Source organism: Calliphora vicina, chromosome 1 (assembly GCF_958450345.1).
Source record: "Calliphora vicina chromosome 1, idCalVici1.1, whole genome shotgun sequence".
In the NCBI taxonomy this organism is placed as follows: Eukaryota; Metazoa; Arthropoda; class Insecta; order Diptera; family Calliphoridae; genus Calliphora; species Calliphora vicina.
The window spans coordinates 144,607,488-145,184,203 of record NC_088780.1 but is presented as its reverse complement, the minus strand read 5'-3'; positions in this window follow the sequence as shown (position 1 = coordinate 145,184,203).

Genomic DNA, 576,716 nt, shown 5'->3' with positions numbered 1-576,716 from the left:
AATAGCGGAGTTGTTTTGATACAGTAATTCCAAAAAAGGAAAATGTATTATCTTTTCGAACGGCTATAAGTAAAATAAATCAATTCCAAAGACACAAGAAAAATTTAAGTTTAGCTAATGAAATGCAAAAAAAAAATATTGATTGAAGTACACAGTAAAAAAAATTGAGAGGTAAATAAAAATATGTAAATTGTTCTGTTTGTTGTTTTTTTCTTGGAATACATTGTGTAGAAAAATATAAATTAAATTTAATAATTCATTGTTGTGTAATTCTTAGATATGTCCAGAACTCAGTATTCTGCTTTGGATAGCTCATCTTATAAAGCAATATTTCCATTCTCAGCAATAAGATAAAAAAAACTAATTTATATAATGCTAACTGTGGACAGATTTAGATTATTCTTCCAAAAACTGTATTCCAAACAGATTGCATGACAGAAAAAAAAACTGTGAAGAAAATTGAGTATTGAGGATTTATCGGTTGAATATGAAAATTTTCAATTGAATCATAAACAAATTCCAAACAAAATCTCAAAACTCATAAAAGATTACAAAATGTAATAATAGGAGCCGAACACGTTCAATCACTATTTAAATGATTGTGAGAAGATGTTATTACCAAAAATTGCCTACATGTTCGGGCCCCACGTTGGGCGCCATAATTTGTAACGTGCATAACCCAAAAACTTGAAATGAATGGCAGATGTTGAGGTGGAATCATTCTTGAAACGGGCACGCTTTTACACCGGCCTTATAACTCGTCGATAATGGGGGGGTTCACGGTTTCACTAGTCCAATTGCCACACGGTTACACTTTAAACAAATTTTATTATTATGCGTGCTCACAGAGTCTAAAGACATATCCAAACAACAACTATAAATCGATTTAATTTAATTATTTCATTACTAGATAGACTGTAATGTATTTGCCCACCCTACCATGATCATAAACATAATTATTCCGCAAATCTTCATCAATTTATGATCCCTTTAAAAAAAACTCTACAACAACTGTATTTCCTTGATTAAACAAACAAACAGATTGAATTTAAGTTTAGGCATACATATTTAATAAATAAAATTAAATCGATAATGAAAATATAAAATGAAATTCAAATATATAAATAATACTCATTAAGAACTAATAATTTAAAAAAAATGAAATGCAAAAAAAATATGTTTCACAGTTAAAACCAAAACATAAAATAAAAATTATAAAATAAAGTAGGGTTCCAGCTAAAATAAGTGAATTGAAATTTAATAGAATAACATGCGTTTAATTAAAAAGATCCAATTTGACCGATAAAACAAATAAATAAAAAAAAAGATCAAAATTTTAGCTGGTCACCCCAAACAAAAAAAATGAATTTAGTAACATCATTAAGTAAACACAATAAAATAAAATGTAAGTGAAAGAATAATAAAACAAAACAAAACTCACTTATTCCAGCGCTCACATATCCAAAGATCTTTGTTGATGTTGAAGCTGAAGATTATCCTTCTCTTACATTCATATGTTAAGAGTGATGTTGCTGAATGAAATGTTTATAAACAAATTAACAGTGTAATATGTTGATACAAATAGTTAACATTGGAGAACTTTCAAAGCACTTTTAAAACTTAAGAATATTTAACATGAGCAAAAGTCAATAAAATAAGAACTTTTCTTTGTATTTCGAATGTTAATAACATTAAAATTTATAAAAATATGCATGCAAAACGTAATACACAAAATTTAAAGACTTTTGCTTTTGCTAATTATAACACTAAAACAACAAAAAAAAATAGAATAAAAAAACATAAGAACAAAAGTTGATAAATAACAACAGTTAAATGATTTTTTCCAATTTAACAAAAAAACACGTTCTTTTTAAGTTTTATGATTGAATTAATTAATTGTTAACAGAAACATAAATTGACACATTTTAAACTAACTATTTTTAACACTTTTCTTTTAAAATATTATCATGTGGAGATTACTGATATATACAAATTTTTAATTTCTCTCTTTCTTTAAATTTTCCTTTAGTATAACATATTAATATAATTTTTTTTCTTTTAAAACTTTTTAATATTTTTCTTTTTAGCACTTTTGATTTTTAAAACAATTCTAATTGGCGTTCAACTTTAAATTTTAATATTATATATCACTTAAATATATTTGAACTATATTTACATATGTTCCTATTTTTTTATTGCTGCACTTCACTTAATCAATTGTTTTGCCATCACTTGCTCTAATTAGACTGAAGAATATTAAATAAATTGTGACCAGTAGAGATTACCATATTGTTGGTGTCATAAAAATAAATGTTGAAGAGAGGATTAAATTAAAGCTTCTTCTTCACCACAGAATCACCAAGAGGAATTTATCAATTTGTTATTGTGTATTAGGTGCCAAATCTAGATTTACAAGAATAAAAGATACCCAATAAGAATTTATATAAAAGAGCAATTAAATAATTAAAATATTACCCTATTGAGATGGCACCAGGGAGTAAAAAGCTTTGAAATTAGGTTCAATTGCATTAAAGTCTATTGGAAATGGGCTTTCTGCAATTATAATGCTCAGATCTATGCTTTATTTATGATGCTTAATTTTGTATCTGGGAAATCCAATCTTAAAGCACTTTTACCAATGTAAATGAAAGCTAATTAAATACATTAATACAAAATAATGCATTTTGGACCAAGTTTCATACTTACAATTTGGGCAAATAATAGAAAATATCGTGGTTATAATTGTTAAGATAAACACTTTATGTTGCTTCAATTTTAATTTTAATAGACGCTTATCCTGAAGTATAATGGCGGACAAATAGCATTTTTCCTACCAAGAAAGCTCGGTTTAGACTCTAAATCTTGGCGCGGAAAATGGTTAGCATTTTCGCTTCAAAAAGGGAATACCAAAATTGGTAATAAAAAAAAAGGTAAACGTCAAACAACAGATATCTCAATAAGTGTGGTAAAAATATCTTTACCTATAGATGGCGTCTACTCATCAACGAAAAGAGCGTTAGCATTGTAGACAATTCAAAAAGAAAAAAAATTAAGCAAAACAAAAAAAAAAAAATACAAATACAAGCTCATTACAGTGAGAATAACTTATTTCAATTACTTTAAGATGGAGATTAAGGACCTGAATAAGCCGTGGGTTCCAAATATTGGATGTAAATTGATGATTTGATCCACCTTCATGTCTGCTATTTATACCCTACGCCATATATTTGTTTACTGTAACCATATATATGGTTGATACAATCATGTGAATCATAAATTAACCATATTATGGTTACCACAATCATGTAAATAGTTACTGTGACTATAATATTGTTAAAAATCTTGTAACACTATTTAAATGGTTACAGTAACCATGCCCAATTATATTTTTTCTCTGCGTGTATGTTCAATCCATTAGACAAGTTTCCTGAAAATCCCGGATTGTAAATCTAAGAACAAGGAGAAAGTTTCATCAAGATTTAAAAGTGATGAAGATACCAAGGTCGCTGGGATGAACTTACGAGTATGATGGCAGATAACTGTTGGAGTTTCACAGGGGAGTGTCATAAAGAAAATTTAAAAAATAATGATTCAAGTCTGAAAAATAATTTATTAAAATCTTGAAAAAACATTGTAAATATGTATCATTGATAAATTAAAATCAGGGTATCGATCTGCAGTATTTTCCATACCTCCCATATAAGCAAAACTCTCAAAAATATCATTAATGATCATAAATCTCTGAAATATATTAGTATCCAAATAAAATTCAACATAAATATGTTTCATATATACAGAAAACATGCCACATATTTTATGGCGATCGGTCCATAATTGGTCATAGCTCCCATATAAATTTTAAGAGATAACTGTTTATAATCATGTACTTGGTGAAGGGTATCATATGGTAGGACTTGGACGGCTATTTTTTCTTACTTGTTTTATTATGTAATACTCAAAAATGGTAGATCGTTAATAAATTAGTAAATCATAGTTTTTCGAGAAAATTACCTTAATCTGTGATCATTCATATTTTGTAAAAAAAAAATGATTTTTGATATAAAAAAGCAATGAATGGCTAGTATAGGATGCCATTGAGAAATTTTCCAACTGAGTATTTATATAAAATTTTTTTTTTGTTACATTTGATAAATTTAAAAAAATAAATACATAGTAGATAAATCAACTGTAAAATATTTTTTATATTGTTTATTGCAATTTCAATCTTAATTACATTTGGCTGTAATGATACAGAAATCACTATTGTACATGGTTTTATTTAGTTTGAGAAATGAAGTTCGTATTGTTTCTTTTTAATTGAACAGTTTTTAGAAAGTAGAATATGGGAAATTTTTCGTAAATTGTCGTATTAGAGAAAGTTTTTTCCACTAAATTATAGCTGACATGCAGATGACATTTGGTTTGTTCACTGTCAGGACTATATTTTAGTGACAGAACCAATAATTATATATTCTGGTTATGCAGGACACCAATTAGATCCTGTTAAATTATATAAATATAAGTGAACTAGCTTTGGTGTTTGTACAACAAAATTCTTAGATTTATTTCGAGGTCATTGTTTGACTTATGTATGTGTTACAGTTACACTGAAATATTTGTGAGACGCATATTATTTATTGGTTATATGACTTAAAAATGCGGGATTTTTTCAAATATTTAGCTTTTATTTTAAAACATGATCTTTTCCCATTTTTCTGGCAACATATGGATTCCGAGTTGAAAGAATTGCACATCTTTTTAGGCCAAGAACGAGTCAAGCCAATTTCGGATACTCTGTTCCAAAGTGAAACTTATCCCAGAAAGCGTTCTGCATCGATCAACACCAATAGTAGTAGGACGGGGCAAAGTCTGGACTATAAGTCGGATGAGGCATATTACGGTTTCATGTCTGGCAGCATATTCTGAGCGTTGTCGGCCAATGCTCACTTCAAACTAATCAGTTGTGTTCGGTACAGGTTACCTGTGATAGTCTGGCCAGATTATAATAGATAGGACGCTTTTGGCCTCACCAGAGAGCATTACCTTAGCGCCATGGATTATTGGCTTTGACGTCGATTCGGCTGTTTGACCGGGCTTCACATACGATCTCTTACTCTTCGGGTTATCGTAATTAATCCATATTTTTGGATGAATTCGGATACTCGCAGAAGTTTTGAAATTGCTGCTTGAGTAGCTCCCAATGATTTTGCAAGCTCTTGTTGAGTTTGACAACAATCTTCGTGGAGTAATGTCTCCAATTCTTGGTCTTCAAACTGTTTTGTTCTTCCATATCAAAATCACCACTTTTGAACCGCACAAACCATAATTTTAAATATATTTGCCATAAACTTCGGTGTGCTTCAGAGTCTAACACCCATCTTAAAGCATACCGTTCGGCTCAGAAACACTGAGTTGATTTAACGATGTCCGTCCGTCAGTCTGGCTGCCTGGCTTTCCATGTAAACCTTGCGCGCAAAGTATAGGTCGTAGTTTTAAAGATATTTTGATAAAATTTAGTATATATAGGAAGAAGCTTACTTAAACTGGCTGAATTCACTTTAAACAGCAGAAATCTCTTAAAACTGTTGGTATACACATACAATTCAACACAAATATGTTTCATATAGACGTAAATCACACGACCTAATTTCATGGCGATCGGTCCATAATTATTTAAAACGAAAATGGTCGGGCTGGACTGACCATACTTTTTACTTGATTCAAATTAAAGAAGTAAAGCAAAACTTCACGCTTATGACGCTTTGTTGGCACAAAATTGGACAAAGTTCAATAAGTAAGTGAGAATAAATGACAGATGTGTACCCTAGGGTGGCCCTTAATAAACGAAAGTAAGATTTTGGCCAGTTTGGTGAACATTAGTAAAATATCAACCCTCTGAAGTTTTGAGATGCATTTACAAGGAGAAAAAATGCATTTTTTTCAGTTTTTGTAAAAATTTTGCCATTAAAAAAATACTTTTGTAATTTAATTTAAAAGAATGGAAATGTGTACGTAATTATCGTTCTACTGAGACATAAAAAACAGAAATTTGTCGAAAAATGTTAAAGTTATTAAAAATTCGCTAGGCCATTAACGTGTCTCAGGCAACTAGAACAAGAAATGTAGGAACAAAATTAACATATGTTGAAAAATATTAAAATAAAAGCTCATTTTTACTTAAAATATATCCGTATTTACTTGTATATGAGTTTTTGTCTTCGTAGGATACCGTTAACCTATTCGAAGGTATGACCAAAAAAAAAAAAAATTTAACGGCAGTTTCAAAACCCCATGTTCAAATTTTGTTAAACAAATTTCAGAATTTTTTAATCATCTCATTGGGATTTATTGAGAATATAATAGGGAATAAAAACATGAAAAAATTATGAAAGTTTTTCCTGCGATTTAAATTTTAAAATTTTGAGAAAACCAATTATTTGGCCATTTTTTGGCGAATGAGCTCTATTTCCTTACTGTTATGAATTTTAAGTAAAGCCTATTCAGAATATTATAGTCCAGGTAATTTTAAATATACTCTGAAAGTTTGTTAAGGCCTGATGTACCCATCATTTAATTTTTAAAGAAACAAAAACTGCGTTCAAATGATATGCAATCTATCACCCAATACATAACAATTTACAATCGTTTCAACATTATAAAATTACTAAATTTTTTACCAAAATAGTTGGAACAAAAATCATATTAATCATATTATTGCTCATTAAACACGAATAAAATAAAGCAAGAAATACTAAAGATTTCTTTTACATTTTAATGAAATTTAAAAACGCAAAACACCAAAATTTTCTTTAATCATAATACGAGTTCGTACATACATACATACATATGTAAAAACGTGTATAATTTACATTGGCTGACAGTTCAACATAACCTGCCGCAACTATTTAATGTTTGTGTATGTATGAAAATGAGTAAATCAGTAGAGTGTGTTTGTGTGAATTTTTGGAGACGACATATTTTTATACAAGGGTATTTATTTATTTTGTTGGTCTCCGGCTTTTAGACATGTACCTATTGGCCTACATATATCCGTTACATGCAATGGTTTGTTGTTGTTGTTTTAGTTTAGTTATGTATGAATATTTCTATGTTTTTCACTTTTTTCTATTGTAAATCCTTATAGAAACTTTACTGTTATAGTGATTGTCGTAATAGGAAAAACATAAGAAAAATGGACGACGAGTTTAAAGTGTCAAAAAACTATTCTTACTCGTATATGCTCTTGCTGTATGGAGAAAAAACACAACTCGTAGTTTTTCACTCTTTTTTAAAACAGAATGAAATTTTGGTGACCTTTTTATGCAAATGAGAGGAAAATCACATGCGCATTTTGGGGCTGCATATTTTTAAGAGAAAGAAAATGTTTAAGAAATTAAGAGTATAGAAATGCAGTTACATTAAGAGAACGAAACTTGGTTTCGAACATGTTAATGTTTAAAACTAAACTGTTAGGGTAATATGTTAATTTACGTTACTGTTAAATTCATAACATTGGTGCTGTAATATAATTTAACAGTTTCGAATTTATTACAAACTAATGTTTGTTAACAGTTCTGTAGATTATGTAGTGAGAAATTTTATTTACATGTAAAATTAACATTGCTGAGTAAACAATGTGCACATTGCATACACCTGAAATTTTAATAATACTGTGTGCAACAGCATGACACTGTGGGACCGATATTATGAGGAATGGAAATAAATATGAATTCATTGTTCTCTAAATTATTTCTAAGTTAAAATACTTCTGCTAAAATTCAAGTTTAAGTAATTCAAAATCATTAATAAATTTTATTAATCGGGTTTTACTAATAAGAAAAAGTTACAAAATTAAAAAAAAATCGCCAGTGTCCCACTTCAAAACTTTGTTGAACTTTTGTTTGAAATGTGGCAAATTGAAAACAACAAATTTCCAGTTAGCTGAAGTAGGTTTGTATGTGTATGCATTTTTTATGGCGAGTTCCCATTTCAAGAACTATTTTCAAAGCATATTTTCGCTGGATAGTTTTATCAATACCAATCCCTAGTCAAGTTGGACAAAAAAACTTGCTTTCATACAATGTAAAACAGTTTTTTAATTGGTCATTTGGTTTTTATGAGAGATGCGCTACAAGTTTAACAAATATTCTCATTCATATCATGTTTAAACATTTCTAACAAATGTATGTTTTACTAAATTACTTACTATGCATAAGCATTTAAATTTAGTAGTCAGCACCTTGCTTTTATTTTAATATACAAATTGTGATACTTGAAGATAAATTTGCGGTGAGAGAAGCTAAAATATTAGAATTAAAATATGATTAGAGATAATGCTGTTGGGAGTTTGTTGCATTTAAAAAGTAACATTTGCGTTCTTTAGTTCCAAGTATATTTCCAATAGGCACACAAAGGTTGGCCAGAGTTAGGAGGTGAGAATCCAATATAAATACAAAGGTCATACCACTCTTTTGCCCAGTATACATTTTGTGATAAGCGGTAAGCGGTTTTGATGTTGCCTCAATACCTTACTACCTTATTGATGTGATTAAAGTGCATTTTCAGAGTGGTTTGATATAGAGAATCGTGGTTAGTTTCTAAGTACAACATGTAATTGGGTGGGCAAGTAAAGCATACTACTCCACACGTGTTAATTTAACGGCATCTATTATCAGCACTCTTAAAAGCATTATTGCGACAGATACCGCATCTGAGATATTTAAAGTAAATTTCTCATTATCCAGTTCATTCGACTACTCATTACTATATAAGTATCTTTTTACAGAGTTAAGGTTAACTTTTGAGCCAAATAAAATACAACCGTTATTAACTGAACTGATTTCAAGAATGAAAATATTTTATTGACAAATTTGTAATAGAAAATTTTTAGAATAACATAAATAACAAAACATATTAAATTAAAGTAATACATGTAAATACAAAGTTAATATAAACAAGTAACTAATTTAAACAAATTATTTCAACACTCCCACTATTTGTTTAAAATAAAGCCCATATTTTTCTTTAATATTAACATTGGCTGACCAAGGTAGAAAGAGCAGTCAGTACCAGTAGCACAGAGCTTTATATTGCCAAATATTTCAGCCTGATAAACACTAGATTTATCTGGACTTAATTAGGTCTTTATAAAAGACACATGACTCTACGTCACTGTTCATTTTAGAAGCGTAAATGTAGTCTCCACAACTATCCGGATGGAATTAACGTTTTGAACATCGTATAAACGCTTTTTAAAGAGCGGAAGAAGCACGCTAAAGATCCTTGCATGCCAATAATAAGAGAAGTAACACTAGCAATTAATGCTTATATATTAATTATATTACATTCTTTGTAAGGGGATCGATTTGAAAGTAGATGTGGTGAAAGGATAAAGGCTCCATCTGCAGATCCATATGTATATAGCTGTATTACTGCCGATATAGCCACATATATGTAATATTCATAACCTCTGAAGGACTATTAAATTCAGTGCAGTTAATTTACAACATATAGGGCTCTAGCTCCATTTCTCAACAGTCATAGTAAGCAACAGACCCCCTCCTAAACCTGTATTATATCTTTAATTGCCATGAGTATTCATAAGTCAACTTTGGTCCCCTTATTCTCAAGTCAATACTTTTTCTGACAATTCTCAAGCCGTTAAGCAAATAGTCAATGAAGGGATACATTGACAGACAGTATTTGGCACTAAAGTCCTTTCACTTAGCTGACTCCAATTTATATATTTTGGGTCAATTGGCACATATGTGCTCTTTGTAGTGTAGAGAGAAGAAAATTGGTTGCTTTATACATTCCAGGTAATCTATCGTGAAGACAATTGTCACTTAAGTGTATCTAAGTAAACTAGAGTGAACATTTTTTGAGTAATTCGTACAAAATTCGTATACAAATTTTGTTGATATAATTCTCATACAGTTTATTTTTATTTTTGCTTAAGTATACTGATATCCCATGTAACATAGCGTGAAGTCAATAGTCACTTTAGTGTCTCTTGGTAATCTATAGTGAATTCACATTAAACGTTAATTTTGCACTGCACTTTAAAAAGTAGTTAGTTTAGCCACCAGGAGCAATATATTGGGGAGTTGTCGAAATAAGGTTTGTTTACAAGAAATCGTTTATTAGCACCCGTACATGTTAAAATAACTAGTTATGTAGCTGATAGGGTATTCAATCGATTAACCGTTAATCGGTTAACCGATTAATTTTAGACGGTTAACTGTTCGAATAATTTGAAATTGCCGATTTTCAAATAACAAATAAACCGATTAATTTGTGTCGATTAACCAATTAACCGAAAATCCTTTTTTTTGCATTTAAAAAAATGCTTTTGTATTTATTTATCCGTTTCAATTCAAATACAAATTTCAAATTAAAATTAGATATTTTTTGAACATCCTATAAACATAATTAGTGAGTTGTATAACAACTGACATATTTAATTTACATGTATTTGAAACTTTGTTTATATTTACATGTATAGACGAAACTTTTTTTGAAATGAGTCTTTTATCATAAATAAACGAAGCTGTTAAATTAATCAAAATCTAAAACAATCCAAAAAGGAATATTCTTTATCATGCTTTTGAGACTTTTTTTTCAAGAAAAGTTTTATTAAATCTAACAAAAAAAATCGTTTAAATTATATTCTTTTTATAAAAGATTATTTCAGAAGATCTCACTAAAACCCTAAAAAACTCACACATCGCTAATTTGCTGCAACAACGTCATAATTCAAAAAAAGTCGTTTCGAGAAAAACGTCTTTGAATATTTTATGACATTTTACTATTTCTTAAATAAAAGAATATAATTTAAACGATTTTTTCTTTAGATTTAATAAAACTTTTCTTGGCAAAAACTCTCTCGCTGATTGTATATTGTGGAGAAATCAAGAATATTCCATTTCAAAAAAAAAGTTTCGTCTATACATGTAAATACAAAGAAAGTTTCAAATACATACTCACTAAACATGTTTATTGGAGGTTCAAAAAATATCTAATTTAAATTTGAAATTTGTATTTGAATTGAAATGGAAAAATAAATACCAAAAAAAATTTAAAGTGCAAAAAAAAGGAATTTCGGTTAATCGACACAAATTAATCGGTTTATTTGTTATTTGAAATTATTCGTCCAAAATTAATCGGTTAACCGATTAACGTCCAAAATTAATCGGTTAACCGATTAACGGTTAATCGATTGAATACCCTAGTACCTATATAATCAGAATTGTTGAAGAAACTATTGTATTTACTTTTCAAAACATATGTTTTAATGGAAATTTAAATAAAACAACATTACTATTTGAACATCAAAACTATTTTAATTAGTTTAGTTATTTGTAAATATGTGGTTGTTGCATATTTTAACTTCCAATCCAAATAAGCCTTTTATTATACAGATCAAACATAAAATCTCGAAAAGTTGTTCCCTTTTTGTTTGGAGGTTAAGTACGTACATAATATTTTTACTATACATACGTTCGTATGTAAGATTGTTTTATCAAGTATTTATTAAAGTATGTAAAAGAGACTGCAATACATTTGGATGCCTAAATACAACTTCATTTTATTTCATTTTTTATTCAAATACTATTAAAATTCTTGTACTTTTTATGTGGCAAGTACTCGTCATAAGTACTACACAGATGTGAGACACATTGTGAGTGTGTATGCAGAAAGTTTTTCCATTCATATTTTATTTGTGTACTTTTAATCAACTTTTTGTTTCCAGAATGTATATTGAAATTGTCTATGCATTTGACAGATTTTATGTGGACCTCTAAAATTGGTGGTAGGTATTTGAAAGCTGTTGCATTCATTGCAACCTTTTGCATCTGATATGTGTTTATACAACTACATAGCTCCTGGTAATATTTAAATTGCAGAAATGCAAGTAATTATATCCTGTTTCCCGAATGCTTAAATGTGAGTTTATAGGCGAGAAATCTCTAACAAATCTATTTAATATTGAAGATTAGTTGAAATAAGTTATCAACTTTTGAGATGCAAAAATGCAGGAAGCGCTTCATATTGTTTACTTACTTACTTTACAACTAAAGTTTTTAGAAAGAAAATTATTTCTCAAAAGATGAAAAAGATCTTTAATTAAATGAAGGATGTAGAAAATTCGTTCTTGATTGCATTACATAAAAAATCTACTATTACTCATAATAAGTTCATATTAATGTATGTGACTTTCTAGTTTATATTTACCATTTACAAAAATACGTACATAGATAGGCATACATTGACATTAGGATGGTTCTTATTTTCCACTTTTTGTATTTTCGATACTCCGAGGGCTTAAATTGTTAGGCTGAAAATTTCAACAAAATCGAATAACGTTTAAAGGTTTTGGGACAAAGTTTTCCAAAAAATGAAATACTGAAATTTCAAAAAGTTTAACATTTTCACTCTAGACTAATAAAGTCCATGTTTGCATGGTTGTACAGATTGTGGATACAAATTGAATTTTTTTGAAAAAAATATAAATATTTTAAAAATCAGATTTTTTCAGATTTCGGGAAATTTTATTTTTTCCACAAATTTCTTAAATTTTTTGAGATTATGACAAAAAAATGCAGGAGGAGGCATATCTTTTGAACGCGATTTTTGGTTTTAATGTGATTTTGAAGGGTATCTATATGATATTTAATTCACTCAGTAATTGAACATTATAGAAAATGTAGAATTTTGTTTTGTGCGGTTCAGAAGTGTTGATTTTGATATGGAAGACAATGATCGCCCATGCCAACCAAAAAAGTTTGAAAACCAGGAATTGGACGCATTAGCCAATGAAGATTGTTGTAAAACTCAACAAGAACTGGCAAAGTCATTGGAAGCTAATCAAGCAGCAATTTCAAAACGTTTGCGAGCAGCAGAATTCATCCAAAATTAGGGAAATTTGAGTACAATAAGAATTGCAGCCTATAGTTCTTGAAAGACGATTTTTCATGTTCGAAATGATGCTTTAATTCTATGAAAGAAAATAATTTTTGCACCGAATCATTACTTGCGATGGAAAATGGATGCATTACAATAACCCGAAGCGTTAGAGATCGTATTGGTATCGAATCGGCACCAAAGCGAAATATCCATGGTGCTAAGGTAATTATTTGCATTTGGTGGGAGCAAAAGGGTCCTATCTATTATGAGCTGGTGAAGCGAGCATTATGCGGCCAGAGATGAAGCCGTAATATACCTATTTAAAACATTTTTTGGAAAGAAGAGGTTGGTATATTTTGTCTCACACGCCTTATAGTTCAGACCTTACCCCGTCCGACTACTATTTGTTTCGATCGATGCAGAACCTTTTCGATACGCTTCACTTTGAATATTGTCTTGATTCGCTCAACAGATGAACAGTTCTTTTGGCGTTGTACCCCCAATATTTCATTTATTTCCAATTTTCTAGTATTTAGTTTTAGACTGTTACTTTGTCTTACGATTTTATAATTTTAAATTTCTAGGACATATTAAATCGTTTCAATCTGCGGTCAAAGTTAAAACTGTACATTAAAAATTATTAAAAATATAAAGTGCAAAATAGTTGTTACCATAACTATTGGAAAAATAATATGTGTTTTTACTTGGTCTTTATTAAACCATGATAGCCTGAAGTCAACTTCAAATAAAATGTGCAACCTCTAAACGTTATCCGATTTCGCTCAAATTTTCAGCATTTGTCTTTTAGTCACAGTGAATCATTTTAGGCCCTAGTTACATTGAAAATCCAGTAAGAGCAAAATAGCAACCACCCTAATATACCTTTGTATGTATTTGTGTTTGTTTCATTATATTAATTAAAAAGTTCTGAATTCGTATTTGTTCAAAGACGATGAATAAATTTGCGAAACTTTAAATAAGAGTGAGTACTCAACTTCAAATAAAATGTGCAACCTCTAAACGTTATCCGATTTCGCTCAAATTTTCAGCATTTGTCTTTTAGTCACAGTGAATCATTTTAGGCCCTAGTTACATTGAAAATCCAGTAAGAGCAAAATAGCAACCACCCTAATATACCTTTGTATGTATTTGTGTTTGTTTCATTATATTAATTAAAAAGTTCTGAATTCGTATTTGTTCAAAGACGATGAATAAATTTGCGAAACTTTAAATAAGAGTGAGTACTGGTACAGTGATTTTTCTATGTATTTCAACCACTACAACGAAGCTCTTTACCACTTTAACATCAAACTGTGTTAATTATTGAGATAGTGATATGCGTTTGATATACTACTTCTTTATTTGCGTGTGAATATGTGTTTATATAACCACTAGTACTTCTTCTGTAATAAGAAAGTAAGTCACATAAATATGCGTTTGAGGTATTTATGTATTCATTAATTTATGTTTGTCATACACACTTTTTCTATAATTAAAGTTGTCAATATTTTATATTGAATCATAAAACACACAGGATAGAGTATGTGTATGGAATAGTACATCAGGCAAATGGTCTATGCCGGGATATTCTTAAAACCACAAAGGAACCAAATTAGTTCACCCAAATAGCTTTTAAACAAATTTCGAAATTTAAACTGGTTGAAATCGTCCATTATTGCATCTATTCTCCATACAAATGTTCGATATTTTAATGATAACGATTTCCAAAAATTAGTAAGTCAGAGTAATGGGTATGGATCGATTCTTACCATTTCCAACAATGTTTGTCCTTTATTATAGGAATAACCTATTCTAAATTTTATGTTATTATCTGCATTATATTAAAAGAAAATAGTAAACAAATTAAAAATTTAATTTTTTGGAGGTTATCTCAATTTTTTGCCCATGACTCTGGTTCATTTGGACCCATTTTCAATAACAAAAATTTCCAATCAACAAAGAATATTTAGAAAAAATTGCATCCACCTACGTCCTTTTCTCTAGGGCAGACGGACGGACATAGCAAGATCGTCTTGGAATTTTATAAGAACTCAGAATATACACATACTTTTTGCTTACACGACCAATATTTTGATATGGGATTGATATCGTACGTGACATTTGTACGCCTATAGAGTGCAATCGATTTTGCAAAAATAAGAGTACATATCTGAAAAATAATTTGGTCTTTATGTTCCGTTCAGAGGGTAATATATTTTAAAAAAATAATAATTTCATTCGAAATATTGTTGTCCAAAATATCGAACGAAATGAGGATATCGTACGTGACATAAAACGGAAGTAATTTTGAGGCACGTGTAAAAATATGCGAAAAATTGAGAATCGTGATATATTTCCTTTACAATCCGTCATATTTAAATAAAAACAATCTTTGCGTTAATGCCAAAAAGCCTTATCTGGCTCTGGAATTAATACTTGTGATGGTCAACATTTTCCCTGTCATTACTTTATATACAGAAGCTGAATGTTGTTAATAATAGGCTATCTCTTTCTCACCCAATGCCTTGTCAAAATGTCCCAAATGTTGTTTCCGTTGTTTTCCTAATGAATTCTGATCTCTTCTTGTCTTTTCTGCATCCAAACCAAAAGTCTCTGAGATTGATTTGTTTGATTCATCCAGAGTTCCATCATCCATTTCTCACCCCAACACTTTGGATGATTTTATCATAAATAAAATTTAATATCGTACGTTACATACCGTTCGTAACAGATTTTTCTCTTATAGTAAAACAATATGTATCCTGTAAATGTATATACACTATCCCTCGATTTACACGATACTTTTTTTTACACGATTTCACTTTTACTCGATTTTTTGGGGTTTCGTGTATAACGAGGGGTGTGGAAATTACCTCAATTTACACGATTTTTTTCTAAAATATAATTAATTTTTTTCAGTAAATTATAAAAAATGTTTATATAATTAACATTTATAATTATCAAAAATATTTATCTATAATATATGGATTTGTCACAAATGCCAAAAAATTACAATATTAGATTGTGTAAAGTATGCTGCATTGACTTATAACTCAGACAATCAACGGTCAAAGGCTGTTGGAAAAATTTGTGGCCAGATGTTGTGGCACAAACATTGGGAGGAGAAGGTTTTCATGACTTTTGTATTGAAGAATTGATAATAAATAAAAAATTAGACGTTGAAGATTTAATAAATATGATGACCGAGAAAACGACAACGACTCCGATGAAGGAGTTACGGAATCATTTTTTTTTAAATTTCCAAAGTATTGAAAGAGACCTCGCATTCCAGAGATACATTTCACAGGGCTATTTATAGGGACTTTAAGGAGGTTTATAAGGACTCAAACAATAAAGTTTTAATTACAAATTATATTCCAAATCTCTACGAACTGATGTTATCTTCAATTTAACAACTATCGAACCAGAAATCCACGAAAAATTATCTATTCAGGAAAGCGATGTGTCGCCTTCCAAAAGTTATGATCAGTAGTTGAAGACAGTGATAAAGAATTGATTGGAAGTTATGACTGATACATACTATAAATAATAGAAATATAATTATAATTGTTTTTTAAATGAACTGGCATGTTTTTTATATGTTCCATTTATTGTGTTTTATTAAATGCTTTAACTACAGTGTATACTTTACTTTAAAATAAATGAATTTTCTAAACAAAAATGTTTAATTTATTCATTTTATTTAATTTTTTTCGATTTACAGGATTTCTCATACAAAAATTTTGAATTTCGATTTACACGATTTTTTCAGGAACGCATCTATCGTGTAAATAGGTGTATACAAAAACTAAAAAAATAAATAGAAAATATATATCCGGTTTCAATAAACAATTTGGTGATAGCAAAAAAACAATCAGGATCAAATGCATTTTAAACTACATGCTAATTGGGAGCTGAGTTTTCGCCGCAATTTTAGCCTAAAACATTCCAATTAAATTAAAAACCTAAATATAGTCAGTTTAAAACATTATTTGTGCCCTTAAAATGTTGTAAGTAATTTTAGTGTTTTCTCCTATTCAAATCATCTTGAAAATAAGTTTGAAGGGTTTTTTTTCAGTCGTAGTTGTCATTCTTGTGGAATTGCCCATATATTACAAAAGTAATGACAAAAAAAAATGTGAGTTAATCGTAAATCAGGTTTTCTAAAAAGGGCAAATTTTGGATTAACCGAAAAACAGTTTTTTAAAAAGTCGTTTCGTTCGAAATTTAAATTTTTCTAAAAGGTTTACATGGATAGACAGATGGCCGGTCGGTAATCATTGAAGGATAATAAAAAGTGATTCTGATTCTACTCATCTTAAGTATAATCACTTACAGAATATTTATAAGTAAAGCCTAAGTTAGGTAAGGGATCCTCCCTTCAAAATATCAAAACGGACATGAAACTTCCATTTTCGGATTTGACATCTTCGATTTTAATGAAATTTACCACACATATTACGGTTCCATAGGGTTCCTGAAAGCAATGATTTTTTCATTTCAAAAATATCGCGATTTGAAAACTGAAAAATTCTTAAAAATTGTATACACAAATTGCCCACAACATTAAAACTACTCAAAGTCCAATATAATTTTTGATTCTATTTTAAAGGCAAAGATATTGTCCTTGAATTGGTGTGAATTAAATTGTTTACTTCTAAAAGGATAAAGGTCAATTTTTGGAGTATATATTTCAATGTGAAAATACCAAAACTCGCGGTGTTAAAAATTCAAAAAGAACATGGCATGAGCACACCTAAACTCTCTACTATATTCGTGCAAAATAATTTCGATAGAGACACGATTAGTTCAGAAGTTATAAAGAAAAACGTTATTAAAAGTACATTTTTTCATACAAATTCATTCAAAAATTTAAGCAAATAGAAAATAGAACATAATTAAATCAATTTAAATTTTTATACTAAAACACAGCTGCATAAAAATCGCGATATTTTTACATCGGAATGAGTTTTCATTGAAATAGTAATATATATGTGTGTGGTAAATTTCATTAAAATCGGAAATGGTAATTCCGACTGCTGTCCGCTTTCACATGAATCTTCCCGTAAGTCGAAATAATTATAATGATTTTAGGTGTAGCCTTAAAAAATCGACGATTACTATTTGCCAAGATCATTAAACTGTGAGTAACTGTATAAGAATATTTAGTTAACATTAACAATCTTAAATTAAATATCCTAGTATTGTTCATACACACAAATATAATACATGTGTATGTTAATACATTACTCACATGTAGAATTAAAGAATGTATACTTACTGATTATTTATACAGTTATTCAAATATGACCTGGAGTGTCAAAATAACTTTTTAACCACATTTCCTCTACTAATATGGATCTATTTAATAGTTTTTCATTTAACTGTCAAAATAAACAAATTTTGTTTGTTAGTTTGTGTTTGGTTTTGGATTATTTTGTTTTTATTATTTAAATAACATTTTATCACACTTTTTGTGGTTAGCAATACATAAAGCATCAACACATAATCGAATATTCCCAAACTAACAAATTAATCTACAAAACACAAACACATGAATACATATTCGCAGGGATCACCCATCACTCCAAAAGCACATACACTCATGCATACATACATACAATACATATATAAATAAATATAAATATAAATGGATGTGTGTCCGTGTCAGTAAAGGAGCAAGTAGTTATGTGTCTGTGTTGTTAGTTTGTGTATTTATAATTTCAATAGGCAATTTATTGTGGTAAAAAGCACAGTTTGTTTCATGTCAAAATCATGCAATACAAATTTGTTGTGGTATGTTTGTGTACAAGTGTATGCAACAAAATGCAGCAACAACACAATACTATGGCTGTCAGTACAATACAACATACATATACATATGTAGTTGAAAATCCTCTCATTTACTTTGCCGAGTTTAAGTACTGCATATATTGCACAGTGGTTTCGCCCATATGACAAAAATACAACATTGAATGTTTCCACTGTGGACTTGTTTAGATTATTTCTAGCGGTACAACTTTCTATTCTTACGCAGAAAGTTGGCTGAAAGAAGCAAGAACACAAAGTGAAATTCGAATTGTTTAAAAATATATATTTTATAAAAGTGTATAAACGAAAAAGAATTGAAGGCGGATGTTATTAGTAGATATTGTTTTGTAATTTTTCAGAAGTGTGTCAATTGTGTTGTGATTTTTAAAATAAAGCATATTTTCCCACCTGTAGAGCCTATATATATTAGAGTGTCCCTTAGCATTAAATTTTTTGAAATGTTGAAATTGTACCCGCTGATAACTTTCGTAATGACCTAAACTACCTTGTTCTTGTTCTAAGAAGGGCAACCCGTGCCGACTTTCGATTTAGTTTTGAGGTACATTTACAAGGGAAAAAATGCATTTTTTCCGTTTTTTTTTTTTAAATTTTACTATTAAGTAATTACTTTTGCAATTTAATTTAAAATTATCGAAATGAGTACGTAATTGTCGTTCTAATAAGATACAAAAGACAAAAATTGGTTAAGAAATGTTAAAGTTATTAAAAAATCGCCAGGCCATTAACGTGTCTCAAGCCACTAGAACAAGAAATGTAGGAACAAAATGAACATATTTTGAGAAATATTAAAACAAAAGTTTATTATTACTTAAATTATATCCATATTTACTTGTATATGAGTTTTTATCTTCATAGGATACAGTTAACCTATTCGCAGGTATAACTAAAAATAAATATTTTTTTAACTGCAGTTTCAAAACTCCAATTTCAAATTTTTAAAAATTTTGTTAAACAAATTTCAGAATTTTTTGATCATCACATGGGGATTTATTTACAACATAATATGGAAATGCGAAAAAGGTGTGTCAATACCTCCTATAGTTTTTCCGTACCTGCGATAAAAATTTTACGATTTTCGAGAAAAACTATTTTTTTTGGCCATATTTTGGAGATTGAGCCCAATTTCCTTACTGTTATTCATTTTAAGTAAACTCTGTTCAGAATATTATAGTACAGTAATTCTAAATACAGTCTGAAAGTTTTCCTAAAGTCGGAAAACGTTAACCTTTAAATCGTGAGGATCAAATGCCAAATTTTCCAATATTTGGAATTTGTAATGGAAATATAGCGAAATGTTATATATTTTTCGGCCGATTTTGATGAAACTTAAGAAAAATATAACATGAAGTCTAGTATTTACAATAACAGCACATAAATGGAAATTAATCCTTAAGAGCACTTGTGGTCAAAATCACTGTGTTTTTCGTGATTTTAAAAGTTCAGGGTAATTTGGAACCCAAGTGCTATTAAGGGTTTATTTCCATTTTTGTGCTGTTATTGTAAAACTAAATCGAAAATTTTTTTGGTGGTATTTTAGGTCATTACGAAAGTTTTCAGCGGGTACCGTTTCAACATTTCAAAAAATTTAATTCTATGGGACACTCTAATATACATATATTGGGGATTAGTAGCTTCAATTTTATTTCCATTTATCCCTGACCACTTTTCATAATAACACATGCAAAATCTACCACAATCGCAAGTCATGCGATATTGTGCAACATTTCCAATTTCCGAATGCAATGACCGGATTAGTGTATAGGTTTCGAAAGTATCCAATAATTAAAAAACCAATTTAAGTTTTCCATGGGAACTATGTAGTGTTTTTGTCCCGCACTTTTTCATTTCCCGGGAAATCGGAATTAATTCTGAAATTTACCGGGAATTATTCAATAAAACAAGTAAAAAAATCCATTTAAAATTTAATATAAAGAGATATAATACAAATATAATTTTTTTCCTTTTTTTTATAGCGAAAATTAATTTAAAATCTATCCGTATTTGTATAAGTTACGAGCTCAACAATGCTTTGCAAACTAAGGTTGGTCAACTTTTATACTATGTCGCCAAACTAGTGTTCTAACAGGGTTACGACTTTTCTTCCGATTAACCCCACTTTACAGGATTTGAGAGTAATTATCAAGGTTTTTAGGAACAGAATATTCTAGGAGACTATAGTTCGATAGGGATACAAATGAAAAGAATTATGAAGACTGAATTAACACTTTTAATTTATAATTTTTTGTTCCAATTTTAATGTTATTTTTAACATTTCAAAAGTTTTCCCGAAATTAAAAAGATGTTTCACATCATGAACACAAACCTTTTAAACTAGTGCTATTTTTGTCACTGACTTCAATATAAGTGCAACCACTGTGCATTATTGAGTGTGTTGGCTATATGTACTCGTATGTATTAGTTAAGTCAAATACATAAAGGTAGAATTTGTATTTGTATATGTTTATATATATCTATACATATGTATGTACAAATGTATACAAATACAAGAAGAGACTCAGGCATAGGAAAGTATCAAAGCCTAATAAATCAATAGATGGCTTTGTTTTGTTATATGTTTAATTAAACTCTCTTAGCACCTCGATATTATTGATATACTCACGGGTATATATTTGCTTATCCACACGGTTTTTCTCTTTCACACAGACGTTTATACATTAGGATGATTCCATTTCTGATATTACCAACTATTATTTATTTATGAAATAAGTAAGACTATTATATTCATCTGTGAGGAATCGTAAATAGTCAACACAAATTTAGTACGGGTATCGATTTTTGTACATTTTAAATAAAAACATTTATCTGGTACACTCGATTTGGTTAATTTCATATTTTCTATTACATTTAGAAAGTATCAGTAGTAATTTTGAACATAGTTTCACATATTTTGATCCAAAATATTTTACCACATAAATTGCAATAATTATATTTGCCAAATTTCGTTTTGCCTCTATCATGTTTTAATTGTTTTAAACATTTTGCTATAATTTTGTTCTTGGTTGGCCCGGTTTTGCTCATTTATGGATTTTTAGACCTTGGGACATTCAAAACTCAAAAATTTCAAAACAAGGGCCACTCTAATGTGCACTAAATGTGGCTACTGGCGCTAACTACTCAAAAGTTGGTTTTTTGGAATCTTACTTTGTTGATTTCTCTGTATTGAATGATGATTGTATGTACACTAGGGTGGTCCTTAATAAACGAAAGTTGGATTTTTACAAGCCCCACCCCCCAGTTTGGTGTTCATTGGTAAAAACATCATTCTGGAATAAAAATGTAAAAAAATTATGAAAATATCTCCTATAGTTTTTCCGTACCTGCGATTTAAATTTTGCGATTTTCGAGAAAACTAATTTTTTCCCATACTTTCAGACTACATTTAGAATTCTGAACAGGTTTTAATTAAACTATAATATTCTGAATAGGTTTTAATTAAAATTCATAACGGTAAGGAAATTGGGCTCATTTGCCAAAATATGGGAAAAAATTAGTTTTCTCGAAAATCGCAAAATTTAATTTGTTAGAAGTGGTTTGAAAAGGGTAAAAATTAAAAAAGAAAAATTATAATTTTTATTCATATAGGACATAGAATAAAATATACATAGAAGCGCTACTGAGAGACAAAGAACCTAAGTATGTTGTCAAAAACATGAGTGATCACAGATCAATCTCCTTTTCTTGATTAAACGCTTATTGGCCAAGTTATTAGCGAATTTAGATATTTTGAGTTTTTATATAAAAAAATCGAATTTTAGTCAGAAATATGAGTGATCACAGATCGAGCTCCTTTTCTTGATTCAACGCTTATTGGCCAAGTTATTAGCGAATGTAGATATCTTGAGTTTTTATATAAAAAATCTATTTTTGGTCAGAAATATTAGTGATCACAGATCGAGCTCCTTTCTTGATTCAACGCTTATTGGCCAAGTCATTAGCGAATTTAGATATTTTGAGTGATCACAGATCGATCTCCTTTTCTTGATTAAACACTTATTGCCAAGTTATTAGCGAATTTAGATATTTTGAGTATTTTTATTTATGTAAAAACTTTTGCGGACTATGTATTGCGAACATTAAAACAAATTAGTTAAATCGGTCCAGGCGTCCTGCGATTTTAGATATATCGAAAAAAAATTGGCGTGGTCTATTTTTCCTTCAGTAGAAACTTAAATTGGATAACTACGAACATTTAAACAGAAAATTATTCGAATCGGTGTAGCCTTTTTCCGATTTTAGATAAATCGAAAAAAGTGGGCGTAAAAGATGGAGTGGTCAATTCATTCCGTAAAAACCTAAGTTTAACTATGACCAACATTTTAAAAAAAAAATTGACTAAATCAGTCTAGCCATTCTCAACTGATGCAATTACCAACGAACGAAAATTGATTTTTATTTGTATAGATTATAGTCCCAATAAATCTAAATGAGTTGATCAAAAAATGTTGAAATTTGTTTGACAAAATTTTTAAAAAATTGAAAATGGGGTTTTGAAACTGCAGTTAAAAAATCTTTATTTGTTTTGGTCATAACTGTGAATAGGTTAACGGTATCCTACGACGACAGAAACTAATATACAAATAAATATGGATATATTTTAATTAAAAAATGCTTTTATTTTAATATTTCTTAAAATATGTTAATTTTGTTAATACATTTCTTGTTCTGAGGTTAATGGCCTGGGGAATTCTTAATAATTTTTTTAACCAATTTCTATTTTTTATATCTCATTAGAACGACAATTACGTACACATTTCTATTCTTTTAAATTAGATTGCAAAAGTAATTTTTTAATGGCAAAATTTTTACAAAAACTGAAAAAATTGCATTTTTTCCCCTTGTAAATGCATCTCAGAACTTTAGAGGTCTTGCGGCACGTCTAATCCCCAACCGATTTACCAACCGATTTTCAGGATGATTTTTTTTACCAAACTGGCGGGTCAGACTTGCAAAAATCCAACTTTCGTTTATTAAGGGCCACCCTAATGTACACTGACAGCAATGTAGACGTCATCACGTGTAATATCATACATATGTGTGTAATCAATGCTGATTTTATAGATGACCTAATTAATCAATACCGAAACATATTTAAACTCTTGGTAAAGTACAATACTATGACTAATTATGGACCGATCGCCATGAAATTAGGTCGTGTGATTTATGTCTATATGTAAGTTATTTGTGTTGAATTTTGTGTTTATACCAACATTTTTAAGAGATTTATGCTCGTTAAAAATATTTTCGGAAGAGGGCATTATATGGGAGCTATGACTAATTATGGACTGATCATAATTAAATTAGGTGATATTAATTCAGTTTATATAAAACTTGTTTGGAGCAAAATTTGTGTAGATACCTATATAAATTAACCATATACGACCGATAAAGTATAATTTCGGGAGAACATTTGTATGGGTGCTAGGTGATATAATGGACCGATTTCAGTCATTTTCGATACTTCGTCCTCGGATCGAAAAAAATTTATGTACAGAATTTTATCGCAATATCTTCAATATTGCGACTTGTACTTTGCGCCAGTCATATGAACAGGTAAAATAAAAATAGAAAAAAAATTTGGGAGTAATTTCATTCAAATGAAAAAAGTATTCAACAAACAGGTCAACGAGTACATATAGACTTACAGAGAACACTTTGGCCTTTCTCCTAGTAAAAAAATTTGTTTAACCCCTTTTGACCCTAAGCACTTTTATACCACTGAAATTAAAATTTGACTAAAATATAGTACCTGTGAAAAAAATTAATAACACATCAGGTATGAACGGTACAGTGACAAGTCACACCAGTTCTTAAAGACTATTATCCTACCAACACAACAAAAAAAAATTATCCAATTATCGATAACAGTTTGCGAGTACTGATAATTTACTTCTGATCAAATTTACAAAAATCACATTTTTTATAAAATGATATAAAATATTTGACTTTAACAGCATGCCACGCACACAATTGACAATATTTTTATCTAATTTTTTTGCTACCTTAGTTTCAATGTCTTTACTATTGAATGGCATTAAAATTTTTTTAAATCGGAGTTAACAAAAAGTTGGACTTTTGTTCGATGAAATTGAGATATGAGCCACCGTGCACCCTTAACTTTTTAAAAACTAAATCTTGCCGTTATTGTTTTTAATGTTTTTTTTATCAAATACCAACAACAAAAAATGCATTCTTGAAAGTGCAAAAATGACTTTTTGTCTCAGAATTGGATTTTTAAATTATTACAAATAAATGAACTTGAGTCAAAATAATAAATTTACTTTGTATTAAATAATGTTCCTAATATGTCTTTAAAACTTCTTTTTTAACTTAATAGTTAAACTGAAATAAATAATGATATTTTTAGTATAAAAAATGTTGCCTCTAAAAGCCTGATAAAACTCGAACTGATTTTAATAGGTAATAAAATATATAACTACGAGTACTTTATATGTTTTTCTATAAAGCTAAATATATTTATAAAAGAATTTTTGTGATCTTGTATGTATTAGCAGACCAGTGCTAATATAACGTATTGGAAAAATCTGTATGCCTCTGTATTAATATAATTAATCTTATATTCATACATACTGTACGATCATATGTAAGTAAATTTAAACAAAACCACTACTGTGCAACAAATGTTGCAGCTGAACAACATCGTTGTCATCATCATAAGCAGCAACAACATAATCATCGCTATCGATGCACAGCATCAACCTACATTTATATGCATTTAATATAAATGCGTGTGCATGTGTGAGCTGGATGATCCACTTTTTTATTACAGAAAAACCAACAAAAAATAAAACAAAAATTCATATACTCATATCAAAAAAAGTAAAACACGCACAGCGGTATCTTATGCTAATTAATTAATTTTTATGATAAGTGTTACTGTTGCATTTTAATTGCTATTGACTTAAAATTTTACCCCGGCTAGTCAATAAATTCCATTTAAACATTCATGCATACATGTAAATATTTGGTTTACAATTTTGGGAAAATCAATACGACTTTCTGTACGTCCGTCCATCTGTTTATAAGGGTGGCCCTTAGTTTGAAATTTTTGAATTTTCGATGCTTCCAAGGTCTAAAATTGTTCTACCTCATGCAAAAACCAAATACTGAAAATTATAGCAAAATAGTATAATATTTAGAGGTTGCACATTTTATTTCAAGTTTCGAGTTTTGGGGTCAAAGTTGCTACACAATATATATAAATAAAAATCAATCGTCGTTCGTTGGTAATTGCATTAGTTGTGAACGGCCAGACCGATTTAGACATTTTTTTTAAATGTTGGTCATAGTCCAACTTAGGTTTTTACGGAATGAAAAATTGACCACGCCCACTTTTTTCGATTTATCTAAAATCGGAAAACGGCTACACCGTTTTGTTTAAATGTTCGTAGTTATCCAATTTAAGTTTCTACTGAAGGAAAAATTAACCAAGCCAATTTTTTTTCGATATATCTAAAATCGCAGGACGCCTGGACCGATTTAACTAATTTTTTTTTAATGTTCGCAATACATAGTCCGCAAAAGTTTTTACATAAATAAAAATACTCAAAATATTTAAATTACTAATAACTTGGTCAATAAGCGTTGAATCAAGAAAAAGAGCTCGATCTGTGATCACTCATATTTATGACCAAAATTCGATTTTTTTATATAAAAACTCAAAATATCTAAATACTCTAATAACTTGGCCAATAAGCGTTGAATCAAGAAAAGCACCCCAATCTATGATCACTCATATTTCTGACCAAAAATCGAATTTTTATATAAAAACTCAAAATATCCAAATTCGCTAATAACTCGATTTTTTTATATAAAAACTCAAAATATCTAAATTCGCTAATAACTTGGCCAATAATCGTTTAATAAAGAAAAGCAGTTCGATCTGTGATCACTCATATTTCTGACCAAAATTCGATTTTTTTTATATAAAACTCAAAATATCTAAATTCGTTAATAACTTGGCCAATAAGCGTTGAATCAAGAAAAGGAGCTCGATCTGTGATCACTCATATTTCTGACCAAAAATCGATTTTTTATATAAAAACTCAAGATATCTAAATTCGCTAATAACTTGGCCAATAAGCGTTGAATCAAGAAAAGGAGCTCGATCTGTGATCACTCATATTTCTGACCAAAAATCGATTTTTTATATAAAAACTCAAAATATTTAAATTCGCTAATTACTTGGCCAATAAGCGTTTAATCAAGAAAAGCACCTCAATCTATGATCACTCATATTTCTGACCAAAAATCTAAATTCGCTAATAACTTGGGCAATAAGCGTTGAATCAAGAAAAGGAGCTCGATCTGTGATCACTCATATTTCTGACCAAAAATCTATTTTTTATATAAAAACTCAAAATATTTAAATTCGCTAATTACTTGGCCAATAAGCGTTTAATCAAGAAAAGCACCTCAATCTATGATCACTCATATTTCTGACCAAAAATCGATTTTTTTATATAAAAACTCAAAATATCTAAATTCGCTAATAACTTGGCCAATATGCGTTGAATCAAGAAAAGGAGCTCGATCTCTGATCACTCATATTTCTGACCAAAAATCGATTTTTTTATATAAAAACTCAAAATATCTAAATTCGCTAAAAACTTGGCCAATAAGCGTTGAATCAAGAAAAGCAGCTCGATCTGTGATCATTCATATTTCTGACCAAAAATCGATTTTTTTATATAAAAACTCAAAATATCTAAATTCGCTAATAACTTGGCCAATAAGCGTTTAATCAAGAAAAAGACATCGATCTGTGATCACTCTTATTTCTGACCAAAAATCGATTTTTTATATAAAAACTCAAAATATCTAAATTCGTTAATAATTTGGCCAATAAGCGTTGAATCAAGAAAAGGAGCTCGATCTGTGATCACTCATATTTCTGGCCAAAAATCGATTTTTTATATAAAAACTCAAAATATCTAAATTCGCTAATAACTTGGCCAATATGCGTTGAATCAAGAATAGCAGCTCAATCTGTGATCATTCATATTTCTGACCAAAAATCGATTTTTTATTCAAAATATTTAAATTCGCTAATTACTTGGCCAATAAGCGTTTAATCAAGAAAAGCACCTCAATCTATGATCGCTCATATTTCTGACCAAAAATCGATTTTTTTATATAAAAACTCAAAATATCTAAATTCGCTAATAACTTGGCCAATAAGCGTTTAATCAAGAAAAAGACATCGATCTGTGATCACTCTTATTTCTGACCAAAAATCGATTTTTTATATAAAAACTCAAAATATCTAAATTCGTTAATAATTTGGCCAATAAGCGTTGAATCAAGAAAAGGAGCTCGATCTGTGATCACTCATATTTCTGGCCAAAAATCGATTTTTTATATAAAAACTCAAAATATCTAAATTCGCTAATAACTTGGCCAATATGCGTTGAATCAAGAATAGCAGCTCAATCTGTGATCATTCATATTTCTGACCAAAAATCGATTTTTTATTCAAAATATTTAAATTCGCTAATTACTTGGCCAATAAGCGTTTAATCAAGAAAAGCACCTCAATCTATGATCGCTCATATTTCTGACCAAAAATCGATTTTTTATATAAAAACTCAAAATATCTAAATTCGCTAATAAATTGGCCAATAAGCGTTGAATCAAGAAAAGGAGCTCGATCTGTGATCACTCATATTTCTGACCAGAAATCGATTTTTTTATATAAAAACTCAAAATATCTAAATTCGCTAATAACTTGGCCAATAAGCGTTGAATCAAGAAAAGGAGCTCGATCTGTGATCACTCATATTTCTGACCAAAATTCGATTTTTTTATATAAAAAAGATCAAAATATCTAAATTCGCTAATAACTTGGCCAATAAGCATTTAATCAAGAAAAAGACCTCGATCTGTGATCACTCTTATTTCTGACCAAAAATCGATTTTTTATATAAAAACTCAAAATATCTAAATTCGTTAATAACTTGGCCAATAAGCGTTGAATCAAGAAAAGGAGCTCGATCAATGATCACTCATATTTCTGAACAAAAATCGATTTTTTATATAAAAACTCAAAATATTTAAATTCGCTAATAACTTGGCCAATAAGAGTTTAATCAAGAAAAGGAGCTCGATCTGTGATAACTCATATTTCTGACCAAAATTCGATTTTTTTATATAAAAAAGCTCAAAATATCTAAATTCGCTAATAACTTGGCCAATAAGCGTTGAATCAAGAAAAAGACCTCGATCTGTGATCACTCATATTTCTGACCAAAAATCGATTTTTAATATAAAAACTCAAAATATTTAAATTCGCTAATAACTTGGCCAATAAGAGTTTAATCAAGAAAAGCAGCCCGATCTGTGATCATTCATATTTCTGACCAAAAAAAGATTTTTTTATATAAAAACTCAAAATATCTAAATTCGCTAATAACTTGGCCAATAAGCGTTGAATCAAGAATAGCAGCTCAATCGGTGATCATTCATATTTCTGACCAAAAATCGATTTATATATAAAAACTCGAAATATCTAAATTCTATAATAACTTGGCCAATAAGCGTTTAATCAAGAAAAGGAGCTCGATCTGTGATCACTCTTATTTCTGACCAAAAATCGATTTTTTATATAAAAACTAAAAATATTTAAATTCTATAATAACTTGGCCAATAAGCGTTGAATCAAGAAAGGAGCTCGATCTGTGATCACTCATATTTCTGACTAAAATTCGATTTTTTTATATAAAAACTCAAAATATCAAAATTCGCTAATAACTTGTCGTGATCGCTCGTTCAGTGATCGCGCATATTTCTGACCAAAATTCGGGATCGCTCTTATTTCTGACCAAAAATAGATTTTTTATATAAAAACTCAAAATATCTAAATTTGCTAATAACTTGGCCAATAAGCGTTGAATCTGTGATCACTCATATTTCTGACCAAAATTCGATTTTTTTATATAAAAACTCAAGATATCTAAATTCGCTAATAACTTGGCCAATAAGCGTTTAATCAAGAAAAAGACCTCGATCTGTGATCACTCTTATTTCTGACCAAAAATCGATTTTTTATATAAAAACTCAAAATATCCAAATTCAATAATAACTTGGCCAATATGCGTTGAATCAAGAAAAGCAGCTCGATCTGTGATCACTCTTATTTCTGACAAAAAATAGATTTTTTATATAAAAACTCAAAATATTTAAATTCGGTAATAACTTGGCCAATAAGCGTTGAATCAAGAAAAGCAGCTCGATCTGTGATCATTCATATTTCTGACCAAAAATCGATTTTTTATATAAAAACTCAAAATATCTAAATTCAATAATAACTTGGCCAATAAGCGTTTAATCAAGAAAAGGAGATTGATCTGTGATCACTCATATTTCTGACCAAAAATCGATTACTTATATAAGAACTCAAAATATGTACATTGATTTACATGTATTCTGTTGTTGCAAGACTTAGGTTTTTGACAACAAACTTTGGTTATTTGTTTCTCAGTAGCGCTTTTATGTATATTTTATTCTATGTCCTATATGAATAAAAATTATTAATGAATGTAATACGTTTTTTTTTCTTTTTAATTTTTATCCTTTTCAAACCGCTTTTCACAAATTCACAAATCGAAAACAAGCTTTTTTTTAACTTGGACAGGACAACGTCTGTCGGTTCAGCTAGTTATAAAATAGAAACATTTTCAGACATCGCTTACAAATTTTAAATTTTCAACATTTTTTCAAAAAATTATTTTGTAATACTTAATTTCAAATTGTTTCTTTGGCTCAAAATTGTCCAATACATCAAATTTAGACTTTGTTTATTATGAAAAATTTCTATATTCTATTGGACTATAACTTTTAAAAAGTAATATATTGGACTTCATTTACCCATGATAAGCTAAAGTCAAAAATACAGTGCACATCAATTAGAGCATTTATAATGAATGGTCAACGAAATTAACAACCAAAATAAATATTATTGGGGTCCATGACTTAAAAATGCAGAATTTAAAATATATCTTTTGAAAGCGGTTTTTGTTTTTAATAACTTATATGTTTTTTTGAAGGGTAAATTTCAGTCATTTATTCTCACTTAGTTATTGAACATTATATTTTAAACAACAAAGTTTTATTTTTCGAATTTTGTGCCAACAAAGCGTCATATGTGGGAAGTTTTGCTTTACTTTTTTAATTTGAAAAAAAGTGCCGCTGAATCACACCGCAGCTTATGGTGAATGTGTTTCATCGTTTTCAACGAGCGAAAGATGGTTTGTGTGGTTCGGAAGTGGTGATTTTGATACGGAAGACAATGAATGCCCAGACCAGCCATAAATGTTTTAAGACAAATAATTACTCCATGAAGATTGTTTTCAAACTCAACAAAAGCTTGTAAAATCATTGGGAGCTACTCAAGCAGCAATTGCAAATCGTTTGTAAGCAACAGGATTCATCCAAAAACAGGGAAATTCGTCCAGACCTTGTCCCCTCCGTCAAGTATTTGTTTCGATCGATGCAGAACGCTCTGTCTGGGATTTGAAGTCGCCACAGAGGTGATTTGGCACCGTTAGGATTTTTTTTAAGTCTATGTGAATAAGCCACAAACCAAAACGGTCCTCATAACCAAATCCTAAATAAGGGCCGCCCTAGTGTGCATTTGTGTACAAAAACACACAGTTTGTTTTACATTTAGAAGCGAATGTTGTTTTAATGGTGATGATGATGATGCATTAAACTTTTAAAGAATAAACCGCTTAAACAATTTTCCATAAAATGCAACATTATTACAATGAACTGTGGGTTATATTGATAGATACATATATACACTTTTCATTTGTAAGTCAGACCATTTTTAATAGACTTGGGTAGTTCATGAACGAACTAGTACAATTGAACGATTCCATTATTTGAACTAAATGAACTAGTTCAAAAATAGTTCACATATACGCTCTAAACTTAATTCGAGTTTTCGTTGTTTTTCCTGCTTCTATTTATACGAATTTTGACAGAATTATACGGCAACTGACAGCAAATTAAAAACCCAAGCAGCATTTTAGCTCTAGTATCATATCTGTTGTTTTAGTTCAGAGACAATTTTAATATTTTATTATAAGACATGTATCACTAGTTTCTTGTTCTTTTATAAATAGGTAGTTCAAAAGTCAAAAAGAGCGATTGAACTAGAAGAGTTACCTAGTTCATTTTTGAACTATGAACTAAAATGAGCGGTCATTAAAATGAACTATTAAGCACAAGTCTAGTTTTTAATTCAGTGTGAAGTTATTATATCCAGTTACATTGCAGTTATATAGAAATTATAACTGCTGTCCTAAACTTATTCTGTTCTATTCCATTTTTACAGCAATCTGACCAGTACTTTATAAGCTCATAAAACTTTACCATTTAATTTCGAATCCAGCCCACTGTGCACCTTTTATGCAATGCCAGTTATGGAAATGCTGTCCATTGAAATATACATATTAATATAATTGTTTATTTTTCACTCTATCTCTGCTTTAGTCTCATCTTTCATTTACAAACATTTGACATTAAAATATCGAATGATATCGAGTAATAATTAAATGGTAATATGAGCATATCAAAATTTTTAATGTGGGTGATTAACGAGACTATTTTTTAATGCATCATTTTATTAAACGAATGAATGCATGAGAAAACAAATTGATTAATTTTTTGTTTTATCATTTTGTTTCAGTGGCTAAAGCTTTTACTGGAGAAAGTCATACATACTATACATGCATATCTATACGTACGCGATATGTGCACTGATAAATAATATATAGATTTTCAATAATTAATTGATTAATTATTGCTGATGAAAGGCAGCTAATGAAAGTAGTGGTGATAATAGATCGTTTAAATATTGTGTCAATTTATTTCTTAAAACTAAATAAATCATACCGAAATTAACATTAAGTAAATTAATTTTATGGTTAAATGTATTTCTTGAGAACGAAGTAAAAGTTGTATGTCAATATGAAGTGAAATGGAGTAGGTGTTGTCTATTGTCAAAGCTTCATGACATTTTATGAAATAAGCAGCAAGTTCGCCTTAAACATAGGAAAATTAAAATTAGATTGTATATAAACGGATACTTTACCGCACACACAATATTCAGTAATTTTGACAGCTGAAACCGAGATATTTTTTTAAAACAAACACAAACTGCGAAGCGTTTTGCTTGTATCCAGATCAGTGGTGTTCAAAAATAAAAATTAAGATGTATTGGTGAGAGAGCTACCCAGCAAACATAATGTCAAACACTTAAAATAATAACAAAATAAAGAAAGTTTAGATTTAGAATTTTTGTCAAATAAAACCAATTTATTAATTGAATATAATTTCAATTTTAAGGAAATGAAAGAATATACATTACACGGCCGAAATACTCTCAAATTTTTTATTTATTTTTAACTTTGTTTTTTTGTGTTCAATTATAACTGAAACGCGTGTGTTTGCTATGCTTCATCCAAAAACCAACCAACAACAATGCTTATTGAATTTCTGAAAAAATGAGACATTTTTTATGTTCTTTAAAAGATCGTAACAAATGTGTTTAAATTTTTTAAACAATTGTTGTATGGGATGAACATCACTGCTCCAGATACACCCAGAGTCTCCGACGGGAATCGAACCCGCAACCCTCAGATTAATAGTCCAGCATACTATCGACTGGTCTATCGGGCACCCTTATAATCCTACCTTACGGAAGCTTTATAAATCATATCTCTTTATAAATCATATAAGGACAGTTTCAAAGATTGGACTTACTGATATTCTAAATGTCTATATGTTTAAAGCTGACATGAATAATCTAAAATAACTTTATTTAAGCGCATTCTTCTTTAAAATTAAATAAAACTAATAAGAAAGTATAGTCGGCCATGCCCTACCATATGATACCCTACACCAGTTTTATTATGGACAAATCGCCATGAAATTAGGTGGCATGACTTCTGTATGTATGAAACTTATTTGTGTTAAATTTTATTTTAATACCAAGAAATCTATACTCATTAAAATGATTTTCGGATAAGGCATTATATGGGAGCTGTGACTAATTATGGACCGATCGTTATAAAATTTAGTGACATGAATTTGGTATATTTATAAAATATTTATATTGAATTTTGTATTGATTTATGCTAGTTAAAGTGTATTTAAGTTGGGTATTGTGACAATATTTTTGCACGTTACAAACGTGAGCACTAACTCAATATACCCTCCCCACTATGGTGGTGTAGGGTATAATAAAGTGATATCTCAACATCGAAATGGAATGTAACATCGTGCAAATGTCCATCGCGGCTTCGCTGGGTGGCGCGCATCCGAAATGTCAAATACTCCATATCTCTGGCGCATAAATTACATTGAATTTGACCGATGGTATGGGTTATATTGGCTTTGAGGGTCTTTGAGGTGTCTTGATATTTTCTTTTGAATTTGATTATTTTGACAATTGAATATACAATTTTCGATAATGGTTGAATTTCAAATACAAAAATTATTGAATAGATAATTTTCGTAATTGAAACACAAAAAATAACAAAAATGTGTTTTCAATTACGAAAATTATCTATTCAATAATTTTTGTATTTGAAATTCAACCATTATCGAAAATTGTATATTCAATTGTCAAAATAATCAAATTCAAAAGAAAATATCAAGAAATTTTGTTTTTGAGCAAATGAATACTTGATTTAATTATGAAATAATTGAAACCAGTTCAATATGTGACAAATATTTGAATTGAAACGGTTTAAGAAATAGTTTTTTCTGTGTATGTTGCAATACCTGTTTAAATAATTTAAAACGAAGTGGTTGTTTCGACCGATGCAGAACGCTCTCTCTAGGATACGCTTTGTAGTAGAGTATCCGATATTGGATTGATTCGTTTTTGGCCTGAAAAGATTAGCAGTTCTTTTGGCTAGGAATCCATATGTTGCCGAAAAAAATGGAAAAGGTCATAGCTTTGAATAAATACTTCAATACTTTGAATAAATTTATATTGTACAATGGACTCAAAATAAAAGCTACAAATTTAAAAAAAATCTCACATTTTTAAGCCAATAACATAGTAAATAATAAGTAATTGTTCTCATCCTGCTCTCAGGAATGGTTGTTAGCAAATAAACATGTAAAAAATTGTCACTGGTAAAACATTTTACTAAACTAAAATTAAAACATTTAATTAACACATTAAAATTTATTTTCTAGGCTTTCATACACATATGTTAACTTAATTAATTATTACTTAGTTAACAAATTATTAAAGGCATTATTCTGTATTCCTACCAACAACCATTAAAATATGACAGTGTTACTATTCGCCAACAATTTGTCAATACAATCAACACCCACACCATTGATATTTATACCCTACACCACCATAGTGGGGAGGGTATTATGCGTTTGTGCAGATGTTTGTAACGCCCAAAAATATTAGTCTAACACCCACCTTAAAGTATACCGATCGACTTAGAATCACTTTCTGAGTCGATTAAACGATGTCCGTCCGTCCGTCCGTCCGTCTGGTTGGCTGGCTGGCTGGCTGGCTGTCCATGTAAACCTTGTGCGCAGAGTACAGGTCGCAATTTTGAAGATATTTCGATCAAATTTGGTACATATTACTTTTTCGACCCAAGGACCAAGCCTATTGAAACTGGCTGAAATCGGTCCATTATTTCACCTAGCCCCCATACAAATGTCCCCTCGAAATTGGACTTTATCGGTAATAAATGTTTAATTTATCTATGTATCTACACAAATTTCGCTCCAAATAAGTTTTATATATACAAAATTCATGTCACCAAATTTTGTTACGATCGGTCCATAATTAGTCATAGCTCCCATATAGACCCGCTTCCGAAAATCACTTTAACGTGCATAAATCACTTAAAAATGTTGGTATACACACAAAATTCAACATAAATAACTTTCATATAGACATAAATCACACGACCTAATTTTATGGTGATCGGTCCATAATTGGCCGTAGCTCCCATATAAGGCCCCTTCGAAAAATTACTCAAAAATATAAATTATTGATATTTTAAAAGAAAAATATTTTTACTCATTTACTTGGTGTAGGGTATTATATGGTCGGGCTTGACCGACCATACTTTCTTACTTGTTTTATTAAAAATCCGTTTTTTTTGTGTCGTTGTTGATGATGAAAGTAAAAAAAAAAATAAATCCATACATTTCGGAAAGACTAATTAAATTATTCACATACTGTGTCACCACAAATGGGTATAAAATAAAATATTGGAAAAGCAACTACAAAAAAGAATCATATTTTTACATTGCAACAGATTTTCCACCATTAACGCACAATTCTTTTTTTTTTTTGTACAGTCGATTTTATTTGTAACGTGCATAAATAAATGAATATTCAGCCTGATGTCGTAGAGTTGTTTTTTATGCTTTTTAATGTTTTTTTGTTCACAATGATAATGATGTTGGCGATGGTGATATGATGGCTCACAACGATGATGACTTTGCCACAATGAGAAAACCCTTGAGGAAATGCCACTTTTAATATCAGGCGAATTCAATGGATACTCTTGAATGGGAATGATGAAAGTAGTTAAAGGCATAAGACTTTAATGGTAAAGAAAATGTTTATTATTCCCGTAATCATTATTAGCATAATGGTGTTATGAATTAAATGCATAAATAATTTCGTAATTAATATGAAATAACTTCTGGAGACAATGGCAAGAGTGTGTATTGTGTATTGTTTCGTGTATTGTTTCGTTGTATTATACCCTTAGATTTTAACAGCAAAATCGTTCATTACCAACTGATGAGTTTTATGATGATTATCATGGCACTTCACTATTTAATAGCATTTAATACGGTGATGTCATTGGGTAGTAAGTACTTACCACAATAATACTTACCAACTAACTAACTAACTAACTAACTAACTAACTAACTAACTAACTAACTAACTAACTAACTAACTAACTAACTAACTAACTAACTAACTATCTAACTAACTAACTAACTAACTAACTAACTAACTAACTAACTAACTAACTAACCAACTAACTAACTTTTTTGCAATAAGAAAGATTTATTTATAACTTTAAAATGTTTTCAAAACTTTATTTCAGTATCACACTTACTGTAACCATAACATGATAATAGCAATCATATATATAATTGTAGTTAATAACCATATGTTTATGGCAATCATGTTCGTGATGAATCATATGTTGTTCTCAGATTATGATAAGAATTATCAGAGAACAGTAGGGTATTCAATTAATCGAGTTTCTGGTCTAAAATTATTCGATTAACCGAATAATTTCTATTTTAATTTTAAATTGAAAATACAACAACGAATTTTGTGTATAAAAACATAAAAAACAGCAAATAAGGTATTTGAGATAATTTTTGTAAACATATCGCTTATTTGCTGCAACAATGTCATAACTCAAAATCCATGTCTTTTGAACTGAGTAATATTACATTTCATATAGTTTTGTCAGTTTTCAAAAAAGTCAATCATTTTTTGTGTGAGGGTGTTTTTTTGTTGTAAACATCAAAATTAAAATTCATGTTTTCTCTTATATTTAATAAGTAAAAATTTGGGTTAAATGCAGATTAGAAAGATATTAACATCTACTATTTATATTTCTGAAATTGCATGATTTTTTGATTATTTATTTAAGAAATATTAAAATGTCATAAAACATTCAAAGACGTTTTTCTCGAAACGATTTTTTTTAATTATGACGTTGTTGCAGCAAACGAGTTGTCTAGGGTTTTAGTGAGATCTTCTGAAAAAAAATTTTTATAAAAAGAATATAATTTAAACGATGTTTTTCTTTAGATTTAATAAAACTTTTCTTGGAAAAAACTCTTTCGCTGATTGTACATATGTATATGTTGTAGAAATCAAAAGCATGATAAAGAATATTCCTTTTTGGATTGTTTTAGATTTAGATTAATTTAATAGTTTCACAGAAAAAACTATTTCTTAAACCGTTTCAGTTCAAATATTTGTCACATATTGAACTGATTTCAATTATTTCATAATTAAATCAAGTATTCATTTGCTCAAAAACAAAATTTCTTGATATTTTCTATTGAATTTGATTATTTTGACAATTAAATATACAATTTTCGTAATTGAAAACACATATTTGTTATTTTTTGTGTTTCAATTACGAAAATTATCTATTCAATAATTTTTGTATTTGAAATTCAACCAATAACGAAAATTGTATATTCAGTTGTCAAAATAATCAAATTCAAAACTCAAAATTCAATTCCATATCATGAAATTTTGTTTTTGAGCAAATGAATACTTGATTTAATTATGAAATAATTGAAACCAGTTCAATATGGGATAAATGTTTGAATTGAAATATAATTTTTTCTGTGTTCCTTTAGTTATGATAAAAGACTCATTTCTATACATTTAAATACAAACAAAGTTTCAAAGACATGTACATTAAATATGTCAGTTGTTATACGTACTCTCTAATCATGTTTATTGGATGTTCAAAAAATATCTAATTTTAATCTAAAATTTGTACTTGAATTTAAAGGGAAAAATATATACAAAACAATTTTTTAAAGTCCAAAAAAAGGAATTTCAATTAATCGGTTAATCGACACAAATTAATCGGTTTATTTGTTATTTGAAAATCGGCAATTTTAAATTATTCGATTGAATACCCTAGAGAACAGCACAATATGGTATAATAATTCATCATACAAATGGTTGCCAGAAACATATACTTAATTACTACAGTCATATATATGTTTGCTACAATCATATTAATTGCCGAAATCATATAAATAATTACATTACCATAATGTTGTTAAAAAACTTTTAAAAAATGTGGGAATGGTTATGGTAAACATGTACAACTATATTTTTGCTCTGCATGTACCTATTCTGTGATTCTAGTGCAATTGTGCTAAATATGTATACTATTTCCAAAAAAAAAAAAACAAGCACGAAAGGATGGTGATAATACCCTACACTAAGTAAATGAGCAACAACATATTTCTTTTAAAATTTCAATATTTATATTCGTGAGTGATCCTCGAAATGGGCCTTATATGGGAGCTATGACCAATTATGCACCGATCATCATAAAACTAGGTCGTGTTATCTTTGTCTATATGAAAGTTATTTTTATTGTATTTTATGTGTATACCAACATTTTTAAGCGATTTCTGCTCGGAAGCGGGCTGCTATGGGAGCTATTACTAATTATGGAGCGATCATCATAAAATTATTTGAGATGATTTCCGTATGTATAAAACTTATTTGAAGCGAAATTTGTGTATAGAATTATATGAATTATATATTTATAACGGATATAGTCCAATTTCGGGAGGACATTTGTATGGGGGCTAGGTGAAATAATGGAACGATTTCAGCCAATTTCAATAGGCTCCTTCCTTCGGACGAAATGTACCAAATTTTATCGAAATATCGTAAAAATTGCGACCTGTGCTTTGCGCACAAGGTTTACATGGACAGCCAGCCAAGCAGCCAGACGTATGGACTTCGTTTAATCGGCTCAGAAAGTGATTCTAAGTCGATCGGTATACTTTAAGGTGGGTGTTAGACTAATATTTTTGGGCGTTACAAATATATGCACAAACACATTATACCTTCCCCACTATGTTGATGTAGGGTATAAAAATCACTACATAATTGTTTATAGCTTCGATATAATCACCACTTCTAAAAATCACATTATCGCATGTAAATATTTTACACATGTTGTTATAGGGATACAATTTTATTCAAATAAAGTTCATTACACAAGGAGCCATGCTGCTTTAGTTAATAACGTTACTTTATTTATTCTAAAACTTTTAGTATTGGGATAAAAATCTATACAAATGAGGTGTATGTAATGCATCGTACTGTTAACTATCTAATTTCCCAAATAGTTTAAAACACAAAACCTAATTTTCCCGCATCGTACAAACGTGTGTAGCTTGTCATTTTCGATTGCTTGGTAATGGTGTAATACTTGTTTACCTCGAATTATATGTATTTCCTATGGGGTTTCAGTTGCATATGCATCATATGCCTATGCATATGTAAAGCATATACTACTATATAAATATTACTGAGGCTTTTTACAATGTTTTTGTTTTACTCATGATTACCTTTTAATGCCAAAAAAAGAAAACAACTACAAAAAAAAAACAAAAAACGACAACAACCGAGTCATCAACAGTAATATTCAATGAAAATAACAAAACTACCATGCAATATGCAGATACAAATACATTTGTTGAATTGACAACATATGTAGCTGACGGTTTATTATTCTTTTTCCCTGTTTCGTTTTTTGTTTATTCTCTCTCACTCTTCACATTTTATTCCAGCCAACAAATTATTACATGACAACGACCACAGATTGCAATACTTCCGTAATGATCCATTGCTGAAGGGACTTGTGGATGATGAGATACAATTCGAGGCCAATGTATGTAAAAAATGTAGAAAGTGTGTGCTTATGTATAAATACTTATGTATGTGAGTATGTGATTGTATAGCTACATATATTATTCAGCGACACATGTCATTAAATTAATTTGTCAAAATACAGGAGCAACAAAAAAAAATATCATAAATTTGTATATTTTTTTGTTGTGTTTTACTATTTAAAGCTAAGTTGTTTGTACTCGGCTCAATTTGTTTTTATTATACCCTTCACCTTCGTGAGAAGGGTATATATAAGTTTGTCATTCCGTTTGTAATTTCTACATTTTTCATTTCCGACCCTATAAAGTATATATATTCTGGATCCTTATAGATAGCGGAGTCGATTAAGCCATCTCCGTCTGTCTGTCTGTCTGTCTGTCTGTCTGTCTGTCTGTCTGTCTGTCTGTCTGTCTGTCTGTCTGTCTGTCTGTCTGTCTGTCTGTCTGTCTGTCTGTCTGTCTGTCTGTCTGTCTGTCTGTCTGTCTGTCTGTCTGTCTGTCTGTCTGTCTGTCTGTCTGTCTGTCTGTCTGTCTGTCTGTCTGTCTGTCTGTCTGTCTGTCTGTCTGTCTGTCTGTCTGTCTGTCTGTCTGTCTGTCTGTCTGTCTGTCTGTCTGTCTGTCTGTCTGTCTGTCTGTCTGTCTGTCTGTCTGTCTGTCTGTCTGTCTGTCTGTCTGTCTGTCTGTCTGTCTGTCTGTCTGTCTGTCTGTCTGTCTGTCTGTCTGTCTGTCTGTCTGTCTGTCTGTCTGTCTGTCTGTCTGTCTGTCTGTCTGTCTGTCTGTCTGTCTGTCTGTCTGTCTGTCTGTCTGTCTGTCTGTCTGTCTGTCTGTCTGTCTGTCTGTCTGTCTGTCTGTCTGTCTGTCTGTCTGTCTGTCTGTCTGTCTGTCTGTCTGTCTGTCTGTCTGTCTGTCTGTCTGTCTGTCTGTCTGTCTGTCTGTCTGTCTGTCTGTCTGTCTGTCTGTCTGTCTGTCTGTCTGTCTGTCTGTCTGTCTGTCTGTCTGTCTGTCTGTCTGTCTGTCTGTCTGTCTGTCTGTCTGTCTGTCTGTCTGTCTGTCTGTCTGTCTGTCTGTCTGTCTGTCTGTCTGTCTGTCTGTCTGTCTGTCTGTCTGTCTGTCTGTCTGTCTGTCTGTCTGTCTGTCTGTCTGTCTGTCTGTCTGTCTGTCTGTCTGTCTGTCTGTCTGTCTGTCTGTCTGTCTGTCTGTCTGTCTGTCTGTCTGTCTGTCTGTCTGTCTGTCTGTCTGTCTGTCTGTCTGTCTGTCTGTCTGTCTGTCTGTCTGTCTGTCTGTCTGTCTGTCTGTCTGTCTGTCTGTCTGTCTGTCTGTCTGTCTGTCTGTCTGTCTGTCTGTCTGTCTGTCTGTCTGTCTGTCTGTCTGTCTGTCTGTCTGTCTGTCTGTCTGTCTGTCTGTCTGTCTGTCTGTCTGTCTGTCTGTCTGTCTGTCTGTCTGTCTGTCTGTCTGTCTGTCTGTCTGTCTGTCTGTCTGTCTGTCTGTCTGTCTGTCTGTCTGTCTGTCTGTCTGTCTGTCTGTCTGTCTGTCTGTCTGTCTGTCTGTCTGTCTGTCTGTCTGTCTGTCTGTCTGTCTGTCTGTCTGTCTGTCTGTCTGTCTGTCTGTCTGTCTGTCTGTCTGTCTGTCTGTCTGTCTGTCTGTCTGTCTGTCTGTCTGTCTGTCTGTCTGTCTGTCTGTCTGTCTGTCTGTCTGTCTGTCTGTCTGTCTGTCTGTCTGTCTGTCTGTCTGTCTGTCTGTCTGTCTGTCTGTCTGTCTGTCTGTCTGTCTGTCTGTCTGTCTGTCTGTCTGTCTGTCTGTCTGTCTGTCTGTCTGTCTGTCTGTCTGTCTGTCTGTCTGTCTGTCTGTCTGTCTGTCTGTCTGTCTGTCTGTCTGTCTGTCTGTCTGTCTGTCTGTCTGTCTGTCTGTCTGTCTGTCTGTCTGTCTGTCTGTCTGTCTGTCTGTCTGTCTGTCTGTCTGTCTGTCTGTCTGTCTGTCTGTCTGTCTGTCTGTCTGTCTGTCTGTCTGTCTGTCTGTCTGTCTGTCTGTCTGTCTGTCTGTCTGTCTGTCTGTCTGTCTGTCTGTCTGTCTGTCTGTCTGTCTGTCTGTCTGTCTGTCTGTCTGTCTGTCTGTCTGTCTGTCTGTCTGTCTGTCTGTCTGTCTGTCTGTCTGTCTGTCTGTCTGTCTGTCTGTCTGTCTGTCTGTCTGTCTGTCTGTCTGTCTGTCTGTCTGTCTGTCTGTCTGTCTGTCTGTCTGTCTGTCTGTCTGTCTGTCTGTCTGTCTGTCTGTCTGTCTGTCTGTCTGTCTGTCTGTCTGTCTGTCTGTCTGTCTGTCTGTCTGTCTGTCTGTCTGTCTGTCTGTCTGTCTGTCTGTCTGTCTGTCTGTCTGTCTGTCTGTCTGTCTGTCTGTCTGTCTGTCTGTCTGTCTGTCTGTCTGTCTGTCTGTCTGTCTGTCTGTCTGTCTGTCTGTCTGTCTGTCTGTCTGTCTGTCTGTCTGTCTGTCTGTCTGTCTGTCTGTCTGTCTGTCTGTCTGTCTGTCTGTCTGTCTGTCTGTCTGTCTGTCTGTCTGTCTGTCTGTCTGTCTGTCTGTCTGTCTGTCTGTCTGTCTGTCTGTCTGTCTGTCTGTCTGTCTGTCTGTCTGTCTGTCTGTCTGTCTGTCTGTCTGTCTGTCTGTCTGTCTGTCTGTCTGTCTGTCTGTCTGTCTGTCTGTCTGTCTGTCTGTCTGTCTGTCTGTCTGTCTGTCTGTCTGTCTGTCTGTCTGTCTGTCTGTCTGTCTGTCTGTCTGTCTGTCTGTCTGTCTGTCTGTCTGTCTGTCTGTCTGTCTGTCTGTCTGTCTGTCTGTCTGTCTGTCTGTCTGTCTGTCTGTCTGTCTGTCTGTCTGTCTGTCTGTCTGTCTGTCTGTCTGTCTGTCTGTCTGTCTGTCTGTCTGTCTGTCTGTCTGTCTGTCTGTCTGTCTGTCTGTCTGTCTGTCTGTCTGTCTGTCTGTCTGTCTGTCTGTCTGTCTGTCTGTCTGTCTGTCTGTCTGTCTGTCTGTCTGTCTGTCTGTCTGTCTGTCTGTCTGTCTGTCTGTCTGTCTGTCTGTCTGTCTGTCTGTCTGTCTGTCTGTCTGTCTGTCTGTCTGTCTGTCTGTCTGTCTGTCTGTCTGTCTGTCTGTCTGTCTGTCTGTCTGTCTGTCTGTCTGTCTGTCTGTCTGTCTGTCTGTCTGTCTGTCTGTCTGTCTGTCTGTCTGTCTGTCTGTCTGTCTGTCTGTCTGTCTGTCTGTCTGTCTGTCTGTCTGTCTGTCTGTCTGTCTGTCTGTCTGTCTGTCTGTCTGTCTGTCTGTCTGTCTGTCTGTCTGTCTGTCTGTCTGTCTGTCTGTCTGTCTGTCTGTCTGTCTGTCTGTCTGTCTGTCTGTCTGTCTGTCTGTCTGTCTGTCTGTCTGTCTGTCTGTCTGTCTGTCTGTCTGTCTGTCTGTCTGTCTGTATGTCTGTCTGTCTGTCTGTCTGTCTGTCCGTCTGTCTGTCTGTTGAAATCAGTTTTCTGAAGACCCCAGATATCTTCGGGATCCAAATCTTCAATAATTCTGTCAGACATGCTTTCGAGAATTTTGCTATTTAAAATTAGCAAAATCGGTTCACAAATTAAAAAAAAAATTTTTAAAATTTAAAAAAAAAAATTTTTTAAATTTAAAAAAAAAAATTTTTAAATTTAAAAAAAAATTAAAATTTAAAAAAAAAATTTAAAATAACAATCGAAAAATTTTTTTTTCCAAAAAATTCAAAAAAAAACTGGAAAAAAAATTAAATTTTGTTTACCTAAAAATATTTAAAATTTTGAAGTATAATTTGGTGAAGGGTATATAAGATTCGGCACAGCCGAATATAGCACTCTTACTTGTTTTTTTTTACATACTGATCTATTGAGTGCTTTTTTGTTCCATAATGAAAAATTAACCCGGACACACTTGACCATCTGGTGTGTCAGATGTGTATGTAGCAGCATCTGTATCCTTCATTCTCTGCGTTTTTTACCATTAACGTGTCCGTCAATATGATAAGGTCACATACTTGTTGTTATATTTATACTATGATACAAATAGTATAGAATGGTACTAGGGTTGTCATTCGAATAAAAATTACTCGAATAATCGAGGAAAAAATATATTTTAGAAGCCAATAAATAACATTTTTCACTTTAGTATAACAAATTATTGCGTCAAAATGTATTTAGAATGAAATGGTTGGGAAGTTTTGCCTCACCCGCTTTATAGTCCAAACTTTGCCCCGTCCGACTACTATTTGTTGCGATCGATGCAGAACGCTCTTTCTGGAATACGAATTCACTTTGGAACATAGTATTTGAAAGGTAGTCATAGCAACAATGGCCAATAATTTGAATTTGTACATTGTACAAATATTTCAAAATAAAATCAAACAATTTAAAAAGTCCCGCATTTTTCATTCAAACACCCAATAATATAATGTATTTTTATATTAACAAACAAATTTGTCTGCTTTTAAATATATTTAATTAAATTATTCGATTAATATTTTGGAGTAGATTATAAAAATTATGAACTTTAATTCGATTAAAATTAAACTCGATTAATTAACAACCCTAGTTTGTATCATTGTCTAAAATACTTGTTTTAAGACGTTGTTCATTTGAAACCAAAATATCAAAAATATGTATTTTAAAGTGCTAGTAGATCTGAAAACAATTCTAGATCATTGTTGCCATTGGAGGGGCTTTTATATTAAATGGAAAATAATTATTTTTATGCAAGACTGTGCCATTTTCGAAGATGAACTAAGAAGTGATTTTTCCAACACGTTTATTATGGAATCGCTGTTACATTCAATACATCTTAATGTAATGGAAAACATTTGGAGACTACTGGTGTGGCCAGTTTATTCTGAAGACCATCAGTATAATTTGGATGATGTAGTCAAAATGGTAATGTACAATATTTGACGGGATATAAGGTAAGAAAAGTAGAAAATTTTATAAATTCTTTGTTTAATAGTATTTATAAAACAATAAGTAAACATTTTCTGTGAATCAGTTAAAATGCACATTTTTGATATTTTAGTTTATAAATACAACTAACATTCATCAAACGAGAGCAAATGATTCTTCTTTGAACAACATTTAAGCATCACCTTAGACTGTTATGTATTTTACCTTTTAAAAACAGTGGTTTATTTCCTTTAAATAAACCGGATACTTTTGATTGCAAATAAAAGCAGTTTAGTAGTTTAAAATATTTAACAACTCTTTATTTATTTAAATTTATACAACAACTGTTTAAATAGTCACTCAGTGTTTTTATACATGTTTATAAGTCGCAGAAATGCACACACTTAAATTACACACTTTAGAATGTACAAGTATACAATGTGTTCTAGATTATAGTGAGTACCTGCCTCGAGGGCCTTATCTCACTTGTGGTCTAAACACCGGATAGAGACAATGCGTCTATCACCGCCATCCAGTGACTTGCAAAGAACACTGGATTGGCAGATTATCGTACATTGACTGCACAGATCAATGTACAAACCCCTTGCTCGAGAGCTCGGGCTATCTAAACCTTTGCCACCATAGCTAGCTAGCAATTTAACAAGCCCAGGAGAATTATTAAAGCAACAACATCTGGCCTGGTAATCCAGTCCAATGAATGGTTCCAGATCTGGAACACAAGTCAATAAAAGTCAACGTGTGTGTTACGACTCACACACAATCGACCTCGACCGAGAACCACGCCCAATAACCAGTACATCACAGATGCCACTACAATAATACATTTCCTGAGCACAAAGTCAAATTTCTATCTGCTACTTCAGTGGCTTTGTTGTTTCGGCAACAACACCTAAGTAAGATACAATTGGTGTTCCGATGTCTAACTAGCATAAACATCAGTACTTTAACCAACGATCTTCTTCCCGTTTTGGGTTTCAACCACAACCATCAGCGTGCTCACCTAAGTGACCTCACCAATGATCATACAAGACTAAAAGTCCTGGAGCATAGTATCCCCGCAGTACTTTATAAGACTCAAGTCAGCTTCGAACTTAAAAATATTAAATTCTTTCCTGAAATGAGGCCCGTGCACCTCGGAGCTCCGGTTTCGCCCCTTGAAGCCTTGTCAGTTAGCTACTCCAGTTGTATAATATTCAACATCATCTTCTAATCAAAGAAGGTGTTGCCAGCAGGCACCAATCGGGGAGGTCTGACATAGGCACATGAAAAAAATATGGTTGCTCATATCAATTTCTTTGCCTGCCTGTACAAGTATACACTGGTAATGTAGTTGATGTTTACTCTAATAGTGTCTATGATAAACTGATTAACGACTGCAACCTCTGCCACTATTTATAGACAGCGCCATCTTTCGTGTAGCTTCTACAATGATCTTAACGCACAAAACTAGTATCTTCGAAATCTAGAGATTTCGATGTTAATGTTAACAGTTTAAAAATTTAGTGTTGCCATACTTACAAACAATGCTAATAACTGCATTCTATCAACAATGTTGATAAGTAGAAGCTTCTACTGAAGGATACGTTTATAAACATGATGAATGTTGTCGTTATAGGCCGTTAAATTCAAATCGCTATTGCAAATTCGTAGCAATACTATTTTTGGATAAGCAGCACAAAAAGTTTTTAACCTTATCATTTTGATGGGCACCGTATGTACATTAAAGTGTACATTTTTTAGTAGCCCCCTAAAAATTAACTTTTGACATTTTTTATGAGGATTCTCAAAATATTTAATTTTTTGCAGCTACCGTCGGTGAAAATGGTATACTTTTAAGGTCTTTCATGGATCTTGACTTTTATTATGAAAAAACTATATAGAAATGTCAAATATCATACAAATGTTATATGAAAGATCTTTTGAAGATGCATCTAAAAATATAAATCATGAAAACTCATGTCAGAGTTCCAGCGAAATTGTGCAATATTATAAAAAATATTCTGTTTTTTAATATTTATACTAGTGTATTAGTTTCTTATATCAATTTAGCAATATTTAAATTTTATTTGATTAAAACGAGGTCTCTTATTTTATTTTTTTTAATATTCGCGTTCATTAACATAATTTTTACATAAAGTAAGGGAATTACAAATTGGAAAGGTTTACAATACACTTGGAACGTAAATAAAAAAACAACTAAAACAACTTTTTTAAAAATGGTACAGCTCACTAACACGAAATATTTCATGAATATTCTTAGAAAATGCCAAAGTTTATTTTCAGGGGGCATCTTAAATTTGTATACCAACAATCAAAAAATATGGGGGGTATATTGATGTTGTAATTTCGTTTGTAACACATCGCACATTAGTATATATGAAGGATTGCACGTCAAGTGAACCAACTTTTAAAATCGATGTCTTCCGATCGAGATGAAATTTGCTCCAAGGTTAGACCTATTGGATAGTAATTTAGACACAATTTTTCGGAGTTAGAGGGGGCCAAAATTTGATATTTTGGCATGTAACTTATTACCTATTGGTCGCTTAGTGGGATGCGAGTTCGATATGTATCAAAAAAAAATGTTTTGTAACTCAAAACATGCAATTTTTGACTTTTTTTGCAAAATCAAAAACTTTGTTGACTTTTTTTTCGAAATGGGCCCCCTTTTTAATTTTTTTTTGCTCATCAGAAAGCTCAGATATTTTCCTTGAAGACCTATGTAGTCGCTTAGTGGGACTAAAAAAAGTCAAAAAAGTTTTTGATTTCGGAAAAAAAATAGAAAAATTTTTTAATTTTTTTTAAACATTTTTTTTTCGAAAGATTGAAGAAATAACTATCTAAACTATTTGGGACGCATTTTGCTAAGAACAATAGGTAATAAGTTACATGGATGAGAAAAATCACATGTTTGGCCAAAATGTCAAATTTTGACCCCTTCTAACTCCGTTCTTGACCGATCTTGTTGAAAAATTGTGTCTCAATTACTATCTAATAGGTCTAACCTTGGTGCAAATTTCATCCCGATCGGAAGACATCGATTTTAAAAGTTGGTTCACTTGACGTGAAATCCCCCATATGTATATTCTGGATTCTCATAAGGTTATAAGACGATCTAGCTATGTCCATCAGTCTGTCTACAAATACTCTCTGTTGATAAGTTTTGTTTGGTATTGAAAATGATCAATATCAGTCCATGATTTCACCTAGCCCAAATACAAATTTCACCCCGGAATATTTGAGCAGTTAAAAATATGTTGATTATGCGGACATCCTGATAAAATCTTGCACAAATTCGATCTAAGTACTCTGAAAGTAAGGCGAAAATTATTGCGACCATTGGGAAACATTTGTTCGGGGTCCCCATCAGAAAATTAATTGAGCCTTATAATAATTAATATCGTGATGAAATTGGACATAAATAAGTTTTATATGAACCTAAAACTTTCTGCTAGATTTTGTGAGGATCCGTCCTCTATATATTACCTCTATATCGGAAATATATGTCACATATGAATGTTGGGTATACAAGATTCGCCACAGCCGAATCTAACACTCTTACATGTTTTTTGTAGAATGACCCACCTTAATGCATATACATATGTAGTATAATTATTTACCATAACCAATTCATTTATTAAGTAAATGCGATAAATCATATTCATTTTGATAGGTTTTACTTGTTGTTGATGTTGTTCTTTTGCATTATTTTTTATGTTGTTAAAAGTCTATTTTAATAATAGTTAAATAAACACTAGTGCAAATAAAATAATTAAGTTAATGGGTCATCTGCGTCAAAATCAATTTCGCATCCTGTATATTGTATAAAAATTATAGAAATATTTAAGGGAAATAATAAAAAAAACAGAACAAACGATTGTCATTATGAGCTTCTGATTTTTAAATATATACTGTGAATTTTTTTCTGCTCAAATTTACCACAACTTTAATGTCACTCACTTTTCTCAAAAAATTGGGTTGAAATCTTCTAGAAAAATTCCATTTCCCAAAATTTTTAAATTTTCAAAAAAGTACCTCTTGTTCTGCGGCTTCTCATTTACACTCCACATACCAAAATTAAAATTTCCATAACTAAAATTGCAAATTTTTACAGATCGAAAAAAGTTGGCAAACATCTACCTATAGCGCTCGCCGTTTATGGTGATGTCGTTCTCAAAGAAATATGATTCAATGACACCGCCAACCAAAAATCCACACTAAACAGTTACTTGATCAGAACGACAAAAGGATTCCGAATAAATATAAAAACATACCAATACAAGCCTTTACAGGATCAGTACAACAACAAGTGAAATTTTTCGTTTGAGCTTAAATTTTCAAGGGCCCCAGTACCCTTGGTATTAGACTTAATATTGTTACGAATGCAACACATCAAATGTCTTGCATGTGCATACATACATATGTAATTTATAAAGTTCTTAAAATGTTTTTCTTTAATCTCAATCTGAATCTCCAGTGTTTCATATTTAAACAGAAGAACATTCGTTCGTTCGTTCTCAGTCAGCCACACAACTGCAGTTAACTGGTTTGAATACAAGACATTAATGAAAATTAAATTTAAATTAAAAGTTAATTGAATTCGTGTTTGTTTTTTTTAAGTATATACAAAAAAGAATTACCCAACTTTTACATGAACATATTTTTTCTACAAACACTTACGCATGTTGATATAAATGTTGGAGGGTAGTATGAAATGTCCACTTATTAAAAAACCAACTCTTAATTTATAACATAGTGAAAGGTAGTGTATTGAAGATTGCAATAAAATCACCGTATCGTTATTAATATATTGAATTTTTATCCCGAGAATTCCCGCAATTACATAATAGCTTACTTCTGAATAAGTACTACATACCATCTGCATTACATAGAAGTTTTCTTGTAATAACTTATTTATTATCTGTTATATAACTGCTTCGTTTCTAGTCGTTCTTATGTATATTCTGTTTTTACTGATACGGCTTCTGTGAGACCTAACTAACAATGAGACCAAATAATACTTCAAAATAAAATTTTTTAATATTTTTAGGTAAACAAAATTAATTTTTTTTTCAAAAGTTGTTTTTCATTTTTTGGAAAAAAAATTTTTTCGAATTGTTTTTTTAATATTTACCAAAAAAAATTGGGTTAAAAAATATTTTGACCCATTGTAGGTCCAACTTACTATGGTCTTATATACGCCATTGCAAAGGTCTTTGAAATATCCGTCATTAGATATCCATATTATATATATTAATGACAGATATAGGTAAAAAAATAGGTAAACAATTTCAACCATTTGTGAACCGATTTTCTCGATTTAAAATAGCAACCGAGACGGAAGAATTGCGGATATATTCATGTATGAATCGTGTATGTAAGTTATTTGGGGGCTTCGGAAAATTCGGAATTTCAAGAGACAGACTGACATGGCTTAATCGACTGCCACATGAAAGGTATTTAGATGTTATTGAAAACTACAAAAATTGGTTCAAAATATACACAGGTTTTGTTTTTATAAAAAAAATTTTAAAACAAATGCCTTCAAATTTTGCGTCAAATGAATAGGACCCTACTATAAAACCACAGTTTATGGATAGTTTGCTATAAAAATTTGTAATTTTATTTGCATTTTATGAAAATTTGTACATTTTAAAGCCTTTTCAATAATGCGTAGAGCATCCATTTTTACAGATTGTTTCGTAAATTCGATTGGGAATATAATCATACAATGATTTTATGTAATCGAGCGAAATGGTCGACCAAGCCACTTTTATGCCTTCAATAAGTTCCTGTTTGGTAGTATACTGTTTTCCAGTAGCATACACTTTACGAGCTAGCCATCGCCAAACATTTTCAATGATGTTAAGGTCTGGCGAGTAAGGGGGTTAAACGAGCACATTAATATTTTGATCGCGTAGCCATGACTTTACCACCCGGTTAATATGAATTGGGGCATTGTCATGCTGGAATGTCCACTGTAAGCTTCAAAAAATGTTCTGAAATTAATCAAACGCTTCTTGTAGCTCTCTAATATAGCAATTAGCGTTTATGGTGCTGGAAAAAAAATTCAGTTCTCAGGTACCATAATAGGATATGGCTCCCTACACCATAACCCCTTCCCACTCTGCTATGCAAACGATCCAACTGATGCTCCTATTTTCGGGGATAGTGAAAATAATAATTGAAGCCATCAGGGCCTTCAAAATTAAATTTGTTTTCATCTGAAAAAGGACACGGTGCCATTCGTTATTCCATATCATGTGAGTTCAACAAAAACCCATAAAACTACTAGTTTTTCTATTGCACTTATTCACTTGCTTATGAAAACTAAAGTTAATGCTAATAGATAATTAATTTAAAAATTAATTCAATTTAAATGGGAATGTATTTATGGAATGAAAGTCTGAATTTTTTTAATTACGAATTAAGATTTCAGTTAAAAAAAATAAAATAAGTAAGATATTAATTTACGGCGTGTCATTGCGAGCCAAGGCCTTGCATTCTCGCTGTTGTTAGAGGGCTGAGAGAAGGCCTACTTAAGAAGGCATATTAGAAGGTCTTCCGTTATAGACATGTAAGGAGACTTGCCGCGTAATGCCTCACAGAATGTCTACATCATTGGTAGGCAAAAAGAGGCATTTAATTTGTGTGATCTTTTGGGTAAAAAATAAAATGTCCACAACAACATCAAGAAACTGAATGAATTGTGTGTATTTTTACGCTCTTTTGCTCACATTCGGGTTGTTTGACGAAAATCATCGTAACCTGAACAATATGATCGCCTACCATGGGTCTACATCAGGGAAAGGCAACTTATACTATTGCATTTTACGATTGTATTAGTTATACACTCTCTCCGCTCTCACCACGAAACGGTGTTGTCAGTAAACTTTCGTCGCTTTTCCCCAATTAAAATCTCATATTGTTCATCATACATCTTTAAATGTTGGGACATATTTTTTTTCACTGGCAACGCTGATTCTTAAATTGTGCGATAAAAAACGATACACAACCTGCTTGTTTGAATTCTCAAGCTAGACTGATTAAAAGTTGTTTATTTCTCTACAATGCGTGTGCACACGTACGTAAGAGAAGAGTAAATGAAAAACGCGGCGCCCATGTTTTGCCTTTCCCTGGTCTACATATTAACATCTATTACACTGAAAATTAAAGCATAATTGAAAGTCTGCTGAAGCAAGAATATATTCTAAATGAATTCAGCATAAAACCTAAAGAATGGACTTTAAAATATCACGTGTGTAGTTTTATATATAAAACTACTTTACGCGAACTTCACAACATCACATGTTTTAAAAGATTAATTTTTTAGAAAATTTTGTTCATTCTTCAGGGAGAGCAGAATACATTTTATTATAGACAGACATCATATAGGAATAATTGCAAAAGCAAGCATTTTTGATTTTGAATTGCAGTTTTGAATGTGTGTGAAGGTTTTTAGAAGGAGAAGCAAAGCCCTTCTTGAACGTCTACTGAGAGCAGGCAGATTGGAATGTGTATCGTATCTTTTAGAATGTGTAATCAGGTCTTTTGGAAGTCCTACAAAGTGAAGACCTAGAATTTTTTCCCGCTCGGATGTTTAACAAAATTAAAAGATATTAGGAGTTTTGAAAATGCTACACACAAGTTCTATGGCTATTTTCATTTCACCATGTTTAATCTTTAAGTTATAGATAGTTCAATTAAATTTGTGAATGTGGTTTACTATATCCTTAAAAAGGCTTTTAAGCCCAACCTCCTATAAAAAATCGACACATATACAAATGCATTATTTTAAACAGAATATATGTGTGTAAGTGTAAGTAAAAGTACATGAATGTGTAGATTGGAGTTCAACATGATTTCGTTTTTTTTTGTAATTTTTTCTCTTACTTTGTGAGTTTTTATTTTTCCTAAAGATTAATTTGTATGTTGTGCTGCAGGAAAGTTTAAATGCAACATCTGCAGTTACCGCAAATGTTGTTAACGACGAATGACACGTAAAAAAGTAAAAGTTTTTTTTTGTGAAAATGCGGTTAGACAAGTTGGTTGTTGGGCTAGAGTGTGTGTATGTCAGTTTTTTTTTTGTACTTATTATTTTATTTTTACACAAACACACATGCATATGCATGCAAGTGTGTACGTGTATGTATTTATGTCTGTAGTACACCTACGCGTTAATTATTGTAATTAAAAGTGATACTGAATGCATTGTCGGCAAAATAAGGAAAATATAGTAAAAAAGGTGTGCAAGGGTGAAAGGAATGCCCAGTGATAGACTGAATGACTGCCAGAGTCTATAAACAAAAGTGATACGCAATGACATTATATTGTCAACTGCGTACAAAGTGGTTTCAAAAAAAAAAAAATGGTTTACAAATATAATATGACATTATGTTATAGAAGACAGGTTGAAATTAAAATTGAAAAAGAAATGAGGTAAAATGTTTATATTGATGATAATAGCGTCGCAGATTACAATGGAGTTATGTTATGCCTTTAATCTGAAGTGTTATTTGATGTGAGTGATTACAAGGCGTTGACATTTATTTATTGAATTGGCAAAGTATGTCAATTTATTTACATACATATCGCTAGCTTAGTGTGCAAACGTGATAACTCAAAAACAAACTTTATAAAATCCTTAGTTTTAAATATTTTTAAATTCTGTTAATGCAGTCTTATTATTTATTTGGTATGATTTGTAATTACCAGGGAAACCAAAATATGCAAATGCATGTTTTTTCTGGTGAGTCTAATGGGCACATGGATAAGATATTTACACGTTTCAGAACTATTTAAGAATTTTGGCATCGATTTGTTAGTGCATATTTTTGCATATTTTGCCCTTAAATGCATATTTTTGCATATATTTGTTTTAGGAGCATATTTTTGTCATATTTTTGCGTTTTAGAGCATATTTTACTGTTTAATAGCATATTTTGACTTTATCAAAAACAAGTTTTGTCTTACTTATTTTCGCTGTTGTGTTACAGGTTTTTACTTCCTTTGTTTAAAATTCAAAATTGAAAAATATATTTTTTTTAATATAAAATTAGCACTATTTTAATAATAGCGCCATCTAAATATCAAATTTTAGTTCTAATTCAAACTCAACCGTTCTAAGAAATATTATCTTTTAAATACGCTCCATAACATCAATTGATGTCGAAAGAATATTTTCTAAGATAAAAATGTTTTCAGATCCAATAGACAACGATTTTTATTTGAAAATTTAAGTCAACATTTTGTAATTACAATAATAATCTTAATTGAAGAAGTGACTTTATATTTATTTTTCATAACTTAAGTTCCTATTGTTTTTATGTTGGATTTGTTTTTTGTTATACTTTTTAGTTCCTGTTATTTTTGTTTATTTTATGTTACTTTACCTTTTTAGAAATGAATTGTATTGATTTTTTTAAATAAAAGTATACTTTTTGGTTAACAATTATGTAAAAGTTTGTTTTTTAAGAGCATATTTTAAAGTTTTTACTGCATATTTAAAGCACTTAAAACGCTTTTTAGAGCATTTTTCCGGTTTCCCTGGTAATTACAAATAACACTGTCTGTACAACAGCATTTTTGGTATGTTGAGTAGTTAATTTTTGCAGAGTAAACTTATTGGCCTTCTGGTCTGAATTTTTTTACATCAATGAAGCCATACTTTTACCCTACACCACCATAGTGGGGAGGGTATAATGCGTTTGTGCAGATGTTTGTAACGCCCAAAAATATTAGTCTAACACCCACCTTAAAGTATACCGATCGACTTAGAATCACTTTCTGAGTCGATTAAACGACTCCAGTTCGCCTGGTCGGCTGGCTGGCTGTCCATATAAACCTTGTGCGCAGAGTACAGGTCGCAATTTTGAAGATATTTCGATCAAATTTGGTACATATTATTTTTTCGGTCCAAGGACCAAGCCTATTGAAACTGGCTCGGTCCATTAATTCACCTAGCCCCCATACAAATGTCCTTCCGAAATTGGACGTTATCGGTCATAAATGTTTAATTTATAAATTTATCTCCACAAATTACGCTCCAAATAAGTTTTATATATACAAAATTCATGTCACCAAATTTTGTTACGATCGGTCCATAATTAGTCATAGCTCCCATATAGACCCGTTTCCGAAAATCACTTTAACCTGCATAAATCGCTTAAAAATGTTGGTATACTTACAAAATCCAACATAGTATTCTTTCATATAGACATAAATCACACGACCTAATTTCATGGTGATCCATAATTGGTCATAGCTCCCGTATAAGGCCCACTTCAGAAAATCACTCAAAAATATAAATTATTGAAATTTTAAAAGAAAAATGTTTTTGCCCTTTTACTTAGTGTAGGGTATTATATGGTCGGGCTTGACCGACCATACTTTCTTACTTGTTTTAATTTCAGCTCATTCGGATCATACTTGGATTTTTGACGATTTTTTTTAAAAAATGTGAGATCCGAGCCGGCTTTTCATTTTGCTAATTAAGCGTAAAGAGTTTTATTAACAATTTTTGTATATTTAGTTTTCGTAGTATGTTTTAATCCTTAAATGTACTTTTTGAAAGCACTTTTTTTGATTTTCTCGAAAAAAGGGTCAAATTGACCCCTAAAGAGAGGAGATAGAGGGTTAAGATCTTCCACAAAAATTTTCCCCAAAACTTCCACAATATAAATCTGACAATAAGAATTCTCTGACATTAACTAACACTGTAAGAGAAATTGAGACCAGCTGGACTATAAGTTTATTCTACAAAAATTATGTACTCGACGTGTATTTTCAGAATTATAGGGTCCCTATTTCTTTCCAATCAAAAAGTCTCAATTTGTTGGACAGTGTACTCGTTGTTTACAAAATTTAGTACATGTGTTTTGCTTGATCTAAGGATGAAGTCCATTGTCCACTTAGCCATTACACAATATAAGATTTTATAGGTCATAGATATTTAATTTATATAGTTATCTACACAAATTTCGATCTAAATAAGTCTTATATATACGGATGTCGTGTCACCTAATTTTATAACGATCCGAAAATCAAATTAAAAAATATAGGTAGACAAATAAAATTCAACGAAAATATGTTGCAGATACACACAATTCACGTCGCCTAATTTGAATTTATTTTGTTTCAATATTCTGTTTTCCAAAGAAAAATATTGGTAGGACAATACAAAGCATTGTTCACATAAAATCTGGTCGCACTGTAAAAGCTATTTACAAAAAACTAGTTGCAACATTTTAGTTTTCTTTTGGCATGACTTTCCAAACAAACCAACCGTTATTCTTTCAAGATTTCAAATTAGTATATTAATTTTCGAACACGTGGCGAGCAATGATAGCAAAAAAACTGATGTTTCCAAAAAGTACTGTGAATGATGTTATAAAACGTTACAGACGAACCTTTAGCACAGTTCGTAAGAAAAGTGAAACCAAACAAAATAGCAGACGAGACCAAGACATTAAAACGAAAATATTGCGTTGTATTAAACAAAATCCTGGTTTATCTGATAATGATCGCGCCAAAAAACATAAACCAGTCGTAGTACAGTACGAAGAATACGCCTGGATACTGGCTTACGATCATATCGTAACATTAAATATCCAAATCGTACAGAAATGCAAAATATTACTTCTGTAAAACGGTGTCGTTTATTTTACGACCAAGTTTTGACACAATTTAATAACTGCCTTATCATGGATGATGAACGATCTTCAACAGCTACCAGAACGTAAATTTTATGTTGCAGAGAGCCGCGGGAATGTCAATCAAAAATATAAATATACAAAATGGATACATTTGGTAAGAAATAGGGTATTTATTCGACTAATGATCGTTCGATTAATCGAATAATTTCTTACGAATATTTATTCGAATAATTTCAAAATGGTAATTTTCGAATAACGAATAATTCGTACAATTTTATGTAGAATAATCGAATAAAGCGAATAAAAAATGTTCATATATTTTTAAATTTATTAAATTCCGTAAAAATTTATTTTTCATAATTCCAAATTTAAATAAGTAATAATGATATAAATAACTAAAGACAAAGGGACTTTCGGTCACTGTAGATGAGTTTTCCAATAGCTTATTCTATAAATATATAAATATTACTGCAAGAAGTTACAATTCTAAAAACAAATCTTTCAAAATGTTTAACTTAACACTTGAATACGGAATAAAATATTTGTTATTTAGCTGGCGAAATATTTGAAGAATCGCAATTAATAATCAAAATATTAACTTAACTTGCTAGTCAATTGTTTCGTAGATTGTTCGGGAGTTAATCGGATCAGAATATTTCTGATGAAAATTTAATGATGGACTTTGTTTTCGAATGTTTTTTACCATTATCAATACTTGAATTGTTAACTTTAACGTTATTTTTTGTTATTCTTTAACAATAAAATATTAAAAAACTGACATCAAAACGTCAGTTTAATTCGAATAATTCGATTAATTTTAAACTTGTGATCGAATAATTCGAACAAGTTAAAATCTCTTATTCGAATTATTCGTTTTATTCGACCAACAGAAAAATCGAATAATTCGAATACCGTAGTAAGAAGGTAATGTTGAGGCAAGCTATTTGCAGTTGCGGTCTTAAGAGTACCCCGTTTGCAACCTCTACAGCTATGACTTCGGATATTTACATCAAAGAATGTGTTATTAGACAACACCATTCTTCAGTAAAGTTTTGACCCGATTTGGCCTGCTGCCACTATTCCAAAGCTGCCATGGATTGGTATCCAAGCAACAAAGTCGTTGCAATACCAAAACATATAAACCCACCCAATTGTCACCAACTTCGACCAATTGAAAAGTATTGAGCTATTGTCAAAGCTAAATTAAAGAAAAATGGAAGCGCTATTATCGACAATAAAAAAATGTTATCTGCTTGGAATAAATATGCAGCACAGATGAACCAAAAAGTTGTGCAAAAGTTAATGGGTACCATCATGTCAAAAACTAGAATTTTTATTAAATATAATGATATTTAACTAGTTGTTTTGAATATTCATAACTGTTAATAAATAAGATTAAATTTGAGGAGCCGCAGAACAAAAGGTACTTTTTTGAAATTTTAAAAATTTTGGGAAATTGATTTTTTCTAGAAGATTTCAGTTCAAATATTATAAAAATACCAAAAAATCAATTTGTAAACAAATTCGAAAAAGTACTTTTTGTTCTGCGGCTCCTCATTTATGGTTGAACATTATGAAATCGCATTTTCCTTTATGTAGATATTAAAGCTAAAGTGCGAACGGATTTTAAGCGATCAATGCTTTATTGAAACTAGGGTACATGTAAAAAGTTGATAAGCGATTAAAAAGTTATATAAGATTGAGCCATTCTTATATAAAGTTTGAATTTTGAACCCGGATACAAGATAGACGAATTAAACATGTTTGAGCAACTTTAAATTTTGTATAACCGTAAAGAACATGTGTACCAGATTTTAACATATTTGGAGCGGATCCGATGCCTGTTCAAAAATGTTTGTTCGATACAAATATCGTAAAATTTTAAAATTCCCCAACATTGATAATCATATTGTCTATTTGTCTCTGTCACACTGTATACTTCATACTGTTTCAAAATAAATTCAAAATTCATATAGCTCCCAATGAGTGCAAATTGTTCTAACCCAAAAATGTCTATACAATTTGGACACAGTCACTCAATTAAAAAAATTCTGGGATATTGCCAAAAATATTTAAACGTAGATGAATTAAAAAGATAAAATTCCTATGTTATTTATTTGCAAGTTCGAATATATGTACATATGTATGTATCTATTTCAAACTAAAAACTAATAATGAAATTAAAAAAGGAAACAAGTTTTTACACTTATTTTAAAAATTTTTTACTTCCATTTTTTGAGTAAACTAAACAAATACTTTAATATACAAGACAATTTTTTACACGAGTTTTGTATTTTTACAAGGAAATGTAATTGTTTGTTTTTTTTTGCTTAGCTTTCTATGTTATAACAGAGACTAGTTATTTATTCACGAAGACAATACAAGTTAAAGTTAAAATAAATACAATTTTTACTTTAGTTTTGTTTTGTTTTCTTATTTTTGAAAAGTCCGCAAATGGTTTGTTTGGTTTATCGGTTCGTTTGGCTGTAATTGCTGTTAAGGAACGGAACTATATAGAATCTACTCGTATATTTATTTTACTTAAATTGAAGGTATGTTTTGTTAAAAAAAAACTTCACTTTTTTTTCATTGTTTTGCTTTTGATGGCTGTTAAAGCCAGGAATATGAATCACTTGCTATGGTTTTCATATAAATATGTACAGACATAGCTACAACCTGAAACATTCAGTTAAAATTCTATGTTTTAATGTATGATATTCTAGTATATGTGTGAGAATTGTAGTTGTGTAAAAGATTTTTTCCAACATTTTACTTCCGCTCGATTTATCTTTGAGTCAAGTATTTTTTAATGCCAGCATGTTAAAATAAACTTCAATAAAGTTAGTGTAATTTTTATTTAATTTTTCCTTTATTTATTATTCAGTGCTCAACGTAAACTGACTAAAGGAATTTCGTTTTTCTTTATTGTGTGATAAATAATAAGTTTTTAAAACCACATAATACATTTTGCTTTTAAGGGTGATAATGATTTTTAAAGTAATAAAATGTGCCAATCAAAGACAGTGGAACCAAAGTAATATTATAATATATCCCACACCCAGTTCAAAAGTGACACAACTCAAAATTTAAATTTTTCAGAAATCGAAAATTAATACATATACCAATTGAAACATAATGAAAGACATTAGTGTTTTTTAGCAACAGTTAACAACAACAGAATGCACTGATATTTTTTGTATAGATAAACAAGTGTATTGTGCATAGTTTAAGCTCAAAATTAATTTTTCGGGTTTATATAACCCGAAAAATTAATTTTGAATTGAGTCACTTTTGAACTGGGTGTGCGATATATGTACATTAGGGCGGGTCGATTTGTAAGGACGCAAAAAAGTCGACCAAGTGACAAGGAAAATCGTATTCTTTGGATCAAAATAAGAAACTTTCTCTAAAATGAGTTCTGATGTTCCTTATTTTGACCCAAAGGTCATATTTAAAAAAAAATTTGCAGAATTTGACTAAGCATATTTTTCCAAACGCAATTTAGTGCTTGCTGAAACTGCGCTACTTAAGCAGGCTAAAACTATTCGTGATAATCCTTTCGCTGATTGCGAGCAGAAGTTATGATGGTTTAAAGTTTAAACTAAATCTGAAAAATAAAGCTATGCTGATTCTCATAGACGCATGATTTATATTATTTATTACCTCCATCACATTTATATTTATCATACGATCTATAAACAAAATTTATACACAATACATGCATCATGTAAAGTGCCAGAAATGGTTATTTTTTTGACATTTTTGTATGGGGGGTGTGCCACTAGCATGGGTGTGTCGACCATCCATAGTTAGTGGGGGACGGTCATACATTTAGACTCGATTGGGGCACTTTAAATGGGTCAAAGTGGGATTTTTCAAAATTTGACTTTTGGTTCAAAATAAGGAACATCAGAACTCATTTTAGGTTGCTTGGGTAAAGTTTCTTACATTGATCCCTAGAGTACGATTTTCTTTGTCACTTGGGCGATTTCTAAATCGACTCGCCCTAATGTACATATGTATAATAATACATAAATAAAGCTAAGATTCACATGATTGTCGCAATGGCAATCAAATTACAGGGAAGTTATTCTAAAAAAAATTAAAAAAATGTTGTTCGTATATATTTCTTTCAAAAAAAGGACACGAAAAAGCTATTTTTTTTGGCAAACAAATGTAACAAAATGTGTTTGCTGGACGCTTAGCTATATTATTGCCATATGGAGTTAAGCGGTATTACCAAGTATGAATTAGCTGTTGTTGAAAAACCGATGACACCTTTTGACACCAAATTTGGTCACCAAAATCGCCAAACTGAGTATAGGGTGTTACTACCAGTTGGTAATACAATCGAATTTATACTGTTCATTTCGAGTGTTTTTCCAAAAGTCTTCATTTGTTGCACAGTCTAATTGATGAGTGAATGTGGATTATTAGAGACAATTCCTTGTAAGCGATGCAACACATTTCCTCATCTGGGGTTCTGAGAATCCACATGTTTTTGCTGAAATAAAATAGATCCATACCCAGCGTAAGGTCAATACTAACGTTTGTGTATCTTAGTAACCTATAGTGATGTCATTTTGAACGTTTATTTTGTTCTGCACTTTAGAAAGTATTAATTTTACCCACCAGAAGCAATATATTGGAGAGTTGTCGAAGGAAGGTTTGTTTACAAGCAATAGTTTATTGGACTGTCTATAATATGCGTTTTTAGCTGACTAGTTGAGGTTAATTAGCATCCGTACATGTTAAAATAACTAGTTGTGAAGCTGATGAAGTTACCAGTTAGGTAACTGTATGTGAATCCAATGCGTTGACTACTCTGGACCAGCTATTAAGCAGTCTCATTGTAATCAAAAAGGGTAACATGTAAGTAGAGTGTCCCAAAATTTTTTTTTTCGAATTTTGGAACGCATACCCTCTATTTTTTTTATATATATAAAACTATAGTTAAATATTAAATTTTGTCTTTCTATCATGATTGCAACCCGTGCCGACTTGCGATTTAGTTTTTAGGTGCATTTACAAGGGGAATAAAATGCAATTTTTTCAGTTTTTGTAAAAATGTTGCCATTAAATAATTAATTTTGCAATTTAATTTAAAAGAATCGAAATGTGTACGTAATTGTCGTTCTACTAAGATATAAAACACAAAAATTGGTTAAAAAATTTTAAAGTTATTAAAAAATTGCCAGGCCATTAACGTGTCTCAGGCCACTAGAACAAGAAATGTAGGAACAAAATTAACATATTTTGAGAAATATTAAAATAAAAGCTTATTTTTACTTAAAATGTATCCATATTTACTTATATATGAGTTTTTGTCCTCGTTGAATACCGTTAACCTATTCGCAGGTATGACCAAACAAAATTATTTTTTTTAACGGCAGTTTCAAAATTCCATTTTCAAATTTTTAAAAATTTTGTTAAACAAATTTCAGAATTTTTTAAGCGTCACATTGGTATTTATTGAGAACATAATAAGGAATAAAAATATGAAAAAAGTATGACAATACCTCCTATAGTTTTTCCGTACCTGCGATTTAAATTTTGCGATTTTCGAGAAAAACTAATTTTTTGGCCATATTTTGGCGAATGCGCTGAATATCCTTACTGTTATAAACTTTAAGTAAAATTTTAATTTCATGCAATTTTAAATATAGTCTGAAAGTTTTACTAAAATCGGAAAACGCCAACCCTTAAATCGAGAAGGTTAAAGGTAAAATTTTTCAATATTTCGAATTTCTCATGGAAAAATAGCGAAATGTTATATATTTTTGGGCCGATTTTGATGAAAGTTAAGAAAAATATAACATGATATCTAGTACATCTGCATGTCACTATTTGTTGAGAAAATAATTCTTCGAAAATATGGCTAGTCAAGCAGTCAAGTATAAGATATCAAGACATTTACGGGTAGTGTAATCTCTTGTTTCGGTGATTAGAATTGGAGCTCTAGATTGTATGATTTAACACCATTGAATTTATTGTTACGGGGTTACTTGAAATTAAAGGTCTATGCTAACAATCTCACAATCAAACGCGGACACGCACAGAAAAAATATAGTTGTGCATGTTTACTGTAACCATTTCAAAATATTTACAAGTTTTTTAACAATATTATAGTCCCAGTTACTATTTATATGATTGTGGTAACCATAAAATGGTTAATTTAAGATTCACATTATTGTATCAATAATATATATAGTTACAGTAAACAAGTATATGTTTGTGACAGCCATTTTTATGATGGATTATAATATCATAATCTGAGAACAACATATTATGATATAATATATAATATAATTCATCATAAATATGGTTCTCACATTCATATACTTGTTTACTGTAACCATATATATTATTGATACAATCATGTGAATCGTATATTATTATGGTTACCACAATCAATTAAATAGTTACTGTGACTATAATATTGTTAAAAAACTTGTAAAAATGTTGAAATGGTTACAGTAAACATGCACAACTATATATTTTCTCTGCGTGTATTTAATACGGAAATTCAGCGCTTCATTTCCGAATGTCAGCCACATTTATGTTAATGGACATGGAAAATTTTTGCAGGATATATAAATTTTACTGTGTACTTTCTGATTCAATGGAAATAACAATATATATTTGATAAATTTGAGATACTATTATAGACAAGCCTGTAACTTTTTTTTTTGAGCTTAAAATTCACAAATTAAAGATAATTTTAATAATAATTTCTTATAATTTAATTTAACTTATTTGAAACATATTTCATTTTCTAATTTGCGGTTTATGTTTAAAATCTTGTTAATTACTAATTATTTACCTAGAATACAAATACGTTTGTATGTAAATGTAATATAAATATTATTATTGAAATTAAAGCAATTATGTATATTTCTTATGAAAACATAAATCAAAGGCAATCATGATTATAATTAATTAAAGCTAGAATTAAGTAAAAACGAATACAAATTAAATACACTTTGCTTAAATATTTATAACTAAAGACAAAAAATGTAAGTAAAGTAACGAAGAGTAAAAAAATATATAAAGAATAATGGTAACATGCATAATCATACTTCAAGGAAACAATTTTCTTAAGCTTAGTTTAAATATTTTTCACTCAAAATTCACCATTACCATACACTCGAACCCGTATATAAATACTTGTATTTTCCTTTTAATACTTTTTTACATTTCTTTCATTTTCGTTCGTTTATTTTTTTAATTTTCCTTTTTTCAAGTGAACTTTTTGTCTTTTGTATATTTTAGTGCTGTTGTGTACGTCTAAAATGGGGGATCCTTTTGCATAAAATGAACATGGATATTAATTCATTTACATAATCCTTTGTAACATCCGTGTTCTACATGCAACATCAAAATTGTGCTAGTACCATCTTCTATTCTAAGTGATTCAATTCTTGGTACTCTATATATATATAAATGCATACATACATACATTTACATATATATGTATGTATGTAGGTATATATGTATGTATACGTAAGTATATTTTAATACTTAAATATATTGAATATTTTCTATGAAAATTCGACGTGAAAAACTATTTTTATTGAAGTATGGAGAAAGAACACCTGGTGGCACTTGGTACTTAGAAAAATAGAGTCAGTGAAAATGAATACACACACACATACTTACATGTTGCAAGTATATATACGTGAGTTTGTATAGATGTGTGCATGTGTAAAAGCATTAAAATGGCATGCGAAAGACTTTCAAAAATGTTAAATTCATTTTCAGTTTGCTGCTAAGTACCCTATATTAGGTTATTTTTATGAAAGTTTGGCAGAAACTAAACTGAATACCTCTCTTATATTTTACAGTATGTGGTGAATTTTTGAAATTTATATGAGAAATTGAAACTGACTTGTTTTAATTTTGTTTTTTTTTTTTATTCGAAGTGAAATTTATGAAATATTTAAATTTAAAACTTGATACTCACATTTTTGTTTTATCTTAAAAAATATCTTTTATGAAATGTTGAATAACTATTTTCTTCATATGTATTATTTTTCAAAAGATAAAATTTCCTATAAGGACAAAACAAACAATTTCGATATACAAAATTAATTTTTGAACCTTTACACTCCAGAATTTGGAAATTAGATTTTCTTTGTATTTGATATGCACAGAAAAATTAAATTCATAATTGGAATGAATTTTTTAATAAATATTAGTAATCGAACATGACTTTTTTTTTCTAAAGATTTTTCATTCAGAATAAGAACATGTTTATACATATTATAAAATTTAACAGGATGGACATTTTTGCTTTTTTTATATAAATTTTTTTATATTTTGTAATCAATACCATTACAATTGCTTTACGTATTGATTTAATTAAAATATGTTTGTATAGTATCCCTATATTTCCCTATAATCATTTAAGATTATTCAACAAAATCTGAATAATTTCGTGCATATTTTTGTAGCTTAAAATCATAAAAAAATAATATAATAAATAAACATTTTTAAACAACAGAAAAATATAAATGAAAATTTAAATATTTTTTTTAAGCCTGACTTTTTAAAAAAAACGGTAACCGAAAATTGGCCTTTTTTAAAAAACCGGTTTTTCGGTTAACCGACATCGAAAAAACCGTCTAAACTGGTTAACCGTCATATATGTGTAGAAAACATAAAATGTCCAATAAAGCATACAGCTTTAACCCTTAAATGCATGATTTTTACTTTTATTTTTCTATAAAGTTTCAACTATTTTGTTGATTTTTATTTATTATATTTCTTTTAGCTTCATTTTGATTAAGAATTTCTTTAGCTGAAACTTTTCGTAATCCATTTGATTTTGCTTAAGTAGAATCTGAATTAGTATCAAGCTTATATTCTTCTAAAAGTAAGTGGAACTGGAATGTAGACAATTGGCAACAATATGCATTAAGGGGTTAAAATTTGTAGTTTTTAGTAGTCAGGAATGGTTAATATTAAATAACTATAAATATGTAAAATTGCTAAGTCAATTTTATTTTGTAAAAATTTTAAAATTATTATCTCAGTCAATTTTCTCATACAAACATTTTTCATCTATATATATAAAAATGGATGTATGATCCGAATGAACTCAAAAACGACTCGACCGATTTTGATGAAATTTTCAGGGAATCTTCAGGGTAACGCTGTATAGTTAGATTTTTAATATTAGGTGTGTGGGCGGAGGGGCGTGTCAAAATGCAATAAAATACAAATCGATTGACACAGTAATGAACGAAGAACAAGTCGTCAATTCTCCTACTGAATTTTTGAATTCATTGGAACCAGCCGAAATGCCACCACATGTATTAACATTGAAGGTTGGATTACCGATTTTTTCCGACACTGAATATTAAAATCGAGATCTAATATAAAACACATGTTTTCTAAAGGCCAGTAACGCGGAGCAGGTTCAGCTTGTAATTAATAAAACTCCATTATCAGATTTCAAAAATATTTCAAATCATGGATTTTAGATCGTTTATTTCTGAAAATAAACTTTGTACACAAAGCTAACGAAATGATTAATAAAATAGAATTTTAAGAACAAACCACACTAATGAAGTCAAATTTATTAAAACTCAATTTAACGTTTGGTTAGATTCTAGAATTATGCTAGAATTTCGGAATTCTGTGTAATTTATTCTGAAAAAGTTTTTAAGTAAACCCATCATCTTCTACTATTCAGAATCATTGTAATTCTTAAAAAGTTTTATCTAAAGAGGTTTATAATGTAAATCAGCAGTTTAGATTTCAAATCAGACCAAATGTTTGATATAATGTGTATACAATGACTATAAAAAATGCACCAAAACATGAGATTTATTAATTTTAGTCCCAAATTTTAAAAACCGCTTAACGGAAAATCAACATTTTAAATTAACCGGTTAGCAAAAACAGGGACTGTGAGTTATTTTCAAATTGTTTATTTCCAATATCTAAAGAACTGTTATTGCAAAAGTATTTAAACTTTGAACACATTAATTTCTTATGACTATACGGATTTTGGATGAAAATGGGCTGGATTGTATTAGTGGGAGTGACACCTATCATACAAAGTAAATAGTTATTATCGAATATCTGGATTACTATTATTGTGAAAGTCGCAAAACTTCAATTTCTTATCACTGCATGAAGTTAAACGAAAAGTGGGAGGGATCAGAACTGGGATTGAGTAACCATACAAAGTAAATAGTTATGTATTTCTAAATATTTTGAGAACTATAATTACGATATTATTCAAACTGTGTCCGAATATGTCTCTTATCATTTTACATACATTTTACAGAGCTATAATTGTGAGTCTTTAAACTTTATACGAATCAATTTCTTATCAATGTGTGGGATCGGAACAGGGTGTGAGTCATCTACCAAGCAAAGTAAATAGTTATTTCTAAACAACTCGAGAACCATAATTGCAAGATTCATCAACCTTTGTCCGAATCATCATATCATTTTACATAAACTTGATTAGTGGGCCATGCCCACTTATCTAATAGCAATGAAATTAAACCATAAAAGTATTTAAACTTTGTATGAATAAATTTCTAAGGGAGCTTAGCTAAAAATGGCCGGGATAGAAATAGTGTGTGTCCTTCCGTAACTAAAATTACATTATTCTTCAAAATTTGTCCGAAACATCTTTTTGTAATTTTCGTACAAAGAGACGGGTTATTAATAGTGGACATGGAACTTCACATACAAAATAATTAGATATTATCGAATATCTGGTGAACTGTATTAGAAAAAGTCATAAAGCTTTGAAGTATTAGGCCCTAATTTGTATTTTTGTAAATTATGTGGATAACAAAAACAAAATATCAAACATTTTAAAAATTTGTGATTTACAAAATTAGTTCCGTAATTTCGTTACCATGGTACGTATGTACGTACACGCAGAGAAAAAACATGGTTGTGGTAACCATAAACTAAGAACAACATATTATGATCAGATTTATGCTTGTAGTCCAAAACATATTATGATCATTATTGGTTTCATGAAATATCATAATATGTTCTGAAATAATCATATTATATGGTATAAATCAATCATAACATGTTTTGGAATAATCATATTATAATTTAATCAATCATAATATGACCCAAAGTAATCATATTTATGTCCCAATTAAATCATATTATGACCCAAAGTAATCATATTTATGACCCAATTAAATCATATTATGATCCAATGAAATCATATTATGATCCAAGGTAATCATATTATTATTATAATTTATTTTTATAAATACAAAATTTTATTTTAATAGGTTTTAGTTTTGAGGTACTAAATTCCCAATTAAAATATTATTGATAAATTCACTGAAATTTATTGTTATTCGCTCTAGGAAATTTAAAGATAATATACAAATAAAACTATAGAGCGAATGGGTATTACAGACACTCAAAATTTACTTGTAAAAATAACACAGCTTAGACAAACATCAGCACTCACAAATGGTGGGAAAAAAGACTACTAAAAGTAAACATATTTTGTTTGTATCTTAAACATATTATGACTACGCGTATATAAACTTAACATTTAATGGTTATGTTTACCTATTTATCATTATTTAGTTGTCCGAACCATTCGGTGAACCATATTCATATTTATAACATTAAATGGTTATGGCGTGTAGTGAAAATGTGCTGTATTGTATTAAGCTACGTACACACGGTTGTCAGATTGTCAGGAACATGCTCAGGAAATGGTTAACACAACTATGAGAACTTACGTTGAAACATATGTGTGTTAACCATTTATTGAACATTTTCTGGCAATATTGTAAGAATATGACAACCGTGTATACGTAGCTTTAGTTATTTTCGAATATTTGGAGTACAATATTTATTAAAGTCTCCAAGATTAGTACCACTGTACGGTGTAGGACTATATTACAAAGAAAATTGTCTTAAGATTTGTATGAATCACTTTCTTATATTTTTTGGATGTGTGGCTTAAATTGGTCGGAATCGGCTTCGTGGGAATGACCTTTTCAATATGGTTCAGTTACCTATTTCTGATTGCAAAAAACATAATATTTTAGAATCTTTAGCCCTTCTCAAAAATATAACCAGCAAAAACTTGGTAATAACTTTCAATTACTCAATAACTTACTTTTAAATGAGTTCTACATACCGTCTGCATTACTTATAAGTAAGGTAGAAGGGGGATCATTCGCCATGGGGGTACATCTGCCAATACCGAATAACTTAAAAACCGAGTAATCGATTTTGTTACATTATCAAGTCATGTATTCTTTTATCGATTATTTATCATCCCTGAAAGTTTGAAAGTTTAATTTTACATATGAGCCAGACGCGATTAATGGTTTTTCAAGACGCTGTGAAAATATGTCAGGGTGCGATTTTTTTGTGCTAACTTCTTTAGTTTTTGTGATACAAAAAAGATATTGGTTGGTGATAGAATGTCAATAATAGTGAACAATAAGTGACAATAATTTTTTCGGTCATTTAATTTGAAGTATGAACAAATTTTATATTAAACCTCAAAACTCCCCCTGGGGCACATAAGCCAGATACAAGGAATACCTGTGATTTAGAGCAAAATGTTGATAAAATATAGAAAAAATCAACACAATTTGTTAAACTTTTTTTTTGCTTAGTTTTGAGAAATAAACAATAAATATCTAGTTTTTTATACTTTATTTTGTGAATTAAGGTATAAAACAGTAATATACGATTATATTTTTTGAGTTTTTTGTCTTATTTTACAAATGACAAATCTGCCCCATACCTATGGCGTATTTTTGATCAGATGAGATAGGCAACATTGAATTGATCATAATTAAAGCCAACATATCTAAGTATCCAAAACAAGAACAAAATTAAGAATATGTATTGTGGTTTTCATTTGAGAACGCCTCAAAAAAAAAGTGGCGTATGGTCCCCCTTCTACCCTACTCGTATAACGGCTTACTTATTATCTGTTTAATCACTGCTTACATTCTAGGTATTTGCATAAGCACATTCCATTCTTACTGATAACGACTTCTGAGAGATCTTATTAACATTGTGCTATTTAAGTTATTACTTGTAACTAGTTTTAGTGATGTTAAAGTAATGACTTATTTATACGCTGTATTAAAATAATGAATTAAATTTAACCATTAGTTGGCAATGTTTTTGCTGGATATATTTCATTAAATGTTCGAAAGTTTTTCATATTGAAAATGTATTTTCTTTTATCAGGTCGTACATGACTGACCCTATTTCTCCTACTTTCCACAAAACATCTCTTCTTTTGGTCATATGCTAAACAAAAACTTATACATACATACTTATATGCACCAACACAAAACGAAGGTACTTCAAAAGTCTTGTACCTTAAGAAGTAAATGTGTGTATTTATGTTTTTGCGTGAATGTATGTGTAAAACTTTCCTTTCACCAAACACAACCCAGTCATAACTAAACAAATTTTCCATGGTTCTTATTCAAAAATCATCTTTACTGGGCGGAAGGAATAATTTCTTTTACATTCTTTTTTTTTGGCGTTTCTTAGCAAAATTTTACGAGTTCACCTTTTGTGGCAGGCGCAGAAGGCAGACACATAATTATTATATGGCATGGCTACAGAATGTTTTAACTTGTTTATACTGCAGTGAGTTTACTTCTTTTGATGTTATTGTAATATGTAGTTGGTGTTGTTGTTGTTAAATCTTGGCTGGTTGGTTTGTACTCATGATGCAAGTAGTTCCCAGCACCACTCTGTAAAAGAATTTAGAATTTTTTGGTATTTGCATAAATTTTCTTAAGTGCATCAACTAGTAAATTAAAGGAAACTGCGGTTTCATGAAATTATGTAAAATTATGTGCTTAAGAAAATTACGTTCTTATTCAAGCGCAGACCAAACAAAATATGCAAGACTGTGATGAGGGCACACAGCTGAGTATTCACTGTGTCTTTAAGAAAAAATACCTGGTGCAATTGGCATTAAAATAGGAAGATGAATGGGGCAGCGAGCTTCACTGAAAATATTGAGATTTTTGTAGAAAAGGATTTTCTGCAGAAAACATTTATTAATATAAGGAGTTCTATTTTATGGAATTAAATTGATTAATAGAGCTATTTGAAAGAAACTTCAAAAGTTAAATACTATTTATAACTGCAAAATAATCAATCATTATTTTCGTGAAAAATCATTTAAATAGTCAATAAATATTTATATTTTTCAAATGTTTTATTTAGAGTTTTCTATTCGTAAACCAAATGATAGATATTTACAAAAAGCTGCTAATGCTGTGTTATGGTGGATCCACTTGGATGTTAATTCCTTCAGTTTTCTTTAACATTTACAAATTTTAAAATCTTTTTAGACTTTTCAAATTAACCTACAATTAAAGAAAAATATGTATTCAGATTTATTTTTAATCATAAATAACACTATGCACACTATGATGCATATTCTGCTTTTTGCAATTTTTTATGCAATTTCTCGTTTAGTACTTTTTTATTAGGACATGTAGTGATTGATATTAAAATTGTTGTTTTTATTTAAAAACTATCAGCCTAACTACAAAAGCCTTAAAGTCGATTTTAAGTCCATAATGTTGACTATTAAATTTTGTATCATAAAACAAATTTCAAATGTAATTTATAATGTTGTTTTATTATTTTAAGAAAAAGCTTTTTATTTTGAACTTTTATGTACATACATTTTGATTTTTTAATTTATTGGAATTTCTTTTTTTATTTACATTACATTTATTGAAAATTATTTTCAATTATTTGAATGTATATGTTGGATAAAAAAATAATGTTATTCGCGTTCTAAGGCTTATCAAAATTTTAAACATAGTTAAAATTTTGATAAGTTACCCGGCCTAAGTAAACAATTTTGTTCATATTTGATTAAAAAGCACACTAGAGTTGCTTTCCGAAACTAGTAGGTAAATAAAAAATAAATAATTTTTCATTTAAATGTTGCATGTTCTTTTTATACCCTACACCACCATAGTGGGGAGGGTATTATGCGTTTGTGCAGATGTTTGTAACGCCCAAAAATATTAGTCTAACACCCACCTTAAAGTATACCGATCGACTTAGAATCACTTTCTGAGTCGATTAAACGATGTCCGTCCGTCCGTCCGTCCATCTGGTTGGCTGGCTGGCTGTCAATGTAAACCTTGTGCGCAGAGTACAGGTCGCAATTTTGAAGATATTTCGATCAAATTTGGTACATATTACTTTTTCAGCCCAAGGACCAAGCCTATTGAAACTGGCTGAAATCGGTCCATTATTTCACCTAGCCCCCATACAAAGTCCCTTTGAAATTGGACTTTATCGGTCATAAATGTCTAATTATACCCTACACCACCATAGTGGGGAGGGTATTATGCGTTTGTGCAGATGTTTGTAACGCCCAAAAATATTAGTCTAACACCCACCTTAAAGTATACCGATCGACTTAGTATCACTTTCTGAGTCGATTAAGCGATGTCCGTCCGTCCGTCTGGTTGGCTGGCTGGCTGGCTGGCTGGCTGGCTGTCCATGTAAACCTTGTGCGCAGAGTACAGGTCGCAATTTTGAAGATATTTCGATCAAATTTGGTACATATTATTTTTTCTGCTCAAGGACCAAGCCTATTGAAACTGGCTGAAATCGGTCCATTATTTCACCTAGCCCCCATACAAATGTCCTCCCGAAATTGGACTTTATCGGTCATAAATGTTTAATTTATATATGTATCTCCACAAATTCCGCTCCAAATAAGTTTTATATACACAAAATTCATGTCACCAAATTTTGTTACGATCGGTCCATAATTAGTCATAGCTCCCATATAGACCCGCTTCCGAAAATCACTTTAACGTGCATAAATCGCTTAAAAATGTTGGTAAACACACAAAATTCAACATAGTTAACTTTAATATAGACATAAATCACACGACCTAATTTCATGGTGATCGGTCCATAATTGGTCATATCCCCCATATAACCCCACTTCCGAAAATCACTCAAAAATATAAATTATTGAAATTTTAAAAGAAAAATTTGTTTTGCTCTTTTACTTAGTGTAGGGTATTATATGGTCGGGCTTGACCGACCATACTTTCTTACTTGTTTATTTATGTATCTACACAAATTTCGCTCCAAATAAGTTTTATATATACAAAATTCATGTCACTAAATTTTGTTACGATCGGTCCATAATTAGTCATAGCTCCCATATAGACCTGCTTCCGAAAATCACTTCAACGTGCTTAAATCGCTTAAAAATGTTGGTATACACACAAAATTCAACATAGTTAAATTTAATATAGACATAAATCACACGACCTAATTTCAAGGCGATCGGTCCATAATTGGTTATAGCTCCCATATAAGGCCCACTTCCGAAAATCACTCATGAATATAAATTATTGATTAAAGAAAAATATTTTTACTCATTTTCTTGGTGTAGGGTATTATATGGTCGGGCTTGACCGACCATACTTTCTTACTTGTTTTAAAATATAGCTGACATTATTATGCTTTAGTGGTGGGGAGCATTCTGATTTAAACAAGGTTTACATGACTGACTTATTTAGGCCATAAATGGGAAAAATTATATGAAATTGTGACTTTTCTACAAAGATGATAAAACTGTGTTGAGCTGATTTTATGTGAAAATGATTTGTTTATGTAAATGCAAAACATTTATTATATCCTACACCACACAGTGGTTTAAACACTTTTTTCCGTTTGTTCAGCTTCCTATCGCTAATAGGGGCCAGTACGTAGCCCCTCAAAGTTGGTCACCTCGGGTCTCAATTTTTTTAAAAAAATCGCCAAAAATCCATTTATGATCCGAATGAGCTGAAATTTTGAATATCAATAGTCCTTGAGAAGTTGAAGAGATATTCAGGTTTATTGATTTATTTTTTTTTAATTTTGCTCGAACTTTTTATGGTTTTTTAGATATAACGGGCCTACGGAGGGTCGAAATTTATTTTTAAAATATCAGCTATATTGGCGATAAAATTCTAAATTGCTACAGTTATCTCTTCCCTAAAAAAAGTTATACGCATCCAAAGTTGGAACTTGTAAAAAGGGCCGTATTTTTACGTTTTTTCCCAAAAAAGCTCATATATTTTTTCTTTTGTAGAAAAAAAATTTCTTTGGGACTATACAGAATTTTTATATGATCTGGAAAGATAACTGCAAAAGCGTGTAATGGAAAATTTGGCTCACTTAAGAGGACATACCACCCCCCAGTCTTATCCAAACTTGGCCAATTTTAAAAAAAATAATCGGTTTGAGTAAAAAATTCTAAAAAGACAAAGCAATGATCCACGAAAAGGCTCCATATTTGTATAACCCCATATGTTTCTTAAATACCTGCAAAGTATTTTTACTATCACTCGGTAAATAACGTCATAGTGGGTACTTTTCTAAAAAAAACTCAGTTTTTGGAACACATTGGAACACATAGCAATTTCGGTATTTGCAATTAATAAATTTCTAAAATTCTAATGCCATTGATTTAAGGCCATGGTAGGCGTTCATATTGTTGAGGTTACGATGATTTTCGTCAAACAACCCGAATGTGAACAAAAGAGCGTAATAGAGCGTAAAAAAACACACAATTCATTCAGTTTCTTAATGTTGTTGTGGATATTTTATTTTTTACCCTAAAGAGCACACAAATTAAATGCCTCTTTTTGCGTACCACTGATTTAAGGACATTTGAGTCTATATTGGTTCCAAATTTTGTTATGATATCTTTAATTGTTAAAATGTTACATTAATTCAAATTTTATATTTGTATTCGTGGAAAATCACCATATGAAATTTGTTTAGTTTTTAAGGTAAATGAAGTCCCAAAATTTTATAAACTTATTTAATTTTAGCAAGTTATTTTTATTTTGTTTATTATTATTAATATAGATGATATTTTAAAAATAAATTTCGACCATCCGTAGGCCCGCCATATCTGAAAAACCATAAAAAGATCGAGCAAAATTAAAAAAAATTAATCAATAAACCTGAATATCTCTTCAAGTAATACAGATAACTTACACTTGTAAGCGTATTCAAAATTACAGCTCATTCGGATCATTAATGGATTTTTGGCGATTTTTTTAAAAAAATTAAGAACTGAGGTGACCAACTTTGAGGGGCTACGTACTGGCCCCCATTAGCGCTAGGAAGCTAAACAAACGTAAATCAACTCGAAAACACCTCAGCTCAAACCGCGTGAAATTTCGTAACAATATCTCCAATAGTTCCCAAGATACCGAATTATTTAAAAAAAAAAGTTTCTAAACCACTGTGCACCACCATAATGGAGAGGGTATAATGCGTTTGTGAAGATGTTTGTAACGCCCAAAAATATTGGTCTCATACCCACCTTAAAGTATACCGATCGACTTGGAATCACTTTTTTTTCTTAAAATAAAGCTTAGATATTTTCCTTGAAGACCTATTTGGTCGCTTAGTGGGATGCGAGTTCGGTATCTATCAAAATAATTGTAACTCGAAACATACAATTTTAGACTTTTTTTGCAAAATCAAAAACTTTGTTGACTTTTTTTTCAAAAAAATTTATACAAATTTTTTTTTTTAGCTCAAACACAAGCTTAGACATTTATCTTGAATACCCTTTTGGTCGCTTAGTGGGATGCGAGTGGGATATCTATCAAAATAAATATTTTGTAACTCAAGACATATAATTTTTGACTCTTTTTTGCAAAATCTAAAATTTTTTTCAAAATGGTCCCTTTTTTATAAAATTTTTTTTGCTGAAGCAAAAAAAGAATGCTAAGATCAATTCCTTTAAGATATTTTAGGTTGCTTAGTGGAATGCGAGTGGGATATCTATCAAAATAAATATTTTGTAACTCAAGACATACAATCTTTGACTTTTTTTTTGCAAAATCTAACTTTTTTTCCAATATGGGCCCTTTTTTTAATTTTTTTTTTGCTCAAAAGAAAGCTCCAATATGGCATGAGCTGTGTGGCACGTTGCATTGCATATCATCCCATTCAGTACAAAAGATGTTGGTAATCATCGACCTATAGTGATATCCGTTGTCACTGATGGCCTGTCCAACATCATTCTCAAAGACCGATGACGTCACCAGCCCAAAATCAACACCAAATAGCGTATTTATGGGGATGCATTGAACGGTCTTGGATCTCATGCATCTGAAAATTTTGTTTGTTTTTGTAGGCACAACGTTGCCCAAACAAAACACCCATTTAGATAAAACAATTTTATCATTTGCACATGTCGTGTGATTTGGCAAAACAAACTGAACAAATTACAGATATAGCTTCAACAATATATCCGATATCACAGTTCGGAACCCCTTTGATATCGGAAGAACTTTTCTTACATTTATGTAAGCACAATTTAGTACATATGTATATACCCTGTGATTTACTAGTGACATTGTCAGTAGCACTACTACCATATGTACCCCAGCCAATGAAATCTTCTATTGACATTTAACATTAGCTTGTCAATGAAAATCCACCAGTATGTATCACTGTATCACTATTGACTAGGTAGTTACTTTCTATACCTATTGACTACACAGCATAATAAAAAAAAAAATATTGACGCGATCTTCCACAGTGTCACCAAAAATGCACTAGAACTGATGTCTCTAATGTATGTATATCTACTGACGCTTAAAGGAAAGTTTGTCGACATTTTAACTAGTGCAATTGTCTGTAGAGAAATAGTATTGACATAGAGACATATGGTCCTAGGCTGACTACAGGGTAGTTTTAGCACTACAAGTAATACGAATAAAATAAAGACACCAAAACAAACAACACATTTCTACCTTAATACATAAAGATACAAATAAAACAAGTAGAAATGAAATGTTAAGTATCAATGTGGCCTCAAATGAGTCATTTTATAAAACGTGACTTTTTTGTGTTATAACTTTATATAGATATCCACACACATATAAATAGCTTACAACCATGTACTAAACACGCTTAGGATTCCATTTTTTTTTTCGTTCAGTGAGATAATTCAACTCATTAGTATAACTACCATACTAATATAAATGTTGTTATAAAAAATACATACATACATATAAACGTAGAAATAAGAATAACATAAGAAGGCATCTCTCTGTAAAAAACAACATAGCAGCTTGAAGGAGTAGAGGAAGGACACTACTAGTGAAATAGAAAAAGGATATGTGCATATAAATGTATGTTAGTTAGTGTGTGTTTGTATATATTTTCATATGCATATGTATTTGTTTAACACTTGAGGCACGTTTTAGACAACAGAAAAAGACATTCTTAAGTATGTTCATTTTGCTATTTCCGTAACACAATTACGTTAGATATTATTATTACTATAATGCATATACATACATACAAATTTAACTATACATACATAAAAGCTCACATGCACATTCTTATGTAAATATAAATGTATTTATAATAATCTAAATATGCATAAAATAGAAAAAAATCCAATATTAGTAAATTCATATAATTTACATTTATTATCATGACTCTCTACATATTCATGCTCGTATAAACATGCAATACGAGTACTTTTGTATCTACAAATAATATCTTATGGCTGTACTATATTATAAAAGTTATATAACATTTCAAATGTAGAGATGAACTATTTATTTTTACAAGACTAGTTTTTTTTCTAAAATATGTTCGATTTCCCATAAACCTGCATAATTAAATACTGAATAAAAAGAGAGATGCATAAAGTCATTGTTGTATTGCGTTCTATGTAGCAACAGATGCTTCTACAGTGGATCACAGAAACTATGTTCTAAACATTTTTATACCCTTCCCCATGAGTGGCAAGGGTATATATATGTTTGTCATTCCGTTTGTAATTTCCACATTTTTCATTTGCGACCCCATAAAGTATATATATTCTGGATCGTTATAGATAGCGGAATCGATATAGCCATGTCCGTCTGTGTGTTGAAATCAACTTTCCGAAGCCCCAAATTAACTTACATACACGATTCATACATCAATATCTCCGAAATTCATCCGGCTCGGTCGCTATTTAGAATCGAGAAAATCGGTCCACAAATGGCTGAGATATAAGGAAAAAACTAGGACAACCTCGATTTTTGACCTATATCTGGATTAATAAGTCATTAATATAGACAATATGGATATCTAATGATAGATATTTCAAAGACATCTGCAACGACGTATACAAGACCATAGTAAGTTGGACATACAATGGGTCAAAATCGGAAAAAAATATTTTTTAACCCGAATTTTTTTTTCATCAAAAAATTTTTTTTTGTCATAAATTCGTTTTGTTAAAATTAAAAAAAAATAAAGAACAATTTCGAAAAAAAATTTAATTTTGTTTACCTAAAAATATTTATTTTAAAGTATAACTTGGTGATGGATATGTAAGATTCGGCACAGCCGAATATAGCTCTCTTACTTGTTTTTCATTAAAGTTAATTTTGAAAATACTGTTTCAGTGCAGAGTTTGTGATAAAAATGTAATATATTGGTTTTTATATCAATACTACAAGAATGCTTTATGGAACATATCTTCGTTTCTGCATGTAATTGTGGAGAAACCGAAAAGGGGCAAAAAGGGTCAAAAATCTGAAAAAGTGGCAGATTTAACGTGGGTTTTTTCGCTGTTTTTTGGAAGTGGTACAGTTTTTACGTTTTTGTTTTTATTTTGTAAAACAATAAAATCTTATTCCTAGAATTTAGAAATTTCTATACATCACATACCATTAACTCGTTGTATATTTACTCTTATTGTCATGTACTGTCTCTCATTCTATACTCTGTTGTTTTGTTCTGTCGTTGGTTGTTATTGTTCCTCATTCACACTCATTCGTTTTGTAAATAAATACCCAACGATCTGAAGTATCTGTTGTGCTGGTGAATGTCTTGAGTAGCATATGAATGTGCTTGTGCAGCCCTTTAGTAGATACATTAAACATTTATGGCCGATAAAGTACAATTTCTGTAGGACATTTGTATGGGGGCTAAGTGAAATAATGGACCGATTTCAGTCAGTTTCAATAGACTTTGTCCTTGGGACGAAAAATTTATATGTACCAAATTTGATCGAAATATCTTCAAAATTGCGACCTGTACTTTGCGCACAAGTTACAGGTCGCATGGACAGCCAGCCAGCCGGACGGAAGAATCGACTCAGAAAGTGATTCTAAGTCGAACGGTATAATTTAAAGTGTGTGTTAGACAAATATTTTTGGGCGTTACAAACATCTACACAAACGAATTATACCCTCCCCACTTTATTTGATTAAAAAATAACGTTTGTACACTATTTTTAAAATATTTAATCGTCCTATTCCGTCTTATTCCTATTTAATTTAATTTTTCTAGGTCAATTTTTATAGAAAATTCAAAAAGTACCATTAAAATAAAGAAGAAGTACCATAAATCCCCACTTGTGTATTTCCACTCGCGCAGGTCCATATAAGCTGTATTTCATATTGTTATGTTTATTGGTGAAGAGAATACTAAAAGTACTATTCGAATAATGAAATTGAATTCAAATTTTTAATCACTCAGGACCATATATGCTTAACTTTATTTTTATAGATCCAATTTTATAGAAAAGTACCATAAAGTATCCCCTCTTCAATGTTCACCCACTTAGAATCATGTGAGCCTAATTTCATATTTCTATGTGAATTATTAGAGCAAAAAAGTATCATTATAATAGAGAAAAAGTACTATAAAGCCCCCACTTGTAGATACCCAATCGGTCGGGATCATATAAGCTTTATTTCACGTTTCAAGGTAAAGAAGATACAAAGAGTAGTATTTAAATTAAGAAAAAGTACCATAAAGTCTCCCCCTTCAATTCTCACTCAGTTATGACCATATATGCTTAAGTTCATGTTTCTAGGTCCATTGTTATATAACATTGAGAAATGTACCACTAGAATAAAGAAAAAGTACCTTGAAGTATCCCCTTGAATTTTCACTCACTTAGGACGATATACGCATAATTTTATATTTCTATGTCCATTATTCCCGCTCAATTGGGTTCATTGGTGAAGAAATTACAAAAAGTACCATTTGAATAAAGAAAAAGTACAATAAAATCCCCGCCTTGAATTCTCGCTTACTGTAGATCCTGCAAAAGTACCGACATCACTTTGCTTTCCTATTCCTCCCACTTCTTATAAATATGAATACGATTTTCGCCTAATAACATTAAACAAACCTGGCATTTTAACATTTAACTGCTCAAAAATGATGCTTAGTAATAATCCACTTGCCGCTCATCGCTCTGACGCTCGCCGCTTAGCCGCTCATTGTGTGGCCTGGGCCCTAGGACGATATAATGATAATTTTATATTTCTATGTCCATTATTACAATAAATTCAAAAAGTACCATTAGTTCAGTTCTCACATTTTGGTACCTAAATATTATCCGTTATTAGTAACTCTAACTTCACTCAGCTGACTTTAGTGTCAATAAGTTAAATAATATAAAATATTAAAAAAATACCATTAGGAGAAAAGTACTAATTTCGCTTTTCCTCCTTGAACACCCCTCAAGTTTGAAATTTAAAAATAGTACTCCATTTTGGCAAAATTGTTTATGCTACAGACATGTCTCAAACGATTAAAACTTGCATTAATGTGCTCAAGAAAATTATGTTTTAAAAAAAGTACCAAACTGTTTACCCGGATTTGAACCAATACCTTGGCACTCGAGTTCCAGATAACACTCTGTCAGTTCATTTTTGTATGAATCCAGGAACCCATGTTAAAAGTACCAAAGATATATAAAATTTTTATAACTTAAGGGTTCGAATTTCCAAAAAGTACCAAAATTATATTTGTTATTTTTGTTATTTAAAAATTTGCTTCTATGTTTATTGGTTTAAAAGATACATAGATAGATACAAAAAAGTACCAAAATACAGTTTTACCCGTCTACCCCCTAAAAGTTTCGAATTTCGCTAAACTACCAATTATTTTTGAAATGGAGTAACATACAATTTTAAGTTATTTTGAAGATATAAGTTTACAGAATTTTTTAAGAAAATATTTTTGTTTCTTCTATTGAGTAATTAACTACAATATAATTATAATTCTATTCTTGAATTCGGAATAATTTAATTTGAAATTTCAAATTAAATTTGTTATAATTAAATATAGTTTTTGTGTAAACTATGTAGTAACTCTTGTTAGAATAATTTAAAATGTTCTTAAACAATCTTTTCAATATTTAAAATTCTACAATACATTTAACTTCACTCTCTAAAAACAAATTTCGATTTGTTCGTTTCCTTCACATTTATTTTGTAGTTGGTTGTCAGTCGTACAAAATGCCATTATATAACAACCACACAATGTTATTATGATTTCTTTTTTTTTATATTTTATTTATCAAACAGAAAGTCATCAGCCATTCATTGTGATTCCATTTTACAACTATTGGAAAAATATGCGGAAATGTATGGTCATCAAGTGTAATTTATGCACAATGCACAAATTTATCACCACAAAATCTTAATGGTTCATTAATTTCATTATACTTATACGTCTGCATGTCCTTATATTATTTGCATACACATTCATATTTATTGTACAATATGCTCTGGTAAAGCATGAATTTTCTGAATCGATTTAATTCACAATGCTAAAAATAACCCCAATAGCACCAAACTCCCAAAATTTCAAGAACTTGAACATTTTGTTGGAATTTGACCTGAATGCAAATGTAATTATATTTTAAACTTAAAAAATATTTGAAAAATTAAGGGCCTAATTCAGAAACACGAAAGGAAAACGATTTTAAATTTTTTGTATGAAAAACACTCAAAAATTATTTGAAAACTGAGTGATTTTCTTACAAAAATTTTAAAACCGTTTTACATTCGTGTTTCTGAATTATGCCCTAAAAATTTTTCAAACAAAAAAACATATGGCTTGAATTTATGTTTCCTTTTTATTGGAGAATGCTATTGAAATAAAGTATAATACAACTGTAATTCAATTGCTTTCTATATGAATTCCAATAGAAATGCTTATTAGGATCTGTTTATAATTATTTTTAAAAATATTCTCAAGTGAAGAAATACTAATTCATATATTTATTTGTTTCATAACATTTATGAAATCTGTAGGCCATTAAAAAGTTATGTTCTAGGGAAGACTGTATAGAACATGAAAATAGTATGTTATTTTACTCAAACAATCATTAAAAATATTAAAAAAAAATGCAGGGTTTCTAGATATCATAACATTTTATTGAGAACTCTGAACACATTTCAAAAAAAGAAAGTCAACAAAGTTTTTGATTTTGCAAAAAAAAGTCCAAAATTGCATGTTTTGAGTTACAAAAGATTTTTTTTGATAGATATCGAACGCGCATCCCACTAAGCGACCAAAGAGGTCCTCAAGGAAAATATATATGCTTTATTGTAAGAAAAAAAGGCCCCATTTTGAAAAAAAGTCAAAAAAGTTTTTGATTTCGAAAAAAATATAAAAAATTTTATTATTTTTTTCGAAAGATTGAAGAAATAGATATCTAAAATATTTGGGACAAATTTTGCTAAGAACAATAGGTAATAAGTTACATGGATGAGAAAAATCACATGTTTGGCCAAAATGTCAAATTTTGACCCCGTCTAACTCCGAGAGTTCTTGACCGATCTTGTTGAAAAATAGTGTCTGAATTACTATCCAATACGTCTAACCTATGAACCGACATTATTTTCAGATTATAGGGAAAATACTATTTCATGCATAAATGCTACATTTCTTTCATGCTTTTTCGTCCTAAAATAGATTTATAAGTATAAGTTTACGATATGTTTATTGTTTGAGTGATTTTCCTCGATTATTCGAACTAATAACTAATACAAATATTATTCGAATAATTTACTAAAGTATATTTAGAACCAGAAAATTTATAGTTATTTGTTCGTTTAGCTCGATACTCTGCTCAAAGTAGTGAACAAATGTTTAGAAACGATAGTTATTATTTTGTGAGCAACATGTAGAAATTGAATATGTTTTTGAATAGCAAAATATTCCCATTTGACTTTAAAATAAAATTAATGAAGTTTAAAGCACGTTTTAACAAATCACAAAAAAGTCTACCATAAGATCACGCTGATTTTTTTACAACTGACTATTATCATGACCTGGAAAAATGAAGTACACTAACGCAGTGTTAATTTTCTGAGATCGTGAAAATCTTAAGCTTGGTACCGTTACTCCTATACTATTAGTTTTAGAGATAAGTAGCTATACCACATTACCACATTACCCGAACTTACTCTAACTGTAGACTAGGGCTATAACCAAATTTTGGCCCTAGCACCACGCGAAAGCCAATGTTGTGTTATTTACGATAATATTTTTTTCGGGTCATTTTGTAATATAAAACTCACCCACAAAAACGATTTTTTAAAGTCAAAATTTTCTCAAATTTTTATAACTTTTTTATTTTTATATAGTCAGATAGCGGATTTTTTCCCGTTACCTCAAATTTTGAATATAGATTCGAGCCAGGTTGATATATTTATAAAAAAAACTATTTGCGTTTTTTGGATTAAAAAAAAATTATCTCCAAACTTTACCGGGTTTTGTGGGTGAACTTGTTTGACAACCACGAAAAAGTAATACAATTTTTATACCCTACACCAACATAGTAGGGAGGGTATGATGCGTTTGTGCCACCAAATTTTGTTATGATCGGTCCATAATTAGTCATAGCTCCCATATAGACCCGCTTCCGAAAATCACTTTAATGTGTATAAATCGCATAAAAATTTTGGTATACACAAAAAATTCAACATAGTTAACATTCATATAGACATAAATCACACGACCCAATTTCATGGTGATCGGTCCATAATTGGTCATAGCTTCTATATGAGGCCCACTTCAGAAAATCACTCAAAAATACAAATTATTGAAATTTTAAAAGAAAATTGTTTTTGCTTTTACTTAGTGTAGGGTATTATATGGTCGGGCTTGACAGACCATACTTTCTTACTTGTTTTTAAATAACTTTCAATGGTCTATTAGACTATGCTAGCGACATTTTGATATTTGAAAAAATTTAATAAGTTATAGACCTACTGTAGACTATTTCAAGTATTATATAAAGGTCTCTTTACTCCATAACTTATCAAACAATTCCCTTATATTGAACAATCATAATGTCAGTCTGCAGTTGATAGTAGAGAAAAATATTAATTTTTAATAGAAACTTTATACGTATATAATTTTTAAGCGCATTTGTGTGCGGTCTGGTCTGATCATTTTTACTTTCATTCCATAAATATATGGGTAGAAAATAGTTGATGGCTTTCATTATTACTCGTATTTCTTTAGTATGTTAATGAACTCTTATTTAATAATAATGATTAAAAATAGCAAAAAAAAAAAAAAACTCTTATACAAATGAACGTACAAAGGATTGTGGCTTTACCCTGTCTAAACCATACAATTAGTGTCTGTGTTTCATGTTTGCCAATAACTTTGGTTTGTTAAAAATATTCCATAAATAAATAAATACATATGAATATTTATGTAGCTTAAAGAAAAGCATTTTAATTACTATTAAATATTTAGTTTTGGTAGAAATTTTATGTTATATCTTTACATTATTGATTTAAAATTGTGCAATTTATATTTACTCATTCAATCATGTGTTCGTTTGACCTAAAATAAATCAGAGTTGAAAATTTCAATAAGTAAATGGTCTTTGAAGTTAAAATTTCTAAAAAATGATTACAAAACTCATTCAATTGTACAAAATGATTTTATGGCCTTAACTATTGCAGCACATATGACTGCAAAACTTACAAAGATGTATGCAACCATTTATGTATTCCAACATCTTATTTAAGATTGCCCAAAGAACATACTATGGACAAATTATTTGATATAAAGATATTTCAATCAAGCAGATATTCTTAAAATTCAGGTTGTAGTTTTTTAATTGTACTTTGACTATCAAATTATAATTATTATTATTGCAACTTAAGTAGACTTGATACATATATGGAAGTTGGATAAGATCTACTTTTATTGAAATAATATACGTTCAATTATAAATGTACTAGCTTGACCCGGTGCGCTTCGCTACCCCTGTCGAAGTAAAATAAAAAAAATGTGAAAAGATTTTATAAGCAAATAAATTAATATAATTAATACCAGAATTTCTTGTTTGTGATTAATTGCGTACTGTGATTTTAAAAAATCTTGAAGCTTTTTTTAAGACATTCGCCTATTTTTAGTCAGACTCCTTATAATGATATGAAAGCTATTTATTATAATAGTTAAAGTAATGCTTCGAATTAATTATTTTGTTGCCATTGTAGATAAAATATATAAATATTCGAATATCAAGTGAATCTAATTGTAAGAGTCTTTAAACTTTGTGTAAATTACGTTGATGCCAGTGTCCTGTTATGCCAGAAATTAAGAAGGGGTGCCACATCCCTTGTTCCCATCCGTTCCATTTTTGGATAAACTTCATGTACTGATAAGAAATTGATTCGTATAAAGTTTGAAGGCTGTCGCTTTTTATCTTTATATTAACTTCTTGCACTGATAAGAAATTAACTCGTATGAAGTTTGAAGCCTTTCACATTTACAGTTCTCCAGATATTCGAAAATAACTATTTACTTTGTATGGTAGGTGCCACGCCCACTAATTTAATACCGCCCATTTTCAGCCAAACCATGTAAAATGATAAGGGTGCTATTCGGACTAAATTTCGAGACTTCCACAATTATAGTTCACCATATATTTGAAAATAACTATTTACTTTGTATGGGAGGTGTCACAACCCGATCCGTCCCATTTTTAGTTAAACTTCAAACAGAGATACGAAATTGATTCGTATAAAGTTTGAAGATAGTCATAATTTTAGTTCTGCAGATATTCGAAAATAACTATTTACTTTGTATGGTAGGTGCCACGCCCACTAATTTAATACCGCCCATTTTCAGCCAAACCATGTAAAATGATAAGGGTGCTATTCGGACTAAATTTCGAGACTTCCACAATTATAGTTCACCATATATTTGAAAATAACTATTTACTTTGTATGGGAGGTGTCACAACCCGATCCGTCCCATTTTTAGTTAAACTTCAAACAGAGATACGAAATTGATTCGTATAAAGTTTGATGATAGTCACAATTTTAGTTCTGCAGATATTCGAAAATAACTATTTACTTTGTATGGGTGGTACAAATTTTGCCCTCTTTTGTCCCTTTGTGGTCTAAGTTAAGAAAAACTATATAGCCTATTATTGCTTCCAAGTAAAGGAATATCTATGTTCCAAATTTAAGAACAAAGGGTACCAATTTTACCGGTTTTCTCCCTTTAAATCTCTTTCTGGTCCAATTAGTAAAAAAACATATAGCCTATTGACGCTTCCAAGTAAGGATCTATCCATGTTCCAAATTTCAATCAAAGCGGTTTGGCCGTTTAGGCGTGATGCTCAAGCAAACCAACAAACCAAACAAACTTACAAAGACATTTATATATTTATATGGATTACATGTTTACCCCTATTTTTTATATCGCTAATTATTTATCAAAAAAAATCAAACAAATTTACTATATACATATTGGCACTTACATTGAAATTCCTTAAACAATATCTGCTGGGTTATATATCTAATTTACGATTATGTAAAGTATTGAACAATCAGAAGATTCTTATATTTGAAACATCATCTTATCATGCATGTGCAACTTAACTAGGATAAAATATCCTTTGTTTGTTTTTGCTTTGAAGAGAAAAAAAATGTAAAAAAAACAAATTACATGACCTTTTTATATTTTCTTGACTGCATTCTGAGCTTATAATCTGTTAGATTTTACATAAAACTTAGTATCCGATATAAAACTATATTCACACACACACTCCCCTTGATGCAAGTAAATTGAAATGTTGGCTTTAGACAAACAGAAAAGCATGATAGAAATAGTAAAAATTGTATGTTTGTAGCAAGTAGTTAAGTTAGTAACGTAGTAAAATGTCTTTTGCATACAATGAGATAAAGAGATTTTACTTTATGCGATGACAAATAATGGAAAACACTCATATGGATATAGAAAAGAGGTCAAAATCAAGAAATCCTTAAATTAGTTATAAAACGTAAAATACATTTACCAACAATAGATTGCATATTGGCAAAGGCCAACCATATACTAAATATAGATATGTATATAGAAAATAAATTTATAAAAAAAATATTTTGTATAACAAAAATTTATTTGAAAAGTAACAGAATTGCAATCAAATATTATAGTAAATTATTTGTGAAATTGTAAATGTATGCTAAGAAGCCATAATAGTAAGTTAGTTATTTTTAAAATAAATTAAATTTCTTTATTCCACTTCAATTTAATCAAAAATAAACTAATATGGATTTTTGGTTTTATTAAATATTAGCTGAGAAAATGTTTGGTTTCCACAGTGAACAGTACTTGCTTGAGGTGACGTATACTTAATATTGAAATAAAATAAATTAAAATAAATCATACGTGTGCTGCAGGACTGGGGTTTACAATCGATTTTTTGGTAATAACTCAGTATCTCAGGTTGGAGCTGAGGTGCTTTCGAGTTGAGGAACTATAAATCAAACCATTTATAATCCGCATAAGCTAAAATTTTAAATATAATTAGTAGTGTAGTTCAACAGATTTTTAGTTCAACAGATATTTAGGATTATTGATTTATTTTTTGAATTTTGCTAGATCTTACATTTGTTTTGTATATATTATAACGGGAATATGAAAGGTCGATTTATGTTTGTTTTGTTTATTATTTGCTATATTTGCGAAAAAATTCTGAATAACATAAAAAAAACTGTTATCTCGTCCTTATATAAAGTATATTTATACCCTACACCACCATTCTGGGGAGGGTATTATGCGTTTGTGCAGATGTTTGTAACGCCCAAAAATATTAGTCTAACACCCACTTTAAAGTATACCGATCGACTTAGAATCACTTTCTGAGTCGATTAAACGATGTCCGTCCGTCCGTCTGGCTGGTTGTCTGTCCATGTAAACCTTGTGCGCAAAGTACAGGTAGCAATTTTGAAGATATGTCGATTAAATTTGGTACATATTATTTCTTTGACCCATGGACCAAGCCTATTGAATCTGGCTGAAATCGGTCGATTATTTCTCCTAGCCCCATACAAATGTCCTCCCGAAATTGAACTTTATCGGTCATAAATGATTAATTTATATATGTATCTAAACAAATTTCGCCCCAAATAAGTTTTATATATACAAAATTCATGTCACCAAATTTTGTTATGATCCGTCCATAATTAGTCATACCTCCCATATAGACCCGCTTCCGAAAATCACTTTAACGTGCATAAATCCCTCAAAAATTTTGGTATATACACAAAATTCAACATAAATGACTTTCAGATAGACATAAATCACACGACACGGTGATCGGTCCATAATTGGTCATAGCATCCATATAAGGCCCACTTCCGAAATTCACCCACGAATATCAATTTTTGATTTTTCTGAAAAGAATTGTTTTTTTGCTCATTTACTTAGTGTAGGGTATTTTATGGTCTTGTTTTTATACATAATTGTTATATGATTCGGAAAGAGAACACATTTGAATTCAATATATGAAAAAACGTTAAAATATTGTCTGTATGACTTAAAAATGCGGTACTTTTTAAAAGTTTAGCTTTTATCTTGAAACATTTGTGCAATATAAATTTATTCAAAGTATTGCCCATGATTAACTATTGCGCTTTCCCACAACTTTTGAAATCCAAGCCAGAAGAACTACTCATTGAGGCCATGAACGAATCAAGCCAATATGGGATACTCTATTCCAAAGTGAACAGTATCACAGAGAGAGCCTTCTACATCGATTCACGGTCTAGAATATGAAGCGGGTGAGGAAGAACTTCACAACCAATTATTTTTAAATAGCTTTTAACAGATATTACAACATGTGGCCGAGCGTTGTCATGATGGAATATTACGGTTTCATATCTGTCCGCATACTCTAGACGTTCGCATCAAACGAATCAATTGCATTCGGTATAGCTTACTTGTGATGGTCTGGTCAGATTTCAGCAGCTCATAATATATAGTACCCTTGTGCTCCCACCAAATACAGAGAATTACCTTAGTGCCATGGATGTTTGGCTTTGGTGTCGATTCGGCTTATTGGCCAGGCTTCATGTGCTATCTCTTACACTTCGGGTTATCGTAATGGAACCATTTTTCAACGCAAGTAATGATGGGGTACAAAACTGATTTTCATTTATAGCGCTCAAGCATCATTTCAGACATGGAAAGATCTTCAAGGTCTTTCAAGAGAACTTGGTTTCAATTCGTATGGTACCCAATTTCCCTGCTTTTGGATGATTCCTGACAATTGAAAATTTTGCAAGTTCTTGTTGAGTTGGACAACAATCTTCGTGAAGTCTCCAATTCATAGTCTTCAAACTTTTTGGACTGGCCTGTGTCATCTTTGTCTTAGTTGTCAAAATACTCAATTTTCCACAACCATCTCTCTCATTCATTCACCTTAAGCTTGTGTGAGCAATCTGCATGCTTCAGCGGTATTTTTTTTTCAAATTAAAGACGTAAAGCAAAACTTTCCGCATATGACGATTCTTTGATGCACATTTACGTTGTTGTTTACATTCGCGTTGTTGTTTACTATAATCTTCAATAACTAAGTGGGAACAAATGACAGATATGTATGTGCCCTTCAAAATGACTAATAAGTTATTCAAAACAAAACCGCGTTCAAAAGATACGAAATCTATTGTAAATTCCGGATGTTTAAGTCATATATTCAGTATTTGAAAGAGGGTATGGTTTGCGGAGCTTCTGAAGAGTAACTATAAGCATTTGACGTTGGGGATTTGGACTTGTAGATTAATATTTCAGCTCATCGCTCATCGGATCATAAATGGATTTTTGGCGATTTTTTTTTGAAAAATGTGAAACCCGAAGCAACCAACTTTAAGGAGCCACCCGCATATTAACTGGCTTCCATTCTGCTACTATATTCCAATAGTTTCCGAAATACCGAATTACAATATTTTAAACAGTGTTGCCAATTTATTAATTTGTTGTTAAATTTTTTCTTTATTATATCCAGCATAATCAACTTTTTTACATGGCAGCTAGTCGAAATCATGGACTGATATTGCCTATTTCCCATACTAAACAATCCTTATCAGCAGAGAGTATTTGTGAAAAATGTCAGCAATATAGCTCCTTTTGTTTGGCCTATTTCGTGTTTTTATCAGGCAGACGGACTGACGGACATAGCTAGATGGTCTTAGAATCTAATGAGGACCCAGAGTATATATACTTTTGTAGATCTACGTTGAATACTTCTATGTAAAAAAATCGGTAGACCCCCATCTTTTTTGATGGTGAGTATACAAAGAAAAATCAAAGCCAACATTTTTTTGTTTTTTTCCGGATACTACGAATTGCCTAAACGAGATTCTATGTGAGCCGGGATTGTATCATTCAAAATGATGATTTTTGCTGAATCTATTGTATATAGCTTTACTGTTCTAAACTTGCTAATTATGATTCTGTATCACACAAACAGTAACAGTGTTACCTATGGCGTACTCAAAACAATACTTCCCTATGACTCAAACATCATAATAAAGCTGCCAGTTATCAGAAGATACATTTTGAAGTACTTGCGTGAGAATAAGGTTGGCACTCATTAGTTCTTTTTATTTAAAATGAAGTCATTAGTCTAAACTATAATTCTGAACATATATGTATGACACAATTCCAATGCTAAACTTCCGCCAAAAGTATTAAACCCGCTTGGCTTTAAAGACTTTTCACACTGTATCTGTTTATACTGTTTTGGTTTTTTTTTTGTTTGGCAAACATAAAAAATCATGCAAAAAATTGTTAAACAGTTATTGCTGGCAAAACTTTATTTATGCCGATATTGATAGCGTGATAAGTATCAACAACGATTTACCAACAACAATTTTCCTTGCTATTTTTTTCCAACAGATTTACACAATAAGTACAATTTGTTATCTTTACTGCAGTGTCTGTAAATAGTACACGGTATAGTGCAGTGTGTATGTGGGAGGGAGGGTTTATTACATTTGGGTTTTTTTTTTTTTTGAATAATTTTTAAAAAAATTTTTGATATTCATACTGAGAATTTCTATATGTTTACGAGTATTTACATACTTAAAACCACAAATTATAGCGACTTCAATACCAAGAGTATACTACATACAATGTTAAATAGCAGAACAGCAGCAGTAATACTTTACTATCAACACCCGCTTGGCTGCATTTACATTCATGCTGGTTGTTGGTTGGTTTAATTTTTTTTTTAACTTTCTGGTGTAATCATCGTTGTTAAAGTTCTTGTTGTTGTTTTTGCAGTTACTGTTATTGCAGTTGGGTGGCATTGTTGTAGTTGTTATTACACTATAAATTTGGTTAATAATACATAAAGTTAGCAATTGCTTTTGTATCGCTATCGATAATTGTTATTGGCAAGTGTGAGCACTTTTTTATTGTTTTTAGCGCTGTATTTACTAGTTTTTTCTTTTACGAAAATGAGCAGTGAGCATTTGCTGTTTTTAATTTTATTCGCATAAAGAAACAAATATTAAATGGTTTCGAAATAAAAGCTTAATTGCGAGGGTTAAGATAGTGTGCTTAAGTTTAATGGCAGACATTGTATTTAAATATGTAAAATATTATTATACATGTTAGTAGTCAGTTTTTCTTTTAGCAGATATGACGCATATGAAAATTAAAATTTAAATAAAAAAATGCTAAAATATAGCCGAAATATTTTAGTCTCAATAACTTAACTCTTTCAGTTTAAAATCAAAACAATTGCATTTTTACTTTAATCAAAGTTAGTTTATTATAATAAGTAAGACAAAATAAATCAAAACATAAAAAAGCCTCCCCAATCCAAGGTTTTTTGTGGAGTAAAGTGGTTAGTTTACTAACCACCGTGGCGGTTGGCATTAAAAATAACTATGATAAAAATTTTTGTTTCGTATACATTTTTTTGAAATCGAATATTTTGACTAAAGAGGAAGGCTCTTTTTCCGATATTAAAATGGTTTTATATCAAACATCTTTAACATTTAATGTGGTGACTTATGGCAGTTAGATGTATATATTGATAAGTAAGAAACTTGTTAGCATATCCAGGTTCATGCAGTTTTTTAAGGGGGTGAAATAAATAAAAATCAATTTCCCATAAATTTTAAATGAGCGAAAAAGTACCTTTTGTTCCGATGGCAAAGTCTTTCTAAAAATCATAAACGATGACTTCAAAAAATATAATTGTTTAGCAATAGATGCCAATATCCTATGTTTTAAAGATTATAGAAAAGGTGGTTAGTAAAGTGACCACTCAACCGCAAAGAGTTAATGAAGTCCGTGAATTTTTGAATGAAAAACAGGTTTTCGGATAAAAAGTTTTTCCAATACTTTTATCCCTTCCAATAAATAAAGTCGAGGTCATCAAAATAGGTATTTGTTTGTGAGATGATTTCATCGTTGGAGTCAAATCTCTTTCCGCCGAGCCATATATTCACGTTAGGAAACAAGTAATAGTCACTCGAGATAATTGGATGGATAAGGGAGTGATTCGTAGTATATTTCATGGAGTTTTGCCATGGAAACTTGCCTAGTTCTGGAGAACAAGATTTTTTTGCCCAGATACGGTAATTTTTTCAAAACCTCATTAAATCGACATAATAAGTTTAATATTTGCCATTGATTGTTTTACTCTTTTGAAGGTAGTCAATGTGGGTTATATCGGATTATTTATTGCCTGAAACATATTTATTGCCTGAAACCTATCTCTTTGGCACCGATTAACTCATAGTTTTGACTGTTGTCTCTGGTGTGTTGTTGTGGATCCAGTATTCGTCCGCGGTTACAAAACGTAAAATGCCAAACACTTCTGCGAAACGCTGCAATCATCTTCCGGAAAGCTTTTTCATACCCAAGTGCTCATTCCAAATTGAAACCACAGATCAATGTGAGAAGCCTATGGCTTCCACAATCTCGCATACTTTCAATCTCCGATCGACCAACACCATATCGTCAATTGTTTCGGGTCCAGAGACCTCAAATGGGCGTTCAGAATGTTTGAGATCTTCCTTGTGCTTGTACGGCTACAACGAAATTCAGTAAAGCATTTGTTTACCATTGAAACTGATGGTGCAGAGTTTCCATGGTATTTATCAAGCTTAGCCTTGGATTGAGTAATGTATAATGCTTAGTGAGCAATTTCGTTTTCTCTCTCACTCGGTAGTCAGATATCAATGGCGGTCAAACACAAAGTAAATGACACAGCTTATCCAAATTTTGACAGGAGTCGACTGACAGGAGTAGTGTTGCCCTTTCAGTTAAGAGGAGTAAATACAAAAATTCACGGAATTATATTACTACTTTAAAAAAGTTTGACTGCGTAGAACATTGCCTAGTTGCAGTAACCAGGTCTTTTCTCTCCTTGTATAAATCCTTTTAGCTTGTTCTGGTTACATTGATGATTCACAAAACCTTATTTAACAAATTTTAAATGAACTTAAATTATAATTACAATATTACGACTTTTATGTATAAGGTTTCAAAATGTCCATTTAATTTTAGCAGTTTGAGCTCAACATAAATAAATTTCTTTAATTCTACTACCAACAATTAGTAATAACTGTGTCTTCCGTTATAATTTTGAAACAATTGTGTAACAAAATCCTTAACCAAACTGTCTTTTACACACTCGAAATCTTTACAAATTAAATCCCCCACACACAACATTGTAATTTTTAAATATTCTAAGGGTCTTTGTTCAAATGCTTTATAACTTATTTAAAATAATATATAATAGTTTTTATCCCCTATTTTTCTGTAGCAAAAAAATAAAAAATCACTGAAAAAATAACTAAAAGAAAACGAAAAATTAAAACAAAAGTTTTTCATAACTACAAGTTACACTGTGTTCATGTCAGGGTATTTATTTTTTTTTTTGCTATACTTGTGTATGTATGTATTGTCACATGTATCTGTGTGTTCTAAAGTTCTTATAATTGTTCACTTGGTAGAAAATATTACACGCACTAAACTGAGAACAAAACTTTTCTCAATGTTTTCTAAATTTTTTTTTGTAACCAACTTTTTTCTTGTACAATATTTTTTGTCTTGTGGGTTTTTTGCCACTTGACAGCACACAAAATGTTTCTTTAATGTTCACCCTAGTTGTGCGCTGGTTCTAAATGTTTTGTGGGCTGCATGCAACCAGTCACACACATTCATACGTACTTACATGTACGTAGCCACTAGACAATGTTGAGAAATTTTTGTTGTTGCAAGGACATTTTGTTATGTAGAGTTGTTAATTTCTCTAGGTCTCTATACCTCTCTTGCAATTTATACGGATAGTCTATGTATCCCTGTAAATATGTGGCAGTTTTTTTTTGGTTCGTTTTATTTATGCACAATATCAGAGATGAATTTCATTGATGGAAACTGAGGATAACCACACAACTATTTTTCAAAACTTTGATACGACATTAGTTTGCAAAGTAAATGTACATTCAGTGTTGTTAAGTTATTTGCTCTAAATATTTATGGTATTGTGTGTGTGTGTTTTTTTTGTGAGTAGACCATAAAGTTTTTAAAATTTAAAATGTTTTATTTAATTTTGTCTGACAGTGACAGCTGCATAGTTTTAGAACAACAATAGTGCAGAAATCGTGAGTTAAGTTTGATAACTAAAATATATTATCGGTGCAGCAAATAGAAAAAAAATCGATCAACGTAAACAACTTAAAACTTTATTATTAAAATCCGGAATTTTTTAAATTGATGGAAATTTTTTTTAATTTTTTCTCAGAACTAATAAAACGCATTCAATGGAAATAACTGAGATAAATAATCAGTTTTATTTAGAAAATCCAAATATTGTGAACGACAAGTAATATTAGTATTGAACTTATATAGAGTGATTAATCAAAGTTGTATACGATCATGATGTGAGAACAATTTTATATACATATATGGGAAGGTTTTGCTTTACTTCTTTAATTCGAAAAAAGTGCAGCCACAGCACATCATCCCTCGCACATCGATTTCAATGTGCTAGAGATGATTTGTGCCATTTTTCAATCAAAACAAGTAAGAAAGTATAGTCGGTCAAGCCCGAACATATGATACCCTACACCGAGAAGAACAGTTTTCTTTTAGAATTTGGTGGCATGTCTTCTATATATATGAAACTTATTTGTGTTGAATTTTATTCGAATACCAACATTTTTAAGAAATCTATACTCATTAAAATAATTTTCGGAAGTGGGTCTTATATGAGTGCTATGACTAATTATGAACCGATCGTAACAAAATTTGATGTAATGACTTTTGTATATATACATCATATTTGTGTTAAATTATATTGGAATACCAACATTTTAAAGAGATTTATGCTGTTTAAAGTGATTTTCGAAAGCGGGCTTTATATGGGAGCTATGACTAATTATGGAGCGATCATCACAAAATTTGGTGGTGCGAGTTAGGCTTATATAAAACTTATTTGTGCTAAATTTGGTTTGGATTTCAATATAAATAAGATATTTATGAGAGCTTAATTATTTTCAGATAGGGCAATCGTATGAGGGCTAGGAGAAATAATATACCGATTCTAACCAAATTCAATAGGTTTCGTCCTTGGGGCAGTAGAAAAGCTTGTACCAAATTTTGTGGAATTATCTTTGGAATTGCGACCTGTACTTTGGTTACAAGGTTTACATGGACGAACAGACGGACGGACATCGCTTAATCGACTCAGGAAGTGATTCTGAGCTGATTGGTATAATTTAAGGTGGGTGTTGTGATAATATTTTAGTACCTTACAAACATCAGCACTAACCCAATATACCCTCCCCACTATGGTGGTGTAGGGTATAAAAATTGGAGGCATTACTCCATGAAGATTGATTTAAAACTCAACAAGAGCTTGCAAAATTATTGGGAGCTGCTCAGCCAGCAATTTCAAAATGTTTGCAAGCAGCATATTTCATCCAGAAGGGTACCATACGAATTGAAGCTGGAAAGACCTTGAAAGGCGATTTTGTATATCTGAAATACTGATTCGTTTGATACGAGCATTTGCCGAAAAACGCTCGGTACATGTTACAATACCTGTTAAAAACTATTTGGAAATAAGTGGTTGGTTTTGCGTTATCCAGCTTATAGTCCAGAACTGGTCTGAATACTATTTTTTTCGATCGATGCAGAACGCTCTCTCTGGTATACGCTTCTCCTTAAAACAGAGTATCCGAAATTGGCTTGATTTGTTCTTTTTGCCCGGAATTCATATGAAATCCAGAAAGATGGGAAAAGTTCATGACTAACAATGGACAGTATTTTGAATAAATTCATATTGTACAAATGTTTCATAATAAAAGCTAAAAATTTTAAAAAAATCCAGCATTTTTAAGTCATACATCCAATGTTAGAGCAACATATTGTAATACATTTGATATATTAAGAAAAAATCTTTCTTAACTAAAAAGTTATTAGAAAATACTCATATGTAGTTTGCAAAAGTATACTTCATCTTATGATATCCTTAGAATCCCATTTCCAATTTCCCAATTTTGATGAAAACAAAATTCAAAAATTATGGACATGAATTTCGAAATATCCTTCTTCAAAGGATCCTAATTATACTAATTATCATCTTTCTGATAAAAATGTTTTCTTCGGTATTACATTAGAATAGCAAATGTGCAAAGAGTTGCTATGTAAAACTAAAATTACACAATCAATATACATTAGAGTGTCCCTTAGAATTAAATTTTTTGAAATGTTGACACGGTACCCCCTGAAAACTTTCGTAATGACCTATTTTTAGCTTGTTATAAGAAGGGCAACTCGTGCCGACTATCGATTTAGTTTTGAGGTGCATCTACAAGGGGAAAAAATATAATTTGTTCAGTTTCTGTAAAAATTTTGCCATTAAATATTTACTTTTAAATTTAATGTCAAAGAATCGAAATGTGTACGTAATTATCGTTCGAATGAGATATAAAAGTCAAAAATTGGTTATTAAATGTTAAAGTTATTAAAAAATCGCCAGGCCATTAACGTGTCTCAGGCCACTAGAACAAGAAATGTAGGAACAAAATTAACATATTTTGAGAAATATTAAAACAAAAGTTTATTCTTATTTAACCCTTTAATGCATATTGCTGCCAATTGTCTACATTCCAGTTCCAATTAATTTTAGACGAATATAACCTTGATACTAATTCAGATTCTAATTCAGAAAAATCAAATGGATTACGAAAAGTTTCAGTTAAAGAATTTCTAAATCAAACTAAAGCTAAACTAAATATAATAAATAAAAATCAACTAAATATTTGATAATTTATAGAAAAATAAAAGTCATGCATTTAAGAGTTAAAATATATCCATATTTACTTGTATATGAGTTTTTATATTCATAGGATACAGTTAACCTATTCGCAGATACAACCAAAAAAAAATATTTTTTTTAACGGCAGAATATTTTGATCATCACATGGGGATTTATTGGCAACATAATAAGGAATAAAAATGTGAAAAAAGTATGTCAAATTTTTTGTCCATATTTTGGCGAATGTTCCAGGTAATTTTAAATATATTCTGAAAGTTTTCCTAAAATCGGAAAACGATAACCCTTAAATCGTGAAGGCCAAAGGTAAAATTTTTCAATATTTGGAATTTCTAATGGAAAGATACCGAATTATTATATATTTTTGGGCCGATTTTGATGAAACTTAAGAAAAATATAAAATGAACTCCAGTGTTTACAATAATAGCAGAAAAATGGAAATTTGCCCTTAATAGCGCTTGGGGTCCTAATGACCCTGAACTTTTAAAATCACGAAAAACACAGTCATTTTGACCCCAAGTACTCTTAAGCGTTAATTTCCATTTTTGTGCTGTTATTGTAAATACTAGACTTCATGTTATATTTTTCTTAAGTTTCATCAAAATCGGCCCAAAAATATTTAATATTTCGCTATCTTTCCATTAGAAATTCCAAATATTGAAAAATTTGACCTTTGGCCTTCACGATTTAAGGGTTATCGTTTTCCGATTTTAGGAAAATTTTCAGACTATATTTAAAATTACCTGAACTATAAATATTCTGAACAGATTTTATTTAAAATTAATAACAGTAAGGAAATTGGGCTCATTGACATATTTTTTTCACATTTTTATTCCTTATGATGTTGTAAATGAATAACCATGTGATGATCATATAATTCTGAAATTTGTTTAACAAAATTTTTAAAAATTTTAAATTGAAGTTTTGAAACTGCCGTTAAAAAAAATATTTTTTTTTGTTGTACCTGCGAATAGGTTAACTGTATCCTATGAAGATAAAAACTCATATACAAGTAAATATGGATATATTTTAAGTAAGAATAAAGATTTGTTTTAATTTTTCTCAAAATATGTTAATTTTGTTCCTACATTTCTTGTTCTAGTGGCCTGAGACACGTTAATGGCCTGGCGATTTTTTAATAACTTTAACAATTACGTACAAATTTCGATTCTTTTAAATTAAATTGCAAAAGTAATTATTTCATGTCAAACATTTAAAAAAACTGCAAAAAAATTCATTTTTTCGCCTTGTAAATGCACCACAAAACTAAATCGAAAGTCGGCACGGGTTGCCTTCTTAGAACAAGCTAAACATTTGTTTGGTGGTATTTTAGCGGGTACCGTTTCAACATTTGAAAAAATTTAATTCTTAGGAACACTCTAACATACATATATGCAAATACGTTCTATTTGGAAAATATTTACACATATTAAATTTAATTAAATGTATTAAAAACAAAATCTTATTTAAATTATATAAAAAATCAACATATTCATATAGACATTTGCATATTGCACAAAACTAATGTAGTTATTATAACATTCCATTCAAATTTAAACGCCATCAAGATTTAAACAAATTTAACTTATCTTTTAGAATGTACCGCGATTTCAGTTATCTTTTTTTTAAATTTTCATATTTACATACTACGTGTACAAACAGACATTAATCGTTTTAATACTGAAACAATGGCGGCCACAAAAACCGCAAAAGTATGATTTTTACAAACACATATTTAAATATTCGTATATAAGTAGATATTCAATAGTATATTTATATGAGGAAAATCAAAAATTTTGGAAAATTTTACTAATAATATTTTTAAAGAAATTTTTTTTATGACACGAACGTTACAAAGCGACGTTGTGTACACTATACGTTTGCTTTAATCATTTTTATATTGGTTTTAAGTTGATGAATTAAAAGAATTCTTAAAAATAAAATTATGCCAATTCAAAGAACTCTAAACTATAAAAGCTAAAGATCTTATACAAATAATACTCTGTGAATGAATGAGAATTCCATATATACATTCTTTGTAAAATATCAAAGCTTAGACAAAACACCAATATATAATAAACATGATCTTATTTGTTTTAACAATGTCTACAACAAAGGAAAAAAACAAAAATAAAGTAATTTGCTTTATTGTATTTTGCAGTGCTTTTGCAGAAAAAATTATTATTTAATTGGTTAAAAAGATATAATCATACAAACGTTACAATTCATGATACTCGTGTGTTTTGTATGCAATATTAAGGAAATATTACATAGACATAGTACGCGATTCAAGTTTTTCTAAAAATAATAGAAACACCTGTAAAGCTACGTTTCCGCATACACCGTAATCGGCACCGAAAACGAAATTCCATACATTTGCACCGAAAAAAAGTTCATTTCAGAAAATTTTTTCGGTGCAAGTGTATGGAATTTCGTTTTCGGTGCCGATTACGGTGTATGCGGAAACGTAGCTTAACTCAGTCAGTTTTGCCCGTTTTCAGACAAAAAATGAAGTAAATAATAAAAAGATGTTTCGGACAAAATTTGAAGAGTCTTGCAATTTTATACATATATCCAGATATACAAAATGGAATTATGGAATTAGTACTTTGTATGGAAGGGCCCGCACCTACCGTTCCTATCCTAGCCATGCTTCTCTAAACTCCGTACAGTGATGAGAAATTAATTCATACAAAGTTTGAAGAATTTTGCAAGAATTTTGTTCTCAAGATGTTTAGAAATAACTATTTACTTTTTTGATAGGTGACTCTCCCCCTGTTCGATCACTCCCATTTTTGGTTAAACCTCATGCACTGATAATAAACTGAATCATGTAAAGTTTGAAGACTGTTATAGTTACAGTTCTCCAGATATTCGATCCAATTCCCACTAATCCAATTCTTCATATTTTCACCTAACCTCCGTACAGTATTAAGAAATTGATTTGTAAAACATTTAAATATTTTTACAATTATAGTTCTCTATACATTCGAAATTAACTATTTACTTGTTAGACCCCTTTCACAATAGGCAATTTAGTTGCGCAAGTCTCTTGTGTTTGTTGATGCCAGAGGTAATGTCGGGTTGAGGAGAAGAAAATTTTGCATGCTGTTTTATTGTTGGGCAAGAGACTTGCGCAACTAAATTGCCTACTGTGAAAGGGGTCTTATGGGATGTGTCAGTAATGTAATCCCGAACATTTTCTGTAAAACTATGTAAACTGATAAGAAAGCCATTCGGATACAGTTTGAAGAATCTCGTAATTATAGTTCTCAAAATCCCATATATTTGAAAATAACTATTTACTTTGTCCCATTTTGGATAAACTTCATGTACTGATAAGAAATTGATTCGTATAAAGTTTGAAGGCTGTCGCAATAATAGTTCTGCATATATTCGAAAATACTATATACTTTGCATGGGAAGTTCCACACCCACTTATCCACTCCCGCCCATTTTCAGCTATTGTATGTAAAATGATAAGAGAGCTATTCAGACAAAGTTGGAAGAATCTCGTAATTATAGATCTCAAGATATTTAGAAATAATTAATTACTTTGTATGGGAGGTGACTCACCCCGAGTTCCGATCCTTCCCGTTTTTTTATTAACTTCTTGCACTGATTAAGAAATTAACTCATATGAAATTTTAAGCCTTTCACATTTACAGTTCTCCAGATATTCGAAAATAACTATTTACTTTGTATGGTAGGTGCCACGCCCACTAATTTAATACCGCCCATTTTAAGCCAAACCATGTAAAATGATAAGGGTGCTATTCGGATTAAATTTCAAGACTTCCACAATTATAGTTCACCATATATTTGAAAATAACTATTTACTTTGTATGGAAGGTGTCACACCCCCTGTTCCGATCCGTCCCATTTTTAGTTAAACTTCAAACAGTGATACGAAATTAATTTGTATAAAGTTTGAAGATAGTCACAATTTTAGTTCTGCAGATATTCGAAAATAACTATTTACTTTGTATGTGGTTTTGTTCCTTTATGGTCCAAGTTAAGAAAAAATATATAGTCTATTATTGCTTCCAAATAAAGGAATATCTGAGTTCCAAATTTCAATCAAATCGGAGCAGCCGTTTACTCTTGATTTTTTAAGAACTAAAGGTACCAATTTTACCGGTGTTTCCCTTTAAATCTCTTACCAAGTATTAAGAAAAGAGATAGCCTATTGACGCTTCAATGTAAGGATCTATCTATGTTCCAAATTTCAATAAAATCGGTTCAGCCATTTGGTCGTGATGTTCAAATAAACCAACAAACAAACTTACAAAGGCATTTATACCCAGTATGCAACATTTCGAGTCAGTTCTTTTTATCGAACTTATTTCGAATTAAAATCGAAAATATGAATTTATTATGATGCTCTATCCAATCTACATTTTTTAGAATATCGTATTTTAATATTTTATAGAAATGGCGAATAATGTTCGAGTTTTTTTTTAATGCCAAATTTTATTTTTGCACAAAATGGACAAATGCATATACATACATATTATTCTTTTGTCAATTTGTGAGAAAATAAAATTTTATTTCTTATCCTATCAATAACATATTCATAAAAATATAGTTTAACACGAAAAATGGATCAAAGACGTCTTAAAAAAGCACAGCCAATTATTGATGTTGTTTTTTGACAATTCGAATCTCATAATCAGCAAACATCAGAAATATGTGCAGAGCTTATTTCATTTGAAAATCAAAACACATCTAACGCAACATTATTGGATAATAATAAAGGTATTGAATATGCATTATTTCAAGAAAAAATTGCTCGATGGTATAAAGTATTCGAAATTGTTCATATATTTAATCGAAATCGAATCAATTTAGAACATTTTTAATACCGAAAAAGGTATAGTATATCGATAAAAATTAGAATCAGAATAATAAATAATTTTCGACTCTTTATCGCTCTGCACTCTACTTAGGAAAACCCGCACATTCTCGACATTATATCGAAGTCGATATCGATAAAATTTTACGAAAAAATGATTCATTTTCGACATAACTTCGAATCATTTTGCATACTGGGATATATTTACATATATGGATTTAAAGTTTTAAGAAATTAATTACTCTATCAAATTTTGTACAGTTCGGACTATTCGATGGTGGGAGTACAAGCTTTGCTACAGCCAAATATAACACTACTGTTGTTCATAATATAAATTGTATCTATAACAACGATTTTATACAGGTATTTTACGATTTTACTCATATCACGATATCTATTAAAAAAATAAGAAACTAATTTTTAAATTTCGCAAAATTTTTTAAAACGTTCATGAAACTTTTAAATTTTTAACGCCCAGCCTACTCGGAGGTGTCATTTATAATGAAATTATGTTGATAGCTAAGTTCAAAGATATTTGTGAATGGCAGTCGCGAAAAATATATATTTTCTAAACATTCACGGTAATTCCTTAGAAACTTGGGAAAGTTATATTTCTTTTGTAAATTTGAGAAATACGCATACGACCTATTAAAAATATTAAGAAATTTAAAAATCGGTAAATTTTGATTTCAGTTGTATACAGAAGTATTGCCATAATTATTTATAGGCTAATATATGCTGGATTTAAACTGTAAGTTAGTAACTATTAATACAGATATCGAATTAATAAAAAGCTCTTGTATATTTCCATGCTTAACTTTTAAATGACCATAACTTTAAGAGGTGAAAGATTAGTAACTTAAGATGTTGCAATCAGAGTTTTTCTTCTATAGCCTACCAATAAGTATCCAGGCGCGAATCCACGGGGGGTGAAATAGGAATTTACCACCCCTCCCACCAAAACTGAAAGGTATATAAAAATGAAAAAAAAAAATAAGAGTTTAGAAAAAATTTTAATCCCCCCCAAATGGTGGACTTGGAGCCGCGTCTATATGTATCACTTCGAAACCCCTTCACTTCTAGTGCACCGATAGACTAGACGATAGTGTGCTGGACTATCAATCCAGGGGTTGCGGGTTCGATTCCTGCCAGAGACTCTGGATGTTTCTGCAGACAAGCAAAACGCTTTGCCGCTTGTGTTTGTTTTTTTTTTTTAAGAAATACAAGCCATCTGAATTTAGTTTAAACGATTCTCCAATATTTTTGATTTTCCTCATATAAGTACATGATGTACACAATTTGTATGTATGTAGGTAAATAAGTGTGGATATAAAAATGCACCCACATATGTTTGTGCAAATTTGTATTTATACATATTTAAACACACATTTATATAATTGTCTACATAGAGATATTAAAAGTACGCATTTTATTTTTATTGCAAAAAAAAAAATATATTGATGCAAAAATAAAACTGAATATTTGCGATATACTTTACATATTCAAACAAATAATTATGTACATACATGTGGTCAATACAGTATTTGTATATTTCACGGAAAGCGGTGAAAAAAGAAACAAAAACAATATGGCACTCAACATAATCATTAAGAACTTTTCACATAAACATTAATACACTCATAAAAAAAATTTTTGTGTACTAAGTATGTATTTGGTAATTACTAACACGTAAATGTATTTTTATTGGATGTATAATTAAGCCCTCTATAAAATTATTTAGCTTTTTTAACAATCCAAAAATTTCTTGAGTTGGGTATTTAATAATTCTTTTGCTCAAAAGCTAATTTGTTATTTCAGTCTGTGGTTTTTCTATGAGTGTTTTTAATGACCATGTATATTTGGGTGGCCCTTATTTCGATTTTTGCAAAATGGGATAATGTTTTGATGCTCCAAAATTTATTTAAAATTTCAAGTTTATTTAAAAAATTTTAAAAAATAAATGTCAAAAATAAAATACCAAATAAAACAAGAGTTTTCTATTCGGATGTGCCGAATCTTGTACCCATCAGCAGAAAATGTTGAACGATTTCTATATGATCACTCTAATTTCCCACCAAATATCTAAAATCGCTCATAGATCTTTATTACGTGGTCCTAGAGGAAAAAGGGCAATAATTTGTGATCACTGCTATTTCCGACCAAATATCGATTTTTATATGAAAAATCCAAAATCACTCATAGATCGTTAACGAGAGGTCCTAGAGAAAAAAGAACAATAATCTGTGATCATTCATATTTCCCAACAAATATCGATTTTTATATGAAAATTCTAAAATCACTCATAGATCGTTAACGAGATATCATATAGGAAAAATGGCAATAATCTGTGATCACTCATATTTCCCACCAAATATCGATTTTATACGAAAAATCTAAAATCACTCATAGATCGTTAACGAGAGGTCCTAGAGGAAAAAGGGCAATAATTTGTGATCACTGATATTTCCCACCAAATATCGATTTTTATATGAAAAATCTAAAATCACTCATAGATCGTTAACGAGAGGTCCTAGAGGAAAAAGGGCAATAATCTGTGATCACTGATATTTCCCACTAAGTATAGATTTTTATATGAAAAATCTAAAATGACTCATAGATCGTTAACGAGAGGTCCTAGAGGAAAAAGAAAAATAATCTGTGATCACTCATATTTCCCACCAAATATCGATTTTTATATGAAAAATCTAATCTGTGATCACTCATATTTCCCACCAAATATCGATTTTTATATGAAAAATCTAATCTGTGATCACTCATATTTCCCAACAAATATCAATTTTTATATGAAAAATCTAAAATCACTCATAGATCGTTAACGAGAGGTCCTAGAGGAAAAATGGCAATAATCTGTGATCACTCATATTTCCCACCAAATATCGATTTTTATATGAAAAATCTAAAATCATTCATAGATTGCTAACGAGAGTTCCTAGAGGAAAAAGAACAATAATCTGTGATCACTCATATTTCCCAACAAATATCGATTTTTATATGAAAAATCTAAAATCACTCATGGATTGTTAACGAGTGGTCCTAGAGGAAAAAGAGCAATAATCTGTGATCACTGATATTTCCCACCAAATATCGATTTTTATATGAAAAATTTAAAATCACTCATAGATCGTTAACGAGAGTTCCTAGAGGAAAAAGGGCAATAATCTGTGATCACTCATATTTCCCAACAAATATCGATTTTTATATGAAAAACCTAAAATCACTCATAGATCGTTAACGTTAGGGCCTAGAGGAAAAAGGGCAATAATCTGTGATCACTCATATTTCCCACCAAATATCGATTTTTATATGAAAAATCTAAAATCACTCATAGATAGTTAACGAGAGGTCCTAAAGGAAAAAGGGACATAATCTGTGATCACTGATATTTCCCACCAAATATCGATTTTTATATGAAAAATCTAAAATCACTCATAGATCTTTAACGAGAGGTCCTAGAGGAAAAATGGCAATAATCTGTGATCACTCATATTTCCCACCAAATATCGATTTTTATATGAAAAATCTAAAATCACTCATAGATCGTATACGAGAGGTCCTAGAGGAAAAATGGCAATAATTTGTGATCACTGCTATTTTCCACCAAATATCGATTTTTATATGAAAAATCTAAAATCACTCATAGATCGTTAACGAGAGTTCCTAGAGGAAAAAGGGACATAATCTGTGATCACTGCTATTTCCCACCAAATATCGATTTTTATATGAAAAATCCAAAATCACTCATAGATCGTTAGCGAGAGGTCCTAGAGGAAAAATGGCAATAATCTGAGAAAATCTAAAATCACTCATAGATCGTTAACGAGAGGTCCTAAAGGAAAAAGGGACATAATCTGTGATCACTGATATTTCCCACCAAATATCGATTTATATGAAAAATCTGAAATCACTCATAGATTGCTAACGAGAAAACCTAGAGGAAAAATGGCAAGAATCTGTGATCACTCATATTTCCCACCAAATATCGATTTTTATATGAAAAATCTAAAATCACTCATAGATCGTTAACGAGAGGTCCTAGAGGATAAAGGGCAATAATTTGTGATCACTGCTAATTTCCACCAAATATCGATTTTTATATGAAAAATCTAAAATCACTCATATATTGCTAACGAGAGTTCCTAGAGGAATAATGGCAATAATCTGTGATCACTCATATTTCCCAACAAATATCGATTTTTATATGAAAAATCTAAAATCACTCATAGATCCTTAACGAGAGGTCCTAGATGAAAAAGAGCAATAATTTGTGATCACTGATATTTCCTAACAAATATCGATTTTTATATGAAAAATCTAAAATCACTCATAGATCGTTAAGAGAGTTCCTAGAGGAAAAAAGGCAATAATCTGTGATCACTCATATTTCCCAACAAATATCGATTTTTATATAAAAAATCCGAAATCTCTCATATATCGTTAACGTGAGATCCAAGAGGAAAAAGGGCAATAATCTGTGATCACTGATATTTCCCACCAAATAATGATTATTATATGAAAAATCTTAAATCACTCACACTTTTTTCCTAGAGGAAAAAAGGCAATAATCTGTGATCACTCATATTTCCCAACAAATATCGATTTTTATATAAAAAATCCGAAATCTCTCATATATCGTTAACGAGAGATCCAAGAGGAAAAAGGGCAATAATCTGTGATCACTGATATTTCCCACCAAATAATGATTATTATATGAAAAATCTTAAATCACTTTTTATATAAAAAATACGAAATCACCCATTGATCGTTAACGAGAGTTCCTAGAGGAAAAAGGGCAATAATCGGTGATCACTCATTTTTCCTACCAAATATGGATTTTTATATGAAAAATCTAAAATCACTCATAGATCGTTAACGAGAGGTCCTAGAGGAAAAATGGCAATAATCTGTGATCACTGATATTTCCCACCAAATATCGATTTTTATATGAAAAATCTAAAATCACTCATAAATCGTTAACGAGAGGTCCTAGAGGAAAAATGGCAATAATATGTGATCACTGATATTTCCCAACAAATATCGATTTTTATATGAAAAATCTGAAATCACTCACAGATCGTTAACGAGAGGTCCTAGAGGAAAAAGGGAAATAATCTGTGATCACTGCTATTTCCCACCAAATATCGATTTTTGTATTTAAAATTGAAAATCACTGATAACAAGAGGTCCTAGAGGAAAAAGTGCAATAATCTGTGATCACTCATATTTCCCAACAAATATCGATTTTTATATAAAAAATCCGAAATCTCTCATAGATCGTTAACGAGGAGGAAAAAGGCCAATAATCTGTGATCACTGATATTTTCCACCAAATAATAATTTTTATATGAAAAATCTTAAATCACTCATATATCGTTAACAAGAGGTCCTAGAGAAAAAAGGACAATAATCTGTGATTTCTCATATTTTTATATGAAAAATCTAAAATAACTCATAGATCGTTAACAAGAGGTCCTAGAGTCAAAAAGGCAATAATCTGTGATCACTCATATTTCCCACTAAATAATGATTTTTTTATGAAAAATATAAAATCACTCATAGATCGTTAACTATGATCACTGATATCTCCCACCAAATATCGATGTTTGTATGAAAAATCTAAAATCACTCATATATCGTTAACAAGAGGTCCTAGAGGAAAAAGGTTAATAATCTGTTATTACTCATGTTTGCCACCAAATATCGATCTTTATATGAAAAATCTAAAATCACTCATATATCGTTAACGAGAGTTCCTAGAGGAAAAAGGGCAATAATCTGTGATCACTCATTTTTCCTACCAAATATGGATTTTTATATGAAAAATCTAAAATCACTCATAAATCGTTAACAAGAAGTCCTAGAGGAAAAAGGATAGTAATCTGTGATCACTCATATTTCCCACCAAATATCGATTTTTATATGAAAAATCTAAAATCACTCATACGTTAACAAGAAGTCCTAGAGGAAAAAGGATAGTAATCTGTGATCACTCATATTTCCCAACAAATATCGATTTTTATTTGAAAAATCTAAAATCACTCATACGTTAACTCATACGTTAACGTTAGAACAAGAGGTCCTAGAGGAAAATGGGTAATAATCTGTGATCACTTACATTTTCCACCAAATATCGATTTTTATATGAAAAATCACTCATATATCGTTAACAAGAGGTCCTAGAGGAAAAAGGAAAATAATATGTGATCTCTCTTAATTCCAACAAAATATCGATATTTATATTAAAAATCTAAAATCACTCATAGATCGTTAACAAGAAGACATATAGGAAAAAGACAATAATCTGTGATCACTCATATTTCCCACCAAATATCGATTGTTATATGAAAAATATAAAATCACTAGGACGAGAGGTCCTAGAGGAAAAAGGGCAATATCTGTGATCACTCATATTTGCCACCAAATATCGATTTTTATATGAAAAATCTAAAATCACTCATAAATCGTTAACGAGAGATCCTAGAGGAAAAAGGGCAATAATCTGTTATCACTCATGTTTCCCACCAAATATCGATTTTTATATGAAAAATCTAAAATCACTCATATATCGTTAACAAGAGGTCCTAGCGAAAAATGGGCAATAATCTGTGATCACTCATATTTCCCACCAAATAACGATTTTTATATGAAAAATCTAAAATTACTCATAGATCGTTAACAAGAAGACATAGGAAATGTGATCGCTCATATTTCCGGAAGTATGATCACTCATATATCAGTAATCTGTGATCACTGATATTTCCCACCAAATATCGATTTTTGTATGAAAAATCTTAAATCACTCATAGATCGTTAACGAGAGGACCTAGAGGAAAAAGGGCGATAAACTGTGATCACTGATATTTCCCACCAAATATCAATTTTTATATGAAAAATCTAAAATCACTCATACATTGTTAATGAGAGGTCCTAGAGGAAAAAGGACAATAATCTGTTATCACTCATGTTTCCCACCAAATATCGATTTTTATATGAAAGATCTAAAATCACTCATAGATCCTTATTAAGAGGTCCTATAGGAAAAAGGACAATTATCTGTTATAGTCGTATTTACCACCAAATATCTATTTTTATATGAACAAATGCAGAACGCTTAATTTTGGAGCAGATTATTTCATATTGCCTTGATTCGTTCTTGGCCTGAAAAGATGATCAGTTATTTTGGATCGGAATCCTTATGTTGCCGGAAAGTTGGGAAAAAGTCATAAATTGTTATCTATGACTTCTGAATAGATTTATATTGTACAAATATTTCATAATAAAAGCTAACAATTTAAAAAAAAAATGTAATACAGAGGTCTAGCTTTGCTGTATTGGACAGTTTGACTCCAAATATAAAAAAGTTATTAATCTCCTAGAAATAATACATAAATTTACAAAATCTAAATTTCCTTGAAATCCGCCAATATCAAATCATTGCCCACGCAATATAGGAACAACTTTTAAATTTTATGCCCTATATGGAGTTTATTAGAATCGAAAACTTTTTTTTTAATTTTATTTAATTTATTTTAATAAGATTAATGAAATAATTCTCATTTGTTTATAATGGTTTATCGAGATTTGGAACATTTTATAGTTTATATTTAAACTTAGAGGTAAGTGAAATTTAAAAACTAAGTAATTTAAATTGTATTTTTTTCAAGAATTAGTTTGATCCACATTTTGAAACTTCAAATAAAATGTGCAACTTCTTAGCGTTATCAGATTTTGCTTAATTTTTCAGAATCTGTTTTTTATCAAAAATCTAAAATGTGCAGAATATGGGCCGCCTCAATGACCATATACATATTTATATTAACATATGCACATAAATGAGTACCAGTGGTTGTATGATTAAAAAACTAAATACAACATCAGGAAACAGATTTTCTATACCCTTTCAACTCAACTGTAACATCATGATGGTACATCCTGTCTGTAAATATCAGTTTAACACCAACACACACACAAATATATATTTACGCACTTTGCATATGTGTATGTGTGTAAAATTATATGTATTGTTGATTTTTAACTTATCCACACAACAGTTTTAAACACACATACATACTTACTTATACATATATTCCAGCATTTATTTTTTAATCATTTTCGATTGTTAGTGCTTTTAATGTGTATTTAATCTGAAGCAATATTAAAACAATTAATGATGATTTTAAGCTTTTTTTTTTCTTCTTAAAAATATATAAAATGCACTTTTGTACACAATGTTTTGTTGTTTGTACTTTGCACGTACTTTATACTTATTTATGTACAGATGTAGGCAGTTGTAAGTATTTGCAGTATATATATTTATAGTATAAATACCGCAGCATAGTCAGTCGATTATTATGTGTATATTTTAAATAAAATGGATTTTTTGTAATGAAAAATATTGTTACACAGTGACCAACTTTACGGTCAGTGACAGTATTAATGCAAAGTTCGCGAAAAATGTATAATTTCAATGTCCACAAATAATGTGATTAATGCAGATGCGAGAAAACAACACCTGCGATAACCGATGCATGTTGGACATAAAACGAAAACTGTGCAGCATTAAAATTGGTCATAATCCACTGCTGTGTTAACTGCTTTATTTGTTTATTGTTGCTGTTATATTTTTAATTGTTTAACTGGAATTTGGTAAAAAAAAATGTAATATTAAACAATTTTGTAGAATCGTTGAAACTGAATTCTGATAGCTTGTATTTATTTTGTATTTCTAATTGCTTAATTGTTTAAGTTATTAAAATGTCAGAACCATTGACTTGTTGTTGAATAAAATATTCAGAGAATTTGTACACATTTTTATTATTAAAAAGTGCAATAGTATTGAAGGACGGAGTTTTAAAGTGGCATATGTTTTAATCTAATTGAGATATTGACTCGAATTTTTACTTACATATATAGCCTCTCCAAAAATATAAAAATCTTTGAAATCGGATGTGAAACAAAAAATGCCACGTGTTGAAAAATTTTACATGTGGAAGGTACCCTACTTTCAGCCCCCATATCGCCGCCCTGGAGCATTTGGCTACGCCCGCATCAAATTTTATACCGATCGGAGCCGCTGTTTAGAAATGCCAGATTTATTTCCAAAAATGTTTGATTCTGACCCATTGTATATCGGCAGATCAACTTGTGAGTGCTACATTTGGGTTACTAATATTTCACTTTTTAAAGTTATGATCATTTAAAAGTTAAACATTTAAGACTATGCATTAAAACTTACAAGAGTTTATTGATTCAATTGATGTCTGTTATTAACCTACCGATTCAACACAACATTATTTAGAGCCACACGCAGAGAAAAAATATAATTGGGCATGGTTACTGTAACCATTTAAATAGTGTTACAAGATTTTTAACAATATTATAGTCACAGTAACTATTTAGATGATTGTGGTAACCATGATATGGTTAATTTATGATTCACATGATTGTATCTACCATATATATGGTTACAGTAAACAAATATATGTTTGTGGCAACCATATTTATGATGAATAATTTTATCATAATATGTTGTTCTCAGATTATGATAAGCTTTAAGCCGAGAGCAACATAATATGATAAGTCCTTCAGCATATGAATGGTTGTCACAAACATATATTTGTTTACTGTAACCATATATATGGTTGATACAATCATGTGAATCGTAAATTAACCATATTATGGTTACCACAATCATGTACATGGTTACTGTGACTATAATATAGTTAAAAAACTTGTAACAATATTGAAATGGTTACAGTAACCATGCCCAACTATATTTTTTCTCTGCGTGCAATAGAGCTAATTGTGTTAATATTTTCTGGAGAAAATTTATGAAAATTAAACAAAAATTTATCGATATTTTGTAGTTTTTGTTTAATATATCGTGTACGCGCTTTAATTTAATTGAATTTGGCAAATGCTGCAGGACCGGCGCTTTGGGAGCAGAAAGCAGGGTACCTTTGGTTTCCTATCCGATTTGAAAGATTTTTATATTTTTGGTAAGCCCTCGGCTAGGTCTTGAGTGTGATATTTATCTCTTGTAATATCCGAGTTATTTTTTTTCTTCATTACCCCACTTGGGGGCATTTGGCTTCCACAAAGCATCTCCATCTTATACGAATTGTTGCAATTGTTTTTTCGCGTATTTCCCATGTAGATTGCACTGTCCTAGTTATTGGAGTATCGTGCGTCTCCGTGTAGGATGTTGCCATTAGATCCATTGTTATTTTTTCAGTTTAAACAGTTGTTGTTCCAGGTAAGTAGATGATTTGCCTGCTATAAGGATCCAATCTATTGTTATTATTGCCGTGTGTCAGTTTCGTTAAACGGTTGTTGTTCAAGCTAAGTAAATAATTGGTCTGCTGTAGATAGTCTAGGATAATGGGGCTGCCATCTGTCGTTCCCTAGAAACAACGCCCTCTGTGTATTTGATGTAGTGGTGGGGAACCTTGATGATATTTGATTCATACCTTATTTTTCTCCCAGGGTTATAGGCATTTAAAAATTGAAATTTAAAAATTTTGCCATACCTTGGTCCACTTTTTTAAAAATAAAGGGCGTACTTTTGCTCTGAATGGACTCTAATGGACAACTAAATTTCCATTAACATGTAATTTTTAATATAAATATTCAAAAAATAGTAGATTTTTGCGGTGTTTTAGGCGAAAAGGTGACCTAACTTGTTTTTATTAAAAAAACCTTTCTTTAAGAACATATAAAAATTTTTTGTTTTTCTATGAGTTATCTTTACGGGAAAGATTTTGGTATAAAAAACCTGTCATATTTTTCGAATATGTCGCCTAGGGTGGCCCTTAATAAACGAAAGTTGGATTTTGGCCATTCTCACCCCCCAGTTTGGTCCTGAAAAAATTTTAGGTAAATCGGTTAATATATTTTTGTTAAATTTCATCAAAATCGGCCCAAAAACATACAACATTTCGAACATTTCGAAATCTTTCCAAGAGAAATTCTAAATATTGAAAAATTTGACCTTTGACCTTCACGATTTAAGGGTTAACGTCTTCCGATTTTAGTAGAAGTTTCAGAGTATATTTAGAATTATCTGGACTATAATATTCTCTCTTAAGGTTTTACTTAAAATTCATAAGAGTAAGGAAATAGAGCTCATTGGCCTAAAAATTGTCAAATAATTGGATTTTCTCGAAAATTTCAAAATTTAAATCGCAGGTACGGAAAAACTATAAGAGATATTTTCATAATTTTTTCACATTTTTATTCCCTATTATATTCTTAATAAATCCCAATGAGATGATCAAAAAATTCTGAAATTTGTTTAAAAAAATTTTTAAAAATTTGAAAATGGAGTTTTGAAACTGCCGTTAAAAAATGTTATTTTTTTGTTCATACCTAAGAATAGGTTAACGGTATCCTACGAAGACAAAAACACATATACAAGTAAATATGGACATATTTTAAGTAAAAATGAGCTTTTATTTTAATATTTCTCAAAATATGTTAATTTTGTTCCTAAATTTCTTGTTCTAGTGGCCTGAGACACGTTAATGGCCCGGCGAATTTTTAAGAACTTTAACATTTTTGACCGATTTCTGTTTTTTATGTCTCATTAGAACGACAATTGCGTACACATTTCTACTATTTTAAATTAAATTGGAAAAGTAATTTTTTAATGGCAACATTTTTACAATACCTGAAAAAAATGAATTTTTTCCCCTTGTAAATGCATCTCAAAACTTCAGAGGGCTTGCGGCACGTCTTATCCCCAACCGATTTACCTAAAATTTTTTCAGGATGATTTTTTTACTAATGTTCACCAAACTGGGGGGTGAGAATGGCCAAAATCCAACTTTCGTTTATTAAGGGCCACCCTAATGTCGCCACTACGCCCTTCAGAATTTGACCTATTTTTTTATAAAAATTTCAACTTTGAACCATATGCTCTAAAATCCCAAAGCCGGAATCAAAAAACAGAAAGCAGATTTGAAAACCTTGGTGTGTTCCCCTTTTATCCCCAAAGTATTTTCCCAGCCCCAAAAGAAATGTGAACCCTATGGGTAAAATTGTAAACAATACTATTTTTGAGATTTTCGCTCAAATTTTTAGGAATTGCGGGATTGCCTTTGACCTTTTGACAAGTTTTGTTTACACCATGTTATTTAGAATGACAAATTTAAAAAACTTTGAAAATTTCATTGCGTTCAGTTAATAAATAAAGATTTTATTACATTATTGTTGAGTTTTTTAACCTAAAATTTGTAGCGAAATTGTAATAGGATTGCAAATATTAGGATAAATTTGATCCACATTTGTTCCGAACAAATTTTTTTTTTAGATAACCTAATTTTTGGAATTTTTCTAAGTCGATTTTTGACTCTAAAATTTGAACGCCTCACAAATGATTTTTTGATATGTCGTAGTGGATATTTTTTTCCTCATGCCAAAAGCTATCGAAAAATCGATGGCACAATATCGACAAATTTTTGTCCATGAAATGGGCAATATTTCGAAAGCGGTTTGGCCAATTTAAAATATTTGTTCAGAAACCACATTTTTTAAGAGATGGCCAACGTTGGCCATTTAAATTCTATTTAAGTTTCATAAACTACCATATGTTTTTGACAGCTGACTTTTGTTGTTTGGTTTTTTTTTTCACTCTATTGTAGTGAAAAAAACTTTTATTTCTTATTGGGCAAAATTTATAAATTTTTGTTTTGGTTGAACAGCTGTTTTAAGCAAAACTATCGATAAATTTTTGATATTTAGTAGTGATACCATTAGTGTTTATAAAAAACCGACTTTTTAAAAAACCGGTTTGTCGATTAACCGAAAAATGGCCTTTTCTAAAAAACTGGTTTTTCGGTTAACCGACATCGAAAAAACCGGTTAAACCGGTTAACCGTCATATATGTGTAGAAAACATAAAATGTCCAATAAAGTCTATACAGCTTTAAAATTTGTAGTTTTTAGTAGTCAGGAATAGTTAATATTAAATAACTATAAATAGACAAAAGTGCTGAGTTCATTTTATTTTGTAAAAATTGCAAAATTATTATCTCAGTCAAATGGAATTGTGTATAAATATGCTACTAAATATATAATACGTACTTGTTTTAATTATTGGTTTATTCATTAAATTCCAACCAAAAAATGTAAATCAATTTTTTAATTAAATTTTTGATAATTTTGAAATTTATTATCACCTTAACTTTCTGATATAAAAAAGAAAATGTTACAAGTCCTAAAAAGGACCTATAAGATGAAAACGTACTTCTTCTTAGCTGTGATTATTTGTCATTATAAATCATACCAAATAATTAATAAAACTCCATTATCAGATTTCAAAAATGTTTCAAATCATGGATATTAGAACGTTTTTTGTCTCTCCTGCAATATTTCTGAAAAGCTAACAAAATGATTAATAAATTAAAATTTTAAGAACAAAACACACTAATGAAGTCATCTTATTATAGGTACATCGAATTCAATTTAACTTTTGGTAAAATCATCAATAAGTTTTTAATGAATCATTATAATGCATTAGTAAGATTTATCCTAAACTTAAACTTATAGAATTATGCGGAATTTAATTTTAATTTTTAATATTTTCATTATGTGTAATTGATTCTGAAAAATTATCTAAGTAAACTCATCGTCCTCTACTATATAGGATCATTGTAATTCTTAAAAATATTAATCTAAAGAGGTTTGTATTATAAATCAGCAGTTTAGGTTTCAAATCAGACCAATAATGTGTATCGAATGAATACTAAAAATGCACAAAACATGAAATTTATTAATTTTATTCCCAAATTTTAAAAACCGGTTAACCGAGTGATAAAAACCGGATAAACCGGTTAACCGAAAATCAACATTTCAAATTAACCGGTTCGCAAAAAAACGAGATTTCGATGAAAAACCGGTTTTTCGGTTAACCGGTTTATAAACACTAGCTACCATACTTTTATCTTATTTAAATAAGACAAATCGTGTAGAACTGTAAAACTCAAACTGTATTTAAATACAACTTAATTTTAAATAAAAATTAACTAAATACGTATTTAAATAACAAGTCAAAAACTGGACCGAATAAAATAAAAAGTTTTGAAAAACAAAAACGAAGGCGTATGATGAATATTAAATTTGCGTAATTAAATATTCAAAATGATTTGAAAAAAATGTGCTATACATTTTTTATTATTAAAAATAAAGTGTTTAAGCCAGTTGAAAAAAAAAGTTCTGGAACTAACAGTTGATATATAGAAATAGTATTGAGCCAATGTATAAGTAGTAAGAAATGGTTCGTTAAAAACCCTATAGAAGTGCTTTAGAATCACAATAGAATTACACAGAAATGGTTCAAGAAAAAATTGCGACATCACCAGTACCAAGGCAGCAGTTGAATAATCTGAAGTAATTCTAATTACACTCATGCTAGAACTAGTTACTTTAGAACCAGTTCTGAAAACTTTCCAGGATATTTACTTATAAACTTATATTTGAGCAAACACATTTAAAAAACGAACATAAACATTATGGCTAAATATATTGTATGTCCCTATGTATTTATCTTTGTTTTCATTAACCTTGTTATATAATTTAATTTAAGAACCATAACATTTTCATGTTGCTTTATTGTCCAACAAGGATAACTATCTATTAACAAAATTTATTTATAGCCAAAAAATAAGTTAACAGACAAACATTTTGTAAATAGTCATCGACTTTTAACAGAGGTTGGCATCATTTATGTGGACTATAATAAAAAGTCAAATGATGGAATAGAAAATAAAAACAAAACTTAATGAAGAAAAATTGTTTTAATACAAAAATTAAAGCATTCAAAGATTGCATGATTTCTGGTATGCATTATTTCCATTATGAATTAGGTCAACGATGAATGAATTCTATTTAAATAAATGCCATTGAATCAAGCTAATGGATGGGAATGGATTTGTGCAATGAATGTTTGACATTTTTTTTTAATTTCGAGTGAACTAAGCTCAAATTCAATTAATTATTTCGAAGTTCTACTGATAATCTTTATATATAAGCTAACTGAATATGCCTAAAGTTGAAAAAGATTTTGTTGGCTTCTCCCTGTTGTATTTAATTTGATAAATGCCAGTGACAGCCATTTATCATCAAAAGAGTGTGTTTATGCATATAAAGATGCTCTATTACGAAATGAATTACAAACAAATACAAATTTGTATCAAAGAAAACAACGACAAAATAACAACCGAATGAAAGGATATAAAAAGGTTTTCGAACACATAAAAACCAAATTGAGTGACAATAAAACGGAAATAAACTAAAGTAAAAAGTACTCGTATACAAATTCAAACACACAAACATTTTTGTATAAATGAATGTGAAGGAGGTGTTTGGGAGTGTCGGAATACTGTAGTGACACAAACTGAAGTAAAGGCAAAGTAAAGCAGGAAACAGGAAAACGGAAAACCAACAACAACTGTGTTTTTCAAAACGGATAAAGGTGGCTAAACAAATACAACAACAGCAACAACAACGACACAAACAACAATGATATTAAAATCAACAATAGCAACAGTAAGAAATTCCTTGTAAAACGAATGATGGTGATTGTAATGGCAGCAGTTAAAATGAGGATAAGACGATATTTTTAACACCGTCTTGCAAAGCAATAATGATACTTTTATTGTTAAATTTAAAAGCGAATTATAGCGGCAGCAACAACTATGGCGACAGCAGCAGCAACATTAAGTAGAATAACAAAGGTAACAAATAATAAAAAGCCAAGTCCTTCATTTCTTATCCCACCAAAATTAAAACGTATGTTTTATAGCCACAAAATGCTGAAATTTGTTTACAATACATCCACACTTACATACATATATACATAGAAATGTGTACATAAAAAAACTGGTCGCCTTTTTTGATAATAAACATTATTTACAAATACACGCATAAGTATATGCGTGTTTACATGTATCTCTTCAAAAGGCTGTAAAATGATAAATTGTCCTACTTATATTTTCACCAACAATATACCATTTACCATTATTACAAGGAAGCCAAAGAAGCGAAAAAAAAACAGAAAAAACACTGAATGATATCCACTAAATATTTTAAATAAGAAAATACAATGGAATGGAAAATACATTCAACTACGAACAAAAACACACAGTTACAAAAAGTAAAAAAAAATATATATGTATAAGAAGACCAAAAAATACATATTTAAATAAACAGTAAAACCATAATTTACGCAGTCATAATTTGTCATTAAAATCTCCCATAAAGTCTTGTGTGATACGGCAAAAAGACAATTTCTTTTATTTCGGGCAATACTTAAAAAGCCATTTCATTCTTCTTGTTTTTTTAGAAGACATATTTTTTGAGTTATTTTTACATTTGTGCTCAGAACTTGTGTTCAAGAAGTACACAGAGAGAATGGAAAATGTATGTTTTCCAAAAAAAATTTGCTAAGAATCGCTAACCCAATAGCAGCAATAAAAAATTAAATGAATGTAATTAATACAAGAAATTATTGTCCCTTCCATTTTTAGCCCAACTACAAAGATAGGGAAGTAATTCATTCAATTCACAATAGTTCTCCAGATATTCGAACATTACATTGACTTTGTATTGGTGGTTCGAAGCACACGGCTCACCCAAATATCAAACTATTAAAGTTCTATATACATATATTATTTAATATATATTTCCTTCGTATGGGAGGGGTCAAAATCTCCTATAGTTTAGCTCAACAACGATCACAGGAAACAACATAAACGAACTTTGACAACTCTGACTAAAATAGTTCAATATTGAATATTGGAGGGGCAATAACCCTTGTTCCAATACCGCCCATCTTGATCATTGTTTATAAATCACCGTACGACACTCAATATTAGACACGAACCGGAAAACAATAAATTAAATGGAGAAAAACTGCGTTTTTAATTTTTCATTTCGTGTTTCCTTTTAAAAGGACTTCAAATTTTCAGAGGAGTACATTTTTAAAAAAAATGTTTTAAAATACTTCTGAACATCCTACTATGTCAAATTTGGTGTCAAATTATTTTTATTTTATCCTGTAAGGGTCAAAAGATGTCAAAAATGTCCTTAAAATTTTTATCCTTGAATATCCTTTTAGATTTCCAATAATTTTTTTTTAAAAATATAGTGAGTTAAAGATCCAAATATTAAAAACCACATGCCAAAATTTCATCCTTCTATCTTAACTACTTAAATGTTAAAAAATATTGTAAATTTGAATTATTTGATTTTTTATATTTTATTTTAATATTTAGTTCGAAAAAAATATAACAAAATCCGTTGTGAAAAGCAACGAAGAAGACTTTTTAATAAACAAGTAAAATGGTATAGTCCGACCTTATGATACCCTACACCGGGTATATGATTATAAAGAGTTTTCTTTTGATATGAAACTTATTTGTGTTGAATCTTATTTGAATACACACATTTTCGGTAGTGGGCCTTATATGGGAGCTATGACTAATTATGAACGAATCGTCACAAAATTTGGTGGGATGAATTGCGAATATATAAAACACCTTTTCGAACTTTTTTCGAAAAAGTTTAATAACTTTTGCAAATTTAAACCAATTTTAACAAGTAATATTTCGCTTTTTTCTACATAAGTTACTATTCAGAACAAGATAGGTTTTCATAGTAAAAAATTTAACTAACTGTTGTTGAATTTGAAAAATTATAAAAAAGGTGAAACTTTTTATAAAAACTTACAATTTATTGTAAGTTTTTTTATGAAATCTTAATCTTTGCGTCTCCATAGTTGTTTAAAAATTTGAAATCGGTCTCAAACTGTGTGAATTAGAGGTAGTAAAGTACTACGACCTACCCTAAAACAGTTTTTTCAAATTATCTAAAAATTTTGGTATTTGTGCAAGTAAACTCTTTATTATTTCAGTGTACTTTTGCCAAAACTTTTATAGACAAAATACAATTTTGTAATGTGCAATACGTCCTAAGTGTAGCAAAGTAAAGAAGTGTTACCTCCTTTTACCACATTACTGCAGGGAGCCTGCAAGACAATGAAATATATGAAAAATATTATGGTACGTAAACGTATGTTGCAATAGCCGTTTTTTATGGTAAATCATACAGTGGCCAAAAAAACGAAAACATACCTATGTATTTGTTATTACACATACATGTAATAGTGTGGTATATACGTACATAGTTATTGGAATTCGAGGGTTGTACTCTAAGAAATTCTATTTGAAAACATATTGGTAATATAATAATTTTATTCATTTTGATTTATATATGGGCAATTACACGAGAATGACAATCACTACTGAAAAGATGATTTGAATAGGAGAAAATGCTAAAATGTTAATATAATAGAGCTATAATAAAGCTTATTACAATATTTTAAGGTCAGAAATTATAGATAAAATTGACTTTATTTAATTTAATTGGTATATTTTAATTATATGGCGGCGAAAACAAAGCTCCCAAATTAATTTGACTCTGATTGCTTTTTGCTATTATCAACAAGTTTATTGAATCCGAATATACATATACTTTGAATATATTTTTATACCCTCCACCATCACAAGTGGTGAATGAGGGTATATATAAGTTTGTCATTCCAAGTGTAACATTAAGAAATATTCATCTGACACCCAACAATAGATTATAGATCATTAGGAAATTCTAAGTCGATTGATCTATGTCCGTCTGTCTGTCCATGATTTCACATAGCTCCCATACAAATTTCTATGAAGCTATGGTCTATAAATGCCTACAGAATTGCAGTATGCATACCAAATTCAGCAGAAATAAGTTTCGTGCTAAAAGAAATCACAAGACTAAATTTTTCGTGGATCGGTCCATATGTAACCATAGCCCCATATAAAGTTCCCTTCCCGAAATCACTTAAACACGCATAAATATCTTATAAATAACGCCGTTGAGTTGAAATTCGACACATCTAATAACCATATATACCAAAATCTATGTACCGAATTTTATGAAGATCGGACCATAATTGGTTAAAGGTCCCATATAGGGACCATTTCCGAAAAACACATTAACCTGCATAAATATCTAAAAAATATAATTAGCAAACCAAAATTTTACGCAGATCCGTAATTTACATTAAAAAAATCATACGATAGGATTTTGTGTATAACGGTCCATATTTGACCATAGCTCCCATATAAGGTCCACTTCCGAAAATTAGTTAAGTACTCATAAATGCCATATAAATATATTTATCATGCTAAAATTCGACAAGAATAATACTCATATACATATAAACGACTGTACCGAATTTTATGAAGATTGGCCCATAATTGGTCATAGCTTCCATATACGGACCATTTCCGAAAAACACACTAACCTGCATAAGTTTGTAAAACATATGGATATCAAAATGAAATTATACACAGGCCAGTAATTTGTATCCAGTAATCATTCTACTGGATTTTCTGAATATCGGTCCATATTTGACCGCAGCTTCCATATAAGGTCCACTCCCGAAAATCACTAAAATGCACTAAATTTCTTACAAACTATAGTTATCATGTGAAATTCGAAACGAAAAATTGAAATATATATAAAAATCACTGTATTGGTCATAACTCCATATAAAAACCACTTCCGAAAATCACATTTACCCACACAAACATCCAAATGAAAATTTATACTGAACCACTTGTGATAATAACTACAATACCATTAAACTATCGTATACCCTTTTTATACCCTCCACCACCACAAGTGGTGAATTAGGGTATATATAAGTTTGTCATTCCGTGTGTAACATTGAGAAATATTCATCTGAGACCCAACAAAGTATATATATTATTGATCCTTATGAAGTTCTAAGTCGATTGAGCCATGTCCGTCTGTCTGTCCCTCTGTGTGTCTGTGTAAAACACTCTCACGTCCAAAATACGCAAAAATTGGTAGACTTGCAAAAAATATGTTTATTGTTGTCCTTAGCAGTTTGGTGTTGAAAATCAGCAAAATCGGTTCAGTAGAACCAGGCCTATGAACCAAAATGTGAGACAACCTAAAAAAAATTTACAATTTTCACATATTTTTGGTTATTTGTGTAAATATATTGCAGATAATACCGTAAAACTTTACACACGTTATTTTTATAATAAATGAACTAACTCTGGTGAAAATTATAAGAATCGGCTCATGATTTCTCCTAGCCCCCATACAAATTTCTTTCCATATATAGACCATAGAACCGAAATATGGTTCTATGGTCTATAAATATCCATACAAAATTCAGCAAAAATAAGTTTCGTGCTAATAGAAATTGCAACACTAAATATTTTATGGATCGGCCCATATTTGACCATAGCCCCATATAAAGTTCACTTCCGAAAATCACTTAAATTAGCATAAATATCTTATAAATATCGCTATTAAGTTGAAAATCGTCATAAATAATCCCCATATATTCCAAAATCGCTATACCTAATTGTATGATGATCGGTCTATAATTGGTTATAGCTCCTATATATATCAACTTAAAAAATATGTATGCAGGTGGAGGGTATTTAATATACCGTTCTAACTTGTTTATACTCTCTTTCTTCACTTGTGGTGAATAAATATAATGTTGACCAAATCGGATAATGTTAACCAATTATTAAGTATATACATAAATTGTCAAATTTCATATGTACATACCATCGTTTGTTCCAAAGATTTAACTTTCATTCAACATTTCTAGAGTTTAAATTTATACAATTTGAAAAAAAATTTTAAAGTTTTTGTGAATTTATTTTTATTTGACATTTTTATCAAATAGAGAGAAATTTAATGCATAAACTTGCACAAAATTGAAACGGTGGGTTCATAAAACACGTCACGCAAATTTGCACAATTGAACAAATGGGAAACTTAAGCGTTTAAATGAGTACCCTTAATATCTTCTGCGTAAACTAGACTTTCTCACAATATTTAGGTGGAGGGTATTTAAGATTCGGCATGGCCGAATATAGTTCTCTTACTTGATTTTAATATATTTCCAAAATATATATTGTTTTACTATAAGAGAAAAATCTGTCTCGTACGGTATGTCATGTACGATATTAAATTTTATTTATTATAAAATCATCCAAAGATTGTTTTTATTTAAATATGAAGGATATTTGGAAAGAAAAAATATTTGGTTTAGTGTAAGAAATTAAAAGAAAACATAAGGATTCGTTAATTTTCGCATATTTCTACATGTATCTCAAAATTACTTTCGTTTTATGCCACGTACGATATACTCATAATTCGCTCGGTATTTTGTACAACAATCTTTCGAAAGAACTTATAATTTTTTGAAATATAGTACCCTCTGAATGAAACATAAAGACCAAATTATTTTTCGGATACTTTAATATTTGCAAAATCTATTCCATATCATGGGCGTACAAATGTCAGGTACGATGACATGGAATTGCCCATATAAGTATTATTGTAGTTTATCATTTTATTTCATGTTCTATTTGAGGAAAGTTTGTGCAACGACCATCGTATTTAATGTTTGCACATACATATATGTATGTATGTATACTGTGCCATGTGATACCATTATGCGATTACTAAAACTAACTAGTTTATGCAGCTGTTTCTTTATTCCACTTTTGGCTTACAATTAGTTTATAGCCTTATTCGTATTATTATATGTATATGTAAGTACGAAAGTATGTGTGAGTTTTTAAATGTATGTGTGTGAATTCATTTTTCCCTAGTTTAATTCCATGTTACGTAAAGAATTGCTTTAGTATGACTAAATTTCATACAAATAACAATTTTGGAAAATTTATGGTTTTAAAGCATTTTGTTTAATTCGAAAGCGAATTGTTCTTTTCTTTCCACAAATTAAACAAATTAAGTCATATTTGATAAATTGTTGCAATTTAAAGAGTTCATCTTAGTAATTGTTATGCAAATTGTATTGCATTGTATTGAAACCATGTTGAACGATTTTGCCATACATTTATTATGCATGCGTTACGATTTCTTTTTGATTTTTTTTTGTTACGTTTTCTACTTTACATGATTTCAATTGTATTTTCAGAATTGCAAAACGACTTTAATGAATAGACATTTTTTTGTTGTCACAGAAGATATTCAAGTGATCAATGTACTGCACTTTATGTGAATGCGATTTTTTGTTACAGCTTGTGCACAGTGTATTTTATGGCATAATTATAATTATATTTTTAATGAATTATGTTTGGTCTTGAAGATTTGCTAAATTATGTGGATATTTGAAGTCAACCAATATAATTTCAAATATTTGCCTAATGAATCTGAGGATTGTTTATTATATGTTGGTAATTCCATGTCATCGTACCTGACATTTGTACGCTTATAGAGTGGAATAGATTTAAAAACATTTTCAAGATATCTTCTCAGCATATTTTATTCATAATATTAATTAGATAATTTATTGGCTCAAACGAACCATCCATTAAAACTCCCTATAGCACATTTTTTTTAACAAAAATCGATTTTTTTTATAAAAAGTCAAAATATCTAAATTCGCTAATAACTTGGCCAATAAGCGTTTAATCAAGAAGAAGAGCTCGATCTGAGATCACTCATATTTCTGACCAAAAATCGATTTTTTAATATAAAAACTCAAAATATCTAAATTCGCTAATAACATGGCCAATAAGCGTTTAATCAAGAAAAGGAGCTCGATCTGTGATCACCCACATTTCTTAACAAAAATCGATTTTTTTTTATAAAAAATCAAAATATCTAAATTTGCTAATAACTTGGCCAATAAGCGTTCAATCAATATAGAGAGCTCGATCTGTGATCGCTCATATTTCTGATCAAAATTCGATTTTTTTATATAAATACTCAAAATATCTAAATTCGCTAATAACATGGCCAATAAGCGTTGAATAAAGAAAAGGAGCTCAATCTGTGATTACCCATATTTCTTAACAAAAATCGATTTTTTATATAAAAGATCAAAATATCAAATTCGCTAATAACTTGGCCAATAAGCGTTTAATTATGAAAAGGAACTCGATCTGTGATCACTCATATTTCAGGCCAAAAATCGATTTTTTATATAAAAACTCACAATATCTAAAATCGTTAGTAACTTGGCCAATAAACGTTTAATCAAGAAAAGCAGCTCGATCTGTGATCACTCATTTTTTTGACCAAAATTCATTTACTTAAAAACTCAAAATATTTACTGTTATTTACATGTATTCTGTTGTTTCAAGACTTGGGTTTTTGACAACAAACTTAGGTTCTTTGTCTCTCAGTAGCGCTTCTATGTATATTTTATTCTATGTCTTATATGAATAAAAATTATCATTCAATAATACTTTTTTTTTTCATTTTAATTATTTTGACCCTTTCCAAATCGCTTCTCACAAATTAACAAATCGAACACAAGCATTTTTTGACTTGGACAGGACAACGTCTGTTGGGTCAGCTAGTTTTAAATAAAAATTTCAGAAAACCAACTACATGAAATGAACTCATAAATAAATTTAAATATTTCAACAAATATTTACGAATCATTAAAGTGAACAATAAAGGATTGTCAACATTTACAAACATTCCAAAACACTGTTATTTAAAACAATGACAAATAAACAAGTTTATCCATTCATAGAATTTGTTTGTTAAACTACAAAACCGAATAGAAAATAGGGACATTTTTCCCAAACTAAACGTATTCATTTATACTCCATTCGGATTCATATGTAAGTAGAATTGACTGACTGAGTCTTCACTATTATACGCAAGTTTTCCTAATCATTGTGTCATTACACTACATTTAAACACCAGACAGACAATTGTGCCTACACATGACTTTTTGAAAGAACAATTGGACAAGGATCCAAGAATGCTCATGGAAAATATTTGAATATGAATTGGCATAGAATATCAGATTGTTTGTTATACGCTACAAGGGGCTATTTAAATTTGCAGGAGAGTTTTGTAAATTTGTTTGGTTTATATGAATTTTGGTAACATGTTTAGCATAGTATAGAAATTAAGGCTATAGGAAATGGAAACAAACAACATATTCACACCTATAAAAGCAGAGAGAATCCTAATACTTTTTTAGTATTTAAAACTATTTAAAGCCAATAAATATGTTATTTGTTGTCCTGTAAAATCCTCCATTGTGCTGATAATTTATTTATTATCGATATAAAACAAAAACTATTTTGTTTTATTGCGTATTGTATTAGTTTAAAGGTACTTGAATTGCTTCATTGCCTACCAAATATTTCAAAATGTAATTTAGTTGAAAATCCAGACACGTTTGAATGGAAAAAGGCATCTCTTTTTTTCCAGTAGAAATTCAAAGGTAAACAACAATGTGCAAGAGTTTTGTAGAATTTTTAATTTAACAATAGTCGCATGTGTGAAGTTAAAACGTTTCGGTCGTTCGAAAAGAAAAAAAAAATGCCAGCATCATACTGTACATGTAGTAGAAGTATTGATTTTTATTGATATTATGCTGAATACATCATGACATTGATATTTTAGAAACGATTGCATTGTAATCGAAAGCCAAGAAAATTTCTTTGTTTTGAAGACAAGATATTTCCAATGGCTACACAGAGAAAACAGATTTGTAGTATCTGTTGAAAATCGAATGATTCGGGTGCACACATAGAATTTTTCGGTTCTATCAACAGAAAGTCAGTTGATAATGAAGAATTTTAGTTGAAGCATCCAAACGTTTGTTACCCTTTCCAAAATTTTGTAGCCATAACGGTAAAATTCGGTCACTAAGATAGAATCATTCGATTGGCAACAAATTCGGTTGCTATCACGAATCTGTTTTTTCTGTGTAGGAGATACATATTTTGAGAATATGGTGGTTTGGAGTGAAAATTCGTGAAGCAATTCATGAAAATTGGGATTTAGACCACTCACTTTTGTTCAAGAATAGGAAGCTACAGGAGAGAGTAACGCATTTTCATGAACCATATTTCAAAAATAATGAAAGTTTCGAACGAATTTATCCTAAGCGATGAAGCACAAGTCACATTCAAAAAGCGTCGTCATTTATTTTATGCTTAATATGTAACAAAATTAATTACAATTCAAAACAAAAAACATCCAGTTCTAAATAAAAAATAGACAAAACAAAAGTAAAAGAGCAAACAAATTTTTCTTTTAAAATTTCAATAATTTATATTATTGAGTGATTTTCGGAAGTGGGGTTATATGGGGGCTATGACCAATTATGGACCGATCACCATGAAATTAGGTCATGTGATTTATGTCTATATTAAAGTTAACTATGTTGAATTTTGTGTGTTTACCAACATTTTTAAGCGATTTATGCACGTTAAAGTGATTTTCGGAAGCGGGTCCATATGGGAGCTATGACTAATTATGGACCGATCATAACAAAATTTGGTGACATGGATTCTGTATATATAAAACTTATTTGGAGTGCAATCTGTGGAGATACATTTATAAATTAAACATTTATGACCGATAAAGTCCAATTTCGAAAGGACATTTGTATGAGGGCTAAGTGAAATAATGGACCGATTTCAGCCAATTTCAATAGGCATGGTCCTTGGGCCGAAAAAATAATATGTACCAAATTTTATCGAAATATCTTCAAAATTGCGACCTGTACTCTGCGCACAAGGTTTACATGGACAGCCAGCCAGCCAACCAGACGGACGGACGTCGTTTAATCGACTCAGAAAGTGATTCTAAGTCGATCGGTATACTTTAAGGTGGGTGTTAGACTAATATTTTTGGGCCTTACAAACATGTGCACAAACGCATAATACCCTCCCCACTATGGTGGTGTAGGGTATAATTAGGTTTGAGTAAAAAATTATAAGAAGGCAAAACACCCATCCTCGAAATAGCTCCATGTTTGTATAGGCATATGTCTTGTTTAAATAATTACAAAGTTATTTTAAGGTAAATAACGTCACAGTAGGCACTTTTTAAAAAAACTCACATTTGAACACATTTTCCCCCTTTTAGGAAATTTGGTATTTGAAAATAAAAACTGTCAAAAATTAAAATACCAATGATTTTAGGATATCTGGATCTATATAAACTGTTAATTTTGAAGACCTATATCAATTATCAATTCATCAGGAGCTCCACAAACCTTGCTCCCTTTTGAACAATTTATCGTTTTTTATATATTCCATGTAAAATCTGTTTTGGAAAAAACGTAAAAATACGGTAATTTTTCCAAATTTGGATGCGTGGACTTCTTGTTAGCAAATTGTTATATAGTAGTCGAAATTTTATAGAAAATATAGAAGATATTTAAAAAAAAAAAATTTCGAACCACCGCACTATAGGTAATTTTACCCATTTTTGAGGCAAAAAGTAATTTATTGAACTTTCATAAATGCATTTTTTGTTGTTGGTATTTGATAAAGAAAACATTAAAGCAAAAGATGCAAGTTTTGATTTTGTAAAAAAATATCGGCGACTGCTTAGCAAGTGGTCAAAGTCATTGTTTGTGAGCAAAGTGTTGAAATCAGTATATACAGTGCAATTTGTTCGAATTTTTAAGTTTATTTAAATAGTTAAAAAACAAACATAAATTTAAATTAAATATGGAAAACTAAAGTGATAGCTTAATATTTTAAGAAAAATATTTTGTAAAAAAAAATTGTTTTTGGAGAAAAAACTCATACTTCTGACACAACCCTTAATTTTATAATATTTTCAGAAAAATTAACTTTGGATAAACTTTTAAAAAGTTTGCCGAATTTGGCCGGGTTTAAACAATCAGAAACATGTTAAATGTGGAATTTTGAATTTCATGTTGCACTTTTTTGCACTTTTTGAGAAATATCATTTTTCGTAGGCAGCCGCTTGCAAAATAACGAACTAGCGGAAGGAGAAGAATGCTGCTGTTTACAATTTTGTTGTTGCTAAAGTTGAATGCGGCAATATTTTGAATAAAGAATAGGCTTAAGTAAAAAAAAAAATATTTTTTTTTGATGTTTTGGAAATAAAAATGTAGCTGCAATTTTGAATTTGAAAAATTTTACCTCAGATTCGAAATCAGCAATCGTGAATACCGCCGTATACCGATTTTCATGTAAATCATAAGTCATTTTAAAATTTACGCCGCCATAGTTAAGAAACTAAAAAGAGATCAAGCAAAATTAAAAAGAAATCAATTATCCTTAATAACTCTTGACCTAAAAGTGATAACGTAGACCTTCTCTAGGACTATTTTTATTTTAATTATCCGCTCATTTGGATCATAAATAGATTTTTGAAAGGACTTTTTTAATTTTCTCAAAAAAAGTGGCAACTTGACCCCTAAAGAGAGAAGATAGAGGATTAAGATCTTCCACAAAAATTATGCCCATAAAATTCCACAATATAACTCTGACAATAAGAATTCTCTTAGACATTAACTTACAACATTTTTTTCAGTTTTTGTAAAGCATCTCTTCGAATAAAAAATTAAAACTTTGACCCACTGTAAAAAAAAATTCAGACCAGCTGGACTATAAGTTTATTCTACAAAAATGATCTACTCAACATGCCCTTTCAGAATTATAAGGTCGCTATTCTGTTCCAATCAAAAAGTCGCAATTTGTAGGACAGTGTTATTTATAATTTTTTTTTCGAACCCATTACATTTTTAGATAATGAATATAAATTTTAGATAGTTCTCGTATTCTTAACAGTTTTAATTAAGAAATTATCTTAATATTAAAAACTTTTCTAACTACATCTAAAATATTTATGATTTTATCACCAATTATGCATTTTATAACAGAATGATCTAGTTGTTGTGTTCAAGCTGCAGGCCAATTTTTCTCCCAAGACAAAGTAATTTTTAACAGTGACTTATTGGGCATTGTTTTCTGTTTTGCTGTTCCAAGCACAAAACTAATATTCCTGAGTAATAAAATATAAATAGGTAATGACAGTCAATGCCTTTAAAATGAAAACATATTTCTTCTTGTTCGAGTACAGTCGAAATAAATAATCATTTCCTATTTATTTAACACCAAAAGTAAAATAAAATACTACTATATGGATTTCTCTCTGTTCTAGTTCATTGTATTATTGAAGAATGTTTGTTTTGTTTTTGTGATTTTTTTGGACTTTAATGGCCAACGACCTTTATCGATAATAGCCATCTCTACACTCTACTCTTTTGTTTGTGGCTGCTAAATCCAAAAATTCTAATGTGTCTGTGTATGTTTGAGTGTATTGAATGAATGAATGTATTTGTAGGTTATCGTTGCCAACCATAAATTTTTGTTTTATGAAAAGAGCTTAGACTTTTGTCCCAATTGTCGGTTATTGTACTGGTTGGATCCTTCATGGGTTTTGTTTTGTTTTATTTTATTTTCTGGTGTATTTGTTTGGTTTGCTCGTTCATTCGTATGTTCGTTTATTGCTTTCGTTTCGTTTCTTTTGTTTGTGTATGTGAATTGAGCCTTAAATAAAGTTTTGTTTGTCCTGCAGTACCCAGAGTTCAGCAAATATTTCTATGTGTATGTGTGTGTGTGTTAGTGTTTGGTTTCGTAAGTGCATGTATTGGTATTGTTTGTATGTTTGTGTAAGTGTGTTTGGCCATGACTTATCTTGCTCAGCATGTACTAAATGCTTTAATAGGCGTTTATTTGAAAATATTAGCTTAACTTTATTGTTAAGCTTTCAGACAATTACTTTGAATCGATAAATAATCCATTTTCATTTAATATTTTTGTTTTGATTTTTTTCTGTTTAAGAATTTTTGTTTGTTTTATTGGCAATAGTTAAAATTTACATGCCTATCCAATAACAAGCTCATACATATTTGTTTATATATGAAACAAGTTTTTAAACTTGACTATAAATTCTGTTAGAAATTTATATAAATTATGTATGCACTCGATTATTTAAAACTATATACGTATGTAGTATGAAATTTATGAATTGTTTAGGCATAATTGTTATTTATAAGTTGGTGTAAGTTTGGTCAACAAAAACCTTTCAAGTGGACACAAATTTCTATTTAAGAAATTTTATTTAATGGAACATGCCATTTTATAGTGAAATAATTTAATATTATAAATTATAAATTCTAAGTTCTAAAAGATCATTGACATTTTTGATATATTTAATATACAAATTTAAAGGAGAAATGCAGTAAGAAATAATAATAAGTATGTAAATACTTATGTATTTTCATATTATCTCTTTGTTATGTTTATGCTTAAGGACTTAAACAGAAGTACAGTAAATACTGCATACAACAAAGAATTAGAGAAAATAGGGGGTATTTGTTTTAAAAACATCTACATTTTCAATATATTTAAAACAAGTAAGAAAGTATGGTCGGCCAAGCCAGACCATACAATACCCTCTTTTAAAATTTCAATAATTTATATTCGTAAATGATTTTCGGAAGTAGGCCTTATATGGGAGCAATGACTAATTATGTACCGGTCATAATAAAATCTAGTGACATGAATTAGGTATATGGGCTATTTCATGTCAAGTGAACCAACTTTTGAAATCGATGTCTTCCGATTACCTATATTATCTATTGTTCTTAGCAAAATGTGTCCCAAAGTTTCTTCAATCTTTCGAAAAATAATAATTAAAATTAAAAAGGGTCCATTTTGAAAAAAAAGCCAACAAAGTTTTTGATTTCGCAAAAAAAGTCAAAAATTGTATGTTTTGAGTTACAAAATATTTATTTTGATGGATATCCCAATCGCATCCCACTAAAAGACCAAATAGGTGTTCAAGGAAAATTTTTTTTAAATATTTTTTTTCGAAAGATTGAAGAAACAGCTATCTAAACTATTTGAGACACATTTTGCTAAGAATAATAGGTAATAAGTTACATGGATAAGAAAAAACACCTGCTTGACCAAAATGTCAAACTTTGACCCCCTCTAACTCAGAGAGTTCTCGACCGATGTTGTGAACTGAATTACTATCCAATAGAGCTAACCTTGGTGCAAATTTCATCCTGATCGGAAGACATCGATTTCAAAAGTTGGTTCACTTGACATGAAATGTCCCATATGGGCTAGTCCTGCGTGACGAACGTTTCATTCGTACACGTTTTCATATTTAAATATGAAAATTTTTTGGTTTTTCAAATAAGATACCTCCAACGTATACTATACGCTATAGTGAGATTTAAGTGCAATTCCAAATGGCATAAGACATTTCCTTTTAATTGCCAAAAAGTGGATGTAACTTTAAAAGTTAAAGTGTTTATTCGCAATTTTAGCGAATTTGGCATAATAAAGCACACAAAATCTTATTCCTAAAAGAAAGATGAATGAAAGAAAATTCTAATATAACATATTTGCATGAACAATCATTTGCCGTTTTCATAAAAAGCCGAGAACATTTTGTTACGCACGTTACGTGACGCTCGTTACAAATTATCCAGATGCTAGAAAATTATCTCCTTTTCCGTGAGAAGTTGCGAAAAATTCCATTCAAAGTGAAATTACTCAAAATTCATTTGTATTTAAATTGAATGGTCAAAAATATAGCTGTCAATCGAACCATCTTGTTAACATTTCAGTAATTATAAAAACACATTAAAAAATTCAATTTTTTTTATAAAATTAAGATATCCGACCTAGTGTCGGATTTGATAATCATTTTTGTATGAATGACCATCAAAATCAGGCTTGGGCGATGCCAATTACATTTTCCATTAAATTACTTTAGGTGTAATTGCAATTGATAATTGAAGAATTATGATTACAATTACAATTACATGTAATTGTAATTTGAAAAATTCAATTACAATTAACAGTAATTGCAATTGAAAAATGGCAATTACAATTACCAGTAATTGTAATTGATAGAAAAAGCATATGTAATTTAATAAAAAGTAATTTAATTACTTTAAATACAATTACATTTATAAATATTAAACCGGTTTACCGTTTTTTTCATCTTTGTAAACTCGACCGGTTTCGGGTTTCTTTAACGGTTTTAATGAAATATATTTTTATAAAGCTCATTTAAACATACATATTTTTGGAAAACTTTGATACTATTTTTAAAAATATTATTTCGTCAAAGATATAAAATAATTGCATAAAGAATTAAAAAATGTAAAATTTTCGAGGATTTATTACTCAATTCTTAAGGACCATATAAGGACCACGAACACATTAAGCTGCATAAATATCTAAAAAATATTAGTATTGAACAAAAATTCCATACCGATCCGTAATTTATATTTGCAAATCATACTACACGATTTTGTGAATATAGTCCATATTTGGCCATACCTCCCATATAACGTCAACTCCCGAATAAAATCGTAATAAATTTCATACAAAGTTGAAATTCGAAACAAAAAATTTCAATATACATATATAAAAATCAATGTACTCAATTTTATGAAGATAAATTATCTTCATAGCCTACGCATGAGAAACATTTCCGGAAAACTCATTAACCTTCACAAATCTCCAAAATAAATCATTACTGAACCAAGTAGGTCATAGCCCCACATATGTCCCTCAACCCAAAAATACATTAACGCAAATTTAACTGAAATCAGTTTCAAGTAGACAGAAATCATACTATTTGATTTTGAGACAATGGGTTCATAATTATATATTGCACGTATATAAGGCTCATATCCGGAAAACTCATTAAACGCGAATATATGTATATTAAAATTTTGTGATATAACTCATTTTCGTATGCAAAATTTTGAACTATGTCTAATGCTATGTTCACACTTGGGCTTTTAAACGCGTTTAAGCTAAATTTTGATTAAGTTAATCAAAGCCGTTCACATTACATTTGAGATGATTAAGTTGACACTAAAATGATTAAGTTGACAAATAAACAAACAACAAACTAATTTATATTTCTTTAAGGCATTAAATATGGAAATAAATACTTTATTAAAGATATCAGCAAATTATTTTAAAGTTTTTAATAATGAAATTTTGAACATTGATGAATTATTTAAGGTTTTTTAAGGAAAAAAAAGAAAACTTCTGTCAAAATTTATTTATCGGTACTCCACTAAAAGGTGGCCGATGCTACATCATCATCAGTTTGAGGTATGTTCACTTGATCCTACGTGATTAATGAAGTGATTAAGATTTAATCATGTCAATTTGAAGTGATTAACAAATCATTTAAATGTATGGATAATCATCTCGATTTTGAAGTGATTGAGATGATTAACTCTGCAAATGTGAACATAGTATAAATATATTTGTATACCCTTTTTTATAATCGGATTCTTCACTTGAGTTATATATAATTATTTTAATAGGATCTTTATACCAATGTAACTTCTATAATACTCATCATATTTAGGTGGAGGGTATTTAAGACTCGGCACGGCCGAATATAGTACTCTTACTTGTTTTTAAATGTAAATCATAACTTACAAATTTACTTCGTTTTAAAAATAGTTTGTTAATTTTGTTCAATATTCGTACATCATATTTCAAAAATGGCCAATATGTTAGTTCTGTGAATCATATACGATATGGAGTTGGAGTTTCGAGTTAATACGTCTTGAAATGAGTAGAATGTATACTTTGAATTTCAGAGAATTCGAAGTTGCTAAAAATCCATATACATATGTACTTCGAAAAAATTTAAAAATTATTGTTTACAAACTATTTTTATATCAAGATTTTCAATCATTGTTGGGAAACTGAAGACTAATTTAATTAATCGAGTATGCATCAGTAGATATGTATGTGTTATTATATAATATACTGGTCTTCGGCATTCTACTGCACACTATAAAAATAAGTAATTGGTAACTTCTGTAATTTTATATTTTTTTAATAATAAATACTTTGAAAGTAATCATTACATAGTTTTAGTCATATTACTATTACTTTTTCTTAATTTTGTAATTGTAATTGACATTTTTCAATTATAATTACATGTAATTGTAATGTAAAATTTTGCAATTACAATTACTTCTAATTGTAATTGAAAAATTCAATTACAATTATATGTAATTGTAATGTACTATTGGTCAATTACACATTACAAGTAATTGTAATTCCAAAAATCCAATTACAATTACAAGGTAATGGTAATATATTACACAATGTAATCATTACCCCCCAAGCCTGATCAAAATACATTTTGTTTATATATTAAATATTATATAAATATCAAGTCTAATATTACAATTAAGAATTCCAATTTTGATTCATTTAAACATTTTTTTGTTGGTAGACTGTTTCTGGGACTTGCTTATTTGGAGCAAAACTTCGCGAGGACATTTGTATGGGGGCTAGGTGACAGCCAGCCTGAGGGATGGATGGATATCGTTTAATCGACTCAAAAAGTGATTCTGATATAGAAAATGTAGTTCCAAATAAAACAAGCTGTAAGTTTTTAAAATCTGTCCACTACTTTTTATTTTATTCACAAAAGATTAGATACATAACTCGTAGTAATAAGCTACATCGTGCAGTGCTCTTCTATGTTTAGTACTGCAATAGTAGGTAATGCAGTGCCGTTTTTACAAAATGGCAAGATTATGTAAGAATTAAAAAGTTTATAAAAGACTTTTTGCAAAAATATGGGAAATAATTTTAAAATGTTATTATTGGATATTTGCTTTATCTTTTGTTTATAAAAGCAAAAGTTTTGGACAGATTTTAATCATTTGGAGCATGTTTTGTTTGGAACTTTGTTTTCTATACGCTTAACAGCGTAGCTTCATTTTTCAATTTTTCATGCCGTTTTAAAAAACAAAAATTTTTAAATTATGCTAAAAAATTATTTTTTGTTTGCCAAACAAATTTATATTTATAAAATGAATGCGAAGATTAAAAACGTGTTAAGCCTTTCTTAAGGCTAATTTTATTGCGAAATTTCGGTTTTTTCAGTGTATTCAATAAACTAAACTGTTTAGCACAAATCATGCCATATAATTTTATGACGAGCGGTCATAGCACCCATATAAGGCCCACTTTTAGAATATCCACAAATATTTTACGAGTATGTTTTTTATGTACAGAAATCTGAAATATGTTTTTTATGTACAGAAATCATGCTACTGATTTCTTTTTGTGATTGGTCCATAATGGGTCATTGCTTCCATATAGAGCTCACTATCACTTTGCAGCCTGTGAAAATAAATATCTGCTGCTTACTTTTGTTATGTTATTATGTTTTGTTAGGTTATTAGAGAATATATTAAGTTTTTATATGGGCATTTCCACTGAAAAGTCCACACAGACCGAAAACAAAACATAGGAATTTAACGAGGATTTAACGTACATATCGTCGGAGCAAGTCTACTTGTTTTCTACATTGAGAATTGAAAAGTAGAAGGAGCCGCGAAGACATGCAAATAATAGCAGCTGAAACTGCATTGTCACTTAAAATTACTATAATATATTATATTTAAATTTATGTTAATATATTATATAATAAATATATGTTTATTAGGCTGGGTCGATTTTTTTCATAAAAAATCGTATAGCAGAAACGCATTCTACGGAAAATTCTAAGAAATTTTCCCCAAGAAACCATAGGTCTAAAACAGTGGTGCTCAAACTTTGGTTGTGTTGGTAAAACAGCAGATAATAAAAACAACAACACCACAACTGATTTGATTTTGTTCTCTTGGATGAAAACAAAGCAAAAAACACATGATCATTATAAGACAACACACAAGTAAGCTTATAGTGTATGTGTATCAAAGTAACGTCAGCAGAATTAGCTTCCCTATCACGCGTGCTAGGGAATTGTGATATTGAGCGACACTGGTCTAAAATCAAATCCTATCTTGCGCATTTCGACTTTTATCCAATAAAACAACTATTAAAAAAATATATATATACTGAAATATCATATCATTTCATTTTAGACCTATGGATTCTTAAGGAAACTTTCTTAGAATTTTCCGTAGATTGCGTTTCTGCTATACGATTTTTTACTTTTTTATCGTCCATACAATTCGACCCGGCCTAATGTTTATAAATTTCTTATATTTTTCGTATTTCTGAATCAAAAATATTTCAAATGGAAATTTAAGTAATGTAACGTTTTGTAAAGTCACGCCTGATATTAAAGCTAATACATAAATAAAAAAAACGAGGAAAGATTTTTCAATTTTAAAATTTAGAAAATTAATGTACATATATTATTCCAAATCCTATTAAAAAAGGTTTTCGCAGATTTATGCAATTTTGTAATGCCAGACAAACAATTACTTCTCAAATATAAAAAATTAATGACTTTTTCATTCTTTTTTTTTAACATTTTGTCGTACAAATGTCACGTCACGCCATAATGGAAATGCCCATATATGTAAATACATAAATATATATGTAATGTATATAAAATTTATAAATTTAATATATATACATATGTGTATAATAAAATAATAATGTATAGAATGAACGCATACAATGAAACTATACAAAAGAGTATGTTACAATCATGTGACCATAAGAATATGTAAACTTATAACAAAAAGACGAAATCTTACTGTAGTTAATAAAAATTCTGACATAAGTACCAGTATATACATATGTATCATCTACATACATATATAAATATACGAAAGATTAGTGTATTATTTATTATTCATTTAAGTAAATTCACCCTACCAACAGAATTATAAGTAATTAACTTTTTAAATGAATTATATTTATCTTATATATAAAAAGAATTGTACATTTTGATGTCACCACTAACTGCGAAAACGGGTCGACCGATTTCAACCAATTTCAGGGTACGTTGGGGATGGTCTGTAGATGGTTTATGTGAAGTTTGCACGAAATCGGCATAGTGGTTCCGGAGATATGGCTGGACCGATTTTTATCAAATTTTCAGTGAATCTTCAGATTCTTGATTTTCGGTCTGTGGGCGGAGGGGCGTGGTAAAATCAAAATTTTACACTAATGATTTCAAGGTCAGTAATTGTGGTCAAACTTTTGCAAATAAAAAAAAGTTAAAAAAAAATCCAAAAAAAAAAAATTGTCAAAAAATTATTTTTATTTTTTCATTCGAGAAATACATGAATGCTTTTTTTCATTCCCAACGATCAAACAATGCTCATTTTAATTTCGTTGCTTAACATCATTCTAAATATATTAATAGTGGTGTACTCTGAAGCGAATGATTTGGTGTAACATGTCCGGTACATACCAAATTTTCATATCGTTCGATAAAATAGGTAGGCCGCTGTTAACATTGTACTATAAAAGTGCTTTTATATTATCAACCGATGATAAACAAAATTTCCGAAAGTACAACTAATATAGTAAACAACGTCGACAAATCAGATTTCGTTCCCGCCGAACTTCTGCCAATTGCAATTGAATATTCAATCAGTTGTCGACAAGGTATTCACAAGTCTTACAACCAACTACAAAAATTCGGATTGGCTGTGGGAACGTGCAATTTTGGTACCAAAAAATGATGCTAATTCAAATGAAACTGACTGGCGAAAGAATGAAATACAAATCGATTGACACAGTAATGAACGAAGAACAAGCCTCAATTATGCTACTGAAACATTGAAGGTTGGATCACAGATAATGTTTCTCCGCAACATAAACGCGCCAAAATTATGCAACGTAACAGGATTGAACATCAAAAAATGTTCACCAAATTTAATTGAGGCAACAATCATCGGTGGCAGATTAAAATGCTAAGAAGTAATGATTTCACGCATACCAAAGATTTCCAACGACAAAGCATAATAAAAAAAAAAAGAAACTTATATCCCCTGTTCTTAAGATGAATTCATAAATATAATATTCCATTTGCCTTAAATACATCCGTTTCTTTTGTTTAAGGGCATATCATGCCACTGTACTTATAGATATCTGCTACAACTTTGTCAAATGACCACCTCAGTGTTTCGGGTGCGATGTCAGGTCGGCTGAGTCCGTGCTTTTTTTTGTCCGACATTGTATATTCAAATCGAGATGCAATATAAAACAGAATTATAAAATTAGCTAGTAATTTATAAAATTTTTTCTAAAATTCTATTAAAAAATTTTTAAATCTATGTATTTGCAGCTAATGTTATGAGAAAATTTACCTGAGACTTAAAATATATTACTTCTTGCTCTTATATACTTTTAGTGAAATTTTCTCTATAGTATTTATTGTTCATATATTTCGATCAGTAGTAGGCGAATAGAGGGATTTTAGTTTGTGTGCATGTATGGGTAAAAAATAAATTATCTGCATTTTTACGCACTATTATTTACATTCGGGTTGTGTACGTGTGAATTGACGAAAATCTTCGTAATCTGAACAATATGAACTCACATCGCTGGTATGGATACCTAAATATTTATTCAATCTTTCGAGAAAAAAAATTTATACAAAAATATAAAAAATGTTTGACATTGTTTTTTTTTTTTCTTTAAAAAAAGCTTAGGTCATTTCCAGTACGGCAGTGTACGTGTAAATTGTCAAAAATCTTCGTAATCTGAACAATATGAAAGCGCATCGCTGATTTAGACTACGATTGCTCACATCTTATCAAATATTTCTATCAGTTACAAATTCATATAAAATAATGAAAAGAGGCCAAACAAAATTCGATTAAATTTAATTTTTATACCCTACACCACCAAAGTATGGAGGGTATATTGGATTAGTGCGGATGTTTGTAACATGCAAAACTATTGTCCCAACCTTAAAGTATACCAATCTGTTCAGGATCACTTTCTGAGTCGATTACCTTGTAAGCAAACTAAAGGTCGTAATTTCAAAGATAATTCGACAAAATTTGGTTCACGCTGTTTGTCCTATCTAAAAATAGTTAAGGTCTCATAAATACCTTATGTATATAGATATCCAAACCAAATTAAGCTCAAATAAGTTCTATATAAGCCGAACACGAATTAGCAAATTTTCGCCATAGCTCCCATATCCGGAATTCATTTCATCGAATATAGATTTCTTAAAAATGTTAGTATTCAAATAAAATTCAACACAAACAAGTTTCACATATAATCACCTAATTTTAGGTGTCCATAATTAGTCATAGCTCCCATATAAATTTTAAAAGAAAACTGTTTATAATCATCTTCTCGGTGTAGGGTATCATTTTATGATTTTTTTAGATTTTTAATACTTTAATAGTTTCTTTAAGTTGTGATAAAAGACTCGCTTCTGTAATTTCTTCAGTTTCGCCTATTACCACATCATCCTCCGACTCATTAGGACAAAGATCATCATAAAACATTCTAGAAAAAAGGGTCATTTGCAAATTCCTTAGTGTCAGTTTTCGTACTATGGTTCAAAAAACTATTGCTAGAAGGGAATGTTTGCGAGTTGAGAAATAAAATTTGTGTGTTAAAAACTATATTTATATATAATTTAATCGACACAAATTAATCGGTTTATTTGTAATTTGAAAATCGTAAATTTTGAATTATTCGAACAGTTAACCGACAAAGATGAATCGTTTAATCGATTAACGGTTAATCGATTGAATACCCTAGTATATATGTATATTGCCCACTTTCAGCGTATATCATCCTAAATATATCAAGAACACTTTTAAAAATGTTACATTTAATTGCTGACGAACAGATTATACTGTAGAAGTTACAAACGAAATGACAATCTTATATAAACCCTTCTCACGGAGGATATAAAACAACAACGCCAAACGAAACAAAACACCAAAAAAAGAAAAAAAAAAAAACAAAAACCAAATACGCAAAGCAATGAAACCAACACACATCCAAACATTAGTTTTGTTGCTTTTTTGTCAAAGCATGCAATAAATTGTCTTTTTTTTGATGAAATTTTCAGACGATTTTCGATGGACGGAATTTGCTGATTTAAAATAGAAAACTTCTCGTAAGCATGTCTGACAGATTTATTGAAGATTTGGATCCTGAAGATATCTGGGGTTTTCAGAAAATTGATTTCAACAGACAGACGGACATTGCTTAATCGACTCCCCTTTCTATAAGGATCCAGAATATATATACTTTATAGGGTCGGAAAATTATATTGTAGAAATTACAAAAGGAATGACAAACTTCACTCACGAAGGTGAAGGGTATAAAAACATATAACATGGTACTAATATTTTATATGTTTATGTTACGAAAAATATGAAGAAAATCATAAAATCCCTAAAACAATAACTTTTTTTCCTTTGATCCATCTCACCAAATACTGAACCCAGAACAAACATTTTGAGAAACTGTAAATGAAACAAATTTGTATTTTATTTGGGAACTTCCTTAATATTTTTTTGGGGCCACCCAAATGAATTGGTATGTTAAAATAGTTCCTTAAAGAAAGTAGTTGATATTCCCAAATTTAGCGATTTCTTAATATCATATTTATCCCAAAGAAATCATTTAAAAAAGCACATTAAAAAAATTTTAAATATACTTAAATTTTTAAGATCTTTTAACAAAATGTTTGATATTTGAAATTTTTGTATAGATTTAATAAGAGTATTATTTCCATGAAAGAGGAATGTAAGAAAATGTGCAGCACCCTAACATCCAATTGTGCTACAACAAATATTCCTTGGTAATTCTGTCCAATTTTTATGATTTCATATAAATAGGACAACCCTAGTGTATAATATGCTTTTTCATATTTATGTGTATTCGAATTGTTGGCTTTTTATTTACAAAAGAACATATTGCATTATATAAAATCATATAAGTATTAATATGACTATAACTGTGAAAACTATGACTATTATAACTTTAGCCGACATTCTTCCAGCCATATTTTTTCTTATATTTTTTATATTTAACCTTTTTGACTTCAATATAATATGTACATATGTATGTATGAATTTATGTGAGTGTAAACTTAAATTTTTGCCTTAGCTAAGCTTAACAAATCTGACTTTTGCATTTTGTTACTTACTAACAAACCAGTAAGTTTTCTGTTTTTTTTTGTTACTTGTTTACCCCAACTCTTAAAGAAACTTCCTCGCATTCCTTGGTCTCTATTATTCATTCTATTACTTTCTTTAAAAAGTATATGACATTTACATTTGTCAAGTTGTCTTTTTTATTTTACTTTATTCATATTTTTTTTTAATAAATTTTTCCTCTGTACGTGTGTTTCTGTTTAAGTACTCATTGTGGCACAGTGGCACAATTTAAGGCAAAAGCGGTCTACAATTTATTAAAAATTAATGTAAATTAAATAATTCCTTTTAAAGTTTTTTTTTAATTACCATTTGTGCCTTGTCCCCATGCAAGGTCACAGGTTAGGACTTAGTTTGAATTCCGTTATGTTTTGTCTTAATACTTTAAAACCCCATTTGAAAATCTGGCTTTTAGTAATTTTAAAATGTTAACAAAATAAAAACTACCTTGAACAAATATTTACAAGTTTTTCCATATTTTATCTATTTTAATCGGGATCAATTTGTTGTATTTTACATCAAGTAGCGAAAGGCAGAAAAGTGGACTTTTTTGGAAGTAAACATAATCTTTTTTCAAAAAAAATATATGCAGATCTTTAAATTACAGACATTTCTACAGTGAAAATATGCCCCAATGTTTTTAAATTAAAATTAATTTATAGTTTTTGGACCTTTTTAAGAGCTCAGAAATGTGCAACCATCGGAACTTACAAAATATACTAGATAACTCAAATTAATATATTTTTCTATTGTTCGAATAAAACGAATAATTTGAATTTTAACTTGTTCGAATAATTCGATCACACGTTTATTATCAAAATTTTTTAGAAATTGCGGGATTCACGATAACAAATATAAAAATTGTTTTTTATTTTTTCATTTTCAAAGGAAAAATCTAAATATGTAACTGTAAAATTTCATTACAAAATATTCATAAATAAAAATTTAATTTCAATTTTGTATCATTGAATAAAAAAGTTTTTTGTCATATTTTTGAATAAAGTATTCCATGAATTTTTAATTGTCAAAAGTTATAAATATTTTTGAAAAACCACACCACAGCCATTGACTGGTTTATTTCCATTGGTTCAAGTCCTAAATAAAACATTTTGAAAGACTTGTTTTTAGAATTGCAATGACTTACAGTAATATTTATATATTTATAGAAGGAGCTATTGGACCACTCATCTACAGAAAACGAAATACTCCCTTTATCTTTAGTTATTTGTCGAATTTAATAAACAATACAAGTTTTGTAAGTCATTATTACTTATTTAAATTTGGAATTGTGAAAAGTTTTAAGCAATTTAATAAATTTAAATATATACAGTCAAGGAAAAAAGTCTAAATACACCCTACAATTTTGAAGTTTGAGATAATTAGTGGCAATAATTAAAAAATATGTTATAGCAATGTTTAAGGTATTTAATATTAAGACAGTTTGAAGTAAAAAAGAATATGAAAAAAATGTAACATAGAAATTATTGGGAAAAAACATAATAATTAGCGGGAAAAAAGTCTACATACAACGTAGTATCTTCTAACATCACATACAATATTTAAAACAAAGAAAAGGAAATAAAAGTTAATTTTGTTGATTTATTTAAATTTACAAGCATTACAATTGTGAAAGTGATAATTAAAGATTTTATTTTTCAATTTTTATCCTTGAAAATGACAAATTGAAAAAGGGTTCATATTCCAGTTCGGAATATGGTCGTAAATCTCCAAAAGGAAAATAAATTTTATGGAGAAATTGCTAAGACAACAAAATTAAGTCAGCTACTGTACCTATAGTCAAACATGGTGGAGGCAAAGTTATGGTTTGGGGTGCCATGGCGTCATCTGGAGTGGGTCGTTTGGTTTTTGCCGTACGTAACATGGACCGTTATCAATATAAAAACATATTGGAACAAAATATTAAGACATTTGTTGATAGTTTGGGCCTGGGAAATCAATGGATTTTCCAGCAAGATAACGACCCTAAGCATACTGCGCACATTGTTCGAGGCTGGCTTCTTTATTATGCCCCAAGACAGCTATATTCACCACCCCAGTCACCAGACTTAAACCCAATAGACCACATATGGGACGATTTGTAAAAATTTGTGCGAAAATATGACATCAGTAGCCTTGAAACATTAAAAACCGCTCTTACTCGAGCATAAGCCGAAAAACACCCTCTATTACAGAGAATTTGGTGAAATGAATGCACCGTCATCTTATTGATGCCCAAGGTGTACCAACCAAATATAAAAAGTTATTTTTTTTTTAATTTTATATAAAATTTTGAAATAATATTTATTTGTTGGTTGCTGTATGTAGACTTTTTTCCTATGAATTTTTAATGTTTTTGTTATTATGGTTTATAATATGTAAATTATTTAATTTTTTATTTTATAAATAAAGTTGTTTATTAATGCCTTAAATACTGACATAAACATTTTTTTAAATTTCTTCACGAACTCTCTAAAACCCCTAAATCATAGGGTGTATGTAGAATTTTTTCCTTGACTGTATGTACATTTATTCGTTTTATTTGATTATGCTATAAAATTGTTCGAATTATTCGTTATTCAAAAATGGTAATTTTTAAATTGTTCGAATTATTATTCGTCAGAAATTATTTGATTAATCGTACGATAATTACTCGAATAAATACCCTAGTATATACGTTTCTACATAACTGCCACAAGGCGCTACGAACAAAGTCCCCAATGAACAAAGTCCCCAAACCACAAATGAATTAAAGCCCTAAAATTGGGGACTTAATTCATTATGTATTAAAACCTAAAAGTTCTAAATGAAATAAATCCCCAACCAAAGGAACGAAACCCCCAAACAAAATGAAAAAACCGTCTTCGCATACTAAAAACTTTTTGCATTGTCGGCATTCGGCCGGGCCCAAATTTCTGCTCTGGGGTGTATCAAAAACCGTCTTCACCCAGAATGCGCAATGCAAAAAAGCTTTTCTGAGCGCAGCCGGTTTTTGATACACCTCAGACGAGAAAAAATTTTCCGCTCAGCCGAAGGCCGGCAATGCAAAAAACTTTTCTGAGCGAAGCCAGTTTTCGATATACCCCAGAAGAGAAAACCTTTTCCCCCTGCCGAAGGCCGGCAATGCAAAACAACTTCTCTGAGCGAAGCCAATTTTTGATACACCCCAGAGGAGGAAGCCTTTGCGTCTGGCCGAAGGCCGGCAATGCAAAACAACTTTTCTGAGCGAAGCCAATTTTTGAAACACCCCAGAGTAATTTCATTATGAATTAAATCCCCAATTTTAGAAGTGAAATAAATCCCCAAAAAATGAACTATGTCCCTAAATTTCGTTGTTGGTTTTTTCTATATAAAATTTTGGGGTTTGGGGACTTTGTTCATTGGGGACTTAGTTCTTTGCGGCGCTATTTATTTCACAATATTTATAATCAAAGTTTTACAAACAAATTGCAAGATGTATAAAATAATTTTATTTTATAGTAAAACAGTTCACTGTACATCGTATAACTTTCGGATAAGTTACAATATCTTTTTAGACTTTTTATTATTTGTCTATATGTGTGTTGGTCTTGTAAGTTTGTGTTAGTTGTGTTTCTTTCTTTGTGTTGCCTTTTGTTACATTTGCAATCATCAAACATACATTTCTGTATGCTTTTGGGTATACACTTGATGACAAAGTTATGATTGTCATCATCATAAGTCTCACAAACCACTCATCACCACTCATACGTACAACTACACACACTCACATATCCAAATATCCATGTAACAACATAGATACGTGCATACATACTAGGGTATTCATTCGAGCAATGATCGTTGGATTAATCGAATAATTTCTTACCAATAATTATTCGAACAATTTAAAAATTACCATTTTCGAATAACGAATAATTCGAACAATTTTATGTAGAATAATCGAATAAAACGAATTCGCTTAAAATTGTTCATAATTATATAATTCCAAATAAGTAATAATGACTTACACAAATTATATTGTTTCTGAAATTCGACATTAGTTATTTGATAAAGGGAGTCTTTCGATCTCTGTAGATGAGTGGTCCGATAGCTTCTTCTATAAATATATAAATATTACAGCAAGAAGTTACAATTGTAAAAACAAATCTTTCAAAATGTTTAATTTAGGACTTGAACCAATGAAAATAAAAGGTACGGAATAAAATATTTGTTATTTGATACAAACAGGCTGAATAATTTTAGAACTGATTTCGAAACAAAAATTTTAGGATCTTAACATGAACATATGCTGGCGAAATATTAGCACAATCGCAATTAATAAGCAAAATATTAACTTAGATTAAAGTGGTGTTGAAAATGATTGCGAATGTGATTTTGAAACGGTCGTCAAAAGTGATATTGAGGATGACATTTATAACGCTAACGTTATTTATATTTAAAACTTATTTATATTTAAAATATAAATAAGTGATGTTATTAACCGTGTACATAAGTGTTGCAAAATATTTAATAAATCTAGAGTTTCGTGTTCGATTTTAATCGAAACCGCGGTTTTTCAAGGCCTTAAACCGAAACCGAAACCGACAGTTATTATTCGGTTTTTGCTTTTAATCTATTTTCAGTAGAAAAATTAAAAATTTCGAAATGAGTAACAAACTTTTTCCTCCAAAGATTCATCAAAGTATTTTCTGACAATTAAAATTCAATTGACTGCAAAATTCAATTCCATACAAAATTTGTTTATAAACCTTTGATAAATTTATAAACTGTTTATGCATATGGGGGTTAGATAGTTTCAAATATGCAATAAAAATATGAAATACTGGCTGACCTGGTGCGCTACGCCATACCAATTAGAAGAAAGAAATAGTATTATTAAGTCTCCCTTTGTGAATTAATAATAATTCAGGATAACATTATCAAATATTCCAAAAGTACTATTACAATAAAGAAACAGTACTATTTCCAACTATTATGTACATAAGTAAAATAATTTAATATAATAAAAAGTACTATTAGAAGATAAAGTAAAAATTTTCCAGAATTGAACCCCCATCAAGTTTGAAATCAAATTAATTTATTGATTATAGGTTCAATATTATAGAAAATTAAAAAAGTACCTGTACTCCTTAGTTTGGTTTAGTTCTCCTTTTTTTGTATCATAATACCATTGAGCCCGCTATTCTTGATTATTTTTTTTTACTGAGAAGCATATTATTCAACTTTAGTGTATATAAGCTAACTAATTTAATATATTAAAAAAGTACCATTAAAAGAAAAAGTACCAATTTTCCTTATCCTCTTGAACACCCGTCAAGTTTGAATTTTTGTTGGCTTTTCCTATATTATCAACAGATTTTGTTTCCATAATACTTGATATTTAATAAATTATCACAAAACCAAACGAATCCGATCGGTTTTCAATTTTTTAAAACCGAAACCACGGCTTTGAAATTCTTCAGCTTTTTGGAAACTCCAAATAAATCTAATGATAAACACAAAATATTGGAAACTTACGTTTTGTTGCACATCTTTGTTTAATATGGTAATAAACTGTTTGCGTATTTATAAATGCGTCAATCATGCACTGTCTGACTTAAAATTAGTCACGTTCACTGACAGTGATAACAAACTTTGGTCAGATTTGTGTAATTCCCTAAGACCACTTGACTAAGCAAAGATTCGGCAACGTTTATAGAGCTTGAGGGTGTAATACAATTTGTTATAAATAATTTAGATAAAGTGAATAATTCATTTACTTAATAATTAGTTACTCATTTAAACCCCGAATTAATGAAAGAAATAAAAAAGTTCTTAATACGTTTATAGTGTACTTGAATTCAAGATCATGTCCAACTAGCTCAAATTTTTAAAAGCACAGCTACAAATTGGAAACTAAAAAGTTTGCTAGTCAATTGTTTTGTAGATTGTTTGGGGAGGGAATCTGATCAGAATATTTCTGATGAAAATTTAATGATGGACTTTGTTTTCGAATATTTTTTAATATTATCAATACCTGAATTGTTGACTGTAATGTTATTTTTTGTTTTGCTTTAACAACAAAATATTAAAAAACCTACATTGTAAAAAGATAGCGAAAAATTATATATTTTTGCCCCGATTTTGATAAAACTTAAGAAAAATATAACATGAAGTCTAGTATTTACAATAACATTACAAATATGGAAATTAAGAGCACTTGGGGTCCAAATGACCCTGAACTTTTAAAATCACGAAAAACACAGTCATTTTGACCCCATGTACTCTTAAGGGTTATCAAAAAAAAATATATAACATTTCGCTATCTTTCCATTAGAATTTCCAAATATTGAAAAATTTGTACTTTGACCTTCACGATTTAAGGGTTAATTAACGTTTTCCGATTTTAGGAAAACTTTCGTACTATATTTAGAATTATCTGGACTACAATATTCTGAACAGAGTTTACTTAAAATTAATAACAGTAAGGAAATTGGGCTCATTCGCCAAAATTTTACCAAAATATTAGAAAATCGCAAAATTTATATCACTGGTACGGAAAAACTATATGAGGTATTGACTTTTTTCATATTTTTATTCCCTATTATGTTGTAAATAAATCCCATGTGATGATCAAAAAATTGTGAAATTTGTTTAACAAAATTTTTAAAACTTTTAAATTGGAGTTTTGAAACTGCCGTTAAAAAAAATATTTTTTTTTGGTTATACCTGCGAATAGGTTAACTGTATCCTATGAAGATAAAAACTCACATACAAGTAAATATAGATATATTTTAAGTAAAAATGTGCTTTTATTTGAATATTTCTCAAAATATGTTAATTTTGTTCCTTCAGTTCTAGTTCTAGTGGCCTGAGACACGTTAATGGCCTGGCGATTGTTTATATTTTATATTTTATTAGAACGACAATTACGTACACATTTCGATTCTTTTAAATTAAATTGCAAAAGTAATTATTTAATAGCAAAATTTTTTTAAAAAAAAAACTGAAAAATGCTTTTTTCCCCTTGTAAATGCACCTCAAAACTAAATCGAAAGTCGACACGGGTTGCCCTTCTTAGAACAAGCTAAACATTTTTTTGGTGGTATTTTAGGTCATTACGAAAGTATTCAGGGGGTACCGTTTCAACATTTTAAAAAATTTAATTCTAAGGGACACTCTAACATACATACATACCAAGCAACCAACCAGCAGTATCCTTGCATGAGTGTAATCTTTTCTAATACTTTTCTTTTATTTTTGTTTTTGTTGTTGCTGTTGTCATATATAAACTCTTTACTCTTAGATGTAGTGGTGGTGGTGGTGGTGGTAGAGAAAACGAACTCATGTTAAGTACACTAAACTCTTAAGGTTTGTCCTGCAGCATGTCGTTAGTGGTTCATTTTAGTATGTCTGTTTATTTGTATGTAGTTGGTGTGCGTGTAAATACATATTTATGTGTGAGTGTATGCATATATCCTTTATTGTTATATTTCATTTATACATATGCATCTGTGTGTATGTGTGTGTGTGTTTGGTAGAGAAAATGTATTTGATGATCATCTAAAGATGATGCAAGTCCTTGGGGTGATTTATAGATATAAAAGGTTTTTACAATAAAACTGTGTTAATTACAGTCTTTATTTTATTCTTGAAATGTTGGTTTTGCTGCTGCTTTTATTGTTGTTGTTGTTGATGCTGTTTAAACCAACCAACATAAATTTAATTGCTTTTTTAAGGGATTTAAGTTTTTATGTCAATTAGAATATTTTATTACAAAACGTGTCTTGAACTTGTTGACATATTAAGATGAAATAGTTTTTGTTGTTTTGCCGATTATATGAGTTAAAGGATTTTACTTTTTAAATAGTAAACATTAGGGGTTTTTTATGTGTTTTAACAATACTTTAAACAAACAAATTCAAAATGAACGTGTTGATGGCAGACTTTTGAATTGTATTTTAAATGAAAACTTTAGAAATATTAACATATAATTTTCAAATTTATTATTTAATGAGTGGCCAGAAGTACATTCAAAAGGTATACTGATTCATATTTCTTCAACATTGGAATGTGGTATATATAGGATTTTTTACTTATGGAGCATACTCTCAGAAACTTCTATCTCATTCCATTTTATACAGTAAATGAAAAAAAATATGAAGTATTTAAAGAGAAACTTCATTAAAATCACTATATACTTATCAGCTAAACCACTTTGTATTTTAAAACTTATCGAATATCAAATTTTTGTTAATTTTTTTACTCAATAAAAGATATAACGTATGAGTACCCAGGTGTATACTTATAATCACATATCAATCATACGCAACTTGGTTAATGTGATATACATACACAGAAAAAACTATTTCTTAAACCGTTTCAATTCAAATATTCGTCACATATTGAACTGGTTTCAATTATTTCATAATTAAATCAAGTATTCATTTGCTCAACAACAAAATTTCTTGATATTTTCTATTGAATTTTGAGTTTTGAATTTGATTATTTTGACAATGGAATATACAATTTTCGTTATTGGTTGAATTTCAAATACAAAAATTATTGAATAGATAATTTTCGTAATTGAAAACACATTTTTGTTATTTTTTGTGTTTCAATTACGAAAATTATCTATTCAATAATTTTGTTTTTGAGCAAATGAATACTTGATTTAATTATGAAATAATTGAAACCAGTTCAATATGGGATAAATGTTTGAATTGAAATATAATTTTTTCGGTGTATGAGAATTTCATGAGTATGTCAACCATGACTGAATAAACAAAAACACTTGAAACTTTTTTCAAGATGATTTGAATAGGATAAAACACTATAATTTTACTATGTAAAGGCATTTATAACTTACTACAACTTTTTAAGAGTAAATATAATACACTTAAACTGTTTAAACTGACTATCTGACGATCTTAAAATTTATCACTTCCGTTTTATGTCACATATCACATTTTTCACACGATATTTTGGAGAACAATGTTTCGATTGTATTTATTCATGTACTTAAATATAGTACCCTCAGAATAGAACATAAGGATCAAATTATTTTTCAGTTAATCTTATTTTTGCAAAATCTATTCCAATCTATAGGCGTACAAATGTCGCGTACGATGACATGGAAGTACCCATATGTAGGTATAATGATACCAAGTGACATTTAGGGTTAATTTGCATTTTTGTGCTGTTATTATAAATACTGAACTTCATGTTATATTTTTCTTAAGTTTCATCAAAATCGGCCCAAAAATATATAACATTGAAAAAATTAAACTGAGCGAATAGGTTAACGGTATCCCATGAATACAAAAACTCATATACAAGTAACTATTGATATATTTTAAGTAAAAATGAGCATTTATTTTAATATTTCTCAAAATATGTTAATTTTGTTCCTTCATTTCTTGTTATAGTGGCCTGAGAGAAGTTAAGGGCCTGGAGAATTTTTAATAACTTTAAAATTTTTTTACCAATTATTGTATCTTATATCTCATTAGAAAGACAATGACGTACACATTTCTATTCTTTTAAATTAAAAAATACTTTTTTTCAATTGCAACGTTTTTACAAAAACAGAAAATATTGCAGTTTTACCCCTTGTAAATGAGTAAAGTAAGTAGCCAAGCTTAATGGAATTATAGTACCAAAAAAAGGACAATTAATGGCACTTGTTTTGATGAATTTTCTATAGTAGTTATCCTAGAATAAGGAAATTAAACATACGTGATCCAGTCTGAGTTTAAAGAAAAAAAAAACTAAATTTTAAAAATTTAATTTTGTTTTCATGAAAATTCTACTGTTTTTAAAAGGCAAAGCAACTCATAGAAATTTTGGCGTTGATTTAATTATATTGATGGTATTATGCGTTTGTGCTGAGGTTTGTAACACCCCATGATCGTCCGTCCGTTCCTCTGTCCGTAAGATTTTACACGCTTAACAACTATTTTTGGTTCATACAAAAAATCCTGAGTTATATCGGTTTTCAGCTACGTAGTTTATGATATCATTATAAGCTGTTTGCCACTTTACAACTCATTTACTGGGGTTCTTACGTTGTAGTTCTATGCCCTGCAATAAGTTCTGAAAATCAGTTTCAGAAGTTGTGTCATTGATGTAAGTGTCCCTAAATTATTAAGAATTAATTGATCTTTCAAACTAAGTTGTTAGTCTAGTCTAAAATTTTTATAGTAAAATAATTTTCTTTTAAATTCCAATTTGAAAATAAGTAAACAAACTCATTTTGTTTGGTTGAATAGATATGAACTAACATAAATACAACTTATTCACCAATACTACGTGTTGCACCCAACCATATTGATTTAAAATAGGACAATATTCTGAGTAAACTGATTATTATCGCTTCGATAAATATGAGTTTAATTACTTTTTAATATGTATTACAACGACGTATTACCAACTGTCAGAGACAGAGTACCCACGTACAACTATATATTTATACTAATTAGTCTATGACCATCATGCCTGTAATTTTCGGTTGAAATGTGATGTTTACATTAATTTAAAGAAATTCAGTGAACTCTAAATGACAACATTATTGTCATTGTTAATGCGAATCTTTAACTTCAAAAAATATTTAAATTAAGTTTCTTACGTTTCACATAAAAATTACAATGACCAATTGCATTTCAATTTAAATATTTTCACTTACAACGTTGTTTAGTAATTTGTGAAAACCTGTCATGCCGCAGCTTTATAATTTTACAAACATCCATTGTCATTTGTGATTAATCAAAATAAACGTTTCGTAGAAACTCATGAGCGTAGAGAGCTTTTCTCCATGTAGGAGTTACGTGTTAAATTCTAAACTACTAGTTTAAGAAATAACTATTTGTGTAGTTAAAAAGGTTTGGGGTGTATATTGCCCCAAACATTCTACGACGATACTAATGGTGGTAGCGGTATAATCATTACTTCCATGTTCTTTGAAATGAAAATGTTAAATATCTCTAGTAGCAATTACAATGACAGACATTTGACCACCATAAGCGGTTGTACATTAAATCACATCCGTGTACATATACTTGTTCATACATACCTAATTACAGTTGTATCTGTGAGTAAATATATCTGTGTCTGATAAGTGATCGTACATACAGACGTGTTTTCACAAATAAATCATTTCCAATACCATGACACTGGTCATAGCCGAGGACATTCATTAGCGTGGCCCATAAGAAAAAATTTTAGATTTTTCCCAGTCTCACCTCCCAGTTTGGTGAATTCTGGTAAAAAAAAATCATCCTGAAAAAATTTCAGATTAATCGGCTGGGGATAAAACGAGCCGCAAGCCCGCTGAAGTTTTGAGATGCATTTACAAGGCGAAAAAATTTAAGTTTTTAAATTATGATACAGATTTTGCTATTAAATAATTACTTTTGCAATTTAATTTAAAAGAGTCAAAGTCTGTACGTAATTATCGTTCTAATGAGATATAAAAGACAAAAATTGTCTCGGGCAAAATTGGGAACAAAATTAATATATTTTAAGAAATATTAAAATAAAAGCCTAATTTTACATAAAATATATTCATATTTACTTGTACTTCGTAGAATACCATTTACCTATTCGCACGTATGACCAAAAAAATATTTTTATACTCTCCACCACCATAAGTGGTGAATGAGGGTATATATAAGTTTGTCATTCCGTGAGTAACGTTGAGAAATAATCATCTGAGACCCAACAAAGTATATATATTATTGATCCTTATGATTCTAAGTAGATTGAGCCATGTCCGTCTGTCTGTCCGTCTCTGTAAAACACGCTGACGTCTAAAGTAGTCCTAAGCAGTTTGGTATTGAAAATCAGTAAAATTGGTTCAGTAGAACCAGAGTTATAAACCAAAATGTGAGACAACCTAAAAAAACTTTATAATTTTTAAATACTTTTTGTTATTTGTGCAAATATATTGCAGATAATACCATAAAATTTTACACACGTTATTTTTATGTTAAAAGGACTAACTCTGGCAAAAATTATAAGAATCGGACCATGATTTCTCTTAGCCCCCATACAAATTTCTTCCCGAAATATGGTTCTATGGTCTGTAAATGCCTACAAAATAGCAGTATCCACTCAAAATTCAGGAAAAATATGTTTCGTGCTTAAAAAAATAATACCACCAAATTGTTTGTGGATCGGCCCATATTTGATCATAGCCCCCATATAAAGTTCACTTCCGAAAATCACTTAAAAAAGCATAAATGTCTTATAAATGTAGCTACTAAGTTGAAATTCGTCACAAATTCTCGCTATATATACCAAAATCGCTGTACCTAATTCTATGAAGATCGGACGATAATTGGTTATAGCTCACATATAAGGACCATTTCCAAAAAACACAATAACCTACATAAATATCTAAACAATATAAATATCAAAACAAAATTTCACACAGTTCCGTAATTTATATTTAGACATCATAGTACAGGATTTTGTGAATATTGGTCCATATTTGACCATAGCTCCCATATTATGTCCACTTCCGAAAATCAGTTAAGTACTCATAAATCTCTTATAAATACCTATATCATGCTAAAATTCGACAAAAATAATACTTATATACATAGAAATCACTGTACCAAATTTTATGCAGATTGGCCGATAATTGGTCATAGCTCCCCTATAAGGCCCATTTCCGAAAAAACTATTAACCTTAAAAAATATTTAAATCATATCGATATCAAAATGAAATTACGCACAGATCCAGTTATTATACTTTTGGATTTTGTGAATATCGGTCCATATTTAACCATAGCTCCCATAGGTCCACTCACGAAAACACTAAAATCCTCATAAATTTCTTACAAATATAGCTATCAGGTTGAAATTCGAAACAAATTTGTTCAATATATACAAAAATCGATGTACCAAATGGTATGATGTTAGGCCCATAATTGGTCATAGCCTAAGAAAAACACATTCACCTGCACAAATATCCAAAAAAATCTGTACTGAACCAAAATTTACGATCAGTAATTTGTATCCAAGAATCGTACTACAAGATTTTTTAAATATTGGTCCATAATTCGGCATAGCTCCCATATAAGGTCCAATCTTGTTAACTCATTAATTACCGGAAATTTAAACGTTTGAATTTTTTTTTTTTTTGACGATTAGTTTTTCTGAAAATTGCCGTGTGTTTGACCACACGTTGGTACTGTTAAGTGTTTTGAAATCTTTTGTTGGTACAATTTTTTTTTAGTTATTTATGTTGTTTATGGTTTTTATCATAGAATAATGTATCCATAGAAGCGTTACTGAGAGGGAAATATCCTAAGTCTGTTGTCAAAAACCTAAGTCGTGAGAATGTATTAGTACAAAGTTTTGAGATTGTGTTGGTGTCTTTTTAATATTCACCAGACACACTGAGTTGTATAAAAATGTTTAAATTTTAATTTATTTAAATTTTCTTCTATGTTCAATAAATTAAATTCCACCACAAATAAAATTAAGTGTCAAAAATTAATAAAAAATATTTTTTTTCGTTTGAGCAAAATTAACGTGTTTCGGCTAAAAATTGTCCTGAAAAGTATTCAAAAAATTTGCAAAATATTGTGTAGAAGTGAAATAAAGTGGTTCGGTCTATATTTAATCGGAAAATCAAAGTTTTTAATATGCCTCCATTTGTTCAGTAAAAACAGTGTAACAGCAGACAATTTTGAGTTACTATGGAGAACTACATGAGAGAACAAAAAATATGAAATTGTGTCAAATATAGTTTTGAATTTTCGGGCAAAATCATCTTAAGCGATGAAGCATATTTGGTTTAGCTATTCGTCAAAATTTTACGTGTTTGGGGTTCACGTAACCGTTAAAAAACAAATGCATTCACAACGTATCACTGTTTGGTGCGAATTCTAGTTCATAATTGGACCATACTTGTTCGATGAAAGACTGGTCAAGCAATGACTATTGGATGAAATTGATGATTATGACATGTGGCTTTTCTTGTGATATTTTCTGAATTACTGTACAAATGTTGAAGTTAAATTTTTAGGTTTAACGTATATTTACAAAGTTTCTAGCGGTTAGATTTATCCAATTGATCTACAAAAATGGATGAAGGGTGTTTTTTGATTCAGAATAACTAGCTGTTGTTTCGTAAACATTTCAATTATGTATAATGTAGCTACAATAACATGCCCTTTGTTGCACAGGTTCTGTGGCATACCACAACATCAAATCGTTTATAAGCAGTTGTTCGCATTAATAAAAGACAACTTAGCGCAAACGTTTTTGACATTTCTGGTAAGAATTTCAATTTGTCTGTGTAGTAACACAAACAAACAATAATCTTATCGATACAAGAATAGTAAAACATAATATAGTAGGGTGGCTAAGTTTCCAACTAATGTTTTTAAGTTAGAATTGCTAATCCTTAAAAGTTTATTTTGTTAAGTATTTTTTAAATGTTTCTCATATATGTATTTTCCGAAACTAATATGAGGAAAATCTATTCCCAAGCCGATAGCTCTTTTCGAATTTCTCACTTCCGATTTTAATAAAATTTACCACAGCTATTAAATATTTTATGTTTTTTTCAAATCACAGCTTTTTTACTCGAGTCCAAAAATATGACAACTTTGCCGAATCATAAATACCCTCCACCTGCATACATATTTTTTAGGTTGATATATATAGGAGCTATAACCAATTATAGGCCGATCATCATAGAATTATATATAGCGATTTTGGTATTTATGGGGATTATTTATGGCGAATTTCAACTTAATATCGATATTTATAAGATATCTGTGGTAATTTAAGTGATTTTCGGAAGTGAACTTTATATAAGGGCTATGGTCAAATATGGGCCGATCCACAAAAAATTTAGTGTTGTGATTTCTTTTAGCACGAAACTTATTTTTCCTGAATTTTGTATGGATAATACAATTCTGAAGGCATTTATAGACCATAGAATCATATTTCGGGATGAAATTTGTATGGGGGCTAGGAGAAATCATGAACCGATTCTAATAATTTTCACCAGAGTTAGCCCTTTTATTATAAAAATAACGTGTGTAAAGCTTTATGGTATTATCTGCAATATATTTGCACAAATATCCAAACAAATATGTGAAAATTGTCAATTTTTTTTTAGGTTGTCTCACATTCATAGCTCTGGGTCTACAGAACCGATTTTGCTGATTTTGAATACCAAACTGCTTAGGACAACAATAAACATATTTATACCCTACACCACCATAGTGGGGAGGGTATTATGCGTTTGTGCAGATGTTTGTAACGCCCAAAAATATTAGTCTAACACCCACCTTAAAGTATACCGATCGACTTAGAATCACTTTCTGAGTCGATTAAACGATGTCCGTCCGTCCGTCTGGTTGGCTGGCTGGCTGCCTGGCTGGCTGTCCATGCAAACCTTGTGCGCAGAGTACAGGTCGCAATTTTGAAGATATTTCGATCAAATTTGGTACATATTACTTTTTCGGCCCAAGGATCAAGCCTATTGAAACCGGCTGAAATCGGTGCATTATTTCACCTAGCCCCCATACAAATGTCCCCTCGAAATTGGACTTTATCGGTTATAAATGTTTAATTTATCTATGTATCTACACAAATTTCGCTCCAAATAAGTTCTATATACACAAAATTCATGTCACCAAATTTTGTTACGATCGGTCCATAATTGGTCATTGCTCCCATATAAGGCCCACTTCCGAAAATCACTCAAAAATATATATTATTGATATTTTAAAAGAAAAATATTTTTACTCATTTACTTGGTGTAGGGTATTATATGGTCGGGCTTGACCGACCATACTTTCTTACTTGTTTTAATTTGTTTGCGTATTTTGGACGTGAGCGTGTTTTACACAGCCGGACAGACAGACGGACATGGCTCAATCGACTTAGAATTTCATAAGGATCAAGAAAATATATACTTTGTTGGGTCTCAGATGAATATTTCTCAATGTTACACATGGAATGACAAACTTATATATACCCGCATTCACCACTTGTGGTGGTGAAGGGTATAATAAAAGTTTCACAAAAGTGTCTCTAGAATTGATATTCATAAAAGTTTAAAGGATATCTGCAGTTATGTATGTGCACTTTTCTTAAATTTTTAAGACGTCATATTTTTGGACAATCAACGGTTTCGAGTCACTTGTAATACAAAATAACGGTGGTAAATTTCGTTAAAATCGGCGATGACAAATCCGACTGCTGTCTACTTTGGGACAACAAATTGCTTTTTTACTATTTCTATATGGAAAATTAATAAAACAAAAAATAGCATGAACTAAAAAAGCGATAAAACACATTGGGCAAATTACCACTACAATTTTTCAAACAAAATTCTAATATGAAGATCAACTGCAGTGATTATTCTTAAATATTTTAAAAGATATATAATTGTATGTATATTACTGAGTGTCTGCAAAAACAGCTTTTACCTTTCTTAAAACAGCACAGAGTGCCTACATATTTCTGGCCCGATTTTACATTATGTCACTATGGATAAAAGGCCCTTGAGTGGTATTCAAACAATAATATAAATTATGTACCACTGGAGGCAAATCCATTTAACTGTCCAGAACTTCGGCCTGTGGAAAGGTATAGGGCTCTTGTAAAAAAATAATTAAAGAACACAGGAAAGCTATCCCAGGACATGTACAATTTTAAGCGTACGAGGACAACCTCGTTCAAAAAGGTAACGGAAGCAACTAAAAAATGGGAGGATCTCCGGAAAAAGTGGATAAATTTGTAAATACCGAATAATATGCCAATATTTTAATGTGTAATGAATTTGAACAATATTTGCATAAATTTACGTATTTTTGAGAATTTTTATATTGAACGGTTTAAGTTTTATTTCACTTAATACAAGTATAAGTTTTTTCTGACTCACTCTTTATATGTTATTTTGAAGGGCACATAACTGTCATTTATTCTCACTTTATTATTGAACCTTAGAGTGTAAACAACAAAGTTTTTTTTTGCTTCGAAAATGTTGAATTTTTGTACCAACCAATCGTTATATGTTTTACTTTACTTCTTTAATTTGAAAAAAAAAAAACGTGCCGCTGAAGCATACCAATTGCTTTTGGTATGTGTTCCATCGGTTTCAACGTACGAGAGATGATTTGTGCGGTTTAGAAATGGTGATTTTGACAACTATTGCCAAGGCCAGCCAAACAAGTTTGAAGACCAAGAATTGGAGGGATTACTAAATAAAGATTGTTGTAACACTCAACAAGTGCTACTCAAGCATTAATTTCAAAACGTTTTCGAGGATTCATCCAAAAGCAGCGAAATTGGATGCCATACGAATTAAAGAAGGGAGATCATGAAACACGATTTACCTTATCCGAAATGATACTTGAACGCTATAAAAAAACCATTTTTGCACCGAATTATTACTTGCGACGAAAAATGGATCCATTAAGATAACCCGAAGCGTAAGAGATTGTATGTGAAGACCGACCAACCAGCCGAATCGACACCAAATCAAAATATCCATGGAGCTAAGGCAATACCTGTTAAAAAAGTATTTAGAATGAACTTGTTGGGAAGTTTTTATTCACCCGCTTGATAGTCCAGACCGTGCCCCGTCTGATTTATATTTGTTTCGATCGATGCAGAACGCTCTCTCTGGGATACGCTTATCTTTGGAATATAGTATCCGATATTTGCTTGATTCGTTCTTGGCCTCAAAAGATGAGCAGTTCTTTTGGCTCTAAATTCATACGATACTTTGTATTTTAAAAATAATATAATAAAAGTGTATCAAGGAGGAATTAGCCAAAAGATATTTGCAAACAATTTTGAGTGCCAAATTAAAAAAAAAAATAAAAACTGTTTAAAATCTATTATTAACCCAGGCGGTCAACAAAAAAGCAAAACAGCTAAGGAAGATGCACGGGTTGTGGGAGAGTTTGCTCAATCTGATGTTAAGTGTATGTAAAGCTTGACTTAAATTTGCTCGAAAACACTTGAACTGGACTGTTAAATAATGGAATATCGTTTTATTTTCGAATGAATCTAAATTTTTTGTGTATTCTGATGGAATGATGAGAGTTTGATGACCTGTCAATAACAGACTAATGCCCAAGTACTGTACAAGAACATTTAATCATGAAGGCGGACATATTATAGTGTGTGTTTGCTTTTCTATACAAAATTTACGGTATTATGGACAAACAAAAATACAAATGTATTGCAGGAGAAGGTGCGCCTCCACGAATGGATATTTTAATATGACAATGACCCTAAATACACTTCCAAATTCTTAAAGAAGTTTTTAGAACATTAAGGCGTTAATGGCATGCAGTGGCCAGCACAGTCACCTGACCTTTACTCTATAGATAATAGAATATTTACACAAAAATTTACGGTATTATGGCCAAACAAGTGTATACAAATATATTGCAGGAGCAGATGTTGCTTCATGCTCATGACAAAATGCCCCACCAATGGATACCTCAAGAGGTTTCTGGAATAGGAAGACGTTAATATCATGGGAAATATTTAGTAAGGTAAATCGGGAATTGTCACAGCCATATCCATATGTATTTATACCCTACACCACCATCGTGGGGAGGGTATAATGCGTTTGTGCAGATGTTTGTAACGCCCAAAAATATTAGTCTAACACCCACCATAAAGTATACCGATCGACTTAGAATCACTTTCTGAGTCGATTAAACGATGTTCGTTCGTCCGTCCGTCTGGCTGGCGGTTGTCTGTCCATGTAAACCTTGTGCGCAGAGTACAGGTCGCAATTTTGAAGATATTTCGATGAAATTTGGTACATATAATTTTTTCCGTCCATTATTTCAGCCCTCATATAAATGTCCTCCCAAAATTGGACTTTATCGGTCATAAATGTATAATTTATATATGTATCTATACAAATTTCGCTCCAAATAAGTTTTATATATACGAAATTCATGTCACCAAATTTTGCTACGATCGGTCCATAATTAGTCAGATCTCCCATCTAGACCCGCTTCCAAAAATCACTTTAACATACATAAATCTCTAAAAAATGTTGTTATACACACAAAATTTACCATGAATAACTTTCATGTAGACATAAATTACATGACCTAATTTTATGGTGATCGTTCCATAAATGGTCATAGCTCCCACATAAGGCCCACTTTCGAAAATCACTCACGATTATAAATTATTAATATTTTCAAAGATAAATGTTTTTGGTCATTTACTTGGTGTAGGGTATCATATGGTCGGGCTTGACCAACCATACTTTCTTACTTGTTTTCTCTATATTTTTAATTATTTTTTAAACTTTTCGTAAAGAAATTTTTTGAAATTTATGTTCAAAAATAAACAGACACTAAGATCCGTTTCAGAACAGCTACTATGGTAATTTTGTTTCAATACAAACGGGAACACACTAATCCTGATATTTTTACATATACATATGTATATGTAGGTACTTACACATGTACGCATAAACAAAAACAAGCAGCTTATCTTCGTTATCGCCGTAATCATTGGTGCCATAAAGTTGTTGCAATATCTTTTATCGGATGCATTCATGGAGAAAATTTTTACAGCAATGAAGTTAAGTAGACAAAAGAATCACTCCACACTTGCTGCAAAAGTTTGCAACTGCATGTTTGTATATTGATTCGCCTTAAGAAAAATCCCTGGTAAAATGCATTCGTCTTGCTTGTCATTGTTACAAATTTATTACAAACCTATATACTTATTTATTTTATTATTGCAGATTATGATAGAGTAGTTATAAATCCTTTAAAAATGTGCGCTGAGTAAAAATAAAAATGAATCGATTCTCAGCACTTTGCAACTGGTGATAAATTAAAACAAAGTAGTAATAAATATGCAAACAATAAACAATCAAACAAAAGAAAGAAACAAACAAACTTTTAATCGTTTTCATAATAATTTTTCCATTAAAAAAGTGTTAACAATCTGAAGATTACATCAATAACTAACTATTGATGTTTTATTAATGAATTATATTCATATATATGTATGTAAGAGTACTTGTTTGTTGTTTTTGTTGTTTTTAAATGCAATATAAAAAGTTTTATAGATTGTTATATAAAATATTAAAATTAAGTTTTTAATACCTGCTGTATATTTTCAATTATTATATAATGCATAAATAAATTTATAAATACTGTAAGTGTTGTATTAATTGGCAGGAAAAATAATAGTTCGACATGCTATCGTAATTTACCACTTCCAAATTTATTGAATTTAGGAAAAAAAATTCAAGTTCCTTAAATTTTTAAGTGTGTTATGTTTTGGATTCTATCGAGGTTCAATGTTCAAATTTTATATAAGAATTATGTAAAGATTTGGAGTATAACTTTTTAACAACTTGTAAATTGTTTTCAATTTTGGTCTATATAGAAATTATAAATATGAAGCTTTTGTGACCAAAAAATGTTGTCGATATCTAATTTATACTAATGGTTAAGCAATAAATTCAAATATCTCAACATGGCAGCCGTCATTTAAAAAATTTTCTTAACAAATTACGTTCCAATTCACAGATTTTTCAATTGTTGATACAACCGAAAACGTGTTCTGTTTTTGGTCGCGTTTGTGAACCCATGCTTATTGCTAGTATATTTGAAACAACAGTTTTATATTTGCGATTAACTTTCTTCTGAATAAAGCGAAACATATACATAGAATGTAAAATAGTTTTTGAATTGGTTTATGGTTAAATATGTAAATTATAGTTAATTTAACTTAGCATATCGAGGGTTTATATTCAAATAGTGCTATTAGCAAAATCAATATTTTACAGGAGAGCGAAAAAACTGTTTTTTTCTTTAACTAAAATTTATTTTACAATGTTATTTGAAAACGACGTCTAAATTCTACATATGGGCAATTCCACGAGAATCGCTACCACGACTGAAAACACAAAAACCCTTGAAACTCTTTTTCAAGATGATTTGAACTATGTGAAAGTATTTAGATCATAAAGACAAAAATAATAGTTTAAACTGATTAGATTTAATTTCTTAATTTAATTGACATGTTTTAGGCTAAAATTGCGGACAACAATATTTCGAAAGAACTTTTTATTATTATAAAGACCAAATTATTTTTTAGATACTAGGTCAAGCCCGACCGTATAATACCCTACACCAAGTAAATGAGCAAAAACATTTTTCTTTTAAAATATCAATAATTTATATTCGTGAGTGATTTTCGGAAGTGGGCCTTATACGGGAGCTATGACCAATTATGGACCGATCACCTTGAAATTAGGTCGTGTGATTTATGTCTTAATGAAAGTTATTTATATTGAATTTTGTGTATATACCAACATTTTTAGGAGATTTATGCACGTTTTAGTGATTTTCGGAAGCGGGTCTAAATGGGAGCTATGACTAATTATGGACCGATCGTGACAAAATTTGGTGATATGAATTTTGTATATATAAAACTTATTTGAAGCGGAATTTGTGGAGATACATATATAAATTAAACATTTATGACCGATAAAGTCCAAATTCGGAAGGACATTTGTATGGGGGCTAGGTGAAATAATGGACCGATTTCAGCCAGTTTCAATAGGCTTGGTCCTTGGACTGAAAAAATAATATGTACCGAATCTTATCGAAATATCTTCAAAATTGCGACCTGTACTCTGCGCACAAGGTTTACATGGACAGCCAGCCAGACGGACGGGCGGGTGGTTGTTAGACCAATATTTTTGTGCGTTACAAACATCTGCACAAACGCATTATACCCTCCCCAATATGATTTTTTAATTAAAATAACAGGTGACAAATAAGTCAGGTAAGACGTTGCTATAAAAAACTCATTTTCGAGAAAATGTTTGATAAACCCTCGATATGGACACACAAACCTAAATAGAGACCTTTAAATTATCATTTATTAAATGTATATTTTAGTTTTTGGTTAATTGTGTAACCGAAATAATGTGGCCGAGCGTTGTCATGATGGAATATTACGGTTTCACGTATGCCAGCATATCACTGTGGTTCCAAATCAAAATCTAGGTGGACAAAATTATTTGGCGCTCTTTTTGGTATCTCCGATTCCAAAAAAATCTTTAAAAGATCAATATAAACTTTTTTCAAGTTACAGTAGGGTCTAGATATACATATAAAAAACATTATTAAAAAATTTAAAAAAATACGTTTTCATGTCTTTCTGAAACTAAATTTTTAAAAAGATCTGTATTTACTATATTTCAAGTTACAGTAGGGTCTAGATATATAAAAATCAATAATAAATAAAGAAATACTTCTAAAAATTCCATTCCGTAAAAATTAAAAAAAAAGTATTTCGGCGGGTGCAGGCGGGTGCAGGCGGCTACATTCTTGTACAAAGACATTCCCCAGAATTTTCTTTAAATGATGTATATTGTCATTGGACGGGCTTCGACGGTCTTTTTTTTTGGCAAGCTATATAACATTCTTAGAAAAAAAAATATCAGTATATTTGAGAACCAAATTTAAAGGACTATAACAGGAAAATGGAGAGGCCCATAAATATAAGATATACATTTAATGAAAGCCTATATCAATGTTTATCTATGTTTTGAAGTATGAATTTCTATATGGTAAAACAATTGAGATATATCTAATTTAGTAAAGCAGTAAAATATTAAAAAAAAAAATAACGAAATTATGATTCAAAATTTGTTGAACTTCTGGCGCTTCTGTCGATAAAACGAAATATCCAATTGAAAAACCCATTTGTATTGGAGGAGAGCAGATTGTCAGCTTCCGAAAAAACTTAGTTTTTCCAAATTCTGAAGATACCCATTTTCATAATTTTGTCCACCTAGATTTTGATTTGGAACCACAGTGCATATTCTGGAAATTTGGCTTCGATCCGAGTGGTTGGCCGGGCTTTTCATAGCAAGTAATGAATCGGCGCAAAAATGGTTTTCTTCTATAGCGTTCAAACATAACTTCGGACATGCAAAATCGTACCTAATTTCCCAGCTTTTCGATATATCCTGCTGCTAGCAGACATTTTGAATCATTGCTCCCAATGATTTTTTAAGCTCTTATTCAGTTTGACAACAATCCTCATAGATTAATGCCTCCAATTCATAGTCTTCAAACTTTTTTTGACTTCCGTGTCAAAATCACCACTTCTGAATCGCACAAACCAATTCTCGTACGTTGATACCGATAGAAAACATTTACCATAAGCTTTAGTGCATATGATGATTTGTTGGCACAAAATTCAATATTTTCGAAGCAATTATAATTCCAAACCTAAGCACGTCAAATGACTATACTTAGCCATTTTTATACCCTGCACCACCATAGTGAGGAGGGTATTATGCGTTTGTGCAGATGTTTGTAACGCCCAAAAATATTAGTCTAACACCCACCTTAAAGTATACCGATCGACTTAGAATCACTTTCTGAGTCGATTAAACGATGTCCGTCCGTCCGTCTGGTCGGCTGGCTGGCTGGCTGTCCATGTAAACCTTGTGCGCAGAGTACAGGTCGCAATTCTGAAGATATTTCGATAAAATTTGGTACATATTATTTTTTGGGCCCAAGGCCCAAGCCTATTGAAAATGGCTGAAATCGAAACAAATGTCCTCTCGAAATTGGACTTTATCGGTCATAAATGTTTAATTTATAAATGTATCTCCACAAATTCCGCTCCAAATAAGTTTTATATACACAAAATTCATGTCACCAAATTTTGTTACGATCGGTCCATAATTAGTCATAGCTCCCATATAGACCCGCTTCCGAAAATCACGTTAACGTGCATAAATCGCTTAAAAATGTTGGTATACTCACAAAATTCAACATAGTTAACTTTCATATAGACACAAATCACGCGACCCAATTTCATGGTGATCGGTCCGTAATTAGTCATAGCCCCCATATAAGGCCCACTTCCGAAAATCACTCAAACATAAAAATTATTGAAATTTTAAAAGAAAAATGTTTTTACTCTTTTACTTAGTGTAGGGTATTATATGGTCGGGCTTGACCGACCATACTTTCTTACTTGTTTATATTATTTCCAATTTTAAGGAAAAATATTTCATTGTAGATAATTTAAAATTAGTTTTTTTTACCTCAATAAAATACGTTTTCATTTAGCTCTAAATGCCATCAATCACAGATCTAGGGTATATTGAGTAAGGGTTTGTACAATAAGCTTTTATTAGCTGTTCTTTTGGTGTATGATTGTCTATTGTTTATATTTCATAAAAATAATAAAATTAATAATAATTATTATTATTATTAATTTTAATTTTACCCATCACAACATTATCACCACAATTAATACCAAGTTAAATACACATATTAATTGTACATAAAAAAGACTACAAAAAATTAATGTTAATACATATGTAGTATATATGTATGTAAAATACGAGTTTAATACATTCCTATCCCCATACATTGATGTATTTACAGTTGCGTGCAAATCTATATAAGTTATGTTATTTAAGAATGAAATTGCACATATGTAAAACATAAATTCATAGCTGCTGTAGTTTCCATGCTTTTCTTGCTAACATCTAGTAATTGAAAATGAAAAATATTTAAAAATGAATTACAGTTATTAATTTTATTCCAAAGATTAATGAACATTTTTTTTGTGCTAGAGGCCTCACTAAATCTGTTTTCGAAGATATGTGGCTTATCATGCTTTTCAAAAAGAACTTAAATTTATTAATACTGGAAACATGAAACATGTGCAGTCGACCTGACTTTATATATAACACCTTTTCGGGGAAAGAGGGAAGCTAAACGGACACTTTCTTTATAAATAGTAATAAATTTTATTTCCAGAATTAAAGACAAATAAAGCATTTATTGTTTTATACAGAACTTTATCTGCGGTAAACTTTTCGTTTATTCCTTTCATTTCATTAGTTACTGTATGTACATATCTGCATTACTATTATAATGAATATATTCATAAATGTTAAGTAGTTCGTTAATACAGCAATATACCCCAAAAAAAAAGGAAAACAGCTAAGAGAATTCCCATTTATTTAATTACCTTAATTATTATTAAGCATTAAAAAAAAGTAATTGACATTAACAGTGAAAAGTATTGAAAATAAACGAGAGCTATAACTGAATTACATTTAAAAGCAGTCCATAAAAGTATAATTATAAGTGGAATATCAAAAGTAGTTTCGAATATAAACGTATTGATTTAATTACTGTACTATACATTTCGAATTAACTGCTACACAGAGAAAACAGATTCGTGATAGCAACCGAATTTGTTGCCAATCGAATGATTCTATCTTAGTGACCGAATTTTACAGTTGTGGCTACAATATTTTGGAAGGGGTAACTAAAGTTTGGTTGCCTCAACTGAAATTCTTCTTTATCAACTGACTTTCTGTTGTTAGAACTGAAAAATTCTATGTGTGCAACCGAATCATTCGATTGGCAACAAATTCGGTTGCTATCACGAATCTGTTTTCTCTGTGTACAGTTATTGCAGTCTAAAGCAAAATATAAATGAACGAAAAATGGGGAGAAATGTTTTATATTCAAACGAACTGAATGCTAGTTACTAGAACAAATAAATTATGGAAGTAAAAAATTATTTGACGCACCATATTTTTCCGTACTTGTAATCAGTCTTAATATATTAATTATTACAAGAAGTTGAGCAATTGTAGCATATTTAAGGAAATTTAGCAATTACCGTTTTTGCATATTATTACAATATAAATTTATTAAAATTATTGATCATTGTTAGATATGACCTTTTCCCATTTGTCTGGCAGCATATGGATTGCTATCCAAAAGAACAGCTCATCCTTTGAGGCCAAGAGCGAATCAAGCTAATTTCGGATACTCTGTTCTGAAGTGAAGCGTATCCCAGAGAGAGCCTTCTGCATAGATCGAAAACAAATTGTAGTCGGAAGGGGCTCGGTAAGGCGGGTGAGGTAAAACTTTATGTCTGGCCAGATATTCTGGGAGTTTTTCGCTTCGATTCATAAGAATCAATTACCGTTTGGTACAGGTTCCCTGTGATGGTCTGTCCAGATTTCCGTAGCTCACAATAGATAAGCCCTTTTGGTGCCACCAAATACAGAGCATTACCTTAACGCCATGTATATTTGGCTTTGGTGTCGATTCGGCTGGTTGGCCGGTCTTCACGTACGATCTCTTACGCTCTGGGGTTATCGTAATGGATCTAGTTTTCATCGCAAGTAATTATTTCCGACATGCAATAACGACATTTTACCACTATAATGTTCAATAACTAAGATATAATAAGTGATAGAAATATACATGTGGCATTTCATGTCAAGTGAACAAACTTTTGAAATCGATGTCTTCTGATCAACAAGATCGATCGAGAACTCTCTGAGTTAGAGGGGGTAAAAATTTGACATTTTGGCCAAGCTGGTGTTTTCTCTTATCCATGTAACTTATTACCTATTGTTCTTAGCAAAATGTGTCTCAAATAGTTTAGATAGCTCTTTCTTCAATCTTTCGAAAAAAAATATTTAAAAAAAAAATAAAATTTTTTTAATAATTTTATTCCGAAATCAAAAACTTTTTTGACTATTTTTTTCAAAATGGGTCCTTTTTTTATTAAAATAAATCTTAGATATTTTCCTTGAAGACCCATTTGGTCGCTTAGTGGGATGGGAGTTCGGTATCTATCAAAATAAATGTTTTGTAACTCAAAACATACAAATTTTTACTTTTTTGAAAAAATCAAAAACATTGTAGACTTTTTTCAAAATGGACCCTTTTTTATTTTTTTTTTTAGCTCAAACAAAAGCTTAGATATTTTCCTTGAAGACCCTTTTGGTCGCTTAGTGGGATGCGAGTGGTATAAATATCAAAATAAATGTTTTGTAACTCCCGATCGTAAGACATCGATTTCAAAAGTTGGTTCACTTGTCATGATATGCCCTATATATAAACCTTTGAAAATTACATATTAGTTATTAGAAACTAAAACCGCGTACAAAAGAAACGCCATCAATTTTAAATTCCGCATTATTAAACTTAAACATAAACGAATAATCCTAAATATATTATTTTCATTCTCTTTCGGTAAGAATTACTTTACTAATAACTTTTAATAAAACTCATTTATTTCCTCAACGTTTTCTCGTTTGTACTTTTTAAATTCTTTCTACAAAACCAAATAAATATTTAACAATTGAAAATTGTTCGAGAAGTATTTGCATTCATGAAAATAAAATGCCAACAATTAAAACAAGGAAATGTATTTGGTGTTTTTTTATATATATCTTCAACTGAGTTTTGTTTCATGTTAAAAAAATAAACATAAAGAAAAACATATAAAAACTATGTTTTTGCATTGCGGCATTTACGACTGTTGAATTAAGACCATGTAAAAATGTATATCAATAAATATTGTTAACATCCAACAGTGGAATTTCTTGTAACTTTAACCCTTTACGGGAGAACAAATAATATTAATCTTTAAACCGCAAGCAAAATATTTAGATTTTTAGCAAAATCTAGAACATTAATTAAAAATTCGCTCTATATCTTAATCGAAAATTTACGCAGTATTTTTATTATGTAGAAAACAAAGTTTTTTCTTTATATTGTAATTTTTTATTATTTAACGAACTAACTAACTGAAAATTAGGAAAATCATTTTTTATGGAAAACCTAAAATATTAAAACAAACATAGCATTCGATATCGGTGTGGAAAGTTTTAACGTTTCCCGATTTCAGTAAATTATTTAGCATATAATTTCTATAGACTGAGTTTTATAGATCCTGAGAAATAGTATGAAATAATGGAACAATGTTTAGACACTGGTACGGCAAAATTATAAAGTCTTTTTTTCTAGTACTTATTTATTGCTAATAAAAACGAAAAATGTTTAAGATAGTTTTGAAAATGTTATAATGAAACACGCATTTTTGGCGGCAGAAATATTTATATAAAAGCAACGAATAAAATTGTTTCTGCCATTTTGCGTTTACATGTAGCATGGGACATAGGTCGAGGGAATTTTAATAACTCAAATTTTTTAAACCCGAATTTTGACATTTATATAATTTTAGAATGATAATTCTAAATAAATTACGATTTTGGGTTAAGCTTAGGGTTCCTAAGCGGGAAAATTTTTCCGGGAATTCCCGCCAATATTCTTTTGCAAATTTTCGGGAAATGTTTGTCGGGAATTTTCTGGAATTTCTTTTTAACTTCTATTCTTAAAGTTACAATATACAGATTCGTTGCGGTGTTATTAATTTAATTGTAATATATTCATTTATTATTCCGGTTCTAACAATTCATTTGGCAAAGAAACAGAAATTTTTTCACTCAACTCAAACCACATCAGAAAATTATAGTCATTAAGAATGAATAAAATTTAAATTTTATGTTCTTACAGGAATTACAATTTTTAAATTTATTCATAAAAATAATAGCAATAATAGTCTAAATTTCTTTATCTACAATCCGCTATGAAAATTTCTCTTTCGAAAATATCTACACTAGAGAATCCCAAAATTTTTATTACTTACTTTAAGGGTTGGCGTTTTCCGATTTTAGTAAAACTTTCAGACTATATTTGAAATTGTATGGACTATAATATTCTGAATAGGGTTTACTTAAAGTTTATAACAGTAAGGAAATTCGGCTCATTCGCCAAAATATTAGGTTAGGTAGGTTAATTTCAAAATGGAGTTTTGAAACTGCCGTTAAAAAAATAATTTTTTTTGGCTATACCTGCGAATAGGTTAACGGTATCCTAAGAAGACAAAAACTAGTAAATATGGTTATATTTTAAGTAAAAATAAGCTTTTATTTTAATATTTCTCAAAATATGTTAATTTTGTTCCCACATTTCTTGTTCTAGTGACCTGAGACACGTTAATGGGCTGGCGATTTTTTAATAACTTTAACACTTTTTAACCAATTTTTGTGTTTTATATCTTATTAGAACGACAATTACGTACACATTTCGATTCTGTTAAACTAAATTGCAAAAGTAATTAAACATTTTTACAATAACTGAAAAAATTGCATTTTTTCCCCTTTGTAAATGTACCTTTAAACTAAATCGCAAGTCGGCACGGGTTGCAATCATGATAGAAAGACAAAATTTCATATTTGACTATAGTTTTATATATATATAAAAAAACAGAGGGTATGCGTTCCAAAATTCGAAAAAAAAAAGTTTGGGTCACTCTAATCTACACATGTTTTACAGATTTAATATAGTCGAAATTCTTAAGTTTTTTAAAGTAAACAATAGAATTTTTTGATTTAATACCTATTAAAACTTGTACAACGAAATATAGTTATTTTATACTTCATTTAAAATACTGTTAAATTTATAAGACAATTTACTCGAAAAACATGTACAGGTTTTTGATTTCATTTTGTATTAAAGTATTTCCGGGAATTAAAAGTTTATTTAATTTCCTCCCGGGATTAGAAAAAGTCCGGGAAATTTTGAACCGAGAAATTACAGCACTCCCCGAAAGTAAAAAAAATTTATATCCATCAAACATCTTATCCAAAAGTATGCCTCTGGCTGATTTCTAGGAGGTAGGGTGTGGTTATTGTCCTAACAATTTGTATGAAGAGAGCTTATCAATTTAAAATGCCGTTGTTCTTGGAAGGAATGAATTTGCACCTTTCAAACAGGCACTTTGAGACAGGCAATTAAACAATTCCAAAGAAACTTCAAATATTTGATATACTTATTTTAATACTTGGCATAAAAATAGATACATATTTTTTTTACGAATTTGTTTAAAAGGTATTGCAACGTTTTAACCTTTTCAAAACGTTGGTTTATTTCCTTTAAATAAACCGGATACTTTTGATTGAAAATAAAAGCCGTTTATTAGTTTAAAAATTGTAACAACTCTTTATTTGTTTAAAATGTACAACAACAGAATTAAATAGTCACTCAGTGTTTTTTTTATACACGTTTATAAATTCGCAGAAATACAGACACACTTTATAATGTACACGAATTCACATGAAAAATACAGCACACTCAGTTGATGTCCTCAAATTAACATGAATTTTTTTTGGGGGAGTTTCAAGGAAAATCAAATTAGTATAATTAAACCATAAATAACAACAAAATTTCAATTCATTGTTTTCCTTTAATCAGCTGCTATTTAATGTTTATGTCAACTTTTCCTTTCAACATTATAAATGTCCGTCAATTAAGCTAAATTATGAGATTTTGTTATTTATCAAAAAGGAGAAATAAACAAGAAAATAATGCTCAAATACCTTTTTAAATATTTAAAATTTATGTAAATTAGTTTTAAGTCAAAACAAGAACTTAGCAAATACAAGGTTCATTGTAAATAAGTTCTTTAACAAGAAGAAATTTTCTTTTGTTCATATTTATGTTTGCCCTACATCATAAATTTGAGGAGTTGGTTTCCAGTGGCAAGAAAAAACATTAAGGTCCTAATTTTGTAAATCACGTCACGGATGTGATATTTTTATGTGCAAAGCAAAAGCTAAATTTAAAAAATTTAAAATTTTTTTTTTGTTTTATATACAAAATTTTAAAATTATGAAAGGCAAATCAACGCTTGAATTTTGGTGCGTTTTTAAATCTTGAAACATTTAAAATTTCGTCTTAGACAATATGGCAAATTAATTCGCAGCCAACAATGCAAAAATATCTATAACGACCTATTTTAAAATATCGCACAGTGCACAGTGGTTTTAAAACTTTTTTTTGGAAATAATTTGGTATCTCGGGAAGTATTGGATATATTGTTTCGAAATTTCACATGGTTTGAGCTGAGGTATTTTCGAGTTGATTTACGTTTGTTCAGCTTCCTAGCGATAATGGGGGCCATTGCGTAGCCTCTCAAAGTTGGTAACCTCGGGTCTCAATTTTTTTTAAAAAATTTTTTGAGTCCTTGAGCAGATCTACAAAAAATACGTTTAAAAGTGTAGGTCAGGGAAGCGCAAAAAGAGAAATTGTAGTTTGTGTGCATGTATGCAACTAAATGAGTTATTTCTATTTTTTACGCTCTTGCTGTGCGTTTTGTTTACTTTCGGGTTGTGTACGTGTAAATTCACGAAAATGTTCGTAATCTCAACAATATGAACGCCTACCAATGGTGTAGGTTATCTCTAATAGTTGAAGAGATATTCAGGCTTACTGATTTATTTTTTTTAATTTTGCTCGATCTTTTTATGGTTTTTTAGATATGGCGGGCCTACCGATGGCCGAAATTTAACTTTAAAATATCAGCAGTATTGGCGATGAAATTTTAAATAAAATAAAAAACTTGCTAACAGTTATCTCTTCCCTATAAAAAGTTATACGCATCCTAAGTTGGAACTTGTAAAAAGGGCCGTTTTTTTAACGTTTTTTTCCAAAAAAGCCCACATATTTTCATCGGGACTATATAGAGTTTTTATATGATATGAAAGATAACTTAATGAAAAAGCGTGTAAGAAAAAATTTTGCTCATTTTAGCGGACATGTCACCCACCAGACCTATCCAAACTTTTTTAAAATTTTTAAAAAAAATTTGGATTTGAGTAAAAAATTCTAAAAAGGCAAAGCACGGATCCACGAAAAGGCTCCGTATTTGTATAACCCCATATGTTTCTTAAATACTTACTAAGTATTTTTACTATCACACGGTAAATACCGTCACAGTAGGCACTTTCCTGAAAAAACTCAGTTTTTGGAACACATTTTCCCCGTTTTATGAATTTCGGTATTTGAAAATAAAAAATGTAAAAATTCTAATCCCATTGATTTAAGGACATTGGAGTCTATATTGGTTCCGAATTTTGTTATATCTTTAACTATTAAAATTTTACATTAAGTAAAATTTTATATTTTTATTAGTGGAAAATCATCATATTATATTTTTTTAGTTTTTAAGGTAAATGAAGACCAAATATTTTATAAAATTATTTAATTTTATTAAATATCAATCCTCAAGTCATAATGTTCTCATAATGTATCAAATACTTATACAAAAAGCCTTTATTTACTCCTCAGAAGTTCCACAAACCTTGCCCCTTTGACAAATTTGTACGTTTTTTCATGTACTTAAAAAAAATAAAAAAGTAGTTTTTTCGAAATTTTTTTTCGAAAAAAGTACTTACATTAATTTTAAATTATACAGAAAATAAAATAAAAACATAAATAATGTATTTATATTTTTCTAAAAGATAACATATCGGAAAATATTATAAAAGCAAAATAATGTCAAAATTCGTATTATTGCGTGGTCCAGAGCCTTCCGAAGTAGACCTATTTTGTATGTAAATTTCAAATTTAGACAACATTTTCTCTAATCGCATAGCTGCTTTCAAAAAATTAAGACCTGTTTTCTATGTCCCAATATGTTCTTCAATATCTTGCAAAATGATTTTATTGCCCCAAGCTTAGTGCCTTCAATATATCCAAAAATTTATAAAATCCCAATATTGGGAATTCTTGAAAGTTTGTGGGGTTGTTGTTAATAATTCACAAATATCTTGTTCACTTTTGGATTGTAAAATTTCATTAAAAATGATTCATAAACAAAACTTTTATTGCTTTTTAAAAATTAAAATTTTCCAAAAAAAATCAGCTACCATATTTTTGAAAAAGTATTTTATCAATTTTATAGATCTTAAAAATGTTGTAAATTTTTTAAAAGAAGACATAAGTTCCTACACGTTGATATATAATACGTATATCTTTTCTATAGAGGTTAGATTTACAATAAGAGTGAAAAATGGTAATTAACCCTTAAGAGTACTTGGGGTCAAAATGAACCTCAATTTGACTGTGTTTTTCATGATTTTAAAAGTTGAGGGTAATTTGGATCCAAAGTGCTCTAAAGGGTCAATTAAAATTTTTGCACTGTTATTGTAAATCTAATACCTTAAGGTATATTTTTCGCAACTTTCATTAAAATCGGCACAAAAATATATAAGATTTCTCTATAATTCATTTAGAAATTTCGGTCCGGTTTTAGTAAAACTTCCAGAGTATATTTAGAATTATCTGGCCTATAATATTCTGTATAGCTTTTACTTAAAATTCCTAATAGTAAGGGATTTGGTATCATTCGCCAAAATATTGCCAACAAATTAGTTTTTCCCGAAAATCGAAAAATTTAAGTCGCAGGTACGGAAAAACTATAGGAGGCATGGACATATTTTTTGCATATTTTTATTCCCTATTATATTCTTAATAAATCCCTGTGTGATGATCAAAAAGTTCTGAAATTTGTTTAATAAAATTTTTAAAAATTTGAAAACTGCCGTTAAAAAAAATAAATTTGCTTGGTCATACCTGCGCATAGGTTAACGGTATCCTACGAAGCCAACAAATCATATACAAATAAATACGGATATATTTTAAGTAAAAATGTGCTATTATTTTAACGTTTCTCAAAATATGTTAATTTTGTTCATACATTTCTTGTGCCAGTGGCCTGAGACACGTTAATGACTTGGGGAATTTTTATTAACTTTAAAATTGTTTAACCAATTTTTGTCTTTTATATCTCATTACAACGATAATTACGTACACATTTCGATTCTTTTATATTAAATTGCAAAAGTAAGTATTTAATGGCAAAATTTTTACAAATACTGAAAAAACAGCATTTTTTTCCCTTGTAAATGTTCTCACGAACTTTAACCCTCGTTCGGCATCCCAATTTTTAACCGATTGAGCTCAAACTTTTGACAAAATTTGTTTGTACTAACACAAAACTGCCCTTCATTTTTGAAAAATCGAAAACAAAAAAATAAAAATAAGTTCCACCTTAGGGAGGACATTTGTATGTGAGCTAGGTGAAATAATGGACCAGTTTCAATAGCCTTGGTCCCTAGGCTGAAAAAAATAGGGTATAAATACCGCAAAGGAGGTGTAGCTGAGTTTAGTAAGGAAGCTCAAGGGAATAAATAGAGGCAATATTTTCTTTCCACAAAAATAAACCTTCTTTTCGCAAAAGTATTTTTTAAAAGCTACACCAGTCAACTAGCTATTCATTCATTAATGTATGATGCCTTTTCATCAGTTTGTACCAACAATATTCTATCACCTAAGTAAAATATTCTTTTCGTCATAATTCTTAGTAATTTTTCATATTTAATTCCTATATAATTTTAAATAAATTATTGAATTAAATTCTGGTCAAATTCATTTCATTCTCTTTATATATTCTTTGTTTTATTTCGTTTCTTCCATAAAGCTTTTAATGCCTCAAGCAATGTCTCAGATACTTGGTTTCTTATTTATTTTTTTTTGTCTGTCTGTTATTTCTTCACTTACTTTACTTTTAAGTTATTTCTTTTTCTCTGGCAAAATATAATTTATAACAAGTGTATGAAGCAAACAAGAAGAAAACGTAGAAAAAAGGTCAAATACAGTCTTAAGTTTGAACACTTAAAAACTAGCGGGTGGTTAAACGTATCGGTACATTAAAAAGGTATCCTAGAGTTATGAAAACTGACAAAGAGTTGGGTACTTACTTTACTATAAGTAAGAGAAATATTCTATACCAAATATAAATTAAAATAACTTTGTTATGGTTTTTTTGTTGAATATAAACTGGTAACAAGGTTAATATGTAATTGCTTTATTTTTAATTTTGTTTGGTGGTATAAAATTTAACAAATGGTTTAGAGTTAGTTGTTATGCCACCACCGACAACTTTTTTCTGTCAACTACATTTTTAGGCATTCGAATAAATGCTTTTCTATTTTCTCTTATAAATTGTTTAAGATATAAATTCTTAAACAAAACTTTAACAAAAACTTATTTCGAATCAGCCTAATGTATAGAAGAGTAAAATAAATATATTTAATTTATAGAAAACGGAGTTCACATTTAACTTTCTAACAGCGACAAAATTATAACAAAACATTTTCTAGGGAAAACATGGAGAAATACACTCAGATTTCTCAAGGTCACTTAAAAAGCATTCGAAAGGCATCTGTTTCTTCATTATAAATCAGCTGATAAACTTAAAAACTTTTTATATTCAATTAAGTTACTAGCTTATAAGGTATAAAAAAGCATTGTTTACCCATAACTCAGGATATTAAAGGTGCCTGGAAAATGTATTTCTTAAGTTCATAAGTTTACTTTGTGTTGTTTATTTAAAAATACATTTAATTCAAGCACTTTACTAAAAATCAATTAACGACTTTAAATGGCCTCAACTTGAATAAAACTACTATATTTTAACTAACTTTAAAAAAAAACTTTCTTAATTGTACTTACGTTGCTCTGAAAAAGCAAACAAAAAAACACACGCACAAAATTTGTTTAAATTTAATTTAACTTTTAAATTGTACACTTGCGCAACAATTTATAATTAATCACATTTCGTTGAACAACAAAAAAATAGCATCATTGAAAAGTTTTGACATTTTAAGTACCAGCTTTTAAATTAACCACTTAACCCGTTTATGTAATCAATCAGCAAATTAAACAACAACAGCAATATCTACCCCCTAAAAAATCCTAAAAATTTTCCAAAAATATATCAATTCCTAATGAAAAATGTAAAAAACAAAAATGTGAAGAATATTTTTTCAACCACACAACCACAATTATACACTTAGTATGATTGTTTAGTGGAAAGTGTGCGTTTGTAGGAAATTCTTATTGGAATGCAAAATATATTGGTAAGAATGTTTATATGTACATATACATATTTTAGAAGTTAATGAAATTCTTATGAAATGTTTATAGATGGAAAATGGGTAAAAACCCAATTGGTAAATTCCCAGTAAAATGGGGGAATTGGGTAAAAACGGGTAAATATCCAGGTGTTTACTAAAAATGTGGGTAAAAACTATCTTGAAGATTATGTGGAGCAAAAAAAATATTGGATGGTTTAAGAGAATGATTTTTTTTTATTTAATTTTATAAAGAAAATAAAAAATTGAACATAGTAGTTGTAAAAAAAGGCCTGAAGACTTGTGGCTGTTGCTTTCTGTTGATAAGCTCCGAACAAAAACAATCTCGGGCTTTGAAATTAAAAAAAATAATAACTCCTTCATTGCGTATATTGCTACAGCCATTTCACTGCAAATACCTCGATGATTTCAACTGTGTATTAATGTCAGTTTGCATTTCCATGTAAAGTTTATTCAAGTATTTATTCGAAATTACATTTCTACTCGGTAATTTGTATAAGGGTTGTAAGTCCTGGAAAAATTGTATCCAGAGTGCGTGATTCACAATTGAAAAGGGTGTTCGGGAAACAATAATGGCTAGACAATTTATTAAATGTTTGGACATTTTATTTATATTTGGTCTTCCCATGTTAAAACCTAAAAACTATTTATGTAAATTTGTTGCATTTTGCAACTACTAGCTCAATAAACTCATACCTTCTCGAGTACTTACAAATTTTATTCAACTTTTTGAATGTTTTTTAGTTTCTAATATGAATAAAAATATCTTTAGGTTTGATTGAAATTCAGTTTTTGAAAATATTTTGATATTAAAATCATTTTATAAGTACCCAAAAAAAGATTAAAAAAAATATATACCTGGTATTTACCCAGTATTTACCCATACATAGGGTAAATACCGGGTAGAATCCCATCTATAGAAATGTTTGTTATTGAAAATTTGAAGAAAATAAAAAAATTTGAAGAAGATAATAAAATTTTGCACACATTGTTCCTAGAAGGACAAACTCTATTGAATATCCATGATTTCCACCAGTCCCCATAGAAATTTCTTTCCGGAATATTGATCTATGTTACTTAGATTCAGCAATAATAAGCAAAAAGCAATCGCAAAAACTAATTTTATTTGCATCTGTCCGAGTTTAACTAAAATCTATGAAGGACCGCTTCCTAAAATCACTTAAATACGCACAAATGCCTTATAAACATCGTTATCAAGTTAAAATTCATCAATAATCCGCATGTAGTTGATCATACCTCCCATATAAGGACCATTTCCGATATCGAAATAAAATTTTACAGAGATCAGTTATATGTGTGCAAATATCAGACCAAGTTAGGTCTACTTTCGAGAATAACAACACATAGAAAACAGATTCATTGTGATGACCAACCGAATGATTCGATATATTCACAGATGTTTTTCGTTCTAGCAAAATAAAATCATTTGAGCAAAAACAACTACGGTTGTAATATCCAAATTTTTGTCACCCCAACTTAAATTTGTCAGACACAACAGAAACTTTCGATCATAAAAACTGAATGATTCGATTAGCTAAACACTCGATTATCACAACCAAAACAGTTTTCTCTTTGTATAGCAACTATAAAACTCATGTAAATATTGTTATTGAGAAGAAATTGAATCAAAATAAGCGTCAAGTACATAGATAACAACGCACCATATTTTATGGTGATCGGCCCCTTAATATGTCATTGCTCCCATATAAGGCGCACATAAGAAGAATACATACAGGCTTATAAATTTCGATATTGATAAAAAATGTTAAGCAAATTTGTTTCCAGAATGCATAAGTTTTACTAATGGAATTTATCTATCGGTCCAAGCAAAAAAAATATAAACTCTTTGTCCGTCCCACGTTAAACAAGTAAGAGAGCTATATTCGGCTGTTCCTAATCTTATGTAAATTATACTTTAAAATATTTTTAGGTAAACAAAGTTAAAAAATTAATTTTAATTTATTATTTAAAAAAATTTTAGAAAACAAAATAAATTTTTTTTTTTTTTTAATTTATTTTTTTTTAAAAAAAAGTGCTTTAAGGTAAATTTCCAGTTTTTTACTGTTATTGTAAATACTAGACTTCATGTTATATTTTTCTGAAATTTCATCAAAATCGGCCAAAAAATATATAACATTTCGCTATCTTTCCATTAGAAATTCCAAATATTGAAACATTTGACCTTTTACCTTCACGATTTAAGGGTTAACGTTTTCCGATTTTAGGAAAACTTTCAGACTATATTTAAAATTACGTGAACTATAATATTCTGAAAAGATTTTACATACAATTAATAACAGTAAGGAAATTGGGCTCATTCGCCAAAATATGGCTAAATAATTAGATTTTCTCGAAAATTTCCAAATTTAAATCGCAGGTACGGAAAAACTATAGGAGGTATTGAAATACTTTTTTAACATTTTTATTCCCTATTTTGTTGTAAATAAATTCCCATGTGATGATCAAAAAATTCGGAAATTTGTTTAACAAAATTTTTAAAAAATTTAAATTGGAGATTTGAAAATGCCGTTAAAAAAAATATTTTTAGTTTGTTATACCTGCGAATAGGTTAACTGTATCCTATTAAGATAAAAACTCATATACAAGTAAACATGGATATATTTTATATAAGAATAAACTTTTGTTTTAATATTTCTCAAAATATGTTAATATTGTTCCTACATTTCTTGTTCTAGTGGCCTGAGACACGTTAATGGCCTGGCGATTTTTTAATAACTTTAACATTTTTTAACCAATTTGTGTCTTTTATATCATATTAGAACGAAAATTACGCACACATTTTGATTCTTTTAAATTAAATTGCAAAAGTAATTATTTAATGGCAAAAATTAAAAAAAAAACTGAAAAAATTGCATTTTTTTCCCCTTGTAAATGCACCTCGAAACTAAATCGAAATCTTAGAACAAGCTAAACTATTTTTTGTGTTATTTTAGGTTATTACGAAAGTTTTCAGCGGGTACCGTATCAACATTTAAAAATTTTAATTCTAAGGGACACTCTAATATATGTATATGGGGCATTTCATGTCAAGTGAACCAACTTTTGAAATCGATGTCTTCCGTGATGAAATTTGCACCAAGGTTAGTTCTATTGGATAGTAACTCAGACACAATTTTCCAACAAGATCGGTCGAGAACTCTCTGAGTTTGACATTTTGGTCAAACAGGTGTTTTTTCTTATCCATGTAACTTCTTACCTATTGTTCTTAGCAAAATGTGTCCCAAATGGTTTAGATAGCTCTTTCTTCAATCTTTCGAAAACAAATATTTTTTAAAAAAAATAAAAAAATTTTAAAATCTTTTTTCCGAAATCAAAAACTTTTTTGACTTTTTTTTAAAAATGGCCCTTTTTTTTTCTTCTTAAAATAAAGCTTAGATATTTTCCTTGAACACCTATTTGGTCGCTTAGTGGGATGCGAGTGGGATATCTATCAAAATAAATATTTTGTAACTCAAAACATACAATTTTTGACTTTTTTTGCAAAATCAAAAACTTTGTTCTTTTGACTAAAAAAAATTTTTAAAAAAAGGGCCCATTTTGAAAAAGAAAATAGAATTTGCAAAAAAAAAGTCAATAATTGAATGTTTTGAATTACAACATTTTTATTTTGATAGATATCCCACTCACATCTTACTAAGTGACAAAATAGGTCTTAAAGGAAAATTGTGTCTGAGTTACTATCCAGTAGAACATCGATTTCAAAAGGTGGTTCACTTGACATGAAATGCCCCATATGTATATCAAAAATAGGTCAAAAATCTAGGTTGTCCTGGTTTTTTCCTTCTATGGGCCGATCTTATCGATCTTAAATAGCAACCGAACCGGATCTGTAGCAGATATATTGATGTATGAATCATGTGTGCAAGTTATTCGGGGCTACAAAAAGTTAATTTCAACATATAGATATTTATATCGATCCATAATAAAATACTTTGTGGGGTCGTAAATGAAAAATGTTGAAATTGCCACTCGGGGTGAATGTTATCAAAACAATTAAAATACGAGGAGAACTAGAAATGAAAATGGTTATTGCTAATATCTAATTTATATATACAAGTTTTGGTTTAAAATATGTGAAAAACTTTGTTCGGTTAACAGCTTCAAAAGTGAGTAAACACCACAAATTATTAAGATAATGAAAATCCTAAAATTATCCATCGATTAAAATTTAAAAGTTTCGGTTTCATGGTTATTAGTTTGAATAATAGAAAAAAAAAGATTTAAGTCGGACTAAAAATTCACTGGTGTTTACACACTTTTGAGACTGTGATCGCGATAATATTTAAATGCATGAATCTAGCAAAGTGAAATCTACACACAGAAAAGAGTTCGATTGGAAATCAGTTCCCATTTTCAATATTTAATAAGATGAACTGAAATTAAGGTATCATAATTAAAAAACTATAATTTCAATCGATTTTCTATGATAGGAATTGTAAAAACACAATTTCAATCGAATAATGGTTCTTACAATACTAAAGTTAGTTATCTTAACTATCTTAACGCTTTCTCAAATTTAAGTTATTAATTCGTCTACCATGACTAAATTAAATTCAGCAATATTCGTTCAATCCCCAAATATTAGTAGTTGTAATCGAAAAATTCGATTACGATATGAAAAATTCAAATGCGGTGTTCTCAACCGAAAGAAAAATTTATATTGGTAGAAATTTTTGACAAAACATTTAGCTTGTATAAAATAAATTGAAATTCACAAAATAAGTTATTTTGTTTAAAATATTTTTAAATTAGCAAACTTAAACAAATAAGATCTACTAATTTGTTTAACTAAACAAATGAGCATTAGGAGATTCACATGAAAGGGTGAGTCTATTGGATTTATGTTAAACTATTCATTAAAGGACGTGTTCAAATATTTTTTTAGGTTTCATAACAACAATCACATCTGTACGATAAGGAATCGTTTAGCACAATATCTCATCTTTGAAGTTAGTTGCGAGGAGTCAGCCTATGACCGTCGATATGTATATAGTTCTTTCGCAATGGAAAATATCCACGGTATCTTTAGAAAACACCGATTCATATTTCTGTGTTTTAAAATGTATGCTAATCTTTTGTTCTCATATTAACTTACTGAATGTATTATTTCAACCACTTTATTTATAGATATTCAAGTTCTAAACCAGCCTCAATCTAAACAAGAAAATATGTGAAATCGCCACTATCGTTTGAAAAAATTCAAATAAGTGAAAATATTGCAATGCTAATTACACACTTTAGCACATAAGGCGACGATATATAATAACGCATACGAATTTTAATTTAAATATTAAGATTTTGTACATATTTTAAGAATAAACACATTAAATTTTTATCAATAAATGGGAGAAAAGTTAGAAAAATCATTAATTTATATCAGTGCTAGAAAAAATCGTAATTATCACCACTAATAGATTCTGTCCTTACTACCGAATTATTTAATTTTAAACAGTTGAGTCTACCATTAATTCAGTAAGAGAATAACACAGCTACCATATATTCAGTCATCCCAATCGAATTTTGTGATAGTACATGCAACCGACAAAATTCGATTGGCGACAAATTCGGTTGTGATCACGAATCTGTTTTCTCTGTGTACCACTGATATTTTGTAGTAATTGAAAATATGAAAATTGACGAAATCAGGTGAACCAGATAAATTTTTTTATGCAAAATGCTCAATAAATAAAGAAATATGAACAGTAGCTCAATTGTAGATTACCCATCTATGTCAAAGTTTTATATGGTTTTTTTCTGGTATTCTATACAATTATCCCTGCTATCGACTACAGCTAACTTTTAGTAGTTACTGTAGATTCAATATGAATCGTGTCAAAAACATTCGATTTTATAAGTAATACTTAGCATATAATGTGTGTAGTATCATTGAGCAGATGACAATTGAGAATAAAGATTAAAATCAGCTAATTTTACAAAACTTTACTCTTGAATAGCAATTCAAATTTACACAAATAAAAAAAAAAGTTTTGCAAATCTGAGTTTGTTTTTTGTTCAGACTCTGTTAACAACTAAGGCGTCAAAACACAGAAAATTAATTAATTCAAAGCTTCGTGTTTTTTTTTCTTGCTGTTTTACTTTATTGTTTGATGATTTTTTGCTTATAAACTTTTACTGGCAAACAGCTCTCTTAAGGTAAAATAAAATGTTAGAATATAAAATAGAAATAAAACGAAAACGAGAGAAATAAACTTAAACAAAAAGTTAAATTGATTTTCATTGTTAGCATTTGAGTGTTTTAAAAATGTTTGTTGTTCTTCTTTAACTTGGATTTGATAATCAACATAGTCGTCATTAGCAACCTCTTCTCACTAGCATCCTCATTTACATCTCGACGCAAACACACACACACACACTTACAATTATCCACCGCCACATCTTTACTATTATCGTTCGTCATTTGTGTTGAAGCCACAGAGAGTCGAGTGAGTCTTTGAAGTGTAAATTTGAAGTCAACTAATCTGATAACAAGCTTTTAAAATTTTTATAAGAGGTGTGCAACAACAATGTTCTACCATGTAAGTGTGTGACTAAAGGGAATGGATGTACGTTGATTGTCCAGCGAACAGCAATAACCTCAGCAGAATCCTTCGACAAATAAACAAAATTAGTTTCTTTTTTTGTGGGAAAATAAATGCTCACAACCACAAAATGTTACCCAGCTGCTCTGGGTGACTGTCCCAAATATGTGCGTGCCCTAGCAGGGAATCAATTGGCTCTACAGACTTTGTGATAGCTGGTCAAAAGGGATTCACATAATGTTTACAAAGAGTCAGCTAATTTACTATCTCCGTAACTGGTTTCTTGTTTAGCTACATAGCTAGGTATTTTAATATGTTCGGGTGCTAATTGATCGCAAATAGTCAGTTAATAAATCATATCATAGACAGTCCAATAACCTATTAGTTGTAAACAACTACTTTCTAAAGTGTAGCACAAAATAAACCTTTAAAGTAACTACACTTTTACGTAGATTACGTAGAGACACTAAATTGACAATTACCCTAACGCTAGTTTACGTAGGTTGAAAACTTACCTAGCAGTTCTAGGACACTGTCCCGAACTAGTGATTTTACCTATAAAAGTGCATTTCCTAAGCAGGTGGTTAATTGACCCTTTCGGATCGCACTGGATTCACATTCCGGTTACATAGAGTAAGTTTCCTTACTAGCTACCTAACTGGTTACTTGACCAGCTACATAACTAGTTGTTTTAATATATACAGGTGCTAATGGACATCAAATGGACATTACATATTGCGACAATTTTCTTCATTTTATTTTACTTGGGATGTATAGAGTGATTAATTGGCTGTACTACAAAGAGAACATACATATACAAAATATATAAATTGGCAATAGCCAAGATATCAGACATTAGTGGCAATTACTGTATCTAAAGGATATATTGACTAGTGCTAAAAACTGCTGGGTACATTATGGTTGTTTTTTGTATACATCGACTTCTTTCTAATATTTTTTTGTATTTATTTTGCATATTTTTTAAAATATAAATTAGCATTTGACAGATGTTAGAATTAGAAAAATAAAATAGAAAATAAATAAACTGTAAAGAAAATTACACTACTGATATTCACACAATAAAGTTAAGTTAGTTCTCGATTTTAATTTCATTCTGCATTAAAAACCTTGGATAGTACTTGTACTTACAATACAGTACAGTTTGAACCCATTGCAATTCCAATTTGAAATTTTTTCGCAATAAATATAATTTATTTCTCTATTTGGTGTAGTAAAATTAAGAAAACATATAGTCAATTCACAAGGTCTCTTATCATGTCGTATTGTCATAATGTCCTAATATTTCACAATGGTTTAAAAATGATGTTATTGTATTTAAAGCAAAAAAATTTCCTAAAATAATACTGCTCTGTATGCTATGTTTATTGTGTTATCGCAACCAACCAGCAGAGATAACGCCTAAGAGTCAGATGAAATATTGGGACATTGTGACAATATGGCATGATAAGGGGCCTTGTGAATTGATAAATAATAATCTGTTTTAGGACATCCAAGGATGTTTTTGGAGGTCCTTTTGCTAAGAAGATTTATACTTTTTATAAAATATTTGTAAATTTAAAATAATCCTTTCAAATCAAAAGACGCGTTAGAAGGTTATTCGATGTCCGAGATGTCCAACTTAAGAGGATTATGGTTAATACGTCATTAAATGCGCATTTATAACTATAATTCTTGTTTTGAATTTTAACACAATCAAACTAGAGGACAATTTAAAACTCTATTTTTGATTCGGTATATTTAGAAATTACACTATTGAGAAAATACAAATTGAAGTTTAGGATAACAGAAAAAAACATTTAAAATTGAGAAATCGAAATTAATATTGAGAAGAGTCTAATTGAGATTAAAATATCTATTAATTAAGAAATCCGAATTAATTTTAAGAAAACGTAAAATGAAGTTGAGAAAATTAATCTTAAAAACTTAAATTAATATTGTGAAATAATAAATGTCTCTTAGGTCTCAGTAAGTTTCAAATTCATTTCTCGACTTCAAACAGGGTGGTTATTTTAAGTGCTTCAAACATCAAGGCAACTCGTTAGTAACCTTCAATTTTAAATGAAATTTAAAACGAATTTAAATAAGGGATGTATTTTAAGTGGCTAATTTGAAAAAGTAATTTTTATAAACAAAAGCCAGTAGCCATACTAATTCAAATACTCCAAACCTTTTTTTAATTTCCACATGAATTTTATTTAAATATTTTTCGGTGAGACAGCCTGTCATTACTAAATCGTCTTACTTTAATGGAGTTACTCATTAATGTTAATTGAAGTTACCAAACAAATTTTTAAGCAAACCAACCATTAGGAATATTGTCAAATATTGTACACTAAAATGCAGTGAATTAATTTTTTAAGGTTGGGTAATTAAAATCCATGGCTTTTTTGTTTGCAGTTTGGGGTTTGTCTTTTACATATTAAATACAACAAATCAATTAATTGGGTATAATAAATATTCACATGCTAACTGCTCCTTAATATATCGTTACATTAAAGGCTCTATAAATCATTAAGTTTTAGGAGCTATTAGGGATAAATGTAGAGCCACTATAAGAAAAATTACATGAAACTCAATTCGTATTAATTGATATATCATAATATAAAAAAGTTTGTTGGAAATTTTATATTAAAAAATTGGCCATTTAAAATCCGTACGGATTTAAGCGATCATAACTTTTAAGTGAAACAACGTATTTTAACATTTTATACATGAAATTAAAGGTAATTTATTAAGCTTTAAACAAAATGTAACTGCAGGTATATGTGTCTTTATGTCGAATAAATTTTCTGGCTTTTCTTTTTATGCCTCCCATTAATAGCTGCACAACTTTTCTTCCCACTTCTACCGTTATTCCAGCATATTTATTCCACTTTGTTCTCATCAAAATCTGGTTATTTGCTGTACCTTCACTCTTTTTCAATTTACGTTTAACAATTGCCCAATATATCTCGATTGGACGAAAATTTGTGCAATTTGTTTAATTGATGTGTTTTGGTATAACATCAGTGTTATTCTCATTATACCACTTCATAGTTGTATTTCAGTAATGACAACTTGTCATTGAGTAATGATAACTTACCTGATACTTTGTATCAGATGTGTAATGTCTTATAAATGACAGCAATCGCTTTTCCAAACCCTCTTTTTATATATAATTCTGAACATTCTTTAAAAACATGTCTGAAAAGCTTGACTCTTCAAACCGCAGCTGCGGATTGCCTGCCAAATTAATATTTTTGTTCAATTTTACGTATTCATATTTAAAGACCACACAACCTCGAGAATTTTGACCTGATATCTGCCGATAATCAGATTTTGGCTATCTTTTAACCCGACAAAGTCAGATTTTGTAGATATTTGTGCACAATTTTATTTCTAGCTTAATTTTCCATTGTGTCTACACTTTTTAAAACTAAACATAATGAATAATGGTAGATTTGTTGTTAAAAGCATATGTAAATCTTTTTCCATTTTGATAACAGGGGGCGTTGTTATGATTACTATAGTGCGTACGGATTTTAAGTGGCCACTTTTTTAGCCAAATTTTAGTTAATTTTAAAATACCATTTCTATAATATTGTATTCTAACTCTTGGCTAGAATAATGGCCACGACTTCCAGCTAGGCATAACGCATCTGGATATTGTAGATAGAGAACATATAGCCTCGCGGGGATTCTGTTCCTACTGCCTTCGATCGTATACAAATCTTTGGTCTATATTACTCCATATAGAGATTTTGATAGGCTGTTCAAAGTCTTAATTCCCTGCAGGAGTGAGTGGTGCACCATGGTGTAGGGGCAACGTTGTGTACGAATATGACAACAGGCTATATACAGACGGTTCTGAAATGAGCTGTGGTGTTGGTTCTGGGGTATTCTGTGACGAACTTGGGATAGACATCTCATACCGTTATCCGAATGAAACTAGAGTTTTTGAGGCTGACATTTTTGCGATTATGGTAGCTTGTAATACATTAAATGACATCTTATTGAATGCCTATACAACTACATCTTCATTAGTCAGGCAATGTAAAAATGCTAAGTCAAGGTCGTCTATATGACACTAGTTTAGTTTGGGTCCCTGTACACGGACTCTACTATGACAATAAACAGCCAGACGAATTAGCCAGAATGGGATCTACTTTGGATTTGCGGTTTCAGTAGAAATTCCAATGATGACTATTAAAAGTATTATCTTCATACACTTTCTTAGAAAGGCTGAGAACAACTTATATACATGTAGGGTGACCAAGTTAATGTGGCCCTCTTTTAACAAACAACGAACTATGCAACTGATAACCTGTAAAAGAAGGGATATATCAAGAATGCTGACAGTATTAACGGAGCACGAAAGCTAGGCAAGCATGAAAATTGCCTTGGCCTCCCTTTTGACGACCATTCTCGTAGCTGTAAGGATAGGGAAAAAGAGGAAACGATTTTCCACTTTCTCTGATAATGCCCAGTGTTAATGTTCATAAATTCCTGGGCAACTATATATTGGCTAACTTTGGTGACGTATCTGGGTCTAAACTTAATGACTGAGATATCTCACAACAACAAGTGGGGTCTAATAACTTTGAAATTTTAATATATATTACGATGTAAATGACACTACATCTGAAAAGTGGTGTGGTCTTCTCAAAACAGGGTCCTTTGGACTCTACTTGACTGTTCGCGCGCAGGAAACTTCCACGTAAACCAAACATCCAACCTCCCCAACATACATTAATGTTACTGATTGAGATTATTACACACTCTCATTTGCAAGGAAAATTATTACAACACTTAAAACTATAACTGTCCATTTTTTAATCATTCATTCAAAACATACAACAAACCATTCTTATTTAAGTCCCCCATTATTTAGGCATTTTAATTATATCCTTAAACTAAAGCAATTCAAACTTTTCCCTTTTGACGTTCAAAATTCACGTGAAAACTTTAATTCATAAAAACGTTGATCCCAGAAATTATGAAGAAATTTGTGAAAACAGGTGAATTAATTTACTATATGTATCTAAATAAAAACACTCATACTCACACAAAAACAGAGGGATAACTAAAATAATAAAACAAAAATAAAAACAACAAATGAGGGATATTAAAAGCCAACTTCATAAAACTATCTACCCAAGGATTTTAATACCGGTAATTTATATATACTTGTACATAAACATTAACCTGTTTTTACATCCTCTCTAAAAATTAATCATTCTCATGATTATGACTACTACGTATACGAAGTACTTGGGACTAGCGTTGTTTCAGGTTGGTGGTGACCATGTTGCTCCGTTTGTTTGAAATGTTGCTGCTGAAGATGGTAATGATGAGAATGTTGATCATTATGATGTCGTGTAGTGAAATAGAACATTTGTTAACAGTAATTGCTACAAACTCATAAAATGTTTACATAAATAACCTGCTATATAGACGGCATAGCACTAATAAACTATAAAAAATATAAATTTCTATATATTTTCAAATGTACACTGACTGTGGAATGTGTGTGACAGTATTTCCAATAGATACAACATCCAAATTTTTCATCTGACTTTGGATGACGTTCTCCGTTTATCTCATTCACTGTCAGAATCAAACCTAGAAGACCTTTTATCGATTTGGTGACTGTTTTTCTTCCAATGCCAATATTTTAGGTATCACTAGGGGACAATAGACGACCGGTAATTGCAAAGTTTTTACCATCTAATAGGACTAGCCTTGGTTCAGACACAATTTTTCAACAAAATCGGTCAAGAACTGTCTTTTCATCCCGATCGGAATACATCGAAATCAGTAAGATTATATATGAAATCCCCCATATATATACCAGCGGTATATTTAAGCAATTTCCATCAGTATCTAGCGGAAGCTATTTTTAAATAATTCTTCAATCTTTTGAAAAAAAAAATAAAAAATGTTGAATATTTTTTTCCAAAACCAAAACCATTTTTTTTTAAATGGACTCTTTTTTCATGATCGGAATACATTGATTTAAAAAGTTCACTTGACATGAAATTCCTCATAAATAAGTGGCGAGAAAAAAAATCAGTAAGTTTATTCTGAATATTGATGAAGTAAACATCAGACGTATCAATAGTTCAAGGGAGTTTTTTTGTCAAATCAAATTTTTGGCCGATATTCCTCGATCAATGTCCGCAGAGAAAAAATATAGTTGTGCATGTTTACTGTAACCATTTCAATATTGTTACAAGTTTTTTTACAATATTATAGTCACAGTAACTATTTACATGATTGTGGTAACTATAATATGGTTAATTTTCAATTCACATGATTGTATCAGTCATATATATGGTTACAGTAAACAGTATATGATTTTGACAACCAGTCATTTACGAATGACTTACCATATTATGTTGCTATCGGCTTATGGATATCATATTCTGAGAATAACATATTATGATAAAACTATTCAACATAAATATGTTACAATGACTGTGTTTTTCGTGATTTTAAAAGTTCAGGGTCATTTGGACCCCAAGTGCTCTTAACGGTTAATTTCCATTTTTGTACTGTTATTTACCTTTGACCTTCACGGAAAACTTTCAGACTATAAAGAAGTGGCCACTTAAAATCCGTACGCACTATAGTAATCATAACAACGCCCCCTGTTAACAAATGGAAAAAGATTTACACAGATTTTTAACAACAAATCTACCATTTTTTTACAATGAATTCCAAGTCATTATGTTTAGTTTTAAAAAGTGTAGACACAATGGAAAATGAAGCTAGAAATAAAATGGTGCACAAATATCTAGAAAATCCAACTTTGTCGGGTTTAAAGATAGCCAAAATCTGATTTTCGGCAGATATAAGGTCAAAAATTTTACATCTCAGCAGCTCGAGGTTGTGTGGCCTTTAAATATGTTTTTAAAGAATTTTCAGAATTATATATAAAAAGAGAGTTTGGAAAAGCGATTGCTGTCATTTGTAAGACATCATACATCTGATGACAAGTTGTCATTACTCAAATACAACTATGAAGTGGTATAATGAGAATAATATTGATGTTATACCAAAACACATCAACTAAACAAATTGCCCAAATCTTCGTCCTATCGAGATATATTGTTAAACGTAAATTAAAAAAGAGTGCAGGTACATTAAATAACCAGATTTTGATGAGAACAAAGTGGAATAAATATGCTGGAATAACGGTAGAAGTGGGTCAAGCCCGACCATATAATACCCTACACTAAGTAAAATAGCAAAAAAAAATTTTCTTTTAAAATTTCAATAATTTATATTTTTGAGTGATTTTCGGAAGTGGGCCTTATATGGGGGCTATGACCAATTATGGACCGATCACCATGAAATTAGGTCGTGTAAATTATGTCTATATTAAAGTTAACTATGTTGAATTTTGTGTGTTTACCAACATTTTTAAGCGATTTATGCACGTTAAAGTGATTTTCGGAAGCGGGTATATATGGGGGCTATGACTAATTATGGATCGATCGTAACAAAATTTGGTGACATGAATTTTGTGTGCATAATAATTATTTTAGCGGAATTTGTGGAGATACATATATAAATTAAACATTTATGACCGATAAAGTCCAATTTCGGGAGAACATTTGTATGGGGGCTAGGTGAAATAATAGACCGATTTCAGCCAGTTTCAATAGGATTGGTCCTTGAGCCGAAAAAATAATATGTATCGAATTTCATCGAAATATCTTCAAAATTGCGACCTGTACTCTGCGCACAAGGTTTACATGGACAGCCAGCCAGCCGACCAGACGGACGGACGGACAACGTTTAATCGACTCAGAAAGTGATTCTAAGTCGATCGGTATACTTTAAGGTGGGTGTTAGACTAATATTTTTGGGCGTTACAAACATCTGAACAAAAGCATAATACCCTCCCCACTATGGTGGTGTAGGGTATAATTACGTGGACTTTCAGAACAGATTTTACTTAAAATTAATAACAGTAAGGAAATTGGGCTCATTCGCCAAAATATGGCCAAAAAAATTTGTTTTTCTAAAAATTCGCAATATTTATATCGCCAAAATTTGTTTAACAAAATTTTTAAAAATTTGGAATTGGAGTTTTGAAACTGTCGTTAAAAAAAATATTTTTTTTTTGTTATACCTGCGAATAGGTTAACGGTATCCTAAGAAGATAAAAAGTCATATACAAGTAAATATGGATATATTTTAACTAAGAATAAACTTTTGTTTTAATATTTCTCAAAATATTGTGATTTTGTTCCTACATGTCTTGTTCTAGTGGCCTGAGACATGTTAATGGCCTGGCGATTTGTTAATAACTTTAGCATTTTTTAACCAATTTTTGTTTTTTATATCTCAATAGAATTCAAGTGGACCAACTTTTGAAATCGATGTCTTCCGATCGGGATGAAATTTTCACCAAGGTTAGTTCTATTGGATAGTAACTCAGACACAATTTTTCAACAAGATCGGTTGAGAACTCTCTGAGTTATAGGGGGTAAAATTTTGACATTTTGGTCAAACAGGGGTTTTTTCTTATCCATGTAACTTATTACCTATTGTTCTTAGCAAAATGTGTCCCAAATAGTTTAGATAGCTCTTTCTTTAATCTTTCGAAAAAAAATATTTAAAAAAAAAATAAAAAATGTTTAAAATTTTTTTTTTTTTAAATGGTCCCTTTTTTTTTTTTTTTTTTTTCTTAAAATAAAGCTTAGATATTTGCCGTGAACACCTATTTGGTCGCTTAGTGGGATGCTAGTGGGATATCTATCAAAATAAATTTTTTGTAACTCAAAACATACAATTTTTGACTTTTTTTGCAAAATCAAAAACTTTGTTGACTTTTTTTTTCAAAATGGACCCTTTTTTAATCTTTTTTTTAGCTCAAACAAAAGCTTAGATATTATCCTGGAAGACCCTTTTGGTCGCTTAGTGGGATGCGAGTGGGATATCTATCAAAATAAATATTTTATAACTCAAGAAATACAGTTTTTGGCTTTTTTTGTTGCAAAATCGATTTTTTCTCCAATATGGGCCCTTTTTCCAATTCAATAAATTTTTACTGTTATACTTTTAACAAATTTTACAAGAAACACAAAGAACATTTCAAAGGAAACAAAGCAAATTGCATTATCTGTTTTCATTTTACGGATATTAAAGACTGGTTTCAATATTCATCATGTTTATCAGCATTACTATTATTGGAGACTTCTACACGATACTGCTAACATTGTTGCGGAGTATGACAGAACATTTAATGTATAACAGTTAAAAAGTGTTTCCGCTATATACTGCTGAAATTGGTTGAGAACAAGAATCCGTCAATTGAGTAAACATAAAATAGGTAAATAGTTCCAGGATGTTCTAAAAAAAACTTATTTTGAATTTAGTTCTATTCATTTGTTCACTAAGCTTGAGACTTGTTACAAATAGTATCAAAATCACTAAAATTTCACATTTTATAATTTTGGTGTTTCTTACATCTAAGATTATTCCACGACTCGTATATTCTAAATGCTAAATATTCAAGCAAACTCGAACTTTGTGTATAAGATGCATATTTTAGTTAAAGTTTCGAGTTGAGCTAGAATTATAAAATAAAAATAGAAGTTGAAAAGATTTTTAAACTTCTGACTTAACCTTTTCTTAATAAGTTTTTACCAATTTTGCATATCAACTGTATGTACACATTTTCCATCCACTGTGCGCTAAAGTATTTATATACATATTCAGCATATTTTTGCTTACATATGAAATAGTAAATATTTGTTAGTTGTAATAATGACCAAACATTATTCATCTCAAACACGTAAAGTATTTATTATAAAGTTGTATTTCTATAGAATATGACAAAGAAACTAAAAAAGTGCTTCAAAACTTAATTATAAGTATTTGTGGCTGCCCTATATGAGTGAATCCTAGCACTATGTCTACTGTAGAAATTATTTAAGCAAAATGAAACAAATTGAAAAAGTATATTATTATAAGTGTGCTAAGTCATATAAATACTATTGTGTTATAATTCTAAATATATAATTTATATTACAGTCATACCTTGTCTTGTAATACCATAACATGAGGCATTATTTTATTTATTTTGCAATAAATACTAAATACTATTACTAGTAGAACTATGGTAAGCCAATGGTAGTCGCCACTTTATTAATGTTTATTATGATTTCATAAGATAAAATTATGTAGTGGGGTGGTATACTGGTTACACTGTGCACGAAATTTAGACTTTTGTTTCTGTCAAGAAGGGCACCCGTCGGGTTAAATTAACTCGATTACGCTTAATCGAGCGTAACTCAAAAACGGTTTAGCTTATGGAATAAACTGAAAAAACCGAAATTCCGCAATAAATTTAGATATATTTCCAATTTCTTTCCGCTTTTTCCAATTTTTTATGCGGTTTTAAAAAATAAAAATATCGAAATTTAGCTAAAAAATTATTTTTTTTCCCAAAACAACGACTGATTAAAAAAAATTAAGCCCCGCTTGACAGTTTTTTCAACTAGCACAGTGTAATTATTGAATAAATATATTTCGAGGAAATGTGTTAATAGTTTGGTAATACTTGTGGATAACGCAGCTTCAATTTAGATTTTTACCTTTATGTACTTTAAGTTTTGAATTTCTCAAAAGCTTGTCAATTATGAGATTTCAAGATTAAACAGAAAACTTAATTTGGCTGAATATCTAAAGAATTCACTAAAACTTAATTTTTGTTAAAATGAAACATTTACAGAAGTTTTACTGTAGAATAAATAAATTTCGCACTTACACTATCTTACGTACATATGAGGGTGGATATGTAAAAACACACACATTTGAAAAATGAGTTTCATTAATGACTAAAAGTACGGACCTTTTTTATTTTATTTGCTAACTTAAGTAAGAGAATTAATTATAAAGTGGTTTGTGTTAACAACAAAATATTTTTCATAACTTTTTTTTATGTTATATTTGAGATTTGATTAATTACAGACAATAAAATGTATACACTTTACTTAAAAAAAAGTAAAAAGTAGACGTGAAGAATTCTCCTTCTTCCGCTCAATTAATTATTCATTGTAGTAAATAACTTGTCAAATTTCCCTAATAATTTTCAAAAATAACTACAATTACTCATAATATTATTATGACTTTTTTAGCTTTAATAATGCCGGCAGTATCTGTTACAAATATTAAATGAATTTCTGTTTCTAAGATAATATTCCAAAGCAGTGTTTAGAGAATCAAGACATTCCTAGGCTACAAAATAGAAAGAAAACTACATTCTTAAAAAATTAAAAAGCATACTATTGCATCTATGGTTTCGTCTGCCCTTCTGGGACGAATTTTGTTTTCGACATATGTAGATTTGCAAGTTGCAAATCTACATTATGACTTGGTTTCGTTATTGTTATTTGGGTTTTTTACATTTATTAATAATATCTTTTAGCCTTTGAGCAATTGAAATATTTTCATTTTGTTCGAGCTCCTCATCTGAGATAAAATCAATTTCGTTTGAAGAGGATTTAAATTGAGTTTTGTTAGATAACTTACAAAAAAATGGAAGAATTGATTTTCCAGAGCCCCACTCTAGGAAAACCAAAAATACCGCTTTATTAACTATGTTGTAGCAGGAGTTGAGCTTAATAACTTGGCTGAACATCACTTTGCGATATTCGGGCACGTAGAATGTCAAAATGCATAAAAAAGGCACACAAAAATGACAATTTCCCGTATTTATTTATGAAAAACGGGATGTGGGAAATCCCGAAAATCCCGGGATTTAAAATTAAAAAATCCCGGGCTTCGGGGTTTAAGAAATACCGAAAACCCCGGGATTTTCGGGAACGGGATTCCCCGTTTGGCATCTCTAGTTAGAGTATGTTTTACTTAAGTATTAAATATATTTAAAGACGTGTATTTAACTTTAAAAATTTTAAATATTAAATCCATATGGTTTGTCAAGAAATCATTTTGAAAAATACAATTTTTGTTTGCACGGTAGTATTACAAATATTTTTTGGTTGATTACACCGTACGACACTCAATATTAGACACGAACCGAATGATATACGTCTGAAACAATAAATTAAATGGAGAAAAACTGCGTTTTCAGTTTTTCATTTCGTGATCCTGTTTCCTTTTAAAATGACTTCAAATTTTCAGAGGTGTACATTTTTAAAAAAATGTTTTAAAATACTTCTGATCATCCCACTATGTCATGTTTGGTGTCAAATGATCAAGAAGAGTTGTAAAATATTTCGTATTATTTTTATTTTATCCTGTAAGAATCAAAAGATGCCAAAAATGTCCTTTCAAATTGTTATCCTTGAATATCCTTTTAGATTTCCAATAATTTTTTTTTTTTTAAAATAGTGAGTTAAAGATCCAAATATTAAATACCACATGCCAAAATTTCATCCTTCTATCTTAACCACTTAAGTGTTAAAAAATATTTTAAATTTGAATTATTTGATTTTTTATATTTTATTTTAATATTTCATTCGAAAAAAATATAACAAAATCCGTTGTGAAAAGCAACGAAGAAAACTTTTTAATAAACAAGTAAAATGGTATAGTCGGGCAAGCCCGACCTTATGATACCCTACACCTGGTATATGATTATAAAGAGTTTTCTTTTGATATGAAACTTATTTGTGTTGAATCTTATTTGAATACACGCATTTTCGGTAGTGGGCCTTATATGGGAGCTATGACTAATTATGGACCAATCGTCACAAAATTTGGTGGGATGAATTGCAAATATATGAAACATATTTGTGTTGAATTTTGTTTGGATACTGACATATTTCAGAGATTTATGTATATTAATGACATTTTCGAGAATGTTGCTTATATGGGAGCTATGGAATATTGTTGACCGATAGTCACGAAATTTAGTCATGAGAGTTCAACTTACATAAAACTTAATTGTGCTGAATTTGGTTTGAATATGTTTATAATCAAATAGGCCAATTGTATGGGGGCTAGGATAAATAATGGGCTGATTCTAACAAAATTCAATAGTCTTTGTCCTTGGGGCAATATAAAAGATTGTGCCAAATTTTGTCGAATTATCTTTAAACCTGCGACCTGTAGTTTGATTACAAGTTTTACATGGATTGACGGGCAGACGGACGGAGAAAGTGATCCTGAGCAGATTGGTATACTTTAAGGTGGGTGTTGGGACAATATTTTGGTATGTTGCAAACAACAGCCCTAACCCATTATACCTCCCCCACTATGGTGGTGTAGTTTATAAACATGCACTTTTCTTAATAAAACTTTTTTGTATACTAATAAATTTTTTTTTTTTATTTTAATTTGACCTTTATATATATAAAGGATGAAATTTTGACATTTAGTATAGAATATTTGGGTCTTTAACGCGCTATTTTTTTAAAAGGAATTTATTGGCTATCTTAAAGGATATTAAAGGATAAACATTTTAAAGGACATTTTTGACATCTTTTGATACTTACAGGATAAAATAAATATAATACAAAGTATTTTACAACTATTTTTGTTCATTTGACATACAATTTGTCATTGTTGGAATAGCAGGAGTATTTTTAAATATTTTTTGAAAAATGTTCTTTATTGAAATTTTTAAGTCCTTAAAAAAGGACACAGGATCACGAAATAAAAAACTGAAAACACAGTTTTTCTCCATTAAATTTATAGTTTCAGACGTATATCATCCGGTTCGTGTCTAACGGTTTTTTTCTCTATTTGTCGGACGGTGTTATTGATGTTTTCTAAAACAATTTTTAATACCGACCGTTACAATTCTTGAGTTTTGGACAATACTCAGTATTGTCATCTGTAAATGCCATAAGTTCTTAATCATCACTTTTTGAAATAAAACCTGATGTGGTTTTAGAAATAAGGCCGCACCCAGTATTTTCTGAACTTATTATAAATTTAAAAAAAATATATTAAAAGTAACTACATAGGCTTTTTAAATAATGTATTTACAATGGCAGTTCCAAAACTTACACAAGATTTGAATTAAGTATATCTAAAATGCAATTTTGTGAATTTATATGTTATTTTTATTGAGTCAGGATAGGTTTATGTAATAAATTGAACATGGAGCACTTACTAACCCTTCCGTCGAAATGCAACATGAATTTTCTCCATCAATGCAGAAGTGCTGATGGGGTTGTTTTAATCAAACTAAAATTTGCATGAAATTTTTTATGTTATATATTAAATTAAAAAAGAAAAAGAGACCGGTTTGTGTTCATGGTTGGTTTTAAAAAGTGCGAGCGAATGTTATTGTGTGAAAAACAGCACGGTGTAGTAGTTTTGCGGATCTATGCTTTGACAACTTTACTACACAGAAAAAACTATTTCTTAAACCGTTTCAATTCAAATCTTTGTCACATATTGAACTGGTTTCAATTATTTCATAACACTATGCGACAAATAGTAGGGTCAGTGATCGGCGGAAGTTCTGCCCAATGGGAAATGTTAGATCGGTTAAAATTATACGTGTCCCGGCGTTTCGCTGGGTCAGGTCTAGGAATCGAGATATATCGATTTTAAATTAGTATTTATCGTATAGGAAAAATTATAATTATCTTGCCTTTTTCATGCATTTTGACCTTGTAAATGTCCGAATATTGCAAAGTTATGTTCAGTAAAGTTGTTAAACTCAACGCCGGCTACAACATAGTCAATAAATAAAAGTGGTATTTTTGGTTTTCATTGAGTGGAACCCTGGAAAATCAGTTTTTCATAATTATTTTCGTTAGTTGTCTTACAAAATTCAATTAAAATCATCATCGTTATTGGTTAAATTTCAAATACAAAAATTATGGAATAGATAATTTTCGCAATTGAAAATATTTGTTGTTATTTTTTGTGTTTCAATTACGAAAAGTATAATATAATCAATAATTTTTGTATTTCAAATTCAACCAATAACGAAAATTGTATATTCAAGTGTCAAAATAATCAAATTCAAAACTCAATATTCAATAGAAAATATCAAGAAATTTTGTTTTTGAGCAAATGAATACCTGATTTAATTATGAAATAATTGAAACCAGTTCAATACGGGATAAATGTTTGAATTGAAATATAATTTTTTCTGTGTAAGAGAAAATATAATAAAAATTCATTTATATGCCAAAAACTGTGATGAAAGTCGTTTGATAGTTGCTTTTGCATGATCCCTATTAAGTAAAATAATAACAACTGTTAATTTTTTGTTTTGTTTACATGGAAATTCAATCCTAATCTAATATGACTTGCTTGTTTTATGAATAAATTTAAAAAAAAAAATTAAGAGAGCCATACAACTGCCAAAGTTGTTTCCGTATTTTATGTAATTGTCGGTTGCTTTCATTACAAATCAAAATCACTACACAAAATTTTGACAGATTATCATTTGTGGGAGAATGTAAACGGTATTTGTGGACTGTTCGTATATCCAATGGTGCGTATGAGTATTATTGAATTTATTTTATATGTATTAATATACCTCATACGTACCATTGAGCTCTAAAAAATAATGTTGTATATGAGAGAATTAAATAGAATCTGCCAAAATTTCTGTTTGAGTTAGCAAATTAGATTGAAGAATTGCAGATTTACTTAAACAAACTATTCTAAATGCATAAAGTACAACATATATATGTTCTGTACTTTAAATTAAGTTTTGGGAAGAGTTCAAGTTTTTTTTAAATTTTAGCTTTTATTTTGAAACATTTGTTAATATAAATCTATTCGATGTTTTGGCCATTGTTAGCTATGACCTTTTCCTATCTTTCGGGCAACGTGTGGATTCCGAGCCAAAAGAACTGCTCATCTTTTGAGGCCAAGAAAAAATCAAGGTAATATGGGATACTCTGTTCCAAAGTGATAGCGTTCTTCTATCACTTTGGACTTTGCACGGTCTGGACTATAAATTGGGAAAGGCAAAACTTCCCAACTACATCATTCTAAAACATTTTTAACAGGTATTCTGTTGTCATGATTGAATATTATAAGTATATATAATAATTTATATATAATTGTTACAATTCTGTAAGGATCTGAATTGTGAATTTTACTTTGGGAACAAGTTTACATGCACAGTTCGCCAGCCATAGAAAGAGCAACGGACGTTCCAAAAATCGATTCTCAATCGATAGGTATACTTTAAGGTGAGCGTTAGACTAATATTTTTGGGCATAGTGCAAATTGAGAATAAGTTGAGAGAGGTGTATACATTGCTAAACAACATTTAAAAAACATTGAAAGTTTTGAGATATCGTAGATCATAAATAATCATCAAATATAGTCGTAATGTTTTTTTTCAGAAATAATCATATTATTAACCAAAGCAATCATAATATGATCCAAAGCAATCATCAAATGCTGCAGTCATATTATGATCCAAATTACTCATATTGCGACCCAATGAAATCATGTTATGATCAAATGAAATCATATTAGAAAAAATTGTTATTTTTGGGAATAGAAAATTCTGGATTTTACTTATGGCAGTTAGTTGTTCTGTGAAAAAATATATAATTTTTCTTTTCTTTTAACACATAATTCCTCTTTAAAACACATTAACTTACCTGGCATTCCAATTTCCTTTGATATTTTCGACCAGACGGCTCGTTTTTTTTCTAAATTTCTATTAAATTTCACAAAATCAATAACAAATATATTTTTTCTTTATTTGAAAAGCCGCTGTCACTTACAATTACGTAGACAATTTTTGTTTTTAACAGGTTCGTACAAAAGAGAAACAGCTGATTCGGAATGTAACAGAAAGTAAAGACTAATTCTGCATTTAGTTTTAATGTGCTAAATTCCCAATTTAAATATTATTGATAAATTTTGTTTACTTTAGGAAAGCTGAAAATATTATACGAATAAGACTATAGAGCGAATGAGAATTACAGACACTCAAAATTTACTTTAGGTTAAGATTTGAATACTTATTGTAAATTTCTAAAAAGAAAGATTCAATAAAGAAAAAAAGATATAAAAAGAAAAAAATTCTTGTAAAAACATCATAGACTAGAAAAAAACTGACAATAAAAACTAATGCAAAAGCTCACTGAAAATGGTGAGAATGGATGAAACATAAACATATTTTGTTTGCTTCTAAAACATGTTATGAGAATACATATAGGAACTTAACATTTAATGGTTATTTGCCTTAATTTTAATACCTATATAATGAATTATCTATAACATGGTCCTAAAGATAGATGTCACTTGCCTGTGTTTTGAGCTCTGGGAATGAATTAGTATTCGTAAAGTTGATTGTTTTCAGGGAAGTATCCTGGTTACCTTGTCCGCCTTATTAGCTGCTTTTGATGGAAAGATGAAAAATAAGATAGAGGTCATCCGACAGTGATTACCATATTTTGAGAATATGGGCAATTCCACGAGAATCGCTACCACGACTGAAAACACAAAAACCCTTGAAACTTTTTTTCAAGATGATTTGAATAGAAGAAAATAATAAAATGTTACAACACAGAAAAAATTATATTTCAATTCAAACATTTATCCCATATTGAACTGGTTTTAATTATTTCATAATTAAATCAAGTATTCATTTGCTCAAAAACAAAATTTCTTGATATTTTCTATTGAATTTTGAGTTTTGAATTTGATTATTTTGACAATTGAATATACAATTTTCGTTATTGGTTGAATTTCAAATACAAAAATTATTGAATATATAATTTTCGTAATTGAAAACACAAAAAATAACAAAAATGTGTTTTCAATTACAATTTTTTTAGTTTTTGTATACACATATTTTCAGAATATACATATATTGTTATATTATAAGAGAAAAATCTGTCACATACGTATACTCAAACAAAGTACAAACATAAATAAGATTAAAAGAAAGCTTTGATATAAGTCCTTGATTCTATTTCTGTAAAAACTGGTGAGTTAAATATATGATATTTACAAGCGACACTTACATCGACACAAAAAGAGTGCTGATGAGGGGGTGGTGGCTAACCCCGAAAATGCATTCCATTCTGCCGAGTGTCTAAATATATATTTTTCAGTATTCTTTAGAATTATGAAAATTGAATAGAATAAATTGTATTTCTAAGGAAATCAATTTAATGAACTCGAGCCTAAATAATAATTAATAATATTAATCACAAAAAGAAAAAAAAGTTCGACATAATAACCACTAATATTAATTTAAATTTTATTTATTATAAAATCATCCAAAGTTTGTTTTCATTTAAATATGACGGATTGTAAAGGAAAAATATTTCATTTAGTGCAAGAAATTAAAAGAAAACATAACTCCTCTCACGATTCGAATATTTTCGCATATTTCTACATGTACCTCAAAATGAGTTCCGTTTTATTTCACGTACGATATACCCTTCTTTAGCCCAATATTTTGGACAACAATATTTCGAAAGAACTTTTTATTATTTTAAAATATAGTAACCTCTGAATGGGAAATAAAGACCAAATTATTTTTCAGATACTTCTATTTTTGCAAAATCTATTCCACTCTATAGGCGTACAAATGTCACGTACGATGATATGGAATTGCCCATATGTAATGTCTAAGTGTTGATTCCAAGTCCGCCTTCTTAGCAGTTCGATATCACTGGGGTAGCTGGTATTTGTTTTCTGTAGTTTTATTTAAATTGTTAAGCTGAGGTACTTGGGCAGTCTTAAAAATATAAAGAGAGCTTCTAAAAAAATAAAAAAAAAATATAAACAGATTTAAAAGTTTTTTTATTTCTTAAAAATTGCTTCTACAGCAATTAAAATATATAATATCCTTGCTGCTTTTCAATCACTATAAACTTATAGCAACCTCATCTTATACAAATTAGTCAATCAAGCAATTCTTTCGCTAAAGTTTCCATCATTATTTAATTTTCACTTTATTGAAAAATGACGAAACATTTTTCCTCTGCTATTCAGAGAGACAGTGCAACAGCAAGGTTGTGTCTGTTGTTGTTTACACAAAATTTAACTTGTCATAAACTATGGAAATATAACTTCAACCCAATGACAATATAGTTTTAGATCAAAGCACACAGCAATGATATCAAATAAACAAACAAACAAGAATCTGCAGAAAGTTTCACGCTGAACTTTAGATAGAGATTTTGTTTTGTACCTTTTTTTTTCTAATACGTACATAGTTTCTATTTTACTCTTGTACTGCTAGTTTTTCTTTTTTGGTGACCAGACTAAAGTGCCATTTTGCCAAGGGCATGCTGTGAACAGCTCATAGCAAATTAAATAATTGTTTTCAGCTTCGTTGGAAACTAACAATGGATGTGCTGTATTAAACCACATCACATATACATACATACACACTAATATTCATAGATACAAAATTTGGATGAATGTAATCGTAGGGATACTTATTATTTGCTCATACAATAGTATTAACAAAGCGATAGATGAAATAAGTTTAGAGTGGTGTTTTTAAAGTAATGATCGACTATAAGATGCATTATTGAATTGAGTAAATAATGTACATTAATTTTAAAATAGTAAACGCTGTATTGCATACACTTTTTTTTGAATGTTTCGCAATATATTGCTGGAATGCTGAATGAATTTTTTGTTCTTCTATATGTGAAAGTTATTTGTAAATAGTTTAACAGGGCACAGTTATGTTCTTGCTGGTACTGATAGTTTGGCTAAACCACCGACTCTGGTTAATTACTTAAAACAACCACTTTCCAGATAATGAAGTATATTCATGTATTTTCCGAAATACACATTCATTTCCCTATGAACTACTATATAGTGTAGGGGGTTTGAACACGAATTTAACTTTTGTACAATATCACTTCAACAACACGGCGAGCAACAACTCTCTGGAAGAGTGTGGCTGTATTGTTAATAAGAGTGAAGGAGAAAAAAAAACTAACGATTTATGAAGATAAATGAGCTTATTTTGGGGACAGAATGAGACCGTTTTATACACAACAACTACACATAAGTCAGTCATAACTTTTGGTCGTTTCATTTCAGTCATTCATTCGTTCGTTCGGTGTTTGATGCTGGCACTAAACAAACTAAGACAGACATAAACACATATTTACAAATAAATATGTATATTAGGGAGGCTCTTAAAAAAATGTTGTGGATGTTTTTAATAATAAAAATAGTTTAATTTATTCTAAGATACTTCTCAAAATGTTTGTCCTGGGTTCAGTATTTGGTAATTTGAATCAAAATGGAAAGGTTAGTTTCGTGTATAAGATCATTGAAAAGAGCTTTTTATTCGATCGGTTAGACTAATATTTGTGGACGCTACAAAGATCAGGACAAACGCATAATACCCTCCACACTATGTTGGTGTAGGGTACAAAAATTGTTGCGTAAAATGCCGCAAGTATTAAGGTTATACTTAAATGTTTGTTGTATATAAACCAATGAAAATTTAATTAAATTATGCTTATTTTTATTAACATATTGTTATTGTCTTATAGCTAATATCAGGAGAATATAATTTTGAAAAAATTTTTAAAAAAAATAGAACTAGATTGTCATAATTTAAAAAAAATCAATGTCATAATTTAAAAAAAAACAAAGATTAAATTTTTCTTTTAAAATATCCATAAATTTTCGGAAGTGGGCTTTATGTGGCAGCTATGACCAATTATGGAACCATTGCCATGTCGTTAGCTCGGGTAATTTCTTTATATAAAGTTATTTATTGGGTGTCTGACTTAAAAATGCGGTTTGAAGCATTTGTAGAATACAAATTTATTCAAATTATTGGCCATTGTTAGCTGTGACGTTTTCCCATCTTTCTGGCAACATATGGATTCCGAGCCAAAGAAACCGCAAGGAACGAATCAAGACAAACTCGGATAATCTATTCTGAAGATAAGCGTATCCCAGAAAGGGTTGTACATCGATCGAAACAAATAGTAGTCGGACGGGCAAGGTCTGGACTATAAGGTGTGTGAGGCAAAACTTTCCAAGCACTTCTTTCTAAATAGTTCTTAACAAGTAATGCAACATGTGGCCTAGAGTTGTCACGATGGAATATTATGCTCTCGTGTCTGATCGGAGCGTTTTTCGGCCACTGATTGCTTCAAACGTATCAGTTGCGTTCAGTGCAGGTACCCAGTGATGGTCTGATTAGTAGATTGAACAAAATACAGCGCAATTTTGTCCGCAATACAGTGTCGATTCGGCGGGTTGGCCGAGTTTCCCATACCATCACATCCATTTTTCATCGCAAGTAATGAAAATGGAAACACGGTTTTCTTTTATAGCGTTCATATAAAATCGTTTTTCATGGTCTCGCAGCTTCAGTTCGTATGGTATCCAAGTTCCCTGCTTTTGGATTTAAAATTGTTGATCGAGTAGTTCTCAATGATTTTCCAGGATCTTGTTGGGTATGACAACAATCTTCATGGAGTAATGCCTACAATTCTTGCTCTACAAACATTTTTGGCTAGCATCGCGATCCTTGACTTCCGTGTCAAACTCACTACTTCTTAAGTGCACAGACTATCACTCGCACGTTGAAACAGATGAAACACATTCACCATATGCTTCGGTGAGCTTGGATGTAACAAAATTTCGACATTTTTGAAGAACTATAATGTTTTATACACTATAATGATCAATAACTAAGTGAGTATAAATAACAGATATGTACCCTTCAAAATGACATATAAGTTATTAAAAAGAAGAGCCAGGTTCAAAAGATACGCCATTTATGGTAAATTCCGCATTTTTAAGGCATACACTCAGTATATTAAATTGCTTTTGGATCCCAACGTTTTACCAAAAAAGAAAATACTGACGTCAGGACAAATATTTTCAGAAATGATCTCTTCAAACACACATCAATCGAACATCAATACTTGTTTTCCTCCATACAAACGTGGCCACCCTAATGTAAATTATTAAAGGACAATCCTGGTATCTATTATATCTGCATCTGTATCTACACTTTGGACTTGTATATGTATGTGTGTATGACAGTTTAAGCAATGGATTAAAAGCTGTTGTATACATTACTCTAGGAAAAGTGTTTATGAGTTTTTGAGGTTTGATACCCTAGTTTTCCATGAAATTTTATTATAATAAGTAAAATATATAACAGGAACTATAAAAAAAACTAACTTCTATTGAGCATACCAAAGAGTATTTCATTATGCAAACTTTTGTATATAAATTTTTTTGTCCTTTTTTTTCATTAAAATTTGTAAATATTTCATAGCGAAGGGAGAAATTGTATTAAAATGCAATGAAAAAAAAGGAAAATAAAATAATTGGTATTATTGAAGTTTAGGGTAATGTTTGAAAACAAAAATTTATTAGATGATTTATGAATTGTCAAGTAGTTGAAAAGGACACTTTGCAATATCATGAAATTTATTAAATGTTTAACAACATGATGTTGTGTTGATTGTTTAGAAAAAGAGGGAAAACAGACATATTTTACAAAATTTTACACAGCTATTTAATGCTTGAAAAAATCCTGGTAATAAATTACTTTTAACGTTGCAATAATTATGACTTAAAAATTAATAACGTTTAACATTCTATTTATATTAAGAACTATCGCTACATTAAACTTATGAATATTTAAAAATAATTGTTTTTTGTAAATAGAATAGGATAGATTAAACAATGGGATAACTTGTTCATTTCATAGCTATGGCATGTCAAGTTCTGCATATTCTATTCTATGTAAAACCTAAGGGAATTCTAAACTGAACACCTGAGTAATAGTTATGGATCGAATATATGTGCCAAATAAAATTAATAGTAGGACATAGACTCTTGTCTTCCTGATCAAGTGTTTCATGTAAGTTAGATTTATTTTAGATCTTCACGCCTATCAACCTGTGGTGGTCTGCTATAATTTCTAAATATCTTCAAATGCATTTCCTTTAGGATTTTTCCATATGGGATGATCCATTCCAAACGTCACAACAATCGGATTTGACGATATTAAAGAAATTTAATAGAGTTATTTTGTACTGCATGTATTTATGAAATCAGACCCATAGGTAATGAGTCATAGATTAAATGTTCCAAACATATGTGGTATCCATCATGTCTAGTTTTCGAGGTACATGTCAATTTTAATCTTTAGCGTTAAAAGAAACAGTTACTGTTTTCGATGTATTGAATTTTTTTATTATTTTGTTTTGTTTAGTAATCGTTCCTATTTGATTACGTCGACATATTTGTTAACATTTAATTGAAAATCCAATATGAATACTGAACTGAGTGGTCGTCGCAACTGCTTAAATGCACCAAATGCATGGCCAGAAATATTAGCGTTTGTTTGCAGAAAATCGAATGTGAAACATATACCATTGGTATATCCGATATATGTCTTTTTACCATCACTTCACATAAAACTTGGCTTGATGAACCATTTTGTTCATTCTATTTATATTTAAGTAGCATTTTCGAAGTGTTGATGAACTCAAAGAAGAAACATAAATACGCGCATTGATGCAAGACCCACATTTTGATAAAAAGCTTACTAATAAAAAAACTTGATGCCTTGTTATCGCTGAAAGCAGGGTTTTTAGAGAACAACAGAGTCGAAAATATAGAACTGCTGGTTACCGACATCTTTAAAGCTTATGAAAAGTTGGGTTTCAGAATGTCATTGAAAATTTACTTTCTTCATTCTCATTTTTTTTCCATCCAGTCTGTGGCTCCTCTCACTCTGCTCATATTTACATCCTAGTTCCATCATGTAAAGAAGCTTTAAAAATGATTTAAGGGCCATTGGAACAGAACTAAGATACCACAACTTTCCGGGATAATAGAAATAAATAGGCATTGTTTTATCAAATTTTTAATGATTTTTTCTTGTTAGGCAGCGTTCCAAAATCACTACCTTCAAATGCGTGTAAAAAATCTAGGGCTGAACTAGAAAAAGCCTTGAGGATTTTGTTATGGAAAACGTAAGCTTTCATTTGCTTTTGGTTTCATCCCATTCCGATTTTGGTTGTTGCACAGTGTTATTATCGGTGCCTCTGTTGATACTCTCTCTCTATATTAGACCCATAACTTGCCCTCGATTGTGAATGGCGCTCACACCTGCTCTGAATTTTAGGTTTCTCCCTGTTAATAAACATAACGCCTTATCGACAGAGAAGTCCTTTTGCAGAACTCATGGTAGCAGTTATCCAAACTACTACTTCATTCTGATGTAGTTTTCTACGAGCCAAGTTCTTGTGAACGATGAGAAAATACGGGTGCATGAGCCGACATTCACAAAGGCGCCATATTCTCTATATTTGGAGGTTTTGCACGGCCCATAGTAAACAAAAAAAGCAGGAGTATTTCTAATAAAACTATGATCGAGATGAAGCAACATTGCAGAGAGACAATGCTATCACCAGTGCACAACTTTACTTCCTTCAATGGATTTATACCGGTAGCAGTAGAAGTTAGAAAATTTTAAATCTGATACAACAGAAAAGACCATAAGAACATTGTAGAGAAACAAACTCACGTGTGAGAATCGAATCGGCAACCCTTTGACTTGCAGTTTAATATAATTTACCTATCGGGATACATAATTACACTGTCCAACAAATTGAGGGTTTTTGATTGGAACAGAACAGCGACCCTATAATTCTGAAAGGGTAGGGGAGAGGGGGCACCTTTGAACGCTTTTTGCTTTCAAGCCTCATAAGAATTTATGTTTTTGAATTATTGACTTTTTAACTAATTTAACTAATATGTATGGAAATTAACTTTATTTTAAGTCTAAATACAAGTAACTTATTATTAGTTCGATTTATAAATTTTTTATTTGTTTAATGGATGAAGTCATTATGTTCAAATGTGCCCCCATACGGGGCAGCTTTGAACGGCAATTTTTATCTTGTAGCGTTTATGTACAAAAATACCATAAATAGTTATATTTTCTTTACATATAATAAATTCTATTTATTTATGAAGAAAACCCATAAACATTAACATTTAAAAATAAAAAACAATAGATTTATTTCACAAAAGAAGAAACTCTTACAAAAAAATAAAAAAAATTTACTGCAAAGACATTGTCACCCAATTGTGGAAAAATTGTTAACTGAGATTTGATTAACATTGTTGAAAGGTGCCCCTGTTCAAACGTGCCCCTTCTCCCCTATGTTAAGTAGATAATTTTTGTAGAATAAACTTATAGTCCAATTGATCTGATTTTTTTTTACAGTAGGTCAAAGTTTTAATATATTGATCGAAAAAACTGAAAACAGACATTTTTACATGTTCCAAATTTGGATGCGTGTAACTTTTTATAGGGAAGAAATAACTGCTAGCAGGTTGTTTTTACAGAATTCGTAATTTTATCGCAAATATAGATATAAACAAAAAATTCAATGTACCGTTTGCCCGATCTTCTAAAAAACTAAAAAAAGATCAAGCAAAATTAAAAAAAAAATACATAAATAAACCTAAATAAATCATGACGTAAAAGCGATAACTTACAGCTTTATGAATATTTTTTGTAGAGCTTCTCTAGGACTATTTAAATTTTAAATGTCAGCTCATTCGGATCATAAATAGATTTTTGATGATTTTTTTTAAAAAATTGAGACCGTGTAATTTTGCTAATAAAGCAGAAAGAGCTTTCTTTACAACATTGTTATAAAGAATGAAATTTTCGTAAATTTCCCCACTGAAATTTTCGTAAAATATTTTAATCCTTAAATGTTTTTTTGAAAAGACATTTTTTATATTTTCTCGAAAACTGGTCAAATTGACTCCTAAAGAGAGGAGCTAGAGGGTTAAGATCTGACAATAAGAATACTTTAGACATTAACTTACAACATTTTTTCCAGTTAGTATAAGGCTCCCTTCGATTAAAAAACTAAAACTTGTCTACTGTCGTTATCAAATTGGACATAAAGAAGATGTATATGCACTTAAGTCTTTCTACCAATTTTTTTGATGATCGCACCACAATGAACCCTTTCTCCATATAACCCTTATATCAGAAAAATATATTATTGTCACATATGGTGGATATAAAAGATTCAGGACAGCCGAATATAACATTCATACTTGTTAATATTGGATTTTTTTTTTCAAAATGTATACTTATACCATTATTGGCAAGGGTATATATAAATTTGTCATTTTGTTAGTAATTTATACATTTTTAATTTGCGACCCCATAAAGGATATCGTCACCTTAAATGCAAACGGACGTAACTACACTTTTATTTTATTTTTACAGGGAAGGGAAGCAAAATACCTTATACAAACAATAATAATAAAGTCAAACTTCCATTTGAATATCTTTAATAAAGTTGTCATGTTAGATCGCGGGGGTCTAAAACATGCGTGAGCATGTAGTTTGATAAAAAGAACCATAATCAATCAATAACTCAATTTTGAATTTTTTGGACAGTTACGACCGTTTGCATTTAACCTTCGCTTTACCAAAGGTTTTTTATGTACGTGGTTTACCAATACCCACCCGGGTGATATTGCACTTCTATATATATATCCGATGAACAAAATTTTAAAAAATCGAAAAATCCTTATAAAAAGTTTAAAATGTTTTTATTAAATTATATAGAACTCTAAAATTTGTTTATTGATTCTAAATTTTATTTAAATCGAAACAAAATGAAAAAAATTATTAAGCTAACAAAAACCGAGTGGTCACCCGGGTGGGTATTGGTAAAGCGAAGGTTAAGGTGACGATATATATTTTGGATCGTTATATATATCGAATAAAATGTAGGCATGACTGATACATCAATATATCCGCTATTGTTCAACTTGGGTTGCTATTTAAAATCGGGAAAACTGACCCACAATTGACTGAGTTATACTCTTTACTTTGGTGAAGAATATATAAGATTTAGGACAGTCGAATATAGCAGACTTACTTGTTTTCTTTCTAAATGATATATAGGAAGGTTGAATGCATTTTTAAGTAACTTTATTTGTCTCAAAATTTAACAAGTTCCTAGAAATGTTATTTTACACATGTTTAATATTGTTGAACAAAAATTGTAATATTTAAAGATACATACATATTATTTTTTATTATTTGTTTTTCTATTAATGCTAATGGGAAACTGTCTGTTGTTTAAAGCATAATCTTTATTTGATACAAGTATATTGAACTTCTTTTGTTTGCCAGACATTCAAACAATAAGTGCTGCTGGCTAAAATCATTATATCGAAGAACTGCAGATAGTAAACAGCATAAAAAGGGATACAGAAATACTTTAAACAATTATTTACTGTTGAAAATGGGTTGTATAGTATGTCGTCAGTTACGTATAAGACGTTTGCTGGAATAACCACTAGATCGAAATACTATTTTTCAGTTTTGTCTAAATTTTATAGGTAACTAAATGGCGGTAATATATAAATTAAACTAATGATCCCTATTATCTAATAAAGAAGTTATGTTCAAGATCAAATATAAAATATGCTACAGTTGCACACATTTTATAAATGTCATGGGTATACTTATAAATGTTATATAAAAACCATTGTCTTTCAAACAAAGACATTTAAATTTTGTTTCGTAAATAATAAGTACTTAAATTATTTAAAACCGACTTATCATGATTGCTCCTTATTAAATTTTCATGTGAAATGAAAATATGAGTAAGAAAATTCTTCTTACACGGCAATAATGAAGGCTTTTTACTTTGGCATTTATATGTAAATGATATTTCGTATGAAACATACATATTTATATGTACGAGTACATATAGGAATCTGGTATTTCTTTTTGAATTATATACTTACTTGTGTAAGTTATTCATTATTAAAGCACAAAGCTTAAGAGTAAAAGGTAATAATGAAAGTGTATCAAATTTAATATTTTTCATGCTCTAACAAATGGAAATATCCCAGCAAAATATGATGTACAATTTAAAGAGGGTATTACATTGTAGGGGTAATCACTACACAGAGAAAATGGATTCGTGATAGCAACCGAATTTATTGGCAATCGAATGCTTCTACCTTAGTGACCGAATTTTATAGTTGTGGCTACAAAATTTTAGAGGGGGTACCAAAAGTTTGCTTGCTTCAACCGAAATTCTTTTTTATCTACTGGCTTTCTGTTGATAGAACCGAACAATTCAATGTGTGCAACCGAAACATTCGATTGGCAACAAATTCGGTTGCGACTACGAATCTGTTTTCTCTGTGTACTTCTTCATAATTCGTACAGTAATTTAGTTGTATTTCCATGGATATTTCTTCTAACATCCATTTGCTAACCGCTATTAAAATTACTCGGGTAATGTGTAGTGACCAAACCGTTAGAATATCAAAATAGCTTTGGTTTCCTCTTGTAATTTTGAACATTACTGCCAAAAGTCAAAATCGATTGTTTTTACTTTCGGACTAGTAACTAGTGCTTTTTAATATATTTCCAATAAGCTTCACATTATTTGGCGAAACGTTTTGCTGGTTTGTTAATGTGCTTGTTAAAAATTTAAGTCCTTATTTTCAATATATTTTCTTTGAGTATGTACGTAGTATTGTATGTATGAATTTAATAATAAGAATGAAAATGCTTGAAATTTATATTATTAAGACAAAGGAGGTGAGAAAGCCTTTGTAAAATTTAACCAAATACATTGTTTTTTAAAACAAAATATTTATTGAAGATTTAATAACAGAATATATTTAATATATTTTCTTTTAACCAATATGTAGAACATAACTGTAAGAGATTTGAGAATTTTTACTAAAATGTTTAAGAAATTTAAGGAAAAACTCTTTATTCCGAGAGGACATATCAACAAGAAACAATTAATTTTTTAATAATTTAAAGAAGAATGGTGCTTTAAAACATTCATAATTGATTTTTAATTGACTTAATTCCAATTTACACTATGGCGTATGAGTAACAGTTAAGCTATTAAATTACTTAATATAACTCATACGTATATACTTACTTACTTAACATATAATTAAACAGAAGGTGGGTTTAGATGAGTATGCAATGTAGATATGTACTTAAATATACTTAATATTAAATTTAATAAAATTTATAAAATAAAATAATATTTATAAGTACATATCGTCCCCTTACTAAAGCAGTAGTGTATAATTTTGTTGCTATTTCCAAATAATTGAGTTTAAAATTTTTGTGTTAGTAAACATCTAGAACAAAAGTAACACATATTTTAATTGATCTTTTGACTCACTTTGTGGAAGTAGAATTTCACCAAATTTTGATAATGGTGTATATTAGGGTATTCGAATTATTCGATTTTTCTCTTGTTCGAATAACACGAATAATTCGAATAAGAGATTTTAACTTGTTCGATCACACGTTTAAAATTAATCGAATTATTCGAATAATTTAATTTTTTTTTTAAAAAAGTAAAGAATGAAGTTTTGATGTCAGATTTTTAAAAACAAAAAATAACTTTAAAGTTAACAATTCAAGTATTGATAATGTTAAAAAACATTCGAAAACAAAGTCCATCATTATATTTTCAACAGAAATATTCTGATCACATTAACTCCCGAACAATCTACAAACCAATTGTTTAGTTTTCGTTTTGGACCTATGCTTTAAAAAATTTGAGCTAGTTGGACATGATCCTGAATTCAAATATAATATTAACGTATTAAGACATTTTTTAATGTCGTTCATTAATTCGGGTTTTAAATTGAGTAACTAATTCTTTAAATGAATTATTCACTATTTCTAAATTATTTATAACAAATTGTATTATACATCAAGCTCTATCAGCGTTGACGAATCTTTGCTTAATAAAGTGGTCTTGTGGAATTACACAATAAAGGGAATCTGTCCAAAGTTTGATATCATTGTCAGTGAACGTGGCTAATTTGAAGTCAGGCAGTGCATGATTGACGCATTTACAAATACGCAAAAAGTTTATTACCATGTTAGACAAAGATGTTCAACGATGTTCAAAATCATGTATAAGACAAACTCCAGACTTTTCTTGCAACAAAACGTTAGTTTGCAATATTTGTGTTTATCATTCGATTTATTAAATATTTTGCAATACTTACGTACGCGGTTAATAACATCACTCTATTTCAATGTAGTCATTATAAATGTCATCCTCAATATCACTTTAGACGACCGTTTGAAAATTACATTCTCATCACATTCACCTCCACTTTAATCTAAGTTAATATTTTGAAAGATTTGTTTTTAAAATTGTAAGTTCTTGCAGTAATATTTATATATTTGTAGAAGGAGCTATCGGAACACTCATCTACAGTGATCGAAAGTCCCTTTGTCTTTAGTTATTTGTCGAATTTCAGAAACAATACAATTTTTGTGGGTCATTATTTCACTCAGGGAAAAATTGCAACTTAAAAACAAGAACGCGTCATATTACTTCAATAATGTTCATTAAATAGTAAAACCATATAAAAACCATATTGAAATACGATAAATCAATACATAAAATTGTTCCAATTATTCGTTATTCGAAAATGGCCATTTTTAAATTGTTCGAATAATTATTCGTTAGAAATTATTCGATTAATCGAACGATCATTAGTCGAAAGAATACCCTATTCGATCATATGTTAAAAATTAATCGAATTAATTGAATAATTTAAATTATTTTTAAAAAATTAAAAAATGAAGTTTTAATGTGGATTTTTTAATATTTTATTGTTATAGAAAAACAAAAAATAACGTTACAGTTAACAATTCAATTATTGATAGTGTTAAAAAGCATTCAAAAACAAATTCTATCATTAAATTTTCATCAGAAATATTCTGATCAGATTCCCTCCCGAACAATTGACTAGCAAACTCTTTAGTTACTGTTTTGGAGCTATTCTTCAAAAAATTTTAGCTAGTTACATGATCCTGAATTCAAGTACAATATAGACGTATTATGAACTTTTTTATGTCGTTAGTTCTTTAGTAAATGAATTATTCACTTTTTCTTAATAATTTATAACGAATTGTATTATACCCTCATGCTCTATCAACGTTGCCTAATCTTTGCTTAATCATGTGGTCTTAGGGAATTACACAAATCTGTCAAAAGTTTGATATCATTGTCAGTGAACTTGGCTAATTTGAAGTCAGATAGTGCATGATGAACGCATTTATAAATACGCAAACAGTTTATTACCGTGTTAGACAAAGATGTCCATCGATGTTTAACATCATGTATAAGTCGAACTTGCAATATTTTGTGTTTATCATTAGATTTATTCAATATTTTGCAACACAACGCCAACATCAATACTATATAATTTAATATCATGGCCTTCGTCTATTTCAACGTAAGAATTACAAATGTCATCCTCAATATCACTTTCGACGACCGTTTAAAAATCACATTCGCCATCACTTTCATAACCAATTTATCTAAGTTAATATTTTGATTATTAATTGCGATTTTGCTAATACTTCGTTAAAATTTCTGTTTCGAAATCAATTCTAAAATCGTTCAGCATATTTTTTACTAAATAACAAATATTTTATTCCGTAAGTTTTATTTGCATTGGTTGAAGTCCTAAATTAAACTTGTTTTTAGAATTGTAACTTATTGCAGTAATATTTATATATTTATTGAAGGAACTATCGGACCACACATCTATCGAGAGATCATCTAAAGGAGATCGAAAGACTCACTTTATCTTTAGTTATTCGTCGAATTTCAGAAACAATACAATTTGTGTGGGGCATTATTACTTATTTAAATTTGGAATTATGAAAAATTTTAATTTAATTCAATTTAATACATTGAAATATGTATATTAGAGTTCGTTTGTGACCAGGTCACTTCATTTGATTTTCGGGTATCATAATTTTTCTGAAGGTTTTTGCACAAATAAAAATAATGGCGTCCTTTTTTTTGGAAAATTTTCACTCCTTGTTGTGGTTCAACGCACCTAAAGACGCGCATTTTGAGCACATTTTTCTGTAGAGCAAAAACGGTTGAATATATTGCAAATCTGATTTCACTAGTCGATTGTGCATCAAAAATTGATACAATTGATGCTTTTTGAATCCTTAAAAATAGTTCCAAAAACCCACAACAGGGGGCGCAAATCTCATAAAAAAAATATAAAAGTAATTTAGATTTTTTAAATAAACACGATGAAAGGTCACTTTAAGCTTATCAAAATGGTACCAATATTTCCTTTCTATCACAATCCGTTAAAAAGTTATGTGGCTTTCAAAATGTTTTGAAATATAATAAAAAAATGTCTAAACATTTGTTTACCAAATATTATTTTCTTGTCAAATAAATAAATTTTAAGCCACATAACTTTTTAATGGTTAGTGATAGACAAAAAAACATCAATTATATTAATTTTTAATTCAGAATCGACTGGTGAAATCGGATTTGCAATATATTCAACCATTTTTACTCTACAGAAAAATGTGCTCAAAATGCGCGTCTTTAGGTGTGTTGAACCACCACAAGGAGTGATAATTTTCCAAAAAAAGGACAAAACCTTTAGAAAAATGAAGATACCCGCGAATCAAATTTTTGAAATTAACTCTAATGTATATATATTCACATTTATTACTTTTATTCGACTATTCTATATAAAATTGTTCGAAGTATTCATTTTTCGAAAGTGGTAGTTTTTAAATTGTTCGAATAATTATTCGTAAGAAATTAATCGATTAATAGAATGATCATTACTCGAATGAATACCCTAATACATATGTATGAGCAGCATATCATTTATATAATACCAAGTTTCATATATTTAATGTATGGAAACATGCATACATAAAAATGTTTATTTATTACACAGCTATGTAATCATTTACATGCATATAAGGGAAATCAAAATATTAGGTGAAATGTTCTGTCCTGTATTTTTTATTTGTTTCAAAAGGAAAAAATCAATGACACATATCGGAACATAGAAAAAACATGTGGCTCCCAGCCCTAAGGTTATTTACTAACTATTCACCACTTAAAGTTATTATAATTTAAAAGTAGAAAATTAATTAATAAGTAGAAAATTTAAGTGTCACTAGATTTTGAACATTGTATACCCTATAAATAATAATGGTAATATTTCTTGGCAAGTGAAACCAAAATTTACCGATTTTAAAAATGTTTCAGTTTTTTTAAAGTTCGTGTGCAAACGTACAATAAAATGTTGTCAACAATAAAATGTTGTTAACATTAATATAATATAATATGCTTACGATAATGTTCTATGAATTGACATCTATTAGATTCACCTAAGTGAAAGCTTTATTTTTCACAATATTTTACAATTTTCCACTTTAAACCAACATGATTAAGAATTATTAACGCCAACAGTTTTAGCATGATTTAGTTAGTATCGACTTATACAACAACAAAATGGAGTTCGTGTCATAAGAAACATTTTTGAAAAATATTTTGAATCAAATTCTCCAAAAAAATTTTATTTTCCCCATATGTATATGTAAATCTTTACAAGAATACTTATATACATATTGCATGTGTAAATAAATAAAATTTTTAAATTTCACAGAGAACATTTATTTAATAATCTTTTAAGCTGCATTAAAATCATATATTTTTGAACTTGAACTTTTAAGGAAACTTTGTATATTTTTGTAAAGAAGATAATAAATAATTCTTTTGAAAAATTAACAACATCAAAAACGTACTGTCAAGGTATATAATTTTTCTAAAAAAAATTTAACTTCTTTGTCCGAGAAATAACTAAGCGGCCATGAGTATGGTGTTTATAGGGGAAGATCTATGGGAGAGCTATTGGCATTCTTATTAATGATAGCAGGAATGTGAGTTGTTTCTATATGAATAATCATTGTTATGTTCGTTGCAAAACCAATGTTTTTAAAGTGGAGTGATGAAATATACGAACATCTCCTCAGAACAGGGTTCAATAATTTTGTCACCTCGAATTGCTTACAATTCTTATTTCAAATATGTTTTAAATTTAATACTTTTCACTATGGCTAAAATGCCGCTGACACTTCTATAATATTTCAATAAATTGGAGCACTAAGTAAATTAGTAAAAACATTTGCCGTATATGGGAGCTATGACTAATTATGGACCGATCATATGTGTATACCAACAATTTTAAGAGATTTATACTCGTTAAAGGGATTTTCGGATCTATGACTAATTACGGAGCAATCATCATAAAATTAGGTAACATGAACTCCTTATATTCCGAATTCAAAATTTGTGTAGATACCAGAGATCAGATGTTCACCGAATTGGTTTTTTTTTTATATTACTAGAAAATATCTGTTGTAAATTTCCTGATGTGGATCTTATATTGGAGCTATATATAATTGTGAATAGTTGCGTCGGTTCTTGAGAAGATGAGGATTATTGTTGTTGAATTTTAAATTGATTATGATATTTATAAGAGATTTTTTCAGATTTATGTGATCAACTATGGACCGATGTTCACAAAATTCAGCAGTTTAATTTATGCATACAGCATCTGTGTAAAATTTGGGTTTTAAATCGATATTTTTAAGATATTTCTGTAGGTTTCTGTTTTTTTCTGAAGTAGTCATTATATGGAAGCTATGACCAATTATAGACCGATCTTTATACAATTTGGTACGGCAATTTCTATATATTTTAGAATTATTTAATATTTAACGCGTTCAGCAAGAGAACATATGGGGCTGTTGTCAAATATGGACTTAGGTTTGTGATTTAATTTTACATAGAACTTACGTTAGCTGAATTTTGTAGGGATACTGCTATTATGTTGGCATTTATGTACTATAGAGCCATACTTCGGAAATTTGGATGGGGACTGGAAGAATATCAAGCGGCTTTCGCTTTATCAAAAGAACAATGTGAGCAAAAATGCATGATATTTTCTGATATATATTTAAAGATAAAAAAGATATCGTCTTTTTTGGAGGTAATCTTACATTTTTATCAATAACTCGGTTCTACTTTGCCAATTTTCAATATCAAACACTTGTAATCTATAGACAGACAAGCGGTCGGATATAGCTAGATTGCCTTAGAATTTTATAAGGATCCAGAATATATATACATTTGGAGTCTACGGCCAATATTTATATATCTTACCTCATCAATTTGTTATATATAAATATAGCTGCCTGTAAAATGAATTTTTAGTAGAAAATTTTGTCAAATTTTAGCAAAATCTTGTCCGTTCAAATTGAAAATAAAATAATAGGGTGTGGGTGCGGCATTATAATAATATTTCCTCTGTATTATTAAAATTTGTTCAATATGTTATTATGTTTTCAGGCGATATCAAAATTAAACAGGACATGATAAATATGATATTTTTGGTACACCGTATTCCCCTCAGAGGTCATTTGAAATTATTACAAAAAAATTCATTGAATAGTGTAAATTATATTCGAATTTGACCAACTGCAATACATACAGTTGATTCCTCTTCTTGCGTATTTAATATGAAGTACATAATTTATAATTTTCTTTCATAAAAATAAAAAAATTTTTAAATTCATTATTACCAACATGCTCGCAATACTGACACTAGGGTATTCAATTAATCGGATTTCTGGATTAATCGGTTAATCGAGCAAATAATTAATCGGGGTTTAGATTTAATCGGTTAATAATCGGTTAATATTAAATTATTCGATTAACCGAATAATTTCTATTTTAATTTTAAATTGAAAAGAAAAACACGAATTTTGTATACTTATATAAGCATGTTCATACTAAAAAGAAAAAAAACATAAAAAATAAACAAAACATAATAATTCAACAAAACAATAAATAAAAATATACACATGTGAGTTCTTTTTTTAGATTTTAAGGAGATCTTCTAAAATAATCTTTTAAAAAAAGAATGTAATTTAAATGCTTAAATTTTAAACGATTTTTTTAGTTTTAATTAAACTTGACTTGTAAAAACTACCTCACTGATTGTAGATTTGGAAAAATAGAAAATAAGGCACGATAAAAAGTATCCAATTTCTCAGTTCTTTTTTTAGTTTTTTCTAAGCATATTTTTTAGATTTTGAATACTTTAATAGTATCGTTAAGTTCTGATTAAAGACTCGTTTCAGTAATGTCTTTAGTTTCGTCTATTACCATGTCGTCCTTCAACTCATTATCACAAAGTTCATCATAGAATATTCTAGAAAAAATGTCATTTCCAAATTCCTTAGTATCAGTTTCCGTACTATACTTCAAATAACTATTGCTAGAAGGGAATGTTCACGAGTTAAGAAATTAAATTTTAAAAAATAATTCTGTATAAAGTGCAAAAATGAGACATTTCGGTTAATCGGTTAATCGACACAAATTAATCGGTTTATTCGTTATTTGAAAATCGTCAATTTTAAATTATTCGAACAGTTAACTGACAAAAATTAATCGGTTAACCGATTAACGGTTAATTGATTGAATACCCTAACTGACACATATACGACAACGCAATACAAAAATATATACTTACATACATAATGTCCTCATGAATGTTTATTACGCATTGTGATCATAATTTATATTTTAGATAATATATTTTAAACGTTATCTAACAAACTAAAGTACCAATAGGCTTGTTTGCCTAATAGTATGCTACACTCATACACACTAAAACAAGAATATAAATAAATGTTTGTTCCTAAGTATGCATTTTGTATGTATGTTTGTATTTATGAAACATAACTTCCGAGCATGAAAAATTGCTAGGGCTTCACTTTGTAGGCCTTCTAAGCTACTTGTTTACACATTATATAAGACCCGAAACAATAATTCAACACTTGCTTCTAAAAAATGTCATACACATTAAAAATTGCTTTACAAAATACGGTCTAACAAACCTTTATTTAAAATTCAAAAACGATTGGTTTTGTAATTATTCCAATGTGATAATTCTCTAAAATAAAACTTATTTTGCTCTCTTTGTCATAAACCCTTGAAAGAAACCAGAATCTTCTAAAAAATTTAGTATTTTATAAAGTTTGATGTTGTGAAGTTAGCGTGAAATATTGTAGTTTTAATACCAACCAATGCACATTAGGAAAACGGCTACCAAAATTGAGCTAAAGTCCAATTTTTCAAATGCAAATATTGCACTTTTATTCTGTTCCCCCCAGAATACTGTTTGAGCAGTCATAAATATGTTGATTATGCGGCAATCCTAATAAAATTGTTCACAAATTATTTCTAAGTATTCATAAAATGAATTGAACATTCATAATTGGCTTACAACACCGTACGACACTCTATATTAGACACGAATCGGATGATATACGTCTGAAACAATAAATTAAATGGAGAAAAACTGCGTTTTCAGTTAAATACTTTTGCTCATCCTACTAAGTCAAATTTGGTGTCAAATGATCAAGAAGAGTTGTAAAATATTTCCTATTATTTTCAGTTTATCTTATAAGGATCAAAAGATGTCAAAAATGTCCTTTAAAATGTTTATCCATGAATATCCTTTTAGATTTCCAATAATTTTTTTTTAAAAAAAAAGTGAATTAAAGATCCAAATATGGAATACCACATGCCAAAATTTCATCATTATAGCTTAACTACTTATGTGTTAAAAAAAATTGTAAATTTGAATTATTTTATTTTAATATTTCATTCGAAAAAAATATAACTAAATTCGTTGTGAAAAGCAACGAAGAAGAAATTTTAATAAACAAGTAAAATGATATAGTCCTTATAATACCCCACATATATGATTATAAAGAGTTTTCATTTGATATGAAACTTATTTGTGTTGAATCTTATTTGAATACACATATTTTTGGTAGTGGGCCTTATATGGGAGCTATGAATAATTATGGACCAATCGTCACAATTTGGTGGGATGAATTGCGAATATATGAAACATATTTGTGTTTAATTTTGTTTGGATACTGACATATTTCAGAGATTTATGTATATTAATGACATTTTCGAGAATGTTGCTTATATGGTAGCTATGGAATATTGTTGACCGATCGTCACGAAATTTGGTCGTGAGAGTTCGGCTTACATAAAACTTAATTGTGCTGAATTTGGTTTGAATATGTTTATAATTAAGATATTTATGAGAGCTTAACTATTTTCAAATAGGCCAATTGTATGGGGGCTAGGATAAATAATGAGCTGATTCTAACCAAATTCAATAGCCTTTGTCCTTGGGGCAATATAAAGGGTTCTGCCAAATTTTGTCGAATTATCTTTAAACCTGCGACCTGTAGTTTGATTACAAGGTTTACATGGATGGACGGACAGACGGACGGACATCGCTTAGTCGACTCAGAAAGTGATCCTGAGCAGATTGGCATTCTTTAAGGCGGATGTTGGGATAATATTTTTGTATGTTGCCAGTATGGTGGTGTAGTTTATAAACATGAACTTTTCTTAATAAACATTTTTTGTATACTAATAAATTTTAATTTGACCTTTGTATATATAAAGGATGAAATTTTGACATTTAGTCTAGAATATTTGGGTCTTTAACGCACTATTTTTTTAAAAGGAATTTATTGGCAATCTTAAAGGATATTAAAGGATAAACATTTTAAAAAACATTTTTGACATCTTTTGATAAAATAAAGATAACACAAAATATTTTACAACTCTTCTTGTTTATTTGACATACAATTTGTCATTGTTGGAATAGCAGGAGTATTTTTAAATATTTTTTTGAAAAATGTACTTCTTTGAAGCTTTGAAGTCCTTAAAAAAGGACACAGGATCACGAAATGAAAAACTGAAAAGACAGTTTTTCTCTATTAAATTTATAGTTTCAGACATATGTCATCCGTTTCGTGTCTAACGAATTTTTTCTCTATTTGTCGTACGGTGTAATAATTAATTTTTATGAACCAAATCATTCTACTAACTTTTATGAGGATCGGTCATTAAATGACCCAATGACCGGTATTTCAGAAAAATATTTTATTGTCAGATAATGGTGGTGTGCATTCAAACTATATTCATAAGTATATAGCCGAATATAACTATATTTTTTCTCTGCGTTTTGATGAATCCTGTTGCTTGCAAACGTTTTGAAATTACTGCTTGTGCAGATCCCAATAATTTTGCAAGCTCTTGCTTAGTTGGACAACAATCTTCATGGAGTAATGCCTCCAATTCTTGGACTTCTAACAAATTTGGCTCGCCTTCTGCACATCTCTCGCACATTGAAACCGATTGAACACATTCACTATAAACTTTCGTGAGCAAGTTCGTTTTTCAAATTAAAAACGTTAAGCTAAATTTCCCTCATATGACGATTCGTTTGTATAAAATTCGACATGTTCTATAACTAAGTGAGAATAAATGTCAAATATGTACCCTACAAAATGACGGAGTTTCTTCTAATGTAACTTTTTAAGATGGTCTTCTATCACCGCCCTAACATAAGCGAGTCTGCAAGGACTTGGCTCCCTATGATACGCTGTGTAAAATTGTATCTGCAAAACAAGGCCTTTATGAAGGGCTCTTTGCTGCATCGCTCTCCGCCTGGTGTATTAAAATGTCCATGTTTTAGTACTGATATTATTTGTAACGTTCTTTGGTTAGTTCATTTGTGTATGAGTATTTTCTTTGGTCCTGTTGAAATATTTTACATACTACGTATTTGTGTGTTTGTATATGTACATTCTTGAATTTAAGTTTATGATTCTTCATAAAATTTTCTATGCATATTTACACTGCAAGTTCCTGTAAGTGAGATATGGGAAGTATGGGAGGCTGATATTTTTATTTATTTTTTTTTCTTACAGGACCACAAAATATTTTCTGCTAGACATTGTCATAATTTTTGTTTGCTAGTAAAGTTTAACTATGTAATGGCACTGCTTGTTTTATGTAAATGTATTGTCACTGGTTCAAGTGAATTTCATTTAAGAAAATCATTAAATTTTTTAAATGATCCATAAAATTACTGTTTTTATTGGGTCTACTATTCGTTTGTGAATTCTCAGAAGGTAGTATTTTTTAAGTTTCTAAATATTTTAAAACGGTTATATGTTGTTTTTCGTAGAATGAAGACTACATTTAGTATGTTGTTTACCCTTATGTAAATTTTCATGCAGTATAATGTATTAATAAACAATTTTATAATAAAAAGTGTTCATGTTTTTGAATGATTCATTATTACACTTTATTATATTCTTACTGGTCTTGATTCATCTACCGAAGGAGATACATTGGAGTAGTACCATTGAAATTCAAAATTAACCATTTGTAAAGTAAAAATATTTTTATTTTTTTGTTTTAACTTAGTCATATGGTCTTTTTCAGACCATACTCTACGTTTACATGATGAAAATGTCTCCTTTACAGTCCAGACTTAGCAATACCAAAAGACCCTGGTAGAGTTGGAATAAAAGTGACAGAAAAAAACTAACGCGGACAATTGCTCTAAGTATAAACATTTTCAATAAGTATAAAAATAAGTTTGTGTCATCTTTGACAAATAATATACAAGAGCTGTCTCAAGGATATTACACGCAGAGAAAAACAAGTAAGAAAGTATGGTCGGTCAAGCCCGACCATATAATACCCTACACTAAGTAAATGAGTAAAAACTTTTTTCTTTTAAAATATCAATAATTTATATTCGTGAGTGATTTTCGGAAGTGGGCCTTATATGGGAGCTATGAGCTATGGGAGCATGTGATTTATGTTTACATGAAAGTTATTTATGGTGGATTTTGTGTGTATACCAACATTTTAAAGAGATTTATGCACGTTAAAGTTATTTTCGGAAGCGGGTCTATATAGGAGCTATGGCTTATTAAGGGCTGATCGTAACAAAATTTGATGTCATGAATTTCGTATATATAAAACTTATTTGGAGCGGAATTTGTGGAGATACATACATATATATGATCGATAAAGTCCAATTTCGGGAGGATATTTGTATGTGGTCTAGGTGAAATAATGGATCGATTTCACAAGGTTTACATGGAAAGCAAGCCAGACGGACGGACATCGTTTAATAGTCTCAGAAAGTGATTCTAAGTCGATCAATATACTTTAAGGTGGGTATTAGACGAACATTTTTGGGCGTTAGAAACATCAGCACAAACGCATTATACCCTCCCCACTATAGTGATTTAGGGTTTAAATATAGTTTTGCATGTTTACTGTAACCAGTTCAACATTTTTACAAGCTTTTTAACACAGTAACTATATGATTGTGGTAACCATAATATGGCTAATTTACGATTCATATGATTGTATCAATCATATATATGGTTACAGTTAACAAGTATATTTTTGTGGCAACCATTATTATGAATAGATACTTACCATTATTGTTTACTGTAACCATATATATGATTGATACAATCAAGTGAATCGTAATTCAACCATACCGCATGGGAGAGAGTAAAGTAGTCGCACTCGACATTTCGAAGGCATTCGACCGGGTGTGGCATGATGGACTAGTTTCGAAATTGACCTCGTTCGGTGTAGGGGTAGAATTTTCTCGTTTTATCTCTAGTTTCCTTCGTGGTCGTACTATAAGGGTAGTAATAGATGGTATTTGCTCCGAGAAATTCATATTGAACTCTGGAGTCCCCCAGGGTTCTGTTCTTTCTCCTTCCCTTTTTTTAATTTTCATGAACGATTTACTAACAATCACTTCAAATCCCATTTATTCTTTCGCGGATGACAGTAATATCTGTCACTCATATTCATTCGACCACAGACCTACTATTTCTGAGATTAAATTGTCAAGAATGAATATGGACGACTCGATAAATCGTGACCTTACAACAATCTCCAGATGGGGTGAATTGAACCGAGTTAATTTCAACGCACTCAAAACTCAGTGCTGCCTATTGACACATAAACGTCTCGAGATTTCACCAGAATCAATTCTTCGTATGGGTAACACAACTGTTGGTGTTTCAGATAACCTTTTGATTCTAGGTACGAGAATACAGTGTGACGTCCGTTGGAATCGTCATATATTCGATGTTGCGAAGGAAACTTTTAGGTGAAGGAAACTTTTGAGACGGTGTCGGACATATTTCTCCCCTTCCGATCTTCTTCGTATATACACAAGCTTCATTCGTCCAAAAATGGAATATAATTCCCACATATGGGCCGGAGCTGCAAGGTCAAGTCTAGAGCTGCTGGACCGGGTTCAAAGAAGGGCGGTTGATCTTATAGGTGATGAGAATGTTACCCGGTTTATCGATACTTTAGAACATCGTCGTAATGTGGGCAGCTTATCCTTATTTTACAGATATTATCACGGGTGTTGTTCAGTAGACATAAGTAATCTTATACCCAATACGCGCACTTTCATTCGGAACACACGAATATCACACAGATCGCACCCATTTGCTATTAATTTGAGTACCGATCGCACGACACATTATAGGGAAAACTCTTTTTTTGGTCGTACCATACGTATGTGGAATCTACTGCCTGCCAACGTATTTCCGGCGGAATATAATATTTATCAATTCAAGTCAAACGTCAACAAACACTACTCCCTCTTTCCTCCTTCTCACAACTTTATTTCCTAACATCAACACAATGCACTGCATATATAGGGGTATCCCCTGAGTGTTGGTTATACAAAAAAAAAAAAAAAAAAAATAGTTGCTCTGTCTATAATATATTTAAAAAACTTGTAAAAATATTGAAATCTTTACAGTAAACATGCACAACTATATTTTTTCTCTGCGTGTAGTTTCCTGAGAACTAAATGGTCTTCTATATTGTTGAACCTACATCTGTCCAATTGGCTGTAATTTATTCAGTTTATTTTCCAAATCACGATGAACGGACCACACTTGCGAATGATCAAATTGTATGGCAGTTTGAAACTAACCTTAATTTCCACCAAAAAAATCATCCTCAGCGATTTCTGGATGAATGGGTACGTCAACAAAAAAATTTTCGATTTTGGGACGATATTAATCGACCTCCTAGAGCATTACATGCATCCCGAAAAGATCACTGTTTAGTGTTTATTTTTGCTTTCGGCGGCATCTTTTCAACGACATAATTATCTAGCAGTATAGGTCAATTATTACCAACTTCGTTTGGCCGGAATTAGGTGATATGAACACCAACGATATGTAGTTTCAACAGAAAGGTCTTTTCTATACACAACAGCATCGATAACCCCTTTGGTGATATCTCACAAAAATTTTATTTCATTTAAATTTAAAGAAACACACAGATAAAAAAATATAGTTGTGCATGTTTACTATAACCATTTCAGCATTATTACAAGTTTTATATGATTGCGGTAATCATAATAAAATAATGCTACGATTCACATGATTGTCTCAATCATATATATGAATGCAGTAAATAGGTATATGTTTGTGACAATAATTTTTATGTTGAAGGATTATGTACCATATTATTTTGTTCTTGGCTTATGAATATCATAATCTGAGAACAACAAATTATGATTCATTATGGACATGATTGCCATAAACATATATTTATTTACTACAATCATATATATCATTGCAACAATTATATATAAAATTGCGTCAATCATGGTTGCGTCATTATGGTTAACACAATCATATAAATAATAACAGTGACCATAATATTGTTCAAAAACTTGTAATAGTGCCGAAATTGTTACAATAAACATGCACAACTATATTTTTTCTCTGAGTGTAGACATTAGCTACTCAATTTTATATATATCACACAAAAACTAAAATTTTGTGAAAATGAGCGAATTCACTTACTATAAATTCGAAAAGAATCAATAAATTTTTATGATCTATATCTTATTTTGTTCCTACTATATGTGGCTTTGCGATAAATCAATAAATCTAAACAATTTCAGCCGTTTTCTATTTTCACGTAAAAAATATATTTTTTGCTTCAATTTGTTATTATAACTTCGAAACTATTGAGCCGATTGAAACGCAGTATATATATGAAAATTTGTAATATTAACAACTCAATTTTATGTATATCAAAGAAAAACTACAATTTTGTGAAAATGAGAGAATTCACTTAATTGTGAATGTATTCGAAAAGAATCAAAACATTTTTATGATCGATACCTCGTTTTGTTCCTATTACAAGTGGCTTTGCGAAAAAGCGATAAATCTGAACAATTTCTGCCATTTTCGATTTTTCGTGATTTTTAATTGAAAGAGGAACATTAACTACCCATTCCATATCAATCAAAAAACTAAAATTTTGTGAAAATAAGCGAATTCACTTAATTGTGAATAAACTCGAAAAGAGTCAATCAATTTTTATGATCAGTATCTAGTTTTGTTCCCATTATATGTGGCTTTGCGATAAAGCAATAAATCTGAACCACTTTTGCCGTTTTCGATTTTTCGTGATTTTTTTTTAAAACAAAAAAATTAGCTATTTTCACGTAAAAAAGATTTTTTTTTTGCTTTAATTTGTAATTATTGCTCCGAAGCTATTAAACCAATTGAAACACAATATATAAACGGATTAAAGGCTATGTAAATCTAAACTTTTCTTAGTTTGTTTTAATAATATCGGCCTAACGCTTTTTGAGTTATCATTAATTATAATTTATTTTAATTTAGATTTTAAAATTTGGACCATATTTGTACTACTGGAACCACAATACATCAAAATTTTGTAGTGGTTTAAAAAGACTTTATTTTTTTTGGATTTTGTTGCCTTGTGTAATATATTCTGCGGCTAATTTAAAAAGAAGTATGGCCAAATGATAAACACTTGTCGTTGATGTTATGTAGATCTCTCAGACATTGGAAAGTTAGATTCATATAATTTATCGACAAATGAAAATGTTAATCACCAATTTATATAATTAAGCTAACAATGATAGACGCTACGGATTTAAATTTAATAAATGAGAACAAAAGTAGTTAAACTTGTGCTTTATGTGAAACGAAGCCATTTGAAATTTCTAAAATGCCAGCTAATGTGGTGTGCTACCAGAATGGATTGTCGACATTGCATGAGCGGATAAAATGTTTGGAAAGTGTTCTACATATTGCGTATAAACGATATAACTAAAAGTGGCATGTATTGACATGTTGTTATTAGTTTCTTAAAGTAACAATTATATTTATTAATGTAAACATGATAGTGAGTAAGAATGTGAACAAGACGAGTGTAATTTACGGAATTCTAATATATCTCAATAATGTGCCACAGATTTTAAAACTACTTCAAAATGTGAAGCTATATGTGGACACTAATTCCATATGATTCAAGACACATCATTATTTCTACTACAGATATTCATTAAAAAAATACATTTCTGTATTTTAATAAATCTTTTTCAAGTAAATAGTATAACAAGAAATAATCCTCATTTTTTACATTTATGTGTTGTATATTTTTTTATTTTTGTTTCCTTGTTTGATTCAAATATATACTTAACAAATATAAAGCATCAATCTAAGTACTCTACATACATGTATCTATGATAAGGATATCTCAATAAATCTAGTATTTACATAGTTCTTGACTAAATGTTGAGCCAAACTGAATGAAACAACTATCTGTCGTATTTACGTACGTAACAATTTATTTTTCTATTTCATTTTTTTTGGTGTTGTATTTTATAAATTTCTATTTATTTAGTGAAATAAATTCTACTCTTCATTTGTCAAAGGATATCGTAAATATTTACTCTACTAAGGCTTTTCTTTCGAACATGAATTTCTGTTTAAAATGGCAATCAGATAACACTTCTCTCTATTAGAGAATAAAGAACTTGGCTAAAAGCTGTTTAACCCACATAAACAAAAATAAGAGGAATAAAAGAAAACACTGAATAGAGTTTGAACAGACTAAAACGAACAAGAAGAGAAAGGAATGAATGAATGAAAAGAAAATAAAATAAACCACAAAAAAGCAAGTGACAGTTAATAAAACTCATTTTATAATTGTAAATACATGGACATTTATACTGTGTATTACAAGCTCGCCTTCCAAACTACGATTGTAGCCAGCAAGTACTTTAAAGGGATGATGGTGATGTTGATGTTGATAAATAAAAGGACACAAAAGATGTTAATCTGCTTATTCATAAAGAGTATAATCAGAATGAAAAAAATACAACTCATCTCTTAACCATACATACTCCTATGGTTTAAGTCTAAATAGCAAGAATGTTTGTCAGCTTAAGACATGAAATATGAAAACACTTTTCCCATATATACTAAGAGGACTCTACTAACTTATTTAAACAACATTTAGTTGTCTGATATTTCACAGTTATAAGTTTTAACAGACAACGGTTTATAAGAACCAGAACGAGTGTAATCTCTGAATCAAAAGTGTTTATTTAAATTGCTAACTTTTATTCCAAATTTACATCTTAATGTGTCCTCAAAAATATCTACAACCACCAGGGGCCTATTTCACTAAGCTACAAGTTCACAATTACAAGTGCTTTTGCCTGTAAAATTGTGAACTTGTGAATAATTGTGTTTCATCAAAATACAATTACAAGTTTGTAGCTACAAGTAAATTTTACAAGTCACAAGTCTACAAGTCATACTTTTACAAGTGGTTTTGTTTCACTAAACTAAATTTGCACTTGTAAACTTGTAGAATTGTATAAAAAAAGCTTAGGGTCGACGGAGACCCTCAGAAAATTTTTTACAAGTTACAAGTGAATTATAAATTTAAATAAAATTTGATTTTTAACTATTTTATAATATTAATTAGCATTTGGTTACCTTAATATAGAAAGGCCCTAAATCGTGTTTTTTTAAATCGATTTTTTTTGCTAAATATGATTTATGAGTGGACCATTTATCGAAATAATCGAAAACATGGGCTTATAAAAACACGAGTTAGGGCCTTTCTATATTAAAGTAACGATTTATTTATTTCTAAATAGGTTTCATATATACAAAAGTTATGCCACCTAATTTTAAGGCGATTGATATAGGGTATCATATGGTCGGGCTTCAACGACTATACTTTCTTACTTGTTTTTTTTTTTTTGAATTTGGGAATAGCCACTTTGGAAATCTAAACATATATAGACAATTCTAAATTAGTACCCAAAATTGCAAAAGTATTAATTTTTGTATGAGTCTCCGCAGATAGATTGGGTATAAACAAGTAAGAGAGCTATATTTGGCTGTGCCAAATCTTATATACCCTTCACCAAATTATAATTCAAAATACAAATTTTAAATATTTTTAAGTAAACAAAATTTGTTGTTTTTTTAATTCTTTGGAAAAAGATATTTTTGGTTTTTCTTTTTAAATTTTAAAATTTTTTTTTAAACTTTTAAAATTTTTTTTGGTTTTTTATTTTTGGTGAAAAAAAAAATTCGGGTTAAAAAATATTTTTTATATAAGAAATATTATTGAAATATGTTATATTGCGTTTTTATAGGATATTATAGCATTTTCAGTAATAATAAATAAGAATTGTAAAATTAATATCACAATATATATGTACAAGAACTTGTAATTGTAGAAATTGTAGTTTACAAGTGCAAAAAGCTACAAGAGTTGTGAAAATTTTAATGAAACACAATTCATCAGCACTTGTAAGAATTAGACTTGTAATTGTAACTTGTAAACTTGTAGAATTGTAGTTTAGTGAAATAGGCCCCAGTTGTTAAATCGGGTACAATTGAGTTAACTATAGTAACAGCAATAGATGTTTTAACTCCAATGTCTTTGTAAGTAATAACGGTGCTTCCTAAAATTTCGAATATTGTACCTTATCATTATCACATTTTTTGGTACAAGAACATAAATTTCATCTATTGCCTCATGTCCATGGGGACTTACTCGAACATTTATTTTAACCCCTTCGAAGTGTTTTTCAAAGACGTTCTATACACAGAAAAAAGTTTCAACATAAATATAATGATTTGATTTCATTGATTTCAATTCATAACATTTATAAATAATTTCTTAAATATTAAGATTTTGTTAATATTTTATGTTTTCAAATTAAAACTGGAAGGCTTGAGAAATATAATTTCAATTTCATTTACATATATTTTTATGTTATTGAAAAATGTTTAAAATTTTCCTTGGAAATTTTTTTTATTTATTTTTATGATTTTCAGCAAAAAAATTAGCAAATATGCGCGAAATTGATTACATTTTTTTAAGGGGATTATATGCTTAATGTTTATTTGATATTTTTTAAGTTTCAGATATTGTTGATTCATCTTAAAATATTGTTCAATTTATGGCTATTAACCCATTTCTTACCGCCGTGTGTTTGAACACACGTTTATTATTTCTTAACTTTGAGTAAATATAAAACACAGATAAATATAAATAATAAAATGTATGAGACGTTTATATTAAGGTTTAGTCTCTTACCAACAATAAAATATTTTTGGAAAATTTCATAAGTGGTGATTGAAAAAGGGTCCAAAAATGGACTCTTTTTAAATTAATTATATAATATATATAAAAAAATCAGAATTATTATATATGTATGCCGTGTGTTACTAAATCTCCAAAACGGAACCTAAGGCCATTTACCCAGCGTACTGGTGAATATACAAGCCCCTAGGTGGCAGCAAATACCGGCGTGTGGTAATTAAATATTTTTTGTAATTACGACACAATCGATCTAATGGTAACATTGGTTTAAGTCTAACTACTTTGAAAAATTAATTGCTAATATACTTTCCAAAATACATACCATAAACAACATAAATAACTTTAAAAATTGTACCCAACAAAAGATTTCAAAACACTTAACAGTACCAACGTGTGGTCAAACACACGGTAAAAACTATGCGTCAAAAACAACATTTTTTTTTTTTAAATATTAAAAATGATAACAAAGACGTTCCTGAAATTTTCATCAAAAAATTCCAAAGTTTAAATTTCCGGTAATTAATGAGTTAAGCAAATAATTTTAAATTATTATTATTATAAAATATTATTAAATTTATGCAATAAAAGCAAAAATTTCCGTCATGAACAATTTTATAATATTTATGAACATGTTCTTATTCTGAATGAAAAAAGTTTGGGAAAAAAAGTCAAGTTCGATTAATAATATTTATTACAAAATTCATTCCAATTATGAATTTCTTTTTTCAGTGTATCGAACCCTTTACTTCTTTGGAACAACAGAAAACTAAGATAGTTTAAAATCAATGATATCGATAATTGTTTTTTTTTTTGTGCATAAATACAGGAAAATTTGTGTTCATTTATAAGTAATTTCTTTTATATTTTCATACTCTACATTGTCATAATTAGATATTGTATATTTTTTTCATAATTTTTGCAATAAAAAACAAGAAAGAAAGTATGGTCGGTCAAACTTGACCATATAATACCCTACACTAAGTAAAACAATAATTTATATTTTTGAGTGATTTTCGGAAGTGGGCCTTATATGGGAGCTATAAAGAAAGTATGGTCGGTCAAACCCGACCATATAATACCCTACACTAAGTAAAACAATAATTTATATTTTTGAGTGATTTTCGGAAGTGGGCCTTATATGGGAGCTATGACCAATTATGGACCGATCACCATGAAATTAGGTCGTGTGATTTATATCTATATTTAAGTCATTTCTGTTGAATTTTGAGTGTATACCAACATTTTTAAGAGATCTATGCACGTTAAAGTGATTTTCGGAGGCGGGTCTATGTGGGAGCTATGACTAATTATGGACCGGTCGTAACAAAATTTGGTGACATGAATTTTGTGTATATAAAACTTATTTGGAGCGGAATTTGTGGGGATACATATATAAATTAAACATTTATGACCGCTAAAGTCCAATTTCGGAAGGACATCAGGTGACATCATGGACCGATTTCAGCCAGTTTCAATAAGCTTTGTCCTTGGTCCAAAAAAATAATATGTACCAAATTTGCAAGTCGGTCATGCCCGATCATATGCACTGATTAATGAGCGAAAACCTTTTTTTTTTTGTTTCATTAACTTGTTTTTGTGATTAATTTTCGGTAGTGGGTCTTATATGGAAGCTATGACCTATTATGGATCGATTACAATGAAATTAGGTCGTATGATTTATGTCTATATGAAACTTATTTCTGTAGAATTCTTTGTGGATACACATTTTTTAAGAGATTTATGCTCGTTAAAGTGATTTTCGGAAGTGGGTGAACATATTTTATACCTAAAATAAGCCAGAGTTTGGAAAATTAAACCCCCCCTCCAAATGAAATTCAGATGTAAACTTTCAAAACGCCGATACACGTCTTTTTTTTGGTATCCTCTATCAAAATTTATTGATCGGACCTTGTAATTTAAAAAAAAATTAGATTTTGTTGTATACTGTAATAGGCCGATCAAATTAAGTGACATGACTTCTGAATAAATGAAACTTATTTTGAACGAAATTGGTGTAGATACCGATAAAGTCCGAATTCTGCATTTTGTATGGGGGCTAGGTGAATTAATGGATCGATTTCAGCCAATTTCAATAAGTTTCGTCATTGGGCCGAAGAAATATTACATACCAAATTTTATCAATCTCTCTTAAAAATTGTGACCAGCCAGGCGGACGGACATCGTTTAAATGATACTGAGTCGATCGATATTCTTTAAGTTGGGTGTTAGACTAATATTATTGGGCATTACATCTACACAAACGCAGAATACCCTCCCCACTATGTTGGTGTAGGGTATATTATGTATGAACGTATATGATTATAAACAGTTGTCATTTTTATGAATCGATCGCCATAAAATATATGGCATGTCTTCTATATATATTAGGGAATTCAATTAATCGGGTTTCTGGTTTAATCGTTTAATCGAGCAAATAATAAATCGAGGATTAAATTTAATCGGTTAAGTTTGAATTATTCGATTAGCTACATAATTTCTATTTTAATTTCAAATTGAAAATGAAACCATGAATTTTATGTACTTACTAGCTGAACCCGGTCCGTGAAAATTTCATCAAAATCGATCCATCCGTTTTTGAGTCCATACGGAACATACATACACACATCCATTTTTATGCAATATAGGGCATTAGCGGTATAATGTAAAAATTTGATTTTTACACGCCCCTCCGCCCACAGACCGAATATCAAAAATCTGACTTTACAGTGTTACCCGCTATGCTATTTTGAAGATTTGCAAATTTCATCAAAATCGGTCCAGCCGTTTTAGAGTTCATTCGGAACATACATACAAACTTCCATTTTTATTTATATAGATTTGAGTATTTTATTAATAAAAAGAAAAAAACTATAACAATTCAGCCAAAAAATAAGTAATAGCTAAACAATATATTTTTTCTTTTTAGGATTTTAGTGAGATCTTCTAAAATAATCTTTAAAAAAAAATATAATTTAAATGATTTCTTTTAAACGATTTTTTTGCTTTAGTTTTAATAAAACCTGACTTTGAAAAAACTATCTCGCTGATTTTAGATGTTTTATAAATCAAAAGTAAGGCATGATAAAGAATATCCAATATCTCAGTTATTTTTTTTATTATTTTCTATACATATAAAATCCTTTATTATACAATTATTTTTGGATTTTTTAGATATTAAATACTTTTAATAGATTCGTTAAGATCTGATAAAATACCCGTTTCGTCTATTATCATATCGTCCTCCGACAAATACATTTAAATTAAATATGTCAGCTGTTATACTCACTAAACACGTTTTTTGGATGTTCGAATAAATGTATAGTTTTACTTTGACATTTGTATTTGAATTAAAACTGAAAAATAAATACACAAAAATATGCTAAATGCAAAAAAAAAACGCTTAATCGACACAAATTAATAGGTTTATTTGTTATTTGAAAATCGTCGATTTAAAATTATTCGAACAGTTAACCGACCAATATTAATTGGAAAATCGCTTATTTGTATTGAATTTTATTTGGATGCAAACATTTTTAAGAAATCTATACTCCTTAAACTGATTTTCGGAAGAGGAATTATGGACCGATTGTCACAAAATTTGGTGGCATGATTTGTGTATATGTATATGTAATTTATTTGTATTGAATTTTGCTGGATACTAAAATATTTCAGAAATTTATGTTCATTAATGAAATGGAGAATGGTCCTTATATGGGAGCTATGGATTGAGAACCGATCGGTACTAAATTTGGTAGTGCGAGTTCAGTTTATATAAAAATTATTTGTACTGAATTTTGTTTGGATATCTATATAATTAAGATGTATGGGAGAAATAAGGGACCACATTCAATAGTCTTTGTTACGGGGGCAATATAAAAGTTTGTGCCAAATTTTGTTGTATTATCTTTGAAATTGCGACCTGTAGTTTGATTACAGGACATTACATTAACCAGCACATTACTTAACCAACTCAGAAAGTGATCTGGATTAGATTGGTATACTTTAATTTGGGTGTTGGGACAGTCTTTATGCACGTTACAAACATCAGCACTAACCCAATTTATCCTCCCCACTATGGTGGTATATGGTATAAAAATTGTCTATTCATTATTATATCTTTCAATAAGAGTAGTGTATAATACATTTGAGATTAACTCACAATATTTCCATGATTGTTCTTTTGAAGAGACTACACTTGTTGGCTTTTCATTTTGAATTTTTAAAGAAAAACAAAATCGTCTTTGAATACCAAAGTACATGAAGAAATAAAATGCTAGTATGGTGTACATTTACTCATATACAACGTCAGCAGAAATGTAAAACGCATTAAATAAAATTAATAATTTTATGTAAAAATGGAAACAAATGTTTTGGTGTAAAATTTAGCATTAATGACATCACAAGAATCACGTAAAAGTACAGGCTCTATGTTTTTATATCCCGATCATTTGTCCTCTTTCAAGTATAATATTTTTTATATTTTTCATTTTAATATTTTTATCTCACTATCTCACAATCGCAGAATCAAAATTTTTTGGGAAAAAATCTGGCATTTCTAAACGGCTGGTCCTATCGGAATAAAATTTGACATGGGCGTAGACAAGGAGTTTAAGTTATTCAAATGTTTCAGGGGCGGCGTAATGGATCAACATGTAAAATTAAAAAAATTTAGTCAATTTTTTTTGTTAGTTAGACAGCTAAATATTATACAAAAAAATTAATCCAAAAATAAACGATTTTCAATTTAAAAATTCAAAACATAGTAAATTTTTGCGATTTTTTGGTCCAAAAGGTGACTTAACTATTTTTTTTATTAAAAAAACAAGTAAGAAAGTATGATCGGTCAAGCCCGACCATATAATACCCTACACTAAGTAAAAGAGCAAAAACATTTTTCTTTTAAAATTTCAATAATTTATATTTTTGAGTGATTTTCGGAAGTGGGCCTTATATGGGAGCTATGACCAATTATGGACCGATCACCATGAAATTAGGTAGTGTGATTTACGTCTACATTAAAGTTAACTATGTTCAATTTTGTGTGTATACCGACATTTTTAAGCGATTTATGCACGTTAAAGTGATTTTCGGAAGCGGGCATATATGGGAGCTACGACTAATTATGGACCGATCGTAACAAAATTTGGTGACATAAATTTTGTATATATAAAACTTATTTGGAGCGGAATTTGTGGAGATACATATATAAATTAAACATTTACGACCTGTACTCTGCGCACAAGGTTTACATGGACAGCCAGCCAGCCGACCAGACGGAAGGACATCGTTTAATCGACTCTGAAAGTGATTCTAAGTCGATCGGTATACTTTAAGGTGGGTGTTAGACTAATATTTTTGGGCGTTACAAACATCTGCACAAACGCATTATACCCTCCCCACTATGGTGGTGTAGGGTATATAAACGTTCTTTAAGAACATATCGAACCCTAACCGCGAAAATAACGTAAACGCAAAAAATCAAATATTATAGGTTATATAGTTTTTTCTTTTTTTTAAGTTTTGCGAAGGATTTCGTTGAAAATTAAAATCTAGTCGATTAATGGTATGATACATGCGATAAATACATTTTTAAGTTAATTTTGTGAGCAACAAATTTGTTTTGGAGCTTACGTTATATTTACCGTCTCTATTACAGGCAGCTGAGACTAAATTGTGGCACATACGATTAATGCTTTACAAAGAAAAAATATTGTCTTAAGTTTCGAAAAAATATATTTTCTTAAAGTATGCAGTAAATTAAACATTTTTTATATGTAAAACATAGTAATGATATAATATAATATAGTAGGTGCTTAGAAAATTAAGGCACATCTTCTTCATATGTTTCGTTTAAGGCGTCTTTAATATTTTGGGAATGTTTTAGGCCAATATATTCGTTATGAAAACATTGAGGAATACTATTTTTATTGCAAAGAGCTTTTGATCATTGAATTTATGTGATGAACTTTTTATTTCTGTGTTGTATAGCGGACGGTAGAAGTATTTAAATCAATGTTAATAGTCTTTTTCTCGCTATTGTCTAATTAGCCGTATTTAATTGTAATCACTGTTGTATCAAAAATTGCAGACCGCATCGGGCTTAATTTTATTTTCTTTGAAAGAAGCAGATCAGAAAACATTTTCCAGTTTAGAAAATCAGAGTGCTTTAACGATATACACTCATAACCGTAAGTGTTTGTTTTTGCACTTCGAATAACTGCAGGCCACTCACTAGGAGCTATCGCAATACAAACTTAAATTGTTCACAGTTTTCCGTTCATCTAAAATAAGGAGATATTTGTACATAGCATTGAACATTGAAAATAATACTAGTATTTTCTTGAATAAAATAGTGTAATATTTATACCCTACACCACCACAATAATGGGAGGGTATTATGCGTTTGTGCAGATGTTTGTAACGCCAAAAAATATAGCACCCACCTTAAAGTGTACCGATCGACTCAGAATCACTTTCTGTGTCGATTATCGGTCATAAATGTTTAATTTATATGGATATATCCACAAATTTTGCTCCAAATTTGGGAATTTTATTGTGATTGGCCCATAATTAGTTACAGCTCCCATATAAGCCCGCTTCCAAAAATCACTTTAACGTGCATAAATCTTTTAAAAATGTTGGTATACACATAAAATTCAACATAAATTACTTTCATGTAAACATAAATTACACGACCTAATTTCATGGTGATCGGTCCATAATTGGTCATAGCTCCCATATAAGGCCCTTTTCGAAAATCACTCAAAAATATAAATTATTGAAATTTTAAAAGAAAAATGATTTTGCTCTTTTTCTTAGTGTAGGGTATTATATGGTCGGGCTTGACCAACCATACTTTTTTACTTGTTTTGCTATGAGGCATATTCAAAACTTTTTGAAGGTCGAAACTAGCACATAAAAACAAAATATTTTCCGTCCTTTGTTTTTGTTCCTTCAAACTTCTTAAACTTAGATTCTTCTGTTTGGATGTGACTGCTGTCTAAAATTTTTCTTTGATCGCATTTAGTACATCTATCATTTTGTATTTCCATTTATTTTGATTTTCTCGCTAGTTGTTCGGCTACTCTTCCTTTCATTTACTGCCCCTATTTGCTTTTATGTCGCTTACGTTATTTTTGCGGTAAAGCAAAAAGGCGAGTGTCGCTTACGATATAATTGAAATTACGCTTAATTTTCATTATTTCGGGTGTTGATGACAATTTTCTATCGATTTTCATTAAAAAGTTAATTTTGAAAAAATGTCGCTTATGTTATTTTTGCGGTTAGGGCTCGATATAACAATTTTATGTTGTTCTGTAAGGTATCTTTACGGGGAACATTTTGGTGAAGAAATTGTGTTCTATTTTTTGAATATGTCGGCCTTACGTCCTTCGGAAGTTGACCTATTTTTTATCAAAATTTCAACATTGGGCTACATGTTCTACAATTCCAAAGCTGGGATCAGAAAACAGAAAGCAGCCTTGGAAACCTTGATGTGTTCCCTATTTATCCCTAAAGTATTTTCCCAGCACCGAAGGAAATTTTGACCCTATGGGAAAAAATGTAAAAAAACATTTGTGGGATTTTCGTTCCAATTTTTAGGAATCGCGGGATTCCCTTTGACCTTTTAACAAGTTTGTTTACAATTTTCTACTCCCACGTCAAATTGTTGATTCTGCCCCAATGTGCTATGTTGTAATGGGTATCTAATATTTCAGTACTATTATTTGCTTTAATCTTTTAAAAAAAATATTCCAAGCTTAACAGTTGAGTAGTCATGATCTGGTATGGTAGCAGGAGGAGAAATCGATAGGTTCGTTTATCTGGACATTGTAAAAATTAATATAAAGCAGAGTTGTCTGATTATTTTTGTTTCCAACAAGACAATGACCCTAAACACACTGTTGAAATCGTTAAAGTTTGACTGCGGTAGAATGTGCCAAAAATGTTGCCTACTCCTCTATAATCTCCCAACATTAACCAAATTCATTACCTATGGTCATTGCTGGAGAGAAAATTCGTCATCGATCAATAACGAGTAAGACAATCCGCAATGATGTGATAATGGAAGATTTGGAGAAGATTACGTCCGAAGAAACCGCGGTGTTATATATCATAAAGACGGATGGGTCTTCAAATAAGGCAAATTCTTATTCTGTTTTAGTTCTTTACTGCTCCTGTAAAATAATTGTAATATTTTTGCATTTTAGATAACGATATGGTCTATTGTTAAAAACAAGTTTTTTGTTGTTTCTGTAGTTCTCGAAATTGAGAGGGTTTCTTCCAGCTATATCAGTATCCGTAAGTGAGTGTGAATGTGAGCGTCTTTGTATCTATGTATGTATTTATTCCTATACTAAGTACTCACTTGTAGTTGTATAGTGCACAATAAAGAAGTATGTGTATTGCTCCTTTATCTTATAAAGCTTCTTGTATGACTTGTTCTTATATTTTTATTTTCATTTTATATAGACAACAATATTTTGAATTTCAATTTAGCAAGTCTCACGATAGTATTTGAGCACAAATTGTTTTGTGTAGAAACAACAAAGTAAAGGCAAGCATATGTTTGTTGGTTGGTTGTCAGTTACTTTCTGGTATGAATTTTACAAGTACACAAAAAAAAAATAAAAAAAACATTGAATGAAAATATTATTTAACAAAATTGTTTTCTATTTATTTCGTAAAGTTCTCCCATCTGGAATATTTTGAACTTGTTTGTTGAGTGTAAAATTTCTATTGTCATTTTATTCCTAATAATTCCCAGTTTCTTGGTGTTATGTTTTTCTAATAAAATGAAAATACGTTTTGAACTTTTGTTGTGTATGGTTTTTTTTTTATATAAGGGGAATAATGAAATTAAAGAAACCCGTTTAAATATGTCCATGATGAAATATTAGCACGTAGAATATTAATTCTGTGAAAGCAATAGTTTGTTAATAAATTTCTACACAGAGAAAACAGCAACCGAATTTGTTTCCAATCGAATGATTCCTCGTTAGTAACCGAATTTTACAGTTGAGGCTAACAAATTTCAGAAGGGATACCATAAGTTTGGTTACTTCAACAGAAATTCTTCTCTATCAACTGAATTTCTGTTGATAGAACGAAAAAAATTCCATGTGTGCAACCGAATCATTCGATTGGCAACAAATTCGGTTGCTACCATGAATCTGATTTCTCTGTGTAGTAACAATTATATGCAAATTTTTGTATTAATATTTTATAAGTATGTAAAATTTTATTATAGCTCTTATTTGCAATGATTAATGAATTAAATCATCAGAATAATCCAAGTAAGAAAGAATAGTCGGCCTTTTGACATTTTAATAATTTATTTTCATGAGTAATTTTCTATGACCAATTCTGGACCGGTTATGAATTTTTTCTGTATAGCTACATTTTTAAGAGTCTTATGCAGTAATTTTCGGAAGTGGCCTTTAGATGGGAGCTATGATCAATTATGGATCAAACCGCACACAATTTTTAGGTGTGAATTATTTGTATATAAAACTTAGTTGTTAAAATATTCTGTATAAATCAAGTCTATTACATCAATGAAGTCCTATATCGAGAGAAGATTTGTGTGAGGGCTATGTGAAATAATGTACTGATTTTTACCAGTTTCAATAGGCTGCGTCCTTGAGTCGAAGACAATACATGTGCCAAATTTTATCAAAATTGCGACTATACTTTGCACTCAAAATTACATACACAACCAGCAAGCCAGCCAGTCATATGGACGGACAGTTTTCCTCACTTTTTTAATACAATTCGTAATATGAAAACATCGTAAAATACTACATTTTGTTTAATCTATGTTTTTGCTATGAGACAAGCGGCATGACTTATAAATACCATACAATGTAGCGTCAAAAGAAAGATTTCGTTTTGCTTGATACGAATATCATGTAGGCGTTAAAATATTTTAAGGACTTTTTATTAACCAAAATATGCTATTCAAAAACTATTCTTAAATATTTCAAATTACGATTTGAATTAATTTTTAATTTCCAGGTTCTTAACAGAATGCTGTCAACAAACATCTGTCAGTTTATTCCTGTCACAATTTTAACAAGCTACGACATTGACTTTTCTTTGACTGCCGACTACCAAGTGACTTTAGTATTAATTGCAAAATATTAAATTTCGTCTGCTCATTAAGTATTATTTTTGGAGGAAAAAAACCATCACTCAAATAAAGGCTAAGCTTGAAAGGCTATGGTAACTGTGCACTATCAATTTTAATGGTAAACATTCTGGATGCTCAGTTCAGATCTCTACAACCTATACAATTGAAAAAAGTCGCGATATAGTGTCGGCTGATCGGTAATTGAAAGTGAGAGTGATTGTGGAAGCCATAATCATCTCATATGGTTTAAATTTTTAATGATCACTTGGGTATGGAAAGCTTTCCTTCCGCAATATGGCTGCCGCGTTTGCTCACAATGCAGTTTCGTTGGCAAAAATCCATGAATTAGGCTATTCTTCGGATTTATCGCCCAAACCTGAAGAAATTGCTCGGGGGAAAGAGATTTGATTCCAACGATGAAATCCTCGAGAAATCTTATTTTTTGGGAGAGATAAAAAATGGAGTAACTTTGGACAAACTGTACAGACCTCAAAGGAGACAGCGTTGAAAAATAAAATGATTTTTTATCCAAAAACCTGTGTTTCATGCAAAAATTGACGGACCTATTGACTAGACCTTTATATAGAGCGTAACCTCTCCTGTCAAAGACCTAACTCAGTCGTAAAAAACATAGTCGGTGTATTAGTAAAAAAACAATGTGAAAACAAAAACACCATTCGTATACAGAAAAAAACAAGAAAGTAAAGTATGGTCGGTCAAGCCCGACCATGTAATACTCTACACTAAGTAAAAGAGCAAAAACATTTTTCTTTTAAAATTTCAATAATTTATATTTTTGAGTGATTTTCGGAAGTGGGCCATATATGGGGGCTATGACCAATTATGGACCGATCACCATGAAATTAGGTCGTGTGATTTATGTCTATATGAAAGTTTACTATGTTGAATTTTGTGAGTATTCCAAAATTATGGACCGATCGTAACAAAATTTGGTGACATGAATTTTGTATATATAGAACTTATTTGGAGCGATATTTGTGTAGATACATACATATATAAATTAAACATTTATGACCGATAAAGTCCAATTTCGAGAGGACATTCGTATGTGGGCTAGGTGAAATAATGGACCGATTTCAGCCAGATTCAACAGGCTTAGTCCCTCGGCCAAGAAAATAATATGTACCAAATTTGATCGGAATATCTTCAAAATTGCGACCTGTACTCTGCGCACAAGGTTTACATGGACAGCCAGCCAACCAGACGGACGGACAGACATCGTTTAATCGACTCAGAAAGTGATCCTAAGTCGATCGGTACACTTTAAGGTGGGTGTTAGACTAATATTTTTGGGCGTTACAAACATCTGGACAAACGCATAATACCCTCCCCACTATAGTGGTGTACAAATGTCCTTCCGAAATTGGACTTTATCGGTCATAAAAAATCACTCAAAAATATAAATATTTGAAATTTTAATAGAAAAATGTTTTTGCTCTTTTACTTAGTGTAGGATATTATATGGTCGGGCTTGTCCGACCATACTTTCTTACTTGTTTTAATTGAAAAGGCACCAACAACCAATTTTGTATATACAAAAAATATTTTTGTTACTTAAAATTGTTAACACTCAACAATATTTTTAATTTGACAATATGAGTTTGTCAAATTGAACAAAAAATTTGTTAATAGTCATTGAATAATTATATTGTTACTAGTTAATTATAGACTTTTCTTATATTAATTAAAAAAGCATTTGGTTTTAGTTGTTGTTTTTATTATTATAAACAAATTTACAATTTATTGTAATAATGACATATATAAATTTAAAATATAAAGTTAAAGGTTGTTATGTCCATGATTTCACCTTTTGAACTGGTACAAAGTACAGGCCAGTATCACCTTCCACGAACGGTTATACAGATTGTTCCTCTAGTATTGTTTTTAAATGAGTTCCTTCTACATTCGACGCATTTGATGTTGAAAAAAGTCTACTAAAATCCTGTTGAAAAAAAGTTTTGTATATAAAATCGATGTCCATTTTTTTCCTGTTGCTGTATTATATTTCAGATTCAACTTACCATCTGGAATACACCAATTTCTTTATAATTCGGAAAAGAAAACATATTTTTGATGAAACAACAAAATGCTTGTATTTTTCTTCAATTTATATTTTCTTGACACATTTATTTTTGTTACTTTCAATATAATATTCCTATTGAATTTTAACAACTGAAATTGTTAATAAATACCTAGAAGAAATTGTTGATATGAGTATTAAAATAATATATTCAATTAAAAAATTATTCAAAATTTAAATCATATTTCAAACAAATTTTTTCAATTGCTTAATAACTGTTACCATTTTTTTCTGTGTATGTGTGATTATTTTGAATTCTTTTTTTTTGCTTGTGTTATTTCTAGTTTCTGGTCTATATTTATTTCTCTATCAAATACACAATTTTAAATTCGCCAAAGCTATAAATATGAAGAAAATTATCATGAATAGTAAGTTTTGAACGATGGAAAATTTTTAACCTACATCTATATTTATCTATTTGTTTTGCAGATCATTGTCGATTTCATGTAATTTTAGCTGAAATGTTAAACATTTTTAAATATAAACAATTTCTTGCTATTAATGAATTCGTGCAAAAAAAATTAAAAATTTCTGTTTTCAGTGATTTTTAATAATTATAGTAGAGAGTTCTATGAATTGGCATAATTTTAATTTCACTTAAGCGAAAATGTATTTGTAAGAATTTTTTTTTTAAATTTTCAACAATTGAAGTTGTTTGGTGGAATTAGTTACATTCTGCACTAATGTAAATAAACACTAGTAAAACTGTGACGACTAAATGTGTATTTTGACTTATTTGAGATACTTAAACAGAAGAGCAGGAACAAGTTTTTTTTAATTTTAAAATATTTTATCCATTTCCAGTTCTCTTTACCAGGTGTAAACTTTTAATTAATTATTAAAATTTTCCATACAACAAACGTATGATTTTATGTCATTCATATTTCTACAGCACACACAAATTAAAGATGCTTTGATAAAGTTTGTCTTTACTGTACAAAAGTTATTATTTATACAATTCCAATGAACCTTATTATTATAATTTATATGTAGTTATTTAGTAACACCCACATACTTGAAACAAAGTAGAAGCTGTTTTATTTTAAATTGCAAAAACATAAATTGAATTAAATTGCAAATTCTTAGTAGTTTGTTTTTATTTGTCTTAAAATAATACAATAATTGCTACATAAGATGGATTTCTAGATAATAAAAGTGCACATGTCAACTTTGTGCAACTCAGCAAGTGAATTTAATTTTTCAATTGTTTTATTTAATAGCTTAAAAATACAAAAGAAATTGTTACTCTGAAATTGTTTTAGGCAACAAAAGATATTAAAAGGACACAAATGTTTCGTGCTCAGTTTGGGATTAAAAATAACAAATAAAGTCTTAGCTATTGTATTTTTTAAACTGAATGTAATTTTCCAATTAAAATTTGTAGTTATGTGTTATAAATTGTATTAATGTTAATGGGGGTAAGCGTTGCACTCTATTGTGGCGTATACTTAATATACATTTATTTTCATATATTAAAAATTAGTCATACGCAGTGGTTGCTAATCTACATTAAATTAATTGATTAAGTATGAAATTTAAATTAATTTAAATCTAAATAAAACTAAATTTATTGTTACTAATATTAATGGTATGAAATCCATATTTGTTTTTAAGCATACAATAATATAATCTTCTTACAATAAAAGCCATTTATATCACAATGTATGCAACATTATTTTTTTATTTTTTGGTAATACAATTGTACATAACTGTCCACTTAATGGAACTACACAAAGTTGTAAAAATGTATAAATTTATTACGAGGATCGTAAGATAAATAACAGAATAGCAGTTATTAGATAGTTACAGAAATTATATATATTCGATGTTTTTTCCACTCATATGAATTTAAAATGATCTGGTATTTGAAAATAAAAATGACATTTGACATTGCTGAATTGATAATGGTATTGCCAACAAAAATATTGTTATGTTAGAAATTGGTCGTTCTTTTATTACGATTATATGATTATATAAATGCTCCTCTTAATTTTTTGATAAATCTGCTTCATAATTTAAAATAGCAAAAATAGTCAATGTACGTTCTCAAATATAAATCAAAATATAAGGAGTCACATCGAAAAAACCTTAACACACTTTTATCCTTAAAACTTTTAAGCCTAGTATTATTTGAGTTTTTTCTGATCTCTTGTTCGAATAAAACGAATAATTCAAAATTAGGATTTTAACTTGTGCGTATAATTGGATCACACGTTTAAAATTAATCGAATCAAATTGATTCCAATTATATTAAACAGTATCTGCAGAACTTGATGTTTCTAAAGCCAGTAAATATAAAGTATTTTCAAAAGAGCTCCCAAGATACCCGGTAGGAAAGCAGTCTGGTTAGCTCAGTACTCGGACTCTTTGGTACGAAAATTTAAAGCCAATGTAGTTTCAAAACAACACAGAAGGCTCAAAAAGTTCCTGACAGGAACTCTGCTACAAATTCAGAAGCCAAAGACAGAACACGGAAATTGAAATAAAATTTTATACAATAAATATACCTGCTGCATAATTGATTACGAAACGTATGTTTCGCAGCTTCCCCGTCATTATTTTTATGTTGCTGATGCTCGATGAAATGTTGTAGAAAAGTTTAAGACCAAAAAGCAGAAAATTTTCCTAAAAAGTTATTGGAATGGCAAGCAATATGCAGTTGCGGCAAAAGAAGCCAAACATTTTTTTTACAAAGTGCTCTGTAAATACCGAAATTTACTTCAAGGAATGTTTACATAAAAGGATGCTTCATAATGTGTCCACTTATTTTTGGCTTGATTTGGTATCCTGTCACTATGGTAAGCAAGGTTTTGAGTGGTAAAAGGACAATAATGCAGTATTTTTACCACGAGAGGCAAATTCTTCAAACTGCCTGTAGCTATAGCCAGTTGAGAGATATTGGGATCTTGTTAAAAGAGAATCGAAGAGCACAAAAAAACGTGTCCAAAAGTGTGGTAAATTTTAAACGGAGATTTAAAATAAAGTGACAGAAAGCTATATAAAAACCTGAATAAAGATTCATAAAGTCATCAGAATTGATAACAACTATAAAGATAATATATTTTTTTTTCTCCATTACCCCACTTGGGAGCATTTGGCTTCCACAAAGCATCTCCATATTATACGAATTGTTGTAGTAGTTGTTTTTTCGAGTATTTCCCGTGTAGATTGCACTTGTCCTTCCTAATTATTGGAGTATCGTGCGTCTCCATGTACGATGTTGCCATTAAATTCATTGTTATTGTTTGTATCAGTTGAAACGGTTGTTGTTCCAACTAAGTAGATGATTGGTCTGCTGTAGCGGGTCTTCGGATATATGTATGATGTTGCCATAATTATTCAATCGATTGTTATTATTGCCTTGTGTCAGTTTCGTTAATCGGTTGTTGATCCAGCTAATTAGATGATTGGTCTGCTGCCATCTGTCGTTGCCTAGAAATAATTGGCATGTTTGTGAAGAGTACAGTTCTAACGACATCTATCATTTGTCCGTTATTGTTTTCTATGTAATGAAATGATCTCCAGAACGTTAAGATCTATACTGACTTAATGTCATGGTGACCAAAGTTATGGAAGCTGGAGAAAAAACATAGCGCTCAACTTCTTCCCTATAGAAGATATGATTTTGTTATGACGAGTTCCCTCTTTGAACCAAGTTTGTGTGTTCTGTTTTTCTGTTTTAAAATATTCTGTTTAAAATATTAAAATATTTGTTGATGATCAGAAATGTTTGATATTGAAAATGGGAAATTGCTCATATAGGACCAGAGCTATTATGGGCCACGCACAGAGGGATGGCTTCATATATTTTTTTGCAAAAATAATTTTGGCACCGAAAATTATATGGATTAAATTAAGGAAAAAAATGAAATGTTATCAAAATCGTCTACGCTCAACTCCCACTGCCCATACAATCCCAATTGATTTTTTCGCATAAAATTCTTTATATCCAAGCAAAAGTCTAGAAATTTGATGCATACATTTAATGAAACAAAAAAGGAACGCATGCCGAGTTTCAATAAAATCAGTGAAAACATAAGTAAATTTTTGTTTCACACCCTTGATTTGGACATTACTTAAATTTTTTAAAAATTGAATTAAATTTTTCTTAAAACTATAAGTGAACATAAACATTTAAACATTTCTCTACAAAACTGCATCATTTGATTTTTGAAATTAAGTGTTTGAAAAATTTACTTTTTGACACCAAAATTCCTATGTGCCACGAGTTGGTCAAACCATAGCTGGTTAGATGATTAGTAATCAATTAGATTACGTTTTAAAAATAATTTTATTGATCATATAATTATCTAAACCCCCATTAACTCGAAACCCGGTTATGTTTTAACAAATAGTAATACTGACAGTTTTCATACAAAAATAATTTTAACCGACAGTATAACTAATAGTTAGTACCTACACAGACTTCGTGTTAACCCTTATGTGTGTGACAAAAAAAAAACACCTTTAACAGGGTGACAGGGTACCTGGGTACCATCATACAGAACCAATGAAGTTACATATAAATATGAAATATATACTAATGCTCCATATTATCAAATGCAAAAAAAAATGCTAAACTTTAGCCTAATGTCAATTCAGTAAATGGGGATTCCAGTTTATATACACAGTTCTCAAATAAATTCAGGAAGTATAAAGACTACTCAGTATTGTGTTGTGATCGTATGAGTAATATTTTCCATATAATTTGTATGTGGTACCCGGGTGCCCTGTCACCCTGTTAAGGGTGTAAAATGTAAAATAAGTTACCACTCCCTCCCATGTCGAGACACAAAAGTGTCCATTATAAAAAATAAATATAACAAAAAGTTATGAGTTCTCAGAAAGTTTCAAGAGCCTGGGAATTCTACATACAAAGAAAATTGCAATTAAATTTCAAAAAGTTACCCGTGTACCCTGCCACACACATAAGGGTTAATGGGGGTTAGAACAATTTTTTTGATTATAAATTATCTAAAAGTAATCAAAATTACTTGCGATTACGATAGAATAATCAAAAATTATTAAAAAATAATCCGGCTTTAAATAATTAGTAAAAGTAATCATTAAAAGTAGTTAAATTAGTTTTTGATTATTTTATCTAATTGTTACTAATCTTGATTATTTTTGGATTATTTCTAATCGTAATCAATTAGCAATCGTGCGAAACTGAATATAATCGTAATTTAATCATTACTTCACCTTTCGAAAAAAGTAATCTAATTATTAATTATTATGATTACTAATCATTAATTAACAGCTATGTGACCCATACAACCTCCAAAAATGTTTATAATATTAAAACCACACCAAGTGGCAAAATCACTCTGTTTAATTTTGTCATTCCGTTTGTAACACATCGAGATATTGGTTCTTGTAAAATTCTAAGACGATCTAGCTATGTCCGTCTGTCCGTTGAAGGCATGGTAGATCCACGACAGAAGGGCTTAGGGCAAAAAAATATAACCAAATATTTTTTCAAAATTGGAAAAATCGGTCAAGTAGAACCAGATTTATGGACCAACATCCCAAAATTTTGATATAGATTTTTAAAAAATATTTTGTCTTTTTCTTTAAATATATTTCAGAACTAGCTTACTACCCTCGTAGTACAACTATATTGTTGTTACTTTTTTCATTTGCAATCAACCAAACGAACAACGACAACATGGACAACAATTGAGGCAAAGGACTAAACACATCAGCATTTATTTGTATGGCTGGCACTAATACTCGTATATGTATAGAGTATGTAATAATGTTTATACAAGTTACATATACTTAGGTAGTATATTGTACAAACAATACAATTGTTTTAAAAAATAGTTGCTGTTGCCGTTGTGTAGTTGTAAACATTAAACTGCAAATGATTGTGTTACAGTTTTACTGTTATTATTGTCGTTGATCTAACAGAAACAATACAAAGCACAGCAACAAAAAAATACTATTTAAGTATTTTGCTAACGTTTTTATTTTTCAATCAGTCTAAATATCATTTACTCACACAAACAAGCTCATCTGAACACACACATACCTACATATGTATCTATGCTTTACACATACTACGAAGTATTATATAGGGTGATTCATTTAGAGTTCTTTTTTTTAATTTTAATTGGAAATCGGAATATTTATTATGACCCGAAAGATCAATCTCTGTCATTTACTTTGAAAAGATAATTTCGTTCAAATTTTGCAAATGACTGTGCTGTAGGTGGTCCCTTCGTAGGCGGTCCCTTCGATCACTCTTTTCAGCATATCTACCAGCTAATGACGCGAGTACTAGTGGCCTTCCTTCAGATTTGGTCTATTCGGATGCGTATCATCCCAGCGAAAAAATTAACATATCCGTGTACGATGTGAGACCAATTGGTGTCAATAGTGTAATATACACAACTAGTTAATTTGATAATGAAAAAATGACACCATACCGTTGTACATTTGACACCATCTGTTGTCGATTTGACATCATCAGCTTCTTATTTGGAATCGTGTATGACTATTAATGTTAAACATAAAAAACCTAATTTTTCATTAATTTTACGCTTTTATACCCTACACCACGATAGTGGGGAGATATTAATGACTTTATGCAGATGATTGTAATGTATAAAAATATTGTCCCAACACTTTCTGAGTTTTATTTTTTCGGCCCAATGACGAATCCTATTGAATCTGGCTGAAATCCGTCCATTTGGAAAATGGTCAAATAGTGTACTTAACTGAGGAGAATGTTTTACAATGACTTGATCTAGAATGTATTACAAAGAGTTGATCGAGCGCCATCTACAACATTGACCAGATTTTTTGAAATGTGCCGAACTGATAACTTTGCCCCAACACTGCTATACTTCGAAATATTTTACTTGGAATCAATCGTCAAAAAAATGTCAACGTTGTTTTCCACCGACGCATTAGGTCACATTTACATAGTCCATCCAAGAAACGATGAGTGTTTCTATTTGCGTTTTCTATTAGTTAACATTCTTGGTCCAACATCATTCGTAGATTTGCGAACTATAAATGATGAATTGTGTGACACTTATAGAGAAGCTTGCGATTGTTAGACAATGACTCTCATTGGGAATATATCCTCGGATATGCTGTGCATTCGTTAAATGCATTTAATCGTTAAAGAGTTGCGACACGAAAAACTATATGTTTGCGATGCCTTGAGAGAACAAACGTTCCACTGTTGAATCGACAACAAAAATATGCATAAGACACTCTTATGAAAGTTGTGAAAGATGTAACTGGAGGGAATTTTTTTTTGGACGCTCCTGGCGCCACTGGAAGAACTTTTGTTCTTGGAAGGCGGTCGAACTGCTCATACAGCACTCCAGTTGCCATTAAAAGTGCAAATCAAGGAAAATCCAACACGCAACATTTCCAAAAACAGTGCGATGTCCAAAGTTTTGCAGCAAAGCAAACTGTTCGATTTGGATGAGTGTACAATAAAGTTCGTCAACTTATTGACCTGAAACTCAGTCAGTTTTTGTCCGACTTTAAATAACTATATGAATAAAAAACTATAAAAAAATATTTGTAGAATTTTAAATTTACAAAGTAAATTTTTCGAAAAAGTTTAATAACTTTTACAAATATAAACCGATTTTAACAAGTAATGTATCATTTTTGTCTATATAAAATTGTCTTTAAAAAAACTGTACAAAAAAGAATAGGGTTTTATAGAAAAAACGAAAAAAAAGAAAGCGAAACTTTTTATAAAAACTTACACAATTTTTTGCAATATTAATGAATGATACGTAATCTGTGATGAAAGAAATTAAATAAAGCATCTAACTGAATCACCCTTTTTAATAGTTGTAGAATCCATATGAGCTGAAAACAATGGATTATCACACTTTACATTTGAAATACATGGTACATAGGGGCATTATACCAAATAAATGTTGGATTGTGGAAATGCATGAATGTAACATACAGATGTATGTATATGGATACGAATACAACATGTATTTGCAGTAAACGAATATGTTTAACATGCTTTCAATAAATGAAGATTTAAGAAATTATTTTTTTTCGTTCTCATACAAACATACATATGTAAAACCATTAAACTGGCAAAAACATATTTATAGTTTTCCCTCTTAGTTTAATGTTTTGTAGTTTTCATAAATAATGAATATAATTATCGTTATTTTAAGTATCATATACACTAATTTACCAAACAAATAGTATGTATAAATATTTATAGTAATCAGAGTGATATTTATGCATTTGCTGGATATAGTGAATCATTAAGGAATTTAACATCAGAGGGTATAGGAATACAAAATTGATTTGTAACACAAGTTTTTTATGAACCTAAATCTTTCTTCCAACTTATGTGAGGATCAGTACATAACTAACCCTACCCTCCCATATATGTAGTGGGTAAACTAAATTCGGCTCAACCGAATATAATACTCTTACTTGTTCATACCAATTTAAAAATTTTAAATTTGATTATTTTTCACTACAATGGGGCTTGAGATTTTGGGAAAAAAGTCTTATACAATGTAAAATATTTGTCAAGATTCTACAAATAGTCTCTGTAAAGGTTCGTTTGGTATTGAAAACGGACAAGATTGGTCTATGATTTCCAAAAATATTAGTCGATTAAACGATGTCCGTCCGTCCGTCTTGCTGGCTGTTTCTACCAAATTTTGTGAGGATCGGTCCATAATTGAACTTATCACCCATGTAACCCCTATATAAGAAAAATATTTTATTGTCACGTATTGATGGTGGATATACAAGAGCCGGCACAGCTGAGTATAACACAATTAAGGACTGATATCGAAAAAATCTTTATATATATGTTAATAAAATTGAAACCACTAAACTTACAGAAAATATTATTTTTATAGTTCTAATCAATAGTGATGAATTTATGAATATTTTCCGGAAACCCTTCCATTAAGATTTTTATGGAGTTTTCTGTCATTTTGTTTGAACAGGTAGTCCATCTCCCTGTGCTCTTCAATTCTCTTTTAACAAGATCCCTATATCTCTCCATTGGCCTTAGCTCCTTGGTACAAACACCACTAAAGAGCTTGCTTACCATAGTGACAGGATGCCAAATAAGGCCAAAAATAAGTGTACACATTAAGAAGTCTTATGAATGGAAGCATCCTCTTTCATATACATTCCTTGATGTAAATTTCGGTATTTATAGAGCCTTTTGTAACAAATATTTGGCTTGTTTTGACGCAACTGAATATTGCTTGCCAAGAACTTTTTGGGAATATATTCTGCTTTTGGATATTAAACATTTCTACAACATTCCCTCGAGTATCAACAACATAAAAATATTGACCCGGAAGCATAAACAAATTTTCCATACGTTCGTTTCGTCATCCAGTATGCAGCAGGTATAGTTTTTTGTATAAAATTTTACTTCAATTTCCGTGATCTGTCTTTGGCCTCTAAATTTTTAGCAGAGTTCCTCTCAGGAACTTTTTGGGCCTTGTATGTCTTTAGACCTGGATTAGCTTTAACTTTTCGTACCAAATAGTTCGAGTACTGATCTAAACGGACTGCTTTCCTACCGGATGAGTTGGGAGCTCTTTTGAAAATGCTTTGTATTTATTTAGAAACATCAAGTGGACCTTTTCTTCAACCTGAACCAGGATTTCTATCAACGAACAAGTTCTCCTGATACTGTTAAATAACATTGGAATCAGTTTGACGACAGACCTTTGATTGTTTGGCCAAGTTGGGTTTTGTTGAAAATATTTAATAATTTTAGTATGCACTTTTTTCTCGTCATTCATTTTAAGCAGATTAACAACAAATGATCATAATTGATATTAAACATAATAAGTGACATACTTTACAAAGGTAACTTGAAACAAAAAAAACAAATAATACTTGGGTTAAAAGTTTTAATGAAAAACGTGTGTAAGGGTCGACCTCAGTCCATATTTATTATTTTTTGTTCGAATATTAATGTTATTTTTAGTATTTTTTTTCTTAATCGGGAAAAATATTGATTTCTTCAATATTTTTTCCTTATTGATTTTTTCAATAGTTTTTCCCGATGTAAGACTAAAATAACAAACCTATAGGTATATGTTTTATACCATGTAGAAAAACCTTGTAAACTGGTGTTGTTAAATATGGTGAAAAGTATTGAATCAACTTATAAATTTTGTAACATTTTATATTTAAATTTACAAATTTATTTACATATTTATTATTTTAGTTCCCATAAATACTTATAATTATATAACATTTCCAACGGCTTTAAAATAAATTTTGTTAATAATATATGAACGTAATTATTCACATATGTCATGAATATTTAATTCATTTTGTTGATTTTGTAGGCGCATAAATACATTTGCAAATAAACATTATTGCATTATATACATTTATAAATAATAAATTATAACGAATTTGAAGTGAAAAATTCGTTTACAAACCCCCCCACACAAGCATTAGGGACTAATTAAAAATATTGCACTGTTTTCTAAATCGCACAAATATTTGCATTTGTTTATTTTGATAATTTATAAATAAACCCTTGAATGTGGAAAAAAATATGCATGATTCTATAGTTGTTTTTATATAAAAAAATATTTATATATTTTATATGCCCCTTAAATTTATGGTTGTACTATAAATATATTCTTATATGTTGGAATGTTTGTGTAGGAAAAATTGTATTTATGTGGGTTTATTTGGAAATTTAAGCAAAAAAAAAATAAAAAATAATAAAAAGCAACACTTTTATAGTAAATCTCTACCATTAAAATAAAACTAATGTTTATACGCGTAATATTTTTAAAATAGTTATAAAATGTGCAAGAAAGTAAAAAGGGAAAAACAAAACATAAACAGGAGGAAAAAATGCAAAACATAAAACAAAAAAATATGCATTGTTGCATTTGCATATGAATTTACTTACACATATGTATGTTTATATGCATGTGTTTGTAATGCTAAAGTATGTATTTATGTATGTGCAGTTCTTATGTTTATTAGGGTGGCCTTGTTTGTATGGAGGATAAATAAGCTGTCAATGTTCCCAACTAAAATTAAAGTTTACTTTTTTTCAGGAAACTATTTTTCAAAATATTTATTCTGGTGTCAGTATTTGATGAGCTGGATCAAAGGAAAAAGTGTTCCTTTTTATGATTAAATAAATTTTTTAAATCTATTTATTGTATATACAAATTAATGTTTGTATGTCTGTTAATTCCTTATAGCGGGCTAAAGCACTCGACCGCTCCCCTTGAAGTTTTTACTGTATATCTGGACAGAACAATAGGAAATATCAAGTGTTCGAAGCACCTCCCATTCAAAGTAATTAGTTAGTTATTATGGAATATCTAAATATAATATAAATATAATTGTAAAAGCCGAAAACTTCGCTGGATTTTCTTTGAAACCATTGTGCGCAGCTTGTCTGAAATTATCTAAAATTGATCATGATTGGATAAATGGGCGTGGCACCACCCATACAAAGTAAATAGATATTTTCGAATATCTTAATAAAAAAGATTATTGAATATACAATTTTCGTAATTTAACCCTTTGACGACGAATGGGACACATATGTCCCATTTGCTTTTTTCGTAATTACAGCCACAATTTTCACTGGATTTTGATCTAAGCGGTGTTGTTCGATGAAAAACAAATGTGTTCTTTGGTGTTAATGTTAATACTAAGGTTATGTTGTTTAAGTTTGGCTTAAGGGATTCTCAAAGTCAGAAATTCGTATATTTTTTTGGACAATTTTAGTTTTCTTATATGTCGAGTTCTAATTGATACTGTTGGATAAACTTTTAGTATTAGATGTACCAATGCCTTAAGTAAATTTATTGACCAACGGTTCTATACTTTTCCCGGGGGGACTGAAAATATGATGGGACATACATATGTATCCCATTCGTCGTCAAAGGTAAAAATAAAGGAGCTTTTTCTTTAAATTTTTTTAATTTTATTAAATATTTTATAATTGATAAACAATGAAATAACAAACAATTCAGTAAAAAACATTAAAAAAACACAAAATATTAATTTAAAATTATGAGATCCTGTATATGGTTCATAAAATCTAAATCAAAATCGAACTTATTTGTGATAAAATTCAAAACAATTTCTGTTCCAGTAAAGCACTTTTGTTTTTTACATGCGAAAGACCCCTTTCACACTAGGCAATTTAGTTGCGCAAGTCTCTTGCCCAACAACAAAACAGCATTTAAAATTGTCTTCTCCTTAAACCGACATTACCTCTGGCATCTACAAACACAAGAGGATTGCGCAACTAAATTGCCTAGTGTGAAAGGGGTCCAGCAAATTGTGTTTGTTCGACTATCAATTCGGTTTTTCGTCCTGACTCCTCCATTCTATCTTGTCCAGCTACAGCCATCAAAAAACAGACGATGTTCGATTGATCATAAGTTTATATAATAATATTGGATTATTGGAAATGTTATCGAAATATAACATTTTCCAAGTCTGCTGTCATATCTTGAACCACGGATTCGCCAATGTCAACCACTCTCTGCGTTTTTGCCTGTGTATGTATATATATCAGTTTTATATAAATAACCAATTTAAACTTGTAACTACACCCAAGCTTATGGGTATGACTTTCATATACTGCGGCCCTTAAATTTTACCATATGTTCGTATAAAGACTGATTAAGTATTTGCCTTGGGTCAAAGTTTTTCCAAATGCTAAGTTGAAATGATTTATTACTGGTCGTATTTTTAAGGCTCAATGGTATAATTGATCGACGGCTTAGCTGTTCAGCATTGATAGCAAAATGTAAGGTTGAAAGAATAATTTCAAAACTACCTCGAATCATAATCTTGGACATAAACGGTACTGAATATATTCCATCATTGCTTTCAATCTGCTTCACTTATGGAAAATATTATACCTTTCTGCTGGGTATAAAACCTGCCCGTATATGCAATCAAGGTCGGTATAAGCTTTCGAAACGTAATTTTGATTGTCTTTTTTCCTCTGGAGTTTAATTAAAAATTCTTTGGCCGCTTTAGGTTTGGGAACACCTTATGCCAGTGTTCAATATTATTGGTTTTGCAATGTAAATAAAGCAATACTCTACTTTTTGAAATTAAAAAAAAGCTTTTAATTGTTCAATGCATTTGTTCCCAAATTTTTACCTTTGACGTCGAATGGCACACATATGTCCCATGATTTTTCTCGTAGAAGGAGTAATAATTTTTAAATTTTGACACCACTTTAGTCTCGTAATATCGCCTTTCCGAGTAAGAATCCACCAAAACAAAAATAAAAAATTTCCAGCGGAAAATTCTTCGTCGTCAAAGGGTTAAAACACAAAAAATAACTAAAATGTGATTTCAATAACCAGTACTGTATTTTCAATATCTTTTTTAATTAAAGTTCAAACAATAACGAAAATTGGCGCTACTAACAAAGTCCCCAATGAACAAAGTCCACAAACCACAAATAAATTAAAACACCAATTTTGGGGGCTTAATTCATTATGAATTAAAACCCAAAAGTTGTAAATGAAACTATTCCCCAACAAAAGGAACTAAACCCCCAAACCAAAATTTTTCTGAGCGAAGACAGTTTTTGATACTCTCCAGAGTAATTTCATTATGAATTAAATCCCCAAGTTTAGAAATGAAATACATAAATGCCCAAAAAATTAAATAAGTCCCTAAATTTCGTTGTTAGTTTTTTCTATATAAAATCTTGTGGCCTTAATTCATTTGCGGTTTGGGGACTTTATTCGTTGGGAACCTTGTTCGTATCGCCACGAAAATTGTGTATTCAATTATCAAAATCAAAACATAACATTCAGTAGAAAATATTAGAAAATTTTGTTTATTAGCACATGTATACTTGACTCAATTAAAAGATAATTGAAATCACAATTAGGAAATAATTGGGCACATCCACATATTTTTTTGGGTCCACCCTAGTCAATAAGTTTACTTAGCTACAGTGGTATGTAAATGTTTCAGCTTAAGAATATGTGAACACTTAAAGTTACAACCGTTTGTAAATTGTTTGACTTAAAAGAAGTAAGAGTGATATATTCGACTTTGCCGAATCTTATCTACCACTCCCCAAAAGATACTTAAGGACAAAAATTAGAAAAAAAAAATTGTTAAAACGATTTTGGTGAACAAATTTTAGCAAAAAAAATTTTTTGAGTGTTTGGACGGGGCAAGGTCTGGACTATAAGCACCAAGCCACGCAATGAGCGGCTAGCGGCGAGCGTCAAAAAATTAAAATATATGAAATACTACCGCTTAGCCGCTCAATTTCCCTGCTTTTGGAGAGCTTCTAATGATTTTACAAGCTCTTATTGAGTTTTACAACAATCTTCACGGAGTAATGCCTACAATTGTTGGTCTTTAAACCTTTTTTGGCTGGCCTGGGCAAGCATTGTCTTCCGTGTCAAAATCACCACTTCTGAACCGCACAAACTGTCTCTCGTACGTTGAAACCGATGAAACACATTCACCATAAGCTTTGGTGTGCAATCGGTGTGCTTCAGCAGCACTTTTTTTCAAATTAATGAAGTAAAGCTAAACTTCTTGCATATGACTATTTATTGATTTCAAGGCAAAAAGGAACTTTACAACACTAACATCGTTGAAATGGTCCACCACCGTAAATTGACCCTCAATTTGTTAATATTAATATTTTATGGACATTTGTTTCATTTTGTATCACTGTAACTCGACTAGGTTTTAGTTTTTCTACTTAGAAACATTTTGTGGTTTTTATGGTTGTTTTATGCATATGTAATGTTGCACATCCACCTGATGTGGCAGTTATGAGAAACATTTGCATGCCATAAAATGTTGATAAGAAGGTGGCAACTGTTTACATTGTTTAATATGCACAACAATTTCTTTTCCTCTATGGTTTTTTTTCCAGTGTATAAGAAATATTTGCAAATGCATTAAAGTTTAGTTTAAGTATGTAAATTCATTGCTCCACTTTAACTGGTTATTTACAAGGTGCATAAAATACCAATACATGGACTTAATAAAATTAAAGGAAATATAAAGATTGAAAAATAGTGGCAGATATTAAATCTAGAAGTAACAGTTTTTAATCTTAACAATGTTGTAAAATTTTAAAAAATATAAGATTTATGAAGTCAAATGTAATTTTGTTTAAAAAAAATTAAAATGATTTGTAAGTATTTACATATTGGACACATTTCTGTTTAAAGTTAAATAAATGACATTCAAAAGTTATGTATTTTATTTCATTTCCTTAAGGAAATGTTTTTTTAACATATTTGTAACTGAAAAAATTAGGACGTTAGCTAGCTATTTTTCTTATTTTCACATTCATGGCAACATATTTTTATGTCCGTCATTATATTTTATGTCTGTGCTTATTATTATTTATTGTATTTTACCTAATTTCCCTTTGAATAAAATTGTACATAAATCACAATTTATCTCATCAACTCCACTTATTTGTTTAACACTTTTATTTAAGTCAGCCAGCCTACCTTTTCAAACATACATAAGTGTGTATATACAAACGAAATACTTTTCGTTTGTTTTCTTTTCCCTATTTTAGACAATAATTTTTGGTCAACTGTCTTTCTTATCCTTAGCGCTTATTTTGTTAGTGTCTTTAACAGAAAGCCCATGACTTCTAGTCGTTGCGTTTGAACTTTACACTTAATAAACGTACGGTTGATGACCGGGGCATGTCACCCCAAAAGGCAGGAAATATTAATTTATGTTTCACTAAAGATTTTATCATCCATGAAAGTGGCCCTAAAGCAATGTGTAGAATGTTTTTAGACTTGTTATTGTTCTAACCTTCAACTTCAATGCCTAACTGCCTGCTTGGCGTTCAACGATTAGATGATACACATGTAATAAATACATATTGGTATTAACGCAAGCTGAATATTTGAATTTCTATTCATCTCTCTACGATGATTGTGTACAATTTAAATCCAACGTCTTAAATAGATTCCATTGAATGTAGATAAAACGTAAACGCTGTTAAATATAATGTTATGGAAGATGTTTATGAGGTTGTAAATGAAGTGATACTGACAATATTAAATTGGTTAAAACGGTGTTGGGGTATTGATTAAACATTGTTACTTTAAGATGCGGTATATGAAATTATTTTGTTGTATTTGAGAATTTGTTTTATTATCATCCTCGTCTCACCACCATCTGGACATACATGTAATCAGTATAAAGACGTTTGGGTATCCCTAACTATACGCAAGATTTATATTTAATAGAAAACGCAGTTTTTTCCTTTCAATGCAGCATGTTGTGGGCTTTTAGATATATTTCTTTGACTTGAAATGACCTCATAAAAAGACCTCACATCAATAGCATCCTATTTAGCCGGAATTCTTACAGAATGTTTACATGTACAGCCAGCCAGATATCTAGACGGAAGGACATTGGCAAATCGATTCAAAGTCTGAGTCGATCGGTATGCTTTAAGGTTGGTGTTAGACTAATATTGTTGAGCGTTACAGACATCATTAAAAAAGCAATATAACCAGCCTAAATGGTGATGTAGGTTATAATTAGTAGCTACTTCTTGAAACTGAAATATTTATTGAGTAAAATTAATGAAATAACTGAAACTCATTACATTAAATAAATCTTATTTTTGAGAGGAAATATTAATCAAGAAATAATATCCTTTTTCTCATTAAATGTGTGTTTTCAAAGTATAAATTTATAAGTTTTTAATTGAAAAAATGTATTAAAACTGTTATAAGCAAAATTATTTCCGTTTTAAAGTTCTCACTCAATTTTAAATTTCCACTTAAAAATCTATTTTTTATTGCAGATAATTTTAAGCACAATATAATGTCATATTAACAAAATTATTTTTAGTTTTGAAAAGAATTATAAGTTGTCGCAAAATAACATCGATTTGACATTGAAAATTTTCTTAAAAAAGTTAATGCCGTTTTAAAATTATCTCCAAAAAATTCGATTTTCGAAGTGAGTGTAAAATGAAAAAGAGGTTCTTATAATTTTTTATTAATTTGAGCAAAACTTGAGAGAATATATTTTTTTCTTCTTCGAAAAAGAATATTTGGACCAAACGAAAAAAATAATCTTCGAAGCTTTACTCTTCTGATTTCACTAACATTTGGACTGCTGTTTTTCATAGAAATACAACATTTTTATTTCTAAATTCGCTGTAGTTTAACTTAAGAATTCTTAGTTTGTTTTTTTAAAGTTTGATAAAGTTTCTTTCTAGAAATCCGTTTATCATCAAAACAGGATATATCATAGATAATTGTGCTTGAATAAAGGACATCTCAAAAAAGATAGTTCACAAAAATAAGATTATATTTGGAATTTTTCATGGAGAGATAGCGAAATATTATATATTTTTGGGCCGATTTTGATGAAACCTAAGAAAAATATAACATGAAGTCTAGTATTTACAATAACAGCACAAAAATGGAAATTAACCCTTAAGAGCAGGTTATATTTTTCATAAGTTTCATCAAAATCGGCCAAAAATTATATAACATTTCGCTATGTTTCCATTAGAAAATCCAAACATGGAAAAATTTTACCTTTGACCTTCACGAATTAAGGGTTAACGTTTTCCGATTTTAGGAAAACTTTCCGACTATATTTAAAATTACCTGGACTATTATATTCTGAACAGATTTTACTAAAAAATAATAACGGTAAGGAAATTGGACTCATTCGCCAAAATATGGCCAAAAAATTTGTTTTTATCGAAAATCTCAAAATTTATATCGCTGGTACGGAAAAACTATAGGAGGTATTGACATATTTATTCCCTATTATGTTGTAAATAAATCCCCATGTGATGATCAAAAAATTCTGAAATTTGTTTAACAGAATTTTTAAAAATTTGAAATTGAAGTTTTGAAACTGCCGTTAAAAAAATTATTTTTTTTGGTTATACCTGCGAATAGGTTAACTGTATCCTATGAAGATAAAAACTCATGTACAAGTAAATATGTTTTAATATTTCTCAAAATATGTTAATTTTGTCCCTACATTTCTTGTTCTAGTGGCCTGAGACACGTTAATGGCCTGGCGATTTTTTAATAACTTTAACATTTTTTAATCAATTTTTGTCCTTTATATCTTATTAGAACAACAATTTCGTACACATTTCGATTCTTTTAAATTAAATTGCAAAAGTAATTACCTAATAGCAAAATTTAAAAAAAAAAACTGAAAAAAATGCATTTTTCCCCTTGTAAATGCACTTCAAAACTAAATTGAAAGTCGGCTCGGGTTGCCCTTCTTAGAACAAGCTAAACATTTTTTTGGTGGTATTTTAGGTCACTCTAATATATACCCTACACCACCATAATGGGAAGGGTATAATGCGTTAGTGGAGATGTTTGTAACTTCCAAAAATACCATAAAGTATACCGATCGACTTGGAATCACTTTCTGAGTCGATTAAATTATGTCCGTCCATCCATCTGGCTGGCCATGTAAACCTTGTGCGCAAAGTACAGGTCGCAATTTTGAAGATATTTCGATCAAATAAAAATTTGTTCATCCCAAGGACGAAATCTATTGAAATTGCCTGAAATCGGTCCATTATTTCACCTAGTCCCTATACAAATGTCCTCCCGAAATTGGACTTTTTCAGTCATAGATATTTAATTTATATATGTATCTACACAAATTTCGCTACAAATAAGTTTTATATGCACAAAATTTATGTCACCAAATTTTATTGGTTTAATTAGCAATCTCTTAAAGCATATATATTCTGGATCGTTATAGATAGCGGAGACGATGTAGTCAGGTCTGTCTGTATGTTCCGTAGCCCCCAAATAACATACATACATGATTCATACAATTTATACATAAATATGTATATCCGCTATAGACCCAGCTCGGTTGGATATCTAAAGATATCCATGATATCTAATGAAATAAAAGATATCCATGATATCTAATGATATAAGGCCATAAGTAAGTCGGAACTAAAATGTGTCAAAATCGGGAAAAACAATGTTTAACCCAAATATTTTTTTCAGAAAAAAAAAATAATTTTACTAATAATAAATTTAAAAAAAAAAAAAAATTTAAAATTAGATAAGAAAGAAAAAAAAAAATTTACATAAAATATTTTGCCATAAAATTTGTTCACTAATAAATTAGAAAAAAATTAAAAATTTTTTTTTTGTTGTCTTACGATTCTAAGGCTGTATGTCCGTGCATCTGTCTGTTGAAAACTCGATAGGGCCCGATTTAAAGCTTATAATTCTCTCTGTTGATTGGCTTTAAAAATTGATCCAAACAAGGTCCCCCTCAGAAAATTACATTTATAATTGTGTTATAATAATATATGAACAAGTTTTATATGAACTTAAATCTTTCTACCAACTTTTGTGAGGATCAGACCATAGCTGATTCGAGTCCCCATAGAAGGCCAAAATTACATATTGATGGTAGATAGGTATATAATATAACACTCTTACTCGTTATATTTAACACCAAAACGAAAATTGTTGTTTATTAATTTGATATTTAATATTTATTTGTATGAACAATTAAATTCCGCTGCATGGACACAACACCCAGAAAATATTTCTATAATGATCATTGTTATTAAATACCAATCAAAGCTATAAATAAGCAATAATTTTAATTTTTAAAAATCTGTCATAATTAAATCCATATTTGAAATGTAATTTAAATAAAAATGCACTTTATACGACTATAAACTATCTAAAATATATAAGGAATGTTATCCAAAGGATATTTTATATTCTTTTAATAGCATTATTTTACATTTTTCTTTATTTTTATTATTTTATTCGTTCTTTTATTTCAAGGATGATATAAAAACACTTTAACTCACATTTTCATAATCAGCAAAAACTTGCTTTTATCACGTAAAAGTTTGTTTTTATTATGTGTGTTTTTTTAACATTACAAACAAAAAAAAACAAAAAAAAATATTACACACATACAAACGTTACAGCAGAAAGGAAAAATAAACGCATACAAGCGCATAAGAAGTCTAAACTCTACTCAAAGAAATTACAAAGTTTTCTTAAATCCCAGTTACTTGAGAAAGCAAGATGGAATACATATACACAAGCACATATAATGCTTACATCTGTATATCCAGCGGACAGAATTGATAGGTCTTCACTCTGTAGGCCTTCTAAAAGACCTGCTTACTCATGCTAAAAGATGCGTGACTCATTCTACTCTGCCTTTTCGTAAAAAATGGTCTGGAAGAGCTTTGCTTTTCATTCTAAAAACGTGATACTTTAAAGTCCATTATTCTCATTATAAATATGTACCCTACTAACACTTTTTATAGGCTTGCTAAAGCAGACCTTCAATTAGGCTATTACGATTTTAAACGATTTTGCAGTACGTTTGGTTGTGCTTGTATCTGCAAAATAAGGCCTTTATAAAGGCCTCTTTACTACATATATTTGCCGCTGTGTACACATTTACATTAATATAACTTTAATAAACGGTGTCAAACCCAGAGGTGGCAACACATAGACTGAAAAGTAAGTAGAAGTGGAATAAAAAAAGAAGGAAAAAAATTACAAACTGCAAGAAATGAACGTAAGAACGAACGCATTGTTATTACTTTTATGTAAAGCGTATTGGTATGAGTATGATTTTGAAGAAACATCATTTCAACTGAGTAAAACAAAATTACTAGACCATAAGAAATTGCTTTACTAACACAGTACAACACATGATTTTGGGACTCAATTCTGACAATTGCACGTGAAAGTAGCCCCAAAAATAAGAACTTCTGCATCATTAGTTTTGTCAAGTTGGCTGCCGTAAAAATTTAATGGCCATACGAATTTTTTTCGTCAAGGTGGATTTTTATCACTTTTTCTATATTTTAGCACGGTTATATCTCGTATACCGTACGGAGTATCTCTTTTGTGGCTGAAGGAAAGTTGTAGATATTGAATAGTAGAAAAAAAGTACGGAACATACCTACCAGAAAAAAGTGCATCCAGTGCCTTAAAATCGCAAAAATGCCCATTTTTTAATTTTTTTTAACCAATTTTTCACCTTTTTTGCTCAATAACTGGATTACAAATCCAATTATGGACCGATCACCATGAAATTAGGTCGTGTGATTTGTTTCTATATGAAAGTTATTTATCATGAATTTTGTATGTATACCATAATTTTTAACAGATTTATGCACTTTAAAGTGATTTTCGGAAGCGTGTCTTATATGAGAGCTATGACTAATTATGGACCGATCATAAAAAAATATGGTACATATAATTTGTTCGGCCCAAGGAAGAAGCCTGTTGAAATTGGCTGAAATCGGTTCATTATTTCACCTAGCCTCCATGCAAATGTCCTCCCGAAATTGGACTTTATCGGTCATAAATGTTTAATTTATATATGTATCTACACAAATTTCGCTCCAAATAAGTTTTGTATATACAAAATTCATGTCAAAAAATTTTATTATGATCGGTCCATAATTATTCATAGCTCCCATATAAGTCCCGCTTACGGAAATCACTTTAAAGTGCATAAATCTGTTAAAAATGATGGTATACATACAAAATTCATGATAAATAACTTTCATATAGACATAAATCACGCGACCTAATTTCATGGTGATCGGTCCATAATTGCATTTGTAATCCAGTTATTGATCAAAAAAGGTGAAAAATTGGTAATTTTTTTTAAAAAATGGGCATTTTTGCGATTTTAAGGCACTGGATGCATCTTTTTCGGGTAGGTATGTTCCGTACTTTTTTTCTACTATTCAATATCTACAACTTTCCTTCAGCCACAAAAGAGATATTCCGTACGGTATACAAGATATAACCGTGCTAAAATATAGAAAAAGTGATAAAAATCCACCTTGAGGAAAAAAAATTCGTATGGTCATTAAATTATTACGGCAGCCAACTTGACAAAACTAATGATGTAGAAGTTCTTATTTTTGGAGCTACTTTCACGTGCAATTGTCAGAATTGAGTCCCAAAGCAATGAACTGAAAAATGTTGTACTGTGTAAGGACATAGAAATACAAGTGAGAACAAAAACAACATGAAATTGAAGCGTGTGAGTGTCTGCCTGTTTTAAAGTTTGATCGAATTTGTGGTACTCTACTCTATGAGAGAAATTAAGGGAAATTGGTATCTTTTAAGTTTTTTTTTTATTTCTATGATGTTCATACTTAATTTAAAACCCATCAAAAGGTTACACATGTCAACAGCAAAAAAAGGGTTGACAAACCACTACATAATTAATTATAACTCAAAAAGCGTTAGTCCGACTTTATTAAAATAAACTTAAAAAAGTTGAGATTTTCATAGACTTTAAGCCCTTTGTATATTTCGTTTCAATAGACTCAGTAGTTTTGGAGTTATAACAACAAATTCAAGCAAAAAATATATTTATTACGTGAAAATAGCAATTTTTTGTTTTAAAAACCTCATGAAAAATTTAAAATGCCAGAAATCGTTCAGTTTTATTACTTTATTACAAAGTCACATGTAATGGGAACAAAACGAGATGTCGAGTATAAAAATCAATAAATTCTTATCGAATTTATTCAAAATTAAGTGAATTCGCTCATTTCTACAAAATTTTAGTTTTTTCTTAAATATACATAAAATTGAGTAGTAATGTTCTTCTTATGATTGATTGAATTTTGAAAACATTTTTCTCATACTATTTGCAAATTTTCACACATATATTGTATTTCAATAGGCTCAGTAGTTTCGGAGTTATAATAACAAATTGAAGAATAAAAATTATTTTTTACGTGAAAAAAACATTTTCTTCTTGTTTAAAAAAAAATCATGAAAAATCGAAAACAGCAGAAATTGTTCAGATTTATTGCGTTATCGCAAAGTCACATGTAATAGAAACAAAATGAGATATCGATCATAAAAATCGATGGATTCCTTTCGAATTTATTCATAATTGAGTGAATTCGCTCATTTTCACCAAATTGTATATTGCCTACATGCCAACACTTTGAGTGGAAATTTTACAAGTGTTTTGTTACAATTAACTTTTCTAAGTTTATTTTAATAACATCAGACTAAACCTTTTTGAGTTATCATTAATTATGTGGAGCAACGTCTAACAAAAATTAAACATTTTTTTTAAAAAATCTATCCATAGAACAGAGCTGTAAATGAATCACTCATTTTTGAATTAATTCGCGAATCATTCACACAAAAAAATGAATTGAATGAAATTTGAGTCAATTCAAATGAATTTGGTAAAAATGAATTGCAATTCGTTTCCAATTCAAATGAATTGAATTGATTTTGAATTAATTCAAATGAATTTGGTAAAAATGAATTGCAATTCGTTTCCAATTCAAATGAATTGAATTGATTTTGAATTAATTCAATTCATTTACAATTCATTTGAATTGAATTGATTTTGAATTAATTCAAACGAATTAAAAAAAAAATTAGCAATTCATTTCCAACTCCGACGCGAAATTCGCAGCATATTTAGCAGATTCTTCAATGTCATTAAGTATGCAGTATAATTAATCGACGGTTAAAAAGTCTTCCTTTAAATATAATGCGCCGTTACCATCGTCAGCTGGTGTTGAAAGATTATTTTCGTACGCCTCTATTCTAAACATCCCTAAACGTGGATTTCTTTCAAATGATAATTTTGAAAAGCTATTGTTGTTTAAGGTGAATGATGCATTCTAATTAAATCTAATTAGCCTTATTAATGAAACTCAATTGTGTTTTGAACTACATACATTGTTAGTTTTCCTTATTTTTGATTATTTTTGGAAGATAGTTTTATTTTTTTGAAATAAATATAATATAAATATTAGCAAAAAGTTTGTTGTTGGGTGGTCGTGGGTCACAAAATTTCAAAAATTATTAATTGCTTCTTGAATATTAAATATGTTTTGTCGTTCAGCGTATTTCAAAATAAAAATCAGTTCTTCTTGAATAAATAAACTCCAAACACCATGTTTTCATTGATCAGGCGCGTATACAGGACAAGGCTTTTCAATTTTTGTACTGGATATTTTCATTTTGGTAGGAGAAATCTTTCATTCCCCCTAGAGATCTGCTCTTGAATTTGATTGATTGCAACTCATTTTTGAATCATTCATTTGAATTGCTATTCTTTTTTCTAATTCATTTGAATTAATTCAAAATCAATTCAATTCAAATGAATTGTAAATGAATTGCAATTCATTTTTACAAATTCATTTGAATTGGAAATGAATTGAAATTCATTTCTGCCTAATTCGTTTGAATTGATTCAAATTTCATTCAATTCATTTTTTCAATTCAATGAATTAATTCAAAATTTAGCTAATTCATAATGAATTAAAATCAAAAAAGAATGATTCATTTACAGCTCTGCCATAGAATTGAAAAATTTTACCATTTTTGTACCTAGGTAGCCATAATGCATCAATTCTATATAGTGGTTAGTCAAGCATTTTTTTGCTGTTGACCTGTGTAATTAATGGGTATATGACTTTAAAATAACGGTTTTTGTTTTCAATATCTTATATGTATGTATGTCATTTTGAAGCGTACATTAGAGTGTCCCTTAGAATTAAATTTTTTGAAATGTTGACACGGTACCCGCTGAAAACTTTCGTAATGAGCTAAAATACCACAAACAACTTTTTTTAGCTTGTTCTAAGAAGGGCAACCCATGCCGACTTTCGATTTAGTTTTGATCTGCATTTACAAGGGGAAAAAATTCATTTTTTCAGTTTTTTTTTTTAAATTTTGCTATTAAGTAATTACTTTTGCAATTTAATTTAAAAGAATCGAAATGTGTACGTAATTTTCGTGCTAATAAGATATAGAAGACAAAAATTGGTTAAAAAATGTTAAAGTTATTAAAAAATAGCGGGGTCATTAACGTGGCTCAGGCCACTAGAAGAAGAAATGTAGGAACAAAATTAACATATTTTGATAAATATTAAAACAAAAGTTTATTCTTACTTAAAATATATCCATATTTACTTGATTATGAGTTTTTATCTTCGGAGGATACAGTTAACCTAATCGCAGGTATAACCAAAAAAAAATATTTTTTTTAACGGCAGTTTCAAAACTCCAATTTCAAATTTTTATAAATTTTGTTAAACAAATTTCAAAATTTGTTGATCATTACATGGGGATTTATTTACAACATAATAGGGAATAAAAATGTGAATCAAATATGTCAATACCTCCTATAGTATTACCGAATCTGCGATTTTCGAGAAAAACTTATTTTTTGGCCATATTTTGGCGAATGAGTCGAATTTCCTTACAGTTATGATTTTTAAGTAAAACCAATTCAGAATATTATAGTCCAGGTCAATTTAAATACAGTCTGAATATTTAACTAAAATCGGAAAACGCTAAGCCTTAAATCTTGAGGGTCAAATGTCAAATTTTTCAATATTTGGAATTTTTCATGGAGAAATAGCGAAATATTATATATTTTTGGGCTGATTTTGATGAAAAATATGGCCAAAAAATAAGTTTTTCTCGAAAAACGCAAAATTAAATCGCAGGTATGGAAAAACTATAGGAGGTATTGACATATTTTATTCACATTTTTATTTCCTATTATGTTGTCAATAAATACCCATATGATGATAAAAAAATGCTGAAATTTGCTTAATAAAATTTTTAAAAATTTGAAATTGGAGTTTTGAAACTGCCAGAAGACAAAGATCAACCAGTCAAAACAGTTTGAATTGGAGTCTTTACTTCATGCAGCAATTTCAAAACGTTAGCAACCATCAGGATTCATCCAAAAGCAGTGAAATTAGGTACCATACGAATTGATGCTGAGAAACCTTAAAGTACGATTTTGTATGTCTGAAATGCTGGTTGAACGCTATAAAATAAAATATTGTTTTAACTGAATCATTATTTGCGATGAAAAATTTGTCCATTGTGATAACCTGAAGCGTAAGAGATCGTATGCAATTTTTTTCTGATCCAAAATTTAATTTTTTATTACAAATTAAATAATCTCTTAAGATAAATTTGTTTCTTATATAATGTTTCTATTTAAAACAAGAAATGTCGAAGGGTATGTTTTTGGTAGACGTATGAAAAATGTCTAAACTCATCAATCATATTTTTTTCAATAAAGTGTTTAATTATAATACCAAAAATACCTCAGATGTCACCCTAGCTAAATAAAACAACCAATCTTATAACCAACCAATCACACTAGCTGCCATATTCGGATTAGTATGAAAAAGTAAAGAAAAAAAGTTTAGCTCATACTTACTTACAACATCTCGTTTATTGTTGATTCCATTCAAAGTTTTTCAAAAGTACTCAAAAACTCAGTCTTATTTTTTATTTTTCATTAGAATGTCAAGAAGAATGAAATTAAAGTAGAAAAAAAAAACAACCAAAAGGCTAAAAATATATCATCGTATAAATGTTTGAAGAATCTATGTTTAACACACAGCATGATCCATTATTTAAATAATAATGCAAGAAAAAAATATTGTTCATTCACTTCTATAGCGTATGAAATATAATTTTAATATAAATTCTAAAAGTTGGTGTTGTTCTTTAAAATGCCTAAAGTATATTTTAAGTAAAATTATTCTTTCCACTTTTCTACAAAATGCAAAAAAAAAACAAGAAAATCTAAAGTCAGTTAGTCGTTTGCAGTGTTCAAGGTTGTAATGGATTTGAGAGAAAAACATTTTAAATACATTCTGCAAAAAAAAAAACAAAGTTTGTAAACTTAAAATTAATGTGAAAATTATGTGTGTGTTGTTGTTGAGATTGTGGTTAAAATGGAGAAAATGTAAAAAGGCTGTACAATGGAAAAAAATAGTAATAAAATCTTTAAATAGCAAAGATTAGAAATAATTTATTTAATACAAGAATTATTTTACATTAGTGTGTATGTTAGCAATTATAGTGAGAAAAATTGTTTTTGAGTGCAGCTTATTCCTTGGTACTTTATACAAAAACTTAACAATTTATTATAACAAGCTTTATTTGTAATAGATTTTTAGGAATTGAATAGGCATTATAAAAGTCTGTATTAAAAATTACCTTTTGCTTAGAAAGACTTAATAATATTTAAGTAAAACATGGCCCCAATCATGAAACAAAAACATAGTTTAAATTGAAAGTGGTAATGCTAAAGAAGTTAGTGCCAAAGTTTACCCAATATATGAATTGTATAGAATGAATATAATGTACAGGTAGTTTGCACACTAAGCTAGCGATATTTTGTTTTACCTATCTAAATTATTAGCTTAGAGTAAACATTTTTATGTTCCACTACACTTTTTTCAGTGAAGCCAGAATTTACCTTCAACAGAGTTATAACATCTTGTCATGATTATAATTCTACGTCTACTACCCATTGAGTAGTTTACTTATGGCGAACCTCACTCAGACATTATGAGTCAGCTGTGCTGAGTCCATTGGTTAGGTAAGGTTCCATGGGCAGTTAGTTTGGGTCCATTCAAATCTGATCCCATTGTGATACCCAAGGGGTAGACAGCAGGGTATTAACAATACTTCCGATGACTCCAAATTAAACCAACCAGATTCCCGGATGAAGGAGTAGATTCGTCTGAGATTCATCCTTGATAGTTCGTCCAAGCATGATAGGAATGGAAGTCCGAGGATGCGTTCCCTCATGTTTGTCAGAGCCGGGCATTGGCAGAAAAGGTGATACACCGTCTCTTCATCTTCTTCATTATGGCAGCTTCTACAATAATCATTGTACCGTAGGCCCATTCTTCTAGCATATGTCCCGATTAAACAGTGTCCTGTAATAAAGGAGACAATTAGCCTTATTTTCTCACGACGGTAATCTATAAGTAGATTCGTCCTGCAGGCATAATATACGGGATGAGTCGACCTCGCTGTAGTACAGGAAGATTCATTAGTCCACCTGTTTTGTGCAGTCTCATATAGTTTCTGCTGAACAGCCAACTTGCATTTGGCAAGGGAAATACCAGAAAAGGGGTCGATAGCCTCATCACTCATCATCGCACCCCTTTTGGCCAAATCATCTGCTATATAATTACCCTGATTTCCATCGTGTCCAGGGACCCATATAAGCGTTAGCCTAGAATGTCTCGCTATCTCATTTAGGGATACCCGGCATTACTCGGTTAACCTAGGTGTCGTAAAGACACTCGCTATTCCGTTAACGGCAGCCTTGCTGTCAGTAAATATACATATATCACCAGATATTCGATAATACCTCAGCCAGTTGGATGCACGTTTAATAGCAGTACTTTCCGCCTGAAGAGCAGTACATAAGTTAGGTAGCCTAAAGTAGGGTTTTATCCCAAAGTTTTCAATATAGAAGCCTCCACCGACCCTTTTTCCCCTATTAGAGCCATCAGTGTATATCCGTATGACATCAGCAGGGGGAAAGAGTCCGCGCTGCCATAAATCCCTATTCGGGATCATGATATGGAAATGCCTATCGAAAAAAGGTTTTGCGATGCAGTAATCGACATTACCATGTATGTGCCCATAGTAATTCAGTATCCTAGATTGTCCAAGGTCCTTACCAGACCACGAACAACCAGCATTTAGTCTCACAGCAGAGTTGAGAGCCATTTGTATCACCATCAAATACACTGGTAGCCAGTTTAGAATAGTAAAAAGTGCCTTAGAGGAAGTAGACCTTATAGCGCCTGTAATCAGTATCGCAATAGTCCTTAGACTTCCGGTGAGTAGCATTATCCAAGGCCTGCCACCACACCAATACTCCATAGAACAAGATGGGTTTAACGACTGCTTTGAAAATCCAATTGATACCTTTCGGCATAATACCCCAGTTAGTACCAATAGCCTTAGACAATCTCTTATCTAGAATGATGTCAAGATACTTCGCATTATCCCTGATCTCAAGACTGATTACATTCAGTCTAGGTTGTCTAAAGTCATCGATCTTATACCTCCTAGTGAAGAGAACCAATTCCGTTTTTTGGGGGTTCACACTAACTCCACTCGATATACTCCACTCACTCAGTGTACTTAATGCCGATTCCATACAACTAGATATTGTATCCAGAAATTTACCAGATATAAATACTGCAACATCGTCAGCATACGCGACTGTTTTAATCCTTCTTCATTCTTTTTCTTCATTCTTCTGAAGATCAGCAGGAATAATACCATCCGACCCAGGGGATGTAAACGGGTCGAAGCTTTTGATTATCCACTGAATTCTTTCTATCTCATTTCTATTCACTGGAACAGAGTTTTCACACGGAGCAACGGAATCAGCAGCCTCATCCACAGTTTCAATGTCAACTGGGAAGCAGCCTGGAAAATGAGTGTCTAGTACAGCGAAATGCAATGAGCTCTCAAATGAGCTCTCTTGTTTTTATTTTCACATGTACTCAAGCACACACATTGTATAAAAACAGTCAGTCTCGCATGAGCATTGATAGAAGCAGGTTGTGTTACGCTTTTATGCTTGTTTATTTCATTATTTCAGCTAGTTGTTTTTGTTTTTGCCAGAGAATAATTCTCAACTCATACAACTACAATATCTAAAAACTGTAGTGGTGTGAGTTTGCATTTCGCTGGTCTAGTAGGACCTCAAGTGTTTCCTTACTATTCAGAGTCCATCTACCACAGGGTTTCTGAATATAGCTTGGTACAACCGGAGAGGTTGATAAAATTTTACGTAATCGGTTAGTCTCAGAGGATCCTTCCACGCCGCTACAGAAGTCCCTCCAGGCTTTCCTTTTCGCATTCCTCGTCAGGATCTTGAAGTGATTCAATTAGGACTTGTATGCCGGCCAGTTACCCAACCTCTTTGTCTCGTTGAACAGTTTACGACACGTCCATGGAAAACAGTACATATAAATATATTATACGAATTTGGTTTACAAACATAGAAAGATTCTGTAAACTAGCGTGAAGACAATTGACACATAAGTGTCTTTAAGTAATCTGGAGTGTAGTCACTTTAAACGTTTTGTGAGTAATTCGTGCATACTGGTTTTTTACAAATTGTGTTGATATAATGGTCATACAGTTTATTTATATTATTGCTTAAGTATACGATATCCCATGTAACATAGCATGATGTCAATAGACACTTTAGTGTCTCTTAGTAACCTATGGTGAATTCACTTCAAACTTTTTTTGTACTGCATTTTATTTTACCCACCAGAAGCGTTGACTACTTTCGATAAGCTATCAGATAGTCACATTATAATCAAAAGGGTCATGCACGTGTTAAAATAGGACATGCACGTGTTAAAGTAACTAGTCAAGTAGCTGATCAAGTAACCAGTTACAAAGCTAGTAAGGTAACTGACGCTATGTAACCAGTATGTGAATCCAATGCGTTGCCTACTTTGGACCAGCTGTTAGACAGTCCCATTGTAATAAAAAAGAAACAATTGACCCCCTGCTTAGGACATGCCCGTGTTAAAATGACTAGTCACGTGGCTATTGAAGTAACTAGCTCCCACCCTAAATGATGGTTAAAATCACTAGTTCGGTACTGTCTCCTAGAACTGCTGGGTATAGTCTATATAGAGGAGACTTAGACATAGTAAATGTTGTTATGTGGAAATGTATCTTGTGATTTCCTACATTAAAAGCCAAGTGAGTATCAGAAAATAATCGAATAATTTCTTACGAAGAATTTCTTAATGACCACTTTCGAATAACGAATAATTCGAACAATTTTATTTAGAATAATCGAATAAATCTACATATTTCGAATAAATCTACATTTATTAAATTGCTTAAAATTTTTCATAATTTCAAATTTAAATAAGTAATAATGACTTACAAAAATTGTGTTGTTTCTGAAATTCGACAAATAATTAAAGAGTCTTTCGATCACAGTAGATGAGTGGTCCGATAGTTCTTACTATAAATATATAAATATTACACAGTGGGGCAGAATCAAATTTTTTTGGAAATAAATCTGGCATTTCTAAACTGCAGGTCTGATCGGAATAAAATTTGACATGGGTCAAGGAGAATTTGAGTTCCAGTTATTGAAATGGGACCTACAAATAAAAAATTTTGTTTCCCATCCGATTTAAAAGATTTTTATATTTTTGGAAAGCGTTCGGTTAGGCACTGCTACTTATCTGTTATAATTTCCAAGTTATAGGCATTTCAAAATTGAAATTTTCAAATTTTGCCATAAAAAATATTGAATGTACTTTTTTTGCTAGTTACATACAACTAAATTAGCAATAACAGATAAAAGATTTCGATGCAATATTTATTATGAATCCAAAATAAACGATAAATTTGTTCGAATAATTTTTCTTTCGACATCGTTTTTTGCTGATATGTAAAATTCCAAATTTGTAACTGAATGAAACAACACAACTTTTAAAGTTTCTCAAGCAAACGATGTACTAAATTTTAATAAAAAGTGAAGTTAGTGCCTTTGTACTCTTAGCTATTATATTCGATTTATTTACATTTTTTTTCTTTTTTCATATTTTCAGAAAAACTAATTTATTTTTTAACATTATTTATAACAAATGATAAAGAAGCAAAAGAAGGGAACAAATGAAAATTCTCTTTATTATCTACAAAATTTTTCTTGGCAGTTTTCAGCTGTGATTGATTAAACAGCCATTACAGTTGACCGCATTGCCCAAAAGATACACAGTATTTTTATGTATGTATTTCAGCCACCCCAAATGATGGAGTTCTTGTCTACTAACTACGAACTACATTTAATAGGGAGATGAAAGCACACAAACAATTCACCAACAAAATAAAAAGAAAGCAAAACAGAAAAGGAAAACAAAAAGTAAGCAAGAAAACAAGTATTGTTTTAAAGAAAATCTTTTCAATGGAGAATTAAAATGACGTGAATGGATGTAATTTTATGATTGATATGAACAGGAATTTCATTTGTTACTGCTTGTGCAGTGTTTAAATGCAATACCGACAATATAACGATGCATTAACTGGACAGTAAAATAATGACACACTAGTTTGCGAAACAAGAAAATGCATGAAATGTACCAACATCAGGAGAATTTCATCATTGTATGAATGATGTTGAATGTAAGAAATGAAACAAAATTTTATATGTATGTAGAAAGACAAGTGATAAATGCTTAAAGGATTATACTGCAGTTTGTGTTTATCTAACCATGTCGATAAATGATAGGAAAGACATCAATACATGTACGTACATACATATGTAGACATTTCTCTATACAAATGTAAATAAATGAATCTATTTGATGAAATTGTTAACCAGAATTCATAAATATGAATTTTATATTATCTTACGGATGATGATTAATTATGAAGAAGAAATTATAATAAATTGAAGTTGTTTTAATAGTATAAGAAATGTTTACAAGTATAAAATCCATTTTATAAGTGTGTATGACTTACCCATCAAAAACTTTCATTACCAAGTAATGAGTTCAAATGTTAAATTCTGTCACTTTACTAAACACAATATAATTTTAACTCATTATTTTAACACGGTAATGTCACTGGAAGTAAGTACTTACCACAACCGCTTAAAAATATATCATTACTTTAATAAAACAAGTAAGAAAGTATGGTTGGTCAAGCCCGACCATATAATACCCTACACTAAGTAAAAGAGCAAAAAACATTTATCTTTTAAACTTTCAATAATTTATATTTTTGAGTGATTTTCGGAAGTGGGCCTTATATGGGGGCTATGACCAATTATGGACCGATCACCATGAAATTAGGTCGTGTGATTTATGTCTATATTAAAGTTAACTATGATTAATTTTGTGTGTTTACCAACATTTTTAAGCGATTTATGCACGTTAAAGTTATTTTCGGAAGCGGGTCTATATGGGAGCTATGAGTAATTATGGACCGATCGTAACAAAATTTGGTGACATGAATTTTGTGTATATAAAACTTATTTGGAGCGGAATTTGTGACCGATAAAGTCCAATTTCGGGATGACATTTGTATGGGGGCTAGGTGAAATAATAGACCGATTTTAGCCAGTTTCAATAGGCTTGGTCCTTGAGCCGAAAAAATAATATGTCTCAAATTTAATCGAAATATCTTCAAAATTGCGACCTGTACTCTGCGCACAAGTTTACATGGACAGCCAGCCAGCCGACCAGACGGACGGACGGACGGACATCGTTTAATCGACTCAGAAAGTGATCCTAAGTCCATCGGTATACTTTAATGTGGGTGTTAGACTAATATTTTTACAAACATCTGCACAAACGCATAATACCCTCCCCACTATGGTGGTGTAGGGTATAATGATAACTAGTTACAAGTAATGAGTTAAACTAATAGGAGACCGTGTGAATACCCCAAATAAATAATACTTTTTACAGCCACTTCTAAGTAATGCAGACGGTATGCAGTAGTCGTTGAAAAGTAAGTTATTGAGTAATTGTCAAAATTTTTTGGAAATAAGTCTGGCATTTCTAAACGATAAAATTTGACGTGATGTTATTAAAATGGACAGTACAAATGCTTCAGGAGTGGCGCTATAAGGGGCTCAAAGTAGGGTACCTTCGAAATGTAAAAATTTTAAACACGTCCCATTTTGTTGTTTCCCATCCGATTTTAATTTCCAAGTTATAGGCATTTTGAAATTTTGCCATACCTTGGTACGCATTTTTAAAAATATAGGGCGTAATTTTGGACCAAATGGACTCGATTATTTTTTGTTAGTTAGAAAACTAAATTATCAATAATATACAAAAGATTTCAGAGCAATATCGATTATGGATCCAGAGATAAACTATTTTAAAAATTTTTAAAAATTCCAAAAATAGTAGATTTTTGCTGTTTTTTGGACAAAAAGGGGACTTAACACTTTTTTTTATTAAAAAACAACTTTCTTTAAGAACATATAACAATTTTAATTTTCTCTATAAAGCTTCTTTACGGAGAACATTTTGGTATAAAGAACATGTCATATTTTTTACGCCTTTTGAAAATTGACCTATTTTTTTATCAAAATTTCAAATTGGGGCCTGATGTTTTAAAATCCCAAAGCTGGGAGCATAAAACGGAAAGCAGTTTTGGAAACCCTGATGTGTTCCCTATTTATCCCTAAAGTATTTTCCCAGCCCCGAAGAAAATGTGGACCCTATAGGCAAAATTGTGAAAAACATCATTTTTGGGATTTTCGCTCCAATTTTTAGGAATTACGGCATTCCCTTTGACCTTTTGTTATTTAGAATGAGAAACTTAAAAAACGCTGAAAATTTCATTGAGTTTAGTTAATAAATAAAGATTTTATTACATATTCATTGAGTTTCTAAAACTAAAATTTATATCAAAAATTTAATAGGATTGCATATATTAGGAACAATTTGATCCACATTTATTCCGAACTATTATTTTTTTGTTTAGATAAGTTAATTTTTGGTCTTACAAAAAAATTTCAAGTCAATATCTCAATTAGATTCAAAAATATGCCACTTTAAATATCTGCCCTTCAAAAATATTGCACCGTTTAGAAATGCCAGATTTATTTGCAAAAAAATTTGATTCTGCCCCTTCTGTACCTTCTAAAAAATTAACGCGTAAAAAAATATAGATTTTTCGTCCAAAACCTCATGAAAAACATTTTTTTTTTGGAAAAAGTGCTATCGCCAACGTTTTTAGCATACAATTTTAACTTGAAAAGGTAGTATTTAAAAAAAAAAATTAAATCAGTCGATTTTTTTTAATACCTACTAAAAAATAAAAGTTGAGAAAAAGTCAAAAAATTTAAATTTGGACACCTAGAAAATGATTTTTTTGATATGTCGTTGTGTAACTATTTTCCTCATGCCAAAAACTATCGAAAAATCGATGGCACAATAACGACGAATTCTTGTACTTACAAATCGGCCCACCATAATATACATACCTAGTAAAAATATGTTTAAAACTAACTCTGAGTAGATCAAATATTAAACACTTTTAGAAAAATCAAAGTTGGTCTCTTCTCTTAATCCTTTTTCGTACAATCCTTGCTTTATTGCATCAACAAAACAATATTAAAGTTTATCGAGTCCAGACATGGCTGGTTTGTTGGTAACATTCAATGCATCACTTCACAAACAGCAGCAACATTTCGTTAACCGCAGTTGTTTGGTTGTTTTCTAAAGCAAAACAAGAAAAAAAACACACAAAAATAAACAAGAAATATACATTCTATCAATGTTGTACGAGTACAAGGACAATGACAGCAACTACTTCAACAATTTTATTTGTATGGAGAACAAGTAAATTTTAAAACAATAGACGCATGTCGTGTTATACAAAAACCGCATGTTTCTCTAGCATCAAATCCGCATTCGTTTATGCTGTTTACGGATTATTGGTTAAAACAAACTCATAAACACATTTAGTACAATACAGACAATGCATAATATAAGGCAAGAACCAATCCACCCCAAATATTCACAGATTTAGTAAAATTCTACATACAAACTTTGTTACCACCTTAGTAAGGCAGGCATTAGACACATTTGGCAAAAATGTTTAGTTGGCTGTTTATTGGGATGTCTCCGGAAGTCATCATCGTACATTTTAGGAAACATATACTATATTGGAGTGCAAGTGTAGGTGGTATCATACGATATGATTGCATTTCCCTTTATGTGAATGTGTGCATCTGAGTTTAAGTGCGTATTTCTGTTTTGTGGAGTTTTGTGAAATTTTGGTTGATTGTGGTTTTGTCTTAAAATGTAACACACAGTCTTATGTTTAACCAACCAAAACATGTTTTTGTATTTCTTTTTATCTACAGACCACCTATGAATGTCATTGTTGCACTGAGGTGTACTCATGTTTGAGATGGTTAAGAACCAGGAAATTAAAATATATATACAGATACAGATATATATTAAATATCATAAACTACTTAAAATCCTATTGATTAGAGGTGAAAAGTTTGTGAGAAAACGTTACGACAGAAGCTTCAAATATGAGAAGATTAGTCGGAGATATAGCGACTTGTATACATAAGATTGACAGTTCTGAAGATAGAAAATAGAGGGTTCTTCGAGACAATTTCAGCTTTGGTATATTTGAACAAATACTCGCTGAATAGTAATTCATTTTATACAGTAGAATGCAAAAGTGTTCACAAAAAGTCTCGAAATTTTATTATTCACTATGTATATGAAAAATATTGATTAATTTTAAAAGAGTATTAAAGACTTATACAATACACAAAATCAAAATTTAAAAAAAATTTGAATAAAATACAATATTCTACATTTAAAACAAAAGTCGGTGTGAATAGTTCTGTCCCTTGTTTCAAAATCAGTGTAATTTTAAAATTAATATTTTGTATGACCACCACGTGATTTTTTTACAGCTTTGGTTCTTTCTGGCATACTATTTAAAAGATTTTCTGAAATGTTTGGGCTTATATTTTGCCATGCTAGAAGAGCTCGTTCCCAGAATTGAACTACGGGTCTTGGAAAGCCTTTTTCGGCAAAAATTTCCGTTTGGTGCAAAATTGTCCAAAGGTGCTCGATAGGCTTTAAATCTGTGGACTGGAAACGCCATTCGAACAGTTTGATTTCGTTATCAACAAACCATTTTTATGTTATTTTCGTGGTACTCTTAGGATCATTGTCCTGCATAAATATTTCTTGTTGACCATGTTCAATACCGAATATATCCAGACTGGGGAAATAAGAGGCCTGCAATATCGTAATACAGTCGTTGGCACTCATAATACCATTGATACGCCGAAGTATACCGGTCTCATTGTCACGAAAACATCCACAAATCATCAAAACTGAATGTATAGCTTTATGCATTGCAAAGTAACTGAAAATTTATTGAAGTGCTTTATTTTGTATTTTTTTAATAAAGAAATTAAAAGGATTATTATTTACTTAATTTTGTTCTTGTAATATCAAAAATTAATTTAATTTTTCACAAAACCTATTGGTGGACAATACTGTTCACATGTGACTTCGTTCAGATGTGATTCAAAAAACGTTAAAAAGTTCCGTTAGTTTCAGAATGAGTTATTAACAACTAACAAAAGGAAAATGATATCTGATCAGTTGTTATGTGCAAAAAATAATGTGTAAACTAAAATTTCAACTATTCGTGAAGACGCTTGTCCCTTACTGTATTCTGATATAATGATTCATCATGAACATGATTGCCATAAACATATACTTCAATCATATATTATTTGCATTATTATTTTTGGGCGAAAAGGTGACTTAAACATTTTTTTATTAAAATAAAAACCTTTCTTCAACAACATATAATAGTTTTATGTTTTTCTGTAAGGTATCTCTTCGGAAAACATTTTGGTATAAAAACATCTCATATTTGTGGAACATGTCGCCCCATAAGCTCATCGGAATTTGACCTAATTTTTGTCACAATTTCACATGTTCTAAAATCCCAAAGCTGGAATCAGAAAACGAAAAGCAGCCTTGGAAACCTTCATATGTACCCTATTAATCTCCAAAGTATTTTCCCAGCCCAGAAGAATATGTGGACCCTATGGGCAAAATTGTAAAAAATACCATTTGGAATTGCTTTTGACAAGGTATTTTACACTTTCTTATTTAGAATGACAAATTTAAAAAACTTTGAAAATTTCATTGAGTTTTGTTAATAAATAAAGATATTATTTTATATTACATATTTATTGAGTTACTAAAACTAAAAAATGTATCAACATTTTAATAGAATTGCAAATCTTAGGAATAAATTGATCCGCATTTATTCGAGCTAATTTTTTCGAGATAAGTTAATTTTTACAAAACTCCGTCTTTCAAAAAAGAATATGGGAAACAGAAAAATGGCACGTATTTAAAAATGTTACATGTCGAAGGTACCCTAATTTGAGCCCCTATAGCACCGCCCCTGGAGCATTTGTAGAGCCCATTTTAATAACTTATACCCGAATACTACTACGCACGATATATTATTATTATCCCGATCGGACGAGCCGTTTAGGAATGCCAGATTTATTTCCAAAAAATTTTGAACATTTAAAAAATTTACATACATAGACTCGAAGAAAATTAACTTCAAATAAATAGAAAACATCCGTTAATTCTTGTAGTGACTTTGAAATAAGAATTGTCCTGCTGGATAAAAAATATGGTTTTTGTAAACATAATCTAAGACTAAAATATTATGATAAGATTTATGATTCTTTTCCAAACATATTATGATCAATACCAGTATCAAAAATATCATATTATGACCGAATATAGTCGTAACATCATTGTCATACATGATCATAATAGGTTCAGAAGTTATCATACTAAGATCCAAAGCAATCATAATATGACCCAAAGTAATAATATTATGACCCAGACATATAATTTTGAAAGAATATCGAGAAAAAAAATGATCGGCAAGGCAATCGCATAATCCGTGTTTCCATTTGAACTAAGACTGATTTTTGCAACATGGATTGTCTGTTATGGACTCGATTTTAATGCTCAGTTTTTGCGGCAATTTTATTTCGAAAATATTAGTACAATTAACCGAATTGATGAGCTGAAAAATACAACTTTAAATGATTGGCTAAGAACACAAGCAAATTTAATAAATTCTTTGCGTAATAGCAATTATAAATAAAATAATATAGTTTCAATTGAAAAACTAAAGATGCATCCTTTTACTGAAAAAATATGTACTTTGACGCACTTCATAATACTCATTTTTAACATATTGGTTAATAAATAGAACTAACAGTAATCAAATTAGTGAAAATTATTCTTATCATAAGAACGTGTGTGCCCCAAGTAATTTACCCAATAGTACTAATGCTATGTGTATTTTTGGAGGGTTACTAATCCGCAGAATATATAGCTTGTCTTGATAATAGTTTTTGGATTCTTGAAATTAACGCATTAACATGAAAATTTAAAACATCTATGAATATGAAATTATTATACATCGTAAGCGTATGAAAATATTTCGTATACGCTTAGAGTGATAAAGAAATAATACAAAATAAAGAGGCATTAATAAAACATTGTACAAAAAGGCACATAATTTTAAAATTTTCTTACACACGTACAAGCATGTATTAACAAAGTATAAAAAAAAGAAAAGAAACATTGCAACATGCATCAGATAGTATTAAATTTATTCATGTACAAAATTGTATGCGTGTTTAATAAGGTAGCCCTTACTTTAGACTTTAGCTATTTTCGAAAAAAAAATTATATGTTGAAACAAATATTGTGTGCTTGTACAATATACATTTATTCGAAAGGCAAAATTTCCCAACCGCTTTATTCTTACTACTTGTTAACAGGTATTGCAACATATTTCCGATTGTTGTCATGATGAAATATTTAGAGTGTCCAAAAAACCGACAAATTTAAAAAACCGCTTTCCGGTTTAACCGAAAAGGTGTGGTTTTGAAAAATCTTTTATATTTTATCTTTTAAAAAAACGATTATCCGGTTTCGGTTTTTATCTTCAAAAAATCCGGTTAACCGGGTTATTTTAAATTCAATATGAAAAATACGCTAATTTAAAATTTTTTAATTCTTAAGGCAATTATTTTATATATTTTACTAAATATTGTCAAATGCTACAATTTTATATATAATTAATCAATATTTTTAAAAATGATATCAAAGTTTTTCAAAAATATGGTTAAATGAGCTTTTGAAAATATATTTCATTAAAACCGGTTAACCGTCTTACAACAACCGGTTTTCAAAAAACCGAAACCGGTTGAGTTTACAAAGATGAAAAAACCGGTTGACCGGTTTTCGGTTTCGGTTTTGGATACTCTAGGAATATTACAATCTCATGTCTGGCCGCATATTTTTGCAAATTTTCGGCCAATCCGCACTTCAAACGAATCATTTGTGTTCGGTACAGGTTCCCTGCGATGGTATGGCAAGATTTCAGCTGCTCATAATAGATAAAGAGCGGTTGCCATTTAACAGATTGCTCCGTTGTGACCCTCAGACTACTGATATGATCAAGCGTATCCCAGAGAGAGGGTTTTGCTTAGATCGAAAGGCAGAATTTTCCATTCTACATACTTTTTAACAGGTATCGCAACATGTTTCCGATTGTTGTCATGATGGAAAATTACAGTTTCATGTCTGGCCCTAATATTACTGTTTCATGTCTGGTCGCTTATTTTTTTGGCAATTTTCTGCCAATCGGCGCTTTAAGCGAATCATTTGTGTTTGGTATAGGTTCCCTGCGATGGTCTGGCCAGATTTCAGTAGCTCATAATAGATAGGAGGCGGTCGCCATTCTACAGATTGTTCCGTTATGACCCTCAATGACTATGATATGATCAATACAAGATTTACGGGGCCTAAATCGAGCCAGTTTATTTTTAATGTTTGGTGTTACTACCTCAGATACCTTTTGGTGATAATAGAAGCTATTATTTTATTAATCATGAGAAGTGTTATTCCTCGCCAATTGTTATAGAACCTTCAAATCACATTTTTTCGAGATTTTGATCATTCACAGATCAGGAAGGAGTTTCGTTTATATTAGAATCGAATACAATTTTCTTAAAAATTTAAAACCTTGGAATCATAGAAAGATGCCAAAGAGCAAAATAAGGACCATTCTAGTGTTGAAGTATGCAAGCTGGCATACAAATATGTGTATGAATATCTGTAAAGCTATTCATAAAATCCTTAAACAACGTATTAGAGCTTTATATTGTGCTGCCTCGTAATATTTATGCGAAAAACAATCTATGATAGTGTCATAATCATATTTGCATTATGTTTTGTATACCAACAACAAAACAACCAACCAAACAATCTATACACAACAATGATGCAGCAATAAAAGAACAATCAATGTGTGTTTTGAAAAAAAATACAAGTAAAAGTATCATATTCGGCTGTGCCGAAACTTATATACCCACCAATTTAATGCGCCTACCGATTGTTGTGCATTTTGTATAAAACAGTTATCTGGTTCTTCCGATTTGATTAGCTGTAAATGTCACATCGATATATTCATACCTTTAAATGATAATGGGATTAAAATGTATATGGGTAAGACCGAGCAAAGTTTTTCGTATATTTTAATCCAAGATTTTTTACCGATTCAATATATTTGTGTAAAATTTTGGTTTTATTGGTCTCCTCATATTTAAATTGTGTTTAACAAAAGATGGAGATTTTGTTGTAAAACTTTTGTTGGTTGGACTGATTTTGACCATTTTCAACAGCAAATACTTGTGATCAAAAAGAATATTTTCAGAAAAATTTCATTCCCTTAAGCCCATCCCTATAGAGCCTTCAACAGATTGTCTCAGAATATATCTATTTTATTCCGATGTTTGTGGGTTTTTCGACGAATAAATTGATGCTTTATAAACGGAATCAATATGGGCCTTATATGGGAGCTATGATCTATTAAGGGACGATCGTCATAAATTATTGTGCGTTGATATTTATTTTATTCTTATCTTCGTTCAATTTCGTCTCATTAACGATATTTACAAGACCTAATGTGGACTATGATCAAATATGGAGCGATATTCACAATATCCAGCAGTTTTATTTTTCTGCACTTACAACTTATATGGGAGCTATGGCCAATTATGTGCCGATCTTCATAAACAATTGATGGTATCTTAATAACGATGTTTATAAGGTATTCATTAGGAATGCCAATCCCGAAATCACGATCCCAAAAATCTCGGGATTTTTCAGGATTAATAAACCCCGAGAAATGCCGTCTATGGGGACTTGAATCAGCATTTATGAATGAATGATCCATTATTAGCAAAAAAGCAGACCAAGGTAGGTAAAAAAAAAATTACTTTTCAAATGCGAATAACTCGTTTAGAAGTTACAGATTTATTACCACTTTTTTTCATTTCCCCCACTGTGACACAGCCCAAGGGCTGTCAACGCAGCAAGCTATAGCGAGATGATCTTAGATATTTGCAAGCACCCAGAATATATACATTTTGATTCTACCACCAATATTTTGATATGTTACAAACGAAATAACAAATTCTATATACCACCTCTCATATTTTTGGTGGTGGATATAAAAATTGCGCACATACAAATAATAAAAGAGAATCTACGTGTATGAAGATTAAGTATAGTGTGAACATGAGCGATTTAAAACAACAAATAAAAATATGCAACATAAAAAGATGAATGTGCATTTACACGACTTTATTTCATAATGCGTAATCAGTATTTTATTGACTGAGTTTTGTGTGTGGCTTGTTTTCGATTTCTATGAAACTTAGTTATAAAGCAAATCATTAAAATGTGTTTGTTAAAAGCATTTGGCTTAAACTTTTAGTGAGGTTTCGCTGAAATTCAACCATGTGCTACAATTAAAAAAAAATTAGAATGTTTGTGCTAATTTTCTAGATATTTTCATTTGTTAAATTATATAAGAAGACTTATTTCTTATAAATATCATATCATCAGAATGGAATGCAATTTTAGAGATAAATAGAAGAAAGGATTTATTAACAACGTTTTTTCAATCTTATTTCAGTTTTACTTTAATTGAATTTGATCGAAGCTTAAGAGTTTTTTCCGTGTGTTATTCTTTTCCATTATTAGTTGTTACAACCACCATCAAAAAATATGGGTGGTATATTAATTTTTTTATCCCGTTTGTAACACATCGAAATATCAAAAGTATATATACTCTGGCTCCTTATGAAATCCTAAGCCGATCTAGCAATGTCCGTCCGTCTCTCTGTTTTAAAAACGATACTGTTTGATCAATCATAAATGTGTTGATTATGTGGAAATCCTGATAAAATTGTTCACAAATTAGTTCTAAGTACTGCGAAATTATACTATAAAGTAAAATTTAATCCTAGTCCGCATACAATGTCACACCACAGGAAATGAATTGAAAGTTCATAATTATCTTATAATAATTAATATCGTAATGAAATTGGACATACACAATTTCTACTAATTTTTTACCCTTTTGTTGATTCTGGTTTTCCGTCACAACTCGATAGAAGTTCACGAAAAATGTATCGCCTTGTTCTTGATCTAATATCCAGTAAACACATATTTAACTTCGCTTTGAGCTGTTCACATTTAACCTGCATTCATCAGCATTTTCCCATTTTGTGATTACAAAAGACTATATAATGTAGAGTTTCGTGTTCGGTTTTAATCGAAACCGAAACCGACAATTATTCTTCGGTTTTTACTTTTAATTTATCTTCGTAGAAAAATTAAAATTTTAGAAATGAAACCTTTTCATCCAAAGATTCATCCAAGTATTTGCTGACAATTAAAATTCAAATGTATTTTAGTTAATTTAAAAAATGAATGTAAAGTGCTTGTAACAAAGACTTGGTTATTTTAAAATTTCCAATAAAAGTATGGAGTACTGGCTAACCCGGAGTTTTTCGCCACCACAATTAGAAGAAAGAAATAGTACTGGTTCATTGTAACGTGGATTCTAGCTCATTCGAAACGTGTTATTAGAATTAAAATAGTACCATAAGGACCCACATTTTGTATTCCCACTCAGCACCATGAATGCCTAATTTCATATTTCTGGGCCCATTGTTATTGAAAATACAAAATAAATGTACCACGAAAGTCACCATTTGCGTATTCTTACTCATTCCGAATCATGTGTGTCTAATTTTTACACAGAGAAAACAGATTCGTGATAGCAACCGAATTTGTAGCCAATCGAATGATTCTTTGTAAGGCGTAACTAAAGTTTGGTTGCCTCAACTGAAATTCTTCTTTATCAACTGACTTTCTGTTATTAGAACTGAAAAATTCTATGTGTGCAACCGAATCATTCGATTGGCAACAAATTCGGTTGCTATCACGAATCTGTTTTCTCTGTGTAGGTTTATTATTATAAAATATTCCAAAAGTACTATTACAATAAAGAAATAGTACTATTGCCAACTATTATAAGTAAAATAATTTAATATAATAAAAATTACAATTAGAATATAAAGTACCAATTTTCCACAATTCAAGTTTGAAATCAAAGTAATTTCCAGATTATAGGTTCAATATTATAGAAATTCAAAAAGTACCATTATGAAGAACGAAAAAGTACTCCTTAGTTTGGTTTAGTTTTATTTTTCTTAGTTATTTCTTTAATGAGAAGCATATTAGCCAACTTTAATGTATATAAGCCAACTAATTTAATATAATATATAAAATATATCGGTTTTTTGGAAACTCTAATATAATGTTTACTTTCTTTATGTCGAGATGCCAGAAGATCAGATACCGCTTTCGAAAGATCAAGGTCTATTATCAAGTCACTTAAGGCATGATGTGAAAAAAGTGAAGGCGTCGTTAAGTCGCTGTCATGTTCATCCGAAAAAACAACCACCATCTCTGTGTACTACAGATCTGACACATGTTGATTCATAGGAGATAGTAATTAATCTGAATATAGGAAAGGCCTTTTAGTAGACTATAAATCAGGATATGTCATTATCATTTTATTCATACCATATAATTTGACATCGAGCAGTGGCCGAATGCGCCAGTCATGAAACCATAATATTCCATCATGACAACGCTCGACCACATGTTGCAATACCTGTTAAAAAGTATTTAGAATGAAGTGGTTGGGAAGTTTTACCTCAGAACGCTCTTTCTTGGATGCGATTTAGTTTGGAACAGAGTATCCTATATTGGCTAGATTCTTTCTTGGATGTGCAGTTCTTTTGGCTCTGAATCCATATGTTGTCAGAATATGTACTTTGAATAAATTTATATTGTACAAATGTTTCAAAATCAAAGCTAAAAATTGGAAAACATTCCGCATTTTGAAGTCATACACCCAATACAAAGATAAAAAACCGATTGTGTTCTTTGAAATTATGCACTAATTTAATAAATAAAATTTTCTTTCTACGAAATGTAATGAATAATTAATTTTTCATTAAAAATGTACTTATCGTAAAGTTCTATAAAAAATCACAAATATTTACTTTTTTTAATTTTTCAACAAAACATGTAATTATGCATGCTTGTCAAAGTTACAATTATGTACATATGTATATCGTCACCTTAAATGCAAACGAACGTAAATACACTTTTATTTTTTTTTACAGGAGAAACAAAAAACATTGTAAAATTAATAATAATAAAAAGAATAAAGTTTTAATTTTGATCGCAAGGGTCTAAATAATTTGTGTGATCATGTAGTTTGATAAAACAGAACTATGATAAATCAAAAACTCGATCTTAAAATCTCGTATAGTTACGTCCGTTTGCATTTAAGATGACGATATGAAATACCTAGAAATTATTGCTAAGTTTGTTAAATTTTCAATTATGTATGTGCTATTGTTCGGAATACCTGGAAATAACTACTACTGAAACTAAAATGTAGAATGTATTTTAATATTGTACATATTTACCAGGTTTATGTGTGTACAAAATTTGTTTCATGACTTAAAAAAAATAAATTCTACATACTACTTTTTTTGGTTTAAATTGTTGCAACAACTCAGTCTTAGAGATTTTCACAATAAGCTGTTTAATCCTTTTGAAGTAGTTAAATTGAAAAAAGAGCAATTAAAATACTTCAATTAAATATAAATCCAAATTTTATTTGGTTTAAACTACTTTGGCAACGTATACTACAACAAATACTAATGCATACTAACATACTGCATGCATGAACATAAGGTTGGCCCCAAAAAACAATATTTTGTATGAAGTTGAATTCATTATTAATTCATTGTCATCAGTATTTGGTGAGCTGGATTAAAGAATAAAAATATACTTTCAAGGATTTTGTGATTATTTTCACATCAAATATTATTATCATGTGAAAGGTCTTTGAATAGTGATTTCAATGCTGCATCTGAAAGGATCGTTTAAGTCTAAAAATATTATAATTTTTAAAATTAAAATTTTACATATACATTAGAGTGTCCCAAAAATTTTTTTTTTGGAATTTTGGAACGCATACTCACTATTTTTTTTTATATATATAAAACTAAATATTAAATATGAAATTTTGTCTTTCTATCATGATTGCAACCCGTGCCGACTTGCGATTTAGTTTTGAGGTGCATTTACAAGGGGAAAAAATGCAATTTTTTCAGTTTTTCTAAAATGTTTGCCATTAAATAATAACTTTTGCAATTTAATTTAAATGTGTACGTAATTCTCGTTCTGAAATGATATAAAGCACAAAAATTGGTTAAAAAATGTAAAAGTTATTAAAAAAGCGCCAGGCCATTAACGTGTCTCTGGTCACTAGAACAAGAAATGTAGGAACAAAATTAACATATTTTGAGAAATATTAAAATAAAAGCTTATTTTTACTTTAAATGTATCCATATTTACTTGTGTATGAGTTTTTGTCTTCGTAGGATACCGCTAACTTATTCGCAGGTATGACCAAAAAAAAATATTTTTTTAACGGCAGTTTCAAAACTCCATTTTCAAATTTTTAAAAATTTTGTTAAATAAATTTCATAATTTTTTGATCATCACATGGGGATTTATTTACAACATAATAGGGAATAAAAATGTGAAAAACGTATGCCAATACCTCCTACAGTTTTTCCGTACCTGCGATATAAATTTTGCGATTTTCGAGAAAAACTAATTTTTTGCCCATATTTTGGCGAATGTGCCGAATTTCCGTAGTGTTACAAGCTTTAAATAAAACCTATTTAGAATATTATAGTCCAGATAATTTTAAATAACGTCTGAAAGTTTTACTAAAATCGGAAGACGCTAACCCTTACATCGTGAAAGTCAAAAGTCAATTTTTTCAATATTTAGAATTTCTCATGATGAAACTTAAGAAAAATATAACACAAAGTCTATTATTTACAAAAACAGCAGAATGAATGAATGCTGATGAAAATTTGATTTTTATAGGAAACAAACTTTAAAATGTTGTGTTTTGTATTAGAAAATAGTATTGCGAAGCCATTTTGAAACATTTTCACATTTTTGTTCAATTTTGACCACACATTTTTCAAACGGCAAAATATTGTATTTATACCTGATTTTTGCCTAATTAATATTTTGTTGAGGATTTTTGAATAATAAAATTAATTTTAACGGTGGCATGTCACAGTGTCCATTGACATAATGTCCATGGACATTATGACACCCCATAAAGTGACATTATGTCCATGAACATTTGAAAGTGTCATAATGTCCAAATTTTGTTTAGAAAAACTAATTTTTATAAAATTGTTGATCCTAGTAACAGTTTATATTTTCATATATTAGAAAACTCCATGTAGCGAAGCCACCTGCCGCGTTCCATGGAGGAGAAAGCCTCTAAAAGCGGCCGCAGACCGCCAATAGTTGCTCGCTAGTTGCGATACCGAATAGTTGCTCGCCATGCTACTGAGTGCATAAAACTTGTCTTTGTAAATAAAGTTTTTCTGCATGGAGGCCTACGGCCGCTCTTAGGGACTTTCTCCTCCATAGAACGCGGCAGGCGGCTTCGCTAAATAAAGCCTTTCTTGTAAATAAATTATTAAAAAGTATTTTTTTGAAGTGAAAGTTTTTAAATTTTTTATTGAACTTTCTTTTTTTTGTAAAATTTATTCCTAAATTCATTTATATTTTACATTACCCATTTTAATACTTTAACACTTTTACTTTTTTAAAATTTAAATTTGTGACCACTGAACTCCACAAAATTCAAATACAGATAACTAAAAATCGCAGATATCGTCTTATTACTACTTTAAATTTACAACGGTAAATTCGATAGAAGTTAAATTAAAACAGGGACATAATGTCATCTTTTGGAGTAACATAATGTCCATGGACATTATGTCAATGGACACTGTGACATGCCACCGATTTTAACCGTTTAGTGTACTTTTGATTTATTAAATTTAAAAAATAACTCGAATGATTGAGTTTACTTAACTCTGAAAAACATTAAAGTTAGCACCATTCATATTGAATGTGTTTTTCGTGATTTTAAAAGTTGAGTTTCTTTTTAACCCCAAGTGCTATTATCGGTTAATTTCAGCTTTTCTGATGTTTTTGTAAATACTAGACTTTGTGTTATAGTTTTCTTAAGTTTCATCAAAATCGTCCCAAAAATATATAACATTTCGCTATTTTTCCATGAGAAATTCCAAATACATATTGAAATATGTACACAAATTTCGCTCCAAGTATGTTTTATATACGGAAATCATGTCGCATAATTTTATGATGATCGGTCCAAAATTAGTCGTAGTTCCCATATAAGACCCGCTTCACAAAATCACTTAAACGAGCATAAATTTCTTAAAAATTTTGGTATACACATACAATTCAACACGTATAACTTTCATATAAACATAAATAACATGACCTAATTTCATGGCGATCGGTACATAAGTTGTCATAACTCCCATGATTTTCGATCCACGAAAATAAATTATTGAAATTTTAAAAGAAAAATGATTTTGCTCATTTACTTAGAGTAGGGTATTATATGGTCGGGCTTGAACGATCATACTTTCTTACTTGTTTATAAATCGTATTGAACACATGCCAAACAGTTGATCGAGGAGAAAAGAGGTTTCGAAAAGTTCAAATGAAATTTGAACTAGATGGAATTTATAAAATTTTAAGCTATTTGCTATAACTAATTTTATGTCCTAATTTTAAATAATATTTTTGCAGAAAAAGTCAAAAGTTCAAGTGCTTTTTGTCTTGCACGATAATTACTGATACATCATTGAAAGCACCTTGCAAAGACCTTTCATATAATATTAAAATTGTATTTGTTTGCTTTGAGAGAAATATGAAGCAAAAAGGAAATTTGTGTCCTTTGATCCAGCGCAAAAAAATACCAGGACAAAAATTTTGTGAAATGGCTTTCTCAAACAAAATAAATTTTCATTTTATTTTTAAACATCAGCTTATGTTTCCTCCATTCAAACGGGACCTCCCTAATGTACATATGTATGTAAATTTGTGTATCAAAATTAGGGTAATAACCAAATATTTGCAAAAATCTTATACGAAAATGTGTGTGCCATATTGTACAGCAGAAAGACAAAAGTGTTAATTTTTTAAAAAATCGATGTAATAGTTTTATAATTTGTTTATAGTCTAATTTCAAATCATTGCCTAAAGGCGTCAAATTTCAAAATGCAGGATTTACAATTGATGGCGTAACTTTTGAACGCGATTTTAGTTTTTAATAACTTATACATCATTTTGTCTGTCATTAATTCTTACATAGTTGTTGAACATTATAGTGTTAACAACAAAGTCTTTTGTCTAGTTTCCGGTCTATGTGTATTCCTCTATGATTAAATTATGGGCTAATTAAATACAACAACTATTTTTATTTGAAATTTTTCTCAACATTTAAAATTTTTAAATTTTTTGTAAAATAGTTTTTATTACTTTGGCCCAAATCTCGAAACTTCGAATAAAATGTGGAACCTGTAAATATTCTCTGATTTTGTCCAAATTTTCAGCATTTGGTTTCTAATGATTTAGAATCTGATGGACTGTGGGATAATAAAATTGTTTAATCGAAATGCATGTTCTGTTCAGGCAAAGTTTCTCGCGCTTCACCCATTTTATAACATCTGACTCTGTTTTATTAAATTTTAAAGATAGGAAGCGTTTGGTGAATAACCCTTAATGAGTAAAAATCATTTTCATTTGAATTCACGAATCAATTTGATACACTCTTAAAAGCGTTTGCTGATCTTTGACTGAAAAATATTTATATTGCACATTTTGCAAAATTATTTTTAAAATTTCTCTAGAAATTTCTTCAAAATAGTTACAGTCTTAATATACACACAATAATATAAATACATATGCTAAAATTATAATCAAGATTCAAAGTTCATATGATACTTATCTATTTTTTTTATTTTTGGACTGTTTATGTGAAAATTTGTGTGAGTGTTTCCGAGTATTTAAGTGTATGAAGATAAGTATAAAAAATCAAGTTTTTATGATATAAATATGTGTAAATAAATTTATAGTATGCAATAATAACTGAGGATAGTAAATACACACGAAAATTAAAACTTAATAAATATTACATTAATAACAAATATAAATTTATTACACATTACACCACCATAGTGGGGAGGGTATTACGCGTTTGTGCAGATGTTTGTAACGTCCAAAAATATTGGTCTAACCTTAAATTATACCGATCGACTAAGAATCACTTTCTGAGTCGATTAAACGATGTCCGTCCGTCCATCTGGTGGGCTGGATGTCCATGTAAACCTTGTGTGCAGAGTACAGGTCGCAATTTTGAAGATATTTCGATCAAGTTTGGTACATATTATTTCTTCGGCCCAAGGACCAAGCTTATTGAAACTGGCTGAAATCGGTTCATTATTTCACCTAGCCCCCATACAAATGTCCTTCCGAAATTGGACTTTATCGGTCATAAATGTTTAATTTACATATGTATCTCCACAAATTGCGCTCCAAATAAGTTCTATATATACAAATTAATGTCACCAAATTTTTTTACAATCGGTCCATAATTAGTCATAGTTCCCATATAGACCCGCTTCCGAAAATTACTTTAACTTGCATAAATCGTTAAAAAATTTTGGTATACTCACAAAATTCAACATAGTAAACTTTCATATAGACATAAGTCACATGACCTAATTTCATGGTGATCGATTCATAATTGGTCATAGCCCCCATATAAGGCCCACTTCCGAAAATCACTCAAAAATATAAATTATTGAAATTTTAAAAGAAAAATGTTTTTGCTCTTTTACTTAGTGTAGGGTATTATATGGACGGGCTTGACCGACCATACTTTCTTACTTGTTTTTTATATAATTTTACTACCCTGAGCACAAATCTGAAGAAAATGTTTACAACGCGTTGCAACGTACGGTCAGTTTTCGAAATATTTTTTTACTTCAAGTTTTCATGAAAAAACCTATTTTTCAATTGCTTTTATTTTTTAAAATAATGACAATCATAAAGTTCATCCCTCGATTAAAACTAAAAAGTTTCGGTTTTGAAAAAGAGTTTAAGGTCGAATTCTAATATTTTTCATTATCGTAATATATATAATACTAATATACTTCTTTGGTGTTTACTTTTGTCACTCATAGTATTTATTTACTTAGACTAAAAGCTTGTGTATTTATTGTTTTTTTAACAATTCTTAGCCTAATCTTTGCTGGAGTAGTTTCAAATAAATTGCAGATCAAAAAACAAACAAAAATATTAAGTGCCAAATTGTTATGTAAAATGCAATACATTTATAAACAATTCTTATACTTTCGTATACACTATTTTTATGTACTTGCATATGGGCATTTCCATGTTACGTCTAAAAATTGGAATGTATTTTGAAAAATATGCCGAATATAGCTCTTTTACATGTTTTTTTTATAAGTATGACTTAAAAATGCGTAATTTTTTCAAATTTGAACTTTTATTTTGAAACATTTCCAAGCCAAAATAACTACTCATATTTTGAGGCCAAGAACGAATCAAAAGAATTTCGTATACTCTGTTCTGAAGTGAAGCGTGCCATGGCACTAAGGCAATTCTCTATATTTAGTGGGAGCCAAAGTGTCCTATCTATTATGAGCTGCTGACCTTCTGTCCAGACCATATCAGGGAAACTGATATTGACCCAATTTTGACCCATTGTAGGTCCACTATGGTTTTATATACATCGCGGCAAAGGTCTTTGAAATATCTATCATTAGATGTCTATATTAATGACTTAGTAATCCAGATATAGGTCAAAAATAGGTCAACAATTTGTTGATTTAAAAAAGGAGACTTCTCGAAAGCTTGTTGAAAGAATTATTGAAGATTTGGATCCCGAAGATATCTGGGGTCTTCAGAAAATTTAAATATCAACAGACAGACGGCATGGCTTAATCGACTCCGTTATATATAAGGATCTAGAATATAAATACTTTATAGGGTAGGAAAATTATATTGTGGAAATTACAAACGAAATGACAAACTTATATATATATCCTTCTCACGAAGGTGAAGGGTATAAAAATAAGTATATTGAAACATTGTTGTCCAAAATATTGAGCGAAATAAGTGTATAGGTACGTGATATAAAACGGAAGGGATTTTGAGGTACATGGAAAAATATGCAAAAATCTGCGAATACAACGCTTAGCCAACTACATACTATTTAAATTAAAAAATCAAATATAGTAAAATTTTAGTATTTTTTTCATCTTGGAAAAAGTTGCATGGAATTGCCCATATGCAATGCAAAAATTTGTCTATTTTTTATAAACTATTCAATATTCCGTACGTAAGTATATTCTTTATAATCAAACAAATTAGACTAATATTTATTTTTTTAAGAATACATAAAAATATAAAATTGATTTTCATGTCATATTTGCTGGTAAACTACTTTCATTGCTCTTTTAAAATAATCTTGAAATAAAATGAGTATGGATTTTCTTTTTTTAGATTTATGTATATTGATTTAAAAAATGTATTTATATAGAAATGCATTTTATTTGTATTTGTTATCAATAGTTGTAACTTCAATTTCAAGAATATAAAGTAGAAGTACTTAATTAAAGCATACATACATGCATAAATATTTTTGAAAAACACAGCAATTTAAATTGTAATAGTTATTTTTTCTTCTCCGTAGAAAACTAATGTTGTCTTGGTATATATTTTTATATTTTATTGCAATTAGCTAATTATTGTACAAACCATTAGATGAATGAAAAATACCATAACATACATGTAGAAGATATTTACTTACAACTATGACAAATTTCATGTTTGTGAGTTTAATAATTTGGAATAAAAAAAGTGCCTCCCGACCATCTAATACTAGGGTATTCAATTAATCGGGTTTCTGGATTAATCGGTTAATCGAGCAAATAATTAATCGGGGTTTAGATTTAATCGGTTAATATTAAATTATTCGATTAACCGAATAATTTCTATTTTAATTTTAAATTGAAAAGAAAAACACGAATTTTGTATACTTATAAAACAAACAAAGCATAATAATTCAACAAAACAATAAATAAAAATATACACATGTGAGTTCCTTTTTTAGATTTTAAGGAGATCTAAAATAATCTTTTAAAAAAATAATGTAATTTAAATGCTTAAATTTTAAACGATTTTAAACTTGACTTGTAAAAACTACCTCACTGATTGTAGATTTGGAAAAATAGAAAATGCACGATAAAAAGTATCCAATTTCTCAGTTCTTTTTTTAGTTTTTTCTAAGAATATTTTTTTAGATTTTGAATACTTTAATAGTATCGCTAAGTTCTGATTAAAGACTCGTTTCAGTAATGTCTTTAGTTTCGTCTATTACCATGTCGTCCTTCAACTCATTATCACAAAGTTCATCATAGAATATTCTAGAAAAAATGTCATTTCCAAATTCCTTAGTTTCAGTTTCCGTACTATACTTCAAATAACTATTGCTAGAAGGGAATGTTCACGAGTTAAGAAATTAAATTTTAAAAAATAATTCTGTATAAAGTGCAAAAAAGAGACATTTCGGTTAATCGGTTAATCGACACAAATTAATCGGTTTATTCGTTATTTGAAAATCGTCAATTTTAAATTATTCGAACAGTTAACCGACAAAAATTAATCGGTTAACCGATTAACGGTTAATCGATTGAATACCCTATCTAATACCCTACACTAAGTAAATAAGTAAAAGTATTTTTCTTTTAAAATATCAGTAATTTATTTTCGGAAGAGGGCCTTATATGGGAGCTATGACTAATTATGGACCGATCGCCATGAAATTAGTTCATGTTATTTATATCTATATGAACGTTTTTTTGTTGTATTTTATGTGTACACCAACATTTTTAAGAGATTTATGCTCGTTAAATATATAAAACTTATTTGGAGTTATGTTTGTGTAAATACCTTTATAAATTTAACATTTATGACCGATAAAGTCCAATTTCGGGAGGACATTTGTATGGCGGCTAGGTGAAATGTTGCACAGATTTCAGCCAGCTTCAATAGGTTTCGTACTTTGGCAGAATAAATTTTGTGTGCCAAATTTTTTAGCAATATCTTAAAAATTGCGACCTGTACTTTGCGCACAAAGTTTACTTGGACAATGTTTATTCGACTCAGATGGTGATCCTGAGTCGATCGGTATACTTTAAGGTCGGTTGGGATAATATTTTTGCACGTAACAAATATATATACAAATATAATATAAGTATTGTGGATCTATCTGTGATTATAAGTAGGTAGTTGAAAACGATTTTAACCCTTCTGCATCCCTTGGATAACTGCCCTTCCTATGATCCCTTGGGTCAATATGATCCAACATGAAAATGTGTACAAAATTTCTTATCTAATATAGGAAATTATTTGTTTTGTTGTTTTTTTATTTAGTATAAAAAAAATGATAACTAAAGTAAAAAAGCTCTTCCTAAGCAATTATTAAAACAAATATTTATAAAATAAAATTAAATTTGAAATTCAGCCTTTTTTTGAAAAATATTAAAATACTAATTACATTTTTAACACTAATGTATAAAAATATAAAAATTTGTGTGACAATTTATACACAATGTGACCATGTGCTCTTTGCAAATAACTTTTTTTACAAGAATCACATTTAGTGGAATACTTGTTTGAATTCCTTCCATGTTTGCAAAAGAAACACCGCTGTCGTTTATTTGGTAAATTACTGGACAGTGATGTATTTATACTCTTTTGTTTAGAATATTGCGAGGCACCTGTGAGATCATTTTATTCTTGAATATTTTTAACAAGATTTCTTGCTGATGGTCCATGTGGCAAAACCTTTCCAGGCATGATTTATATCAGTCCATATGACGTAGGAGTTATATGCTGATACATCTATCATATTTTAAAACAATGCAATATGTCATCGCTTAGACATGAGCTTACATGTGTAATTAGCAATTCATTGAATGAAAATATTCTAATGATGAGTTCTAGCTCATCATAGCGAAATATTTTTTTTATGTACAAAACGAGGAATCACCTTATTGCAATTTGAATGAACTCTTTTGTGGACACAGTTCAAGCCAGCGGGAAAAATATACAGTAAAGACCCCTTCCTAAATGCCTCATTTTTCAGTCACAATGACTTAGCCGCATTGAAAAATCATTTAAATTTTACTCAGTGTGTCATTGCGAGCCAAGGCCTTACATACTCGCTGCTGTTAGAGGGCTGAGAGAAGTACTACTTCTGATGGGCTGCTGGTAGGCCTACTTAGGAAGGGCAAATAAGAAGCTAACAAACAATTTATTGTGGTAAATTTGTAAAGAGAATTAATCAAAGAAATGCAGAGTATTTTGTTTTTTGATGTAGACTATTTTCATTTACTCACTTGTTATTAAAAGGGTATTCATAGGGCTTCTTCAACACCTTCCAAGATCAGACAGAGTGGAATGACTATCGGATCTTTTAGAATGTGTAAGTATGCCTTTTAGAAGGCCTACAAACTGGAATTAAACTTGCAATATCGCTTGTTGGGTCATTAAATGTGTGTAAATCGTGTTTTGAAATGCGGAGGGGAGGAAAAATTTATTTTTTTATTTTCTTTTAAAAGCATAGTTTTCGTCTCTGTAATGGATAAATTAAAGTTTCACGTTCATATCTTATAATTAAAGGGAAAAATTTTGCGTTTGAAAACCAAAATTGGGTCAAAGGAGTGCAGCAAGGTTATGTATCTCAAATTGGAACTCAACTTAAGAAAACTCAAAAATTTTCAAATGTCCTACCTATAGTAGAGTAACAATTATTTTTACATTTCTGCACCAAAATATTTTCTTGTGCCTTATCCGGGTGAGTAATAAAAATAGTAAAGATTTCACTGAAAATCACTTTAAGTTGAATAAACTTGATAATTATTGTGAAACGAAAATTAATCTAGATTTATGTACACACACGTATAGTCTTCTAATATTGTTAGGAGCAAATCACTCGAAATGGTTTCCCATATATTATTGTTCTTATATAAGAGTATAGTGTGAGTGTAATACTATTTTATTTTATATTCATTTCGTTGTGTTTTTTCTACATCTCTCGCAAAGTGTAATATATATTGTAAAAGTAATACTGATGGGCTTTACATTCACCATTTAACGAAGATTTATGGTATTTTAAAGTTAAAGTATATTTGGTATATTGGAATAGTTTAGAAATATTCCATACTAGACGTCTAGTAGAAAGAAAACCTATAGCTACAATACATGGATAGAAGATACACTATACCCGTATTTGCAACAATAGTTAAAATACAATAAAAAAAAACTATACATACTACCATAAAAAGAAAATATACTCGTGCAAATGTAATTTCGATATTTATTGAACACATTTGTTTTACTTACTGAACATGGAGGCACGAGTAGAAATAGTATTGAAATTTTGTTCATTTAAAATAAAAACACATAGATGAGATTATCTGGTTTTATTTTTATTGGTTTAAATTTGATAAACTATTTAATATGTTGCTTGTGTTTTAAAACTTTATACAATATAATCATGATTGTCTTGGTATCACAGTTGATCTATTTCTTAGGATTTAATATTATTTTTAGCTACTTAAACAATTTTTCCATTTGCTGCAAATAAAAAATATGCAATCTTTAATAAATAAAGTCCCTAAGGAATTTTTATGCAGCTGATTCCTCAAAGTGTGTATATAAAGTAATAAAAACAAATTCCCAGAACATGTTTTTCAGTGTAAAAACCTAACAAAAATTATCAAATATATTTTACGAAGAATTTTATTTATTAGCTCTTGCACAACATAAAATTCACTCAAATTTTTATAATATAAATCATAGAGAACATAGAGCGGAAACTAGAAAAAAAACTCAAACAAATAAATTACTCAAAATAGTCACACATACGAGTGTTTTTTTTTTGTTTTCACATAGTTTTTTCTACCAATACATTCTCACCACTTAGTTTTCTGACAACTGAATTAAGTCTTTGACAGGAGAGTATCCGCTCTATGTCTATTCTCTATGATATAGATATTTATTTATGTATTTATGAACGTTTGAAAGTACTTTTTTATTTCGTTCTTAAAAATTATTGTTTTCTTAGAAATTCTATTTGCTTTTTGATGTTGAGTCTTTCTGGTAAAAATCATTTAATTGTGAACTGTTATTGACATTTATTGGAATTTCTTATTTGTCTCTCTCTCTCTCTTTTTATTTTTTAATCATGCAATGGAAGTTTATATTTTTATAGATTCCTATTTCTTGCATATACCATACCAACAATATTCATAAATATTTATTTTTATGTAAAACAAAAGTTGGTTGAATATTTAAAATAAAATGTGGCAAATGTATGGTACTTGTAGTCAATTATTGAGCTTTGACTGGAACCATTAACAAATCAAATCTGATATAACCCTCGACCTTATTGCACATATAGTTTTTATTTATCAATCTTCGATTTGTACATTATAAATTTGTTCAAAGTATTGGTCATCGTTAGCTATGAATTTTCCCATCATTTTGGCAACATATGGAATCCGAGCCAAATGATCTGTTCATCTTTTGAGTCCAAGGACGAATCAAGCCTATTTCGGATACTCTGTTCTGAAGTGAAGTGTATCCAAGAGAGAGCGTTAATCGAAACAAATAGTAGTTGGACGGAGCACAGACTGGATGATAGAGCGGGTGAGGCAGAACTTCGAACGTTTTTCGGCCACTGGTCGCTTCCAACGAATCAGTTACATTCAGTACAGGGTCCAGCTAGATTTGAGCAGTATATTTTGCCGCACCAAATACAGAGCATTACCTAAACGCCATGGATATTTGCCTTTGGTGTCGATTCGCCAGGGTCATATATCTCTTACGCTTTGGGTTATCAAAATGGTTCCAGTTTTCATAGCAAGGTTGAAAAATGATTTTCTTTTAGAGAGTTTAAGCAGCATTTCGGACATACAATATCGTCTTTCAAGGTCTCTCGGCTGCAATTCCTATGATACCCAATTTCCCAATGATTTTGCAAGCTCTTATTGAGTTTGAAAACAATCTTCATGGAGTAATGTCTCCAATTCTTGGTCTGCAATCTTTTTTGTGTGGCCTGGGCGATCTTTGTCTTCCGTGTTAAAATCACCACTTCTGAACCGCACAACCCTTGCTCTCTTGCTCTTTGAAATCGATGTAACACATTCACCATAATCTTCGCTGTGCTTCAGCGGCACTTTTTTTCAAATTAAAGAAGTAAAGCAAAACATTCCACACATGACGCTTTGTTGGCACAAAATTTGATCGAATTAGTTAGCCACTGAAAACTACTACTACACCCAGCGAAAAAATGAACACATCCGTGTACAATTTGACACCATTCGGTGTCAATAGTGTATCAACCCCGTATGTGTACAAATTGTACACGAACGGTGTCAATTTGACAACGAAAAAATGACACCATTCCGTTACCGAATTGACACCATCCATTGTCGATTTGACAACGTTCGTGTACGATTTTATAACAGACCGTTGACAATTTGTCACCGTTTGTGTACGAGTTGACACCAAACCGTTGTCTATTTGACACCATAAGTTGTCGACTTGATACCGTTCGTGTACGATTTGACACCTGACAATTTTTCCTTTCTATTTTTTTGTTAATTAATATAAATAACAATTTCTTTATTTTTTACATTTTTTTATACAATACTTATACATAAATACTTAAATATAAAAACTTAAGTTTCCATTTGGAGTTGTATGTCGTCACTGGATTCGGTGGTTTTCTCTGCCTGGATCTTCACTGACTTCACTGCCTGGATCTTCATCTGCATCAACACAAATTCGCAATCAAACACAATTACACTTTCTTTTATATTTTGGTTTTTAAACCATTTATTTGCATCACTATTACCATTCACTATTTATTATTAAAATATAAATAAAATTAAAACACACTTATAAAAAGAAACTCACGTTGAAATGCGTCGCGAATAATTTAATAACATTGTGTTGTCGATTCGTACCCGTTTGTTTACAAATTGTAAACGTACGGTGTCGAAAAAAAGTGACACCGTATGATGTCAAAATGACACCAACCGTTGTCGATTTTGCAACGTCGTTTTTCCCTCAGTGTAGGCCGATTGGCACATTCTGCTATATAGTACAAATACTCCAGCATTTGATAAAAAAAATAAAAAATAAATTTTTCTGAGAGCGGGGTTGAACACATAACCTCTCGTTTTCTAGTCAAATGCTCTAACCACTAAACCACAGAGCTCTTATTTGTACTGCTCTCTAATTGTTATTAAGAATTACATGTGAGTCTACTCTCAATTTTTGCATTTTCTACATCATCATTGAGAACGAAAACACAAACGGCCACATTCAGCATTGCATGTGGCCATCGAAGTGGTATATTTTAGAAGATTTTATTTTTATTGAATTTATTTTCAAAAACTAAGGACAAATAGCTGACTATTGCTTATTACTGAATATGCTGGTGAAATGTAGTGCAAGTGATAAAATGTAATGCAAGTAGTAATATAACTAGTATAAGGTTTCCAATTGGCACTTTTCAAACTGCTGGGTAAGACAAATATCGAGTTCAATGGATACGGCACACAGAGGGATGTACATTTTTTGGCAAAAATTATAAGGAGTGGTCGTAGAGCGCTGAAATTTGACACATTTTATTATATGGACAAAACTAAGAAAAAAATTAAATTTTATCAAAATCGAACACGCCCAACGCCCACTGCCCATACAGTCTAAATGGAAATTTTTCCTATCCAAGTAAAAGTCTAGAAATTTGGTACATATATTTTTTGAAACAAAAGAAGAACGCATGCCGAGCTTCAATAAAATCGGTCACGCCCACCGCCCACAAAACCCATACATAGATAAGAATTTTTTTGATATTTCGTTTATTATTCGACAAAAATTTTTCATCCTGTTCCCAAAACTTCCGAAAACAAATTTTTCTTTTAATCGAAACAAGACACTCCCAACTTTCATTTTATTAAAGAAACAGCTTTGGGGCTACATTTTTTTCCATGGAAAATTTAAAATAAAATAATTTTTAGAGACTTATAGATTTGGGCATATCTTCTTAACGGTTTATGATATCCCCATATTTTTCAGATATGTTAAAGGTAAATGGTATTTTTAGGAAAATTAGACATATATAAACCACTGAATTACGTGAAAAATTAATGAAATTTTTGCTTAACACCCTTGCATGGACTTTACTTCAATTTTTTTAAAAATAAAATAAAATTTTTCTTAAAACTATATATATATATCTTTAAACATTTCTCTACAAAACTGCATCCTTTGATTTTTGAAATTGAGTGTTTGAAAAATTGAATTTTTGACAAAAAAATCACTCTGTGCGGCATCTGTTGTGAATCCCCCAATATAAATTAAAATATTCTAAAAAAGTGCCAAACTAAACGGACAAGTGCTAATAAGAGTGCTAGATGCCTTTTTGCCGATGAATTTGTTTAAAAGATGCTAAATCTAACACTGCAACCAACTGAAATGAAAAATTCTTAGAAACCTGAAACCATAGCGAAATATACATAGAGCGGAAACTAGAACAAACTCAAACACAAAATTGCTCAAGAAAATCACACCTACGAGCGTTGTTTATCCCAACAGTTCTAGGAGACTATCCCAAACTGGTGATTTTTCCTATCATTTAGGGTGACAAGTAGATACATGTTAAGTTATTTTAACACGAGCATGTCCTAAGTCAATTTACAATGAGACTGTCCGATTGGATTCACATACCGTTTATATAGAGTCAGTTATCTTGCTAGCACCCTAATTGGTTATTTGATCAACTACATAACTAGTTTTTAACATATACGGTGCTAATTGACCTCAAAGAGTCAGTTAAAAAGACTCTTCAATCGATTACCTCTGGTGGGTAAAAGAAAATAAACTGTATGGGAATTATATCAACACAATTTATATAAAACCAGTTTGTACGAATTGGTCATAAAGATTGCAATACACAATTAACGTTGAAAGTGACTACACTCTAGATTACTTAGAGACACTTAAGTGACAATTGTCTTCGCGCTAATTCAGCGAATCGACTACTCGCTGCACATGTATGTCAAATTTCCCAAAATATGATAAAGTGATAAGACATTTGTGACACTGTCTATAAGGAATAAATTGACTACTTGCTTAACAGCTGGTATGATTTCAAATATATATTTTCTACTAAATCATGTTCATCTCTTTGGTTTTTGACAACCGAGTTAGATCTTTGACAGGAGAGTTTCCGAACTATATGTATGTATCTGTACCTAAAACTGTAAAATTTAATATTTTTAACCTGTCATTAAGGGGACGCAACTCTGAAATCATTTTGACCATACCTGATATTACAACAAAAATAGCAACCAACAATAACAACAACAACATCAGTTATATTTCCATCTGTTTTGTATTGTGAAATATCATTAGAACATTTGTCGCATAAATGAATAAAATCTACATGTTAAATTGAATGCCAGACACTTGTAGTAAAATGATGTGAAACAAATGCCTGAAGAAATGGTAGAGATAGCAACAGCAACAATGACGACAACAATAACAAATACACTAACTACCGTGTCGACAAAAACATTTGTGGGAAATTGTAGCTATTGTTGTAACAATGTTACAACACTCGTACTCCTGCAAGGGAACACACAAGCAGCAGCAATAGGCAAACAGCAAAATGCCTAGTTTATTCTAGCGTCAAAACTACTCATAGTAATATTTGTATTTTATACAATTTTAAGGATGTGTTGTTGTCAATGTTGTCGTTGCCATTTTTATTGTCATCCGTTTTCCAAAAAAAGATATCACTCCCTCCACCAGATTATTCAGCCATACCGGTGAACATATAAATGAACCAAAAGTAGAATAAGACTGAAGAAAATATAAAAACGATAAAGAAGATTATTGTTCTTATTAGTAGCAGCAGAGTAATATTGTTTTCATAACCTTATGATGTTTGATTTGATAGTTATTTGTTATTTTGTTGTTGGTGTTTTTTTATCCTTTGTAGTGCGTGTGTTATTGTTTGTAAGTATTCACATGTTATACACAGACACCAACAAGGACAGTGAGGAGCCAAACTGTTGGCTGTACATAAGAACAATTTAAAATTTAACACGTTTTTGAAAACAACTTATATTGCAATAGTGTTCTAATATTTCGCAATGCATTGCAATGTTTTAAAAATATTATTATTGCCTTTCAAGTACAAAATGTCCTAAACGCATATGAGTCGGTTAAGCCGAGCCGCCTATTCGTGAAATATTATGATATTATGACATTATAGGAGACCTTATGAATTCACCAAATGTATTGCAAATAAAGCACTTCTTACATTCAGTAGTGTTAAATAGAGAATACACAATCAATTCTAAGCGAGAAAAGAAACGATTTGATTTTATAGTAGGTCAAATCAAATCTTCTCTGTTTCTATACAAAAATGTTATATGCTGTAAGGGCGCTCTAATAGACTAGATAATGTACTGAACTCTCAGTCTTAGAGTTGCGGTTTCATCTGCCACCAAAGATGCTGGCTGTATCTGAAGTCAAAACTAAACGATTTGGCATTATGAGTAGGGTTTTTATCCCGGGAATTCCCGGGACAAATTTCCCGGGAATTTTACCAATTTTTCACTACCCGATTCCCGGGATTTTTAGTCGGGATTCCCTGACGTACTACAAAGACAACATGACAACATTAGAACTCTATTTTTTTTTTAAAGTGAAAAGTTTTGTTTTTACAATTTTTCGTTTATATCTCGGCCATAATAGACCACTTCTTATTATTTATTTTGGCATATGGAAAACTGCACGATCTAGAAATAAAGGTGAATAATCTTCAAAGCCAAGATTGACCGGTGCGAATTATTCCAGAAAACACTAGTAGAAGAAAGGCCCCTACATTTGGTATTTTCAAGTATAAAATTGATTTTGGCCTTGATAGGAAACACAGCAATAGTCCTTGGTAACAATGTCAGCTTTATAATGAGTGTGTTTTGCAGATGTTGTATTATAAAAATTTGAAAACCTTTGAATCCAATAATTTGGAAATTTTCGAGGTCAACATAAATTTTATCTCTTAACTATTCAGTTAAATGTATTGAATTTATTCCTTTTACTAAAAGGATTAAGACATTTTTTTCAATTCATTTTGAAAATTTAAAAGTTACTCAATTTGTAATAGATTTGAATCAACAAAAATTTAATCATACAAAGTTTGAATAAATTCTGTTATTAATTAACTTCAAAATTAATTCAATTTAAATGAAGCTTTTGAAGGAAGCTAAAGAATTAGATATTGGGAAGGGATTTATGAAATGAAAGGCTGACATTTTTTAATTACGGATTAAGATTTTAGTGAATTAAGCTCAAATTGAATTAATTACTACGAAGTTCTATATATAATGATTAAAACACTAAGTTTCTATATGAAATTTTGCTACAATATTCATACTATACAGTATTATTATATATTTCGGGAATAGCAGGGTACCCGGGAATGTAGAGAAAAATTTTACCGATTCCCGTGAATCAAAAAAGGTCGGGAAATTAAAAACCCTAATCATGAGCTAATTTTGATGTGTCTACACATGAATAAATTGAAAGAATTCACGATCGGAGGTTGAAAGTGAGAGAGATTGTGGAAGCCTTAGGCAGCTTATATGGCTCATTTATTTCAATTTTGAAAGATCACTTGGGTATGAGAAAGCTTTTTGCAAGATATGTTCTGCGTTTCCTCACAATCTACCACAAATGCAATCGTGTGACAACTTTGCAGGAGTGTTTGACGTTGTCCGACCACAATATGGACGAGAAGGCCATGGTGGGTTTTGTTAACCAATAAAGGTTAGAATCAATGGCGAATATAAGAAGGATTTGAAAAAAAGCGACCGCATTTGGCATTGTTTTTCACCAGAACAATTCAAGGGTACACACATGTCCATTTTCCATGGAAAAAATCCATGAATTAGGATACGAATTGCTCCCTTATTCGCCCTATTCTCCATATTTAACACCGACTTCTTTCCAAACCCAAAGAAATTTCTAGGCGGCAAGAGATTTGACTTGAACGATGAAATTATCTCACAAACAAATACATATTTTGATAATAATTCATAATTAAAAAACTTGAGATTCGTCCAAAAACTCACACACTTGACCCGTCCTCGTATAAAGGTTATTTATACCCAACACCACCATAGCACAGTGGGGAACTAAAAAAAGTCGAAATAAATCTGTAACCTCTTTTGTAGACCTTGTCTATATATATAAAAATCAAAATCAAATCGAATAGCGAACAAAAATTTGCCATAATTTTTAATTTTTCATATATCCGAGGTGCCCCACTTTGTGGCTCGGCCCCCCTTATGGCTCGGCCCCCCTTGTTGTTTTAAGTCGAAATGCAAAACTTAAACACTTATCAACACCTACTCTATAGACGTTTTTTTTCAGATCCCACACTGTGCATGGTGGGTGGGTATAATGCGTTAGTGCTAATGTTTGTAACATCCAAATATATTAGTCTAACACACACCTTAAAGTATACCGATCGACTCAGGATCTATAATTGTGCGCAAATTTGTTTCAGTCCTACGCTGCGTCGTACAGTGGCGCCATTTGAGTTTTTTCGTTGCAAAAAACATAACTTTTGAACCAAATGAGACAATCAAAACATATGATAGATAATTGATCAGCCTATGAAATGAGCGTTTGATAAGGCTGATAAGGCTTTCAGGTGCCTACTTATGGGTTAGCAAAATTAAAATTTGTGGAAAAATCAATTTTATGGGAAGTAAAATACAATATTTTTTAAAATTTTTGATGTTTTATGTTTCTATTTAAATGCTTTTATAATTTAAAATTATTCCAGAAAAGATTAAAATTGTTTTAGTTGGTTTTTCGCGGTTATATGTCATTTTTGGAACCATGTATTTTTTAAAAATTTTACCTCTAGCAAAAAATGGGGCAAGAACGAGCAGCTAGAAATTTTTGCATTAGGTAAAGGAATAACTTATTTTGAAAATATGGCAAATATAGAAATTTTTTTTTTTTTATTTTCAAAGTTGAAAAATATTGAAAAAATGGATAGTTGGTAAATATCGATTTATTTTATACAAAGCAAACAGTACAAGTTTTGTTTATTCTTTTCTTAATGAATATATCTATCAAAAGAATCAAAAAATAATGACGATACGTTATATAGTTTTTGATATATTGTATCTCAAAAAGGACCGAATTACCTAAAAATGGTTTGCTTTACTGAAAACTGAAAATCAGTCAACTTTGAAAGGATATATCTTTTGAACCAAAAATCTGATTGTAATAAGAGTAGCACATTTAAATCGTTGGACAATTTACTGTAAAAAAGGTTAATTCAATATTTTTTGGGGGCACATGAAATTTTTGATTTTTGCAACCTCACTTGTTCTACGGGCGCCACTGTGCGACGAAACCTACTGAAAGCGGCTGAAATCAGTATATTATTTCACCTAGAGCACATACAAATGTCCTTCAGAAATCGAACATTATCGGTCATAACGCTTTAATTTATATATTTTCACGAAAATAAATTATTGAATTTAAAATTTTACTCAGTGTAGGGTCAATCCCGATCTTACTTGTTTAAATTTGACATTTTTAAATTTTTAATTTGTTTATATATTATGACCTACACAGAACTCGAAACTAAAATTATCAGCATTTGGGATTTTGGATGACAGAGAACAATTTTAGACTTTTAAAATCGAAAATGTCCAACATATGGACCATCCTAATAGTTATACACAAAAGCAAATATTTTTTTGTTATTTTCATTATTTTCAAAAGTATTGTTCATCACTGTTCACCATATTTCTTTAAGTATCTTGGTTCGTTACATGGAATATATTATACAAATGTTGTTGTTGTTGCTGTTTGGCTTCTCGACATTATATTATTAAAGGACTTTTGTCAGTATTTTATTTGCATTTTGTTATTGTACAAATATAAATGGCATTGATTTGCACATATTTATGGTTTGTTATTTGTTAGAACTAAGCACATGATTTAGTTCTATGCTGTTGTTATTATTGTAGTGGTTGGTAGTAGTTTTGTTAACAAACGAACCAAAAAAAAAGGTCAATATGATATTCATAACAAATGTTTGATAAAACAACGTTTGAATTTGACTTTCTGCTATGAAATGTCTACAGGCATATAAAATTTATATAAATTTCACAAATCATTTGTAACATAAAAAGTTTTATAGGTTGGAAAGATATGGTACAATAGAGTTTATTTTAAGTATCTTTACAAAAATAAAAAGAAACTCAATAAAATTTAGAATCAGTATTTTAATAGGTGATATTATAAATAAATATATGAATTTTGTATGGTATACAAATATCGACCTAACTCAATATTTTCGCCTTATTATATTGTTATAAGTAAATAAGTATTTTGATTGTTGCTTTTTGTGTGACCAAATAAAAAAAAATCCAAACAATAATTGACAGCTTTTCGCAAAATATTCCGCAAAAAATAATACAAAGAACCAAAAAAAAAAAAAACCATTCATAAGTGTATAAATTGTTTTAAGTGGTTTTTGTGACTTTTTCGTTTTTTGATTTTTTTGTTAATAAATTATTGATTGTCTGCAGCACAATTATTGGCATAGTTGTGGTTAAAACAAATGTTCAATTTATTGTTTATTTTATTGTACTATTTTTTGACATTAATTGACAGCTATAAAGGAAAATAAAGTAGTAAATGATGAAGTATATTATATAAGTATAAGGTATTAAATTGAGTAAAAAATATATAATATTTGCGTACCAATTAAATTGAATTTTAAAGAAAAACAAATAATTAAAATGAAGAAATGTTTATGATTTTCATGATCTTGGTTGTATAAAATATCTAGGTTTAATATTGCTCTGTTTATTTACAAAAAAAGGAGTTTTTAATATTCCCAAGTTAAATGAAAGTTTCTTTAATCTATATCTATATAAATATATAAATGTCTTTGTAAGTTTTTTTGTTGGTTTGTTTGAGCATCACGCCTAAACGGCTAAACCGATTTTATTTTAATTTGGAACATAGATAGATCCTTACTTGGAAGCGTCAATAGGCTATATCTTTTTTTAATACTTGGACCAAAAAGAGATTTAAAGGAGGAAAACCGGTAAAATTGGTACCTTTAGTTCTTAAACAATCAAGAGTAAACGGCTGCACCGATTTGATTGAAATTTGGAACATAGATATTCCATTACTTGGAAGCAATAATAGACTATATAGGTTTTCTTAGCTTGGACCACAAAGGGACAAAAGAGGGCAAAATTTGTACCACCCATACAAAGTAAATAGTTATTTTCGAAGATCTGCAGAACTAAAATTGAGACTATCTTCAAACTTTACACGAATCAATTTCGTATCACTGTTTGAAGTTTAACTGAAAATGGGACGGATCAGAACAGGGGATGTGACACCTCCCATACAAAGTAAATAGTTATTTTCAAATATATGGTGAACTATAATTGTGGAAGTCTTGAAATTTAGTGCCTTATCATTTTACATGGTTTGGCTGAAAATGGGCGTTATTAAATTAGTGGGCATGGCACCTACCATACAAAGTAAATAGTTATTTTCGAATATCTGGAGAACTGTAAATGTGAAAGGCTTCAAACTTCATATGAGTTAATATTTTATCAGTGCAAGAAGTTAATAAAAAAATGGGAAGGATCGGAACACGGGGTGAGACCTCCCATACAAAGTAATTAGTTATTTCTAAATATCTTGAGATCTAAAATTACTAGATTCTTCCAACTTTGTCCGAATAGCTCTCTTATCATTTTACATAGAATAGCTGATAATGGGCTGGAGTGGATAAGTGGGCGTGTAACTTCCCATGCAAAGTATATAGTATTTTCAAACTTTATACGAATCAATTTCTTACCAGTACATGAAGTTTATCCAAAATTGGGACGGATGGGAACAAGGGGTGTGGCACCCCTTCTTAATTTCTGGCATAACAGGACACTGGCATCAACGTAATTTACACAAAGTTTAAAGACTCTTACAATTAGATTCACTTGATATTCGAATATGTATATATTTTATCTACAATGGTAACAAAATAACTCATTTGAAGCATTAATTTAACTATTATAATAAATGACTTTCATATCATTGTAAGGAGTCTGACTAAAAATAGGCGAATGTCTTAAAAAAAGCTTGAAGAGTTTTTAAAATCACTGGATATTTTTAATACCTTCAGCCGAATATTGACATTGTTTTAATATGCCCAGTGCTTTTTCACATCAAGATTACCACCCCCTTGGACTGCCTTGGAACTCTTTAACTACTCCGTTTATTTTACAGGACGAAACTACAATTAGATTTGTCGTCGCTTTGCTGGCAATTTATCCACTGCTAGTATTTTCTTTGGGGAGGAAACAATAAATTTAGAACCCTTTCACAATTTTCTAAAACTTGTTACAAAAGTGCTATTGCTCAAATAATTTAAATTCGTATTGTTTTATCTGTTATCGAGGTGCAAAGTTAAAATTTTATATACGAATGTATATAATGTTTTAAATATATTTTCCTAGAAATCCTTTTTTTTTGAACACTCGATATTGAACCAACAAGTTGTCTTTAAACAAGGGATATACCAAAAAATTCATCCTCCATTTTCTAAAGCTTTTCCTCAATTATAAGCCATCGTAGGGTTAAAACAACACGTACACAAATAACTTAGAGTAATATATTCGGACTAATATTCATATTCCGTGTTAGTAATAGGGCTTAGCGCGGTTAATGTGGATTATGCGATTTTATACCCTAAACCACCATAGGGGGGAGGGTATAATGCGTTTGTGCACGCATTATTATCCGCCTCGCTGGCAATTTTGAACATATTTCGATAAAATTTGGTACATATAATTTGTTTGGCTCAAGAACGAAGCCTATTGAAACTGGCTGAAATCGGTCCATTATTTCACCTATCCCCCAAACAATATAAATTATTGATATTTTAAAATAAAAATGTTTTAAATGGTCGGGCTGGGTATTAAGTGGTCGGGCTGGACCGACCATACTTTCTTACTTGTTTAATTTAATTTATGACATATTATTTTATATCTTGTTGGAAAGACTAAATTCTAAAAAGGCAAAGCACCTGTCTACGAAAGAGCTTCATATTTGTATAACCATATATCGCTAATTTGCTGCAACAATGTCATAATTCAAAAAAAAGTCTTTTCGAGAAAAACGACTTTGAATGTTTTATGATATTTTACTATTTCTTAAATAAATTTTCAACAAATCATGCGATTTAAAAAATAAATAGTAGATACTAATATCTTTCTAATCTGTATTTAACCCAAATTGTTACTTGATAAATATACGAATATTTGACGTTTACAACAAAAAAACATTCTCATACTAAAAATAATTGAATTTTTTTAAAACTGATAAAACTACATGAAAGACTAAAAAAACGGCGCATGTTTTGTATTACTCAGTTCAAAACACCCGGATTTTGAGTTATGACGTTGTTGCAGCAAATGTGCGATATGTTTCTTATATAACTATAAAGTTTTATCTTTACACTTTTCTAAAAAAAACTCAGTTTTTGGAATACATTTTCCCCGTTTTAGGAACTTCGGAATTTGAAAATAAAAAATTTCCAAAATTATACTTCCATTGATTTAGGTACATTTTTAAGAAATCTGCACTTATTAAAATGATTTTCGGAAGTGGGCATTATATGGGAGCTATAACTAATTATGGACCGATCGTTATAAAATTTAGTGACATGACTTTTGTATATATACAAATTATTTGTGTTGAGTTTTATTTGAATACCAATATTTTTAAGAGATTTATGCTAGCTAAAGTGATTATCGGAAGTGGGGCTATATGGTAGCTATGACTAATTGTGGACCGATAATCACAAAGTTTGGTGAGGCGAGTTTGACTTATATATAACATTTTGTAGAATTTGGTTTGGATATCTGTATAACAGAGGTATTTATGAAAACTTAACTATTTTCAGATAGGGCAATCATATGGGGGCTAGGAGAAATAATGGACCGATTCTAACCAAATTCAATAGGCTTCGTCCTTGGGGCAATAGCAGAGCCAGTACCAAATTTTGTCAAAATTATCTTTCAAATTGCGACCTGTAGTTTGATTACAAAGTTTACATGAACGGACAGACGGACGGACATCGCTAAATCGACTCAGAAAGCAATACTGAGCTGACTGGTATACTTTAAGATTGGAACAATATTTGGGTATGTTATAAACATCAGAACTAAGCCAACATACCCTCCCCACTATGGTGGTGTAGGATATAAAAAGTCTTATTTATGAGCCTGAGTCATGGAAAATTGGATATTTCAGATTCCCGTTGAAGCTGCACAATGTTATATTCCTTCCAAAATGCATAAATTGTCCTTAAAAATGAATACACAATTTCAATGATATAGCATACATACTCTTTATTTATTTTAATTTAAATATAGGAAACGTTTAATGAATGACCCTTTATAAAAAAACTAACTGCTTCTACTTATATACTCGTATATACGTAATTTTTTAACAGAATTTCCAGATAATTCAAGAAAAATATCAGTTTCATTCAATGTTCACTACGAATTGATTTAATCTATATTAATATGTATTTAATAGAATAATATTTCTAAATAAATTTAAAAATATTTGTATAAGACCAATTCTATTAAAATGCCATAATAATTACAAGGTACAATCATTTCACGACAATTATTCCATTTAACTGTAAAACATTTAGCTGTGTTATCTTTGTTGTCTGGACAATATGCTGTTCGATGTATTATTGTAATTAAAATTATTTTCCGTTTTAGGATAATTTATAGTTTATAGCATTATTGGAAATAATTACAAAGTCCAGCAACATACGAGAAGGCTAATCGTTGTGCGTTTTATTGAAAAAACATGTGTTAAATGTAAAAGCCAAATAAAATATTTATTTATTAGACAGCATGCATAAATAAATAAATAGATAAATATATGTATGTATGTATTTATATAATAATAGATATAAACGAGTAATTATGCAACTTATTTGGGAAAGGAAACGGTTGCCAAATGTAAAAACATAGGAATAGTTTTTGTTTAGGCATCTGCTGAAATATTTGTTATGAAAAATTATATATTTAAACAGCACGTAAATTTAATTTTCAAATAATTTTGGAATGCTTATCATCAGCGTAACCGGAATCATGCAAATATATATTTGTCCCTGTGCTTCCATTGGAGCAGCGCATGTGGCGGATCTAATATCCACCTTAAAGTATACCGATCGACTAAGAATCACTTTCTGAGTCGATTATATGACGTCCGTCCGTCTGGCTATCCATGTAAACTTTGTGAGCAAGTAAAGGTAGACATTTTGAAAATATTTCGATAAAATTTGGTACGTATAATTTTTTTCGCCCAAGAATTAAGCCTGTTGAAACTGGCTGAAAATTTCGATTATTTCACCTCGCTCCCATATAAATATCCTACCTAAATTGGACTTTATCGGTCATAAATGTTTAATTTATATAGGTATCTACTAGGGTATTCGAATTATTCGATTTTTCTTTTGTTCGAATAAAACGAATAATTCGAATAAGAGATTTTGACTTGTTCGAATAATTCGATCACACGTTTAAAATTAATCGAATTATTCGAATAATTTAAATTCTTTTAAAAAAAGTAAAGAATTAAGTTTTGATGTCGGTTTTTAAATATTTTATTTTTAAAGAAAAACCAAAAATAACGTTAAAGTTAACAATTCAAGTATTGATAATGTTAAAAAGCATTCGAAAACAAAGTCCATCAGTAAATTTTCATCAGAAATATTCTGATCAGATTAACTCCTGAACAATCTACAAAACAATTGACTAGCAAACCCTTTAGTTTCCGCTTTGGAGCTATGCTTTAAAAAATTTAAGCTAGTTGGACATGATTCTGAATTCAAGTGCAATATAAACGTATTATGAACCTTTTTATTTCGTTCATTAGTTGGGGTTTTAAAATGAGTAACTAATTCTTTAGTAAATGAATTATTCACTTTATCTAAATTATTTATAACAAATTGTATTATGCCCTCAAGTTCTATCAGGGTTCCGAATCTTTGCTTAATCAAATTGTCTTAGGGAATTACACAAATCTGTAACACTTACGTGGCCTTTGTCTATTTCAACGTTATTATTATAAATGTCATCCTCAATAACACTTTCGACGACCGTTTCAAAATCACATTCTCCATCACATTCAACTCCACTTTAATGTAAGTTAATATTTTGATTATTAATTGCGATTCTTCTTATATTCCTCCAGCTAAATAACAAATATTTTATTCCGTACCTTTTATTTTCATTGGTTCAAGTCATAAGTTAAAATTTTTTAAAAATTTGTTTTTAGAAATGTAAATTCTTGCAGTAATATTTATATATCTATAGAAGAAGCTATCGGAACACTCATCTACAGTGATCGAAAGTCCCTTTGTCTTTAGTTATTTGTCGAAATTCAGAGACAATACAATTTTTGTGAGTCATTATTACTTATTTAAATTTGGAATTATGAAAAATAAATTTAAATATATATGAACATTTATTCGTTTTATTCGATTATTCTACATAAAATTGTTCGAATTATTCGTTATTCGAAAATGGCCATTTTTAAATTGTTCGTAAAAATTATTCGATTAATCAAACGATCATTAGTCGAAAGAATACCCTAGTATCTATTCAAGTTTAGCTCCAAATTAGTTTTATATATACAGAATTCATATCATCAAATTCTATTATGATCAGTGCATAATTAGTCATAGCACCCATATAAGACCGGCTTCCGAAAATCACTTTACCGTGCATAAATATCCTAAAAATGCCGGTAAACACATAGATACATAATTAGATGACATAATTGGTCATAGCTCCCATATAAGGTCCACTTTCGAAAATCACTCACGAATTTAAATATTGAAATTTGAAAAGAAAACACTTATGTGTTTATTTTTACATTTATGAGGGCATATTTAACTGTTTTAGAGCATATTTTGACTTTTGGAGAGCATATGTTTGTATTTATCTTATTTTCTATTTTCTATGCCGTAAGTCTGAGTTTATAGGAGAGAGACAAGAATAAAGAAGATGGGTAAACACTTGCTTGTACTGGCAAGTCTCTTCAATTCTCTTTTCTCTTCTGTGTGTAAAATTTTTTTTATTGTCAAAAAATAATTTTCATCAAAAATTTATTTCATAACATTTTTTCATAAAATTGTTTGCAGAAAAAAAAATGTTACCTTTATATTAAAATATACTTTGGCGATGGATATGATATATATGATTCGGTACAGCCGAATTTTAATAGTGTCTTAATATGAAAACAAGTAAGAGTGTTATATTCGGCTGTGCCGGATCTTGTAGGAGTTATATGGTAGGGTAGGGTCAATTATGAATCGATCCTCACAAGAGTTGATAGAAAAATTAGATGCATATAAAGCTTGTTTTTGTCCAATTTCTTCACGATATTGCCTACACAGTGGACAATTTTTTGAAGTCATCTTGTGCAAACTCCTTTTCGTGTGGGATTTCTCGAAGTACTTATCAAAGCTAACAAAACCCAATGAATATAGTGCTTCAAAATTGCTAAAATGACATTTTTCTCCTAGTCTATAGCAACATTTCACAGAAAAAACAAAAATTCAAATCCAATTACAAAATTCATAAAGTCAATTGAATATTTTATTGAAATGGGACCTATCACAAAAATCAAACAAAAAAATTTCTAAATATGTATTTTATTGAAAAAATTTTTGTTTTCATATTATTTGAAATTCCACATAAAATCAAACAATATTTTTAATAAAACTAAACAAACAAATCATTGGTTTTGGATAGATATTCAAACAATATTTATTATTAAGTCAATTAAAATATTAATAACATTTAAATTCAAAATCAATAAATATTTTAATTAAATATTATAATATATAATATTCTAAATAAAATACTGTTATACACAATAGTTTCTAAAGAAAAGACTGTTACACGCAATATTTTCTATATAAAATACTGCTATAGACAATAGTTTCTAAAGAAAATACTGTTATACATAATATTTTCTGTAGAAAAATACTGTTATACACAATATTTTCTTATAAAATACTGTTATACACAATAATTTCTAAAGAAAATACTGTTATACACAATATTTTCAATATAAAATACTGCTAAAGACAATATTTTCTAAAGAAAATTCTGTTATACACAATAGTTTCTATAAAAACACTGTTATACACAATAGTATCTAAAGAAAATACTGTTATACACAATATTTTCTATAGAAAATATTGTCATACAAAATAAGAATTAGTTTTGTTTTAGTACAATCTTTAATAACTTTGTCAATTTCCAATGAATTTTTAAAAGCAATATTGCGTTTTACGCATAAATAAACTTAAATCAATGCATAAATAGTACGGTTCCTTTATAAAATACTATGTAAAATCTTCTTCATGGTTGGAAAATGGTGAAAAAATAAAAACAAAAATATGTTTGCTGAAAAAATGCTCACAAATTTTGTCAAAATACTTAAATAATGTATATACCATTGGAAAGGCCACAATTTCTTCTTTTTAAATCCGTTCAAAAAAATTAAAATCGATTGAGAATCAGCTTAGTTAATGGCTTATAAGTGCTTAAAGGTACGAAAAACCGGTTTTTTACACGTAACTCAAGATTTTGGAGGTGTTTTGCAAATTTCAGATTCTTGTTGTACTCGACAGCACCTTCCAGAAAAAGGTATTATTTTTTGTCGCATAGTGTTATTTGTGTTTAGTTTTATAAGAATACCAATATTTTTGAGAGATTTATGCTAGTTAAAGTGATTTTCTGAAGTGGGCCTATATGGTAGCTAGACTAATTGTGGACCGATCATCACAACATTTTTTTAACCGAGTTTGACTTATATAAAACTTATTTTTGCAGAATTTAGTTTGGATATCTATATAACTAAGGTATTTATGAGTGTTTAGCTATTTTCAGATAGGGCAGTCGTATGGGGGCTAGGAGAAATAATCGACCGATTCTTACCAAATTCTATAGGCTTTGTCCTTGGGGTAATATTATCGAATTATCTTTCAAATTGCGACCTGTATTTTGATTACATTGTTTACAATGAGAAAGTAGTTTATATACTTTGCAGATTATTTTTTTTTTTTGGTTTCCTAAATAATTTCTCAGCAATCATCGATGACCTATTGTAAATAACACCTATTATTGTATTTATAGAATTATTATAAGTAACTTATTAATAAATACATTTTTCTAATATTTTGAACTACATATGTAGATACTAACTTCAACATTACGTATGAGTTATTTGTAATTCTGCGATATTGTACAATAATATTATTCATACGTCTGATATACTGATATTTGCTCTGGAAAAATTGTAAAATCAATAGGGCAAATTAAAGACATTTCACTTACTACATACAAATATATGCGATAAATAGGGCTTATCATGCATATGTATATTAGGGTGGCCCCAAAAAAGTTGTGGATTTTTCCAGAAATGTAAGGATTATTTTTTTTTATTTTTTCAAACATAATGAACATGATTGAGTGAGTTCTTTTTTATCTTGCTAGATCCTGTTCTCTATGCTATTGGTAGTAGTAAGTAAAAGTATTATGTAACAAATATTATCAAATTCATCTGCACGTAGAATATTTCTACAAGCTGGAAAAATGACAGGAATTGACGAAGATATTTTAAAGTATGCTATTTAATAAAGTATGGTTTAAATAAAAAGTATGGTTTTTATATTTATAAATAACTTTGTTTACTTTGTACGGGAGGTGACTCATCCCCTGCTCCGATCCGTCCTAATTTTATAATTATAAGTCTTCAGATATTCAAAAATATATATTTACTTGGTATAGGTGGTGCCACGCCCATTTTTCCAATTCCGCCAAGAAGCGCACAATGGTACCGTAGTAAATTCCGCGAAGTTTTGCGACTTTCACAATTTTTTGTTAGACGTTTGACAAAGGATGAAGACCATTTTCGGATGCTGTTGTTTTGAGTGATAGTGGCTACGGCCTACTGAAATGTAAACGTATTAAATTAAATTAAATACTTTCAATAATTTTATAAAAAAATACAACATTATTGCTTTGAAAACTAGCAAATAAAATATCTTTTTTTTCTTTATTAACATATAACACTGCAATTTTTTTGCATTTTTATTTTGTGGCTCATTTTAACATGTTCTATTTAGCAATACAAAGTGAAAAGTAATATGACAGAAATGAAAAGATGATTAGTGTAAAGAGTTTGCAAGGAGAGCAAAGTAAGTTTAGCAAAGAATATTGTGGAACATAAACACTTATCAGTTTAAGTTGATAAGTTCTTTGGTGGAATCGGGCACAGGTCTATTTTAATCTTAAGTTCATCTCTGGAGGAAAAACTTCCGATTGATACAAGACACAAATATCATTATAATTGGGAAAATTGATATCTTATTTATGCTCCACACAAACGGAGCTACCTTACTGTATATATATCCCTTATTTTAATATTTCCTTTTAACAACCCATATGGTTTTACAAACACATAATATAAGAAAATAAGAAAAAAATAAGAAAATATAAAAACAACTATGCATTTAAAATCCAATCACACACATAAAGTGCCCCATTTTATTTATTGTGCCAATTTTTCTCATTTTCTGCATGACACATGTATTTCTGTGAAAGAAATCATTCAAGCTTTTGAATTTATTTGTATTCATTGTAGTATTTTTTATTTGGTAACAATAAACCGTATTCAATAGGGTTAAATTGGGAAAAAAATAATGGAAATACCAACAACAGCACCAACACCACAATGCCGAACCCTATAAATCGATTTTTTTAAACAATGTTCTCACAGATCTTATAGAAATATACATAAATACAATGTACGTGTACAAGTATGTTTTAAATCAAAACTGAAGAGATCAACCCCTTTTTGTTAATGATTTATATGGCATTTAAGTCCACTTTCATTTTGATGACAACAATGGCAATCGTTTTTTTTTACGTTATTTTATGTATGCAAACTTTTACTTATTGTCTGGTTGGCTGTTTGGTTCATTAACAATTGATGATTTTGGTAAGAGTTTTAATGTTTTAATAAAGTGATATATCAGAAATATTAAACTTGACTTATAACACCCTTCAAAAATTTTAATATATTTTCCATACACATGGACAAATTTATATCTACACGAAAGTTGAGACCATACATACCAACAGTTTATACTCAATTTGTGTTGATTACATTTGAATGGCCTTTAAATTTCCCAAGTATAAGCACAGGAGTATTCAAATTATTCGATTCTCTCTAGTTGGAATAAAACGAATAAGAGATTTTAACATATTCGAATAATTCGATCAGACGTTTAAAATTAATCGAATTATTCGAACAATGGAAATTTATTTTTAAAAAAGCAAAGAATGAAGTTTTGATGTAGGTTTTTTAATATTTTATTGTTATAGAAAAACAAAAACAATTCATGTATTGATAATGTTAAAAAACATTCGAAAACAAAATCCATCATTAAATTTTCATCATAAATATTCTGATGAGATTCCTCCCTAACAATCTACAAAACAATTGACTAGCAAACACCTTCGTTTCCGTTTTGGAGCTATGTTTTAAAAAAAAATTTAGCTAATTGGACATAATCCTGAATTCTAATATAATATAAACATATTAAGAACTTTTTTATAAAAATGGAAATTAACCCTTAAGAGCACTTTGAGTCCAAATGACTGTGTTTTTCGTGATTTTAAAAGTTCAGGTTCATTTGGTCCCCAAGTGCTATTAAGGGTTAATTTCCGTTTTTGTACTGTTATTGTAAATACTAGACTTCATGTTATATTTTTCTTAAGTTTCATCAAAATCATTAGTTATTCCAAAAATTGAAAAAATTGACCTTTGACCTTCACGATTTAAGGGAACTTTCAGACTATATTTAAAATTACATGGACTATAATATTCTCAACAGATTTTACTTCAAATTAATAACAGTAAGGAAATTGGGCTCATTCGCCAAAACATGGCCAAAAAATTAGTTTTTCTCGAAAATCGCAAAATTTATTTCGCAGGTACGGAAAAACTATAGGAGGCTTTGTCATAATTTTTTCACACTTTTATTCCCTATTATGTTGTGATGTGATTGTCAAAAAATTCTGAAATTTGTTTAACAACATTTTTAAAAATTTGAAATTGTAGTTTTGAAACTGCCGTTAAAAAAAATAATTTTTTTGGTAATACCTGCGATAAGGTTAACTGTATCCTGTGAAGGTAAAAACTCATACACAAGTAAATATGGATATATTTTAAGTAAGAACAAACTTTTGTTTTAATATTTCTCAAAAAATGTTAATTTTGTTCCTACATTTCTTGTTATAGTGGCCTGAGACACGTTAATAGCCTGGTTATTATACCCTACACCACCATAGGGGGGAGGGTGTAATGCGTTTGTGCAGATGTTTGTAAAGCCCAAAAATATTAGTCTAACACCCACCTTAAAGTATACCGATCGACTTAGAATTCATAATTTAAAATAAATTTTTCTAATATTTTGAACTACATAGATACAAAATTCAATATTACGTATGAGTTATTTGTAATTCTGCTATATTGTACAATAATATTATTCATACGTCTGATAGACTGATATTTGCAGTGGAAAAATTATAAAATCAATAGGGCAAATTAAAGACATTTTACTTACTACATACACATATATGCGATAAATAGGGCTTATCATGCATATGTATATTAGGGTGGCCCCAAAAAACTTGTGGATTTTTCCAGAAATGTAGGGATTATTTTTTTTTTATTTTTTCAAACATAATGAACATGATTGAGTGAGTTCTTTTTTATCTTGCTAGATCCTGTTCTCTATGCTATTGGTAGTAGTAAGTAAAAGTGTTATGTAACAAATAATATAAAATTCAGCTGCACGTAGAATATTTCTACAAGCTGCAAAAATAACAAGAATGAAGATATTTTAAAGTATGCTATTTAATAAAGTATGGTTTAAATAAAAAGTATGGTTTTTATATTTATAAATAACTTTGTTTACTTTGTATGGGAGGTGACTCATCCCCTGTTCCGATCCGTCCTAATTTTATAATTATAAGTCTTCAGATATTCAAAAATATATATTTACTTGGTATAGGTGGTGCCACGCCCATTTTTCAAATTCCGCCAAGAAATTTGTTCTTACATTTCTTGTTCTAGTGGCCTGAGACACGTTAATAGCCTGGTTATTATACCCTACACCACCATAGGGGGGAGGGTGTAATGCGTTTGTGCAGATGTTTGTAACGCCCAAAAATATTAGTCTAACACCCAACTTAAAGTATACCGATCGACTTAGAATCACTTTCTGAGTCGATTAAACGATGTCAGTCCGTCCGACTGGCTCTCCATGTAAACTTTGTGCGCAGAGTACAGGTCGCACTTTTGAAGATATTTCGATAAAATTTGGTACATATAATGCTTTCGGCCCAAGGACCATGCCTGTTCAATTGTATCATTAACCCTTAGACATAGATATGGGTCTGCCAAGACTGGTAAAACTGTATATAGCTTGTAGCTTGTACAGATATGGACAAATTTCAATCAATGAAACTTTCCCATAAAGCAAGAGCGAAATATTTGGTAAAACTGTATATAGCTTGTAGCTTGTACAGATATGGACAAATTTCAATCAATGAAACTTTCCCATAAAGCAAGAGCGAAATATTATTTTGTTTTTCGCAAACATATTCGGTAATGAATTTCCAAGTATTTTTCTAAAAATATTCTCTTATTTCTAATAAATTCAAAAATTTAGTTTAATTTTTTTTTTTTATTTTAAAATTATTTTATTATTCTGTCTTTTAAGGGAGCAGATTTTCTAAAAATTTTTCGAAATTATTTTTTCTATTATGTATTCATGAAAAGCATAACAATTAAGATAGATAAGAAGCTTTCACTTTTTAAGTGTTTTCAAATTCTCTGCGACCTTCTTCAGAATAAAGAAAATTCCGAAATGAAGACAATCACAAATCGAAAGGAATCTGAATACGGCGACTGCATAATTTTAACAAATTCTATTTACTTTTTAACTTTTTCAAGTGGCACTATAAGTGCCACCCTAGTACAGAGCAATAAAAGAAAGTCATGTGTTTATAAAATGAATAAAAAATTTAATACTTACGTTTATTCCCCAGTCAATTGCTAGAGTTAAAATTATGTTTTGTTGTGAGAGTTGAATTGAACTTTTACTCCTTAAAACGAGAAATTAAAAATGAAATACAAACTATGAATGCAATACGAACAAATAGCAACCTACACTGGTACAAACCTATGGGAAATTTGTGACATTTTTTTTTATACCACAATTGGTTGTACAATAAGATAAATGAAATAAAAAATATTGAAAGAAATCACTATTTCGGTGAAGATTTCTTCTCCCTAAGAAAGTGTTATATACTGCAAACATATTTTATTCATTAAATGTAAATATTGTTTAAAGATTACAAAAGTTTGAACTCGATCGGTTACAAATTGGCGTGCCGCACGAGGGTTAAAGTTCGTGAGAACATTTACAAAGAGAAAAAAGCTATTTTTTCAGTTTATGTAAAAATGATGCCATTAAATAATTACTTTTGTAATCTATATATATAAAAGAGTAACGTTACTGACTGACTGACTGACTGACTGATTCATCATCGCACAGCCCAAACGGCTGAAGCTAGAATCACGAAATTTTAACTCTGGGTTCCTCCCTCCCCAAAACGATCCGATAAGAAGGGATTTTTGGAAATTCGAACGTTTAGGGGGTAAAAAAGGGTAAAAACGGGTAAATTCGGTAACCTTATATCTTCAAAACTAATAAAGATATAAAAAAACTTAAAATAGCATGTTACTCCATTTAAAAAATAAGCTGACAGGTGTTTCGTACTTTTTGGAAATTCGAAACTTTTAGGGGAGAAAACGGGTAAAAACTGTATTTTGGTACTTTTTTTGCACCCTATGTATCTTTTAAACCAATAAACATAGAAACAAATTTTAAATCGTATTCTTTAATTAACAAAAAATAAAAAATATAAGTTTGGTGCTTTTTGGAAATTTGAACCTTTAAGGGATAAAAATTGTGTTAATTTTTTGGTACTTTTTCATAAAATATGTTTTTCTATAATTTGACATAGACATACGAATATTTTATTATGAGCTCCCACCACGTTACAGAAATTTATTTCAATGAAATTGTACCACCTCAATGGGGATAAAAAAGGTACCAAAAAGGGGATAAAATCGGGAAAATACATTATATTTGAAATTATTAAGCCAATTTTGATAATTTTTTTTAATGTTGGTTCCTGGATTCATATAAAAATTAACTAAGAGGGTGTTATTTGGAACTCGAGTACCAAGGTGTATATTGGGCCAAATCCGGGTAAACAGTTTGGTACTTTTTTTAAAACATATTTATTCTTGGGCACATTAACACAGATTTTAATATTTTGATACATGCCTGTAGCATAAACAATTTTGGCAAAATGGAATATTTTTAAATTTCAAACTTGACGGGAGAGAAAAGGGAAATTGGTACTTTTCTCCTAATGGTACTTTTTTAAAATTTAAATTATTTCAGTTATCGACATTAAAGTTAGCTGATATGTATTTGAGTGAAGTTAGTGTTAGGAATAGGGGATAATATTTAGGTACCAAAATGTGTGAACTGTACTATAGGTACTTTTTTGTTCATCTAATGGTACTTTTTGAAATTTCTATAATAATGGACTTAGAAACATGAAATTAAACATATATGGTCCTAAGTGAGTGAGAATTCTAGGGGGAGACTTTTTGGTACTTTTTCTTTATTGGAATGGAACTTTTTGTAATTTCTTCACCAATGAACCTAGAAACATGAAATAAAGCTTATATATAAACCGAGTGAGTGGGAAACCACAATTGTGGGTTTATTGGTACTTTTTCTATATTCTAATGGTACTTTTTTGAATTTTCTATTACTATGGACTTAGAAACATGAAATTAAGCATATATGGTCCTAAGTAAGTGATAATTCTAGGGGGAGACTTTTTGGTACTTTTTCTTTATTCGATTGGTACTTTTTGTAATTTCTTCACCAATGAACCTAGAAACATGAAATAAAGCTTATATGGAACCGAGTGAGTGGGAAACCACAAGTGTGGGCTTTTTGGGCCTTTTTCTATATTCTAATGGTACTTTTTTGAATTTTCTTTAACAATGGACTTAGAGACATGAAATTAAGCATATATGGTCCTAAGTGAGTGAGAATTCTAGGGGGAGACTTTTTGGTACTTTTTCTTTATTCGAATGGTACTTTTTGTAATTTCTTCACCAATGAACCTAAAAACATGAAATTAAGACCGGAGTGAGTGGGAATCTACAAGTGACTGCTTTTTGGTACTTTTTCTATATTCGAATGGTACTTTTTGAATTTTCTGTAATAATGGACATAGAAATATGAAGTTAAGCATATATGGTCCTAAGTGAGTGAGAATTCTAGGGGGAGACTTTTTGGTACTTTTTGTTTATTCTAATAGTACTTTTTTGAATTTTCTATAACAATGAACTTAAAAACATGAAATTAAGCATATATGGTCCTAAGTAAGTGAGAATTCTATGGGGACACTTTGTGGTACTTTTTCTTTATTCGATTGGTACTTTTTGTAATTTCTTCACCAATGAACCTAGAAACATGAAATAAAGCTTATATGGAACCGAGTGAGTGGGAAACTACAAGTGGGTGCTTTTTGGTACTTTTTCTATATTCTAATGGTACTTTTTGAATTTTCTATAATATAATGGACCTAGAAATATGAAATTAAGCGTATATGGTCCTAAGTGATTGAAAATTCAAGCGGATACTTCATGGTACTTTTTGTTTATTCTAATGATACTTTTTTAATTTTCTATAGCAATGGACTTAAAAACATGAAATTAAGCATACATGGTCCTAAGTGAGTTAGAATTCTAGGGGGAGACTTTTTGGTACTTTTTCTTTATTCGAATGGTGCTTTTTGTAATTTCTTCACCAATGAACCTTGAAATATGAAATAAAGGTTATATGGACCAGAGTGAGTGGGAATCCGCAAGTGGCTGCTTTTTGGTACTTTTTCTATATTCTAATGGTACTTTTTTGAATTTTCTATAACAATGGACTTAGAAACACGAAATTAAACATATATGGTCCTAAGTTAGTGAGAAGTCTAGGGGGAAACTTTTTGGTACTTATTCTTTATTCAAATGGTACTTTTTGTAATTTCTTCACCAATGAACCTAGAAACATTAAATAAAGGTTATACGGACCCGAGTGGGTGAGCAACTACAAGTGGGTGTTTTTTGGTACTTTTTCTATATTCTAATGTTACTTTTTGAATTTTCTATAACATAATGGACCTAGAAATATGAAATTGAGCGTATATGGTCCTAAGTGATTGAAAATTCAAGCGGATACATCATGGTACCTTTTGTTTATTCTAATGGTACTTTTTTTTAATTTTCTATAGCAATGGACTTAAAACATGAAATTAAGCATACTACATGGTCCTAAGTGAGTTAGAATTCTAGGGGAGACTTTTTGGTACTTTTTCTTTATTCGAATGGTACTTTTTGTAATTTCTACACCAATGAACCTAAAGCCATGAAATTAAGCTTATATGGACCCGAGTGAGTGGGAAACCACAAGTGGGGGATTTTTGGTACTTTTTATATATTCTAATGGTACTTTTTTGAATTTCCTATAATAATGGACCTAGAGTTTCCAAAAAATCGAAGAATTTCAAAACCGCGGTTTCGGTTTTAAAAAATTAAAAACCGACCGGTTTCGGTTTTGTGATAATTTATTAAATCTTAAGTATTATAGAAACAAAATTAGTTGATAATATAGGAAATGATATACAAATCTAAAATTCAAACTTGACGGGTTATGGTTTAGTGAATGCGAATTTAAAAGTGATAATCAGTGGTACTATTTCCTTATTGCAATGGTACTTTTTGAATATTTTATAATAATAAACATAAAAATTTTAAATTAGGAACACATTTTGCATTTTCTATAATAACGGACCCAGAAATATGAAATTAGACATTTACAATTAGATTCACAAACGGAGACTTAATAGTACTATTTCTTTCTTCTAATTGGGGTGGCGAAGCGCACCGGGTCTGCTAGTTTCATATAAAAGAATCGAAATGTCTACGTAATTGTTGTTGTAATCTATATATATAAAAGAGTAACGTTACTGACTGACTGACTACTGATTCATCATCGCACAGCCCAAACGGCTGAAGCTAGAATCACGAAATTTTAACTGTGGGTTCCTCCCTCCCCAAAACGATCCGATAAGAAGGGATTTTTGGAAATTCGAACGTTTAGGGGGTAAAAAAGGGTAAAAACGGGTAAATTCGGTAACCTTATATCTTCAAAACTAATAAAGATACAAAAAAACTTAAAATAGCATGTTACTCCATTTAAAAAATAAGCTGACAGGTGTTTCGTACTTTTTAGAAATTCGAAACCTTTAGGGGAGAAAACGGGTAAAAACTGTATTTTGGTACTTTTTTTGCACCCTATGTATCTTTTAAACCAATAAACATAGAAACAAATTTTAAATCGTATTCTTTAATTAACAAATAATAAAAAATATAAGTTTGGTACTTTTTGGAAATTCGAACCTTTAAGGGATAAAAATTGTGTTAATTTTTGGTACTTTTTCATAAAATATGTTTTTCTATAATTTGACATAGACATACGAATATTTTATTATGAGCTCCCACCACGTTACAGAAATTTATTTGAATAAAATTGTACCACCTCAATGGGGATAAAAAAGGTACCAAAAAGGGGATAAAATCGGAAAAATACATTATATTTGAAATTATTAAGCCAATTTTGATAATTTTTTTTAACGTTGGTTCCTGGATTCATACAAAAATTAACTAACAGGGTGTTATTTGGAACTCGAGTACCAAGGTGTATATTGGGCCAAATCCGGGTAAACAGTTTGGTACTTTTTTAAAATATATTTATTCTTGGGCACATTAACACAGATTTTAATATTTTTATACATGCCTGTAGCATAAACAATTTTGGCAAAATGGAATATTTTTAAATTTCAAATTGTTTAAGTAAGAAAAGGGAAATTGGTACTTTTCTCCTAATGGTACTTTTTTAAAATTTTATATTATTTCAGTTATCGACATTAAAGTTAGCTGATATGTATTTGAGTGAAGTTAGTGTTAGGAATAGGGGATAATATTTAGGTACCAAAATGTGTGAACTGTACTATAGGTACTTTTTTGTTCATCTAATGGTACTTTTTTGAAATTTCTATAATAATGGACTTAGAAACATGAAATTAAACATATATGGACCTAAGTGAGTGAGAATTCTAGGGGGAGACTTTTTGGTACTTTTTCTTTATTGGAATGGTACTTTTTGTAATTTCTTCACCAATGAACCTAGAAACATGAAATAAAGCTTATATGGAACCGAGTGAGTGGGAAACCACAAGTGTGGATTTTTTGGTACTTTTTCTATATTCTAATGGTACTTTTTTGAATTTTCTATAACTATGGACTTAGAAACATGAAATTAAGCATATATGGTCATAAGTGAGTGAGAATTCTATGGGGAGACTTTTTGGTACTTTTTCTTTATTCTAATGGTACTTTTTGAATTTTCTATAACTATGGACTTAGAAACATGAAATTAAGCATATATGGTCCTAAGTAAGTGATAATTCTAGGGGGAGACTTTTTGGTACTTTTTCTTTATTCGATTGGTACTTTTTCTTTATTCGATTGGTACTTTTTGTAATTTCTTCACCAATGAACCTAGAAACATGAAATAAAGCTTATATGGAACCGAGTGAGTGGGAAACCACAAGTGTGGGCTTTTTGGTCCTTTTTCTATATTCTAATGGTACTTTTTTGAATTTTCTTTAACAATGGACTTAGAGACATGAAATTAAGCATATATGGTCCTAAGTGAGTGAGAATTCTAGGGGGAGACTTTTTGGTACTTTTTCTTTATTCGAATGGTACTTTTTGTAATTTCTTCACCAATGAACCTAAAAACATGAAATTAAGACCGGAGTGAGTGGGAATCTACAAGTGACTGCTTTTTGGTACTTTTTCTATATTCGAATGGTACTTTTTGATTTTTCTGTAATAATGGACATAGAAATATGAAGTTAAGCATATATGGTCCTAAGTGAGTGAGAATTCTAGGGGGAGACTTTTTGGTACTTTTTGTTTATTCTAATAGTACTTTTTTGAATTTTCTATAACAATGAACTTAGAAACATGAAATTAAGCATATATGGTCCTAAGTAAGTGAGAATTCTATGGGGAGACTTTGTGGTACTTTTTCTTTATTCGATTGGTACTTTTTGTAATTTCTTCACCAATGAACCTAGAAACATGAAATAAAGCTTATATGGAACCGAGTGAGTGGGAAACTACAAGTGGGTGCTTTTTGGTACTTTTTCTATATTCTAATGGTACTTTTTTGAATTTTCTATAACATGGACTTAGAAACACGAAATTAAACATATATGGTCCTAAGTGAGTGAGAAGTCTAGGGGGAGACTTTTTGGTAATTATTCTTTATTCAAATGGTACTTTTTGTAATTTCTTCACCAATGAACCTAGAAACATTAAATAAAGGTTATACGGACCCGAGTGGGTGAGCGACTACAAGTGGGTGCTTTTTGGTACTTTTTCTATATTCTAATGTTACTTTTTGAATTTTCTATAACATAATGGACCTAGAAATATGAAATTGAGCGTATATGGTCCTAAGTGATTGAAAATTCAAGCGGATACCTCATGGTACCTTTTGTTTATTCTAATGGTACTTTTTTTTAATTTTCTATAGCAATGGACTTAAAACATGAAATTAAGCATACTACATGGTCCTAAGTGAGTTAGAATTCTAGGGGAGACTTTTTGGTACTTTTTCTTTATTCGAATGGTACTTTTTGTAATTTCTTCACCAATGAACCTAAAAACATGAAATTAAGCTTATATGGACCGGAGTGCGTGGGAAACCACAAGTGGGGGATTTTTGGTACTTTTTATATATTCTAATGGTACTTTTTTGAATTTCCTATAATAATGGACCTAGAGTTTCCAAAAAATCGAAGAATTTCAAAACCGCGGTTTCGGTTTTAAAAAATTTAAAACCGATCGATTTCGGTTTTGTGATAATTTATTAAATCTTAAGTATTATAGAAACAAAATTAGTTGATAATATAGGAAATGATATACAAATCTAAAATTCAAACTTGACGGGTTATGGTTTAGTGAATGCGAATTTAAAAGTGATAATCAATGGTACTATTTCCTTATTGCAATGGTACTTTTTGAATATTTTATAATAATAAACATAAAAATTTTAAATTAGGAACACATTTTGCATTTTCTATAATAATGGACCCAGAAATATGAAATTAGACATTTACAATTAGATTCACAAACGGAGACTTAATAGTACTATTTCTTTCTTCTAATTGGGGTGGCGAAGCGCACCGGGTCTGCTAGTAAGATATAAAATACTAAAATTGGATAAAAATGTTAAAGTTATCAAAAATTTCCCATGCCATTAACGTGTCTCAGGCCACTAGAACAAGAAATGTAGGAACAAAATTAATATATTTTGAGAGATATTACATCATAGTTACTTATGTATGAGTTTTTGTCTTCGTAAGATACCGTTAACCTATTTGGAGGTATATCCAAACAAATTTAATTTTTTTAACGGCAGTTTCAAAATTTCATTTTCAAATTTTTAAAAATTTTGTTAAACAAATTTCAGTATTTTTTAATCATCACACAGGGATTTATTGAGAATATAATTGGGAATAAAAATGTGAAAAAAATATGTCAATACCTCCTATAGTTTTTTCGTACCTGCGATATAAATTTTGCGTTTTTCGGGAAAAACTAATTTGTTGGCCATATTTTGGCAAATGATACCAATTTCCTTACTCTTATGAATTTTAAGTAAAACCTATATAGAATATTATAGGCCAGATAATTATAAATATACTCTGAAAGTTTTACTAAAAGCGGACAATGTTAACCCTTAAGATTTTCCAATATTTGAAAATTCTAAATGAATGATAGCGAAATATTTTATATTTTTGTGCCGATATTAATAAAAGTTGTGAAAATTATAGCTCAAGGTCTTAGATTTACAATAACAGTGCAAAACTGGAAATTAAGCCTTAAGAGTACTAGGTGTCAATATTACCCTCAATTGACTGTGTTTTTCGTGATTTTAAAAGTTGGGGGTCATTTGCACCCAAAGTGCTCTTAAGGGTTAATTTAAGGTTCACCTTAATGTACATTTCTATAAATAAATTGATTTTAACATGTTTTCCTCATCTCTAATAAGTTTTCGCAATGACCAAAATGTGTTGTGTTACATTTGTGGTGAATACACAGTCAAAAATTTTAGAAAACCTATAACAGACTTAGTGAGCAGTGTTGCCAGGAGCTGGCGAAAAAAGAAGCTATATTGGATTCAAAAAAAGGCCAGAAAAAGCTAAACCGCTTTAGAAAAAAAGCCAAAAAAAAGCTAAAATATTATAAATTAAGAATTTTGGTTTATATTTATTTTTAAATAAAAAATTAGAAAATATGTTCATAAAATTCATCTGCTTTACTTAAAGGAAGTACTAAAAAGTTAAATACTAGATTAACCATGTCAGAAAATGGACATTGTTGGTTCTATATTTGTCCATTTGTAGTTTAATATATTCTGCCCCTGAGCCTTAAGCTTCGTAATTTTATTAGCACTTTAATTTTTCACTATCAATATGACATAATATATTTTTTTTTGGTTTTACTACTTTATTATCAACGGGAAAAAAATTGATTTTGCGTAGAGTTTTCATATGGTAATCTTTGTCGCAATTGCTCAATTAGTTTAATTTTTCGTATTATTTTTGTCATAATCTTCACTAAATAAAACGTTCTTTATTTTATCTCTCATTCATCAAACTAGTATGAAAAATGAGTCAAAAACATTAAACGATAATGGATCAAAGTCCTTGAATTTTAAATCAGAAAACAGCAAATGATTTATTTACTTTTTGTACTTTGTGCAATACTGGTTTTAAAAAAAGATGGTACGCCAAATTATAATCAGTGTATTAATTACTTAAAAGTTTGGCTTTTTAGAATTGCTGGTTTCACGAAATTAAAACAAAATGGGTTTTAACTCGAAGCATAGATCCACAAGACGTTTAACGGCTATTGATCGCCATCGAGTATCACAAGCCTTCAAGAGTTTGTGGGGCTCTTGTCCATTATATAATGATGAATATAATGTGTAATAACAATTTTGTCTTGAATGAGAATTTGCTAGACATTTAAGCTTTCAGATATAAAATACTCTATTTCATTTTGAACCACTTGATATTGGCAATTGTTATTTGTTCTTTTAATACTGCACAATTCTTGAGTATGTTGAAAAGCTAAATGAAAATCAGTAATGAATTAAAATGAAAATGGTTCACAAATATAAATTTAGCCTTTTTATTTACTCTTTAGTCTCGAAATTTTTAGCCTTTTTTAATTTCAAAAAAGGCTATTTTGAAATTAAGAAAAGGCTAGAAAAAAGCCACGAAGCTAAAACTAAAATTTCGAGGCTAAAGAGTAAATAAAAAGGCTAAATTTAGCCTCAAAAAGGCTAAACTGGCAACACTGTTAGTGAGAGACATGTATTTCAATTACTTTAGGAATAAGAATAAGCCGTGAGTTCAAAATATTCTGTGGAAAGTCTGATGTTTGGTATACCAATGATATAACTACGATGACTCCTACATTTGTGTTGTAATTTATATTACATGGTATGAATAAAATGCAAATGACATAACCTGATTTCCCATCTGCTAAAACGTCTCTACTGTCCCCACAATATGTACCATCTCATTTTAACGAAAATGAGAATCTCAATTAACAAAGCTGATGACTGGAAATAGTTTATGGACAGCACAAATCAAAGTTTTAAATATGTTTTACTAGATAAAGCAAATAAGCTTGCAGCTGTTGTAGGCCATTCTTCATAATTAAAGGAGGAGTACCAAAGCGTAGATCTTGTTTTAACACTTTCAGCCACAGTTTTATGTGTATAAGTTTATAACCAAAATAGCTGCCTTTTTACTTTAATTGGACAGTTAAAGGTTTTTATGGAATAAGGTGGTTAGTTTATTAACCACTATGGCTGTTTTCTAACTCAAGACATAACATTTTTGAGTTAAAAGAATTATTTTGATATATATCCCACTCGAATTCCACTACAAGACCAAAAAGCTTTGGAAAAAAGTCAAAAATGTTTTTGATTTTGGCAAAAAAATCAAAAATTGTATATCTTGATTTACAAAACATTTATTTTGATATATATCCCACTCGCATGTCACTAAGCATGGACTTAAGCGTTATTTTGAGCAAAAAAATTAAAAAGGGCCCATTTTGGAAAAACAGTTATATTTTGTATGTCTTGAGTTAGCCACTAAGTGACTAAAAACGTCTTCGAGGAAAAGACCTAAGCTTTCTTTTTAACAAAAAAAAAATTCAAAAAAGGTTCCATTTTGAAAAAAATGTCAACAAAGTTTTTGATTTTGCAAAAAAAGTCAAAAATAGCTTGTTTTGAGTTACAAAATATTTCTTTTGATAGATATCGAACTCGCATCCCACTAAGCGATCAAATAGGTCTTTAAGGTAAATGTCTAAGCATTATTTTAAGAAAAAAAAAAAAAAAAAACGGCCCATTTTGAAAAAAAATTCTAAAAAGTTTTTGACTTCTTTTATTTTTTTTTTAATACTTGTTTTCGAAAGATTGAAGAAAGAGCTATCTAAATTATTTAGGCCACATTTTGCTAAGGGCAATAGGTAATAAGTTACATGGATAAGAAAAAGCGCCTGCTTGGCCAAAATGTCAAATACCCCTCTAACTCAGAGAGTTCTCGAACGATCTTATTGAAAAATTGTGTCTGAATTTCTATCCAATAAAACTAAACCTTGGTGCAAATCGAAAGACATCGATTTCAAAAGTTGGTGCACTTGACATGAAATTAATCTAACCAGAGCAACCTGACGGAAAAGTTTAAACGATGACTTAAACAAATTTAATTGTTTAGCAAACTCCCCACTGATGTCACTAAAATTGTCTAAAGACTCTAGAAAAGGTAGTTAGAAAAGTGACCACTAAACCACAAGGACTTAAAAAACCATAAGTATTTGGATCAGCCATTTCCTGTTAGTTCAACAAAGTGGCTGCACAAAATTTTCATTATACAGAGCAGAGCAAAACAGGATCATTGGATCAAGAAACACTGGCATCTAAAATATGACGGTTGCAAAACAAAATTATTCCATTTTACCTCCATGTGCAGTATGTGAAGGCATTAGATAAAACTGATGCATGTATTGCCTTTCTTTCAAAAAATTTTTAATTATTGACAACAGAAAAAACTAAAAGAAGGTATTTTTGATGGCCTACAAATAAGACTCTGTTTTATAAATACAAAGAATAATTAAGAATCAGCGACTTGGAAACCTTTTGTTGCCATTGTGAACATTTTTCTAGGAAATCCGAAGACTGAAAATTATGAGGAATTAGTTATAGAAAATTTAATTAGCTTTAAATATTGTGGATGTAATATGAACAAAGAAACACATTTAGACAAGTTTCTTGAAAATCTTGGATCGTATAGCGCAGAATAAGTATAACGTTTCCATTAAGATTTAAAAGTGAAAGATGGTATAAAGAGTGAGCCAGAAGGAACTTGTAAGTTAACTAAAACTTAAACCGTTCAATATAAAAATTGACAAAAATACGTAAATTTATTCAAATATTATACAAATTCATTAAAGCTACGTTTCCGCATACACCGTAATCGGCACCGAAAACGAAATTCTATATATTTGCATCGAAAAAAATCGGCAACGAAACTTGGGAACGAAACGGCACCGATCAGTAACGAAAAACCTGTCATTTGGGGCCGTAATGAAAACGACTTCAAGTAGGTTGTTTTCGGTGCTGTAGGAACGAAATTATTTTGATTATTTTTTTATTTCAAATTTAAAGAAAATCAAAATGAATAAAAAAAATAAATTTTCTTTATTTGAAGAGGAAAAAATAATAGATTTTGTCAAAAATAGTGAAATTCTATTTAATGTGCGACATCCAAAATTAAAAAAATAATTTCGTTTCTGTTGCCGCAACGCACCCAACTGAAATGAAAACAATATAGAAACGAGACGGTGACGGTGACGAACACCAACGTTTTTCAGTTTTCGTTATCGGTGTATGCAGAAACCCAGCTTAAGCATTGAAATATTGGCATATTACTCGGTATTTTTTATTTACTTCATTTTTACGTTCGTTCTTTACCGCATTGCGATCTTGAAGTTGCTGAACTTTATACGACTTCAACCCAGCATTAGCTTTGGCGTATAAAATAATCAGTGCATTTAACTTTACGAGCTGCTTTTCTGATAGCAGAGTTCGATGCTCTTAGAAAGATTTGTTCGACTTCTTTTGTCTTACCAATATCTGTCAGAACTTTTTTTCTTCCTGATCTAGGTTTTCCTTCAATGTTCAAGTTCTCCTTATACTGTTTATTGGCTTTTCAAACAGTGTGATGATGAACCTACAAATATTTTTTTTTTTTTGAAAGTCAATATTGGTTTTTTTTGAAAAGTTTTAATTATTTTTTCAGGTTCTTTTTTTGGCGACCATTTTAAAGAAAATATCTGACATATTTTCAACAGCTAAGTTTTGGCAGGAATAGTGTGTTTAAATTTTTTTTAACTCACTCTTTATGTTGTTATATAATTTTTGTTTTCGATGCTAATTTTGCTTTTAGTCACTCAACTTTTAATGATCGTTTGTTACACCATATTTTCACTATAATAAGTCCCTTATTACACTCTACTGATGACTGTGATGTAGGGTATTATAAATAGTATAATTTTGCCGGAAAAATGAAAAATGCTTATCTTTAGTTTTTTCTTCCTTATATAACTTACTTCCCATCTCTAACAGTCATATGCCAGAGATTTTTGACCATAGGATGTAAGGAGGAGTATTAAAAAAAATACACCACAAAAACAAAAAACTAAAAAAGTATCAACCTAAAAGAAAAACAAAATAATAACTTATCTACAAGTCACTGACCCAAGTTGATTTTCCATGTTTCTATGTATTTTTTTTTTTATATTTTATGTTGAAATTTGTTATTTTCTTAACTTTTAAATCCCTAGTGTTGAGATAAATTACAACAAGTTACAATTTATACAGATTTTTATTTTAGAATATGTTTTATAGCAAACAAAAGAGTAAGAGAGAGGAAAAAAATTTGTTACAGGTGGAAATAATCCAAAAGTGAAAGAAACAAAATGTTAAAAATGCCACAAAGGAATGATATTAAGATTTTTTCTTGGCATTTTTTACATTTGGTTTTTATATAGTGTTTCTTGACGCATAAAGACATAAAATGTGAATATCTACATGTTTTAAGATAAAGTTTTCATTTCAAAATTTAAAAAAGTATTTTAGTTATTAATGGAAAAAGTTATGACCTTTAAGGATATTTAAATCATGATTTGCATATAATCGTATTTCATTTAATAAAATGAGAAATATTTTAATTAAAATACAAAGTACTAGTCTTAAAATTTATATTCTTGATATTAATATTTTCTCTTCCAATTAATTGTTCAATTATATTAAAAACTGATAGCATATTGTTTTAGTTTCACCTATGACTAGGCATACAAATTTAAAACTTAATAAACCACTAAAGCCTTAATAGATAGTATATTTTTTCTTTGATTTATAAATTTGATTTTCGTCGTATAAATACTTAAATCTCGTTTAAATGAACACCATGGGCCAAACCTAATTGTTTATTTGAACGTATAAAAACTATAATTATAGGTAGTATCTTGCTAAATTTAAAAAAGAAAATGTCAAGTCCTAAGGACACAAACATATAATAAGATGTTATTGTTGAACAGTAGGATGCAATTTAATTTGCACTTGATTTTCCATATTCTGAAAATTTGAGTATAATCGAATAACATTTAGGGGCTTAAATTGGTTTAGCTCATTGTGGAAATAACCTCAAAGAAACTAAATGATGAAAAATATGCAACTAAAAATAGTTTTTGCATATGACTTAAAAATATGGGATTTTACAATTTAATGCTGGTATTTTGAAACATTTGTACAATATTCAGAGTATTAGCCATTGTTTTCCCATCTTTCTGGCAACACATGGTTTCTGAGCCAAGAGAACTGACGAGTGTTGTCATAATGGAATATTACGGTTTCATGTCTTGCCTCGTATTCAGGACTTTTTCGGCAAATGATCGCTTTAAATGAATCAGTTGAATTTGGTACAGGTTTCCTGTGATTTTTTTGCTAATAATAAATAGTATACTTTTGCTCCCTCCTAATACAGAGAATTTCTTTAGGGCCATGAATATTCGACTGGTTGGAGTTATTGTAATGGATAATTTTTTCAATGCAAGTAATGATTCGGTGCAAAAAGGTATTTCTTTTATAGCGATCAGGCATCATTATGTAAATTCGCTAATTTTGGATGAATATTGCTGCTCGCAGACGTTTTGAAATTGCTGTAAAGATAGCTGGCCTGGGCGATCTTTGTCTTCCGTGTCATAAACTCCATTTCTGAACAACACAAACCATTTCTCACACGTTGAAAAGGATGGAACACATTCACCACAATCTTTGGTGAGCAATCGGTGTGCTTCAGCGGCACTTTTGTATACCCAACAATACCATAGTGGGGAGGGTATAATGCGTTTGTACACCCAATAATATTAGTCTAAAACTACACCCAATAATATTAGTCTAGGGGGTTTGAGGTCAAAAAGTAAACTTTTGTTTAAAGATGAAATGTACACTTAAAGTTTTAAGAAAAATTTTATTTTTAAAGTATAAGTAAAGTAAAGTCCATGCAAGGGTGTTAAGTAAAAACTTACTTATATTTTCACGCAATTCAGTGATTTATATATGTATAATTTTCCTAATAATACCATTCACCTCTAACACATTTGAAAAATATAACATTTCTACATCAATAAAAAATCAATTATGGGGATACCATAAACCGTTAAGAATATATGCCTAAATCTACAAGTCTCTAAAAATTATTTTATTTTTGATATTCCATGGAGAAAAAAAATGTAGTCCCACTTTCCCCCAAGCTGTTTTTTTTTAATAAAATGAAAGGAGGGAGTGTCTTGTTTCGATAAAAAAAAAAGTTTTCGGAAATTTTCGGAAAAGGATGATAACTTAAAATTTTTTGTCGAATAATAAACGAAATATCAAAAAATTCTTACCTATGTATGGATTTCGATGGTGGGCGCGGCCAATTTTATTGAAACTCGGAATGCGTTCTTTTTTTGTTTCAATAAATGTATGTACCAAATTTCTAGACTTTTGCTGGGATATAAACAATTTTATGCGAAAAAATCAATTTGGACGTTGTTTACTGTAACCATATATATGGTTGATACAATCATGTAAATCATAAATTAACCATATTATGGTTACCACAATCATGTAAATAGTTACTGTGACTATAATATTGTTAAAAATCTTGTAACACTATTTAAATGGTTACAGTAACCATGCTCAATTATATTTTTTCTCTGCGTGTGGTCGGCTGGCTGGCTGTCCATGTGCGCAGAGTATAGGTCCCAATTTTGAAGATATTTCGATAAATTTTGGTACTTATTATTTTTCGGCTCAAGGACCAAACCTATTGAAACTGACTGAAATCGGTCCATTATTCCACCTAGCCCCCATACAAATGTCCTTCCGAATTTGGACTTTATCGGTCATAAATGTTTAATTTACATATGTATCTCCACAAATTCCGCTTCATATAAGTTTTATAAATTCAAAATTCAGGTCACCAAAAACACAATAATGTTTAATAACTAAGTGAGAAAAAAAGTTTAAAAAACAAAAATCTCGTTCCTTTTGTAAATCCCGCATTTTTAAGTCAAACACCAAATACTTGATTTACCCTTGGCTGTGTAAATTAAAATAATAAAATTTTATATCGATCGTTAAAACTTGACACTAAAAAAACATCATAAATGTCCATGCCTATTTCAAATCCCAAACTTTACATTTTAAACACTTTTTTAATCAAATTTAAATTTTTTTTTAAATTTTATAACATATCTTGGCGTTACTAAAGTTTAATATATATCAGTCATTTCACCAACACAATTGGTAGATGGTGTGCTACAAAAGTGTTAAAGGAAGGCAACTTACAAGACATTGTCACTCACATTATCATTAGCAGTGATTACAAAAGGCATTTAAGACTTATTTCAAGACTCTGTCGCTCATTTTGTCGCCTACATATATATCATTTACACCACCTTTAAATATTACAAATGTTCTGTATTGAATTGCTAATAGTTTTAGATATTCTCTTTGTGCCGACCACTGGCTTAACTGCATACATATATACGACAAACATTGTATGTGTACAATAAATAGATGTCATCATCATTTTATGTGTAGTCATTAATTAGTACAAGTTAATCGCAGTGGCCTCAAATGTATTGAATAGATTATCACAATTTGATACCAAATAATGAGAGTTGATAATTAATATTTTTTTGTGTCAAATTGACAACAATTATTAATTAAATGATTTACAACGTCCATGACAATAAATAAAATATTGAATGCCTTTTGTTTTAATAAGTCTTTAGTAATTTTGTTTCAATTATTTTAACAATGTCTACATGTTTTCATGTGTCATTTGATGTTGGTTTATTTAATGAAATTATGCTGTCACTAAAAAACTAATTACAGCTGTATATGTAGCAATAGTTATACTATACGTATAATGGAACTCTATATTAAAATGTATGAAAATATATATTTTTAAAATCTATGAAACCTACTTTAATTGTCCATTATTTCTTAAGTCTTTTTGATTTTGATAAAATATCAAATTATATTGTATCAATGACACTACTAGCAGCAAACTATTAGTTATAGTTACCTAAAGTTGAAGAAGTAAAATGAATCAATATGTAGTTTTGTAATTTTTTGATGGAGGGTATAAAAATAAAACAAGTAAGAGTGCTATATTCGGCTGTGCCGAATCTTATATACCCTTCACCAAATTATACTTCAAAATTTTAAATATTTTTAGGTAAACAAAATTTAATTTTTTTCCAGTAGTTTTGTTCATTTTTTGAAAAAAAAATTTTTTTCGATTGTTATTTAATTTTTTTTTTTAAATTTAAAATTTGTTTTTAAATTTAAATTTTTTTTTTTAAATTTAAAATTTTTTTTTTAAATTTTAAAAAATTTTTTTTTGTGAAAAAAAAATTCGGGTTAAAATTTTTTTTTTCCGATTTTGACCCTTTGTAGGTCCAACTATATGTCTTATATACGTCGTTGCAAATGTCTTTGAAATATCTATCATTAGATATCCATATTGTCTATATTAATGTCTTAGTAATCCAGATATAGGTCAAAAATCTAGGTTGTCTTGGTTTTTTCCTCATATCTCAGCCATTTTTGGACCGATTTTGCTGATTTTAAATAGCAAACTTCTCGAAAGCATGTCTGACAGAATTATTGAAGATTTGGATCCCGAAGATATCTGGGGTCTTCAGAAAATTGATTTCAACAGACAGACAGACGGACATGGCTTAATCGACTCCGCTATCTATAAGGATCCAGAATATATATACTATATATGGTCGGAAATGAAAAATGTAGAAATTACAAACGGAATGACAAACTTATATATACCCTTCTCACGAAGGTGAAGGGTATAGAAATAATGAAACGATCGAGAAGTTCTTTCGGTTTTCTAATTTTTTTTTACCAAAAATTTAAACTTTTGGAGAGTTGTATAAAAAACTGCTCAGCAGTTTGATCACCGGGATGGTTATTCAGTAATGACCCCTAATAGATTAAAAAATATATTTTTTTTCATGCTGATGATAAAAATGTTTTACTAAAGTATTTAATTAAACATTTTTTTTTTAAATATTTTTTAAACCCTCACCAAAGTTATTCAAGTCAACGGATTTTACAAGCTGATGTGCGAAGACAAAAAATCATGAAATAAATCACTGAAATTTAAACAAATGTGTGTTTTATCCATCAATATTTCTCATTTGAATTTATTTACTTCACTGCCTCCTATTCAAACAAATAGAACATTTACTTTTTAATTTATTTAGCAATCAAATTGCTGTGTGCCTCACAATCTAAAACCCTGTAAATAATGTAAGTTTTCTTTTCAAAAAATAATAAAATTCACAAAAAAAAAACAAACAAATACATATTTAGAATATTGTTTCCACTTAAAAATCTTTTATGAAAACCCAATGTTAAATTGAGCAATAACCGCGGTTTGCCAACTTTTATCTAAAAGCTATTTCAATGGGATTTTCTACTGAATAGAATCTAATGACCACAATGAAGTTTTGTGATGAAAACTGTTTTGGTTGGTATAAACCACTACTTATGTTTATACAATATTATCATAACTCACACACATATAATTTTTACAGCCATGCACCCTGAATAAGAGGACCCCCAAAAATAATTTATGCAAAATATGAATAAGTTTTGTTAAAACGATTTTTGGGTTTTTTGTTTTTTTTTTTAAAGGGGGCATGAGTCTTGTTAAGCGTATTTAGTTAAATTAATATTTCAAATATTTTTACACTTTGGTTTTTAACATTTTATGTTGAAATCATAATAACGTTCATGATGCTGCATTTGCCACAAGAGGTTTATAGTTGCGTAAAAACAATATTACATTTGTAATGAATTGTAATGAGCGCATTATGACAAACATACTTTCATAAATTGTGCAACACTTTTTAATTGCTAAAATATACATATACATACATTATTATAAAATATGCTTACAAAATTATAATCCTTATTATTGCAACCTACACCACCATAATACACCCCATTATGCGTTTGTGCTGATGTTTGTAACGCCCAAATATATTAGTTTAACACCGACATAAATGTATACCGATCAACTCAGAATCATTTTCTGAGTCGATTTAACGACGTCCGTCTGTCAGACTGGATGTAATTTAGAAGATATTTCGATCCAGTTTGTTGCAAGGACAATTTCTATTAAAACTGGTACATTGTTTCACCTAGTTTGTACATAATTGTCTTCCGAAATAGGACTTCGTCGGTCATAAATGTTTAATTTATCTACACAAATTTCGCTCCAAATAAGTTTTATATATGCGGAAGTCTCGTCACTAAAGCTCCCACACAAGGTTGGTATAAATCACACGACCTAATTTCATGGCGATCGGTACATAAGTAATTACTCATAGCTCCCATATAAGTCCAACTTACGAAAATCATACACGAAAATAAATTATTGAAATTTAAAAAAAAAAAAATGTGTTTGCTTATTTACTCAGTGTAGGATATTATATGGTGTGGTTTGACCTACCATAATTTCTTACTTGTCTATAACTATTAAGAAAAATGAAAAACAATAAGAATCTTATCCAGCATTCATTATGGCTTGTTTTCACTTTTACTATTTATTGATCTCAAATCTTAATGATTACTTATTTTGTACTTTATTTACTATGTATAGTACTTTAAATTTAAATGTATATATTTTTGTTAATTGTAGTTTTTATATAGTTAGTAGCTTTTATTAACCATATAAGGCCCTTAAGGGCTCGGTTATGTAATTGAAGAATTAATAAAAAAAAAAAAAAAAAAATGAGAAGTAAGGAGGCTCTATCTTAAAAACATAAAATTTCCAAATTTTTGAATCGAATCGAATAAAAAAAATATCAGCAAAATCGCTCCATCCGTTCTTACGTGATGCCATTACATACATGGACCATTTAATTTTTATATATAGGGGGGATTTCACGTCAAGTGAACTTTTAAAATCGACAAGATCGGTCAAGAACTCTTGGAATTAGAGGGGGTCAAAATTTGACATTTTAACCAAGTAGTTGTTTTTTCTTATCTATGTAACTTATTACTAGGGGGCGGATTTATATGCAAATGCATGTTTTTTCTCGAACATCCAAATACAATGTAGACCAATTATCTATACGAATCTCACATTTTGCTGTAAAATGGCATCGATTTGTTAGTGCATATTTTTGCATATTTTATTGATAATGCATATTTTGTTATATTTTACTTCAAAATGCATATTTATATGCATATTATCCAAATTTTTAATAAAAATATATTTTTTTGTCGACAATGGGCAATATATTGTCTGGACAAAAAGTTTTTTGTCGACTTTATTATAGAAATAGCATTAAATGTTATAGACTTACTTCTTTCGACATCGAGTAACTGGCATTAAGTTCTTCATTTCTCTATCAGCAGTTGACAAACATTTTGCTTCAAAAAAGTTTAGATTTTTTTCTAAGTATCAAAAATTCAAATGTATCGAAAACAGTCATAATTGTTTTCATTGCAATTCCGATTAATAAGAGATTTCGTTATCGAAAGATTTTTTAACTCCATATACGTAGCGGTGACTGTGTCATTACAGTCATTTCCCAGTAGTTTTAGAAGACTGTCCTGAACTAGTGATTTTCCTATCATTTAGTGTGACAACCGGTAAGCTGGGGATTAATTGACCATTATGGATAACTTAGAGATAAATGCAGTACACAATTTAAAGTGACTACACTATAGATTACTTAGAGACACTTAAGTGACATTTGTCTTTACGCTAGATACCATGGGATGTATAATGTAATAGCACATAAAAAATTACCCATAATATATAAATTGGAGTCATCCAAGTGATAAGACATTAGTGACAATTACTGTCTATTAGGGAAACATTTACTACTTGCTTAACTGAGATCAAAATTAAGGTTGGATGCTACTTTACATCACGATCAATATACTGACATTCATTCATAAAAAGGTTAATTAATATATTTTTCGTTTTCTCACAATAACAATTATAATTTTAAAAGTTTAGCTATTTAATTCCTAGTATAATTTAAAAAGTCCTAACTGTTGGGAACACTGTTGTGTATTTTTTGGACATTGCGCGAATTATAATTAATTACTTTATGTTTATGTACTAAAATATAAACGCATATATTTTAAGTTTTTAGGTCATATTTTGATTTTTTTGAAGCATATTTTAGGCGCATATTTTACAATAATAAATGCATGAAAATCCGCCCCCTACTTATTACCTATTGTTCTTAGCAAAATGTTTTTCTTTTTTTCAAAGCTCAAAAGAAAGCTTCAGATATTTTCCTTGAAGACCTATTTGGTCGTTTATTGGGATGCGTTTTGGATATCTATCAAAATAAATGTTTTTTAACTCAAAACATAAAATATTTTATTTTTTTTGCAAAACCAAAATCACAAAACACTTTTGTAATTTGTTTTGCTCAAAAGTAAGCTATCTTTTGATATTTTCCTTGAAGACTTTTATGAAAGCTTAGTGGTATGCGAGTGGGATATCTATCAAAATAAATATTTTGTAACTTAAGATATTGTTGACGTTATTTTTGCAAAATCTAATTTTTTTTCAAAATGGGCCATTTTTCTAATTTTTTTTTTTCTCAAAAAGAAAGCTTATATCCATTCCTTTAAGGGGTTTATCAAAATAAATATTTTGTAACTCAAGACAAAAATTTTTGAAAATCGAACTTTTTTTCAAAATGGGTCTAATTTTTATTTTTTGCTTAAAAGAAGCATAGGTCTATTCCTTTAAGAGCTCTTTGGTCTCTCAGTGGGATGCGAGTGGGATATACATACATATATCAAAATAAATGTTTTAGCACAAAAATTGTATGTCTTGAGTTACAAAATATTTATTTTGATAGATTTAGCTCTTTTTTTTCCAAAAAATAAGAGAAAAATATTGCGCGAAATGTGCAAAATATACATCAACTAACACAAGAATATATTCGTTATAGGGTCGCGAATAGAGATGCTAAACGGGGAATCCCGTTCCCAAAAATAATTTTAAATCCCGGGGTTTTCGGGATTTTCCATATCCCGTTTTTCATAAATAAATAGGGGAAATTGTCATTTTTGTGTGACTTTTTCATTCATTTTGACATTGTACATGCCCGAATGTACAATGTGATGTTCAGCAAAGTTGTTAAGCTCAACTCCTGCTACAATATAGTTAAAAAAGGAAAACGGTATTTTTGGTTTTCCTTGAGTGGGGCTCTAGAAAATCAATTCTTCAACTTTTTTTGTAAGTTATCTAACAAAACTCAATTTAAATCTTCTTCAAATGAAATTGATTTTATCTCAGATGAGGAGCTCGAACATATATTATTAATAAATGTAAAAACCCCAAATAACAATAACGAAACCAAATTATAATGTAGATTTTCAACTTGCAAAAGAAATACATCATTTTATTTCTGAAGGAACAAGAGGAAAATACTTGCAGATTTGTTATAAGTATTTGCAAACGGGTTTGCCAAGGTGAAAGATGTTTTTCGGCAGCAGCATATGTCGAAAACAAAATTCGTTCCAGAATGGCAGATGAAACCATAGATGCAATAGTATTCTTAAGAAGCTATTTAAAATAAACACTTTTTATACTAAAGTACGGTTTTTCACCAGTATGTCGATTTTTTTCACGAAAAATCGTATAGCAGAAACGCATTCTACTGAAAATTCTAAGAAGAAACCATAGGTCTAAAATCAAATCCTATCGCATTTCGTCTTTTATCCAATGATATTTCAGTATATATATTTTTTTAATAGTTTTTTTATTGGATAAAAGACGAAATGCGCAAGATAGGATTTGATTTTAGACCTATGGTTTCTTGGGGATAATTTCATAGAATTTTGCGTAGATTGCGTTTCTGCTATACGATTTTTTACGTTTTGATCGTCCATACAAATCGACCCGGCCTAATGTACATACTTTATTGTTATTTCTTCTTATATAATGACTCATGCAAGTATTTTATGCTTTTTAGTGTCTAATAAAAATGAATTCCTAAATAAAAAATTTACTTTCAATTGTAAAGACATAATTATGTACGTTTCTTTCTTATAATTTTCGGGATTTTAGATTTCCTGAAAATTCCGAAACCCCGGGTCGGGATTTCGGGATTCTTTTTCAAATCCCGAACCCCGGGATTTTTAAAAATCAGTCCCGATTAGCATCTCTAGTCGCGAATGAATATTGTAGACATTAGAAAATTTGCAATGCCAAAGATCAATTGATATAAAATATGATAAAAAAAATACGTTGGTGATATGCTGAAAATTCGATGATGACCGTTTAATTACATTTTTATTTGAAGTTTAATTGTCAGTAGATGTGTTCAAATTTTTTATATAAATTAATAACAATCTTCATTATAAGGTTTTCATTTATGGATTAGAAGGTATCTTGCCTCGCTTCAACTTGATCAGAATCAATAATTGTTAAACAAATATGTACATATTATCAAGCCTGTCACACATTTTGTTTGGAATGGTTTCAATTCCGAATCGATTTCCGTTCAGCTTCCGTGTAATTTATTAATTCCAAAAATATTTAATAATTCTGTATTTCTGATTTTAATTTGACAGCGTTTTGTATATTAAATCAAAAGTGAAGTTTTTGGTACAGAAATTTATTGAAAATTTTATAAAAGCAAATAATTACAAAGCAATATCAATTTCACTTTGTGAACTGAAAGTGGTTTCATTCCGAAAGAAATTTTCGTTTCAATTTTTCTGAAGAAGCGAAATACGAAATTAATTCCACTTTCGATCGGAGTGAAATTCTGTGACAGGCCTGTATATTATGAAATAAACAATTTTGAAGAATTCTTTATTGAATTGTGAATATTTTGTCTTGTACTACTTTAATTTTGCTATCTGTGTCCCAGTGTTTCTGTGTAATAAAAAACTATTATTCCGTTTTCTTGACTTCTTTGAAAACTTCACTTTTTAAACATCTTATGGTTGGTTGAATTTTTCTCATTTGTATATTATTTTCATGGTTAAACGGACATTCTGATTGCGGATGAAATTATATTTTTCTACTTTTATAATCGTACAAGTTGTACTAAGTACTTATATAAAGGTTTATGACTTTTGATTCACATATACTGGTTATTTATTGTTATTTACAAATGCATTTTGTTATATAAATAATAACACCAATACACATGAGTTTGAGCATTATCTTTGAATAGATAACAACCTAAACTTATGGTTACTCGATTAATTTCTAAAAATTTAAACCGGTTTTTCGTATTAAGATTTTCTATTTATTTACGTGTATTTACTAAAATGATCTTAATTTTTTGCGATTGATACAGTGCACAGAGAAAACAGATTCGTAATAGCAACCAAATTTGTTACCAATCGAACGATTCGGTTGCACACTTCGAATTTTTCGGTTCTATCAACAGAAAATCAGTTTATAAAGAAGAATTTCGGTTAAAGTAACCAAACTTTTGTTACCCCTTCTATAATTTTGTAGCCACAACTGTAAAATTCGGTCACTAATGTAGAATCATTCGATTGGCAACAAATTCGGATGCTATCACGAATCTGCTTTCTCTGTGTGTGTGTTTTTTTTATTGTTTTATAAATGAGATTGTGAATCGCATTTATAAAATTGTCTATTGTTCAAAGTCTTATATTCCGCCAATCATTCAAAATTGACATTTTAAGCTCTTCAATTGAATTATAGATTGTACAAAAATACATATAAACGTCTGTTAATAAAAACATAGGGATTTTTGATAATTCGGTTTATAAATATAACTAGCAGTAATCAAATGTTTGAGCACAAGTGTTTTAGTCAATTCTTTTTGTAGTTTTTTATATACAGAACCCTGCCTACCATAGTGACAGGATGCAAAAGCAGGTCAGAAATATGTGGACAAATTAAGAAGTTTTATGAATAAAATCATCCTCTTTTGTAAACATTTCTAGATGTAAATTTCTGTATTTATAGAGATCTTTGTTGCAACTGCATATCTATTGCCATACCAAGAACTATTTGGGAACATTTTCTGCTTTGGGGTCCAAAACTTTTCTACAACATTCCCTCGAGCATTGAGAACATAAAAATATTGACCCGGAAGTTGGGAAAAATTTTGACTTCAATTTCCGTGCTCTGGCTTTGGCCTCTAAATGTTTAGCAGAGTTCATGTCAGGAACTTTTTCAGCCTTGTATTTTTTAAACCTGCATTGGCTTTAATTTTTCGTACTAAATACGAATGTCGGTCGGTCAAGCCCGACCATCTAATACCCTTTTTTTTTTTTTTCTTGGACCAGCACTGAGGGGATGACCCCTACTCATGCAAAGCATTGTGTTGGAACTAGGAAAATAGGTTATGGGAGGGAGGATAGAGGGAGTAGTGTTTGTGGACATTTGATTTGAATTTTCCTATATTGAAAGTGGGAGGAAATACTTCAGGAGAAAGCTTATTCCACATACGGACAGTACGGCTAAAGAACGAATTTTCCCTGTAATGTGTTGTGCGATCTACCGTCCAGTCGACAACTAATTGATGTTGAAAATCTAGGGGTTTCGGGAACAACTTCACTAATTTCAGCAGAGCAAATACCATTGTAGTATCGGTAGAACAGTGAAACACAACCCACATTGCGACGATGTTCCAGTGAGTCAATAGAGCTGGATACCCTACTGTCACCGATAAGCATCTTCGCCCTCTCCTGTATGCGGTCGAGTAACTCTAAAATAGACTTCGAAGCACCGGCCCACACATGAGAGTTGTATTCCATTTTAGGTCGGATATAAGTGGTGTAAATAGTAAGGAGATCAGATGGAGTGAAGTATTTCTTACATCGTTTTAGAAAACCAAGGCACTTGAATGCTTCTTTCGACACTCGAAAAATGTGTTTTGTCCAGCGGACATCGCACTGAATACTCATGCCCAGAACATCAAGAGCTTCTGATTACTTAATATTTACACCACCTATAAAAACAGATGGAGCAACATGATATGTTGTGCGTTTGTGGGTTAACAAACAACATTGGGTCTTGCGTGCATTAAAATCGACTCTATTCGCACAACCACATTCAGAGATTGTCACAAGATCTTGGTTGAGCGTACCATTCATATTTTGCCTCGTTGCCCTAATCTCCGACAGGCTTGGTCTATAATTGAATGCATATGAATGGCAAATGTTGCTGTCATCTGCAAAAGAGTAGATAGGGTTGGAAGTTTGACGCAGAAGGTCGTTTATAAAGATAAGAAATAGAGTAGGAGAAAGGACGGAGCCTTGCGGTACCCCTGAATTGATCTTGAACTCGTTTGTTGAAATGCTATCTATAACAACTCGTATAGTGCGATCTCTGAGAAAGCTCGATATAAATCGACAGAAGTTATTACCAACACCAAAAGCAATAAGTTTTGCTAAAAGCGCACCATGCCATACTCTATCAAACGCTTTAGAAATATCTAGAGCCACCACTTTACTTTCGCCAAAACGGTGTATGGAACGACACCATTTCACCAAGGCTAGCAAGTCTCCCGTAGAGCGCCCTCTACGAAAGCCATACTGCCGGTCGCTGAGTAAATTGTTGGACTCTAAATATTTCACAAGATGGTAGTTAACCATACTCTCCATAACTTTGGAAAGTGCAGAACAAATTGCTATTGGGCGATAATTTTCAGGGTTGTTAGCCTCTCCCTTTTTAGGAATTGGCGTTACATTAGCAACCTTCCAACATACTGGAAATTTGCCGGCACGGTATAAAGTGCTGAAAAGGTTAGCTAATGGACGAGCTAGCGTCGAAGAACACTACTTCAAGACCAGTGCTGGTATACCATCAGGCCCAGGAGACTTATTTATGTTGAGATCCGCTAAAACCCTGATCCTAGGGCTGAAAAAAATGCATGTTCATGCAACTTGATCGAAATATCATAAAAATTGTAACCTGTACTTTGCGCACAATGTTTACATGGACAGCCATCCAGCCAGGCAGACGGAAAAACGGACGGACAACGTTTAATCGACTAAGAAAGACTGAGTCAATCGGTATACTTTAAGGTGTCTGTTAGACTAATATTTTTGGACGATACACACATCTTCCACTCTGCCACCTCCCCACTATGGTGGTGTGGTGTATAAGTATATAAGAAGTAAATTAAATATTGAGCTCATAAATTAAACTTGGTTATTATTGGTTACTATAGATTTTAGTGACTTTGGCAGTACATGAAAATAGTTTAATTCAACTAATTTTATTATATTTAGCAATAAATTACTATGTGTTTACCTAAGTTTTCAAATTTTCAAATTAAATCTTATCAATTGATTTGTCTCATCTATTAAACAGCCAATACTTCAACAAAGAAAACAAAATAATGAAAAAAGAAAATATTTTATGAGTTAAATATGTAAAAATATGCTTAGGTATGCTGTAAAAAGCAAAATATGCATTAACAAAACTAAAATTCTTAAAATTGTCTGAAACGCGTTAATAAATAAGTCATATGTTTATACGACGCACAGCTAAAAATATGATATTGCATAGTTTTGGTTGCCCTTGTTATTAGTATAGGTCCACAAAATGATATTGATGTAAAGGGTATAATAGTGTTAAAAATGTAGGAGGGGTATATCAATTTGTAACTTTAGTGTAAATTATTTCAACTGCTTTTAAACAAATGAAAATGTATTGTAGAATCTAGAAAAGATATTGTTATGTATATCAATTTCCGGCAACACTATCTTACACCAACAGATTCAAATAACCGATTACTCTAGTTTTCTTATTTACTACTGCGTGTTTCTTTTGCATTATAGAAAATCTCTATTAGATAAGAGTATTTATTTTAAACAACAATACAAAATACAAACAGAAGACCAAAAGCACAATAAAACGACATAATAAAAATTTCATTTTTTTTTTTACTAGGATCTTATTTAATGCGGCTAAGCCTTCCTATAGTCTATTATTCAAAGTGTAATTTTGCACTGTACTTGCGAGAGTACCATGTATTGCTGCACAAAATACTTTACAATATTTATATGCACAAGAACTCTTATTGTTCAACTCATATACAATAGTTATATAAAGATATTATAGTATATAAATACATATACGACCATTTATTTATATATATTATATATACTATATAATGTTATATGAGTATTTATATTTATTTATAATAATGGCATAGTGCATTTGTGCGATAAAGAAAAGGAAAAAAGGTTACAGGACTTTAGAAATCAAACATACACATGTGTGTTAAATACAACTGACTACAATAAACTGTATGAGTAATACTTTTAAATAAATTCTAAACACTATATTTAAGGCTATATGTATAGGGAGTATTTTAATTTTAAAGAAACTTACAAAATAAAAATAATATATGTAGTTTGTTAATGCAAGGAAAATCGTTAGGATATAAATATGAAATTAAACGTAATCAAAACCGAACGGATCCCTCTAAATCTAATATATGGGCAGTTCCACAAGAATGACAACCTCTACTGAAAAAAACAAAAAACACTTGCAACTTTTTTATACCCTTCACCATGAGTGGCAAGGGTTGATTTGTTTGTCATTCCGTTTGTAATTTCTACATTTTTCATTTGCGATCACACAAAGTATATATATTCTGAATCGTTATAGATAGCGGAGTCGATATAGCCATGTTCGTCTGTGTGTTGAAATCAACTTTCTGAAGCCGCCAAATAACTTACATACACGAATGATACATCAATATCTCCGAAATTCTTCCGGCTCGGTTGCTATTTAAAATCGAGAAAATCGGGACAACCTCGATTTTTGACCTATTTTTGACCCATATCTGGATTACTAAATCATTAATATAGACAATATGGATTGCTAATGATAGATATTTCAAAGACCTGTACAACGACGTATATAAGACCATAGTAAGTTGGACCTACAATGGGTCAAAATCGGAAAAAAAAATGTTTAACCCGAATTTATTTTTTTCACCATAATTTTTTTTCACTAAATATTAACGGTCTAATTCATAATAACTTAAAACAATTTTATAAGTCGTTAATAAGAAAAAAATCGAAAAACAGTATTCATAAACGTTTAATAGTGTTATAAGTCTGTTATAAACCATTCATAAATTTGAAATATTTATTGTAGGTTCGACACTACTTTAAACCTACTTTAAGGTATTATTTTTCCATTTTATCTGGAAAAAAGCGAATTTTAAAGGTAATTGTTTATAAATTTGCAATAATAGACGATACTATTGCAATTGCTAAACATAATTTTAACTCCGCCGGGGAATAAATCACACTTTAATAATATATGATTTTGTTTCATATTCCTCCGACATTGAGCTTCATGAGGTTCGCAAGTGAGTTTTATAGACATTTTTGTAATTTTCTATTAACCTGTAACGCCATGTAATAATAAAATGTGTAAAAATTGTGGAAGAAGGTCCACACAATCTAATATACCCACTCCGGAATTAAAATTATGTGTTTCCACATAGAAATTCATTAAATTTTGTTAAAATTTAACAAAATGTCAATAAAAATAAATTAATAAAACAAATTATAAAACAGTGATGTTTATTTTATCACAGAATATTCGTCATTCGTATACTTTTAATAATAATTGTAATAAAATATATAAAAACGTTTGTATATTAATTCATTTTAGCCTAATATAAATTTACTGGAATCAAATATAGATTATTTTCTCTAAAAATTAGTTTTTATCATCAAAAATGTATTATTACTAAAAACAAACAATGAAAACAAAAGAGAATTTACGAATATTTTATCCTAATGACAAGCAACACTAACAACGAAAAAGAAGAAATAACTGAGAAGCATTGCCAGCTTAGACAAAAAACAGTACATTAGTTATTGTGCCTTTATCAAACGTTTATGAATAGAATACTTTTATTAAAGGTTTATACAGCTAAAGTGTTTGGTAACAAATTTGTGCTTTAAATCTACAATAAGATTTTATTATGAATTAGACCGTAAAAAAAATTTAAAAACTAAAAAAATTTTTTTTTAAAATTAAAAAAAAATTATTAAATTTAAAAAAAAATTTTAAAATTTAAAAAACAATTTCGAAAAAACAACTGGAAAAAAATTAAATTTTGTTTACCTAAAAATATTTAAAATTTTTTTTTTAAAGTATATTTTGGTGAAGGATATATAAAATTCGGCACAGCCGAATATAGCTCTCTTACTTGTTTTAAGATGATTTGATTAGGAAAAAACACAAAAATGTTACTATGTGAAGTTATTTAGAGCTTAATAGTTACATCATTTTAACGGCAAAAATAATAGTTTAATTTTTTTAATTTAATTGGTTTAGGCTAAGATTGCGGCGAAATCTAAGCTCCAAATTAGCATGTGATATGAAATGAATTTGACTCTGATAGTTTTTTTGCTATTATCAAATTGTTTATTGAAACCGAATGTATATTTTCTATTTATTTTTTTAGTTTTTGTATTCATACATTTACAGAATATATATTATTTTACTATAAGAGAAAAATCTGCAACGTACGGTATGTCACGTACGATATTAAATTTTATTTATTATAAAATTATCCCAAGATTGTTTTTATTTAAATATGACGGATTCTAAAGTAAAAATATTTCGTTTAGTGTAAGAAATTAAAACTTAACGCCTTTCACTTTTAAAAAGTGTTCGCATATTTCTACATGTACCTCAAAATTACTTCCGTTTTATGTCACGTACGATATACCCTTATTTCGCTCGATATTTTGGACAACATTGCTTCGAAAGTACTTTTTATTATTTTCAAATATAGTACCCTCTGAATGCAATATAAAGACCAAATTATTTTTCACATACTCTTATTTTTGCAAAATCTATTCCACTCTATAGGCGTACAAATGTCACGTGCGATGACATGGAATTTCCCATATGTATTGTTAAAAATATGGTGTCACGATGTTTGTTTTGAACTCCTCCGAAACGGCTCAACTGATTTTTATGAAATTTTGTATGTATATTTGGTAGATATGAGAATAGGTCATAAAGTATATTTTAAGAACAATTTTTCCTATTTTTTGCCGAAAATTTTTATTTGATTTTCTCTTCATTTGGCATCAAAAATAACTATAATGCAAAATTTGTATGACAGAAAAACATTTTCAGCTATTAAAACTTATAAAATTCATGAAAACCCTAACTTTAGGAATTTTCCATGTGTTAAATTGATATAAGATTAATTTCGTAATGCGAAAGATAACCTGGAACCCGGTCACTCATATATGAGGTCAATCTATTGCTTACAGTTCTCGCATGTCTAATCAATAATGTTGAAAATCCAAACAAATAAAATGCTAAAATTGCTTAAAGTTCTATCCGCATAGTAAGAGTTGTTAGTCTGTCTACCTATTATGTATTTTCAAAAACCAAAAAAATTAAATAAAGAAATTACTTTATTTTACATATTTTTAGGTATACTTAATATGAATATTGTGAATTGTGTATTAGAGTGGTCCGTATTTTAGATTTTCGGTGCTCTCAAGGTCAAAAATTGTTTCCTGTCATATAAAACCATAGACAATTTTTGTAAGATCTTTTCGAGTTTTGGTTCAAAGTAGCAATGTTTTCAAACTAAAAGTGCATATAGAGGATTTCATATCAAGTGAACCAACTTTTAAAATCGATGTCTTCCTATTGGATAGTAATTCAGAAAAAAAATTTTATATTTTGGCCAAACATTTCTCATCCATGTAACTCATTACCTATTGTGTCCCAAATAGTTTAGATAGCTATTTCTTCAATCTTTCGAAAAAAATATTAAAAAAAAATAAAAAAATTTTGACGTTTGTTTTTCGAAATAAAAACTTGTTTGACTTTTTTTTTCAAAATGGGAGCATTTTTGAAAAAAAGTTAGATTTTGTTAAAAAAAAAAAGTTTAAAATTGTATGTCTTGAGTTAAAAAATACATATTTTGATAGATATCCCACTCGCATTTTGCAAAAAAAGTCAAAAATTTTATGTTTTGAGTTACAAAAATGTCAAATTTTGACCCCATGTAACTCAGAGAGTTCTTGGCCGAAAAATAATGTCTGAATTACTATCCAATAGGACTAACATTGGCTAACTTTTCCGATCAGAATACATCGATTAAATATAAAAAAACAATTTTAAAATCAATTCCAAAACAACATACTTAAGGTAGGGTCACACATGACAAATATTTGACGAATAAGACGTAACCACTAAATAAAATACATTTGAATTCGTTTATTTATTAGAAAAACTTATTTTACTTAGGATGATTCAAAACAAACAAAAAATTGTTTTATTTTATTTGATGCTGTTTCTTTGATCTTACAAAACACTTGTAAGAGTAAACACGTCAAACAAATTTGTGCTAAAAAAGTGGTAACGCTTTTATTGAGCAAATATTTGCCATGTGTGACCCTACCTTTATAATTTTTTTAAGTTGTAACTCTAAGAATATCGTGAAATAACGATATAAGTGATTGAGAAAAACAATAAGTATTTCCGAACTATATGAACACCAGTAAACCAGAATTGCTATATGAGAAATCCTCCATAAATAAGGATCACCCTAGGTATATCTATCTATCTGTGTTCACAATTATTTAATAATGAAATGACAATAACATTATTTTACATATTTTAGGTGAACATATTGTTATATTGTAATTGTATTATCCCAGCAGTTAGTAGCAAGTAGTCAACGTCTCCCTTATAGACAGTAATTGCAACTTATTTCTGATCACTTGACCGATTCCAATTTATATATTTTAGAAGTTACTTTATACATCACAGGTAATCTAGCGTGGAGACAATTGTAACTTAAGTGTCTGTAATTAATATATAGTGTAGTCAAACTTTAAATATTAATTGTGTACTGCATTTTTTTATGCGTATTTTTTATAAACTGGTTTTATATAAATTGTATTGAAATAATTCTCATAAATTTTATTTAAGTTTAATTATACTGACATCCCAGTAACCCAGCGTAAATTCACTTTAGTGTCTCTAAGTATCGTAGAGTGTAGTCGTGTAGTATATTGAAGATTTTGCGAAGGAAGGTTAGTTTACAAGCAATTGGTTAATTGAATAGTCTATGAGATATTAAAATAGCTAGTTATGTAGTTGATCAAGTAACCAGCTAGGTAGCTAGTAGGGTATGCATTCGACTAATAATCGTTTGATTAATCGAATAATTTCTTACGAATAATTATTCGAACAATTTACAAATGGCCATTTTCGAATAACGAATAATTCGAACAATTTTATGTAGAATAATCGAATAAAACGAATAAATGTTCATATATATTTAAATTTATTAAATTGCTTAGAATTTTTCATAATTCCAAATTTAAAGAAGTAATAAGGACTCACAAAAATTGTATCGTTTTTGAAATTTGACAAATAACTAAAGTCAAAGGGACTATCACTATATATGAGTGTTCCGATAGCTCCTTCTATAAATATATAAATATTACTGCAAGAAGTTACTATTCTAAAAACAAATCTTTCAAAATTTGTAACTTAGGACTTGAACCAATGAAAATAACAGGTACTGAATAAAATGTTTGTTATTAAGCTGGCGAAATATTAGAAGAATCACAATTAATAATTAAAATATTAACTTGGATTAAAGTGGAGTTGAATGTGATTTTGAAACGGTCGTCGAAAGTGATATTGAGGATGACATTTATAATGATTACATTGAAATAGATGAAGGCCATGATCTTAAAATATATGTATATAAGTGATGTTATTAACCGGGTATGTAAGTGTTGCAAAATATTTAATAAATCGAATGATAAACACAAATATTGCAAACTAACGTTTTGTTGCAAGAAAAGCAACGAGTTCGTCTTATACATGATTTTGAACATCGTTGAAGATCTTGGTCTAACATGGTAATAAACTTTTTGCGTATTTGTAAATGCGTCAATCATGCACTGCCTGACTTCAAATTAGCTACATTCACCGACAATGTTATCAAACTTTGGACAGATTCCTTTTATTGTGTAATCACTTTATTAAGCAAAGATTCGGCAACGTTGATAGAGCTTGATGTATAATACAATTTGTTATAAATAATTTAGAAATAGTGAATAATTAATTTACTAAAGAATTAGTTACTCAATTTAAAACCCGAATTAATGAACGACATAAAAAAGTTCTTAATAGTCTCTATTGTATTTGAATTCAGGATGATGTTCAATTATCTAAAATTTTTTAAAGCATAGCTCCAAAACGGAAACTAAAGGGTTTGCTAGTTAATTGTTTTGTAGATTGTTCGGGAGTTAATCTGATCAGAATATTTCTGTTAAAAATTTAATGATGGACTTTGTTTTCGAAAGTTTTTTTTAACAATAAAATATTAAAAAACCGACATCAAAATGATGGACTTTGTTTTCGAATGTTGTTTAGCATTACCAATACTTCAATTTAACGTTATTTTTTGTTTTTCTTCATTCTTTACTTTTTAAAAAAATTTAAATTATTCGAATAATTCGATTATTTTTAAACGTGTGATCGAATTATTCGAACAAGTTAAAATCTCTTATTCGAATTATTCGTTTTATTCGAACAAGAGAAAAATCGAATAATTCGATTACCCTAGTAGCTAGTAAGGTAACTGACTCTATATAACCGGTAATTGAATCCAATGCGTTGATTACTTTGGACCAACTATTAGACAGTAATCAAAAAGGTTCAATTAGGATTAATAAAATAACTAGTCACGTATCTAACATTAGTTCGGTACAGTCTCCTAGAACTGCAGGAATATGTATCAAAGTACATACTAATAATGTATGTATTTACATATATATTTGTAAATTGTATGTCTCGTTTTCTATGACGATAAAAATAAATATTTGAAAATAAAGAAATTAAACAAAGAAAAGAATTTATTTTTACACAAAGTTTTAATTCAAAATAAATCACACATGATTGACTTCAATAATTAACTTTTGAAAGATGAAAGATTATGATTTATATTAAAATTTTATAGAAATAACAAATAAAATAATCATCGATGCTTTAAATAAAAAAAAAATACAAGAAAAGTTACAATAAATGGTTCGACAAACAAAGGTTAATTAGAGGTGATTCTGCTAGACGAGTAGAAATCGTTTAGTTAATTATATATATATAATTAAATTATAAGTGTAGTAGAGCGTCTTGATTTGTATGAAGCCAAAAAAGTTATAAATCTATCCTCCTAGATGTGACTATTGGTTTAAAACACTTCTAAACTGACATACTACATGCTGAGAAAAGATATACAAATGACTATCAGCTGGGAAATTCGAATTATTTTATATAAGAACGATCAAAGTCGCATTCGTAAGCAAAAGATCATGACGAATTCAGCTGCTGTTTACCAATTAGAAATCACTGTTGGGTATGGACATTCAATTTGAAATTTTTACCGGAAAAAAATTTTCCTAAAAGTCAAATAGCGTATTTAAGCGGTTTTATACATTTTACAGGTATGTATATTAATGCATTGTATTGTTCTTTGTAAAGGCGAAGTCGTTATCACATTTCTTTACTATAAAAATTTATGGTGGCAATTTCTAATTAGTTTTAACTGAATGAACTGACAAAAATAATATCTATTCATAAGCAAAATATGGGTATCATCATAAAGTTCGTTTCATCAAATGATGTCCATTCAATTGGAAATTATTTATCTGTTACCAGTAACACACTAAAAATACTATTTAACACTTTCGTTGTATTTTCATTATTAACCACTCAGTATTTCTAAAGTAATAATATACTTGTCTGAGTTGAAACGGATAACTGGAACTAATATGTCGGATTTCAAATTCGACAGTTTAATAAAATCCATTTTCGAATTAGCAAGGAACCATTATGTTTCAAAAAGTACCTCACTATATGTACTTGACCCGTTTTGGTACATTTTTTTGTCCTTCTGTAGAAAATAAAACATTTTTCTTTTTTTACTCTTTATTAATGCACTGTGGTTCCAAATCAAAATCTAGGTGGACAAAATTATGAAAATCGGTATCTTCAGAATTTGGAAAAACTAAGTTTTTTCGGAAGCTGACAATCTGCTCTCATCAAATACAAATGGGTTTTTCAATTGGACATTTCGTTTTCTCGACAGAAGCGCCAGAAGTTCAACAAATTTTTAATCATATTTTCGTTAATTTTTTTTAATATTTTACTGCTTTACTAAATTAGATATATCTCAATTGTTTTACCATATAGAAATTCATACTTCAAAACATAGATAAACATTGATATATGCTTTTATTAAGTGTATATCTTATATTTATGGGCCTCTCCATTTTCCTGTTATAGTCCATTAAACTTGGGTCTCAAATATACTGATATTTTTTTTTTAGAATGTTATATAGCTTGCCAAAAAAAAGACCGTCGAAGCCCGACCAATGACTATATACATCATTTAAAGAAACTTCTGGGGAATGTCTTTGTAAAAAAATTGTAGCCGCCAGCACCCGCCGAAATACTTTTTTTTAATTTTTACGGAATGAAATTTTTAGAAATATTTCTTTATTTATTATTGAATTTTATATATCTAGACCCTACTGTAACTTGAAATATAGTAAATACAGATCTTTTTCAAATTTTAGTTTCAGAAACACATGAAAACGTATGTTTTTAATTTTTTATTAATGAGTTTTATATGTATATCTAGACCCTACTGTAACTTGAAAAAAAGTTTATATTGATCTTTTAAAAGATCTATAAAATGAGCTTCAAATAATTTTGTCCATCTAGATTTTGATTTGGAACCACAGTGTAATGGAAGACTTTTAAATTAAACATTTCGTTCAAATTTAAAAACAGTGCCATATTCCATTTTAATTTCTGGGATGTGGGATACTAAAAAGTACCAAAACACGAATTTCGCCCGTTTTATCCACTTAAAAGTACAAAAAATACCACACTGTCCACTTATTTTTTGCAAAAATTCTGATTAAGTTGGATTTTTGGTGCTTCATTAGTTCCGGAGATGAAGAGATACCGATTTTACCCAGTTTTAGCCCCTTGAATTTCGAATATTCAAAAATCCTTTATTAGTGAATCTATACATCGGGAAAACTGCCTAGATAAAAAATTTTAAGACATACTAATTTTAAAGACTTCTAATCTTGTTTGTATGGGAAAATGGAGCGTATGGACCTAATGCACTGTTTTGGGTATATAAAACAATCATCATCACAAAATTGCCTTTCTAATGAAACCGGTTTGGAGCTCATCGGTTGGATGGTTTCAAAGTTTGTAATGGACATACATAGGTAGAAATATTTTAGTGTATTATATATATAGATTTAAATTCAAACTATTTAAAATACTTTAATTACACTGTCCAACAAATTGAGACTTTTTGATTGATCCAACATTTTGATATCTATTCATATTTTAAATTTCAGCTCATTCGGATCATACTTGGAGTTTTGGTGATTTTTTTTTTTTTAAATGTGAGACTCCAGGTGGCGTGTAATTTTGCTAATTAAGCGTAAAGAGCTTTATTTTCAACTTCGGTATCTTTGGTGACCTCCACTGAAATTTTCCGGCAAATATTTTCGTAGAATATTTTAATACTCAAATGTCATTATTGAAAGGATTTTTGTTGATGTCCTCGAAAAAAGGCTCAAGTTGGCCCCAAAAGAGAGTAACTAGAGGGTTATGATCTTCCACAAAAATGATCCCCATAAAATTCCACAATACAACTCTGACAATAAGAATTCTCTTAGACAGACAAAATTTTTCTCATTTAGTAAAATGCTCCCTTCGACCAAAAAATTAAAAATTTTACCCGTAATAAAAAAAAATTCAGACCAGCTGGACTATATGTTTATTCTATAAAAATTATCTAATCAAAATGCCCTTTCAGAATTATTCTGTTCCAAAAATGCTGTTGGACAGTGTTATTACTAATATTAAATTGATTTATGATTTAATGAAAATTCTAAATAAGTCGCTTATTTAACCTTTAGCATTAGGCTAAACTATTTGTAATATTCTACCGTATTGCCAAAATATTCCGATCTATGTTTTAATTTGTATACCTAAAACACACAACTATATTACACAAAATCAGATAATGGTCAAATTACTTATAACCTTAAGCCTAAAAAAACTCTAAAGCAAAAATATCGATATGTTGCAACTAAAACTAAATAGTAAAAAGATATACATATATGTATATCATGACGTGCATTGCTTGTTTGCATGAGACACGCAATTTTTAATAAATAATTATTTAAAACACTTTAGATGAAATTTGTTAAGACTTCCTAGAATTGGCAACAGGCTACAACCCACAGACAGCAAGCAGCAACAGCATCAAAGCTGGCTGAATTGTAAACATGCCATTTTAAAGAACCTCAAAGGATTGAAAAGTAAGAATGTTTGGTAAGAAAGGTAGGCTTTAATCATCATTGCCGAGACTATATGCAACATATTATTCATTTTCATATTTTAGGAGTTTAGAATTCACTGCCATAGAACCTGGTGAATAACGAACAGTAATGATGAAGTTTCCAGCAAGAAATGATGCGAAAACCAACAATGATGAATGATCTCTATCATGATGTATACACTGAACTGTATGTGGATTATACAGATAACTGGTGTATGTTGCAAGTTGCAACATCAAGTCTGTAGGTGATTGTATACAAGCGTGCGTTTATGTGTGCCAACAAAAAAGTGTGGCTTTTGTGAAACAAGTAAAATAAACGACAACTACTTGTAGTGATTAAGTGCATGACTTGAGCTGTATGTTTGTGTTTGAGTTTTTTTTTATTTTTTTGGTAATATTGCGTTCAAATCAACAGCATCGAATGCCACTTAAAATCAGAGAAACGGAGAAAAAATGCACTAAAAACAATACAAAAAGTAACAACAATTTCCAATCGATTGCCTAGAACACTCTGCATGTAGTATGTAGCTAATGACTACCAAAAGCAATTTCATTTAGATTTATTCAAACTTACTACGTTCAGGCAACAAACTCACTGCAATGTGCTCAACTACATCAAAGCTGTGGAAGAAGAAGGAGAAGAGGAAAAAAGACATAACCTGACTGACATCAACACCGCACAACATTTGTCACTAGATTGCTGGAGCACTGTGCATCAAATTGTAACTATTGGTTTCAGATGATGCAAGTACCTCTACTGCTATCACTTAACAAAGATTTCAACTTAACAAGATATTGGGTATTCAACAACTATAGCAACAGCTTGGCTCCACTTTAGCAAGATTCCAGTACAACTCATTGACACTGGCTGCAAACAGCGGCAACGGCAACAACAGCAATGACGTAGTCAAATAAATCGACCGTAGTTCAATTAATAAAAATCACTCGTTGGTCTTTTGCATAATTAAACATCCCACGGCTTTATATTGTATGGTTTCAATATTTAATGGATTTTCTTCGGCAATATTCACATTTACATATATACAAACGCACAAACTCTGGCAAATTAACAAGATTCAACATTGTTTTTTCGTTTTTTTTTTATCTTTTAATAGGTGTGAACACAACAATTAGTCTTTTCATTAATATGCAAGAAAATTTACATTGACTTTAAGCATTGCAGTGTTATTTTATATTTTTTTTAACACAACATTGATTTCTTGTTAAAGGATGCTATTATTTTGAAATATTTTATATTTACTACAGCTTGGTTAATACTTATATATGATTAATTGATCACCGCTCATAACATAATTTAGGTTAATAAATCATTAAGTATTTAATTCCATATACCTATTTTGATAATAAGAAAAGTTTTTTGAGGAAGCGTTCTTCACTGTTCAGAAGCCATGTTTTTAGACTTGATACTAGAGTGATCAAATATTCGACATATACAAAAAACCGGTTTTTGAATAATTCGAAAAAGCGTTAATTTTAAAAACCGGTTTTCGGTTTTTTCTCTCAAAAACCGGTTCGAATAACCGGTTTTTTCAATTTATGAATTCAGGTATAAATTAAGCTTAAACAACTTTATTTATTAAAACTAATTAAAAAATCGTTCATTCAGTCTTTTAAAAATTAATTTAACATTTAACTTAATTTATTTAACATAACTTTAAATTTATTTTTGATTAAAAAATAAACAGAAATAACACATTCAGTTTAAGTGGGATTAACTGTTAAAATTGTATTGTATAAAGATTTAATTTATTTTAATTTTTTGAAAATTTTAATCAAAATATTTTTTTAAGTAGCTAGTTGTTACAATATTAGATCTTTTAAGTGGATTTTAAACATCTTAATATTAAATTGAGCTGAGCTTCTAAATTTTGCGAGTCAATTTCAACATATTCCAAATCAGATGAACTTTCATTTAGTTCTGACTGTTTAAAATTTTCAAAAACTCTATTAAAAAGTTTTTCTGCATATTGTACATAGCTGTAACTTGTGAATAAAATACAAAATATAAATATTTTTTATATTATTTTAGTTTTTGTTTCCAATTATAAATATTTATTTTCCAAATTATTTATTAGTTAAATAAAGTATTTGTCTAATTTATTAATAATATTTACAGTTAAATTTATGCATATTTATATCTTTTAAAACCAAATAAATTATAAATAAAATCATTCTATATTAGTTTAATTAAGTTATATTGATATTTTTTTTAAAAATAGTAAAATTTTATATATTCAAATAAAACAAAGTTGAATAAAATTCAAATTTATTTCATTTAGATACAAACAAAATCAACTTATTTCTTTGGAATATTTATTCAAACAAAACACAAACAACTAAAATTATTCAAACAAAAAATGATTGAATAGAAATAATTCTAATAAAACTTTAGAAATATTTTTATTTCTCATAAATTTGAAACAAATAAATTTATTTTTCCAAAAATTACTGAATAGAAATAATTCTAATAAATGTTAAAGAATATTTTTATTTCACAATAATACTGATGTAAAATGTCTTCTGATTGCATTCTGAGTTGAAAAAGTTATCTTAGAAACGAATTACAAATTTTTTCCAGATTTTACTTGTTTTTTCTTAGTTTGGGAATGGAAAAATTCTGGGAAATCCTTAGTTCTCTGATATCTAATATTCTATTTTTAAAAACTACTACTTAATCATTGATTATCACTAGAATATGGACACAGATTAATGGTTTCAATTCGAGGTTTATTATTAATTTAAATTGTGTAGATCAAATTTCATGAATTATTTTTAAAAACTGTTTTTAAAATAACTAGTTGTTCAAAATGATCGTCTTACATGTCATTCCTCCTAGGGCTATTTAATAACCCTGCAAGTGAAATTAGACGTTCAAAATATCGTTGAATTATTTTTGTTTATTTATAGCAAACGAAGGATCTTTTTCATAATCATCGGAAGAAAAATCTTTATCGTCCGAGCTCATTTTCACAAAAAAAAAAATATTTTTTTATAAAATTGTTCAAAAATTTGTTGTGACTTTATTTTCACAAATAAAATTATTCAAAGAAAATTTCTTTGAATAAAAGTATAATTTAAAATTTTTTGTTGAATATATAAATATTTTTCTTTTTTTTGGAGAAATAAAATTATTCAAAGAAAAGTGCTTTGAATAAAATCTATCAACAAATTTTCGAATAAGAAAAATAATATTTTATTCATAACTAGTTGAATAAACTAAATTAATATTTAATTTCTACTATAAAAATATAATTTGAAAATAATTACATGTTTTCATATTGATTAGAATATTTTAAAATCTATTCATTATATAATAAATAAAATACAACTTATTGTTACTAAAATACAAATACTATTAGTATAATTTTATAAGTGTTTATTAAAAACTTTTAAGTATAATTTATTTAATATCGTATTCTATTTAAATCAAATAATATTTAATGCTTTATATTCTAAATAGATATATATTAATTAGTCTCCTATTTTGAATAATATAGAATGATTTCAATATAAATTTATTTTTTTAAATATAACTAAAATTAAAAAATAATTAAGTTTTTGGAAATATTTTGAATAAAAATATTCACAATTTACAGCTATGATATTGTATAACAAGGCGAATTCATGACAATTAAAAAACTAGCAGATTATTTTTAGATCGATATATTCTCTGACTTCTATCTGCCAAAGTTTGTTTACATTGGTTTTTTAATTTAAATATAACACAAACAAATTATTCGATTTTGTCGAATAATTCGAGACAAAAAACCCGGTTTGTCGAATAACTCGAAAACCGGCTATTTCTTATTTCCAAACCTGAAATCGGTGAAATCGTTTCACAAAAAACACCTATTTTGACGACCTCGACAAATCTTGTTTTTTAGAAAGGATAAAAAATTGGATAAACGTTGGAAACTTAGCAAAACTAATTCTTCTCAATATAATAATAAACAATTTCCAATTGCCATATAAAAACTTTTGAGGATGGTAAAATATACTTATACCACCACATAGGTATTATGCGTTTGTACTGATGTTTGTAAGGCCCAAAAATATTAGACTGACACCTACTTAAAATTATACCGATCGATTTAGAACCGCTTTCGGTGTAGAAAAACGATGTCAACAGTCTGGCTGGTTGGCTTTCAATACAAACCTTGTGCGCAAAGTATATGTCGCAATTTTGAATACATGTATTTCGAATTTGGCCCAAAAACGTAGCGTATTGAAACTGATTGAAATCGGTAAATTATTTCACCTAGTCCCCATACAAATGTGCTCCCGAAATAGGACTTTATCGGTCATAAACGTTTGACTGATATAAGAATCTACACAAAATTTCGCTCCAAATAAATTTTATGGTAGTCATGTCACCTAATTCTATAATGATCGGCTCAAAATTGGTAATAGTTCCAAAATAAGACCAGCTTTCGAAAATATTTTTAACGAGCATGAATTTCTTAAAAATAACGGTATATACATTTAATTTAACAGAAATAAGTTTCATGTAGACATAAACCACACGATGTAATTTCATGGCGATCGATCCATAATTAGTCATATAACGCCCAATTCAGAAAATCGTTCACGAAAATAAATTATTGACATTTTAAGAGAAAAAAGTTAGTGCTTATTTACTCAGTGTATTGTATTATATGGTCGGGCTTGACCTACTATACTTTCTTACTTGTTTTTGTATAACTTTGGCATGTTAAACTCAAATTAAACTATTAATGAAAATTATAGTAGTTTTTGTAATAATTTTGCTAAAGAATCGAAATGTGTACATAAATGTCGTTGTAATGAGATAAAAATGACAAAAATTGGTTAAAAATTTTATAGATATTAAAAATTCCCCAGACCATTAACGTGTCTCTGGCCACTTGAACAAGAAATTAAGGAAAACAAGTAAGAGAGCTTTATTCGAATGTGCCGAATCTTATATACCCTTCACCAAATTATACTTCAAAATAAAAATTTTAAATATTTTTAGGCAAACAAAATTTTTTTTTTCCAATCTTGTTTTTTAATTTTTTGTAAAAAAAAATTTTTCGGTTTTTAAAATTAAATTTTTTTTTTTAAATTTCAAAATTTTTTTTTTGTTTTTTCAATTTTGTTTTTTAATATTTAGCGAAAAAAAAATGTCAGTTCAAATGGACATAAAGTTATTAGCTGGGCTCAGCTGGGCAGAGAATTTAATATAATTTAAAAGCCTAGACAGTTAAGCGTTGTTTCAGAAAAAATTAGGTTGCGCATCGGTGCGCCTCATAAGTTATATGTAAATTAGTAACAGCTTCACCCGTTAAGTCTACCTACAAAAAGCACTTTGCGATTCTGATAAACTTTTTATCGCTGTCGTTGTTATTGTCATCGTTTTTTGTTTTATACGAGATGTGCAAATGTTTTGATTAATAATACGAGAGTCACGTGTGAGTCAGGCCTGGACGTGGCTATATTCTTGTATTATAATGAGATATACAATAATAAACTTTTACCAATTACTTTTCTTTATTTCTGTTAAGTTTAGTTTTCCATCCGTTGAGTTTCTAATCGTGAATGCTTAACACGCGGGATTTTAACAATTTAACTCTCACGCACTCACGCTTGTATATGCTTGTTTAAAAGTTTTTTTGTGGTTAATACGAAGTCATCCGATATCGGGCAATTTAGCTTAATAAAAAAATCATGTTAGTGAGCGCGATCGCGAGTATTTTAAAGTTTTATATCGGCAGCCAGTTATCACTCACGTCCACATCTGTAGTTTTTATATTGTCTCATTTTAAATGTTGTGTTATATATATTTCAATGCACTGCATTTAAACTTTGCAGGAACCGAAGTCTTTTAATGGCAGGTGTTGGGAAAGATCTCTATTATTCAACCTCCCATTACTAGTTAATATAATGATATCATCTTAAAACAATATAGTAGTTTTTTTACCAATAACATGCATCATGTGTCTCACTGATGTAGTTCTATAGATATAGGAGAATTAATTATTCATTTGTATGGGGGAACCCGATTCCACACTCGTATACCGTTCCGATTTTGGTGGAACGTGTAGTTTGTTTTTAGAGTTGCCCACAGCAAATTTAGTATGCATAACTATTGTAGTTCTATAGATATAGCACAGTTAATAATTATTTTATATGGTGGGTAATTAACTTCCCCCTCCAATATCCCTAAAATGTTGTTACAATATGCGGATTGGTCTAAGAGCTACCCACGTAAAATTTTGTGAGCGTCGCTACTATTGTTGTTGAGATATTAATAAATCCGTAAAAAAAGGGCATTTGACTCCACTGTGCGTCGTTGCAAAATATATATCATTAGATATCCAGTTGTATATATTAATGACTTAGTATGTCATCTCTAGGTTGTCCTGGTTTTTTCCTTATATCTCAGCCAATTGTGGATGAGTTTTCTTGTTTATGGGTTTTTGTAATTGTACGATACCGTTATCCTATTCGCAGGTATGGCCAATTTTTTTAACGGCAGTTTCAAATCTCCATTTTAAAATTTTTAAAAATTTTTTAAACTAATTTCTGAATTGTTTAATCATCACATTGGGATTTATTGAGATTATAATAGGTTATAAAAATATGAACGAATTATGTTAATACCTATTACAGTTTTTCCGTACCTGCGATTTAAATTTCTAGATTTTCGGGAAAATCAAAGTTTTTGCCCATATTTTGACGAATGAGATAAATTTCCTTACTATTATGAAGTTTATTAAAAATATATTTCTTCTATTAAGTTCAAAAAAAGCATTATTTGACAAAAATATCGCAAGTTTTTCAAATATCAAATTTTTAAGATTCTGCAATTTCTTTAAATAATTCTACGTCTTAATATTTATTACAAATACGTACTTGTTAAATTACAACAAAGAAATACAAAAATATTTTCTTAAGAAACCCTTTGAAGCATTTAAATGCACAAAAGTTAAAATATTTCACTATAATGAATGATTTTCAACACACTACTTATATAAAGCTCTATACAATGAAACTTTTATCTATTTTTCCCCATAAAATATAAACTATATATTTTATTGAAACCTATAAAAGTGTGTACTCGTAAGTATTTGTATTTGAGTACGAATTCATTCATATAAATATAAATACAATACAATACAGTAAAATTGCATATACAAAGTAAAATTTAAGCAGCTTAAGTATATAAAATATCATAGAATAAAAACAAAGAACTTTGTTTTCACAAGCATTTCTTTTAATTACATATTTACGATGAGATGTACCATGGATGTGTGCTATTGTATCTGGCTGTATGCGAAATATGTGGTGTAATTCATAAGTAGAGTCATATTTGAAATTTATCAATGACAATCACATTGCAAAAAATTTAATTTTTTCGTTTCGTATTTGTTTTATAAATTGTTCGCATTGTGATTTCTCAAATCAGTGACAGTTCAAAGCAAGTAGTATTTTTCAAGATCATGCCTTAGATCATAAATGATGATAGCTTAGATCAATTATTCAAATTAAAATTACTATACTTATTACAAGTCCATTTTTATTTATAACTACTTATCAATTGTACTTCGAAAAGCAGTTGATTGAATGAATCCCTAATAAAACCATGACTTTTTTCAATTCATCTAAAGAACTAATGAAACAAAAACAGTACTACCGATATTAACAATTGTTGTCACAATAAATATTAGTTTTTCAATTTAATATATAATCAGTATTTAATCAAAAATATAATAGATCAAAATTCGAGCTTCTTTTCTAAAGGTCTTTGAAAATTGTTGGGTTTTTAACACATTAATTACCTTTACCGTGCATAAATCTCTTAAAACTGTTGGTATACACACAAAATTCAACATAAATTACTTTCATATAGACGTAAATCACACGACCTAATTTCATGGTTATCAGTTTATAATTGGTCATAGCTCCCATATAAGGCCCATTTCGAAAATCACTCACGAATATAAATTATTGAAATTTTAAAAGAAAAATGTGTTTGCACTTTTACTTAGTGTAGTGTATTAAATGGTCGGTGACCGCCCATACTTTCTTACTTGTTTTAGTTTATAAATAATCCTTGACATTGAAACTGGGCAAAATCAGTCAAGTGCATGTGAGGGAACCTTCAAAAAAGTCCACAGCCGAAAATCATATAAATATCGTTATCAGATTAAAATTCATCACAAGTAATCGTCGCACCTAATTTTATGCAGATCAGCCCATAATTGGTCATAGCACCCTTATAAAATAAACTCCTGTATTATATTGATGGGTCAGAATGCCGAAAGTGATATTAGCACATCTAGCTTTGGAGCTTTTGAACCAAAGTACATTTCAAGCATTGAAGGGCCCTAAATACATCATCACCGACCTTTTTCTAAGTTTATAACCAGATAAGTAAGAAGTGTATGATTTTGCACTTCCATTTAATTCGGATTACTGTACCATCTCTGCCTCCTTATTCTGAACTCTTTAACTTCATAAGGTTTCACAGAAAGCTAAGAAACGTTCGACTTTTATCTGCGAAAAGATTCATGGGCTCTTCGATTTTTTCGGTATTTCACGAAAGTGGTCGAGAATATAATTATACTGGGAATGAAAACTATCATTACATTAAATAAAATTTATATTAAATCCAAGGAAAAATCATGTTTTAATGTTACCCAAACATTCAGCGACCCGGTGAATAAACCAAACCTTATGGCTGAATTATTACTAAGTAATTCGCACTTTCCGGAAATAATTCAACCACTGCCCGAACTCGAAAACTTATCAGTAAAGCAATACCCAAAGTAGTATGCTCTTGATGTCCAAAGAAGCACTAAGTTGTCTGAAACGTTTAATACTTCACTATATCTCATGTCGTCACTATTTGAATCGCCGATACTCAACCCAAATTGAAATACAATTCGGATGTTAGGCTGGTGCTTCGAAGTTTATTTTGAAATTTATCGACCGCGTATAGTTATTAGAGTAACAAATTCTATAGATTCACTGGAGCATCGTCGAAATTTGGGTTGTGTTTGACTGTTTTGGAATGTGTTCCGACCAAACTATACACAGAGAAAACAGATTCGTGATAGCAACCGAATTTGTTGCCAATCGAATGATTCTACCGTAGTGACCGAATTTTACAGTTGTTGATAAAAAATTTTAAAAGGGGCAGCAAAAGTTTGGTTGTTTTAACCGAAATTCTTCTTTGTCAATTGACTTCGATTGACAACAAATTCGGTTGCTATCACGAATCTGTTTTCTCTGTTTAGACTATGTTGCCAATGTCCCAGTTTTTACTCAATATTTAAACGTTCTTCAACAGGATCTCATCCTGGGAATCCCACACCATAATATAGGAAAACATCGTTCTTTAGTCGTACTGGAATAAATTTCCTTCAGAGGTTGTTCCTGCCATTTTAAATGTAGGGAAATTCAAATCGAATGCCTACATAAATTACTCATCCCATAATATATTTTTCAATTTCCCACTCAATGCAATGTATTAGTAGGTATCATATGAGTATTGTTGCAAGCTAAAAACCAGTAAGAAAGCATGGTCGGTCATGCCCGACATTAAGTAAATGTGCAAAAACATTTTTCTTTTAAAATATCAATATTTTATATTCGTGAGTAATTTTCGGAATATATGGGAGCTATGACCAATTACGGACCGATCATCTTGACATTAGGTCGTATGATTTATGTCTACATGGACATTATTTATGTTGAATTTTATATGACTACCAACATTTTAAGGAGATTTATACACGTTAAAGTTATTTTAAGAAGCGGATCTTATATGGAGGCTATGACTAATTATGGACCGATCATAATAAAATTTGGTGACATGAATTCCGTATATATAAAATTTATTTGGATCAAAAATTGTGTAGATACCTACATATATTAAACATATATGACCGATAAAGTCCAATTTCGGGAGGACATTTGTATGGGGGCTAGTTAAAATAATGGATCGAATTTGGGCCGAACAAATTATCGTAATGCCTTCAAAATTGCGACCTGTACTTTGCGCATACGGTTCACAGCCAGACGGACATACACATTAAAAATTATTGCGTTAAAAACTATTAATTCCAAAATATTAGAATTAGTGCATCGTATATCCATCGTATTCTTAGAAGAACAATTATAATTTTAAAACTTGATCCAAAGTTAATTATTTAACCTTCATAAGGTCTTCATAAGGATATGGCATCATAACTTAAATGCATCGAAACCGAGGACATAAAAGCTGGTCTAAAAATAAACATAAACAAGAGTAAGGTAATGCGCTGCAATACAGTAAACACCAACAAGTTACCTAGACAGCATCTTAACAAACATAGGTGGCTCCAGCAACCAACCAAGCATTCGGTACCCTTCAGTCAGTATGGCAATTTTCTACCATATCCAAGAACACCAATATCGGTATATTTAACTCTTGTGTCAAGTCTGTGCTCCTCTATGCATGCGAGACGTGGAATACGACGGAACACGACGTAAACTGCATACAAGTGTTTGTTAATAGATGTCTCCGAAGAATATTAAAAGTTTTCTGGCCTAACACTATATGTAACACGAAACTCTGGAGACAAACACATCAGCGGCCAGTCCATATTGATATCTTGAACCGCAAATGGCGCTGCGCAGGCCTTCAGATGACACAGCTAAAATTGCCATTGACTGGAACCCACAGGGTAGGACACGAAGAGTAGGCAGACCGTTACACACATGACGTCGGCAACTGAACATCGAAGTCAGCCGTAGTGATCTAAGCTGGAGAGAAGTAAAACAACTATCATTAAACCGAATCGAATGGAATAGATTCGTTGTGGCCCTTTGTTCCCAATAGGAACCACAGGACATTATATATAGGGTCTTCAAATTTATTGGCGTTAACGATCTGCAGAACAAATATGACCCAAATAGAAAATAGATATTTTATGTGCAATTTGTTTTTTTTTTAAAAAACCTAACGTAGTTGTTGACATTTGAAATTAAATAAAAGTCATAAAATATCAAAAATATAAACCACTCACTTTTAGAAAAAAATTAATTTTGATTTGAAAATGGGTCAAATTTGACCCGAAATCCCTATGAAGGTTAATGTTTCCGCTCAAAAATATTATATTTAATGTATTTTGTAGATAAAAATTGTTACTCCGTATAAAGTGGTAGATGTGTACAATTGGTAAGTAAGTGATGCTCGTAAAATAAACACAAAAATAGTTAAGTAAAAGTTTAAATACATATTAACATTTTGTTTCTAATGGCGAAATAAAAGGAAAATTCGTTTAATTTATTCAATGAAAAGTACGTACGTACACAAAGGAAGAACAATAAACTTGTAATCAATCTATTATAATTTTTTTTTTTATAATAATGATGAGTTTCTATGAAAAGAAATAAAAAAAATTCATTTAATTGGAATATTTCATACAAATAATAACTTTTTGGTTTTGCTATGTTTGTATACTACTTGCGAATATTCGTTTACCTTAAAATAATACTGGTATTTTGCAAAATACTTGATAGAATTTGTTTTTTGGTATTTCTACTGTGTGCATTGTTTGTTACATTATCATTATAAAAACCATTCACTCACTCACTCATTCATTCATTCGTTCATTTATTTATTTCTTTAGCTCTTTTGTTAGTTCGTATGTTGGTTTGTGCATTCGCTCGCCCCCTTTCGTATGTAAATCATGATTTATTACAATAAATTTTAATTCAAAGCTATTACCGCATTGATTTCGAGAAAAAAGAATTGAGAAAGAAATCACATTCAAACACAACTACGCACACATACCAAGTAGAGTAAAAAGGATTAAGAACCCAGCAGTTAAGCAAATATTCAATGTATCCCTTATAGACAGTAACTATCACTAATGTCTGACCACTTGGCTGACTCCAATTCATATATTTTGGTTCATTTGACACGTATGTGCTCTTTGTAATGCAAGGAGTGTCAATTGGTTATTGTATACATCCCAGGTAATCTAGCGTGAAGACAATTGTCACCTTATAGTCTCTAAGTAACCAAGAGTGTAGCTTATTTTGTACTGCACTTTAGAAAGTTGTTATTTTACCCACCAGAAGCAATCTATTGGAGAGTTGTTTGTTTACAAGCAGTCAGTTATTGAACTGTCTATGAGATGCCTTTTTAACTGACTATTTTAAATCAATTATCACCCGTAAATGTTAAAATAACTAGTTATGTAGCTGATAAAGTAATCAGTTAGGTAGCTAGTACAGTAACAGACTCTAGGTAACCAGTATGAGAATCCAATGCATTGACTACTTTGAACCAGCCATCAGACAGTATCATTGTAAACCAAAAGGGTCAATTGACCTCCTGCTTAGGACATGCACGTGTTAAAATAACTAATCACGTAGCTAGTTATGTAACTAGTTCTCCCCCTAAATGATAGGTTGAATCACTAGTTCAGAGCAGTATCCTAAAACTGCCGGGAAACTCTAGAAAGTGAGCTTGTGTTTGGTTAAGAAGTTGAAAAAGAAATTTTTATAAGAAATCCAATTTTACTTAAAGGCATATGGAATAATTTAACTTTTTCCTTTTTTGCGATTCCATTTTTGCAAATTTCTCATTGAACGTCTTCAGTGTTTGCAGAAATTTTGTGTTTTGTTTTACATTGCTGTTTTCTTTTATTCTTTCGATTTTAGAGAACAAATATAACCCAGATGTGCTTTCAATTCCAATAAAAGTTATATACATATATACGAATGGGGTTTCTCTTCGATTTTCATTTAAAATATGTAGGTTTGTAAGTGTATATTCATACACCGATGAATATACGTAAGTAAGTAAGTAAGTATATAAAACGCTGAAGATTATGTGCGTGAAATAAGTTGTTTTATTTGCAGCGTAGTGGTTAAGAACGTCTGAGTTCAATTGCAAGAAATATACAGTGTAAGACAAAAATTTACTGGATTTTTATACGACCATTTATTCAAGTTTTGTGGAAAATAGGCACGATCTTTTTTTACAATTCTGTATCAAATTGTCTTATAGATCTTTATGGTAGAGAGAAAATCATTTTTATTTGGAAATGTGATCAATTATTGTAGCACAATTTGTTTTAAAGTCTACAGTCCCGACTTCGGCTATAGAAAATAACCTACCATTTGAATTAATACATCATATCACAAGAATATGAAGATAAGATAAGACTTAAATCGGAACTTTACGAAGCGAAAATCTTGTTGTTCAATCATCTACTATTGCATAAAATATTTAACGAATCTTTATATAATTAAAATGCTGTAACTTATTATACCCTTCAAAAACAATTTCAACATTTTTTTATTTGCGACCCCATAAAGTATATTCTCGATCATTATAGATAAATGTGCGATATAGCTATGTCCGTCTGTCTGTATGTTGAAATCAATATTCCGTAGCCTCCAAATAACTTATATACATGAGTCATACATCAATATATCCGCAATAGTCCTAGATTGGTTGCTAGTTAAAATCGATAAATCGTTGAGGTATAAGCTATTTTTTACATATTTTTTTTTCTTCTGGGAGTTGTATTTGTAAACATTCGATTCTTACTTTTCTATATTGAAAGTGACAGCAAATACTTCAGCGGGAATTTTTCCCGTATTGTGTTGTGCGTTTCACAAAATGATGTGTTTTTGAGGAAAAACGTGTATTGCGTAAAAACCTGCGGTATCAGGAACAAGTTCCCTAAATTCATCAGAACACATTCGCTGTAGAACAGTGAAACGCAGCCCACATTTCGTCAGTGCTCCAGCAAATCAATAGAGTTGGATACCCTATTGTCACCTTCGCACTCTCCTGTATGCGGTCAAGAAGCTCCAAAATAAACTTTGAAGCACCTGCCCATAAATTGGAGTTTTACATTGTCGGTCGGATATAGGTGTTGGACAATCTCATCCAGAGGTTGTGCGTAGAAACGCGAAATAACTAATATCGGATAGAAAATCGTATAGAGAAGTTGGTCGATTGGTTTAATTATAAAGAAACGGCTGAAAGACGTGGAAGAAAACGAATTCTGACCCCGCTTCACGCCAAAATATTGATCCGCGAGAGCAAAAAGTATCCTTTCAAAGCTGTAACCGAACTAATAAAGGACCTTAATATAACTGTGACAGTACACACACTTCGCACATGTCTCAAAGAACATAATTTAAAAGCGTGCAGTCCAAGAATGGCCCCTCTTTTAAATGCAAGACATATCGCCAAGCGCATGAAGTTCCCAAAGGAACATTAAAATTGGACAGTCCAAAAGTGGAAGAATATTTTATGGACAGATGAGAGTAAATTTGTCATATTTGGTGGAAAAGGTTCTCGCTTATACGTCACACGTCCTCAAAACTCGAATACAATCCAAAATTTTTTGGAGTGGTGCTATTTTTTTTCGCAGCTGTATATTCATTTGCTTTAGCCCAAGGACGTAGGCTTTTGAAACTGGCTGAAATCGGTCCATTATTTAACCTAGCACCCATACAAATGTCCTCCCGACATTGGACTTTAATCGTCATATATGATTAATTCATATAGGTATCTTCACAAATTTCTCTCCAAGTAAGTTTTATATACGGAAATCATGTCGCATAATTTTATGATGATCGGACCATAATCAGTCATAGCTCCCAAATAAGGCCCTCTTCCAAAAATCACCGAACATAAAATTCAACACAAATAACTTTTTTATGAACATAAACAACATGACCTCATTTCATGGTGCTCGGTCCATAATTAATCATATTTTTTCATATTTTTCATTAGTCTGCAAATTATTCACGGAAATAAAATATTGAAATTTTAAAAGAAAAATTATGTTGCTCATTTACTTAGTGTAGGGTATTATATGGTCGGCCTTGACCGACGTTCACGAGTACCACATGGCATATAAATGTTTAGCCAAAATCAGACCAGGTTAAGAGAAATACACAGAGTAAACAGTTTCGTTGTGACAACCGAATTATTGCCCATCAAAGTCTTGATAACCGAATATTTCAGTTGTGGCTGCACATGTCAATATTTATTTCGCTGACTGTTGGACTACGATTGCACGATTATTTGAATGGTTGAGAAAACGCGTATGGTAATCCTTTTCATTCTTTTCAAACGACATTTTCAACACAACCCAGAATTTTATACTTTTCTACAAATTTTGTTTTATACATTTTCTTTACTTTTAACTAATGTGTATGAATGAATGTATGTCTGGATGTGTGCAGCTGTGTGTGCGTGTATGTTTGCAAGTATTTGTATTAAATTTAAAGCTCAGTGGAACAGTGTCCTGATGGTGAAAATCCATTATGGTAATACGTGTGTTATAAAGCAACAGCGGTAACAACAACGACAGCAATAAAGAAAATAAAACAACCAAATGCTGATCTATGTTCAGATGTTTTTGTATGAGTTCAAGTAGAGTTTACTGTGAGCAACAGCAGAAAAAAAGGGATACGATTGTAAGAATAAGTACAAGTGTAAAAAATTGGCAGTGGTATGAATAAAACGTCTTTAAAATGTACCAATGAATGCTAACCAATGGTTTAGTTGAATTGCTTAGCGTTTTCTTTCTGTTTTTTTTTAAGGTAATTCTTTTGGTTTTAGTACTTTGAACGGTTGCTATTGCGTTGGTTGGTGTTGACTTCACATTCTGTGTCTGAAGATTCATGAAAAGAAACTTAACGAAGATTTATGAGCATTGAATGTGCTGTATGGTTCTTTTCAAACTTTATTTCCTGTTCTTTTTCTTCTATTGTGTTTGAGAGAGACTTTAACACTCATCCTTTTGTTAAGCTTATTTTACTTTTCGTATGATTTTCAATTAATGTATATTTTTCACATTGGCCCTTAGAATGTTTTACGTTTCAGCATCATGCTTTATTTTGTTTGTTTTTTCTTAACCAAATTTTTTTTCCAAGTAATTAATTAAACGATGGATAAAATATTCAAGAGAATAGCCATTATAAAATATTTAAATAATATAAACTGTGGCACCTTGTTCTAAGACAGCTTTAATGTCACTAAGAAAAAGGGACACAACTACGACAATAAATAAGAATAGCAATGAATCTTTTAAAAATTGTACCTTTTATCAAACACGGAGTTTTATTCTATGTTAAAAATAGTCAACGTTTTTATATGTATGTATATAAGCAATGTTGGTTTAAAGGGGAATTTTTTTTATAAATAAGAAATTTTTTATTGTTAATTCGTGCTTCGCAAGTGTTGTGATTGCTTAATACTCATTACGGTGGTCCTTATATTCCACTTTGGGGATTTTCGATGCTCCCAAGAATTAAAATTGTTCTCCGTCATCTAAAAACTAAATCATGAACATTATTGCAAAATCGGCACATTTTATTTGGATTTACGAGTTTTGAATCAAAATTGCACGAAATACCATGTTGCTTCATCTGTATTTATGGGTGGTGTAAATATTGTGGATTCTCAGGTGTCAAAAGAAGCACTCAATTGTCTCGGATTTCTGAAACGGTGTAAGAATTACTTCACTCCATCTGATCTTCTCACTATTTACACCACCTACATCCGACCGAAAATGGAATACAATTCCCATGTATGGGTCGGTACTTCCAACTCTATTTTAGAGCTTCTCGACTGCGTACTGAAGAGGGCGAAGGTGATTTTTGGTGACAGTAGGGTATCGAACTCTAATGATTTGTGAAATTTTCCTGATAGTTATAAAACATTGAAAGATAAGCCTACAAATTGTCCCATAACTCACAAATAGGAGTAAATTTGTCACTAATTTTTTCTCGTCTTCTGTTTTAAATTATCCACTCTCATACTGGAATATTGGACGACCCAAGTGGAGCGATCGTCACAAAATTTGATAATGCGAGTTCTGCTTATACAAAACTTATTTGTAATGAATTTGGTTTGGATATCTATATAAATAAGGTATTTATGAGAGCTTAACTATATTAAGGTAGGTCAATCGTATGGGGGCTTCGTCCTTGAGGCAATGGAAAAGCTTATACCAAATTATCTTTGAAATTGCGGCCTGTAGTTGGATTATAAGGTTCACATGGATGGACGGACATCGCTTAATCGACTCAGAAAGTGACTAGGACAATATTTTTGCACGTTATAAAATTCAGCACTAACCCAATAACCCTCCCCACTATGGTGGTAAAATATTGTAAAGTTATGGATTATGACAAAATTAAATTCCAACATTATTTTTTAGTAATACGCATTAGAAGTAGGGTTTCTACGCGTGAAAAATTTCCCGGGAATTCCCGGGAATATTTTTTTAATAATTTTCGGGAAATGTTTGTCGGTAATTTTTTCATAAGTTTTCTTCTAAAATATACAATTTTCAGATTCGTTTCGATGGCCAAATTTTTTTTCACTCAACTTAAGCCACAGCAGAAAAATTTGGTTATTAAGAATGAATCTAATTCAAAGTTTATACTCTTAATATTATTATGGAGATGCCTAACTTTTAGGGATATTCAATGAATATTATTCATATTTAGAGAAAGTAATAACAATAATAGTGGTTCAAAATGGTTCATCTACAATAAGATATGAAAAATGTCTATCTACGCATGTTTTATATATTTAACATAGTCGAAATTCTTAAGTTGTTTAATTAGACAAAGAATTTATGGATTTTATACTGATTAAAACTACGACCGCGACAATACCGATTAAATGCCACTATTAAATTGGAAACCCTATGCTGGACCAACATTTATTTTATACTTTATTCGAAAAAAATTTCTGGTTTTTGGTTTAATTTAGTGTTAAAAAATTCCCGGGAATGAAACGATTTTTTAACTTCCTCCCGGGAAAAAAAAGTCCGGGAAATTAGGACCCCTAATTAGAAGGTCTAACCTAGCAGGGTGATATTGAAAATATTGAAAAATATGCTACGAATTGTTTTTTTAATAAACAATTTTAACAAATTTGTAACCAAAAACTAAATCCCTCAATTTCTAATCAGTTCTCACACTACTCCATAATAGTTAGAACCGTTAAGATTTGTATTTTAATCTCGATTTAGCATTTATTATAATCGGAAACAAAATTTTTATATTTTTTGAAATTTAACCCTGGACGGTTATAGTTCGTCGAATCGACGAAGCTCATGTACTATTTATCATATAACTTTTTTATGCGTGTTCAAATTACTCTCTTTTTGTCAACAACGTTAGTTAGTGGCGAAAACTCTAAATGAGCGGACGTACGCTGAATACAATTTTTTTGAAGTTGAATTTAACAGGTGTGTAGTCGTCGAAACGACGAAGAGTAACTTTAGTGTGACTTTTTGAGCTCTAATCCAACAGCAATTTTTCTGGGAGATAGAGTAAAAGTGGTGACGAAAACTGATCATGGAAGGAATCGCAATGTTGAAGTTGATAACTGGTTCACATCAGTTCACCTTGCCAAAACACTGCTACTGTAACCCTATAAATTAACTATTCGAGACACTTTTATGAAGAGAGAAAATCCAAAGGAAATGGTCTATGTAAAAGGCCTGTGAGCATCCATTCATGTTTTGTTACAACAATGAACTGACTTTATTAACCTATAAACCAAAACCAAATAAACTTTTATATATTGTGAAAAAGTTACCATAAATCCGAAAAAGGGAAAACCCTACATGGTAGAATTTGACAGACAAAAAGCGGTTTCGACACTTTGGATAAAATGTCCAGCATTGTCTCGTGTTCTCGAAAAACAAACAGGTGGACAATGTGTCTATTTTGGGTAATTTTAAATAATTCTTCTGTATCACAATATGTTCCATAAAGGTCAAAAACCCAACAACCGACGACAGTGCCTGAAAGATTTCCAAGAATCTCTTGAGGCTTTAAAGAAAATGTTGATAAAGCCCAAAAAATGCGTAAAATATGTCACCTCTGTCTATATCAAACGTAAAATGACGAAAACTACATGTAATATATGCAAGAAAATTATCTGTGGTGAACACAGAGTTGAGTTTGTGTCTCATGCGTAAAATAACCCAGTTGGCCAGAGAGACGAAATTTTCGTCGATGTTGTCTTCTGGACAACATCGCAAATAATTAAAAATGTGTTTACATTTGTATTATTTGACTGATTATCTTTAAACGCTTTTTATGAAATAAGTAATTTTTATTTCTATCTTTTAAGTTTTTTCTGTTTTAAAAAGTTAATTAATTTGAAAAACCCAAAAAAAGGGTTAAAATTCGTATCAAATTCGTATCGAATTTTAAGAGAGAAATATAATTTTTATTTATATATTACATAATTTTTCTTATTTTTTAATAAAATGCATAACTAAAAATATTTTTTGTTTATTTTTTACTTTAAAAATCGTTCCGTTAGAACGTTTTTTAAAAATAGTTCTTCGATTCGACGAAGAGTAACTTTAATGTACAAAAATGACGAGTAACTTTCCAGGGTTAAAAAAATTTTGAATATGCAAAATTAAGGATTTCATAATTTTTTCTGTAAATGAAATACAAAACCTATTTTTAATTAAAAATTTATTCAGCATTATTCAGTTTTTATTTTATGACAACTAACCGTGTATTAAAACTACATATAATTTAATGTTAATATTAAAACTATGAGCCTATTTTATATCACAACTTAACCCCCCTTGCCACATGCAAGTGCAAGTTCGAAAAACTCAATACACTCACAGTTTTTTACTAACACATTCATATTTTTCTTACTTGCAGCTCAGCTTGCAAAATAATTTGTTTGCAAGTAAATTTTTTCACTTGTTGCAAGTAAAATGACAAATGAGGAAACAGTGTTACCAAGCATGAGTTTTATATCAATATACTAGAAAAAATTAAAAAAATAAAATAAAACACAAATATACAAAAAACACATGTTAATGATATTTTTAAAAATAAATTTCATTAATTTAAAAAAAAATTAACGAAAATATTTTTTTCAGTAATTTTATAATAATAAAAACACTGGCTTTCCCTTAATATTTTTTTTAATTCGTTCAACATAGAAATTTTTGCCAGAACATTCGTTGTTGGCGAGATATTTAAAATGAACTTGCAACGCATAGTGTAGTGTAGACACACAAAATTTTTTGTTGTTTTTCGGTGTTTTTCGATGATAATACGTTTTCAGTACTTGCAAGTAATTACTTGCATGTGGCAACGGGGGGTAAAATCTGATTAGATCACAATTTATAACTATTTACCAGACTTAAAACTGCGATACCATCTGTCACCCAAAAGTGCTCTGGTTTTTTAAAATAAAAATGATAATCTGATCGGCCACAAATCTACTAAAAACAAAAATAAATTGCAATACAACTGTACAATGACAACCCATTACAAAAAAAAAAAATTTTGCAAACATTTATTTGCATTTATTTCATTATCCCTACAATATTTTTTACTCTAAATTTATTTAGAGATTCTGCAGCATATTTAAAATATAAAAACAATGTTCATTTCTTGTTTTAAGTTGGTATTTTTCATTAGTTATTTATCTTATTTTTTTTTTAATTTTGGTTAGTAGACAACCTTAATTCATTAGTTTACATACCATTGTACTATATCACTTGGTCTGTTGGTTTTTAAAATCTTGATACAGTTTTTTTTGGTTTTTAGTCCTTAACAATTTATCTTCTTGCCAAGGTTCTGTTTGCATCTTGAACAATAAATTCTTGTTTTGCTTTAACAAACAACAACCCTCAAGTCAATTAATAATTACTGTGATTTCTACAACAAAGACAATAACAACAGCAGCAACATGCTGCAAGAAAACAAAACTGACTCTACTTATTGTAGATTTACAAGTAGATTTCTTTCCTTTTATTTTAGTTATTTACATGTGTAAATATACTTGTATCTATGTGTTTGTTTAATATTTAAAATGTATGAGTGTGTGTATGGAATTTATGTGTAGGTGACATTATTCAAGGTCGCAATGTAACCTTAAATAAAGACATTTTAAGTGTCTTCTGATATTACAGTGGAGCTGCTGGATAAAATTAATATTTTATTCTTAGAAATTTAAACAAGTAAAATATAATAACTTTTAGTTACTTTAGAAGCAGCAAGTTTTAGTTATTTATAACATATACGGTTCATTTTCGTATTCTGAGTTTAGTGATCGATAACATAAGTTCAGCACCCTAATATTCCCAATTGTCACAATGTTTAGCCTATCAAAGCTTATATCCTTCGATCTTCCTATTAAAAGAAATGGTCTACAAAATCCCAGTAGGTTTAGTGGTTACTAAGTAAATGAGCAAACACATTTTTCATTTAAAATATCAATAATTTATATTCGTGAGTGATTTTCGGAAGCGGACCTTATATGGGAGCTACGACCAATTATGGACGGATCATCATGAAATAAGGACGTGAGATTTATGTCTATATGAAAGATATTTGTGTTGAATTTTGTGTGTATACCAATATTTTTAAGAGATTTATGCACGTTAAAGTGATTTTCGGAAGCGGGTCTATATGGGAGCTATGACTATCTATGGACCGATCGTAACAAAATTTGGTGACATGAATTTTGTATATATAAAACTTATTTGGAGCGCAATTTGTGGTATACATTTATAAATTAAACGATAAAGTCCAATTTCGGAAGGACATTTGTATGGGGGCTAGGTGAAATAATGGACCGATTTCAGCCAGTTTCAATAGGCTTGGACCTTGGGGCCAAATAATACATACCAAATTTGATCGAAATATCTTCAAAATTGCGACCTGTACTCTACGCACAAGATTTACATGGACAGCCAACCAGACGGACAGACGGACATCGTTTAATCGACTCAGAAAGCGATTCTAGTTCGATCGGTATACTTTAAGGTGGGTGTTAGACTAATATTTTTGGGCGTTACAAACATCTGCACAAACGCAAAATACCCACCCCACTATGGTGGTATAGGTTATAAAAAATATGTTTACTTGATATTGTATCTATATATATAAAAGTGAATGTGTGTTTATATGTATATATGTATGTATATTTATTGGTTTGAAGTCTATAGACGTCTAAACGGCTAACCAGATGTGCTTGAAATTTTGACTGTATGTTTCTCTATATCTGGAAGGAACAATAGGATACTTTGTTTTGAATTTTCAAGTGGGCGTGGTACCTCCCATACAAATTTAATTTTAAATATCATATATTTTGGAAACAATAAAAACTATTAAATTTTGCATGAGCAATACCACCGTTTGTATAAATATTTGAGGCCAAAATGGGAGTAGAAGCCACAGAGGGCGTGGCACCTCCCATATGCATGAGCAATATATGGGATACAATAAGAGATAGAGTCCATAAATTTTGCACGGTTATTCTATCATTAATATTAATAGTTAGGACAAGAATGGGCGGACTATCAATAGTGGGCGTGGCGCATCCCAAACAATCTAAATACTAAAAATCATATCTATGTGTATAATTTTGATATGTAAAGCAATGAAACTTTATATGAATTACATATTTAGGACAAAAACTAGCAAACTAGCAAAAGTGGGCGTGGCACCTTCCATAGATATAATGACAAATTATATATAGGGAAAGCTATAGCAGCTATCAATATTAATTTTTAGTACAGAAGTGCGCGGACTACCAACAATATTAAGTAAATGTTAAAATTTGTATAAATTTGAAACCCTTATATATATACATATATAAAAGTCAATGTGTGTTTGTTTGTATGATTGTTAGCGTATTTGTAATGGCACTCGACTTACAATAAGACAATTAATGAACAATCTAATCTGAGCGACCTCTAATCGGAGCGACCGAATTATAACTTCGGAAATGCCATTTGATTTTATTCGATTGCAGTTCCCTATTTGCTTAGTATTTGCAATGATAATTGATAAAGCTCAACGTCAGTATTTGCAAGTTGGCGGACTAAATCTAGAAAATCCATGTTTTTCACATGAAACTAATTTCAGATAGATTAACTTCCATTTTCTCAATATCTGGTTATAGTTTTTCGTAACGATAAACCTCCAATTTACATTTTTTTTGTATGAGAACTGTCAGTTTATCGTCACGATAAAAAATAACCAGCGATTGAGAAAATGGGGGTAAATATATTGTAAATCTTTACGGTACGGGTAGCGAAGCATACCGGGTTTTAGCTAGTTTATAATAATAGTTTATAATTGTTAATATCTTGGTAGAATCACTGTGCATTGCATACATATCATACATATTTTATGTGTTGTATGTTAAGTTACATAGTAATTTTTGTTTTATTTGTTGCTATTTTAATTGTCTGAATACAGAGTATGTATGTAGGCTCCTGTGGCTAATGAAACTGTGAGAACCTATAACAATTTTAAATTTGTAAGTAATTAAATTTACATGATATTTGCATATGTAAAACCCTTTAAGGTATAATCATTTAATTTTAAATAATATATTAAAATGTTCATTATTTTATATTCGGGCTATTTTATTTTCTTATTACAATGTGATTTTAATATTTCGAGAGATGAATGAACAAGCATCACACTATATTCTAATAAATAAATCACTATTTTTTAAAATATTTATTATGAAATACCAAATTTTCTGTATTCTCCACAGTTTGCAGCATTCTTCGCTTAATCCAAATTAACAGTATGATTAAATAACCAAAGGCTCTTTGTAATTATAGAGCATCCTTAAATTTCATTAAAAATATTAAACTTTGCTTTGCTTTGTACATAATATTCAATTTCAATTTGTGACATTCCCCCACTCGTTTCCATTTAACTAACTGTATGTAAACTAAGTAGATGGTGGTAGTATGTTTGAGTGTTTGCATGTAAGGTTCGTCAGTATTTAGGATAAAGTTGCCAATAATTAATCTTGTTTCTAACTTTTTGTGTTTTTTTCACTTTCAAACATACACAGAATCCCCCCCATTATACACATTGTTCTGAAATCAAAAACAAAAAAACAGCTAAACAAAATATATCATAATGCTTTAACATTTATAACGATGAGAATAAGCAACAGGCTCCGAACATACCAGCCAGCTAACAATGAAACCAACGAAAAAAAGTGAAAAAGCAAAAAAACATATAAAAAGTTTTTCATTAATGAAAAAGTTTTGTCACATCAAAATAAACCTAAATAAGCCAAATAAAAGTAACAGGCAAAAAACAACAACAAATAAGCAACAATATTGAAAAAATACAACAACACCAAGAGCAAGACAAACAAACAACAGCATAAAAAACTTTATGATATCAAACATGCCACAACATAAATTTGAACAATATTTTCTACACATAGTACATTCATGCCACACACTCTCCTACATTCATCCCAAAATTCTCACATTCATCTTGTTTATTGTACCTACATATATTAGGCCAAAAACAACAAAAAACGGAGGGAAGCAACAAAGCAAAAGCAACAACTTTAATAACTTTTTCAATAATCCATCATAAAGTGGTTTTGGTGTTACAGGGAAACTTCTGCAGACTTTATCCGTTAAACATGTTTGGGCGAAACTTCCCTATCTATGGGATTGTAGAACGAGTAAAATTGAAGATGCCAATTTAATTTCTTTATTGGAATTATCATTAAGCAATTGAAAAAATCATTGTCATTGATAAAATTTATAAGACTTGCTTAATGTTTAAAAATAACACGGTGCTACAGCGAAAAATACCCATTTGTAATTTGGTACCTTACAAATTTTGGCACAATTACAACGAAACTTATTGATATTGGTTGTGATCAGTGCTCTTTTTCATCAAGAACCTAGTCTAGTCTATCGGGTGCCCCGATAGTGTGCTGGTTCGATTCCTGCCAGAGACTCTGGGTGTTTCTGCAGACAAGCAAAAGGCTTCGCAGTTTGTGTTTGTTTAAAAAAAAAATAATGATTGTAATGGGAAAATATGCCTGAAAACTGAAAATATGTCCGCCCTAAATAATACTTTTGAAATCAAAAGGCTTTAAAAACATCAAATTTCTCTTAAGATGGAATCAAGATAACAAAATAAATAAATATTAAATATTATATCTTCCATACAATTGCCAACTTCGAAAATAACTTTAACGGGAATAAAGCTCTCAAATCATTCGATGGTCATTCATCACAAATTATCAGTCCATAATTTACAATAACTAGCCAAATTCAAATTTACACGTATAAGATCTAGAGTTTCGTGTTCGGTTTTTAACGAAACCGAGATTTTTCATGGCTTTAAAATTTATTTTTAATTTTTTTAGAACTAAAAAACAATATTTTAATTATAAATCAATTTGTATGGTAAACAGACAGAACAGTGGCTAAGAACATTTGAGATCCTGAAAATTCATCAACCAAAAATTTAGAAATAACATTTGCTGAAGAAATATTTTTAAGACCTGTATTTTTTGTTTGTATACAGTGGGAGGGATATATTCCGATTTTGCTGATGTGTGTAATCCTCATAAATATTAGTTCAAGTATATTCATCGATCGACTTAAAATCACAATTAAACGATATCCGTCAGTCTGTCTGCTTTGCGCAAAGTACAAGTAGCAGTTTTGAAAATACATATTTCAAACAAATTTTTGTCGGTCCCAGAACGAAGCCTATTGAGACTAGCTGAAATCGGACCATTATTTCACCCACACAAATTTCCTCCCTAAATAGGACTTTTGTCATAAATGTCTGATTTATATAGGAGCGGAATCAGGCCTACCTTATTGAGGGTTAATTACACAGTGCAACAGTGCAAAAAAAAATACGGTCATGACATTATAGGTTTGACTCTAATACCAAAGCGTAGTAAAACCCTATACTCAGTTTGGCGATTTTGGTGATTTTTATGGGCCTCCAAGGATTCTGAAAATTAGTGGGGACTTAAAAAAAGTGTCATAAGTTTTTATCCAACAGCGAATTCCGACTTGGCGATATCGCATAACTATATATGGCAATAATATAGCTAAGAGTCCACCAAAAAAACTTTTTTATATTTGTTTCCAAAAAAATAGTTTTTTCCTGTGCTTTTTTTAAAAAAAGTAGTAAGAAAATTGTATTCCCTTTTTTAGAATTTACAGGGACTCCTAATTTTTCACAAACAATATTTAGCAAAGTTGTAGCTACGGTAAAGCTGAACAACTCTTTTGAATATATCAATGCAATCTGAATGTGCCTAGGCACTCCAAATAGCACATAAAGATAGCTTTGTACCTTAAAAACTTTCGTTTTTTACTATTTTTTGACGCTAAAAAAAGATTTAAAAAAAATATGACAAAAGTACTCTTCTCTTCTCTTGTGCTGCAAATCTTGATCACGCAATATATGAAAAAACGTTAAAATTATTGAAAGGTGACATGGTTCGTGGAGCTTCTGATGGGTAAATATAAGCTTTTTATATAAACTTTAGGACTTGATGATCTATATTTAAGTAAAATGAAATAGGTTTATAATTTTTTCGGTTGATATTTATCTTAAAAACTAAAAAAGTTATAATATGGTGATTTTCCATCAAGAAAAATTTTAACGGTTAAAGATATCATAACAAAATTTGGAACTAATGTAGATCAAAATGTCCTTAAGTCTTGTTTTCAAATACAAAAATTACTAAAACGGGGAAAATGTGTTGCAAATACTTTAGAAAAAGTACTTTGATGTTATTTACAGTTTGATAGTTACCCAATTATGAGGCTTTATCGAGAAACGCTGCTTTGTGTTTATAAACCTAAATTTTGTTTAAAAAATGTCCGCTTATGTGAGAAAAATTCTACTTTACACGTTATTGCATTAAGTTTTCTTTCCATAAATAAAAATTGTATATTGTACCGAAGAAAATTTGTTTCAATAAAAAATTTTTTGGAAAAACCTTACAAATACACGCATCCAAACTGGAAACATGCAAAAAGATGTTGCGTGTATACTTTTATAGGTACAAGATAAATGTTATCAAGTTGATTTTATTTTCTTCAGAGTTGTATCGCAAATTTACGTGATATTCTTAAAAAACAAAAAAAAAAATCGAGCAAAATTTAAAAAAAAAAATTATACCAATTATCTCTTGAACTAAAAGAGCTAACCTACACATGTAGTCTTAGTTTTTGTATACCTTCTCAAGAACTACATATATATATTTTAAAATTTAGATCACTTGGATCATAAATGGATTACCCACTGATCCCCATTCCGCCAACGAAGCTGAACAACTATAAATCAACTCGAAAACCCCCCAACCGAGGAAATAATACAGCACACATAGAAGTGTGGACTTGATCATACTAGAGTTAGTTCGAGTAATGTGGATGTTTTTTATAAATTTTTGCCACAATATATATGGATATTCAAAAAGTTGTGAACCAATAAATTAGCACATATATTCTCTAATTGTTTATGTACTTGAAGATTTTTTGCGTCAAACGAGAAAAAATTTATGTGAAAATATTGTAAGGAACTCAAAAACCAGAATTAAAGAAATTGGAGGGTAATGTGGACTAGTATTTAATACATAAAATTCATGAACCAGCTAATCATGAATGAAAAAAATTAAATTTCAATATATTCTTACGCGTTCTTGGCTTAGGTAATTGGCTTACAAAGTACATAGTTATTATAGGGTAATTTGGACCAGTAGTACACAATCAAGTAATTTAAGTGGTCCACATTACACAAACTTGGGTTACAGTGGTTAAAAATTATTTTTACATAATAATCTAAATATGCTTAAATACTTATGCAAAACTATATAAAACAACCAAATGTTAAATTCTACCAATTAACAGTACCAAATTTTTTTCTTACTGGGGCAGAAAAAATGGTTGAAAAATGGAAATGGCGCATTAATTTTAATACAAGAATAAAAAGCCAACATATCAATTACTCATGAAAGCACATGTGCAATTGTCGTTTCAAACAATTTGTAAAATGTACGGCAAAGCAGTGTTATCATACCTTCAATAGTTTCTGAAAAAAGACACAGGTCCAATACAATACCCGAAGTTACTCTATAACATTGGTAGGCGTTCATATTGTTGAGATTACGAACATTTTCGTGAACCGAAACCCGAAAGTAAACAAAACACACAGCAAGAGCGTAAAAAATACAAATAACTCATTTAGTTGCAAACAATAGAGCGTAAAAATCAGCGTTGCCGCTTTGGTCCAATTGGACCAAAATTGGTAGTTTTAAGTTATCAAATTGACTTTTGGTAGTTTGGTGATTTTTGTCGCATTTTGGAAGGTTTTTTGAATATGTATTTTTAAGAACAAATTAACAAAAAACTTAACAAAAAAACTATGTTAATCCAAAATAATAAAATTATTTATAAAATATGAAGACAGAATTATCTTAAATTTTTAGTTTAGTCAAGTAAATGTGTAAGGCCTTGCAATACTAAAACTTTTAACGTATTATACATTTAATTTACACATTTTAAATATTTCAAAATTATAACACATATTATTTAAATTGTGTGTAGTCATGTTGAAAGAAGTAATAAGTAGTGAGCAAAAACATTTTTTTTTTTAAATTTCAATAATTTTTTTTCGTGAGTGATTTTCAGAAGTGGACAGCTATGACCAATTATGTACCGATCGCCATGAAACTTATTTGTGTTGAATTTTGTCGGGATACCAACACTTTTAGGAGTTTTATGCTCCTTAAAATAAGTTTTAGAAATAGGCCTTATGGTCAATTATAAAACGATTCACACAAAATTTTTAGATGTGACATATTTATGATTGTAGTGTAATTAAATAATATTCATCCTCAGAGTAATGCTATAGCAGCAATAATATAATTTTAATTTAACTATTAATTTTGAAAGGAATCCAAATAGCATTTCTCAAATATTTAAAATTTGGTAGGTTTTGGTAGTTTTTAATCTGAAATTTGGTAGGAAAAATATTTTATGAGTGGCAACGCAGGTAAAAATACAAATATTTCATTCTGTTGCTTGATGTAGTTGCGAATTTTTTATTTTTAACCCATACATGCACACAAACTACAATTTCTCTTTTTGCGCTTCCCTGCTCTACAATTTTGTTAAAATGAGCGAATTCACATAATTGTGAATAAATTCGAAAATGATTCATCGATTTTTATGACCGATATCTCATTTTGTTGCTAATCTATGTGGCTTTGTGATAAAGCAATAATAAAAATGATAATTTCTGCCGTTTTCAATTTTTCATGAGATTTTTAAAACAAAAAAGTTCACGTAAAAAATATATTTTTTTTGCTTTAATTTGTTATTATAACTCCGAAACTGCTGAGCCGATTGAAACGCAATATATAAATGGATTAAAGGTCAATGTAAATCTGAACTTTTCTAAGTTTACTGTAAAAACATCGGACTAAACCTTTTGGAGTTATAATTAATTATGTGCAGAAACGTCTAACAAAATTTATAATTTTACTTCAAATATTTTTTAAACAAATCTATTCATCGAATTGAAAAATTTTACCATTTTTTTTTACTTAGGTAGGCATGATTCATCAAATCTATATAGTGGTTAGTCAAGCCTTTTTGGCTGGTGACCTGTGGAATTTAAAATTTATTTTGACATATAATATCATTTAATATCCTTTTATAACTGCCACATACCACTTTTGTAGCAATAAATACATATTATATGTACATATGGATGTATTAATTGTTGTATGTATGTAATTATAATTATTGCCTTAATTGTTGTCTTTAAATGATTGTTTTTGTTATGAGTTTTATAGTGATCGACTCTATTATACTGTATATGTTGACATTTATATAGCGGTTAGAGTTTGCAGTCAATTACACTTAAACTATTCCATTCTACTCTACTCTCAGTCTATCTTACAATTGCCAGAGGACATTTCATTTTAATCATTATCATGTATTATACAAACATTATGCACATACATCCATACATATATACATACTTTATATATTTATGTATTTGTATGCTTATTATGTATCTTATGGATATATTTATACAGGAGCAAGTTTAATGGAAAAAGGGTTTAAGGCTTGATTATCAGGAAATATTAATGGCCGTATAAAAAGGAAAAATGTCAATAAACACTTAATATGAGATATAATTTAAATAATTATTTTAGTTGTTTCTAAGGATGTGTTATTGTGTTGAACGGAAGTTATAAAAAAAGGATAAAGTTGTATTCATTCGGAAATTAAGTTTTTTGTTAAAATGTGTAGTACTAATCTAGCATGTTAACACATTATGCAGGCACATAAAGAAAAAACTTGCTTCTGGTAAGCACAATCGAATAGGGTCATATTATGATTGGATTTTATGGTTACTGTCAAATTATGTTATGGTTCGTATTTTACCACAATATTACTAATGTGTAGCATTATAAAATATCTTAATATGATCCTGACCATATTATGGTTATTAATGTAACAATAATTTTTCATAGTTCGGAGTGACCATATATGGGAGCTATGGTCAAGAAGGTATCCTTATTTACAAAATCCAGTACTATGATTACTGGATACAAATTACAAATTCAAAAACTTGTTTGACTATTTTACCAAAGAAAGCTTAGGTCTTTTCCTGGAAGAGCTTTTTGGTCGCTTAGTGGGATGAGAGTTGGATATCTATCAAATTAAATGATTTGTAGCTCAAAAAACATAAAATTTTAGACTTTTTTTTGCAAAATAAAAACTTTGTTGATTTTCTATTTTTTCAAAATGGATTCTTTTTTAAATATATAAAAACGGCTGGACCGATTTTCATGAAATTTTCAGAATAGTACAGCCTAGCGGGTAGCACTGTAAAGGCAGATTTTTGATTTTCGTTCTGTGTAAAAATCAAATTTATGTATATGTGGTGATTATATTTTTTTATCATGCCCGTTAGCCAAAAATTAGCTTCAACACTTAACATAATTTTGCGATAAAATGATAAAATGATTTTTAAAGTCAATTTGGTAGCGCTGTTCAGGTGTTAATATATTTATGATAATTTGTATATCAGTTCGTTTAATACCTTTTATAGTGATTAGTATTTCTCAATATTAGTTTCAATTTAATACAAGAGAGTTAATCTCAAAATATACATTTAAATCTCAGACTTTTCCTTTAAAGTAAATCAATATTACTTCTTTAAATAGAAGGCGCCTTCTTGATTTACTAAAAAATAATTTTGAATATAATTTCTTTTTGAACAATTCCACTAAACACTAATTTTGCGGTTGTTTTATTTAAAATGTTTTATGCACACATGCACGTTCATAAACGAGTTCACACAGATACACCGCTTATGAGAATGATTGTGTTTGTATGTATAAATACCCGCTATGCTCCAACTCTTACATTCGTACATACAAATGATATATGTATGTATGTGGTTTTAATATTGCTTTGTATATAGGATTTATTAGTTTGTGGCCACACACATAAAATTGCACAAACACAATCAACGTTTTTTTTTTTGCTTTTCTTTTCTAAACAAACAACATAAAGGATGTTTGTATGGTAAAAGGACTCAAACTGAATTATTTTACAAAATAATTTCAAAATAATAAGACATCTATCAAATCACCCTTACAAGTTTTTCTACAATTAAAATTTTAATAATAAACTTTTGCAATAAATTTTTAAATTATGAAAAATATTTATATTACATTGATGTAGTTTTGTCTATTTAAATTTATATAAAAAGTTGTTATGTCTTTTTCTAAATTATGTCTTAAATCTGCTGGTATTTGTTAGAAACTCCCAGAAGTCATTTCAGTAATGCTTTAATATCAAAACATACTATTGTTTCTCACTTTTGAAAATTGTGTAGATCAAATTTTTAAAATATTTATAGGTGATTCGAAATTAATCATACAGCTCGTATTGCAACATTGTGGTACTTAAAAAAAGTAATATATGAAAAATATAATGTGAAAGCTCGATAAAAGAGGTTTCGCTGTTTAATATTTTATCAATTTTGGCAATTTTCTTTTATAATTTTTTATTGTTTATCCAATTTTACCCATTTTCTAGGGGTGAAATTTTCCCGAAAATCTTATATGTTAATCAGAAATGTTTGGTATCAAAAATGGCCACAATCCGTTCAACAAAAAGACATAGAAACCCGACATTTCACACAAATAGTTATTGCTAAAAAATTTCGATCTAAATATTGCGACGTTTGATTGCAAATAAAAGCAGTTTAGTAGTTTAAAATTGTAATAGCTCTTTATTTATTCATTAACATGCATTTAATTTATACACTGGGCCATCTTTCTTCCAGTAAATTCATGAAAGTTCTAGTCAACAACGAGAAACTCCTAGCTGAAATGGAAGCGTTATTTCAAAAATCATCTAGAGTTAGCGACTAGAAAATTCGGGAAATATCTAAAGCTTTCAACAGCTGTTAACATATGTGTGGACATATCTTTTTTTAATATATTGTTACGAAATTGTATTTGAATTCAAATGATTTCAAGTTGCATCATATTTCTCAACATTTCTATTTCTTGAGAATTCTAATTGTGGACAATACTGTTTACCGGCCGATTAACAGCAGTTAACAGAACTGTGAACATTATTAACATATCTGTGAATATTATTAACATAGCTGTGGAACATACAATATTGTATAAAAGCTTTGCGTTGATCATTGTAGAAATAGAACTTTCGTGAAGCTACTGGACGGAATTCTTGTACATTTTAAACAGTTTTAATAGTCACTCTGTGTTTTAATACACATACTTATATTACGCAGTTTATAATGTTCAAGAATACACTGACAATGCAGTTGATGTTAATTCTGACAGCGTCTATGATCAACTCAACTACGTCTATGATCCACTATACACAGCGACATCTTCATTCCAGAGGCTTCATGAAAGTTCAATTTCTACAATGATCAACTCAAAGCTTTTATTCAATGTTGTATGTTCCACAGCTATGTTAATAATATTCACAGATATGTTAATAATGTTCACAGTTCTGTTAACTGCTGTTAATCGGCCGGTAAACAACATTGTCCACAATTAGAATTCTCAAGAAATAGAAATGTTGAGAAACATAATGCAACTTGAAATCATTTGAAGTCAAATACAATTTCGTAACAATATATTAAAAACTTTGTTCGGACTAACAAAGTGAATCTAACAAAGTGAAATTTACCACTAATATTTTCTAATAATAGAAAATATAAAACTAACCAAATCGGGCGTAAATATTGTACAGGTCACAATTAGACAAAATTTGCCACAATCTGTCTACTGCCCTAAAGACGAATCCTTTTGAATTTGGATAGAATCGGTCCATTATTTCTCCTAGCCTCTATACAATAGCTCTCATAAATATCCTAATTATATAGATGTACAAACCAAATTCAGCACAAATACGTTCTATATAATCTGAACTCACACTGTCAAATTTAGTACCGATCGGTCATAAAGTCATGTCACCAAATTTTACAACGATCAGTTTATAATTAGTCATCAGGTCCACTTCCGAAAATCATTGTAACGAGTATAATTTCTTAAAAAATTTAGGTATCCAAATTACTTCAACAGAAATAAGTTACAAGAGATATGCCACCTAATTTGATGGTGATCGGTTCATAATTATTTATAAAGAAAAGATTTTATAATCATATATTTGGTGAAGGGTCTCATATGGTTGGACTTGACCGACTATACTTTCTTACTTGATTTATTTTGTTAATTCACATTTGGCGGAAATATGGAGCAATGCGCATTGCTATACCCAGAGAAAAAATGAAGCTGTATATGACCACGAAAATTATTTCAACATGATTACATGTTGTAATGTTTGCGATGATCATGTCCCTCTATATCAACACATCTTGAAATGTTTGCTGGGCTATGTGACTTTCGACAAATTTTATATGCGTACGAGAAACCACGAAAAAAAACCAGCAAATATTCTTTTACGCTCATTTCATTCATTTGATAGCTCACATTCATATTCACGCCACTATATAAACGCCAACGAACGCACATACACATACACTTTCATTTCTATTAAAGTTTCTTTTGTCTTCTATAAACTTTAATACAGTGATGTTCAAAAATAAAAATGAAGATGTATTGGTGAGAGAGCTACCCAGCAAACATAATGTCAAACACTTAAAATAATAACAAAATGAAGAAAGTTTAGATTTAGAATTTTTGTCAAATAAAACCAATTTATTAAATGAATGTAATTTAAATTTTAAGGAAATGAAAAAATATACATTGTAAGTCCGAAATTCTCTTAAATTTTGTATTTATTTTTGACTTTGTTTTATTGTGTTCAATTGTAATTGAAACGCGTGTGTTTGCTATGCTTCAAACAAAAACAACCAACAACAATGCTTAATAAATTTCTGAAAAAAAATTGCGATAGTCCGCCACATGTGGTTTCTTCGCATTCTCAGCGATGAATGAACAAAAGTTTTTAAAAGAGCATAACAAATGTGTGTAAATTTTTCAAACAATTGTTGTATGGCGTGAACATGACTGCTTTAATACCACAATACATTTGTAGTTATCTTCAGTTGTGTTTATTAGACCTGCCCTTAAAAATAGATTTGCTTTGGAGGGTCTTATCAAAGACTATAAATATATTTATTATATTTATAGTCTTTGGTCTTATGTTATTCTCTAGTGTTTGCTACAAATTTTGGGACAATCGGATAAATAGAAGAAAATCGATTAAAAGTTTTAAAACTTGGTAAAAAATAGTACCTCTTTCTCTATATTTTTAAGGGCAGGTTAATTGTATATGGGTGAAATCATGAATGTTGCACAACCATGTAACCTTTTACTATCTAATTGATGGACCATATCTTTGAATCATTTTTTTGCATATATCGTAGCACATAACTAAAAAAGATGTCTTCTGTGTCAAAATCACCACTTCATAAGCTTTGGTGAGCTATGGGCGTGCTTCATATAAAATAATCTATTAGTTAAAACAACGTAGGTTGCCGCAACGTAGGCAGCCGCATGGTAGAAACAGGAAAGGGAGCAGCTCACTTGGGTCCAAACATTAGTTCCTTTTGTGTAAAACAAAAAAAACGAAAGTTCGTGCACAAAATATTACGAGTAAAATAATAAATGGCAACACAAATTTTTGTTTTAATATAAGATGCCTAGCTAAAATAAAGTACAGATACGTCAAAGTAAAACCTACTCAAAATTGTTACATAATAATCCAAGGAAGAAGGTATAGTCGGTATATAAGCAAATCAGTATGCATTAAAATTTCAATTATTTTTTTTTTGTAGGAACGGATGCTCGTTAACGTGCGAGAGATGGTTCGTGCGGTTCAGAAGTGGTGATTTGGTAAAAATTTAAAGACGATTTTGCATGTCCGAAATGATGCTTGAACGCTATAAAAGAAAATAATTTTTGCACCGAAACAATAAGGCTGATATCTATATTTCTATCAAATAAAGCATAGCTATTTTCCTTGAATACCTACATTGTCGCTTAGTGGGATGCGAGTGGGATATTTATCAAAATAAATATTTTGTAACTCAAAATATAAAATGTTTTAAAATGACTTTTTTGCAAAATCAAAAACTTTTTTTTCAAAATGGACCCTTTGTTAATTTTTTTTTAGCTAAAGCAAAGCTTGAAGACCCTTTTGGTCGCTTAGTGGGATGCGAGCCAAATAGGTCTTAAAGGAAAATATCTAAGCTTTATTTTAAGAAATAAATAATATTAATAATATTAATATTAAAAAAATATTTTTTTAATATTTTTTTCCGAAAGATTTAAGAATGTGCTATCTAAACTATTTGGGACACATTTTGCTAAGAACAGTAGGTAATAAGTTACATGGATAAGAAAAAACACCTGCTTGGCCAAAATGTCAAATTTTGACCCCCTCTAACTCGGAGAGTTCTCGACCGATCTTGTTGAATTACTATTAGGGTATTCGAATTATTCGATTTTTCTCTTATTTGAATAAAACGAATAATTCGAATAAGAGATTTTAACTTGTTCGAATAACTCGATCACACGTTTAAAATTAATCGAATTATTCGAATAATTTAATTTTTTTTTTTAAAAAAGTAAAGAATGAAGTTTTGATGTCGGTTTTTTAATATTTTATTGTTAAAGAAAAACAAAAAATAACGTTAAAGTTAACAATTCAAGTATTGATAATGTTAAAAAACATTCGAAAACAAAGTCTATCATTAAATTTTCAACAGAAATATTCTGATCAGATTAACTCCCGAACAATCTACAAAACAAGTGACTAGCAAACTCTTTAGTTTCCGTTTTGGAGCTATGCTTTAATAAATTTGAACTAGTTGGACATGATCAAGAATTCAAGTACAATATAAACGTATTAAGAACTTTTTTATGTCGTTCATTAATTCGGGTTTTAAATTGAGTAACTAATTCTTTAGTAAATTAATTATTCACTATTTCTAAATTATTTATAACAAATTGTATCAACGTTGCGAATCTTTGCTTAATAAAGTGGTCTTGTGGAATTACTCAATAAAGGGAATCTGTTCAAAGTTCGATATCATTGTCAGTGAACGTGGCTAATTTAAAGTCAGGCAGTGCATGATTGACGCAATATGCAAAAAGTTTATTACCATGTTAGACAAAGATGTTCAACCATGTTCAAAATCATGTATAAGACGAACTCCATGCTTCTTGCCGCAAAACATTAGTTTGCAATATTTGTGTTTATCATTAGATTTATTAAATATTTTGCAACACTTACGTACGCGGTTAATAACATCACTTATATACATATATTTTAAGATCATGTCCTTCATCTATTTCAATGTAATCATTATAAATGACATAATCAATATTTATAGAAGGAGCTATCGGAACACTCATCTACAGTGATCGAAAGTCCCTTTGTCTTTAGTTATTTGTCGAATTTCAATAACAATACAATTTTTGTGAGTCATTATTACTTATTTAAATTTGAAATTATGAAAAATTTTAAGCAATTTAATAAATTTAAATATATATGAACTTTTATTCGTTTTATTCGATTATTCTACATAAAATTGTTCGAATTATTCGTTATTTGAAAATGGTAATTTTTAAATTGTTCGAATAATTATTCGTAAAAAATTATTCGATTAATCGAACGATCATTAGTCGAATGAATACCCTAATTACTATCCAATAGAACTAACTTATTTCATCCGGATCGGAAGACATAGCTTTCAAAAGTTGGTTCACTTGACATGAAATGTCCCATATGTATAAAACACTTGCATGAATATAGCGTGAGTGAGGGGGTGCATGTGTGATTGTTTTTTTTTGGAAATTTATTATTTGTCATTCTTTTTCACACATTCTATAAAATGTTTGCAATAATTATTTTGTAAAAGAAGGAACAAAATGAATGTATAATTTACAATCCGTGGTACTTTGTATTTATGCTATTGTTTTTGACAGATTGGTTTATTTGTTCTTCTTTTCACACAAATACCTATCAAAATACCTATACAAATGTGTATGTGTGTGTGTGTAATGAAAATCAGATTGTTTGTGTGTTTGTTGTTTGGTTTGTATTTGAAAATGTGAAAAATTCAACAAATTAAGTTTTAAAATCAAATTGAATTCAATTAAAATATCAAACAATACCAAATTAATTACAGTTAATATGCTTGCAAGTGTGGTGTATCAATTTACGTTTCCTGCAATTGAATAATAAGCATAATACTCAATCACAATGCAAACCACAACAACATTTCCCATACAATAACAACAATAGTAGATAGAACAAATACAACAATATAGACATCATCGGCGACAACTACTGCACATCAAGCACTCTATAACAACTATTTGTTTATTATCAGGCCTGTCACAGAATTCCATTCCGATCGAAAGTGGAATTAATTCCATATTTTGCTTCTTTAGAAAAAGTAAAACGAAAAAATCTTTTGGAATGAAACCACTTTCAGTTTTCAGAATTTCATTCCAATCGCAAGTGGAATTAGTTCCGTATTTCGCTATTTCAGAAAAAGTAAAACGAAAAAATCTTTGGAATGAAACCACTTTCTGTTTTCAAAGTGGAATTGGTATTTCCTTATAATTATTTGTTTTTCTAAACTTTTTAATAAATTTCTGTACCAAGAACTTCACTTTTGTCTTAATATCAGATATACAGAATTATTAAATATTTTTGAAAATAATAAATTACAAGGAATCTGAAGAACCTAAATCGAAATCGATCGGAATAAAAACTACGGAATTGAAATCATTCCGAATAAAATTTGTGACTGGCCTATATATTGTTTACAAACCAATACTCACATACTCGTAGATATACCCAGCAGTTATGCAAGTGGTCAATGTATCCCTTAAAGACAATAATTCTCACTAATGTCTAACCACTTGGCTGACTCCAATATATATTATTTGGGTTCATTTGACACGTACGGGCTCTTTGTAGTGCAGATTGCAGTCAATTGGTTATATTATATATCCCATGAAATCTAGCATGAAGACAATTGTCACTTAATTGTCTCTAAGTAATCTAGAGTGTAGTCACTTTAAACTTTTATTTTGTACTTCACTTTAAAAAGTGATTATTGTACGCACCAGAAGTAATCTATTGGAGAGTTGTCGGTGGATGGTTTTTTACAAGCAATAGGTTGTTGGACGGTCTATTAGATGTCTTTTTAACAGACTTTTTCAGGTCAATTAGCACCCGTGTTAAAAAAGTTCACAGTTAGGTAGCTAGTAACGTAACTGAATCTATGTAACCGGCATGTGAATCCAATGCATTGACCACTTTGGACTAGCTATCAGACATTCTCATTGTAATCCAAAAAGGCTATAGACATGCATGTGCTAAAATAACTAGTCATGTACCTAGTCATATAATTAGTTGTCACCCAAAATTATAGGTTAAATCACTAGTTCGGGACAGTCTGCTGGAACTGCTGGTTATGTTTGCTTGTATTTATGTAAAATGTACAAAACAAATTTTTATAAAAGGGTGCCTCTTGATTTACATTAAATTTTGGGGATATCCAAAAGGAAATTCAAAACAGACAAATGTAGCCAGAATTTTTTTTTATGTAACTCTGACTTGACCAGTTATTTTTAATTCTTAGTTAAGCTAAATTTTGTCATCTCAACAAATTTGAACTTTATTATAAAACAGGGAAAATATTTGCACCCTATTATAAAAATTATGAAAAAGCACTTACATATACTCAAACTTATATTATGTACAATTAAAAAATTTCAATATTTATTCAGTTAATTTACACATTGAAGGATTATTCAACTTGAATTTAAATATTTATTAAAATAAAAAGCAATTAAATGGTTGGGCAAAAAAAAAAAATTCAAAGAAACAGAGCAACTCAATAGAACTTTTAATACTTAATTCATTTATGGAAAATAATTTGTGTAAACGAGGAGTAAGTATATTTATTATATTAACGATATTAATTAATTGATTAATTAATTGAAATTTACGAAAAGTAGTATATAAGTGGAGAATTGCTTTTAATTTTATATATAGTGGTAATATGCTCATTAGGCCTGGCCTTAAAAAAGAGATTTGTTTTGGAAAAATTATCTTTCTAACCAGAACGAAATAAAAAATGTCGGGCTAAAAATATTTTATTTGTTTTATATTTTATATTTATATGATTTTCGAATTTGAACTATGCTATGTTAGTGAAAATTCTAACTACAATAAAATTATTATAACTATGTAAAAATATTGTTTTATTTATAATCATGAGATTGTCACAAATATGTACTTCAAAATATGGTCATGTTATTATTTTTTCCGTCATAAAATAAAAGTCGCAGGTCGCAATTTTTAAGATATTGCGACAAAATTTGGCGCATACAATTAGTTTTGCCCAAGGACGAAGCCTATTGAAATTTCATCCCGATATTGAACTTTATCGCTCATAAATATTTAATTTATATAGGTATCTACACAAATTTCACTCCAAATAAGATATATATACGCAATTCATGTCACCTAATTTTATGATAATTGGTCCCAGATAATGCCTGCTTCGGATAATCACTTTAACAAGCTTAAATCTCTTAAAAATGTTGGTATTAACATAAAATTTAACAAAAATAACTTTCATATAGACAAAAATCACACGACCTAATTTTATGGCGATCGGGACATAATTAGTCATAGCTCCCATATTACGAAAATCATTCACGAAAATAAATTACTGAAATTTTGCTCATTTACTTAGTGTAGGGTATTACATGGCCGGGCTTGACCGACCATACATTCTTACTTGTTATACCCTAGACCACCATATTGGGGAGGGTATTATGCGTTTGTGCAGATGTTTGTAATGCCCAAAAATAACACCCTGGCTGTCCATGTAAACTTTGTGCGCAAAGTAGGGTAGAAGGGGGACCATACGATACTTTTTTTTGTGCGTTCTCAAATTATAACCACAATACATATTCTAATTTTTTTCTTGTTTCGGATACTTAGATATGTTGGCTTTAGATTTGATCATTTCAATCTCGCCTATCTCATCTTGATAAACATCTTTTTTTAACATTTCTAGACTGACCAAAAACCCCACCCATGGGGTAAATACGTCAAAGGGATGGGGCAGATTTGTCATTTGTAAAATAAAGCAAAATAATCTAAAAATATAAACTTATTTTACTGTTTTATACCTCAATTCACAAAACAAAGTATAATAAACTAGACATTTATTATTTATTTCACATATGTAACTAAACAAACAAACAATTTAAACAATTTGTGACTGATTTTTTCTATATTTTATCAACATTTCGCTCTAGATCTAAAAAACTATTGTCACTTATTCTTCAATATTATTGACATTCTATCACCAACCAATATCTTTTCCTGTATCACACAAACTAAAGAAGTTAGCATAAAACACTCTCACGCTGAAATATTTTCGCAGCTTGTTAAAAAACCATTAATTGCGTCTGCCTCACATCATATGGAAAATTAAGCTTTCCAACCTTCAGGGATGATAAATAATCGATAAATCAAAACATAATTTTATAATGTTACAAAATCGATTACTCGGTTCTTAAATTATTCGGTGTTGGCAGAGGGGCGCATGATCCCCCTTCTACCCTACAGGTCGCAATTTTGAAGATATTTGTATAGAATTTGGTGCATGCAAAATTTCGGCCTATGGACGAAGCCTATTGAAAATGGCTAAAATCGGTTTATAATTAGTAGGGTTCTATAGCTGAAACAAAAAGTCGACTTTTCGACTTTTTTCGTTTTTTGAAAAGTCGACTTTTCGACTTTTGGTAGTTTATGAAAAGTCGACTTTCGACTTTTTAGTTAATCGAATTTTTTCGACTTTTTACAATTTCTTGTAAAAAATACATGGTTTCTACATTTATTGATGCGCCTTTTGTAAAGTTTAGCAATAAAAATTAAATTTATCAAGGCGATAATAGTTAGAATAATCTTGTAAGAATTTTGTGTAGAAAAAAGCTTTATTTTATAAACATTTATTTATTTATTATTTACATATATTAGCATACACTACCAAAAATGCAAGTGCAATATTTTTTTTAGCAATCTAAAAAGTCGACTTTTATCGACTATTTGACTTTTTTCGACTTTTGAGATAACATAATCAATTGTTCGACTTTTTTCCGACCAAAAAGTCGATTTCGACTTTTTTCAGGAAATAGTCGATTGTTCGAACAATCGACTTATAGAACCCTAATAATGAGCCTAGCCCCCATACAAATGTCCTCACGAAATTTGACTTTATTCGTGATAAATGTTTAATACATATAGGTATCTACACAAATTTCGCTCCAAATAAGTTTTATACATACAGAAATCATGTCACAAAATTGTATGATGAACGGTCCATAATTAGTCATTGCTCCCATATAAGGCCCGCTTCCGAAAATCACTTAAACGAGCATAAATCTTTTAAAAATGTTGGTATACACATACAATTCAACACGATTAACTTTCGTATAGACATAAATAATATGACCTAATTTCATAGCGATCGGTCTATAATTAGTCATAGCTCTCATATAATGCACTCTTCCGAAAATTATTCACAAAAGAAAAATTTATTTATTTTTGCTCATTTACTTAGTGTAGGGTATTATATGGCCGGGCTTGACCGAACATACTTTCTTACTTGTTTTTATTTACGGGAGTTTTATTTTTCCCCTCATAAAATAAAACTCTCTTTGTTTATTTTCTACTTTTTTCCAGTATATTTCTTTATTGACTCTATCTGATATAAGGTTTGTAGTAATTTATTTGCTGAAGAAAAAAAAAATATTTGATAATAGGAATCAAACAATAACAAAGCGGTAATCTCTAGGTGTAAATTTACATAAACTGAGTTTTATTTTTTGACGGCAAAAATAAAACTCCTAAAATGAGTTTTTTTATGACAGCTATTTAAAGCTATTTTCATGTCAACTTTTATTTTAACGTTGAAAAATAACTGTTAACTGTGGAGTTGAAATCATATCACCATAGATTCTGAAAAAGCCCGTCAATACGAATCAATTGGTATATAACAGTATAGGTCTCTGTTAACTCTAATATAGAGAGTTTTTGATTTAAAATTTTCTGAATAACTGTTGTTTACAGTCCCGGATTTATTCTCGTTAAAGTAATATACAATTGTCAACTCGTCTAATCATGAATGCCAAATTTAAGCTTGCTCGGGCTACAAGAACTAGTTCAAAAGTTTTTACCTAAAAAAAAAATACAAATAAATAAGCAAACATTGCATGTTAAATAAAAGCTTGTAACAAAAACACTATCAAGTATTTCATTTCATATTTATGATATTCACATAAATTATTAGTTAATGTGGAAATCATAGCAAATCTCTTGTGTAATAAGTTCTTAAGTAGTTAATTTTAACACCAAAATAACCCATAAAATAAGTGTTCGAAACAACAAGTATCTTAATCATAATAATCTCTGCTACACACATAACAAACAGCAATAAAAACAAATTTTTAAATTATGTTTTACAATAGTTTAATTCGCTGGACTTAACGTCATACTGAATGTGTTACTACATGAAAATAAAAAGGATAAAGTTTTAAATTAATATTCAAGCAGGGCACACAAATTTATATGGCATATGAGAGTATAAAACTAGCAGATTCATACTAACTACACATCCATACGTACTTACATGTTTGCACACAAATACACATCGTCACCTAAATTGTAAAATAACGTATTGTTACGTTCTAACCTTTTCAAAACGCTGGTTTAATTCCTTTAAATAAACCGGATACTTTTGATTGCAAATAAAAGCAGTTTAGTAGTTTAAAAATTGTAACAACTCTTTATTTATTTAAAATGTACAACAACCACAGAATTAAATAGTCACTCAATGTTTTTTATACACGTTTATAAATTCTCAGAAATACAGACACTTTTTAATGTACACGAATTCACTTGAAAAATACAGCACACTTTAAGGCACTCAGTTGATGTTTATTCGAATAGCGTCTCTGATAAACTCACTCACGACTGCAACCTCTGCCACTATTTATAACACTGCCATCTGCACTCTAGATTTCTCTTTAACTATCTAGAGCCATGGTAGGCGTTCATATTGTTCAGGTTACGATGATTTTCATCAAACAACCCGAATGTGAACAAAACAGCGTAATAGAGCGTAAAAATACACTTGATGTTGTTGCGAATATTTTATTTTTTCCCAAACATGCACACAAATTAAATGCCTCTATATGCCTACCAATGGTCTAGAGGTTTCTAATACATACGCCATCTGTGGTGTACTTTCTACAATGTTCTTTAACTGAATATTCGAATTCGAATATACGGTCGCAGCAAACAGCGTTGCCAACTTACGATCAATGGTCAACTGAAAGCCTTTATTTCAATGTTAATAATGCCCACAGATATGTTACAGTTTGCTATTACAGCACTGTTATTTGAAAGCATTTGGCTACTTTTAAATCAGCCGTAAAAATCGTTATACATATTTGAATTCAAGTACAATTTCGTAACAGTATCATACAAAAAATTTGATATTGAATTTTTTATTGATTACATTACATGTGCTTATTAAAATTTTAAACTTCTACTATCAAATATAATAAAGTTCTAATCAAAATTCAAAATAACTTATCATCATGTGTAAGATTTTCTTAAACAAATTTATATTAATGATATGCTATTTTGGTTTCAGAACAATTCAAAATAACGTAAGACACATAATAGCATAAAGTGTAAACTATATTTCAATATTATGCTTTCCATTCTATACTATATTTTGCATCTCCTGTAATTTTATGGAATGTGCTGTTACGTTATTCTGCATTTTAGGTGACGATATATGTGTTTGTGAATCTGAGAATATTTGTGAATGTGTTAAGAGCATATGAATAAATTGAGCCACAAATTTCTACAAATAATTATTATGCATTCACTCGAAAAATGCTTCAGGCAAATACACAAAATAGTTTCGTAAATACAAAAGAGCTTAACCAGGGTAAAAATTAAATTCAGAAAAGGATTTAATACTTTACTAAGTGGATTAAACCTAGTCAAACGGAAGATTTTAAAAACTTTAAAAATCGGTAAATGTACATTTGTAATGGTCAGGGTAAGGATTTCTATGCAAATGAATGTTTGTAGTCAGTAACTCAAAATCAATTTTGACAATTTATCATTCCGAATCGAAGAATTTGAAACAAAATGGCAACGATTTGTTGTTGCATATTTTTGCATGTTTTGTTATAAATGCATATTTTGCATATTTTTCTTTTAAATACATATATTTAGAATATTTTTCCATTTTATTGCATATTAAATTTTATTATGGATATATTTTTATATCAGTGTACATTGTACATTAGACCGTACCTCAAAGAAAATCCCCGTACACTCCCTAATATAATGTATTTCTGCAAGACAGTTACGAGCAATTTTTTTCCAAACAATTTCTTTTCTATTGCTCCAAAGACGAAGTCTATTGAATTTGGTTAGAATCGGTCCATTATTTCTCCTAGCCCCCATATAATGACCTATCTGAAAATAGTGAAATTTATATTTTTCTTTTATTAATAAATATATTTCAAATGAAAAACTTGATTTTATTGCATATTTTTGTAATTTTTAGTGCATATTTTCTCCCTTTATGGTGCACATAATAAGCGCATATTTTTAATATTTTAGTGCATGAAAATCCTTGCCTTGGTAATGGTATATACTTATTATTACAAATTAGACTTTTGGTGGTTAATGAATTACATTGTTTTGCTGTAATTTTTCTTGGAACTTTAATTATTATAAATGCCTTTTTAGACAGTCGTTTATGGCGCCCAAAATCTATGAACATTTTCCAATTACTTAGTTAATGTAGAACTGGTGGTGATCATAATCTTTTACATCTATTTTAAAAGAATTTTGTTCTTAATTCTGATATGATAGTATATTCAATTCAGGCTTTTTTACTTCCCAACCTAAATTAGATTAAGTTCATATGCATACCTTGCCATTTTTATCCTGGTCATAGCACATACGAACATACTTTAACATTTTATGACAGCACTGAGTATGATGTTGATGAAAATGATTAAGTATAAACTTTAATGGAATATTACAAATTCAATTATAAAAGTTTGCATTTTTTATTTCGTAATTTTTAACACATTTAAGCAGGTTTTTGCCACATTAATTTCAACAACAATGCCCTTAAATTAACAGAGACAGTGTGAAAAACATAAAAGTATTAAATTTAATGGTCACTTTGTTTCGTTAGAAGAATAAAGCTAAAATGGGGAGAAAAATAAACAACCGTAAAATAAAATCATGATTTAAATGAAGTTCCTAAATCCTCATCTAATACTTGTTACAAGTTTATATTTTCTCTTTGTATGGCTGTAGCGAACGATAGGAGTATATAAAAGATATAAACGTATCTGTCACATTAATCCTGACCATTTGTCAACCAACATTTTTGTCAACTTTTAGTTTTTTATTTGTTTGTTTGTTTTACTTTGTTGCAAAACGCATTTTTTCTGTTGTTGTAAGAGGATTCGATAATTGCTTTAAGAATCATCTACAAAATTGCCATTCATGTAATACTTGGCGTTTGAGTGAGTAAGTATCTGTGTGTTATGTACGCTTGTTTTTCTGGTGACAACAAAAACAGCAACAAGACAAAAAAAGATTGTATGTATTTGAAAATAAAAAAAAAAAATAAAAGAAAATGACACAACAGCAAAAATTGAAATGCGTATACATGCAACAACAAAGAAAAAACTTAAAATTGAAACGGAAATTGTTTGTCGATTGACTGATGTTTACCAAGATAAACGGTTTTAGAAATGCTTTGTGTACATTCTTAGTTTACATAACTATTATGTTGACCAGTTATCTATCTATCGAATGGCAATACACAAACTAATGTACATACATACATATGTATGTATGTGATAAAATATTCGCAAGTTTGCAAACGCTCAAATATACATATATTTACATGAAAGATGTTGCCAATTCAACAGAAAAACTTCAAAAATCTTTACGATATCATCAAAACGATGAAGATTTAGGATTTTAGACTTTGTTTGTTTTTTATCAAGGGCTATTATAATTAATCCTATCATATTTCCTGATAAACTTTACTTACCTAGTAAACCAGCAAATAATATTGGAGCTAAGTGATAACTACTTATTATTGGACTGAAACACTAGTTATTTTTGTTCGAGATTTAAAAAATATCCATGCGTCTCGCTAACAAATGTACTTACATTCACCCCAATATTATGTAGCTAAAAAAAACAGAAACCTAATTTACTTGTGTGGGAATCGAACCGGGATTCTCGGTTGTGTTTAAAACGAGTTATTTTATCGTAAGTTAGCAATACTTTCAACATAAACATATAAGTTAATATACATACATAATATGAATTAAAAAACAAGTAAGAAAGTATATAATACCCTACACCAAGTAAATGAGCAAAAACATTTTTCTTTTAAAATATCAATAATTTATATTCATGAATGATTATGGGAGCCTTATATGGACCGATCACCATGAAATTAGGTCGTGTATAGAGAATTTTGTGTGTATACCGATATTTTTAAGAGATTTATGAACGTTAAAGTGATTTTTGGAAGGGAGTCTGTATGGGAGCTATGACTAATTATGGATTATTATCGTAAAAAATTTTGTTGCATGAATTTCGTATATTTGGAGCGAAACTTGTGAAGATACATATATAAATTAAATATTTATGACCGATAAAGTCCAATTTCGGGAGGACATTTGTATGGGGCTAGGTGAAATAATGGACCGCTTTCAACCAGTCGATAGAAAGCTGAACTATTAATCTGAGGGTTGCGGGTTCGATTCCCACCAGATACTCTGGATGTATCTGCAGAAGAGCAAAACACTTTGTTTGTTTTTTAAAAAAATAGGCTTTTTCCTATCACTTTCCGTCCCCGCCTACACAAATGTGTAGGTAAATTTAACGTATTTAGAGACATGTAGAGACATTTATATATTATGTAAGTATTTTTCTTACTGTTTAAATGTCTCAATATTATGTGATAATTCTTTATCATTTTTTAATATGTTTTTGTACGATTTACTTTAGTATCTTTAGTAGTATCGAAAAGTTCACGGAAAGGACTATGTACCAAATTTGATCAAAATATCTCCAAAATTGCGACCTGTACTTTGCGCACAAGCTTGACATGGCCAGCCAGCCAGCCAACCAGCCAGACGGACGGACATCGTTTAATCGACTCAGAAAGTGATTCGATCGGTATACAAACGTTTGCACAAACGCATTATACCCTCCCCATTATGGTGGTGTATGGTATAATGAATGGCTTCGACTGAAAACACAATAGATAGCCAACATGTATAAAAATAATTACCTACCCTACTAAATAAAATAATGTACTGGGTAACGATTAGGGTATTCATTCGAGTAATGATCGGTCGATTAATCGAATAATTATTCAAACAATTTAAAAATGGCAATTTTCGAATAATTCGAACAATTTTATGTAGAATAATCGAATAAAACGAATAAATGTACATATATATTTAAATTTATTAAATGGCTTAAATTTTTCATAATTCCAAATTTTAATAAGTAATAATATCTTCAAAAATTGTATTGTTTCTGAAATTCGACAAAAAACTGAAGATAAAGAGAGTATTTCGATCACTGTAGTGGTCCGATAGCTCCTTCTATAAATATATAAATATTACTGCAGGAAGTTACAATTCTAAAAACAAGTCTTTCAAAATGCTTAATTTAGGACTTGAACCAATGAAAATAAAAGGTATGGAATAAAATGTTTGTTATTTAGTAAAAAATAAGCTGTATAATTTTAGAATTGATTTTGAAACAGACATTTTAGCGTCTAAACATGAACATATGCTGGCGAAATATTAACAGAATCGCAATTAATAATCGCAAAATAATAATATTAACTTAGATTAAAGTGGTGTGGAAAGTGATGTCGAAAGTGTGATTACGTTGAAATAGACGAAGGTCATGTATGATCTTAAAATATATATATGAGTGAATTTATTTATTAACTGCATACGTAAGTGTTGGAAAATATTTAATACATCTAATGATAAACACAAAATATTGCAAATTTACGTTTTGTTGCAAGAAAAATACGGAGTTCTTAACATGATGTTCAACTTCGATGGACATCTTCTAACATGGTAGTTTAATCTTTTCGTGTAATACAATTTGTTTAATTTAGAAAAAGTTAATAATTCATTTACTAAAGAATTAGTTACTCATTTTAAAACCCGAATTAATAAACGACATAAAAAAGTTCTTAATACGTTTATATTGTTCTCAGGATCCTGTCCAACTAGCTCAAATAGTTTAAAGCATAGCTCCAAAACGGATACTAAAGAGTTTGCTAGTCAATAGGTTTGTAGGTTGTTCGGAGGAGAATCTGTTCATAATTGTCCCATTTACCTTGCTTACATTTAATTTATAAAGTTCGATAGCTTTGCTTATATTTATGTTATACCACACATATTTTGGCTTATTCAACAAATTTTAAATGCTCAATTATTCTACAGAACTTGACAACTACTACCTTTACAGCTATTCATTTAATCTAATAACAAAATACACACAAAAACCTATACAATTTTGCATTTGCAATGATGCAAGAACATTTCCATACGATTGTGAATACCGCTGCTGTATATCTCAAGAAGCAATGGTTGTCTGTGAACTAAATTACTTTTTCAAAATATTTGATTTCATTAAAAAAGTAATTTACTTCTGCATGTATTTATTTAGTTGGTTTTAGTCTTCCACATTTTCACAATTATCGCTGAATGTATGATTTTCTATCTTTTTTTTCATATTTACGCGAATTTCAACCGCTTTATTTTGGTTGGCAAATTAATATTTACATTGTAAATGGTAAGAGAATTTACCAAGAATAACATACAGGTACAAATAAAAAAAATATATAAAATCTACAAACAAATAAACAAACAAACGAATGAGCAAAAAATATGAAACAACTTAACTTTAGCGCAATATAAAGAAAAGAATAAATAGTAGTGAACAAAAATGGTTATTTTGATAAGAATTCGCTGAATTACAAATAAATCCGAAATTATGAAAAACTAAATAAAAACATTTTGTTGTTTTGTTTGTTTTTGTTCTCATTTTCGTTCTGCCATAGTTTTTCATTGGTAAAATGTATAAAAATTTTACAAAACGAAAAGTTATAAAAAATCCAGTAAGAATGTGTAGTCAGTTGGGTAATCGTGATCATATAATACCCTACGCATGTTACATATAAAATCGATTTAAAAGCTAAGTATTACGAATTACTATAAAATGTTTTAGTTATTGAAGTGAAAATGCATGTTTTTTTCCGGAACGTCAAATTACAATGTAGATTGATTACACTGTGCTCGAATTTGACACTCTTTTTCCTGCCAAACGGGGCACCCGACGCGTTAACCTAATTCAATTATGATGTATCCAGTGGTTCTAACAGTTTTTTAATAATGAATATTTTGTTATATTTTATTAAAAATGCGAGATTTTTTTTATATTTTTACAACATTAATTTATTAAAAGAATTGGCCATTGTTAGCTATGACCTTTTCCCATCTTTCTGGCAACATATTGATTCCGAGCCAAAAGAACTGCTCAGCTTTTGAGGCCAAGAACGAATCAAGACAATATCGGATACTCTGTTCCAAAGTGAAGAGTGTCCTAGAAAGAGCGTTCTACATCAATCAAAACATTTAGTAGTCGGACAGAGCACGGTCTGGACTATAAATCGGATTAGAAAAAACTTCCCAACCACTTAATTTTAAATATGTACTTTTTAACAGGTATTGCAAAATGTGGCCGAGCGCTGTCATGATTTAATATTTCGGTTTCATGACTGGCCACATATTCTGGGCGTTTTTCGGCCAATGCTCACCTCAAACGACTCAGTTGCATTCGGTACAGGTTCCATGTGATGGTCTGACCAGATTTCATCAGCTCATAATAGATATGACTCTTTTGCAGAGAATTACCTTAGCAGCATGGATATTTGGCTTTGGTCTCGATTCGGCTGGTTGGCCGGGCTTTACATACGATCTCTTCTGACGCTTTGGGTTATCGTAATGGATCCATTTATCATCGCAAGCAGCGTTCGAGCATCATTGCAGACATGGAAAATCGTCTTTCAAGTAATCTCGCGTTCAATTCGTATGGTATCCTGTATTTGGATGAATCATGCTGCTTGCAAACGTTTTGAAATTGCTGCTTGAGAAGCTCCCATTGATTTTGCGAGCTCTTGTTGAGTTTTACAACAATCTTCATGGAGTAATGCCTCCAATTCTTAGTCTTAAAACTTTTTTGGCTGGTCGCAAAATGTTGAAACCATAAGCTTTGGTGAGCAATGGGTGTGCTTTATCGGCACTTTTTTTCAAATTAAATTGTTAAAGAAAAACTTCCCGCATACGATGATTCGACATTTTCAAAGCACATTGTCTAATAACTAAGTGAGAATAAATGACGGATATTTATCCTTCAAAATGATATATAAGTTATTAAAAAAATAATGTGACTTTTCACCTCCAGTATTCTCTATTTATCTCTATTTACGTTACGTGATCTCTATTTATCGTAACTTTTACCATCTTATTTAGAATAGTATGAGGAAGGTTTTTACCTCATTCCGCTTTAAAATCCTCATTTGAATAAATGTACTGAGATACCTAAAATACTCTACTTTTCATAGAAAATCGTTAAAGTTGTTCTAAAAAATCTGCAATTACTTTTGAACCCATGGGAATCCCATTTTTCTGTTTGTATATTTACACCCAACACCACCATAGTGGGGAGGGTATATTGGCTTAGTGCTGATGTTTTTAACATGCCTAAATATTGTCACAACACCCACCTTAAAGTATACCAATCTGCTCAGGATCACTTTGTGAGTTGATTTAGCGATGTCCGCTCGTCCGTCTGTCCGTCCATGTAAACCTTGTAATCAAACTACAGGTCGCAATTTGAAAGATAATGTGATACAAGCTCTTATATTGCCCCTAGGACGAAGACTATTGAATTTGGTTAGAATCGGTCTATTATTTCTCCTAGCCCCCATATGATTGCCCTATCTGAAAATAGTTAAGCTCTCATAAATACCTTATTTATACAAATATCCAAAGCAAATTCTGCAAAAATAAGTTTTATGTAAATCAAACTCGCCTCACCGAAGTTTGTGATGATCGGTCCACAATTAGTCATGGCTACCATATAGGCCCACTTCCGAAAATCACTTTAACTAGCATAAATCTCTTAAAAATATTGGTAATCTTATAAAACTCTACACAAATAATTTGTATATATACAAAATTCATGTCACCAAATTTTATAACGATCGCTCCATAATTAGTCATAGCTGCCATATAATGCCCACTTCCGAAAATCATTTTAATGATTGTAGATTTCTTAAAAATGTTGGTATTCTAATAAAATTCAACACAAAAAGGTTTCATATATACAGAAGTCATGCCACCTAATTTTATTGTGATTGGTCCATAAATACGCAAAAGTAAACTTCCGATGTATTTTGGCTGTAATTAAAAATAAATAGTCAGCAATATTCCGCGTTCTGGAGCAGTGTAGCGTAACATTGTTTATTAACGTGTATTTCGCATGTGTTTACTACACAAATGTCAAAACAGAACTGACATTAGGGGCCAATCGCAAACTGTATAGCATTTTCTGATAGGAGGATTACTTTTGCGCCACCTTGTAGATTGGTGTAGGGTATCATATGGTCGGGCTTGACCGACTATACTTTCTTACTTGTTTTTGTATACAAATAAAGAAAATAAAAATATATTTTATTGAGAAATAAATAACATTTTCCAACTATTATAAAGATAAAACTGAATTCTTTCAAAAGACATTACGCTTGATGAAATAGAATGACGCATTACAAAGTTATTCAATACTGAAAATTTTTCACAAAAATGTTCGGAATGTCCAAATTTAGTAACTGCAATTGTAGTTACTTCGGAAATTATAATTTATTTGGACATACAAAAGACTCCGGAATAAAGATGTATATAGGCAAATCCACGTGAATGACAACTACGACTGAAAAAACAAAAACACTTGAAACTTTTTTTTTTACATTTTTTGTTACTATGTTAAAGTATTTAGAGTTTATTACAACAATTTAAGGGCAAAAATAATATTTTAAACTGACTATATTTAATTTTTTAATTTAATTGGTATGTTTAAGGCTGAGAATTAGCCAAATTAGCGTGTAGTATGAAATGAATTTGACTCTGATTGTTTTTTGCTAAACAAATTGTTTATTGAAACCGAATATATATTTTCTATTATTTTTTTTAGTCTTTTTACACATATATTTACAGAATACATTGTTTTACTAAAAGAGAAAAATCTGTCACGTATGAAATGTCACGTACGATATTTTTTTTTAAATATGTATGACGGATTGTAAAGGAAGAATATTTAGTTTAGTGTAAGTAATTAAAAGAAAACATAACACCTCTCACTATATGCAAATTTTAGCATATTTCTGCGTGTACCTCAAAATTACTTCCATTTTATGTCACGTGCGATATTTCCTTATTTTGCTTGATATTTTGAACAACAATGTTTCGAAAGAACTTATTATTTTTTAAAATATAGTGCCATCTGAATGGAACATAAATACCATATTATTTTTCAGATACTCTTATTTTTGCAAAATTTATTCCATAGGCGTACAAATGTCACGTACGATGACATGGAACTACCCATATGTACATATATTCTTTTGTAAAGTAATTAACATTGTGATCTTACCACATATGCTAGTGTAGGGTATACAAATTATAAATAAAGTTTGTTTATATTTTCACATACAAAGACAGCAAAGTAACAGCAACGACTACTACAACATGCACACGTTCAGGGCAACATTAAATTACTTGGCTTAAAGGTAAATCGAGCGGAAGTACTGAACAACCAAGAAAACAACGGGAACGCTAAAAAAGTTCCAACATAATACACGAAACATGGTGGAGGAGAGACAAAGACTGCACTTTGTATATGCAAATATAATAAATATGCTTTAGGAAAATGCGACTTCTGAACGAGCTACTGTTCACATTTAACAACTGCTGAAATTTTTAATGAATTTTCAAAAATTGCATAAACTCCAAACTATTCAGACATTTCGTTAAAGTTTCATGCAACTGTAACATTTAAATTTTAAAAAAAATATATATATTTTTGAAAATACTGTTGCAATTTTTTCTAAAACAAGCAAATAAATAAACGGTTATTTTAACTAATACAAAAAGTAGCGAGGTACAGGAGCAAAAAAAAATGTAATAAAAAGTTTATTTCAACCTTTACTACAACTACTCAAACTACGATTATTTTCAACTAACTGCACTTTTATGCAACTTGTATATAAATTCGAATAAAAAAATACAGAACTGAGTAAAAAGCCATAAGCCCAACAACAAATACATAAATGTTTTCAAGTATACAAACAGACACAGTTACGTACACATATAAGAATATGCACAGGGAAAAATCATACACAGAGAAAACAGATGTGGTTCTCGCAACTGTTTTAAAATATAATTCGATGAAAAGGAAATATGAATCTTGTGAATTAACATTGAAAAGAAAATTTGGCTGAAATTAGGCTACCGATTCTAAACGGTTTAAATGGAACTGTAGTACTAATTTGGATTATTACGGTAACGGTATTTTAGCGGTGACGGTAATTGCAGTTATTGCGGTAACGGTATACTAATGATGACGTTAATTTCATCATGGAGACTCAATAATAATGATAAAGTTGGTATTTTATTATATGTATTTATAATTTTGTAGATTCCAACTGAATTATTGAAACTAAAAATTTTTAGTTTTATATTTAAATTACACTGTACAACACCAAAAAAAATTAAGAGGTCCGACCAATAAATTTTGATAGAGGAGACAAAAAAAAAGACACGTGTATCGGCGTTTTGAAAGTTTACATCTGAATTTCATTTGAGGAGGAGTTAAAGTTTCCCAACTCTGGCACATTCTTATTGTTAATCGTCATAAGAAACCATTTGATCCTTACATTTTAGGTATAAAATGTGTTTAGCTAAGTTATGTAAAATGTTACGGAGAATATTTCTGTAGAATATGTTAACCCCCTAAATCCTCAAGGCATGGGTCTTTTTTGTTCTTCTTAAAAATTAGCAAAAAACACCATTATAACAGTGATTTAAGGGGTTAAAATGTTCCGCAAAAATATTATCCGTATAATTTTACTATAAGTCCCTAAATACACCAAAACGGAAAATTCAACCAGAAAGTCAGAAATAAAACATAACAAAAGAGAGCCGAGGGTTAATTTCGCATTTATTAAGAATTTTATTTTAAAGAACATTTTAGGTATAAAATTTATTCAGCAAATTTATGCAAAATGTTACGGAGAACATTTTTGTAGAATATATTAATCCCCTAAATCCTCAAGGCATGGGTCTTTTTTGTCCTTCTTTTAAAAAAGTGCAAAAACCACCATTAAAACGTCGATTTAAGGGGTTAAAATGTCCCGCAAAAATATTATCCGTGAAATTTTACTATAAGTCCCTGAATACACCAAAACGGAAAATTCAACCAGAAAGTCAGAAATAAGACACAACAAAAGAGAGTTTAGGGTTAATTTCGTATTTATTAAGAATTTCAAAAAATACGAAATTAACCCTAACATCAAATAATGTATACAGCCTCTAAACGTTAACCGACTTTGATAAAATGTTCAGATGACGGAGAAGAAGTTTAGACCCTATTGTATCTGCAAAATATCTTAATTTGTGTTGTTTTATTTATATTTATTTGAAATTTATATGAAAATTTCACAGTGTAGCACTACAAAGACTTAGCATACATACAACTGGTACAAAAGTGTTGAGAAATGTTCTTGCGATAAAAATTGCAATTTTATGCTGATGTTTGATTATACACAAATATTACATTGTTTGTGTTGTTGCTGCTGTTGTTCTAGAGGAAAACAATAAAGGTCCCTACTATACAGGTAAAAGGCCTTTGCCTTTCTTACATAAATATCTAGTCGATATTCCGGATTAGATTTTCTGTATGAACATATCCTTACTACGTTTATTTTAAGGCTCTTATAAACAGTAAATACACTACAATATAATTTAATCAATATACAAATTAATACATGTATCTTCTAAATCCACTATGAAGGGATATTTGAAAATTCGAACGAGTGAATTTTGTAACCTTATAGTTAGAAACAAAATGTGTATGAAATTCGAACATTTTAGCATAAAAAACGGGTGAAAACTGTTTTGGTACTTTTTAATAAAATAATGTTTTTTTTATAAATTGATATACTGAAATTTATTTAAATAAACTGTCAAAAAGTAAAAAACTAAATTTTGTTAAAATGTTATGCAGGCATACAGGGTACTATTTGGAACCGGAGTGTGAAAGTGTAGATAAATCCAAATCAATATGATATAACTCATATTTTATACCACATATCGATATTTAGAATTTAAATCGTTAATAACTTTGTAAATACTGTTTTTTTATGAAAAATAAGCTTAGTCTATTATCGTTAATATTTTATACCAAAAATGAAGGCCCTAATTTTGTATATCACGTCACCAAAGTGATATTTATGTGGAAAGCAAAAACAAAATTTAAAAATTTATGTTTTATATACAGTAGCCCAATAAAGTCTACATACAGGAATTCAAATTAAATTTATTTCGTTGAAAGCTGTATTTGTAAGTTAAAAGTAGTGAAATATATTTGTTAAAAAAATAAATTCGCACTAAAAACAATTAAAACAACATCACTTAAGTCGGGTTTAGCAACATTTCCTATCACTTCCAAAATTTCACCGTTATTCAATTTTTTGATTCCGAGTCACGAAAATTTTTTTTGGTTTTTTTGGCTTTAATGTTCAAAATATTATGAAACTTAATAGCCCCGCCCACATAAAAGTAGGCGTGACCGAGAATAAATTTTTCGTTATTTTACTCAGAATCAATAACTCTAATAACGGTGAACATTTGGGAGTTATTTGAATTTTTTTTTGCTAAAATCGACATAATACATTTATTATTATATATCTCACAAAAAAAAACTAAAAAAACTGCTTTAAATTAAAGTAATATAATAATTTTTCCTGTATGTAGACTTTCTTGGGCTACTGTATGTACAATATTTTCAAATTATGAAAGGTAAATATCAATGCCTGATATCAATACGTGATTTACAAGATTGGGGTCTAATTTTTAGTAAAAAAAAACTCAAATATATCTTAAATCGTTAACAACTTTGTAAACACAGCGATTTTAGGGAAAATAAGCTTAATATTTGATCACTCATATTTTATACCAAAAATCGAATTTAAGTAAAAAAAACTCTTAAATCGTTAATAACTATGCAAATACTTTGATTTTAGGGAAGATAATAAATCTGTGATCACTCAAAATTGATTTTTGTTATAAAAGTCTCAAGAATTTTAAATTGTTAATAACATTGTAAATACTGCGATTTCAGGGAAATCGGACCCAATCTGTGATCACCCAAATATTGATATTTTTAGTACAAAAACCTCAAATATCTTGAATCGTTTATAACTTTGTAAATATTGGATTTTAGGGAAAATATGATCATCACTCATATTTTATACTAAAAATCGTTAATATCTTCGTAAATACTGCGAATTTAGGAAAAATAACCTCAATCTGTGATCAACTATTTTAAATTGTTAATAACTTCGGAAAAAATTGTTTAGGTGAATTTATATTACGTTTATAAGGTATTAATTTTTCAACGACCTTTCACATGATAGACATATTTCGTATGTTTCCTTTGCGAAAAATGTGAAAAAATCATAAAATCCTTAAAGACCTTTTTGTCTTTTGAGTATATAAATAGGTAAAGCCATTTTTCGCACTGACAATTTATATTAAAAACACATGAATTTGTAATAGGACCTCGTAGAGATAGGCCTTTTTACCTAGTAATTTTACCGCTGGTTACCGCACTGTTTTATATATGTTTTTTTAAGTATAAATGAACGTCTGTGTAACTTTAGGTTTACGAAATTTAAACATTATATTCGTTTACATTAGGGCCATACATTTAGTTAATATCAAAATCAAATTCCAATAAACTGACATCTTCACATTAATCGAAAACTTCTATAGAAATCTTAGAACCATACCAATAGCGATATGAACTCCAAAGTAAGTGACAGTAATCTAGACATAACGAAATTAATGGGAAGGTTCGGCATATTTAATGTGAACGAGAATGGTGAACTGTTTCTGGAAAGACCAGATTTACCACAAACAAATAAATGTTGGTCGATGATAAATGCACATACAAAACTTCTGATTACTATTTTTGATGGTTGAACTACGTCTCGAAATCAAAACTGCGTTACATTTCTCGAACATACTATCACTGACCATAATTGAAGGAAAATTAATTGGTATAAAAGAACCAATTTAAGAATCAGAAAAAAAAGAACCTGGATCTTAAATTACACAACCTTTAAAAGGCTCAAGCTACTCGTTCAATCGAAATGACAAAATCGGAAAAACGGAGAGCTTAACATGGCATTGATAAGGTTGTCTATATAATTTGTCTATACAATGGTAAACTGAATAAGGGAAATACATATTTCATATTGCCACACTTTGCATAACTATCTTTATTTAGCTTATAAACAGAGATCGAAAATAACTCGTCCATATACCAAAAAACCCATATTGTGATTTATATTTTTGTGATAAAAATAAATCACTGAAAATAACAGTTATAAAATGATTTTTATTAAAATGGTTTGGTATGACCTTTATTCGTTTTTGTTGTTTTTTAATGGTTTGGTGTGAGATAAACAATTCATTTGTTCTTGTTCTTAATAACTGTTACTTTCTCTTTTATTTACATACAATAACATATTATTAGTAATTTTTAACAACTTATGGAAATAATATGATAAGTATGAAGTAATGAAGTCTGAGTAACAGAAATAAGATTATTTTTTTTAATTTGTTATAAATCTTTTGATAAATTGTATATATTTAAACGTTGATTTGCATCAAATGATTTTTTGCGATTTATTTATCATATTCGCAAATAAAAGTCACAAGCTAACCTTTACGAAAAAATAAATTATAAATCACTCATCTAGATTAGTTGTGTTTGTTTCTTTTCTGTTTCTCTCAACCCGTTAACTAAAATGTTCTCTAATAAATCACTCTCTCAGTGATATATCATAAAAAATTATTTTTAAATTGAACCCGTTATTTTCGGTCTCTGCTTATAAATGAATAATAACAGTTATTTGAATTCAGAGTTCGGTATTACAACTAGTTGTCTCTCTCCATACCTATAAAGTATGGCATTTTATCCCATTAACATATATATTCTTCTTGTTATTGATAAAATGTTAATCACTGCAATTTTAAACGATCCATATCCAAATCGCAGAACAAAATTACTGACATCAGCGAAATTACTAGTTGATACCGGTTTAAACTTTATAGTCCAGACCATGTCCTGATTGACTACTATTAGTTTCGATTGATGCAAAACGCTCCTCAAAAGATGATCACTTCTTTTGCTCCGAATTCACATGTTGCGAGAAAAATGGGTAAATGAATTTATATTGAACAAATGTTTCAACATAAAGCTGCAAATACTGATAATTAGATTGACATGCTTCGACTATACAGAGGAATGTTTTCATTTCCAAAATAATTATTTTCTCGGCTGCAATTTCGCAACTTGTCAATCATCAGAATATCAGACTAAAAAATTCAACAGTCATCTAGGAGTCTTCTTAATATAGAGAGACTAAGATCCTGGGTTACACAAGGTATTATTATATATTATCAACTGATTTTGTTTCTATAATATCTTAATATTTAACGCATTAGGCAAAACTGAACTAAAACCAAAACCGATCGATTGTTGTGTCGATAAGATTGATCTCGGTGTTGTTCAAAACTTTGAACCAGAATATTGATTTCCATAAATTTTTCGTCAGAAAAAAGTTATACCTGTAATTTACAAAGTCAACTTTTATATTGTTTGTATGTGGTGGTAGAATTAAAGTTATGTTAGTATTGGATTTTTAGCGTCGTTGCTGCTGTTATTACTCATGTTTAAAGTGTAATAATTTTGGTAAATTTTCTTCGTTTTAAGAGCTTATAAATGAAATTTTATTTAAATACAGATGAAACAATTTTAAGCATTTATATAAATACGTTTAAATACATATTGCAATTAAATAGAGCATGTTCAGTAGTTTTTAATATTCATATATGTGCATATTCTTAGTTCTGCATGTTTACTGTAACCATTTCAATATTGTTACAAATTTTTTTTAACAATATTATTGTCACAGTAACTATTTACATGATTGAGATAACCATAATATGGTTAATTTACGATTCACATGATTGTATCAACCATATATATGGTTACAGTAAACAAGTATATGTTTGTAACAACCATATCTAATACTAAATCGACAAGTAAGATTTTTAGACCACAAAAACATAGAAAAATTTAATAATTTTTTAATAATACAGGACTATGATGAGACTACAGATTTCGCTGCAGAGCACACTGTATGTTTCTTATATTTTATCTCAATCTATTAATAAATGATTATATCTTGGCAATCATTTATTTCCAATAATATGATTGCTTCCTTTAAAGTACACAGTTATACTTCAATGCTTTATTAACAATTTCCATCTTTATAAACGAGTGCATATTTATCAACTATTCATTCCATAACACTTCAATAACTTTTACAATATTTTTCATTCAGTTGATAAGAGTAACAGTTAATAATTTTTCGCATTCTTGTTTAAAAAATGTTTATCTTGTTAAACTTAAATAAATCATAATATTTATGGCAATGTACGTACAATATCTCTTAAGGTTAAAGTGCTGTTAATAAAAATTTGTATTGTCCTTTACTGGTAATAATCTACCCAAATCTATTAAGCGATGTTGTTTGCTTGTTACTAAACCAACACTAAATATAAATAAAACGAAGAAAATAAAAGTCAATAAATTGTAAAAATTATCAAGAAACGATAAAATTCCATACCAACATAATTTAGTGCTGTATCGCATCTTTCATATTTTCGAGTCCTGGTCCTGTGAATATGTGTGTTTGGATACATTTATTTAAAGTAACTAGAGAAATGCCAAGTTTTGTTTAAGTGTTTGTGTGGTTGTTTGTATTGTGAAGTACTTAGAAGGTACATTGCATTAAGAAAGGACACTGTTAGTAAATAGATACCCATAATAACATACATCAAATGTGTAATGAAAAAAACAATGGCAGCGCAGAAACATTTTTCAGGCATCCATATATAATACACAACACATTCAAGCTTGTAATACACACAAGAAATATGTGCTTCTTTGAATACAGTGGGAATCAAAAGTGTTAAATTTTAAATTCATAAAGAATCAGTGATGTATTGCACTCTTTTTGTAGTTGTCTATTGTTCATTGAAAACAATTTTAAATAATCAATTACTCATCATAAATTATTGCTATTGAATATTTGATATTGTTATACCCATCACCAAAAATATTGAGTTTGTCATTCCGTTTGTAATATTTGGAAATATTTCTTCGTAGAACCAAAACGTATATATATTCTGGGTCCTTATAAAATTTTAAGACGATCAACCTGTTTGTCTGTTTCCCGATATATTACTTGCTGATCAAGAATGTTTGGCATTGAGAATATACAAAATCGGTCAAGTAAAGACTTATAAACTAAAATGTGAGACAACCTCCTAAACCTCGAAAAAATTTGATATTTTTCAAAACTGTTTTGTTATTTTCTTTAAATTATTGAAGAAAATCCAATCCAAAAAAAATACCAAAAGCTATGAAGGTTCATCGTCATACTGTTTCAAAAGCCTTCAAACATTGTAATGAAAACTTGAGCATTGAAAGAAAACCTGGATCAAGAAGAAAAAAAGTCGACTTCTTTTGCGTTGTCAATATCTGGGTAAGGCAAAACAAGTAAGAAAGTATGGTCGGTCAAGCCCGACCATATAATACCCTACACTAAGTAAAAGCGAAAAAAAAAATTGTCTTTTAAAATTTCAATAATTTATACTTTTGAGTGATTTTCGGAAGTGGACTTTATATGGGGGCTATGACCAATTATGGACCGATCACCATGAAATTAGGTCGTGTGATTTATGTCTATATTAAAGTTAACTGTGTTGAATTTTGTGTGTTTACCAACATTTTTAAGCGATTTATGCGCGTTAAAGTGATTTTCGGAAGCGGGTATATATGGGAGCTATGTCTAATTATGGACCGATCGTAACAAAATTTGGTGACATGAATTTTGTATATATAAAACTTATTTGGAGCGAAATTTGTGGAGATACATGTATAAATTAAACATTTATGACCGATAAAGTCCAATTTCGGGAGGGCATTTGTATGGGGGTTAGGTGAAATAATGGACCGATTTCAGCCAGTTTCAATAGGCTTGGTCCTTGAGCCGAAAAAATAATATGTATCAAATTTCATCGAAATATCTTCAAAATTGCGACAAGGATTACATGGACAGCCAGCCAACCAGCCGACCAGACGGACGGACATCGCTTAATCGACTCAGAAAGTGATTCTAAGTCGATCGGTATACTTTAAGGTGGGTGTTAGACTAATATTTTTGGGCGTTACAAACATTTGCACAAACGCATAATACCCTCCCCACTATGGTGGTGTAGGGTATAAACAGTTCGCAAAGTAAAATGCTGAGATTCTTTTGTACGCAGAGCCAAAGCTAATGCTGGGTTGAAGTCGTATAAATTTCCAGATCACAATGCGGTAAAGAACATAGAAGCAAAAGAACGAGCGAAAATATTTTATAAAAAAATAATACACCTGTTGTGTGATGGATGTTGAAACTTATGTACTGGCAGACTTTTCACAACTTCCGGGTTACGATTTTTATGTGGCTGATGGACGAGGTGATGTTAAAGAATAATACCGGACTAAAAAACAAACAAAATTCCCTAAGAAGTTGCTTGTGTGACAAGCCATTTGCAGTTATGTCAAAAGAAGCCAATCATTACGGAGTGTCTTCAATTTTTAACTTTCTTAAAGCAGCACACAGTGACTTCATATTTCTGGCCTGATTTGTCATCATGCCACTATGGAAAAAAGGCCCTTGAGTGGTATTCAAACAATAATGTCAAATTTGTACCACGGAAAACAAAACCACCCAACTGTACAGAACTTTGGCCTGTGGAAAGGTATTGGGCTCTTGTAAAACAAGAATTAAAGAACACAGAATAGGTATCCCACCTCGTCCAAAAATGTAAAGGAATCAACTAAAAAATCTTTAATGGGAGGATTTACGGAAAAAGTGGATAAATTTATAAATACCGAATAATATGCCAATAATGTTTAATAAATTTGTACAATATTTGAATAAATTTATGTTTTTTTTAGCATTTTTATATTGAACGGTTTAAGTTTTATTTAAATTAATAAAAGTATAAGTTTTTTTCTATCTCACTCTTTAATACATTACATGACAACTACTCATTAGAACATTACAATTATTCTTACATCCCTACCCATATCCTCAAGCAACCTCTACAGCAGATGAAGACGTAAATTTCGGCCTAAAAGATTGGGTGATTTTATTTGGCGAATGTAGATCAAGTATTGTTCGTGACTCATTGCAGTTTTATTCCACTGACTGTGCATCACCGATAATTTGCGCTAAGCGAATTGCAGATTAGCAAGCCTCGTTCTTTACCAAGGCAAATGTAATTCATGTATTCATAGCCCGAATGATGTTATATGCAAATCTGGATATAAACCTTATACAGTAATGCTCTAGCAGTGATTTATTCAAAATATTGCTATCACAACAAGACGTCATAGGTAACTATTTGCTTTATAATGACACTAAATGACCATTCTAGGTTTTAGGTCACAAGGTCTACCAATGAGCCACACTGATAGTACTATCGTGATCTGCGTCTTATAAATGGATTGTCAACGCACAATTTCACAGTAGGTAATTTGACCCGAAATCTTGTCCAAAAATTATTTTTTGCACTAACAATAATAACCTTTTTGCAAATACCTTTCGATTAAGAATAAATCAAAACAAATAAGTGCGTATTAGGTTCTTGTAAAAACAAATATCAGCTGATTTATGGGCAGTCGAAGTTGGCATTTGCAAGCAATGTGCACAGTGCAGCACAAAAGTGAAATTTTTATATAAATGATAACATTTTTTTGATGAAAAGTGTTAACAAAAGAATTCCGAATTTATTTTTTGTTGTTTTTAGTTTTGGTTTTTGATTCATATCATTTTCTTTCAGACAACCTCAGCTTAAAATATAGCCAACTTTCTAATGTTTGTATTTGTGAAAAAAATAAAAAGAAGAATACTGATGCTGTTTGCAATTTTATTATCAGTGAAATTGATATAAATAATGTTTCAAAACTAGATTTGGCTTCGTTCAAGCAAATGGTACTAACTTTTGTAAAAATGTATCGTTAAGTTGGCACAAGACTTTTTCAAAAAAGATTTTGTATAAGCCAAGCATTATACGCAATTTTGTTAGCCGCCTTGCGTATTTTTATCGTGCCGAATTTCAATAAAATGTATCAGTTAGTTTTCGAGATATTCAGTATTTTTACTAACCCTAAAATATTCACTATTATAAAAATCAAAAATTCAGCTGTGCGTGATCATGAAAAACTCTTAAATTCCAAATTTCAGCCATATCGGTCTAAAACTTCGGCTGAAATTAATTATGGCCTAAAAAATAGTTACATTTGCCCAGTGTGCATTTGAAGGCCAGATCAAGAGACTGTTGCATCCTTTTCAAGATCGCACAGTGGATTTGTATCCAGATTTTGCTTTCACTAAATTCAGTAAATGTAAAAATTAATCTGAAAAAATAAAAAAATTTAAAACTTTTTGGGGAATCTTTGGTTTCGTTTTACCTTTTTAATAAAAAATATATTAAAATATTTGTATTATTCTGCATTCTCAAATTCACCACAAATATCCCAATTATCATAATCTTCGTCATCATTATTACAATCTTTAGTATTTACACAAAAATAAAATAAAAAAAGAGCCGGGCATTGTCTGGACTTTTTTTAAAAAAACAATATAAGCGGATATCCTATACTTTTCTAAAATCCATAAAACTAATTCCAACTTTTACTAACTAAATAATTGTGACCCATTAAATGAGGAAAATATGTCAATTTTGGACGATTTTTAAAAAAATAATTAAAAATATTTAAAAAAAATTTTAATATATACTGTAACACCTGATGTTGAAGGTTCCACTATAAAAGATTTACTTTTAATAGATTTAATACTAACAATAATCGCTTGAATTTTAAAAATGTCCAATTTTTTAAAAACAGCAATAATTTGCTAACATTGACCGCCCACTGAAAAGAAAGTAAACAACTAAGTCGACTGTTTTTTACAGCTAGTAATGCAGTATTTTTATTTACTTTTACCCTATACTAGAATTTATTATAAAAACTTAATTTCTAAATTTCAATTAATTGCCTCTTTGATGCCATTAGAACCCAACATGGATCGTTCCGTTGTTAAATCTGGCTATATTGATGACCAGATCATCTAGATTGATAAGTTGTTGAAAGGTTAAGTGACATGTCCCTATTTTAAAGTCATGGATCTAGTGCCTTAAAAACTATCTGCACCAATTTCTTCCAAGGTACATTTATCAATAAACTTCGTTCTAAATCTAAATACCGGATTATTACACAGGCGTTCTATTTGACTTTTAACAAACATTTCGGTACATATTGTTACGTTTTAACCTTTTCAAAACGTTGGTTTATTTCCTTTAAATAAACCGGATACTTTTGATTGCAAATAAAAGCCGTTTAGTAGTTTAAACATTGTAACAACTCTTTATTTATTTAAAATGTACAACAACAGAATTGAATAGTCACTCAATGTATTTTTTATACACGTTTATAAATTCGCAGAAATACAGACACACTTTACAATGTACACGAATTCACTTGAAATACACAGCCCTCAGTTGATGTTTGTTCGAAAAGCGTCTCTGATAAACTCACTAACGACTGCAACCTCTGCCACTATTTATAACACTGCCGTTTGCACTCTAGATTTCTCTTTAACTGTCTATAGGTTTCTAATACATACGCCATCTGTGGTGTACTTTCCACAATGTTCTTTAACTGATTATTCGAATTCGAATATACGGTCGCAGCAAACAGCGTTGCCAACTTACGATCAATGGTCAACTGAAAGCTTTTATTCAATGTTAATAATGCCCACAGATATGTTAAAGTTTGGGCACTGCTAATTGAAAGCATTATGCAACTTCAAATCAGCCGTTAAAATCGTTATATTTGAATTCAAGTACAATTTCGTAACAATATTTATTAACCATCATGTCTTCAAATATATTTTCTTTCACATCATTCTCAGTTATAGATGGCTTTTTGTCCATATGAAATAGGTGTTGCTGGAAAATATTAATATGGAAGACTTACGTGGACAAATTTCCAGATGGTCAGATGGACATACATTTGTGGGTGGTCTAACACTATAACAAAGTATAAAAAAATAATTTATATTCATACACTTTTACCCAACACTTTGGAAAAAGATACACTTAAGAACTTTAAAAGTAGTCACATAACATATACAAAACAAGCTTACACACACACGAACACATACATGCAGACATAAATAAAGCTATGCGGGTATAAACAATAAGTAACAACCGGATACGGATGTACAACAAGCTAAAACCGTTATCAAAAGCATACGTAAGGAGTTTTATTCATTTGCAAGTTTCCTTTAGCAACATAACAGTCAGATAGACAGTCAGCCTGTTATATAGACAAGCAGACGTACAGTCAGGCTTGCCAGCCAAAAAGCGCAAGGACAACATCGAGTCGGTATGTTGTGTTGGCGGTATAATTGTGGTTAACTAAATACTCATATGTGAGTAATCGTGTATATGTATGAATATATTTAATGTTGTTGATATTGGGATAGGGTATTGTTAGTCGCTGGTGTACTTAGTTGTTTATGTTTTCGTTATTGTTGTTTTTCATTTAAAACGCTGAAAACTTTCAACAATGGTAAGGGGTGAGCTAAAGTTCATGTTGTAGTTGTCATCAGGGGAAAAATTTATATTTCATTTGGTTGTTTACTGTTCCGTTGCTCATTGAAGTTCGTTTAAATCGCGCTCAAAACCAGACCCGCAACTTAATATGTATGTCAGTGGATGGTTGTAAGTGTGTGTGTGCAATGGTATGTCTATGTGTCAGTTATTGGTGGTGACTTGGTGAGTGAGTGGGTTTACGTGTGAATTTAATCTTATAGTACGCAATGTCAGTATCCTCTAAGGAAGCAGACATTATTTGTTTATTCGTTATATTTATTAATGTAATAAATAAATTATATAGAATAATATTTTTCTCACGATCCCTATTTGTATGTAGTTTAAAATGCTGATATTAAAATTTTCTTGAACAAAGTCTTTTAAAATTCTACAAATAAAATTATAATATTTTTAATAATGGATATAATGGGTTAATAAATTAACCGAAGCTGCTTAACTAGACAACTAATTTATAGTCAAATCTTGTCTAACATTTTGTTTACTAAAGTGTGAAAATGATTAAATATCTCTCAGGCGCTCACATTTACTCAGTTGTTTGCCTGCTTGTATCTCAATATATTGCATTAAATAATAAAACATTATCTAAGTACATAAATTATTATTTATAATAAGAAAATTTGTGTATGATAAAATACCAGATAAAATTCATTTAATATCGCCATGAGTTTGTAGTTGGTGAATTTCATAACATGTGTAGCAGAAAGTTTGAAGTAAGGTGCCTGTCAAAATTATATGGTTACACGCTTTTCTTTATGTTGGTCCAAAAATATTGATTGATGCTCTTAACTAAAATACTTACTGCTCAAATGTAAGAATTATAAACCGAAATATCAGAAATGTACAATTCAAGGTGCGTAAAAATTAGAGATAGAAAAAATTCGTCTGAACGTGTTATTAGAGGATTTTTTGAGCATCAATTGGAGATACAAAATGTAGCACCAAACTTAAGTCCTTCATTTTGTGTGATGAAAAATTCTTTAAAAGATCGGACAAAATACGGTAAAGTTAATATTCTGGGATTGAAGCGTCCAAATTACAGTAGCCTTTAGCTGGAACATTAAATATATTGTTTCCTTTAACTAGAATCAATAGTCTGGAGTTCAAATCATTTGTGAAGAAAATTGAAAAAACATGTTTATCAGCAAAACAACCATACAATCCATGTTTACAGATCAACTAAGACCTGATTTGGTAACATGGAACGTTCACCACATCTTAATGCTATGGAGAACTTGTATGGACTGTTTGTTCGACAAGTTCATTCTGAAAGCCATTAGTTTAATTCGGCTGAAGAGCTGAAAAAGAAAAGAAATATATTGATGTATTGAAATAATATATCGTCCCCTTTGCGCGAAATTATCGTATGTTACATTTTTAGTTAGTAAAATATTATACCGATATTCGCTATATTTATGGAAATATTACTAACCCAGCAAAAACTTTTCTTACTTAGGAAGTCAGCAAGTAATATTGGAGCAAAGGCATAACTACTTATTATTTGACGGAAACACTACTTACATTTGTTCGAGATTTTTAAAAAATTCATGGGTCAAGCTTACAAATGTACTTACAATCAGTTGAGCAATAAGTAGTAAATTCACAACAAGAATATATAGCTAAAAAAACACAAAAAATATTGCCTTGTGTGGGAATCGAACAGTCACATTATTTGCTTGTGTTTGATAGTCAAGCTGCTAACTCACTGCTCCACGTACGAGTTATTTTATTGTACGTTAACAATAGTTTTATCATCAGCATATAAATGAATATGATATGAACAAAAAAATTAATGGCTTTGGCAGGTGGCGAACCACTAACCTCCCGTTTTCCAGTCAAACACACTAGATAGCTGTGCTAAATGCAAAAGTTCATTACCAACCTGTATAAAAATAAGTACTTATTCTAGTAAATATGATAATGTGCTGGGTAACCACCACTCATTACAAAATAATGCATGAAATAACTAGTGGTCATTACAAAAATTCAGAAAATTTTTGCTGGGAAGTTATTTTTATCGTATGTGAAATTTAATTTAGTAAATCGGTTATTGTATCGGATTTAAAATTTGGTATTGATGATACCAGCCAAAAAATATAAATTTAATAATAATGACGCTCTCCTGTAAAATTTGGTTTTTGTAACATACGATAATTTCGCGCAAAGGGGTCGATATAGTGATCATAATTAATTGATATTTTGGTTTATAAATAGAACTAACAGTAATCAAATGAAAGCAAAGTATTCAACTGCAAGTATTTTACCCAATTATAGCAATCATAACTATTTGTATTTGTATATAAACAGAACGGAACTACCTGACCTTATAATTTTAATGGTCACCATATTAAGTGTTATCAACTAGGCACAACAAATAAAGTTGGAACTAAAATAATGTTTCTGCTTGAGATACTAGTTTTTTAGTAACAAAATTGTAATGTTAGACTATAACCAGAGACTGAAAATACCTAACACTCTAATCTATATGTTAGCAGTGATCACTTATTCTGTGTTATAAATAATAAACCGCATATTAATAAAAAATTTAAACAATGTTTTAAAGCAAAATTTTCAAACAAAATTTGATTTTAAAACGTTTAAATTAAATTTAAAAATAGTTTATGAATAAGGCCTTTTATCTTTTTAAAATACTGAGTATTATAAAATGCTATTTAAGTATATACGTTTACAAGTTTTTGATTGTTTTGTGTGTTAATGCCGAACCCAATAGTCGAAAATTTACGAAACATAGCAAAACTGAATAATTCTCAAATAAAAATGTTTCCAAAATTATTGAGATTTTTTAAATTTTTAAAAAATGTGTTTGAATGTTCTAAAACCCGCAATATTCATTTAACATGACAAATCTTTTTAATAGCTAAGAATTCTCTATCGGTATTACAAACGATTCGATATTGAGTTCGATCTTGAACCATTTAGACTTAAGGATTTGCTGCTTCAAATCTCAGGTCTTCCTAAAGGAATACTTTGTTTTCAGATTATACCAGATTCGAAAAACATTTTATATAATAACAAAATACTTATTTTGATATATCCCACTCGCATCCCACTAAGAGACCAAAAACATTTTAAAGGAATAGAACTAAGCTTTCTTTAGAGCAAAAAATCAAAAATTGTATATAGTGAGTTACAAAACATTTATTATGATACTAGCTGAACCGACAGAAAAAAAAACAAGTTAAAAAAATGCTTGTGTTCGATTTGTGAGAAGCAGTTTCAAAGGGTAAAAGTAGTTAAAAAGAAAAAAACTGAGAGACAAAGAACCTAAGTTTGTTGTCAAAAACCTAAGTCTTGCAACAACAGAATACATATAAATCAATGTACATATTTTTACTTTTTATATAAAAAATCGATTTTTTGCCAGAAATTTGACGATCACAGATCGACCTCCTTTTCTTTATTAAAATCTTATTGGCCAAGTTATTAGCGAAGTTAGATATTTTGAGTTTTTATATAAAAAATCGATTTTTGGTCAGAAGTATGAGTGATCACAGATCGAGCTTCCTTTCTTGATTAAACGATTATTGGCCGAGTTATTAGTGAATTTAGATATTTTGAGTTTTTATATCAAAAATCGATTTTTGGTAAGAAATATGAGTGATCACAAGTCGAGCGAATTTAGATATTTTGAGTTTTTATATCAAAAATCGATTTTTTATCAGAAGTATGAGTGATCACAGATCGAGCTTCTTTTCTTGATTAAACGATTATTGGCCGAGTTATTAGCGAACTTAGATATTTTGAGTTTTTATATCAAAAATCGATTTTTGGTAAGAAATATGAGTGATCACAAGTCGATCGAAATTAGATATTTTGACTTTTTATATAAAAAATCGATTTTTTGTCAGAAATTTGACGATCACAGATCGAGCTCCTTTTCTTGATTAAACGCTTATTGGCCAAGGTATTAGCGAATTTAGATATTTTGAGTTTTTATATAAAAAATCGAATTTTGGTCAGAAGTATGAGTGATCACAGATCGAGCTTCTTTTCTTGATTAAAAGATTATTGGCCGAGTTATTAGCGAATTTAGATATTTTGAGTTTTTATATCAAAAATCGATTTTTGGTAAGAAATATGAGTGATCACAAGTCGAGCGAATTTAGATATTTTGAGTTTTTATATAAAAAATCGAATTTTTGTCAGAAATATGAGTGATCACAGATCGAGCTACTTTTCTTGATTAAACGCTTATTGGCCAAGTTATTAGCGAATTTAGATATTTTCAGTTTTTATATAAAAAAATCGATTTTTGGTCAGAAATATGAGTGATCACATATCGAGCTCATTTTCTTGATTAATCGCTTATTGGCCAAGGTATTAGCGAATTTAGATATTTTGAGTTTTTATATAAACAAATCGATTTTTGGCCAGATATATGAGTGATCACAGATCGAACTCCTTTTCTTAATTAAAAGCTTATTGGCCAAGTTATTAGCGAATTTAGATATTTTGAGCTTTTATATAAAAAAAATTGATTTTTGGTCAGAAATATGAGTGATCACAGATCGAGCTCTTTTTCTTAATTAAACGCTTATTGGCCAAGTTATTAGCGAATTTAGATTATTTTGAGTTTTTATATAAAAAATCGGTTTTTGGTAAGAACTATGAGTGATCACAGATCGAGCTCTTTTTCTTAATTAAATGCTTATTGGCCAAGGTATTAGCGAATTTAGATATTTTGAGTTTTTATATAAATAATCAATTTTTGTTAAGAAATATAAGTGACAGATCGAGCTCTTTTTCTTAATTAAACGCTTATTGGCCAAGTTATTAGCGAATTTGGATATTTTTAGTTTTTATATAAAAAATCGAATTTTTTTCAGAAATATGAGTGATCACAGATCGAGCTCTTTTTCTTAATTAAACGCTTATTGGCCAAGTTATTAGCGAATTTGGATATTTTTAGTTTTTATATAAAAAATCGAATTTTGGTCAGAAATATGAGTGATCACAGATCGAGCTCTTTTTCTTAATTAAACGCTTATTGGCCAAGTTATTAGCGAATTTGGATATTTTGAGTTTTTATATAAAAAATCGAATTTTGGTCAGAAATATGAGTGATCACAGATCGAGCTCTTTTTCTTAATTAAACGCTTATTGGCCAAGGTATTAGCGAATTTAGATATTTTGAGTTTTTATATAAATAATCAATTTTTGTTAAGAAATATGAGTGATCACAGATCGAGCTCTTTTTCTTGATTAAACGCTTATTGGCAAAGTTATTATCGATTTAAGCTATTGTGAGTTTTTATATAAGTAATCGAATTTTGGTCTGAAATATGATTGATCACAGACCGATGTATATTGCAGATGTGTTTAATAAGTGGGTGCATTAGTGGACGTGGACAATTTTTATTTATGTTAAAATTTTTGCGGACTATGTATTGCAAACGTTTAAAAAAAATTAGTTAATTCGGTCCTGCGACCTGGTAAAAACTTAAATTGGATTCTATGATCATTTAAACAAAAAATTAGCCAAATCGATGTAGCCGTTTTCCGATTTTAGATAAATCGAAAAAAGTGGGCGTGGTCAATTTTTCATTCCGTAAAAACCTAAGTTGGGCTATGAACAACATTTAAAAAAAAAAATTGTCTAAATCCGGCCGTTCTCTACTGTTGCAATTACCAACGAACGACATTTGATTTTTATTTATATAGAAGAAGAAGATATATCCCACTCGCAACCCACTAAAAAAAAAATTGTTTTAAAAAAAAAATTGTCTAAATCCGGCCGTTCTCTACTGTTGCAATTACCAACGAACGACATTTGATTTTTATTTATATAGAAGAAGAAGATATATCCCACTCGCATCCCACTAAGCCACCAAATAGATCTTCTAGGAAAATATCTAAGCTTTCGTTTGAGTAAAAAGGGCCCATTTTGAAAAAAAAGTAAAAAAGTTTTTGATTTCGAAAAAAAAATATTAATTTTTTTTTATTTTTAATTTTTTTTTTCGAAAGATTGAAGAAATAGCTATCTAATATATATGGGACACGTTTTGCTAAGAACAATAGGTAATAAGTTACATGGATGAGAATAAAACTCTGCTTGGCCAAAGAGTTCTCGGCGGATTGAAAAATTGTATCTGAATTACTATCCAATAGAACTATCCTTGGTGCAAATTTAATCCTGATCGGAAGACATCGATTTCAAAAGTTGGTTCACTTGACATGAAATCCCCCATATGGATATTTATTTGATTTATTCGATTATTCTTCATAAAATTAATGGAATTATTCGTTATTCGAAAATGGTAATTTTTAAATTGTTCGAATAATTATTCGTAAGAAATTAATACGTAATACATGATTCAATCTTATTCTTAAACAACATCTTTAAATTCTTCTTAAATATAATATTATATTTAAAATATCGAATTTTCTTCAAGCAGCATCTTAAATCCATCTTCCTAATTTTTTTTGGCAAATCTGTAGTAATACACATCGTTATTATCTTTTAGTATATACATATATTCAAGTATCTATATACATTTTAATGCATTATATTAAAACAAAAAAACAAAACACATACATAACCTTGACATTATTTAAGCCCTTTAAAAAAATAACGATTATTTAACTGTATGTTTTTAATAGACACAAAGAAGACTTATGAAGATAAATGAACACAGCTTACGTTGGAGATTAATGGTAGCGACTAATGTTTATTCTACAGCATTTTCTCTTTAGCTTCCTTGTATTCGCTGTTGCAGTGTATTTTATTTACTTACTTCCATAGATACATACATACATCTGTGTATCTATGTATTTAGTATATGTACGGGTATGATTGTGTTTGTATAAAAACCGCAATGAAAACAAATATAAAAGAAAATCTGCATTTAAATGAAAGACTGAGCCACAGCTACAACAACAGCAACAATAACAATTACAAAAAAAAAGTAGCAGATATTTATTTAAGCTGCTGTACAAATAGACAATTAAAGAAACAAATACATATATTTTCTTCTATTAAAATTCGCTTGCATATCAATTAATTTCAAATAAAATTTATACTTTGCACAATTAAATTGCATGCAGGGATTACATGTGCATTTTTAAAGAAGATAGATTAATAATGCAATTTGGTGCTTTAGTTTTTATAATTTTATTTATTTTCTACGAGGAATATATTACCAGTCTCCCACAGCCCTTGGTTACTCGTGTTGTTTGGCCATAAACATTTAGTGTATTACGATCACGACTTCCGTATCCGTCTAACAGCACAGACTGGCACAACTGATCATGAAGTGATTCGACTTAGGTGATGCATTAGGTTGGCCCTTAATATACAAAAGTTGGATTTTTACCAGTTTTGTGAACATTGGTAAAAAAATCATTCTGAGAAAATTTTAGGTAAATCGGTTTTTTTGAGATGCATTTACAAGGACAAAAAATTAAATTTTTCCTGTTTTTGTAAAAATTTTGCCATTAAAAAATTACGTTTGTAATTTGATTTAAAAGAAATTAAATGTGTACGTAATTGCCATTATAATCTATATATATATAAATGAAATGGTACATATATGTAATGGCATCACGTGTGAACGACTTTTTTGATGGTTTGGTAAAGAAAAAAAATCAAATTCCGGGTAAAACTCGGAAATTGTTTTCAGTCCAGTCAAATGTAATAAAAAAAGCCCCCTAAAGTATGCAGTACAAAATTAGATATTTTATTTGCATATAAATAAGAACTGGCAGGTGTATGTGGGTTGGAGAAACTTGAAGAACTAACATTAGTAAATAGCTACCGGGGCGGTCAACTAGTGAGATATAAAAGACACAAATTGGTTAAAAAATGTTAAAGTTATTAAAAATTTCCCAGGCCATTAACGTGTCTGTAAGGCCACTAGAACAAGAAATGTAGGAACAAAAATTAACATATTTTGAGAAATATTAAAATAAAAGCACATTTTTACTTAAAATATATCCATATTTACTTGTAATGAGTTTTTGTCTTCGTAGGATACCGTTAAATATATTCGCAGGGATGACCAAAAAAATTAAATTTTTTTATCGGCCATTTTTAAATTTTTAAGGTCCACCCTAGTGATGCATACATGATTTTTTCATTAAAAAGTCTTTGGAGATGCAAGTATTTATTTGAATATTCATAGAACCAGTGTAAGTTAAATAAAAAAACTTTGTTTTTTCATAGCATTTTACAATAAATTTCCAGAACAAAATAGTCTGAAGACTCGATGTTCTAGGCATAAGAATTCAGTGTGATGTTCGCTGGACAAAACATTATTTTCAAGTGTCGAAAGAAGCGTTCAAGTGTCTCGGTTTTCTAAGACGGTGTAAGAAATACTTCACTTCATCTGATCTCCTTACTATTTACACCACTTATATCCGACCCAAAATGGAATACAACTCTCATGTATGGGCCGGTGCTTCGGAGTCTATTTTGGAGTTACTCGACCGCGTACAGGAGAGGGTGAAGGTGCTTATCGGCGACAGTAGGGTATCCAGCTCTATTGATTCTGTGGAGCATCGTCGCAATGTGGGTTGTGTTTCACTGTTCTATCGATACTACAATGGAATGTGTTCTGATGAAATTAGGGAACTTGTTCCCGATACCCGTAGTTTCTTGCGAAATACGCGTTCATCAGCGGGGGATCATCCATTCGTGGTCGATTGGTCAGTTGATCGCACAACACACTACAGACTAAATTCGTTTTTTAGCCGTACCGTCCGTATGTAGAATTAGCTTCCTGTCGAAATATTTCCTGTCCCTTTCAATGTAGGAAAATTCAAATCAAATGTCCACAAACACTACTCCCTCTATCCTCCTTCCCATAACCTATTTTCCTAGTTAGTTCCAACACAATGCATTGCATGAGTAGGGGTCATCCCCTGAGTGCTGGTTCAAGCAAAAAAGCAGAGAAATTGGGCACCATACGAATTGAAGCCAAACGTATTGAAAAACGATTTTTTATGTCTGAAATGCTGCTTCATAGCTATAAAAGGAAATAATTTTTGCACCGAATAATTACATGCGATGAAAAGTGTTACCACTACGATAACCCGGAGAGAAATAGATCGTACGTGAAGCCCAGCCAACCAGCCGAATCGACATCAAAGCCAAATATCCATGGCCCTAAGGCAATGCTCTGTATTTGGTGAAGTCTGGTCAGATCATTACAGGAAATATGTACGGAATGCAGCTGATTTGTTTGAAGCAAACATTGACCGAAAAACGCACAGAATATGCGACCACATATGAAACCGTAATATTCCATCATCAGAAGAGCTCTATCTGGGATACGCTTACTTTTGAACAGAGTATCCGAAATTGGCTTGATTCGTGCTTGGCCTTAAAAGATGAGCAATTCTTTGACTCGAAATCCATATTTCGCCAGAAAGTTGTTCAAAGGTCATAGCTAACAATGGCAAATGCTTTGAATAAATTTATTATACAAATGTTTCAAATAAAAGTTACAAATTTGAAAAAATACAGATTTTTTAAGTCATACACCCTACAGCAACTAGGGCTTAGATAAGATACTCTTATTCGTATTCTTAGTCAAAAACCACCTTATTTTGTTACAAATTTGAAAAAATCCAGCATTTATAAGTGATACACCCTACGGAAACCAGATAAGATACTCTTATTCGTATTCTTAGTCAAAAACCACTTTATTTTGTCTGAAAAACTAGTCTGTCGATATCTATTCTCATTATATTATTCGTATATCAAACACCTGGGCTTGTCTCCAATTGCATATTAACTTCTAAAAATTTAAAAACTGAAAAATTTATTCCCATTCTTGGTTCTGAACAGTGTTGCCGTTTTGGTTATTTATAACCAAAATTGGTTATTTTTTTCCTGATGTGTAGATGTGTATTTATTTTTCATTTTGGTTATTTTTATATTATAACGATATCGTATATATACACCATTATAAGGTGTACTCCAAAAAAAAATTTTTACATCGGTTTGTGTTAATCCATGTTGTAGGTGTATAATTTTTCATAAACTAATTATATTTCAAGCATTTTGAAATGATATCAAAATATGTGAGAACGAATAATTATTTTAAAAGATATTTACGATTTTTGTGATTTAGGGATGTAAATGAGTTCACAATATTGGTTTAATTACACAGGGGAAACGAAATTTTGGCGACGGAAATTTCAACTACGTTTTGTACGAGTTGATGAACCCTCAGTACAATGTTAAACATGTTTTTTTTTCAGTCATCTCGCGCTTTCGAAATATCGCGGTTTTTATATTCACATTACATACCCTATTTTTTGGCATTTTTCTTATAAATTTTGGGTAATGCAGCTTAGAATATGAAATTTTTTTTAGCATTAAACTGGTCTACGTAAACATATGTTTCTTTTGAGTATAATAATTCTGGTGTATGTTTTGGAATATTTGTCTGATATTTCAAGAATGTTGAAATTTGACTCTTTTTGCTTTATTCTCACTAAAATGTTATATTCCGAAAATGATAAAAAAATAAAAATTTAACACTTCACATTCAAGTGAACATAGTTTTTAATTAAAATGAAAAATTAATTAAAAATGTAATGAAATATTTGGATAATACCCCGAAATTTTACATCCTAAAAAACATTTTTATTATAAATTAATTCCTTAGGTAATTTAAATCTAACTGCAGCAATTGAAATTTGAGTTTTTTATTTACGTGATATACAATAGTTAAAAACATGACGTTTCCAATAAATTTTTTTGGTTATTTTTTTTAGCATTTTGGTTATTTTTTTACACAAACTTGGTTACAAATATTTTGAGGTTGTGGCAACACTAGTTCTGAACTTCATGATTTCCAATGAAAAAATATCAACACTTAAATAATTAGAAGAACACGAAATTGGCATGAACGTACACTAAATCATAAAATGAAATTTGCCATAAAATACTAGAATGTAACCCAAAGATTTTCAGGAAAAGAGCAAGACAACAGTAATATCAGGAAATCAGGTATATAGCAGCAGACATTCCTGCTGTTGCTATTGAAATACACTGAATAATAATGGACCATAGCTTAAGTGGAAATCAGAAATCTTTACAATGAATTATTTTGGTGATATATTTTTGCAAACAATCTAAAATTAATCCAAAATTGCTTTAGCTACAATATTGTAGAGGTACTTCGTACAAAATTTATTATTTTTTATAGATGTATTGTTGGTTAAGCTTGTTTCGCTGTTGACAACATTACAATTAAAACCGGACATTTAAAACTTAATTGAACAACATTACTTTTCTGAAATGTTCTAATACACAACAAACAATTTAAGTATTTTTGGTTCTATTTAAATAAGAAATTTTACATTCTACATAATTGTGATAAAGAAATTAGAAAGAACAAAATTTGACAACCAAAATAATAACTTAGAAAATTCATATTCATCTGAAGGATAAACCAGATTATTAATGGCAGTAAAAACTGCTGCTTACTAAAACTTCTAGAATAAAACAAAACAAATAGTTATCCTGCCATTAAATTACCAATAAAAATCTTATATTATAAAAAAGTTTTTGACATTTCAAATACATCATAACGATTCTTTTCCATAACCTATTTAACTGCTGCCTATCAAACCTTCATTTAATTATGTTCATACTTTACTAATACAACTTATGAACAATTAGCTCGTTACTTATTTCAGTATTTCAACAATTATTTTATACAATCCAAATGTATAGCCACTATAGGTCTCCATTTCAAATTGAAACTTCGATTAAGTTTTGAGATATCATTTCAAAACTGTCTGAAACTTTTGTTTGACAAAATTATACTCATTACTTAAATAATATTATGTTAAGTAAAGTTCACACTTTTTACAAGTCAACTGAGCAAAAACAAATATCTGTATCTTAACAGCAAGTGATAGAAAAGTTAAATTGATTTTTATTGTTCGGAAAGTATAAAAAAAATAAACTAAAAAAAAATATTGTTGTAATTTTGCTGTTAGTTGTCATCCTTCAACCGGAAATTTTTGTTTAACATCTGCTGCCAACACATTTATGGTTACATGACATTAAAAGTATGTTTAGAAGTGTTTGAAATGTCCAATAAAGTTTGTGGTGCTATGAGGGTAAATTTAAACTGGCTAGTAGATATTAGGAGGCCCCAATGAGAAAGGGTAAAATCCAGGATATAAGAAATTTTTGTGCTTGAAATATAAATATGTATTTTATAAATAGTTTGCAAACAAACCAAGAGCAAAATAATTTTATATAGTTGCTTGGTTTAAAGTTATAAGTAATTTTTATTGTTAAAATCCATAATTTCCTTTCTTATCTATAAATCCACTTCAACTTCTATTACATCACATTTTTCATTTTATAAGAATTATTGGCATTTAAAACATCCCCTTAAGGCCTTTAACAAATTATTACCTTTGTAAATAATATTCCTCCTCTTTACCTCATTCCACTGATTGTAACCATCCCCCATTTTATGTTAGAAAATTTCAAAATAATATGGCCAATATTTTGTCAATAAATATATCTTAGAGATTCTAAAATTTTAAAACAAAAAGTACTACTAAAGTAATTTTACTTAACATAAACTTTTCTAAAAAAAATAAAAAAAACTTTTGTGAAGTGCTCTTGAAAGAAAAGTTTTTGTTCATAAAAAGGGGTTTGTTGTATATACAAGTAATACAAGTTACATTGCAAAGGCAAGGTAGTCGAAAATATTTCTGTTAAGTGCATATTTAAATATCAAATCTAATTTTAAACGTTATTAAAATAGCAAACTTTACGAAATTCTCAAACCAAAAATATTCAAATTTTTGGAATTTTCCGAAAGTAAAACAAGTAAGAAATTATACCCTACACTGAGCAAATGAGCACAAACCTTTTTCTTTTAAAATTTCAATAATTTATTAATATTATGGCAGCTATGACTAATAATGTACCGATAGCCATGAAATTAGGTCGTGTGATTTATGTCTATATGAAGTTTTGATCGAAATATCTTTAAAATTGTGACCAGTATTTTGCACACAAGGTTGACAGGCGGGATATCCACGCCAGTCAGCCTGACGAACGGACATCGTTTAATCAACTCAGATGGTGACTCTGAGTCGATCGGTATACTTTAAGGTGGGTGTTAGACTAATATTTTTTAGTGTTACAAATATTAGCTCAAACGAATTATACCCTCCTCACTATGGTGGTATAGGGTATGATAACATTCGTTTAATGAAACTTTGTTAACAGTGTTAAATATTGAAATAAGTAATTATGAAAAGGACTCAAAAGCTTTACGAATAGATATGTAAAATAGTGTTTTAAACGGAAATATTTCAATGAAATGCCTTTTATTTAAACAGCTTTAAGGAAAATAATAAGGCTGTTCACGGTTGACTGGTTATCTGGTTATAAAATTAAACATAACCTCTGTGTACCGTGAACACCCATTAAAGTTGGTTATTTTTAAATATAGAAATTTTGTTTATTAAATGTATGCAATTTGCTCTTCATAAGACGCAAATTTTAAATGTTTTCACAGGATTACAGGAATATGCTTAATACGGCAGTGCGTCGGCGACTTGGCTCAGACATTGGGAGAGTTTCGCCAACAAATTTACTATAATAAGTTTCATGTTGTGGGTAGCCCAGGAAGCTATCACTATTTCAATGTATTTATTTAATAGGGAAGAATGGATTTCAGCTGATTCCGCATTCCAATCTCATTTTTGTTTTAGATTTTCATTTCAAAACTAAAAATAGAATAAACATATAATAAAAACACAAACAAATAATAAAATTCAAATCAATTTTTTGAAATAAATTTTTATTATTTTCCAACAATAGAAATAAGCAGATCACCACATAAGCTGTAAACAGAGGTATAAGTTGGGCAAAGTTGGTTATATTTTTCAATGAATTTTGTTGTTGTTGAAATAACTAAATAAGAACATAACCCGATAGCCAGGAAACCGTGAACAACCTTAATAATAGAACACACTAAGGATGATTATAAACAGAACAAGTAATAGTGTTATAATCGGCTGTGTCGAGTCTTGTATACCCACCATAAATATGTGACAATAAAATATTTTTATGTCAAAGGGGTTAAATGGGCTGTAGGGTCAATTGTAGACCGATCCGCTCAAATAATGGTAGAAAGATTTAGTTTCATATACAATTTGATTAAGTTCAATTTTATGACGATATTAATTATTATAAGACAATTATGAATATTCAAGTCAGTATCTACTTGTATGGGGACAAGGGACCGTATATATAACTAGACTAATGTGGGTCTGCGAACAATATTTTGATGTGTTACTAACGGAGTGACGAAATCACAAAATAATCCTCCATATTTTTTTACGATTGACATAATATTGAACCTACATCCCTCAAATGAAGGTTCTCTTACTAATTTACCAGTTGCTTTGGCTATGAAGTGCGGTCTTATGTCATAAATACAATGTCTCGTAAGAATATTGGTCATATTATTCCACTTGGATAAAATATTCTTATTCGTACTGTTTGTCTAAATCTACTTGATTTTGTCTGTAACACTAGATACGGTATTCTATTGATTTTTTCACATTATATTACTCGTACATCAAGCACCAAAACTTGTCCATATTGTCTTCTAAAAATTTAATAAATATATGGGGCATTTCATGTCAAGTGAACCAACTTTTGAAATCGATGTCTTCCGATCGGGATGAAATTTGCACCAAGGTTAGTTTTATTGGATAGTAATTCAGACACAATTTTCAACAAGATCGGTCGAGAACTCTCTGAGTTAGAGGTGGTCAAAATTTGACATTTTGGACAAGCAGGTGTTTTTTTCTTATTTATGTAATATTACCTATTGTTCTTAGCAAAATGAGTCCCAAATAGTTTAGACAGCTCTTTCTTCAATCATTCGAAAAAAAATATAAAAAAAAATAAAAAAATTTTAATATTTTTTTTTCTTCAAATAAAGCATAGATATTTTCCTTGAAGACCTATTTGGTGGCTTAGTGGGATATCTATCAAAATATGTAAATATTTTGTAACCCAAAAAATAAAATTTTTGACACTTTTCGATTTGGCATGGCGTAGGTCCCCTTATAAAAATCAATGGCTAAATGGATAAGTTTCAGTACTTAGATATTATAATAAACCATATGGAGCCATATGCATTCGATTCCATGCCAATTAATGCAAGATATTGACCCCAAACACTCGTCTAAAGAAGTAAAAGATGTGGTTTTGTGCAGAGAAGATCGAAGTTTTGGATTGGCAAGCCCAGTGCCCTGACTTAAATCCTATAGAGGACCTTTGGAACGAAGTCAAGGTTGATACAGCAACAATAAAATTATAAAAATATGGACGATCTGTGGTCGGCAGCTCAGAAAGATTCGTATACCATACCCAAAACAAAATGCCAAAAACTTGTGGAAAATATGGGTCGCAGGTGCGAAGCTGTTATCAAAAACAAAGGCTACATCACTAATATTAATAGTAAAATATTTGTACATACCAAAAAACCAACAAATGAAATATTAAAATGATTTTTTTCTCTTTTTTAAAAATTGTGCCATTTATGTGTCCAGCTGATTTCAGTGGTGTTTTTTTTCTTAATAAAGAAATTTTTTTAAAATAATGAATTTAAATTTTTGTTTATATTCATTTTAAAGATAAGTAATAAAACTTTGCAAAAAACCAAACATTTTTTGTTTGTTAATAGTATTTACGATATAGTAGTATAAGAAAGAACTTTTGGTAAAATGTGCCATTTATATGTCCATAGCTGTATATTAGAGTGACAGCCGATTTTTTTTTTTAGATTTCAAAGAGTGCTGGGTGGAATATTGTGACACTAGTCCTAAATGTTAAGTGCTGAAAATTTGAGCCAAAACGGGCAACGATTTCTGGACGCGCATCGAGGTCAAAGTTCAGATATATGCAAAATTTTACTGTTAATATGGAATAAATAGGTGAAACTCGTTAACTTTCTGCATTGTTTTCTAGAAATATGTAGATTTATTTATATTAATGAATATTACATTAAAAAAAAAATTTTGGAAATTAACCCTGTATCTCCTTTGGTTCAAAATGACCCAAAAACTGTATTATCGCCAAAATTAGAGAAAAATTCAAAATTTTCAGTTTTTGAAAAATTTTTGCTACTAAATAAATACTTTTGCAATTGAATGTAAAAGAATCGAAATATGTACGTAATTATCGTTGTAATGAGATATAAATGACAAAATTTGATTAAAAAATGTTAAAGTTATTACAAATTCGCCAGACCATTAACGTGTTTCAGGCCACTTGAACAAAAAATTTAGGAAAAAAATTATGATATTTCGAGAAAAATTAAAATAAAAGCTAATTTTTACTTAAAATATGTCCATATTTACTTGTATATGAGTTTTAGTCTTCGTAGGATACCGTTAACTTATTCGCAGGTATGGCCAAACAAAATAATTTTTTTTAACGGCTGTTTCAAAACTCCATTTTCAAATTTTTAAAAATTTTGTTAAACAAATTTCAGATTTTTTCGATCATCACATTGGGGTTTATTGAGATCAAAATAGAGAATAAAAATATGAAAAAATTATGTCAATACCTCTTACAGTTTTTCCGTACCTGCGATTTAAATTTTGCGATTTTCAAGAAAAACTAATTTTTTGTCCATATTTAGGCGAATGAGCCCAATTTCCTTACTGTTATAAATTTTAAATAAAACTTATTCATAGTATTATAATCCTGGTAATTTTAAATATGGTCTGAAAGTTTTACTAAAATCGGAAAACGTTAACCTTTAAATCGTGAAGGTCAAAGGTCAAATTTTTCCAATATTTGTAATTTCTAATGAAAAGATAGCGAAATGATTTTTCAACGTTTCCTGAACGGCAATATTCAGAAGAGAATGCGGAGACAAGAGACTAAAAGCTAGAACGACATGTACCAAATCTGCGCCGAAGCCAATGAACAGGTCTTGCAGTTAGGTTGTTAAGAACAATCATGTTCTGGTTATTATTGACAAACATGTTAATAATAAATAGATAGATACTTAATGTTTATGTAATTCGGGAAAGCCATCGTAATGCGATGACGTTTCTTGATACTAAGGCCACGTAAAACTTATGTCTTGAATTGATGAACTCTCAGCGTTGCTTCTCAAGACTTCAGTTCCTTAAACCGGGTGTTTGGTTTAAGATGGTATCGGTGAGCTAGATACCATGAAGGATATATTGCCCTGCAGATATTTTGTGCTGGAACCAAGAAGTGTTAATGATAGAAATATACTTGACAACCCATGACTTAAAAATTGTGAAGGTTGTGGAATCTTTAAGACGGAGATTGTTGTTTTCAATCAGAACCCTTTGATAACTGATGATTCTATTTATGTTCTTTAAAATGATGGATGCGGTGGTTGATGAGGACGTCCATCTGAATTTGGATCTAGAGAACATCAATGTCACCTTTGTCAATAGTGAGCATGGTGTGATTATGATTTTTGTTACTCAACTAGGAAACTTTTTGATATGAAATTTTTGAACATGCTAAATTTTCATCAACATTTTAAGAAGAACAATGTGCATACTTTATAAAGTAAAATATTTTCTCTATACATCGGCAACAGCATTGTTGTCTTTAATACAGTAGATATACATAAGGAAAGTCAACATCAAAAAGAAGTTAACCCATTTCTATATTAAACAACAACAGGAAGTTGATTCAAAATTTCAAAGAAATAATATCATTCTTATTTACTATATCAAATATAAGTTAAGTCCTTTTTTACCTAAGGGAAATGGCAATATATTCATTGTATAAAATGTCTATAAATCTTAGCAACACCACAAATCAACAAATAATCACTTTAGCATTTCCTCTTTCCTTTTTTTTGTTTTCTTTTATTCTGTAATACCTGCCGTGAGATTTGCCATAGTTGATGATAGCACTAAAGCAACTCCCACTTATTTGCTGGCAAACATACTGATACTCTTACGTTTAGTGTAAACAATTGATTTATGGATTAACCACAAGGCAACAATTCATGTTAAATATATTGGATTTAATAAGAGAGTCGAACATGCGCAATTGCCCAATATCAAACCAAGCAATACTACATTGAAGACTACAACAACTCTACAGACAGAACAACATACAGCGAACGACACATGAACATTTATAGAAACTCAATAAACACTGGCACAAGACATAAACTTTTCAAATTTGTAAGTGTTTTTTACATTGTAAATCATTTTATAAGCTATTTTAAGTAAATAAGCAACATAGTGTAGGGTATCGTGTACTTGCAATGAGGTCTATGAAAACATTTTTGTTTGCGAATAGACGCATTGCTTCATAACAGATAGATGGCGCCTTTTGGCCTGGCATTTACAAGAGCAACTGTTTCTTTGTTGGGTTTCAATAACAACATACTATGTATGTAGTTTATACATATCTTACATCCTCAATTTTAAGGTACATATATAAATGCATAAGTTTACTTTGCAAGTTTTGTACATCTGCCTTTTAACAGTTGCACTTACATACACGCTCAAGTACATGCGAATGCAGTAAAAAATAAAATAGCAACAGCAGCCACAACACTTGGTCAAAAGGTGGAAACATATCGATTCGCTTAAGCATTTAAATAATAATCGATACTAGAAGTAGGCGTACCTGTTTTGTATGGCATAAAAAAGAACGTAACTTAAACTAAGCAAAAAAACCAAAAAATTAAAGATGAAATTTATTTATCGCTATTATCATTTTAAACAGAATTCTTATATCATGTTGTAGACGATAATTGTACATGGGCAGAGTAATTTGATATGTCTGAAAGGTTAACAAATATTTATTGATTTTGCTGATGCTTTTGACATTTTTCTCATATCAATATACATATGTATATGTGTAATGAAATATTTTAAAAATGCACAGAGAGCCAATGGCTGTATGAAGTTAGACATATAAATTTATATAGCATTAAACCTATAGTCATATTGAAAGAAATCGGTAGTAACGTTTTAAACTGATATTTTAACCCATTAACGCTGAATGGGTAGAAAAATACCCAAAAATAAAGCAATTTTAGAAAAATTCTAGGAGCGCGATATCAAAAATATTTTTTCTGCAATAGATAAAGTAAAGACCGAACTACTTAAAATAATTTTTTCGGTAATATTAGGTTCATTCCTTAGTGGAGAACTAGTGGACCAAAGCTGAGCAATTTTACAAAATCACAAAATTCGAAAATAAACGGCCCATGCACTCCATGTGTCTAGTGATCATTGATGATCTCTATCAGCAAACAAAATAACAAAGTGATTAGATCCACTTTCCTAAGCTACAAGTACTATTTTGTGGATTGGGTATAAAAATACCCACTTCGGCATATGTGGGTTCTAAAACATATGAAATATGAATTTAATTTTTGAAGTAAAAATTTAGATTTTTCTTTAGAAAATCATAATAAAAACATTTAAAGGTATGAGAATTAGGGTGGGTCAATTTTTTTGACTACTAAGCGTATAGCAAATTCGTAATCTATGGAAAATTCTAAGAACTTTTCCAGAAGAAACCATGGTTCTAAAATCAAAATCGAGCTTCCGGTTTTTTACGAGAAGATTTGGAGCTCAAGACCTCTTTTGCTACGAGACCTCGGGTATGTTCAATTTTAAAAATAATAGAGTAACTTCGGGTATTGTGGACTATGCGTCTAATGTGGACCAGTGTCCTTTTTCAGAAACTATTGAAGGTATGATAAAACTGATTTGTCGTACATTTTACAATTTGTTTGAAACGACAATTGCACATTTGCTTTCATGAGTTATTGATATGTTGACTTTTTATTCTTGTATATAAATTAATGCGACTGCTCAACATTTTTTTCGGCTCAAGTAAGAAACAAAATTTGGTACAGTTACTTGGTAGAATTTAATGTTTGGTTGTTTTATATAGTTAAAGTGGACACGTAGTTTTGCATATATTTGGTAAGAATTTAAGCACATTTAGATTATTAGGTAAAAATAACTTTTTACCTCTGTAACCCAAGTTCGTGTAATGTGGACCACTTAAATTACTTGATTATGTACTACTGGTCCATATTACCCGACAATAACTATGTATTTTGTAAGCTATCTATCTAAGCCAAGAACGCGACTTTTTAGTTTGTATTAATAAAAATATATTGAAATTAAATTTTTTAATCATTCATGATTAGCTGGTTCATGAATTTTATGTATTAAATACTAGTCCACATTACCCTCATATAGTGGTCCATATTACCCTCCAATTTTTTTAATGCTGATTTTTGGGTTCCTTACAATATTTTCACACAAATTTTTTATCCTTTAACGGAAAAAATTTTCAACTGCAAAAACCATTAGAGAATACATTAGCTAATTTATTGCTTCACAACTCTTTTAATATCCATATATATTGTAACCAAAATTTAGAAAAAACAAAACGGTAGTCCACATTACCCGAAGTTACTCTAATATTTCTTCGTTTGTGTTCCGATTTCAAAAAATTACATATATATAGAATCTTCTCGTCGAGTACTACATATAACATCTCGTAGCTATCAATTATCTCTTATAGCGATATTGGCATTTGAATAATACATTTTTAACATTTTTACCCACCCTACTCCAGTTTTTTGATGACCGCGGTTTCAAATATTTTCCGATTTTCTCTATTTTTAATTTATAGGACTAACAAGAAATGTATATATAACATAAAGAAAAAATTGATTAAAAATAATGACTGAGTCCAAAGTTATGCTTAAATTTCAAAAAATTAAAAAAGGCGATTTTTCGTTATTTTTTTGGAAAAAGGTGCTTTTATTCTTTTTAAGTTATCTAAAAATATATAGCTACGAGACGTTATATGTAGTACTCGACGAGGAGATTCTATATATATGTAATTTTTTTGAAATCGGAACACAAACGAAGAAATATTATTATTTTTAAAATTGAACATACCCGAGGTCTCCTAGCAAAAGAGGTCTTGAGCTCCAAATCTTCTCGTAAAAAACCGGAAGCTCGATTTTGATTTTAGAACCATGGTTTCTTCTGAAAAAGTTCATAGAATTTTCCGTAGATTACGAATTTGCTATACGCTTTACCACGTTTTATGGGCCCGAACAAATTGACCCACCCTAATGAGAATACATGAGTATCTGATGGAAAATATGTGTGGGTTGCGTCGTTATTTTCCTCATATATTTATAATTCTTATCCAACAATTGTTATAACTTTAAGATGTTGAAGAATTTTCGATAAATTTTAGAACTTTGTAAATTTTTACCGACTTATTATTGAATTTCTTTTACTCTATCAAAAAATGTAACAATATTATTTATCAAGCCACACTTATGTAGATCTATTGATGATAAATGGTTAACATAACAGTTAGATATGTGGTTTCAACTCTTCACCATCTGTATGAAAGCTAGGCAGGTGCGGATAAAGATCAACCATTTGAGGGGTGGGGGTGTGTGGTCAGTTTTTGGAATTTAAAATTTGTTTTACATTTTTTTCTTTTGTTTTCCTTTTTTAACTGAACATTTTTCGGTTTGGGGGAGGGGGAATTCCTATTACCCCCTCTGGATCCACGCCTGTAGCTACGTATTGATAAATCTACAACGTAATCATCAAAAGATCGAAAAAAATGCGTCAAGGACTTCCTTTCCTAAGTAGCTAATTAAAAAAACCATACATTTTAGAACCCATATATGTCGAAGTGGGTAGAAAAATACCCAATCCCTGCAGGCTCAGGTATGGCAGATAAAAAAAATTAAAAATATCCACGGCAATATAAATGCCTTAAGTACTGTCTGTATAAAAATTCATCGAAATCGGAAAACGGATTCCGAACGGCAATAATGGGTTAAACAAATGATTCGGTACAGAATTTTGAAACATTTGCCCAATTCACAATTGGTGTCGTAGCGTTGTATCGTTGTATGTCGTAATTTTTTGTATTAATGTTTTGTTTTTGTTTCGAAAAATTAGTTTGAAAAATATTTACGATATACAATGCTACAACACTACGACATCAATTGTGAATTGGGCAAATATATCTACTGGGGTATTCATTCGACTAATGATCGTTCGATTAATCGAATAATTTCTTACGAATAATTATTCGAACAATTTAAAAATGGCCATTTTCGAATAACGAATAATTCGAACAATTTTTTGTAGAATAATCGAATAAAACGAATAAATGTTCATATATATTTAAATTTATTAAATTGCTTAAAATTTTTCATAATTTCAAATTTAAATAAGTAATAATGACTCACAAAAAATGTATTGTTTCTGAAATTCGACAAATAACTAAAGACAAAGGGACTTTCGATCACTGTAGATGAGTGTTCCGATAGCTGCTTCTATAAATATATAAATATTACTGCAAGAAGTTACAATTCTTTCAAAATTTTTAACTTAGGACTTGAACCAATGAAAATAAAAGGTACGGAATTAAATATTTATTATTTAGCTGGCGAAATATTAGAAGAATCGCAATTAATAATCAAAAGTTTAACTTAGATTAAAGTGGAGTTGAATGTGATGGAGAATGTGACGGTCCTCGAAAGTGATATTGACGATGACATTTATAATGATTACATTATCTGATCTTAAAATATTTGTATATAAGTGATGTTATTAACCGCGTACGTGTATTGCAAAATATTTAATAAATCGAATTTTAAACACAAATATTGCAAACTAACGTTTTGTTGCAAGAAAAGTATGGAGTTCGTCTTATACATGATTTTGAACATCGTTGGACACCTTTGTCTAACATGGTAATAAACTTTTTGCGTATTTGTAAATGCGTCAATCATGCACTGCCTGACTTCAAATTAGCCACGTTCACCTTTATTGTGTAATTCCCCAAGACCACTTTATTAAGCAAAGCTTAATAGAGCTTGATGTATAATACAATTTGTTATAAATAATTTAGAAATAGTGAATAATTAGTCTACTAAAGAATTAGTTACTCAATTTAAAACCCGAATTAATGAACGACATAAAAAAGTTCTTAATAAATTTATATTGTATTTGAATTCAGGATCATGTCCAACTAGCTAAAATTTTTTAAAGCATAGATCCAAAACGGAAACTAACGGGTTGCTAGTGAATTGTTTTGTATATTGTTCGGGAGTTATTCTGATCAGAATGTTTCTGTTGAAAATTTAATGATGGACTTTGTTTTCGAATGTTTTTTTAACATTATCAATACTTGAATTGTTAACTTTAACGTTATTTTTTGTTTTCCTTTAACAATAAAATATTAAAAAACCGACATCAAAAATTCAAAAAAATTAAATTTTTCGAATAATTCGATTAATTTTAAACGTGTGATAGAATTATTCGAACAAGTTAAAATCTCTTATTCGAATTATTCGTTTTATTCGAACAAGAGAAAAACCGAATAATGTGAATCCCTAATATCTTTTTTTGATAGTTTCAAAAATAAAATTTTAAAAATTTTATAACGTTTTGAGTAGAGTTTCGTGTTCAGTTGGATCATAAATGTGATCTCGATGGATCTTAATTAATATGTTGATTGCTTCGGATCATAGTATAATTACTTCTGCACATATTATGATCATGTATGACTATTTGATAACCATATGATGTTTTACGATACTAATAATGATCATTATAATGTTTGGATTACATTTGACTGGGGCCAATAATAAAATCTTAGTTTAACCCTTTTTAATGTAAATAAAAAACTTTGCAAGTTAATACTTGTTTCTTAACCCTCCAACTTAAATCCCTTAATAATACCAATTGTTCATGATCGATTATATATATCTTCGTCTGTATCTCGAAATCAGTATCAGGTTATTTCAATTCTCAAAGTCGCGAGTAAATAAAAAAGTAAAAAAAAATTATGTTCAGAATTACAAACAGCGTAATATAGTCAAATGGTAGAAGGCTCAATCCTTTTCAGATAGGAATGCAAAACTAAATTTATTGCGACAAAGACGCATTGGGTCATATGTTGATTGCTTCGGATCATAGTATAATTACTTCTGCACATATTATGATCATGTATGACTATTTGATAACCATATGATGTTTTACGATACTAATAATGATCATTATAATGTTTGGATTACAATCATAAATCTTATCATTATTTGTTGTTCTTGGATCATGTTTATATTTTGATAAAAAAAAATAAAAAATTAAATAATTCATTTTTGATAAATTGTTTTTGTATTTCATTTACCTATAGATATTTAAATATAAAATACAAACATTTTATGACTGTGTAAAATTTTATATTAAAAAATTCATTAAAATTCATGCAAATTTCCAATCCAAAATTTAACATTTTAAAATTTTTTTTTAAGAAGTAACAGTGCATACATACTCAATTTAAGACTTAGACTTCAACCAAGGATATTTAAAAAAAACCTTCCCCTGTAAAATTTGGCGCTTACGTCTTTTTTTCTGTTATGACTCGATATTATAAAAATTATTTCGATTCTAAAAACGACAAATTTCAAAAGCCTATTATGGGTTAGCAAAGGGTCCTACTTTAAATTGGCTGATTTCGAGAAAATTTAGTTGTCACAAATTTCTTAACAAATTTTTAGTTTCATTTTTCTAATTCTTATCTGTGGCCGCTATTAACCCATGAAATGTATAACCATTATTTGGATTTTCCTGATTGCTATTGAATTACCATTTATTAGACTGGAAAACGATTTATTTAAAATTGATAATAAAAATTTAGAATTTGAAATGTCGATGTTAGAAAATTTTATCCGCGCTAACTATTTTAATGGTGTTTTCTTTTCTGGCATAAATGCTGCATTTATTCTGCCTTTTACCTTTCTTTGTGTTCTTTTCTGAAAAAATGTAGTTTGGTCGTGTTCTTTTCTAATAATGTTACCCTAAAACCCTGAAGATATGCTACATGTTTCACCCTCAATTTTATCAAAGGGTTAGAAATGCACCACTTTTTTTGTAAGCAAAAAGTATAGTTTTATGATATTTTGAAGGTAAATAAAAGAAAATTGCATAAATGGTAATGATTTTGTTCTATTGTGATCGTTAAAAATGCAACACATTATGAGGGTATGGGTAACATTTAATAAATGGTACACAATATATAGGCAACATTTTGTGTCAGAAAAGAAAACACCATAAGTTACAACTGTTAAAATTTTTCATGTGTTAGCAAATTTTTTAAATTTTGAAAATGTAAAATTTGAGATATGCACGAAATTTTATGATATTTTTTTGGTATCAAATTATTTTTATATTTTATACTTACACATCTTTGGGCAAATGATAAACAAAAATTATTTTTAAGTGGGATTTTTTTTTAATTGTTTGGAAAATATTGCCATTTTTACCTAAAACTCCAAACTGTACATAAAATGTGCAACTTCTACACGTTATCCAATTTTGGTCTAATTTTCGTTATGTGTATTTTAGATGACGGAGAACCATTTTAGACTCTTAGTATAAATGTTGGCTAATGTTACCGCAAAGCTACCGTTACCGAAATAAATGCAATTACCGTTACTAACCGCTACCTTTACAGTCTTAACATTAATTTTTCAATGAATTCCAATTTTGTTGAATAATTAACAAGAAATTAATGATTATGTTGTGTTAATTGGAATTCTATGTATAAAAGCATTAATTTCCCTTACATTTCTTAAAATTTGCATTTAATATTTTTTGTTTGTTTAATTTCAATAACAGATGCATGTGTTCGTTGCTTATTCTTCAAAAGAAATAATTTCTATTTCTTTATTTTGCTGGTGAGAAACGTGACTTTTTTGTTCCTTTATTGGTATGAATGAATGAGTGTGTGTGTTTGCATGCATGTGTAAATGAGTGTGTATATTTTTGTATCATTTATTGCACTTCTCATTAAAAACAACCTGCCACATAAGATTTGTTTCAGTGACTTTCTGTTTGAGTGAAATATTTGCTTATGGCACGTTTTAGCAATTAAACAAAAATGAGAAGAAAAAAACAACAAAAATAAGACAAAAAACATTTTGTTGTTCTGTAAGCAGAACATAAAACAACGGAATTCTTAATATTTTCTATTTTCAAAATACATCTTGGCACTTTTGTACAATAATGAAACAGAGAAGAGCATATAATGTACTCGTGTACTTGTGTTTCAACGTATATTTATAAATACATATTTTTATTTATGATGCATGTATCCCAATAAGCATTAAGCAAATAAGGAAATAAATTTTAAAATTGCTAAAAATAGATTAGAATATAAAATATTGCTGGAACATGTAAATATAAAAATGTTGATACGACAAACATTTGAGGGAGTCAAGTCAGAAAATATTGACTATATGAAACTCTACACATTTGACTGGGGCCAATAATAAAATCTTAGTTTAACCCTTTTTAATGTAAATAAAAAACTTTGCAAGTTAATACTTGTTTCTTAACCCTCCAACTTAAATCCCTTAATAATACCAATTGTTCATGATCGATTATATATCTCCTCGTCTGTATCTCGAAATCAGTATCAGGTTATTTCAATTCTGACAGTCGCGTGTAAATGAAATCAGAAAATTATGTTCAGAATTACAAACAGCGTAATATAGTCAACTGGTAGAAGGCTCAATCCTTTTCAGATAGGAATGCAAAACTAAATTTATTGAGACAAAGACGCATCAGAAAACAATTAAAAAATTTTGGTGACGAGATCGATTTTGTACCAAAAGAAACTTCCAGAAGTTGAACCAATTTCTACTTGTGAAAGGTCTAAATTTGACAGCCAAAAAGTCTGCAATACATATACTGAATTTGATATGCCAAAATGGAATGGTAACAGTTTTACTACAGCAAACATTTACAACAGGGGCATATTTCACTAAGCTACAAGTTCACAATTACAAGTGTTTTTGCTTGTAAAATTGTGAACTTGTGAATAATCGTGTTTCATCAAAATACAATTACAAGTTTGTAGCTACAAGTGAATTTTACAAGTCACAAGTCTAAAAGTCATACTTCTACAAGTGGTTTTGTTTCACAAAACTAAATTTGCACTTGTGAACTTGTAGAATTGTAGAAAAAAAGCTAAGGGTCGACGGAGACCCTCAGAAAAAATTTTACAAGTTACAAGTGAATGATAAATTGAAATAAAATTTGATTTTTAACTATTTTTTAATAAAAATTAGTTAAAATAAACACAAAATCCAAAAATTTTAATATTAATTAGCATTTGGTTACCTTAATATAGAAAGGCCCTAACTAGTGTTTTTTTAAGTCGAAATTTTTATGTTAAATATAATATATCAGTGGACCATTTATCGAAATAATCGAAAATCTGGGCTTATGAAAACACGAGTTATGGTCTTTCTATATTAAGGCTACTTAATATTAAAATGGTTCGATTTTGTGTTTATTTTAACTAATTTTTATTAAAAAATAGCTAAAAATCAAAAATTGTATTCCAATTTATCATTCGCTTGTAATTTGTAAAACATTTTCTGAGGGTCTCCGTCGACCCTAAGCTTTTTTTCTATAATAAATAAAACGATTTATTTATTTCGTTTATTTTTAAATAGGTTTCATATATACATAAGTCATGCCACCTAATTTTAAGGCGATTGGTGTAGGGTATCATATGGTCGGGCTTCACCAACTATACTTTCTTAATTGTTTTTTTTTTGCTTTTGGGAATAGCCACTTTGGAAATCTAAACATATATATCCTGCACATTTTCCGATAGATTGGGCATAAAAAATAAGAAATGTTATTGAAATATTTTATATTGCGTTTTTATAGGATATTTTTGCTTTTTGAGTTTGATAATAAATAAGAATTGTAAAATTAATATCACAATATATATGTACATAAACTTGTAATTGTAGTTTCCAATTGCAAAAAGCTACAAGTGTTGTGAAAATTGTAATGAAACACAATTCATCAGCACTTGTAAGAATTAGACTTGTGATTGTAACTTGTAAACTTGTAGAATTGTAGTTTAGTGAAATAGGCCCCAGTTTCCTAGAAAAAAATGTTTCTTATGGACTAGCACGAATAGTTTTAAGATAGAAAACACTTGATATTTTTTGTACTTTAAAGGTGCTTCTAACTTGTACCTATTTTATGTTCTAAATTCCGAAAGCAGAGACTCTTCAAGGGAAGCCAGATTTTTATTTACTTAAATTTTGAATAAGTCATGATTTTTTCCTTGTATCAGGCTCGGACTAATTGTGCAAAAATAGTCAAAAACAAAAATTTTGTACATACATGTTATGAATTGCCTTTCATTGTTTTCAATTCACAATGAGAATAAAAAAAAAGTAAGAAAGTATGGTCGGTCAAGCACGACCATATAATACCCTACACTGAGTAAATGAGCAAAACATTTTTTTTAATTTCTATAATTTATATTCGTGAGTGATTTTCGGAAGTGGGCCTTATATGGGAGCTACGACTAATTATGGAACGATTGCAATGAAATTAGGTCGTGTGATCTATTTCTGTATGAAACTTAATTCTGTTGAATTTTATGTGGATACCAAAATTTTTAAGAGATTTATACTCGTTAAAGTGATTTTCAGAAGTTGGCCTTATTTGGGAGCTATGACTAATTATGGACCGATCGTAACAACATTTGGTGACATAAATTTCGTATATATAAAACATTTATGACCGATGGAGTCCAATTTCGGGATGACATTTGTATGGGGGCTAGGTGAAATAATGAACCGATCAACAGGCATGGTCCTTGGGCCGAAAGCATTATATGTACCAAATTTTATCGAAATATCTTCAAAAGTGCAACCTGTACTCTGCGCACAAAGTTTACATGGAAAGAATCGACTCAGAAAGTGATTCTAAGTCGATCGGTATACTTTAAGGTGGGTGTTAATATACTAATATTTTTGAGCGTTACAAACATCTGTACAAACGCATTATACCCTCCCCATTATGGTGGTGTATGGTATAACTATTGCGTGTATGGCCCTTAATAAACGAAAGTTGGATTTTGGCCATTATCACCCCCCAGTTTGGTGAACATTAGTAAAAAAAATCATCCTGAAAAAATTTTAGGTAAATCGGTAGTGTATGCCTTACAAAGGTGGCATTTACAATAGAACGCGGTTTTTGTTTTTAATAACATATGTTTTAATACGTAGTTATTAGGGTATTCAATTAATCGGGTTTCTGGTTTAATCGGTTAATCGAGCAAATAATTAATCGGGGTTTAGATTTAATCGGTTAATAATCGTTTACTATTAAATTATTCTATTAACCGAAAAATTTCTATTTAAATTTTAAACTGAAAATAAAACCACGAATTTTGTGTACTTATTTAAGTATTTTATTAACAAAAAGAACAAAAACAAAAAATAAACAAAACATAAATACTTATCCAAAAAATAAATAATTTTCTTTAGTTTTAATAAAAATGGACTTGGAAAAAACTGTCTCGCTGATTGTAGATGTTGGAGAAATCGAAAGTAAGGCATGATAAAGAATATCCAATACCTCAGTTATTTTTCCAGTTTTTTTTAAGCATATAAAATCCTCTTTTATACAATTGAAGTCCTATTTGATTTTTTTAGATTTTGAATATTTTTAATAAGTTCTGATAAAAACTCATTTCAGTAGTGTCTCCAGTTTCGACTATTGTCATGATCTCATCCGACAAATACAAAAAAATAATGTTTCTTGGATGTTCGAAAAAATATGTTAAAAGTGAAAAAAAAAAATTTCGGTTAATCGACAGAAATTAATCGGTTTGTTTGTTATTGGAAAATCGACAATTTTGAATTATCCGAACAGTTAACCGACCAAAATTAACCGGTTAACCGATTAGCGGTTAATCGATTGAATACCCTAGTAGTTATTGAATATTATAGTGTAAACAGAAAAACATTTTTACTACGAAAAAGCCGAATTTTGTACCAATATACTGGACATATACGGTTTTTTTATTTCTTTAATTTGAAAAAATTACCGCTGAAGCACAATTATAGCTCATCAAAGCTTATGGTGAATGTGGTCCATCGGTTTCACAGTACGAGAGATGGTTGTTTTGTTCAGAAGGTAAAGATCGCTCAAGCCAAACAAGTTAAATTACAAAGAATTTGAGGCTTTAGTCCATGAAGATTGTAGTCAAACTCAACAAGAGCTGCATGATTCATCCCAAAGCAGGGAAATTAGGTACCATGCGAATTGAAACTGAGCAACATTGAAAGACGATTTTGTATGTCTGAAATGCTGAAGAAAATCATTTTTGAACCGTATCATTACTTGCGATGAAAAATGTATGCATAAAGATTACCCGAAGCCAAACAAAATTTACGCCAAAGCCAAATATCCATGGCGCTAAGGTAAATCTCTATTCTTGGTTTGAGCAAAAGGGTCCTATCTATTATGAGCTGCTGTAAGCTGGCCACTCCTTCACATGGAACCTGTATTTTTTATCTCGCTCTGCAAACCACAACCATTTAAAACTTTTTTGAAAACTGTCATTTGTTGCATATCTGTAATAATCTATAAAATCCAATATTCGGACCTATTAAATTTTGTGATGTCAAAGCAAGTATTGCACATCTCATTGCCTTTCCGAAGACACCATATACAGTTATTACCAGTCAATAACCTATCGCCTTTGATCGGTCTCTAGGATATTTTCTAAGGGACTCGAGATTAGCTCCTCACATGAGATATAGTCGATCTGAGAGGCACTTAAAGTATTATATGAGAGGAATATTCGTGGAAACATTTGTGTCTTTGTCGATAGTCTGACGGAACTTCTGTTAATCAAATTTTACACTTCTTAATTCGTACCAGTTACTCAATATGAAGTTTATATTCCTATCTTCATATCTTGAGACAAGACCGACAGTCATCGTCATTATGAAAATTTATGAACCCTTTACTTTTGTTTTCATTCTGTGAGGATATGTGATGCAATTATCTAGGCCTCATAATTGACGACATTTGAATTTTATTTTTGAATTTCCATTATTTCATACTTTGCATAATTGTTCATCCTCAGTTGTACATTAAAATAAATAATTACAATTACACGTATAAGTATTTAGTATATTGATTTTATTTATTATTTTATTTATGTTCGTAATTTCTATGCTACACATAGATATTTTATATTTCAAATGAAAAATGTATTGTTACAGTTCAGGAATTTCTTTATTTAAAATTACAATGTAAAATATTTTAATTTATGTAACTTTTAGCATTTTGTGTTTTTTTTTTTTTGCTGTGAAATATTTAATAGAAAGAAAACTACAACAGTTGTTGAAGTGCCATCCAGCCTACTCATTATATGAATTTCAACAGCTAAATAGGTACACGCTCACACACTTAGTCTACTAGGGCTTTAGAACGTTATATTTTCTAGAGTGGCCATAAACTGGAACAATTTAATTGTATAGTTACTACTGGTCGTTGTAGTGTTATTTGTGGGTGTTTAACGTTTTTCCGTTAGAAACACAAAAAATTTATTTATATTCAACATACATTTTTCACGGTATTTGTGGGTGATGCCACTAAAAGGTTTCTGATTAATTTTTTTCTCATATTTGGGAGATATGAGAATAAGCATTTGCGGTTCTAGGTATATTTGATTTTCAGAAAACTTTACGGTTTTATTTTTGTATTTTAATGGAAACTGAAATGTACATAAGAATTTAATGGCACAGTTCAATAATTCGGTTCGTTTGCAATGAGTTGTCACAACATTTCCTTTGAGACGCTACAACTTTAGCGTGCAAATTAGTTTCTATATTGATTGATCTTTATACTACATACTTGTAGAGCTTTTATCATTTGTTAGATTTCTTTCTTCTCAATCTTCAGATTTACTAATATAAAGGTAGAATTTCAATCTAATAAATTGTTTAGGTTAGAGATTTTAAAAGTGCTTATTAAAAATAATATGCAAACAATCAATATTTTTCGTTTGCTTTAAAACAAACTAGTGATCCAAACTTTGTCAAATTACCTTATGTTATGGAATATACTAAAAATATTCCAAGCGCTCAATATCATCCAGGCAGAGAATCATGCGATATAATAGGGTTGGTTAGAAGCGCACCACACAATGTTGGTGTCGTGAAATAAAAATGCGGAATTTACAGTCTATTGAACGCGGTTTATGTTTTTACTAACTTATACGTCACTTGGAAAGTTACGTATCTGTCATTTATTCCCACTTAATTATTGAGCATTATTGTGTAATTGAACATTATTCGAAAATGTCGAATTATGTGCTAACAAAGCATCGTATGCGGTATGCTTTGCTTTACTTCTTTCATTTAACAAAAAAGTTCAGCTGAATTATACCGATTGCTCATCAAAGCTTATAAGACCGTTGGAACACATGGTTTCACCGAGCGAGAAATGTTTTGTCGGCTCAGAAGTGGTGATTTTAACACGGAAGACAACGATCGCCCAAGCCAGCCAAAAAAGTTTCAAGACCAAGAATTGGAGACATTACTCGAAGAACATTGTTGTCAAACTCAACAAGAACTTGTAAAATCATTAGGAGTTACTCAATCAGCAATTTCAAAATTTACGAGCAGCAGTATTTATCGAAAAGCAGGGAAATTTATCTATACGAAATAAGCCGCTTTATTTTTAATGTTAATTTTCGGTTAACCGGTTTATATCACTCGGTAAATCGGTTTTAAAATATGGGACGAAAATTAATAAATTTTATGTTTTGGTGAACTTTTTATATTCATTGTATACACATTTGGTCAATTCACAAGGTCACTTATCATGTCATATGCGAGTGCTTTTTCAATATTTGGGTAATTTTTAAAAAAATATTTCCCAATTTTCATCAAAATTCTAGCACCTCACTAATATTTTTTTTTTGTCAGTGCTACTGATTCCGTAACTCCTTCATTGGAATCGGTGTCGTTTGTTTCGTTCATCATATTTATTAAATTTTCAAAATTTAATTCTTTATTTGTTATCATTTATTCAATATCACCTGCATAAAAGTCATCAAAACATTCTCCTCCCAATGTATGAGCCAACTCCATAGTATAACATTTTCTCCTACATCTGCCCACAAATTTTTCCAACAGAATTTGAGAGTTGATTGCCAGAGTGCACACGCAGAGCAACATATTATGATCAGATTTTTGCTTGTAGTCCAAAACATATTATGATCATTAAGTATCATAAAATATCGTAATATGTTCTGAAATAATCAAATTATGATAAAAATCAATCATAATATGTTTTGAAATAATCATATTTTGATAAAAAACAATCATAATATGACCCAGAGTCATCATATTTATGACCCAATTAAATCATATTATGATCCAAAACAATAATATTATGATCCAAAATAATCATATTATTATTAAAATTTATTTTTGGAAATACAAAATTTTAATAGGATTTAGTTTTAAAGTACTAAATTCACAATTAAAATATTATTGATAAAATCAAATGTATTGTTATTCGCTCTAGGAAAGTTAAAGATAATATATAAATAAAACTATAGAGCGAATGGGAATTACAGACACTCAAAATTTACTTGTAAAAACAACACAGCTTAGACAAACACCAGCACTCATAAATGGTTGGAAAAAAGACTATTAAAAGTAAACATATTTTGTTTGCATCTTAAACATATTATGACTACATAATATAATATGTTTACCTATTTATCATTATATAGTTGTTGTAAACATATTTTGTTTGCATCTTAAACATATTATGACTACGCGTATATAAACCTAACATTTAATGGTTGTATATAAAAATAATATGTTTACCTAATTATCATTATTTAGTTGTTCGAAAACCATATTCATATTAATAATTGCGATGAAAATATAAACGTTTACAGTAACTATAATATTGTTGAAATTAAATTAAATCAATAATTATATGTTTACGACAGTTGTCGTAACCATGTCCAACCATGTTTTTTCTCTGCGTGCAGCTTTACACAATATAATATTGTAAATTTTTTTAAACTGTGACAAATATATCGTCCCCTTAATTTGTTTGCCATTTTGAAATAATTGAGTTTAAAATTTTTGTGTTAGTAGACATCTAGAACAAAAGTAATATTTCAATTGATCTTTTGACCCACTTTGTGAATGTAGAATTTCACCAAATTTTGACCACATATAGAATAAGTTTTGTAGATTCGTATAAATAAAGGTGTATATGCGTATACACTATTGTTTTATGGAGGGGACTTTATTATAGATAAACATTTCTGATAATTTATTGAAAAAAATAAGTTTTTATTAAAAATATTTTTAAAAAAATTGTGTAAATTCCACATCCCTCGATGTACACGAAAACCAAAAACATCGTGTAAAAAAGTATTGTGTAAATCGAGGGAGAGGTGTACTTTCTTACTTGTTTTAGAAATTATTTTATTATGAACCTAATTTTGGGGATGATATAAATTTCCAAAAAATTAACTAAGTTGCTAGATATGGTTGTTTTTTCGTTCATAGTGCCTTTAAGATCTTGTATAAGAAGATGTATAAATAGTTAATTTTATGTAAACTATTAAATACTTTTATGTATTATACAAAATTATAATGTGGCATCACTAAGTGTAAATGTAAATGTCTGCCAGTATTTATAAATGTATTTAAATATATAGTATATATATGTGTGTGTGTGTGTAAAACCACACTGTAATCGTGATGTTGAACTCTGCATACAAAGTAGTAAATTTTCATTTTACAAATACCTTTAGATATTCAAACATTTTTATTTCTTTTTATTATTTAATTTTTTTTTTTTTTGTTTTACCGTAAAATAATTCAAAGTATTCGTGTATTTAAATTACTATGCTTGAAAAAATTTTCTCGCATTTTTAATACAAATAAACACACACATACAGGAATGTACCTTGGCCAGGACTCACAAATACATATAGATATAAATATGTATATATATCTGTGTTCACCAACATAACAAAGCATCACTGATGAGTTGTTTGGTGGGACGTTTGGGTTGTATTGGTGGTATGAAAAGGAGAAAACGATATAAAAAAAAACAATACAGAAGTTATTTCTTATAGTTGGTGCTTTAATGCGAATCGCGTGTTAGTTGCAATTAAATTTTCATTTAAATTTATTTAAACTTAAATGTGCATTTACAACATGTGTAAATTGTACATTACAATTTGCTACTGTCTTCAGTTTTGATAACCGCACAAGTTGATTAATTGCAAGAAAACACATGTTTCGTATTTGGAATTTAAATATTTATTTATTCTTGCAGCCAGTAAGTTATCGTGCATACGAATTGGCAAAAACCTCAATGTCTCTTGCATTTGTATGCATTTGAGCCAAAGAAACTGAAACTTTATTGCGGTATGATTGTTGATTGTATATTTTACTGACATTTAAGGAAAACAGCAAATATCTCGATCTTTATAACGAGGTGTTATATAAACTTGTTATTTTTTATTTGTTTGGTTTAATTAACCAGTGATGGTCGTAAATATGATTTTCATTTATTTGTATCTTTAAACTCATATAGATTGATTTCAAAGATGTTTTCATTTAGGTTGATGGTCTAGTTAAGTCCTTTAAGAATTAATACTTTTGAATTTTTGGTAAGAAATTGTATGTAGTCTTAGTTTTCAGTCTTAGCTTCAATTATAAATATATTAACATAAAGAAATTTAACTTTAAACATAACAACATGTACTTGCATACCTAACCCAGTAAACTCTTTCCATGAACTACATTTTCCAAGGCTCATTCTATAAATTTAAGCTTGAGGAAAAACTCATACACACGTGTTCTTAATAACAATATTATTCGCAGTTTTATTTTTTCGCAAAGTTAGGCAAAGATTTCTTGTGCGACACAAAACGTTCAAAAGCCATTTGTCATATTGATTACCGCGGCATCTGTACTTAAAAATTAAAAAAAATATATATATGTGTACACGAAATACATATATACAAGTACAGGTTCAATATGCTATACGTAACCAGCAGTTCTGGGTGACTGTCCTGAACTAGTGATTTCACAATAGCTACGTGACTAGTTATTTTAAGATGTGCATGTCCTAAGCACGGGATCAATTGACTCAATGTACCTGTTTAATAGCAGGTCCGATATGGTCAAAGCTTTACATTCACATACCGTTTATATAGTGTCAGTTGATTAGCTACATAACTAGTTATTTTGATATGTACGAGTTCTAAGTGGTAGTCCAATAACCTATAACTTGTAAACAAACATTCCTCTGACTACTCTGCAATATAATACTTCCGGCAAGACAAACTCTCAATTTCTAAAGTGCTCTAGATTATTTAGGGACACATGGATGCAAAAAGAAAATAAACTATATGAGAATTGTATAAAACTTTTATAAAACCAGTTTGTACGTATCACTCACAAAACAGTGCAGTACAAAATATGTAAACTGGGTCAGCCAAGCGATTAGATATTAGTCAAAATTACTGTCTATAGGGATACATTGACTACTTGGTTGGTTAACTGCGAGGTAGTTGTAAAACTGCTGGATGCATACATAACACACATATGTTTGCAATACGATTGTATGAAGATGTCAAACACGTATGAGGTGAAGGTCGAATATATGTTATACTGCAGAGACATATTAATGAGTAGAATATTAGCACTTAAGCTAATTCACGGCATTTGGAGTCTTTGTTATGACCACATCTACACTACATAATATCGGAAATCTAGTTCTCCGCCCTCTTTATCCCACTTTAATAAAACTTCCTGCATAATATGCACAATTACAATTGCAGATAGCAGTCCAAAATTATATTATTACTTTATTTACCATATTTTTTAAGATGGTTCATCAATTTTTCATATAAATGGTCCAGTAAAAAAAGTATACAAATCTAAGATCACTTGTATTTTAAACATAAAATCGATTTTTTATATGGAAATGAAATGAGAACGATCATTTGCGATCACTTATATTTTCAAACGAAAATTGATTTTTAATTTGAAAATAAACTGAAACAGTGGTATAATGATTTTCTATATGTTGGTAAATAGTGGACCAAATTCAAGAAAAAAAAAGTAAGACCATATAATACCCTACACTAAGTAAATGAGCAAAAACATTTTTCTTTTAAAATATCAATAATTTATATTCGTGAGTGATATTCAGAAGTGGGCCTTATATGGGAGTTATGACCGATTATGGACCGATCAGCATGAAATTAGGTCTTGTGATTTATGTCTATATGAAAGTTATTTATGGAGAATTTTGTGTGTATACCAACATTTTTAAGAGATTTAAAGAAGTGGCCACTTAAAATCCGTTCGGATTAAAGCGAGCATAACTTTTAAATGAAACAACGTATGTTAACATTTTATACATGAAATTAAAGGTAATTTATTAAGCTTTATAATAATATAACTATAGGTTTATGTGTCTTTGTTGCGAATAAATTTTCCGGTTTTTCTTCTAATGCCTCCCATTAATAGCTGCACAACTTTTCTTCTCACTTCTACTGTTATTCCAGCATATTTATTCCACTTTGTTCTCATCTAAATCTGGTTATTTACTGTACCTGCACTCCGTTTCAATTTACGTATAACAATTGCCAAATATATCTCGATTGGACGAAGATTTGGGCAATTTGTTTAATTAATGTATTTTGGTATAACATCAATATTATTCTCATTACACCACTTCATAGTAGTATTTGAGTAATGACAACTTGTCATTGAGTAATGACAACTTGGCTGAAACTTTGTATCAGATGTGTGATATCTTATAAATGACAGCAGTCGCTTTTTCAAACTCTCTTTTTATATATAATTCTGAAAATACTTTAAAAACATGTCTGAAAAGGTAGACTCTTCAAACCGCAGCTGAGGATTGCCTGCCAAATTAATATTTTTGTTCATATTTAAAGGCAACACAACGTCGAGCTGCCTAGACGTAAAAATTTTAACCTGATATCTGCCGAAAATCAGATTTTGGCTATCTTTTAACCCGACAAAGTCGGATTTTCTAGATATTTGTGCACAATTTTATCTCTAGCTTCATATTCCATTGTGTCTACACTTTTTAAAACTAAACATAATGACGTGCAATTCATTGTAGAATAATGGTAGATTTGTTGTTAAAAACGTATGTAAATCTTTTTCCATTTTGATAACAGGGGTCGTTGTTATGATTACTATAGTTCGTACGGATTTTAAGTGGCCACTTCTTTATGCACGTTGAAGTGATTTTTGGAAGTGGGTCTGTATGGGAGCTATGACTAATTATGGACCGATCGTAACAAAATTTGGTGACATGAATATCATATATATAAAATTTATTTGGAGCGAAATTTTTGGAGAAACATACAGTGGTGGCCAGGAATTTAAGACAAAATTTGTTTGCTAAATTCCACGTGATTGTCAATTACTTTTTCAAATATTTCCACAAATATGTATGCATGAGGACTGTTTTAACACACAAGTGTGTTTTATTCACTGTGTCAATTCATACATATTCACCACGAACACATAAAATTTTTCTACAACTTGACCAAAAAAATTTTTTTTTAAATAAACATATTTCCTCACATTTATATCATTATATTTTAATTATTATAAAATATTCCGACCAAATTTCGTATTTTCAGTTCCATTAGTTTCGCTCATATCATGTTATTAACAGCGGATGTTCGCTGAGGTGGGTCAACGTATTTTCACATATCTTTGTCCATATATGTTTTACCGATTTTTCCAAAACATTTTTCAGAAACTAGAAACATTAATAATAAATTTCATACCCTTAGAGGTCCTTTTATTTTGGCTCTATCGCACGTAAAATTCAGTTGATGAAAAAAATTTAAGTATTTGTCTTAAATTTCGGGAGGTCACTTGTATGGGGGCTAGGTAAAATACTGGACCAATTTCAACCAGTTTCAATAGGCTTGGTCCTTGGGCCGAAAAAATTATATGTACTGAATGTGCTCGAAATATATTCCAAATTGCGACCTGTACTTTACGCAGAAGATTTACGGACGGACGGACATCATTTAATCGACTCAAAAAGTGATTCTACGATTTGTATACTTTAAGGTGGGTGTTATGCCACTCAGCGATAAAAAATATCTTAAAGGATAATACCTCAGTTTTCTTTTAAGCAAAACTTAAGAAAAGGGACCAATTTTAGAAAAAGTCAACAAAGTTTTTAATTTTGCAAAAAAAAGGCAAACATTTTATTTTTTGAGATACAAAACATTTATTTTGATAGATGTCCAACTCGCATCGCACTAAGCGACCAAAAAGGTTTTCAAGAAAAATATCGTAGTTTTCTTTTGAGAAAAAATGGCCCATTTTAAAAAACTTCCGATATTGACTCATCATGTTGAAAAATTGTATCTGAGTTACTACCCAATAGGACTAACCTTGGTACAAATTTAATCCCGATAGGAAGACATCGATTTCAAAGGTTGGTTCACTTGACATGAAGTCAAGTGAACCAACCAAGTCAAGTCAAACATCCAACTTTTGACATGTGGAGAACTAATTTGTATTTAAATATGACTTATATTTAAGTAAAAGAATTATGTATTTTAAATTCTGAAGATTTCCATAAACTCAATTCAAAAATTTGTATTTTTATACTCACCTTCAATAAAGATGATTTTGTCACACCGTTTGTAACACATCGAAATATTCATCGAATACCCACAAAAGTCTATATATTCTGGTTCATTATGAAATTCTAAGAAGATCTAGCTACATCCGTCCGTCTGTATGTCTGTTTTCACAAATACTTTTTTTTTGATAATGTTTGTTTGGTATTCGAAATGTCCCATGATTTCACTTAGCCCCCAGTGAAAGTACCCCTTGGTATACTGTTTTAACAGTGATAGATATGTATATTATGCGGCAGTCCTGATAAAATTTTGCACCAATTAGTTGTAAGTACTTTGCATTTTTAATGTAAGGTATGGCGAAAAATCGGGCGACATTTGTCCCTAGTTCTCATATAAGGTAATATAATAACACTGTCCAACAAATTGAGACTTTTTGATTGGAACAGAACAGCGACCCTATAATTCTGAAATGGCATGTTGAGTAGATCATTTTTGTAGAATAAACTTATAGTCCAGCTGGTCTGAATTTTTTTTTAAAAAAATGAAAAAAATGTTTTAACTTAATATCTGAGAGAATTGTTATTGTCAGAGTTATATTGTGGAATTTTATGGGGATAACTTTTTTGGAAGATCTTAATCCCCTATCTCCTATCTTTAGGCATCAATTTGACCCCTTTTTTGAGAAAATCGAAAAAAGTCCTTTCAAAAAGGATATTTAAGGATTTAAATATTCTACGAAATTTTTTGCCTAAAATTTCATTGGGGGTCACCAAAGACACAAAAGTTTTAAATAGAGACCTTTACGCTTAATTAGCAAAATTACACGCCATATCGGGTCTCACATTTTTTAAAAATATCTCCAAAAATCCAAGTATGATACGAATGAGCTGAAATTTAAAATGTAAATAGTCCATAAGGAGATCTACAAAATATTTGTAAATCTATTTAAGTTGTCTCTTTTAGTTCAAGAGATATTCAGGTTTATTTATTAATTTTTTTCAATTCTTCTCGATTTTAGCGATAAAGGCAATTGAAGCCAAAATTTTTTTCATCAAAATTTGCTCACAAAACCAACGAATTATCGGAAATTGCCTTAATCAAGTATACAGTGAACTTATATTAATTCAAGTTAGTAGTGCCTACAAAAAAATATTTACTTACCACTCTGTTATTTTCCAAAAAAAAAAAATAATGAACTTTAACTTATTGTTTCTTTTGCTCACTTTATTTTAAAATTTCCCAAACACTTTATAAATCAAATGCCTAAAAATGGAAAAATTGCAGCACTATAATAATTAACACGTGCTGCTGTATACACGCTTGGATAGTAGCCGTATGGATAAAAAACATATGGAAGGTTAGCCGTTATAACAACCTGACGAGCTGCACGTTTTCCCGAAGTATGTTCATCATCTGTCAATGATGTTTTCTCCATAGCTCCTTCCACATCTTCTTCCAGATACAAGTTGGCAGTATTTTTCATCTCCCCATCAACAACGTGTTTGATATCGCTCTCTAATTGTTTTTCCAATGAACTTGTTACTAGTGACGACTCAATCTCTTCCTTGTTCAAAGACAATGGTATGGGGTCACAGGCTACGCACAGAGCACAGGCTAATGTTGCAAACATAATGGTAAAAGAACGCATGTTGCTGTAATTCGACGTTGATTAAAGTTTTAACTGATTGAAATGTTGATAAAATACTGATAGCTTTGTTGGACAACCGTTGCTTTATATATACAAAAATTATTTTAATTATTTTGCAAACTTTGTTTCCAACAGTGATCTGTCATTTGGAAAATTCTTCCATTTTCGAACTTTGTACACAACATTTTTGAATATTTCATTCTTGAGTGACTTACAAATGGAAGTAAACAGCAATAGAACTTAAACCGTTTATGTTTATAAATTGTTTTGAAAAGTTTCTAACTGTTTCGCCATATTTGTGGGATAGAAAAAAACTAATTAACTATAAATGTCACGCAATATTAAAAGTTCAATTATAAAATAAACAGCATTGGTCTAGGCTAGTATGTACGTTAATCGTTGTTTTTACCCTTATTAAAATATTCGTTTATTTTTACACTTTGAACTTTATAAAGAGGAAATATAATTTTTATTTTCAACACACTACATTCGTGTATAGTTAATTATAGGTATACAGAGTTGTATGACCTATATTATGTATATTAAGGCAACAGTTTCTAAAAGGTCATATTTAAAATTGTTTTAAGTAAATTTATCTTTACGAAACATTGATTGAGCGGCTCTACAAATTTGAAAAAAATTATCTAAACTTTAACTATAAATCTCAATAGTTTGCTAAATATCCAATGTATGATTTATAAAACACAGTAACACATATATTAACCAATATGCGTAAGGTGTATGACGGTCAAGTTAAACAATCAGATATTTGTCTTGTTTTTAATTACCATAATCAATCAACAAAGGTTTCCACAACAAAGGTTTCCACAATTTTTAAGCTGATTTCAATTTAAAGTCTTGTTCTTTGTAGCATTTCGATTGAACACGCTTGAACGACTATTGTTATACTTGTTTATTGACAATATAATAGGCCTAAGTTAAATATATGTGAACTTTGTGCTTCAATTAAAATTTTGGAATACTCCCCCTAGAACAAAACGATATTATTTATTGCTGTTATTGACCTTTAGTAAACAAAAATGGCATTGATTACAAATACAAACTGGACTGTGAAAAATATAAAGTAGGCCTATTATTAGAGGGTGGTTAAAATATGTTCTATGATTTTATTTTGTGAAAGAACTACTAAAAAATTAAGAAAAATAACATAATTGAACTCTTACAAAACATTTCAAAACAGTTCAATTTCAGCTTCAATCATAGGTCTTTTTGTTGTTCAATTTTAGCTTCAATTCCCAGGGTTTATAAAGTTCAATTTCAGCTAACTATAATCATAGGTCTTTATGTGGTTCAATTTTTGCTTCAATTGCTTCGTTATATTCGTATTATTTTAGCTCCAATCTTCAGTCATTGGATTTTTTTAACCTTTAACCGGAGTTGTAAACATGTTCTATTTGAACTTCAGTGGTTGTTCTTTATGTTGTCCAATTTTATCTTTAATCGTAGTTAAATTGTACTAAATTTAAGTAGTTTAGTTTTACATTCAATCGTTGCTCTTTATAAAGTACATTTGTTTCTTCATGTGGATCAATATGCAGTTCATATTTAGCTTCAGTAGTAGTTTAATTTTGGCTTAAATCGCAAGATCATTATGAAGTTCTATTTTAGCTTAAATCGTAATTCATTAAATAGTTAAAGTCTAGATACATTGTAGCTCTTTGGGTAGTTCAGTTTTTCGCTTCAACCGTAGCTCTTAATAAGATTAAATTTTATATTCGTTCGCAGCTCGTTAAGTAGTTTGATTTTCATAGTTAAGTTTTAATTTTGGCATCAATCGTAGCTCATTCTGAAGTTAGATTTTAGCTTAAATAGTTCATTAGGTAGTTCAATTCTAGATTCAAATGTACCTCTTAGTAGTTCAGTTAATGTTCAATCAAATTTTATTTTCAATCCTAACAATTTACGTAGATCAATTTAAGCATAAATCATAGCTCATTATGAGTTCCAATTTTAGTTTCAATCAATGAAGTTCAGTTTTAGCTTAAATCGTACTTCTTTATGAAGTCCATTTTTATGTTAAATCGTAGCCCTTTATGAAGTTCAATTTATAGTTTCAATCGTAGCTCTTTATGAAGTTCAATTGCAGATTCAATCGTAGCTCTTTATGAAGTTCAATTTTAGTTTTAACTGTAGCTCTTTATGAATTTAAATTTTAGTTTCAATCTTAGCAATTTATATAGATCAATTTTAGCTTAAATCGTAGCTCTTTATGAAGTCTATTTTTAGGTTCAATCGTAGCTCTTTATGAAGCTCAATTGTAGTTTCAATCCTAGCTCTTTATGAAGTTCAATTGTAGCATCATTCGTAGCTCTTTATGAAGTTCAATTGTAGTGTCAATCGTAGCTCTTTATGAAGCTCAATCGTAGCTCTTTATGAAGCTCAATCGTAGCTCTTTATGAAGTTCAATTGTAGTGTCAATCGTAGTTCTTTATGAAGCTCAATCGTAGCTCTTTATGAAGTTCAATTTTAAGTTCATTGCATTCCAGGCCCGACACATATAATTCACACCAATAAGGCGGCCGACAGTATTATTAAATATAGTTTTTATACCCACCATCAAAAAAGACGATCTAGATATGTCCGTCCTCTAGTCTGCTGAAAACACGATATGACAAATTATCTCTGTTGATAAAGTTTGTTTGCTATTAAAAATGGGTAATAAGGTTGATGATTTTACCTAACCGCCATACAAATGTTCCCCCGAAATACTGTTTGAGCAGCCATAAATATGTTGATTATGCGGCAATCCTGATAAAAATTTGCACCAATTAGTTCTAAGTACTCGAAAATTATACTGCAAAGTATGGCGAAAATCGCACATTTGTACCTAGTCCCCATGGAAGGTCGACCCACCTAAGTACTTGAATTGAACATTCATAATTGTCTTATAATAATGATGAGATAGTGATGAAATTAAACATAGTTAAACAAGTTTCATATGAAACTAAATATTTTTAACAACTTTTGTGAGGATAGGTCTATAATTGACCCTGCACTCCATATAACCCCTATATCAGAAAAATAGTTTTTTTTCAAGAAATAATTTATATATAATGATATGATATTAACATAAATTTCGACATGTCTTTTATGAAATTAATCAGTCTATAAAATTCTGTACAGTTTGCACCGTAACTGATTCAGTCAACATAGAAGGTCACAACTACATATTGATGGTGGGTATACAAGATTCGGCACAGTTGAATATAACACTTTTACTTCTTGTATTTTATTTGATGGTTAAATATAAAATTCTATCATCACCCATTATAATTTCTTACCCAACAAATTTCATGCAAATCTCGAATCACATATGATTTAGAATATTTTTAAATGAATAAATATTACAATAAATACTAAATGAGAATTTAAAATACATACTTAAATTGATTTACCTATTATTGGTTTGGCAGAGTTCGAGAAAATTTAGTTTTTGTTCAAAAATTTCTTTTAAAAACCATTCGTTGCCTATTTTCTAATGTTTGATTTAAGATTATTAATTTTGGTGGCTTATTTATGATTTTGCAATTTTAAGTTTCTAACACCTTATTAACCCTTTTTTATATCCGTATTCAAAATTGTCCAAGACAGCAAAAGTAAACCTCTACACTAAAATTTTTTACAAATATAAAATACTTGAAATTTAAATACATGTTATTTCTGTATGCTATTAAAAATTTATTATTACTTTTTCTTCATTAACCCATAAATACAGTTTTAACAGCAATGCACAGTGGGGCAGAATCAACAATTTTTGGAAATAAATCTGGCATTGCTAAACGGCCGGTCGGGATAAAATTTGACGTGGGCATAGCCAAGGAGTATCCGAGTTGAAGATATTAAAAAGGGCTATACAAATGTTACGGTGCGGCGCTAAGGGGGCTCAAAGTGGGGTACCTTCGACATGTAAAATTTTTAAAAGCGTGCCATTTTTTTGTTTCCTATTCGATTTCATAGAGTTTTTTAACATGCTTGCGTGTGCTATTTATCTCTTATAATTTCCGAGTTATAGGCATCTCAAAATTGAAATTTTAAAATTTTGCCATACCTTGGTCCGCTTTTTTCAAAATTACGAATAACATACAAAAGATTTCAGAGCAATATCAATTATGAATCCAAAAATAAACGATTTTCAATTTAAGTATTCAAAAAATACTTGATTTTTGCTGTTTTTTTGGGAGAAAAGGTGACTTAACTCTTTTTTAATTAAAAATAAACTTTCTTTAAGAACATATAACAATTTTATGTTTGTCTAAAAGATATCTTCACGAAAAACATTTTGATATAAAAAACATGTCCTATTCTTCGAATATGTCGTCCCTACGCCTTTCGGAATTTGACCTATTTTTTTTATCAAAAATTCAAGTTTGGGTCTCAAGTTCTAAAATCCCAAAGCTGGGATCAGAAAGCAAAAAGCAGCTTTGGAAACCTATTTATCGCCAAAGGATTTTTCCAGCCCCGAAGGAAATGTGGACCCTATAAGCAAAATTGTAAAGAATACCATTTTTGGGATTTTCGCTCCAATTTTTAGGAATTTGATAAATAGAGATTTTATTACTTATTCATATTCATTGAGTTTCTAAAACTAAAATGTATATCAAAATGTTAATAGGACTGCAAATATTAGGAACAATTTGATCCACATTTATTCCGAGCTATATTTTTTTTGTTTAGATAAGTTAATTTTTGGTCTTACAAAAAAAATTTCAAGTCAATATCTCAATTAAATTCAAAAATATGCCACTTTAAACCTCCGTCCTTTAGAAATATTGCACTTTTTCATACTAAAAAATTTTTATAAATTTTCTTAATATTTTATTCAAGAAAATTTATACAATTTTTTTAGTATGAAAAAGTGCAATATTTTTGAAGGACGGAGTTTTAAAGTGTTTGTTTTTTGAAATCGGATGGGAAACAAATAAATGGAACGTGTTTAAAAATTTTACATGTCGATGGTACCCTGCCCGAATGAAATTTCTTACTAGTACTTTCCAACTGGGTACTTTATTGTCAAGTCAAACTGAAAATACATAATCTGCTACATTTTGCAATTTAATCGCTAAAACATATATGAATTAAAATATATTTGCTATTAATGTATGAATTGAGTATTGAACAGTTTGTTTTAATTGATTTAAATCACATAAAATAATAACAAATTCAACAAATCTACCATCAAACATACAACAGATAACAAGTCATCACTTGTGATAAAGTCGGCATTAAATATTTAATTATTTTCATAAAATTGTATTGTAAAAATTAAAAGCAATCATTAATTTCTATGCCATTGAATTCAATTATTCAAAAGAAATCCTTTTGTCATGCACAAATGAATAAAACATTGAAACCATACAATAAAAATAATAACAACAGCATCGTCATCATCAACAACATCATTATTGTTTGGTTTTAATATTCATTAACATCATTAACTTCATTCGATCCATTATGTACCAGTTAATATAAGTACCCAGCAGTTAAGCAAGTAGTCAACGTATCTCTAACAGACAGCAATTGTCACTAATATCTGATCACTGGACTAACTGCAATTGATATATTTTGGGTCATTTGAAACGTATGTGCAGTCATTTGTAGTATAGAGAAAAGTCAATTGGTTACTTTATAGATCCCAGGTAATCTAGTGAGAATCCAAGTATCACTTAAGTGTCTCTAAGTAACCTAGAGTGTAGTCACTTTCAAGGATTATTTTGTACTTATTATTTTACCCACCAGAATTAATCTATTGGAGAGTTGTCGAAGGAAGGTTTGTTTACAAGCAATCGGTTATTGAACTGTCTATGATATGTCTTTTTAACTGACTATTTGAGGACATGTTAAAATAACTAGCTATGTAGTTGATCAAGTAACCAGTTACTTATTATTTTACCCACCAGAATTAATCTATTGGAGAGTTGTCGGAGGAAGGTTTGTATACAAGCAATCGGTTATTGGACTGTCTATGATATGTCTTTTTAACTGACTATTTGAGGACATGTTAAAATAACTGATCAAGTAACCAGTTAGGTAGTAAGGAAGGTATGTGACAGGTACACAAATTGAATGCGTTGGCAACTTTGTAATAGATATCAGACAGTCTCATTTTAATCAAAAATGGTCAATTGACCCCCTGCTTAGGGCATGTTAAATTATCTAGTCACGTAACTGCTTATGTAAGTAGTTGTAATCTTAACCCTCTAATGCTTAAGCATGCCTCAAGGCACTCATCGCAAAATGCAAATATAACTGATAATTCAGTTAAAAATAATTTAAGTGCGTTTTTTTTAGCAACTGTTACATGAGTTTTTGAAATGCAAAATCAGTTATATTTGCATTTTTGCGATGAGTGCCTTGGGTATGCTAGGGTGTTAGAGGGTTAACTGATAGGTAAAATCACTAGTTTGGAACAGTCACCAAGAACTGCTGGGTTCTAACAGAATCACACACACACATAACGAATAAACAATTGTTTGTATTGGTTAATTTGTTAAGAATAAAAATGTTTGTCTTTCAGTGAAGAGGATCAAAATCTGGATAAATGGGTTTCAATGCTGATGTCAGCATCTGACAATTGAGTACATTCTTTAATATTGATGGCCATTCAACACTTGTCAAAAACAAATGAAATTCCTAAAATAAAATTTCTTTTGGTTACTTAATTAATTTCTTAAAAGAAAAAAAGTAAACAAACAATATTAAAGATAAAACAAAAGAAATGGCCATGAAACAATGAAAAGTCATTATCTAGACTTTAAAGGAAATGAGAAATTAACATCTGCAGTCGAGAATTGTATGTGTTTGTTTGGAAAACAAATTTCGATGGTATAGGATATAGTTATAGTATTGAGTTTTGTGTTCATTACTCGTGATTAAACCGATTGTTGAAAGACATTTGTCACCAGTTTCCTGGAAATTGGTCTAAGCAGAAATTAGGAATATTTAATAGGATTTCAGTATACACCTATCCCACGATACTTTTTTCAAAATTTAGCAACATAGTATTTATGCAAATTTATGTTTTTCCAGTACATCTTATACATATGTATAAGATATTTATGCAAAGGATATTTATCCGTCTCAGAAATCGACATCATTTTTGAAAAATATGTAATGTTTTTCTCATTTTCTCAATATTTTGTTATTCTATTACTTTTTCAATAAAAGTAGCTGGATGTTGTTTTTAGAGTATATTTTTCTGATTTATAACATTCAAGCAGCATTTCAGACATAGATAATCGCTTCAATTCGTATGGTACACAATTTATCCGCTTTTGAATGAACCCAGCTGCTTGCACAAACCATCTCTCATACGTTGAAAATGATGAAACACATTCACCATATCGCTGGCTTAACATGCAAAGGCTTTAAGTCCATATTTTAAAATTTTACAGGAGAGACAAAAAACATTCAAACTTTTTTTTGGGTAAATATTTTTGAATTCTGTAAACGCAATTTTTTTTGTATTTTTCTTTGTTTTCTATGTGCTTAAAAGCAAAATGATAAAATAAGTATTTGCCGAGAAAAAAAAGGTTATTTGGACTTAGAGCTTTTTCTATTGCTTAGTTTGTATTTTTTATATGGATTTTATATTCTTAGAACTTGTCTTTCATTTCTAATTTACTAGCTTTTATATCTGGATTACTAAGTCATTAATATAGACAATATGGGTATCTAATGATAGAAATTTTAAACTCCATTGCAACGATGTATATAAGGCTATGGTAAGTTGGACTTACAATGGGTCAAAATCAGGAAAAATATATTTTAAACCGATTTTTTTTCTTAATAAAAAATTTTTTTTTTTTCATAAATTCGTTTTTTAATTTTTAAAAATTAAAAAAAAATTTTAAAAAATTTAAAAAAAAATTGGATAAAACTCAAAAAGGGTATATAAGATTCGGCACAGCCAAAATATAGCTCTCCTAAAATTTTAAAAAAATTTAAAAAACATGAAAAAACAATTTATAAAATTTTTTTTTTTTTTAAATTTTAAAAAATAATTTGGTTTTTTTTTTAATTTTGTATACCTAAAAATATTTAAAATTTGTATTTTAAAGTACAAATTGGTGAAGGGTATATAAGATTCGGAACGGAAACGCCCAAAAATAATAGTCTAACACCGATAAATATACCGATAGACTCAAAATCACTTTATGAGTCGATTAATTATGAAGACATTTCGATAAAATGTGGTATATACACTTTTTTAGGCCCAAGGACGAAGCCTATTGAAACTAGCTGAAATCGGTCCATTATTTCCCCTAGCTACCATACAAATGTCCTCCCGATATACTTTATAATATGGAAATCATGTCACCTAATTTCATGCCGATCGGTTTGTAATTAGTCATAGCTCCCAAATAAGACCCTCTTCCGAAAATAACTTTTTTCGAAAGAGGAAAAAAGAAAAATAATTTTGCTCATTTACTTAGTGTAGGGTATTAAATGGTTGCGCTTGACCGACTAATTTTGGCGAAATTTTTGGCATACCACCACATGATGGCCAATGTTGTATTAGCAATGAAAATCATTTTTTTAGGTCATTTGGAATCAAAAACATCACGCACCAACATCAATTTCTAAAATAAAGCAAATTTTTTTTTCTCTGAAAAATTATATAAATAATTTCATATTTTTTTTGCAAGTGTGAGGAATACTTACCTTATTTAAAAATTATCTTTTGAAGTATGTCCGCAGTTATTATTACAATAAAATATATTGTTTTTCAAAATAATTGAAAAAATTTAATGAAAAACTTGAATGCGTTTGGTGCGTGAACTTTTTTAACAACTGCGAAAAAATATTATCGTGGTTTTTCATATTTTTTAATGCTCTATTCGACTATGCTATGCCAATTTGCATATTTGCAAAAAATGTCAAAAGTTATATCCCTAGTGCATATGTTAGGTTGTTAGAACGACACATTTTCGGTACGGAATATTCTCATTCTCAGAAAAAGATGATACCCTAAAAACAAATGAAGTCACCTGGTCACATACGAACTCTAATATACATATATATAGGTTCTGCCTGAAATGTTGGGAAGCCTTCAACTTCAAGAATAAGACGCCGTTTTATCTCTGACCGGTAGAAGCTTTGTTTACTCAAGATGATGATGGTGATTGTCACACTTTGTGGCATGACAGAGAGTTTAGGAAAGTAGAAGTTAAACAGGATCAGTAATACCCCGCCGTAAGGGACTCCTTGTTTAACTCTATGCAATTTGGGCATTACTTACCTCATTCCTCACACAGCTGCTACAATATTTCATTATCCGTGGTTAAAACATGTTCCTTCCTGATTTATAAAAGTTGTGCGACCTATTTATAAAAATAATGAAACTTTTTCACACTTTTGATCATTATTTTATGAACCAAAATTATCAAAAAATAATACGAATACTTTTCCCCCAACTAGTACAACATTTTGAAGGTTTTTCAACACTTATCCTATAATGAAAGGAGCCGTTGATTTATTTATCGGTGTTACACAATGATTCATGTTTCAATACTTTTTATGCAAGAGAATTGTCACATGGCATTAGCCTAGGAGCAGATAAATTTACAACTTTTAGACGCTTTGTGGCCGGTCACGATACCAACCTACACGAATATGTTTTGTTTTGGATATTATTTGGAATTGACACAATTTTCCCGCAGCAAAGTATGATTAATATGAATTTAATTTTTTTATTAATCATACGCCTAGTTAAATATTTGTATGACCTCATTGATTTCTGAGTTATTGTGAAAAAAATGCGATAAGTTTATTTGAGTATATTGTAATTATACTATGTATTATTTTAGGTTACTTTCTTGTTCATTCTAAACCAATTTAAAAATGCTGAATCAAAATTAAATTTTTTGCTAAAATAACGAAATATTTGAAATAAATTACAACATCTTACATTTTAAAATAATCCTATTTAGTGTCAAGTAAATTCGTTTACATATATTTTTATACCCACCATCCAAAAAGATGGGGGGTATATTGATTTTGTCATTCCGTTTGTAACACATGGAAATATACACAGCACCCCTTCTTTCTACCTCTCTGTTGAAAACATTATAGGGCCCAAATGAAAGGAGCCAGCTAGCTGGTATTGAAAATGGGTAACATCGGTCCATGATTTCACATAGCCCCCATACAAATGTTCCCCGAAACACTATTTGAGCAGTCAGAAATATGTTGATTATGCGAAAATATGAAATTTTTTTTTCTAGATTAGTCCTAATATATCTAAAATTATACTGTAAAGTATGGCGAAAATAGGGCAACATTTGTCATACAATGTCTCCCTCAGAAAATTACATAAACATTCATAATTGTGTTATAATAATCCATATCGTGATGAAATTGGACATAAACAAATTTTACATGAACATAAATCTTTCTAACAACTTTTGTGGTGAGCGGTCCGTAATTGGCCCTAAACCCATATAACGCCTATATCAGTAACATTTTTATTTTGTTACATATTGATGGTGGGTATACAAGATTCGGCACAGCCGTATATAACACTCTAACTTTTTAGGTATCTGTTGATATATTGCAAAAGGATTTCATCACAAAATATCTATATAAAAAAACGTTTGAAGAGTTTTCAATTAAACCATTTGTATCTTCAATATGTATTTTAAATTAGTTTTATCTTACAAGGATTACATACATAAGGTTGTTGTAAAGAAATCACATTACATTTACAATAATAAGCACACATACATAGATATGTATGAATGTATTTAATGGAGAAAAAAGGGAATACATATAACTCGTTTCAGCTTATTTATAAATTTGCGGATAAACAATCGTTTGGCAGGTGAAATTTATCACTGACATGTAACCACAAATGTGAAGTTTACCTTAGTGGTCTCACTTTCCTGTTCTATTGTACGAGTACAATGAATAAAACCGCACTGATTTTCCAATTTACCATAAAGACGCACTTGTTTAAACCTTTTTTGTTTGTGTTTTGTTCTTTACTTACTTTTTTGGTCTCTCCATTGACTGGGTGATATAAAATTTTGTTATTTCAATGGATTTACAAACATGTTTGAACCCAGCAGTTAAGCAAGTAGTCAAGGTATCCCTTGTGGTTATTTATAGTGCAGAGAGAAGTTAATTGGTTACTTTATACGTCCCAGGTAATTTAGCGTGAAGACAATTGTAATCTAGAGTGTAGGCACTTTAAACATTTATTTTGTATTATACCTTTTTGTGAGTAATACGCACAAACTGCCCGACCAAGTAAATGAGCAATAACCTTTTTCTTTTAAAATTTCTATAATTTATATTCTAGAGTGATTTTCGGAAGTGGCGCAAAAGTAATCCTCCTAACAGAAAATGCTATAAATTTTGCGATTGGACCCTAATGTCAGTTCTGTTTTGACATTTGTGTAGTAAACACATGTGAAATACACGTTAATAAACAATGTTACGCTACACTGCTCCAGAACGCGGAATATTGGTGACTATTTATTTGACCAATAATCGGTCGGTGACTTTGGCACAACGAGAATTTCGTCGCAGATTTCCTGGCCGTCCAACGCCTACTGGTGAAACACTGCGACGTTTAGCCGCTCGCCTCGAAGAGAGTGGCACAACAAGAGATGCTGCCAGGCGTGGCAGACCCCGGAGTAGCCGTTCTGCAGAGAATATTGCTGCTGTAGCCGAGGATGTCATGGAAGCGCCGTCGACATCGACCAGACGACGTGCCACGCAAATGGGTATCAGTCGGCAGTCTTTACAACGAATTTTGGTACAAGATTTGAAGATGTTTCCGTACAAAGTCCAGAAGGTGCATCAGCTGTTAGCTTCGAGTTCTTTTTGCCGCAACTTGATGAATTGGGATTGGAAAACATGTGGTTGCAACAGGACGGTGCAACGGCACACACTGCACGTGCCACAACCGATATGCTGAAGGATGCATTTCCCGGGCGCCTAATCTCCCATTTTGGCGATTTGCATTGGCCAGCAAGATCGCCTGATTTGACCGCTCCAGACTTATTTTTGTGGGGATTTTGAAGTCGCGGGTTTATGTCAACAAGCTTCAGACTCTTGCAGCTCTTAAAGACAATATCCGTCAAGAATGTGAAGACTAATCGCCGGAAGTTTTGGCCAAAGTGATGGAATATGACATAAAAAGGGCTCAAAGGACAATCAACTGTGGCGGCGGCCATTTACATGACATCATATTCTCGACTTGATGTAAAAAAAATTAAGAGACCAAATAAAAATAATCCACAAGAAGAATCAAAGTTTTTAATTTTTTTTTTTTAATTACAGCCAAAAAACATCGGAAGTTTACTTTTGCGCCACCTTGTATATGACCAATTATGGACCGATCACCATGAAATTAGGTCTTGTGATTTACGTCTATATGAAAGTTATTTATGTTGAATTTTATGTGTGTACCAACATTTTTAGGAGATTTATGCACGTTAAAGTAATTTTCGGAATCGGGTATCATATAGGAGCTGTGACTAATTATGGACCGATTATAATAAAATTAGGTGACATGAATTCTGTATATATAAAATATATTTGGAGCAAAATTTATGTAGATACTAGGGTTCTATAAGTCGATTGTTCGAACAATCGACTTTTTGGTTGGAAAAAAGTCGAACAATGGATTATGTTATCTGAAAAGTCGAATAGTCGAAAATAGTCGATAAAAGTCGATAAAAGTTGAAAATAGTCGATAAAAGTCGAAAAAAGTCGAATAATCGAACTTTTTAGATTGTTAAAAAAAAATATCGCACTTGCATTTTTGTAGTGTATGCTAATATATGTAAATAATAAATAAATGTTTATAAAATAAAGCTTTTTTCTACACAAAATATTTACAACATTATTCTAAGTCGAAAAAAGTCGATTAACTAAAAAGTCGAAAGTTCGAAAAGTCGACTTTTCATAAACTACCAAAAGTCGAAAGTTCGAAAAGTAGACTTTTTAAAAAACGGAAAAAGTCGAAAGGTCGAAAAGTCGACTTTTTGTTTCAGCTATAGAACCCTAGTAGATACCTATATAAATTAAACATTTATGACCGATAAAGCCACTTTCAATAGACCGACCAAGTTATATGTACCAAATTTTATCGAAATATCTTCAAAATTGCGATCTGTAATCTGCGCACAAGGTTTACATGGACAGCCAACCAACCAGCCTGACAGCCAGACGGACGGACATCGTTTAATCGACTCTGAAAGTGATTCTGAGTCGATCGGTATACTTTAAGGTGGGTGTTCGACAAACATTATGTTACAAACATCTGCACAAATGCAATATACCCTCCGCTCTATGGTGGTGTATACTAACTAGTCATGTAGCTAGTAATGTAACTAGTTCTCACCCTAAATGATAGGTAAAATCACTAGTTCGGGACAGTATCCTAGAACTGCTGGCAACACAAATTTATACAAACACATACATATGTACTTACGTATGTGTAAGTATTTTTAATGGTAGGCTTTAGTATTTTATGCAGACAACAACAGTGGTATTTAACACATACAATGTGTATGAAAATCCGATTTGCAAATACTGAACGACTTACTTTTTACCATCTGCATTACTTAAGTAGTTTGGTAATTCACTGGAAATTCGTTATATGATTTCTTCTTAAAATTTCTGAACTATTTCTGAATAGATAAAAGAAATTCGTTGAGATTTTTTGTCATATACATATACATAAGAATTACGATTTAAAAAACAAACTTTTTGTCTCCACAAATAAAATTTCGTCAATTATACTGAATCATTTTATTTGCAATATATCTTTAAACAAAAACATATACATTAATAAATTTTATTCGACTAATTGAAAAATTGTATCAAATGTAACAAATGGATATAAATAAATTTCTAATTAAATTTTCTTATTTTAAATTTGTCACCAATGTGCTGTTGCTGTAAACATTGTTATTTTCAAAGGTGCTACATCTATACAACGAAAATTCACACACCACACATATATGTGTAATCTCTATATAGACACATTTGTACGTATTAATATATTAAAACCACTGTAAACCTAAGAATCGAATGATTAAACATGCAATTTGTTTTGAGGTTGAAAACCCAACTTCAGGAATCAAGAAAGAACAAAAAATAAACTACATGAAAAACAAAATATTTCAAACTAACCATATACTAACTAAATTGATATTGTGTACAAATGAAATTCAGGACTCTGCTCCAAAACCAAAATTTTAGTCAATAACCTAAATAGTTTATCAATGGTAAAAATACCTTACAGAAATGTTTAACTCGTAACACAGTTGCGTACACATTCATACATGTGTATAGTATTAGACTGGTCTTAATTCCAAAATCTATGAAATAGAAAGCTAAATTAGAAAATTGCACCTATATAAGATAAATTTCCTGGCAACTAAGAGTCTAAGTTATGGTACATATGTGCCTATTTATTATTTAGTTTTATAGCTAATAAAACTAATATGAGCCAGCGTAAAATATGCCCAATCATGGAGCTGTTTGTCCTCTCCGTATATTATATCGCAGAAACAACCATCATATCACGCAAGGTGGGGTTTTTACCTATTTAAAGTTTGTGATTGTTTCGCCCAAGAGGTCCCTAATCATTCGCTTTACCAGATAAGATTAGATGATATCAGTTTTAAATGAAGCATCTGAGGAAAGCCGGAAGAAACTAGATTGTACGATGAGTGTCACGCCTCTATTTCCCCTGACTTCAACCTGATCAAACATTTTCAAGAATTTGACGAAAAACTAATTGAAATTTGTAGTATAACTAGCTGACCCGACAGACGTTGTCCTGTCCAAGTTAAAAAAATGCTTGTGTTCGATTTGTGAATTTGTGAGAAACGGTTTGAAAAGGATAAAAATAGTTAAAAAGAAAAAAAAATGTATTATTGAATGATAATTTTTATTCATATAGGACATAGAATAAAACAAACAAAACTACAAACAAACTAAACTAGAATAAAACAAACAAACTAAGTTTGTTGTCAAAAACCTAAGTCTTGCAACATGTAATTCAATGTACATATTTTGAGTTTTTAAAGTAATCGAATTTTGGTCTGAAAAATGCGTCATCACAGATCGAGCTGCTTTTCTTGATTCAACGCTTATTGGCCAAGTTATTAGCGAATTTAGATATTTTGAGTTTTTATATAAAAAATCAAATTTTGGTCAGAAATATGAGTGATCACAGATCGAGCTCCTTTTCTTGATTAAACGCTTATTGGCCAAGTTATTAGCGAATTTAAATATTTTGAATTTTTATATAAAAAATCGATTTTTGGTCAGAAATATGAGTGATCACCAGGGAAACCAAAATATGCAAATGCATGTTTTTTCTGGTGAGTCTAATGAGCACATGGATAAAATATTTACACGTTTCAGAACTATTTAAGAATTTTGGCATCGATTTGTTAGTGCATATTTTTGCATATTTTACCCCTAAATGCATATTTTTGCATATATTTGTTTTATTGTCATATTTATGTCATATTTTTGCGTTTTTAGAGCATATTTTACTGTTTAATAGCATATTTTGACTCTATCAAAAACAAATTTTGTCTTACTTATTTTTCGCTGTTGTGTTACCGATTTTTACTTCCTTTGTTTAAAATTCAAAATTTAAAAATAGATGGCTTTTTTTAATATAAAATAGGCACTATTTTATTAATAGCGCCATCCAAATATCAAATTTTAGTTCTAATTTAAACTTAACCGTTCTAAGTGTTAAAGAAATATTGTCTTTTAAATTTGCTCCTATAACATCAGTTGATGTCGAAAGAAAATGTTCTACAGTGAGCCTCAAAAGTGAGTATACACCAAAAATTACTTGATTTTTTTAAGATAATGAAAATCCTAAAAATTATTCATCGATTAAAATTTTAATGTTTCGGTTTGTTGGAGATTGAGTTGAATAATAGATTCGGTTGTGAAAAAAAAAGATTTAAGTCGGACTATAATGATTTTCATAATCTTAAAAAAATCAAAATATTCGCGGGTGTTTACTCACTTTTGAGGCTGTGTGTATCTATAAAAATGTTTTTAGATCCTATAGACAACGATTTTTATTTGAAAATTTAAGTCAATATTTTGTAATTTATTGCAATAATAACCTTAATTGAAGAAGTGACTTTATATTTATATAAAATATCATCAAAAAATAACTCTCGAGGCCTTTTCATAGCTTATGTTCCTATTGTTTTTATGCTGTATTTATTATACCCTTCACCATGAGTGGCAAGGGTATATATTAATTTTGTAATTTCTACATTTTTCATTTGCGACCCCACAAAGTATATATATTCTGAATCGTTATAGATAGCGGAGTCGATATAGCCATGTCCGTCTGTGTCTTGAAATCAACTTTCTGAAGCCCCCAAATAACTTACATACACGAATGATACATCAATATCTCCGAAATTCCGGCTCGGTTGCTATTTAAAATCGAGAAAATCGGTCCACAAATGGCTGAGATATAAGGAAAAAACCAGGACAACCTCGATTTTTGACCTATTTTTGACCCATATCTGGATTACTAAATCATAAATATAGACAATATGGATATCTAATGATAGATATTTCAAAGACCTGTGCAACGACGTATATTGGATCTACAATGGGTCAAAATTTTAAACCGAATTTTTTTTTTGACCAAAATTTTTTTCACTAAATATTAAAAAAAAGAAAATTCAAAACTAAAAAAAAAAATTTTAAAAAATTAAAAAAAAATTATAAAATTTAAAAAAAAATTTAAAATTTTTATTTTAAAGTATAATTTGGTGAAGGGTATATAAGATTCGGCACAGCCAAATATAGCTCTCTTACTTGTTTTTTGTTATACTTGTTTTAGTTCATGTTATTTTTGTTTATTTTATATTACTTTCCCTTTTTAGAAATGAATTGTATTAATTTTTTTAAATAAAAGTATATTTTTGGGTTAAAAATTATGTAAAAGTTTGTTTTTTAATTGCATATTTTTTAAATTTTAAGAGCATATTTTAAAGTTTTTACGGCATATTTAAAGCGCTTAAAACGCTTTTTTTAGAGCATATTTCCGGTTTCCCTGGTGATTACAGATCGAGGTTCTTTTCTTGATTCAACGCTGATTGGCCAAGTTATTAGCGAATTTAGATATTTTGGGTTTTAAGAGTGAGTGAGTGATCACAGATCGAGGTCCTTTTCTTAATTCAACGCTTAGTGTCCAAGTTATTAGCGAATTTAGATATTTTGGGTTTTTATATAAAATCGAATTTTGGTCAGAAATATGAGTGATCACAGATCGAGGTCCTTTTCTTGATTAAACGCTTATTGGGCGTTTAGATATTTTGAGTTTTTATATAAAAAATCGATTTTGGTTAAGAAATATGAGTGATCACAGATCGAGGTGCTTTTCTTGATTCATCGCTTATTGACCAAGTTATTAGCGAATTTAGATATATCGAATTTGAAGTAAAAACTTAAATTGGATTAGTATGATCATTTAAACAAAAAATTAGCCAAATAAATGTAGCCGTTTTCCTATTTTACATAAATCGAAAAAAGTGGGCGTGGTCAATTTTTCATTCCGTAAAAACCTAAGTTGGGCTATGACCAACACTTAAAAAAAAAAATTTGTCTAAATCGGTCCGGACGTTTTTACCAACGAACGACATTTGATTTTTATTTATATAGAAAGATTTCAGAGTACTTAGAATTAATTTGTGCAAAATTTTATCAGGATTGCATATTTATGACTGTTCAAACAGTATTCCGGGACATTTTGGATGGGGGCTTGGTGAAATCAATATTGCCAATTTTCAATACCAAATACCTGTAAATAAATTTGCCTTGGAACAACCTGAGTTAGATTTAATATACTATTAATAATTTGAAAACTAATACCCGAAAATTAACGTCTTAGAATTAAATTTGGCTCATATATTCAAAACGTTAGTTTTCCATCACTTAGAAAAATAATCAGCCCGAAATGTTAAAAATTCCAAAGTTGATTTTTCATTACCACCCTAATACGTGTGTATGTATTTGCTATGTGTCGAGTATTTATAAATAATGAATTTAGGAGCCAACACTCTACAACGCCGTTGTTGTTTTCATTTATGGGTGTATGTTAGTCTGTATGTAGGTATATAAAAATTGAAATGTTTTAAAAGAGTTTGTTAGTGTGTATGTATGCACGAGAATTTATCTTTAAAATGATTTAAGAGTGGTAAATATTTTAAAAAACCAGAGTATATATATACATTTTTAAGTTGGTCTACCTATAATGGATTTAAATTTTAAAAGAAATTCAATACGTACATTTTTAATTAAATATTAGATGAATTGAAATAAAAAAGATTACACACAATCTTAGTTATCAAACTCAAATTACAAACATCAACACTAACCGACTATACGCTCTCCACTATGGTGGTGTAGGGTATAATGATGTATGAAAGTATAGTCTGCCAGCAAAACGGGACTCATCTATGTTGTGAATTTCATAACAAACGTATTTTTTAACTGTTCTATTTGCATTTTGGTTATTTCTCTATCTTATACAATTAATTTTTACCGAATTCAAAATAACTTTTCAAAAATTTTTTGGGAATAATTTCTTCTTGCAATTTTTTTTTCTTACTAATTTTAGCATGCTGGACATGAATTTTACATTTATCAAAATAGCGAATGCCGATTCTGAATTGAATGAAAATATTTTACCTTTTTCTTTTTTTTACTAAAATGCAAAATCCTCTATCTTATCATTTGCATACCTAACATTGAATATTTTGAGAAGAAAAACCCTCTATCTATCATAAAGTCCACAATAATGCTAAAATGTTGCAACCAATTATATGTGAGATTCAGTAGTTGCTTAAAAAAATATTGTAGAATTTTAATAACTCAAATAATACGCGAAAAAATCAATCTGTTTGCTCTCCTGAAAAGTTGAGTTTTTTAAGATAGATGGTTTCGAATATTAGCCCTCAATATACACATCTGCTCAAAATAATAGATACACCTAATTGGAAAAAATTTAAATGGCGGTAACATTGAAAATTTCCTCGCAAGCGTTAAGAATACATCATATTATTAAAATTTCTATCTGGCAATGTCATGTCAGTCAAAAATCTGGCAACTATTTGCTTTCATGTTGATTTTTAAAAACGAATTTATTTGAATTACAAAAAATTATTTGCTCATAAAAATAGATACACATCAGTAATTTGTAATTTGTTTATATACAATTTTTTTTTTGTGCAATTTTTTGTTCCTATTTACGTGAAACAGTAAGTATAATTTAAATTTTAGCAACAATTTTATAAAAAATAGGACTCTTTTGAAGAAAATGGGACGAAATCATCATTGTACCGAAGATGAGAAAAAAATTGTTCAAACGATGAGAAATCAAGGAAAATCATTACGGGAAATAGCAAAGAGCATAGGAAGATCTTTACATTTTGTCCAAAATGCTTTATCTAAAAAACAAAAAAGAGAAACTCGCGGTAGACCAAAGAAAACCAGTCCAGAAACAGATAGGCGGATCGTCCTTATGGTTAAAAAAGACCCTTTCATATCAGCGAAAGCTATTTCTGCGGAGCTATGTAACGAAATCAGTCCACAAACAGTTCGTCGTCGTCTTTTACAAGCTAAATTGCCGGGAAGAATTGCCAGAAAAGTGCCACTAATGCGCCACAAAAATATCAAGACAAGATTAGAATTAGCTAAAGAGCACTTACAATGGTCCGGGTGTGAAGGCGAAAAAAAATGGAGAAATATTTTATGGAGCGACGAAACAAAAATAAATTTGTTTGGAAACGACTGCCAAAGAAATGTACGCCGACCAAAAGGAAAAGAATTCCACGTTAAATTTACAAAAAAGACGGTAAAACATGGCGGGGGAAACATAATGGTTTGGGGTTGCTTTTCATGGAATGGTGTTGGTCCGATATTCCGAATAGAAGATACCATGAATGCTAGTGGGTATAGAGACATATTGGAAAACGTAATGCTTCCATATGCATCGGAAAATATGCCATTAATATGGACATTCCAGCAGGACAACGACCCAAAACATAGTTCAAGATTAGTTAAAAACTGGTTCTTGGAGAATAACGTACCTGTTTTAAGCTGGCCCAGCCAATCCCCTGATTTAAACCCAATAGAAAACTTGTGGAGTGAATTAAAGATAAGGCTTTCGAAGGAAGTTTTCAAAAATAAAGACGATTTATGGGAGAAAACGCAAAAAATATGGTACGAGATTCCATTGGAGAAGTGTCAGAACTTGATATCCAGTATGCCCAGAAGCGTGGAGAAAGTTTTACAAAACAAAGGTGGATATACTGGATACTAGCTTTACTTTAATAATAAACTAATTTTTTTAAGATAAAATTTATTAGCTTTTGTTTAATAAGAATTTTTAAAAATGTATCTATTATTATGAGCACCAAATTTAAGAAATTTAATTTACTTTATAATATTTATTATTAATTATGAAATATTTTGTTTTTGTTTTTTACTCTCCTTTTAACTATAAATAAAAATCGACTGAATTTTTTTTATAATTTTACAATATACCATTATTTTTTTCGTTTTTAAAAAATAAATTTTGGTGTATCTATTATTTTGAGCAGATGTGTATATATTATAGATATTCCAATAACAAAAATATCATTCTTTGTACTTGTTACCACCAGCGCAAACCAAATATTTTTGTTTAGATAACAAAATACTTTGTAATATTTTTCGATTTCAAAACAAATATAAATTTTATTCTGCCGTTAGGTGTGTAAATGGATCTAAACATCACACAAGTGCATGTGTAAAGCCCAATCTAAAACAATATTTTGATAAATTTTAAAACAACAATTCCAACTACATAGATACAACATATGTATATACCCATATGTAGATGTTTATGTACTAGCATGTGATCGAATTTTCCTAATTTTTTATTTTTTGCCGAATAAAACAAACAGTTGGTGGTATATTTTCTTATCAATTTTAATGCAATTTAAATATTCAACACTTTCGCTATTTTATTTTTTTTTGTTGGCCTCTAAAACGACATAAAAACAACAGAAAATCCAATCAAAAAAAATATCATTCTTTTTTCGTTATTAAAACTATTATCGTTAAAGTTTTTATAGTAATCAATTAAAAACACATTCATTAAAATTTGGATTTTTTTTTTGTACAAGTTTTTACGAACAAAAATTCAACAGTAGTTGCACAAAAGTATGTGCCACTTGAATGCATACAAATATATGTATGTATGTAGGCCTTAAGCAAGTAAGAAAAATTATTGAATTTAGCTGAATTTTTATTTTCGTTATTTTGTTTTATTTGTGCATTTCGCTGTTTTTTAGGTTAATGAAATTACATATAATTACCAACACCACAAAACTGTTTTCGAATAACAATTTTGAGTTCATCACTTTTTTACTTAACGCTGCAAAAACAATGCATTTGTTATTGTTTTTTTGGTTATCATAACATGCAACATGCTACATCGAAGTAAATTATATTCAAGTAAATATAGAGGTGGTATGTGAAATAAATACTTGTATAAGGATTTTTTTTTATTATTTTTTGGCTCCATATAGAGAGAACGTATAATATTGTAGCCACAATTTCCATAAATAACAATTAACACAATTTTGTTTGATTATGTTTTTTTTGTTACAGTAGCATTATTGAATTTTATTTATTATTTTTTTTTTAAATTTGTTTATTGACCTTAATTCAGTTTACTTCCAATATGTGGCAAATTTTAACGATTTAGAGCAATATATGAAATACATGATAAACGGAGACTGCTTTGTATAAAGCTGTAAGGACCTTTGAGATATCACCTGAATTTAAATAATATACCATGGTGTTTTTCCAAGAAAGTGGCATCGCAAGTCAACGTGCTGTACTGAATTTATTTTATTTTATATTGGATTTAACAAATAAGATAAGAAATTTATGCTAATAGCGGATCAAAATCCGATTTTGAAACACTTTAAAAAAACATTTAAGACCTAGTTTTTTAAATCACATCACCAAAGTGATATTTACGTGGAAAGCAAAAACTAAATTTCAAAAATTTAAAAAAAACTTGTTTTTGTTTTATTACACATTTTCAAATTATGAAAGGCTTGAATTTTGGTGCGTATGTTCTGTTCAGAATTTGTATATAAATCAAAATAAAATGTTTGATATTTTGTTTTTGCTTTCCACATAAAAATCACCTTAATGACATGATTTACAAAATTAGGGCCTTAAAATAAAAAGAAAATATTGGAAAAAATAAGTTTTTCGTAATTTTTCAAAAAACAATTCTTAAAAATATTCAGAAAATAAAAAAAATAATAAGGGTACTCATTAAAAAGCTTAACTTTCCCATTTTGTAAGGGTCTATGTATTATACCCTTATGCCATACCTTGTCAAAAGCCTGAGCAACGTCTAAAAAGATGGCAGAACAATATTTCTTTAATTCAAAAGATTTTCGAATCTCTCCAGTTAAACGATTGACCTGTTCAATGGTGCCATGATGTTCACGGAAACCAAATTGGTGTACAGGGATAATGTTTCCATCATTCAAAAAAGGTATTATCTTTTCCTGGAATATTTTTTCGAATAACTTCGACAAACAAGGGAGTAGGCTAATAGGTCTATAAGAAGATGGCAGGGTTAAATCTTTACCCGGTTTAGGTATCATTATTATTTGAGAAATTTTCCAATTTTTTGGATAAATTCCTAGTTTCAAGATCGCATTAAACAATATAGATAGCACAATTATTGCCACATTTGGTAGGTTCTTAATCATTGATGGCGTTACTAAATCATATCCCGGTGATTTTTTCAAGTCTAATTTATTTTTAATTACTCTATTAACATCCTCAGGACTAATATCGAATTGGGCTGCATTAGCAATTGTTGAAGCTGGCAGTTCTTCTAGTTCAAACTCATTTGCCGTGGAGTTGGGTTGAAATACTTCACTTAAATGTTCAGCAAATACTGAGGCTTTTTCTATAGCACTTCGTGCCCAGGTTCCGTCAGCTTTTCTTAAAGCGCTTTGTGCCTCTACCGGTGGCTTAATGTTCCTCGTTGCCTTCCAAAGAGAGAAATTTGTGTATTTTGTACTCGTCAAACTTTTAATATATTTTTCGTTTATGCGATCCTCCTCTAAATGAAGGGCTCTTTTCAGTTTTCGTACTGCTGCGGACAGCCTCTGCTTTGCAGCAGGTGATCTATTATGTTGCCATTCTCTTCTGAGTCTTCTCTTTTCGAGAAGAAGTCTTTCAATATCCGAACTTGAAATAGGCGTATTAGTTTTTGGAGGGATCTGGCACCTAGAGTGTTCCAGAGCCGAAACAATCAATGACGTGAAGTCATTAACGGTCCTATCTATGTCTTCCTCACACTGTAAATTAGGATTTGTGTGGATATGACTGCTGATATATTTCCTATATTTTAGCCAATTTGTCTTAAAATACAAAGAGTCCTTAGGAAATCTTGGGGTGTTGGGTCTCTCACAATAATTAATAATTACAGGAGAGTGGTCAGAAGATAGATCATAGGATATTTCTGTGGATATTGCATTCCGAATAATATTTCTGCATATGGCGAAGTCTATTAGATCAGGAATTTTTCTAGGATCAGTTGGCCAATAAGTTGGGTGTCCAGGAGACACAAAATCTAAGCAATTTTTGCGATCAACTAGAGCTTTATACAGCTGTCTACCTCTGGGATTTACCAATCGCGAACCCCAATATGTATGTTTGGCATTGTAGTCTCCACATGCCAGAAACCGATCTCCTAGTGTTATAAAGAATTCTTCAAATTTTTCCTTGGTCATCGAAAAACGTGGTGGGCAATGTATAGAGCTCAGAGTTAGGTCTCCAGCTGGGTATTCAAGGCGAATAGATGTTGCTTGCATATAATCCTTTGAAAACGCTTCTAGGGCATAGTGTCTCAATCGGTTTCTAATTATGATACCGGTACCGCCATGTGCCTTACCATCCGGATGGTTTGTGTAATAAAATGAGTATCCTGATATATTAAAGTTATATCTATTTGTAAGATGTGTCTCCGAAATTAACATCACATCGATGCTTTTATTTAACATAAAATGGGAAATTTCCGATTTGTGCTGGTTTAAACGATTTGCATTCCAGAAACATATCTTCAAAAAAATTAATTTTCTTGTTAATAGAATTTGAATCATTTGGTTCTGTGCTCTCAGAAGCTCTTGTATTGTGTTTTGCATGGATGACATGAAGTTAGTCATATTTTGATTAAGAGAGGAAATATTCTCAGTAAGTGTTTGCATAAGGTTTTCCAACCCTCCCATATTTTGGGGGACTTTTGGCTTTTGATAACCCGTTTTTAAAATACTGGCGTATGAGCTGGCTCCAGCATTAATTGTAGCTCCCTGGCCATTTTCCTGTGATACTGGATGAGCCGCATTTATTTTATCATTTGAAAAATCTACTCCAGAGCTTAGTGGTCTAGATGTAGATACCGAATTTGTAGGTGTTGATTCAACTATTTCACCTCTCAACAGCTTTTGCCTCTCTCTTAATCTTTTTAGTAATGTTCTAGCTGTTGGTTATGTTGGTTATGTTCTAGCTGTTGGTTAATATTTCCATATACACTGCCATTCAATTCAATCATTCTCTCGTAGTAAAATAAAAAATGTGAAAGGATTTAAAAAACAATAAATTAATATAATTAACACCGGAATGTTGTTAGTTCTTCAAGTTTCTGCAAAAAATGTGTCTTATTAAGAAATATGAGAAGTAAAAAGCAGACAATATATTAAAAACTTTAAATTTTCTAGTTTTAAAAATTTTTTTCTTTACAAATTATCTCCTGAAAAAACATGTGTTTTTTCTCATCATCTCATCCGATTTTACTGTTCTCATATTTGTTTTCATAATTTTCAGAAATATTCAAATAATTCCAATGAACTTAAATGGAAAATAAATGTTTTCGCAAAATTGCTTACACCCAATGCAGGCAGTTTTATGCATATAAAATAGTATATTCAATAACGAGATTATCAGCCACATCTATTGCAATTCGTACATACATGCAATTATATAGACATATGTATTTATGGAAGCACCATAAACCCTAAAGTAAACTTTAATCAATAAATACACAAAACTACATGTCTAAAGGTAGGGTAAAACATTTCAAATATTTGACGAAAAAGATGTAACCACTAAATAAAATATATCGCACTCGTTCAACAATACTGTATTAACTCTAAATTTTAAAATGTTCAGTAGAGGCCAAAAACTGTTTGTGATTACATTTTAATAGAATTTGAAAATCCGAATACATCATATTAAGCAAATTCCATCTGAAAATATATTTACATAGTTGTTCTTTAAAATTTTTGCAATTATTGCAAAATAAATCTATTTTTGGAGTTAATACCATTTTTCTGAAACATCTCGATATTTTTTTGTATTATTTTATCAACAAAACAGTATCAACTCAAAATACAACCAAATTTAAATAAAACAATTTGATTATTTTTAACTTGAATAAAGGCTCAATTCAAAATAATAAATTTTTTTATGAAAATATACGATATATTTCTATTTAAATTTTTGTACTAACTCAAAATAATACCTTTTTGTTGATACAAGGTAGTTACTAATTATCACGAAAATGGTCTCAAATGTGGTTTTCGAGATGAAAGAGTAATCGGAATACGTTGAAATTTTTACAGTAGATAGATATTGATGTTGTTAGTTGATATCTTGCAAAAAGTGAATTTTTAAAAATTTTGAGTTAATACAGTATTGTTGAACAAGTGCGATATTCTATTAAATTTATAAAATTACTTCAAAACAAATATTTAGTTTTATTTTGTTTGATGCTAACAACGTCAAACAAATTTCTGCTAAAAAGTGGTTACGCTTTTTTGAGAAAATATTTGCCATGTATTGTAACCATACTTTATGAAACTCAGTGAGTAACTAACAAGATTTGTGTGCAATAACTTACGTATTGAAAATCATTGGTGTATTATGTCTTGGAAAGATGATTTGCCAATAATTTATAATTGGCATAAATTTTAGTTATAGTTAAACTTGTGTTTGGTTTGTGTAGGTTTATCTTTTGGTGTTATAAATATCTGTTTAACAATTCAAACACATTTGTAAAATAATTTCCATAAACAAACTTCTGTAGTGTTGAAAGTTTATCTAATTATACTAGGAAACATTTCTTGAAATCATAGTTGCTCCTTGATTATTAGTCATTGTCAGCATGATGAAGTATAAATGTGAAATTAATGCACAATTTAGAAAATCTTTCTATTAATTACGTACTTTCAATTTGTTAGTTAGAATTTTAAAATATGGGCATTTCCTGGGGTCAGGAACGTACGTTCGTATGCTTTTGATGTCCAAAGAATATAGAAAAAAAATTTTTTGCGATTCGATATCATTTTGGTAGCTATAAGATGGATTCCCTCATAATGATAGTTATAAACATCTGGTAACGAATGTACGCAAAATAGAAGTCAACTTTGGCTGACAATATTGAAATGTAATAATCTGCAAAAAGGAACGGAATATTTAAAAGCGATTAATTTAGTTTAAAAGTGTATTAATGTAGGTCTCTATCCAGTATTTATACAATAAAATATCTCTATTGGTTTTTGTTTAATTGGCTCAAGTACCGGTCGCGAATTTACGGGTCGCGAACGTACGATTTTTCTATATGTTTTTCTATTATTATCACCATGCATTTTCCCATAAATTTTTTAAAATTTCCTGAACAAACAAGTAAGAAAGAAGTACACTAAGTAAATGAGCAAAAACATTTTTCTTTTAAAATTTCAATGAGGGATTTTCGGTAGTTATGGGTGCTATGACCAATTATTGACCGATCACCATGAAATTAGGTCGTGTGATTTATGTCTTTATGAAAGTTATTTATATTGAATTTTATGTATGTACCAATGTTTTTAGGAGATTTTTGCACGTTAAAGTGCATCGGGTTATATAGGAGCTATGACTAGGTATGGACCGATCATAATAAAATTTGGTGGCATGAATTCAGTATTTATGAAACTTATTTGGAACAATATTTGTGTATATACATTAAGCATTTATGACCGATAAAGTCTAATTTCGTACGGACATTTGTATGGAGGCTATGTGAAATAATATCAGCCAGTTTCAATAGGATTCGTTATTGGGTCGAAAAAATTATATGTACCAAATTTGATCGAAATATCTTCAAAATTGCGACCTGTACTTTGCGCACAAGGCTTACATGGACAGCCAGCCAGACGGACTGACGGACGAACATCGTTTCAGAATAACTTTCTGAAAATCACAGAAGATTGAATGCATCATTCTGATACGTGTTAATAAACAAATGTATTCTTTATGCAAAAAAAATTACTTACGATCGCGAACGTACGAAATTTTGTAAATAAAAAAAACTTTATTTAATTGTAGCCCAGATGTTTTTTTTTATTTACAAATTATTGACACCGAACTTAATTAAAATGTGTTCTGTCTGGCTCCAGTTGACGTTTAATGCAAAGTAATTACTATAAAATGATGTTTTCGGTCGCGAACGTACGATGAAAACATAGATCAGAAACCGTTAATCGAACTTTTTTTTTTTGTTCTCCTTAAACTTTTCTCTTCTTAATTGAGTGATTTTGAAGAAAGAGTGCAAACATAATATATTTTTTAGACCATTTTTAGGGGAAATTCCCATATTTAATTCAATATATTTTGTGTTATGGAGTATTATGCCTGTTTCGCTTATTTTAAAGTGCAAGCAACAAATAAAAAATATTTATATAAACTACATAAATAAATTCAAATATTTATTAATTGCACAGGTGTACAATTCATAAATTGAGGAAAGTTTGAATAATTGTTTAGGACTTTTATATACATATTTTTTTTTTTTTAAGTATAATTTTATCGTCAATAAAATTTAATATTTCTCATATAATATAAACTATTGGAATAGTCAAAGACATTAACAACACTTTTAAGCTATTGTGAAATATTACAACATTATGACATGATAGGATACCTTGTGAATCCACTAAATATTAAAATTGTTACTTGATGCAATAAATCTATATTTTAAATTTTAGTTTAACTCCCAATTTTATATCAATCAAGAGCAGAAATACATATACAAGTGTCAAATACTAGTGTTACTGAATGCAGTTTCAAAAAATACTGTATAATAACATTTTTTTTTGCCTAAAATATCAAACTAATATAAAGCTCATATAAATCTTTACGCGTCGTTAATTTTTTGACGAAGTTCAGTAAAATACTTTTTGAATTTATTGACGCGACGCCATAAAACTGAAGTGAACAGTATATTTATCTATCGATACGTATGTATGCATATCTATCTATCCATGTAAGTATCTGTGTTAACACACATCTTATAACAGTTTAGATAACAGAAAATACTCTAAATGTGTTTGAAAGTACTCGTAACGCGGAGGTATTGAATGAGTATTCGTATTGCCAAACACATACATACATACATGGGATTTTGTGTACACATTCATTTAGAAACAACCAGGAATATAAGGTGCCCGTCAAAATGATATGGTCACATAATTTTCATTATTTTTTATCAAAAAATAAAAATCGTATTGATTGGTGCTAATGGGAAAATATTTGTAACTCAAACGTTGTTCAGATAATAATATCCTCCGTTAGTCGCAATCATTTTCAATGGAGACTAGTAGCAATGTATCAAATTGATATCAATAAAAAAAGGCGCGTTTTAAAAATATTATCTTCACTTTTTATTTCGAAAACATAAAAACAATATTAAATACAATGTATTTAAAAGACTAATACAAAAAAAAATTGCAGTAAAAATATTATTTTATCAAAAAATAGCTTAAAATTTAAGGTAATTAAAAAAATCTATATAAATAAAAATCAAATATCGTTCGTTGGTAATTGCATCAGTTGAGAATGGCCGGACCGGTTTAGACAATTTTTTTTAAAATGTTGGTCATAGTCCAGCTTAGGTTTTTACGGAATGAAAAATTGACCACGCCCACTTTTTTCGATTTATCTAAAATCGGAAAACGGCTACACCGATTTGGCCAATTTTTTGTTTAAATGTTCGTAGTTATCCAATTTAAGTTTTTACTGAAGGAAAAATTGACCACGCCCACTTTTACGCCCCCTTTTTTTCGATTTATATAAAATCGGAAAACTGCTGCACCTATTTTGCTAATTTGTTTTTACATGTTCGTAGTGAAATTCGTAAGAAAAATTTACCACGTCCACTTTTTTCAATGTATCTAACATCGCAGAACGCCTGGACCGATTTGGCTATTTTTCTTAAATGTTCGCTATAGTCCACAAAAGTTTTTTACGCCCAATAGAAAATATCCATTGAAATAAAATTACATAGCAAATCAAATTATTCATTCGTTGTCATACAAAAAAATTAATCTCGAGGATGAAAACACATTTTTTATATATGGGGATTCCTAAAACTTTAAAAATCTAATTAAAAGTATGCATTTCAGTTTTGTCTTTCATAATAATCAAGAAAAAAAGCTGTATCTGTGATCACTCATAATTCCGACAAAAAATCGATTTTTTATATAAAACTCAAAATATCCAAATTCGCTAATAACTTGGCCAATAAGCGTTTAATCCAGAAAAGGAGCTCGATCTGTGATCACTTATATTTCTAACCAAAAATCGATTTTTTATATAAAAACTCAAAATATCTAAATTCGCTAATAACTTGGCCAATAAGCGTTTAATCAAGAAAAGGAGCTCGATCTGTGATCACTCATTTTTCAGACCAAAATTCGATTACTTATATAAAAACTCAAAATATGTACATTGATTTACATGTATTCTGTTGTTGCAAGACTTAGGTTTTTGACAACAAACTTAGGCTCTTTGTCTCTCAGTAGGGCTTCTATGTACATATATTTTATTCTATGTCCTATATGAATAAAAATTAGCATTCAATAATACATTTTTTTTCCTTTTTAACTATTTTTACCCTTTTCAAACCGCTTTTCATAAATTCACAAATCGGACACGAGCATTTTTTTAACGTCTGTCGGGTCAGCTTGTTTACAATAAAAAAATGTTTGCCTGTATCAATCAGATCAGTTGCGAGTAACGGATGGTTAATTCTATTCGGTGTATGACTTAAAAATGTGTTTTGAATGTTATATATCTGTGAAAAACATTTGTGGGACTTTGATAACTTAAACTCGAATACTCGAATTTTATTCCGATCGGACCAGCCATTTACAAATGCCAGATTTATTTTAAAAAAATGTAATTCTGCCCCACTGTGCAACCTTGAAGCACACCGATTGCTCACCAAAACTTATGAAGTGGTGATTTTGACACGGAATACAAAGATCGTTCAGGCCAGCCAGAAAAGTTTAAAGACCAAGAATTCAAAACGTTTGAAAGCTGCAGGATGCAAACAGAAACAGGAAAATTGGGTACCATACGAATTGAAGCTGAGAGACCTTGAAAGAGGATTTTATATGTATGAAATGCTGCTTCAACACTATTAATGAAAATCATTTTTGCGATTTTAAATGGATCCATTACAACAAAACGTTTGAAAGCTGCAGGATGCAAACAGAAACAGGAAAATTGGGTACCATACGAATTGTAGCTGAGAGACCTGAAAGAGGATTTTATATGTTTGAAATGCTGCTTCAACACTATTAATGAAAATCATTTTTGCGATTTAAAATGGATCCATTACAACCCTGCCAACCAGCCTAATCGACACCAAAGCCAAATATACATGACGCTAAGGTAATGCTTTTTTTTGGTCTAAAAGGGTCCCATCTATTATGAGCTGCTGAAAGAATAGCTAAAAATTTTAAAAAATTCCGCATTTTTAGCAACAAGTACTTTACCCAATAGTATCAATCAATACTATTTGTTTTTTGGATAAACTAAACGAAAAGTATGTGACCTTATCATTTTGACGGGCATCTTATTTACAGTCATGTGTGTAGCAGTGATATGTGTAAGTAAGTGTGTATGTTTGAATTTGTTACACTGAAAGATAGTACAGCTGTATACGGTTATTTCTACTGTATTGATACCGTTTACGTGTGTGATTGTATTTGTTTGTGAGTGTGCAAGTATTATGTCTATATACGCGATATCAGTCGACTTGACAGAATGGTTGAAGTTGATGTTTATATGTCTATACAAAAGTTACCCAGCAGGCAATAGTATCAAAAGTTATGTTAAATTGATTCCCAGTTCATGGGAATTAAATGTCTTTGAAATATATTTCCAGAAGCTGTATTCTGATACATTTTCACACAAATTATTTTGAAATTAATAATTAATGTTTGTGTTGTCATTTAGTTGTAAAGCCAGCTCCTCTATCCCAAACTAAAAGCAAAGCGAACGAAAACTGTTCACTCAAGGTTTTAGATCCCTTTATCTCGAAAACTGCGTGAGTGGTTTTCAAAATAAAAATACAATAATGGTCTGATTTTGATATTTTCGCTCCAAGAGCTGCAAATTCATTGTTTGAATAGAAGTGGAGATAGAAGCTTCGAGAATGAACAAAATCAATACGATATCGAGGAAGAAAATATTTATCAATTACACAGGGCAACAAAATCGAAAAAATTTTAGAGGCTTTTTAAACCACGGCACAATTTTGATGTTTTGCGGTTCCAGTAGTACAAATTTTAAGTAAAATTATGATTTTTTTTAGACGTTTCTCCACATAATTAATGATTACTCAAAAAAAGTCCGATACTATTCAAATAAATAGTATCGGAGCATTCCATCCTCTTCTCACTTTACTCTCGGATGTACCAGATGTACAGCTACACCTACATCCACCAGATTTTATGAGACTATTAACTGTTCGATCATTATAAGATTCTGAAGAATTCGTGATACCCAAATATAGCAATACGATATTGATGCTCTCCGGAAAGGGTTGCATGATCATTTGGGTTATTTAGCATACTGATGGTAATTGTCAAGCACAGATATTTGACAAATACTACAGATTGTTAAGGGTTTTGCTTTCGAACATATACTTCATTGATATCCTTTTTGCGACCTGAAGTTTGATTACATGGAACCCATTGACGGGTGGACGGATGGACGGATGGACATCGCTTAATCGACTCAGAAAGTAATCATGAGCAGATTAGTTTACTTTAAGGTGGTTGTTAATAGTAATCGTAAACTCCGGAAGCATGCTTCGACATCATTAAAAATTATTCACAATACTAGCTGACCCGACAGACGTTGTCCTGTCCACGTTAAAAAAATGCTTGTGTCCGATTTGTGAATTTATGAGAAGCGGTTTGAAAAGGATAAAAATAGTTAAAAAGGAAAAAAAATGTATTATTGAATGATAATTTTTATTCATATAGGACATAGAATAAAATATATGTACATAGAAGCGCTACTGAGAGACAATAAACCTATGTTTGTTGTCAAAAACCTAAGTCTTGCATCAACAGAATACATGTAAATCAATTTTGGTCTGAAAAATGAGTGATCACAGATCGAGCTCCTTTTCTTGATTAAACGCTTATTGGCCAAGTTATAAGTGAATTTAGATATTTTGAGTTTTTATATAAAAAATCGATTTTTGGTCTGAAAAATGAGTGATCACAGATCGAGCTCCTTTTTTGATTAAACGCTTATTGGCCAAGTTTTTAGCGAATTTAGACATTCTGAGTTTTTGGTCAGAAATATGAGTGATCACAGATCGAGCTCTTTTTCTTGATTAAACGCTTATTGGCCAAGTTATTAGCGAATTTGGATATTTTAAGTTTTTATATAAAAAATCGATTTTTGGTCAGAAATATGAGTGATCACATATCGAGCTCTTTTTCTTGATTAAAACCTTATTGGCCAAGTTATTAGCGAATTTAGATATTTTGAGTTTTTATATAAAAAATCGATTTTTGGTCAGAAATATTAGTGATCATAGATCGAGCTCCTTTTCTTGATTAAACGTTTATTGGCCAAGTTATTAGCGAATTTAGATATTTTGAGGTTCTACATAAAAAATCGATTTTTTGTTGGAATTATGAGTGAACACAGATCCAGCTTTTTTTCTTGATTATTAGCGAGTTCAGAATGTAGACAACACTGAAATGCATACTTGTTGGGGCTAGGAATGTTTCCAAGATACCTGTTGCGCTGGTTGTAGATGGGTACGCAGTCTCCGGCAGCTTCCTCGGTTCGTTGTGGCAGGTCAGGGCCAATGTTGTTCTGCTCTCTCAATTCTTACACACAAGCATAAACCACCCTTATTTATGTCTCTTTAATGAAACAGCTTGTGTGTTGGTTTTAGTTTATTATTTTTTATTTTCACTTTTATTTTTTTCTTTATATTATTTTAAATGAACAATTTTTTTAATTTTAATTTATATTTTCTGGCGTCTGTCGGCTTCTTAAAAGTTTGAGTAGCAGTTTGAGAGTGACACGGTCGAGCCACACATTGTTTGTTCTAACAGCAAAACTCACCACACTTGTATGAAGTTGCCATATGTAGTTAGTAAACGGAATATGTTTACACGAGAAACAATATAATAGTTGTTACACCGGACAGACGCCAACATACCGCCCACCTTGCAACAATAGTGCGAAACATACATAAATAATAACAATTCATTAATATTTATCTTCTATTTTAAATAAAATAACAATACATTTTTCAAAAGAGCAACAAAGTTAACATTTTTAATTCACTATAGTTAACAATAAAATGCAAAAATATACAAAATTAAGAATATGAGATCAATTAAATTTTAACATTAATATTGTACATTAGGGTATTCATACTTTTGGTTTTAAGGCAAAATTCTTATTTTGTGTAATAAAATATATTTAAGACATTAAATTTCTATTAATTCATTTTTTAACTAAAATAAAAAGTGATAATAGAACAAATTCAATAAATTAATTCAAAATTCACATAAAAAAAATAATAAAATTCAAGCGCCTCAATAGGGCAACAAAATTATTAGATTTACATCCTTTTAACACCTTCACCAAAGTAGGCTAAGCCGAAAATAGTTTCTTGGGCATAAATTTGTCCCGGGCAACTTTTGGCTGGTCCAATTAAAACGCGGCTCATTACATCAGCACCGAGCACAATTTGATATGGGCTGCTGACGTTCCAATGTCTGTTAGCCTTCACACTATCGCTAACCTCAAACTGACGATGCTTAGTTGCCGGTTCGATTGTAACGGTGGGACTACAGCCGTAGTCAACATCCTCCACTACGCATTCGAGTTTTATTCGACGCGTTTCACGGTGGATGCTGACCAGCGTTATTGTGGTGCGGCCTTGATGCACTATAAATTCCAGATCATCAGCTTCTTTTTTAATTATGGTGGATCGGGATGATGTAGGATCTATAAGGATCTTCAGAAAGACATCGATGTCATGTCTGGTTTCCACTCTCACGGTGGCAGTCATGGGAAACCAAATACGACCTTCAGGCAACGGGTGCAACCAGGTGTTGTGGTCCTGCATACAGCGGCGACATCGGTCAATGCTTTTACATTCGTCCCGGCTGTGCGATTGGGCCAGACAATTATAGCAGAGCACATTTTGAGCCACCACTCTTAATTTTTGTTCCACGGTCATTACAATGAACCGGGTGCACTGCCGTATAGCGTGGAGTCGGTTGCAGAGAGGGCAACCATAATCAGTGTTAAATTGTCCGTCCATCGATATTTTAATCTGCAATATATTAATAATTTAATTGGGAAACATTATTTAAACAAAAGTGGAGATAGTGCTTTAATTTGAACAATTCGGTAGAAGTACTAGTTTGTGTATTGGCCGAGTAATTACTCCATTTTGGGTTTTAAGTTCTGCCACCCTAACTTTACCATCAGTACCAGGAGAAACCTTTGTAATACGACCTAAGCGCCATTCAGTGGAACAACAAGGCTCACTTTTTAGGACAACTAAGTCGTTTTCTTTTATGTCTGCTTCGGGAAACTTCCATTTGTTGCGCTTGTGCAACTCTTTCAAGTACTCCTCCTTCCAGCGGTGACAAAATTCGTGTTGCAAAGCTTTGATCTTCCGCCATCGATTAACAATACTGATTGGCGAATTTAACTCTTCAGGTTCTGCAGGAGTTACTAAAGAAGAGCCTATTAAAAAATGTCCTGGAGTCAGAGATGATAAATCGTCCACATTTTCGGACATAGGGCCAAGAGGACGCGAATTGAGACACGCTTCTATCCTTGCCAAAAGCGTTGAAAACTCTTCAAATGAATATTTCGCTTGACCAGCAGTCTTTTTTAAGTGCATTTTCATACTTTTTACTCCTGCTTCCCACAATCCTCCCATATGAGGAGCTGCAGCAGGAATAAAATGCCAATTTAGGTGTTGATGTCCATATTTCTCAACCGCAATATCACGTAACTCTTTTATATGTTTTTCGAAATTTGCATCGATTTCTCTAGCAGCGCCGACAAAATTTCTGCCATTATCTGAGAATACACTATTTGGGCAACCACGTCGAGAAATAAAACGAGCCAAAGCAGCGAGAAAAGCAGGGGTCGACAAATCACTCACAGCCTCAAGATGTATCGCCTTAGTAGAGAAACAAACAAAGAGACACACATAGCCTTTGGTAATGCGACAATATCTGCCTGTGAAGCTTTTAATTTCAAATGGGCCGGCGAAATCGACACCAGTATTCGTAAAAGGGCGACTAAATGTAGTCCTTTCTTCGGGTAAAACAGCCATTATCTGTGTTTGAAGCTTTTTTCGATACAGAACACAGGGTTTACAATTGTGAATAACTGTTTTTATTAGGTTCTTAGCTCTTAATATCCAACACTCCTGGCGAACAGTATTTAAGACTAATCGGGGACCTCCATGATAGACTAAGTGATGAACAAATTCTACATATAGACGAGATAGCCTACTGCCATATGCGAGTATTATGGGATGGCGTTCATTGTACGACAGACATGACGTAGAACCAAGACGACCATTAGCACGAATGATATTATTTTTATCTAGAAATGGCGTGAGCGTCAATAACGGACTACGAGAGTCAATTTTCCTTTTTGTTGTCAAACAGTGAAACTCATTCGGGAAATGGGATTGTTGGGACAGAAAAAACAGCCGATTTCTAACAAAAACTAGTTCTTGAGCTGAAATTCGAATAGTGTCGTAATTATAACATTTTCGTCGTGTCTTACTTGAGCCATTGATGAATCTGAACATATACGCTATTACGTGATATGCTCTAGGCAGACTTGAGAAGCGGTCAAGAACATCCTCTTTTTGGGCCGAAATAGCAATATTTACTTGAACTTTTTTTGCTTCCTCCGCAGTTTCAAATTCTAATGGACCATTGGGCCAAGACGATTTATTCAATCTAAGCCAATTAGGACCATGCCACCAAAGTTCGTTTTCTCTTAATTCCGAAGGTATCAGCCCCCGGGTTGCTAGATCGGCAGGATTGTAATTAGACGAAACATGAAACCAATTTTTGTTTCCGACCTTTTCTAATATTGTGGCTACTCTATTTGCCACAAAGGTTTTCCAATTACACGGTGGTTTTCGTAACCACGCTAGCACTATCATAGAATCGGACCACAAATATAAAGTGTATGTATTAAGGTTAAAATTGGGAATTACACTATCTACTAACTTGGCCAAAAGTACTGCTCCACACAATTCCAAACGTGGTAAAGACGGCTTTTTTACTGGAGCCACTTTTGATTTTGCAATGAGCAAATTTGTGTAGACTTGGTCGTCATTTACAACTCGTATATATAATGTGGCCGCGTAAGCTAACTCGGATGAGTCACAAAATCCATGAAATTCAACATGGCAGCCAGGCGCATATTGAACCCAGCGCTTAAGTTTAATTGTATCGATCTCATTGTATCTAGAAATAAATGTTTGCCACTTTTGTAGGGCTACAGGCTTTATATTATCATCCCAGTCTATTTTATCAAGCCACATTTGTTGCATCAAAATCCTTGCGGTTATGACTACTGGAGCTAGCCAACCTGCTGGATCAAAGAGCCTAGCAATGACTGACAGAACTTCTCTCTTTGTGTATGATGGTTTAATTCTTATTTTCTCAGTGGAAAAATAAAAAACATCATCTACTGCGTTCCAATGAACACCAAGCATTTTAGTAGTGCTTTTATCATCGAGCGACAAAAACGATGAATTTAGAAGATGCTCTTGGGGCAAATTTTTTAAAATTTGTTTAGAGTTTGAGGTCCATTTTCTCAACTCAAACCCTGCGGTATCCATTATACCAATTAATTGGTCTCTTGCCGCCAAAGCATCAGATATAGAATGAGCCCCTACAAGAGCATCATCAACATACATAGACTCACGAAGAATTCGAGAACCAAGTGGAAAACTTCGCTCTTCATCATCAGCCAACTGAATAAGTGTTCTAAGGGCCAAATATGGGGCACAATTTACTCCAAAAGTGACAGTTTTTAATTGAAAATCTTCAATTTCTTTGTTCTCAGAACTACGAAATACAATTTTTTGGAAGGGTCTATGTTCAGGTGTAATTAAAATCTGTCGGTACATTTTTGAAATGTCCGCATTAAAAACAAACTGAAAAAATCGCCATTTCAATATTAAAGTTACTAAATCAGCTTGTAATATAGGGCCTACATACAACAAGTCGTTGAGACTTTTACCATTCGATGAAGCACTAGAGGCATTGAAAACTATTCTCAACTTTGTAGTTGTACTGTCAGGCTTAAATACTCCGTGATGAGGTAAATAATAACTTGGACTACTTTCAGGATCCTCAATTTTTTCCATATGTCCTAAAGTTTTATATTCTTTTAGGACCTCATCATATTGAGCCTTAAATTCTGGATTACGCATTAAAGCTTTTTCAGTTCTTAGGTATTGGCTAAGAGCAATATGTCTATTAGGACCAAGTGATATCAAATTACTCTTAAAGGGCAGACTGACGATATATCTTCCCTCAGAATTTCTTGTGGTAGTAGAACTATAAATCTCTTCACATTTTTTATCCTCTTCTGATAAAACTTTTCTACGAGAAACTTCTTCTAACTCCCAAAACTTTGTCAACTGGTCATCAATAGAAACTTTTGTCATATATGACATTCTTACAGATCGTGGCGAAACATTACTGGGTGTTGGGCCTGTAACAATCCAACCAAAAATTGTCTCTTGAGCCACAAGCGATTCAAAAATACCATGTTGAACTCCACCACGAAGAATTAGAGGATACAAATCACCTCCTAATAACAAATCTATTTCACTGCTTTCATAGAATTTCGGATCAGCATAATTCAGATTTGGTAGTTCATTGTTCGTTAATGCCATAAATGAATGTGTTGGGACCTTACCGGTTACACGTGGAACGACCAAAGCTTGTACATTAAGAGATATATTCTGATTGAAAAGAGAAACAATTACAAAAGTGGCGATTTTAGATGATTTGCTAATAATATCTCCGCCTAGACCAGTAATTTCAGCAGAAACTGGGTTAGTAGGCAACTTTAATAATTTTTGTACTTTCTCAGAAACAAAACTTTCATCAGAACATGGATCTATAAGCGCACGAGCCTTATAATAAGAACCACTACTCAAGATATTGACCCAGGCTGTAGCTAACATAACTTTTTTAGAAACTGCAGTGTGATGTGTCTGAACAATTCCAGATGGCGCAGGATTATTAGCGGATTGAACAATTCCAGATGGCCCAGGATTACTAGTGGACTGTATTTGTTGAACAACACTAACTTGGTTTTCACTTTGTGAATGGCTATTAATCTGACGTTGATTATTATTATTATTTCTTAAAAATTCCCTGTGCATTAACGTGTGATGTTTTCTCTTGCACTTGGAGCAACCATTCGGACTATTACAATCTCCATACATGTGTCCAATACTAAGGCAATTAAAGCAAAATCGAAATTTTTTCAAAGTTGAGACACGATTTTTGTAGTCCATATTTAGAAATTTATTACAAGAACTAATTCTGTGGTTTTCTTTGCATAGCTTGCACTGCATCGAGTCAACTTTAGTATGATGGGCCTTAAATTGCTTAACTTTAGTTGAAGTATGATTGTTGTTATTAGAAACAGTTTGGGAGCCACTGGCATACGCATTATTTGTAGCTATGATGTCAGAAACACTTTCAAGAGCATGAAACCTATCGGTTAGAAAATTGTTTAATTCTTCCCATTTGGGAACCTCTGTTTTATTCTTAACTGACTGTTCCCATATATTTAGTGAGCATTCTGAAAGACGTGATGAACACTGGAACACAAAAATCGGGTCCCACGAATCAATGTCGACATTGTATAATTTTAAAATTGCCATACAATTATTAATCTCTCTTTGGAGCCTTTTAATTTCACTGGCAGATTCTTGTTGACAGGGAGCCAAATTGAAAAGGGACTTAAGCTGACTATTGATCAGAACTCTTTTATTTTCATACTGCGATTTTAAATTGTTCCAAGCAATTTCAAAATTTTCACTAGTTAAAGCTACGTTTCTGTTAACATCTCGAGCCTCACCATCAGTTTTTCTAAATAAGTAAAATAATTTTTCCACAGGGCTAAGTCTGGTATTGTTTATGTAAATTGCTGTGAACATGTCCCTGAATGTAGGCCACGATATGTAATCGCCATGAAAAACACCCGTATCACACGGAGGTACTGAAAAAGAACTACAAAGGTTGGGAACTTCTGATTCTACATTTGCATTCTTGTCTTTGCTTGATTCCTGTCTAGCCTTTGCTAGTATATTTATGCAACGAACAAATGTTTTCCGAACCTGTGGGTGCTTTGTCTGAACTACTACCAAATCCTTTTTCTTTTCTATTGTGTCTGCTGAACAGTCATCAAAAAGTTTTTTATATTTTACCCAAGCCTTATTTAATTCACTTTTTTCAAATTCAAAAGCTTCATTTGTATATCCCGAAAAGTCCTCTTCAGAAAGCAAAGCCTCAAAGTTAATTAACTCTTCAGCCGCACGCATATATTTTTCAAAAGTTGGCATTATTTAATGTATTTTATTTGAAAAAAAGAACGACAAAAAAAAAAAGAGACACTTTCCAAAAAATTAAGAGTTGAAAAAAGAGACAAGTAGAACGCGCCAAAATTGTTTTCCAATAACTTTCCAGAAACAAAACTTGAGAAAAAAAAATGGACGACAAAATATATTTGGGAAAAATACCGAACAAAAATTACAAGAACAACGTAAAATGGCACCTTAATACAATAAAGTCACGTTCAAATTTTACAAAGTAACACAACCTCACTTTTTCCGAACCACAAATTCTGAACCACACTATGAGACACTTTATAATTCAAATTTACGCACCTTTTTTCCAAATTTACGGGAGAAGGACCAAATGTTGGGGCTAGGAATGTTTCCAAGATACCTGTTGCGCTGGTTGTAGATGGGTACGCAGTCTCCGGCAGCTTCCTCGGTTCGTTGTGGCAGGTCAGGGCCAATGTTGTTCTGCTCTCTCAATTCTTACACACAAGCATAAACCACCCTTATTTATGTCTCTTTAATGAAACAGCTTGTGTGTTGGTTTTAGTTTATTATTTTTTATTTTCACTTTTATTTTTTTCTTTATATTATTTTAAATGAACAATTTTTTAAATTTTAATTTATATTTTCTGGCGTCTGTCGGCTTCTTAAAAGTTTGAGTAGCAGTTTGAGAGTGACACGGTCGAGCCACACATTGTTTGTTCTAACAGCAAAACTCACCACACTTGTATGAAGTTGCCATATGTAGTTAGTAAACGGAATATGTTTACACGAGAAACAATATAATAGTTGTTACACCGGACAGACGCCAACAATACTTTTAATTAGATTTTTAAAGTTTTAGGAATACCCTTATATAAAAAATGTGTTTTCATCCTCTAGACTAATTTTTTTGTATGACAACGAATGAATAATTTGATTTGCTATGTAATTTTATTTCAATGGATATTTTCTATTGGGCGTAAAAAACTTTTGTGGACTATAGCGAACATTTAAGAAAAATAGCCAAATCGGTCTAGGCGTTCTGCGATGTCAGATACATTGAAAAAAGTGGGCGTGGTAAATTTTTCTTACGAATTTCACTACGAACATTTAAAAACAAATTAGCAAAATAGGCAGCAGTTTTCCGATTTTATATAAATCGAAAAAAGTGGGCGTGGTCAATTTTTCATTCCGTAAAAACCTAAGCTGGACTATAACCAACATTTAAAAAAAAAATTTTTTTAAATCGGTCCGGCCATTCTCAACTGATGTAATTACCAACGAACGACATTTGAATTTTATTTATATAGATTTTCAGATACTGAAGAATTTTAAATAACAAATTTAATAAAACAGACAATTTCGAATGCTACTGCCAGCACCATATTAAAATCTCGTTTACATAGAGTGTTAGATATAGAATCGATATTTATTTCAGAAACAGTAACATGGTAAGTTCTATTTCGGTATAATTATTTTATTGATTACATATTGTTTTTCAACATCCAAATTGATGTCTGATATGTAAGCTTAGTATGATTTAAACTTTTCTAGCGTGCCAAGTTGACAATGTGGCTGTTTGGGGGTTGAAGGTTCGATTCCCAGAGACTCTGATCTGTTCCGCTATGAGTTTCTTATACAAATGATCTGCTTGGTAAAATTAGTATAATTTATATTTGTATTGTAATAAATAAATAATAGTAACGCGTTCAAATTAAACTTTCAATATAAAATTTTGAAATTTGTACATAGCTACCAACAAAAATTTTTTGAAAATACTCTGTTACTTTTGTACCTAATTGACTCATGATATTTATTGTATAATTAAGCCATTTAATACAATTATACGACAAATAAATAAAGTATTTTACTTTATGTTTATTCGAATCATGTTCACTGGGTTTATCGTACATCTATATCGCACAATATGATGACGGTGTTATATATACAGCTATTTTTCCATGGGAAATACATATAAACTTTTCATAAGTTAAAATGTTACGATTTTTATAGGCTATAAATGTCATGGCAAATTTAACACTTGAAGTGCTAAATAAAATTGATGCTTTAAAAAATCTAAATTGTTTTTCGTTGGCGTCTTTTTTTATATTGTTGCTATACATATTTCTCAACAATGGCATAGAAGTGAAACAGAATAAATGTATACTTTTGGTCAGTAGATTAGGTTTCAAAGACACCTTATTAGTTAATTTATTAAAAGTTAGGGAATCAACCCTTTATTTTGAATTGCTGTTAAAAAAGGTAGGAATAATGAATTTCTAACTGAATCCGTAAATCTATTTCTAAAATGGTTGTATCTGTCTATTTCAAAGCAAAATTTAAATTTAATCATGTTCACAGTGATCATCCGATGTCCAGAAATGTCTATCTATTATCTAAAACTAGAAGCGAGGTATTTTGAATATATTAGCAATATGATAGCCTTCTTCAGTCCATATTGTTTATCGCAATCAATCAGCCCAATAATGAAAAGTTCACAGTTTTTTTTAACATATGTATTTCAATAGGAAAAATGATAAAAGGGAAAAAACTCCCGGGGAATTTTTTTTCATAATTGGGCTGAATATGTTTCTCTAGGGTTTTGATGTATCTTGTAAAAAAAATTGAATTGAATACAGCAAGGCCACTTTAAATATAATCTGAATATAAAATACATACTGTAGCATGCAAACAATACAAACTCTTACTGTTGCTATTATGGTTTATTGAGCTCAATTGAATTGAAATATTAAGTTTACTCGTTTATATCTTTTTTTCGTGATAAACTTTTAATTACCTGTTTCGTAGTGGAAAGACAACAAAAGAAAATCATCATTAATGATTTTATGAGCAATTGAAGAAATACATATTGCTGCAGCTGAGCATAAATTCCATTGACATCAATTGCTTCTTAAGTTTTGTAAAGTATCGACAAAAAAAAACAGAAATAATGCTAGTAAAAGATGCTAGTATAAGATATAATTTTAGTGTTTCCTATGCTTGTTGACATTAATTGTTATGAACATCTTAGGTAAGTTAAGAAATAATAAGTAGAATAATAAGTATTTTCTTTGTTTTGGAAGTCATTCAAGTCATTCACAACATTATACTTTATAAACTTTAGTTTATGTTAAATATAAATATCTTTATGTATTGTTACACAGAAAAAACTATATTTCAATTCAAACATTTATCACATATTGATCTGGTTTCAATTATTTCATAATTGAATCTAGTATTCATGTGCTCAAAAACAAAATTTTCTGATATCTTCTACTGAATTTTGAGTTTTGAATTTGATAATTTTGACAATTGAATATACAATTTTTATTATTGGTTGAATTTTAAATACAAAAATTATTGAATAGACAATTTTCGTAACTGAAAACACAAAAAATAACACAAAAACGTTTTCAATTACGAAAATTATCTATTTCAATTCAACTAAATTCATATTTTGCAACCCACATATGCCGAAGTGGGTATTTTTATACGCAATCCACAAAATCATACTTGTAGCTTAGGAAAGTGGGCTTAATCACTTGGTTATTTTTTACTGATAGAGGACATCGAAGGCTACTAGATATAAGGAGGACATTGGGGACTTCCACTCCCCCCGTTTTCTAGAGCCATTTTTTTTGTATTATTATAATGATGTGGGGCACCTCTATATATACGATCGACCAAATAAAATTTTTTGTGTATATTTAGGAGTTAAAAAAGCTACTTTTAACAGGTATTCCAAAGCGATTACGAAAAAAAAATAAAAATCGCTCCACCTTACTGTACATTCTTACCACACCAATATTGTTAAAAAATGTTTACAACTTTTTTAACAATATTATGGTCACGGTAATTATGTATATAATTTCGATAATCATAACAGATTATGATACCATTCACATGATTGTAGCAAACATATGTATATATTATTTAGTAGTTGAACATATGTTTGTACATTTATGAACAAATTGTAAATATTTATAAAAATTCTTCTCAGATTCTATATAGATGTAAATATAACTCAATAGAAATTCAAAACTCAAACAGGTTGCTTTTTAAGTATTGGATGACTTTGCTTACCCCAATGAGATGTCTTCCAGACATACGGTATGTCTATGTATTTTTCACTAGCATCAAATATTTTGTACTCAATATTATCCCAGCGGCGAAAAGAAGTAGTAAGCAGGCCTTCTGGAAGGCCTTATTTATCAGACACAAGGGCTTATTGCCCCATTCCATACTCATGCATTTTTTACACACGATGGCCTAGATAGCCAAGGCCTTCTGCTTAACCTTCTTCAACAGGCCTGATAGCAGTCCTGTTGTTAAAGTATTGTTAAATAAATTTTGTCTTTGATTAAGCCTAAACAATGTCTAAAATTTAATAAGTTACCCGCCCTAAGCGATCTTCTACTTATTTTAATTTTTTATAATAAAAACATGAATAATTAAAAAAAATCACTCAACGCACAACTGCTTTGTCAAAGAATATAAGTAAAACTATTTTAATATTACTTCTTCTTTTCTTTTCACTTTTTGCAATTTTTGTATTTGTTCTTTTGTCTTTGGAATGTGATTTTTTTAACGGTATTTTTTGTAGTAAGGTCTTCCTGAGAAGGCAAGCGAACATGAGTACTGCATCTAAAAAAAGCTCTTGGAAGGTCTTACAGAAGGCCTTATAGCTGAAGGCCTCAAAAATTTCGCCGCTGGGATGATTTAGCAAAACTAACACATTTATCTTTATATTTTTGTATCCAAATTTTACACAAACATCTTTATTGCAGAAACAGAACATTAGTGGAATAGAACTCCTTATGGTCAAAAAGTTTTCAACAAAATTTTACTACCAGAGAAATTCCAAAGTGTCCTCTTTAATCCATCTATGGGGGATTTCATGTCAAGTAAACCAACTTTTGAAATCGATGTCTTCCGATTGGGATGATTGGATGATGATGATGGATAGTAACTCAGACACAATTTTTCAACAAGATCGGTGGAGAACTCTCTGAGTTAGACGGAGTCAAAATTTTACATTTTTGCCAAGCAGGAGTTTTTTCTTATCCATGTAACTTACTACCTATTCTTCATAGCAAAATGTGTCCCAAATAGTTTAGATAGCTCTTTCTTCAATCTTTCGAAAAAAATAAAAAATGTTTAATATTTTTTTCCGAAATCAAAAACTTTTTTGACTTTTTTTCCAAAAGGGTTCTTTTTTTTCTTAAAATAAGGCTTAGATATTTTCCTTGAAGACCCATTTGGTCGCTTAGTGGGATGCGAGTTCGGTATCTATAAAAATAAATGTTTTGGAACTCAAAGCATAAAAATTTTGTTGACTTTTTTTTTTCAAAATGGACCCTTTTTTATTTTTTTTGTAACTCAAACAAAAGCTTAGATATTTACCTGAATATGTCTGAATTACTATCCAACAGGTCTAACCTTGGTGCAAATTTCATCCCGATCGGAAGACATCGATTTTAAAAGTTCCGCAAAGAATCCCCAATATATATTTTCATAAAGAAGTGGCCACTTAAAATCCGTACGCACTGTAGTAATCATAACAAAGCTCCCAGTTATCAGAATGGAAAAATATTTACATATGTTTTTAACAACGAATCTACAATGAATTGCAAGTCATTATGTTTAGTTTTAAAAAAGTGTAGACACAATGGAAAAAGAAGCTAGTGATAAAATTGTGCACAAGTATCTAGAAAATCTGACTTTGTCGTGTTAAAAGAAACCCAAAATCTGATTTTTGGCAGATATCAGGTCAGAAATTTTACATCTCGGCAGCTCGTGGTTGTGTGGTCTTTAAATATGAATACGTAAAATTGAACAAAAATATTAATTTGGCAGGCAATCCGCAGCTGTTGTTAGAAGAATCAAGATTTTCAGAAATGTTTTTAAAGAATTTTCAGAATTATATATAAAAGGATAGTTAGGAAAAGCGATTGTTGTCATTTATAAGACATCACACATCTGATACAAAGTTTTAGTCAAGTTGTCATTATTCAAATACAACTACGAAGTGGTATAATGTGAATAATATTGATGTTATAGCAAAACACATCAATTAAACAAATTGCCTAAATCTTCGTCCAATCGAGATATATTGGAGAATTGTTAAACGTAAATTGAAAAAGTGTGCAGGTACAGTAAACAACCAGATTTTGATGAGAACAAAGTGGAATAAATATGCTGGAATAACGGTAGAAGTGGGAAGTAAAGTTGTGAAGCTATTAATAGGAGGCATAAAAAGAAAGGCCAAAAAATGTATTCGAAATAAAGACACATAAACCTGCAGTTATATTTTTTTAAAAACTTAATAATTTAACTTTAATTTCATATATACAATGTTAACATACGTTGTTTCATTCTTTACATAATGGTCGGGCTAGACCAACCATACTTTCTTACTAGTTTTTATCTGCTTATAAGTATTTTGTAAGTAAAGCTGATTTATAAAACCAAAAAAAAAACGTATTTTCATACTAAATGATATAAAAAATTAAAAGTTCAACTTTCGCTTTAAATTTCTCAACATCTGCTAAACCGATTTTAATAACGATAAAACTGGAGAAAAATTCCAAAAATAATTCTCCATAAAAAAATGTCTAAAATATCTCTAACGGTTCTAAAGTTAAAGAGTTTTTGGCAGATGAAAAACGATCCTGAGGAACTGTGCGCATCGCTAACTGGGAAGAAAATACCTTGAAAATACCTAACTGGAAGAAAATATTAATGTAGCCTGCAAAAATGTATTATAAATATCTAATATCTGTCAGCATTCTGGGGTTCTCATCATTAGCTTGAAATAAATAATTATAATATTTTAGAAACGTCAGCTATAAATGAAAAAGTAAATCTCACCCTCCATAACAACAATCATAATTCTAGTTAATCCATTTAATAATTTTCTCTATTCCTTTACTTAGTAGCATATATCAAAATGATAATAATAATTTAATTTTAAAATTATTTCTGGTCTGCATTTAAAGTTGATGCTATATTGAAAAATGACATTAAATAATGCAATTATTGCAACTCTTCAAAATGCATGAATGTGGACAATTAATTTTTATTTCTGCTTATGACTTTGGGTGTGTGGATGTGTTTGTGTATTCGTGAGGATCAAGCTGCTTTAGGATATGGAATACGCTTCTATAAATACATAATCGCATGTTTGTACATTTATGTGACTACATACTTACTTATTTATGTATTTGAAGTATGTCTGTCTGTAAGTATCTGTGTTTGTTTGTATAAGCAATATTATAAATTAGCAATGACATGCCTGCTGTTACGCTTGTAAATATCGATTCAATACTAAAAATCACAAAATCAGCATGAAGTTATAAACTCGTAACTGGGGCTTCAAATGACTGCGGGTTATGATGTTTGAAATTGTATACATTAATTTAATATACTCATGTTGTTTGTGTTGTATTATAGAGATTTTGTTGTTATTCCATGTACAAGTATTCGAGTGAGTTTTTTTGATTTCATTGCTATGTATAACCATATAACCAGCATTACGAGGATATATGTTGGATTTGCAAATATTGTTCATATTTAGTCGTAAGCATACAATATGTTCAGAATGCAATTTAATGTTTGTATGTACATTAGGTTGGTCCCAAAAAAAATTGTTAATGTTCCCAACTAGTTCATTCAAAGATACCATTTCTTAACATTTTTATTCTGGGTTCACTATTTGATCAGCTGCATCAAAGGATAAGAAGGTAATTTTTTTTTAATATTTCTTTTGAATGAAATTAAGGGTCTTCCAATAGAGAATAATTTAGTTCTGATCAAATTGACAAAAATCACATTTTTTTATAAATAACGTAAAATATTTGTCTTTAAAAAAAAAATTTTTAGATTTATTTTCACTTTTTTCGATTGTGCGTCTCAATCTTTTTTCAAAAAAATTATATAGCCATCGTTTTAAGCGTGCAATTTTACCTTGGATAGGATATATTTAAAACAATTTTAATCCGCAATTTTTTTTTTTTAAAAAAACCTTAAAAATTAACACGTAAAAAAGCTAGATTTTTTAACAAAAAATCGTCCAAAACCTCAAGAAAAACATTTTTTTGGACAATTCCACCTTGGAAAGGTAATATCTACTAAAAAAAACCGGAAAAATAAAAAGTTGAAAAAAGTCCAAAAATTAGAATTTGGGCGCCTCGAAAATGATTTTTTTGATACGTAGTAGTGGAACTTTTTATCGTCATGTCAAAACCTATCGAAAAATCGATGGCACAATATCAACAAATTTTTGTCCTTATAAATCGGCCCACCCTAATGTATATAATAGAGGTAGTAATGAGAATCTGAAAGCAGAGTTTATTGACATATATTTGATGAAGCTGATATTAGCTAATGATATTTTCACATTGATGATGACTCTAATTACAATATGTTTCATCTATAACTTATACTCTTAAAATTAAATAAATAAAAAAGCGGTTCTACTTTATATTTGGCCACCACTGTATTGAATCAAGTTCAATTATATTTTGATGAGATTTAAAATTAATTTTTATACATAAATATATAAATAGCAATTTGCACAATCATAAGTAAACAAATAATTTATTTTTGCATCCAATTATTCCATATTTTTATTAAATTATTGTAAATCGTTTAACATAAATAACAACTCAATTTCCTGATATTGTGCTAGTAATTGTGTTGTTTTATTTGGCCAGAGGCAATTTTTTAATAGTTTGTTGAAATAAAACCAGAGATTTTTATAAATTTAAAACTACATATGATTTCATTTAAAGTAATTGTATATTTGAGAAGCTTGGGAATCACATTGTCAGCTCATGACAATAAAATATCAGTGGCATTTGGTCATGTAACAGATATAAAGTTTCATAAACAAACCACATAGCCACCTCAAATAATAAAGATCAAATGAAGGTGCCATAAAAACGTGTGAGTTTTAAGAACATTTTGTGTTTTCGTTAAAGATAAACCAATAAAAAATTGCTGTTGATAGAAAAATCTAATAAAAATTTTGTTAAGAATACGGTACTCGTATTGTAAGTTAAAGATTTTTATAGAGTCTAAATATTTACATTTTTGTTATAAATAATTTATTTACAAGATCAAAGAGTATGTGTTCTTTGATTTTTCAATAAAGTTTTTTATGATGAAAACTATAAAATACACCAAAAAAAACACTAGAATTTCAACGGCAATGTTAATGCTAGATATGTAGGATCATTAACAATAATTTAAAAGGAATTCTTTTGTTTTGTTTAAAACTCATAAAGATAGAAAATAATTGTTAAAATGTTGCCACCCAGCATTGATTAAGTTTTAATATCTAGAGGCATTATTAAAGTGATTGAAGCCAAGTAATTTATGTTATAATTTTTATGATATTAAGAAGAAATTAAAAAAAAAAACATAAAGTTCAGTGGCACATTGCATTTTTAGAGTAATTAACTTGACATCGTAAATTATTCAATCAATTTTGTTAACCTTTAGTTTCTATGATAATCGAATATTAAAAAAACATGTTTTATATTTATTGGTGTCAATGATTTATTTAACTTAACCTTCATAGTATCTTCGGGTCAAGTTGGACCCATTTTGAAATTAAAATTTAATTTTTTCTAAAAGTGAGTGGTTGATAATTTATGAATTTTATTTAATTTCAAATGTCAACAACTACTTAAGGTTTTTAGAAAAAAAAATTGTCTTTGGGTCATATTTGACCCGGATCAAAGATCTTGATATTTTGTTACGCACAATTAAGTTAAATGTTTTCAGAGCTTTGGTAACACTACAATATATTTTTGGTAGCACTAATATAAATCTGTCTCTTTTCAGCATACTTGCTGAACATTATACTTGAATGAAAACTGCAATTCCCCGGGTAAATATCAAAGCTATGTATGTTTTTCTTATCCTTGATATGGTCTTCGGGTCAAATGCGACACATTTTGAAATTAATATTGAATTTTTTCTGAAAGTGAGTGGTTGCTATTTTTGATATTTTATTTAATTTGTTTTATTTAATTTCAAATATCAACAATTACGTTAGGTTTTTTTTATAAAAAGAATTGGCAAAACGAACTTATTTTCTAATTGGGTAAAATTTGACCCGAAGATCATTAAGTCCCTATGAAGATTAAATCTTAAAGCATTCTTATATGCATTTCTTAGTATGCTTTTAAAGAAATGTTAAATGAATATTCTATAATGAATGGGAATCAACACAGAACTGATGCCGTGATTGCTTACACAGAGATAGGCACCAGCTTTAGTTCTAACTAGGGTATTCAATCGATTAACCGATTAATTTTGGACGGTTAACTGTTCGAATAATTTAAATTTGACGATTTTCAAATAACAAATAAACCGATTAATTTGTGTCAATTAACCGAAATTCCTTTTTTTTGCACTTTAAAAAATTAGTTTGTATTTATTTTTCCCTTTTCAATTCAAATACATACAAATTTCATATTAAAATTAGATATTTTTTGAACATCTAATAAACATGATTAGCGAGTATGTATAACAACTGACATATTTAATTTACATGTCTTTGAAACTTTGTTTGTATTTACATGAATAGACGAAACTTTTTTTTTAAATGATTCTTTTATCATAACTAAAGGAAACTATTAAATTAAAAAAATCTAAAACAATCCAAAAAGGAATATTCTTTATCATGCTTTTGATTTTTCCAACAAGGGAGAGAGTTTTTTTCCAAGAAAAGTTTTATTAAATCTAAAAAAAAATCGTTGAAATTATATTCTTTTTATAAAAGATTATTTCAGAAGATCACACTAAAACCCTAAAAAACTCATATATCGCTCATTTGCTGCAACAATGTCATAATTCAAAAAAGTCGTTTCGAGAAAAACGTCTTTGAATATTTTATGACATTTTACTATTTCTTAAGTAAATTTTCAATAAATCATGCAATTTCAGAAATATAAATAGTATATGTTAATATCTTTCTAATCTGTATTAAACCCAAATTTTTATTCATCAAATATACGAGAAAACAGGAATTTTAATTTTGATGTTTACAACAAAAAAACAGTCTCACACAAAAAATAATTAACTTTTTTCAAATCTGATAAAACTATATGAAATATTATAGAACGGCGCATATTTTGTATTACTCAGTTCAAAAACACGGATTTTGAGTTATGACGTTGTTGCAGCAAATACGCGATAATTTTACAAAAACGATCTCAAATACCTTATTTGCTGTTTTTTTATGTTTTTGTACACAAAATTCTTTGTTGTATTTTCAATTTAAAATTAAAATAGAAATTATTCGGTTAATCGAATAATTTTAAATTAACCGAATAAATCTAAACCTCGATTAATTATTTGCTCAATTAACCGATTAAACCAGAAACCCGATTAATTGAATACCCTAGTTCTTATACATTATATGAAAGGGACCTAGAAGAGGGTCAATCTTGTTCTGTTTTACATTTTAAAAATTTTAGTTTCATTTAAATTTATTGAAAAATTTGATATTAATGGATACTAATCCCCACGCCCAAAAAATGTTTCATATAACATGGGACTTATTTCATTATGAAACAACTCCTAACGCATTGGGAGTTATTTTGTAATTTTTTGTTGGGTGTTATTTCATAATGCAATAACTCCCAATGAAACAACTGCCAATCAAATTTTTGTTGGGATTTATTTCATTTTATTTTGGGAATTAAGAGTTATTTCCCCCCCGAGGAGGAAATTTTTGCGCTACGCCATAGGCCCGCAATGCAAAAACTTTTTGGTAATCGAAGAATAATTTCACTTTTGTAGTTCTTTATTTCATTGAGAGTTAGATTACACAAATAAATTGCTTCGGATTGGGAATTATTTCATTTCTATTGGGATTTATTTCATTGGGAGTTATTTCGCTTTTTTTGGGAACAATTTTTTTAAAATTATGAAACAGCCGATTATTGGGAGTAATTTCATTTTACCCTTTGGTAGTTATTTAATTTTTCAAGTTTGCAAATTATTTCATTTCTGATGGGAGTTATTTCTTGGGAGTTATTTCATTGGGATTTATTTCATTTGGGACCTATTTCACGGTACCCCCTACACCACCATAGTGAGGAGAGTATTATGCGTTGATACTTGTAACTCCAAAAAAATATTATTCTAATTCAACCTTAAATTATACAGATCGACTCAGAATCACTTTAGGTATACATACAGAAGTCAGATCACCTAATCTTATGATGATCGGTCCATAATCAGACATAGCTATCATATAATGCCCATTCGAAATCACTTTATCGCTCATAAATCTTTTAAAAATGTTGTTATCCACACAGAATTCAAAAGGAATAAGTTTAATATAGATATAAATCACACAACCTAAATTCATAGCGATCGGCCCATAATTGGTCATAGCTCCAATATAAGTCCCGCTAACTAAAATCACTTTAACGAGCATAAATCTCTTCAAAAAGTTGGAATCCAAATATAATTTAACAAAAATAAGTCATGGTGATCGGTCCATAATTACTCATAGCTCCTATATAAATCCCATTTCCGAAAATCACTCACGAAATTTAAAATGATAATTTTTTGCTCATTTACTCAGTGTAGAGTGTAGGGTCGGGCTTCGTTTTTCAAGCCCTTGTAAATTAACATTTACAAATTTCAGACTGCTGCTAAGTCTATCCAGTGTGGAGTTAATGCGTTTAAGTGTTTTTGGGAAATATAAATTCATATGGTTCATATGCTATCGTTAAAAATGGACCAAACTAGATACTTAATTTATCCAGCAATATTGCGAAAGGAAAGGCTTTTCAGGAATGCTTAAATTATTAACCAATTTTAAACATTTTCAATACGATTCGACCTTAATACCTACAGGATGAATTTTGTTTTAATCAACATAGCTAATGATGATTGTATAACATTCGAATTAATTTGGTAAAGATTTTACATATGGATATTTCCACAGTCACGACACTTATTCGCATTTGAGGTGAAAAAATATTGAAATCTGGAACATATTTGTCTGGTTTCCATTTTTCGGTAACATTTTAGTAGCATTATGTTTAAAGCAAATATATTTGCAATAATCATAGGATCAAGAACGCGAAATAAAACAGTAGAAAAATGCAAAGTTATGTGAATTGGAACATTGTGTTTAAAGCGATTGTTTCAATTAATAAGATTTATATAGTAAGCGATAATTTTCTCGTCACATTAATATTAACGATGAGTTCATATTATTTCTTACCAAAATGCTATTTTTGTTTAGCATAATTTTTCTTTTCATCGCGCAACAGCTATTGCCTTATACGATATTTTTCCTTCAACAGCATGCGTCTTCTCAGCTGCTTCTTCCCCATATTCTTCATACTTTAGTGGATCCCTTTTATTTATTCTCAAGAAACGCATTGTTGCTTTCCTTATATGCAAGTTAAATTAATAAAAACATCTCTTTTTAAAATAAGATGCACACTAACGATAGCGAACGAGACACACTTTGGAAATCAAAATAAAATGTAACTTATTTATAGTTAAAGTCACTAAATTTTGATTTGAGTTAAAATTTTTAGACACTTGGTTAGAACGATTCCCAAGATCGCAAATAGAAATTGAACAAAATCAGTTTAACACATTAGCAATAGTCATTTTCAGTATTCAGGCCAATTTTGTCATGCCAACAACTAAGCATGGAAATGTCCATATTTTGTTTAAGTTCTGTTGAAAATTTTATTATAAGGACATCGTATTCTCTTTAATTTTCATATCTTAGATATTTCTCAAACTTAAGCTTCCAAATTGTTAGTTTGTATTAAATACTAAATAAATAATTTGTTATAAACAACATTTGCAACTATTCACTCAAATCATGAGATTAATTTTTGATTTTTCCAAAGATCTGAACATTAAATATCATACAAATTAACTTGTGTCCAATGCAGAATATCCAAAGAACAATCAATTCAATGTTATGGAAATTAAATTAAAATAAGATGAAGACAAACTTGTACATTCATGCAAATACTTAAATACTCGTATACAGTTTTGAATTGTTATTGTCATTAACAGACTTAACTTAATGCTAAAGTTTTGTTGTATAACAACAAATTGTACATATCGTTAGATAAAATGGAAAACGATCTGAAAAATTAAAACAAAACCACATGTTTTTAAAAAAAAATTTTAAATATATTTTATTAAATGATAAAAATTTCAATATCTTTAAAAAAAATTTCGTAGTAAGTAAAGGAGACTTTACTATAAAATAATATTCCAGCATTACTTCAAATTCTAAGGCCATTTACTTAGGATGAGGCCAAGCAATGAGCGGCTAAGCGGTGAGCGGGAAAAAATTAAAACGGCCAAGTGGTGTCGCTGCAAGGTTGTTCAATATGTAGTTGCACATGAATTTATATCTCTTGACAGTCAGGGCTGAGCATTCGCAGATAAGGTAGAAAATCGTTTCCTCTTTTTCCCAATCCTTAAAAGGGAGTCCCAGACGATACGTATGCTTGACTAACCTCCAGTGCCCCGTTAATACTGCCAGTAGCCTTGATATATACCATCTGTTTCGGGTTATCTACATAGCACGTTTTTCGTTAAAAGAGGGCCACATCAACTTGACCACTCTACATTTGTCTAAATTACGCCATCTATTTTCTGACTTTGTAAGAAAGTGTCTGATGATAATACCTTTAATAGTCCCCAGTGGAATTGCTACTGAGACCGCATTGGAGATATCTAAGGCAGATCCGATTCTGACTAGTTCGTCATTCTGGTTAGTTAATGTCAGATAGACAACCTAGCCTTGACAGAGAATTCATACATAGCCTGACTAATAGAGTGTCCCTTAGAATTAAATTTTTTGAAATGTTGAAAAGGTACCCCCTCACTGTGGTTCCAAATCATAATCTAAGTGGACAAAACTATTTGGCGCTTTTTTTATATAGAATTGGTATCTCCGATTCCAAAAAAAATTTTAAAAGATCAAATTGAATTTTTTTTTCAAGTTACGTAGGGTCTAGATATACATTTAAAAATCATTAATAAAAAAATAAAAAATACGTTTTCATGTGTTTCTGAATCTAAATTATGATCTGTATTTACTATATTTCAAGTTACAGTATGGTCTGGATATATAAAAATCAATAATAAATTAAGAAATAATTCTAAAAATTCCATTCCGTAAAAATTAAAAAAAAAGTATTTCGGCTGGTATTGGTGGCTACAATTTTTTTACAAAGACATTCCCCAAAAGGTTCTTAAAATGATGTATATAGTCATTGGACGAGCTTCGACGGCCTTTTTTTTGGCAAGCTATATACTGATATATATATATTGAGACCCAAGTTGAAAGGACTATAACAGGAAAATGGAGAGGCCCATAAATATAAGACATACACTTAATAAAAGCCTATATTAATGTTTATCTATGTTTTGAAGTATGAATTTCTATATGGTAAAACAATTGAGATATATCTAAAGCAGTAAAATATTAAAAAAAATTAACGAAAATATGATTCAAAATTTTTTGAAATTCTGGCGCTTCTTTCGAGAAAACGAAATGTCCAATTGAAAAACCCATTTGTATTGGAGGAGAGCAGATTGTCAGCTTCCGAAAAAACTTAGTCTTTCCAAATTCAGCAGATACCATTTTCATAAATTTAGATTTTGATTTGGAACCACAGTTCCCCTGAAAACTTTCGTTTTTTTAGCTTGTTTTTAGTGTTAACGTTTTCCGATTTTAGAAAAACTTTCAGGCTATATTTAAAATTACCTGGACTATAATATTCTGAACACATTTTATTTAAAATTAATAACAGTAAGGAAATTGGGCTCATTCGCCAAAATATGGACAAAAAATTAGTTTTTCTCGAAAATCGCAAAATTTATATCGCAGGTACGGATAAACTATAGGAGGTATTGACATATTTTTTTCACATTTTTATTCCCTATTATGTTGTAAATAAATCCTCATGTGATGATCAAATAATTCTGAAATTTGTTTAACAAAATTTTTAAAAACTTGAAATTGGAGTTTTGAAACTGCCTGGCGAATTTTTAATAAAATTTTTTAACCAATTTTTGTCTTTTATATCTCATTAGAACGACAATTACGTACACATTTCGATTCTTTTAAATTAAATTGCTAAAGTAATTACTTAATAACAACCTTAAAAAAAAAAAACTGAAAAAATCACAAAAATGCCTATATTGCCGCGAATATTATGATGATATAGCGTATTACAAGCTACCATGATTGCAAACAAATTTTAAAATGAAAATAAAACCACGAATTTTGTGTACTTATTTATGTATTTTATTAATAAAAAGAATTTAAGCATAAACAAGTAAGAGAGCTATATTCGGCTGTGCCGAATCTTATATACCCTTCACCAAATTATACTTAAAAATATTTTTATTTAAACAAAATCAAATTTTTTTTTTAAAATTTGTTTAAAAAATTTTTTTTTCCAAATTGTTTTTTAATTTTTTTTAAAAAAAGTTTTTTCAAATTTTTTTTTTTAAATTTCTTTAATTAATTTTTTTGGAAAAAAAATTTATGACAAAAAAAATGTTTGATGAAAAAAAATTCGTGTTAAAAAATATTTTTTTCCGATTTTGACTCATTGTATGTCCAACTTACTATGGTCTTATATACGTCGTTGCAAAGGTCTTTGAAATATCTATCATTAGATATCCCTACTGTCTATATTAATGACTTAGTAATCCAGATATAGGTCAAAAATAGGTAAAAAATCGAGGTTGTCCTAGTTTTTTCCTTATATCTCAGCCGATTTTCTCGATTTTAAATAGCGACTGAGCCGGAAGAATTTCGGAGATATTGATGTATGAATCGTGTATGTAAGTTATTTGGGGGCTTCGGAAAGTTGATTTCAACACACAGACGGACATGGCTATATCGATTCCGCTATCTATAACGATCCAGAATATATATACTTTATGGGGTCGCAAATGAAAAATGTTGAAATTACAAACGGAATGACAAACTTATATATACCCTTGCCACTCATGGTGAAGGGTATAAAAATAAACACAATAGAACAATTCAACCGTTTTTATACCCTCCACCACCATAAGTGGTGAATGAGGGTATATATAAGTTTGTCATTCCGTGTGTAACATTGAGAAATATTCATCTGAGACCCAACAAAGTATATATATTATTGATCCTTATGAAATTTTAAGTCGATTGAGCCATGTCCGTCTGTCTGTCTGTCCGTCTGTCTGTCTGTCTGTCTGTGTAAAACACGCTCACGTCCAAAATAGACAAACAAAATGGTTAAACTTGCAAGAAAAATGTTTATTGTTCTCCTAAGCAGTTTGGTATTGAAAATCAGCGAAATCGGTACAGTGGAACCAAAGTTATGAATGAAAATGTGGGACAACCTCAAAAAAAAATTGATAATTTTCATATATTTTTGGAAATTTTTTGTAAATATATTGCAGCTAATATCATAAAATTTTGCACTCGTTACTTTTATGATAAAAGGAGTAACTCTGGTTAAAATTATAAGAATCGGTCCAAGATTTCTCCTAGCCCCCATACAAATTTCTTCCCGACATATGGTTATATTATCTATAAATACCTACCGAATAGGAATATCCACATGAAATTCAGCGAAAATAAGTTTCGTGGTAAAAGAAATTATATTACAAACTTTTTCGTTGATCGGCCCATATTTGACCATAGCCCCCATATAAAGTACACTTCCGAAAATCTCTTAAATAAGCATAAATGTCTTATAAATATCGCTATCAAGAAATTCGACATGAATAATCCCAATATATACCAAAATTGCTGTACCTAATTCTATGAAAATCGGCCGATAATTGGTTATAGCTCCCATATAAGGACCACTTCCGAAAAACACAATAACCTACATAAATATCTAAAAAATATCAATATCAAAAGAAAATTTCACACACATCCATAGTTTATATTTAGAAATCATACTACTGGATTTTGTGAATATCGGTCCATATTTGACCATAGCTCCCATATAAGGTCCACTTCCAAAAATCAGTTAAGTACTCATAAATCTCTTATAAATACATTTATCATGCTAAAATTCGACAAAAATTATACTCATATATATAGATATCACTGTACAGATTGGCCGATAATTGGTCATAGCTCCCCTATATGGCCCATTTCCGAAAAAAGATATTAACCTTGAAAAGTATTAAAAACATATCGATATCAAAATGAAATTACGCACAGATCCAGTAATTTGAATCCAGTAATCATACTTCTGGATTTTGTGAATATCGGTCCATATTTAACCATAGCTCCCATATAAGGTTCACTCCGGAAAATCACTAATATCCTCATAAATTTCTTACAAATATAGTTATCAGGTTGAAATTCAAAACAAATTTATTCAATATATACAAAAATCAATGTACCAAATGTTACGATGATAGGCCCATAATTGGTCATAGCGTCCATATAAGAACTACTTTAGGAAAACATATTAACCTTCACAAATATCCAAAAAAATCTATAATGAACTAAAATTTTACACCGATCATTAATTTGTATCCAAGAATCGTACTACAAGATTTTTTAAATATTGGTCCATAATTCGTCATAGCTCCCATATAAGGTCTACTCTTGTTAATGGCGTTGTTTATATGAAATTGTACAAAAATAGCACACAAATACTTAGGCCCATAATAGGTCATAGGTTCCATATATTGAATCAAAATAGTACACAGATCAGTAATTTTTAAAATCATACTACTGAGTTTTGTGAATATCGATCCATAATACATAAAAATCACGTTAAAATATTTTATGACAATCGACTCATAATAGGTCATATCTCCCATATAAGTCCCAAAACCCCATATCTTGAAATTTGTCTAAATACATATACCCTTTTTTATAATCTGTTTCTTCAGTGAAGAATCTTCACTTGAGGTTAAAAAGGAAAAATGTTGATCCTAACGTATTAACTTTTTATTAAGTATATAAATTGTTAAATTTCATACGTTCTAATAGGAATTTAAATTATAAATTGCTGAATTAGATCTGCGTAAACTAGTCTTACTAACAATTGTTATATTATTTCAGTTGTTATACCATCATATTTAGGTGGAGGGTATTTAAGATTCGGCACGGCCGAATATAGTACTCTTACTTGTTTAAAATTATATGTATTCAATTAATCGGGTTTCTAGTTTAATCGGTTAACCGAGCAAATAATTAATCGGGGTTTATATTTATTCGGTTAATAATCGGTTAATTTAAAATTATTCGATTAACCGAATAATGTCTATTTTAATTTTACGTTCAAAATACAACCACGAATTTTGTGTACAAAAACATAAAAAACAAACAAAACATAACAATTCAACCAAAAAATAATAGCAAATAAGGTATTTGAGATCCTTTTTGTGTACAAAAAACTAAATTTTTTTTTAGGATTTTAGTGAGATCTTCTGAAATAAACGATTCCTCTTAAACGATTTTTTTCTTTAGATTTAATAAAACTTGACTTGGAAAAAACTCTCTCGATGATTGTAGATGTTTTTTAGTTTTTTCTAAGCATATCAAATATTTCGTTATATCATCGGATTGTTTTAAATATTGAATACTTTTGATAGTTTCGTTAAGTTCTGCCCATTTGAAAGTATTGTAACATGAAATTTATTGAATATTTAAACCTTGTTTTTATTCTTATGTTTATTGTATTACTATGTAATATTATTTTGGCCAAATTGGCTTTTTATTACTGAATAAAATAAAAATAAAATAAAAAATAAACATGTAAATGCAAACAAAGTTTCAAATACATGTAAATTAAATATGTCAGTTGTTATTCTTACTAAACATTTTTCTTGGATGTTTGAAAAAATATATAATTTTAATTTGAAATTTGTATTTGAATTGAAATGGAAAAATAAATACAAAAAGATATGTTAAAGTGCAAAAAAAGGAATTTCGGTTAATCGACACAAATTAATCGGTTTATTTGTTATTTGAAAATCGGCAATTTTAAATTATTCGAACAGTTAACCGTCCAAAATTAATCGGTTAACCGAATAACGGTTAATCGATTGAATACCCTAATGTATATATAATTTTAAAAAACGAAATGACAAACGTTAAAATAAAATTCTATGGAAAATATTCAAGTTTTGAACCATTTTCCCAGTATTTTTCATACAAATTTCCAACGCTTCCATAAGTTTCGTTTTATAAAATGAGGCTCTTTGTTTAGTTTTAATAAAAGTCGACTACACAGAGAAAACAGATTCGTTGTGGCAACCGAATTTGTCGCCAATTGAATTTGTTCAGTTGCATGTACCATCACACAATTTGCATTTACTGAATGTATTTGGTACACACAACTGCATTCAAAAAAAAATTCGTTTAAAAAGAAAGGAAACATCAGTGTCTATTGTGAATTCAAAATTAAATTAGACTTTTTCTTTTTCAATTTATTTCATATAAAAAACGAAAAACAAAAACGTATAAAATACAAATGAAGAAATAAAACTAAATATAAGAGCACTTTCTGCACTTAAAAAAATATGGCAAAGAAAATGGCACAACAATTTTTAACAATTAGACTTCGTATCTTAATCCCATTATTCCTGATTGTATTAGAGTTGTGTAGCTCATGAATGACCTAGTTCAATTGAGCTATTCACTCAACTGAGCGAAGTGAATCATTCATCATACTGAGCGTTTTCAACTGAGCGGTTTTGTTTTATGCTCATGTTTCTTTCAGTACTCATGAAAGAGCTGCACAAGCACATTCATTTGTCATCTTCAATGTTTCACATGTTTCAATTTACTCGTCAATTCTGTAACATTCTTTCGCTCACTGACATTGAAAAGTGAGTGAGAATTGTGTCCTACAAAAATAAAACGATCATTCGAATGTAGGTTTGTTATGTATGTATATGATCGTATGCTGCCGCGTATATATTTTTGTTTCAAGAATTATTAGAGTTATTCAAATTGTTTTGTTTTAATGAAGGAATTTTTATATGTGTGCTATTGAATGAATGTGAATTTATTTATGGTATGGTGATGTAGAATGAAATAAAGAAATGGTCATTATACAACATACTGAGCTAATGAGCTAAAAGAGCGACCTAGTTCATTTCAGTGAGCTGAAAAGAGCGATCACTTCACTGAGCTAATAAACCCAACTCTAGATTGTATAAGTTGCTAAATATTTTGAAAGGATTGAAAAATGTTTCGGGCATACATTCTTCAATGAATACAGTTCATGAACAGCGATATGCAACAACTTGAACTAGTTTATTGATTACATTTATTAAATTAATTATTATAGCAACCGTAATTCTATCACAAATATGTTTTAGCTAAAACTAAGATAGAAAATCAGTAGTAATTATATATTTTTAACTATTACAATAAAACATTAGTTATTAATAATAAATTTTCGTTATTCCAACCGATTTCCAATCAATCTCTTTTCTGTGTGTAGGAAAGGAATATCTCGTTGGAGAAATCGAAAGTAAGGCTTATTAAATCAAATAAAATATATCAGTTATTTTCTTTTAGTTTTTTTAAGCTTATAAAATCCTCAATTAGATTTACTTTTAATATTTTCGATAAGTTCGGATAAAAGACTCGTTTCAGTTTCCAGTTTAGTCTAACCGATAAACGGTTAATAGATTAAATATCCTAGTAGCTAGCACAAATACTCTCTGTTGATAAGGTTTATTTGGTACTGAAAATGGGAAATATCGCCATATGATTTTTCCTAACCCCCATAAAAATGTCCAGCGGAATACTGTCCCGCAGTAATGTACATATATGTTGAGTATTAGGTCCCCCTCACATGAACCTAAATCTTTCTACCAATCTTTGTGACGATTGATCAATAATTGACCGTACCCCTCAATATAATGCCTACATCAAACTAATATTTTTGTTGTCAATAAATAATTTATAACAAAAATTTCGAAATAAGTCATTAAAAGTTTTAAGAAATTAATCACTCTATTAAATTCGGTACAGTTCGGACCATAACACTTTTACTTGTTTGCCATATTTTTGCTTCACTAGTAAAATAACTACTATAAACCTATGTAAGGCGAACTGCATTTAAGCTAACGATATATATGTTTCAATATCTGTATGTATTCTTATGAATTGGTATGTATTAGTGTATGTTAGATTTTCAGAATGCAATTTTCTACAATGACAAATCAAAATTTAAAACGACAGCAAACGGAAGTTGTTACCATAAGCATTATGGTCGATGAAGATGATGATGATAATGATGTTGATGTTGATGATGATTTTGTGCTTGTTGTTGATGATGATTGTTCAACAAAACATTTGATTATATTCATTTGTATGTACTTATGAATGTGTAGTTCTGTGTGTTCGTATCTGTGTGTGTATGAATTTTATTTGCAAAAGTGATATGTCCATTATGCATGCAATTCCAATGATTCTTGAGGCAAATTTGTCAAATTCTCCTAAAACGGAAATCTATCAATAGACACTTTTTCCATCCTTATTTCTCTTTTTTTAGGAATTTTCCTTTCGTTCTACAATATTTTTCGTTTCTCCTTTTAGCTCTTTGTTGACTTTTCAATCGTAAGAGTGTTGGTTTGTGTGTGTAATTGTATGTACTCTATGAATTTGCATGATAAGCAGAAATTATTACTGTAGGAAGTGATGAGTGTGCAAAAAGTAGTCAAATCCGGAAACGGATATGTTTGTTATGCAATTGAATAAACTAAATGTTTTAATGTTCGTTTCCAACTGTTTCTCTGCTGTTCTGATTTTTCTTCTTTATTTGTTGTCATCTTTCATTCTTCCTCCCTTACGAGAACATAAATTGAATTTTATGTAAATGTCTCAAAATGGCATGGCATTCTTTTTATTTGATAAACACATTTCTTACCGAAGAAATCAAATTGAGTATTTTTCCTTTTAACATTTAACAAATTATATTTATGATATCCGGCAACAGTATTTGAAAAACATTTTAAGCCTTTTCTATAAATAACATATTGTACATTATGTTGTTTTTCTATATAAAAAAATTGGTTAAATTATTTGCTATTTTTTGGATTTGAAACTTTTAAAATTGTAAATATTTTAAAAGTGTATAATGGAGCATTGGGAAAACTTTATTTAAAATTAAAGTTCATTTTTAAGAATTTTAAGTGGCTATTAAATTTGTATAGAAAATATAATCGATCCACCCCGACCATATAATACCCAACAATGTGTAAATGAGCAAAAACATGTTTCTTTTAAACCTAAATATACTGATAACATTTACCCACGTAGGCTCCTTACAATGATATCAGGGGACCCGTGTATGTTTATTTGTCCCATATTAATTGAATTTATTGATTTCTATGGAAGAACTTGATGTTTTTATTTGTTATTATTCATACAAAGCATCGTTAAGTGGCGATAGATTTCCGCAAATACTACGCGTAATACATTTCGACAATGAGTTTACAAGATCGACACGCAAAATAATAAAAAAAAAGCTGCTTTTGGATCACTATAGCGAGATTTATACTCGTTAATATAAATTTATCTAAAGTATTAGCCATTATTAGCTATGAACTTTTCCCATCTTTCTGGCAACATATGGATTGCGAGAAAAGAACTGCTCATCTTTTGAGACTAAAAACGAATCAAGCCATCGGATAATCTGTTCCACACACAGAAAAAACTATTTCTTAAACCGTTTCAATTCAAATAGTTGTCACATGTTGAACTGGTTTCAATTATTTCATAATTAAATCAAGTATTCATTTGCTCAAAAACAAAATTTCTTGATATTTTCTATTGAATTTTGAGTTTTGAATTTGATTATTTTGTCTATTGAATATACAATTTTCGTTATTGGTTGAATTTCAAATACCAAAATTATTGAATAGATAATTTTCGTAATTGAAAACACATTTTTGTTATTTTTTGTGGGATAAATGTTTGAATTGAAATATATTTTTTTCTGTGCAGTGGAGCGTATCCCAGAGAGATAGCGTTCTGCATCGAAATTGCTGCTTGAGTAGATGAATTGGGCATATGTGTTTTTATACAATCACACGTTTATAATTCACAATAATACACACTCTTAAATTACACTTTATAATGTACAAGGCCGTTGATGTTAACTCCAACTGCGACTATCAATATTATCCACAATCAGAAGTCTCTAGAATTAGAAATGTTGAGAAACATGATGCAATTTGAAACCAGCCGATAAAAACTGTTATATTTGAATTCAAATACAATTTCGTAACAATATTTTAACATGCTATGCCGAGAGATTGCTTTATTGATAATACTAGCTGACCCGGAAGACTTTGTCCTATCCAAGTTAAAAAATGCTTGTGTTCGATTTGTGAGAAGCGCTTAGAAATAGTTAAAAAAAAAAAACGTATTATTAAATCATAATTTTTATTTATTTAGGACTTAGAATAAAATACACATAGAAGCGCTACTCAGAGACAAAGAACCTAAGTTTGTTGTCAAAAACCTAAGTCTTGCAACAACAGAATACATGTAAATCAATGTACATATTTTGAGTTTTTATATAAGTAATCGAAATTTGGTCTTGGCCAATAAGCGTTTAATCAAGAGCTCCTTTTCTTGATTAAACGCTTATTGGCCAAGTCATTAGCGATTTTAGATAGTTTGAGTTTTTATATAAAAAAATCGATTTTTGTTAAGAAATATGCGTTCTCACAGATCGAGCTCCTTTTCTTGATTAAACGCTTATTGGCCAAGTGATTAGCGAATCTAGATATTTTGAGTTTTTATATAAAAAATCGATTTTTGGTCAGAAATATGAGTGATCACAGATCAAACTCTTTTTGTTGATTCAACGCTTATTGGCCAAATGATTAGCGATTTCAAATATTGTGAGTTATTATATAAAAAATGTTTTTTTTTTTTGTCAGAAATATAAGTGATCATAGATCGAGCTCCTTTTGTTGATTCAACGCTTAATGGCCAAGTGATTAGCGAATATAGATATTTTGAGTTTTTATAAAAAAAAATCGATTTTTGTTAAGAAATATGAGTGATCACAGATCGAGCTCCTTTTCTTGATTAAACGCTTATTGGCCAAGTGATTAGCGAATCTAGATATTTTGAGTTTTTATATAAAAAATCGATTTTTGGTCAGAAATATGAGTGATCACAGATCAAACTCCTTTTGTTGATTCAACGCTTATTGGCCAAGTGATTAGCGATTTTAAATATTGTGAGTTTTTATATAAAAAATGTTTTTTTTTTTGTCAGAAATATAAGTGATCATAGATCGAGCTCCTTTTGTTGATTCAACGCTTAATGGCCAAGTGATTAGCGAATTTAAATATTTTGAGTTTTTATATAAAAAATCGATTTTTGGTCAGAAATATGAGTGATCACAGATCGAGCTCCTTTTCTTGATTAAACGCTTATTGGCCAAGTTATTATCGAATTTAGATATTTTGAGTTTTTATATAAAAAATCGATTTTTGTTAAGAAATATGAGTGATCACAGATCGAGCTCCTTTTCTTGATTCAACGCTTATTGGCCAAGTTATTAGCGAATTTAGATATTTTGAGTTTTTATATAAAAAATCGATTTTTGGTCAGAAATATAAGTGATCATAGATCGAGCTCCTTTTCTTGATTAAACGCTTATTGGCCAAGTTATTAGCGAATTTAGATATTTTGATATTTTTGGTCAAATTGGTAAATATTTCTAATTTTCCTCATATAAACGTTTGTGGGTCTAAAATCAATATTTACACGTGTTAAAATTGGAATGATATAATCAGTATATCATCATCTTTTTTGTTCTGTGTGTTATATAAATTTTTCGTCTGTTTATCATGAAGCTAAAAAATGGAACCGAAATCTATTAAAGTTGAAAAATTTAGCAAAAAATAATTTTTACCTTTTAACTCTAATTGTGTCTCCTTTCTAAGCAAGACAACAGGTTTCAATCAACTAGAACTTCCTTAATTGTATTGGATTACTTACATATGTATGTATGGATGGATGTATGTACAATAATAATGGATTTAGTCAAGATTTAGGATTCATATTTTTGTGTTTTTTTTTATCATGCTGGGTTTTGCAATATGTTCTTTTTTTTATTTTAGTTTTTTACATTCACATTCAGCTACGTGCAGTAGTTTTCTGTTGCTTACACAACACAGTGGGATATAAACACGTATTTGTTTTTTTTTTGAAGACGCATGCAACAGAATTTCTTTTATTTGTTTTGTTTATGCTGTCTGTCTTTCATTCACATCTGAATGTTACGCATTTACACTGAAATATTTTCAAATCTTTGTTACTTACTAAGAAAAACACAAACAAACATAGAACTTACTTGCTACACGAAATGTTTATTATTTTCATGTTAGATACTGAGAAAAAAGTAGCATGTAAATGAAAATTGAAACAAATGTATAAACTTGTTGCATATTAGTCATTCAATACTCACAGAATAGACATACATATACTGCTGAACAGAACATGTACCCAGCAGTTAAGCAAGTAGTTAATGTATCCCTTATAGACAGTAATTGTCACTAATGTCCTAAGACTTGTCTGAATCAAATTTATATATTTGGGTCATTTGGCACGTACATATGTGTTGTTTGTAGTGCAGAGAGAAGACAATTGGTTACTTTATGCATTCAAGGTAAACTATAGTGAAGACAATTGTCATTTAAGTGTCTCTAAGTAATCTAGAGTGAACGTTTGTGAGTTATTCATACAAAATGGTTTTATACAAATTGTGTTGATATAATTCTCATATAGTTTATTTTTATTTTTGCTTAATTATTCTGATATCCCATGTAACATAGCGTGAAGTCAATAGTCACTTTCGTGTCTCTTAGTAACCTATAGTGGAGTCACTTTGAACGTTTATTTTGTACTGCACTTTAGAAAGCGGTTATATTACCCACCAGAAGTAACCTATTGGAGAGTTGTCGTAGGAAGGTTTGTTTACAAGCAATCGTTTATTGGACTGTCTCTGATGTGTCTTTTTGGCTGACTATTTGAGGACAATTAGCACCCGCACATGTTAAAATAACTAGTTAAGTAGCTGATCAAGTTACCAGTTAGGTAACTAGTAAGGTTACTGACGCTATTTTGCCATTATGTGAATCCAATGCGTTGACTACTTTGGACCAGCTATTGGACCAGCTAGTCTCATTGTAATCAAATGGTCAGCAGAGGGTCACTCTGCTTAGGACATGCACGTGTTAAAATAACTACTCACGTAGCTATTGAAGTAACTAGTTCCCACCCTAAATGATGTGTAATATAACTAGTTCGGACTGTCTCCAAGAATTGCTGGGTATTCTCAAACATGTATTCATATACTCAAAGTGTGCTTGGAATGTGTGTTTAAAATATTTTATCAATTTGCTAAATCAACTGTATGTGCATAATCTCTGCTTAAATCCGCTCACCCATTGTGATAAATTTTGATTATTTAAATATGTCTAAACTGTGCCTTTGTATGTACAATAACATTTCAATTTGTATCTCAAATCGATTACGCTATTTTACAAACACAACAACAAGAATAAAAAAACAGACTGATAAAATCCACTTATCTCATTTAGAAGTTGGGACAATCGTTAAAACATCAACGCATACTTGAAGACGTTAGACACGTATGACTATTCAGACTTCATAGTGTGAATGTAATTATGTGGTTAAACACTGCTTGTGTTCGCAGATTTATTTGATAAAGTTGGCGTTTTGTTGGAATAAGTGTTGACATTTGTAATTTAATAAGATTATGAACAAAAAAAAACACTATTTGAGTAATTATTGATATTTCTAGATATTTAATGTTAAAAACTCTATGAGATTGAGTAGGGTTCTTAGTCGGGAAAATTTTCCCGAGAATTCCCAGGTATATTTTTTTATAAATTCCCAAGAATTTCTTATGAGATTTGTTGTTAATTTGGTTATATTCATAGGTTTTTCGACACTACCCAGCAGTTCTAGGAGACAGTACCGAACTAGTGATTTTACCCATCATTTAGGGTGGGATCTAGTTACTTCAATAGCGTGACTAGTCATTTTAACATGGGCATGTCCTAGGCAGGGGGTCAATTGTCTCTTTTTGATTACAATGGGACTGTCTAATAGCTGGTCCAAAGTAGGCAACGCATTGGATTCACATACTGGTTACATAGCGTCATTACCTTGCTAGCTTTGTAACTGGTTACTTGACTAGCTACTTGACTAGTTACTTTAACACATGCATGTCCTAAGCAGGGGGTCAATTGACCCTTTTGGATTGCAATGTGATTATCGGATAGCAGATCGAATGTAGTAAACGCTTCTGGTGGGTAAAATAAAGTGCAGTACAAAAAAAAGTTTGAAGTGACTTCACCATAGGTTAGTAAGAGACACTAACGTGACTATTGACTTCATGCTATGTTACATGGGATATCAGTATACTTATGAAAAAATAAAAATACACGGTATAAGAATTATATTAACACAATTTGTAAAAACCCAGTTTATACGATTTACTCACAAAACGTTTAAAGTGACTACACTCTAGATTACTTAGAGACAATCAAGTGACAATTGTCTTCACACTAGATTACTTGGGATACATAAAGTAACCAATTGTCTTCTCTCTGCTCTACAAAGTGCACACACGTGTCAAATGGCCAAAATATATAAAATGGAGTCAGACAAGAGATAAGACATTTGTGACAATTACAGTCTTAAAAGGGATACATTGACTACTTGCTTAACTGCTAAGTAGTAACAGAATTTCAGTTGAAATAGAACAATCAAAATGGAAGTAACCAAATTTTTATCACCATAACTAAAACTTATCTGCCACAACATATACATTTTGTCAATAATACTAAACCATTTGATTAGAAATAGATTCGGATATCATATTCTAAACAGTTTTTTGTGTTACAGGAAAATTTAATTTTGTTGACTTAAAATAATGATAGAAAATAATGAAAATATAATGTTTTAAATTTATTTATAACATTCTGCTTTGAGAAAGTTCTTTTCAGAACTTAATAACTCTTACAAACGTTAAACCTACATCAGACAATCACACATATATTGTATACTTCATTAAAACGTATGCAAAAGTCTATGAAAACTGATCATTAAAAAAAAATGTATTGGATTTGGGCTTAATTTATTATTTAAAGATTCCAGGGAATGAAAAAAGTTTGGAATTAGGGTATTCAAATTATTTGATTTTTCTCTTGTTCGAATAAAACGAATAATTCGAATAAGAGATTTTAACTTGTTCGAATAATTTGATCACACGTTTGAAATTAATCGAATAATTTAAATTTTTTTAAAAAATTAAAGAATGAGTTTTTGATGTCGGTTTTTTAATATTTTATTGTTAAAGAAAAACAAAAAATAACGTTAAAGTTAAAGTTAACAATTCAAGTATTGATAATGTTAAAAAACATTCGAAAAAAGTCCATCATTAAATTTTCATCAAATATATTCTGTTCAGATTAACTCCAAAACAATATACATACAAAACAATCGACTAGCAAACCCTATAGTTTCCGTTTTGGAGCTATGCTTTAAGCTAGTTGGACATGATCCTGAATTCAAATACAATATAAATGTATTAAGAACTTTTTTATGTCGTTCATTAATTCGGGTTTTAAATTGAGTAACTAATTCTTTAGTAAATTAATTTTTCGCTATTTCTAAATTATTTATAACAAATTATATTATACATCAAGCACTATCAAGTGGTCTTGGGGAATTACACAATAAAGGGAATCTGTCCAAAGTTTGATACCATTGTCAGTGAACGTGGCTAACTTGAAGTCAGGCGTGCATGATTGACGCATTTACAAATACGCAAAAAGTTTATTATCATGTTAGACAAAGATCATCAACGATGTTCAAAATAATGTATAAGACGAACTCCATGCTTTTCTTGCAGCAAAACGTTAGTTTGCAATATTTGTGTTTATCATTCGATTTATTAAATATTTTGCAACACTTACGCACTCAGTTAATAACATCACTTATATACATACATATATTTTAAGATCATAGAAAGTCCCTTTGTCTTTAGTTATTTGTCGAATTTCAGCAACAAAACAATTTTTGTGAGTCATTATTACATAGTTAAATTTGGAATTATGAACAATTTTAAGCAATTTAATAAATTTAAATATATATGAACATTTATTCGTTTTATTCGATTATTCTACATAAAATTGTTCGAATTATTCGTTATTCGAAAATGGTAATTTTTAAATTGTTCGAATAATTATTCGTAAGAAATTATTCGATTAATCGAACGATCATTAGTCGAATGAATACCTTATGTGGAATATAAGAAACCCTTAATTTGATTTATCACTCAATATTTTATTTTTAATAGTTTCTATAAATACTTAAATTGAAACGAATCCACCTGTTGTGGGATGCTTGCTGGTTTTGAATAAATCACTTTTCAGGTTTCTTATTGTGTGGTCTTGGATTGTTGCACAGTTTAACAGCGAATTGAGAAGTGGAACTACAGAAAGAATATACATATATAAGTTTACAGAATGAAAGGAAAGCGAAATTAGGAATACAAATAAATTATAACATCATCGAACCAACTTTTGAAATCGATGTCTTCCGATCGGTCTGAAATTTGCAATAAGGTTAGTTCTATTGGATATTAATTCAGACACAACAAGATCGGTTGAGAACTCTCTGATTCAGAGGGGGTCAAAAGTTGACATTTTGGCCAAACAGGTGTTTTATCTCATCCAAGTAACTTATTACTTATTATTCTTAGCAAAATGTGTCCCAAATAGTTTGCATAGCCATTTCTTCGAACTTTCAAAAAAAAAAAAACGATATATTACGCTTTGCGTTATCGTAATGCATCCATGTTTCGTTGCACAAATTATTTTCTTTTATAGTGTTCAAACATAATTTCATACATTCACAATCCTATTTTTTTTTATTAAAGCGTAAAGCTAAATTTCCGAATATGACGCTTTGTTGGCACAAAATTCGACATTTTCGAAGCAAAAAAAAAACTTGTATACACAGCAATGTTTAATAATTTAATAACTAAGTGAGAATAAATGACAGATGTGTATCCTTCAAAATGACATATCTATCTTCTATATAAATAAAAATGCGGCCCTATGTTCCACTGGGAATTAAAGGATTAAATATATATATAAATAAAAATCAAATGTCGTTCGTTGGTAATTGCATCAGTTGAGAACGGCCGGACCGATATAAGGAGTGAGATCGAAAAATTCTTAACACACGTTTTTCATTACATTTTTTAACCCAAGTATTATTTGAATTTTTTTTTGATCAAGTTACCTTTGAAAAACATGTCAGTTATTATGTGTAATGTCAATTATATTAATTTTTTTGTTAATCTGATTAAAATGAGTGACCAGAAAAAAGTGCGTACTGAAATTATTAAATATTTTCAACAAAACCCAACTTGGTCTTACAAAAAGTTGGCCAAGCATACAAAGGTCTGCCGTCAAACTGTTTCCAATGTTATTAAACAGTACCGGGAGAACTTGTCAGTTGATAGAAAACCTGGTTCAGGTAGAAGGAATGGTCCACATGATGTTTCTAAAGCCAAAAAAATAGAACGCATTTTCAAAAGAGCTCCCAACACATCCGGTAGGAAAGCAGCCCGGTTAGCTCAGTGCTCGGACTATTTGGTACGAAAAGTTAAAGCTAATGCAGGTTTAAAAACATACAAGGCTCAAAAAGTTCCTGACAGGAACGCTACTAAAAATTTAGAGGCCAAAAACAGAGCACGGAAATTGAAGTCAAGTTTTATAAAAAAATATTCTTGCTGCATAATGGATGACGAAACGTATGTTCTGGCAGATTTTTCGCAACTTCCAGGTCAAAAATTTTATGTTGCTGATGCTCGAGGGAATGTTGAAGAAAAGTTTAGGACCCAAAAGCAGACAAAATTTCCCAGAAAGTTCTTGGTATGGCAAGCAATATGCAGTTGCGGCAAAAGAAGCCACTCATTTGTTACAACGGGCTCTATAAATACCGAAATTTACATCAAGGAATGTTTACAAAAAAGGCTGCTTCCATTCATAAGACTTCATAATGTGTCCACTTATTTTTGGCCTGACTTGGCATCCTGTCACTATGGCAAACAAGCCCTTGAGTGGTACAAGAACAATAATGTGGTATTTGTACCAAGAGAGGCAAATCCTCCAAACTGCCCGGAGCTAAGGCCAGTGGAGAGATATTGGGCTCTTGTTAAAAGAGAATTGAAGAGTACAAAAAAGGTGTCCAAAAGTGTGGTAGATTTTAAACGGAGATGGACTACATGTTCGAGCAAAGTGACAGAAAGCACTATAAAAACGTTAATGGAAGGGTTTCCGAAAAAGGTTCAAAATTTCATCACTAGTGATTAAAATTATAAAAATAATTTTTTTTGTAAATTGTAATAATAATTTCAATCAAATAAAAAAAAATTAAAGCTGTAAGTTTAGTGGTTTCTTTTTTATAAACATATATGTATGTTAAGAATTTTTCGATCTCACTCCTTAGAAATTTTTTTTAAATTTTGGTAGAAAAATTGACCACGCGCACTTTAACGCCCACTTTTTTCGATTTATCTAAAATCGGAAAACGGCTGCACCTATTTGGCTAATTTGTTTTTAAATGTTCGTAGCAAAATTCGTAAGAAAAATAAAGCGAGATTTTTTATAAAAACTTAAACAATTTTTTGAAAAATTAATTTTATGCATACGTTTTATGAAAGCCTTATTCATTGCCTATCCATAATTGTTTACAATTTTTAAGTCGGTATAAAAATGTGTGAGTTAGAGGTACTAAAGCATAGAATAAACACATAGAACGGAAGGAGAGAGTAATATATATTGAAAAATTACTCTCTTTTCACACATACGGGTGATACAATAACAAAATACATGCAATACATTCTCATGAATTAGGTTTTTGACAACAGACTTAGGTTTTTGGCTCTCAGTTACCTATCTACACCATTTCCAATTGTATTTCAGAAATTTCTAATTGTATTTCAGAAATTTCTAATTATATTTCAGAAAATTCCAATTGAATTTCAGAATATTCCAATTATATTTCAGAATTTTCCATTTATATTTCAGAATATTCCAATTATATTTCAGAAATTTCCAATTATATTTCAGAATTTTGTAATTGAATTTCAGAATATTCCAATTATATTTCAGAATTTTCCATTTATAATTCAGAAATTTCTAATTGTATTTCAGAAATTTCCAATTGTATTTCAGAATTTTCCAATTGTATTTCAGAAATTTCCATTTGTATTTCAGAATTTTTAATTTATACTTAAAAAGTTTCTAATTGTATTTCAGAATTTTCCAATTGTATTTCAGAAATATCCATTTGTATTTCAGAAAATTCTAATAGCAATACCAATGGATATTTCTGAAATACAAATAGAAAATTCTGAAATACAATTGGAAAATTCTGAAATACAATTAGAAACTTTTTAAGTATAAATTAAAAATTCCGAAATACAAATGGAAATTTCTGAAATACAATTAGAAAATTCTGAAATACAATTAGAAAGTTCTGAAATATAATTGGAATATTCTGAAATATAATTAGAAAATTCTGAAATATAATTAGAAATTTCTGAAATATAATTAGAAATTTCTGAAATATAAATGGAAATTTCTGAAATATAAATGGAAATTTCTGAAATTGAATTGGAATTTTCTGAAATATAATTAGAAATTTCTGAAATTCAATTGGAAATTTCTGAAATAGAATTAGAAACTTCTGAAATACAATTGGAAATGGTGTAGTTGTTGTCTATGTACTAAAGTATAACGACCTAGCCTAACCAGTTTTTTCAAAATAACTCAAAGTTGTGAGGGTATTTCAAAATCTTTGAAAATGCTTTTAGTATTACCATTAGGTCGCTTTTCAAGCTCTGACAAAAAGTGTTATTTTGAAGCAGAGTGTTAATAATTAAAATTCAAAAACGAGATCACGAGAAAATATCCATTGAAATAAAATTACATAACAAACAAAATTACTCATTCGTTGTCATACTACAAAAAAAATTATTTAGAGGATGCAAAAACATTTTTTATATAAGGAGATTCCCTAAACTTTAAAAATCTAATTAATACTATGTATTTCAGAGTTGTCCATATTCTAAATCCGCTACTAACTTGGCCGCTTATTGTAATTTTATTTGTTATGTAATTTTATTTCAATGGATATTTTCTCGTGATCTCGTTTTTGAATTTTAATTATTTAAGCGTTTAATCAATAAAAGAAGCTCGATCTGTGATCACTCATATTTCTGACCAAAAATCGATTTTTTTTATATAAAAACTCAAAATACCCAAATTCTTATAATAACTAATAACTAATAATAATTAATAACTTGGCCAAGAAAAAGAGCTCGATCTGTGATCACTCATTTTTAAGTGAATAAATTTAGCATTTAGCATTATAATGCAATAGTCTCTAATGCTCTCTAATGATTAGAGAAGAGGCACAATCAAGTATATTATCATGAAATAATTTTAACAAGGTTCAAATCGGTCTCCATGCTAACCCATAACAGCTACAACTGCTGAAAGTTTGTTTTAATTTATTGGAATGACATTTATTAGAATCAAAAACAATTTTTTGGGATTTTTGTAAATTTCGTCAAACATTATTTTTTTAAAATTATATTTTTTTTTGGTATCAAATTAAAATGGGTTATATGTAGCTGTCCAAAAATGTTTATATTTTAACATCTATGGCTAAATTAAATGCAAAAGTTATGGGCGATAACTTTCATAGCTGAAAACTAAATGTTAAATAGTATGTATCAAATATGATTTCAATTTCTATACTTCTCCGAAAATGTATTCGTCATAACATAAAGGCTTGTGTCATTACTCAAAGGAATACCAATTATATCAATATGTTAGAAATTTCACTCAAATTAACAGTGTCTTAGTTTCTAAAGAAATTCCTAATCAGTCATGAATGAAACAGTTGTTTTCCCTTATTTGAATTTCCTTCGAAATAAACACAAATAGTAAAATATTTACAGTTGGGTACACATTTTTCCTCATAATAGTTTCATAAATCATATAAAAACAGTTCTGTATTATTTTGATGCAATTTTCATAGTTTTTATACGTCTTTATATATCCCATATAAATTTTAATAATTTAAGAAAATATGTAATTTATACTAGATTATTAAACTATGTTTGATAGATTTTTTTGCCTAGGCCATAGGCTTCGATTTCGGATTACATATTGGGTTTTCAAAATACTTTTATACATAAAGAGTGAATCAGAAAAAACTTACGCACACTACTCCAGGTTTAACAAAATATTATTTTTTTAATCACGTTAGCTTTTAGAAATATGTCAGATATTATCTTTTCTAAATCATTCATTTTCAGCTATGCCAAGATGGACAGCAAAAATAAGTATGTGAATAAATAATTAATACTTTTCAAAAAAATCAATATGGACTTTCTAAAAAAAGCAAGAGGTCTGCTCATCGTCACCCTGTTTCAAAATCCATTAAACAGTATAGGGATGACTTGAAGATTGAAACAAAACCTAGACTAAGAAGATAAAAAGGTCTTCAACTATGTCGAAGAGCACTGAAAACTACTATCACTAAAGCAGTTCGTAAAGTTAAATGCTCTGATTCTTTTGTGCGCAGAGCTAATGCTGGGATGAATTCATATAAAGTTCCAGATCACAACGCGTTAAAGAACTTAGAAACAAAAATTGAGGTAAAATTGTATTTAAAAAAAATGCACCGGTTGTGTGATAGATGATCAAACTTATGTACTGGCAGACTTTTCACAACCGGGTCATGATTTTTATGTGGTTGATGAACGAGGTACTATTCAAGAAGAATACCGTGCAACAAAACAAACTAAATTACCCAAGAAGTTTCTTCTGTGGCAAGCCATTTGCAGCTGAGTGTCTACAAAAACAGCTTTTACCTTACCTTAATATTTCTGGACCGATTTTGCATCATGTCACTATGGAAAAAGGCCCTTAAGTGGTATTCAAATCCAAAAAGGCAAAATCTATAATGGGAGGATTTCCGGAAAAAAGTGGATAAAGTTATAAATACTGAGTAATAGTTATGCTAATATTTTAATGTTTAATGAATTTGTAAAACATTTCAATAAATTTTTCAGAATTTTTATATTGAACGGATTGAGTTTTATTTAACTAAATACAAGTATACATTTTTTGGGCTCACTTTTAATGACTGCGATTCATTATATTTTTTTCATTTAAACAAATTTTCATACGAAATTTATAAATGAATATGAGTGTTAGTCTATCACTTTTTATATAAGCCCATTCTTATGTTGTTATGGTTAATTTAGACATATAGCACTACTTCAGTTTCAAATAAAATATTCATAAATCAATTTCGTCTCCAACTATACATTAGCATATATATTTTGACCAATTCATTAGGGGTTAAGTGATTTTAGAAGATAATTACATGAAGTTAAATGAAAATTTGAAACAAATTTTACATACAAACATCCTATATCTTTGTGAATGGAAATAAATAAGTGTAAATCTTAAAATTGTTCATCTACACTCAGGTCTCGTTTTATGCGGATTTTTATTATGCGGATTAAAATTTATGCGATTTTTAAATACAATATGAGATTATATCATCTAGTGATGAAAGTAACGTTGAACCAATTCCAAACCGATGCAGACAATTATTCAGTGATTCAGATTAATCATGCATATTTACAGAATTTCCTTAAAAAATGTGTTAGCTCATTTTCACTTTTTCTGTAATTATAAATATTTTTGTTTATTTTTTTTCAACGTATTTTGTTTTTATTGTTTAAGTAAATTAAATAAATATATTTTTGTTGGTTTTTTTTATGCGATTTTGTTCTGACTTTTTAATTATAATCTGAATTTATGCGGTTTTTCAGAATTTTGGAACGAATCATTAGTTTTTGTATGAAGCTAGAGTATCGTTTTATGCGAATTCAATTTATGCGATTTTTTTTGGAATTCGTTTGTACATTATTTTGTAAATATGTAAAATTTACTTTTTTAAAAAATAATGTAAAAATTACTGAGTATTATCCATATTTTCTGAAAATCAAATTTGCAGCCACCCTGCTTAAATAACTAATAAGATAAAAGGGTATTAAAATAGTCCACATCGAACGGAAACTAAAAGGCAGAATTTTTCTTTACCTTATTGTATAGAATGTGTTCAACCAAATTATTACATATCTCTGGATGTTAAAGCCCGAAATATCAAATATTCAATGTCTCTGGCGCATTAATCTGGCTATATTTGACGGATAATATGGTTTATATTGGCTCTGGCGGACGCTGTGGTTTGTCGCATATTCGCAAAGACCTGTTACTTAAGAAAATATTACACGATCTTGGTGGCCAGTTCATATCACCCCCAAATATATGACGTATAGCGCTTGCCGTTTACGATGGCCTGATCGTGCTCAACTAAATATTTACCAAAAAAAAAATCCAAACCAAACAGTAATCTCATTTGGATTGACATCGTTCCAAATATCGTTAGAATTGACAACGCTACACGCAGAGAAAAAATATAGTTGTCCATGGTTATTGTAACCATTTCAATATTGTTACAGGTTTTCTATTTACATGGTTGTGATAACCATAATATGGTTATCTTGCAATTCACATGATTGTCACAAACATATACTTGTTTACTGTAACCATTCATTCAACCAATCATTTAAATCGTAAATTAACCATATTATGGTTACCACAATCATGTAAATAGTTACTGTGACTATAATATTGTTAAAAAACTTGTAACACTATTTAAATGGCTACAGTAACCATGAACAACTATATTTTGTCTCTGCGTGTAGTCTAAATGTTGCAATACCTATTAAAAACTATTTAGAAAGAAGTGGTTTGGAAGTTTTGCCTCACCCGCCTTATAATACAAACCTTGACCCGTCCGACTATTATTTTTTCGATGTATGCAGAATGCTCTCTCTGGGATATGCCTCACTTTAGAACATAGTATCCGAAATTGGCTTTATTCGTTCCTGGATTCAGAAGATTAGCACTACTTTTGGCTCGCAATCCATATGTTGCCAGAAAGATGGGAAAAGATCATTGCTAACAATGGCCAATACTTTGAATTAGTTTATATTTCAAAAGAAAAACTAAAAATTTGAAGAAAAAAAAATCCTGCATTTTACCAAAATTTTTGATTTTCCTCACATAAACGAAATCTGCATTGTGTAGTTTAAAAGTTATGGTCAATTATTTTGAAACCTTATTAAATATTCAAGAATAAAATATTTGTAAGACTTATTTTTTCAAAAATATTGTGGTTTTATTTCATATTGTTCAGATTACGAAGATTTTCGTAACAGTCTTTCTGCATGTAGGATGTAAAAATTCATATATTGTTACATAATTGTAAATTTTAAATAAAACCGAAAATATTTATATGAATAAATTAAAAAATATGAAGACATCACTTTGTATTTATAAACGAGTATCGAAAGTATTTAAGTAATGTATATAAGAAATGTAAAATTTATTGTAGCTGTCTAAATAACCATAGGCAACCACTTGAATAAACTCGGTGATTTTTAAAGAAACAATAAAAAACACCCAAAATACACTTTGACAATCAATAGGTACTTTGAGATCAATTGAAGTACCACTTGTGTCACCAAAAGACGAAATATCAAAATAAAAGATGAAATATTTTAAGTACCTATGTATAATATTTAATATGTATTTCTAAAAACAATTCATGTATACATGAATATGTATAAAATGTAATTAAGTAGGTACAGAAGCCTAAACAAATAACTTGAGACAATTGCTGTTATAAGTACATTATATGTATATAACTGTCTTATGTGTAGACAATAGTAGGGAGGGTATATTGAATTTGTGCAGATGTTTGTAACGTCCAAAAATATTAGTCAGAATCACTTTCAGAGTCGATTAAACGATGTCGGTCCGACCGTCCGTCCGGCTGGTTGTCCAAGTAAACTTTGTGCGCAAAGTACAGGTCGCAATTTTGAAAATATTTCGAAAAAATTTTATACATTTAATTTTTCCAGCCCAAAGACCACGTCTATTGAAACTGGCTGTAATCGGTCCATTATTTCATCTAGCCACCATACAAATGTCCTCCCGAAATTGGACTTTATCGGTCATAAATGTTTAATTTATATATGTAGCTACACAAGTCTTGCTCCAAATAAGTTTTATATATACGGAATTCATGTCACCAAATTTTATTATGATCGGTACATAATTAGTCATAGATCCCATATAAGACCTGCTTCCGAAAATCACTCTAACGTGCATAAATCTCCTAAAAATGTTGGTAACCACATAAAATTCAACATAAATAACTTTCATATAGGCATAAATCACACGACTTACTTTCATGGTGATCGGTTCATAATTGGTCATAGCTCCCATATAAGGCCCTCTTCCGAAAACCACTCACGAATATAAATTGTTGAAATTTTCCCAAAAAATTTGTTGCTCATTTACTGAGTGTAGGGTATTTATTTTTATATTTTCTTACTTGTTCATATATGTATACATATGTATGTGTGTGTAGTATACATATGTGTGCTAATATACCAAACAAATATACTTTGTCATTATCTATCTTCTCTGATCATTAGTAGTACTATAGCACTTTCAAAAATTTAATGAACTTTAAGTACTCTCAATATGTATGATATTTATGAACACAATATAATCAAATCATACTTGTGACTTAATTTATCATTGTAATATAATTGTATTTTCATGATTGATTTGACCACTATGCACAAAAAAAAGAGTTATATATTTTAAATTATACTCAAATCAAACTAGACATTTTTAAATATCATCACACAGCACTTGAATTAAAATAAATGAAAACCAATACTTCAAAATGTTATAACATTTAATAAATGTAAATATTTTGTTAAACAAAATTTTGTTAAATAATTGTGTCACTACAATCACAATAATTATATGTATTTACATATTTCATTAATGTCATGAAACTTACAAAGATATTTACATAATTATGCTTTGTACTTACATTACATGTAATTATAATTTCTAGAAAATTATTTAATGATAAACAAAATGCATACATACATATTTATTGATTCAATGCAATACATATAAAACTATGTCATCTGTCAATTAAAATTATTGAAATTTTTGCAGATATATAATTGAATTCAAATCTAAAATTTGTTTATACCCTTCACCATGAGTTTCAAGGCTATATACTAGGGTATGCATTCGACTAATGATCGTTCGATTAATCGAATAATTTCTTACGAATAATTATTCGAACAATTTAAAAATTACCATTTTCGAATAACGAATATTTCGAACAATTTTATATAGAATAATCGAATAAAACGAATAAATGTTCATATATATTTAAATTTATTAAATTGCTTAAAATTTTTCATAATTCCAAATTTAAATAAGTAAAAATCGCTCACAAAAATTGTATTTTTTCTGAAATTCGACAAATAACTAAAAACAAAAGGACTTTCGATCACTGTAGATGAGTGTTCCGATAGCTCCTTCTATAAATATATAAATATTACTGCAAGAAGTTTCAATTCTAAAAACAAATCTTTCAAAATTTTTAACTTTGGACTTGAACCAATGAAAATAAAAGGTACAAAATAAACTATTTGTTATTTAGCTGGCGAAATATTAGAAGAATCGCAATTAATAATCAAAATTTTAACTTAGATTAAAGTGGAGTTGAAGTCATTTTGAAACGGTCGTCGAAAGTGATATTGAGGATGACATTTATAATGATTACATTGAAATAGATGAAGGCCATGATCTTAAAATATATGTATATAAGTGATGTTATTAACCGCGTACCTAATTGTTGCAAAATATTTAATAAATCGAATGATAAACACAAATATTGCAAACTAACGTTTTGTTGCAAGAAAAGCATGGAGTTCGTCTTATACATGTTTTGAACATCGTTGAACATTTTTGTCTAACATGGTAATAAACTTTTTGCGTATTTGTAAATGCGTCAATCATGGACTGCCTGACTTCAAATTAGCCACGTTTACTGACAATGATATCAAACTTTGGACAGATTCCCTTTATTGTGTAATTCCCCAAGACCACTTTATTAAGCAAAGATTCGGCAACGTTGATAGTGCTTGATGTATAATACAATTTGTTATAAATAATTTAGAAATAGCGAAAAATTAATTTACTAAAGAATTAGTTACTCAATTTAAAACCCGAATTAATGAACGACATAAAAAAGTTCTTAACACGTTTATATTGTACTTGAATTCAGGATCTTGTCCAACTAGCTCAAATTTTTTAAAGCATAGCTCCAAAACGGAAACTAAAGGGTTTGCTAGTAAATTGCTCGGGAGTTAATCTGATCAGAATATTTCTGATGAAAGTTTAATGATGGACTATATTTTCGAATGATTTTTAACATTATCAACACTTGAATTGTTAACGTTATTTTCGGTTTTTATTGAACAATAAAATATTAAAAAACCGACCGATCAAAACTTCATTCTTTACTTTTTTAAAAAAAATTAAAATTTATTCGAGTAATTCGATTAATTTTAAACGTGTGATCGAATTATTCGAACAAGTTAAAATCTCTTATTCGTTTTATTCGAACAAGAAAAAAATCGAATAATTCGAATACCCTACTATATACATATATGTAAGTTTGTCATTCCGTTTGTAATTTCTACATTTTTCATTTGCGTTCCCCCTAACTATATATATTCTGGATCGATATATACAGCGGAGGCTATATGGTCATGTCCGTCTGACTGTAAGTTGAAATCAATTTTCCGTAGCCCAAAAATAACTTACAAAAATTACTAATATACAATGTTGGACCTATTCAGTAAAATATTTTTTAACCCGAATTTTTTTTTAACCAAAAAAAGTTTTTATCACAATTTTTTTACACTAAACCAAGTAAGATAGTATGGTCGATCAAGCCCGACCATATAATACCCTACACTAAGTAAAAGAGCAAAAACTTTTTTCTTTTAAAATTTAAATAATTTATATTTTTGAGTCATTTTTGGAAGCGGGCCTAATATGGGAGCTATGACCAATTATGGACCGATCACCATGTAATTATGTCGTGTGATTTATGTCTTTATTAAAGTTAGCTATGTTGAATTTTGTGTGTATACCAAAATTTTTAAGCGATTTATGCACGTTAAAGTGATTTTCGGAAGCGGTTCTATATGGGAGCTATGACTTATTATGGACCTGTCGTAACAAAATTTGGTGACATGAATTTTGTATATATAAAACTTATTTGGATCGAAATTTGTGTAGATACCTATATAAAGTAACCATTTACGAGCGATAAAGTCCAATTTCGGGAGGACATTTGTATGAGGGCTAGGTGAAATAATGGACCGATTTTAGCCAGTTTCAATAGGCTTGAAAAATAATATGTACCAAATTTGATCGAAATATCTTCAAAATTGCGACCTGTACTCTGCGCACATTTACATGGACAGCCAGCCGACCAGTCGGACGGACGGACATCGTTTAATCGACTCAGAAAGTGATTCTAAGTCGATCGGTATACTTTAAGGTGGGTGGTGTAAGGTATAAAAATTAAAAAAAAAAATTAAATTTTGTTTATCTAAAAATATTTAAAATTTTTATTTTAAAATATAATTTGGTGAAGGGTATATAAGATTCGGCACAGCCGAATATATCTCTTTTCAACCTCAACGCAAAATTGCAACTGGATACTAGGGTATTCATTCAAGTAATGATTATTCGTTTAATCGAATAATTTCTTACGAATTATTATTCGAAGAATATAAAAAAAAACAAGTCTTTTAAAATGTATGCGAAATAAAATATGCTGGTGTGTGGCGTGAACATATGTATATTGGCACAATCGCAACTAATAATGAAAATATTAACTTAGATTAAAGTGGTGCTGAAAGTGATGGCGAATGTGATTTTGAAACGATCGCCAAAAGTGATATTGAGGATGACATTTATAATGATTACGTTGAAATATACGAAGGCCATAATCTTAAAATATATATAAGTGATGTTATTAAACGCGTACGTAAGTGTTGCAAAATGTTTAATAAATCTAATGATAAACACAAAATATTGCACACTTACGTTTTGTTGCAAGAAAAACGTTTATATTGTACTTGGATATTGGATCATGTCTAAAATTTCGCACACGTTATCCTCCTGATAAAACGACAAACGCTGTTGAAAACAGTAAGAATAGGTCCCTGATTTCTCCTAGCCTCAAATTTATTCCCAGAATATGAGTGTGTGGTACATAAATGCCTATAGAATAACAGTATCCATACAAAATTCCCTTCTACAGAAAGCTAATATTCGTTATTGAATATTTTTGAAACTGTTATAGTTAGAGTTTTCAAACTTCATTTAAACTGCTTCTTCAATTGTAATGCAAACGAATTATAACAAGTTTTCAAACTTTATATGAACTACTTACTACTACTTTGGCTAAAATTTATATTCACATAACACAGGCTCGGATCCAGAAGGAGTGAAATAGGAATCCCCCATTTAATAAAATTCATTCATAATATCTTATTTTCCTACGATTGTAGTAGGAAAGCGCACCGGGTTGAGCTAGCTGACATTATTTTAAATAAGTACAAAGTTTTATTCGTAATAAAATTTAAAATTTTGTATGGAAATTTTGTTTTATAAACCTTTGATGAATTTAAAAACTGATTATGAGTAAATGGCATAATTTATTATTCACCTTAAATGACAATAAGTCATATAAAGGCATAAAATAATACTACATTGATCTTTATCTATTATTTAGCATTACTATTCATCAACCATAATACAACCTAAATCACATCAATAGCAAATAAATTCATTTAACTTTAGATTTGTCTTTGCACTAAAATGTTTTTATAATTTATGGTACTTCAACACTGTTCAAACTTTTTAAAAGTTTGATTTTATTTTCTCTGATGTTTGCACTTGACATAACATAAATATTCATAAACAAATATATGCAGATATTTATGTTATTACATGAATGTTCATATACATTCGTATATTCTGAGTGTGTGTGCTTTTTTTTACCAATAACACCTTAATACATTTAAGAAATCAATATGTTTTTATATTTATTTTACCTGTTGCTGAATGCAAATTGCATGAATATTCATGAACATCGAAGAATACATGCAATATCTATATATATATACATTAGGGTGGCCGTTTTTTGCATTCTTGAGATTTTCGTTGGTTTTTCGTCTTCTAGAAAATCGGAAAAATAAAGTGTTGAACAAAAATTTAATTAAAAATCATAAAATATCATGAAAGTTTGCAATTTCCAATTTCGTAAATAAGCAATCCAAAGAAACAATCTGAATTTAAATATTTGAAAACTGACTATGAAATGTTTTTTTAAGAAATAATTTTAAAAAATATGTGTGTCAAAAACATTCTCATATTTTTCTCTTATTCATAATCAATTTTAATAAAAGGTTATTGAAATTTCGTTTAACAAAATTTAAAAAAATCGGGATTTGGGAATAAGCTTCCTGAATTCTTTCGTGTCACTTTCAATATTGGAAAATTCAAATCAAATGACCACAAACTCTACCCCCTCTATCCTCTATCCCATAACCTATTTTCATTATCCTAGTTCCAATACATTGCATTGCATGAAATTAAATTTTACACAAATTTATTTTTTTGCAAATAAATCTGTTGACCTAAAACTCAAATCTTCAAAAAAAATTAGCAATTTCTAAACTTCATACGATTTTGCTATAATTTTCAGCATATGAGCTCTAGATGACAAAGAACAATTTTAGACCTTGGGAGCATCGAAATAAGAGCATAATATGGTCCACCCTAATATACATACATATGTATATACATTTGATTATTTTGTTGTTGTGTGCTACAAATTTAAATAAAAATACGTCGTATTTAGAAATCTGTACTCAATGTATGTAATCATACTTACATGTATACACTTATGAATATGTACATATGAATGTGCATAACAACATAGAGTAAATATTATTTATTATATGTATAAACAAATATGAAAAATAAGTGCATTTCTGGATTAAGTTTATGCTCTTTTCCCAATAAAGCATCAATATTTATATTCAAAGATAAAATCCAACAAAAATTATTTAGATATGGAAAAAAGGTATAAAGTTATTTAAAGAAAATACTTAATACAGAAGCAAATAATTACACATTGAACTTTTAATAATATTAATAATGTATTAGTAAGATGGTTTAAAAGATTATGCAAAATGCTTTTAAATGTGAATGGAAAATTAAAGAAATTTTTAAAAAAAAAATACTACTTATATTAATATGTTTTAGATATACATTCACAAACTGTTTGCTACCTATTTTCCCAATAAGCATTTTTACTGGAATTCAAGTTGTAAGCAAGTGTCATTCAAGCCTTGAATTATAGTCAAGCAATTGAATTACAGTTGTATTATACTTTATTTCAATAGCATTCTCCAGTAAAAAGGAAACATAAATTCAAGCCATATGTTTTTTGTTTGAAAAATAAATAAATTTTCAAATATTTTTCATGTTTAAAGTATAATTACATTTGCATTCAAGTCAAATTCCAACAAAATGTTCAAGTGCTTGAATTTTTGGGGCTTTGGTGCTTCCTGGGTTGAATTGGAAGCATCGTCTGACCATGCTTCTGCGAATATGAGGCTGATCAAACAGTGACTCTTAAAGGAGCTTTGGTAGAGCGACATGATAACAGAGTTTTTTCAGACTAAATTACAAAATATTGTTATGTGATTTCAACAGGCCACAGGCCATACATCCAATAAAACAAAATGCGTGAAAAAAATCTTGGATTTATGCTTTCTCGTTTCGTTGATCAGAATTTGTCTGGTTTGTAAAAGGTATTGCAGTGTATTCGAGTGTTGTCATGATAGAATATTACGGTTTCATGTCTGGCCGCATATTCTGGGTGTTTTTTGGCATATTCTTTGATTCTTCCTAAAGATGGTGGTAAAAGTTTATTAGAAATCAGCCTCCTATTAGGGCCCATGTTTTGACCAACCGGTGATTCTTTGTTGATTTTCTGGAGATAATCATATATGTACTATAACATCACCACTATAGTGCAGAAATGATAAAATTATCAGCACCAGCGACAAGATACAACCATAAAAAGAGTTACAAAACATTTTACAAAAAGAGGTTGTTGATTAAGATTGTTTAATTAAACAAGCTTTGTGGTGGACAGAAATATTAACAATTTTCGTATAATGTCTATAACTATTTTTAACACCAAGTTTAATACAAATGGTTACCAATATATTTGAAATAAAAAGGGAATCAAGAACGGGACATAATTGTTTTTCGATCGCATTTAGAAAATCTACTAATTAAAACATTCGCTAATAGTTGTCTTGTTGAAATAATTGCATCAGTTTTTCTTTAAAATTGTTTCCCGTCACGTTTGTAATACAAATTAGTTCATATAATTTGATATAAAGCTTTTTACATATCTCTAGTAATTATTATCAAGTATCGCATTGATGCCTCCCTTCTTTTCTTAGCCATCTAAATAAGCATTTATTTTGGAAAAAACTTACAATTATGATGCGAATGCGACACACTTTAAAAATTCAGTACCTTATTTTAGTTAAAGCCACAAAATAATGATTTGATAGAAATTTCAAGAAAGTATAGTTATAACAAATGATAATTTAGTTATAACAATTTATACACAGAGAAAACAGATTCGTAGTAGCTACCGAATTTGTTGCCAATGGAATGATTCTGCCTTGGTGACTGAATTTTAGAAGAAGTAACAAAATCTTGGTTGCTTCAACCGAAATTCTTCTTTATTAACGGATTTTCTGTTGCTAGAACCGAAAAATTCTTTGTGTGCAACTCAATCATTCGATTGGCAACAAATTCAGTTGCAACAACGAATCTGTTTTCTCTGTTTAATTAATCGAGTTGTTCTCTTTTAATACCAACCATCACAAAAATGGGAAATATATAGATTTTTTCATTCCATTTATAAGACATCAAAATATTTGATGCAGACCAACAATATTATATATATTCTGGGTTTTCAAAATAACCTCAGATGATCTAGCTATGTCCATCCGTCTGTCTGTCTGTTGAGAACATGATAGCACCCAAACGAAAGGAGCTTGCTGGCTGAAATTTTCCCAAAATACTATCAGAGCAGTCATAAATATGTTGATTATGCAAAAAATATTTTATTGTCACATATTGATGGTGTGTATACAAGATTCGGCACAGCAGAATAATATTAAATAATAATTAATATTAAAGAATAAATAACAAGTAAGAGTGCTATATTATAACATTCTTACTTATTATTTATTTTTTGGTATCAATTTGTTTTTGAATCGAAATATTTAATAAAATGTGTGCAATCATACTTAATAGAAATATATAGTATGTATACTAAAGTGTCCCTTGTTGACAAGGCACCCCCCTGAAAACTTTCGTAATGACTATAAAATACCAGCAAACAATTTTTAGCTTGTTCTAAGAAGGGCAACCAGTGCCGACTTTCGATTTAGTTTTGAGGTGCATTTACAAGGGGAAACATTGGATTTTTTTCAGTTTTTTTTTTAAATTTTGCTATTATGTAATTACTTCTTAATTATCGTTCTAATGAGATATAAAAGACTAAAATTGGTTAAAAAATGTTAAAGTTATTAAAAAATCGCCAGGCCATTAACGTGTCTCAGGCCACTAGAACAAGAAATGTAGGAACAAAATTGAGAAATATTAAAACAAAAGTTATTCTTACTTCAAATATATCCATATTTACTTGTATATAAGTTTTTATCTTCATAGGATACTGTTAACCTATTCGCAGGTATAACCAAAAATAAATATTTTTTAACGGCATTTTCAAAACTTCAATTTCAAATTTTTAAAAATTTTGTTAAACAAATTTCAGAATTTTTTGATCATTACTTGGGGATTTATTGGAAACATAATAGGGAATAAAAATCTGAAAAAATATGTCAATACCTCCTATAGTTTTTCCGTACCTGCGATTTAAATTTTGCGATTTTCGAGAAAAAAAATTTTTTTTGGCCATATTTTGGCGAATGAGCCGAATTTCCTTACTGTTATGATTTTTAAGTAAAACAAATTCAGAATATTATAGTCCAGGTCAATTTAAATATAGTCTGAATGTTTTACTAATATTGGAAAACGTTAAGCCTTAAATCTTGAGGGTCAAAGGTCAAATTTTTCAATATTTGGAATTTTTCATGGATAGATAGCGAAATCTATATATATAAAAATGAAATGGTCCATGTATGTAATGTCATCACGTGATAACGGCTGGAGCGATTTGGCTGATTTTTTTTTATTCGATTTGAAATTTTCAGGAGATGGTTTGTAAAGAAAAAAAAGTAAAAAATTACGGCTAAAACCGGCATTTTTGAGTCCAGTCAACTGTAATAAAAAGCCCCTAAAGTATGCAGTACAAATTTAGATATTTTATTTGCAAATAAATAAGAACAGGCAGGGTTGGAGAAACTTGACGAACTAACATTAGTAAATGCTACCGGGCGAAGCCGGTGCGGTCAACTAGTATTATATATTTTTAGGACGATTTTGATGAAACTTAAGAAAAATATAAAATGAAGTCTAGTATTCACAATGACAGCGCAAAAATGGAAATTAACCCTTAATAGCACTTGGGGTCCAAATGACCCTGAACTTTTAAAATCACGTAAAACACAGTCTTTTTGATCCCAACTGCTTTTAAGGGTTAATTTCCATTTTTGTGATGTCATTGTAAAGACTAGACTTCATTTTATATTTTTCTTAAGTTTCATCAAAATCGTCCGTTTTGGCTCATTCGCCAAAATATGGCCAAAAAATTAGTTTTTCTCGAAAATCGCAAAAATTAAATCGCAGGTACGGAAAAACTATAGGAGGTATTGACATACTTTTTCACATTTTTATCCCTTTTATGTTTCCAATTAATCCCCAAGTAATGATCAAAAAATTCTGAAATTTTGTTAACAAAATTTTTAAAAATTTTAAATTGGAGTTTTGAAAATGCCGTTAAAAAAATATTTTTTTTGGGTTATACCTGCGGATAGGTTAACAGTATCTTATGAAGATAAAAACTTATATACAAGTAAACATGGCTATATTTGAAGTAAGAATAAACTTTTGTTTTAATATTTCTCAAAACATGTTAATTTTGTTCCTACATTTCTTGTTCTAGTGGCCTGAGACATGTTAATGACCTGGCAATTTTTTAATAACAATTACGTACACATTTCGATTCTTTTAAATTAAATTGCAAAAGTAATTATTTAATGGAAAAAATTTAAAAAAAAAACACTGAAAAAAATACAATATAAATGCACCTCAAAACTAAATCGAAAGTCGGCACGGGTTACCCTTCTTAGTACAAGATAAAATTTTTTTTGGTGGTATTTTAGGTCATTACGAAAGTTTTCAGCGGGTAATGTTTCAACATTTCAAAAAATTTATTTCTAAGGGACAATCTAATGTATACATATTTGCAGCTTTCAGCCTAATTTGTTGATGATAACAATTAAGCTTATTTATGTGTAAAGTGAAAATATCACCCACATTTATATATGTTCATATTTACATCATACGACTCACTAGAGACCATCAAAAATAATTATGCACATATAAATTTCACTTTAAATATACCATTTTTCGGAACTATATTAAAGCTACTTATAACGCATTAATGGATACTTTCAGTTATGTTTATAACAAAAGAAATACCAAAATCCCGGGAGTTAATAGTATAACAAAGTACATGTAAAAATATGCACAGACCTTTTAAAACTTTTGAAATAGAAAAAACCAAAGAAATTAATTAAATAACACAAAACTTTCAAATTTGTTAAAATAACTAATAATGTCAATACAGTTTTGTAAATGCATATATTTTTGGAAAATAATTAATGCAGATGCATTTATAAATATACTATGTATAAGTATATTTGTGAGGTGCATTTGAACGTATGCATATGCATGAATTATTATTTGATTTGGGTATTTAATTTAGTTTTAAAGTAGATTTCAATGTTAGTAAAATTTAGCATTTGAATAATGTTTTAAATTTACATATTTAAATAAAAAAACATATTTCCTATACATACCTTTACGTATTTGTATATCTACATTGTATATAAGTGTTTATAGCTTCATTATTAAATTTAAATTATGTCCATAAATATATTTGTATCGTACCTTCAAACAGAGAGAGTAAATTAAATGAATAAATACTAAAAACAAGTTTATTATTAATTATTTAGTTTAAACAAAACTTTATGGAGAATTTATGTAGTATTGTGATTTTACATACCATAACGAAGAAAAATGTATTTTTGGAATAACTGTGTACAATTTTTTCTAACATTTTTCAAAATTTTGTGTGAAAAATGTTAGTCTGTGATGTGAAATACGCAGAAAAGCTAAGTCATTTATAGCTAAATTAAGATAAATTCTTGGCAATGTTATTATAATTGTGAATTATAGAGAAGGGAAACAAATTCCAAATTCGTTGAAATTTGTAAAACAATTTTTGAATTGAAATACGAAATTTTAACAGCCTAACTATAAAAGCCTTAAAGTAGATTTTAAGTCCATAAAGTTGACTATTATTTCGTACCATAAAACAAATTTCAAATATAATTTAAAATGTTGTTTTTTTTTTAAAAAAAACTTTTTATTTTTTTGACAGGTTTTTTTTATAAATTTTGTTAAACAAATTTCAGAATTTTGATCATCACATTTAGATTTATTGAGATTATAATAGGAAAAAAAATATGAACAAATTTTGTCAATACCATTGGGATTTATTGAGATTATAATAGGGAATAAAAATATGAAAATATTTTGTCAATACCTCCAGTGATTTAAATTTTTCGATTTTCGGGAAAAACAACTTTTCTATATTTTCTCAATGTACTGATGTGCACTATGGCCACCATAGTACATATCATTGAATTGGTAGACCAGTTGCCAGGTATTATCTTACTTTGGTTCTCACATGGCGGTTAAAGAAGAATTTGTTTACTGTTTTGGTCTTATCTGGTTTGTTGCACTCATTTGAATACCACACAAACAATCTAAAACGATTTCTATGAAATTTAATTTTCAATGCAAATTAATCATCTACATATCTACAATACATTATTTACTGTCGGCTAAATTAAATTAAATGTATAAGCAATCAAAAATTCAATTAAAAACTTTCTTATATATGGTTACAAATAAATTAACCTTATACAAAAGTCATCTATCTTTTCTTTTATATTTGTTTACCCAGCATTATTAAACCTTAAATAAAAGTTCTAAAACAGGAGAAAAAAACTTATTTAACATATAAATATTTTTCTATTACCACTTGATGCATTAGAAATATAATTAAGTGTGTGTGGGTATCAATTTTCACAAAATAAACACAATCAAATTGTTAAATAAAACTAAATAATTATTAAGCATTTAACCCAAAGATTTGACTTGAACACATAAAGTAACACTCAAGTACGTACATATTTATATTAGCCTTCTCTTTTTAACCACACAAATTCGATTAAGAAGAATAAAAATCCAATTTATTGTATAAACAAACGAGGGCAGTAAGAACTGTGATTTAAAAAATCTGAGAGAAAATTTATTTTTCAAAATTTCTAACAAATAAATATAAAAATAATAAATGTAGAGTACTTTCTCTAGCAAAGTAGCAGTTTAGCAAAAACCAAAAACAAAATACATTAGAACTACTTTTTCACTTCTTTACACTTTTGCTTTCTAAACTATTTGAGGTAATTTTGTTTTTGATATTTCATGACATTTTATTTTAGTTTTGGAAATAAATTCAATACCATGGCAGAATCAACCAGGTACAATTAATAGAAAGTATGTTCTCTATTATAATTTCCCAAAAATGTCAAACAAAAGAAAATGAAAAATATCAAAATGGAATGTCTAAAAAAAAAAAATAAATTAAATTCCAGTTTTGTTGAAAAAAAAAACAATTTAGAAAAGTTTATGTGTAAAAAAAATTAATTTTACGAAATAAAAATGTGAAAAATTTAATTTTAACGCAAACAAATTATAAAAACGCGCACAAATCAAATGAAAACATAAAGTGATAATATCCATAGTTTGACGTTGTAGGGGTAAATATTGACAGCTCTCCCTAATAATTGTACCTGGTTGATTCTGCCATGTTCAATACTATTTCTAAATAAATTTTATAGAAAAAAAAGAAAAAAAAAACAAAATAATGTGGACAAATCCGAAGAAAGAAATCGAAAACTGCATTACAAATTCAATCTATGGTTCGAAAATAAGATTTATCGACAGCAAATTTTAAAGGTACGTTCACAATGTGTAAAATTTTGTGTCACTAAATTGCTCTTTAACACTTTTACCAGTGTAATACCGCTAATATATTTTTTTAAAACTTTTTATTTACAATCTATTTTACAATATTTAGTAAATTTGGTAAATTATATATAGTAGGAATAAATTAATAAAATAGCATTTGGTGTGAATCACAAAAACTATTGTTTATTCTTCGTTATTGAACTAACAGATATTAATTTAGTTAAATAGTTCCCCGAGATATAAAAAAATTAATTTAATTAAAAATATATCAAAGGTTTTACGATATCCGCAATCTGGCTGGCTGTCAATGTAAACTTTGTGTACAAGGACTAGGTAGCAATTTCGAAAAAAAAATTCAATTTTATTTGTTGTTTTCAATATAAAATAAGAAAGAAAATGTTCGTTCGCATTTAGTGAGCCAGGCCCATAATCTCATACAAATTTTGGTATCGGTATAAAATTCAACAGAAATAAGTTCCATATAAGAATAAATCATACGACTTTATTTGATGACGATCGCTTCATAAATCTTATAAAACTTTTTGAATCTTAATAAAATTTAACAAACATAAGTTTCATTTAGAATGAAATTACGCGATCTAATTTCATAACGATCGGCTTTCATATAATCGCACTTAAGAAATAAATATCTTATAAAAATCGATATCGAACCAAAATTTTTCCTATATCTATTGTATATATGCAATAATCATACTAATGGATGATGATCAGTCCATAATAGCCATAACTCCCACATTTGATCCACTTCCAAGACTAACTATAACAACCATAAAACTCTTGAAAATATCTTTATTAAGACGAACTTGTACCAGTACCAGCATCAACAATATTTTATGATGAATGCTACTTAATCACAAATTTGGAACATATAAAGTATGTGAAGACTTGGAAAAAGTGTATTTTTCGATAGTTATTCCAAAAAGTTATCTAAACAATTTCTTAGAAGATGTATATGGAATCTATACTATATAAAATGAAAATTTTTTATACCATGGGAAAAATTATCAAATCACATAGTAGATATCAAAACATAATAACCCATTTTAGATGGCCCAATATGTTCTGAATTATTTTGTGAAGAGGTCCGATAACACTGTTCCTGGTATCGATATTATAGCCAAAAAAAAACTAAAAATCGCATTTTTGTGATTTTTCGAAACTTTTTTGGGAATTGCGGGATTCCTGATAACAAAATTCAAAATTTGTTTTTATTTTGGCATTTTCAATTGAAAAATCGATATACACAGAAAAAATTATATTTCAATTCAAACATTTATCCCATATTGAACTGGGGCCAAATTACCGCATTCGTGATCGAATGAGCTATCGTATCGAAAAATGATTTCGATATCGAAATTATGATAAAATGTACTAAATTTCTTGCTCGATATCGAATGCCATAATCTCAAATAAGAAAATTACGATAAATTTTACTCAATATCGAATGCGGTAATTTGGCCCCTGGTTTCAATTACTTCATAATTAAATCAAGTATTCATTTGCTCAAAAACTAAATTTCTTGATATTTTCTATTGAATTTTGAGTTTTGAATTTGATTATTTTGACAATTGAATATACAATTTTCCTTATTGGTTGAATTTCAAATACAAAAATTATTGAATAGTTAATTTTCGTAATTGAAACACAAAAAATAACAAAAATGTGTTTTCAATTGCGAAAATTATCTATTCAATAATTTTTGTATTTGAAATTCAAGTTTTCCCCATTTAATTTGCCACGTAAAAAACATAAGATAGACATATTATATATCAATGGATAGAGGATTTTGTCTACTTTTCAGTAATGTATTTTTTTATTGAAAATGGAAAAAAAAAAAAATTTTAAATTTATAATCACGAATCCCGCAATTCCCAAAAAAGTATTGAAAAATTCCAAAAATGGGATTTATTTCGTTTTTTTGGCTATAATGTCCATACCAGGGGCGGGGTTATCAGAACCCTTTACAAAATAAGTGGGAACATATTGGGCCATATAAAATAGATTACTATATTTTGATATCGACTATGCGATTTGAGAATTTTTGCCCTAAAGTTGAATTTTACATAAAAAATAGGCGTTTTTTGAATGGACCTGGTCCCCTCGTTATCAAAAATTATCAATTTTTTTTTCATTTAAAATATTTGACGTAAAGTTAGTTTTTCAAAAAGTACAAATTAATTATACATACTCTTAGAATTTTTTTAGATAACTTAAAAAGAATAAAAGTACTTTTTTCCCAAAAAAATAGCAAAAAATCGCCTTTTTTAATTTTTTTAAATTCAAATGCATGTAACTTTGGATCCAGTCATGATTTTTAAACAATTCTTTCTTATTTGATATATACATTTGTTGTTGAACCTATAAAAGAAAAATGGATAATTGGAACCGCGGTCGTCAAAAAACTGGAGTAGGGTGGGTAAAAATGTTGAAAATTTAATTTTCAAATGCGAATATCTCCTAATCTATAAGAGATAATTGATATCTACGAGGAAGTTTTATGTAGAGCTCGACGAGAATTTTTTTGAAAACGGAACACAAACGAAGAAATAGGATAATTTTTAAAATTGAACATACCCGAGGTGTCCTACTTTGGGGACCCCTGGCCCCGCTCCTGGTGCGCCCATGAGGTCCAAATTCAAAACTTAAACTCGACAACACTTCCTCTTTGCGCATGTGAAATTTCAATCGGACTAAGCGTTTAGAAGTTACAGATTTATTTCCCTCTTTTTTTATTCTCATACCACTATGCAACGGTAATAAAACATTTTCACAATTTATGCAAAACGATTCTGAGAAAATCCGATAACGGATTCATGAGTGTAATTTTGTATGAATAAAAGGCAACTGCTTACAATGTTCACTCAAGATTTGAGCAATGATGAAAACGGAAAATTTCGATATTGCGCCAAGAATTTGTTTTATACCGAAAAAAGGGAATATTTTACAAAAAAAAAAAACCTTATAAATACAAAAGCCATCTTGTGAGATCCAACTTTTGCACGAAAATATGATCTCGCCTAAGTGATCAGTCATTAAATGCTTTGGTTTTTTTATGTTTTATTACACAAATAATGTGTGAATTCTAAAATGCAAACCAACTTAAAAAAGTGAGGCGATTCTAAACCTAAACCGTGTAAACTTTGACAATGTTACATATCGAAAAATGTATATAAAAGTATGAAAAGTATGTTTTACAATTTTAACTAAGCATTTGCTAGCTTTGTTTTGATGTTTTGGAACTCATCCGACGCTATAAATTCCTGACTTGTGCTGCTTTCAAAAGAACTTTTCAGTCTTTTTCCTTATAAATATACACTCAAACAAATACAAACAATCTCGTATACATTCACAAAAAATGTCACCTTTAATGATGTATGATGATGTTAATTTATTTCATTTTAGTTCTTTTACTCTCCCCTCCCCACATTCGTCTTCTATTTTAACGGTTTTTTTTTATTAATTAATTCTTTAGCTGACTTTCATGTATTTTCTTATAATTTTCTTGAACTGTCAATATTTTGAAAATTATGTTGATTTTAACTTCAATCAGTCTTAAGACAAAACAAATATTTTCACTAACTTCGTTGATGTTTCACAGATGAGAGTTGAAAGCGTGCCCAATGGCATGAAGTAATAATTTACACAGCACTGAGGCGTTTAGTTTTCATTTTAAGTTAATGGAGTTAGTTCGATAGGAAAAAATAACGCCCCCTCATATATTTTTGTATTTACATTAGCTTGATATTTTGTTTTCTGTTAAATGTTAAATGAATATAATAAGTAGTAGTTTTTTTTTTACTTTTATGGAATTTATGATACAGTCATATTAAACTTTGTTAATGTATGTGAATTACAGATTTACCCCAAAGGTTTGATTTTATCAAAGATGTAAATTACTACAAAGAAATTAGAAACGTTTTGTTAACATATCTAAAATAGTGATTTTTTAATTAAGTAGGACCTCACGTTATGACAAATTCTTTCAAGAAGGTGTTGAAAGTTTCATACTGTGACAGCAGGGTATTAACAATTCAGTTGTGTTTATAAGTGTGTACAATATTTGGGTTGAAAAATAATTTTAATTTTCATCATATTTCCAAAACCAGATATCTCTAAGTAAAATCTATGTTCAATAAATAAAAGTTGTTACTAGTTAGTAACAATTGTTACTGGAAAAGCGTTCATTAACTCAAAAACTTGCAAGTAGAGAAAAAATCAAGAGCGTATAAATTTTAGAGAGTTGCAAAGTATTACATGTTATATTTTGAACTCGTAATAGTTAGCAGCTTATATTTTATATGTTTTGTGTTATTGTTTATTTATTTAAAATTTTATTTTTGTGGTGAAAAAATGTCAAAAACAAAGAATTTTCAATAAAATTAAAGAAAATGTGAGTATTTATACATTTTAAAAGGAATAAATTAAGAAAATTGTTACTGGAAAAGCGTTCATTTACTTTTTACTATTTAATTTTAAGTAATTTTGTAAATTTTGATTTTATTCTCTCGTTGCAAGTATTTACTGGAAAAGTAAATGAACAGACCTATTATGTGTGGAATATAACGTCGTGCAAATATCTACCGAGGCTTCGCTGGATGGTGAGCATCCGAAATTTTCCATAACTCTAAATTTGGCTAATATTGGCCGATGCACAGTGTGGCAAAATTAAAAATAGCACCCAAAACTCTATAACTTTTGACACAGGCGGAATTTTTTGTTTGATATGTGACTTGTTTACCCTTATTTTTGTATATTAATTTGTATATTAGGTTGTGGCGGAAAGTAGTTGTGATGTCTAGAAAAGTGATAGATATTTTCTGAAGAATTATTAGCCATAATTTAAGTAAGAATTTTTTTTGGCAATTTGCTTATGAAATTTATAACAAAAAATTGAGTATTTCTTGTACTGTATAACTAGCTGACACGATAGACATTGTCCTGTCCAAGTTAAAAAAATGTTTGTGTCCGATCTGTGAATTTATGAGAAGCGGTTTGAAATGGGTAAAAATTGTTAAAAAGGCAAAATAAATGTTTTATTGAATGCTAATTTTTATTCAAAAACCTAAGTCTTGCAACAACAGAATACATGTAAATCAATGTATTCAATGTATTTTGAGTTTATATAAAAAATCGATTTTTGGTCAGAAATATGAGTGATCACAGAGCGAGCTGCTTTTCTTGATTACACGCTTATTGGCCTAGTTATTAGCGAATTTAGATATTTTGATTTTTATATAAAAAAAATCGTGTTTTGGTCAGAAATATGAGTGATCACAGATCGAGCTCCTTTTCTTGATTCAACGCTTATTGGCCAAGTTATTAGCGAATTTAGATATTTTGAGTTTTTATATAAGAATATCGAATTTTGGTCAGAAATATAAGTGATCACAGAGCGAGCTGCTTTTCTTGATGTAACGCTTATTGGCCAAGTTATTAGCGAATTTAGATATTTTTAGTTTTTATATAAAAAATCGATTTTTGGTCCGAAATATGAGTGATCACAGATCGAACTTTTTTTCTTAACTAAACGCTTATTGGCCTAGATATTATCGAATTTAGATATTTTGAGTTTATATATAAAAAATCGATTTTTGTTCAGAAATATGAGTGATCACAGATCGAGCTCTTTTCCTTGATTAAACGCTTATTGGCCAAGTTATTAGCGAATTTAGATATTTTTAGTTTTTATATAAAAAATCGATTTTTGGTCAGAAATATAAGTTATCACAGATCGAGCTCTTTTTCTTGATCACAGATCGAGCTCTTTTTCTTGATTTAACGGTTATTGGCCAGGATATTAGCGAATTTAGATATTTTGAGTTTTTATATAAAAAATCGATTTTTGGTCAGAAATACGAGTGATCACAGATCGAGCTCTTTTTCTTGATTTAACGCTTATTGGCCAAGATATTAGCGAATTTAGATATTTTGAGTTTTTATATAAAAAATCGATTTTTGGTCAGAAATACGAGTGATCACAGATCGAGCTCTTTTTCTTGATTTAACGCTTATTGGCCAAGATATTAGCGAATTTAGATATTTTGAGTTTTTATATAAAAAATCGATTTTTGGTCAGAAATATGAGTGATCACAGATCGAGCTCTTTTTCTTGATTAAACGCTTATTGGCCTAGTTATTAGCGAATTTAGATATTTTGAGTTTTTATATAAAAAATCGATTTTTGGTCAGAAATATAAGTGATCACAGATCGAGCTCTTTTTCTTGATTAAACGCTTATTGGCCAAGTTATTAGCGAATTTAGATATTTTGAGTTTTTATATAAAAAATCGATTTTTGGTCAGAAATACGAGTGATCACAGATCGAGCTCTTTTTCTTGATTTAACGCTTATTGGCCAAGATATTAGCGAATTTAGATATTTTGAGTTTTTATATAAAAAATCGATTTTTGGTCCGCAATACGAGTGATCACAGATCGAGCTCTTTTTCTTGATTTAACGCTTATTGGCCAAGATATTAGCGAATTTAGATATTTTGAGTTTTTATATAAAAAATCGATTTTTGGTCAGAAATATGAGTGATCACAGATCGAGCTCTTTTTCTTGATTAAACGCTTATTGGCCTAGTTATTAGCGAATTTAGATATTTTGAGTTTTTATATAAAAAATCGATTTTTGGTCAGAAATATAAGTGATCACAGATCGAGCTCTTTTTCTTGATTAAACGCTTATTGGCCAAGTTATTAGCGAATTTAGATATTTTGAGTTTTTATATAAAAAATCGATTTTTGTTCAGATGTATAAGTGATCACAGATCGAGCTCTTTTTCTTGATTAAAAGCTTATTGGCCAAGTTATACGCGAATTTAGATATTTTGAGTTTTTATATAAAAAATCGATTTTTGGTCAGAAATATGCGTGATGACAGATCGAGCTGCTTTTCTCGATTATTAGGGAGTTTAGAATGTAGACAATACTGAAATGCAGACTTCTAATCAGATTTTTAAAGTTTTAGGAATCCCCTTATATAAAAAATGTGTTTTCATCGTCTAGATTAATTTTTTTGTATGACAACGAATGAATAATTTTATTTGCTATGTAATTTTATTTCAATGGATATTTTCTATTGGGCGTAAAAAACATTTGTGGACTATGGCGAACTTTTTAGAAAAATAGCCAAATCCGTCCAGGCGTTCTGCGATTTTAGATATAAAATTTAATAAATAATGATAATAAGTAGTAGTAAAGAATTATAGTAACAACAAGTATGAAAGTATGGTCCGACAATCCTATTGTCGGGCTTGACGGACCATACATTCATACTTTCATAACCGGGTGAAATATATTTTCAAAAGCTCATTTAACCATATTTTTGAAAAACTTTGATACCATTTGTAAAAATATTGATTAATTATATAGAAAATTGTAGCATTTAACAATATTGCTTTAAGAATTCAAAAATTTTAAAGTAGCGTATTTTTCATATTGAGTAAAAATTTAGTATAAACCGGTTAACCGGTTTTTTTAAAGACAAAAACCGAAACCGGATAATCGGTTTTTTTAAAAGATAAAAATCAAAACCGGTTTTTTCAAAAACACACCTTTTCGGTTAAACCGGAAACCTGTTTCTTAATTTTGCCGGTTTTTTGGACACTCTAATCATACTTGAGTCAGAAAAGTTGATCAAGCTCAAAAGGAGCAAAAAAGCGCAAAACGAAATAGATACGTTAATAAAGGAGAGAGTACGTACTTTCAAATGGTACTAGGCTTTTTACGAAATATTAGGAATTCCCTAAGGTTCTATTCCATCAAACCTTAATTTATGTAAAATTTAACACATTTTTAAAAATAATATGGAAGCGATTTCAAAAGTGGAGGAAACATTTATCTGCATTTAAATTAAAGATATGAAATCATTTTAACAAAAACCGTTTACTTCATAAAAATCCCTTTTGCTAATAAAAAGTTATAAACGATTGAATTTTCAAAATTTATTAGAAAATCCAACTTTTCAATCAGATATTAAAAAGTTGGATATTGAAGATGTTCATATGATGAATGACTTATCATATTATGTTGCTCTCGGCTTAAGGCTTATCATAATCTGAGAACAACATATTATGATAAAATTATTCATCATAAATATGGTTGCCACAAACATATATTTGTTTAATGTAACCATATATATGGTTGATACAATCATGTCAATCGTAAATTAACCATATTATGGTTACCACAATCATGTAAATGGTTACTGTGACTATAATATTGTTAAAAATCTTATTAAACTATTTAAATGGTAACAATGCCCAATTATATTTTTTCTCTGCGTGCATGATATTACGACTATATTTGATCATAATATGATATTTTATAATACTAATATTTTTGGACTACAATCATCATATGCTGCCCTTAGATTACGTTTACCACAACCATGTTTTTTCTCTGGGTGTGGGGAGTTGGTAAAGTCAAAGTTCGGAAGTCCCTATTCGAAGATCATTTATATATTGGAGATATTTATGAGATATTAACTGAATTCAGATAGGGCGTTGTATAGCGGCTAGGGAAGTAGTGGGCCAATGTTAAACAACTTTAACAGGATTGGGATAATAAAATATTTTTGTCAAATTTCGTCAAATTAGCTTTGAAATTACGACCTATAGTTTCATTAAATTGTTTATATGGACTCAGAAAGTGATCAGAAAAATTTGTGTACATTAATTAAGATTGTATTCAATCAGGTCATCAACCTCATGTATTATTCATGCATTGTAATATGATTTTGAAATTAAAGACTCACAAATGTCAAATATTATATTATGTATGTTACATTTAAACGTCTAATATGTTTAATTGTAGAATTTTTAATTGTATTTATCAATATTTAACGATTTCTTTATGCAGCAATATAATAAAATTTAATAGGATCTATAAAACTATGCAATAAATTTATAAGGAAATAATACACCACTGTTATTAAGTTTTATCTTTTTTTTTAATTTATTAAAAACTCGACTTTTTTTGTTAACGAAAATTCCTTCAAAAGAAAATCTTAAATTTCTATGAAAATATGTTGATGTATTGTTGTAGATGCTGAGGTTTCTTCTACCTGTAATACCTGCCTCATAGCAGAGAGTGTGTCGACGACCATACAATAGAGACTTTGATGAATTTTCTTTGGACTCTTTTGTTAACATTGAATTATGACTTTTAATTAACACTAATATTATGTATTTGTCAAGCATTTTGTTGCTGTAATTTTTGGAAATTCATTTCTTTTCTTCTCTTCTTTTTTCCCCCACTTCTATACATTTTAACGAACAAAATTAAAATAAACTTTAGGAGGTTTTTCATTTAAAACCTGCTTGTCATCAAACACAAAAACATACTGATTGTTTGAGAAATAAATGGAATATAGTAGTAGCAGCCAATTAGCTAACGTGAAGTGATTCTATTGTAAGCCATTTTTTAGTTATAAAACCAACAACTATAAACGAAATATTATTAAAACGATTTTATGGTTTATTATTGTTGTAATCAACATAAAATTTGTCAATGGATTTAAAAATTACTTTTATGGGATTTTGGATTATGATGAAGCCAGATAAAAAAAAAAACAAAAAAAATGCATAATGAAATGATAAATTTTATCTCAAAAAAAAAACATGCTCATAGAATGTGGTTAACAGCAAAATGACCCAATTTAATATGTTAGAGATCGTAAACATTAAAAATTAAAAATTAAAGAAAATAAAAATGCAGGTGATGGTTTTACGGGGAGAAAATCTAAATAAATATTTAATTTCTTCATAAAAAATTAAAAGCAAATATTTATAAGGTGGCTTTTAATCATAAACAAATATAGATTTACAACTTGAACATAAATGTTTAATGTCAAGAGGTTGTAGTTTCTTTAGTTAAATATTTCTACAGGGTCCAATAAAATTTTTAACAGGTATATGTAGGTGAAACAAATAAGCGTATAGAATTGATTACACTCACCTTATGTGATCTGTCATACATTTCAATATATAACAAACCATTCGTCACATTCAAATATAACGATCAAATTTATAGAAACCCCAATTTAACGGAATTTGACTGTTACTAGATTTTAGTTAATAATAAAATTGCAATTTTATAATAATGCAAACACTGCTATTTTTCGCTTTTAATGCGGACTCAATGATTTTCATTTCTTGTTTACCTCTTTAACAGAAATTAAAAGAAAAACATCTTTAATACATTTACAATGATTTAAAGCATCAGCTTAATTCTATTTAAGAGTACTTAAGTAACTTTTTCTTTCTTCATTTCGTTTGTGCTTCATAAATTAAGTTTTTAACGAGTTTTATGTTGTAGAATTCAAAAAATACACATTCATAATTCCATTTCTAATGCTGTGCCATAAAATAATAATTACAGCAACATAAAAAAGCTTAACATGACAACGACAGCAGCGAAGTGAGCCACAAACTAAATTAAACACTTTAAATATTTAGATATATAGGTACATACTTACTTAGTGATTTAGTTACAGATACATACCTGTTTGTTACAACTATCTTTACGTCTTAGATTTATATACAATTAATGGAAATCTAGGTGATATTCATTTAATATGTAACATGATAAAAAATTGACATGATATATGATTTTTGAAAATTTATCAAAGATACTACATTTGTCTGTCGGAGTAAGTGATATGGGCACTTTTACGTGTTCATTTTCTAGTGAAACTGAAATGAAAAAGAAAGTGCGAAAGTCTAATACTATTTTCGGTAAAATTTAATTAAATATAAAAACAAAAGATAATCCTAAAACAGGATTAAATTGAACACATTCTAAAATACTTTCTACGACAATTGATAAAATCTATAACAGTAAAGAAATATTTATGTCTTCCAAGGCTCTGAATGCCAACACAAGGCAGATCCACTGAAACTGCACTACATTCATTATTTAGTCATTAGAAATGTACCTGAACTATGAGAAATAGAATACAGCAGACGAGAAATAGAGGCTTCAACAATGTCAAACCGTAATCGGTTATAAAACCTTTTAGACGTCAACTGGAAATATATACTTTTTTTCATTACATTTGCCGAAATATACTTAAAATTAATTTAATTGTGTATAAATCTATTATGTAATAATTGCGGTAATGTAATTTTAATTAAATACCTTGCTCTTGGCCGAAATATCATTCGGTAATAATTCTGTGGTCATATGGAAAAACTAGATAACTCCACATCTTGCAAAAGTTGAGATAACACCAACAACAGAAAATACGTTTCATTTGTTATCACTCTGTCAGATAGAAATTCAGTTTCTCATTTACAAGTTATTTTTATGTAAAAACAAGGTAACTTCATAGCATCTTAAAAAACAGAAAAATTATACGAAAACTAAGAGAGACAGAGCGAAATAGAACAAATTCGGGTCTCATGCTCCAAAACCCGAGAATTTAAAGAATGCATACATCTTTTCTGAAGTTCTAGATTCTTTCCGAGTAATAGTTCTTAAGTTATTAATTTTCAACATTTTTAGGAACATATCTCGAAAACAAAGCAGTTTAACAATATCAAAATCAATGGCGACCCTTTTAAATGGCCCTCTAATGGTGGTAAATTTGTAATAATTTTTTTTTTATTTTTTAACTAAGGGAGTTTTCAGTATGAAAATATCTAATTTTTTTTAAATATGAGAATGCCTCATTTCTTTATTTTTAAATTAAACTTAGCATCTTAAAATTATTTTTTTTTCTGCAACCTGACGATCTTCTCAATGTCAAATGTTCATCAACCGGAGAAACATTTAGGCTTTTGTCGAATTCGAGATCTTCGTCCGATTGCTCCATCATGCTTTGCTTTTTTTTCGTTTGTTCCTTGCTGCCTTCTGGAATATTTTACGGATTGTAATTTATGTGTAGGATTTCATAAAAAATTTAATGTCTGGCCATAAAAGTGGTAGAAGGCTGATCAAATCATTCTTCTTTTCAAGTAACCAAGCTGGTGTACCAGAGTTGATTTTGAAATTTTTTTGCACGCACGTGTAACTTTTGACGTTTAATTTTATGAAAAACATAAACAAAGAACGCAGACACAAAAACTAAAAATGAGTTTTATTACCAAGTTTAGTCTAAAAATTTAACGGAACACATTTTCATTAAAATTTTGATATTTATTGAAATAAAATAAACCAATAACAACAGCAGTTCCAAACTATGTTAAACCAAGTATAACATCAATCCACATCCATAAAAAATAAAGGGTAAGCCTTTAAATAAAGTTTATGCATAAAAACAGAAAAAAACACGACTAATTCTTGATATATATATTTTTTTTAGGAAAACTGGGAAACTCCCTTTTTTCGTAAAAATAAACTTATGTTGCCTTAATTCCGTAAAATATAAAAATAAATGTAGGTTATCACTTGTAGGTCAAGAGTAATTTAGGTTTATTTATTTATTTAAATTTTTCGATCTTTTTGTAGTTTTTTAGATAGGTCGGGGCTAAATACCTAAATATTTCTTGAACTAAAAGAGATAACTTACGTATGTATGCATATTTTTTGTAGATTTCCTTAAGGAAATCTTCAGCTCATTCGGATCATACTTCATATTTTTAAAAAATGTGAGACCCGAGATGGCGTGTAATTTTGGTAATGAAGCGTAAAGCGTTTTATTTATAACTTTCGTATCTTTAGTGAGCATCACTGAAATTTTCCGGCAAAAATTTTGGTTAAATATTTTAATCCTTTAATGTCCTTTTTGAAAGGACTTTTTTGGATTTTCTCCCCAAATTTGACCCCTAAAGAGAGGAGATAGGGGGTTAAGATCTTCCACAAAAATGATCCCCATAAAATTCCACGATATAACTCTGACAATAAGAATTCTCTCAGATATTAACTTACAACATTTTTTTCATTTAGTATAATGCTACCTTCGATCAAAATATTAAAATTTTGACTCACTGTAAAAAAAAACAGCTGGACTATAAGTTTATTCTAAAAAAATTATCTACTCAACATGCCCTTTCAGAATTATGGGGTCGCTATTCTGTTCCAAAAATGCTGTTGGACAGATTTTAAATGTGTTTTTCTCGTGTTTTCAAAGAATGAAGTTACCTAGTTTTTCCATACGACCACAGAAATATTGATTTTTT